Raw genomic sequence first — 405,124 nt, 5'->3', positions numbered from 1 at the left:
CAACCATACTTTGAAAGGGTGCAACCAACTGAGGATCCAGGTAAGCCCAAACCTTTCCCCTTACTCAGAAGGGTTTAAAGCCAGAGATAAGCCTTTTGCTCTAAAATTCTCAGAAGCCATTTTAAAGGGTTCATAAAGGAACTGCTTACAATGGTCTACAAAGTGACTTGACTGTCTCCTAGTACTCCTTATGTTCACACCTATTTTCCCTTGTTATTGATACGGGAGAGCTTGGTTCTTATGGAGTGGAAGGATGAAGATACAGAGAAAGCTCTCAGAAGTGAGAGGGGTCCTCACAGGGTTGCCACTGGGGGCTTTTTGGCTGGACTTTTATTGGGAACCTAACTAGGGAACTCAAGGCCTTGAGAGTTCTTTGTGCGGTCTTAAATGATTGACATATGGCTATTTGGGCTTCTGGTGAATCTCTGGAATTGTCTGGTAACCATCAGAGCAAGATACTCCCTAACACCTCAGAGCTAGGGAGTCTAATTTACTTTCTTCTCTGTTTTTATCATTTTATCTCTGTTTCCTTGGGATGGGTAGGCACCTGACTCTGGACCATTTGGTATCCTTGGGATTTATGGGAGCCCACAGATTTATGGGAGCCTGACTCTGGGCCTTTCCCTTATCTTTCCCTGCCTAGCTCTGTCTATCCCTAACTCATTCCTACATCATTATCAACTTTCCCCTACTTTACCATTTTAGTTATAATTAGTCTCATGTCAGTCTATTTATCAAATGTTACTGTTTCTCAAGATCCTTCAGTTGGAGCTCCACTGGCTTGTGTGAAAATAAAAGGAAATCTCATTTAGAATGGAGTCGGGAGGCCCACGGAGGGAGCTTTCATGCCCAGTACTTGCCAATTGCAGAAAAGGTGGGCCCTTGCAAGTAGATACACTCTACTATCCCAGCAAGAGGAAGGGCGATTCCACCCCCCACCCCCCACCAGCATGGCCAAAAAGAGACAGTCATGGCCTCACCAATGAGAAGCCACTAAACTCTGAACCCCCAGTTTATTCCAACGGACTTTTAAGTTTTAAAAGTCTCTCTCAACTGCTGCCCCCTTTTCTCTATAAAGAAGCATTTGTCTCCTCTGTTTTCCAGATTTACCAATGGCTTTGCCATAGCTTGCTAGCAATTCTCTCCTTTTCCTGAATAACCCTGACAGAGTGGGCAGTTGGTTAGATATCAACAGGAACCAAGTGCTCTCGGACTGATAAAGGGCAGAGGCCAAGTTCCAAGCTGCCAGGGCAGAACCCAGGGGATACACAGGTGGTCTTCCCTATGACCACTGCCCAAAGTACCCTAGAGCTTCACTATAATACATTTACTTTGTGGTTTTAATCTCTCCCCAGGAGAAAATGGCCACCATGACAGTTCTGACAAGAATCATATCATATAGGGCCGAAAATTTCCCCTCCCAACTGGTAGGATGAGTCCCTTAGATGATGGACTGTAAGCTTAGTCAAAAATCACCCATGTTATGACCCATAACCTATCCAAACATTAAAAGAAAAGATAACCCTGATCCTGGGTACAGGTGCCACCTCTAGGCCTGCCTACTCTCCCATCTTGAGAGCATCCTTCTGCTTAAACTGCTGTTAAAACTTTGCTTAAGGTTTTAGCTCAGGGGGCACATGGCTAGCTCAGGTGGTAGGGCATGGGACTTTTGGTCTCAGGGTCCTGAATTCGAACTCTACTTTGGGTGTAGAGATCACATACATACATACATAAACTTAAAAAAAAAAAAAAAAAGAGTTTGGCTCTGAATTCTTTCTTGGCCAAACTCCAGAACCAAGGACCGGGAATAGGGCTCCCCAGTGATAAACCCATTTCTGCTAGTAAAATAACTAACACTTTTATTTTTAGAGTTAGCACCTGGGGGTAAAGCTCAAGTGAAAGATTTTCTAAACTTACCGCTGCTTTGAGTTATTCTAAAAGAAATAATCATGGAACTGATTTTTTTTTTTAGCCAACTTGCCTCGATCTGTAATTCCTTTTAATTTATTGTGATAGCTCCTTATGTTCAAGTTCCACCATTTCCAGATTACTGGAAAGTTTTATTATCAGTAACTGATTGTAAAACCTTTGTTAGGCAACCATGCAGCATCAATGGATCATTTTAATCTTCTTTACAGATATTTTATTTCTAAATAATAGTTTAGTCATATATTTAGTTAACAATGAGTCAGCGGTCTTTTAATGAATCTCACTTTTGAAACTAACTGTGCTAATGAGTCTGTACTCAATTGCTAAAGACTTCACATGACAATGCTTACAAATCAAGGGCTTATTATAAGAAAATAACACAGCAGAATCATTAAAATAAGGATACACTCAGGACACCTGGGTGGCTCAGCGGTTGAGGGTCTGCCTTTGGCTCAGGGTGTGATCCCAGAGCCACAGAATCGAGTCCCACATCGGGCTTCCTGCGTAGAGACTGGTTCTCCCTCTGCCTGTGTCTCTGTCTCTCTGCCTCTCTCTCTCTCTCTCTTTGTGTCTCTCATGAATAAATAAATTTTAAAAATCTTAAAAAAAAAAAGGATATGCATCACAGCCAGTGGCTATCTCACAGTAATGAATCTAGAGAGGCCAAGCTCCAGTCTAGAAGTGTTAGATCCAATCACCTTCCTTTGTAGAGATCACCTGGGACGCACTTTCTCTCTTAGATCAGGAATCACTGGTGTGCAGAGAAGACCTCAGAATCAGGAAGCCCATATGGAGCCTCGACCAGGGTTTCTTATATCCTGCTAGTCCTTTAGGCATGACTATTACATGGTCAGCCTCAATCACAGAGCTTTCAAGATGTCTCACTGAGACCAGTTGCAAGTAATTAATCTCAATGTATCAATAAATAATACTCTTAAGCTTATATAAATTGCTCCCAGACTCCTCAGACAGATGATTACAAAACAAAATTATTTATTTATTTATTTATTTATTTATTCATTCATTCATTCATTCATTCATTCATTCAGAAAGAGAGAGAGAGAGACAGGCAGAGAGACAGGCAGAGGAGAAGCGGGCTCCATGCAGGGAGCCCGACGCGGGACTCGATCCTGGGCCTCCAGGATCACGCCCTGGGCTGCAGGCAGTGCTAAACCACTGCGCCACCAGGGCTGCCCACAAAGCAAAATTATTAATCAGTATGAGTTATGCTTTGACCAGGCATCAGTGCTTGGTACATTCTCATTTCAGTAAAACATCTGAAGCTAATTTTAGTCCTGCTAAAATAAACCATCGCAGCCCAACTGTCATATTAAGGTCTTCTAATATCTCAATCTTATGGTCATTATGTCTAATCTATTATATTATCCCACATTCTTGGCATAAGAGTTAGAATGAGAAACTCAATTGACAAAAAGCTATATTCAATAATAATTTAGGTTTTGGTACATATACAATTTTTAAAGTACTCTCTTTGCCCTAAGATGCCCATTTCTTATTGTGTGGATGCTTATCATCTCACTCACTGTAAAGATAGAGAATTTCTCCATTTGCACTATCATGAATAGAGCGCAGCCCATTTTGCTCTAAACTTGCTGGTTGCTCTATTGTTGAGAATTCTATTTCCTATTGTTTTGATCTATAGTCATTTGGCATTTGCTGTCATTCTTCAACTTCTTTGCCTGAAACATTTTTTATAAAACCCTAATGACACATTTAAAACTTATAAAATTTGCTAAAAAGATAACTATTCCCTTGAATGTCTCCATTTCTAATGCTTTTTTACACAAGGATTATAGTTATTTTCATCTTTTGTCTTTTCTCAACTTTTGTCCAGTCTGTGAAAACAAGTTTACTTGTGAATCATGCCTGTTTATTATCAGGTTACAAAAGTGGATTTTAAAAAGCATTTTAAACATTTTAAAAACTGAATGACACAGATAATCTTCAGATATAGTCTCATTCAGCTTACTTTTCAATGAATTTATTTCTGTTCTAATCTGTATTATTTACCAATCCCTGAACTAGTAATGGCAGCAATCAAAGTCAAGTAGTCTAATTGTCCAGATTTGAATTATGTGAATGTCCCTATATCTGCAATACTCAAACTGGAGGAAACGGTTATCCACTATTTGCAAAGAAATATTTTGTTATCGGAAAAAAGGGAAAAAAGACCATGCTGGGCAGAAAACCCACAGTTACCATGGCTTCCTATATATATATAGTGAAATTGTAGTAGAAAGGATGTAGGAGTAGGAAATGAGACATGTTCACAGCAGGAAACTGCTCAAATACGTAAGTTTTGGGGTTTTTTTTTTTAATCCCCTAAGTACTAGGCTGAAACAGTAATTTTCTAGATTTGACTTAATCTTCCTCTGAATTCATTTCCAAAAGAATAATGTCATTTAATCTTATTATTCAAGAAATCAAAAATCCTAAAATAACAATTCAACTTTTTTTGTTAAACTGAAAGAATGGCACCAGTCATGCCTTGAATCATAGACGCCACGTCCTGCTCCGCCATCTTTCATTCTTTACTAAGTGAAGGCAACAGAGTGGAAACTTAATAGAAAGAAATTCTGGGATGGGGTGGGGGTAGGGGCGGGGGTGGTGCAGGAAGAAAAATGGAATGTCTTACTTCACTATCCAAAATGCATTTTCATTTTCTTTTACCAACTTTGCTCATGACTCACCGAAGGATCTGACATGAATTTAAACATGTTAAATCTATTATACTGTAGTCTATAATGAGTCTTACTATTTAAGAAGATGAGTACTTGAATACAGTCATTAGGACTTCGAATAAAGAGAAGAAACAAGAAAAAGTAGTGTTCCGTATTAAAGCAAGATTTACAATCTATTGATAGCTTGTGTACAGGTATATCTTCTATAGTAGCTCTACTAATAATAGAGCTCTATTAAAATTTTTACAATCCTGACTTTACAAATATAAGTCTGATTTACTTCCAAATTAATATTTCCAAACTGTCCCTGGCTAGTTAAGAGACAAAAGATGCTTGATTCTAACAGCTGTTTTACTAAAGAGAGGCCTAAGTACTTAAGGAGGATATTTGTATTATAATCAGCAAAGTTATCTACAAAATATCATAATCAATAGGTTGTTCTTCCATGTTTTTATGAAGTATTTCTTAAGTTGAAGGAACATGATAAAGAGATGGTGGTTTATGCTACTTCAAATCCTTTGGCCTCTTAAGGACAACACGTTTTACAATAAACTTTTAAAAATAAATATAATGCAAATCTATCCAGTCTTCATTTAAGAATTCAAACTACTAAAGTTCATATTCACTTTCTTTTGAAGATTTTTGTATTCATTTTAGAGAAAGAGAGAGAGAGAGAGTAGGGGGAGGAAGGAGCAGAGGGAGAGAGAGAATTTCAAGCAGACTCTACACCAAGCATGGAGCCCTATGTGGGGCTTGATCCCAGGACCCTGAGATTATGACCTGCACTGAAATCAAGAGTTGGATGCTCAACCCATTGAACCATCCAGGTGCCCTGAAATTCATATTCATTTAAAATGGTCAACATACAGGAAACCAGATATATAAGTTTATGTATGATTTTAGGTTTATATGTACTTACATATATGCACATATAAACATAGTGAGATATATATACATAGACATATGACAATTTGCATGTATATTCTCACAAAATTCTTAGATATAACTGATGAATTAAAGAATATTTCTTGCACCATTTTTTTCTTGAATATTTTTATATTATAAACTTTATAAACATATTACATTTTAATGAAAGATGATGTAGATTATATTATGTTCAGTATATAGACTACTTTTGACAAGAGATTGAATTCCAACTAAATATTATATAATACATTGGATTCTTGCCTCATGATTGCCTGTCATTCATGTATTCATTATAAACATTGTCTGAAGAAGATTGAGGAGTTGGAAACTCAAATAAGATAAAATAAGAAAAATTACTATATAAAGCCCAATAAATATATTTAAGCATTTTTCATCTTTATCCTATGCTTATCTTGTAAATATGAATTTATCATTATAAAATACATTATAGCAATTTTTAAATAATTTAGCATTTTATCAATAGAGAAAACTTTTCTAGTTCATTCACAGTCATATACATCATTATCAGAAAATATTTACCAAAATTTATGATTTACAAAATTTTAATTTTTTGTATATAATTTTTAATTATTTTCTTACTTAAAAAATATTTTTGTATATAAGCAGGGGAGAAAATCTGCTCATTTTTTATTTTTCACCACTTTTTGTCCTTGTATTTTTACTTGTTTTCCCCTTCAGCCTGGAATACCTTAACCTGCCTGTTATGGGCCGAAATGTGTCCTCCGCAAATTCATATGCTGCAATTCCAACTCTAGTACCTCAGAATGTAACTATTTTATGCGATAAGATCTTTAAAGAAGTGGTTGAAATGAAGCCATTCCAGAGGATCCCTAATGAAATATGACTAATGTTCTTAGAAAAAGAGGAAGAGATACTAGGAGTGTGCTCACACAGAGGAAAGGCCATGTGAAGACCCAGCAAGGTCATCTGCAAGCTAAGGACAGAGACCCCAAAAGAAACCAAAACTGCTGACACCTGGATTCCACACTTCTAGCCTCCAGAACTGTGAGAAAATAAATTCATTGTTCAATGATCCAGTCTGTACTATTTTGTCATGGCCTCCCTAGCAAACTAATATTCTTGCTTTCCCCCATCTAATGTGCCACCCCCAATCTAGTATGTGGAAGTTCTGTGTATCTGTTAGGGTAGGCAGTTAGAGACACATGAGCCAGAGGGGAAAAGAAGGATGGCAGATGGGAAATTCCAGGGACCACCCACTACCCACCCACAGCCTCAGGTCTCCCTCAGGTCAGCCTCTTGTGCAGTCTAGCACAGTCTGATCCGCAGAGGCGGGGGCCACAGGGACTGGCCCAACTTGGGAGCATGCGCGTTTAAGGAATAGGTGTTGAGCAGCACCCCCAGGCTGTTTTTGCATGGCGATTTTGGCCCTGTGGGTGTCGCTTAGCCGTTCATGGGAAGATGGCAGACACAAACTCATGGTAAAGGTTGAAGGGAGGAAACCAGGGTGGACCCAGAGGGTGATGTGATAATTACAGGGTGGGAAAGAGGAGATCAAATAGAACTCCCATTAAAAACAAAAAAAAAAAATGCAAAACTCAGCAGGCCGCTGCCCACTTTCAGTCAGCCCGCAGCCACATCTCTGGAGTGTACTTGTGCTTTGCTGAATAAAACCTTTGCTGCTTTAACTCTCCATCGAATGTCTCAATTGAATTCTTTGCTTTGAGAAGACAAGAACTGAGGAATTTTATAATCCACTCCCCAGTGACATACCCAGCAAGAGCCTCTTGACAGGTGACCTGTTCCTCCTTTCTTCCCATCCTCCCATACTCCCTGGGAGTTGGAGCAGTAACTCCAACTTCTTCTTCTTCTTTTTTTTTTTTTTTGAATATTTATTTATTCATTCATTCATTCATTCATTCATGAGAGAGAGAGAGAGAGAGACAGACAGACAGACGTGGGACTCGAGCCCGGGACCCAGGGATCACGCCCTAGGCCGAAGGCGACGCTAAACCGCTGAGCCACCTGGGTTGCCCATAACTCCAACTTCTTAATTGGGAAACATTGACACTTTAATTTCTATTGATAAATATATCTCTTTGAAAGGAGGTCTCTCTAGGAATCCATCAAAATGCTTGAAACATTTTTCTTGATCTATCAAATCATGCTGAATGAGCAAATGGGGACATGTGAAGGCAGCCTAAGTGGACAACGGGGTTAAAGGAAGAGTTTTTGGAGGTAAAAGACACGATGATAGAGGTCAAATAGATGGAAACGCATGACTTCTGTTGAATGGCTTCAGTTTCAATAGATCACGTATGAATATTTGCTATCAATAGAGGGGGTGAAGGTAAGGATAGGAATGTAAAGGGAGTTTTGGGGCACCTGGCAGCTCAATCAGTAGAGCATGTGGCTCTTGGTGGTGGGGTTATGAGTTCAAGCCCCACATTGGGCATGGAACCTACTGGAAAAGAAAACGAAGTCAAAAAGGAATTTGGGGGTGGGGATTCCTGGGTGGCCCAGGGGTTTAGTACCTGCCTTCTGCCCAGGGCGTGACCCTGGAGACTGGGGATCGAGTCCCACGTTGGGCTCCCTGCAGGGAGCCTGCTTCTCCCTCTGCCTGGGTCTCTGCCTCTCTCTTTCTCTGTGTGTGTGTGTATGTGTGTGTGTATGTCTCATGAATAAATAAATAAAATCTTAAAAAAAAAAAAGAAAATTGAAGGAAGTTTTGAAGCCACACTCAAGAGAGTGTTAAAAAAAAATAGCAGATAAGTGAAGGAGCTGTTAAATACTAATGAAGATAAATAGATCTTGTTAGTATGAACTAGACTAATGCCATCTTGGGCAAATCCTCCGTGAAGGAAACCCTTTCTGGGACCTCAAACTTTTTTGAGTGCTGCTCCCACCCCACTTTCTTTCCTTATGTTTAACCATCCTCTTAAGTACCTCATTGGGGCTTAACGGCCTCTAGCTGCCTCAGGGGTGTGACTATAACACATACCTATTTTTAAACACTCTCCTCTAGGGTAGTCCCCTAGCGTGGACACCCAGCCTCTAGGGCTATACAAGCAGGTCCTATGGGATGTGAGGTCAGTGAGATCTACTCATCTTGCAGCTGCCCAACACAAGCCTCTGTCTGCAAGTACCCATAATAAACTATTTCTGGTCAAGCTGGACTTGTAGTCCTGTTTCCTTGGTCCTATGGCTCCTTCGGCCTTTGGAGGTCATTTTGCATAGACCTTCATTTCATGGACCAGTCAGTGATGTTTAAAAATACTTGGTACTTAGAGGGAAAGTCAAATAACTTTCCTATAAACAAATTTATAAACTTCACAATCTGTTTTCCAGAAAATATTAGCACCTCACTCCTCAGTGAAAACAGAACCCTATATAGTCAATTTGAGGGATTATGGCAAGCCAGATATTCAGAACCTGAAATCCCGGCTTTAAGAAAAGCCATGTCAGTGTACTTTGCTGCACCTGTGGGTCTGAGCTGCTTACAGAGTCCTGGGCACTTACTAAGCAGAGAAAGGAAAAAGGCACTCAGCTCATGGGAGGGGGGTGGAAGAGGGGAATCTTTTTGAGAAGAGTCCCCATTAAAGAAGCAAATCAGATCTCAACTTGGAATTTCACTTGATTCTAGCAGGTTCTGAATCTGAGAAGTAAATAATTTAAATAACAAGAGAGGCTGAAAGTCAGAAAGGATTTAAACCTCATCAGTATTGAGGCTTAATTCTATAATTATCTCCTGCCCTTTCCGGGGTAGGGAGTGATTGGCTTTAGAGAAATGAAGCAAATAGCCAAAGGCAAGTGAGGCCTGCAGCACTCCACTCACAAGAAGGATTTAAGTGGACAGCCCACCCTCACCCACACCAGCCAAGGTCACTGTAAGTGTCCCGACAGATGAGGCTCCACCAGATGAGCAGATGTGACCTGTGTCAGAAGTTATGTGTCATGGAATACTGCAAAACAAGCACTTTAAAAAAATTAAAATTTTGATTTTAAAACTGCTGTCCTCATTACTTATATTTCCACAGGCTTCTCTGACTGGGGAAGAAGAAATACAGTTTGATTAGTGGTTCTCAAAGCATGATTTAAAGACTCTGATCGCTCCCAAGTTCTCTCAGGGTCTGCAAGTTTCTCCTTTCTAAATTCATTTCCAGGTGACACTGGATTATATATAATATACTACAGATATACAACACCCCCTGACACAGCGAATGCAGAAGCAGATATTAGCATTCAACTATCTCTTATAAAATTGGCTTTAAAGAGATTGGCACAAGCGTAAACAAGAATATTCTTCTATTTTTGTCTTGTTTTGGAAAACATAGATCTTTTGCCATAATATGCCATTTAGGTCGACATATAATAAGCTTAGTATTTTTTTTAAAGATTTATTTATTTATTCATGAGAGACACACAGGGAGAGAGAGAGGCAGAGACACAGGCAGAGGGAGAGGCAGGCTCCATGCAGGGAGCCCGAGGTGGGACTCAATCCCGGGACCCCAGGATCACGCTCTGGGCCAAAGGCAGATGCTCAACCACTAAGCCACCAGGGCATCCCTAAGCTTAGTGTTCTTGACATAGATGAGTAAATTGGTTTTTAAATTCTAGAAATCAAATTAAATGTGCACTATGAAATATCAAGAGATACAATTTATATAAACAAAAATTATTTGAAGTCCTTAATAATTTTTAAGAGTGTAAAGACTGAAAAGTTTGAGAACTGCCAAGCAATTTCAATGTGAATCACACATGACCTGTAGTCTATATTATCTATGCGAAATGCTAATCCGGGTTTTCCCATGGGAGCACACCATATATGTGAACGTCAACCATCTCCAACATCACGATGCTTCTCTGTACTGGTGGGTTCTAATGAGGAATCTACCAAAAGCTGGCCCCCATAAACCCTTAAAATAAACAAATTAGTTTAGTTCATAACTTTGAACTTTTTATCTAGGCATGCTTATCATCCAAGAAGGAAGGAAAATTCTTCCAGGAGAAGATATAATGGCTTACTTTAATAGCCACATTCCTTCCCTTGTCTCTTTTCCCATTGAGAATAATGCTTGGTATAGATAGAATCACTAAGAATTATTTTTTAATTAAAAAAAAATTCAACAGCATATTGTGAAAGTACTATAGAAGCTATCTAGAGAATAAAAACTTGGTAGCTAGAGAAAAAGAACTGAAACTCAAAAGGTTGCATAAATATGGAAAACTGATTAAGGGATATATATATGTAGATGTAGATGTAGATCTTACTATGTGTATATATATCTTTAGATAGATACATATCTCCTAACAGTGAGAAGACATGAGTCATGGGTAAATTGACAGCTGAAAATATTTAACTGCTGAGATACAGAAACAATGTCAACCCACATCTTTGTTTTCACCAATAAAAAGCATAATGCATCCTTTAGAACGTACAGAAACCATCAAGTAACCACTGATTATATGCAATATCAGATATTTAAAAAATTTTAAGTAGTCAGATATACATCAGCAAATATATTACTTTCCAACGTTTTACAGATTATAAAAAATTCAGCTCGGGCTTTAAGGTTTTTCATCACAATATTATATTCACTCATGTCACAGAAGAAATACAGAGGCCAAAGAACACTGTCAAGAGGTCTCTTTGTTTCACTAATTATATATACATATATAAACACACATCTATATAAACACATTTACAATATTAACACATTAAATAATATATATATGCCCCAGGAGAATCTAGCAGTTATCTTGACCTTTACTTCTTGATTAATGAATTGGCCATTGTTAATCTTCAGACATAAAAGTGCAGCCCCATTGTCTTTTTTTAAGCTTACCAATGGTTTCTCAAAAGAATTTAGAAAGCTTTCAATAAATCAAAACAATGAAATTATAGACATAGAACTACATTATTAGGAGCTTCTTAAAAACAAAGTTCTAGAGGAAAGCAGACCATGAACTCATCAGGAAATGGCATTTCCATTCCCTGGTGCGTTTATGGAGCATATGCCATGGAAAACTTCATCTGCAGCCCTCTTATGAGAGAAATAAACTGAGTAGAAAAAAATCCTCCAAGAAGTAATCATTTTCTGTCACCTCTGATTCAAATGGACCCTTTGAAGTAAAAGTCTTAGGAAGATATTTTCTTTATCATTTTTGTTCTCTTACTTTAATATCTGAATCTATAATTATGTGATAATTAGGTGAATTTTTTGTGACAAAAAAAGCTACATGTGGTTCTTACATGTGTCTAAGTATTCCTTCCCACATAGACGTCAGTCACCTTGCAGCCGTTGGCACTCAAATTTCCTCTTGGCCTATGATAATAATAATATGACCATATACTTCCCAAGTTAAATATCAAAGCAAGCAACAGTTTATATAGAACTGCCCTGTGTATGTCAGTACTTAAAATAAGAATCAAGGAAGCATTCTCATATCTGTAAAGCTTTACTGTTAACAATACTTTTATGTTTTCAACATTGCTAAGTTAAAAAAAGTGTTCTTCATTACATTGTAGCTCACAATTCATTGGTAATTAAATGGAATAATTTCAACGATTGTAATGAAGACATAGATCAATACAACGATAAGTAACTGTCATTAATTTATCTACGTTTTAGGTACTTTCCAAGTGTATCTATAGAGGCAAAATGCTACTTATCTCACATCAGCCTATCTGTTGAAAACAGGTCTAAATATTTTACTACTACTAATAAAGAGGCTTTATCAGGAGAGGAAGTTTAATATGCCATATTGTGTTAAATTGTATTCCATCTTTGCTGCTTTAAACATCTGGAAGAAATGTTGATTATTTGTGTTTCATTGTATTCTTCTCCCTCTGTTCCAAGAAAGTAACCAGATTTTTTGTGGAGTTGATAATACAGAAGCTTGTCAAAATAGCCTTCTTCTAAGAGCTTAAACTCATGGTCTACGTAAAAAGCTTCTAGTTGTCAAAAAGGTTTAAAGTCAGTGGGAAGTTTAGATTAGGTCACTGGTGCTCAAAATATGTCCAAGATTCCCTGGTGGGTCCATGAGACTCTTGTGGGGGTCTACAAGGTCATAATTTTTTTTTTTAAGATCTTACTTATTTTATTCATGAGACACAGAGAGAGAGAGGGAGAGAGAGGGAGAGAGAGAGAGAAGTGAGAGAGAGAGAGAGGCAGAGGGAGAAGCAGTCTCCATGCAAGGTGCCCGACGTGGGACTCGATCCCGGGTCTCCAGATTCACGCCCTGGGCTGAAGGTGGCTTTAAACCGCTGAGCCACCCGGGCTGCCCAAGGTCATAATTTCTTTTTGCAAACTACCTGATAGGTGATATCATTATGTTGACAGCTAATAGAATCTGTACTCACATATTCTTATACTGTAAAATGTTCTCAGTTTCTAATAGGATAAATATCAGTAGGATAGGACCCACATAAACAAAGGTTTTCAAGGGTCCTCAATAATTTTAGGAGAATAAAGAGGAAAAAAGGTTCATAACCATAATCTAGAAGGGAAGAAATAAAAGTAGAGTACCTTTCTGGGACTGAGAGGGCTCATGGAGAGACATTGGAAATAAATTTTCCACAATTGGGAAACAGCAGAAATCAGCTTGAGCCAATTCCATGGCAAGGTCTCTGGGGGGATAGCAGGATCTCAGAAGGTTGGGTAGTAAGCTCTAGATACTCTCTGCCTCTGCCAAGATTTAGGCAGTGCAGCTTGGGATGATAGACCTGAATCCATGCCCTCATGGAAACAGAAAAGCTTGAGCAACTGGAATATCAAGGACAAAAGTTCTAAATGATGTACCCAAGTACAGAAAGTTCTTCCTCTTTTTAAGGCAGCTTGTGCAGTCATTTGTTTGTCTAATAACGCTATTTATCTTTGGGAAAACTCTGGTTTGCGTAAGCTTGGCATGAAGGAAGGTTCCATGTGCCCAGGCCCTCATTATAGATAGAAGTCAGATTTCCCCTCTCCTCATACCTTGGTATAGGCATGAGACTAAGGCCTGACCCGTACATGGTCTCTTCTGTAAGGAAGGAGCTGTAAGTCTTGAACCAGTGACAATGGGATAGAAAGAATTTGGAGACTATTCACCATAGTGACTCTGGTGGCAGTAGCAGTCGTAATAGATGTCCTGGCTGCTAGGCTTCCTGCCTCTTTCTGTCTAGGTCTCCCTGTATCCCTGTCTGTCTTTAGTCTGTCACTAGAGCCCCCTTCCAATTACCTTCCAATAAATTCCTCTTTGCTTAAGTCAGCCAAAAATCTCCCCAGGACATTACACACTGAAGGAGATAAAAGACTACCCCCATTAGAATGAACACACAAACACAAACTCCCAAATCATGGAGACTGAAGATCTCTTTAACTCCTAGAGATGAGGACATGGAACTACACTGAATTTAATTTTTAAAATAAAGAAAAAAAATCATGATCCATTAAATTAAAAAAAAAATAATTTGATGTTTACAGTCAACAATTAGTCACCTAAATAAAGTTATAGCTTCTGGATTAAGTTTCATGTATTCAACAATCCTTATGTGATGTGAATATGATGATGATAGAATCTTGAATCAGTGATATATAAGAAGGTGCCTGGAAAAGGGCCTGTTTAACAATAACAACAAAAATGTGCCATTTAAAAAGTGAAATTGGGAGCTTCCCTCACCATCCCTACAGAGTAGAGAGAGCAAAGTACCTGGAAAGAGATTTAAAGTGATCCTTATTATTTGAATGCAATACCAAGAGAAATAACTTTTTTTTTTTTGATATATGTATTGGCAAAGCATCCCTTCCCAATATCCTTTGATATGCTTAGCAGATTTTAGACAGCAATGGTATCATGGGATTATTGTGGATTAAATAAATATATACATAGCTAAACAAATTGGAACTATTTTTATTAGGTGTTAAGAAAGCTTTGGGAGAGACATTGTTAAGATCCCTAAATGTCCCCTTTGCACTTCAACAATCATTAGGGGCTTTTGGTTATTTTGTAATGGGCCTGACTGAAGTATACTGATAGGGAAAGGGGACCATGATTGCCGAATATAAATTTACAGGAAGTAAAGAGGAGTCTATCAGGTGACACAAATGGAGGAATCACATATTTAGTTAAAAGGAAAATTCATGAGCCATTAAACTATAAAACAGATTTTTTTCTTTTATTCCAGATTTGAAGTATGTTAGTTGAAAAGGATTTGACTGAATACTTATCAGAAAATACAATTATCCAATAAGAAAGCTGACTGAGCAGGAAATGGTTTTGTATTGAGGTTGGTAAAATTTTCTTGAAATTTAGTAGACTAAATAAACATGATTCTGTTGGTAGGATTAAGCCATTCTATTCAAAAAGAATTTTCTGTTGTTTTTATATGGAGAACGAATTTGAATGTTTCATGAAGAAGCAATTTAAAAGGAACAAAAGGGAGAAACAATATCTTTGCTAACTTGGATAAGTAAATTTTGAAAGTAAAAGCAGGAAAATATAATGGCCTTTAAAATAAGGGGGAAAAATGTAGATTGGAATGTTGGAGTCAGATAATTCTCAAATCCAGTGGTTTCTTACACTAAAATAAAGGTAGTATAAAATGTAAGTTCTATTATTAAATAACAAAAAAAAAATTTTAGTGATTTAGAGACTAGCATAAGTTAATGCTATGTTCATAAACTTTTATTTTTCAACTGCCTTAATAATTTTCTCTTTGAAAAAAGAAAAAATGAAGACTCAAAATATGCCACTAGGAAATGATAATATGCATTCTAATGTCTTTGTATTTCAACAGAGTTTGATAAAATGAAGAAGGTATTCTAAGGTTTCCAATATTTTTCAATTTATTTCCAGGAATAAAATTAATACAGTAATAAATTCAGTACTCCAAAGGCAATCTTTGTAGATTTCTGCCTCAAGTAAGAGGGACATAGTCTAAACAGAACATCCTTTGCTCAAAACAGTAAAAAATACATGGATCTTCCTCGATTTACAATGGGGTTATGTTCCAATAACCCTATTGTAAGTTGAAAATGTAAGTTGAAAGTGTATTTACTACACCAAGCTTACTGAACATCATCACTTAGTCTAGCCTATCTTAAACATGCTCAGAACATTTGCATTAGCCTACAATTGGGCAAAATGATCCTACACATAGCCTATGCCCTCACACACTGTGGAATGTCTCCTGTAATTTATTGACTACCATACGGAAAGTGAAAACCAGAATGGTTGCATAGGTACAAAATGGTTGTAAGTGCATCAGTTGTCTTAGCCTCAAAATTGCGTGACTGACCTGGAGGCCGAGGCTTGCTGCCATTGACCAGCATCACAAGACTACTACACCACAGATTATTAGCCTGGGAAAATACCAAACTTCAATATCCAAAGTACTATTTCTACCGAATGTGTGTCACTCTTGCACCATTGTAAAGTTGAAAAATCTAAGTCGAACCATTTTAAGTTGAGGATCAACTATACCTATAAACCACAACAACAAAAGATCATATTTATAAAAAGCAGCAAAGAGCAATAAACATAAAAAGGCCAAAAGGAACTCAGTTTCAATGAGTGTTAAATCCTCTCTGGGCTAGCAGTAATCTGTAGCCATTGTTTGCATAGTCTGGGTCTGAGTGGAGGATTGCATCTGCCACCTAGAGAGGAACTCTACTGGATTCCAGAGGATCTCTTATCAATCCTGTGGCCACTGTAAATGATCAAAATAAATAAGGGCACTAGGTGAAGAGCTAGATCTTTTTACTTCCATTTCTCCCGCATGGGATTTTTACTGAGTTTGTAACAGCAGAGATATAACAAAGAGGTTGGTGTCTTTGCTAGAAAGCAAAGAATCTCCAATTCTTAAATCTCCTGCTAGAGAAGGTGGCCTCTGATAGATACACAGCACAGGTAGCCCTTAATAACTTTTGAAACTGGAGATAAAAAGAAACCATAGCATTCACAAATTCAGCTTAACTACTGACTGGATCAAGTCAAAAATGTTTATCCACTTACACTGTCCTCCTGGAAGAGGGAAGAGCATGCCACCTCTGGGTTAAAGTTCTATGGACTTTAGTCTTTATGGGCCTTTTAAACACAAGATTCAGAAAATAATAAAATATTGTAAGGTATAAGCAGAAAGTATGACCAGTAATCAAAAGGATGAGGAAAAAAAAAGTAGGCCAGTTTCTTTTTTCTTTTTTTTTTAAGATTTTATTTATTTATTCATGACAGACAGAGAGAGGCAAAGACACAGGCAGAGGGAGAAGTAGGCTCCATGCAGGGAGCCCGATGTGGGACTCAATTCCTGGACTCCAGGATCACACCCTGGGCCAAAGGCAGGCACTAAACTACTGAGCTACCCAGGGATCCCCAGTAGGCCAGTTTCAAGAAAGGGCTCAGAATTTGGAATCAACATAAAATTTTTTGATGTAATTTTTTTAAAAAATATTTTATTTATTTATTCATGAGAGACACAGAGAGAGGCAGAGACATTGGCAGAGGGAAAAGCAGGCTCCTCATAGGAGCCCAATGTGGAACTCGATTGCAGAATTCCAGGATCACGACCTGAGCCAAAGGCAGATGCTCAACTGCTGAGCCACCCAGGTGTCCCTGATGTAAATATGTTTAAGAAATCACAGTAAAAATTAGAAAAAATAAGTATCAAGGTGGAAAAATTCAAAAGACATGATATCAAAAAAATTATTGCACTACAAGAGCATAAAAATAATATAGCATTAAAAAAAGATTTTATTTATTTATTCATGAGAGAGAGAGAGAGAGAGAGGAGCAGAGACATAGGCAGAGGAAGAAGCAGGCTCCATGCAGGGAGCCCGATGTGGGACTCTATTCCAGGACCCCGGGATCATGCCCTGAGCTGAAGGCAGGCGCTCAACCCCTGAGCCATCCAGATGCCCCAATAATACAGCATTTTAAAAATAAGAATTTACTAGAAAAAATACAAGAATTTACTAGAGATACATTACATAAGGCCCAACACAGTAGGAAAAAGAACCAGAGTACTTAAAGAGAAAAGAAATTACTTGAACATAACCATAAAGAGAAAATAATAGTGATAACAGCCATGTAGTAGTAATAGTGAAACAAGCATGGGAGATGTATGGAAGAATGTATAATAATTCTAACATGCTTGTAATTGGAATTTCAGAAAATGAGACAGAAGGAATTCTTGAATAATTAATGACTGCGAATTTCTCAATATTGATGAACTATAAAACCAAAGAGTTAAGAAACTAAGTAAATAAAGCTCTTAGAGAATAAATACAAAGAAAACTACGTGTAGGGCATGAACATATGCATAAGAGGATTCCCAGGAAAGGAAGAGAGAAGGCGATAGAATGTTTGAAGAAATAATGGCTGAACCTTCATAATTTCATAAGGAACATTAACATACACATCCAAGAAGCCTAACACACTCCAAGTAGGATAAAATCCAAGAGATTCCCACTGTGGCATATTATAACCACAGTACTGATGCCCAAAACAAGGAATCTTGAAAGCAGCAGGAGAGAAACAACTCGTCTGGGTAAGGGATCATTAATAAGATTAGCAATTGATTTCTCATCAGAAATCATGGAAACCAGAAGGCAATGGGAAGAGACAGTTCAAGTACTTAAAAAAGAAACAACTGTCAATCAAGAATTTATTTTATTTTTTAAATATTTTATTTACTTATTCATGAGAGACACAGAGAGAGAGAGAGAGAGAGAGAGAGAGAGGCAGAGACACAGGCAGAAGGAGAAGCAGGCTCCATGCAGGGAGCCCGATGTGGGGCTCAATCCCAGGACCCCAGAGTCACACCCTGAACTGAAGGTAGATGCTCAACCGCTGAGCCACCCAGGTGTCCCCAAAATAAATTTTTATAAATTCAGATGTTAACTGTAATCCTCAGGATAACCAGCAACACTGTAAAACAGCTAGATCAAAAGACCTGTGAAGAACAATAGCAGAATACACAGTCCTCCAGAGCATACGTGGAATATTCTCCAGGACAGACCAAATGTCAGGTCACAAAAAGAGTCTCAATAAATTTTGAAAAGATTGAAATCCCGTGAGACAGCTTCTCTGACCACAAAGGAATGAAATTAGAGGTCAATAACCCAAGGAAATCTGGAATATTCATAAATGTGTAGAAATTAATACTGTGAACCAATGGGTCAAAGAAGAAATCACAAGGAAATTTGAAAATACTTTGAGATGAATAAAAACAAAAATACAACATACCAAAATTTGTGAGGTGCAGCAGAAGCCATGGTCCGAAGGAAATTTATAGCAATAAATGCTTATATTTAAAAATGTGAAAGATCTCCTACCTCAAATAAACCTTGAGCAAACCAAATTTAAAGTATAAGGAATATATTATATATATTAATATTAATGTATTACGATTAGCAGGTAAATGAAAACTTTTGCTGCTTTGCCCTGACAATAGCCCAACACCAAAATCATCAGTAGCACTTTTCCCGTGACTGATTCTGAAGTGTGTTCCCAGCCTTCAGATTTGCATCTCTACTTCAAAATCTATATTAAATACAATATAATGTAAAACCTATATGATGTGATGTAATATAATGTTAAGTACAATATGATACTAGAAATCAAACAGGACTCCCAAGGGTAGTTGATGCTCAAAACTAGAAAAATAGCAGATTAGTTAGAATGGCCTTTTGTTACCAGAAAACAAAAATGACGTTTATGTGACCTGAGCCAGTGATAGAGGATTAAGGGCCAACTTAAAGTGACCACCAGCCAACCTGTGCTGATGTAAGATTAAAAAAAAAAAAAAAGGAATTTTTGTGAAGGGGCAACAAATAGGACTGTTCTTCCTCTGTAAGGAAAAAAAAAAAGCACAGAGGCCAATCTGCTGGAGCTCAAATGATCAATTTTACTGTTAACAATGAATCCAATCAGAATAATGAATCCAATGTACAGATCAACATGTTGGCTGATTCTCTCCTTAAATTAGATTAAACACATTGACCCTGGCTGGTTCAGGATAGAGCCTTCCCTCATGTTTTTATACGGTGTCTGGCCCGCCGACTGCCTCTGAAACGGAGAGCAGCTCAAAAAGGGTAAAGTGACTATAATTGGTTCTTTCCCATATTCATTACTGAATTAGAATCTGCTTTTATAAATGCAACTGCACACTAAACTTTCAGAAGTGCTTTAAAATACAGATTCTACTGATTTTCATATAAGACTCTTTTCTCAAACCTGGCACTATGGATTTCTGGGGTCCTATAGCTCTTTGGGGGAGCTGCCCTGTGCCCTATCGGATGTTTAGCATCACTCATAGCCTCTATCTAGTAGATATCAATAGTCCCCTCCCCATGGTTTGACAAACGAAAAATAATCAATGTCTCCTATAGGACAAAAATGCCCCTGGTTGAAAAACACTGCTTGAGATGTTTCTATTAATTATACTGAAATGTTCAGAAGAGAAACAAACTTATATCTCCAAAGATAATTACACCAAGCCAAGACAGAATGACTTGGCAATGATATAAAACAAAATCTTGGCAATGATAAAATAAAAAAACAAGTGAAGTTTCACAAAAAATACCTTATTTAAAAATTAAAAATCTCACCCCCCCCAAAAAAAAACAGAATAAAACACCAATATAATGTAATTTTAAATAGGGACTCGCCTTAAATCCAAGAGTTCAGAAAAAATAACCAAGTGCTATAGCCAACTGAGCATAAGTGGTTGATAACCCATACTGAATCCCAAGTATTGTTTCTCTTATTTCAAATAAGAGTAAACTTATTTGAAATTTCAAAGCCTAACTCAATAGGTGTAGTTTTAAACCTAAAAACGGGTAACAAGAAGTTGGCATAAAAAAATAAAAATACTTGTGTTGATATTTTTAAAAGGGTTTCAGTGTCAATATAGTAATAAATTTCTAATAGTTATATTTGTAAATATTGTGTTTGAAATATTTGAAAAATTCGAAAGAACTGATCAAACTCAATTTGCCATTAGTTTAAATATTTAAAGAAATTTAATTTAGTTTTCATCACCACTAAATATTCAAAAAATGGTTTTTAAAGTTTTACTTAGTGGATACATAAATTTACTGGCTTAGCGTTAAACCATGTGCCCACAGTTTTATTCCTTTTCCCACACCAAAAACCTTCAGAAAATAAGACTCTATCAATATTTCAGGGGTCACCTGGGTGGCTCAGTGGTTGAGCATCTGCCTTTGGTTCAGGGTGAGATCCCGGGTCTGGGGATCCAGTCCCAGTTCGGGCTCCCTGTAGGGAGCCTGCTTCTCCCTCTGCCTGCATCTCTGCCTCTTTCTGTGTCTCTCATGAGTAAATAAAAATAAAATATTTTTTAAAAATTTCAGAATGCCCAAGAGAGTCTCAAGAATGTTTTTGTATCCCTTTTCTTAAGAAATTTTAACCCATCATTTTTCAAGTATATATGGCCATGAAATCCTTTTAATTTGTGCCTAGGAAAACTTAACATCCACAAACTGCACTTTTTAAAACACTGCAGCACTCTCTCCCCACCTCAGATTCTGATGACCCCCCACCCAGCGTTGTTCTACACTTTCTTCCACTATTGGAACAGTAACACCCCCGCCCCCCATTACTCGACTCAAAGAACATCCCTTTAACAAGCTAACATCTTTTGATTTTTTAATATTGATTCAATTTTCATGAGACAGAGATGAATCAAAAAGGAACACTGGGCTTATATGAGCTCTGAAGTACATAGAAAACTTCACAAAACATTGATTTTGTACCTTTAAGCCATATAAATTCCATATTAAGAAAATAAGACAATATGTGTACCTGGCTTAAAAAATGTCTAACAGACTTAAAAAGATATGCTCCTTTCCATCATAGTATTTCTGCACATTTCCCTGGAGAAAACCACTGTGTTAATATTCTTATATATTCTTTTAGAAATACTTGTATCTCTCTGAGACTGCATAGATATGTAGTTTTCCTCTGAATCCAAATGAAAGAATATTGTACCTACAATTTTTCACTTCATAATAAATGTCGGGGATACTTTCATATCAGCACATGTAGATCTATTTTGCTCTTTTTAATAGTTGTAAAGCATTCCAATGGATGAATGCATTATACTTCAGTTAGTGTCCTATTGATGATGATTTTGATAGTCCTTTATCATTACTAAAAGCTGCGATTAAAGGTTTTTCCCTATCAAATCTTTACATAAAACGCACAAATATTTTTCTCCAACATCCTTAGCATTATTTTATATCCTGAAATATTTCATCTTTTGCCAATTCACTGCTCAAAAATGCTCATGGATGATTCAATTTGCTTTTCTTTATTTAAGTGTTGATGAATAGCTGACATTGTTAACATCTATTTTTTTTTAACTCTACGCTCATGCTCTCTGTTCACTTTCTTATTGGCTTCTTGAAAATGCATTAATTTAAAGAGGTCTTCATATTCCACTTTGAGGCCCCCTGCAATGTACAAGATACTACAGAACTTGCAATATACCCAGGCCCTCAGAGACAGATCTCAAAGCAGTGTTTGGGGGTTTAGATTCATCTCCAAGTTATTGCTAAAGTTAATATGATAACATTTTAGGTGAAATGAAATAACTTGCCTCCTGAATCATTTATAGATATAAGAGGAAGTCTTGAGACATACTAAGGACAAAACAATGCTAACCTTGAAATGGGTTGTCAAGGATATTTGCATAAGCAAACAGTTTTATGAAAGGTAGCATGGTGTCATGACTAGTGTCATGATAAAGCAAAGAACAAAAAGGGAAAGCATTCCTACCTCATGGAATTTCTAGCCAGTAAAGCAAAGAGAATAATGAAGGTGCCACAGAAATGAAAAACCTGAGTAAAAAGAAATAGTAGGTGACGCACAAAAAGTAATAACCATTTCCTCCAACATCTTGTTCTAGGGCTTCATAAGGTGAGAATCAATCTTCAGAACAAAGTCACAAAGCCATTCAAAATTTTCAAACATCCAAAAAATTAAGACATTAACACAGTGTAGTGTTAAATATGCTATAGTTGGCAACATGAGGCTACAATTTTTAGACTGACTTCTTTTCCAAAGTTAATACATTTTTACACTGTGACTACATATAGACCTACATGATCATTTGTATGGCATAATTTAACATAAAATTAAAAACTAAATTCCATAAACTTTCCCTTACTTGCCTAATTCCTATGTTACTCAATATTGTGGAACCAATGCTGCAGGTTTTTATGTATCCTTCTAGAGACCATTATGCATACTCCAGTAAATAAATGATCTTCCTCATTTTTTTGATGGAACAAAACCCCATGGAGGATACCCAGCTTTATTTATGACTTTGTAAATTTATTTAACAAAATATTGTGGACCTCTTTCCATATCAGTATATAAACAGGTCCTTCAGTTTTTGTCACTGAACATTTTACGAATTCACTTTTAAAAAAAAAATCTTTCTCTGATACTGATATCACTCTAAGAAAAGATATTGGAACATTTTTTAGTGGTGTTTTTATTATAATCATTTAACATATTCTATTTCACATTTGCTTCCATCATTTTAAAATCTGGCAGGAACAAAATGCCCCCACAAATGTTACTACTAACTTTGAACATATCCATGTTATTTTGGGAAATATGTGTGGATTTGTTTCTTGCACCTAATCTTGTTTTTTATAAAAATAACTATATTGCAACATCTCTCTAAAATAGTAGAAAGCAGTAGGATTCAATCCACCTGGGAAATAACTGGTGGAGGGTGAGGAGACTGGCAGGAAAGAAAATAGGACTATGTTAAAATAGGCCAGCCTGAATGTCAGGGACTAGATAGATGAAAATCTACAATATTTACAATATAAAGAAACAAATGGAACGGCTGCTCATTCATAGCACTCTTCTCTCGAAAAATACATTTTAAACATGGAAGTAAAAATTTTATTATAACATGGCCTCTAAATGGGAACATGAGAACATCAAAGTCCGTTGGTGAAAGAAGGATGGCAAGATATGAAGGAAGAGGAGCATCTGGTAGAAATGGTTATTTAAGTAATAACCACACGCCTACCTATTCCTTCCTTTGTGCCTCCATATGTGGTGGCAGGTTTCCTTCGGGGAAGTGTCGTTTACACTAGTTCATCCTTCACCTCACATTTACCTAATGGTGTGCCAGCCCTGCAACCATGCCGTTGGAGGTAAGATTGAATTCACTCCTGGTTCTGGGAACAGAGTGTATCTCTTACCAAAAAAATTTGTTCTGGTTACTCACACCAAGCAATCAGTAAAGAACTTGAAACTTTGGCTAGGAATGCCATACCATGAACATCTACCTCCATCTGAACAACTGCCAAGTTGCCACCATGAGAAAAGCTGGGGTTGAAGATGCACGCAGAGGTGTGCATCCCAAGAGAATACAGTAAGTAGGCACTAGAGCCCCAACCAAGCCATTCGTGCACACCCTATTTCCTCTGGAACTTCAAGGCATAGGATCCCAAAATTTCCCCTTAATATTTTATTAAGTTTGGCTTGTGTTTTATATTTCTTTCAGTTAGGAGCACCCACACTTATAGAAATAAAGGGGAAGAGGAAAAACAGGAATGGTAGGCAGAGGAGCTAAAAGTTAAGCTTGGCATATTATTTGCATTTATTTATTTAGAAATTCTCTTGAATTTTTCTAATTTTTTTTCTTTTTCTAAATTATTATCCTGAAAAAGAACCAGTACACAAATTTCTGGTTATATATCAGATTTCTAAATCTACATCGCTATATATATATATCTATACATATCTTCAGTCTCCTCTCCTGGTCTTCTCTCATTGCTGCTACTCCTATACTTCCAGTTCTTTATCTTATGTATCTTTTTAAAAAATCTTATTTCAATTCCATGTCTGTATTTTAATGAATTTATTTGTTCAGTTTCTAGTCTCAAAACATTATTAAGCAATTAATAAACCCATTCTATAGTTATTAATGTACTCCGGGATACCATGGATGGTATCAGAAAAAAAAATCACAAAATATAACCTTAGACTGTATTTCAATCTTCTGCTAGTCAGTGAGAAGCTACAACATGAATCATAAAATATCCATATAATAATACATCTCAAATCCTGCTGAGCAGATAGAAAATTGAATATTTGAGCCAAGTGCCCAGGATAATTTTCAAAGTTCTCTAGCTGTGCGATAATGTACCAAATGAGACATGTATTCTTGATAGGCAAGAGCCACTGAGGAAAGAGCCCCATAATTTGATTTTTTTAAAAGATTTTATTTATTTATTCATGAGAGACACAGAGAGGATGAGACACAGGCAGAGGGAGAAGCAGGCTCCATGCAAGGAGCCTGATGTGGGACTTGATCCTGGGTCCCCAGGATCACACCCTGGGCTGCAGGCGGCGCTAAACCGCTGCGCCACCGGGGCTGCCTGAGCCCCATAATTTGAAACTAGAAACCACTACCACAGGTTACTGAGAGGAGTTATGAGAGAAAAGTTGCTTTCTAACTAGCTCAGCCCTTAGGTCCTTATAAATAAATAACAGTATTCTACATTTCACCAAGAGGTAAACAGAGCACCTTTGAAGAATGCAGGCAAAAAGTGTTGGTTGTACTCTACAGTATTTATTACCAAGAAGATACATCCTAACTTTGTCAGCAAGTATATATGGAAAAGTGTTAGGCTTTTGATCATAATGACCTTGTATGACCTGGAGTAGGACAACCATACGTCACAGCTCGCCTGGTACTGCTTCTGCATACTGGTACTGTTGTATGGTCCGTGCTATTAACCCTTAATAGCACCCTTCCCCTTGAAGCGTTCCCTGGCTTAGAAGATAAGTTTTATGGTCACCCTACTTCCTTAGGGAGGTTAGTAATCATGTATCAATATAAGGAATGCAAATTAGAAGAACGATGAATACTTGCTCTCGCTTGCTCTTGCTTGCTCTATATATAGCAAAAATAATCATCCCCTTGCTATCAAAACATCTCCAAATAGATTATGAAATTAGGGGGTTTATTGTCAATGGAAAGACCTCATCTCTCCTATTTTCCCTTCAGAAAAAGTTTTTCTTAATTCTTATTCTTTCTTACAATCTATGCTAAAGAACAAATTTTGAGTTAAAATAGCCAACTAGTTCTCGATCCTGGCAATAGTACAAGTAGAGCAACTGCTTTAATGGGGATGGGAGCTAGCTGGGCAGAGAAGGAGGGAGGGAGGAAATGAGGGTGGGAAAGTTCAAGAACATCAGCGTGTCATCCGATACATCTTATTATTTTACTAAGAAGCTTTTCTTTTGTGATGAATAATAAAATAATGAATATCCATGACATAACCCAAAAGAGAAAAGACATTTTCCAGAATGTACCTACTCAACTACTACTCACGCTTACTTAAAAAGTGCCTAGCTCCTACCCAGCTTTATTAAGTTTTATGCTGCATTATTAAACTTAATAAACAGCAAGTGGACTTTACCTTTTAGGATCAGGACTCACATACAGTCCTTAGCATCCTCCAATGTGCACCCTGAAGCTGTCAATCAAAACTGCCTGGGCTGCTTGTAAGGTGAAGACAGGCATCCTGGAGATGCCTCCTCTGGAAATCATCCTGCAGCTCTGTCTTTATCTGTAGGAAACAACATCCACTTACACAAATTGAAATCTTATGAGTAACACACTGTCCTCCAAGCCATGAATTTTGTGTAATTTACAGCTCTGGGTTTTAAGCTGAAGGTTTTACACTCTGTTTTACTGGTTTAACATATTTCTCCCGTTAATCTGCATTGTGGAGAGCATCCTCATAAGTAGAGCTGCTACTACAGCCTTCCCTATTTATTTCCCCTCATTTGGCTGTATTTGTAAATAAAAGTAGGATAGAGAGCTAGCAAATGGCAGCGTTGCTGGGATGCCTGAGTGGCTAGGAAACACCTGACTCTACCGACGTTGCTAGGAAGCTGCTGCTGCTCTCACCACAAATTAACCTTCGTCACAGCCAATCAGATAAACAGGCTGCATGGGATGACTAGGGGGGTTTGAGCTCTTGACGTGATTTGCTGACAGCCACTTTCCTACCTTAAATTGCATGTATTTCTTTTACCATCTTATCTTGCCATGTAGTTCTACAGGATGCTGCTAAGACACTGGCATGCAGAATCACCGGAGCAGTGATTTCAGTCAGGGGGCAAATTCATCCCACTCTTCCTCATTTCTAGCTCTCTCTTAGAAGGGGATTTTCTCAGGATTTATGACAGATATTTTGTTTCTTTTTTCCCTTTTTTTTTTTTTTGTAGCTCTCATCCAGGAAAGGTGTCTGTAGTTAAGTCAAAATTCTATTTCAGCCCTGGTGCTGCTACCAACGTGGAGCTGATGAGTCATTGGAGTTGCTCTCTCCCACTTCCCTCTTCTTAGTGATGGTAATGATGGGGATGCGGATGGGGTGGGGATTGCCGTACCTCCTACCTCAACAGCTCATTCCCAGAGTCAAGTAAGATAGTATAGAAAACAAGGGTGTTGGAATAGATGTAGTACTATAAACATGGAAGCTACTATGATGACGCTTTTGTTTGTTTTAGTTGTTGCCCTCTAAGCAATTATTATACTGTCCAGTCGCATTTTCTGCAGTTATCAAAGGAGCACTTGAAAATGTGGTATTAGTGAGGAGCTAACTCTTTAATTTTACTTGATTTTAATTAGTTTGCATTTAAAATGGCACATCTAGCTAGTGGCTAACATATCTGCACAGCTCTAGGGCATTTAATGGTTATATTGTTATTGCTTGTAAGTCTTATTTATTTATTTAGAGAGAGCCTGTGTGCTAGCAGAGGAGAGGCAGAGGGAAAGTATCTCCTGCAGACTCCACGTTGAGGATGAGCCCAACTCTGAGCTTGATCTCTGGACCCTGAAATCACGACCTGAGCCAAAACCAAGAATCGGCCACTTAACTGAGCCACCCAGACACCCATTCAAGGATATTTTTAAACACCTGCAAATAATCAACCATTAACCGGATAGTGCAGGTTAGTCTAGAGGAGATAAGAATTAATGACACCTAAATTTCTAGCCTTCTCTGATTCAGCTCTCTTAAAAATAAATGTCATTTTTAAAACCTCAGATTAAGAATGTAACTTGTTAACATATTTGTTACCTATATTTTACAACTATATTGTTAATAAAACCTCTATACTTGACTGACATTATGAAAATACCCATACATATACTCTATTCGTCTATTTGTATAGCATATTCTAACAGATTTAGTGATGTTTATTGTGGTACCATTCATTAGGGAGTCAGAAAACTTACTACAAAGCCTTGACTATTTTTCTTTATTAATTTACTCTTTCTCTCAAACAACTTCAATGACTTCCTATAAGCAATAGAATAAAATTCCATGTCTTCCAACATAAATTTCAAAATCTACCTCTTCTACATTTTTTTCCATCTTCTTTCACCCCTTAAAACTAGCAATAAGCAGTTCACGGACTTCTCTGCTCTTTCACATTCTACAGATAATCATCGAGAATCTACTATATACAGGGCACTTTGCTGGGTGCTAAGGGGAACACCAGTGATAATATAGTGTCTTCCTCTTATGATGATTACATTTTACTAGGAGATATCAATAAAATCGCATAATTTCATGCATTATATTAGATTGAAATTTTATGAGGCAAAGCTGAAAGGTGTAACTGGTGATCTGGTTTGTGAGAGTCCCAGAAAGGCGTCTTTGTGGAACCGACAGTTAATCCTAAGGTCTGCAAGGACCAAATGTCAAGCTAGAACATTCTGGAGGTGGGAAATACAGTGTGACTATGCTGTGATATTATCTCTGCCTTTTTCTTCCTCCACGTGGCAAGACCCTGTTTGTCCCATTTAACTTACACTTTAGAAAAGCAGAGCTGGAACCCACCGTCACAACTAACCTCTCTGTCACACAACCTCTCTATCACAGCCTGACACGTTGTAATTGCTGGTATTTATGACAATTTCCCCTAGACCTGGACTACCTGCAGAGAAATAGTCTTCGTATTTATACCCTCTACTCTTTATTTCTTTGGGGTCCTTTATGTCTAAGAGATATGAGAAGGAATAATAAATTCCTTTCCCTTTAAAAGTTTAAATTAGAAGGGGGAGGAAGATACTGAAATCTGTTATTCTCTTTGATCCATGCTCTAATACAGACCTGCCAAAATGCAACTGAATAATGAATAACCGCTTTTTGTGGGTAGAAACAAAGAGAAAAGTAAGAAGCATGAATCCAAATAAATATTTTGGATATAATGATAACATTTGGTCTGTGATGATTTTAAAGAGAGCTGCTGCAATAAAGTCTGGTTAAAGAGCAGCCCAAATATAGTAAGACAACAGCAATAAAAAATAATGACAGGAGTGGGATCAATCACTCTGTGGAAATAAATTCACTGTCAATAGGATTGTGTCCATCAAAGACTGTTGCTAACTAAATTTCTTGCACGGGCAACCACTAACTTCAGCATGTTTCCTCTTCTATAAAATGCGGAGCTTGGATGAATCTGAGGAGTGTTTTCTAAAGGGTCTTCTGTTAATACTAAAAAGTAATTTTTGGAAGCTCGGGGTTAAATAAAGTTCTGTAAGTTTCTTTAGGATAGAACGTTCCAGGGCAGTCCCGGGTGAGTAAATAAAATCATAAAAAAAAAAAAAAAAAAGGAATAGAACCTTCCAGAATCTATCATTGGCCAATGTACGATGTCAGTCACTAGAGGGCCCATTATATGCCATTTTCAAATCTGTTTGAAACGTGAAGCCTGTACATCCTTCAGGGAGTTACATTTTTTTTAAATTTTTTTTTTTTATGATAGTGAGAGAGAGAGAGAGAGAGAGGCAGAGACACAGTCAGAGACACAGGCAGAGGGAGAAGCAGGCTCCATGCACCGGGAACCCGACATGGGATTCGATCCCGGGTCTCCAGGATCGCGCCCTGGGCCAAAGGCCCGCGCCAAACCGCTGCGCCACCCAGGGATCCCCAGGGAGTTACATTTTGATAACAGACATAGAAAAAACAAGAGGCTGCTAATGAAATGCAAGGATTTACTCCAGCCTAGTGGCCTGGGAATACCTCGGAGAGGTCAGCAGCGTGGCAGGAGGGACGAGAAGAAATCAGGCAAAGGCATTTCAGAAACAGGCGGTGCCCACGGCCTCCACTGAGCCGGCCTTGCTGCGGCCCAGGCGGCGGGGAGCTCGGCGGCTGCGACCTGGGCAATCCGCGGGGTCCCGGCCCGGCACTGAGGGCCCCCCCACGGCCTGCCTCCCCCACCCCCCGCCCCCCGGTCCTGCCTCCCGCCCTCCGCGCCCCCGGCCCGCGCCTCCCGCGCTGCGGCGTTGGGCGGCCTCGGGCGGCCTCGTGCCCCGGGAGCTCGAAGACCAGCTGCAGCTGCTCGGGCTCCTCGCGGCGACCCTCCTCGGTCCCGGCCTTTCCGTCGTTTCTGCCCTGCCCAGGGGGGCCGCGGCGGAGGAGTTACAGACCCTACTCTGTCTCTGCCATTCGTTCTTTCTGCATTAAAATTATTTGGGACCCCGATGGCCCAGCGGTTTAGGGCCGCCTTCAGCCCAGGCCCCGGGGTCCCGGGATCGAGTCCCGCGTCGGGCTCCCCCATGGAGCCTCCCTCGGCCTGGGTCTCTGCCTCCCTCTCTGTCTCCGTCTCTCACGAATAAAGAAATAAAATCTTAAAAAAAAAACAAAACTAAAATTATTTTGAAGGATGGATCTTAATCCCTCTATTTTTATCACAGCCTTGCAGTTGCAAAGCCGTCTCTCCTTTCGCGCGCGCGCTCGGTGGCGCGTCCCGGGCCCCGGGAGCAGGTCTGGGCGCCCAGAGGCTCTGCCCCCCTTGAACGCGGCGAGACTTCTTCCTGCAGGAAGAGCGCCCTTAGCCCTGTGAGCAGCGCCATCTCGTGGCAAAGGAAGTAAATTGTTCTAGTGACTAGAGCATCTGCTGCTTTGCATAATATGCACCAAAATTGAGAGGTTTTCTGAAGCCAGCCGGCGGTGAGCAGATAGAGTATCGTGCTGTTTTCATGCTAATTTTTTCCGTGAAAATTTGAAGTCAGAAATTAAAAACAATAACCCTTACATCAGTCAATTTTAAGAATCTTCTCTAGAAAGTTATAGCCAGCCAACCATAAAATGCTGAAAAGTATATTAAGTCAATGCAAAAGCACATTAGAGGCTGCAAGATGGGCTTACATATTTAGCATCTCCCCGGGGTACAAGTTTCTAGATTATCCTATGCTAGAGAAAGTGCTAGTGACAAAACTTCCAAAAGACTTCCTCCAGCAGCAAGCTAAGAAAGCACATTCTTGATTTTCAGAATATAATTCCTAGTAGACGATTTCTCTCAACTAAACATGCACCATAGGTCATGGGATAAAGGCAGTTCCTGACTACATGACTTTGAACACAGGGTCCTAATTCAATTGTTATCACAGATCTTGCTCCACTTAGCACTTCTGTCTAGAAAACCCATTCTAAAAATATATATGTAAAAAAATGTTTGAGTTCAGCAGAAGAGAAATATTTTCTTTTAAAATGGTGGGAAACAGTTTTCTGCTAAATATGGTTTAAAATGTATGCACCATGTGAAACATCATCTTCGAGGTTTAGCTATTTTAGTCAAAACGTTCTCAAACGCCGATAGGAAGAATCTAGCCTGTTTTGACCTGCAAAAAACTGGATGGAATAGGATAGCGCTTCAATTTAGTAATTCCTTCAGTGAGTAGGTTCAAAGAGGAAGAGACATCAGTTTATTCGAAATGTTGACCATGGAGGCAGGGAACAATCAGACCATTTCTTTCCCCCCTTTCTAATGAAATAGAGTAAGTCTTTGATTACATAGATTAAATTTATGAGTTCATTCTAATAAACTATTAAATGTTTTAATTTTAAAGATATGTTTTTACTAAAGAGTATTTCAGTAGTCTAAAATTCTGATGGTGGCATCAGAAGAAACTTCATGGATAATACAAATTTTTAAAAGGGAATTTAGATCTTAACATCAAGAAAAAGACATAAATTATTGTAGATCTACCACGATCATTCCCATAAGTTACGTGGACTCTGATTATTTTTTTCTAGACTCAGAAAAAAAGTGTTACATGCATTAAAAAGTTCCTTAATTTCTACTCTTACTCTATTTGTGGAATGGAATTTTTCTGTACAAATCAATGTGGACTCTGCTATGGGGATTGAACAAAAGAGCTCATTTTTCTAAAGAACTGCTTGCTTATGAAGTCTTTTGATAACTCCAGCATCTGGACAGCTGTGTTTCATCTCTACTTAACTACTTGCATCCAAAGTTGCTATAAAAATTCAAAATGTAAAGCATGGATACTCAATTTCATCTTTAAACAATTTAATATTTTAATGCATCAGCTAATTTAGACACAAGAATAAGACCTAGGCTCAATTTCCAGGATTGCTGCAGGCACTGCCCTAAGTCCTGAGGGATAAAAAGACATAAAGACTGCACCCATGATTTTAACCAGGTGACCAAAAGCTACTGTTACAGCTGGAGCTTCAAAGGAAAAGAGAAGTATTAAACCAACGGGAAAAATCTACAGAAGTTTGGTACAGAAAAACCCTTTTGTACTAACATTTCCACGTTTAGCGAAGCAGGGACCCCAGTAAATCTTTGCTTAAAAGCAACCATCAGGAGAGAGCTTGCTTCCCCTCTCTGCTCGAGGCCATGCAGTGTAATGAGAGGTGGGCAGTAGGTAACCGGCTGCTCACCGGAGCGCCGGGCCTCGAACCTCAGACTTCCAGGCTCCAGCGCTGCGAAGAAAAGAATGCATGCTGCTTCCCAGCTGGTCGGTCTACTGTAATTTGTTACAGCAGTCTGAACGGACGAAGACAAAGCCCAAACAATTTTACTAAAAACCAAAACAAACAAAAAACAAAAAAACCCTAACTTTAATTACAGCGAATGTTGTAAGCACTCTACATGAATTCAGAATACGCTGCTGTGGGAATTAAAAACCAAGATACACTCTTAACGTTTCCCCTAAACTTAGCAGGCTTCCTCTTCCCTCCAGGGCTCCTTCAAGAGCTCTCCTCTGGACCACTCCCCAAACCCAGCCCCTCATTTCCTTCACCTGGTCTGTTCTACAGTGCTTGGGATGTGGGCATAAACAACACTCCAAGTGATTTCTCTGACCCGGCCCAAAGGAAAAGGAAAAGGAAAAAAGGAAGGAAAGAAGAGAGGAGAGGAGAGGAGAGGAGAGGAGAGGAGAGGAGAGGGGAGGGGAGGGGAGGGGAGGGGAGGGGAGGGGAGGGGAGGGGAGGGGAGGGGAGGGGAGGAGAGGAGAGGAGAGGAGAGGAGAGGAGAGGAGAGGAGAGGAGAAAGAAAGAAGAAGAAAGAAGAAGAAAGAAGAAGAAAGAAGAAGAAAGAAGAAGAAAGAAGAAGAAAGAAAGAAAAAGAAAAGAAAAAGAAAAAGAAAAAGAAAAAGAAAAGAAAAAGAAAAAGAAAAAGAAAAAGAAAAAGAAAAAGAAAAAGAAAAAGAAAAAGAAAAAGAAAAAGAAAAAGAAAAAGAAAAAGAAAGAAAAAGAAAAAGAAAAAGAAAAAAGGAAGGGAAGGGAAGGGAGAAGGGAAGGGAAGGGGGAAGGGAAGGGGGAAGGGAAGGGGGAAGGGAAGGGGAGGGGAGGGGAGGGGAGGGGAGGGAAGGGAAGGGAAGAGGGAAGAGAAGAGGGAAGGGAAGAGGGAAGGGAAGAGGGAAGGGAAGGTAAGGTAAGGTAAGGTTTGGGCATTCCTCTTAGGTGGAGCCTCAGCATTCTCACGCCACCCAGGTAACACATGTGTTTCTTGTTGCAAATGGCAAGCGCTCTGCCTTTTAAAATCTTTAATACCAGCACCTATCACAGAATTATATGAATAAATCCTAAAGTAGCCAACCTTACGTAATCTAGGGGCCCCCGACCTAAAGATGCCCTAAGGAGAAATAGGTTGAAGCTGCGAAGAACTTGTGTCATGATTGGTTCGCTTGGCCATCAACTCAATTCAGCTGCCGTGTGGGGCTAAGGTTGGTGGAATTGGAAGGTGATGCGTTCGTACACATTCATTCATTCAGACATTTACCGAGTCCCTGTGTGCCAGACACTGTCCTAGCTGCAGGATATACAATACTGAACAAGATAGAGAAGTCTCTATTCTTAGAATAAGCGCGTAGGGCGTGAGCCATTTTGCTAGTATGTGTTCACTTGACCTGAGTTTGACAAAATCCAGAGAAATGTAGGGAAGGGGAACAGAACTAGAAAAGTCCAGAATGCAAGCTGTCATAGTTTTAACACAATGTGCATGCTTGAGAAGAGGGAGCCCTATAGTGTTAGAAAAGCTCTCCTGAACCAAACCTCCTTCTAAAAATTTAGGGAAAATGGGACACCCGGGTGACTCAGCGGTTTGGGGCCTGCCTTCGGCCCAGGGTGTGATCCTGGGGGCCCGGGATTGAGTCCCACGTCGGACTCCGTGCGTGGAGCCTGCTTCTCCCTCTGCCTGTGTCTCTGCCTCTCTCTCTCTCTCTGGGTCTCTCATGAATAAATAAATAAAATATTAAAAAAAATAAATAAAAGTTTAGGAAAACTAAGAATAAAAGTATGAATATCCAACCCTATACATAATTACAATAAGAAAAATACAATAAATACAGGATAACATTTCTACAAATAAAAGAACACCAGAAGACACACCTACGAACAGAACAAAATGAGGAAAAAGATATTAGGAAAATGTTAACAAATATAAGAAAAAAGTATTAGTAAGAATGAAAAGAAAAGCTCAGAAATGAGTTGCTAAAACTCAGACAAAACTTAGAAAATTTAAAATTCAAACATTAAGGGGTACCTAGCCGGCTCAGTCGGTGGAGCATGTGACTCTTGATCTCGAGGTTGTGAGTTTGAGCCCCACACTGGGTGTAGAGATTGCTTGGAAATAAAATCTTTAAAAACAATAATAATAAAATAAAAATTAGAACATTAAAATTAAAATATAATAAAATTAAAATGAACAAATACAATAAATAGCCTTCAAAGAAATAGAAAGAAGGAAAATCTAAAAAATGAAAACAGATTTAAAGGAACAAAATTAAAGTAATATATATGTGTGTGTTTTTAGTCAGGTGTGTGTATATGTATGTATATACAAGCATATGTATGTATATATGGGTAAGTGTATGTCTATATATATGTAAAATGTAGAGGGATTGTTAAACTTAGAAATAACATTTTCTGAATTTTTTTTAAAAAAGATTTTATTTATCTATTCATGAGAGACACAGAGAGAGAGAGACAGAGAGAGAGAGAGAGGCAGAGACACAGGCAGAGGGAGGAGCAGGCTCCATTCAGGGAGCTGACGTGGGATTCGATCCAGGGTCATGGCCTGAGTGGAAGGCAGATGCTCAACCGCTGAGCCACCCAGGTGTCCCAACATTTTCTGAATTTAAAAAAAAATCCTTAAAACTACTTAATGAAAGATCACATTGCATACTTAAAAATACTGACTTAAAGTGGATAACACCAAGAAATAGTCTATAAAATTTTTGGACATAAAATTCTATATTCTATAGAAACTATAAAACTCTTTTAGTTATTACAGGAGTTCTTTTTTTTTTTTGGTAAAGATTTATTTATTCATTTGAGAGAGAGTGAGTGAATGAGTGGGGGAAAGGGCAAGGGAGAGAATCTTTCAGCAGGGAGCCCCTCTCACATGGGGCTCAGTCTTACAACCCAGGAGATCATGACCTGGGCTGAAACCAAGAGTGGGATGCTTACCCAACTGAGCCACGGAGGTGCACTGGTATCAAAAGACTTCCAAACAGTTTACTTGTAAACTTCAGACAAAATGAGAGTTAAAAGAGGAGTATAGGGATCCCTGGGTGGCGCAGTGGTTTGGCACCTGCCTTTGGCCCAGGGCGCGATCCTGGAGACCTGGGATCGAATCCCATGTCGGGCTCCTGGTGCATGGAGCCTGCTTCTCCCTCTGCCTGTGTCTCTGCCTCTCCCTCTCTCTGTGTGACTATCATAAATAAAAAAAATAAAAAAATTAAAAAAAAGAGGAGTATAGTAAGAGCTATATGATTTGAGAATATAGACAATATTATTTTTTTAAGATTTATTTATTTATTTATTTATTTATTTATTTATTTATTTATTTATTTATTTGACAGAGACAGAACACAGATAGGTGGAGCAGCAGGCAGAGGGAGAGGAAGAAAGAGACTCCCCCTGAGCAGAGAGCCTGAAGCAGGGCTTCATCCCAGGACCCTGAGATCATGACCTGACACAAAGGCAGATGTTTAACTGACTGAACTGCCTAGGCACGCCAACGATACAACTTTTTTTAATGGTCAGAGAATGTACAAGATGTTTTATTAAGTTTAAAGTTTAAATTTTTTCAGTATGCACGCTTATCAGTGGTTTTACTATTAGCACTGCCATTCTGAAATAGTTGTATGTGTATTATGTTATAAAGTAATAAATAATTATGGGAAACTCTAATTCCTTTCATTACATGTGTCTTTGAAAACCAGAATTCCTGGCTGGAAAATGGAAATACAAATGTAATATGCAAATTAAGTAAAAATCTTATAGTCCTGAATTTGAATTAAAAATGTTAGTATGAACTTATGAGGTTACATGTAATATTATGTATTTCATATATCTATATCTATATCTATATCTATCTATATATATATATATACACACACACACACACACACCCAGATTCCTGTTGGCTATTTAACCAAACACTGATCTAGATACTGCTGTGAAGGGATTTGCAGATGACATTAAAATCCCAAAGATACGGAGACTATCCTAGTTAGCTGACCTAATCAAAAAGCACAGAGTTTACTCCTGCAGGTTGTAAAATCAGAAACTGAAAGCACAATGGAGACATATGTCAAATCATCACATTTTACATTTTAAATATCTTACCATTTTTATTGTCAATTACACTTCAATAAAGCTGGAAACAAAGCTAGCGAACAAACAAAACCCCCACAAAGTACAAGGGAGATTTGGCATGTCACTCCTGTCTTGAAGACAGAGAAGGAATCATGTGAAAAGAACCTGCATAAAGACTCCAAGACCTGATTGTGACCACTAGTCAAGAGCCAGGAAGGCAATGGGCACCCCAATCCTATAACACGGAGGATCTATTGATAACAGGAATAAATGTGAAAGCAATTCTTTTTTTTTAAATATTTTATTTATTGAGAAAGAGAAAGAGAGAGAGAAAGAGAGAGAGAGATCAGGAGAGGGGAAGGGGCAAAGGGAGAGGCAGGTTCCCCACTGAACTGTGAGCCCCATCTAGGACTCGGTCCTAGGATCCTGAGATCACAACTTGAGCCCAAGGCAGACACTTAACCGACTAAGCCACCCACGTGACCCAAAGCAAGCCTTCTTTTGAACTCTTCAGAGTTCATTCAAAATTTGAATTCATTCAAAATTTGATTTCAGCCTTGTAAGGCTCTAAGCAGAGGACCCAGCCACACAACGCTGAACTTCTGAACTACAGAACTGTGAGATACAAACATGTATGCTGTTCTAAGACTTCAAATTTGTGGTGATTTGTTACTCAGCAACAGAAAACTAATACATTTTGTTATACTAGACAGCAAGGAAGCCACCAGACTATTAGGGTCACATCTTAAAGACTCAAGAGCCAATTGCAAGAAACCCGACTGGTCAAGAGATGGGACAACTTGAGTTTTTTATAAAAATAGTAATTAAATTGGGTAAATCCAACAAATATGGTCGTCATAATATAAAGTAACTGGTCACATATGGAGAAAAAAAGGAAATTTTTAATCTTGAAAATTGAGAAATAAAAGAGAACACCTAGCAATTGCTTCTCTTTGTATTTGAACTTTAAGTAAATGATAGATGAGTGAAGGAGTCCCTTCACAGAGGTTTCCCAGCCAATCAATTAAAAGAAATAATAGGATTCAAATATCACCACTTTACTACCTCTTAATGGACTCCTGCACTGAGTGTCAACATCTACTATCATGAAAAGAGAGACAACCAGTGTTCCTGATGAAAGAATATAGCAATGCCTGTAGTCTTATCAAAAGGATAGAATCTGAGTCTAATAAAGTCTTCGGATCCAGCTGCCACTTGTCAAGAAATACAAAGGGCTCATCATCATACTGAATCATCCGATGAGTCTCCAATCTGGTAAAACACAGTCTGTGGAAAATTCTAAATTCAATTGGCCCAGTTTTTTCAACAAATAAAGTTTAAGGAAATGAAAGGGAGGAAGAGATAAATTAAGATGAATAGAGACTAGAGAGGCATATTAAACTTTCAACATGGACAACACTCAACTATGTTCAGAGTGACCCGTAAAGTGACAAAATGTAAAAGAAGACAAGGAAGTGATTACTATTAAAAAGGCTAGTGGATTTTTCTGGGAGACAAAGTACTTGTGATTGTGTTGGGCCAAAAGGACAGATTTGCCAGCAAAATTTAATTTCTTGACCTTGTTGACAATTGCAAAGATGTTTGTTTGCTTTATAATAATTCATTAACTTTCCGCATTTACTTATGTGCTTGGAAGGAAGACATTTTTAATATGTTGTATATGTTAAGATGAAAGGGGGAGAATGAGAAACTGAGAGAAGCATTAATTGTATAGTGTTAGGGTTAAGTTTGAATTATTGCCTGGTCAGAAAATCCTCAGGAATACTTGTATCTTTTATTTTTTAAATAAATAAATAAATAAATAAATAAATAAATAAATAAATAAATAAATAAATTTTGAGAGGGACAGAGAGAGTGCTAAAGGAGAGCAGGGGTAGAGAGAGGGGGAGACAGAGGGAGAATCCTAAGCAGGCACAGTCCTAAGCGTGGAGCCCAAACCAGATACTCAACGGACTGAGTCAGACACTCGATGGACTGAGCCACCCAGGCACCCCTCCCCTCCTTACATCTTTAAGAACAGCATAGTGTAATTTATATATTCTCTACTACTGTGGCAGTTTTAAAAATGATTCTGTTCTAAGAAAATTCTGTTATATTCTATGTCATATACATATACCCAATGAGACATCCATGGTTATGCTAACTGATCTATAAAATAAGAGTAATACGTTAAGGTTACACAGTTTTTGTTCTGTGTATTGTTTGCTATGTGAAGCAGTGGCAACAGGGAAGAGAAGAAAAAAAAATTTGATTCAGACTACTGATCGGGCAATTTACCTTTTTCCATGGTGATTTGAGATAAATAAGCTGACTACACATTGGGTCAAGGTTCTTTCTGTGGCAAATGCGATATTTCTGATTAAAGGTGACTCAAACAATGGAAATTTAATATCTGATATAACAAGAAATCCAGAATAGATGGTTCTAGACCTAATTCGGATGTCAGCCCCTTGCACTGGCTTCTCTTGACATTCATTTGATGTCTATAAGATGAACACTAAAGCACCCTAATTTAAGCACCCTAATTTACACAAAACATTAAAAGGAGAAAAGAAATTGTCTACAACCGAAGCTCTCCAGAAGAATTCTCAACTTCTCCAGATCCAAAATGAGCTGAAAGCAGAAAACATGAATCTCTGGCATTTTTAGCCTTTAATAAGGTGGGATTTGGGATGGGAAGTTTCTTCACCAGGGAGGAATTAAAATGATTGAAAATAATATTTGAGAGGCAACTACTAGAATCTGGAGTAATAGTTCTTTGTCCAAAATACAGACCTTTAGTCATCAATCTATATGGATTGAATCCTGAACTTTTCCATGATGAAAAAATAAAAGAATCAAAATCCTAGGGTAGGACCGAGTGCAGAAACCGGCTCGGTCCGAGAGAAGAACCAGACACTCGTTGTCTGGAACCCATACTCTGAAAGACATTCTACATTAGTGACTATTCATAATCTCAAAATAATTGATCGTAATGTTTTCAACCAGCGTCCAAGTTGCTCAAACCTCCCCGAGCCCTGCTTATTCCAACCCAGTGGCATCGCTGGGCAGACTCTGAATTTGTTTCCACCTGCTGTGGGCCCTTGTGGCGCTTAGTCACCTGGCTCCTCACAGACACCCCCGCCTGGGTATTCAGCTCCGGCTCTGAGGCTGGCCTTGGGCTCCCGGGGGTCTCCTGGCCTGACGCCCTCCTGCTGCTGTAAACAAGCTGTCCACTGCCTCACTCTCTCACTAGTTTTAATGAATTAAAAACTCCCAAGTCCTCAGGAAGTCGTGTGCTCAGCAGCCACCCGTGACAGCAGGACTTAGCAAATTACCCTCTTCCTTAGCAAAGTTAATACCCCATATATGCTAAATTATTTCCTGTCTTTGTTTCAGGTGCCAAGGTTTTATTTCTTTTCCTCACTTTGCCTGATTTAAGAATGCTTTAAAGGTCTAAAATCTTTTTATTTAACAGCATAATCCACGAAACATAGACAGTGACTCTTGATATTAAAAGAAATCAGTTTTTCTCACAATGACCAAATGAAATCACATCACTGATTTAACAAGAGGTTGGGAAAGCTGCCCTAATAAATTCAATCTATTTCCAGTAGCACACTTGTCTTGACGTGACATGCAGCACTAGCTCAATTATTTCTATTTTAACATCAGCTGTTTTTCCCCTTGATGTCTGTCACCCCAAGGATTGATCATAGGTTGCATATACTTCGTTTTTATTATTCAACCAGTTGTAAATGGAAATGAAAATCAAAATCAAAATCAATATTTTAATGGCCCACAATCCCAGCAAAAAGGCAAATACTTACAAAGAAAATCTGATTTACTTATGTAAATCCATGAAGACGAATTTTGTCTTTTTTTTTTTTTTTAAGATTTTAAGTAATCTGTACACCAAACATGGGGCTCCAATTCACAATCCTGAGATTAAGACCCGCACACTCTACTGACTGAGCCAGCCAGGTGCCCCCCAAAAGAATGTTTTACGCATTCTAAGGCTCTGTGATTCTACAAAGCCCTGTGCTGATAGAGGCAGTAGTTCCTAGAGCACTATCCTCTTTTCGGTTCTCATGTCTTATGATTGGTGCTACTTGAAGTGAGAGCAACAACTGCCATCTTTCACCTCGTCCCTCTGCACTTCAGTGTGGCCCTTTGCCGCCCCCCAAACACGCAGTCAGCAAGTCATTACCTTTCCTTCTATTTTTTCTTTCACAATGCAAAAAAAGCTCTATGTCTCATAGAATATACTATAAATATTGCTAACTCACCTCTTTTTAGCTCTGCTCTGACTCATACAAAGAAGTAGATCTCATTTTACAGAAATAATACAATATTAAGAAGACAAAAAGTTCACTTTTTTGTCTGATTTGTTGCTGAATTGTATAATTCTATGTACTGTCCACAAATCAGTTTTCTAGGGCTAACTCAGTAATAACTCCGCAGGTGCCAACTTCAGGTGAACTTTTAGTTTTCAAGAGTCTTGAATTTATCATCACAGGAATTTCAAAGTATTATATTTATAATTAAAATTAATATTTTCACTTGGCTCATGACCAAGAAAAAGCAATATTGCTCAGCTCCGAGAATAGTATTATTCTCTGTCAGTTTTCAAATTCTCTGTCAGTGTCACTTAGAGAATGGGAGAAGATATTTGCATATAACACATCAGATAAAAGGCTGGTATCCAAGATCTATAAAGAACTTATCAAACTCAACCCCAAGAAACAAACATCCAATCATGAAATGGGCAGAAGACATGAACAGGCATTTCTCTAGAGAAGACCTAGACATGGCCAACAAGCACATGAGAAAATGCTCTGCATCACTGGCCATCAGGGAAATACAGATCAAAACCACAATGAGATCCCACCTCACCCCAGTGAGAATGGGGAAAATTAACAAGGCAGGAAACCACAAATGTTGGAGAGGATGTGGAGAAAGGGGAACCCTCTGCACTGTTGGTGGGAATGTGAACTGGTGCAGCCACTCTGGAAAACTGTGTGGAGTTTCCTCAGAGTTAAAAATAGACCTGCCCTCCGACCCAGCAATTGCACTGCTGGGGATTTACCCCAAAGATACAGATGCAGTGAAACGCCGGGACACCTGCACCCCGATGTTCACAGCAGCAATATCCACAATAGCCAAACTGTGGAAGGAGCCTCGGTGTCCATCGACAGATGATGGATAGAGAAGATGTGGTCTCTATATACAATGGAATATTCCTCAACCATCAGAAAAAAAATAAAAAGAAAAGAAAAAAGAAAAAAAGAAATATTGCCATTTGCAATAATGTGGCTGGAAGTGGAGGGTATTATGCAAAGCAAAATAAGTCAATCAGAGAAAGATCAATTATATGATCTCACTCATGTGGAATTTAAGGAACAAAACAGAGGAGCCTAGGGGAGGAGAGGAAAAATCAAAAGATGACAGAATCAGAGAGGGAGACAGACCATAAGAAACTGCTAATCGGGATCCCTGGGTGGCGCAGAGGTTTAGCACCTGCCTTTGGCCCAGGGCGCAATGCTGGAGACCCGGGATCGAGTCCCACGTCGGGCTCCCTGCATGGAGCCTGCTTCTCCCTCTGCCTGTGTCTTTGACTCTGTCTCTGTCCCTCTGTCTCTCTCTCGGTGTGACTATCATAAATAAATACAAATTAAAAAAAAAAAAAAAGAAACTGCTAATCGTGGGAAACCAACTGAGGGTGGCTGGATGGGGAGGAGGACGGGGTAACAGGGTGATGGACAAGAAGGGGCCTGAGATGCGTGGGCACCGGGGGTGACGTAGGACTGAGGAAGCACTGGCCTCTGCTCTGACACCAACAATATGCTGGATGTTCATTCGCTGAATTAAAAAATTGAAAATTGAAAATTCTGTCAGCATTTCATAGCCCAGTCACGGAATATCCAACAGTGAAAAGAAAGGTCAAATTGTCAAATGTGTGAAATAAATGTCCGCTGTACAAAAAGTCAACACAAAGAGAAAAAAAAAAAAAAAACTGCAGGACTTCGTAGCTGAAAACACAGGAAAGCTCATCTCAGGTTCCAGCGCGGTGGCGGCAGGGCTGTGTGCGGAGGCCTCCTCCCGGCTGCTGCCATCCTTGCCCAGGAGCTGCGGCTCTACTATTAGGCCTCAAGACAAGGGCCTCTATGCTGCGGGGCTGGAAAGGGGCTGCCATTCAATTTATTATTTTCAAAGATTTTATTTATTTAATCCTGAGAGACACACACACAGAGGCAGAGACCCGGGCAGAGGGAGAAGCAGGCGCCCAGCGGGAAGCCCAACGCGGAACTCGATCCCGGGACCCGGGGTCACGCCCTGAGCCCAGAGCAGAGTCCCCGGGGCCCCCAAGCTGCCATTTTATGGTCGGCTCCTATAGAGAGGCCACAGCCCGGAGCTGCCAAACGGGGCACTGAGGGGACCCTCAGGTCGGAGGGGCGTGGGCACCAAGGGGGCATCCACTGCAGCCTGTGGGGGACCCGGTGCCTCTGCCTGCCTCCGGGAGCCCCCCAGTCCTGGCTCCCCCATCCCTGGGTGCCCCCCATCCCTCGGCCCTCCCATCTCTGGGCACCCCCCAACCTTGGGCACCCTCTGCCCCATCCCTGGGCGCCCCCTATCCCTGGGTGCCCCCTGCAACCCTGGGCACCCTCTCCCCCATCCCTGGGCGTCCCCCATCCCTGGGTGCCCCGAGGACAGGACGCAGAGGTGGCGCCCACACAAAGTAGGACACCTGGGCGCCGACCCAAGCCTCACCCAGCGCTGGGTGGGGGGTCACCCAGCGACGCGCTGTAGGACTCCCGGGGGCTGCGGGCCTGCCCCTCCCATTCCGCCCGGATGCGGACCTCGGCCTGCACCGCTGGGCAGAGCCGGAGACCCTCCCGTACACCCACCCCAGCCCTCCCTCGGGGCGCCCTCCCCACGGAGAGCCCGGGGACCACCCCTGCCCGCATCTACGTCAGCTCCAACACAATTGTCCCAGGACCCGCAGCTGCTTGATAACTTCGAATGATGGAAATTATGGTGCCGGACTCTTGTTCTTGGGGTCATGAGTTGGAGCCCCATGTTGGGTAAAGAGATTACTTATATAAAACTTCAAAAAATAAAATAAAAGAGAATGACACATCTCAAATTCCTTAAAGTTGCTCAATGCATGTACTGATTTATAATGCAGTAGGCGTCTATAGTGGGCGTGGGGAGGGATGGATGGTGCAGCCGGAGTGCTGAGTTTTGCTGTGTTTTTTTCTTAATTCATTTATTTTAGAGAGAGGGCAGGTGGGGAGGGCAGACAGAGAAAGAGAATCTCAAGCCGACTCCCCACTGAGCATGGAGCCTGACACCCGGCTCCATCCCAACCCGGAGGCCATGACCTGAGCTGAAGTCAAGGGTCACATGCTTACCTGACTAAGCCACCCAGGCATCCTCTGAAATTTGACAGACCTGACGGTCTGGGAATTGGTTATGAAAATGACAATTTTCATTTCATTTCACCACAAGCCTGGGCTTTGTGGTGACCAGAAAGGGGGCAGTAGAAGGCAGAGGAACAAACATTGATGACAGAGATGATTTGTGTTTATGGGTGCTTGATGCTGTGATTCACTACCTAAGTCCCTTGGAGAGTAAACCCTTTATGGTGATAGTTTTCAAAAACTATTTTGAGAAATAAACTAACAGACTGACACATTCTTAAAAGGTAAAAATTAATATTTTTAGTTGTGTGGTATCTTTTTAGGGCCCAAATATCTCGTGACTCATTATTTTGGATAAATTTTTATCACCGCCATTCACTCTCAAACTGATACATATCTCTAACTTAACAACTTGTAACCACCAGGTTAAGCAATTTAAATACACTAGCAGTTAACCTAATTTCTTAAATTTCTTATCTTCTGTGCATATTAGTCTTGGAACTTCTCTCTTTGGAAAGATAAATAAACTTTAAATATAGACAGTATAGAGTGAAGGCTTTCTACTCTTAAAATTTGGCACCAATGTTAATCTTATCTATTAAAGAAAATGTTGGGAGGAGGTATGATTTTTGACACTCTCCTGATTTCATAGAACATGGTAGTATCTTTCTGTTCTAAGTTAAAATTTTAATTAAGAGATAACCAGATATTAAAATAAGGGATTTTAACTCTCTAGTTATATTGCTCTTTATATTTATTCCTCAGAAGATTTCTGAAATGGGGGAGGGGACTTGAAACACGGTTACATAAACAGCAAGTACTTATTTATCAGTATGTGTTCTTTCTTTTCTCCCTTTTCTTTCTTTCTTTCTTTCTTTCTTTCTTTCTTTCTTTCTTTCTTTCTTTCTTTCTTTCTTTTTTCTTCTTTCTCTTTCTTCTTTCTTTCTGTCTTTCTTCTTTCTTGCTTGCTTGCTTTTACAAAATTTTATACTCAAGTGACACTTCCAAATGGATCAATAATGATGAGGAATGAAATGGAATGAAAACATTCCTGTCATCCCCTGTTACTTAGTTACCCTTCCCGGAGGCAACAGTACATATATAATAATCTTTCTGGAGACATCTTTACATGTTCTTATTACTTTACTATTTTAAAAATGTATGTAAATATAAAATATGTATTATATACATTCTATTTTCCTCTTGATCACACTAACAATTATATATGCTGTTCCAAATCTTAGGTGTCATCTTAAAATCAACTCATTGCTCTACCAAATGTAAGCAAAGTTTAATTCTAGAACAAGCATACATTATAAGGTTGATTAGTAAAAGAAACATGTAGAGAAGTATTGTGTCATAAAACCAATTTCATTGGTTTTCCCATGTTTCTTAGCTTGTGATAAGCATCTTCCTCCTAATTTCTTCTGATTCACTGACAATTTTTTTTTAAGATTTTATTTATTGTGTCTATGAATATAGACACACAGAGAGAGGCAGAGACACAGGTAGAGGGGGAAGCAGGCTCCATGCAGGGAGCCTGACGTGGGACTTGATCCTGGGGTCTCCAGGATCACACCCCAGGCTGCAGGTGGTGCCAAACCACTGCGCCACCAGGGCTGCCCTCACTGACAATTTTTAATAGAAGTGCTCAGATTTATGAAAACTTCTTTATGTGAGTTTAAAAATAAAATTCTGAACAATATTCTATTCCCATATTAAATTTATCTTTCCTCGGCCTCCTGTTGATAAGTCTGCTCTTGGAGGTAATAATTTAGGAATGTCAGTTGATCTGAGCCATTTTATAGCTAAAAGACAAACCATTTGTGTCAGTAAAACAGGCCCAAGATATTCTTACATATCATACAAGGAATTTAAGATTTCTACCAGACTGAAAAACTGAACTTTTCTTTGTCTTTAATACACAGTAAATGATCCAACAAATACAGGTGAAAAGTAAATGTATAGACTTTCTTTTATTTAAGAATCAGTTGACTTTCCAAATTGTGGTAAGGAATGTTGATCTAAAAAAGGACATGAGACTTTGCTTTATTAAAAAAAAAAAAAAAAACAAACAAACCCCCTGAAACCTGGCTCCTAGTCAAGTATCATCGTAATTCATCATATCTACCTCTGTTTATTTTTTATCATATAACAAAGGGTATTTGCTAACTCAGCAGAAATCCCACCTAGTCCCTTCACCAAACCTATAAACCTACTGGAGTCTATATTTATCTTCTATTACAACTAGAAAGTGCTCTGACTGCTGTCAAATGTGAACCTCTCCAGATGCCTCTCCTCCCTCTCAGCTCTTCCCGACTTCCTCTGCTCTCTGCTCTGTCTTAAATCATCAAACTCTTCCTTTCTACTGGATTAGACTATCATCATATTTCCACTTTTAAAAGTGTGTACAGAGCCCCCTACTCCTAAAATACCACATCCCAATCCAGCAATTATTCAATATCTCTTCTCCTCCTTACAGGAAAACAGGGTACTTGACCTTCTCTGAATCTGGTTTCACTCTCTTCAGGAGAAGCCCCCTCAGCACACCTGTTTCCTTTCTGTTCTTGAGCTCACCCATACTTTATCTTCTGTAGGACCTAGCCCTCTCCCTAGAATGTTCTTTCTTTGGCTGTTTCCAAAGCCTCATCTTTAGAACCTTTTCTCAGGGATCGCCCTTCCATGACTACCCTCTGCAAAAAATTCCGCGTCCTTCTCCAGCTCTCTGCTGATGAATATTCTTACCCTGCCATCAGCACAGCCTCCAGCTCTCAAACACGTGTATTTCCTTCCTTGTTTATGTTGTCCTTCTTTCTAGAATGTAAACTCCACGAGGGTAAGTTCCATCCTACCTAGTAGCTAGGACATAACCGTTACCTGCAATAAATAATTGATAAATGAATAGATTGCTGATCAAGCTCCCAGATGCTATGAGTACAGATAAAGCCATAGTCCTCCATCCCTAGTGACCATCTATCTATATAAACTAGCATGTACACAAAGGGCATATGGTACCTGGGCCAACTTGAAGGACATTCGCTTACAACCCGAAGGAGAAAGTGATATAGCGATGGTTTCTATCTTGTCTAGCCTCTTGCACTGAACTTGAACTTCTATGCTAGAGGAGAGAGTCCAGATTTTTATGAGTATTGGGAAGCATACAGGTAAGATATGGTTAGGAGCTAGCACAAAAAATATATGAGACCCCAGAACTAAAAAACAAAACAAAAACTGCTTTACGGTCTAGGACACAAAAATGTAGTTATGCCTGGGGAAGAAGAACCCTGGCACATTGAGGTCTAGAGCATACCTGAAACCAGTTACAGACAGGCAGTGGTTACTGGGCCTTATCCAGTGGCTTCACAGCCAGAGCAGTGGACAAGTGAGAAAGAAAAAACTGGGGTGGCTATTGCAGTGATCAGAGTCGACAGACTAGTTCTGAGCATACATGAAAAGCCCCTTAAGTCACTCTTGGTAACAGTGGGTCGACGCAGAGTGGAACTAATTTCTAGTAGTCAGACTCGTAAGGGTTAAAGTTGCCGTAATTTATTCATTAAAAATAAATATGAATGTGTGTGTGTGTGTGTGTGTGTGTGTGTGTGTATCTATAATGTGACCTAAAAGTAAAAGTCTAGGACATCTGGGATCTACTGGTTAGGATCATAAGTGAGGATCAATTTTCATCTTGGAGCATCATGGCCATTTTTTAGTGTATTATGTGCTATCAGTTTTCTTGATCGATAGGCCACCGTCTTTGTATTACTTTTCCAGAAAGGGCTGTAGTCTAAGGTTATCACCAGGCCAAGAAGCAGCTGAAAGCAGAATTGCTTGGACTGCAAAATGTGTTGCTTATGCCTGTGCCTCACTGCGAATTCTGTAAGGAAGCTGGCCCTTCCACCTATAGATCACTTCCTTTCCACTGACACAGATCTCAGTACAACTACAACTCTTCTCTTGTTAAATTTTCAGAATATCCAGCAGATCAAAACACATAGAAAATCAACAGAATCTATGTATATCTTCCCAAATGTAATTTTGTAATATTTCCAATTATGTCAAGAGTGATGTTAGAATTTTAATATGCTGTAAATAAATAGCATAACAATGGCAGTTTTTCTGGGAATATGGAAGAGCCTGACAGTGACAATGAAGTCAAAAGATAAATAGATATGTGTAAATCTAAATTTCAGTTCTCCTTGAAGTTGGAATAGTTACAGTTTGAAGTATGTAACTGCTGTATTTATTAGAGTCCATGGAACAAAGCAAATATCATGTACTCACGATGCATAATTATGACTAAAACAATTATTTTCCTTATGCAGTGCATAGAGTGAAATTTTTTTAAAGACTGTATTTATTTGAGAGAAAGAGTGTGAGCAGAGGAAGCAGCAAGCAGAGGGAGAGGGAAAAGCAAGCTTCACACTGAGGAGGGAGCCAGACGCAGGGCCTGATCAATCCCAGGACCCTGAGGTCAGGACATGAGCTGAAGGCAGACACTTAGCTGACTGAGCCATCAAGGAGCTCCTGAAATTAATTCATATCCAGAAAAAAAAACTATATTAACAATTCAGAATGGTGCATTCATCTCAATAATGGTGTAGAAAAAAAGACTGACCACCTGCTTTAACTACAAAACAAACATAAATTGTGAAAAATGTTCACAGGTAAGGTTGTAAATTGCAGTGGTTTTATAAAGATTTTCTACAATCTTGAACTAACTGGCCCTTCACATAGAAATACAAAAAACATAAATCATAGGATTCTCGAAGGAAGAATGTTTTGAGGTTTTAGTAAGATTGTTTGAAAAAGTATAAAGAGGAAGGAGAGGAGACGTAGTACCAGCCACAGTTAGTTAAGATAATCAGTGGGCCTCCTATCTCTCCTCATTTAAAATTTTGTTTGGCAAGTTTTTACTGTTTTCAGCAGTATAGCTGATAAGATCTCTTGAAAAACATTTAGAAATAAAAAGGTAAAACACAAGGAGAACCTAAGGGAGTGTGAGAGGTACTAGTGTACACTATTTCTTACACAGGCTGGTGGGCTTGGGGGAATTTCACTATATGCTTTAATTCAAATACATATTTTTATATGAATTGGGTCTATCTTTCTTACATTTTTGTAACACCAATTCTTCCATGATAATAGAGAAAAAGTCAAGATACGAAATTTCACTTATGTATCATAATCATATCTATAATCAACAATGAAGATCTTTGGCATAGAAAAAACTAGAAAGATAAGTACCAAACTAGTAATAACGATTGACTTTCATTTGTGGGAATGTAAGGGACTGCTTTTCCTCCCCTTAAATTTTTTTTTGTAGTTTTGAATTTTCTCTGGTGAGCATCCTTTCATATAATTTTTACTTTTTTCAAAAACATAAATACAGATACAAATAAAATAATAATGAAAACTTATGTCTGTATAAAACTAGAGATGAAAACAATGTCTATACAAAAACCTCTCCATGCTTATTTATATATGCTTTCTTTGTAATAGCTAAAAACTGGGAACAGCCTACGGGTCCTTAATGGGTGAATGAGGAAACCAACTGTGTTATACTCCTGCCATGGGGTACCACTCCACATAGAAAGAAACTGTCGGTCTATACAACAGTCTGGATGCATCTCAAGGTCATTGTGATAAGTGAAAAAACCAGTCTCAAAAGGTTATATACCACATGGTTGTATTTATATAACATTCTCAAAATAAGCAAAACATATTAGTGGTTGCCAGTGGCTAAGGATGGCCGTGGGATGGAAGGTGAGGGTGACCGCATGACAAAAGGTGGCATAAGGTAGATATTTGCTGTAATAGAATGGTTCTCTCTCTTGGTTGTGGTGTTAGCCACACAGATCTAAGCACATTAACGTGATATAGAACTATTCCCACATATTCTACTGGCATCAGTTTCCTGAGTTTGATGCTATCCTATAGTAATAGAAAATGTTAAAAATTGGGGGAAATGGGTCAAGGGTACATGAGACCTCTCTGTAGCATCTTTGCAATTTCCTGTGACACTAAAATTGTTTCAAAATAAAAAGATTGAAAATGTTTTTCTGTAGTTTCAAGTTTTCTAAAGTGGTTATTCTTTGATAAGGAATATAATTTTGTTTATTTTGTTATTTAAAAAGAGAAAGCATGTGGACACCTTTTACAGACATTACCTTGGTTCCTTACTTCCTAATCTGGTTGTGATTCAACACAAGCAAAGTTAAAGTGAAATTAGAAACCCATCATGGTATTGTCAAATTGCAATATAATGCCATGGTCAAGACTAAAATGGTGCCGAGACTCTAGGTGAAGACAAAGTAAACTTGTTTTTCAGGCGACATAGAGCTAAATGCAAGTTACACTGGTAAACAGCACAAAATGGGTCCCTGATCTCAGGAAACCTCCCATATAGCGAGAAGACAGAAAATAAATGGAAGGAATTGAAATAAATACATGAAAATATTGATACCATTTATGGCGGTAACAGGGAACTGACATAATAACTGACAGTAAAGTCTTAACTTACAAGGGCTGGTGACACAGGGAGGGCCTCTGGGAAGATCCTGAAGCTGAGACGTGTAGTAGGTGGCCACACTTGAATTAAAAAACTCTCTAGGACATTAAAAAGAATTCTGACTTTGTAGGATATGGCTTTGCCACAAGCAGGGGCACATGCATATTAGACACGTGTTTCTGTGGGACAGTGCCCTCTGTCCTTCAGCTGAAGACTTCCAGGCACCCAGGAGGCACCTGACGTGTGTTGCATAAATTCCTGAGTATCCATTGAACTTGTAGCACATCACAGCCAAGTCCTCTGCAGATGGAAAGGGTCATGAATAACGACGACAAAGAATTTAATATAGGACCTGCATTTCACCTCAAAATTTTAAAATCTGAAATTTAAAGACATTTGAAATAACGCTCTCACAGCACTGGTTTATGATTTTATTTAAACTTCTTTACACCATCTCAGCTTTATTATTCTTCTTCAAACAGAATTCCAGTCCTTTATTTTTTGGTCTTACACTTCAAATATTCCTTTGTAAAGAAAGACCTAATACCTACTAACGATGTGCCACTTTTAAGGGATTTCAGTCTGCCTGATTTAAAAAAAAAAAGTAATGCTTCCAAGGAGCATTATTTACAACTGAAAATATGTCCAATAATATTAGTACAATTAATTGTGTGCGATGTCTGCTGTGAGAAAGTTACATGCTAGGTCGGCTAGGTACCTCCGTTAAGTCCCCAGTCACTCTTTGTGGCCATTTCTGAGTCATTTGGTCCAAGTTCTAGAATCTAGAGTGAAGATCAATCACTGGGATTCAAAAATGCTCACTCAGCTTCTGGCTTAAATTAAAGTGAGGAGGATCTTCCAGGCTCAGCTTTAATGCCAACATTTAAAAATAATAGGTCCGTGTCCTTCCTGTTGTTGGTGGATCTTTTTCTCAGTTTTACAGCAGTTCTCAGTGAGTTGCAGGCCTGTTGGGTAACTCAACTGAACAGCTGGAAGTGCAGAAGCAGATTAAAATTCAATAAACCTCAAGTGAGTGTGTATCTACCTAGATTAATAACCTCACTGGTATTTGGAATAGAATTACAAGTCTTGTTACCTCTGAGGGCTTATGTAATGAAGGCTTTAGCATGCTCTGGAGCTTCGTTTCACAACTAAGTGACACACAAACACCACCATTCCCCTATCTCTCCCATTATCAAAGACAGCATGAAATGCTAATAAAAAATTTTGGATTGGGGAAATTAAAAGTGCTTAGAAAAATTGGTGGGGTAGGGGGATGGGGATTTGTCCCAATTTTGAAGACTTCAATCTGTTGCAGTCAAAATTATTTCCTTTTTCTTTTTTTTTTATTTCCTTTTTCTTGAATATTTACAGATCAATGGGATTTTCATTAGGTAATAAAGATATGCAAGAGATATCCCTCTGGATTCCTCTGAAAGCATAAGCACATTAGGGAAATTCCCAATAAAACATAAAAGCAAAAACAAACCAAAGGAAAAAATAGAAAAAAAGATAAAGAACCATTAAATTGAAGACATAGTCATGGCCAACAAGCACATGAGAAAATGCTCCGCATCACTGGCCATCAGAGAAATACAAATCAAAACCACCATGAGATCCCACCTCACACCAGTGAGAATGGGGAAAATTAACAAGGCAGGAAACCACAAATGTTGGAGAGGATATGGAGAAAGGGGAGCCCTCTTGCACTGTTGGTGGGAATGTGAACTGGTGCAGCCACTCTGGAAAACTGTGTGGAGGTTTCTCAAAGAGTTAAAAATAGAACTGCCCTATGACCCAGCAATTGCACTGCTGGAGATTTACCCCAAAGATACAGATGCAATGAAACGCCGGGACACCTGCACCCCGATGTTCACAGCAGCAATGTCCACAATAGCCAAACTGTGGAAGGAGCCTCGGTGTCCATCGATGGATGAATGGACAGAGAAGCTGTGGTCTATGTATACACTGGGATATTCCTCAGCCATTGGAAATGACGAATTCCCACCATTTGCTTCGACGTGGAGGGACCTGGAGGGTTTTATGTTGAGTGAAGTAAGTCAATCAGAGAAGGACAATCATCATATGGTCTCATTCATTTGAGGAATGTAAAAAAATGAGTGAAAACATCAGTGAGGGTGACAAACCATGAGAGACTCCTAACTCTGGGAAACGAACTAGGGGTGGTGGAAGGGGAGGTGGGCGGGGGACGGGGTGACTGGGTGACGGACACTGAGGGGGGCACTTGGCGGGATGAGCACTGGATGTTATGCTACATGTTGGCAAATTGAACTCCAATTAAAAAAAAAAGATAAAGAACCATTAAATGGCACTCTTCCTTAGGTACATTACTGAAGCCATATGGCAAAGACTGTTTTTTATTTTTTTGGTGTGCATACCGAAATGTTGCTTGCCAATAGTGCATCATTTGTGTCGAGCAGAAACAGAGAGGAGGAGGGGATGGCTATTGGCAGCACCCTCCCTAGTGTGACAGACCATAAATTCTAAAATTAATTATTTTTACAAAGAGTGAATCTATGCATTTCTAGATAATATCACACATTCCCATAGTCTGTTTGACAAGTAATTGAGTATTCAGTGATTCTACAATTTCAGTTTAATATGAGCCTTTTTCTATGGGTTGCTGTTTTAGCAGTAATTTTTAAAATACAAATAAATGTAGGAAAAAAGGGGGATTATTTTCTATTTATTTCAGCAAATGACCTACAAGCTACTGAACAGATTAACTAGAGTGAAATATCCATCTATCTTTCTAAGTCATATGAAAGAGTACACTTAAAAATATATTTTTTTAATTGGAGCAGTTGACACACGATGTTCCATTCGTTTCAGGTGTACAACATAGTGACTGGCCCAGCTCATATGTGATGCTGCGCTCACAGGGTAGCCGCCGTCTGTCACCGGACGGGGACCCCTGACTGTTCCCTACGCTGTGCCTTTCATTCTGTTTACACATTCCCTAACCAGCCTGTATTCCCTACTCCCTTTTACCCATTTTGCCCGTACCCTCACCCTCCTTCCCTCTGGTAACCATCAGTTTGTTCTCTGTATTTATGGGTCTAACAAAGGACACTTTTAAAAACAACTATCCATCTATTAAAGTCACATTAGTACTCATAAAATACTGTCTTGCCTGACTTTCCTGTTTTACAGACAATTAATAACTGGTTATGGTCCAATTATAGTAAATAGCATAGAAGTACAAACACACTGAGATGAACAGTGTGTATGTGTGTCTGTGGCGTGCAATTCTCTTTTACAGCTTTTTATGTTCTTTGAGATAAAGGAGGGCCTAAAGCCCACTGACTGAAGATCACAGGAAACACATCTGCTTAAAAAAACAGATTTGTTGACTTACTGCCAGCCTGAGATAACACACACCACAGGAATTGGATGTTACAGTGTCTCCTATAGGGCTTGGACTTGAGTTAGATTCTTCTAAGGAGGGATAAGGACCAATTTTGGATCGGATCCTATCCTTAATTGGGGGAAATTCGGCCATTCAGCATTTTATTTATGTTATTAAGGTGGGAGAACAAAGAGGGACTGGGGATATATATCTTTGGTAAAAAGATAGCAATTACTCAGAAAAAAAGGTGGTTAGTCATCTTGTACCTGGGATGTAGCCTTGGGTATGTTCTTCTAAAAACACCATGGTCTGGTATCCTTGGCCTTGTCCTTTCAGAATCATTGTTGATATTCTCTTAGGAATTTTATAATCTCAATAATCACAATGTTACAAAACCACTCATTTTATCACAGGCCTTGTGACTCCTGGAGGATGTGGACAAGCATGTACCAAGAACACTAACAACTGCAGGTTACATAAAGGCTTTGGAAAAAAGGAGCTGAGTCAAATATTTCTTAATGTTAAAGTAAATCCTCTACAGGCACTGGTTACATCAAACTATAAAAAAGTTAAAATATGTTTCCTAATTCCATTTTGCTGATCTAAAGAAAAATCACTTACTTATCTCAGATTCAGTTCCATTTTAGAAAAATAAGATAATTAGGCCACCTGGGTGGCTCACTGGTTGAGTGTCTGCCTCTGGCTCAGGGCGTGATCCCTGGGTCCTGGGATTGAGTCCCACATCGGGCTCCCTGCATAGAGCCTGCTTCTCCCTCTGCCTATGTCTCTGCCTCTCTCTCTGTGTCTCTCATGAATAAATAAATAAAATCTTAAAAAAAGAAAAGTAAGATGATTAATCCACTTAATCATACATCCGAGGGTTAAAGTTAATGGATCAAAGTAAATAATTAAAATATTAATGATATATTACTTCGTGAAATAATAACAATAAACATATATATGTTGTTCTAGGTATTTTACATATATGATCCACTTAATACATACATACATATATATTTTTTTCCCTCCCAGGGAAAAACTAAGTAACTTGCAAGATGACACATCAAAATGACAGACATATTATTCAGACCAAAATTATCTATCTCCAGAGTCTGCTTGTAGAGGTTACAGATAAATGAAGTTCACCTTTCAAAAACATCTTAAAAGCACTTGTGTCTAGTGTCTGGGGCTACTGTCTTGGTGATTCATTTCTCTTAATGGTTATGGTGTTGACGTTATAAAGTCTGCCTTAGTTTTCAGAGTACAGAAAAATCTCCAACTAGTTGTTCAGACTAGGTCACAACAATACTTACTTAAGTCTATGAATCAAATAATAGTTTATTGTATTTATTAATAGTCATAGAGTTGAGAATTTATTGTAGCTCTTTAAGAAGTTGGAGATAAAGTGTATGAGTCAAACAGTGGACTTCTTTATTTTTTTCCTAACACTTCCTGTCCACGGTCCTTTTTACTTAGTCAATGCTATTTCATTCTTTGAATAGAATTTCATATATTTTTCTTATAATTACACTTTATTTAAAAAAATCTTAAGTTCCAAATAATATTAGCATGCATAATAAGCAGAATACGCATTTCTCATCATTCTTTTATCATCACAAAATAACCCAATGTATTTTTTTTTTTATTTTATTCATGGATCTGACAGAGAGCTAGCGTATAATAGGCAGAGGGAGAGGGAGAAGCAGGCTGCCTGCTGAGCCGAGCCTGAGCTGAAGGCACTCACCTGACTGAGCCACCCCGGAGCCCCAACCCAATGTATTTTTAAAAAAACAAAGAAAATTGGGACAATATGGCATTATTCCATACTGAATGTTAGATGGGCAGAACTATTATTCCAGATTCAAGAGATTTAGCAAAATACACCCAAATCCTACCTTCCTGCACATAGGAAAGATTTTTCTCTTCCTTGAAGAAAGGAAAATTATACAAATATAAAATATGACATAAATATAAAAATAATATAAACAATATATTTCTATTGAAATGATAAAAGTCTGATCACTTATGATAAAAAACATATTTTTGAATATGTCTCCATCAGCGAGGCTGTCTACCAGCTGTGAGCCAAAAGATCCATGGGTCTCTGAAGAAAGAGATGGAGAACAGAAAGCTATTCCTAGAGTATTTGACACTGAGGGGGAGAAGGTCATTTTTAAACACCCCACTCTATCACAAAATTGCTTTCATCAAAAATCATTAGAAATTAATAAAATAATGGCTAGAAAAAAGATAGGCAGTAAATCTTTACTTTTATGTTTATAAAATCATGCCATAATAAGATAAACAAATAAGTAATATCAGTAGGATAAGGGAAAATAAAGTACTGGGTTAATCTCCTTAATTACATGAATGTATTTTTTATAAGATGGGGAAGACTTATACCTATATATTAGTCTGTATCATTATGAATAATAACAGTATAGTTCAATAATGAATAGGAATAACAATTTTTGAAAACAGATTTTAATGTCAAATATATTATTCAAATTCAATAAAATATCTTATTGCTGGACTAAAATTTGGAGTTACCAAATAGAAACATTACACCTTAATTTTGGGCTCTATTTCATTGTTTTTTGTTTTTGTTTTTTTAAAAGATTTTATTTATTCATGAGAGACACAGAGAGAGAGGCAGAGACACAGGCAGAGGGAGAAGCAGGCTCCATGCAGGGAGCCCGAGGTGGGACTCGATCCCGGTCTCCAGGATCATGCTCTGGGCTGCAGGCGGCGCTAAGCCGCTGAGCCACCCGGGCTGCCCTATTTCATTGTTTTAATTACATATAAAACCATAACTCAAAAAAAAAAAAATAGCTCCACGTGGTAACACAAAATGACAACATTGACGTGACTCAAGTTCTTTATCTTTACAGTGACTCTGCTGTCACTCTTCATTTTGAATCCAGTGTTTAAATGTAGAAATATATAATGTCAACTGGGAGTGGAGACAGGAATCACAACCAAAGTTAACTTGAATAATTCTAAACTGTTATGAGCTTACTCTCCAAAGGAACCCATGGAGGTGAGGCCGCATATGTATAACTGGGAGTTCTCCAAATTACCTGCCCTATGCAAAGAATGTTTTTAAGTGATGGGTAATAAAACTGTGCTAATTTGAAGGTTATATTTATATTATTAAAGCTGAATAGTAACCACAACCATCATTTAAAACGTAGGCCAATAAAAGCTTTTATCAGAGAGGAATGACTTATCAACAATTCTTTTAGAATTTATCAATTTTTTAGAATTGCTGGTGCATTGCGACAATAAAAGTCAGATTGACCTTTAGTTGGTTTTCTTATCGATTTTATATTACAATACATACCCTCCCTGCCTGCTCATAGGCAATGTCTGAATATGTCTTCTTTTGGTAAGCCACTGGAGGGAAGTCGGGACAGAGAAAAGATAAAAGGAAATGATTTTGATTAGTCTACTCTGATGGACTGAAACCACAGAGCAAAATGAATGCTGTGTTTTCTAACTGAATCTGAAAGAAATCTGAATTTTAAGATTAATTCAAATCAGTTTATATTTGAGATAAATTAAAATTCTAAATTGAAATTGGAAAGCATCTAAACCAAGAATTTAAATTACATTTAAAATCGAACAGTCAATTTGATTTAAATTATTTTAATTTCAATTAAATTAAAATTCAGAAGCATCTGAAATGAATTGGAATTAGCCATAACATTCACCTTATATGTGAAGTGTTGAAATTTTGATTTCTAATAAGTTTTAATCAGGCTCTCCTGACTTGGTAGCATTTTGCAGAATGGTTCGACACAATAAAACAGCCCAAAACAGGATAACAAAAGTAAATATGGTTGGTAGGAATTATTATAATATGTCATATGATGACTGTCTCAAATCAGATTCACACTAGCTTCAAATATGAAATAGTGGAATTGTAGGTGAGGATCATAAAATAATATAAACTGAATATATTTCTTTTGAAATGTTAACAATCTGATCACTTATTAGAAAATATGTTTTTCTGAATATGTCTCCATCAGTGTGGCTGTCCCTGTGCTAGCTGTGAAGTGAAGATCCATCGGTCTCCTAATGTTCCTGATGCAGTTCTGTAGGCCCATACTATCCACCTCACAACTCTAAGAATTTCTTGAGAAAAGAGTTTGACAAGGAAATTGCCATTAGTAACCATAATTCATGCCTTTTTAAGAAATCACGAAGCTCCCGTCAAGCCCCATATCCTTGGTTGTATCAATCATCCAAAGCCAGGCCTTCCAGCCTCAGCCCCTCAGCTCTCGTGCCTTATGCCTCTATGTGTACAACCTAATCTGACTCCAGCCCCATACAGCTCCAATTTCTCAAATTTGCTGCTATTCTCTCTAAATTATGGTCTCTCAGAAACAAAATTCCCAAATGATCGACTTCTTCCCTGATGCCAGAGCACCTTCTTGCTCCCAAAGACTCCCAGTCCACAGGTCTACAAATATTTGGAGGATTGTCTGCCCCAATGACCAGAGAGCTTTCCTGGCGTACAGAGGACAGGGTTCACGGACGTTAAATGACCTCAGTGGTCCAAGTCCTGCAAAAGAAGATTTGCGCCACCTGATGTGCCGAAGGTCCACAGTACTGAGGGCCACTGCGGGACTGGGTGGGCAGTAAAGATGCGGTCTCCCAGCATCCCCCTCATCTGGTGGTGTCTTGTTTATTGCTGTCTTGTTTGTTTCACATCCGGGACCCCTGGGGGCTTTGTTTCATTTTGTTCTTCATTGCCACTCCTTGGCAATTACTCCTACCTTGAAAAAAACAGTTTCTAAAAGAAAAAATATGTGTATATGAAGAGAAAGAGACACTACCTAGTCTATTCCATTCAGCTCTTTATATCTATATTCCAATATATTTTTATTATGTAAATTAGCAAGATTTATTCACTTTTGCTTCATACATTCTTTTCTAGATGAATTTCAAAATCAGGTATTTCATGGATTATAGTAGTTTAAGTCATTTTCCATAGGACACAACTATTTCTAGGGGCAAACAATGACAAGCTTTTCTAATAAAAAACAGTTTATTTCTCCTTCTTGACTGATGGAATTGACTTTAATCTTTATAACATTGTTGAATTATAGCCAATATAGTAACTTCCTTGTCTTGCTCTTGATTTTATTTTATTGTTTTATTTATTTATTCTTTAAATATTTATTTATTTATTTATTCATGAGAGACACACAGAGAGGCAGAGACACAAGCAGGGGGAGAAGCAGGTTCCTCCCTGCAGGGAGCCTGACACAGGACTCGATCCCAGGACCCTGGAATCACTCTCTGAGCTGAAGGCAGACGCTCAACCACTGAGCCACTCGGGTGTCCCTTGCTCTTGATTTTAAAAGGAATTATTCTAACTGGTGTTATTTTTTTTAAAAGATTTTATTTATTTATTCATGAGAGATACACAGAGAGAGAGAGAGAGAGAGAGAGAGAGAGGCAGAGACACAGGCAGAGGGAGAAGCAGGCTCCATGGAGGGAACCCGACGTGGGACTGGATCCCGGGACTCCAGCATCACACCCTGGCCGAAAGCAGGCACTAAACCGCTGAGCCACCCAGGGATCCCCTAACTGGTGTTATTTTGATGGTGTTTTTTGTACATAGTTTTTATTTGCCCTTTATCAGTTTTAGGACACTACCTCTAACTTGTTAGAAGACTCCTATAAGAAATGAATGGTATATTTGACCAATTCAAATTGGTCACTCCTGAACCCAACCTCCCACCCCAGATGTAAAACATTAAAAATAAATTCTAATAATTCACTCTTTCTCTATCCACCCTCCTGCCTTTCTCAGAGGCAACCAACCACTATCCTAAATTCTGTGATTATCTTTTTTTTCCTAAACACAAACATATATGCACATGCTTGAAAAATGTCTTTTTAATAATAAAATTATTTTAAATATTATAAAAGTCTTTAGGCAGAATGTAATCTTCTGTGGCCTACTTCTTGTGCTCAAGTACAATCTAACCATGCTGTTGCAGGTTATCTGTGGTTTTTTGCTTCCCACATTGTGTATTATTTCATAGTGTAAATGTACATTTTTCCCTCTTTTCCTGCCTGTGGTAAGTTCCAGTTGTCCACTACTGTTAACAGTATGCATGGGTTTCTCTTGAGTATGTACCCACAGTGGAATTACTAGGTCTTAGGTTAGGTTCAACTTTACAAGGCGAAAGCAAATTGTCATCCAATTTACATTTCTACCAGCCATATTTAAAATATTTTTTCAACCCACATCATCTCTAACAGTATCAGAAGTCTCTTAATATTTGTCAAACAAATGAGTCTGAAATGGTATTTGATCTGGTGATTTTTATTATTATTTGATAATTTATTATGTTTCTGCCACTAGAAAATAATTTTTATAAAGCCTGGTACTTTGGCTTTCTTATTGTTCTATCTTCAGAACCTCTGATGGGGTCTGGTACATACAGGTGCTCAAAGAATAACTGTTAAATGAATTAATATGAAATTATGTATAATTGATTATAAAACTGATTTTTGGTATCAATTTGGTATTGACATAAAAATATACATATAATTAGGGCATATAGTAAATTTCTAAAAATAAGTGCTTATAATGAAAGTAATCACAGCCCACTTTTCTACTTAATATTGACACATATTTATCTATATATTCATCAGAACTCTTGCAAAATACTTTTTTAGTTCCTGATCTATACATTTTGATTCAGTTAATACAGAATGAAATAGCGCTAAATCAATTTTAGTGAGATTTAAATACAGATTCTCTAAAGCAGAGGTTCTCCAAGTATGGTTCGAAGAACTCTAAGGGTCTCTCAGGCACTTTAGAAAGCTCAAAGGGCTTCTCTTTTCCAACTACATATCTGTGTGAGGCCAGATTGTTTTCAGACACTTTATTTAAAGTAACATATTGCAACAGATTGAATGTCAAAGGAGATAGAAGAATTTGTGTTTTATAAACCAGATATTAAAAAGATATGCAAAAAAGTATAAAGAAATGCCACTCTTCTCACTAATACTTATTCTGGAAAATATATTTTCTACAAAAACATATTTTGTTAATCTTTAATGAGTTTATTATTTTACAATAAACTGTTTTTTTTTAAAAAGTGAATGTTGGGCCAGTTGGGTGGCTCAGTCAGTTGAGCACCTCTCGATTTCAGCTCAGGTCATGCTTTCGAGCCTTGCATCAGGCTGCACACTCCGCGTGGGGTCTGCTTAAGATTCTCTCTGCCTCTGCCTCTCCCCCCTGTTTGCTTGTGCATACTCTCTCTTTCTAAAATAAATAAAATCTTAAAAAAGAGTACTTAATTTGACCAGTTCAGCAATATCTAAGATGATATGTTTTCTCTCTGTTAGTCTATTACATGTGGTAAATTACATTAAGAGTTTTTTTATTGTTGAGTGTTCATTCAATGAGATATGATTTTTTAAAAAGATTTCATTTATTTATTCATGAGAGACACAGAGAGAGGCAGAGACACAGGCAGAGGGAGAAGCAGGCTCCATGCAGGGAGCCTGATGTGGGACTCAATCCCAGGACCCCGGGGTCATGACCTGAGCTGAAGGCCGATGCTCAACCACTGAGCCACCTGGGGCCCCAATGAGATATGATCTTAATATGAATCTAGGATAAAGTCTAACTTGCCATTGTTTTATTTTTGTCATAGCCTGATGGATTTGACCTACTGGGACCTTATTTAGGTTGTGTGCAGCTTAGTATCTGTTGATGATCCCTCTTCACTGGGGCAGCAGGGTGGATGAAAGGTGAAGGGAAGGGCTGAAGGAACATGAAGAACCTACCCATCTTCCTTATCATCTACCTCCCATGCTACCGTCATCAAGGAGAGGAGAGCTCCCGCCTCCCTGAGGCCTGCCAGGTGTTTTCTCTGACTCAGAATTCCTTTTCCTCACTTGTTGCCCTGAAGGATGGAGATGGGGGTCAAGTGTGCCAAGCAGGACTCCCGGAGGCGAGGGGGGAACTTGCTCTAACTAGAGGCCCTCCCCGTTCTCACAGCGCTGAGCATGCACCATAGCCACAGGCTTGAGCATTCTGTGCATGAGGGGGCACCAGCCCTCAGGTACAAGCGAGGTGCCCATGTGCTCTGATTGAAGGATAGCTTTTCTCTCCTCCCCGCCTAGACACTTGGGGAAAGAATTTGTGTCCTAGAAACTAGTCAATGATTTATAAGACCTTTACCAAGGAAAGAAAATAATCGAATTGCTAGGAGGTGCTGGATGCAGTGTTATTGTGACAGTGGCTGCAGCGTATGGGGTTACTTAAGGGACAGAAACAATTCTCTTGGGGGACGTCCGTTGTTTTTTATGCGAGGCCAGTCCTCCTTGGAGATAGCCAGCAGGAAGAAAATACTAGCCACAGAATATTTAAATTGTTCTGTGTAATAACTCAGCTGGGACTTTAAGGCCAGTAGACTGAGAGACCAAGGATCTGCTGGGCACCAGTCTAGAGAGGGAGGCTCTCTTGACAAGAGGGTATTCTGAGTAAGAGGTTGACAAACTTAGGAGCCGCAGGGCAGGTGCAGGCGTCAGGGAGAATGACAGAGATGACAGTGGATGCGTTTCTTGTTCGGATGGCAAAATCACTTTTGAACATGTAGTTTAAATGGGAGTTCCAAGCTGTTTTCAGGGCTGGGCTCTAACCAGTGTCTTACTACCCAACAAAAAGGCTATGAATGTGCTGAGAGAAATCTTCAGAGACAGGCATTCAAAGAACATAATTTTAAAGAACATTTGCTATTTTTCAAAATCCTCAAGTATAGATTATTTCTGGAGATATACACAAGAAAGAGATAATGGGAGTTGCTTCTGGGAAATAGGATTGTAGTTGTCTGGGAAATGGAGTGGAAGAGTAATTCTTTATACGATGTCCTTGCTCATCTTTCAATTATATCCATATGCTCTGTCTTTTCAAAACTAAAATAATTTAAAATAAAGATCCAAATAGTCATGTAGGGAAGTTGGTGCTTTGTGGGACTTTATGTACTCTTCTACTCCCCCCCCCCCCCATTTTAAAATGCCAGAGACAGCATCCTGAATTTGTCAGTGTTTTGAACACTGAATTATGTTTAACTCCCCAGCAAAAGAGGTCGTTGCACACAAAAGCTCTGTATTGATGGTGCTTAAGGGAACGCAGGAGAAGGGGTAGTGGCCAGGCATAGGGCAGACTGTTATAGAAATAGGATAAGAGCCTCACAAAACCAGGGACGGGAATGAATAATTGAAGGAAAAGAAGAATTTGAAGTAATAGCCAGGGAAACAAAGAGTCTCTCAGGAAAACACAAAATCTAAGGAAGTGTTTCTTTTTTAAGGTTTTATTTATTTATTCATGAGAGATACACAGAGAGAGAGGCAGAGACCCAGGCAGAGGGAGCCCCATCCTGGACTCGATCCTGGGACCCGGGGGTCATGCCCTGAGCCCAAGGCAGACGCTCGACCACGGAGCCCCCCGGGTGCCCACGAAATCTCAGGAAGTTTGATGGATTCCTTCGTGCCTCGGATTCAAAGCTTGGGTCCACTTACTGTGTCATCAGCACAGACCCCACAGGCTGAAGGACTTGGGGACAGATTTGCCCCGATTTTCAGTCACGTTAAAGTCCTGCTGTGTCGCCCCGCCCCGGGCCAGCAGACCTCACAGCGGGTCGCTGTGCTGCGTTCCCGGGGACAGGCCTTCGGTGTAGGCGTCATAGTCGGACGCTCCCGCCGCGCGTCTACAACGGCCCTGCCGCGGTGTAGACGGCAGCTCCGCGCCTGGTTCCGCCGCCTGGTTCCGCCGCGTCGGTGCTGCGGGCTCAGGCCGAGCGCCCCGTGTCCTCCCCGGTCGGGGCTTTGTGTCTGGGCTTGCGGTGCGGAGGTGGCCTGGGCCCGGCGGCCGCGCCCCGCAGCATCTCCAGGCAGCCGCGCCCCGCATCCCCCCTGCGGCCGCGCCCCGCATCCGCCACCCCCCGCGGCTGCGCCCGGCAGCAACTCACGGCGGCCGCGCCCCGCATCCCCCCAGCGGCCCCGCCCCGCACCCCCCGGTGACCCCGCCCCGCACCCCCCGGCGGCCGCGCCCCGCAGCATCTCCAGGCGGCCGCGCCCCGCACCCCCCGGCGGCTGCGCCGCGCACCCCCCGGCGGCCGCGCCCCGCAGCAGCTCCAGGCGGCCGCGCCCCGCACCCCCCGCGGCCCCGCCCCGCACCCCCCCGGCGGCCGCGCCCCGCAGCAGCTCCAGGCGGCCGCGCCCCGCACCCCCCGCGGCCCCGCCCCGCACCCCCCCGGCGGCCGCGCCCCGCAGCAGCTCCAGGCGGCCGCGCCCCGCACCCCCCGCGGCCCCGCCCCGCACCCCCCCGGCGGCCGCGCCCCGCAGCAGCTCCAGGCGGCCGCGCCCCGCACCCCCCGCGGCCCCGCCCCGCACCCCCCCGGCGGCCGCGCCCCGCAGCAGCTCCAGGCGGCCGCGCCCCGCACCCCCCGCGGCCCCGCCCCGCACCCCCCCGGCGGCCGCGCCCCGCAGCAGCTCCAGGCGGCCGCGCCCCGCACCCCCCGCGGCCCCGCCCCGCACCCCCCCGGCGGCCGCGCCCCGCAGCAGCTCCAGGCGGCCGCGCCCCGCACCCCCCGCGGCCCCGCCCCGCACCCCCCCGGCGGCCGCGCCCCGCAGCAGCTCCAGGCGGCCGCGCCCCGCACCCCCCGCGGCCCCGCCCCGCACCACCCCGGCGGCCGCGCCCCGCAGCAGCTCCAGGCGGCCGCGCCCCGCACCCCCCGCGGCCCCGCCCCGCACCCCCCCGGCGGCCGCGCCCCGCAGCAGCTCCAGGCGGCCGCGCCCCGCACCCCCCGCGGCCCCGCCCCGCACCCCCCCCCGGCGGCCGCGCCCCGCAGCAGCTCCAGGCGGCCGCGCCCCGCACCCCCCGCGGCCCCGCCGCGCACCCCCCCGGCGGCCGCGCCCGGCAGCAGCTCCAGGCAGCCGCGCCCCGCACCCCCCCGCGGCCCCGCCCCGCACCCCCCGGCGGCCGCGCCCCGTAGCAGCTCCAGGCGGCCCCGCCCCGCACCCCCCGGCGGCCGCGCCCCGCAGCAGCTCCAGGTGGCCCCGCCCCGCACCCCCGCGGCCCCGCCCCGCACCCCCGCAGCGCAAGGCCGCCGGCCTCTCCTCCCCCGCCCTCCGGCTGGTCGCTGGCGCCGAGTGATGCGTGCGGAGCGGGACAGCAGCACCGGGCCTAGAGCAGGACCAGGCGTTCCCTGCGGGTATTCCATTGCCCATTTTCTTGTTTTTAAGCTATTTCCTTATTTATCTACGTATTTATTGAGAGGGAGAGGCGGACCCGAGGGCGGGGGGAGCCCGAGTGCGGCCGGAGGAGAGACTCCCAGCAGGCTCCCCGACCGCGCGGACCCCGAGGGTCGGACACTCACCCGCTGGGCCACCCAGGCGCCTCCCTTTCCCCATCATCTAAGGGAACAATTTTAAGGCAGATCATGAATTTACCAGATCATTTGTTTTCAGAAGCAAAACACCGCTCGCCGGCCTCGTTACGTTTGAAATCTGTTAAAATGACCACGGCCGGCTGGGTCCAAGGTCACATACAACCCAAGTACTGTCATCCAGACTCCTGCTACTCCCTAAGCCAGCACCAGGGAACTTGCTAGAAATGCAGAACCTTAGACCCCAGAACTACTGAGTCAGAATCGTTGCTTTAAAAGCAAAACAAACCCCAGGTGAGTCACACACACGTTGACGTCTGAGAAGCACTGCTCTACAGGTTTCATTGGCCACATGATGCAAAAGTGAATTCTTTTATCTTTTACCATTTACCTTGCGATTGAAGTGGTTCGACTCATTTCTCTTTAAGTACAGGAGATGTGTCTTGCTTGGGGCTTCAACTAGTGAGCCACGTAGCCTCATGACCTGCTCCGCTCCTCCAGAAACTGGACTCTGCATCCAGCAGGTGGAGGTTCATTGCCTTCTGCACGGACTACATCTGTGTTATTTCTTAGTTTTTATTTTTTGGACCTTTACAAAGCTACTGAGTTATTTGTGAATTCAAGAAGTTTTAAAAACAGGGGTGCCTGGGTGACTCAGTTAAGTCAGGTCATGATCTCTGGGTCCTGGGATCCTGTCCTGAGTCTCCTCCCGGCTAGGCGGGGAGTCTGCTTCTCCCTCTCCCTCTGCCCCTGCCCACTGCTCATGCTCGCACTCTATCTCTCTCTCTCTCAAATAATTGTTTGTTTGTTTTAAAAACATTTGCTTTACTATTTATCTGGGAACAAGTGTAACCCAGAATAATCCTGATAAATACTTACTATGAAGATCTTGGAATATCAAAGACAATATGAGAAATGTGAAATTCCTGATGTGGACATAAGAGTACCTTTTTTTTTTTTTTTTTTTTTTTTTGCTCCCCCATAATTCTGTGTGTTTTATGTTGAAAAGTCATCTGGATTGCTGGGGAAAATATCCAACCAATTAATCCAAGGATTATCCAGCCAATAATCCTTGACTGTGGCCAAGGGGATACAAAATTCACTGTCTGGAACTTTACAATTTTGTGTGAGACTGATAGACAATAAAGCAGCTCAACACCCTGACTCTACCCTCCTCTCCTCCTCAGGCTTGAGGCCCATAGTCTAGGCTTGGGAAGTCTTTGGGGGTTTTTTGCCCTGCACTTGTGTGAGATCCTCTTATTTCTCCAGCAACCTGATGCTAAGTGGTGGTGTCCACACTTTTCTGTCCCCGCTCCCAGACCCTACAAAGCTATATACTTCTTAGTCCTTGAGGAACACTCAGAGGTCACTCTAATTTCTTCCCCAAATTTCTTCACAGTCTCAGAGCTTGCTGGCTCTCTGAAAGATGTGGAAGTGAATGGTCCAGAGGGACAGACTCAAGCCTGAGAAGCATCAAAAACGATTCCCTGAGGTAAGAATCCTCAAGCTGTCTTTTGGGAGTAGAAAGTGGGGGCCGAGGGAGGAAACGGCATTACTGCCTGAGGGGTTTCCAGTAGTGAAAGCAGAGCTCACAGCAATCTCTCCATTATCTTTCTTCATTAAATTCTTAATAAATCACCCAGCAACAATAATTTAGTATTTCATTGTTACAGGCAACATGACTGTATTTTAGATCTTTTTGCTTTTTTTTTTTTTTTTACTTAGGAAAAAATAATTCTCAGGCACTACACAGTAATTGTCCATTTCACACTATGATGCCTTGGGTCATAGAGAAGAGAATTTAAATATCTTTCATAGTGTATCATAAAAAAAGTATTATAAAAGTCCATTAAAATATTTCTTCATTCTTTTGTACCGACAGATAAACCAACATTATTTCCATTGTGCTTAGCACTTTTTCCAGTAAAAATGTGCGACACTAAATGATGGTGTTGGATGAGATGGTTTCTCAAATGCTTTGCAAGTGTGTAAAAAGGTGAAAATTGTACACATTTTCACTAATAACATTTCACAACATAAAGTCTTAAGGGTGACAAAATTACCTGTCTCCTTTTTTCTGGAAGTAATATGAAAATGAAAGAAAGCCAAATACCATTCTTTCTACCATTTTGGATTTTTTGTTCTTAACATACATTAAAGTCCACACTACTCAAAAATTCCAATCCATGCCACACTAATCTTTAGCCTGTCACACGTGATCCAGACAGTTCAACGACACTTAGAAGCACGTTGCAGCTTCTTCAAGCGTTTGCTCACACATGTGTTCCATCTGGGTGATCCTCCCCACATCCACCTCACCACAATTGTAAATTAGAACAACATTTCTATGTCCTATTCAAATGTTTGCTTTCTCCTCTGCTGTAGTCAGGAATCATAAGCTTTCTGAGTGTGAAAAGGCAGCAGAGGTAAAATCCACAAAAGAGATCTAAGTTCCATAAAATACCTCGAGAGGGTTGGTGATCCAGGGAACAAAGAGCTTCCCTGGCTGTGAGGAGACCAGATCAGTATCAAATCTGCTGTCTGTGCTAGAAACAACTCCCCCAACAGGTGCTCACCCTGCTATTTGCTTTCCCCATGTGATGAGTGCAGATTAAATCAAGAAGTCAATGGAGTGAGAGAGAGAAAGAGATGTTTTACCTTCTCAGGATGAACAACTTGTCAGCATGACTGTGAGTTTTAAGTGAAGTGCAAAATTATTTTTAAATACTTGTCAGAAAAAGCTATCTGCTATAAATATAACATGTGATCACAATTTGTCAAGGCCAAGTGTGTTGGGTCCTTGGAGAGAGGGTGCATATTTCCTTTACACTGACAATAATAACAATCAAAGGCAGCTTGTAAGACTTGTAAATCAAGTGAATGCTTCTGAGCAGGTGTGCTGGGAGAGGCGATGTTGAGAAAATGCTTGGAAGCCACTGTTGAGAGATGAAGACCTTTTAAAAAGATTCCAACAAGTGACTCTTATCAATGTGGACATTATGAGGGTCTATGTTTACTACAGGTGAGAGATCATTGAGCCATATGAATCTTTTTTAAATGGAAAAGAGAATTTTGAAGAATCAGAACCTGTATGAATCTTTTCCCTCTCCCCCTCCTCCCTCGGGCTCTGGCTGTGTGACATGTGGGGTTTTACAGATGATACCTCATTCCCTGCGATCCTGTTTGTCCACTACTGGAAAAGCCAAAATACATTTCATTCCACCTAGACATGTGCTGGGAACAAGCCTGCCTACAAATGCCCACGGGAACTGGCTCGGATGGGCTTTCTCTAATAGTGAGTTTTCTTAGAGCCCTAGCTGCCAATTGTATTATCTTCTCTCTTTCCCAGGACTTTTCCCAGGAAATGTCCTTAAAATTCTTAGAATCTTGTTTTTTGTTGTTGTTATTTTTTTTTAAATGGATTCTTTCCTATCATCAGGTCCTGCCTTTGTTTTGAAACCTCCAGCAGCACCTACTAACTATGAAATAGAGGCCTTTGCCTCCTGGCCCCTGCTGACTTTTTCCATCTCAACTCTAGTTTTTACATACGTGCATATTGCATTCTAGCCACACTAAACTATTAAAAAGTTTTTAAAGAATATAAATCTTCCATTTTTTATTCTTTTACTTCTGTAGATTTTTTTCTTCAGATGTTCCTAGTACACTTACAATAATCATCAAGTTATTATTCAGCTATCATGTCTTCAATTTCCAAGACAGAATCAACATTAGTGGCACATCCTAAATAATGTTCTGTGGACACGTGCATGTATTGCAAGCGTTGATTACTGGTCTACCCCCAGAACTGGCTGTAGCATCCAGGGACAAGAACTCTATCTCATTTATTTTACAAAGCACTTTCTGAGGTGCATGGCACATATCAAATGCTTTCTAAAAAAATATTTATAAATAGCCATTTCTCAAATTCTGCTAGTTTGTTAAGATAAACACACATATTTACACTTTTGAATCCATTATTAAAATGGTTATTAATGATGGATGTGGCATTATTCAGATTACTAATGCTGGGTTAGAAAGCTAGAAAGAGAAAGCTACCTCTCACCTGGAAGAGCAACTGTCTGAAGCCCAGGAACCTTAAATAGTGCTTTTAGGTTCAGAAACCTCCAGATGCTTCTAGACTTTATTCTTGCAAATTTCAAGGCAATCTCCCCCGGTTTAGACATAGAAAGGAGTGATATGGAATATATTTCACAGTAAACAGGCAGAAAAAGGAAAAAAGAAGCTTTTTGTGACAATCACTTGAACCTCAAACCACCTTCCCCACATCTGTTCCATCTCAGAGAGACACAGAGCAGGGATTCTGAAATTACACAGCATGCAGAAAAAGGGACTCCCTCACCGGGGCTCTCTAACCTCGGGGTGAGGCCTACAGCATTTAGCTCCTGCCTCAGGTGGCCACTAGGCTTAAGGAAGAAAGTAGATGGTGGTCCCCTGAGGTTAAAGGTCATCCTGACTCATTGCACTACTCTCGCTGGCCTCTGGAGGCACAACCCGGAGAGGTGGATGCAGCAGGTGGAGCGTGGTGGGGCCCCAGGGAATGGTGGTGGCAGCAGCAGCACAGCTACAAGAAATTATATAGTTTCACAAGTTTTCCTAGCAAATCAGACCTCTTTATTTTGGTTTGGAAAAGGCTGTAATGAGGACAAACGGAAGTAAGATGGGATGTTATAATATTTTAACCCTCAATTTCCAAATGCCCAAATCTGTATTAAAAAAAAAAAGAAATAAGAAATCTATATAAAAAAAAATATAAAAAAAGAAATCTAGGAGAGGTTAAACATCTGTTTAGTTAATGATTGACCAGATTCTGTCTTTATTTTTTTTATTATTATTATTTTTTATTTTTTCAGATTCTGTTTTTAAAAAGACTGTTGTAGGGCAGCTCGGGTGGCTCAGCGGTTTAACGCCACCTTCAGCCCAGGGCGTGATCCTGGAGACCCGGGATCGAGTCCCGCGTCGGGCTCCCTGCATGGAGCCTGTTTTCCCTCTGCCTGTGTCTCTGCCTCTCTCTCTCTGTGTCTCTCATGAATAAATAAATAAATAAAAATCTTAAACAAAAAGACTGTTGTAATAGTTTATAGATAGATTCTAAAATTAGATTAAATTAGATTATAAATAAATGGTCCAAATTAGTCTTGAGAAGAGCCAGCTTCTTTCCTTGGAAAAAATAAATTCTGTGTACAAAGTTAAAATTCCTTAAAACCATCAGAGCGTGGGGAGAGCACTTGGGAGTGGATGGGCAGAAATCATTATTTAAAGATAATTTTCTTCACTGGTGCCCCCAAACCAGTTAAACTTAACTTCCCACATGTTGAGTGTAGCAGCCCTGAAAATTTATTTTACAAAGCACTTTCCGAGGTGCATGGCACATATCAAATGCTCTCTAAAAATATATTTATAAATAGCCATTTCTCAAATTCTGCTTGTTTGTTAAGATAAACACACATATCTACATTTTTGAATCCATTATTAAAATGGTTATTAATGATGGATTTGGCATTATCCAGATTACTAATGCTGGGTTAGAAAGCTAGAAAGAGAAAGCTACCTCTCCTGTCTGAATTTTCTACCACTTTGTTTTCCTATCATCTCACTTCCAATGGGCTGGTCTCAGCCAGTGACAAAGAGATACCCATTCCTGTAGGATACAGAATTTCTTTGATGGGTAATTTTGGCTCAAAGCACCTCTATCAATCTGGGTGATACATTCTTGGGAATATTTGGAATCTGAGACTCTGTATATCCAACCCTGCTTCCTTGCACTTTTCTTCACAGGGGTCAGAGTTCTCCTCAGCTTTTCTGACTTCCCTTTTATTTTATAGGCATTTTCCCAATAAGTCTCTTATAGATCTAATTCATCTAATTCTTTTGGCTTCCTCTTCTCAGAGGACGCAAATTGAAGCATCAAGGGACTTTATTCCCACCTGAGATGCTCTGTATTAACAACATTTCTTCCACTAAAGAAAAATATATAAATTCTTTAGTTCTTAGGCTTAAAATTAAACATACATATAGAGTTCTTTTTTTTTTTTTTTTAACACAATCAAGATTCAATCCCTGTATGGTGGATTCCATGGTGGTTCTCCCAAAAAGTCCATATCTTAACCCTGGAACCTGTGATAGTATTGGAAAAAGTTTTTTCACATGTAATTACATTAAGGTTCTTGAGATGAGATCATACTTGATTATCTGGATGGATCCTAAATTCAATTCCTTTTAAGAGATAGAAGACACAGGCAGGCACAGAAGTGAGAGACATGGGAAGATGGAGACAGAGAATGGAGTTATGTAGACAGAGGTCAAGGAACATGGGATCCACCAGAACCTGGGAGACTCAAGGAGGAGACTCAAGACTCAGCCTTGGGAGCGAGCTCAGGCCTGCTGACACCTTGATTTAGAGTTCTGGCCTGGAAAACTGTGACAGAATAAATTTCTGTTATTTTAACCCACCAAGTTCAAGTTTGTGGTAATTTTTTTACATTACCCTAGCAACTGAGACACCCTGCCAAGTTAGAAGAGTAAGATGATCAGCTTTTTATCTCCCCTGAGTACTGACCAGATAGGTGGGAGTAAAGGGAAACAGAGCATAGACCTCATAGCAAAACCCAGTAAGAATATTAGAAAGAAAGGAAAATTACAAATATTACTCACGAACATGCTGAAAAATCTTCAACAGAAGATGAACAATGTGATTCCAGAAAATACCAAATGACAAAAAGTCATCAGAAACTGGGTTTGCTTCAAGAATTCAAGTTTATTGTGGTCATCATTTTGCAATATATACAAATAATGAATCATTATGTTGTGCACCTAAAACTAAAATAATGTTATATGGCAATTATTTTAATACAAAAGAAAAATATTTGGTTCAACATTTAAAAATGAATAATGATGATTTATCATACTAACAAATTAAAGAAGAGATGCCATATAATCAACTCAATAGATATAGAACATCTGATGCAAATAAAGGGAGAAATAGGTCATGTTCATGGATATAAAGTCAGTATTATTAACATATCAATTCTTCCCAGTTTGCCTTTAGGTTCAACAAAGTATTAATATCTTAGGAGTTTATATGGAAGATTTGATTATCTAATCCTAAAATTTATATGGAAATGCCAAGGACTTAGCAAAAATAATTTTGAAATGATCATTACATTCATACTGCCTGATTTTACTTATTCTTTCTGATTTTAATCTTCACTGTACAGATAGTTACCAAAATGTTATGTAAATGTCATAAGGATAATGAGATCTGTGAAACAGAAAATTGGCAGACCATAACTAGACCCAAATATATGTTTTTGGTGGTTGTTCAACAAAAGCACCAAGGTAAGTTAATGAGCAAGAAATCATCTTTTCAACAATGGTGTTGGAACAATTTGATATTTGTATAGATCAAAATGAAAATGAAGTCTTATCTCACACATGCAAAAATTAATTCAAGACAGATCATAGACCTAAATGTAAAAATTAACATCATAAAACTTCTGGAATAAAATAGAGGGGAATATCTTTGTAAAGAGAGAGGAGACAAAGATTTCTTTTACAGGACCCAAAAGGCAAAGAATAAAAGGAAAAAATGATAAATTGACTTTATTAAAATTAATAACTTTGGCCCTTTGAATGACATTATTGAAAAAGGAAAAATCAAGCCAAAAGACTAGAAGAAATTATTTGTGAGATACAGACCTGAAAAAAAAGATTTGCATTCAGAATATTTTACAGGAAATACACTCCTGTAATTCAGTAATATAAAGTCAAACAATAAATATAAACAAGTATTTGAAAAGACACTTTACTGAGAAATATATACAAACGATCAAGTGCACTAAAATGTACTCAACATCCTTAAATATAAGGAAAATGCAAATGTAAACCATGAGATACTGTTACATATAATTTTTAAAAGACAAATTTCAGGGCACCTGGGTTGCTCGGTTGATTAAGTGTCTGATTCTTTTTTTTTTTAATTTTTAAAAATTTATTTATGATAGTCATACAGAGAGAGAGAGAGGCAGAGACACAGGCAGAGGGAGAAGCAGGCTCCATGCACCGGGAGCCCAACGTGGGACTCAATCCCGGGTCTCCAGGATCGCGCCCTGGGCCAAAGGCAGGCGCCAAACCGCTGCGCCACCCAGGGATCCCAAGTGTCTGATTCTTGATCTTAGTTCAGGTCTTGATCTCAGAGTTGGGAGGTCAAGCCCCATGTTGGGATCCACTCTAGGTGTGGAGCCTACTTACAAATAATAATAATAATTAAATTTTTAAAAATTACAAATTTCAAATGTTGGCAGGCTAATAAGCAGATGGAATTTTCATACTTCATTCGTGAGAGTATAAAATAATATTACCACTTTGGAAAAGCAGTTTCTAAAATGTGACAATTCTGTGACCCAACAATTCCATGCCTAGGATTTTCCCCACGATAAAACAAAACCCATGTCCCGAAAAGACTTGTACAGGAATGTTTACTCATAACCGCCCAAACTGGAAAGAACCTAAATGTCCATCAACAGATAAAAGAATAAATAAAATTTAGGGCATCCTGGAAAATAGACTACTATTTGACTATAAAAAGCAGTGAACACTGATAAATATGGCAACATGGATGATACTTAAAAATATTTCTTTAGTGAAAGAGACCAAATACAATAGAGTACATACTCTATTATTCCACATAGTAGAAGTTCCAGAACAGGTTAAATCAATTTTAGTGACTTAGATGATTCATTGCTATCATTAGAGGGAAGATGGAATAGAAATGACTAGAAAGGGGCATTAGGCAAGTTTGGGGAATTACTCTATCTTGATTTGGATTATGAACCATGTGTAATTTATCAGTATTTCTTAAGACACTTAAAATCTGCGTGTACTGTGGGATACAATTTTAGCTAATTAAAAAGAAAAAAGTGGTAAGCAATGATTTGTCAAACATGACACAGAGTATAAAGTAGAAATTAATGTGAAAATTAAGACAGAAATCAAAGTAAGGATACTTATTTTCAAGTAGGTATATTTTAAGAAGATGATCTGAACATGAACTCATATGGACTCCTCGTATAGGGTAGACTACAATTTTACCTCTTAATTTTTCTAGCTGGCAGTGAGAAATGGGCAAGTTGATCAGTTACTCCAATGTCTTTTCATAGACAACCACCTGGGGAGCTTCGTAAAAAAACATGAATTCTGAGAGCTATACCTCCATACTGTGAGTTCGTCTATCTGGGGAAAGACCAGATTCAGTATTTTGAAAGTTTTCCTCAGTGATTCTTGTCTTAATTTGGGATTTGCTGACTTATACAATTCATAGAAACTGTGAGATAAATCAATTATTCAGAAAAAGCTCAGTAATTCCTAACACTGATAATAAAAATTAACTTATTCTGAGAATCCTCACAAGGAGGATTCTGTGTAACAAAATGTGTCAGTACAGTTTTAGAGAGGTGTTTCATAATATAAATCCTCATCCAGGAAGACCTCAACACAAGTCAAAGGAGTGAATTCCAACCTACCTCAGTAACTGCGGTTCCATAGAGTGGTCAGTGTATAAACTTTGTAACCAGTAGGTAACTCGCACTGCTTTCGATTCATAGAGGAGTATATTTTAAATGATCAAGAGAAACATAGGGGTTGCAGGTTCTTTAGGCAATTCGTCCTTAAGAATTTTATTTCCAATAAAATTTTATATTTGTAAGATGGTGTTCTATTAGGTATCCAAATTGTAGTTATTCTGTATTGCCATTGAAGTACCCAAACATACAATTTAAGTCTGTTATTATCAATTTACATGTTCAAATGACAATTAAGGAACTCAATCTAAATTTAGGAATGGCTGTGGTGAATTTTAATCAGGAATCAGGCATAAATGATTAATTTTTGTTTGGTACTTGTAACATTTGCCATAGAAAAATTGTTGCTTTGTAAATCATGAGCTTTTCAGACACAGACCTCTGACTCTCTACATTCATTTTCCTAACCAGCCTTTCTAATTGAGGGTGTTTAATGCTTGTGAAAGATAGCAATAATGATTAAGATTATGCTAAAACCCTTATAAAATGTGTTAAGAAAGTAGTGATCAACCAGATTTGAAATGGGAACAGAGTTTGGGAGAGGAGAGATTTTGAGATATCCACTAATAGACTATATTTTCATATCCAGAAACTCTAGTCTTTTTTTGTGTGTGTGCAAAAGAAAAAAATCAGGGGGCTGATTAATCAAGCATTCAAAGGATTCCAAGAGGCAGAGAGTAACTTATTAATGATACCCTTCATCCTTACTTTTTTCTTAGCTAATCGGCCCCAACTGATCACCTATAAAAAGAAATTCAACTAAATTAAAGATCAACTAATTTCTTTTTGAGAAAGTGTGGGTTCAACACAAAAATCATGATCAAAAGGGGCACCTGGGTGGCTCAGTTGGTTAAGCATCCAACTCCTGATTTCAGGTCAGGTCATGAGACTGAGCCCTGTATCAGGCTCCAGCTGGCCATGGACTCTGCTTAAGATTCTCTCTCTCCCGCTCTCTCTGTTCCTCTACTTCCTGCCCCTACAAGCATGTACTCTCACTCTCACTTGCTCTCTCTCTCTCCAAAAAAATATAAATAAATAAATAAATTATGACCTACAAGACAAATACATACTATGATCACGTGTGCATCCCATTCCAGTTAGGGGTACTAGAAAACCAAGAAAAGAGCAAGCAGCAAAGGGTAGTCACTGTCATAGACAAATAAGCTTTTAGACCTTAATATTTACTGGTAGGTCATGATCTACTTTTGACTACATAGTAGTCACTTAGACTAGATATTTAGATTTAATGCTGCTTTTAAAATTTATACATTGTACAATGTACATTTGTACATTGATTTTCTCTTCATTAAATATTAAGATGATACTTGGATGACAGAAGAAAATCTGATAGTTTATTTAATACCCCATAATTGTGTTGTTATTCCTTCCATATTTAATTGTTATATTTGACATAAAAATGAGAGTTTACAGACTGCTCAAATTGGAAATAACTCTATTATAAAGAAATAAAAAAATTTAATGTATATAACTTTTGCCATATATCTCTCTTAATTATACCCTTCAAGGATATAAAAGTCTGTAATAGGTCTCCTCAGTAGCCATAAACAACAACAACATTAAAAGTTTTAAGTATCAATAACAAAAACAACAGCAAAAATTCTATGGTAGGTTTATCGAGGTCAGTACTCGCTAAATCTCAAAACATATACTTTTAAACATAAAAATCAATATCTATTCATTTCTCAGATATACAGAGAAAAAAGCAATTAATCATAAATGTATTCACTCATTCATGCCATCTTTGCAACCTAGTAGTTCTGTCTCGTATGTGTGTGTGTGTGTGTGTGTGTGTGTATGTAGTATCCCTTTTGTCTTTTATTAGGAAATACTGTCAACTTAGTCTCTCAAATTTGGAGTATCTAATGTTTGGTTTAAAGAATCTTCAACTTTAAAGAATACAAAATGAACAAAAGTATAGAAGTGGACAATGGACTGCTGGTCACCAGAGGATGAGGAGAAGGTGATATGGGGAGTTGTTCAATGGTGTAAAGTTAGAGTTAAAAGAGATAGATTCCAAAGACCTGCTGTACAATTAACTGTAGTGCCCACAGGTAACATTAAGGTATTGTGTCCTTAAAATTTTATTAAGAGGGTGGATCTCATGAATGTTCTTACTACAGACAAAGGGATAGAGGAAACTTTGGGAAGTGATGGGTACGTTTATTGTGGTACAGTAACATGCGTGTACACGTGTACCAACTCACTAAATTGTATACATTAATTGTATGCAATTTTTTGTATGCCAATTATACCTCAAAAAAGCTGAAAGAAAAAAATCTCTCATTGGCTAAGCAATGAAGTCAACAAGGAGACTTCCTAAAGTATAAAAAATTCTAATTAGGCCAGTGAACTCATGAGGTGTGAAGAGTCAGTTGACTACCAATAGTTCTCAACATTCTAGCAAATTCTCTTCATTCTAACCAATCCAAGACCCACCTGACTGTCGGAGCCTTGGAACATCTAGATTTCTTGTTCTTTTCCTCATTGATCCTGAACTGGGGTAAGTTTTCCTCTCTCTAGGGCTACTCTCTTTCAAGTTAAAAATTTATGGAAGAAAAAAAAATCATGGAAGAGACTTTGCTAATGATATTCCAAATGCAAAAATGATCTTCTCAGAGACTTTTCAAAATGAGATCATCTTGGCCACTAACTTCAAAATTAAGTACTGCAAACTCAAACTGTGTCTGGTAGATTATGAACAGAGCTCCAATTAGTCCTGGAACATAAAAACAGCAGCCAGAGGAAGAAAGATTTTGTATTAAAGCACAACCAAGTAAACTATATTAAATTCAATTATAGCCCTGGAGCTAAGTTTTAGAAAATAGCAACTAAAAACAAAACAAAACAAAACAAGAGCTGAAGTAACAGAATTAATTCCCACATGTAAAACCATGCAACACAAAGACAGAATTATGCATCATTTGATGTAGTTTAGTTCCTGCTTCATTTTTTACAAATCCCTCAGATGGTATATGTATCCACAATAGGTTTGTCTCTCTGCCTTAGACAGATCTGTTTTTCCTATTTCTGTTCTTGGGTTTAATAGTGTTATCATCCTCCCACTTACTTCAGTGAGAAACTCGAGAGTCATGTTTGATTTTTCACTGTCCTTCGTGATGCAACTCAATCAGCCAATAAATCCTGTGGTTCTGCATTGGATCCACTGCTACAATCTCATGTCAGGCCCTAATCATATTTGTCCTTCCTTACTGCTTGGCCCCCAATGGCCCATCTTCCTTTGCTCTGATCAAACCAGTTATTACTTAACACATTAGTCCCGCCGTCTTCCAACTTTTGACAAAATGGTGTAGAATGTCCTAGGTGTCATGTTTAAGACCCTTCCAAGTTCTTGCATCTTATAAACTACCTTTCTTGTCTCCCTCCCATCACTCCTGTGCATGCCTGCTAGGCCTCAATGATTTCTCTGCTGCTAGAATCTGCCAGGGTTAAAAAAAATAAATAAATAAAAATCTAACACCTCAATTTCTGCACTTACTAGATTATTTATTCATTTGTTTGTTTATGCCCCCATCTTTCTCACTAGAATGTGGATCTTTCAAGTTTGAAGACTTGATCATATTTTTATTATCCACTTCAATGCCTTGTATATAATTGGTTCAAGGTGCCCACGTTTGCATAATACCAAACACTTTGATTCAAGGCTGCAAGTACTGTGTCTTCATTATCCTGTTTTTAAACAAGCTTATCATCGACTAGTTCTTTTGTTCTTTTCCTAACACTCTATTTCACTCTAAATGACTAAGGAAGTACAGCAAGGAGGAGGCAGTCAGTAGGAAACAGGCTGTGGACGATGCTTTGGAGACAGGGTAGTGTTGGGTAAAAACTGTAGAGTTTCATCTTGGACTCTGGAGTCAAGCTCCCCAACCTTGAATCCCATCTCTACAATCTGACATTGTGTGAGGGGATCATACACTTCAGAAATACCTCTCAAGTACCGGGTCCTATTCTAAGTATTGTGGACAGAGTGGTGAAGACAACACATTCTATGCGCAACAGGCTTTTATTTTCTAACAATTATCTCATTTTTGTTGGGAGAATTACATGATATAATGGATATAAAGCACTTTGTGGCGTGCTAAGCACATAGCCCATGCTAAGTAAATGCTATCTGCCATGATTACTGGCTCTGCTGTTCATTACTCAAACCATTATTTAATCAGCAGGCATGGATTCCACAGCACTAATGCTCAGTCACTGCCTCTCTTCTAACTCTTGCAATCTCTATTTCTAGGTGTAATCAGGTCCCCCTTTGTGCAGGTGGCTCAGCCCACAATCTCTCCCCTAAAACCCAGGTTCAGTTAGCATTGAGAGTGAAATTATGGGAAGCTTTTGACAGAGACAGGAGACTACTCCAAATAAGTTTCCTTGATGTTGGTTCCATGCATCCACTTTATCTGTGTTGCCTTCCTCAGTGCTTCTGTAAACCTTCTGGTCCCCACCTGCCATGCCTGTGGCCCAGTGGTTTGCCTTGTCCTCCACTTAATGCATCCTGATTCCCCTGTGCCTGCTCACATGGTGTCACCCTCACAGCCGGCCTCATGACCGAGGGCACCTGAGCTGTGGTAACTGCCCTAACCTGCAGTTTGATCGCTTGCGTGTTTGGCTCACTGAGTTACACCCGGTGTAGACCACCAGCCAGCCCAGTGAGCGTCCCTCTGAGTCTCACCCCTTCACTCGTCTAGCCCTACATTCTGTCACTTTACAGCAAACATAACCGAGGCTACACCAGCCGCTTTGCATACAGCAGCACAAGTAACCCTCACAGCAGCCTCTCGAGGTAGTGACGCTCACTCCTTGCTTTTACAGATGAGGAAGTAGAAGTACAGGGATGGAGACGAGCCGTCCCAGTGTTGTCATTATTAACTATCATTACTGAGCCCAGAGCTGGGATTTGAGTCTATTCTGTCCAACTGCAGAGGCTGTGTTCTCAGAGACCACGAAGCACTGCTTCTCACCTGACCTGAGGACGAGAGCCAGGATCTCAGAGCCTGGATCTCACATGTAGCTCGAGTGAGTTTCTTTCTGTCAAATCGGTGTATAAAAATTACATGTGGTTGGTATTTGCTGTTTGAAGCTAGCCAGCATCCACTTCTAGCTCCTGCTAGTGCCCTGAGATTTTCTTGAGAAATTAAGTCTTCCAGAGCATGTGCAACCCTGGAAGGCAAGTCAATTAAGGCGGAATGCTCAGCCCAACTACTCAGAAGCTTACGAGGTGCTAGGAGGAGTCTCTTTCACAACGATTTATTTTTTTGCTTCATTGAAAAGCTCAGAGGTATGCCCAGCTGACCTATGCTCCCCTAATCAAACTCTCAGAACTTTGAAATTTAAGAAATTTGAATGTCACAAATGGAGAGAAAAACTAAAACTGCATTCATTTACTTATTCATTCCAGCAGTGGTGCCTGAAGAAGACAGTCTGGGGGTCCTTGCTATGGAGACTCTGTCCCTCTAGGTGAGAAGTTCTTCCAAGTCTGGTTTTCCAAGTCTGGTTTTCCCTCCTCAGTCTTGAGGAGTCTTCACATCCTTCCAAGAAAGTCCTTTTCTACTTAAATTACAGTGTTAGTTTCCATTGCTTTTCAGCGGTTATAGATTAGAGGTACTGAGTAATTAGTAATCCTAGGACAGTCATTTTTCAGGAAGAAGTATTTGTCATTAGCTAATAACTTTGTCCTCCCTTACTTGAATTGTTGGCCTTGGCTTCTTCAAAAACAGTGTGATTATTTTAAAAGATTAATTTAGGTGAAAGTATGCCAGATGAGAAAAAAAATCCATGTGGAAAAAAGCACACAGTGTTTTATCAGCTATTATCTCAGACATGGGAAGAGGAGGAGGCAAGGGAGAGAAGGAAAGCAGGAGGGAGAGAAGAGAAGGAGAAAGGAGGGCAACGAGAGGAGTAAGGCGAGAAGGAGAAGGAAGAAGAGGAGGAAGGAGGGAGGAAGAGAGAAAAAGGAAAGAAGAGAAGAATAGAAGAGAGAGAATGAAAGAGACTCACTTCATGGTTATTTGCAAGTAACGATCCTGTTCCAGGCAGCCCCAAACAGGAAATCCAGAGCTCAGCTAAGATAGCATGTCACAGACTTAGTTCTATATATGTGAGGAAGAGTGGGTGTTAAAATGGATTTCTTTTCTGAAATGTGAACTCCAAATTCCACAGTTGGAAGCAAATAAGGAACCTTCTGTCTGTGATTAGAAAATCCGTCTCAACAAAATAGAAATGGTAAAGCCTTAATGCTCAGACACACCAGCCTCCTCACAGCCTTTCTCAAAACTCCTGTGAACACTTGGACATTCATGATTCAAGCTCCATGCTGAGCGGCCATAATCACTGAATGAAGCTCTTATACTCTATATGATGTAAGAGGGAAACTGACCCAGACAGATAGGAGCCAATTTCCATGTGCCAGGTACTGCATTGGGTGGTTTGCATACACTTTCCCGTTTCCACAGTCCTATGTGGTGAGCGGTACAGTCTTCCTTTTAGACTTACAGAAACAAAAGCTAGGGTGGGGTAAAATAATTTTCAATAGTTTACTGACCTAGTGAGTCACCAGGATAGTATGTGTGCATCTGTGTGTTTCAAATTGGATGAATCCCAATTTGAAGTATCTTTTGATACTTGAGTATCTTTTTTTTTTTAAGATTTTATTTATTTATTCATGAGAGACATGGAGAGAGAGAGGTAGAGACACAGGCAGAGGGAGAAGCAGGCTCCACGCAGGGAGCCCGATGTGGGACTCGATCCCAGGTTTCCGGGATCACGCCCTGGGCTGAAGGCAGGTGCTAAACCGCTGAGCCACCCAGGGATCCCGTCATTTGAGTATCTTAAAAGTTAACTATAATTGCCACTGGAACTGACCATGTTCAAAAATATTGTGTTGATGCACAATATTTAAGGATACATAAAAAAGAATTCCCACTATGCTTCACTGTGTGTGGGGAGTTGTTCTGATTGAACGGTTACAAAGCTCTTAGTTTTATTGTACTCATTTATTTCACCTGACTCTTAAAATCTTGATTGAGAAAAAAGATGCCTGTGGCCCTGAATCTAATCTGCCTTCCTTTGATTCAGCCATCCTGTTTCTTTGCCTTTCCACTTCCCTCCAGCATTGTATTTTGCAGCTAGAATCTTTACTTTCAACCTTAGGAAATAGGAATGTGTATTGGTCATCTCTCACTGTGTAATAGATTACCATGGGATGCAGTAGTTTAAAATAACTTACATTTACTGGCTCACAGGGCCTCTGGGTGGGGGATCCGGCGCCGCTGGGCTTGGTCCTCTCTCTGACAGGCGGTGGCCATGATGTTGTCCAAAGTGGCAGTCGTCTCAAGTTTCAGCTGGGACAGGATCTGTTCCCAGGCTCACACACCTGGTTGTCGGTAGGACTCAGTTCCCTACGGGATGGTACACTGATGGCTTGAGGTTGCCCTCACTTCCTTACTCCTTGGGCCTTTTCAAAGGGTAACTTGCATCTGGGAGTGGGTTCAGCAGAGTATGCAAGTGAGAGATCAAGAGAGGGAGTACCACCACCATTTTTTATAACCCAATCTTAGAACTGACATGACTTTCACTGTGTTCTCTTTTTTAGAAGCAGCCACTGAAGAAGGAGATTTCCCAAGGTTGTCAATTCTAGGAGACTGGAAGCCATTTTAGAAGCAGCCTATGAAACTCCTGCAGAGCTGTAACGTGCTTCCCCTGCTCAGGAAAAGGCTCACTTGCTCCCCCTGCAAATATACCGGGTCTGTCACAGCTTTTGGGAGCCCAGAGAGCCCTCCACCTCCATTATAAGTGGGGATGCTCACAGATTTACTTCATAGCTCTTTTAAATAGCTTTGAAGAGAAGGCAGTAAGAGTGACTTATCACTAATTAATACTTCTCTGTAAACTATTTTGCCTTATATTTTTGATCTCTTAAAGGCTCCTTTAAGTAAAAGCAGCATTTGGTTCCTAAAGCATTTTCCCCACATAGATACAGGCCTAGAAATGAAAGATTTGGACATAATAAATGAACTTAAGCCTTGGAGAGTAATGAACACAGGTTTAGGTTGACATTACTTAGAAGGTAAGTTATAATAATAGATGAATGAACTTTCTTTTACCAGTAAATTAGAGCTTAAATCATTAGAGAATGGCTACTTACATAACTTAAGGATTTAAGTGACGGAAATATATGTGCAGTGGATATTGTTCATCTTTTTGTAAATTCCTTAAGATGATATAGAGCACCTCATTCTTGTCTCTGTACCCACAGTCCATGATCTCCACACTTCTGCACTACCCCCCCACCATGTTGAGCATGTAGGAAATGCTTGCTAAATGGATGGGTAGATATTTTACATTTTACACTTCAGTAAGAGTTATGATTTTAATATTTATGCAATCTACTTAGCAAAAGTAAAATAATTCTTAGAAATACACCTTGCATTCAAGCTAGATCTGCTTTTATAAATTTCCCAGGGTAACATAAAAATAAATCAAAATGGTAACTAGTATCTTCTTATAGTGGGGTATAAACCAGGACATAAATATATTTCTTACAGAAACTGAGAGTTTATGTGTTTAGAGAGGTAGACTCAAAGATGTATGCTCTGAAGCTCATATCACAGAAATTCAAATGGAGTTTTAAATATAATATACAGTTCTCATGAAGTTACGTTTACAAATCTAACTTTCATTTAATAGTTTATGAGTGTCCTGATATATGGAAACTTTAAGGTGAACCACAGGTCTTGTTGGTTTTGCAGATCATAAAGGATCAAATATAACCAATTTCACTAAGCCGTCTATAGTCAGGGAGCAAAATCACATTGACAACTAAAGAGAAAATGTTTCAGAATACCTAAAAGAAAGAGAGTACTCCTTCCGCCTCATTATTCAATACGTATATGTATATCTATAAGCAAAACACTAATTTCAGGGATATACAAATATAAATATGACACAGAAAGCTTTGAGAAACTGAATTCAATAGAGAACATAAAAATTATTGACATAAACAGCCATATTTTGAGGCTCAGTATGGCATAATATGGTTAGTTTCATGAAGAAAGTGCAACCACATATCTACAACTCAGAGGAGAGAGAAACCACACGGAGCCAGGAGCCACAAGTGAATCCAAGGAATCTTGTTATCTCACAGAAATCTACAGGACCATAAATTGTACTAATCTCGGCATCCTAAAAAAACAAAGACTTCAACCCATTCTTATCTAGATCGGCAGCCAGCATCCCTTCAGTATAAAGAGAAGGTTAGGTACTGAGACTCCACCTTCCCCATTAAGAGACTAACAGATTTCTCGTTTTGCCACTTGTCTTTATCTAGGGGACGGCTGTTGGTGAATTTCACAGAGCTGAGTCACAGGCACGCTCTGCAGAGCAACTCCTCCTCTTATCTGACAGTCACGCGGCCCTCCCTCTGGAACCAGTTTCTGGTTCATGCCCTTTCTATTATGATAACTGGGAAAATAAGCAGCTCATTGCAGAGGCTATTCACTCGAAAAATTCACAGCCAAAACCACTGATTAAATCACAGCCAAAGGAGGCTGCACTTGTTCCTATGTTCAGGTCATTCCAGGTTTTCTTTATACTTCAAATTCAAATGATCTCTAAATGGAAAAAAAAAGTGATATAATATATTTAGAAGAGGTGTAGGAAATATCTATTTAAAAACTTCAAAAGAGCACATTTTCAAAGGGAAGGGAAATGATCCTAAAACTGGATTCGGCGTGATTTGTATTAAGAAACATTGACCTGGTTTATAACAAATAAAATGATAGGTTAGGCTTAGATATTTTTAGAAACGGCATATAATTTTTATCTCAGAAACCTCTATCAGACTTTGGTTATACTACACATGTATTGCCTTCTGATCATTGCCTTTCCAGGGTTAGGAATAGTAGCACTCCAACTAGATTGCATAGTGCTCTGTATTATCTAAAGTCGCCTGTTCGCAGATGGGAAATTAATGCCCAATGCCATGCCATCCTGAGAGGCGAGGGTAGGTGGTATATAGCTCCTCATCTGAGCCATAAAATGTTGAGCAGTGTAGTGAGTATGCTAGACCTAGGGCTGTGGAACAGTCTTGCTGAGGTTGGAACATCAGCTCTACCGCCTGCTGTGACCTTGGGCAAGTCCCTGAACCTTGCTAGACCAGGATTCTCATTTATGCAATGGGTGGTGAAGAGTCCTTCCTCTTTGGGTCCTGGAAATATTAGAGGAGATGATGCTTGCATGGGACCTTGTTCATTTTAAGTGTTAGTCTTTGGCAAACAGCTTCCAAGAGCACTCTTCATACAACCTCCTTTGCTGGGAAGAAGGCCTCATTTACTAAAACTCCTAGGAAAATCAAATTGCTTGGTATCCACTTTTCTGACATTTTTGAAGCGACAACTTCTAATGAAACAATTTGCCCAGGCAGTTAATTATATTAGAAGACTCTGTTCTTCTCTCTCTTTTAGGGATCCTATGAACATTAGCAATGTTTTAATTTAAATGCCTAGGGGGAGGGCTAAGAGCTACTCTGTTGGGAACATAAAAGAGGTATTTTGTGTCAGGCTGAACATCACATCAAAAAATGGGTGTCTGCTTGCTCTGCTGCTGAATGCTGATACTGAAAGGCAATATTATGTTCTGAGGCGAATTTTCTAAAAGATACCACCAATCAAGCTCAGTGAGAAAGAGGAGGAGGTGTCTCTGATGAATGTATTTATGTTAATTTGATATTGGCCAGGAAAAGCATTGAAGCAGAGAAACTATGAGACTCCTCTTGGCATTAGTGTTAGTTTGGGCTTGAAAATGCTCATGATAGCTGCTACTTGATTGGTGTTATTATTTTTGATGTACCAATCTTAACTTTTCCTTCAAAATTTACTTTAAAGACTTCAAACACCCTTTATTAATAAGGACATAACTTTGTATAAAAATAGAACCCCCCCAAAGAGAGGTGTGCATGTGATGAAAGTTTACTGCCTTTTTTTGTTTTGTTTTGTTTTAGTTTATTGCTTTCTTACACAAAAGCTCAAAGATCCAGGACTGATGGTGTAACCTTGCTATTCTCAACATGAATTCCACCTTGAGGTCCAAGGAACAGATCCAATGTTCACCACTTTCTGTCAGCACAAAAAGGAAAGATAAAGGACAAACAACTTTCTTTGTAAGGGATTTTCCCCACCAATTACAGATATAATATGTTTGGCCTGAATGTAGTCACGAGCTGTAAGGGAGTCTAGGTTGGTGGCTACATGCCCAGTTGTAACTGAAGAGATTCTATAGCTGCAAAAAGAAAGAGAATGTCAATTGGGGGTGATGAGCAATCGGTAGCAGAGGTTCCTTCCCTAATCAAAGCTAGCACTTTAGTTCCTATTGTATCCATGTCTGCTTTGCTAAATAAACTCTCCATGAACCGTTCTGGCTACAGTGGTCACAATGGGCAACTTGCAGTTTCTTGAATTCATTTTTGCACTTTTGCTATTGGCTTTTCTTTTTCATATCTTATTTATCTCTCAAAATCCTATTTTTTAAAAGATTTTATTTATTTATTAATGAGAGACACACAGAGAAGGCAGAGACATAGGCAGAGGGAGAAACAGGCTCCATGCAGGGAGCCTGATGTGGGATCTGATCCCAGAACTCCTGGATCACACCCTGAGCCGAAGGCAGATGCTCAACCGCTGAGCCACCCAGGCGTCCCTCTCAAAATCCTATTTATCTTTCTTTTGAGACTTGAGAAGAATTACATATGTCTGGGTATGAAATAATCCATGACCTTGGCATAATGGAATCAGAAGGAAAGAGAAGCAAGCCCAATGGAGACCTGCTTACTAAGGCAAAGGTTTTATCTAACACAGTGAGGGTAGGAATATAATCCAACCAGTTACACAAAGCTCAGGGTCATCTGTACTAGAAGGACATAGCTTGGGAGAGTCCAACATTGTGGCTGTTGGCCAATTAAGAAATAAGGCAGTCTGTTTGGTAACATCATAAGATTTGTTCTTCAATGATAAACCCTGATAGATTATTAAGAGCAAAGGGTAAAGGGCGTAACACTGGGATAAAAGTGGATATTAGTATCTACATGTACTAGGCAGTTGCGCAACTGGCCGAAGTATGAGGCATGAGAAGTGATCAGAAATTAGGATATGGGAAGTGGATGAGAAGTGAAGAGATTTGGGCTAGATACATAGGAAACTAGAAAGGAAAGAGAGAAACTTTAGGGTGTAAGGCATCAGAAGGGCTGAGAATTTTGCACTGCATCCTTGTTATGTCTTTGCCTCCAGAGCTGTTCCTCTCATCTCCCTTGCCTGTGATCTCATCCCCCTACATCTTTCTCTCCAACCCAATGGTTACTAATCCACAAGAGTAATTCCTTCTTCTTCTGAGAACCATTTTTGCCTATTCCTGCTAGTAGTTGGTTTCAGCTGATACCCTCTGCTAAAGCACTATGCACTTCTACTCTTTTTTCTGAGACAGAACACTCCTTCTGAGCCTTTTTATACTTAGAACTTTCAAATAAAAAAACTTATGCCATGGTGTTCTGAATGACTCTTCTACATTGGTTATATAGATTAGTAGGACTTAACTGTATCTCAGAGAACTTTTGGTATGGTTACAAGAAGAGATTGAAAGAGGAACATGGTTTTAAAGAGAGAGAACCAGAGGAGTGTCTCCATAAGATTATTAGTAAATTTTTCAGCAGAAATCTTGCAAGCAAAAAGGGACTAGTATGATATATTGAAAGTGCTGAAAGAAGAAGGAAAAAAACCTAACCAGAATACTCTACCCAGCAAAGTTATCATTCAGAATTAAAGTGGAGATAATGAGGTTTACAGATAAGCAAAAGCTAAAGAATTTATGACAACTAAAATGGGATTACAAGAAAAAAAAAAAAAGGCCTTACAAGACATGTGAAAGCCACTTTGTTAAAGCTGAAAAGAAAGGACACTAACTGGTAACAAGGAAGTATATGGATCTCTTTGGAGAGGTGAATATATAGTAAAGGTAGTAAATTAATCATTTACAAATCTAGTATTAAGGTTAAAAGGCAAAAGTAGTAAAAGTAATTATGATTATAATATTTGATATGTAAGTAAAATTTGACATCAAAAATGTGCACATGGGGAGGGTAAGATGTTGAGCTTTAGAATAGGGTTAAACTTAAATTGTTATCAACTTAAAATAGACTGTTATAAGTTGTTATGTGTAAGCTTCATGGCAACAACACACAAAAAACCCCTCTATATTAAATACACAAAAAATAAGGGGAAAAGCATATAAGTACCCCACTAAAGAGAGGTATCAATCCCCATAGGAAAGAATAAGAAAAGAAATAAACAGAGAGGAACTACAAAAACAGCCAGCAAACAATGAACAAAATGACAATAAGTGTATATGAATCAATAATTACATTACATATAAATAGATTAAATGTTCCAGTCAAAAGACACAGAGTAATTAAATGGGGAAAAAAAAAAAAAAACAAAGCAAAATGAGACCCACCTATATGCTGCCTACAAGAGACTCACTTTAGATATAAGAACACAGACTGAAAGTGAACGAATATAAAAAGATACCCCATGCAAATGGAAGCCAAAAGATCACCAGGGTAGCCTATATTTGTATCAAACAAAATACACTTTAAAACAAAGAATGTAATAAGAGACAAAGATGAGTGTTACATAATGAAAAGAGGTGAAATAAACAAGAAGATAAGACATTTGTAAGGGGTTCCAACACAGGAACACCTAAATATATAAAGCAAATATATATTAACAGACTGAAAGGGAGAAATAGACAGCAGTACAATAACAGTAGTGGGGTAATAAAAACCCCACTTACAGTAAAGGATAGCTCACCCAACCAGAATATCAGTAAGGAAACACAGGACTGAAATGACATATTAGAAAAAAATGGATGTAATAAATACATATAGAATATTCCATCCAAAAGCAACAGAATACACAACCCTTAAGTATGTGGAACATTTTCTAATATGTATTAGGGCACAAAACAGGTATTGATAAATTTAAGAAGACTGAAGTCACAGTAAACATTGTTTCTGACTGCAATGATAGGAAACATACCACAGTGGTATGTAATTAAAAAAGAATTACATGAAGAAAATTGAACAACTCATAAATACGTGGAGATTAAACAATATTCACTGAACAACCAACAACCTTGTGCTCCTTGTGGGTCGAATAAGAAATAAAAAAATTAAAAAAATACCTTGAGACAAATTAAAATGGAGATATCAGATACAAAATTGGTAGGATGCAGCCAATGCAGTTCTAAGAGGGAAGTTCATAGTCATAAATGCCCACCTCAAGAAACAAAAGTTTGAAATAAAGCACCTAACTTTACCCACCATGGAACTAAAGGAAGAAGAAGAAATGAAGCTCAAATTTAGTAGAAGAAAGAAACAGCAGAGATTAGAGCAAAAATGAAATAGAGACTTAAAAAGAAATCAGAAAGATCAATGAAACTAAGTCATTTCTTGGAAAAGATTAAAAATAATGAGAGACCTTTAGCTAGACTCACTCAATTATGGCTGCAAGGGAGGCCAAGCAGGTATTTTGAGTTCTTTGGTTTAATGGCAAGTTTTAAAACAAGCCATAATGAAAAGAGAGGACATGTAATTCCTTTGGCTCCTACAGCAGCCAAGAAAGTACGCTACTCAGGACTCCCCTAAAGAACTCGGCCTCAAGTGCAGTCAGCTGATGGCCGTTGGCCAATGCTCTCTCCCAGGGGGGCAACTTGATGATTGAGTGTGGCAGGATACTTACGTCCCATCGTTTCTTCCCAAGGCTGAACTCACCCAACTTGATGTCTGCTTCCCGAAAGACTTGAACCAACTCTTCTCCAGCTAAGTTCTTCAAAGCTAGATATGGAAGGATATCTGAAAAACTTCTTCCCTAGCATAGGGAAAATATTTCTATCTGTGACAATGTCTTACTTAGCATAAGTAAGGAGGATAAAGAAGGAGGGTGTTATGTTGGGTAAGAAGAAGGAAACTTCACCTCTTCTGACCTGTGGACAGGAGTGAGATGTAGGGAAGACTGACTGGAAGAATGTATATGAGCATTCTGTTGGGAAAAGCACTCTGCCATAGGACATAAGTGTTCTCGCATTTTCTTGCTAGGTATGGCAAGAGTGCAAAGCCTTGACTGCACTTACCTGGGCCATTTCTCAGGATTGTATTGGGGGCAAACAGCTTTAAAGGATGATATAACGTATCCTTCCAGAACAAACCAATGTTCTTTAGCTGTGAATCAAACTCATTGTAAGTTCAGTAAACATATGGGCCATTTTCTGTCACCTCCATGGAAACAGGGAACAAAGGTTACCAGTCCCAACATACTCATGCTATTTGCTGTGTTATAGTAAAGTCCTTTGTCTCTGACTTGGGGCCTTGTGTCTTCTGCTAGCATCTGTAAAACGATAACTGGCTGTCTTGTTAACTTGAGGGTAGGGTAAAATCTCAGGCCTTGACACCTTCTCTCTCTCTGTTACTTTGAAGCTTCAAAGTATGGAAAAACAGGTAATAAGGAGAGGTCCCTGTGGGTAGAAGAAACCATATCCCAACTAGAAGAGTCAGAGAAGGCTGCTTTATAAATGATCCATGTACCAACTTGGAACTAGGTTTCATCAAAGAAAGCTGGTGGCACAGTGGGAGGTTAGGTTGACAGAAGCCTGGGGACATTAACTCAAAAAGTACACATGCACCTCCCTGAGTTAGACCAAATAATAGACATTCTTGTGGTCTCTGTGAAAAGAAGTGAAAGACAGTCAAGTGTGCTGGCCAGTTAACTTACAGGAAGAGGTGGAGTGGAACTACAGGTAGCCAGACCCCAGAGCAACTTAACTCCAGAGACGTTGGAGGTGAGGTTGCAATAGCAAGGCCTTGAGGGAAAAACCCAGTTTTTATGGCATCGTAATTCAACCTAAGACTCCAGGATCCCAAGGACACTGTAAGGCATGGCTTGGGTATGAAGACGCGGTCATTAACAAGGTCACGTTGGCCTCCCTTCCCACATGTCCCTGAGTGCCCTTGAGAGAACTTAGGGGAGACAGTACTTGGTGACCTGAAGCACTGAGCAGTGGTGTCCAAGGAGGACGCCGGATGACCTGAAAGGACTGCCAAACTCATTTCATCATACGGCATTGAGATCAAAAGTGCTACGGTATTTCTCCGGATCCTTGGATTCTGAGAGCTTGCGGAAGAGAGCCAGGCATTGATAAAGACAGTAGAGAAACCACAGCTGTAAAGGAAGTGGATTTGTGGCTCCATTTTGTAACCTGCCAGCGGATAAGGGGAGAAGGTAAAAAATTTAAAGGGATAGATATATCTGGTAAGTTCTCTCAGTTGGTGTACGGCGTAGAATGTATGAAAGATGATGCGGTTGCCTAGAACGTCATGGTAAGGAGTTTGGCTCTATTCTGTACACAGAATAGAATCTTTGGATGGGATTTTGAGGAGGGTAATACGAGAATTAGTGACGTAATTTGGAGAAGTTCCTTCAGTGAAAAAATATGCATCCATACACAGAAGCATGAACAATCGGAAGGAGAACCACATGAGGCAGGAGGCGGTATTGAAAGCCTGACCTGGGGCAGACCCTGGGTGCAGAGATCATTTTCTCTTAAGATCTGTTTACTTATTTGAAAGAGAGGAGAGAAAGCAAAAGGGGGAGGGGCAGAGAAAGAGACTCTCAAGCTGACTCCCTGGGGGGCAGGGGGGGTGCTGGCAGGGGCTCCATCTCCCCATCTGAGGTTGTGACCTGAGCTGAAATCAAGAATTGGCTGATTAAGAGACTGAGCCACCTGGGGGCCCAATGCAGGAGTGATTTTTGCTTAATCCCCAGGGAGCAGCCGTGGCCGTGGCCGCATCCCTCAAGTGCAGCTGGCGAAGCGGGCGTGCAGCAGAAGGAACAGTGATCCCCCTGCACAGTGCATCGGCATCACCCAGGGGTTCTCGGAAAACATTCTGTAGTATTGTTTCTTCTGCTACGTGCAACTGTATCATACAATGTGGTAAAGTGAATGAGGCTTAAGCCTCCTGTTCAGAAAGGCTTTGACTATTAGTCTACGGATGGATGTGACAAACCGGAATAAATAAATTCGCAGAGTTCCAACGTGTGTCCTCTTTAAACAGAATTAATTAGTTGAAGAAATGAGACAGTCTCACATTTAAAAATAAACCCTGAGCTAATTTTCACCTTGTTACCGAGAATACATGTGCAATATCACTCCTGATAGAGTAAAGGTGATACAGTGAACATCCACTTGTGCACACATTTTAGGAACTAGTTCATATTTGACATTCTATTGATTTTAGTAGTCCAGTTAATTAAAAAAAAAACCATGATACTCCCATAGGCATTTCATATTTAGGAAGACGACGTTCTAAAAATAACCAAAAAGACATTAGCACTAGGATTATTTTGCATGTAATTAAATCTTTGAGATTTAGATGACATTTTATGAGGATGTAACAGACAAGGGACAGGTTGCACTCCTTTGCAAACTCACGTGGCAACTCAAAAATGTACCATAGCTAAAAAAAAAAAAAAAAAAATGTACCATAGCTACGGAAATTGTGGGGTACACTGCTCCTGGATTATTTTGAGACTGTAGGGACCTGCAGCGGGAAGTCCCTGAACAGCTTGGCCTGTGGCAGGGAGGCCGAGGTCTGCGGAGGGAAGGGGCCTCGCAGGCCCAGGAGGGCCCGGCCCCTGGGACCTCGAAGCGGACAACAGACAGAGGCGGACAGCTGACCTGAAGGGCACCAGAGATAGCACTTCTAAACTCTCCCCTTTCCCGAATAAAGGACAAGAAACTATAGGGAAAAAATGGTATAAAGCGTCTTTTTATTTCCCATTTTCTTCTGCCCAGGGGCACAATGTTCTCTGTTATGCTAAGTCCCTCAACCAGGGCCCAAACTTCCTCTTAATGTGCTTCGCCCTAAAAAGCCAGGGAGCTTCTTTCCTCCCCTGGTTTCCTTCCCCATCCCCACCCCATCAAAAATGTCACTTTCACTGTTCAGGTGACCCCAAATGGCTTTTAGCTGGTTGACTGACGCTGCCAGTGTGGATTCCAGCCCTCTCGATTCTACAAGAGTTATTAGCATTTTGAAGAGGCTGCTGGATAAATCAAAGATGTCTTTATCTGACCGCTTTTTTAAGAGACCAAAAGACTTCCATAGGTACAAAATGCTGCGCGTGCAACATGGGTGTGTCATTCAGTCTGGTAGGTCATCGTGACTCAGGCAACCTAAAGTGTCTACAGCTGATTCTTTTCATCAAAAGGTGCCAAGGCGGGGGCGCCTGGGTGGGTGGCTCAGTCGGTTGAGTGTCCAACTCTTGGTTTCAGCTCAGGTCAGGACCTCTGGGTCCTGGGATCGAGTCCTACGTCAGGCTCCCCCTCGGCAGGGGAGACTGCTTCTCCCTCTCTGTCTCTCCTTCAGCTCATGCTCTCTCTCTCTCTGAAATACATAAAAATCTTAAAAAGAAAAAAAGATTCTCTCTCCTTCTTCCTCTGCCCTTTTCCGCTTGCACTCTGTTGCTAGAAAGAAAAAAGGGAAACAAAAGGTGCCAAGGCAATTCACCGAGGGAATCATATTTTCAACAAATGGTTGAAATGGTTGGGAATACTGGAGTAGTCATAAGCAAAGAAAGAAATCCTGGCACATACTTCAACTACACACAAAACTAATTTCAAATGGATAGATATCTAAATATTAGAGCTAAAGCTATAAAACTTCTAGAAGAAAGTACTGGAGAAAATTTCAGTGACCTTGTGTCTGGCAAAAATTTATTAAATTCAATACAAAAAAATTGAAATATGAAAAATTGGATTTAGTAAACACGTTTGCTACTAAGACAGCGTTACTATGATGAATGAAAATATGCAGAAGACTGAGAAATATTTACAAAATCTCTAACAAAGCCTGAGTATCTAAAATATATATGAACTCTTGCAACTTAATGAGAAGAGAAATAACCAAATACAAATGGGCAAAAAAAGACATTTGGGTAACAAATAAGCACACGAAAAGATGCTGAACATCGTCTGTCACTGGCCAAGCAAAGGAAAAACCATGATGAGATCCTGGAGCGTTCCTAGCAGGCCGAGCAAAACTGAGAAGACTGAACACAGCAGGTGTTAGTAAAGATCCGGAGGAAAGGAGATCTCCTTCGCTACCTGTGGCAATGGAACTTGGACGACCACTTTGGAAGACACTTCTTCACACAGTAAATATACGCCCACTACACGATCGAGGAATTCCATTCCCAGGTTTCCACTCAAGAGAAATAAATGGCTAAATTCATCAAACTCTTGTGTGTGAGTGTTCAAGGCAGTTTTATTGGTAACAGCTGAAAACTGGAACAACAGAATCGTCCATCACATATTTGTATATTCACCACAGTGGACTACTGCTCGGTAATAAAAAGGAACAGATTATTGAGACATTCAACAGGTGGGTAGAATCTGAAAATAATTACGCTTCGTGAAAGAAGCTAGACAAATAGAGGATACACTGGATTGTTTCCACTTCTATATAGTTCTAGAAAACATAAACACTCTATAGTGTCATAAAACAGATGAGCGCTTGCCTGGGCAGGGGTGGGAGGAGGGGCGAAGACAGAGAAATAAATTCAAAAGGGTTGTGAGAACGTTTTGGGGGGGTAATAGATGCATTCATCATCTTGATGGTGGTAGTCATGCAGATGCATATATGTATATATATGAAAACTCACCAAGCTGCACACTCTAAATATGTACAATTCATTTTACGTCAACTGTGTCAATAAAGCTTTAAAAATAACAGTTTAAAGATAAAATAGTTTGGCCTCCATACTAACGAGTGTGATTTTTCTCTGTAAGTACTTGAACACAGTCTTTGGAAAAGACATCCCACTTTGTAGGATCGAACAATGTTATAAATGGTAAGTATTCCAAAATCATCTGGTCCAATCATTTCATTTTACGTATTTGGTAGCCAAAATATATTTTACATATTTGGAAGCAGAGAAACGAAATGGTTTTTCTAAGTTATCTGTCAACATGAGAACCAGAGTTCCGTTCTGCTGGCTGAGGCTAGGATACCTCTCACACATTTCTGGAGGTTTTTGCTGTACTGTCCATAAGACCAAATTTCCTAATATGAACAGTGACAAAAGTGACAAGGAACAGACATTCCAAGAACGCTCCAAAAGTGTCTCTGCCTCTGCCATCTGTTCTTTAAGAATTGCGTGATAAGAAAAAATGTGCTGTCCTCTTATGTCTTATAAAATGTAAATTCTGAATACTCTTTTTGGTGTCAATATTTTACCCTTCTTGCTTCAATTATGTAAAATGAATCTTTAACCACAGTTAACATATTTTCAGAAAGCTTGCCCAAATACTACTTTTCCATAAACTATTGTAGCAAAATTTCAAACATGTAGAATTTACCAACAAAGTAATAGATTTTTTTTTTACATTGCCTGAGTATGATGTTTTGCCAAAATTCGGATTTTTAAGTAGAGTGTTAAATCTCTAAATTACCAGTTTACGAGGATGGAGGAGTTCTTTGCCTATCCCACACAGTGTTACTAATTTTAATTTAAAATTTTGAGTCTACTTGTTCTCTTGCCTCAACAGATGAGGTCTTTTTTTCTACTCAACAACTATGCCTCCCAATGTCTCTTTTTCTTATATAGGTATGCTCGTCTCCCAGCACAGGATCAGCAACTACCTTCCAGGATTCCCTGATGTGGGAGCGGGTGCAGTCCTGGCTGGACGTCTTCTGGAGGCTTTGGTGCCATTGGGTGGGGGATGGACAGATAATCTGCCCCTTGAGTACCGCCTTTGGCACCTTTTGTGAAAAAAACTAGATGCCTAGACCGTCTGCTGGAGGACCAAGTCAATGCCCAGGATGGCAAAGGGGGAAAGATGGAGATCACCTGAGCCATTTAGGGATCCAGAGGGTGGGGCGGAGGTTCACAGGGCTGAATGTAAACTCAGAGAGTCACAGAATATTCCCAGTCCTTAAAACCTAACAGCGGATACCCTGCTGAATTAGGAAACTGCTTTGGAGGGTGACTCCATTTGACCTGTCATTTTTTGCCTTGTTCAAACCAGAATACCAGTAAGCTATTAGCCTCTGTCTATCACGGTAGTAGGCGGTAGATAACTGGTTGCTTTCGTTTCACAGAACCACAGATGGAAGAAATTGTGCCCTGGGGGTGGGTATTTGATGGGTTATACTGAAGGTCTTATCTGCATCTGATTTAGAAGACATGTGGTAAGATTTGGGATTTTTCAGCTGATGCTGTAAAAGAAAGAGAACTCTGAGGACCTGGAGATGGGATAACGTCATTTGCATTTGGGAAGAACGTAAGTTTGGAGGTGCGGGGAGGGGCTGTGGATGCCGAGTATGGCCACATCCTAACCCCAGGACCTGAAAACCTGCTGGGCTACGGGACAGAGGGGACTCTGCAGACGTGATCAAGGTAACGCATCTTAAGAGAGAGATTAACTTGGATTATCTGGCTGGATGCAGTCTAATCGCCGGACCTGACAAGCAGAGACATTTCTCCAATGGGAGGCGGAGGAGTGTGGCTGAGCCAAGAAGGACCCAGGGGTCCACCAATGCCCTGCGGACCCAGGGGCACCCGACCAGATCCAGCCCGAGCGGGGATCCAGCTGGGACCGGGCCTGGACTTCCCGGGACACCAATCCCCAGGTGGTAACAAGTCTGAGTCGTTTTGTGCTGCTTCAAACCAACCAACCAACCAACCAACCAACCAACCAACCAACAGGTAAAAGAAGAAACGCTTGACCTATTCTTTCAGTTAGATGGAATCCATGGACTAATTACCAAGTCTCTGGCTTTTATTGGTTGAATGTTGAGTTGATGGTTTTCCTTTCTCCTTCCCCAGAAACCCATCTGGTCCACAGAGAAGAACTCACCTCCAGTTGGGAAAGTAATATGAGCCAGCGGTGGTCACAGCTGGGAGGCCTCCTGCCCCACACAGCACCGTCTACTCGACTCCGTCTACTCGACTTTAGATGTTTCCAAATTTCTGAATATGTGACCAGAGACTCATTTCTCTGCTTTCCCCCAGGTATCGGTCTGGTCAGGCTGCTGTAAGAAGACCCCGTAGACTGGGTGGCTGGGACCACACACGTTTACTTCTCCCCATTCTGGAGGCTGAGAAATCCCAGATCAAGCCAAGGTGCCAGTGGGTTTGGTGCCCGGGAGAGCTCTTTTCCTGGCTTGCAGACAGCCACCTTTCTGCTGCCTCTTCCAGTCTCTGTTAAATGATTGTCTCTCTCCAAGTACCATCTATCATCGGTACCTCCCTGCAGCTTCTCCAAATTCAAGTGTGCTTTCCAAAGCCATCCTGACCAGAAGTCTCAAGATTCATATTTGGAAGTATTTTCCACAACATTCCAAACACAGGAAATACATTTTAAAAGCTGCACTCTTACTGTGTTTCAAGTTGCGGCAAGTGAGAAATAGGATTTGCAATTTTCCCGGTAAAACTTGGGAACACGTTTTCAGAACAAAGACAACTCAACTTTAGTTTATTTGTATAATTTCATGGCATTCTTAACATTTCTACATTTTAGGAAACACCTAACTCAGTGCCTGGCATATAGCTTTTTTTTTTAATTTTTATTTATTTATGATAGTCACAGAGAGAGAGAGAGAGAGATAGAGAGAGAGAGAGGCAGAGACACAGGCAGAGGGAGAAGCAGGCTCCATGCACTGGGAGCCCGACGTGGGATTCGATCCCAGGTCTCCAGGATCGCGCCCTGGGCCAAAGGCAGGCGCTAAACTGCTGCGCCACCCAGGGATCCCTAGCTTTTGAATTAAAAAAAAAAGTGGGCGTATGCTTTTGTTCCCTTGGGCAACAGGTAAGAGTCCTAGTGGCCATGGCTGTTTCTCTACTTTTCCCTGGACTAATGACTGGGCGTATACGGGAAGAGCAGTTTCAATGGGTTCATCACCTGATACACTAAAAGTAGGCCTGGTTTGTAAGGAATGCAGTGCGGTTATCAGTAATGGCAATATCATGTTCTAAACCTGCCAGAAACAGGATCCTGAAGCGGCTGCCAAATTCTTGCTTTAAAACCTTGTAACTAGGGGATCTCTGGGTGGCGCAGCGGTTTGGCGCCTGCCTTAGGCCCAGGGCGCGATCCTGGAGTCCCGGGATCGAATCCCACATCAGGCTCCCGGTGCATGGAGCCTGCTTCTCCCTCTGCCTGTGTCTCTGCCTCTCTCTCTCTCTCTGTGTGTGACTGTCATAAATAAATAAAAAATTAAAATAAAATAAAATAAAATAAAACCTTGTAACTAGGGGACGCCTGGGGGTTCAGCGGTTGAGCATCTGCCTTTGGCTCAGGGTGTGACCCTGGGTCCTGGGATCGAGTCCCGCATCGGCCTCCCCACAGCAGGCCTGCTTCTCCCTCTGTCTGTGTCTCTGTCTCTCATGAATAAATAAAATCTTTAAAACACACACACACACACACACACACACTCACACACTACTGCAGCTAATTACTGACCAAAACAACAAAATGCCCTGGGAACAAAACTCCCAAAGAGAGGTTCATTTATCATCGAATCCCATTTAAATGACCTCTCCAAGGTCTAATAAAAATATCAGCAAAAACCACAGTCTGTGGGTATTAAGGTGCTGTTGAGGCCTGCACACATTGTAAACATCCTATTAGTTACCATTTCAAAAGCATTCATGACGTCTCTTATCTGGACGATGCAGCTTTAAAAGGAGTTTCTGGCTGCTGGTCTTAGAAACATGACGTGGCATAAATCAACCCGAGGGGAGCTGACTCGCGAATCTCCCACAAAGGAGAATCGAGTTCTTCCCGAACTTCTCAAAGAAAACCAGCGCCGGTCTAGCGCTGTCGGTTTACGCTTAGGCTTGACACCTTGCGAAACGAGTTTAATCGGCATAAATTTAGAAACCACTCCTCGGACAGCACATAAGGGTTCAGCACATATTTATTTCTTTAGCATCAGGTGGACCTCAACAGAAGCAGCACGTCCCGCCGGGCAGCCACGCGGGGCCGTGGCCTGGGAGCTGAGCACTGGGTGACGGGGCCTCGGGCTCCCGCCGGGAGGAGATAAGGAGGCGCAGGCGGCTCGGGCCGGCAGGTGCAGGGAGCCGCAGGGTCGGGGGTCCCGCTCTGCACTCCGCTTCCGACTGAGCCGCTCACGCACGGCACACTCAGTGGTAACGGGGGCAAAACAGAACGCTACTCCCGGGGAAAATAGACGTCCCGGCTGAAATAGCACATTACAGTCAGAACCGTGCTCGTGGACAATCTATGACTTGCGACCGATCCCAATGCAGCGGTTGCTCCTCGCGGCGGGCTCCCCGGGCCCAGCAGCTGCCCACCCCCCCCACCTCAGCCAAGCCAAGGGCCGCGCCCCGGTCGTTCGCGCTCGACACCCACACGCGCCCCTTTGATTGCGGTTTGCAAATTTTACAAATGGTCAGAGTCGCTGCGAAGATTGACGGAGCCCTACGCCCTATGGCAAACGTTAAAACACTCGATGAAAACACCCTAGGTATTTAAGTACTCTGGGGAAAGAAGAAACTCCGAAGTATGTACAGAAATGCCACTTACTACACAGGCAAAGGCCCCTGTCCCCCCTTTTATCTAGAGCTCTTACTAGTGTTTGTGTCACTTTCAATCCCTGTTTCTCCAAGTTAATAGCTTTGCACTGAAATATTCAGCAATAAACACGAGGGAGGACAGACAGCAGGGAGGACCGCCAGACGGGGGGCCCCAATCCGGGGTGAAGCCTCGCCCAGCCATGCTCCTGCGGACGGGCCCGGGGCCTGGAGCAGGTGCTCTGGAGCCGCCGTCCCCGGCCTTGTCCCGAGGCGCCGTCCCCTCCTGGCCGGCGACACCGGGCCTGGGGGGCCCCTGGAACCCAGGATTGGGGGGGGGCGTTCCAGAGGGCGCGGCTCCCCGCCCGGGTCTGCCCACGGCTGGGAAGAGGCCCTAATTCCCGGTAGGGCGGGACGCCAAGGGCACGAGTCCTTCCTGAGTTCCTGGTCAATCCATCTGCGAGTTCCTAAGCCTGGAAATCCCGATTTGGATTCTGGCCGCAGACACAGCAGACGGCGGGCGGACACGTTCCGCGGTGTCCGGGTTCCCGACAAGGACAGAGCTGCAGGCTGTCGGTCTGTCCCTGGAGGTCTGCGTGCTCACTTGGAGTACATGGCGAGGCATCCGCTGCGCCCGCTGCACCTGCTGCACCTGCTGCGCCCGCTGCACCCGCTGCGCCCGCTGCACCTGCTGCCCCACGCTTACGCCGGCGAGAAAGGGGGGAGAGGCCGAGCACGTGGGGGACAGCGTTCATGTGGAGGACCGTGCAGTGCTGTCCCCAGATCGTGGGGCAAGTCCTCTCACGTCCGATCTGTGGTCATGGTTGTTTCCCCACTTTGCGCAGCATCTTCCTGACCCAGGTGTCGTCTCAGTGACCACTGCGGGGCAGCGTGACCCCCCGGGGGATCCGTGGGCAAAGAGCCCCTGGGTCGTTCAGGAATGGTAATTTTCAAAGTGTTTCTACTCTTTAGGCCTTTTGGAGCTTGGCAGCCTAACAAATGAACTTTTTAAACTTCCTTGAAACATTTGCGTAGTTTTTGATTTTTCAATGAAATTGCAAGCCATTGCAAGGTACCAACATTTTACCTTTCTTAATTACATACCCTGTACTCTAGCTTTGAAAACGGAAATGAATAAAGTCAACATTTAAATAGATATTCCTAATTGTTTTCAGGTGTTTCACTTGCTTGTCGTTTTTATTTAAGTGAAAAATCTGAACAAAACTTCATACTTTAGAAATGTAACCATTAAATAAACAGCAGAAGGAGAGACTTCAAGAAAGAAGCATTCTCAAAAATGAGGATTCTTGATACTATTTATAAAAGTGCTCTGGGCATCTCGGTAATTAACTGAGCTTATGAAATAATTTTCTTATTTGTTAACATAAGAGAGGAAAACTTGAATCTGAGAGCAAACTGCTTTAATATTTTCAAAACGATAGACGTATGATTCTGGGGCATCTTCTGTATCTCGGGGAAGGTTATTGGGAAGGCATAAAATTCAAGATTCAGCAGAGCTTCAATGCTGTGATATCTTCATTTTGGTTTGTGAGGCAATGGACTATTCATAGACACGTCGTCTCCATCGAAAGCATGACCTACGCATCCAGACCCTCCTCTGTAAGGCCTTTCACGAAAACCGGCCAGACGCATCAGCAGAAACTGCCTTGGAATCCTGGCGGGACAGTCGGGCGGGCGGAGGACAGGCCGTGCACCCTGCGCGCCGGCAGAGGGCGGCAGAGCCCCGGTCCTTGTGGGCGGGGCCGAGGCAGGGCCAGGCTGTTCTCATCACCACGTGCACCTGCTGGGGACGGGGCGGGGGCTGGAGGGGGCGAGGGGCCGGGGGCCGGGGAGCCAGGAGGCCAGAGGGGGCTAGGGGGCCAGGGGGCCTGGGGGGCTGGGGAGCCGGGGGACCTGGGGGCCAGGGGGTGCCCGGGGCTGGGGGGCCAGAGTGGTTGGGGGGGCAGAGGGGGCCAGGGGGCCATAGGGGGCCAGAGGGCCAGGGGGCCAGGGGGGGTCAGAAGGGGCCAGGGGGCCAGAAGGGTCCAGGGGTCCAGGGGGGTCCAGGGGGTCGGGGGTCCAGGGGGTTGGGGGGCCAGAGGGGTCCAGGGGGGTCAGAGGGGTCCAGGGGGTTGGGGGGCCAGAGGGGTCCAGGGGGGTCAGAGGGGTCCAGGGGGGTCCAGGGGGTCGGGGGTCCAGGGGGCCGGGAGGTCAGAGGGGTCCAGGGGGCTGGGGGGGGGGGTCAGAGGGGTCCAGGGAGCTGGGGGTCCAGGGGGGTCCAGAGGCTCGGGGGGCCAGGGGGCTGGGGGGCCAGAGGGTGCCAGGGTGCCAGAGGGGGCCAGGGGGCCAGGGGGCCAGAGGGAGCCAGGGGGCCAGAGGGTGCCAGGGGGCCGGAGAGCCGGGGGACCGGGGGGCCAGGGTTGTAGAGGGAAGGGCACAGGGCCCGGGGGCCACAGGTTTCCTTTGACGGTTGCAGGGGTCTCCGCGCCCAGCGCCAGGTACACGGGGCTGCCCCTCACGCCGGCCCCCGGGGGACAGGGGTTCGCAGGCGCCGAGACAGCTCTGATGCTCCGCACCCGGACACTGTGGCGGGGGGGGGGTGTCCAGGAGGATGAGACCACATCCGAGTCCCGCGTCCGCGCTCCTAAGGCCCGCGCTTTCGCACCGGTGTTCAGGGCCCCGCCGCCCGGGGGGGAGAGGGGGGTGGTCCCGGCCGCGGTCAGTCTGGGTCGGGCTCCCGGGGCCGCGGGGGCCTCTCGGTGCTCGCGGCCGAGCGGGGCGGGCGCTCCGGGTACCGGGGGCGCGGTCCCCCCTGCCGGCCGCGGGTCCGCGGGGCCTTCAGGAGCCGGGGGCGGGGGCCCGGCGGGAGCCCCTTGTGTGCCGGGGCACGCGGTAGTGCTCGGGCCTGGCCCGGAGCCGCCTGTCCTGGCCGTGGGCATACTTCCACTTGGAAGGGGACATCTTGAGCTTCTTCCTCCTCCTCTCCGAGCACCACACCTTCTCACAGTATTCCTCCACTCGCTGGAAGTTGCTGTAGCCGATCAGCTGCAAGAATTCCTTGTACCAAGGTCTTGCCCCCTGCGGGCCGCCGGGCGCGGGGCAGGGCATCCTGGGGGGCCCGTCCTCCTCGGGGTCTTTGTGAAACATCTGCTCTACTCTCTCCTCTTCCACTACCTCCAGGGTAATCCTCCGGACGGTGTGGACAAAACCGTGCTCCACCGTCTGGCAAAAGTAGGTCCCAGCGTCCACTGTGCGAACCCTGAGGAAGAGTAGGCCGAGGTCCATCTTGACCACTCTGTCATCCGTCTTCACCTGCAAGAACAAGAAAATCGGTGGCGCTGGAGTCTTACCCGGGAGAGCACACCCGCCTGTAAACCCCTCCACCATCCGCCCTGAGTTTCTTTCTTTTTCTTTTTTTTTTTTTTTTTTCAATTTTTGTTATCACATGATGAAATCCTAAGAGTCATAACTGCATGAGGGAGACAGTGAGTGAGCAAGAAGGACTAATTAAATCGTGTGTGTGTGTGTGTTGAATGCATTTACATGTGAGATCACGTCATAGTAATGATTTTGAGGTCATCTCACATCAATACTGTTGAGAGCAGAGCGGGAGAGCTTTCTCCCTAATGATTTCAATTAATCATTAGAAAAAGCCACCTAGTTCAGCAGAGCACTCAAACTTAGAGTGAAATGAAGATCTGTCAATTTTATTTAACTCTTTCTTAGTAGGCAGCACAAATGCCATTTCTCACATTACTAGCTCAGGGGTTCTTATTCCTTCCAGATCATAAAGACCAGGGTCTCTCTAAGGACCTCTGTTAAAAGAGCTGGGATACCTTCACTCCCTTTCCTTACAAAAAAGAAAAAAGGAGAAAAAACCCCATTTCCCTTTCATTAATTAACTGAGCATTCCTTATATTTCTACAAGGCTTTCTATTTAACAGAGGCTTAAAAATAAACAAGAAAAATTCACAATCTGAAGAACTTCACACTCCAGTAAGTATTAAGTTTACATATAACTTCAGTGCTCAAATATCTTTTTGTTTGTGATGTAATAAATAATGCACCTTAATTCTATAAATAAATAACTACAATTCAAGGTAAAAGCACAACAGAGCTTTTGATAAAGAGCTAATGATAAACAGTGAGTATATGATTTGACATTAGAACAAAGTGAGATTCCAAACACTGGCACCACTGTCTACTTCTTGTGTGACGTAGGGCATTTATGTGTATTCTTTTAGTTTTCTTCATACAGTTGGAGATGATCTAAGTGTCACTTGAATGACTGCTGTGAAGTTTAAATAAAATAACCTAAGTGAGAACACTTCGTATGGTGCTACCAGTACTTACCTCTCCCTCTCCTGTATATATTCCTCCAGCTAAAAAACCCCCCAAAACCTGATACATGTTTTCAGATGACCAAAGATCACACCACAATGGGATAAAGGTGATTCACACTATACTGGCTAACGTCGCCCTTGAGAACACAAACCAAAAGCAAAAGGGGGCATGCTGACAACCACAACCACTTTGGCAGTAAGTGCCATTGAGACAAGCATGGCTTGGTCCCAGTGGTAGGTCCTGGTAAGGCCTGCTGCTGGGTTGCGCTCTCCCGAGCTTTAATTAGATCCAGGATGTCTAAGGTTGCAATGTGTGCTACACTCACGTGCCGTCATTTATATTATTTGTGAATCATGGGGCAAAAGGGCATCAGCAGTGTAGGAAGAGACTGTCTCTCCAATAGACACGTTAAGATAAACTGTGAAGCTCTCTGAGGGTTTTCCCCAGCCATGTAAGGTAAGCTAATTATTCAGCAGCTTCGGAGTGACATAGTTGGATGAAGGGGCTCCCTGAATCCTTGATAGGGGCTTCCCTGGGCTTGGCAGGACCACGTCCTAGTACGCAGAATGCTAGAGCCATCAGCTCCAGAAGTTCTCGTGAGGAATCAGGAAGAGCTGTCAGGCCAAAACCATCGTCGCTACATAAAGCCATTGCTTGTCTGTTGACAGGTCTCGCTGAGGAGGTGTCCCTGACACCTGCCCCAGCCAATAATTCTTAAATGACTTGGAGTCACTGTCACTGCTCACGTAAATGACTTGGAGTCACTGCTCTCTTCTCCGTAAATCTGTCACAGGCCTTAGGTGATTCTGACTCTAAAGCACAGTCTCCACCGTTTTGAAACTTATGGCTGCAGGTGACATAAAGGAACCTGCCTTCTTACACCGTTTTGTCCCTTGTGTGGTACGTGCCATTTTATTGTCCTGCTTCTCTTCTTCGTTCCCCGTTGGTGTCTTCCATAGATTTCTCCTTCCCTCTAAGGCACAACCCTCCAACCCTCCCTGATCTCATTTTTATTTGCATTCGTTTGAGGATTCTATTTCAATGAGCTTCCTAAGCTGGTGTCTCATCTTACACCCCGATCCTCCCTTGTTTTGTGTTTCCTGTTAATTACAAAACACGGACTGAAACTTACGTGATCCTTCATTGTTTACAATCCAAAGCGTGTCCACGCACACCGCGCCCCTCCCCCCCGCCACTTACTGACTTCCTCATTTCTGACAATGACAGTCTTCTTCTCCTTCTAGTCCCTCTCTCCTCATGTGTTGTTATACTTCTTACTCATTACTATGCCTTCATATCCACTATGTCACAAATTCCCATCAACGTTTCTTCCTGGGTGATGGTGGGAACAGTCATTCCATTCCACTGTCTTGCCACAATGTTAGATTCTCATACTGTGCGACCGATTCCCCAACCTCCCCTCGTGGCAGGCTCCTCTCACATCCTCCTCCTTTCTGCGTCTGCTACTAGGCTCCACTTGATTCTGTTTCGCCACCTCCACTGTTGGCCCGACCTGGAGGGACTTCCCTACTGCTGCTTTCCTACTGGGAAAGGCCGAATTAACATGTCATCTCTTCAAGCGGGCCTCCCTCTTATCTTAGTAAGAGTGTCCCCCTTCCCTTACTACCATCATGTCACCTGTTAACCTTTGTCAACTGGGCATACAACATTACCTGCAAAAAGTAACCGGTCCTTCAAATAATTTTCTTTTCCCTGATACCTTTCCTCTTTATTTCAACAAATGGGCGCTATTTAACTCTGCTTCAAATTTCATTTCCTTTAGTCCTGCTCCTTATTCAGATTCTATTGCTGCCCAAGCAGGTAAGAATTGTTCAACCGGCCCGCTCCCGCCTTTCTAAATCCATATCCCCAAGTAGCTTACTGTAGTGCTTCTCCCAGGGTTGGGATAATGTGGACATTTCTGCAGATCAATGAGTATTCTATAAAGACTTCTTAGATCATTGTGTTTAATTTTCATAATAATGTAGATTAACAAACTATATTTGGGACGGTGGGGAAGATCAACTTCATTGTTAGTATTGGTGTTTATCATAGACTCTGGACTGTTTTCAAAGCTCTAACGGTTTCCAGCTGCTGAGAACAAAGATGAATGTAATATGTTAATGATATGTTCCAGCCAAATGAAAACCAAACAACGTCCCTATGCAGTAATACATAAAAAGTTTTGAAGTCACTTGTATAAAGTGTTAGGGGGATTGAGTCAGCACATGGCACAAAGTGCTACAGGCAGATGTTTCATACACACATGTCCACACATGTATGTGGTAGTCTGTGTCCTATGTTATGTTTATGGAGATGCCTTATTTCAGTGAAAAAAATGATCACATTAAATAAAGATTTAAATGATGCATAGATTTGTTTACATCTTATTTGTAAATTAATTTTGTTTCTATATTTGAACAAAAGTGACAAGCATAAGGAATGCATTCCTTGTTTCATTCTTATGAATATTTAATAAACATTTTAATACAACTCATGCTTGTATTAGCCCAAGACAATGTTCCACATTCAAGGGCAGATGGTGGGGACAACCTAAACAAATACCAGAGTCCAATCTCCCTTTTCATAACACCTTCAATCCTCGTTCCCTTGTCTTGCCACCTTCTTTCTCACTTCCATGTCTTATTCTGGTCTTACTCTTTCTTTCTCTTAGAGAGCTCCTTTCTACAGATCACTGATCCATTTTTTAAAATTTCTTTCCTAGCTTGACACTTTCACTGCTCAATGAATACTTTCTTTTCAGCCATAAAGATCTCTTCTTTCTTTTTGTAACTCAATAGCATTCACATTTGTAGCACACAGCTGGTATTCATATCATTCTTCAAATAATTTTGTTATGCGAGTTTCAGCTCTTTAACCACACATTAAAACCAAAGGCCTCTCTTAGTTATTCTAAATATTCCACGATGAGTAGGGTGCTCAGAACATAGTGAAAATGAGAACATATTCACTTGTTCAGAGTGTACAAGAATGCAAGCAATGGGTATCCCAAGGAAGATATGTCCAGAAGTTATTCACTTCTTCTATGTAAATCCAGGAATGATTTGGACAAGGAAGGAAGCAAGCATGATTTCAGGAGCAGTTAGTGACTACTGACAGGGCTATGCTTCACAGACACATAGGAAAAGAACTCCTAGGAGACTGTCTTCACCTGGAAGGAATCTGCATACAAACACTCTCACTGAATATGATCCTTTGTTTTCTCCCTACTGTACTTCCCATGAGAGTGCAAATATGAAAATATGAAAGTCAGCTAGCTTAGCTTCTGGCACATGAAGTATTTGAAAGTGTTTTAAAATAAAACCAAACATGAACACAAATCCTTGGCCACTGGGTCAGGAGTGCTTTTTTTTTTTTTTTTCCCCACGCAGATATTTCTTTCAAAAATCAGAAACCTGATTTGAGAAACACTGCATTGTGTGTATATAAAGTCCAGTAGAGTCCGAAGATGTGAAGTGTGACATTTAGAGTGGGAACTGTCCTACATCATTTATTTGCATGTTAGAGATAGTGTCTGTCTCAGAATGTAGGTTTGCCTTCCTGATTACAGTGAGTCTGAAATTCAGTCATGAAAGACATTTTAACTCCGAAATCTAGATGGCTGTACACTATGTACATTAAATCACCTTGAAAGTTAAATGTACCTTCCATAGCCTGTGAAAACCCAAAAATAAAAATGACTTAGAAATTTGTATTTGAAGTCCTTCCATGATTTAATCTTTCCACTTTAGTCCACATGGGCCCCTTCAACAGCAAATCTTGATTACACAATTGTTTTCGTCAGCTGTGCTTTCTCTATGTCTGCAGACCTGATTTCCTTGGTCAAGAAGATGATACATAATACATCACTTTATCAAATATTCTTATAGGCAATCTACAAAAATACAGCATTTCTTACTGAAAATGGTTTTAATATTCTGAGTTAAAAAGATTGATTCAGTATGTTTTGTAATGTCAAATAAAAAAAAAAAAGCAATTGAACAAAGAACCCTGCACATCTGGTAGCTGGTCAGGAAGAAGAAGTGATTTCCATGTGTATCAACCATATGGTTCCATACTTTTCAGAGGGAAAGGAAAGACAGAGTCCTTGAATTGGTTTCTTTCAGAATATATTTAACACTGAAATTAGTTTTAGTCAAGAGATAAAGGCCAACAATTTATATATTTGTTGGTTTATCTGGCCTATTTTCAATACAAAAAAGTCAGTTAACTTACAGAAAATACACATAACAGCATAAAAATGAAAATCTTTTATAAAAACAGTTTTCAATGTGAATGTGCTTTATGATCGAGATGACTGCCCAATAAGAACTTAATAGCTCATTTAGGGAAACATATTACAGATATCTAAAAGAAATAAAGTTGTATATATACTTCAGATTAAAGATCCAAAGGTGGAAAACCTTTTTCTAATACAAGAAGATGCTGAGAAGGAAGTTATCATAAATAAGAACTCAAAACCATATTGTGAAAAAGTGTTATTTTGAGAAACATCAATTATATCAAAGAAGAAATTTGGAACATTTACATTCAAGAACTAATATACAGAAGATACAAAGTACTCTTGAAAGTCAAGAAAAAGAGAAAAATAGAGAAAAAACATATAACTAGGTATGTCAGAGGAGAAGCCCAAATGTTTAATAAGTATGCAAGTTAATTAGCAATTTTAGAAATACAAACACAAACAAAACACTACTTTCTACTAGCAAAACAGGCAAAAATTAGAAAATACAAAAAATTGGTGAGAATACAGGAAAATGGGAACCTACATAAAACACTTTGAGAGTGCAGATGATGCCAAAATTCTGCAAAGTGAGCTGACAAAATTGTAGAAATAAAGGATGTCACAAGATAAGAATGCTGAGATTTGCACTCAGGTCTGTAAGAAGTTATTTGAAGAAATGATCATTAAAGATGTGGGAATGGGAATTAATGACATTGTTGGTCCACTCTTAGGGGCATGGATCAATTAAGAGCAATGAATGCATGCTATGGGATGTTAAGTTGCAATCAGGAACAATGACATAGAGACATGCACGGCCATGGTGATACACCACCATTTTGAGTTCTAGAGAGGAGCAGAGTAAGATCTCTAACTCAATAGATTTATTTTTATAGCTCATGTGTACTCACAATGTTATATACTTGTTCAATGTAGTACAAGTGATGTAGTACTGGAATTACTCCAATCATTACAATGCATGCATATGGGGAAGCAAAGATGAAAGTGGAGAAAGGTGGTCCAGGAAAAATGAAGTCAAACGAGAAAGGAGATTTGTATGAACCCATTATGACAACGTGCTGTGAACTAAGTAATATGCTTATAATGATTATCTAGGTTTGGCAACCAATAAACTAAGTCAGTAAGATCTGTTCAAGCTATGCTATACTAGAACCATATGATTTTAGAAATAATGTTGAAAAATACACTAACAGCAGTGTAAGGGTAATGTTTTATTAAACATTTCCATAGGTAAGAATACCAGAATAATCAGGATGAAGGGAAAATAAGAGGAGGGGTAAAAGAAAGAGAATGTTTGAACACAAAAGTGCATACCATAAGGCACTGAATCACTACTATATTTGGAGTTCAAAGTCAACACTGAATTACCTAGTGACCAAAGGAAAGAAGAAAGTATAAATTCTAAGCCCCCAATGTCATCAAACTATATTTTTAACATTCTTCGTTATTATAGGAAATACAGTCAATGATAATGTATTAGCCTTGTATGATGAGAGATGGTAGCTGTACTTGTGGTGGGCACAGCATAGTGAGCACGGAAGTTGAATCGCTATGCTGTACACCTGAAAATAATGTAAAATTGTATGTCGACTATACTCAAATAAAAAAACCATTATAAAAAAAATAAAGTTACTCCTTATGACAAGTACATCTTTCCCTGCCATTGAGGCCTGAGGGAAAAAAATCTCTTCTGTGTTTTCACAAAATGAGATACAGGCATCCAAACAACAGCACTACACTAAATACATTTTCTTAAGGTAATATCTCAGGGTCAAGACAAGATGCCCACGTACAGTTCAATATAAGCAACTCTATAGAACTAACACAATGTAGTACGGATATCCAGTTCTATGTGGATATATCTTCATGTAGATGTGTATTTTTTATTATGTAGAAGACCGTCGGAGCTATAATTTATACTGGAACAAGGGGAATTAAAGAGTGAAGAGATTTCATATTTTTTACATTGTTGAACATCTATCCTGTTATGCCCGACACCGGGCTTGTGGCGTTACTGTGTTACTTTGTTTAGTCTGATGCCCAGAGTCACAGTGATCTCAGTGGGACACAACACAAGTCTGTATCTGATTCCATAGATCTGGGAATGTACATTTAATTTTAAAAGCTTTCCAGTATTTTTTGGAAAATTAACCAAAGAGAGTTCTATCTAAACCACTAGATGTATTTCTATCCTTTTGACCAAAACGTTGCTCTATATTTTCCACTTACAGGAATTATAAAGGAAAAAAATGAAATTAATGGGCTATATTGCTGATTATTCCAGAACTAAAATATGAAGTGAATGACATTATAAAAATATGCTTGTTAAGGCTTAAAATGTAAATTATGAATATCTACTTATAAAGAATTCGTTTAGAAAAGATGAGCGGAGTTTTTTTAAAGATTGAAATAGATATATCAAAACTACTAAGCAGATGTTTCAAATGAGGCAGAGTTCATGTACTTTATGTTATGACAACAAGAAAAACAAATAATATTCATGTGGAACAAACCTCATGCTTTCAGTACATGTGTATAGAGACAGTATCATAAACTTAAGGCTGTCATTGGTCCCTTAGGCTTCCTGTCATGGGTTAGCATTGGGAAGGTCAAGAAAAAACGGGTCATTGTAGGGTAAACAAGGTGGTAGAATGAGATTGAACTTTGCAATTCTCCTAGTTCTGATTATATAGTAAGTCTGCAACATTAAAAGATGTAACTTATATACTCCATTTTTCTTCTGTTTTTACCAGAGAAGCTTCTCCACAAGGCATTGTATCATCAATAAAATCATGTCTTACCTAAAGCTGTACAAATTCCGCATGGATGCAATAAACTGAGTTATCTGAAAGGAACTGCTGATTGATAAGTTAACCATGCTTCTTAGATTTCTCAACAGTATTTAAACGACTTTGATGAATTTATCCTACTCAGTAGGTGGTCTGCGAGCAGAGTTGAAAGTGACAACGTTTGGCATCCAGTTAAAAAAGAGAATTCAGAGAGTGGGGTGAAATTGAAGTCGTGGAGTTTCGATGTCAACTTACATTCTCTCTTGGATTTTCTATAATAAACATGCACATTTGTGCATTATTTAAGCAGACTGTACAATGCATACAATCAGCTATTTTAAAGTGAGATACTTTTATTTTTAAGACACATGAGCACACACAAAAATATTTTCCTTTAAATAAAGAATCCACAATGGAAAGATCAATGAGGATCAAAGGGAAAAATGAAACTTCCATGCTTACCAAAGGATAAAGTGTGATGCTGGTCTCATGGACCAGCAACTTACTTGCCAGCCATAGATCACTTAGGAGAATATTTTATGTGTTTTGGGATTGTCCCCACTGCTGCCCCTGCCAATTTCCACACTGGGGATTTGTGTATGTTAAGTCAACTCCTTCCTGGAACTCAACGTTGTTTACAGTATCTTTGGGATATACATTGGTTTTGTCAGTAAAGGACTAAAGAATAAAGTCCAAAAGAACATACTCCAAGAAACTATTCATACTGCTTAGTTTTATTGAAAATTCATTCAAATGAAATTATAGTGCTCAGCACAAAGTCAGGGCTTAGTTATTCATGAAAAAATTTTTTCCTCCAAAATATAGAGATATTTTTCACAATACTCATTTAATGAAATTTCACTCTACCTTAAATCAGAGGCCAACAAAATTCCTGGAGGGAGTCATGCAGTAAAGGTTTTTGGGCTTTGCAGGTCATATGGTCTCTGCTATAACTACTCAACTTTGTGGTTATAGGATGGAAACATCCATAGAGGCTAGGTAAACAAATGGGCGTGGTGCTTTTTCTAATATAATTTTATTTACAAAAGAGGTGGAGGGCCAGATTTGGCTTTCACACTGTAGTTTGCCAACTTCTGCTTTAAATCATTGTTGGGTTCAGAGAAATATACTATTTGTAGGTTAAAATCATATACTCCAAGCTCACAACATTCAAAATAATATTGTATTAAGGTAAAAAGTTATTTAATAATCTTCTGAGTAGCTTAAAGAAACTACGGTTTTCTTTATCTTTTTTTTTTTAAATTTATTTATTCATGAGAGACACAGAGAGACAGAGAGGCAGAGACACAGGCAGAGGGAGGAGCAGGCTCCATGCAGGGAACCCAATGCGGGACTCGATCCTGGGACCCCAGGATCACGCCCTGGGCTGAAGGCAGGCGCTAAACCGCTGAGCCACCTAGGGATCCCCGGTTTTCTTTATCATGATAGCTTGAAGAGATTATGGTTTTCTTGACCATGATAACCGAGAATTCCCCACACCTCGTTCATCACTTAACCTATTGCTAGATGACTCCTAGCTTAACCATTCCACCGAGTACATTCTCTGGGGACACCAGCACATGATAACTACTGAGAACTAATAAACATTTAAATCTAAGCAATAAATACTTATGCAAATTTTCCCTCATTTACTTAGTTTTAAAATGTAGTCCTTGTGCATTTTGGAGAAAAAGAAATGCACAAGTACTTCAGTTGTCCAACCAAGCGCTCTAACAAGTATGAATTCCTTTTCTTTGGAATGTTACTCAAGATTGAACTTTTGCAGTTATTTTGGAAGCTTATAAATTCAAGTGTACGGAACTGAGACTTCATAAACTAGGGTGTATCACTTTAGGTAATTTAGTTATGTTTAACAGTTTTGTCTTCTGAAATCACAAAAATATAATTTATATATCCTTATAACATAAGGGAGATTTGAACTGGTATTACATATTTAAATAATTATAGATAAGGAATTTGGAAGAGCTAAACTTGGATTTTGCAGATGAAATTATTTTCTTTATCCACATTCATAAAATCTTTATTTTCTTTTCTTCCAATTCAGAGAATGAAGGTTTTTTTCTCTTCCTTCTTGAAACTCACCCCTTAGCTTTTGTCTATAATTATGTTCTCTCTCATAAGCTCTTCAGCTTGTTTCATCAATTAGCTTGTTTCATCCTTTAGCTGCACATTTGCCTCCTGATGGCTTCTTCCCTTCGACCTTTAAACATGACCAAGTCATCTTTTTTTTTTTTTAAGTCAAAAAAACCCCAAAAGTTTTCTCTTCTTTTGTCTCCTACCGCTGGCCTCTCTCTCTCGTTCAGACCTTTAGGTGAAATGCACTGCACTAGCTGTTTCTAATTCCTTACAGCCTCTTTCATCACTTAACCTATGGCTAGATGGCTCCGAGCTTAGCCATTCCACTGAGCACATTCTCAGCGGACACTAGGTACTTCTTTTCTGAAAATTTCAAAGGGTTTATGACTTTATCCTTATCCAGTTCCTCTTCCCTTTGATAAATTATTTCATGATCCCCTGACTCCACTGTCTCTACCGCAGCTAAACTACTCTGGAGGTACTTAGCAGTTTCCTTCTTTGCATCAATTACTCAGTCTCATCTCCACCACGCACAGAGTACCAATACCTCCCTCAGAGAACTGTTGTCAAATACGTTACTACACACCAAGCACTCAGAACAGCACAGGGCAAGCAGTAGGCACTAAATGAATGCTAGCCGTAATTAATTCTTTTTCTGCTTTCACTTTAGAATTTGTCTTCTGAGTTTTCCTTAGATGTGTTTCCTTCCTTTGCTTCTCGGCCTGGTTCGCACTGCTTCTTACTCACTCATCGTCCAAGGTAGGCTATGGCAATTGGAGGCACCATAACACTGTAACTAAGAGCCTAGAATTGAAACTAGAATATCTGGTCTCAAATTCAGCTTGCTCTCATTGGCTGTGTGATACTGTGCAAGTAACTCGATCCCTTTGAGCTTCAATTTCTTTACCTATCAAGTAGAAGCAATAACAGTATCTACTTCATGAGGCTGTTGCGAGGATTAAAAGTATTAATATACTTAAAATTCTTAGGACACTGCCTGGCACACAGTAAGTGATAGGGAAGTATTGATTGCTGCTATATTATTCTTACTTGTATTACTTTCATGAATTTCATTACTACCTCTTTTTTTTTTAAGATTTTATTTATTTATTCATGAGAGACAGAGAGAGAGAGAGAGAGAGAGGCAGAGGGAGAAGCAGGCTCCATGCAGGGAGCCCGACGTGGGACTCGATCCCAGGTCTCCAGGATCGCACCCTGGGCCGAAGGCAGACGCTGCTGAGCCACCCAGGCATTCCTCATTACTACCTCTTTGCTGGTGTCTCTCACATATCTCTTGCCATTCCAAATCTTTCTTTTGAATTTGATATTCCTGAACTGACATTTTCCACAGGAAAATTCCACAGGAGACCCTAGTTTAACATTGCCCAAAACGAACTCAACATTTTTCTCCTAAGCTTTGTATTTCTCCCTGTGTCTTGTAGATCATGTTACTGCCCCATCAACTACACAAATACTCAAACCAAGAACATGTGACTCATTTTTAATTGCTTCTCTTTTATCTCGAAAACCAAATGCACTCCATGTTATTTCATAAAAATGAAAACTGTCAGTTCTGGTAAAAAATCTTCCACTTGACTATTGAAAGACCTTCTAAAATTGTCTTCTTGACACTTGCTTATCCTCAAAGCCTATATTCAAGTTTTTAGAGTAGTATGTCTAAACAGGTGTCTACGGTGTTCTCATTGGCTTATAAATAAAGTGAAGTGGTCCTTTGATCTATCTACTCATTTTTGCATCCTCATTTCCAGTCACAGATCTACACACACCGTATTGTTTCTCATCTCCATCACACATGCTTATGCCAGTCTCTCTGTAAGTTAACTTCCACTCATCCATTAAGACCTGGCTTACATGTCACTCTCCCTTGAACCTTTTCCTGTCCTCCATACCCAACCTGTTGGTGGACACTTTTATTTTCTTGAAGTTTCAACATAACTTTAGTGAATACAATATATTATAATTATATGTTTACATTTTTTAAGACTGTAGGCCTCTAAAGGGCTAAGGCTATGAGCTAGTCATCACCTATCAATGTACTGAGTATTTAATGAGTTTAAAACACTAATTGCTGACACTTAAACAGAGATGAGACTGGAAGGCTGAAAAACTATTCCACCTGAGAAGTTAAACAGCCTTCACAATTCTCAGTAATAAACAGAGAGCATGTGCAAATTACATTGCTGTTTGTGTAAGGGGCAGTCATGTGCACATCATTTGACCTTGAAGGTAAAGGGTACATACAGGGTTGATGTTGTTTCAGGGAACATGAAGATTTATGTCCCCACCTCAATGATCACTTGCTTCTGCCCCTCCTCCAACTCCACATAGTGTATTTTTAATACAATAACCAAAGTGATCCTTTTAAGACCAAATTTTGATCCCATCTTGGCTCTGCTGAAAACCACCCAATAGTTATCCATTTAATTCAGAGAAAATACCCCAGCCCTTTATAAGGGCCTACAAAGCCCTGCATAAGCTGGCCCTTTACCTCACTCTCTGACTCATAGTTTATTAGCCTCTTTACTGCTCATTCCTTTCCAGCCACACAGAGCTTCACTCTAGTGTTCCTTGAACATATCAGGAGCACTCTCACCTCGAGGGCCTTTACATCTGCTGTTCCTACTGTCCAGAAAGTTCTCCAAGACCGTCATACGGCCTTCTCTATCAGTTCTTTCAAGTCCTTTTTAACTGTCACTGAATTGGTGACCCTCTTAGTAAGACTTTCCATGAACACTCCTTTAAAAACTGCAATTCCTCCCTGTAGGTAATTTCTCTTGTACACTTTTCTTCTTGTCATCATCTGTTACATTAAATATGGTTCTTACTTAGTGGTATGATTATTTTCATCAACACTATCATCTTCCTCTGTTCTCTAGAATACAGGTTCTATGAAAACAAGGCATATTGGGTGCTCAATAGATAAGCTACAAAAGAATTAACAAAGCACCATTTTGGTTAAAAACCCAAGAAAATGAAGTACAGTGCTCTTGGTTTTTTGTCCTTATAAGCTAAAATGAGAGAGAACATCTAATTTGATATAGAATCCTTCTTTAACGAAGAGGCATAGGCCTGAAAGGACAATTGAGAATGGAAACACACTGATGCATACATTGTCTAATAAGGATTCATGGTATCAGTGCTTAAAGTGGGAACTGTTCAAATTACCGGCAGGTTCTCAACATCTAAACATGAGGACTAGTGTTTTTACCCCCAAGGCTCTAGCAACATGCTTCACTAAGGTTTGATGAAAAAATATAGATAAGGATCGAGCAGATATCAGGACCAATTTCCTGAAATCAAATTCCAAAACTTTGGCTGTAAATGGTTTTCCATTTTGCTACAGGTCCCAAAGCATCTGAAACTGTATTTAGGGTTCCAATTTCAGAAGGTTGTGTGCTTTAGTAGAGTGAACATAGACACCTGGATTTGAGTCAATTTTACTAGCTGTCAGTAACCAGGGATGTTATTAAACCGTCTGTGTCTCAATGATGTCACCTGTAAATCATGTTTTAGACTAAAATGGTGTATTCTATGAAATGCACACAGCAAATTCCTAGGTGGTTAGACAAGGAATAAATGTGAAGCAGCTCAGCTTTGGAGTCAGGAATATCTGAGTTTAAGCCTGTTATAGACTTGCTTTATGAACTCTATTCTCTCAGCGTTAGTTTCCATGCTTGTAGGAAGAGGCCCATTACCTCTGGTGTGCATCTGTGAGATGTAAGAACAATAAGCTAAGGCACCTTCCTACTACCTCAGTTTCTGTGTGTGGTAGACGCACAGTGAAGCACAGCCTCACCTATAGAGTCCCTTCTATTAAAATCTTTTCCCTCAGGGTATCAACAACTGATGCACGCCATAACTAAGGTCACTGGACCAAGGGAAATTACTCCCTTAAGAATTACCTACAAAACAGGCTTTCAAGAAACATTTATGGAATTAATAACATGTACAGAGATTGTGTTTCATATGTGGTTTTTAAGAAAGCAGGAGATCATAAAGTGCATATTCAAGAGATCAGCAGTAATCCAGTTTAGAAATCTAGATGTTTTCTAGCAATTCCTCTATGTAGCATTTCAAAAGCTTTATCTGAGCAAAATTTTATCCATTGAATTGTGGTTTCCAGATAACTCCAGAGGGCTGAGTTTGGATTTGCAGGCAAAAGTTCCAGACTCAAAAATTTCAGTTCCATAAGAAGATATATATGTCACAATCAAAGATTTTCACAAAGGCTATGGTCTGGCTACAAACTAATGACTTATGGATTAAAGTGTCTGTGATAAACCTGGATGGCTACTGTCAGCTGTACTCTAAAAGCATTTCCATATGAGGAAAGAAATGGAGTGGATAAATTTCAAGATCTTATGCAATGGTCAAGATTTGATAATAATAATATAATTCTCTGTCCAGAGTAACTATAATAAAATGGTTGTTAAAAAAAAAAAAAACAAACTCTAAAAGCTCCAAAAAGGGACTCTAAAAGAACTTTAAAAAAAAAAAAAGCTCTAAAAGGACACACAATCAAAAATTCTGCTCTGTGCATTCAGCATACACATGCACTTTTTTGTGATGTCAGCAATTTTGTGTTTTGTTCTAGATTGTGAAAAAATCAATATATATTGCTATGTATAGAAATCAAGTATTATATGATTCTGACATCTAATGCACAGAGTAAACTCACAATTTCAAGTATCAGTAAATATATCAGCCATAGAATTTTGAAAAGCAGGGACTAAAATCTGGGCAAAGGAGAAGCAGATTATATCAACAACAGGAGAAAGAAGCTTATAATTGAACATTGATGGATGCAGCATGTCAAAATGATTTGGTAAAGATTTCCAAATGAGGCAGATTATGGTGACTTCCAAATTAGAAACAGAACATACGAAGGGAAGAAAACCACTGATGAAAGAATTACTTCTCTGTCTTCTGAAGCCATTCAACTAGAGGAGCTAGAGAACATTCCCAGGTCCTCTCCTGCCAAGTGAGTTATGACAGAATTTAAAAATCAGTTTCACATCAGATTTGTGGGATGGAGAATACTTTAGTACTAAATCGACAATATTTTAGTGCAATATGCTGTAACATTTTTGGACACATGTTTATTCTTATGACGTCATGCAAATTTAGGAGAATTTTCCTGTCCTTGATTGCCTTTCTATATTATCTCTAACAGCCTTTGCTGAGTGCCTTCCTCTCTTAATAACTATACCAGGAACCTGGAATTTACAAATTTAATCATCTCCCAGGATGTATTATATGAGTTTTGGACCAAAGACATGTTGCATTTTTGTTCAACAATGGGCTAGAAAAAAAGGCATATAAAGTCAATGTGGTCTACATTTGGAATCTATAGTTGAGGACTTCATTTTTCCCTCTCCTACCACTGTGTATCTATCTGCTCTTCGTGGGTCCGAAGGCAGGTATCTGACATTTCTTTCCCTTGTTCAATTTGCAACCTTCTTTTTGCCAAGAAACATTTTGCTAGCAGTTACCAAGATCCATCTCCCTTTAATGAACCAATTTTCATTCTTTCTATTTTTATAATTCCACTTCTGTGAAAATTGAGTTCAAAGCCCACATTAGCATCAATAATGTTTTACCTGCCTTTACTAACTGCTTCATGCCCTTGACCTTGGCCAATATACACCCAGATCCCTAGACGTGCATAAAAAGATTATCCTCTAACTGCCTCCAGGCTATCCCTTATGTGTGCTTTAAAGGCTTCCTATTCTTCCATCTATAAAAGCAGCACATGTCATTTAGATGATAACAGAAATATAATCTCCACCACTAAACCTACTTAAAAGGACAAACTGATGCCTTTCTTTTGTTCCCAGTGGGCAGTAATGGAATCCCTCTGTCAACGTTTCATGTATGATTCAATTGCTTTATCAAACACTTAGTTTAATGTTGCTGCTGTTGTTTTAATTCTATTATCCATATGTCTAAGACATACATGTTAATGGTGTTTAAATTTGTTATTTTTCTAGAACATTACCTTGGGTGATACAGTATAAGACTATCACTTTGACATGATACTAATATCATGAAGATATGAGTATCTATAGAATAAAAGTCCAATTTTCAGAATCTAAATTATATATATATACATACATACAAACATGCATGCATATACAACTTACTTATATGTGTATATATTTTTCTATGTAATACATGTATATATGTATTATATATATTTATGTTTTTATATGTATATTTATATGCATAAAGATTCATATATGTACACAGGTTTTAAAAGCATATATAAATTATATATACATATAAATTTATGTGTGTACTTAAAATTTTGTATATGTATATAAATCACACATAATAAATTCACTTTTTACATAATGCATGTACAGCACAATAGACTGATTCATTTTTAAACACCAAATAAATCATCTATCTACTAATAAAACACCATACACAAGACAGCATGGCATGAGCATGCAGCAAGTGTGAGTTACCTCCTCTTTTCTTGTGTCACGTCCTTTCTGTACAAACCAGATAACTTTTGCTTGCAAAGATCGCGGGGTACATTCCAGCAAAGTACTGTTATTCTCTATGCCGTAGGCCAGTCGCTCTTCAGTCTTATCCAAAGCATCCCCTACAATATAAAGATTAAAATTAACTTTAGGACTTTGATTTTATCAGTCAATAATATTTTTAAACGATTCTTTATTTAGATTCCTGCAGCAAAGTGAGTATCTTTCATTACTTACTGCTAACTTCTACGCAAGGTCATTTAAAGGAGCTATTTAGAGACAGAGGCATACCAAAGTCTAGGCTTTAAAAAGTACTACAGCCTATGGAGAGGACCAGAAGGAAGTAAATGGGAGTGTGGGTCCGAAGGCCAGGACACTCAGGACAGTAAGAAGGTGGATTGGTGTTAAATACATTTTCCATGCATTGGTGATGATATCCACTGATAAAGCAGGCAAGGGAAGGTGAGAGCACCAACCATTCAAGTAAGACATAAGACAAAAATTCAGGGTTACAAACAAAAGCAGAAAGCAGAAATTGAGGTGATATGGTGCTACATAAACACAAGTGTGAGTGAGATCTTGTCAAGGGATTGCACTTAGCCAAATATTGGGCTCCTACAGTAAGAAAAAACACTTCGGATCCAGAGCTGCTTGATTATAATCTTTATCTTGGCCCAGAGAGGCTCTCACTGGACTTGAACTCAAATTTGCATGCAGGCTAGGACACTCGAATGCAGTGGGGAATAAAAGCAAGTGGATGTATCCATTGTTGGTTAAAACAACAAGAATATCAAATTCAGTAACTGGAACCCAGGATTTTTTTCCTTGTGCCTGAATCCTCCTCACTTTCAAAGCTGACACGTAAGTTTTCTGAGATTAAGATCCTGCCTTCCTTTAGCCAATGTTCTCGGAGACTTCTGTCCTACACCAAATGCTCAGTCAGCTTTGGGTCTAGTGAACTGACATTGTGCAACTCTGGATTGTATATAAACACTGCTGGTCTCCCAGGCACGGTGCTTCATCTCCCTGTGACCTCCTCACGAGATGGGTGACACCAATTGCAGCCAGTTCCAACCACCAACGTGGTGCAGAGTCAGGACCATTGGTTTCTGTGTTTGACTTCCTTACATTTCCTGAAGCTGAAATTTCCTCCCATCCTTTACCCAACAGACTGCTTACTACCTTTCCTCAGAAATTCACTTCTGTACCTGAGCTCTAGCCTTCCCCATGCTAGTGGAAGACTTCAAGTTTTTCACTTTATCCTATCCCAAAGCTTAGTAGGTGACTTGACACCAGTTTGACACCCTCTTGGTAAGATTACCATATGTAACATGATGAAGATACTCCCAGGGCTGAGATGGAGAGAGAAGTCCTACAAATCACTGTGGCATCTTGTTCTAGGGTCCCCACTTTGAGGTCTAATACAAGGTCTTCGTGGTGGTACACAGAACTTATTTCCCTAATTAATTAAAAATTATTTGTCCACATATAATTAAAATTTTAGCTTTGTGGAAGAAAAAAAATACTTTCAGTAACACTGGTCTAGTATATATCAATCACAAAGAAAACAGGGACCCTTTTAAGAAGTCTGCAGCATATCTTCACCATACACCCTGAGTAACCCACAGCAATTGATTTTCTATGGATTACCGACGAACTGCTGTCCAAAACACTGCTGAGCTGCATTTCCATGCCGAACGTCTTGTCTGCGGAACCGTCTGAAAGAAAGTAGATGCGTTTAGGAGACGTTCAGATTTTAATTTTCCAGACTTTAAAATACAGCCAACTGCATTAAAAATTCAAGGAGTATTCTCCTACTGAAAAAAACTGATCAGTCATACAAAACAAGGATAAAATTCTAGTTTCATAGTTTCCCATATTTCCACTGAATGTTATTCAATGGATAAGATCTGTATCAAATTTTTCTTTAAGTGTTCACATAAGTCTGAATTCTGGATCCCAGAATAATAATTTAAGAAAGCTCTCTCTATATTTTGTTTAAAAATCTGTGCAAGAAGATCCGTTTCAAATGAATGTTTTGGGTGGTAAGGGACGTGTGCAGAAAAGACAGTGGGATTCGAGGCAGACTATTTATTTGAATAAAAATTCTAAAACTCCTATATATAATAAGATGCATGCAAAAAGGAAAGGTATTCGAATCCAAATATTTTGTTCTAGAGCTGTCATAGTCATGGAGCACAAATAGCACTGGCAATAAAAAGGGATAAACTAATAATGTATATTCAACTTACTCCTTTCTTCAGATATCATACATAGAAATTATATGCCTCTATTCAATGTGATTGTGCGTTATACATACTTAACAGGCTGTCTGGCAAGACTGCCTACTACATTTGGGATCGCTTCCATTGTATTTTTTTAAAAGATTTTATTTATTTATTCATGAGAGATACAGAGAGAGAGAGAGAGAGAGAGAGAGAGGCAGAGACACAGGTAGAGGGAGAAATAGGCTCCGTGAAGGGAGCCTGATGCGGGACTCGATCCCAGGACCCTAGGATCACACCCTGGGCCAAAGGCGGTGCTAAACCATTGAGCCACTCGGCTGCCCCCATTGTATTTCTATATTTGATAGATTGTTTAAATATATAATTAAAAATAATAATATTTTTATCCATGGAGGAAAAATTCTATAGTTTAAATTTGTAAACATCTTTCTGGGAGGGATTAGAAAATGGAAATCATCATTATTAGCACTGAAATTCTAAGATCAAGATCTTCAGCATATTAATTCAGATTAGATATAAAAATAGAAGAATTACATAAGAGCAGAAAATACTATTTGCTTTTCTCAATGATGGCATTTCTTCAAGATTGAGGAAAAAACAGAAGGCAAAGCAGAAGTTTCACCCCTAAGGGAGATGGTGAGGCTTCCAAAGTGACAATGAAATGCTTTAACCATATGCAATGATAAAGTCTGGAAAAGGGAACCAGATTCAAATCCCAATGCCATCACTCATGTGCCGTCTGATCTCATACATATATATCTTTTCTCTTGCCTGGTTCTCTCTATCCTCCTTTGTAAAATGGAGTTGGTCTAATTGACATCTAAAATCTATTCCAGTCTCAATTTTTTTTTTTTCATTCTAGGCTCTTCTCATTGCCTCTGAGTAATGATAATGGAACCTCATTTTAAGAGATGGCGTGCTTTCTCACATGTGAGTTCAGATCTTAGTTAACAGTTCAATACTTTCTACTTTGCTGAAATGTTCTATCAGGTTTATCACATGAGTGATGTGAGAATAAGGGGAAGTCAATCAGATAATTCTAGGTACATGAGGTGAATAATTGAGCATGCAAAATTTTTGTTTAAAATCATTGAAAACATGTATTTAAAAGGAATGCTATCACATCCTCCAGCAAGGTTTCAGTTCCTTTAATACTATCTTCATATAAATGTCCTTTACTTCAGCATTTTAAAAAGTCTGTAAACTGTTCAGGAGTTTGAGAAAGGTTCATCAAAGTTGCCTTTCATTCTCAAAGTTGCATATTTTTCTTATATCTCTTGCCACTTAGAAACTTTTTAAGAGAACACCGGAAATAGACAAAATACAAGAGCCAGGGGGAAGTAAAAGACTTAGCTCTATAAATGATAGTGTATTTTGGAAGACTATTTTAAACAAGTGGTTTGGATTGTGAATTAATGTTTTTCCTCTGTTGACTCATTTTCACTCTGTGAACAGAAAAGTATTTATTTTAATGACCAGTTTTCAATTTCTGCTGCTAGTCAGGTCTGAAGAAAAAACGATCTGCTATAAAAGCAAACTATTTCCCTTCATGTGCTGGAACCTATCCAAAGAGTTCTCCTCCAGGGGTGGGTGATGGTTTAAAAGAATCTGACACGACTGAAAGATCTCTATTACGCGTCACTGAACTAAACTAATTCATTTATGAGCACAGCTCCTGACTTAAGCACTGTGCTCCTTCCTAAGACTTTGCCCATTCGTTTAGCTTTTGCTAAATGACTTTTTGAAAAAAAAAAAAAAAAAAAAAGGCAGCCCGGGTGGCTCAGCGGTTTAGCGCCTGCCTTCATCCCAGGCGGTGATCCTGGAGATCCTGGATCGAGTCCCATGTCGGGCTCCCTGCATGGAGCCTACTTCTCCCTCTGCCTGTGCCTCTGCCTCTCTCTCTGTCTCCTCTCTGTGTATTCTCATGAATAAATAATAAAATCTTTAAAAAAATAAAATAAATGGCTTTTCGTCCACCCTCTGTAAATATATTATCAAGCTTGTAGATGTATACTCTAATAAGATGCACCACGTATCACAAAGTATTTAGTTACAGAAACTGCTTAATTCAGTTAAGCATCACCGCTATTGCACACCTAATTCAAAACCATGTTATTCATAAGTATTGGATGCATAGTGTGCAAACATTGTTATTGTTGCTAATAACAATAAAATAATTAATTTTATTACTTTCGGTGAAATTATCTTTCCACCCTTAGAACCAGCTACTTTACTCCTAACCTATAGAACTACATGGTTTTCCCTGAACATTCTATGCCTTCTGTACAATTCTCTTTAACTGGAATCTTTTTACTTTCCCACTACAAGACTGAGCTCAAAGGTTGGGTTATTGTGAGAATTAAATAATGTATGTGTACTGCGCTTAGTCCAGTACCTTATATGCAGGAAGTGCTCAAGAGTGACCTACTATCATTCTTACTTACAATTCCATTTTCCACTTTAGGTTCCGATTTCATTTAGCCAAGAGTATTGATTGACTGCTTCTTCATCCTCCTTGTACACAGTACAGTAGGGGGGCAGAATGGGTGAGTAAATCATTGAACAATACTTTTATTTTTTTATTTTATTTTATTTTTTTTAAAGTTTCTTTTCTTTTTCTTAAGTTTTTATTTATTTATGATAGGCACAGAGAGAGAGAGAGAGAGAGGCAGAGACACAGGCAGAGGGAGAAGCAGGCTCCATGCACCGGGAGCCCGACATGGGATTCGATCCCGGGTCTCCAGGATCGTGCCCTGGGCCAAAGGCAGGTGCCAAACCGCTGTGCCACCCAGGGATCCCCTGAGCAATACTTTTATATACTAACGGCTATCTTGAAGAATTCAAGATGTGTTTTTAAATATCAATAAGCATTTGTAACAAAATCAATTAATTTGCTTGATTCTCTAAAACAGTTGGTAAGTTAGTTAGTTAACAAATGTCCTCTCAAAAGATCTTTTCACTATCTGCTTATGTACTCTAAGTACTCTTGGAATGAATGTTGACTTAGCTGATGTCAAATTCACAAAAGATTTGAATGAGTGATTATGTTTTTTAAAAATTAGATTCTAGGGATGCCTGGGTGGCTCAGCGGCTGAGCACCTGCCCCTTGGCTCAGGGCATGATCCGCGGTCTTGGGATCAAGTCCCACATCGGGCTCCCTGCCTGGAGCCTGCTTCTCCCTCTGCCTACGTCTCCTCTGCCTTTCTCTCTGTGTGTCTTTCATGAATAAATCAATAAAATCTTTAAAAAAATTAGATTCTACAATATATGTGAACTTATAAAATAGTAATGATATTAAGGTGGGTTAAATTGGATTTTTTAAAAAGTGTGAAGTAATCTAGAGTGGAGGAGTAAAAATAACTGAAATTAATAAAAAATTAATTTTCAGTAAGGAAACTGTGTATAGTTCTATGTTTTTGCTTTATATTGTCTTTGGTCACTTTACTAGGAGAAAAACTTAGTTGCTAATTCTATAATAAATAAAAATATTTTCCTTTATGTTTCCTTGTAAAGAATACACAATTTCATATGGCTTCAGTGAAGAAATATCTCCATCCTTCAAAATACTTTCTGGACCTCAAGATCTCCTGTTCAAAGAATCCCAAGATTTACCTTCTCTTACAAGTGGCAATGACCTTGCTGAATTGTAGACATTAGAGTTTGGAGGTCTTTAAGTACCTTTCATTTGTGTTCAATTAAATCACACGTTTCATTAATTATACAGGTCATGTATTTGCCTAGGAGTTAAAATATTCACTTTCAAAATGAAATAAATGAAGACCAGCTGGTTGAGAGGACACGGGGCAAATGCAGGATGTATTTAAGAATTTATTTATTTATTTTTCTTTTAAGTCTTTGAATCCCTCATGTGTGGTGGGGCTTGCCATTTCCACATTTTAAGTTTATCTAAACTGGATTCATGTCTTGCAGCAAAAGTGTCAAGATGGGTAAGAGTGGATTCAAACATGGGCAAAAAACAAAACAAAACAAAACAAAAAAACAAACCCAGCAGTGCTCCACACCAATCTTTACGCAATAATTGATAGGAATTATTTTCAGGGAAAATTCAACTTTGAAGGCTTGTATTATGAACAAAGTATGACTATGATGGCTTATTTAACAAAAATAACATGGTTATTTTCATGGAATGTGTGCAGAAAGAAAAATATTTTAAAAAGTCTTATAGTTTTTCTAAACAAGGGAAATATCCCATTGAGGACTCCTCTCACCTCTTTGCATGGGTGCCCGTTGGGTAATACCGGGAACAGGATATGCCGTCCCAGGCACAGTAAGGGTCTCGAGCCAGGCAGCAATCAGCACAAGCACTTCCATACATGTCACACTGATGGAATCTGACTTGGGCCACGGCAGAAGGAGATCCAATATACAGCTGTTGCTAGAGACATCAAAGAACAGAGAGGCCACTAGCAGAAATGGACAGAACTCTCACTGAATTTCACATTTATACACAATCCCTTCTGTGAATATTCATTTAACTTACTGCAGTTACTCGGGATGGGTAATGGAACACTGATCCTTTCATTTCTCTAAGAATTGAAACTCTTATAGACCTGGGTGCCCGAGGATCAAAACTGCCAAAGTGAGCTCGACAAAATCTCAAGAGGTTGACTGTTCTTTTATTGGTTATTTAAATAGAGAGCCTCTTTCATCATTTAACACTGTAGGTCTTTTAAAAAGACCAGTAGGGATGACCAATAACAGACTGGATTAGTAAGTGGTCTTTTCTCATTGTTGTTATTGTTTGGATGTTTTAAACTGAGATGTAATGACAAACAACACCATATCAGTATCAGGCTTATTATAACATAAGGATTCAAGACTTGTATGTACTGTGAAATGATCACAATAAGCCTGGTGAGCATTCCTTGACACATATAGGTAGAATTGTTTTTATGAGACGAGAACTTGTACATAATGCTCTCTTAGCAACTGTCATATACACATCACGGTATCATTAACTATAATCACCATGCTCTACGTTACACTCCCAGGTCTTCCTTTATAACTGGAAGTTTGTATCTTCTGATCACATCCACCCATTCTGCGCACCTCCCACCCCTTGCCTCTGGCTACTGCCAAACTGTTCTCTGTATCTATAAACTCGTTTTTCTGTTTGTTTTAATTTCACAGATGAGTTTATATGGTATTTGTCTTTTTTTAAAAATTATTTCACTTAGTATAATGCTCTCAAGGTCTACCCATGTTGTCACAAATGGAAGGACCTCCTTCTTTTTGTGGCTGAATACTATTCCATTGTACACATGTACCATGTTTTCTCTAGCCATTCATCCTGTGGTGGGCACTTAGGTTGTTTCCATGTCTTGGCCATTGTAAATAATGTTGCAATAAACATGGGTGCAGATCTCTTTTAGGGTTAGGGTTTTGTTTCCTTTGGATAGATACCCAGAAATGAAATTGCTTAATTATAGGTTCTATTTTTAATACACTGAGGAAACTCTTTACTGTTTCCCATATTGGCTGCACCAATTTACAGTCCTAACAATAGCACACACTAACATATAACATTTAAAAGGGTGATACAGATATATTCATGGAATGATGTGCAATAAACTTATAAGATATGTTAAGTAAAAACAATAAGTAGCAGAACAGTGAACATTCTGTTTCTGTTTACCTAAACATAAATGGTAATTTATAAATAAATTTGAGGTAATATATGCAACAACCATTTCTGGAGAAATTTGCACCAGAAACTGGTTCTAGAAAAATGCAGAGGAGGTTTGTGTTTCACTGCACACCCTTTTGTGTTACCATCATTTACTGTTATTTTTGCACAAACTTAACAAAAAAAATTACAGAATAACAACCTATCATGATTATAGAAGTAAGTCTACCCTTATATACCTTTCTTTAATAACAGAAAATCAATCTATCTCATGTAAATCACCATGTTTTTATCAGAATAAAACTGTAACTTTTTCATGTATAAGCACATGTACTTATGCTCTTTACCCTTGACTTTAACTCACATATATACAGACATACACACACACATACACACAAACTTACTCTCTTTGAAGAAATCTCCATAGAAATAATAGGAGCTGGGTCCTGAAAAAAAATTTTTTAAAGTTTCTTAAGAAATATAGGAACATACCTTAATATAGTTACTAATCATCTGAACTCAGGTATGCGATTGGCTCTATGCTAGTCTACTAGCTTTCATTTTAGCAAATCAATAGGAACATATAATTACATTAAAATACAGCTTTCTTTTAAAAACTCTTTAATAAAATAGGACAGATATGTCAGGTAAAAAAAAGTAGTGGATAATCTAAGCAGTTTACCATTTGTTTCTGAAAAGTAATTTTTGTATTTGCATTTGAATATTACTCATGCTTTGGAAATTCAAGTATCTTTAAATAAAGAGTAAAAAGTCACAGTGTTCTTATAAAGTACTTGAACCATGAGAAGTGAAACAATTATGTCTCTGAATAGGTGTTACTGTTAACAAACCAAGAGACCTTTAATTGTTTAAATCTAAGCCTACAACAAAATACGTTTTTGTTGGAGTTATCATGGTCAATCAATATGAACCCAAGGTGCTTTGAGCAAGATGAATAACGTCATTGTCTTAGAATTACACCAGAGGAAAGATGATCTATAACATAGCTTTGAGAGCCTGTGTGTTACTGTAGGGGTGATGATTAAGACTAGAGTGTCTCCAAGGAGTATCACAAACTCAGATGAATCCTACCAGTAGACAAGCAACAGGCAGGTGGGATCCCCTCTGTGGATGATTATCCTTCAAAGAATTATTTTTTGAAAGAGAAAATGTGATCCTCTGTGTCAGTATTTTTTTCAATATTTTAAACTACAGAACCCTTTACCACTGGCATGCGTGCACTCATTTACTCATTTAGGTGACAATGTTTCTTAGGGTTGATATGAGCAAGATGCTGTGGCAGATGCTCCTAATAAGGGAGCTATGGTCCCTAATATGAAATGAAATCTAACACAGAAATCCAGGATGCAAGATAAACAAAAACATAGCTGCTCTGGTTGAGAGGGGAACATGGTTAACTTTGGATGTGGCTATATGGAATCTAATCTTCAGGACAGCCAAAGTAAAATGAACTGTTTTTCATCAATAAAAATATTTTCATCTGTAATCATTACGCACATAGTCAATCTGTATAATTTGCAGACTTTTTCCCCCAAATTTTCTTACTTGTCAAAATTTATTTGTAATTCCAGTATTAATACTTACCATGTTCAGTGGCCATTCATGGACACATGCAGCCACACAGGGGCAGTACATTTTGGTTGCCCAGCAAGTATATCCCCACCTGAGATCAAGCAATGTGACACTCTGCCATTTGTTTCAGCTCTCGCATTGTAAACAAGTGTCTTTTCCATGGTCTATTTAACGCCATGTTTTCACATTTTTGTGCTTTTCCCTGGCAATTTTGATGTTTAAAATGGCCTCTAAGCAAAGTGCTAAAGTGCTGTCTAGTGTTTCAAAGCTTCAAAAGGCTGTGATGTGTATCATGGGAAAATACAAATAAGCTTTGTTCATACATGCATTACAGTGCTGTAGGCCATGAGTTCAATATTAGTTAATCAACAGTATACACTAAATAAGATGTCTTTAACTAAAAACAAAGAACAACATTATATACTGATCAGTTGACAAAAATGCTGTGACTAGAGACTCACAGGAATCTACCCCTGTGTGCCCCTTGGGAACATTGGTCAGTCAGTATTCACTAATGTAGTGTTCACATTAAACTACATATTTATCAGACATATGGTCTGATATTTAAAGACCATAACTGCCACAAATATCGATACTCGAATCTATGTGTTTGTGTGTATGCATATATATAACTGTCATGTCTAATCTTTACATTATCATTTTTCAGTTTTCTTTTTTAGTAAATTCTTTGTGGTAATTGATATGTTATGATAAAAAGCAATACACTTATCACAAAGTCAACAACATGAAACCTGCTTTGTTTTAATTGTCTGTGTTGAAAGTACATTTGTAAAATGAGACTTTGCAATAATGATTCTGGAATTCATATATGGTATGTGTTATTTCTTAAAGTCACAGTTAATATGCTGAAATTCTTTTCCTGCTAGCTGGGCAAATACTGGCCTTCTCATTTGAATAGTCTACAATAATCAAATAGGTTTTAAAACATTCCTCACTTCAAATTCACTGTGAATTCACAACATACCTGTTAGAAAAAAAAATTGACCTTACATCTTTCCCATTTATAATTCATTTGCAATTGTCTGTAATGCATAAATGTTGTCTACTTCTTTTTTTTTCTTATAAAAATACCTTGAATATCTGGAGTTCTTCTAGAATTACTTCTTCCATTGATTCTGTTTCTTGGTTATAAATTGTGATTACTTTCAGCACAATTCCATTATCTGTAAGAAAGCAAAAGAAGAGATAAATCAGAAGCTTGTCACAATCTGGTTTTCAAACAATTAAAAACCATGCATAGACTATTAACCTGAATAAGCTCTGATATCTGGATGCATGAAATATTTAATCATTACTAGTTGAAGCAACAAGACTACTTATATATTCATATTTTCAAACAGTAAAAAAATAACTTTTATGCCTGGTTAAAAAATAAGACCAAATAATATGTAATTATTTTTCTAATAATTTGATTCAGAAATTCAACTAAAGATAGAAAAATCAAAATGTATTAATATATACACAATGATATTTGATATCATATGATATATATAACACTTTTAGTAAGAAAAATTCAAGTATACACTATTGAGAGAACAGTATAAGTACTCTTGCACTAATCATTTAGCTTCTATAATTATCAATAATTTTATAAATAAAATTCATAATTTAAAATTCCATCTAACTTTTATTATACCTGGTATCCTGAGCGTGGTCTTTACAATAAAAAATGTAATAAGACACTAATTTGCCTGTAAGAATAATTTGATGTAGTGCTAAGGATAGCTCAGAAAAAATAAGCACTTTGGAGGTACTGACCTAAGACTTACATAGTACTGAAGCAATTTGTTTAAAAATTAGCAAATTCTGTGGCTGGGTTAATAAAATTTGATTAAGATATAATTAATAACAATTACCTGTATAGTACATGAAAAAGAATACAAACTATAATTTTTAAGCTGAGAACAGATAATAAATATCCAATTGTTATTATATCAAGCAAAAAGCAAGGGTGAAACTCAAATTATTAATTTGCAACTAGCAATTTGCAATGGCTTTCTCCCCTTTTATACCGTGTTTTATACACACACATACACAAACACACACATGTTCTTAAAGCACATGGGGAAAAATAGCTATCATCTGTGGGATTTTCCAATATTGTAACTCATCACACATTCATCAAATATGTTCTTTTGTGCTATAAAGCTGTGGCTCAATATGATGATATCTTTGAGTTAAACATAGTTTACATAATAGCATAAGTACATATCTGATATTTCTGGAATTCTCTCAAACAGCTTTGGTCAATCTAACAAAAAAGTATTTCCAAAAACAGTCTTGGACTGATACATTGTATATGACTGCTACTTTCCAGGACATTTAAAAATAACATACCTTTTCCCATGCTTAATTTTGTCAAATATTATTTTTGCTCATGGAACTTTTAAAAAAAGCCTCTATTAAATGTCATTATGAGTGAATTCTTACATGGCCAAGTAGTTTTAAGTTTGTTAAAGAAATGTGATGCTTTGTTAATCTTGAATCCACAGTGTAGGGCATATTAGTAACATTAACCTCCTAGAGTAAGGATAAAATAATAGCCTACACCAGAGATCAATTTCTGCAAATCAGATAAATGTTTCCTTACTTAAATCTTAGATTTTTCAAAAAGTATGAATGGAGAAGCCCAACCATGAATATTAATATTATATCCTGGCTCCTGATCTGGGTATATGCAATGTCTCTGTAGAATTACATCTAGGATTGAAGTTATGTATGGTACGATGTTTATTCTACTAAACAGCAACTGCTGTAGCAATGAACATAATGCATACAAAAAAAAAAAAAGAAAGAAATGATAATTTAAAAGACTTTTCCAATGGCTATAGAATTTAAAGTACTTGACTGACTTTGTTATATATGCCCCAAAGGTTAAGAGATTCCAAGTTCTCTTCCACAAGCTAAATCTAATGTATGGGATCAACTGAAGTTGTAGATTTATTCGAAAATTTTACTTTTAGTGTATTTATTATTTTTTTCCATTAATACAGAATATTATAGCCTTGCTTTAAAAGTTTACCTCCATTATGGGTAACACTCAGCCTGTTTGGTACAAATGGATGATTGTCATGGGGCCTGATAAGCATTGTTGTGATTATAGACTGTGAAGTTATTGTCCCAAGCTTTTAAAAACCTGTAAGACCTGGGGCACCTGGGTGGCTCAGTGGTTGAGCATCTGCTTTTGGCTCAGGTCATGATCCTGGGGTCCTGGGATCCAGTCCCACACTGGGTTTCCCTTGGGGAGCCTGCTTCTCCCTCTGCCTATGTCTCTGCCTCTCTCCTTGTGTTTCTCATGAATAAATAAATAAATAAAATCTTAACAAAACAAGAAAGACTTTGAGACCTTACTGAACAGCCAAGGGTGGAAATGGACCTCAGAGACTCTCAACACAACCATCCTTGCAATGGTAGCCTCCTTCCTCTGTGAAAAGTTCTACTTGGAACCCGTTTTGTCTCTTAACATCAATTACTCAATCCTTCATGTATTCGTGTGTCCAGAGATACTAAGTATTGATTGTGTATTGGGAATTAGGCACTGTAACTGCCCCAAATCCTCTCTTCCACTGCAGTGAATAAGCAGTGTGCAGATGGGTTAATGGATTAACAGATTTACTGCTAGGTTTTTAAAATATGAATAATGTTATTGATTTTAAGATTCAATATGTATGTCTCAGTACTTTTCAATCTCTTTACCTGTCCCAATAAACAAGACATCATATTGGCCATCCTCAGCTTCCACTCGATCCACTGCTATTTGTTTCAGGTTATATCTTCCATCTGTTTTTACCAGGATCGGTTTTTTATGGGCAGGTTTTATGGGCTGGTACATAAGTGGATGGCTTCTTGCAAATCGGATGGCATCATCAGGATAGTCTTTGGTGGTTCCATACCTCCCACCATTCACTTTGCTGGCACACTGAAATGCAAATGGATTAGATAATTTTTCTTTTGCCTTAAATCCAAAGAGCTCATTTGTAATCAATTATGAAAACCATCAGGGATGCCTGGGTGGCTCAGTGGTTGAGAGTCTGCCTTTGGCTCAGGGTGTGATCCTGGGTGCGGGCATTGAGTCCCACATTGGGCTCCTGGCAGGGAGCCTGCTTCACCCTCTGCCTATGTCTCCGTCTCTGTCTCTGTCTCTCTGTCTCTCACAAATAAATAAAATAAATAAAATCTTTTAAAAATTATGAAAACCATCAGAAAACTGGATATATTCAATTAATCAACTACAGTTAGAAATATTTAGTAACCACATAGTTTTCATTAGAGAAATAAAACTGGCATTAAAAATTGCAAAGAAAGACTGTATCTTTCCAAACAGGCAACACTAGAAAAATACAGAAAGTAGTGAAATCTTGGAAAAATGAACTATATTTAATATTGGTATAATTTGAAGGTGGTAAAAATGTGTATCATCATAAATATTGCTATTACTTCCCCCATTTTCTGAAATTTATTTTTTCAGATTGTAAATTAACTTTTAAAGGTAAACAATGTATTTTCATAGTAAAACAAAAAGCCTCTTTGTTGTGCTAAATCTCCACACCCCCCTCCTCCGGATTAAGGGTCACAATTGCACAAAATAGTTTTCCCATATTGATATTAAGATAATAATGTGATGGTTCCAATGGACTCACTGACTACAGAATTTTAGTGCTATAACAAAGAAACCTATTCAAATTCTGTCAGTGTTAATTAAGGGGAAAAATTCCTCTCCCTTCTACTGTAATCTGTATGAATTTATATTATCTTTGTATGGATTCAACACAGTAAATTGAGAAAACAAGAAATATTTGCTATAACCTGCCTCATTTCTTATAGAATTCAGAATCTAGAGTCTATGGACTCTAAAAAGAAATGTTCAACAGCACCCAGGTTACTTCTTGGAATACCTTTAACTGGTTGATTCATGCTTGTTATTAAGCACTCCCTCATTTCATGTATTTCCCTCCAGAATCAGCAGCAATTGCAATGATTATGTAGATAAAGAATTTTTCACTTTTAGGTATAAATACAGTAGTGTAGCAATCAGATTCTGCAAAGAGGGCATTTTTAATGGTTTGTTTTAAAATTCAGGTCATATTTCTTAATTTGGCCTGAGTTTTTCACTGGAGTGTACTTACATGATACATAATTGGAAACATTCTGGACCAGCCTGGAAGCAGTTCAGTAACCAGTCACTTCCTCCAAATCTCCTTTAATACCATGTGGTTTCAAGAAGCATTTCCAGCAAAGCCACAGGAGTGGGTTTTCTCCATTTAAATTGTAATTTCAATCAATAGAGTGAAATAAAGTATACTTTATGTCTTACTGGAAGTAATAATTTTAAGCTAGTGAGAATGATTGAAATGGTAAAGCTTTACACTTGTTAATGGGGGTAAGGTTTGTTTCCACTTTGGATTTTGGCTCTGCAGAAATGATTTCTCCTTGACTTGCAAGTACTTGTGGAATCAGCACAGTGATGGGTTTTCACCAGCCGCTCAAAAAAGTGTAGACTTTGACATGTATGACAAGTTAAATGTTTGTTCTCCATGGCCCATGAGCACATACAATGAGCCTACATTTTTCCAGCCTAGTTGTTCACAGGATACCCGACACAAAATCATCATCATTGTCCTCGTCATCATCATTTTTAGATACACGTGAAAGTAAAAGCACAAAAGTTTGCAGGGCGAGTGAAGGAGAATTGCAGCAGCATGAGTGCAGAGGCAAGTGGTGAAACTTCTGGAATCCTAGTGGCACTTTTATATTGACATTTTTCTTCTAGGAGCCGGCAAGGATGTTGAATGAGATGCTAAGTATTCTGGTGAAGCAGAAAAAAACGCTAAGGAGAAAGTTTGGCCTAGGGAACTGAGAGGCTGACTCAAATATTACAATGGAATTATTTGGTAACTTTCTCCCCCTTGGAATTTATATGTGGCACTAATTCTTCTGAAGAAATGGAGGATTGTGATGCTCTTTTTATTGGATGTTTCTGTGTTCACCAGCATCTCAAAAATAAAATGTCATTTTGGGCTACTTAGCCAAAACATCAATGATGATACATATTTTATGATGCTGCTAATATGTACCCATCATAGATTTTTTTCATTAAGTGTAAGAATACAACCAGATATAAGAAGTGTCATTTCTTCACTGTACAAGTAATCAAGCATACTTTTAGGTGTAGAATTTTTTAACTATTTAATGGAAGTTTTGTAAAGCATCTGAAACAGTGAACAAAATATTACTAAAAGAGCGTTAAATAAAATAAGAATACGTTGTTAAACGCCTAAACTTACAGAACCAGGCCTTGGATAAGGTACTCTTCCTTCATAGAGCGACCAGTGGTATTCAGGTCCTTCCTTATGAGCATATGGTCCATTAAAGGCTGCCCGGATGCTAGACATATGATACACACATATTGCATGCCCCCTAAATATATTACTGGAGGAAAAAAAGAGAAGGAGAATTACTATTCTGGAACTGACTAGAAGTCAGCTCACCACACCCTTCAGACTACAGAGATAAGGATGAAGTCTTTTGGATAAAAAAAGTTGCAACTCTTAAATATAGGATATTTTAGAAATACTAACTACTGCAATATTTCCAAGTACTAGAACTCTACAACTTACCATTTCTTTACTTTCTTATAATAATAAACCACAAATGACACTGTTAGACTAAAAAAGTGATGTTTGTCACCTCACTTTATTATTGCTAAATCTTACATTGTGTTTTTATATTTTTATTAAATATATATAAATGTACATATGGCCTGAAAAGAAGAATTCATTCCCAAGTTGAATTATTCATTTTAAGCTTTATCTCCTTGTATGTTGTATTATATTCATAGTAGACAGTATTTGCCTAATCACCATACTGTTAATATTACTCCTTCTGTTTCAATTTTATTTGATTTCTCAGTGTATGTGATCAAATAACAAGTTAAAGTCTAATGAAACTTTGGAGCTTTGCTCCATTCTTTACCTTGAGGTCTCAGAGGCATCAATAAGCTTGCTGTATATTCCCTCTACCAGTGACCTCCAGGTTACTGAAAGTGTACCATAGTGGAAAGATGACTGGACTGAAATAGGTTAATTTGGGGAAAATTATATAAAAGTCAGATTCTTTACCTACAGAACCAGCAGCAATTGAAATCATTCTTTTTAATAAAAACGATAAAGACAGGAGATGACTAACTATACCAAGTTTTACTGGGGGCATTTGCAGTTGATTCTGCCAAAAAAAAGCCCTTGTTAAGTGATTTGTTCTAAAAATCTGGCCATATTCCTTAATTTGGTATGATCTAAATAAATTCTAACATGTCCCCAGCCTCCTCACTGTGAGAATCAAAATAATTAATGTTTGTAAAAAGTGCTCTGCACAATGCACAGTTCTTTCTAAATGTAAAAGTTCCTACGCTCCGAGACACCTGTAGAACAGCAGTTACATTACTGTCTCAGGACATCAGTTCACACGTTTTACAACACACCTTGAAGCAATTGGAAATGCCTGCGATAGTGAGAAAGCCAGAGATAGTCTCCCAACTAAAGTGGCAATGAACCTTTGATCACCATGCTACAAATACCAACTTTTACATCAGGTAACAGCTGGGAAGCCTTTTCCTCAGATTTGTGTATAAATTGAACGGTCAAAATTGAAATCATGGAAGAAAATTACCTGTTGTCTTTGAAATCTAGACAGATCCATTATGCTATCACTTAGGAAAGTAGCTTATGAACTGATCATACTAACCCACGGAAAACCTATTCTGGTTATCCCTTAGCTTTTACTTATGATATAAAGCCATGGAATTAGAATGCAGTGTATAAATTCTTCACTGGCTTAAGAATAAAGATGAAGTTAAAAAAAAAAATCTAGGGATTTTCCGTGGACTGTGACAACTACCAATCTACATTCACTACTTTTCTTTGCATCAAGGAAGAACTGATTAGCAAAAATTGTTTCCATGTTTCTCTGTTGAAGAAAAGGTCTCCTTACAATAGCACAATATTTATCGAAAGAACATTATTTTTTTTTCAAAGAAATCACTTGCTGAAGAAAATAACAACAACAAAAAAAAGCTTTGTGGAAAGACCCCAAGCACACAAGGTAAACATGATAATAACATAGTTTAAGGCCAGTGCAATGCAAGAGGAAGTGAATTCTATCTGAGGTAGAATTCTTTTTTTTTTAAATAACAATTATTTATTAATTTGAGAGAGCAAGCACGAGCAGGGGAAGGAAGAGGGAGAGGATGGGAGAGAATTTCCAGCAGACTCTGACACGGGGCTCAATCTTAAGACCCTGGGATGATGACCTGAGGCAAAATCAAGTGTCAGATGCTTAACCAGCTGAGCCACCCAGGCATCCTGAGGTATATCCTTTTTTCTCACTCCAGTCATCTCACTCCACTCTCTCCTACTTGGGATGAAACACTCTGGAAATTATATATGTAATCTTTCAACCCAAACTGATTCTAATAATATTTTTTATTCATGTATTGATATACATGAAATAGTATTTCATTTTTTCCCAATACTCTTCAATCAACAAAATACAAACAGGCTACAGAGAAAAATAATAGGTTATAAGCCCTAAACTTGAACAGCTTATTTAAATTTAACACATGGGAGGCAAATAATGAATATGTTTGCTATGAATCTACATGGGAGCAGGACAGCCTGAGTCAAGGAGTAAGCAAAGTGCTCTGTGATTAAGATATCAAGGAATATTTCTTATAGATGGCAAGTGACAAGTAGTAGAGAAATGATATAAATCAGTGTTGGAAGAGAAAGTCATTGGAAGTAAGAGAGGTGGGTAAATGAAATCATAGTGATGGAACTCTAATGAGTTAGACGCAGATTCTGTCAAGGTATAATCTTGTAGGAAAAACGTCCAAAGCTGAGTGATAGACAGTTGATAGACAGCCTTGAAAAACCTGACTTGGAAAACCATATGACAATTAAAAGAATTACACTAGCCTCCACAGCATGGAACTAATAATATCTTATAAACTATATGGAAAGAAAATCACTCTGTTGCAGCTCAGAGAGAGAGGAGTTTAAGATACTGAGCATGGAAGGGTCTTGGGGTGCTTCAAACAGAAACAAATAAAGATCCAAATTGAGCTCATGGCTTTAAAAATAACATTGCAAACATAAGAGAACAAAGAGAAATTGGTGATATAAAATAATAGACAATGCCAATGGGTCAACAGTCTTTGCAACTTACATACACAGTGAAGAAGTAAGGCATATTTTGTTTCATAACGTTTTTACCGATCATATAAATTTCTCACCTGGTAGTGTTAAAGAGTCCAAATATAACTGGGTTCTTATGATCTCTTGTGTGCAGCAAGAAAATATCCTCTGGAAAATTAAAGACCATTATGTTAATATTTTTAGTCCTCTTTGCAAAGGAAATATACTGATGTAAAATAGCTTAGAATCCATTGCAGATTTATGATACCAATTTCTTTCCATACACAATCATACGACCATGACCAAATCACAACAGAGTGAAACACGTGGCTGTTCAGGATGACCTTGAGCTGGGCCTGGAGGAAGGAACGAGGTGCTGGCTGTAAGCTATTGAGAGGGATCTCCTGGGCCCGCAACTCCTCTGAGCCTACCACGTGGACCCGGTTCGAATGAAAGAACAGAAACTTGCTCGTTGCAGGAAGCAAGTTTCCATATGTGCTAGGGAAAGTGAGGGTCATAGAGAGGAATAAATATCAAAGAGTAAAACTTAATTCTCGCAATAGCAGTTACCTAATTCATCAAAATATGTGTCAATTCCATTCATTCCTGGTACAGAGCAAACCAGTCTCGCTTTTAGGAACGTGCTCCACTTATTCACCAGTATCCTCTGTCCTCCCACATCATTCTGTGACAAGCAAAATTAGGTCAGTGAGTGCCTAAAGAACTTCTAACAACAACAAATTCTGCATTATTAAACATACAGATGAGAACGGTTGTCATTTTTTAATCTGGAGAAATTAGCCTTATCCTTAAATAATACCATAGAAGCAATTCCCCGCACAATTTCTTTGAGGTTTTTGTATTTTGCCTTGTTAGTATCCTTTCACTTTGGTCCATTAAATATACTTTCCAGGTATTAAAGAATGTTAATAGAGTGGTCTATCCTTTATAAAGTAGTGGCTTTTAAAATACAGTGACCTTTAATATTATTTTATTGAAATAATCTGCTTATCTCAGACATACGGAAAGCATTCACTCTTTCTTTCTTTTAGAAATACATACAGGGATCCCTGGGTGGCGCAGCGGTTTGGCGCCTGCCTTTGGCCCAGGGCGCGATCCTGGAGACCCGGGATCGAATCCCACATCAGGCTCCCGGTGCATGGAGCCTGCTTCTCCCTCTGCCTGTTGTGTCTCTGCCTCTCTCTCTCTCTCTGTATGACTATCATAAATAAATTAAAAAAAAAAAATGTTTAAAAAAAAAAAAAAAAAGAATCTATTTCTAAAAAAAAAAAAAAAAAAAAAAAAGAAATACATACATACACACATACAGCATACATTCATGTTTGCACACATGTGCACACACAGGTGTACCTACATGGACATAAATCTGTATATATTAATTTCCTCTTTATTTATTCTTAAATTTATTCTTAAATAGCAAAATAACCTTACATTTGCAATATTATTAGCATTCTCTCAATACATATAGCTACTTGAGTTGGTTTTGTTTTTTTTTTTTTTAAAGATTTCATTTATTTATTCAGAGAGAAATAATGTGAGAAACACAGAGAGAGAGGCAGAGACACAGGCAGAGGGAGAAGCAGGCTCCATGCAGGGAGCTGGACGTGGGACTCAATCCCTGGTCTCCAGGATCATGTCCTGGGGTCGAAGGCTGTCATTAAACTGCTGAGCCACCTAGGGATCCCCCTTCAGTTGGTTTTGAATATTCACTAGCAGCCTATCTGAATATCCAACCAACCACAGATGTTTTTTCTACAGAATCAACTAACCGAATTGTTGACATATAATATAAATTAGTTAGAACGTGGACTAAAAAGATTTTGGTTAAATTAATTTGTAAAAGGGGGGTTCAAACTCCTTCTAGGGAGAAATGTAGCCTAACTACAAACTATCTCTTCTTAGTATGGTCTTGGAAATACACAGCTCTTTTAAGCTAAAACTTTCAGGACATGTGAAGTATGAAGATCAGATAGCAAATATTGGTTTCAGGCAGCCTACAGAGTCCTAGAAAATATACATATATATATTTTTTTTTAACTAGAAAATATCTTAAAGTAAAAAGCCTACTATGCAATCTCACCAAGGCCTGACGGGTAAATCATGAGATAAGCACGCAGAATGAGAAAGAAAGGCAGGCCTCACCACACAGAGCCGCCCCACCCTGGTGTAAATTGCATGGGCGCTGTTCTCTGCCTCCAGGGCCTTCTCCGTAAAAAAGAAATACACTTTGTTGTCATCTCGATCTTCATTGTCAGGAATCATATACGAACCTACAAATTTTGGTTCTATAGATATAAAAAAGAAGAAAAGTAAAATAGCTGTCACAGCGAAATGCTAGGTTCTTCTAATAAACTACAGATCACATGAATGCTTCAGTTTCAATAAGTCTTTCCCTTGAAATTTTGTATAAACATTAAAATGTAGATATCTCCATTCTCATTGCAAACCAACAATTTGGTTTAGAACTATTAGAGGACATTTTAATTGGAAAATAAGGGTCAAGAAAGGAAAAACCAATTTCAAACAACATACCTTAAAAATGCATTCAAAGAACAGATTAGGGGCACGATGGTGATTATCTCCATAAATTTCCTCCCATATATATAAAAAGTCAACATAAATATATGTAAAGTATTTTAGTAAAGAAGTTTATCATTTTTTAAAAATTCATAGATTATCTACCAGTGCAGCTCATGGAAGACCATTTTAATTTTAAGGTAGAAAATTTATTTTGAGTTGTAGTCTAAGGGATCTAAGAGAACCACCCTTGGCTGATATGGTATGTCAAATATTTTAATGCTGACATGCTGCCAATAATGACTGTGCATTCTAAAGCTTAACAAAAAGGCTAAAAATAATAAAATCATTCATTATTAAATGATCTTTTAATCCCTGGATAGACCAGTGTGCCAAAACATAAACATTATTCTTCATAAAGAATTCTGTCAATGAATGGCTCGTGAATTTCCTAGAATTTTGTCTCTAAATACAATATGATCCTATTAAAATAAGTAAAGCAAAGTAATCAATTCATCCAGAATTATATCAACAGACAAAGAGAAAACAGAATTTATTGGATAAAAGGGATTTTTAGGTTTTTTGTTTTGTTTTTGCTTTTTATATATTTGGTTTGATTTCTTCATTTAAATCTCAATTTCTAAGTATTGCTATGAAGGCAATTTGGTTTTATAGTAAAGCCAGTCCATTTTGATATAAAATATCAAATTCATATGCATACTATCAATAATATTTTAATTTAGGAATATTACTAAAATTCTGAAATTTGTAAAACTATAAATGACATTTGTATCATTATTATCAAAATGGCAAATTTCCCAAGAGTTCTACACTTGCTTTCAATTCTGATTTACACATTCTTTTCTCCTGGACGCTACCTTTCAATAGGCGCTCATCATCATGCTCGGTGCGAATATGAGCCAGTCGCCCCATACTCCGGAAGATTGCAGCATCTCGGCCCCAGTAGTCACTATAGAGTCCAGCAAACAATTCACTACCTACATGGAAACATCAGGTAGAAAAGAAGTCAGTATTTCTCTCTGGATCTGACAACAATCTATAGGCCACAATTATGTTAAACGTATCCATCACTGTGTCTATGACCTTATGAAATGAGTCCTATTGTGGGAGCATGGATGGTACCATCAGATTGCTGGAGCCTGAATACTGACTCTGCCACTCACTAGCTGTGTGAACGTGGCCTAGTTGCTTCACCTCTCTGTGCCTCAGTTTCCTCATTTCCAAATAGGAAAAGTACTCGCAAGTATTGTAAAGAGTAAAATACTTTAAACAATAGTGGGCCTATACTAAGATCTAATGAATATATTTTTTCAAGGATGTATTTATTTGTTTGACAGAGAGAGAGCACATATGAGTCGAGGGAGAGGCAGAGGGAAAGAACCTCAAGCAGACGCCCCACTCAGGACAGAGCCCACGCAGTGCTCAATCTAATGACTCTGAGATAATGACCGGATCTGAAATCAGGAGTCCGATGCTTAACCAACTGAGCCATCTAGGCACCCCAGACCTATATGAATCTTTGGCAAGTAATCTGGTTCATTTTATTTTACTAAACTTCTTCTAATCCTCATATCATCAGGGGATTATTATTAATTTTTGTAGTAGTAGTAGCAGTATTATATGTAAGTCAGCTAACTCGAATCCTTCTTGGAACAAGAAATTGCTTCCATTAACATGATTTTAGTGTGGGAATCACAAAGTCTGACAGAGCTGTAAATAATCCAATTAGTTGTCACTTAATTTGTAAATCTGTGGCTTAGATGGGAATGGTATAAAGAATTTATAATTTAATCATTAACAGAATGAACAAAGTTAGTTACATGTGGTGGAGGTCCCAGACTTAAAATCAGACCAAGGAATCATAAATGTATGCAGGGTTTCGAGATGTGTCATTTCTCAGGACCCTGAGATCCTGACCTGAGTTGAAATCAAGAGTCAGATGCTCAACCAACTGAGCCACCCAGGCGACTCTTAGGTCTATAAATTTTATTAATAGACCTAATAGATTTTAAAAATTATTTAAATATTTATAAAGAGACTTTTCTAAGGTAAGGCCTCTAAAACTTTGAATAGACTAAATACGTTTATACGGTTTAAAATTTCAGAAAATAATCAAATGAGTTGTAAATAAGACACTTCATAAAGAAGTTTATTTTCAATTTAACTGGCTTACTTTTTAAAAAGTGAAGCTAATTACCTTTGTTTTATCAGATCTAAAAATAGAAAAATAAGATATAAATTGAATTGGACGCCTTAGGAAAAATAAGCTTTTAGAAACGTTATAATAATAAACCTATTTCATTTATACAAAGACAAATAAATGTAAATAGCTTTTTTGGTTCACAAAATTCACTGTGGATACTTAAAAATATATAGGAAACAGATAAATAAAATCCAGGTTTCCCACAAAGGAATTCATTTTTAAGCTATACATACATGTAACAAAAGAGAAACAGGATAGAGAGAAGTAAATGTGTTAGAGTATTAACAATTGATGAATCCAGGTAAATGGTATAAAGACATAAATTGTACTTCTCTTTCCATTTTTCTTTGTATTTGAAAATTTTCCCATTAACAAGTTAAGAAAAAAAAAAAGCTGTACTTGTTGACTTCATCCCGCATGCTTGAGTGTACGCTCTCTGAGAGGTGTAATAAGGGACATAACAGAAAATGAAAAACAAAGATGCTTTATCTCTAGACTTAAAATATTATTTGATAGAGAAAAGTTATATCAGAACTCTTAATGAAGTACGTTGTTTGGTAACAAAAGGGAAGAAAAGCAACATAATTTATATCAAAGTCAGTTAATGTTATATTCATCAGAAAGTTATATCTGTATGTGGAGAAGGTGTATTTTGAGATAAACGCATTCAGTGGTCAGGGATATGAATCATTAAATGGGAGGCATCCTGCACTACTTGCACATAGGTAAAAGAAAGTCATGTTAAATTCATTAAAAGGCCTTGGGGAACATCAACTTTATGGTATAAAAGAATGAGATGACCTATAAAAGGGTTCAATGACTTCTAAACCATCAGAGTGAGGATTTTTCTGAAATGATTTCCTTGCTAATTATTAAACTTGATTATTTTCTTCATATAAAATATAAAGGCCATTTTGGAAAATTATTCTAAACAAAACTTATTTTTCTAATATGGACTTGGCTGAATGCTTAACGCATAATGGGTATAAAAAGTAGATCTCTTAAAAATCATGACAGTTTTCTATTAAGTTTTTAACATTTGATTTGACTTAATTTCTTAAAATATTTCTAGAACTTTGACATTTGAGAACATTACTATTATGGGAAAATAATTTCATATTGGTTTACAACAATTTCATTGCACTTACTCCGATCTGAAACACGGTGTGTCATTCTACTCCTTTTATCAATTTACAAACTTAACAAGCAAGTACCCCTTCGAGCCACTAGATGGCAACCCTATGATACCAAATAATACTACATCCAAGACCAGTTATCTACACAAAGGAAAAGATGATATATTACCAATTTTACCCAATTTCCCTTTGTGTATTCAGATAAAAGAAAATCGTTTGTGAACAATTCAAATAACACAATATGAACTATATGACTTAACTTCAAAGAAATCAGACAGGTGCTTAAAAACTCTATGCTGTGTAAACTGAACCAAATGTGTTTCTGTTGAAAATGTTAGATTTTCCTCAGAAGGGAAAAATTCTCCTTTCATAGCTTATTATCGGTGTAAAGAACAAAATAAATTCATAGTAATAGATAATAGTTATGCTGGGTAAAAAATTTTCCTAAGGAAAAAAAAACTTCAATGAAAAATCATAAAGTAGAACAAGGCTTTAGGCACCAATATTACTTTATAATAATTAAATGAGCCAAAATATTCAGCATCATTATAATTAATACTATTTACAGCAAATATATGAGGTATATATGTACCATATTTCAACTGAATACTTTAAAATCATAACTGTTGGATATAATTACGGTAAATTTGTGAATGAATATATTGGTATTTTACAAGTACAAAAAAATCTGGATAAATCATGTTTTCATGGAATAAGAAGAAAAGATTTCATATAAATAAAAAAATAAGTTTTAGAGTTCCAATGATAAAAACAGAATTATCTAAGTTTTCAGTTTTGTATGTCTATGGAGACAGGATATTTAATAAATGTATTAGCTCAGCCATAAATTTAACTGGTATCTCATCTAGTTCAGTATTCTGAATATAATTAACCAATTTGATTTTTACGCCATATATTTACATTTCATTTGTTATAGCACTGAATACTGATGGCAACTGAGGTCATGTTAATTTTAATGGTCAAGTGTGGTTATAACCTAAAAAAAATAGAGCATCTGCAGGGTATTTTGACAGGTGAATGTAACTTACTATTGTCATGCTTAACGTAGGCTCCATGGGCAGACGTAAGAATAGTGGGAATAGTCTCCGTTAGAAATCTGTCATGCTAAGACCCTAGCTTGAATCTGCTGTTTGCTTGTGGCTAAAGTGTTCAATATCTCATGGTCTTCATTACTGTCAAATCACAGAGACCTACGTGTAATCTCTTGAGCTTGCCTCACCTCCATGTACCTGGCCATTCCCCACTTCCTCTATGAAGCCTTCCTTGACTAAATTTTTGTTAGTTTATTGTTTCCTACTACCAACATAGCCCCCGGGCCTATTTCTATCACCCTTTATGTTAACTGACTGTTTATGTTTGACTTTTTGCCTCACTAGAATGTAGGCCTCTTGATATGTCTAATATATTTTTTTCCTCGATATCTTGCACAGTGTCTGTGCAGAAAGTGCTCAATAAGCATTTGTTGAATCAATGAAGAGCACAATGTATTAGTAAGTGAATATATCTCAAAATTATTTTAGGTGTTTAACTTTAAAAAAGCCACGAAATGCAAAAAAAAACTTAGAACAAGATTCTGAGTTTTAAAAAGTGCTTCAGGAAATGCAAAAAACACTTAGAACAAGATTCTGAGTTTTAAAAAGTGCTTCAGGAAAAAAAAAAGGTTAAAAGTAAGAAAAAACTATTAGGTATTTATTTATTTGTTTGTTTGTTTATTTATTTATTTATTTATTTATTCATTCATTCATTCATGAGAGACCCAGATTGAGAGACACAGGCAGAGGGAGAAGCAGGCTCCATGCAGGGAGCCCGATGTGGGACTCGATCCTGAGACCCCAGGATCATGCCCTGGGCTGAAGGTGGCGCTAAACCGCTGAGCCACCCAGGCTGCCCCTATTAGGCATTTATATGAGTAACAAGAGTTCCTTGAATTTTTCTTCCTTAAAAAAGTCAATATTTAGAAGTTTTTTAATTCATGAACACAAGGACTCTATTTTCTTCCAGTATTTGTACCTAATAGTTTCAGCCCCAAAAGACTGTGTCTACACTAAATTGCTCATATGAAAGAAAATAAGGATCATTTCACTCTTTTGCAATATACAAAAACAAATCCACTGTAAATAATGTTTAGTTAAATTGCATCACGACAATCGTTTTCTACATAATTCCTTTTTCACAGAACAAACTCTAATTGAAGTTTCATTTGAACATCCTTCACTGCCTTCTTATTTTATGAAACTTACTAATAGCTTTGTCCATGGACTGTATACTTTGTCCATGGATCAGTATACTAACTGATCGATTTGAGATTTTAGTCACCGTGTCAGAAATACAGATTTCAATTGGTAAGAAAAAAAATTCAGTTTCTTGTGCTTTTTATCTTTTTAAGTTTTACTCAGGCATTTCTCCTATTTATGTGGTAAATGTCTACACAGCTAAATACTGTGTAATATATTTGCCTCATGGAGAGCACATGGCTAAAGACTGATTTAACTGCTATATCTTATAACTGAGTCATATTAATTTCGGTAGAAAATCATTCTAACATCAGGTGCATTATTTTATAGAATGACTGTAACATGCATCATTGCAAATAGAAACAAAATACATGTGAGAGGATGAGTCTGGATTAGAATGATCCATGTATTCCAACATCCACATCCCAGTTCACACACTCAGCTTAGGGTTACTAAAAGTAACCAGATAGAACATATCCTTTTTTTAGTTATGAAGTCATTGTTTGGACTTTCTTTCCTCCTATCCTTATAATTTTTGTTTGTTTTGAGGAATCCATAAACAAAATATTCAAAGAGGCCCACAGAGACTAGTACCTATGGTCAGAAGCAACGACAGGTGGGTAACTGGCATTTTGCCAAATGGGAGTGCACAGCAGAAATTGTAAATGTTTTTAGGGACAGGAACATGGCAAAGGAATAACTTTATTTATTTATTTTTTTAAAGGAATAACTTTAAGTCTAAATTTCTGTACAATTGGGGTGAATTCAAGAAATAAGGCAATATACCTTGTTTGTTATGTAGAGGTTGCAATTATAAAGACGTATGTTTTACCTTCATTTAGATTTTTTCATTTATTTTCTGATACTTATTAAGTCATATTTTGTGCCAGAAGTATTCATTCATAACTGTGTCCTGAATAAAATTAATTTAAAAGGAATATTTATTTAAAAATTTTTGTAATGCTATTAATAACTTGAAATAATTACTTAAATTTCCTATGCATATATTCCAATTCACTTTCATTCAGTCAACACTGACTCTCAATTCGCAGAATATAAAATGAGAAGATATATTCACAAAGGTCTCATTAGTATGAATAAAAGGGCAGGAAGAAAATTTCTGTGGCTACAAATGTTTGTAGATTTATTTGTTAAAAAAAGGTAACAGAACTAAAAAAAAGTTCAGAAAGAAAATTTCAGTGACTAAAATATCTTATTCATGGCTATTTGTTGAAATAAAATATAGTGTCTTTAGCTGGAGAAGTATCCTAAAAATATCCTATAACAAAGCTAACACTTCGAAAGTAAAGAAAAAGTACATGACAAATTAGAGTGGTTTTCCCCCAAATGCTAGTAACATGCATATCAGTGTACCATAGTCATAGCACATACAATAAATATTAAATTACTACAAATCTGGGCCAGAATGAAATGTTAAAAAAAAAGGGGGCAATAGAACTGAGAGGGCAAAATATAAGAAAAATCCTGCAGTTGCTGAAGGTGTTATGAATTTATTAAGAATATTACAATATTATATCCAACAGAGCTGATGAAAAAAAGTCAGCCAATATTTTTCTTCCTAGCCAAAATGATATATGACATAAAGAACATATTTTCTGGGGCCCCTGGGTGACTCAGTCAGACAAGTGTCCACTTCTCGATTTCAGTTCAGGTCATGATGTCAGAGTCCTGAGATCGAGCACTGTGTTGGGCTCCCTACTGACCATGGAGTCTGCTTGAGATTCTCTCTTTCTCTCTCCCTCTGCTCACCACCTCCTCTCTCCCTCTTTTAAATATATATATTTATATTTCTTGAATTTTTATTTGGCCAGTCACCAAACCCAATAGTTTAGTAGCAAAATAAATACTGTCTTCAGATGAAATAAAAGGTATAGGCAACTAATACAGCAATTTATTTTACTAAATAATTCACTGTTTCAAAAAAGCGCCTTTAAAATCAGGTGTGGGGCACCTGGGCGGCTCAGTCAGTTAAGCATCTGCCCTTGGCTCGGGCCATGATCTTAGAGTCCTGGAATTGAGCCCTGATTGGGCTCTCTACTCAGCAGGACTCTGCTTCTCCCTCTGCCCCTCCTCCGTCATGCTCTCTATCTTTGTCTCTCAAATAAATGAAAAAAATCTTAAAAAAGGACAGGTTGTAATGTCTTATATTCTTCAGACATTTACTTAAGACCATTTTTTTAAAGATCAAATTAGTAATCATAGTAGGGGAAAATGTGGCTAAACATGTAGAAATATTGCACCTGTGGTATGAATTTATATGCCACCAAGATAAATTATGTTAAAACCAAATGGCCTTTGGAGAGCAACCATAGTCAACATATGATTTCATTTCAATTGATTTCTGAACATTCAGAACATAACTAAACAACGAGGCTGTTTTACTCCTTAAATTCTGTTTCACATGGAATCATTGCAAGATACTAAAAGTTCCTTCCTAAATTAGATGATAAATTTAATTAAAACATGTTTGTTAACTTGTCTTTTACCTCGCAAATAATCTTTCTTTACTCAGTTTTTTGGTGAGCTTTTAGTTCACGTGATCTTCAGCCAACTGAATTTGTTATCTGAAATGAAAACTGTATCTAAAGTTAAGAAATAATCAGACCTTCTTTGATTTGCCAGCACATTTTTTTTCTTTGTGGGCCTTGTTAGCTTTATGAGGATTGTTACAAATTCCAGTTTCTTATCATGAAAGCACATGTCAAGGTGAATAGGCATCAGACAGTAAGCACGACCCACATTTAACAAAGAAACAAAGAAGGATCGTGGTCTCAAGATGGTCATCGTTTTGCTGGAGTCTTGTCCTAACTCATCAACAGAGAACACGTGTGGTCATAAAATACCATATTAACGCATTCTTTCCCTGTCAGAGTGAACTACGCCGAGCTTGCCAAATTCCAACTCAGGTAGCTCCGTTTTTCCAGCCAATATTCCTGCTGTTTTTTCAACTGGGTGAATTATTCCGACTTCCTCTCTTTTTGAGTTGCTGGCTCACATAGGTTATTGGGTTTCCATCTCAGTGGCTGCTGCCTATCTACAGCGAGTGAATGATCTTTCAAAGGTACTTTGGGATGAAAGCTAGTGGATAAATATGAAGAATTATATTTTTATTTCTTCTCTTTGGAGGGATTAGTCCTATAACTTTTGTGTTTAGTTTGGAGGGCTCTTATGATTTGATTTCTCTTCTGAATAAGCGAAACAGCCACCCAGATGGCAAGCACTTCACATTTCAGCACAGTGTAATTTGATTTGGAAGTTCAATGAAACCCACTTGGAAATGTCCCTCCAGTAATATTTCCCCTCTTAAAAAATTCAGTTTTAAGTTCCTGGTTTCATGCATAAATAAGCTCCAGGGAGGCTTAGTGCTGAGTGGCAGGGTGACTAAAGAAATTGTTTTAAACCATTTAAGTGAAATGTTAAAAATAAATGGTGTGCTAATCTTCTTAGGATTTCACTATAGAAGTAGTGTTTATGCTGTAATTTCCTACTTTCAATATCATTTATAATATTCTTATGAATAATATACCAAAATTTGTTTTGTGTTTGTTTATGAATACTGAGTCTATTCAGTGAATATTTTTACAGGAGGCCTATTCTGTGCAAGATGTATGGTAAAAGAAATGATAAGAAAATCTCTTCCGAATATGTTCAAATTTTAAACCTATGAAGTTACCTCCAAAAGCACTAAAGGCATTAGAAAGAAAAAAAGTCTATTAAATGCATGTATTTTAATGAACACACTGCCATTTCTAACGTTTATGGATCTGGCATTCACTGAAAGTGTCACTCCCAAGATTTTTATTCCTATTAAAGTTAAGCTTAGGTAACCTTATTGTCATATTTAAAGTCTCTCTTCCTCATATTCTGTTTATACACACACACACACAGGTTAGCAGAGGAATGCTAGCTATCTTAAAATACTACTTTTCTTGAAAATATTATATTCTTTAAAAATATTACCTCTCTTTATTCAAGCTCCGGAAGACCTTAATTACTTCCTATGTGAAATCTCATCTTAGAGCCTTTGTAAATTATGGGGCTGAAGCAAATCAATCTTTTCCTATTAATTAGAGCTAACATAAGATCTTTGCTCCACAAATAGACAGTTGACCTCTAAGGAACATGGAAGTTGGGAGCGCTGACCTGTACAGTTGAAAATTTGCATATAACTTATGACTCTCCAAAAACTTAACTACTAACTGACCAGAAGCTGAAGGATAACACACAATAATTGGTTAACACATAGTTTGTATGTTACATGTATTATCTTCTGTTTTCTTAAACTACAGAAGATATGTTGTTAAGAAAATCATAAGAAAGAGAAAATACATTAACAGTACTGCACTGTATTTATTAAAAAAAAATATCTGTACCCATGAAGTTGAAACCTGTGCTGTTCAAAGGTCAACTGCACATATAAAAGAAGCTTTACTTTCTTGGACCTAAGTATGATGACTGGGACGGGGAAATAAAAAGAGTGGGATGCAAGGCCCATCAAAATCAACTGGATAAATTCAGAGGCTATAGAGTTTCTAGAATACACAAGAATATCTGTATCAACTCAAAATCAAGCATATGGTATTCTGATTACTCATCAGTGGGAAGTTTTAAGTGTTAACCCTTCATTTAAGATACGAAATCCCTACATGCTGTTTCACACTTTCCCATCTTCTGTAAACAGCATAACCTTGTATTAGCATATAACTCTAAGTATTGCAAATTTACTAACAGAAATTCATACATCTGTACCATCCCTATATCAGAACTTCGTAACACTGAGAAAAAAGGATTCCTTTTTTTTTTTTGAAAAAAGGATTCCTAATAGCACCTCGTTGGATGTCAGGGAGAGCTCTCTTCAGGTTTATGTTTGGGAACTCCCCCATCTCCACCATCACAGTGCTGGAGTACTTTGACAAAGGTGTCATTTTTGATTGAGTCCCAAGAATATAAAAGAGCAAGAAAAATAATTTCATTGTGTTTTAAGTGATGTACTCAGGTACCTCATCTAATTAAATGGAATCAAATGGAAATTGAGACCAGACACGGCAGCTTATTCTACTATTTCAATGTGGACATTTAGTGGAAGTTTGAACTGGTCAACCTCTATAGTTAACATTCTAGGTAAACAGGAATTTAGATAAATAACTTTAAAGCTCTCAATTGAGATGACTTTCTGATGAATTCTACTGATATAAAGAAAGCCAACAAGAAGAGAATATTTAAAGTTCCCCTAAAGTCACAGAGCAATTAAAACAAAAGGAACTAACATATATTACAATAGTTCAGCCTCTCTGGCCAGGTTTTATAAAGTATGCCCATAGCTCCATTTTTTGAACAATAAATGGCACAATACAACATGTTTTATACCAGTTATTAAGCAACAATTTGTGTTTTGACACACATATGTCAAGTATATTGCACTCATTTTAGACTCAAATTGGCTCAGCTTAGCATGGCTTAAAATTTTTTATCCTTGCTCTCAACACCAATAAATACATAGGACTCGTCAACACATACCAAGAAACACTAAGAGAACCAAAGTTTCAAAATCAATATGATGGCCAGCTAATGTCTGTGGCAAAAATAATTACCAATTAAGGTAGAGATGAAGGAGGAGCTGGGATCAAAAGGACATCTGCCTCTTCCTCTTTCAGACCTGTGCAATTCCAGATGAAACAGAGGATCCTTGAAAAATAAAACAGAAAAGCCATTATGTATTTACTGACTTTAATAAGAATCTAACTGCTCAGATGAAACATATAAAAACCCTGATATTTTGCAAAATAGGTACTGTAAATAGGGCACCATTGAGTATGATCAAGTTATTTAGGACCAAACTGGGTTTTATAAATTACATATATGGGTTTTCAGGCCCATATAGGTTTTCTCACTCCCCCCAGAAAGTATGCAGGTGAGGACATGGAAGATGTTAGCAATTTTTATCACTCAAGCAGACAGTGTTACTTATTCTGAAATGTGTCTGGTAAATATTCCAAAGGAACAAAAACATGCTTAAAAAAATAGTTACCAAAAGGGAAGTTCAGTGATAAATACAGAAATGGGCTGCTATTCCATAAAGGCCACTACTGATTTGTTTTTGCAGGGTCTGCAAAAAGAAACTGATAAAATTTTCAAACGATTTGGATTATTTATTTCCAATCATTTTAATTCTTCATCGCATATTCTTTGTATAGACATTTAATTTTAATAATTTAGAAAATGATGGCTGCATAAATTATTACTGGAATATAGATATATAAAAATAAGTGTCACAAAAATAAGTGTCGCATCATGAGCAATATTTCAGACTTGCGTCATGTGAGAGCTTGAAAATAAGTATTCCTATGAAAAACTACCACTTAATTGGTTCCTATTGTGAGCGCATAACCACAGAAATTTTCTCTGAATATACTCAGATTTCAAAATTGTCCCTAATACACTTTTATGATTATTAAGTGTTCTATAAATGGTTTGGGTAAAAGAAAGTAGTTTGGAAAAGTGACAATAACAATACTGAAAATTTTGTAAGAAGAAAACTACTCTGCAGCAGAATATTGCTGACACTGCCCACTGGCGTCTATGAACAGCCCTGCCCACCTGTGAACCATGATCCTAAAAACAATATGAAAGTCCTGAGTAACCTCTGAGAGGTTGAATTTGACTCAATCTTGAATTTGACTTTCTTAGCCACTCTCCTAACTCACGTTATCTGTCTGTCCTTATCTTGCCATTCTTATTTGACACACTTTTCTTTCTGTCTCTGATCCTCTAAAATCACCCTTCTGGTCCTGCCGTTCCAAAACCTTCCCAGTAAATGAAGAGTTCATCTGGCCTCTATACCCTCCAGATCTTATCCTTGGAATTAAACCACAGCCTAGAGAACAAATGTAGGCTCCCAACACAGATGTAGCTAAAGACACAAAACTTTTTTTAAGCTTCTATTTGTTTTCCTATTTATACACTTCACACAAATAAGTAGAGAGTAGGAATACCAATGAATAATTTGAGACATTTTTGTGTTCGCTCTTCAGAGATAACAAATTTGCAATGACATGAGAAAAAAAAAGTTTGTGCAAATGAGACATAATGGCTGGTCTGCCCAGCTAACCTAACACTTGTGCTGAAAGGTTTGCATCTAAATTTGCAAAAGGGACCCACAGCATTATGGGAAGAAGAAAGTGATCAAGTGTGTGACTGTAATATATGTTTGACCCATTAGTTGCTATCACTTTTGTAGATTATTGGAAAAAAGTAGGTAGGACATACATTTTATATTTGTTCAAATGCAAACATCCAAATAAAAAAGCTGTTAAAGAGGTATACTGAACTGCTTTCTTAAAATCAAAACTTTCTACAACTTCAAAATTCTGATACTCAGCTTTTCATCACTAATGACAGATGAAGGTGATTTACCCAATGGGTAAAATTAGATACCTTCAACACTAAAATTGAAACTGCAAACAAGTATGTTGCTTATTTATTCAAGTCAGTGCACTATATTAATAAGTTTAAACTGTCACGTGGGTGAAACATAGAAAATGCAAACTAAGAATTCTAAGGTCAAGAGAATCTTAGACTTTGAAGGACTGTAGTTAGATGAAGAGAATGAAGTCACAACGTCTGAGAAAAGGCACAGGTTTTCCTAAGTAGAAATCACGATCTATGCTCCTGAGGCTGTCGTTGACCAGGGAATTTCAGCACAGGTCTGAATTTTCAATTTTCTGTCATATCAGTGTCTTCAGCTCTCAAGAGAAGTTGATTGAATCAGCAGAAATAAACCTATATTAAAAAATACACCTATAACCCAAACATCTTGAAAACAATCAGAACCCAGAATCACATGCAATTTTTAGGTTATGTACGAGGCGTGATTCTGTTCAACATGTATTGAACAACTAGCTGAGTCTGTAAAAGGTCATCCTCTTTTACAAAACCTCAGATTTAAATCTGAGGATAAATGAGTGTCGGATATTCAAACATTCTCAGAGATCTATGCCAATTTGTATCTTGACTGAAAATTTCCCCTTTTATGTAGAAGATTACAACTCTTTCTCTCATTTAGTTGATTAATGGTGAAAGCTACCTCAATCTATAATCATTTTAAAATAATAAAATAGTTCAATTAAAATTTTTTGCCTTTTTTTTTACATCACTGCTAAAAACCCGTATTTTTCAATAAAGGACATTGAACATTTTATTTTTTATTTTATTTTATTTATTTTATTTTATTTTATTTTATTTTTTGAACATTTTAATTTAAAAAAATGCATGTGTTCTTCAGTTTCTACTTGTTTAGCCCACTGCTGAATAAAAAAAAAAAAAAAAGAGAAACTATTGGAACGCCCTTGCTTTAGAGAAGCGCCATTATCTTTATTCACAAAGAGAAGGTTCCCATCTTCAGAGGACACAGTCATTGCATCCATACATAGCACGTGGCTACCACTCTAGGACTCAAATAATACAAAAATGAAGACAACGGCAACTGGATTGTACAGTGTGATACTTACATTTGAAAACTACAAGATTGTGTATTTTGAAGCATATGATACGTATAACACAATAATGAAGAAGTGCTTTGGACACCTGAAAGTCTGAGTGCCAGCCGTTGTGAACCACTCGCAGGCTTCCGGTGTCTCTTACCTGGGCTCATCGGTGTGTTCAGGATAATAATGCCCAATTAATACTAAGAATTCAGAAGGGACTCTAGCACCCCCAGGAATCCTGATCTGACCTCTTTGCCTGCCCTAGAATCATCTCCTTTCCCTTTTTGTGTCCTATCAAGCGTCATACGAATCCTTCTTTTATGTAATGCACTTTTCTGTGTTACAACTGCCTGTTTGATTCCTTCCTTCTCGATTGTAGTATTTTTTTGGGGAAACTGCCCATGTGATGTTAATCTCTGATCCCCTCTATCAAGTAAACTACCTGGCACATAATAAATGCATAACTCTTCACAATGTTTGCAAAAATACCACCTTTCTAGAAACAGATTTTTTTTTCCGTTTTGCATTTATTTATTTATTTATTTATTTATTTATTTATTTATTTATTTAGTATCTAGAACTCACAGACTGCTGTAGACAGGTGTGTGGAATTGAAACTAGACAGTAAGTACAAATTGCTCCGCTGTGCTACATTGTGCATGCTTCCTGACAGCTGCTCATATAGCAACATCATGATCCTATTTTTTTCCTACATTTTGATTGCCATTGGCTTTAGTAAAACTATTACATTGTTAAAACAACTAAAGGAAGAATAGATATGTTATTTCCCCAGCTACTTAATGAGGGTAATATATTCTTATATACACTTTTATAATTTATAAAAGATTCTTACCAGGATTAGTATATTAAGGTTTAGGATAAATATAATTGAATACTCCCTGGCATTTATTAAAAATAAAATCAAATACTGAAGAATGATAGTGGTGTTTGTTTTATCCCCAATGACCTTATTAATGATATGTAATCTGAAGTAATATGGAGGTACAAAATCATTTGTTACTTAAGGCTTCTCTTTCCCACATGACTAATTTTTTTTTTTAAACGAGTATTCTTTTGATACGGTGGTGTATGGTCATGAAGCTTCAATACTGAGCCGAGAGTAAAGACTGAGTTCTTAATTCTTACCAAGCAACTAACTTGACAGCAGTTTTTAATAATTTACCTGATCTTTCATTTCATGATTTTAGAGCGGAGGCTTTCTTTATCTTGTTAAGCTACCTATTTAAGAAAGACACATTGGTTCGATTCATTTTAATTCCTTAGGACTCAATATATTATTTTTGCAACTTCATACAGCAGAGATGTGGATATTGTTGAGAAAGGGTAAAAAGAAAAGAAATATCCTAGACTGCATAATACTGATAATGGAGAACAGGCAAATTCTAAACTTCTATTGCTTTGTTCTGCACAGATCGAGCTGACTTCAAAATTAAGTATACATTCAAGAATGAAGTTTCTCACATTATTTTGAGAGTTCATTGTGATCTTAAATGAAGTGTTTAATTTAGTGCACAATCCAATAAAATGCTAAAAAGCGAGTAATATAATTTTCTTGCATGAAGTGAAATTCAGCAACCAAACCAACCAGAAAACTTGAGGCATGATGACATTGTCAATGACCCTAAAGCAATCGCGCTTATGGTTCAAGTACTATGTAATGTTGGTGTTTAACCTTATGGTGAATGTTGGTCAGTACTTATACTGGCTTTCCATTATCTGTGTTTTAACAGCTGGAATTTCTGTCTGAGTAATGTGGCTTACGTTTACAAGACATCACTAGCATTAGCAGTGCGGGCTACACTTTTTGTCTCTGTGTGGTATGAAGTTTTTCAATAGGTTCTCCTGTGCTTGAAGAGAAACCAGGACTTGCAGATTGCAAATGTGGGCAGATGCCTGTGCTCTTCAGAAAAAAGTTTTAAGAATAAATAGTATGTCTTTCCAGGAGAATTTTCCCCTTTGGGCCTTGAGGGGAGTGCGCGGAACCCAGAAATACTGCTCTAAGCTATTTTCAATAGGTGTGAGCTACTGCGTATCAGCTGTGAAATGTGAGGCCAAGTAAATCAAATGCGAGTTTCCCATTAATAAGTCAGCTTGGTGAACTATTTTTGCCCTTAGTGTCAATGGTAAATTCTGAAAGATGTCAGAAAAAAACTAGACCATTACAAACACTACAATGCAATAATCCCTTATTTTATTAACTATTTCTAACAGAGAAAAAATAGTAAAATAAGCAAGGCACGTAAACACATACCCATCAACAATGAAAAATAAAGATACAGTTTTGATAAGCAAATGTCTATAATAACCATATCATGCATTTTAGTTCTGTACCTAAGTTATCTAATGACCTGTAGCAAATTAACTTTGAAAGTGACTCACTATACAATTTTTTCCTTTCTTCTGCCAATCAATAAAAATATGTATTAAAGAATATTTGAAACTGAATAAACTGGTATATTTATATACCCCAAAACTGAATAAACTGGTAGAAAAAAAATACAAAATAAGAGTGAAATTGTAAGTAAACATTTAAACATTTTGACACTAATGGCTCTGCATTTTTTTACATTTTTAATGTCTAAAAAATTATGTCATACTTGTATGGTTCTTTAAAATGTAGGCAATACCCTTGCATAGATTGTTTCAACTTCAAAATAAGCTTATGAGGTAAAACAGGGTTCAAGAATATTCACTAACATTAAAATCAAAGGCAGGGCAAGGGCTAGCCAGTCTCAAAGAGTGTCTTCTAGCTTCTGGTTCCACATTTATTTTACATACAATATTATCCATCCTACCTACCATTGTAGATGGAGAGGGGTATATGTTTGTCCTGCTGGGCATGGTTGAGTGTCTTTTATGAGGTAATTAATGTATAATCAAGGTTTGAAAACGTTTATTCAGATTTTTTAAAGAAGAAAATATCATTATTTAGTTATCCATTTATTAAATTCTATGTTCAAATGCTTTATTTCCTTTAACATTATTGGAATAGCTTGCAGATGCCACCAAACATTTTTTAAAAGCATATATAATACACCTAAGGTAAAGTTCTAACTTGATTATCTTGTGCTGAATTTTTTTTTTTTTTTAATATTGCAGATTTTCTTATGGATTTTTTAAAAAAATTTTATTTATTTATGATAGTCACACACACACACAGAGAGAGAGAGAGAGAGAGAGGCAGAAACACAGGCAGAGGGAGAAGCAGGCTCCATGCACCAGGAGCCCGATGTGGGATTCGATCCCGGGTCTCCAGGATCTCGCCCTGGGCCAAAGGCAGGCGCCAAACCGCTGCGCCACCCAGGGATCCCTTGTGCTGAATTTGTAAAGCAATGTTTGCTTAAAGAGATATTTGTAGGCAAAATAATCTTTCCCCTTCTTGTGTTTCCTTTAATTACTACTTCACGATTCCATTCTCCTTGCCCTCATCTTATGCCAATAGTCTTTTAAATTCCACACTATTAGCTCTGTCTACCAGAAATGTATGTCTTGTGTACTAAAAGTACTGGAAACAAATACTCTTCAAACCTTAATTATTATGTAGCCCTGAAGCCTGCTTTTATTAGAAAACAGCGTCTTCCTTGCTGCCTACCTCTTCCTCACCTCCCTTTCAAATAGAATCATGCCACTCTCCCTCCGGTGCTTCCTTGCTGTTATAAAGTGTAATCTCCAAAATGGCAGTTCAGGATCCTCACTGCTCTGTCTTAGGCTATCTCCTTCATGACTTCCACCGTCCAATCACAACTCCAAAAGCACAAGCTGGCTGACTTTCTTTAAAGATTGTATGCTTGACAATACCCATAGCTCTTCCACTACAGTTTCCCTTTGGGAAAAGGGAATTCAATGCTTCCTTTTCTTTACAACATAAACCCTACGTAATGAGGAAACAATGCTGAAAAATGACTTTGCTGATATTCCAGGAGACTTCTCCAAGCAAAACTTCTCCCATAGGCTGTGCTACATGTCTCCTGTAACATTAGTTCCATTGCATCACGGGTACGTATATATGTTCAACAAACATTTAAGAAGCCTCCTACATTCCAAACATTCAATCAATACTGAATTTAGGAAACAAGGTGCATTCCGCTCCTTTTAAACCCCATAAAAATTAAGCTAAGCATCCTTTCTAATTGTAAATTTAACAAATAGCAGAGCCAAGGTGAACATGTGACTACAACTAATATGCTAATTTTTTATGAGACAATATATTAACTCTACTTCAATGGCAAAAATAAATTCTCTGATGTTATTTTATAAACTACTAGGAACCAGAGGGAGGAGGAGAATGAAAATAGGAATAGGAATGAAAATTCAGGGATCCCTGGTGGTTCAGCAGTTGAGTGTCTGCCTTCAGCCCAGGTTGTGATCTGGAGGCCTGGGATCGAGTCCCACATCAGGCTCCCCGCATAGAGCCTGCTTGTCCCTCTGCCTGTGTCTCTGCCTCTCTGTGTTTCTCATGAATAAATAAATAAAATCTTTAAAGAAAAAAAAAAGGAATGAGAATTCAAGGAAGAGTTGAATTGTTTTTTACAAAGAGAGCTAATCCAAAGTGGAGATAAGAAAGCCTCTAGTTTGATCTATGGCTCAAGTCCCATAACCTCTTTCAACCTCAGTTTCAACATTTATGAAAAAGAAGAAACAAGATTTCTGTGTTGCTCTCTCATATGACTGTTGTGAGAATCAGAAGAAGGAATATTACAAAATTCCAGAATTAGAAAATTTGAATGTGACATAACTATATATGAAAAGGAAACTGACCTCTTACAAATCCAAGGGTTTGCAAACAGATATTTTATATCAAATGTAATGGTGCACAATGCTGATTTCATTCTGTATTATTTTATTTTTGTTTTGTTATTTTGTAATTAACTTTAAAACCTTATTCTATATTATAAGAAACCATAAGTGTAAGAATACACATTAATATGGATAGTATTTCAAAGAACTGGATAGATGATGGATTATTCGATAAATGGTGTTTGGACAACTGGAGTGCCATATGGAAAAAAATAAAGTTTGATTACTACCTCATGTCCCATAGCCCTGTAGCCAAATTCCAGATTGATCACCAATTTAAACATAAGAAATAGGATTATAGAAGGAATAGAAAAAGACATAAAAATTTTGTACATAACCTTAAGTGTGGAAAAGACCTTTTAAAACAAGACACAAAATCTAGAAGACATAAAAGAAAAATTGATAAATAATATAACTGAATGATTTTGAGAAAAGAAATCTTATGTTTATGGAAGAACCATAAACATTTTTTTTTCACTCAAAAGGACTTTTTTCTCTCCTTATTATATAATGAAATCACACAAGTCAATAAAGATCACAAAACAAATTTTAAAAATAGTCTGCACCCATAAAAGTACAAAGTGGTCTTAGAAAAACTTTTTATTCTAAGAAACAAAGAAGCTATAAAAACAAAGACTTAGAAGAGGTATGTCAGCTTGACGAGGTATCTCAGGGAAAAGATGACACAATCAGTTTATCAATAGGAGAATAACTCTAACAGACTGAAATAAGCCTAAGAAAATAAAGACCTTGATGCTGAAGCATTTTCTGGACATATCCTCTAAGATCATATTAGAAAATGTCATATTATAATTAAATATCTAGTTTTGAGATTAAGAAATTTGGTATTTTAATTATGTGAAAAATTACCAGAGCCAGTCTTCTAATAATTATAGCATCGCTTGTAATTTGATTCATTTATCTCATGATCATCTGTATTTGATTTTGGAAAAAGTCAAAGTCAGTGTGATAGGAAATCTACCACAATATGTCTAGTCAAATCCCTGCCTGGACTACCCAGTTAATCTGGTGCTAAATTTACAACTGATATGGAAACTGAAACACCATTCTGTAATAAAATACTAAGTAGTTTACTTGGAATCTCTTCATATCAACAAGTTATACAATATTCAAAGCAGATCTACACATAAAAAGGCTGAAGAAAATAGAGTTTTGCCATAATAGGCATCATGGTCTAGATTCCATAATTTTAGCTGCTTAATAAAATGCCAAGAATGCTAGTGAATGGAACTGCAAATGGCTATTTTTTAAGCAATTTTAAACTTTTAACCTATATATTACAGGGCAAACCTAGTAGAAAAAAATTAATGGTAGTAAATATTTGTTCATTATTAGCAGTGTTTAATTTCTGATATTCTCTATACACTGTGTAATAATTGGTACATCATAAATGAGCAATTAAATCATATCTGTTTCTTAGATAAAACACATAGTACATATATGATAATTTATATATGTGTTTATATAATAATTTACATATATGACAAAAGCAATATGTGAAATATGAATATTAAATACTCTACTGTTAAATTAATGTTAATCAGTATTAACATTAAAACTGTAAAGAGGATAATGCTAGAAATAATCACAAATAAAATTTCACATATATTTCAAAAAATTTAACTGAAGGACGCAGGTAATTATTTAGACATTTACACATGGAAAGAAAAGATCCATCTGGATGCAAGTTAGCTCTAAGATCTGGATTTCTCTTCTGGACTGTTTCTCCTGCCCACCTTCTCTGGGTCTGACTGCTCTCACTGTTATTCTGACCACACACAATGAAACAAGAGTCAAAATTCTTTTTTGAGGACAAAGACGCTTTTTAAAACTATGAATATCTACTTTTCACAGGGAGGAAGTCATAGCCCCTTTTTTAGACTACAGACAGCCTTTGGAGCAATTCCTCATTTCTGAATCCCTGTTCCCTTTCCCTTGGACACATGTGAAAACTCTTCAATCTTCTGAGTGTCCCCACTGCTGAGTCAAACATGATCACAAAGGATCACAGTCCTGTGTGGAGAAGAAAAGAAAGAATTGCTGGTAAAGGAAAAATCAATTCACCATCTGCACTAAAAGGGGACAGCTGCAAGGGTAGGGATGCCTTCTCTAAGTGCTGATTTGTCTTCCAGTCCTGGCTGGGCCCATGCAGCCCTTGGAGTTAACAGTGTCAACAAAGAGAATTCTGGAAAACAGGGTTAACGGGTAGGCTTTTGTGGTTATCGGAGTCTGGGTTAAGGGATTTCTGGCTTTTTATCAGGGAGAGAGGAAATATGCATGTGCAGAATTGTATCTTCATTCTTACATAGAGAAGAATATTCCAAAATTGTTTTCAAAGCTAATAACCATTAAATCCTTCCTGATTTTACGATGCCCAGGCCTATAGTCCAATTTGCTATACACTTGAAATAGGAAAACCTGCTCCATGACCTAGTCATGAGAATGTATGTTTCTACCTTTCTCCTTGCATCTCATCCATCCCTTCATCAAACCACAAAAAGCAGCTTATTACGAAAACATTAAAGGTGTGTGTGTGTGTGTGCGTGTGTGTGTGTGTGAGCATATCCTTAGCATGTTTCTTGTTTTTAGTAATTATTGTGGAGGCTCATGCCCGTAGATAGAGACAGAACAGAAATACAATAAAACTAAAAGAGACAGTATGTTTCACTAGGATCACATCATCAGTGATAACAGAATGGAGGATAAACGCAGTGCCTAATGTCTGCTCTCTACCACACCATTTCAACGTGGCCTTCATTCAACCATGCACTTCCTCACTCTGCACGGCGCTGTGCTAGTTACTGCAAAGGTAATAGTTCATTTCTGCAGATACAAAGCACTCTACCTACATGCTCTTCCTATGGCTATCACAAGTCTTTAAGACAGGTATTTAAATGTACAATGATTCTTCCAAGAACATCACGAGACACGAACTATGTCTTTCAGGCCCTAGATAGGGAAATATAATTACTATAATGAGTGCATCAGTGTGAAAAGTCCTAGAATGAGGCACACACTGTGATGAGAACAAGAACCTGGAGCCTAACTTTGGTCCTGGGGGCGGTGTGGTCTGAGCGGAAAGAAGGACTGGTAATGCTCTGAACTGGTTTTCCCAGGGACAAAAAAAAAAAAAAAAAAAAAAAAAATTAGTTAAGATTCACATTAGGAACACTCTGTCTCAGAGGCTGTTCCAAGAACATTGCTTACTTGTCTTGTTCATTGTTACTACCTTCTGAGACAGATAGTTGTACCCTATTTTACGAATAAAGGTTCTGAGGCTCAGAGATATAGAGAAATGCATCCAAATTCACAGAGCTAGTAGCAGGAGGATGGAATCCCCAGGCCTGCTAAGCAGCCTTCGACAGGAAGGCTTTTGGAAGGAGAGGCGTTCCATGATGAAGGGATGGGTAAGAAAGGGGTGCAGCCCTCAGTGACTGGGCCTAAGGTCGCCCAGGGAGGGCTCAGGAGTGGGGGGGTAGGAGGTGGGAGGGTGGCCCCCTCCTCCCCTCGCTGTGCAATAGAACTCGTCGGCGTTCTGAAAAGACTTATTGTTCAGTGAAGCTGATTTGACAGCAGGGATCAAGTAGGCTGAAGAGCCAGCGAGGGCGTGAGGAAGCCCGTGGAAGCCGTCGGGGCGGTGAGCGTTCTGGAGGAGGGACTCGGAGAGGTGGCTGAAACACAGCCAACCCCGCACCACCCCGACTCACCTCGGGGGCAGCTAGGTTGGCGACACAGCACTGAGGTTTTAAGCACCAGCCAGAAAGAAAAGGGTGACAGCTGAACTGTGATCGGAGCAGAGTAGAAAGGAACCAAAGGATAGATTTTTAAGGAAATGTGGTAAATCTCCTACGAGGAATGTGTTTACTGATTTTGGATACTTTTTAATTGAGAAGAGATACTAAAGATTTTTAAAAATATTTATTTTGAGAGAGAGAGAGAGAGAGAGAGAGAGCCCCAATAGGTGGGAGCAGCAGAGGGAGAGGGAGAAGCAGGCCCCCCGAGCAGGGAGCCCGATGCAGGGCTCGATCCCAGGACCCTGGGATCATGACCTGAGCCCGAGGCAGACGCTTCACCCACTGGGCCCCCCTGGACCCCTAAATGGCAGGAGATACTAGAAAGTTGACATAAGATATCAAAAGACATGTCAGAATTAGGAATTCAGGCTTGTGAATGAACACATGGGGCTAATGACTACCACCGGAAGGTTAAAGGAATGAGACGCCGCCGGTGGTGGTGACAGTGACAGCTGATGACTCCCTGACATTTACTATTTTAGGTGCTTTATTTACATTATTTGAGATAGAGCGAGAGAGACAGCACACAGGAGAGAGAGAAAGAGAAGCAGGCTCCCCACTGAGCAGGGGGCCCAACACGGGGCTCCTTCCCAGGGCCCCGGGACCGTGACCTGAGCTCGAGGCAGATGCCTCACCCACTGAGCCACCCAGGCGCCCCTCCATCCAGTCTTTATAGCATCACTGACCTGTCAGTTCACAAAGCCCACGTTATGCCAAGTTTACGTGGATGTCAGACAAATATTACTTCTATCTCCATTCCATCATTAAATGCTTTTTGGTCTCTAGTTCTACAATGATGTTCAGAACATCATCTTTAAGCCCCGAGGTTCATATTTACACATCGCTGGAGTGAAGAAGTGTCTACCGGCCTGGTGGGTCTTGGAACAAGCGAGCAGTAACCATTTCAGGGTCCCCGTGACCCCGCTCCCGTGGCCGGCTGGTATTATGTCATAGGATCTCACCACTGAGCCAGGCCCCGAGGGGCAGGGAGGCCGGGGGAAGGTGGGCCGAGGTTTGTGGGCTTGTGCTTCTCCCTCCTGTGTTTGCTAAGGCAGCCACCCTGCCGGCCAGGGCTTTTGGTCTGTATTTGTCTGGTTCTACAGGCCTTCCGCAGCCAGCGAGTGGCCAGCATGTGGCTGGCCAGTGTCCGCATCTGGTAAGCAATGGGGCTCACCCAGCACATTTCCAGATGTGCCAGCCAGGTCCCGGGGCCTTGCCGGGAGCCCTCGGGGCGGCCTTGCCCGCGGACCGTGGCGCCCTCCCCCCACCCCAGCGCACGCTGCCGCAGGCTTTAGGCTTTGCTAAACTCCTTCTAGTAATTCCACAGAAAATCAGCAAATCTGTGGTTCCTAAGCGGTAGAGGAGTAGGTTATTTTCTTGTATCAGTCTGGCTCCAATCAAGTGACCGAAACACTGATACAGAGGGTTAAACAGGGACGTGTAATATAAACGTGATTAAGTGATGACAAGGGAGCAAGGATGATGAAAGGAAGGCTGAGGAAGGAAAAACCTGGGAGGGAGAGTCGCCCCCCGCCGCACCCCGGCAGGCTCGCTGGCCCCACGCAAGGGGGAGGCGCACCTGCCGGACAGGCCTCCCGAGGGGTTCCTGGATGCCGGCCTGGGCCCAGGTCTGTGCCGGGGGGATGGGGGCAGGGCCCTCGGGTGGCCTGCTCCCTCTGCGGGGACGAGGGCAGGTGCTCCAGGAATCCGTGTACTTCGGGCACCTCGTGCCCAGAAAACCACATGGTCTGGGCAACAATGGAAGAAGTGCGCTCTCTAGAAACCTGGTGAAGGGGCCACACCAGCCCCAGAGGGAGTCTTTTCCTTCTGGACCGTCTCTCAGTACCCTCTATTGACAAAGATTAGCAACTGCTGGCTTAAAGAGAAGTGATTAGGGACTAATTACCCCTGCAGACTCCCTTCCCCTTTTTCCACACACTATAACCTAATCACAGGAGTGATATCACGTCACCTTTGCCATATTCTATAGGGTAGAAACAAGTGACAGGTTCCCTTCCCCCCTCAACTGATGGGCCGGAGTCCTCAGGTTCGTCTTAGAATGTGCCTACCTTAGAATGTGCTGCATTTTTTCATGATTGCCAAAAACTGGAAATAACCCAAATGTCTCTCAATATGTGAATGGATAAGCAAACTATGATACATCCATGCTATGGAAAACATCTCGGCAATGACAGGGAACATAGTATTCACGTACACACTATTGGATACAATCTCAAATGCTTTACACTAAGCGACAGAAGCCAATCTCAGAGTCGGCCTGCTGTATGATTCCATTTAAATCTCGTTTTCAAAATTACAAAAACTATTGGGACAGATAATAGGTCAGTGGCTGCCAAGAGTTGAGGAAAGGTCAAAGGATTGACTGCAAATCTGGTCAGTGGCGGTGCTTCCTGGAATCTATGCATGTGTTTAAAACTCATAAGATAAATTTAGAATAAATTTATCAGACAAAAGTGAATTATACTTGATATAAAGTTAAATCATAATATAGTTTTGAAAGAAACAAACGAAAAAGGCCATATTTTTTTTGTTCCCACCAGAAAGAAGAGCTCCTGATCCCATGTTTTTAGTGAATGATTTAACTGATAACTGCCAGGATTACGCTGGGCCTTAAAGAAACAGAGAGAGGAATGATAATCTTTTTTCTAGAGACACTTTGGCACTCACATAGAAATCATAATTCAGAATTAAGACTTGTCTTAAGTACAATGAAAATCCAAAGGAAACGTAATTAATTTTACCAGGTGGGGGTTGAGATAAACATCACTTCGTTTTGGAAAAATGAGTTAGGATTTTCTCAATAGAGAATGAAGATAAGTGGTTCAAGTAAAGGGGTGGGTGTGAACCAAGACCTGAGCAACTGAGTGAACACAATGTCTTCGAGGCATGGCACAACGTGCTGTGGTGGCTTGGTCAGTCTCTTAGAATAAGGTGAGTCCTAAAAGTAGTGTGGCAGCTACTCCCTCATCATGAAGATTCCCCTACCCTTGTCAACCAGAATTTTCAGTTTTATTATTAAAAGAACTATTTCTTTGCAATGTCCCTAGGACATTATTTCATGGGGGTATGGCAGGCATAGGAAATGTGGATGGAGAGTTCTGGACAGAGGTCAAGTCTGGGGATAAGATTTGAGAGTCAACAAATAGGTAATAAAGCCATGTGAATTAATCAGATTGTCAAGAGAAGCGTGAAATGTGAGAAAATGTGAGAAAACACATGCCAGGGTTTCTCACAACTCCTACAATCACCGAAGTTTAAAGGACTGGGAAGCTAGAATATTCAGAATTTTTAAACTATGAAAAAAATAATGGTCCTAAAAATTACAAGAGGAAAGCTATTATACCAGAGGAAAGCTGTTATACCAAAATTATAAATACTGTCAAATACAGTAAAGAAGAGGCATAATAAGATAGGGAGTGAAAGAGATACTTATTTGACAACTAGAAGGTTATGGGTAACAGTAGCAGGAGCAATTTTAGAAAAGTGATAAATGTACCGTGGATTGAAGAACCAATGGAATTTGAGGAAGTAGAGGTGGTAAGTACAGACTCTTCCTGCATAGCAGCTCCCTTCCCGTGTATGATCTCAGAAAATCCACACAATCTGGCAAGTGAGGTATTATAACAGAGACTTAATTTACAGATGGGGAAAGCAAAATTCAGATATGTAAAGTATTGACCCAAAGTTTTAGAGGTAGTAGGCAGCAGTACACAGATTTGAAATTGCATCTGTCTAGTTCAAAACCTATATTCTTTTCATTGTATCAGAAAACTGCAGTGACTTGGACAATGCCAGGACAGTTCATCGAGGACTAAAAGTGAGTGAGCACATGTATATGGGCTCATCTGAATAACAGTGGTGCCAACCAGCATCCCCCAATTGTCTCTAATGTTATTCAGCAGTTCGAGAGCTCCAATAGAGAAAGCAAAAGGTTCAAATGAGCCAGGGTTAATACATCATAAAGGCAGATACATAAAGAACAAAATCGTTTGTGGCCATATTTTGTCAATGTCAGTGGAGTGTGTCCTTCACTGTATCAAGAAGGTAGTAAAATTTGAAGAGATTGAAGGATGAGAGAAAAGAGAAGATGTCTATGGAAGGCAGAGGATGAAAGTCAAGTTGAGACAGTAGGAGAACAGGGGAGAGAGCACAGGTTCACCTAGATAATGCCTGCTTAGACACAAGTATTGCCACCATCATTAAACTATTTATATGGCACTTCGTGCTATGTCTTGAAGGAAAGCAGCACGGCATAATGGAAAAAACTTGACCTTGGACCATGCAACCCACATTTGGCCACTTACTATGCAGCATTAAGAAGCAACTTACCTTCTGTTTACGTCCCTCATCTGTTACATGAGAGCAGTAATCCCTCCCTTGTGGAAAGTTATGAGTATCGAAGCAAATGAACAAAAACATCTGGCACATGGCATGTGCTCAATGCATGGTCATTACATTTATTAAGATTCTTACTGGGATGATTTGATTATCACAATAAGACTGTGAGGTAGACAGTACTATTTCATTGCTATGTAATTTTAGATTAGAAGATACCCTTTATCTAATTTTACACATGAGAAAATAAGGAATTACAGAGGAAAACAAACTTTGTGTGGACGTTGCACTAAGATGAAACTATACCTTGCTAATACTGCTCCAGAATTTTATTCAGGAAATAAAACAATCTACATACTGATCAATCTACACAGACTATCAAAATCTGACAAATGTTTCTGGTCTGAGATTACGGATGGACATACCAACATATATTTAACATTTTGCTCTTGGTTGAGTCTCTTATATTACTTTTCTCTTCCTCTTCTCATAGGAAAATGACAGTGATGAGCAACACACCAAGAATCCTGCATTTCTACTGAACTTTTCTACTTTTTCTTTCCTTTCTCTGCTTAGCTGCTTCATCTATTCATACAAGTTTTCGGGAAAATATATCCACAATATCAAAGAATTTTAAAGGTTAACACAATAAATGAGTAAAATTAGAGTTTACTTACTTCAAATATGTATCTCCCTTTGGGAAGTGAAACCTGACAAAATTCAATTTGCCAGACTGGAATAAGCAAGTCATTCTAATTAAGCCAATATTTTAATTAGACCACCAAATTTAACTCTATGTACATCTGTTCTATATCATGCCTGTGAATTAGCAGCATAGCATGTGATTAAATTTGTAACTCATTTAACTTGACTATACTAATAAAATTCAAGTTAGTTGTAAGGAGCCAACATATTACTTAATCACCTAATGTTGCTCAAATGTCTTAGTGAAAACATTCTTGAAAACAAGAAAAACCTACCAGGTTAGCACATTTTCTCCTAACAGTTACTAAATTTCAATGAATATCCAATGTATCTTTAAAGAATTTTATTAACATCCTAAGGTAGATTTTTTCAAAGTTTCTCCAGATACCTTCAAGAGAATATTTAAAAACTGAATCCATTTTAAATTATTCCCAACTTAAACCAGGCTAATGTGACTACTACAAAACATCTGCCATTACCCAAGTGTCATCATGTCAGGGAAAGACATGATCCCGTTGTCATAGTATCATAAATGTGAAGAGTGGTAAACTATGATAACATTAGGTTTTTGGCATGAGGTACAAAAGTCCACATATAGAAAGTCTCTTTTTCTTTGCAATGGACTTATACTACAGATACTGTTCATCATGTTATCAGTGTCCCTTATATAAACATATGTATATAATTATACCTCAAAGCCCAAAGATGGAAAAGGTAATAGAAGTAGTTACTTTTTGTTGAGTACCTACTTCATTATTGGGCTACATTTTATTTATATGTGACTTGTATTCTATTTTTATACTTAAAATGTTTTTATAGTTAGTTTTTAATGTATTTAATTCTCACTACTGACTGAAGACTGTACAATTGCTAGGCCTATAAAATATCTAGTTAGGTTACAGTGAAAAAATGAAAACTCAGGTATTCTTGAATCCAAAGCTTGAATCCAAATCCATTAATCTCTATACTGTTCCTTCCATCGAGAACTATCTCTCTTTTTCACTGACTTACCGTGGGTGACAAGAAGGTTAATATCATTATCAGAAAATATTAGTCTTACTATCCTCCCTGTTACCTCTTTTCCTACCATCTCTTTAAATATAATTCAGCAGTTCTTTTCCACCATTTCCCCTCCCAATTTTATTTCCGATCCTTATTTTACATTTTCTAAGGGTTTTAAAAAGCAAAGAAAAGGGCCATACTATGGGTGATAATGATCAGGGCTAGATAATTATTTTCTCCAAAACTAACCTGGATATTTCATATTTGCTCTCTCATAAAATCCCCTGACAAACCTATTTGGCAAATGTCAATTAGCTCTTCAATGGCCAGCCAGAGACTCCATTTCAAGAGTAACCCAACAATTCTAAGCCTCAATAAGATTTGAAAAATGCTCAACTTTATTAGTCATTTGGGAAAGAAAACTAAAACCGCAATGTGATAGCACATAGTCACCAAAATAACTGGGGAAAAGACAGTGCCAAGTATTGTCTGTGGGGAATGAGGTCACTGGAAGCATCACACTGCCAGAGGCCGTGACATCGGTGCAGTGGTTCATGACAGTTTGGGGTGTTTACTACTGCTAGGCACATGTAGCCTCTGGGGGCCTTAATTCTACTCCCAGAAAATACTAAGCAAACACATATGTGAATGTTTACTAGAAAGACCTACACAAGAGCGTTCACAGCAGCACAATAGCACAAAACCATAAACGACCCAAATAATCAGCAAAAGGAGAATGGGCAAATAAATTGAGGTACAGAAATACTACACAGCAATGAAAACACACGAAAAACAGTTACACACACAGCCTAGGTCTGTCTCACCATCCTTTTAAAGCAAAACAAGCTTGGCAGAAAAATATATGCCGTGTGATTCCACTTACGTAAGATTCTAAAACAGGCAAAACTCCTCTATGGGGAGAGAAGTCCGAACAGTGGTTACCTGCAGGGAATGGAGACCCACAAGGTCGGGGGACAGATCCTGGGCCCCTGGTGGCATTGGCCTCTTCATCTGGACACTGGTTGCACGGATGTGTCCAATTTGTAAAAACTCATCGTGAGTGCAATTTCTTGATCTGTACACTTTTCTCCACGCATTTTATAAGTCGAGAAAGACGTGTACCTACAGAGTGTCTTTGTGGACTACGTCATGTTGCCTAATTCATGTTCCGAAGACCAGAAAAGCCAAGACTGGTATCTGTTATCATTTCATCACCAAACCTTTCCAAGGGTGGACACGATGGACATGATTAAAAGAAGAAATGTCGGGGAGGGTCCTTAAACATTCTACCTTACGAAGACTGCCAGTAGCTTCTCAAGTTGGACGTCTTGGTGTCTTGGGTAGAGGTCTACGTCAGTGGGAATGTCACAAAGGCTACTCACGAAATCATGGACCCGCACAGTCACTGCTTCGTTCCGAGGTTCCTGGGTGGGTACTGGGTTCTGAGCCCAGGAGGATCTGCAGGGGCTCCTAAGTCTCCCGGTGTCTGGGGAACAAATGCCAGGGCCCGTGGGGCCCAGTTGGCGGTGACAGAGCGCAGTGGGCACTGCCAGCACCTGGCCTTGGGCCACCAGCCGCCGTGACTACCTCACCCCCCGGCTCCTCAGGTCCCTGGGGTGCGACTCCCAACCTACGAGGTGGAGCCAACCGGGGCTCCACATAGGCTCCCTGACGGGGCACACACAGGAAAGGCCGCGACCCGCGAAGCACGGCTGCGAGCTAGGCCACCAGGCCGCCAGGCCCCAACCTCGGATGCGGCCACGGGCCCACGAGCCACAGGCGCTCCCCGAGCCTCTGTGCGCCCTCCCACACGGCAGCACGCTCCTTCTCGGCCTCCCTGGGGCCTCCGGACTTCTTCTGTGTATTCATATTTTTTAACTGGACTCACAGCTTAACAAATAAAACGCCTCATTACATACATTATGACTCGTTCTTCCTGTGGAATACTACGTAGCTGCTCAGATGAACTAGGCGCAATTGTTATGTCCTAACGTAATGAATGTTCACGAAATATTTGAGTTAAAATCAACAAAATCAGAAGTTCACGTGGAGTCTGACATTTTTGTCTGTTTTTGCACAGACATGTACCCACAGTTAGTCTTTACTAAGCATCAAACTGCTAGCAGAGGAGTGCCATGGGTGACATGGGCAAAGGCTGGCGAGGACGACATCCGCTTTTTATTTTAGCGACTTCTTCTGTGTATTCATATTTTTTAACTGGACAAAAAAAGCCATGGAGCAGAGCTCCCTGCGGCTGTGACCTGTTCCTTCCTTCATTAGATACGGTCCTCGCACCACACGCGCCTCCCCTGCTCTCTGCCCTGCTCTCTGCCTTGCCAGGGCCAGCGGGGAGCTGCGGCCTGCACTGCCCAGCGCCCCGCACGAGCCCCTCGGCCCAGGCCCGGGAGCCGGGAGGGCCTCCTGCCAACCGCCTCGCACTCCGCAGGCAAAACACAGAGCCGCAAGCAAAGGGTGTCAAGCAGCCTGCCTTTCCAAGAGCTTCCAGGGAGCCACTCTCAGACAAAACCAGCACAAGGAATCCCGTGTTCCTTCCCACCACATCATGTAACCAGCTTTCACTATTCCGGGGTGACAAGAGAAGGACCTGAAGGAACAATCAGTCTCTTCAGACACCTTTTAAAATAAGCTTAGGGGTTTGAAATGTCACAAAAGTAACAGCCTGCAAGCTCCTGATGAAAACCCCATACTCACTTTGATTTGCAGTAAATAAGGCACAAGAAACACTGTTCAAAATGACTGAGGACCCAGCTGACAAAATGTAGGATTTCTTTTAAAATACTGATTCTATTTAAATCTTCTAATGTTAATTTCTAAATGATGTGTCTGGATATAATGCAAATATAAAACTTAAAAGAGCCTTCTCCACCTACTCAAATGATTTTTGTCTTCTTTCTTAAAGAACTATGAATATATTGTCTTTGATAGTTACTATGGTAGTATAAATAATTTCCCCTTCCACAATTAATTTTCAATATCTATCTTAACACATAAAATATTTCTATTCTCCCTGCTGCCAAAAAACCCACAAAATATTATTATAAAGTAATGCCTATTTTCATTGCCCATAACTTTGATTACATTTTTGTTCAAAAATACATAAAAGGCACCTGGTCTACAGAATGAAAAACATAGTGTGAGGCCAAAGCAAAACCTAAGCCTGCTTTCATAGGGTGATGCACATTGTCTTTTAATCACTTATTTGAAATGAGAACATAAAAAAAATTGCCACAATTTTTAAATTAGTAAAACATTTCTATATACTTTTACAAAAATGGATCAGGAAATAACAACCAGGGTTACCCTATAAAACATGTGACTGAAAAAGTTTATAAAAATATCTTGGTGCAAGTTATAGTCTGAAAATTTTTGTTAACTAAAGGCTAGTTTAATATATATTAATTACCTGAAAGTATACATGTTGCTAAATACTTGATGCATACACTTCATATACTTGTTCTATTCAAATGGCTAATGCTCACTCTTCATTTTTACAAAATTATTCTAAAATTATTGTCCTCAACACGTTTTCACCTGCTGTTAAGAACATTGCAGTTAAACAAATAGAAATAAACAGGGATCTAATAGAAAGCCACTGAAAGGACAACTTTAAAAATCTTTGTAATTTTGTGGGTTTAGAAGCTGGGTGTGGCAAGTGTTGGTACTAAACAAAATACTTTGTGAAATAAAAATATGCATCTTTCTTTGTGAAAAACACAAAGAATATCAGATGCACAGGTATGCTGATCAGAGTTGCATACAACAAAGTACTAACAGTTATAGAAATCTACTGGGTAATTTTTTAAAAAAAGATTTTATTTATTTATGAAAGACAAAGAGAGAGGCAAAGGGAGAAGTAGGCTCCCTGCAAAGAGCCCAATGCGGGACTCGATCCCGGGAATCTAGGCTCAAGCCCTGAGCCAAAGACAGATGCTCAACCGCTGAGCCACCCAGGCATCTCTCTACTGGGTAATTTTTTAAACCTCTAGAAACTGTCACTAGTTTTGTTAGCCAGCCAATGAAATTTTACTCAGTACAAGCAGCAGAAACTAAAATTTGACTAAGAAACAAATATTAAGTACTGTCAAAAATGTATTTGACTTAAAAATCCATGTATTCATAAATGTATGTTTTGATCTATTTTGGATAATTAAGTATTGCACCTGAAAAGATACTTTCAATATTTACTGAAAATACAGAGTTCAAACTCTTAAGGATCAAAATGTAAAATGCATGACTCTAAAAGGCAAGAGTCCTGTTATGTCTAAATTGTAATCTCTTACTGGCATATCATAAAGTATTTAACTAGAGAATACAAATTTCCAGTCTATGAAGTTCAAATATGGATGAATAGCTAGGAACATTACTTGTGTACAGTTTCTAACATGTTTTCAAAGAGATTTATACTGGATTGAGGGATATGTATAACTCTCATGATTTTGAAGCTGATAATATCCCAACTTATATAGCTGAGCTGCATTAGAGGAAATGTGTCAAGACTGTATACTGAAAATCTTTTAAAAATTCATTATCGATTATATTTGGTGCCAAGCATAGTTGCATGGCTAAGTCAGTCTGCATACTTAAAAACTGATATAAATAGGCTTAAATAAAATACGCTGAGAAAATACCCTACATTAATGAAACATGACAGCAATCTATATTCAAGTGCTTATGCCGACAAAGATAATCATATTTTCCCATGTTTGGCCGAAAAATTTTGGAGATGGCCCACACATTCACCCCTTAATGTTTATGGTTCTTGCAAGGAAGAATTCTGGCTGCTTCTTCTTCTTCTTCTTTTAAAGATTTTTACTTATTTATGCATGGGAGACAATAGAGAGAGGCAGATACACAGGCAGAGGGAGAAGCAGGCTCCGCAGGGAGCCCGACGTGGGACTTGATCCCGGGTCTCCAGGATCACACCCTGGGCCGAAGGCGGCGCTAAAGTGCTGAGCCACCCGGGCTGCCCAGGTGGCTTCTTTTAAGAGGAGAGCCACCGACAAAGTTTAGAGACAAATGACTTCATTTCTCCCCTTTTACTCTATGCCTTTGCTTTGCCTCCCCAAGCAACAGTGTCCTAAAACACTTGTGCTAGTACAAGCTTTCACGTGTAAGACACGGAAGGCAGAGTGTCAATGGCACCAAGACCCCCGGCCCCCGCAGAAATGTCCCAGGCAATACCTAGTCCTGGTGGGAGTACAGGCATGGTGGCAAGCGCTCTCTAGGTCATGGCCCTTTGGACGGTTACAGACGGTACGGTAATTCCCATGACGAGGTTCTATGGTATCACCCGTCTTGGTAAGCTGGACCGAATCACCCTCTTGCCAGCCTTGGGAAGTTTGCTGCCCTGCTGTGACAGGGCCATGTGGCAAGGGGAAGCAGGTGGCCTGTGAGCTGGGATTAGCCCCTGGGTGACAGACGTCAAGAACATGGGGACTTGAGTCCTGCAGTTCAGCAAGGAACTGAATTCTGTCAACGACCACAGGAACTCAGAATATGAGGCTGCACTCCACAAAGGTATCTGCAGTCTTGCAGACATCTCGAGCAATCGAGCCAGCTAAGCAGTTAGTGCCTGGCCTCCTGCTCCACAGAAAATATGAGGTAATAAATGTATGTTGTTTTAAACTGCCGAATTTTTGATAATTTTTTTGGCATCATAGAAAACTAATACAAATAGTAATATGCTAATATTACTGTGCTAAGTCATCGTGTTCTAAGAGAAGGACGCTGTTCAGTAACAAAAGCGATTTAACTTTTGTGGGAGCTCAAGGCCTTTACCAGTTCTCTAGAAATACATGTTTTATACCTGAACCTCTGGGTTTCTTTTTATCTGAACCTCTACATTCAACACATAATTTCTGTTTTCTTTGGAAGGTGAGTAAAATTAGGGTTAGACACAACTCTGTCGTATTTTCTATAGTATTCTGTACTCATATAAAATTTTACTATTTAAAAGGCACTGTGAGGGGAGCCTGGATGGTGCAGTTGGTTAAGTGTATGACTCTTGGTTTCGGCTCAGCTCATGATCTCAGGGTCCTACGGTCAAACCCCATGTTGGGCTCTGTGCTCTGTACGGAGTCTGCTTGAGAGTCTCTCTGCCTCTGCCCCTTCCGCTCATGCTCTTTGCTCTCTCTCTTTCTCTGAAATAAAGAAACCTTATTTTTAAAAAAAGGTACTATAAACTTCTGCAAGACTATCAGCAGAGGCATACGTTTACTCTCTATAAATTCTCCCAGGAAAAACAAATGGACCAACTGGGAATGCAAAACCTAAAGTTGAATGACTATACTTCCAGCAAAACTGGCTGTTGAGACATCTCCGTGAGACCCCAAGTATGAGCAGGTGTGGATAAAATGCCATGAGCTACAAACCATACCAGGTATTAATATCTTGCAGGAAGAAGCAGAGAGAAGCAACCAGGTTTTGATAAAACTGAGAAAGGAAGAACTCTCAAATGTCTAAGTGCTCGCTGAGAGTAGAGTATCCCTTTAGAGCATGAGCTGAACCTGGGAGGAACTTTTGCTAATGTGACCTGTGGACTATTTCAAGAGGTCTATGGGAAGGATGAAGCTCTTTGAACCTTCAAAATTCATCACCTTATCTCCCTTCCAGAAGAAATGTCTGAAATTATAATACCATTTTTTCCAAGAAAAAGAGAAAGAAGGGCAAAGAAAAAGCAATATCCTAATGAAGAGATGATAGCCAGGAGAAGTGTATACATAATTCTCTTCAAAGAAAAAAAAAAAAGAATGGTGAGTTCTGGAATATGAAGGTACTAGACATATCCACACTTCTCTTCTGAAAGTTTAGGATAACAATTTTATATAAAAATGAGCAACAGAGAAAAATCTCAGCTAAATCCAGTACAACGTTCTTAAAAAAAAAAAGGAAACAGAAGAGAATAACATTTACCACAGGCAGTGAAGGTTTGTCAGAAAAACATGCCACAAAATAGATAAGAAGTAACCATAATTTAGTATTTCAGTTGAATTTAGAAGAAATTAAGAAAATAATAGAAGAAATACATGTAAAGCATAAATCAAAATTAGAAAAACTAAAAAAAGAGATGATAGAACTCAGGAAGGATTTTAAAACAAAAAGAGAAAGCAATTTTTAAAATGAAGACTATACGAGAAGGGGCATATGAGAAAAAACACCCCAAGTGTTTATGCTCTATGATTAAAAAAAAATGAAAATAAAACCAAAAAATAAAAATAAAGGATGTGATCTGGGTACTTATTAGAAAGGGTATTCCATTTGTGAAAATGATCTGGCTGTTCATTCACATGCTGTATACTTCTTGTATTTTTATTATACTTCCATAAAAAATGGAAAATAATGCAATGTGAAAGAGAGAAAAGAGATTCAAGAAAAAGTTGGCTTTAATCTTTAATACCAGAAGACCACAGTTTACAGCCACATTTCACTGAAACTCCTCACATGAAGCCTCCAAAGACTTTCTAGGAAGGTCCCATGGCACTTTGATTCTTCAAAACTTCTAACCTTGGTTAGAAGGTTAATGACTTGGTTAATTACTCCTTTATTTCTATGCTATCTCACTCTGATTTCTCTTCTAAACTTCCTTGTCACTTCTTTTTAATCTTCTTTGTTGGTTTTTCTTTCTCCATCAGTCTTTTTTTTTTTAAGATTTTTAAAATTTGTTTTAGAGAGAGAGTGAGCACGCGAGCACACGTGAGCAGACGGGAGGACGGGCAGAGGGAGAGAATCTCAAGCAGATACTACGCGGAGCATGGAGCCTGATGCGGGGCTCAGTCTCATAGCCCTGAGATTATGACCTGAACTGAAATCAAGAGTCAGAGGTTTAATCAAGGGGCTTAAGCCACCCAACCCCTCCGTTTTAAAAGATTTATTTTATTTATTTATTTGTGAGACAGAGAGAGAAGAGCCTTTCAAGTGTTGGTGTTTCTGGGCTCCATATTTAACTACTTTCACTTTTTACTCAAAGTCTCTTCCTAGACAATGATATCATGCCTAAAGATCTCAGTTTTCAAACACACACACACTCTCTCTCTCTCAAATCTGCATTTCTACTTCAAGTCTTTCTCCTGAAAAATAGCCCTTTATACGCAACTGTTGATGAGATCTCTCCATTAAATATCCCATAGTCAAAAATAAATAAATAAATAAATAAATAAATAAATAAATAAATATCCCATAGTCCCCTCAGCAAACTTACTTCCCACCCTGCTCTCCCGATCTGCAAGAAGTGGCCATATCCTGTGCTGGATAACTGATTCTTCCCTATCTGCTATCCTAAGAAAAACCTTTTTTGAACACCCTTACACTTTTTATATCCTTCCCTTATATTTTTTATCCTTAACAATTCTATTTCTGGATTAAATAGGTAATATCACTGTCTTTATTTGGTCACTAGTCAGTCAGTTCTTAACCCCTTACATTCTAATTACTCACTTCTTTAGCAAAACTGCCCTCTGTAGCACTGATGTTGTCTATCATTTTAGAATATATTTTTTTCCTATTTCAAATGATTATAAATTTTGTGCTAACCTGATTTGCGTTATACCCCTTTGTCTGCTCAGTTGCTATTTACACTGATAGATCAGGCCCCGCCACTTAAATAATGGAATTTTCTAAGTACTTGGATAAAGGGAGAAGGAGAGAGAGAAGGGATAAGATGGAGGGGTGGATGGAGGCGTGGGGAGAAGGAGAAAGAAGAGACTTGTTTGGGGACAATTAATTACCTACGGTTCAATAATTCAACTTATTCTGATAACGCCCTCCTCTAGCATGCAGATCAATTTTTCAAGTAACTATACATAGAAATGAAAAAGTTATAGCTGAGATATATTGAGAATTTTTTCATGTTTTTACAAAAAACCTACTCTGCCTCCTTGGCTCCTTTTTGTTATTCTTCTCAACTGTCAAGAAATAAAATTGGAATTGTTTTCTTAATTCCCTTTAATCAGCAACATCCAATAAAATGTTACATAATCTCTCCTGCTGAGCAGCTTCTCACATCAGCTCCACACTTCCTTTCCTTTGCCATTGTGACAACAGTTAAATATCCTCATGATCTTGCAGACTCCTGTAATAGCCTTCTTTAATTTCTCCCTGCCTTTCATCTCTCTCTGCTTGAATCAATCCTAAATATTACCAGTGTCATGTCTTTCAGTCTGCTCAAACTCCTTCATGGTCTCCATGCTCTCTTTAGAAGTAACTACAAAATGCCACTGTCTAGCATTAAAATCCTCTGCCAGTTTGCCCCAGTTTTATCTCCTGACATTCTCTAACCAACTCCACGAATGTCTGTGAACCTATCCCATATGTGCTTGCCTCTGTGTTTTTAAAAGCATTTTCCTTGTCTGTATAATGTGTAACTTCTCATTCTCTCATATAAAATGTTATCAAGCCTCCAAATGGACTTTTGAGAATAAATATCTCGTTATTCTTATTATCCTATATGTCCATGAGATGCTCTTACATCCTGTGTAGAATTTTTTCCAAAATGTGTTTTCAATAATACTGATACTTTGATAATTACATGAGAAAAATATTCAAATATCATGTCTGTGAAGATGAATTACACATAGTTCCACCTCTGCTAATGATAATCAGCTTGTTTGGACTCTCACACAGATAATGATGATAAACTAGTAATGTCTTAAAGAATTATTTTTTAAAAACGGAGGTCACTTAAGAGCAAGGACTAGAGAGTTTTCCAATCCAGGAAATCCCCTAATCCACATGGTGAGGAATGGCTAGAACTCAAGCAGAAAGCTATAGACTTACTAGTGTGGAAAGTCATAGAAGAGAGACTTAAAAGCACCAGGACAGCTGAAATGCAAGAGGAGATACCCAGGAACTCAGGGAGGCACCCTGAAATGCATGTATACATTCCTTCCCAAATCCTTGGCTGACACCTGACTGCATGTGCAAGCAGAGCATAAAAAACACCGTCTGGAAAGTTGAAAGAAATTTTTGGCTGCCGCCCATCACAAGAGATTTTTGAGTTTGAGTCTAGACAAGTAAGCTGCCTGCTAGAATAAAAATCAATTCTCTTTAAAATATAATCAAGTCCATGGTCTTGAAAACATATGATCCGTAATGTCTGATACACAATAAAAATTACTAGACATGCAAAGAAACAAGAAAATATGACCCAGAGTCAAGAGAGAAAAACAATCAATGCAAACTTACCTTAAGTTGACCCAGATGTTAAAATTAGCACAAAGGGATTTTTTTTTTTTTTTGCACACAGGAATTTTTAAAACAGCTGTTAAAAATGTGTTCAAGGGTTTAAAGAAAAATATAGTCATGATGAATAAAAATATGGGGAAATGCTCATTAAAGAAATGAAATATAAACAAAATCAAAGTTTTGGAACTGAAAAGTATGTTATATGTATTGACCATTGATGGGGTGTGCTTAACAACATACTGGAGATGGCCAGAAGAAAGGATTAGTAAACTTGAAAATAAATCAATAGAATTTATCCAATATGCAAATCAGAGAAAACAAAGACTGAATAAAAATGAGCAAAATGTAGGTGATTTGTGGCACAATGCAATACACATATATGAGCACATGCATGCGGTTGTGTGCATATGCATGTGCACACACACATACACAATACATCCCTGAAGGGAGAGGAGGGCATGAAACAATAACATTATCTGAAATCATAACAGCCCAAAATTTGCCAAATTCAATGCAAAACATAAGATTTTGTATCCAAAAATCTCAGTATTTCAAGAAATGTAAATATCTATCTCCCACCACTGCCACCACACAAATAGGCACATAATAGGAAAAATTGGTGACAACAAACAGGAGGAGAAAATTCTGAGAGATAAAGCTATTACAAACATGGTAATATCAATATGTATGAAACCTGAATATACATTCAGAAAGCGATTTAGAAGACAATAAAGTATCTTTGAACTGCTGAATGAAAAAAAAAAAAAAAAGCTTGTGAATCCAAAATTCTATATCCAGGGAAAATATCCCTGAGAAATAAAAATGAAATCAAGGCATTTTCAGATCTATTTGCTGCCAACAGACTGGCTCCACAAAATGTATATATTCTGGCTTCATATGTAGGTGTACATGTCTGAATACTTTGCATGCATGTAAGTATCCTGACTTTCACTGGGTTGATTGGCTTTGCATGGCTCTCTTTAAGGTTCTTCCATTAGATAAGCCGTATTGTTTCTTTAAAAGAATTCAGTGAGTACACTCGATGTGTTTGTGTACACTCTTTAGCTTTAATCTACAAGTAGAGGTGGTTAGTTAACATTTAAAATATGCTAATCAAAAATCCTGCCTATAAGGACACTTCACAGCTGAAGTCCCTCAATCAGGGGGCTCTCAAGAGGCAGCTAAACTAAGTACTTTGGATATGACTGATTGTATGTGCACCTGAGTGTTAACTAGTATGAAGGATACCAGGAATGATTTTGCACGAGTGAAGTGAATGTTCTTCTCTATATGCGGCGGCTGAAAACATTTTAGGGTCACTGCTGCCCTTTCATCAGTAGAGTATAAGAATCAAGAGACCGTAGCTGTTTCACTATAGAATATATAGATGTCTGTTTTATCTGTATCTCACCTTAATGGAGGACTCCGCCTTCTGACCTAAAAAAGGGTAGCAGATCCTGACATGAGAAGTTTTTTTTTAAATGTATTTTACAGTGAAAATGTGATATAAGATACTTGAGAATGTGCCCAAGAGAAATGAGAATTTAGAGTTCATTCAACAGGTTATTGGATATTCAAGCCTGCTTGTTAGTCAAGGTTATATGTGTGATAGAATTCAGCTGAGATCTTTTCTTCTTTTTTCTTTTTCCTCTTTTCTTTTCCTTTCTTCTTTTCTTTTCTTGCTTTTTTTTTTTTTTTTTGAGATTTGTTTTCTTTATGCTGATCACTTGTAGTGGGGTCTGAGGCATACAGCTCTCACCCACTAATATTTAGCTTCAGTCAGTTTGTAATCCACCTCACCCCTCAACTCCCAACTCCACCTCCCTCATTTCACTTATCAAAAAAAGAGTAATTACGAAATCAACAAGTCTTTGCATTTCCTTTGTAAAATACTATATATAGTAATTGTGCTTACATAAATTTATTTATATATATACATTCTAGCTTGGTGGTTCCATTAATAAAATTTATGCACAAACACAATAGAGAACACAGTTTGATATGAAGAAATATTTTTAAGTGCACAATCAAGTAAATGAAGTTGTTCAGTGAGGAATACATAAAGAATTAATTGATTTATCAATTTTATAGCTGAGAGGGATTTTAAAGGTCCAGAGAGATCATTTCTCTGACTTAGGAAAGCTTCATCAGTGTACCACAAATGCTTTTCTTTTTCATCAAAGAAAATCCCACCACCTTTCTTTAAAAAAAAAAAAAAGTTATTTTAAGCATGACTTTTATTGCTATGAATGATATTATCTTACTTCCAAATGGTATCCAACCCTGATGAAGGCACAAAGTGGATCAAAAGCTCCAGTACCACAGGTCAGAAGGTGTGTCCTATTATAGTGATGCAAAACCCGGACAAAATTTGCACATTCACTCTAAAGCAAAAAAAAAAAAAAAAAAAGGAAAGAAAAGAAAGAAAAAAGAAACAGGTTATTGTAAAAAAAAAATTGTATTTAGGCCTTTTTGATGTCTGTTTTCCCTAACCCTACAAATCTCATGTTCAAGTCTCCTTTGAGGCTAGAGGAGGCAAGAGGGGTGGATGTAGAGGGCAAGAAACAGTGGAAGCACAGACTGGGATAACCAATGCACACCTTAGCCTCACTGCATAAATTACATTCATAACAGGATTGTATCATTTTTCAAGTATTCTAGTACATAAGTGAGGAGTAAAAAAAAGTACTATGCAGAAACTTATTCAAACATAAAGATGTGCATGGCAATACATCCCACTAAGTAATTAAGTTATTCCCAATGCTGTTATTTTTTTTTAAGTACATATAAACAAATGAATCAGCACAAAGTCAGAGAACCAATAATTAGAGAAGGCTTCACTACCCTTAAAGAAACATGGGCAGACTTTAAGGCTCTACAGAGTTTTGATGTTTGGTAAAATAAGTCATATCTTCAAACTCATAAATTCACACAAAGCACTTTCATAGAGGATTTTCAAATAAATACATGGGAAGTTAACCAAGAGAAATAACATTTTACACCCATGACTATAAGACGGCTGTGCAGGAATCAGCAAAAATTTTTTTATGAAGGACCAGGGAGTAATATATTTAGTTAAAATGGCCAACTGGTCTCTGTTTCAACAACTTACTTCTGTAAATATGGCATGAAAGCACTCATAGACAATACACAAAGTGAATGTGCGTGGCTAGCTTCCAATGAAACTTTACTTACAAAAGTAGATGGCAGGCCCCATTTGGCTGAGGAGCTCTAGTTTGCCTACATTGGGATTCAAGTAGAATATTTATTTTACACATCTTTGTATTCCCTCCTTAATTAAACACAGTAGTAAATATATATATATATATATATATATATATATATATATATATAAAATATGCTTAACAAATTTTACTACATAAATCACCAGGTGAATTTTATGATCAATATGCTGAATGAGAAGAGTTTTAACTAGCTCAAACCAACTTGTCCAAATTAATTCTAGCAAAAACCTTCCTGGTAAATTAGGTATTGTTTCATTTAAAATAAATTACAAAATACTAAACTCTTCTAATGCTAAATACTACTCTGATATCAATGCATGTAGTAGTCAGTAAAATACCAGTAGTGGTATTTTAAAAGTCATAATCTGTCCTTATAAAACATTTCATAGAACAGTAGGATGAAAAAGCCACCAGAACCAACCATTTTACTACAAGTGATTCAGATTATAGCATTCCCTGTTCAGAATGAGGAAAGTACCACTAACCTGATTATCCAGAGCATGTAGATATATTTTCTTCTATTTCCCATTCACGTAGCATTTTATTCTGAGGGTGACCAGAATTCATTCAGGCATGGGGAAAATATTCTCTTCTCCTATCACTGTAAGTACCTGCTTTTCATCTCATGAAACCTTGAATGAGCCAGTGAGGCTACATTTGGGCTCGGTCGGGCTCAGACTGACAGAGCCTAAGAGTGTGTTCAATTAGTCAGCATTATGCTGTGGACTAAGACAGCAGGAATGTCTTGGCTCACTCCTTGGCTGGGTGACCCAGTTGCTACAGAGACTCCGGAGTTGGTATAGAGTGTGTTAGTCTTACATGGTATGTTTTTTTTTTTTTTTCTCACTATATAAAGGGGGAAAAGGGATAAGTTGACTTTCAAAAGGAGGTGTGCACCCCTTTCTCCAAGACGTGTATCGTGTCAGCTGTCAGCTACTCCCAGCACCTGAAAGTCCCTTCGTGCATGTGGACAAGGCACTGCGTCAGGACGCTGCTTCTGCGCAACCTCACATGCCACAGGGAAGTTAGGGAGACAAGGAACACTGATTGTTCCAGCAGAAGAGACCCTAAACACATCGCGGGGGAGATAAAGCACTGCCTTTGGCTTCTCCTTTCTTTTTGTTTTTCTCTCCTTTTGTTTCATTTGGTTCTAATTTACTAATCAAGGCAAGATGAAATCTCACAAATAATGTGCTTAACTTTCCCTTGAATTAAAAATGCACCTGCAATTGTTTTTTCTCCCAATATGTAGGAGATAAGCATTAGGATAAGAAATTCATAAATCTGAGTTGAGAAATACATAATAAACCAAAAACCAAAACCTAGACACTTCAAGCTCCCTTTACTCTGACTTCACATTGAAATTAACTTACAAATTATGATCTCTATAGAATGCATGTGTATGCACGGATATGTGTACATACATTTTTTTTCTTCCTGAGGGAATCACATATACGCCTTTTAGGAGCAAATAAAAGGTTAAAGCGTCAGTCCCTCGTGACTGACCAGGAATATAATTGGCAATGTGTTTAATTTACAATGAGTAATACTTACTGCATCTTTTCCTTTCATTATACATTCTTCTATTTTTAGTGCTGTACTAGGCCAGCGTATCTGAAATAAAGATAATGAACTATTATGCAAATGCATACAAAAATAAACCACACCGAAAAACCATTTCATTTTTTCTATAATCCCAGTACATTTTCCTTTTGTTCTATTTCCTGAGAAGATAAATCAAGACTATCTTCTTTACATCATTACACGCCTAATGAAGACACTTAACATTTGAGCTTTTATTTCATCCTAAAACTTAGTTTTTAAACAAAAATCTTTCTCAGGTTTTCCTCCAGTCTCCACCCTTAAGAGGACGCCACACTTCAAGCAGCCCTGCTCTGCATATAACCGGCTGTGATCTCCGCCATCTGTCTTGTCTTTCCCCTGAACTTGACTGTCTGTCCCTCCAAGTCAGGCACCTCCTGAGTTTCCTTTGCATTTTTACCACTCAGCCCAGAGCGTGGTGTGCGGGGACTCAGTAACATTTGCTAAATGATGGGATTAAAGGATGTAGGACTCCTCTGTCCTGGAGGGACACCCAGACTACCTCCAGGTCTCCAATACATCAAACATGATGCGTCTCTGTACACATCCCTCTGAGATTGGTAAAAGAGCACCGTTAGTATCTATAACCAACGGAGGGGGTTGGTATGTATATAACCTAGGAATAGCATTATTGGGTCTTAGGGTAAGCATTTATTTTATTTCTTAACATAGCGCCAGAGTACTTCCAGAATGGCCACATACTCAACCAACTTTCTAATTTTTGTACTAAGCACCCGAGATTAAATACTTCAATACTTACCATAACTTTATTAAAGATATAGTATTACCCAGGGAGCTTTTAAAAACGAAAAGGTACATTTCTCTATGCAGCCCCACAAGGCAATACATCTATACATGGGAACCAAGGAATGTGATCCATTTGAATAAGTGTAGCAAGTGGTAAGTTCCCAAATGTCTTCTATGCCCCAAGATCGTAAGCCTTCCAGTAAATAGTTTATCCCCACATCTTGATGGATCAATCAACCTCCCCCACCAGGCTGAAAAAGCTCAACTGGCCCCCTTTCTTGCGTCTCTCTCAGAATCCTGGGGAGCATCATCTATGCCATCATGTCATCGTCATGGTTTCTACCAGCTGGGTGATAACAGATTCAGTGTGGAGGGATGTTGACTCTGACCAGAATACCCTGTAACTTTTCCTTCACTGCTGTAAAAGGTTTTCACCTTAGATACACTAAGGATCCGCACTGGGATACGGAACTCCTAAGATGTTCTCTCTTCCTCTCCTACCTCCATGACACTTTGAGTCAAGCTACATCCATATTTCTTTCTTTTTTAGGCAATCATTTTCTGTTCTCAAGTTAACATTTTGGGGAAGGAGTAGCAACTTCCCAGCAGAGTAGCCTAGGCCTCTCAAGATATTAATATTTCTACAAATAACCTTTTCCTTCTCAGGATGCTCAAAGATGCCAGAGAAATTATCCAGGGTATCAAACTAAATATGAGAGGTTACTGATTGGAGATATTTTTTGTTCAGTGAGCACACTGCTTGTTTTCCAATTAGTGGCCAACATTTACAAATGAGAAATTTTGAATAGAAATCAAGATTTCCAGTTTCTCCAAGCGGGCCAGGCACTCTTTCTTTATTTTGTTTCAGACTCTTCTTCTCCTGACTGATCCCAGCAGCCATTTTAAGTTTTTGAAAACGATATATACATACATATATATATACACACATACTAAATATATATATATATATATATATATATATATATATATATATATATATATTTGAATCCTAAATATGGTTAAGATTTAAACTTTTTTTTAAAGCTGTGCCCCAGAAAATAACAAGTTAGGTATTTATATGCTAGAGGTCAAAGAGGCTTGTCACTTAACACACACATAATGTAGTCAAATCCAGTCCCAGATACATGAGTAATATTGGGAATTTATAAAAGTGGTGTCAAAGGCATTTTATTATGATGATTTTTACATTATTGTGTGTATTATCATAGGAGTAAGTACTACGTGGTTTGAATTACAGGTATAAAATATTACTTTGATATTGTTTGAATTACAAGTATAAAGTATTGCTTTGATATTCTTAATAGTGTAAGGGGCCCCCGTTTCTTACTAACATTTCTTACTAACTATATTCAACATTAAATATTCATAGTGCAGTATATAAACTTAAAAAATCATGTTTTCATTTATGTTGCGACACAAGAAAGACAAAGGAAAACAAATAGGAATATAAAAGAAAACCAACTAAAAAGCAAAAAGCATACACATAAAATCCTAAAATCAATGTTCATGATGGCAGTGAATCCAGCAGGGGATCATATAGGCTTCAGGAAAGAGATCACGTAAATACATCAATGTCAGGTTCAGATGCAGCCCTGCCTCAGCTTCAGCAGAGTCATTAGTACCATTAGAGGGTAAGCACCCCAGAAGCAAAGCTGTAGCATTTATAAACTTTACTGATCCCTTATTTTGGGAAAAATTTTTGTAGTCAGGGTGAGATTTTTTTTCAGATAATTTCCACACCTATTTTCACTTGAGATTCAGTTTGATTTTGGAATTATGATTTTACTGTGGATGCATAAATTATTCAAAAGGCTATGCTCGCACATGTGCACACACACACATATATGCGGACTGAATATATATAGCATATATTACATACATACTGTATATTAAATTATACAAATAAATATAAATACAAACTTATTTTAGGATCATCTCTCATTGGAAAGATTTTCATGACTAATTCAGTTAACAGCATCAATAAATCAGAGAATATCTTACTTGTAATTCCAAATAGTGCTTTATATTCTTAACACATTTAACTTAAGAAATGCAGGGCTCATCTTCTTCTTAAAAATATTAGCATCCCTTGTTATTAATTTTTCATTATGTAAAATGATGACTTCTTTAAGCTGTATTGTCACAATTTCAAAGTATAACTCAATCAATTCTTTAGAAAAATGTATCAAGTTCAGCTTTTCAATGTTGAAATAGTATCCAGACCAGTAACACAACCTGAACACATTACACCATGTATTCCCCCAAATGATTGCTTCATAATGATTATTTCTAGGACTAGTTGAATAACTGTTAAAGGGGTAATTCTCTACAGAATTTCTACACACCTTTTGACAGTTTTGTTCTACATTATCTTTTCAAACAGGCTTGAAGGTAAAGATAGAACTTCCCTCCAGGGGAAATGAAAGACTAGCTTCCTGACCAGGATAATAAAGAGAATGTCTCCCTCCAGACAAAGGTTGAATAGGTTTGCTAATGTACCCCTTGTGAGATTTCATATTTCCTAAGCTTGGGTTCATCAGGCATAACACATACGCACTCTGTGTGCAGCATCATACCTGGTGATGCTATGCATCACCCCCTGTGGGACTTCTGAGGGCAAAGCAATTGCTGGAAACATGATGGCCATGCTGCATGCAATGCTGTGGCTAATAGAGTTCTTTGTTTCTGACCCATGAGTCTCATGTCTTCTGGCAGCATCTAGGACATGGTGACAGCTAACTTGCTGTCTTACAAGTGAGGCAAAATCTCAGACTCTCTACAGTTATGCCACCAACGAAACATAATATATTTTGTCATAGTGAATACAATAAATGGCATTTCTCAAGATTTTCAGGATCTGTATTGTTTTTAGTGGCAAGTGGAATCATTTCAATTGCACTAGAAAAGAAAAAAATCATTCCTCCAGGCATATTGTATAAAGTATTTCACAATAAAACCTTTCCTAATATCTTTTTAAATAAATAATATTTATTTCTCCTTTGATCCTCTATATTGTTCTTACTTTCTGTATTAGGATTGTATTACAATTTGTGTACTTAAGTCTCATATTAATCTGTAAGTTATAGAGAGGAGGGCAATGTCTTATTTCTGTATCCCTACCAATGCACAACCCAACCTGGCACAATGCCTTCAGTGTGGTTACTGCTTATTCAATGTCTGTTGATTGACTTCTATCAATCACTACATCTTTTTAACATTCTTTGTAAAGTCCATCCACAGTAAAATTTCAGAGATAAACTTCACTGGCATGAAATTGCTGTAACCAGTGGCAAAGGAATGAGACAAGTAGCAATCTGGGGTTTAATCAGAGAGGGAATTCTGTAGGATGTTAACAAAAATCTAGACTTTGAAAGACTGGTGGGATTTCTGAAAACAGAGGAAAAGGATCTTGACCAGATCACTTTGAGAGGATGGGAGAGATGCAGAAGGTTAAATTATGAACACTTACCACTACGAAGTCCAATACACAGGAACTCTTTCCAAAACAATGTCATTACAGATTTACTCAAGTTTTGTGGTGTTTTTTTTTTTTTTTTATATATATATAACACTTAACAGGCTCAGGATAGCATTCAAATGTTCATTCATGTGAGAAAAGATAACATAGCTCCTGAAAATGGAGTTATTTTAAAGCCATCATGCACAAATATCCTGACAAGATAGTAAGAAAAATTATTTTCTTCATTTGTTGTGGAAATCAGGATGTATTGTGGTTCTGCTCCAGAGTTTATCATCAACAAAAGCCCATCAAATTAAGCTATTTGTTCTGCCAAAAACATTTCTTAAAGGCAGTTAAACAACAGGGTGTAATGCTATTTCCAAATTTTCTATTCCAAGAAGGAATTAAAAGCAAAAGGTTAAATACACATCATTTCATCACAATATTCCTATATTACAATTTAATTGTTCCAATGCACATTAATGGTCAACTTACTCCTCTTGCACATCTCAAAGGAGGAAAATAAAATAAAATAAAAATTAAATTACAAAGCATTTTTTCTGGGCTCCCTGTTGAGTCTCATAATTATGTTACAATTAAGGATTTAACAACTTACTATTACAAGATGTTATGAAACTCAGAGATTTAGGGAAGTAAAAACGAATCCAAGAAGAAGAGACAATTTAGCTCTCTAAAAAAAGATTTCATTTTTAAATAAATAAATAAAATGATCCAGTAAATCTCCCTTCATGGAATATATTTAACTGCCTTAGACAATATTATAATTTCATCTAATATATCCTCTTTCTCATTCTATTATTTTAACAAAAATGTTTATTTATATTTTACTTTTTCTTTCTACATTTTACATCTATGCACAGTATCAGTGTCCATCAATGTATATGTTAACTATGTGTCCTATAAATATCATGAAAAGAAAATATATTTTGAGTGTAACACATTAAAAGAGTTCTAATGGTTTATAAATGGTAGTCTTTAACCCGACATCATTTTTAGTGTTTATGCTTTTATACTTAATTATAATGACTGTCATTATTCAAGTAGTTTATATGCCAGAATTATAATCTTTTGAACTATAAACAAGATTTGTATTTGAAATGTTTATACTCCAAAGCATTTGAACTAGAACAATATTATTACTACAAGAACATTATTGGCCTGATGCATGCCCTTTTTAATGGATGAAATTTACTCAACTGCTAACATTAATGTGAAATACCATCTGCCATTTATAGGCGAATTATACTTTAATGCCTTTTTCCACTCAGTAAAAAAATTAAATTCTAAAATATAAGAATTTCATTTACTTTTGATGTAATAAAGTGGAATAAATGAGAAAAATGTAAATACTTTTAAAAACAGAAGTATCTAAGAGAACTATATGTACAGAATTCAAATCAACTAATTTACTATTAGCTTAAAATAAGAGTGGTGAGAATAATTTTAGGAAAATAGCCTGAAATTTAGAAACTTAGAGAAAAAGTATGAATAATGCTAAATTTAAAGTTTATTACTAATATGGGATAGTCTATGAAGTGCCATAAAATATAGCTTAAATAAATATATATCTACTTTTGATTTATTTTTCTTTTCTTTTCCTTTTTTAAAAAATATTTTTATTTATTCGTGAGTGACACACAGAGAGGCAGAGACACAGGCAGAGGGAGAAGCAGGCTCCCTGCAGGGACCCGATGTGAGACTCTATCCTAGGACTCTGGGATCATGACCTGAGCCAAAGGCAGATGCTCAACCACTGAGCTATCCAGGTGCCCCAACTTTTGATTTGTTTGGGAATGGTAAAAACAAAACAAAACAAAACAAATTATGCCTCAAAATTTTATGCCTTAGTATTGTTATCTTTCAGAGAAAATTTTTTATTTGTTTTTCAGGAAATTTCAGTAATGCTCAACTCAACACAGATTACAAGGGACTGTAAAGACTGTAAATACAGCTAAACTAATCACTTACCACGGTTTAATACTGGAGTCCGTGGGGCTCTCAATCTTTGCCATAAGTAACCATAAGTGGGACACAGTTCCTCCTTATACTAGTCAGTAGTTTCTCTCTATCCTGTCACCAACTACTAACTACTTCACTAGTTCTTCACCATTAGTAAGGTAAAATGTGGTCATGCTAAGGGAGTAAGAACCAAGGGGAAAGAAACACCGCATAACAGAAGGCAGAGCTAATGGTATATGGTGAAGACCAGTTGGGAGAAGTGAAGTTCACACCAAAGCTGTACTCTGCTTCTCAATGGTATGATGCTGTGGAAAGAGCACAGGCCTCTCGACAGACAGACCTGGTTTTAAATTCTACCTGCTACTTACTGGCTTCATGCCTCTATTTTCCTCTACCTTCTATTTATCCAACATACTACTGCTAAGGTAACTGTACTAATTACAATTCTAGTGATGGTATGCACATATTCAGAATCCCCCACTGGCTCCTGCATTGCCTAGAGTAAGTTTCAAAAGTACAGGAAAAATTTCCAGGATCTGGTCCCAACCACATTTCCATTCTTAACTTTTACTCTGCACCCTACCTTCCACCATTCACATCCCCCCACTTTAACTATCTACTTTGGAGATTAGTTATTATTTTAAACAGCTCTAAAATTTCTGTTCTTTCCTTTATTCACTCTGTTCCCACTACTACTCTGTACAAATTGAAATTCCGAATATCATTAACAGTCTAATTAATTAATTAAAAATATTTTATTTCTTTATTCACAGAGACACACAGAGAGAGACAGAGACACAGGCAGAGGGAGAGGCAGGCTCCCTGTGGGGAGCCTGATGTGGGATCACGATCTGAGCCAAAGGCAGATGCTCAGCCAATGAGCCACTCAGATGCCCCTAACAGTCCAATTTAAATTATATCTCCTCCAGAAATCCGCAGCCCCCAGCTTTCATATGCTTACTTAGCATTGGATTTAAACATTTATTACAGTTTCATTTAGTTGTGCTATAAATGGCAAATGTGCATTATCTATCTTCTCCATTATATTGCAAATATTTAAGGGTAGAGACTGTTTTGTTCATTTGTTCATTCTTCATATCTCTATGTAGATTTCTAAAATGCAGTTGTAAAGCCCTAAAAATATGTAGGATTATTTTTCTTACTTATAGCAGCACATTAGAATTGTGTACTGAGGGGATCCCTGGGTGGCTCAGCAGTTTAGCGCCACCTTCAGCCCAGTGTGTGATCCTGGAGAGCCTGGATCGAGTCCCACGTCTGGCTCCCTGCATGGAGCTTGCTTCTCCCTCTACCTGTGTCTCTGCCTCTCTCTTTCTCTTTGTCTCTCATGAATAAATAAATAAAATATTTAAAAAAAAAGAATTGTGTACTGATTCTACGTCTAGTTTAGACAACAATCATGGTAGCAAATATTTAGGGACTATGTCTTAGGCATTTAATAATTAATGAATCCTCTCATAAAAGCTGTGAATTAAGTACTGTGATCACCTCTCTCTCACAGATAAGAAAACTGAGACATAGGGATGTGGAACAATTGGTCAGGATCACTCATCTCATAAGTGGGAGATTGGATACTAGAGTCCGTACAGGCTGGCTGCATACTCTTTGTTCTTTGCTATTATGTTCTGCTACTTTTCAAACAGTGTTATAATATCTATGAATTAAAACAGTTAAAATGAAATAAGAAGTAAAATTTATATGTTGGCTATTTTTGTTAACTTTCAAAAAAATTAACTATTGGTCAGCTGAACTTTATTCTAGAAATAAAACATTGATCAGAAAAAGTAAGGGCACACTTTCAGTAAATAAAGAAACACAAATACACCATATCTAATATTTCCTTAATGGTAAATTTAAACAAATTGTAATAAATATGAATAAGGAAATAACATTTTTCTCATGGAATATAAAAAAATAGTACAAAAATGTTTTCAATAATTCTTAGATGCTATGTGAAAAAATTTCCCTTGTGTAGTATCAAGAGGGATCTTTATTTTGATTACCAGTTTTAGTTTACTAATGAATATTATCATTACTCATGATTTTGAAAGGATACACATTATTAAAATGTTTTAAAGTCACATGAAAAGTTCTTTTAAATCCTGTTTAAAAAGACTGAATTACTAAATAATTGTGTAAATACTGGGTTGGCTTTTAAATGTTAAAAAATGGCAGTATGTTTTATAGGTATTTCTTTTTTCCTCCTTTCCCGAGTTTATTTCTAATATATCAGAATTTTCTATGAATTAACTCTAAAAATATCTTACCATTAATTTTCCATGTATTTATTTAAATCCTCTTAGACCTAAATCCAATTAAATTATATCAGTGATTAAAGTTCAAAAAACTATGCATCATGTAAAAATAGGATTTAATTCTGCTGAGTGTAAAGCTGCTAACCTGAGAATTTAATAATAACATATTAAACCGTCATGATCTCTTCTGGCTACATTTTGACTTTACAAGAAGTAAAAATTAATTGGGGTGGAAAGTGTTTGTAGAAACATATACATTCCTTTTCAAATTATAGATTGGAAGCACTTCCTCAATACAAACTATAGTTTTAAAATCAAGCAGTAAGTACAAGAAAATTTAATGAGGAATGTTTTCAACAGATGAAAAATAAAAGCCAATTTAAACATGAATAGCCTTGAATTTCCATGTTTAGAGCCCTATCGCAACTTAGAAACTATAGGATTTTATCATAAACAGATGCTTTTTAAAAGTGAGATACAGATCCAGGTTGTTTCTACAGGAAATCATGTGAAAAGTATCCGGCAAGATGATTTGTCCTTCCCTTTACACACTTTCTATTCATACTAATTCCCTGATCTTGTCATAGTATGACCAGAAACTCTCAAGATGTTTTAATTTTTTCACTCAAATTCTGGTTTCTCTAATTTAGTCCATTTTTTTTTTTACACCAAAAGCTTTAGAGAAAAATAAAAAGGAAAAGAGTACGTTTTAAAAAAAAATTCTCTGGAAGTTGCGGATGAAATCAGAGTTTAAGAGGTCTCACATTATTTGTGGATTTTAGAGATCTTTGAAGAGAGCAATTTGTAGAAACTACTCTCTTGTGGCAGATGTGAGGTTCTCATAAAATAAAAACATAAGGTAGAACAAATGGAATTATAAAATTGAATTTATCACAGTGAATAGTAGGATTTAACACCTGTATTGATTTTTCTGAGTGTGAGTTAAAGGTGTTTTATGAATGTAATACAGATACAACAGAGCAGAATTTCATGGCAAAAGACTATTATTACATAGTCTGGAAAATGCTATTAAATAATTAATTTATAAAATAAAACCAGTCTCTAAAAAGACTAATATAGTACAGTAAGTCTGGTAAATGGTAAATTCTTATCTATTTCAAAATTGCAGTCTTATGTGTGTGTATAATCATAAAAGTTCTGATTATTACACATAAAACATTTATTTGGCATCACATATAGGACCAGTATTTCCTAAGGTTTACAGGGACACATAATGCTTCAGTATTTCACCATCCTAGATAAACATAACAATCATCTGGAGGCTGGTTTAAAATCCCCACTTCAGTCTGTGGGTGGGGCATCACAGCATAGATATTATTTACAACGTCCTCAGGTGTTATTAATGGGCAGCCAAACTAAAACTACTGCCACACTTATAAAACAGGATCCTACCTTGTTTGCCAGTGGGGAAGTGGGTAGGTGGTTGGTGGGGGTAAGGGTGGGGGTAGAAGGCAGACAAAATTAACCTAAAAGAAATTAGAGAATAATTAGTTTCACAGTGGTTCTGGCAATAAGTACAATGGGAATTGCAAGAGAGCAGACAATGAAGAGAACATATTGGATGATGTCAGGATTCACTACAGACACAGTTTCATTCTTTTATTGTCTATGTTCTTTGTCTACAACTTCAAACACGAATATAACACAGTACCTATCTGAAGGAGCTATCTTATAAATTAGACTGGCAAGTAAACAGCCAATTTTAATACAATATGAGAATCAAAATCAGACCAAAGATAAAGAAAGGGCTAGGAGAATCTTCTCTAAATCCAGTTTAGAAGAAAAGGAAGTGGCTTATAAAAAAAAGTAGGTATGTTTGAAGGCTAGTCCAGGGAAGGAGAGAGTATAACAAGAAGGGGATATTAAAGAGCAAATAGAGGTGCTCAGCATCACTTATCATCGTCATACCACATTGAGATATCATGTTACAACTGTTAAAATGGTTATTATAAAAAATAAAAAAATAAGTGTTGGTGAAGATGTAGGGAAGATGTAGCAGTGAGAAGGAAATGTCAACTGGTATAGCCATTATGGAAAATGGCATGGAAACTCCTCAAAAAATTAAAACTAGAATGACTATATGATCCAGCAACTCCATTTCTACTTGTATATCCAATGGAAATCAAAACAGAATCTCAAAGAGATATCTGCACACCCATGTAGCATTATTTACAATAGTCAAGAAATAAAACCAACTTAAGTGTCAATGGATGAATGGATAAAGATGTGAATATTATTCAGTCGTGATATAAAAGGAGATCCTGCCATTTGCAGCAACATAGATAACCCTGAAAGCATTATACTAAGTGAAGTAAGTCAGAAAGGGAGGTGGGGAGATGGAGATGGGAAGATTTTTTTTTTAAAGATTTTATTTATTTATTTGAGAAAGAGTAAGAGAGAGAGAACAATGAGGGAGAAGGAGAAGCAGACTCTTTGCTGAGCAGAGAACCTGATGTGGGTGGGGCTCCACCCAGGACCTGAAGATCATGATCTGAGCCAAAGACAGACACTTAACTGATGGAGCCACCCAGATTTCCCTAGAGATGGGAAGATGTTAATCAAAGGGTACAAACTCCCAGTTACAAGATGAGTAAGTCCTGGGGACCTAATGTGCAGCATGATGATGATGATTAATACTGTATTATATACTAAAAGTTAAGTGCTAAGACAGTAAATCTCAAATGTTCTCACTACAAAAAAGAAATTGTAACCCTGTGACATGATGGATATGTTAGCTGACACTAAGGTGGTAGCCTTTTTGCAATTTATAAATTTATCAAATCAACATGTTATCCACCTTAAACCTACACAATCTCATGTGTCAATTACACCTCAATAAAGATGGAAAAAGTGAAAATAGAAGTGATCTGTTAGCAATATATTAGTGTAGACGAGACTGAAAAGGTAGATACGAGTAGATCACAAGGATCTCTAACTTTGCAAAAATGAAAACTTTATTCTTACTCAAAAATTTTAGAATGTTTTGTAAGATAAAAATTATAGAGCAAGAATAACTATGTTAACCATGTTAACTATGGCCTGATTTCCTGAGTTCAGGAAATGCACCAGCTTCAATTGAAAAAAAAATCATCATTATTTAGTTGTATAATCTCCAATTGAAATTTAGCACCTCTATCATGTAAATGTAAGAAATAAATTACAGTAGTATTAATATCCATTGTTTAATAAGCAAGAGAAATACTAGATATTTTATTTTTTAAATATTTATTTATTTGAGAGAAAGAGAGCGTGTGCGAGTGGGGCGAAGGGCAGAGAGAGAATCTCAAACTCCCCACTGAGCCTGAAGCCTGTTATGAGGCTCAATCTCACAATCCCGAGATTATGACCTGAGCTGAAACCAAGAGTTGGATGCTTTATGAACTGAGCTCCAAGAAATAACAGATATCTTAATATTACTTTAGGGTTGTTACAGGTATCTCAAAATATTATTAACATTCATCATTAATTTGGAATTACAGTGCTGAAAAGACCAGTTGCTAGGTCTTATTACTTAATATTCAAATTAGGAAGCTACATGCTTTCATACTACAAATTATTATTCTTGTGGTGTGATAACTTTATTTCAATATATTTATAATTTGCTGGCTTTTTCCAATATTTTACTTAGTAATCCTACATAATGGTTTTTTAAAAGATTTTATTTCAGAGAGAGAGAGAAAGAGAGAGAGCATGTGCAAGCATGAGCACGAGGAGGGGCAGAGGGAGAAGCATACTCCCTGCAGAGCAGGGAGCCCAATATGGGGCTTGATCCCAGAACCCTGAGATCATGACCTGAGCCAAAGGCAGATGCTTAACCGACTGAGCCACCCAGGTGTCCCCTACATAATGATTTAATACATTTAAAGGTCCATAGACTTGACCAGACTGCCTAAGAGATCCATGATACACAAGAAAGGTTATGAACCCCTAACAAAATTATATTTGTTGCTAATTTTATAGAAAGAGGAAATGATAAGGTATAAAAGATAACCAATCCTTAAGCAAAGTCAACAGGGTAGGATACAGAGCATGGGTAGAAGGGATGGCATGTTGTGAAAGGAGAAAGAGCACTCCCCACTTTAACAAGGAAGGCAGTAGAAAAGTCACACAGAAGTAGTGGACTTGGTGATAGGAGAGAAAGGATCCACCTGTTTGATGGTTTCTATTTTCTAATAAAGTTAAAAATTAAGACTAGTCATCTTCCCTGAAGAGATCATCAGGGCTAATCCATTGTGACACATCTCTATGCGGTGACTGTGCACCCCACGGGAAGCAGTGACACTCCCTTACCCAAGGAGATCAATAATCAATGGCTGGACTCTTATCCCCATAAAGTTCTATGCAGCTCCCAGTCTGACTCTGCCCTTCCAAACTTTTCAAACACTTCCATTAAATAGTCTCAAATGCCTACTCTGTCTTTAGCAAAATCCACTGTCACTTCTACTTCTTTTTCTAGTGCTCCTTTAGCTTCCTGCTTTAATTAAAATCAGCTTGTCCCCTGAAACTGTTGTTTCTCTACCAGTGGTATCTACTGGTAGTGGCTTTTTTTACTCTAAACCCACATTAAGAAAGATGTTTTAATTGATTCTTCTGGCCCGTTCCTAATACTTTTCACTCTAAATTCATCTACCAAATAAAAATTTAAAACCAAATAGTAAACATAAAACCCTTGCTGCTTTGAAGCTCATGTGATCACAACCATACCACCTGCTACCCCTCCATGTAATCAACCACCATCATCCTCTGTCAGGTACTCCTCCGTGGAAAGATTACTGTCTTTCTTTGCATAGGGATGAATCATCCCCTATCACTCTAGCCAACCGGTGCTCTATCCTCTGATATTTCAATGGTATGGTCCTTGAAATCGATCTCAGCCACACACTCTGTTGGTGATCCTCTAGCTCTCCACAGTCTACTATGGAGCCATTCGCCACAATTGGCTATTGAGCCTTGAAACATGACTAGTGGGAATTTTGTATAGGTGACATATCACTTCCCCAGAAAATCTTTTTCTGACCACCCTACCAAATATAGCAACCCCTTTACTCTTGCCTCCCTAACCAGGATTATTTTTCTCCATAGGACTTATCACTGTCTGATATTTTAGTATGGTATTTTTTGGTCTGCATATTCTAATCTTTTACATTGTGTATGTCCCTGCTTCTGAAATAAAATTTGGGTTATGAAAATAATAAAGTAAAATCAAAAACAAAAGTGCTATTATAGTTGCAAAGACATTGAGGTCTTGGGTGGGGATAAACAAATGAATCAAGGGAAGACTGCTGAAAATATATGGATTAAAGAGACCAAGAGGAAAGGGTTTGGAAGATGTGTGTATCACCAGAAACTTAGACACTGCTGGAGAGTGGGACTTTATGTAACTGCTTTCTGCCTTGGGAGAGCATTATCTTGTACAAGTGAACATCATCAGCAATTAACCTGTAACAGGCAACAGCCAGAATATATGTCCTGGGGGCGTTCCTGCAGGAATGTGTAGAAGATACTTACTACAGTAATCACAGAAATATCAATAAAGCAAAATCCTGGGTACCACCCAACTGTCCTTTTGACAGGTAACGGGTAAACTGTGCTATATTCATATGATGGAATGTATTACATCCCAGTCAAAGTGACTAATAAGAGCTTATACATAGCTTCTAATGTGTGCGATGCATACTTCTTGGTCCTTTACTTCCATTAACTCATTTTTGCCCTCAGAGAAGACTAACATTTCCCCTTTCACAAATCAGGAAATAGAGGCAGAAAGGGGTTAAGGAATTTGCCAAGTGTTCTAAGTGTAGAGGCAGGATTGGAACCTAGAAATCTAATTTGTGGTCCTAATTCACTAATCTAGTTTCACAACAAAGGATTCTAACTGCAAGGAAGATGACTGAATCTAAGAAATAATACTCAAAACATTTATTATAACAAGTTTTAAAATAAAAACACAAACAGACAGACATAAAATATGGGTAGTAATCACTTCTATAGAGCAGGAGGCATGAAGAGGGGAAAACAGTAGCTGCCTCGACAATGGGATTGGTGATATTCTCCTTGAGTTGAGTGGTGGACTCACTGGTGTTGATTTCATTATTATGCTTTCTAGCATGTTTACATTATTCTTTTTACATATTATTTTGTGCATCAAATATAACATTTCAAAAGATATTAAAAGCTAAGAAATAAATACAATGTGAGAAAATAGAGAAAATGGGCTTTGGCTACTCTCAAGGTACCTGATCTAAGGGATCTAAGAGGGATTTGGTATCACATGGATATATATTTAGGGGGGGTGTTCTATGGTGGGCTCCGGATCCTGTTATAGAATGATGGGCTAGTCTCAGTGATTTGACCTCAGCAATTCTGCCTCCCAAGGCGTGTCTGGTAATATCTGGAGATTTTTCGATTGGCATGACTGAGGGGCGACTTCAGCTGGCATCTATTCCATGGAAGCCAGGGACAGCTAAACAGGCTATAGTGCACAGGATACCCCTTTCCCCAGCTTAGACCTATTCGTAATGCCAATAGTACTGGTAGGTTAAGAAACCCAGAGATAGATAAAGCAAAGCAGGAGAGATTAAAAATATAACAGGTAAAAAATTGAGGGAGCAAGGTCCAGAAAAGGTGTGAGGAAAGCCTGGCCCAGAGGCAGACACACAGCATCTTTGGAGCTTGGAAACCACTAAGGCACCTTCATTCTCAAGTCCATTCCTTTAAACAGAAGGTGCGTAGAGTAGATCTAGCTTTAATTCTGCTGTTACTGAAAACAAACACAAAAGTTCAATTTGAAGTTTCATTGCTAATCATTTTGTGGAAATAGGAAGGGAAAGTACAAAACAAAACATAAAAACAATGCAGGTGAGGTGAAGTTACCTCAGAGCCAATAAAGCTTAAGCCTCAGGACTCCTTACTGGTACTTGCCCCTTTTGTGACCTGAGGAAGGATCTGAGCAATTTGAAATTTATGTTTGAATGAATATATTTCCCGAAGAGGTTGCTAAACTGTATATACTTCAGGCCCCACAAAATGAGGATTTGCCCTTGAATGCAGCCAAGTTATTAAATTTAGTAATTTGTGTAGCTAACTTTCCTTGACCTCCTTGCGAGATGGTACCCTAAAGCTTCAATGGCCACAGATTATTCTATTTAGCTCCCTAAGATGCAGTTCATGCAACCCTACTACTTTCCTGGACCCTTATAGAGTCTTCACTGGTCATTTCCTCTACAAAGCCTGTCTTTCCAGTATTACAGGCCTAAGGATACAATTAGGCCAAACAATAAAGGGAAAATAAGTAGGTGATTCAATTTCCTCTACTCTAAAAGGGAATCACATTAATGTGGGAAGCTGATACCTCCTGGTCTTAGCTCCACATAGGAAACAACAGCTGAGGAAAATCATTAGGAGATTTTGTGTACATAAGAATCATCTAGAAAGCTTGCTCTAAATGTGGATTCCGAGGACCAACTCCATGAGAGTTATATGATCCTGACCCAAAGATACCAATTTAAAAACCACTTTCTTAACGCAAAGATTCTTTTTTTTTTTAAAGATTATTTATTTATTTATTCGTAGAGATGCAGAGAGAGAGAGAGGCAGAGACACAGGCAGAGGGAGAAGCAGGCTCCATGCAGAGAGCCCGATGTGGGACTCCATCCAGGGTCTCCACGATCACGCCCTGGGCTGCAGGCGGCACTAAACCGCTGCGCCACCGGGGCTGCCCAACGCAAAGATTCTTAATCTTCTGGGTGCCCCATCTCTTGGAGGATCTTTCCATATTCACATACTTAAAATTTTAATATAGGGATTTCACTAGTTTATTATAGCTGTAGTATAACAAAATTCCATGGACTGGGTGGCATAAACAGCAGATATTTGTTTTATCATAGCTCTGGATGCTACAAGTCCAAGATCAAGGGTGTCGGCAAAATCGGTTCTTTCTGAGGCTTCTCTCTTTGGCTTGTGGATGGCTACCTTCTAGCTATACTCACATGGTATTTCTTTTGTAGACACGCATCCCTGATGTTTCTTTGTGTGATCAAATTTCTTCTTTTTATAAGGACACTAGTCAGACTGGATTAGGGCCCACTCTAATGGCCTCACTTTAACTTCATCATTTCTTTAATGGTCTTTATTTCCAAATACAGTCATACTTGAAGTACTGGGGGTTAGGGCTTAAACATATGAATTTGGGGGACATTCAGTCCGTAATAGAGATTGTTCTATGGATTGGATACTTAGGATCCCAAGCCTAGATATTCCTTCACAGAAAATCAGAGCAAAAAAAGAAAAGAAAAAGAATCAGAGCATGCAGATAACCTAACTGAGAGAAAAAAGAAGAAAGCCATATGATAAACATCACAGTTAGTGGGGGAAAGAGGATCCAAACAGAAAGAAGAAAAACCATTGAATTTATAAGGAGGAGGTCATAGATGATCTCAGAGGCCATGTATATGTACGTATATATGTGTGTCCAATATAAATACTATATATATGTTACATATATAAAGAGATATTGTGTCTTTAAGACCTATTGAGAAAATATAATTAAAGATGAAGTAAAAAAGGAAAGACTATGTGCTTCGGCTCCCTCTTGCAACTACTAAAATGATAATAAAGGACGTAATCCGAAAAGGACAAAACAAAATTTGAGTTGAAAAGCCAAAGAAACGTCAGCAACATTCTGGAAGTTCTATGACATATCAAAAGTGCTGACTGCCTTTGCACACTAGAAAAGCTGAAATCTAAATGCTTACAAGGTGAAGGGAGACAATAAGCAAGCTGATTCATGAAAAAGAACCTTAGAAATTCTCAGGAATTGGAAGTCTATGGTTCTTCTGAGAATAAGAATTGCATAGGTATGGGTGAAATCAGGAGAAGTGGTCCAAAGTTAGTACAATAAACAAGCCACAAAATTGAGGGAAAGAGAATCAAGATGTAAATGGAAAGAAGAAACATTTTAAAAATAATATTTTCCAGACTTAAGGCCATGAAGTCTCCTATATAAGGCCTAACACAGAAGAGAAAAGATCAATTCTAAGAGAAATTTGAGAAAAATTTAAAACACAGAAGCACTTGAGGGTGAAGATAACGGGGATACGATGACAGGAAACAGATTACATACAAAACTGAAATTAGAAAGGCATCAACTTCTTACTGGCTACACTGAAAGTCTTTAAGCAATAGAGCAATAGCCTCAAAATTCTGAAGCAAATGATTTTCATTCCAGAATTTAATACATATCAATTATATGTAAAGAGTGAATAATAATATTTTCAAACATAAAAGACTCAGGATTTTACTTTGTATCCATCTTCAAGAAGCAACCAGAAGGTACATTTCAGTAAAAGGTCATAAAAACTCATAAAGAAGACTGCAAGTGAGTGGTAGAGGGGATGCTCAAGGATAATGGTGAAGTTAAACTGTGGAATAGTAAGAGAACCAGAAAGGATATCTCTAGTTTAAAAATCAAAAACTTGGAACTGCTGGAGACTGAGAGGAGGAGAGGAAGTATAGTAAAAGTTTGGTGTTTGTTGAAAAATTAGGGAAAGTAATATATAAAATCTAAGCCAAAAGGAAAAAAGAAGAGATTAGTATTTAATCCCAGAGGGGGCATAAAAAGAAGTGTGATCTATTTTCCTAATTACGCTAATGTAAATGGTTGCTACTTAACTAAAAATTATGCTACAGCTAAATTGGGACGATGAGGGGATGGATACCTGGGGGCTTCCCATGTACTGCAGAGATATTTTAGCTATAGTACTGCAAGAAAAGAATACTAAAATCCTCATTTTCCTTAATAGAAAGTCAACAGATATTGTCTAACATCAATGGTATCAAGAAAGAATAGCATACAAATGTCACTTAGAAAAATGGAGGTAAGAATCAGAAGAAATAACAAAAGAGTTGAAATAATTTTCTGTAGGGATTAGCAACTGGCAGAGATGAAAAGGTGCTGCTTTTTATCATAAATTTTTTTGTGACTTAAAAAATATGGACATCGATCATTTTGTCAAACATAAAAATAAATGTGTGTTGTCAAGAAAATGTATTATGTAATAGATACATTTATGCCAAAAATACTATTGTCTAAATATTTCTCCATGTTTAGGGTTGATTTGCGTCTGAAAAAAATTTAGCTCAACTTAACCCTGTAGAAGCAGTGACTCTAAGTACTATCTTCTCATCATGGTCAACCCTTGGTTAAAATGTTGGGCACTTGCCTATTTTAATATACTTTAATCCACCACATTTAAGGAACATCCCCCTGAGTTGGTGATCCTACCAATAGAACATCACGGGTTAGTTATAGCAAGGTCACACATCCATATTTCTTTAGGCTGGGCTTTTTGTAGTTATAAAGCCTAGAGGGATTGCTGGTAGAAACATGTTCCAAATCCAGGTCTCAGGACAATGGATGTGGTGACGAGGGCCATCATGCAAAGAGCAATGTCAAACACACCAATCCAAAGCCCTCTAGGAATACAGAGATCAGCAGTGTGCTAGAAAAGTTCATTCTTGATCATTTATAAACTTTTCTCAAAATTATTTCATTTTTAATGACTATCTTATTTCTTTCAATAAAATAATCACTCAGAATATTAAAATGGCCAATAATCAAAAACCAATTCCAGTAACACCATGCAAGAAATTACTCCCTCTTCCCTTTTCTTTCCCTCCTGACACAGTCTGATGCTTCCATACCTCTCGATAGCCATTGCTGATTTGTTCCAAGCTGAGAGAATATACAAGATCCTTGCCTCCCACAAAGAGTCTCTCCTGATATTCATCCAGCAGCATTGTATGGAGATCAAGAAACCCAAAAGGGCTGTGAAAGATTGATGTTCGATTTAGGTCCAAGAGTTCTGAAATGTAAAAGAAAATGTTAGCTAAACAAAAGGCAAAATACAAATACCTTCCTAACACTTTTATATTGGCTCTATCGTCATACCTACTGGAACTATGTAGTTAACATTCATTTTATCATAAATATAAATATAAATATAAATATAAATATAAAGCCTTCAGAATTTATTATACAAAAGATTAAAAATATGCAGTGCATTAACAATAGTGTATTGTATAGGTGAAAGCTGCTAAAAGAGTGTATCTTGAAAGTTTTCATCACAATAAAAAAACTTCTATGTGATGTCATGGATGATAACTAAACTTACTATAGTAGCCTATTTATGATATGTACCTATATCAAATCATGTGCATTTAATCTTGCTAAAATTAGAAAAACTAAAAATGAATTTTTTAACAAGTGTAACTAAGAATACACTTCAGTGTGCACAAATTAAAATCTTTATAAGTTTGTAAATCTAAAAACTTCAATTCAATATGTAAGTTAAATATCCTATGTTTTTAAATACAGAAAGAATTAACCTTCATGATTAATTGTGGGAAAGTGCTTTGTGGGAAAAGTCATTTTACTGTGAATTTTATTTTATTTATTTTTTTATTGTGAATTTTATATTCACTTCTCTGTGTACAATAAAAATTCCAAATCTACAAAAAAAAATCTTCTAAAAGTGTGTCCATTTAATTGCAGATGAAGACCAACTCACAAAACAAATGTCTCCACTTGATACCAGTTTTGAAAGTCACATCCAAAATCCAATTGTCCGTGTCTGGAACCTCTCAGGTTGTTAATACAATAGGATAAAACATGACAGCATTCATTCAGCCAGGACAACCGACAAAACTGGTGGGATCTCTACTACTGGGATCTGGGATCATGTTATGTATTTGTGCCTACAGCAGGAATCACAAATTATTTGTTTCAACTAATATATGTATAATCTTAGGAAGTCACAATCTGACTCACCACTCGTGTGTATATCGTATATCTGTTTGGTGGCTGAAGGTATTTAACTGCATATGGCAGTTCAGTACTGGAGCTTGGTAAGCGACCTATGAGTCGCTTGAGTGTCTATGAGTCTGATGAGGAAGAAGATACTGCCCCAGCTACCAGACCTGCAGGCTGAAAAGGTCCTGAAGAGGTCCCTTGGGAAATACAGACTAGTTAGAAGGGCTTCATTTTCCAAAAGTCAAAGCGTGATGTATCTGACAGAGAATGGGGAATACTGGTGACCAGACACTAAATCCAGAGAGTGGCATGAAATGCAGCAAATCTATACAGCAGGTGCCCGCGCTGCCTCTGAGAGGAGGTGAAAGACCTTTTCCCTCTCTATTAAAAATGTATTGGGGGCATCAGGGTGGTAATGGTTAAGCATCTGCCTTTGGCTTCAGTCATGATCTTGGGGTCTTGTGGAATCAGGGGTCCTGGGATCAAGCCCCGAACCAGGCTCCCTGCTTGGCAGAGAGTCTGCTTCTTCCTCTGCCCTTCCCCCTGCTCATGCTTGCTCACTTGCTCTCTTCTTCTCTCTCAAATGAATGAATGAATGAATGAATGAATGATATCTTTAAAAAATGTATTCACTGTCTATATCTCTACTCTGAAACTGTAGATGCCCAAGATTCTGTGGAACAGGGCTAAGTTTAAGCCTTTAGTTTAATACACCTGAAATTAATGTAATATTGGGTGTCAAGTCTACTCAAATTGAAAAAAAAAAAAACACATTAAAAACTCCTCAGTTTAAAATAAGCAATACTGCTAAAATCAAAGTATCTCTAGTAAAGGTAAAACTAATGATATTGAGTCATTTGACTCTTCCCCTAAATAGAAAATCGGAGAACAAGTTTTGAGCGAGATACGCAAAGAGTAATAAGGTGCTTTATCTGGGGAGGGGGAAACCAGTTTGAGAGATTAGGGTTTCTGAATCCTGGAAGACAAGTTTTTTCTCGTTTAGAAATTTTGTCAAGGTCAAATCATATTGTTTTCCTTCCTTGCTAGGTATCCATCAACAGCAAGAGATGCACACTTTAGGGATTCAATACCATAACAAAAATATGGATTCACACTGTCGACTGCCATTACACCTTGTCTTTACATATGATATGGTTTTTTATTAGGGCTGCTAAATGGACTCTTCCAGAAAAGGTTCCCCAGTTATTCCAATAGGTTGCTAAAATTCTCCAAGTTTTATGTACAGTGAAGGATGCAATTAAAAAAGAATGGTTACACATTATCTAGAATTAACAGGTCTCTAAACCAAACATAGTAAGGTCCAGAGTTTGGATGATTAAGTTTGCTGGAAAATAAGATGAAGTGATGAAAGGAATAAAATACGAGAGCATATTCTAAAGTGTTGCCATAGTGGAATCGTCTGTGCCCATATTAAAAAGTCTGAATTGAAATGAAAGGCAGCCCAACCCGTAAAGGAGGCACTCTGCACATCAACTCCATCCAGCAATCACCTTACTTATTTCCCAGGGAGGTCAGAAGGGCCTCACCATCCGGGTACACACAAAGAGAGACAGACACTAGCAGGTACTTGTTTTTATGACTTATCAATTTCTGCTATACTTACTATAATTCTAATAGCCTAAAGGTGGTAGTTCCTATTTTTTTGTAATAAGAGAGACTGATTACTGACTCATCAATCTTATTTTATTCTGGTATATCACCTTTTATTCGACCCCTCTGCCCAGCTCTGTGGCCAAGTCTATCCCATGAGATCACAAAGCTACACTTATGTTCCCATGGAGAAATCATTTAGAAAATGTGAAGAGAAAAAACTGAAATGTGGGTTCAACAAATGCAAAATTCTTTAAATATTCATTTCTGATGGCCTTTACATTTATCTTGTTTTTCCTCCCCACAACAATGAATAGCCACAGAGTAACAGTGTGAATTACCACTGTCCTGGGGCACCTGGGTGGCTCAGTCCCTTAAGAGTTCCACTCTTGATTTAGGTCCAGGTCAAGATCTGTCCCTCTCCCTCCCCCTCTGCCCTTTCCCCTGCACTCACTTTCTCTCTCTCTAATAAATAAATTGCATCTTAAAAAAAATTACCACTGTCCTTTATTTTACTGATAGAGAAACCCAGGTGCCCAGAAATTAAATAACCATCCCATAGTCATACATTGTTATAACGAAAAATCACTCAAATTACAAAACAACTATGAGAATTAAAGTACAACAGATGTGTATATCATAACAAAAAGTCCTACAGACTGAGAATCTGAAGAGCCACATTCAAGTCTTAGCTTTGCCATTGATTACCTGAGTCACCTTGAACAGCCACTTAGCCTCTTTACTGGTTGATGGTTTCTTTACATGTTAATCACTACTCCACATTCAAAACTCTTTGTCTTTGACTAAACTGCATTTCTAAAGCAGAGGTCATAAAAACATTGTAAAAAAATAAACTCAACACACAGATATTTTAGAGATTCTTTCAAAGTACAGCATAAAGTCTGTGTTTTGGAAGTTTAACAAATGGAAGGAGTATAATAAGCAAGTGTAAATATCACATGTACCATATTTAAGCTTGTCTAAAGGGATGTAGTTAAAATATTCATTTATGGCTTTTCATATATTTCAATGATTATAGGGTCTAAGAATACCTTTTTTTTAAGTAATAAGGAACTTTGGATCTTATTTTGATTTATTTATATTGCCTCAGAGGAAACTGCTGCCGAGATTTGTTTGGATACATTAAGCTGAATATCATATACATGCCTTAGGCAGTAAGCCAATAAATTTCACTTCACTTAAGAAGACACTTTCTAGAATAATTCCTGAAGTCACTTTATCTTTTTAAAGTTTCAAGACCCAATGAACAGACAATAGTTTTCTTTAAACATTTTCACAAAATGGGAGAACTATATTGAGTTGCTTCTGCAACTCTCTACTTTGACCATCACCATTCAACACCATAGTGCCAATCTCTGATTCCTAGGAAGTTTGGGCTTGTAGGTAGATACATTATTTCAGAATCATGATCCTGACCAAAATGTATCCATCTGATGGTTTATTTTTTTCTAATCAATTTCCACAGGCATAAATCCTGATTGTGATCCTTAATTTTCTCTAAGACCCAAACTGTCCCTGTGATTCTCCAATATCCTTGACTTCAAGTCAGGAAAAGTTAAAACTATCCATTAAAAAGAAAAATCCGTGTTTTAAATATATATCTCGAATAATGGACACAGAAGCATTCTACAATAGAAACATGTTTTAAAGGCTGTACATATTTACGCTTCAATACTAACTCCAATTTTCTACACTTATTTATTTAGCTTGCCTCTTCCCAAAAAGGATCTGAAATAACTTATACATTCAATTGAACTAACATATATAATTCTGAGGGGGGCATTATGTTTTCAAGGGTTATCAAGATAAAGGGGAAAATATGGAATAGTCCAGAATTAATTTTATTAACTGAAAGTCATTCTTTAACATCCCTATACATTGTTAAAGTGAATACCAAAATTAGCCCCAGACTTTCTAAACTTCAAAGTCAAAGTCACTATGACACAACAGAAAAACTGCATCGATCACTTAGGAATTTTGCTTGGTGTGATGGCTAATTTTATGTATCAACTTGACTGGATCAGGATTGCTTAAATATTTGGCTAAACATTGTTTCTGGGTATATCTGTTAAGGTGTTTCTGGCAGAGATGAGCATTTAATTGGTAGACCCACTAAAGCAGTATGGGCGGGTATCATCCAATGTTTTGCGGGTCTGTGTAGAACAAAACGTAGAAGAAGGAAGAACTCATGACTTATTTTTTCCTGCCTGTCCAATTAAGCTGGTTCTTGCCAGCCCTCAGACTGAGACTTACATCATGAGCTCCCTGGTTCTTATGCCTTCAGACTCAGACCAGCTTTTCTGACTCTCTGCCTTGCAGACATAAGACTGTAGGACTTCTCAACTTCTGTAATTGCATAAGCCAATACCCCACTGTATACATATCTCTTACTGGTTCTGTTTCTTTGGAGAACCCTGACTAATACACCTGGTATCAAGGACTAAGAGAAACTTCTCCTGAGGTCCTCTTAATGGCTAACTATGATGGACACCCAACATCACTTAAAAAAAAAAAGGTATCAAGAGCCATGCCTCTGCATGTAATTATATGCCTCCATGCAAGCCACCTGAATTCATATCAGAGTACAATCTACCAAAAGTGACATTATGGCCATGGGTGGCCGTGTTAGTAAGGACATTAGTGATTTCGATGAACAGAGATTAAAGAACTCAGGGTAATGTAGATCCAAGGATGGAAAACCAAGCCTCATAGTGAGGGGAAAACCAACAGGAGGAGCAGAAGTAATTTGTTTATTGAGAAATGGTGTATATTGGCTTCTTGCTTTTCTTAATGCCCTGCTTCAATGTACTGATTCTAATGGGTTTATTCATTTGTTTGCTCAAACCAAATAGATGTGCATTAGCCCCAATTGTATGACCATCCAGTTCCCATCCTACCACAATACGACAATAATTTTTGCATCTTTCGATTCAAATTCCCAAGGAAAATAACTTAATTGACTTAGCCAGTGTTCACAATTCATAAATTGCTGGTTTCCTGTAGACTGGATGCTTTGGGATCAATTAATCACTCACAGTCAAATGTAAAAGCCATGTGGTAAATGGTATGGTCCCTATAATTATGGGGAATTCAGAGCTGTCATCATTAAGCACATGCACCAATGCCATAGACAAACCTAGTCTGTCTTTATTCATTAACAAATGTATAATAACAAATTCGTTATAATCTATATTTCCAATAGACTGAATAAGTTGACCTGTGGCTTAGAAACGTTCAATATAATTTTACCAATTTTTGAAGAATATCTTCAAATATGAAAATTTGGGTTTTTATCCTTCCTAATAATAACTGAATTGTTAAAGTCCTTCACTCAAGTGGAAAATGAACCTTACTGTCAGAAAAGCGAATAGTACTTCCATTTTTATTTTCTTTTGGGATAGGGAAATATTCGTCTATCTCATGCATATGAAGTTTCTAGGAATTAAACCATGCTTCATTTATAAAAAGAGCACTGTAAAAATAAAAGTAATTAATAAGACAAGAAGCAGTAAGGTTTGATGAATTATGGAATTCCAAGATTTAAAGAAAGAAGCAGAAACATAATTATTAGGGGAAAATTTAATGGAAAGTATTTAGTTAGAGCATAGATATAAAAACAGATTATTAATCTTTCAGTACACTGAAAAATATTTAAATAAAGAAGAAAAATGATCACCTCTATTCTGTAAAGAGACAGGACATAATAGATGGCAAAAAACGAGTTCACGTGCAAAATTTAACTTCATTAACTATATAAGGAAATAAATGTGAAAATATCATTTTAAAGGATATTTTTAAAAATTACAATAATCAGCAAAAATGAGGTTCATGGTATTGCTATTAGGACTCTTGTAGAGGCCAACATGACACTTTTATGTTATCAAAATTTTTCTGTGAACATGTATTATTTTATTAAAAACAAAACTACATCCTAAACATAAAGGAAAGTTTAGAGAAATGCCTGCTTCTTTTATGCAACCAAATTTTCTCATATGTCCCAACATTGTTCCTCTCAGCCCTGACTCCCTGGGGGGTAATAACTGTTAATACCCATTGAGTAGTTATGTGTCATGTCTGTCTAAGCACTTGGCATTTATTATCTCTTGTAATCATGTGGCACGTCCATGAAGTAGGACCTACAACCATCCCCATCTTCTAGACAAAGAAAGAGGTTTTAAGAGATTTGGCGCACAACTAGGGTTGTTCAGTCATCGCTGGTGCCAAAGTTTGCACAAGAGAAATTGAGTGAAGAGCTTCGCCATGAAAAATGCATGTAAGATGGAGCATTGATCACACAGTTCAGTCATCCTCCATTCTGGTCTCCAGACTCAATGAGCAAAAAGACTAACTTATTAAAAGCTTGTTCCTTACCAGCAAGGACTCCAACACCTATTCTAGATAAAATTCCTTGCAGAAACAACTAAGAAATATCTAGTCTATCAAGAGATTACAATGAGTCTGAAATCGAAAACATTTTTACAGAGTCTGATATAAATAAGATAAAATGGAAAGTTCTCCCAACATTGAATAGTTGGTGTTAATCCAAAAAACTCAATGGCAGCAACATCAACAGGAAAATACAGGTTAATATCAATTTTAAACTCCTTTAATTTGTATTTTATAAACTATTTCCAATAACTATAGAATTTTTCATGTTGTTGACTTGTCAACTGGTGACATTTTCCGCATCGTGCATCTCTTTTGAGAAAATTAAAATGTTTTTACTTAATTTACTACACAGTTGCAAGATGTATTGGACATTTTAAGGTACAGACTAAATCAAAAGAAACTCATGCAAGAAGCTTCCCTCTCTTGAGACTTTTTCCTCTTGTTAGTTTTCAAACCAGCACTTTAAATCATATGAGTGATTTTAGCTCCAAATTACAGTCTGTGGACTTGGCGTATTTACCAAGCCCTGGCTAACTTCTTTATCCTTCTGCACTGCTTCAAGCTGCCTAGATGAAAGAATCAGAAAACATACAGGAAGAGGGGGACAAAGAAACTCTAATCTCAGGTAATCTCCAGAAAACACAGTGCAAATAATGGACAGCGCATCTTGAGTTCTTCCGACTCTAAAAATAACATAAATTACTTGGGGGAGGGACTGGACAAAAACAAGACTAAACTGAGATGCACCAACTCGAGTTCATCCGGAAATTTTCTCAAGAGGGAACTAATTATTATTGCTAAGCCGCATGCTAATTATGAGCTGTCAATGAAGATATACACAAAGGATTTAGTCATTTCCTCTCACAGCCTTTCTTTTTTAACCTGCAAGGGAAATACTTTTAAAACTCATTGGCATCAATATGTTACAGAGACAGTTCTCTTCACTTTGTCAAAATGTATTTAAATTCCACCCCCATGTGTAAGGGGGGGGGGAGGGAGTACACATTGCCCAGTGCTCAGACACACAGGGGTTTCCAAGGGAGGAGTGTTCTCTTGAACACACACTTCCTCCATTGTCACCTGCAAAGTAGCGACTTCCTGAGACCCCGGGATTTGAACTTTTCATTGTTTCCTGAATCAATGCAGATCTTCAAGTTAATCGACTACAAAATGCTAAATTGCATATGTAGCACGCACTGCTAGGGAAAATGAAATACAGAAATGAAGTAACCATTAGAACCATTACATTTCATAGTGATGAAATATAGTAATGAAATATAGAAATTTTTTTTCAGACTTTGTTGCTGTTTTAATTATTAATATTATCTTTTCCTTTAAGCATCCCTTTAAGGGTGAAATGAAATCCAACCATTTACAGAGAAAATGATTTCAGAATGTACACATTGATTTTCCCTTACAAAAAAAATAATACTATTATCATTGGCATCCTTAAATTACACATTTCCCGGGGTCCTGCCTTCTGCTTGGGGAAGTCCCGTCTCCCCTCCCCGACAGTCACCTATGCCCTCAAAGCTCCCCCATGCCTGCCCCTGCCAACCAACACGACCCGTGGGTGGGCTGAGCCTCCTGAGTCTAGAGGTCATAGGGCCAGTGGTTCCCAGGGAAAGACACCTTTTCTTCAACTTCTTAACAGTCCAAAAAGGAAACAGTTAAAATAAAGGAAAAGGTTTCTTACAAAATGCTCTGATGATTTTGACATACCCAATCAATGATGGCTAATGGTTTGCAATAATTTGAGACAGAGTGGTAAAGAAGTAAGCAATTCACTTTTTTTTTTTTTTTTTTTAAGTGTAAATAGGGGATAGGTCGGTGGTGTGCTAACTGCTCTTCCTAGCCATGGTGCGGCTGGCCCTCAGACGTCCTCTCAACTTTTCGATTCTAGTTGACAACAGGCATAGCGGTGCCCCAGGTTTAGCCATTCACCACTTCCAGGGAAAGCAGAAAGAGTTCAAATGTATCTGTGAAGAGCCTAGACATTACACAGGCTTTTATTTCCCTGGCCAAGGAGAATAGGGTCAGGATTTTAAGATCCCTTGTCTTCCTATCTTATATAAATTATTATTATTTAGTATTATGCATGCTATTCTAGATTATTGGTGTCTGAACGCTAGGCAAGGTCATGAAAGGACCAAGTTACAAAGTGTCATTGTGCATCCACACACTATACATGTGGTTGTGTGCATGTAGTTAAGTTACTGAACAGAATCATAGAATATAAAGTGCTATTCCCTAAAAGTGAGTAACAAAACTATTTTTGACTGTCTCCTAAATGTTGAATTATAATTACATTTCATTGGAGGCTAACACAGCAAGCTCTGTGTGAATGAGCTTCCTAAATTGAGCAATTATATGACCAGACTGATTTCAAAAACACCAGCTGATTTTGATGTGCCAAAGGGAGCAAAAGTTGGAGGAAAGGTCTGAAGACTTTTTTTTTTTCAATCAGCAGGTGAGGATAATGGTAGTAGCAAAGCAAGGTACCTTATACACACAGAGACCTGAACAACTACGTGGAACAAAGCTAGCCATCAAATTTCACACTATAAGGTAAAAGTATCTTTTTAAATTTAGGCTATTTAAGACTGGGATACCATAGTCAATTCAGTGAAAAATTCAATATATATAGTCATCCACTGTATTAGGCATTAATTGGGGGATTTCAGAGAGATATTAAGGATCAATGTAATTCTGTAAAAATGACACAAATTGGATTTTGGTATCCCTCATTTGATTTCTCTAAAATAATTTTGGAGGTAAGATTTTTCCAAGCTTATGTACTTGATAATAATTAGGCCCATTTTCTTTCTTTTCTTCTTTTCTTTTCTTTTCTTTTCTTTTCTTTTCTTTTCTTTTCTTTTTTTTCTTTTCTTTCTTTTCTTCTTTTCTTTTCTTTTCTTTTCTTTTTTCTTTTCTTTTCTTTTCTTTCTCTCTCTCTCTCTTTCCTTCCATCCTTCCTTCCTTCCTTCTTTCAGAAAATACATTGAGGTGTCTGGGTGGCTCAGTCAGTTAAGCTTCTGACTCCTCATCTCAGGGTTATAGTTTTGCTTTAGTAAATACAGTTGATTCTTGATTGTCTGGGTAATTAACCAGTTTGGCGATTAACAGATCACTCACACACAGTCACACACACACACACACACACACACACACACGTTATAAACCAGAAGTGGCCAGAGAACATGCTCAGTTTCCCAGAGGCTAGATTTGAGTGTCAACAAACTCATGCACAAATGTTCAGCAGGAGAGTTACGGGGAACTAGGTAATGAGTAGCCTTGCCCACAGTGACCCTGCCTTAGTTGCCATGGTGACAAATGTTTTATAACCAGAGGCCTCAGCGAGATGTTTCCTTTCCTAGTACACTGCTATTGATGCAAACTTTTCCGTCCTCTAATCCATCCTCCCTGCCTTCAGGGCCATGTTTTCCATCTGGCCTCTTTAAGATTCCAATTCCCTTAGACTTCCTCTGGACTTTTGCTACAGCTCCATTTTTGGGGCTCCCTACCAAATCCATTTTTATTCCCTTGGTTTAAACAATTATTTCCCATCATCTGTAATTGCCCAAATCTACTACTATTCCTCATACAGATTAACTAGGGGTTCTATTAAGGAGCACTAAATAATATTTCCTTAGTAATTTAAGCACTACAGTGAGATACAGGAAATGTTGTGCATGATACATAATTTAGCAAGGCCACTGCTGTGGAGTCAATTTTTATTTATGGCCAGGCTTTTACTGAACACTAGCCAATGAGGAAGGTTCTTTGATATGAGGGCAAAAAGGATTTATCCAAAACTGACCTTTAAGCCCCTTCCTAATTTGACTGTGGGTACTTCTGGACACTTAAGAGAAATCCAGAATTCCAAGAAACAAATATTTTAGAAAATATGTGAAATATTTAGTCAAAGTACAAGTTAAGGAAGCCAAGAATATATGTGAACTATATAATGTTTTCTGTACCATTAGTCATTGAAAACTTATGTCGGGGGTGGGAGGCATGTTTCTACAAGTCCTACAAAATTCTCTCGGTAACAGTCAGTGTGCTACAGGTCTGGTCACTGCGTGAATGTTGTTCTTTCAAAATATTTTCAAACAGTCTAGGAAACTGTCCATGGTAACAAGGCTTTGATTTCATTTATTCCTGTTACTTATTTTTTAATGCTAGACATGTAGAAGTGGGTTCATTCACAGTAATATTTTGAAAGCCAGTTTCTTTGGATTATGACATTTCACAATGGCTTGGCTCATGTTTAATATTTAAAGCTTAGTGAGTAATAAAATACAATTCTATATGAATTTACATCATATTCTGTCAGAGTTAGGTTCAAAATAAATGAATGACAGTACTTTGTAATTCATTTCCTCCAACACATATTTAAGCAATCATGACTTCTGATGCTCCATCTATACCCCCCTGAAAAAATGCATTTTGTAAGATGCTTTCTGATTTTTGAAGTTGGCTAATATGCACTCAATTGTAATTAATTAGCTATTAAATTATAAATGTATTTCAATATTAACTCAGAAGTGCTTTTCTAAGAAACTAATGTCTCCTCTACAATCTGTATGTTTAATTGAATTTAAGACATGCTAAAAAGTTAAAAAGGTCTATTTTTTCATTTTGTATTTAATCATTTTAGTGTTAGAGTAATATACCTTGCTAATACATAGTATATCTTTTCTTTTTTTTTTCAGTTTTACTGGGACATAACATTGTATGACTTTAAGATATACAACATAATGACTTCCTGTACATGTAATATATATTGTGAAATAATTACCAAAGTTAATATCCATCACTTCCCATAATTATAATTTTTTTGTGTTAAGAACTTTTATGATCTACTGTCTTAGTAACTTTCAAATATGTATTGTTAACTACAGTCACCATGCTGTACATTACATCCCTATGACTTATTTATTTTATAACTGGAAGCCTGTGCCTTTGGAATTCCTTTATCCATTTCCCTCACCTCTAAATTCTTATATTTTTGTTAGGATTTTGTATCTTCCTCTAACAACCATTTTATTGATCTTTGGTCTATCACAGAAAATGTTTTATCTAAAAATAACCATCATATAACAACAAATTTACTAAAATCTGGATCCCATTTTTACTTTATCACAAACTCGTTCAAATATTTGATACCTGGAGTTCTTCAGAGTAACAGGCCTCTCAGTTTTTTATCCCCAAATCCAGACTTGTTTAGCCAACTGTCTACTTGACATCTTCTCCTAGAGTCCAATGTAGCAAATGGAGAATAAGCTCTTGATTCCCATCTATGAACAAATTCCTCATTCAGTCTTCTACTCTCAGTAAATGGCACTTTTAATCTTATGAAATATCTGGTTTCACAAGATAGTCTTCTTGTGATTCTTCTTTCCCTGAATGCCACACTGTGTGTCCTCAGCATCTCCACTGTGTGTCTCCACCATCTCCACCACTTCTAGGCTGGACCAGTGAAAGAACCTCCTCCTTTCCTGCCTCTACCCTCCCCGACGCCCCCTCCTACTGCTTACCCTGCAGTAGCCAGTGACTCATTCCAAGTATTGAGTCAGGATGTTCCTTCCTCTGCATAAAACTCTGCAACTCTTTCCCAATACCCTTAGATTAAAATCTTAGTTCAAAGTCTATCACAATCTGATTTGTCAGTGGACCAGCTCACCCTGATGTTGCTCCACGTTCTCCCTTGCTCAGGGAGCTGCAGGGCACGGGCTTTAGATCTCTGCCTCCTTCTGGCCTCCCTGATAGCTGGCTCCTTCCTCTGAAGTCTTCCAAGTCTAAGGAATTCAAAGTTCCCATCCAGGCACTGGCTGCTGCATCACTATCTTGTAACATAATCCCCCATTGTGTAAATGGTACTTGGTTATGTTTTGGGTTTATATTTTTTTCTTTACTTACCTTTTTTTCCTCCTCTGACAAGAAACAAATTCCGTGAGAGGAGTGACGTTTTCCATCTTGGTCACTGTGATGTCCTCAGATTCTAGGCTAGTGCTGTTTGTTTAGTAGGCACTGGATAAAGATGTGTGAAATGAAGACCATGTCTCTGAATCTTGACTTCCCATGTGTGAAATGGAGATAATAGTAACTAATTATTTGGCTTGCCATAGGAATCCAATGATTCATAATGAACGGCCAATATATATGGATTTCTTTTTCTTTCTTTGATATTGATAAATCATTGGGCATTGAATGAAAATTTCCCCTGTAAAAATAGGCCTTCCTTAATTATATTTTGTCAAGTGGACATAGTTGCTCTGTAGGCTTAAAGTGAAACAGGAAGTTTCTCCAGGTACATGATTACTATGATCAGTGCAGACAGCTAGTCTGTATTTTAAGTTAAAACCTTGCTTTACTACCAACAGTAGTCTGGAATAATTTTCTATTCCTTTCTTCAGTCCACATCTATCCCAGCTGGCAAGAGAACATTTATCCTTTTTTGTTTGTTTTTAAGATTTTACTTATTTATCCCTGAGAGACATACAGAGAGAGGCAGAGACACAGGCAGAGGGAGAAGCAGGCTCCCTGCAGGGAGCCCAAAGCAGCACTCGATCCCGGGTCCCCAGGATCCACCCTGAGCCCAAGGCAGATGCTCAACCACTGAGCCACCCAGGCATCCTGAACATTTATGTTTTTTTTTTTTAAAAAAATATCTGCTTCCTTTATCATTTATTCATATTTATAAGCTCAATCTAAAATACATTATACAAAACTATCTCTGCCCTTGAAATTTAAATTTTAAGTACCAGAAGAGCAGGCAAAAATTCTTTCAACATTTTTACTATTACTATTAAACCTTGAATTTTTATGAGTTTTCCAGTATTGAATTTGGTAGTTGTTTTTTTAAGAACACAGTTGTCAGCTCCTAGACAGGTATATCGTTTGACTTGGTGTTAAAACATCACAGCTAAATAGCCTCTGCATTCTCACTTCCTGACCTCTAATAAAGATCTTCAATTTCATTTTTATAAAAATAAAGCCTCCTCTCAAACCATAGAATTTAATCCTAGAAAACGTCCTTTCTAAAAAAAAAAAAAAAAAAAATGACTTCCAGACCATCCTATCTGACCATTTAACACACTGAACATTTGTGCCTTTAAAAATACGTGGTTTTCAGCTTGATACCTTACCATGAAGTAATGACCACTGTGCTACTTGGGCACTTTTTCTATTAACATCACATTTCCTCATAGTTTCTATTCTTACAGAATACTAACTGTGTTTCAAATCCAAGCAGAATAAAGGGCAATTTTATAATCTTTCTACATCCCATTAATTAAATGGGAATTTAATCTACTCATTCACGTTAAAAGACAGAGAAATCATACCAACGATACTGTCGGTAGGTGTGTATTTGCCATCTTTTGATAGGTTTGGAAATGCTCCCCAGCCACTGGAAGCTCACTGGCTCTGCCATTACGTGCCTCGGTGACTGCAGCTGCTGCCACGTGGACGGAAGCCTCTTCACAGGTGCTGGGCCCCGGGGAGATGGGCCCTCCTCAGAGGCGGCGGAGGGGAGAGACGCACCCGAGCTAAGCACACAATTCACTGATGACTTTCTTTCACCAGAAAGCTGCCTTAGTGACCAAGCTGCTAACAAATTCTTGTGTTTTCCTCTCTGGCAATCCTTAATAAGCCCTGATGCACTTCCCAGAAACCCCTGTTGTTTATAACCTGTCGCAGGGCAAACAGTGCCTTAAAGACCACCCGTGTTTTCTCTGAAAACTATGAAGGGGGGAGAACCTGCATTCACAGAAAGGCTCTCGTGTGGGAGGTTCGGCGAGAAACATCCAATTTACAGAATTTCCTTTGCCCTTCACAGCTCTCCTACGGCGGCTGCCTCGGGCTCCTCACTCTGTAGGCCAGGCGGCAGAGGCTCACGGGAAAACTTAAAAACTTCCTAGGGTCACACCTTATTTCAGTGTTGATATCTCCGGAGCTAATAGGTTATTTTTGCTTATTTTGCTCTTTGACCATAACAGAAGAGTTTGCATAATTACATACTTCCTTCATTAGCAGATTAGTCATGCATTTTCAGTACAGTAAATCTCTTAGGAGTGTGTTGCAGGTGGTTTCCGTATTTCATGCATTTATCAAAGAAGATTTACCCCTGATAAGTGGCCACAGACACCTCTGGAGCAGGCATTTCTTTCAACCTGTACCTCAGTCTTTTGTTGTAATTTGCCTCATGCATCCTAACGGCTACCTCAAGGCAGTCATGTCTTTATTGTGCAATCCGATCAAAACAAACAGAAAAAAAAAAAAAAAACAGGTTGCAGAGGATCAAACAAGACAGAGATTAGAAATAAATGAAAAAAATACACTCCTATAACCTACAGACTTCAAATAAGAGGAGATAATATTCTTAAAAATAAAAAAAAATAATTTAAATAATAAGCACAGACCTCTGTGGTCTATTCCCAACTTTGCTACTGAATATACCATTTACAGGAAATCTATTTTCCCCATTTGTAGGATGAGAGGAATAGATGAAATTATCATTGAACTTCCTTCTTGCTTCACAAGCCGCTTCCTTCTCGCTTCACATCATGGACTGTATCATCTCCAACTAGGGAAAATATTGAGTGTAAGTGTCCAAAGGATGCCGTCTAGAATTTTTTTTGTTAGCTTTTTACAAACTGTGAGACCTGCAGCATTAATTCTAGCTGCATGAGAAGAAAAGAATTAGTGCTTAAAATACAATTTTGTATCAGTTGAATTCTCATGTCAAGAAAAGTATATCACTATCAGTAGAAAAAGCAACAGATGTATCATATTGATCAGTTTTCCTGTTATTTTTGATAGGCTTTACATATAAGATGGAAGATATAAATCAAACATCCTCTAACTTCATCCTGGTATCCCATACTTACTAAGAAAATGAAAAAAATATATCACCTAGGTCATGCCACAGTTAGAACTAGAGATATGATAGTACATTTATAAATTAAAGGCAATCCACTCAGCCAAAGTCTTACTCCCCAGGAAACAACTTGACAAAATGAATACCCTTCCACACATGTTGAGAACAAGAGCCTGAATGGTAAATAAGAAAAAGCCTGGAAAACTTGGAAGACATTTTTATAGGACAAATTAAAATGTCTTTTGTAGAACTTACTAGAGAAACTTCAAAGTATAAAATTAGCTGTGGATAAGCAATTTATTAGTAGAGCAAGTTGAAAGATTGAAACAAAACTTGTGCCACGACATTAAGATCAGGTCCTGGTCCTATAGTTTGTGTAGGACTGCCAATCATCTCCTTTGACAATCAACTGAATTTCTGAAAATATCTTTCCTGCCAGCTGGAGGCAAGAGGTAAATGCAACTGAACAGAGTAACAGATAGCTACCCTATCCCCAGCCCTGGCTTTATCAGAGCAGATGCCTGTACCCAGGTAACTGGTCATCCATCATCAAGTCAAATATGATTTCACATGTGCTTGGATCCTTCTGGCAAGGTCACTGCCCCTACCTGGGAGAAAAATTCCATATGAAATTGGGAACAGGAGGTCAATTTTCTTTTCCTGTCATGACCAAGAAGAGATAGCTTCTGCCACTGGAAAGGAGCAAATGTATTAACCTCTCTGACCAGCAGACACCCTCCACAGGGATGATGCAACATCTTAGAATGCTCGTGGTTGGTGACTGCTAGGATTTATCACCATCAGAGCTGTGTGTGTGTGTGTGTGTGTGAGAGAGAGAGAGAGAGAGAGAGAGAGAGAAACACTGAGAGGACACTTAAAGAATGCTAATTAATGTACTAGGGGTGGCAAGCAGGAGGTGTGAAAGCTTCCACTTCAACATTTCCACTCACTTTGCAACAGAGGAAAGAAAAAAAAGAAAAATGGAAATTAAAACTGGTGGAAATAATATCAAGAAATGATCACTTTGGCTGTAGGACGTATAGCTAAAATAATGCAGATTAACAGACATGAGACTGAAGAATTTAAAGCCTTTAAATTCCTGCCTGCTTTTGGAGAACTTATTTTTACCAGCAACCTGTGAGACCCCTGATTTCGTACATAAGGAATAAAAGCATGTATTACTATACTTGAATTAGTAAATACTTTCAAAATTACTAAGATGTTTATAGGGAGAATATTCAAGAATATAAAAAACATGAATGAAATGACTGATGGGTCACAATTTCCTTCAGCAAATGCACGATTACTAACAGAGGCTGTAATTCCTATAAAGTCAATTGCTTTATTTAAAATTCTATAGTTATCACATTCATGTCTTTAATATTCACTGACAAAGTACAGTATATAGGACATAAGACATTTTATGATATAATAAATTATCTAGAGTAAATTAAAATTTTGGAAGGTAATTAATTAGCACACTTCCCTTAGTAAATAAGATTTTTTTTCAGTGTATTGATGACAATTTACCACGGTCAGAATAATAATTAATTTCTAACATGATTGTCTACCCCACTTCTATGACCAATATGACAACATATCTGGGGGGAAAAAGATATATGACCATATTTGGAATCAAAAGGCAAAAATTATTATTTTTTTGATCAGGTAATAGTGAGTCCTCTGAATTTGCTGTGAACAGAAGCTTAATGTTTTCCAGAGGGACTAACCTAATAAATAAGACTGCCTTTGTGGTATAATTTGAAGAGGGGTAATATAGAGGGGCCTCTGAGTCCAATTATTTAATCCCCTCCTGGTTTCTCCAGTTATTAAAGTTTTACAACTTTGATATTTCTGGCTTTCAAAAGTCCCTATTAAAATTTTGGGACCTCTGGGAGGGATTATACCTTAAACCTTTATCAACTAATAACTTAGCCTTGTCTGAATACTTGAAGTGGGTCTAGTGTAAATATAACCTTTGATGAGCCTAGAGGAAGGGTATTTCTCAAGTGGAAACAAAGGACAATATTAGGTTAGGCGTTTGTGGGAGCTTTGGGGGAGTGTGGAGGTTGACACCAATACAACATTCATAACGTTGCCTTAGCAGGCCAGGTTTGAGTCCTGGCACGGAGCTTGGCTATTTTGCCAAAATAGGGAGTCCAGAGCCAAATGAATTGTTCACTTTTAGCCTAGTTTTCTGGAGACAACTAGACACTCTCCATGACACATGAGGGTATTTCTGAATGGTGTCACAAAAGTCTATGCAATTTGGCCAAGAATTTACTTTGGCACAGATCAACTTGACAGAACATGATTTTTATGGTAAATTCAGGACTCAGTATGGGGGATTTTCTTCATGCTGATTTTGAATCTGTTTTGTCCTAGAATTTTGGTTGCATGCAGAAATCCCCAGGAAGCTAAAAAAAAAAAAGAAAAAAAAAAGGCTGTGTTCCATATCAAGAGAATTGGATTTAGATTGGCTTTTTTAATTTCCCCAGGTAATTTTGATACAACACCCAAACTGAGAATGTCTGCTATAGAATGATTCTGCTGAAGCTCAGCTATTAGAGAAGATGCAGAAACTATATGCAAACAAATCACAGCTTTGCAAGCTTATAGGTCAGTGACATAAAATTGCCAAAATATCAAACTTACCAAAATGTTCCAGTCATCATCCAATCCTGAGTCAACAACAAGAGGACAATAAAACTGATCACTCCTTGACATTATAGATAGATCAAGATGGTTGAGGAAAAAAATCTTAAATAATATATCAATATATTAATAGTGGGAGCAACGTGGCTGCCCCTAGGTGCTTATGTACATATTCCATGATGTGATTAATGGACGTTTAGTGGGATGTCCTTCATCTGTGCCATAAGACACCTCTTATGTGATGAGTCTATTCTGTACAATGTTCAAGAAGCTAATTATATTTAAGATATCACACACTTTGTATGATGGCCAACCTTGAATATTTGAACTCTAAGAAAGTTTATTTTTAAAAGATGGTGCTTCATCATTCATACTTATGACAATTAAAAGGGGAATAAACTCAAAAATAAATGTCTGTGTTGAGTTCTGCAAGTTTGATTTTGAGTAGCTTTCAACTCTCCAGATTTCTTAATAAATTACAGGTGTCTCCTGTCATCTGTAAAGTTTTTAACAAATTAAGGTAAAAAAATCTAATTAATCTAAAAGATATCAGGCCATGCCTAACTCATACACTGCAAAAACGTGGTGAGACACTGTACACAGTGCTTGTCAGTATTAGAGGTGAACCCTTTCTGTGGGTCCAGCTTAAATGTGTTTATTAAATAGTGAGAAATAAAGCAGACATTTTAGGACACCAAGAAACAGACCTGTCAAAGGGTTCTAATGTTGAGTATAAAAAAACGCTGGTGATTATTTCAAGTGATTGCAGTCCTCTGCTCAGTACATGAGCATTTTCAAAAGGTCTGAGCAGATCGAGTCCCTACCTACCAGCAGCTGGAATGCCCCAAAGGAGTAAGAATTTGGACCAATGAGATGTCCATTCATCCAATGAGGTTAGGGTCAAGGGGAAGAAGGTCCCTCTCTTTTTCTCTAACAGCAACATTAAAACAGCAAGAGACCATGGCATGCTCTAGTTGTTGCAGTATACAAAAAGTATTTTCTGAGAAAAGAGCATACAATGTCAGTGTTGCCTGAGTACAAGAGATAAGAGACCAGAATTTGCTGATCTCATTTGTTCAGGCCCAAAAAATGGGGGGGGGATATAATTGATTGGGGGGTGACTAGTACAAACTGCTTAGGTCCATAAAAGTAAATCTGTCCAGAAATCTCCTAGGACTGACATTTTCATTCATGTGATTGCCATGGTTAAATTAACAGAAGGGTCCATCCTTCTGCTTTCCCGAGTCCAACCTGTGACTACTCCCTTAAAATGCTTGGAGAAAGCAAACATACTTTCCAGACAGAAAAAGAAAAAGTCTTTGCACGAGGATGTATAATTAATAGCTATCTCAGGCTGGTAACACCAAAGAAACTGTACATACACTGTTAAATTTCTTATGGCTGAAACTTTGATCTGTTTTCATTTATAGGGACTCCCAAACCACAGAACTCTTGAAACACAAGCTATGGATTAGTTGCTTTCATTTTACCGTGTCCACAGACATTGGATAAAACAAGGCCGAGGGATGGGCATTACATTCCAAAAGAAGCATTACATGTTATTCAGATACTCTGTGACTTCTAAAGGAAGGAAACATGGAAGAAAAAAAATAATTATATTTTCGAGACAGTGATATTTAATATTAATTGGAACTTAAGAAGTAGAAACAAAATATATGCCAGATTTCTTTACAACTGCAAACTAGTTTGCAACAACAAAACTTGGTCTTAAGTTGTATCTTAAATTAGTATCTTATCATCTGAGGTCTGAATATACAAAAGAATAGACATAACAGAGCCAATTATGCTAAATTAGGTAAATAAGTCTATTGTAAATATACTAACATATTTCTGTATTTTCAATATGACAAATGACATAAATTAGACTCGCTTTTTAATTTTAGTGTAATATAGGAATGATATATGTTAATACTACAACACAATTTTTAAAACTCTAATATATAAAAAAAATGTTCTGAAAAAGTATCAACACTGATGCACAACATTTTTCTCATTGTCTTACTAAAGCTAGAATAAAGGTTAAACTTTTCATACTCTTCAAAATGAATTTGTATTTTTAAAATAAAAGGAAAGGTATGCATCAATTATAAACATCTCTATCTATTTGTTTTAATGAGCTGCCATTCATATTTGGTAGTTCTGGCTCTTTGTTTTTAGAGTTCTTTAAGCCCCCATGCTCACTCATTTCCAATTAGTTAGATGTGTCCTCCCTGGTAATAGGTGGCTACTACATCACAGCTTTCTAGTTTTCAGACTCAATTAAAAAAGTGATAGCGAGTCTTGGCTCAAAATCAAGGCTGTGACCCCTGTACCCATCACATCTCCTTTAATCTCCAACAGTTCTGTTCCCTGACAAATTCCCTGGACAGCATAATTACCCCTTCCCATAACACTTCCAAATGCTCTTGCAAAGTTCCCAGGGGAATCAGGACAGAGGTGACACAAACGTTTTAAATTAAAAGGAAAAATACCCATTTTTCTAAAAACAAATCAATGCAGTGACTGTCCAACTTGACTATACAAATTTTAAAATATTACACATTTAAATATATCATTCATGATTAAAGTGAACTTGCTACAAAATTAAAAGTCCATGAGACCATATTCAGGTTATCTTTTATCATTAAAGGCTGTGTCTCCTTTAAAAAATGCACCTATACATATGCTTTCACGTTACAAGAGAAGCAATTTAGCTGGGTGACTTCAGCATGCACATTTAGGAAAACAATAACCACACTCTGTCTTTAGAACTTAACAAAACTAAGTTTTCAAATGTCATTAACCAATTATATATGTTTCAAATCAGTGTCATACTATCTTGATCAAGCTGTCAAAATCTCTTTAAAGTTTTTGGTATAAATGTACCAAGGTTTCAAAATCAGGGTGTAACAAGCTTCTAGTAGATCTCTAATTTTTTTCCTAAAAACTTTGTTTTCTTAAAAATGAAGAAAAAACTATTTATTGTCCAATGTAACTGCATACCAAACTTGACTTTAAATATAAATAAATTTTATAAATTTTACTGGCTGATGGAATATCATGGTTAATACAAAATCTAGCTTTTGTTTCCCTTTTTAATTGGAAATTACTCAGCTGCAGAAGGAGAAAAACATTCCTATTCTTGATCTAAGGAGGAAGAGAAACTAATGAAGTAAAGTTAGATTTACAGGGCATTATTAACTAGACATTGAACAACAGATTCTGATGAAATAGAAATTTGCTGCTTACCCCTGCATTTGTCAAGATTTTTTTTTAAAGAATCAGGAGAGTTAATAAGAGGAAAAGGGTATAACTGCATCTTATTTGGGGAATAATTAGTATCCTATTTACTTAGATGCCTCGCCTGCTTACAGGCACACACTTGTTTCCTATAGACGCATATACATGGTAAGTAAAAAGTGAAGAAAAATTTTTCTCATGCATGGTTCTCTCCTCCCTCTTGAAACAGCCACTACTGTCACCAGCAGAGACCTGGCTAATTGAAATGTGCTTTGTCCTTGCCAGGGCAAATAAGAGATTAAATTTAAACAAAGCAGGGCCCTGGGTCAGATGAGAGATGGAGAAACAATCAGTGCACCCGGGGCTCACCCACCCCAGCGCCTCCAACTTTGGCTTCCCGTCTCATCTCCTTTGCCTTCTAGCAACTCCAGGCAGGGGGCAGAGGCCTCACAGGCAACCTCCTGCCCTGCAGGTGTTCTACTTTGTGGAGTACTTTTTTTTTAACTCAATAAAGGACTTTTTTTTTTTTTTGGAAAAGAAGAAATGTCCTCAATTCCAAGTAAATGTTGTTATAAAGTTCTTGGGGCCTTAAGCCTGAATCGTTCTTTTATATGTAAGGTGATCTGAATTATTAGTGCAAATTATCAAGAAAACTAGCAGAAAATGACATGGATTTCCTTAACCTACTGCATCCTTGTCAAGGAAGAATGGCTTGGAAGAGGAAGAGCCTGAGTTATTCCTAATGTGCATCATCTTTCCACTATAAAATGCTCCTCGAAAAGCACTTTTCCTTCGAAAAGTCGAAAATGTGCCCGTACTATCGATGTTTATCCATCTCCTTTATCCTTAGAATTTACACCAGGGATCTTTATGATAGACTGTTCACCTAGATATGGCAAGGCCTCCAGATTATTAAAAAAGAAAAAATTGGACTGCATGTGTTTTTCCCCCTGAGCTTTTATATAAAACTGCTAGTTGTCAGTGATTCCCTTATTAGTCATTACATTGATATTTTTATATAATAGATCACAATCAAGTTTAGACTAATTTTGTTCTCTGTAAACTTAGTTTTACTCATTAATTGAATAAGCATTTTTATTCAGAATACTAACTTCCAGGTATATTAATGTATAAAACAGTCATGGCTTCTTGGTTTTCCTCCTTTAAATGAGACATATTTTCTTTTAAAAAAATTTTTTTTTAATTTTTAACTTCTTATCATGGTAATTTTCAAACATACACAAAAATGAAGAGAGTAATATAATAGCCTCCCATGTATTTATAAATGACATATATTTTCTATTTTTTAAAAAGATTTTATTTATTTATTCATGAGAGACACAGAGAGAGAGAGAGGCAGAGACACAGGCAGAGGGAGAAGCAGGCTCCGCAGGGAGCCCAACATGGGACTTGATCCCGGGTCTCCAGGATCACACCCTGGGTTGAAGGCTGTGCTAAACCGCTGAGCCACCCGGGCTGCCCCATATTTTTTATTTTAAGGAGGAAATGTTTTCTTTCCAAACAGTTATTTAGTAATTTTTAAAGACTCTTTGACAGAGATACAAAAAAAAAAAAAAAAAAAAAAAAAGGCAAGATATTTGCACCTACTGATTTTACCTGGAAGAGTTCATAGTAAGTCTTAATTATTTAAGGAAAAGTATGAATTATACTGCAAGTGAAGACAATGCAAATTTGAAATCTTTCAGAATGTAAACAATACTTAGAAAATCTTAGCATGAAAATGACTTTCTGTTGTTTGATTCTGACTGCTGAGAGATAATATTTGCTTAGGTAACTGAAGAGAATAAGGCAATACTATGTAAACCCAATAATTACAAGTAACTGTATATAAATACTTAGAACACTTTTATTGTCACCATTAAAGCCAATGTATTTTCATATTTTCACAGCACCTAATTTTAAATACTTAACACAAGTGGACACAAAATGGTGTGTTTTAGTAGTTGGAAATTGATAGTTTCTCCACTTGCTACACTGTTTTTAACTGTATCAGGCATGTTTTAGAGAGAGTCTGGTTCTTAACAGTATGTTCCGGTGAACACACTGTTAAGCTACAATAATAAATTTTAGCAGTAAAAGTAAGAATGAACAATCAAAGGCATCCTATGTGCATGTTCTGAATATATATATGGCATAAAGTGTATATAAAGGAACTTGTTACTATGAGAATACTGTAGCCATTTCATAGAATGTTTTGCTTCCTGGACTACGATTTGCAACTCAATGTACTCTTGTGACTCCCAAGATGAAATAACCACCACACATCCCATAGCTGATCAACCCTATTCCTTTCAGGGTCTAAAAGCACATGCATTGAAGTTGCACATCTGCATTGACAAGGAAAGACCTCAGCCATGGCCTTGATGCTCCAAATCATGTGTTTTTGCAGCTGCCTTATGCTAGACAGAGCATGAAAGACTGCCCCATGGCCTTTACACACTCTATTCTATAAATAACAAGCTGGCTTTGTAGAGGCAGAGGAAGAGTAAGCAATGAAGCTCTGACACTTTCAGAGCTTGTTCTAAATACATCGACAACTTCACAAGCTTTACTGACCTGTAAGTTTAGGAGAAGAAAAACTATTCTTATTTTGGAATTTAATTGCATTCATACGCCAATGCAATTAAATGCTGCTTTTGCTATACTCCCTCCAACCTACAATAGGGAAAAATTTAAAAATATATTAATTAATCATTAAGTAAAGAAGTCGCAATGCACTGTCTACTAAGTTTCCTCATTATCACACTCACCCTCTTCTAAGGAGAGAGCATTTCTCTTGACTAAGCTATTGCATTACCTTATCAAGAAGAATGGAGTGAGGAAAAAGGAAAGTAGGGGGATGAGAGAAAGAGAACATATGAGCAAAAAAAGGATCTTTAGAGATCAAAATTCAGGATAGCAAGACATGCCATATACCGGTCAGGTGATGGAAAGTGAGATTTTCGAGCTTTTAACCACTCTTGGGATCTCAAGCAAGAGCAAATTGAAAGAGAAGGGGCAAAGGTAAAGTTTTAGGGGGACCAGAGGTAAATAGGGATGTGTTTATACAGGCATAGTAAGCGAGGACCACGATGGAGAATAGTTCCAGGATTGTGGGTGAGAAAAGTAATTAGCAGAGTTAATTCCATTAGGAGCTTGGAAATCCCAAAGCTACTGTTTGCCTTAGAGGTGCATAAATGTGTGAGAGTTTGTAAAAAGTGGACAAAAAGAATCTACAGAAGAGAAATTTGAGCAAGTGCACATGATTGCCTTGGTTTTCCTCATGAAAGGAGAAAAGTATGACTTTTTTTGAGTGGGAGATGGACTCGCAGTTGGTACATAAGGATTAGAGTCTGAATCTGAGTGGTTTTTATGGGGAACAGGCCACAGAATGGACAAGATACATGTAGAAAATGGTCTGGAGAACACTGCAAGGATTCAGCTGAAGTTGCAGAACATTAATAACAGTGGGTTTTGCCAAATATGTTCACTAGCCCAGAAATAAAAGAGAGCAGATCAGTAAACACTTAGAAATCATAGGTAAAGGAAGGAAAAGATACAAGGAAATCTGCAATGACAGTCATACCAGGGGCTGAAACTGGAGACTGGGAAAAAGTAAGAGGACGTATACCTAGGAAAAAAGGCTCAGGGACTGGACAAACTATATAAAAAATCAACTTTGGTTTCAGCCTGAGTTCAAATCTAAGCTTATCCTCTTACTAGTTATTATGTCATCTTAGGCAAATCACTTAACTTCACATGTATCCATTTCTTAACCCATACAATGAAGATAATAGCACTTACCAGATAGAATTATTGTAAGCATAAAATTAAATGATTTATGTAAAACAGCAAAATAGCAGAAAATTATAGTCATTAATAAAAAGAGAGGATAAAGACATACTGGATGTCAGTGAATGCCAGTGGTAATGCTTCATGTCCTTCCCCTTTCCGCCCTGAAGATGCGAAGGTCCAGACTGGAGCACAGCCCTGCCTCTCGTGTAAGCTCCCGCTTGCCCCTCTGTTACTCCACAGTCTTAGCATTTAGCCATTGTTTCCATGAGGCTCTACTTCCCTGCTTTCCAGCACAATGAAACCCCTCACGGCAGTTCTTTCTCATAAATCTCTATCCAATCCTGGCCTTCAGATTTATCAACTTAAATATACTGTTCTTACTAGACATAGGGCAAACTTTCTAGAATCTGACTTGTCTAATGTCCTGCAATGCAAATTGACATTTTCTTTTAGCATGGCCTGGCCCTGGCCCTTTCTATTGACCAGGCATCGTTGTCTACCACACTCCTAGAGTTTCCTCTAGCAGTGGATATAATAAATAATGTAACATTCCGAGAAGGCACATTTTCTCATGTCTGTGTCTTTTCTGGAGACCTCATCATCTTGTCTTTAGGTTAAGTGGTTCAAAAGTTGTTTCAAACCCTAACACCATCCCCCTCTCCTTGGACTAAGTAACCCCTCCTATGAGCGCTGCAGCTCTGGAATCTATCTTCTATTATAGCACTTATCATATTGGGTCCTAATCATTAAGTTTCTTCCTTTAAACCCCATCATCAAACTAGAAGTGTCTTAGGTGCTTTGGATTATTGATTTCTGCATGAGTAGAACTGAGCACAAACAGTAGTACCAATAGCTATTACCCTGAAAGTCTACAACATGGACCATACAATCTGTACATCTACTCCAAATAGATCTTTCTTCATGGCCATTTTGTGGAAGAGAAAACCAAAGCACAGAGAGGTTAGATAACTTGACTAAGGTCACAGAATCTGAGGTTCAGAACTAGGACACGAGGCAGGTTGCTTGATCTGTCCAATACTCCTAAGCATCGCACTTGCTTCTCACTTCCCACGCTAGCTGCATAGTAGGTGCTCAGTAAACACGTGAAACATGAACAGACGTAGAAGCTCCGGTTGAAGGAGGCTCACAGTGAAATCAAGCCTGACATTCGTCCGTCATTGTTAGGCACTGGCACTGCTTACATGTGGCCCTCTTACGGGCAACTTTCTCATCTCTCCTCGTCGAGTAAGAGACGATGCAGAGAACTTGCGTTCATCTACGTATGGAGTGCCATCCGCACCTCGCAGGGTCCGCCTGGGAGAGGACAGTCAGCAAAGCACATTGGTGGGGCTGGGCGATCTCGGCAGCAGGCTGCCAGGCCGCGGCCTCGCCTGGTCCTCAGCTCCCACCTCCGGGAGGACCTGGACAGAAGGATTTGGTGACAGAATCGATGTGCGCTTTCTCCCTTACCCTCCTTTTTTTTTTTTTTTTTTTTAATCAACACCTCCCGCCTCTCCCAGCCCTCCTGCCCCAGCGTGGGGAAGGGGGCTGACCGCCTGGGCCCCACGGGGGAGGCGGGGGGGTGGCGCTGAGGACCAGCTCAAGGCCCCTCTAGCAGCAACGGGGCGAAAGCCTCGCAAGGAACCGGATCCACCTCGCTCGCCGGCCTGGAATGCCAACCTCTATTCCATTTAACAAAAGCACGCCAACGTAGTATTTCCAATTCGAATTCTGTTTAGGGATGGAGAGAAGTCGCTGCTGAGTCCACCTAAAGACGGAGCCACTCAGAGACACCTGAGTCCCACTGAGCCCTGCTGGTTACAGCAGACTGGTCAGCTCCGACTCTGCAAGTGGCCTGTTAGGGACCTCGGGACCCCCCTGCCCCCGGAACAGGGGGCAGCGCCGCCCGCCTTGCTGGCTGGCTCCCAAGAGCAACCTGCCTGGCTCTGCTCAGCCCCTGGAGCACGGGCGTCCGGTTGGGGGGTGAGACGTCGGCCACATGGCTAACTCCCTCTTCTGCAGTCGGCCTGTAAATAGAATGTTTTCACTGCAGTTAATAGAGCCTTTGGTCCCTGTTCTGGGAAGCACCTGGACTTTTTAAGATTTTTTTTTTAAGATCCCATGTGTAGATGCACAAAATGCCAGTGGAAATTTTATAGGGACGTATGTAGCAACAGTTCTTGCCAAGGAACATTTTCTTTTAAAATCACAGTCCCTCCCGTAGTGTCTCTTAGAGACCAGTCTCTGCCAGGAGGCAGGTTCTGACTTTCTAAGGATAGAAAAAAAAAAAAAAAAAAAACACCTTTACCAAGACAAATAGGCAACATTTATGTTCATCTGGGAAGGTCTGAGAGCAAATTTAGGAACCGTTCTTTCCAATCTTGCCCAATTTATTTATATTTAAGAATATATAAAATTACTTATTCAATGCCTAAGTAATTGCATTATTTTTCATTAGCTAGGGAAAAGATGGTGTCAGAGTTGAAACCATTCTCTCTGGAATTTTGTTTTACATTGTATTTTTTCCCTAAGAAAATAAAACATTTTTAAAGAGGAGTACAGACATGTGGCATTGCATTAGCCTAGTTGTTGTAATAAAATGCCACGGATGGGGTGGCTGACACAACAGAAATTTAACGTCCCACATTTCAGGAGGCTGAGAAATGCAATATGAAAGTGTTGGCCAACTGAGCTCCTGACTATAGTTCTCTTCCTGGCGTGTAGACAACTACCTTCTTGACTTGTCCTCACGTGGTAGAGAACAGTGAAGGAGCTCTTGGGTGTCTCTTGCAAGGACACTAATCCCATTGAGGCCCTACCCTACCCCTACCTCATTTAACCTTAACTCCTTTGTTACTCCATATACAGTCACACCAGGGGTTAGGGTTTCAGCACGTACATTTTGCGGAGACAGAGTTCAGTCTACAGCACGTATCTTAACAGAACCATAAGCCATTTATTACCTAAGGTAGTAATGCTATGAAGTCACTCAGAGAAGAGACAAGAATTAGATGTTTTCTCTGAAAGTATTATAAAGGTGTTCATACCGGAACATTATGTGCTACACAAAGGTGTGACACCGCTGCAGTAGACAGGTGCACCACCGCGAATTCTTGAGAAATGAGAAGTAAGCTTTCTCCTAAATGCTACCTTAGACAATAATTTTATCCAAAGATACTATTTACTGCTTCTCTAGATCCTCTCTGATAATTTTCCCCATTTTTTGGTTTCTTTTTGTGTGTTTCTCTAAGTTGGTGGGTTTTTACTTTTAACCTCCCGAATTCACGCCTGTTTGCAGATCCCCGCGCCAGCCACTGGAGCCACTCGGCCAGCACTGCGGAGAGCCACAGTGCCCGGCCACCAGCCCATACCGAACAGATGCGGTGACATAAAACCCAGCCCTTGCTTCGGTCAGGGCACTGCTAGGCCTTACTTCACAACCTAAGTCCCCTCGTGACGACAAGTTGAAGCTTTCCTTGTCTTTCCCCTAATCTTTGCCCTAGTGCGACACCCCCCACCATCCTTTCCCCAGCCCCCCACCCGCTTGCCCCTGTGACCCTGACTATTCTCCCCTGGGAGCACTTCTTAAATAAATCATTTGCACACCAATGCATGTCTTAAGGTCTTCTGGGGAATGCGATGTAAGACCGCACTTGACAGAACATCTCTGACGGCATCAGGAGACACATGGGGATAAGAGGATATGTAAGCGTTACTGTCTTTTACTATAATCTCCTCCCAGGCTTCCTGTTCCTAACTCAAATTTAATCCCTCAGTCTTCGGTTCACTGTCCCATCCGGATGTTTCTCCCTTTACACTTTGCCTCCTCGCCTGAGACCTCTAGCTTTGCCTCATTTCCCACTTTTGCCTAACACTCCTGTTACCCAAGACCAAGTTTCAGGATTGATGGAAATACAATGAGGAAGGCGGGGGAGCACAGGCCTGTAGTGTTTGGCAACTACTTACAGTGACTTGAATGGCAAAGGGTAACAGCAGCCCCAGCCCAGAGAGGGGATGGAGCCAAGGACACAGACAAGAGGATGGCAGACAGCAGTGGAGAAAGAACGAGCCTCAACTGTGCCTGTCCAGTGGTGCAAACACTGCACACTCAGTCGCTGGTGGTTCTGCCTCAGTATTAGTGGTGTTTAGGGCTGCGAGGCCTAATCGCAACCACTTACCCTCAACTTCTGGTGAGTTAGTAACTGAAAAGTTTCTGCTTGTGATTTTCACAAAGAAGGGAGATCCTAGGGGTGCCTGGGTGGCTCAGGGGTTGAGTGTCTACCTTCAGCTCAGGGTGTGATCCTGGAGTCCTGGGGTCAAGTCCCGCATCAGGCTCCCTGCATGGAGCCTGCTTTTCCCTCTGCCTGTGTCCCTGCCTCTCTCTCTCTCTTTCTCTCTCTGTATCTCATGAATAAATAAATAAAATCTTAAAAAAAATTTTTTTTAAGGGCCAAAACTATCTCCAGGAAACCTGGACTTAATGTTCTGAAATCAGAGAGAGTTCTGTTATCTCTTTGAGTAATTAGTCAAAAGAAAAAGAAATTCCGAGTTGTTTCATTACTCACTAAGTTAGCACTTCTGGGAATGCAGGGAACACAATCTGTGCAGGGGCAATGCCACATTCCTAGAAGCAGGTGGTATGTTTTATCAATTTATTCAGTCTTTGTACATAGCACAGAACTCTGGGTTCTTGGGCTAATATTATTTTTTAAAGCTTATCTTTGAACAAAGTTATATATAACAGAAATATACTTTCTGCCTGGCATTCTTAATAATCAGATTTAATATTCCCTGGGTTTTTTTCTGCTTATGTTTTCTATACACATTCAATCCCCAGCCTTGAAGCAGTTATTTAAATTTCTTCTCAATACTTCCAGATGCATCAGGCAATCTGTTAGAATCACCACCCTACAGAACTTTATCAGAATCTCTGCCCACCAAAAGAGTGGATTGGCTTCACTGCCGGTGCACACTGTCATTATAAGCTGGCCATTACTCTTGGGGCGCCTGGGTGGCTCAGTGGGCTAGGCATCCAACTGTTGATTTCAGCTCAGGTCATGATCTCAGGGTCATGGGATTGAGCCCCACATCAGGCCCCTTGCTCAGCGGGGAGTCTGTCTGAGACTCTCTACCTCCCTCTCCCTCTGTTCCTTCTCTCGTACCTGTGCTCTAACAATAAATAACTCTTAAAAAAAAAATGATCCATCACTCTTATCCTAGGAATTTCTTTCACTCCTTCTTCACCTGAATCCCCTCTTTCAGGATCTAATTCTCTGTTGGTTTGCTCTGTTTTGCTGGAACCATCCTTTAGTAGATTCATAAGAAATCATCTCAGTTAAGGTTAATTGAGACCTTGTATGTTTGGAATGTATTCATACAATCCCCCAGGTTAATTGATACTTTGGCTAGATATAGAATCTTATATTAGAAATAATTTCTCTTTGTAATTAGAATGCATTTTTCCATTGCCTCCTGGCTTCTAGGGCTGAATCTATGAAGAACAAAGCAATTCTAATCCCTGTAAACTATGTAACTTCTTTATTTCCTCTGGAACCTCACAAAGCCTCCTATTGCTCCCCATGTTCTACAATGTTATGACCTCCTTTGGTATGAATTTGTTTGCATACATTGTAATGGGCTCTCTCAATCTGGAAATAAATATAAGTACTAGGAAATCGTCAATGACTTTACTGATGACTTCTTTCACACACACTCCCTATTTTCTCTTCATTCAATATTTTTTGAAATTCTGGGTTGGTTCCAAATTTCTTTTCTCTTATTTTTGTTCATCTGTTCTTGTATTTTTTCTCTACATCTGGGATAATAGCTCAAATTTAATCTCCTAAACTACTTCTGTCAGCTCCTGAAAATTAACGCTCTACTTCCAAGGCTTGGGCTTTGCTCTTTTCTTGGCATAGGGTGGGCAAAAGGAACAAAGGGAACCCAGGTAATCAGCGCTAATATAACCCTTTCATCATTAAGAGCCCTGATCCTATGGGATATATGATGTTTTCGTTCTTGCTTCTGCCTACATAAGCCCAAGGGTCAATGTTGTAACTGCAGTATAGCGCAAGAGCCTCAGAAATTTATGTTCAGATATATTTACATTTAAACACTGAAAAGCTACAAGTGGCAGAGATGTAACAGCACCATTGGGGTTTAAGTATTTCACCTCTGAAATTTAGAAAGTTCAATTTTAAGTGGTAGCAAAGACCAGTGATTTCAATGATTTCCTGAATTCAGGTAACATTTGCATTATAAATTTTTCTCAGAATTGGATATATTATGAATATTTAAGAGCTCTTTTAATCAGTTCCTTTTTAAACTTTTGGTCATTAGAGATGGGTGAGCAAAGTATATCATTTGTGGCAATTATTATAAAAACATTTGCATAGTGATTACATCTAGAACCTAATGTTTCTGCTGAACTTTTATAATTCCAAGTTTATAGTTTTTGTCATAATTTTTGCATAAAACTCTCTTTGATAAAAGTAATTGGCACCTAGGTTAGCATAACAAAGGTTTGCAGTATAAATAAGGTATAAACAGTCTCCATATAATACTAATTGTAAGAACTAATCTTTAACGAAGGACCTCGTAAGCATTTTTAACCATGGGAACTCAAATTAAACTACCTCTTGAGGAAAGGATGAAAAGCTAAATATTAAAAATCACAATTACAACATCCAATATTGCCATCTTTTTCTTTTGAAGTTACAAGAGCAATGCAGTAGCATAAAGGGCCAAATAGCAGCTTTGTTGGCAGTGACAACATAGTTTAAGACTAGCTGGAATGTACCATGGATTGCCGTGAAAATGGTTGAAGTAATACAGTCTAACTAAAAACTCTAAGATATTAATATCAAGAGCTCACAGTTTGGCATAGATAAATAAATATTGTCAGACTTCCTTCATAATCATTTCAATCACTATTCATTTTTATATTAAATAAGCATCCCTACAGGCAAATAACAACAACAAAAACCAAACCAGACTGAATGAGTAGAATCCAAGATCTCATTTAGGAAGCTACTCCTACTATTCATTTTAACAGTTTCACTTACTGACTCCATTTGCAAAATATGACCCATAAAATAAAATACCCATGTAACATGGCTACATTTTCAAGTTCTTTAAAAAAAAATTCTTTAGGATAAATACATTTTCAGAAAGTGTCACAAAAATTAAAAGGTATAATAAAACTTAAATGAAATTGTAGTGATTTGTTAGCTTTCTCGGTCTTCAGAGAGTCTTCTGGATTTTTTTTAATGAGCCATACTGTAAAGGGCTTAAATACATGAAAATATGCTCAAGTGGACAAGTAAATACTTTTTAGATAATCAGAGCACTATATCTTTAGAAAAATCTTCCAGACAAGTTTTGAGATTAGAAGAGTATTCAAGTTGCTTATTCTTTACTCATTAAGGATTATCTTTCAGGTGGAGTATTTTAAATCATGCTCGTAGTGATCACTGGAATGTAACATAAGTGTTTTAAATAGTAACTAAAGAATTTTATGACCTCCAGTGGAAGCAGCTCTTCAGATAACTAGAAAACTATATCCTCTATCAAAGAAGAGAATGGTTATTTCTCTTCTTCCAGGGAGCAGTGTACCTGGGCATATTCTTTACAGATGGCACCATGGCCTACAACTACTTTAAGAACTCCATCAATGCATTTGCTTTTGTTTGCCTGTGACTTTACTTGCTTGCTAAGGGTGACTGATAAAGGCAGACAATGCCAAGGTACAGAACAGTTAATAGCTATCTTTGTATACTCTAGATAATTGGTAGAAAATTGAGCTACCTTTGTCAAAAGCTAGTAAAATTTGTCTTTTAAAAATATCAGTAGTAGGTAAAGAGATTCAATTTCCCATGAAGAAACTAGACCATGCCTTCACAAAGGTCACGAACATTTTGTAAATACAGGTGGTCTATGCATGCAAAGGGTTTTTAAATCCTAGAACAGCTCTGCTTAGGTAGATGGCTGTTCCCAGTGATGAGACCATTCACTACTGACTCCAGCTAGTAGAGCTAGGATTCAGCATTACCTGAAAAGGGGCTGGTAAAAGGCTGGGCAGCGTGAGGGAGATCCTATCAACGTGTGTGGAATTCATGGAATAGAAACCTCGGCAGGGACACTTGTGCAGAAATCAGGTATTCTCTCCAAGATGGACATTCAACTCTCATCATACCAAGCATGTTTTAAGAGATTTATGTGACTGATAGGTATACAACAAATTTCTCAGAGTCAAGGGAATCTGAGCTTCAGCAATTGAAAGAATTGAAATCAGTGATCTCTTTATCTTTCTTCCCTCCAGCCCTGATTACATCTGATTATATTTTCCTCCCCCATCTGTGTCAAGACTACTTTGTACAGTAGAGAACAGTCACCAGCAGGCCCAAGGCTGCACCATATGTAGACAGACCACTTGCAAACTGGAAAGTATCCTTCTAGCACTATTTCAGAGAATTAAGGGTTAACAACTCTGACGATCATGATCTGCATCTCACACTCAACCACTGAATCTAATTTTGTCTTCAGGATCTAGGATAGTGTGACTGACCACTATGCCAAGAAGAGGTGAGTGATTTTGGATATCTTGATTGTCAGCCTCTTTAAAGCTATATGGACTCAGGAGAAGCTCCCTAAAGAAAAGAAGTTACTCTTAGCTGAAAAGGGAAGTGGGACAATTACTACATGCCAGTATGCACAGTTAGATAAACAGGATGGTCAATTTGAGATGATCTAGATGCTCAAGGTTTTCTTTGGAATATGAGGAATGAAACATTAGGACAAAGGTGACTTTCACATCTGGTTGGTGATTTGAAAGTGCTATTATGAGCATTGCTCAAGTAAGGATTGGTTGGAAATTCTTAGGAATAGTAATCACCATACTATCATAATGGCAAATATTAGCAGTATACAAAATATTTTGGTTTAAATGAAAGTATGTATTCATTTGTTGAGAGGCAATATTACAATGAACACTGAAATTCTCTTTATGGACTTTTCTTTTTTTTTAAAAAAAAGATTTTATTTATGGATTCATGAGAAACAGAGAGAGGCAGAGACATAGGCAGAGGAAGAAGCAGACTCCCTGTGGGACCCAAGACCCCAGGATCGCACCCTGAGCTGAAGGCAGATGCTCAACCACCAGGTACCCCTCTTTATGAACTTTTCTAGTTCCACCCTTGATGTTTTTTGTTTTGTTTTGTTTTGTTTTGTTTTTATCTGTGTGGTGTTAGGCACATCATTTAACTTTTGAGCTCCAATTTCTGTTCTGTAACGTCAACAATCTGCTTTGTCTAACAGTATTCTTATGAAGAATCAAATAATAGTTTAAAAACCTTAAAAATAGAGAACACTGTTTAAATACAATGCACTAATAATTCCATTAAAAAGGAGGATTGTGAGTCACACAGTGGTTGTGACAAAAACTAAACTATCCACTTGCCTAAGAGAACTTAATGCATCTAGAAGTTCTCAGATATGGCGGTAACTCCTTAATGTACTGGGGCTCTACATACTGATGGTCAGATCTGCCTCTTTCTAAGCCTTCTGTGTCTTAGTTTCACTGCCTTCATAATTTTGTTTATATGGTGATAAATATGGAAATCACGCAATTTCCCTAGGTTGGCATATTTTTCCATTTCACTGACACAGTGCTCTCATTTATTAATTGTTCCAATTCTTTTCCAAGCTCTAAAGTTGGTACTATATATGTATTTTTTAAGTGGACCTAACGCAGGGCTTCAACTCAAGATCCTGAGATCAAGATCTGAGCTGAGATCAAGAGTCAGATGCTTAACTAACTGAGACACCCAGGTGTCCTGATACTGTATCATTCAATCAGAACTGGTTAGTTATGGAAGGACCATAAAATAGAACACTATCTATACAGCTTTAAAAAGCAGGAATAAGTTTTTGTTGTGCATGGACAATTTCCAAAATATTTATATTTTTTAAAATTAAGATTCTAGAAAGTATAGCATGAATCCAATGTGTTTGTGGAAATGTATAAATCTTACATTAAATATATATTAAATTATATAATCATACTATAAATTATATATATATTATAAATTATATATATAAATATATATAAATATATATATATTATATATATATGTGTAGACATACTCATTTTGCCCTGAAACTACTAAGGATTTTCTTAAATGAAGGGAATTTGGCATTTACAATTATATGAAACTTTACACAAGAAAGCATACATAATCAATAAAATGTAAGTTACAATCAGTTTGCCCTAATAGTTGCCTCATATTACAACTCTTATTAAGCACCTAAAGTTATTTTGTTTATTCTAGGTTAAATATTTATTCCTACTTTGTAAGAAAATCAAATAAAGAGGAAACAACTTGGGGAAATTCCTAAATCTTAGTTTAAGTATTTTGTGTGTATATGCTCCTTGATTGTAATGTTCCTATTATAGATGTCTTCAAATATCTGTTTTTCTTTCATGTTTGTATGACATTTATTACTTAGTTATAATTTACTTTCTAATTTTGAAAAAATACTAAGTATGAAAATGCACAAATTTAGGGTACCAAAATATTTTATTTAACGAATATTTTACTTCTTTTGTTGTAAAAATTATGGGGGAAAGATTTGTTTGTTTTCTCTTTGATTAATTTGAACCACCTTAAGACATAAGATTGACACCTATGAAAATAATTTCACTATAAATATTTGCATTCCACTGTTGCATATGACCATCCTCAGGAGATGGGACGTTTGACTTTTGGCTCTCAAACCAACACAGGATGAACGTAACTTTTAAAAAAATTAGCATATGTTACTGACTGTTATTTCTTCTGGGTAAATGTTTATACAAATTAAAAACATGAAGGAGATATTTCAATGCAAATTTTAAGACAACATTTAAAAAACAAAATCTGTTTTTTTGTTTTTTTTTAGCATTTGAGATTTCTTGATCTCATCACATCTTTATTTTTTTCTTGTTGTATTCTTTGACTTCTTTTTTCTTAATTTAAAGACAGAAAATGGAGCTAGGAAGCTGTTATCACATTATAGGAAATAGGATTTAATGAACACTGACAGACATGAGAATTTCAGGAACCTATATTCAACCGCCTTTCCTCTCCAGAAATGAATGTTTTCAAAGTCCTTCTCTCATTTTCAGTGTCTCTCTCTGACGTGTCTCAGTGTCTCAGTGTCTTCAGGCATGAGCTTCAAGAGGGCAGACACCAAGTCTACATTCTACTTTTTTTTTTTTTTTTTGCATTCTACTTTTAGAGAAGAGTCGCTTCGTAGAGTGATTGGCATATAATAAGAAATCTGAAAGTATGAATGAATCAATGTATGAATGGACTGCATAATAACATTAAGGCAAAATGTAATTTTCTCTTTACTAAGAGAAAGAAATTTGCTGTGATGGGAACTAACCATAGTTAGATAACCATTGAAACCTGGAATCTACTTTCTTCTTTGCACTTACTATCTTTGACTAATTCTCAATACTTCAGTTTGATAAGAAAATAAAGAGGGGACAGATGGTTGTTCATAATTTTGAAGTCCTTCCTGGTTTTTAGATATAATCTAGATGAGATTCTTACCCATTTCAAGAAACAAGAATAAAATCAATGTAAGGTACAGTCTCACTTTGCTTGTGTTCATTTGTTAGTAAGTATCATGTGATCAGTAAGGTAAGGAATTCTCACCAGCACTTCTGTTCTGTATCTTTAATGCAGATGAATTAATTTTCATATGGTTTTCTCATGTGAAACCACTAGGATTTCTCCATCCTTCAAACAGAAATAACTATACCAAAAAGCCATTCTATAATAACTTCCATTTCTTATCTTTCTCTCCCCCTTAACCTGACATTACCTGAATCTCCTTAGGGCATCGTGGAATCCCAAAATTTACAATCTAAAAGAAAACCTCCCCTTTCTCACCTCAGTTTTTGTTTGAATCACACGTGGAAAGAAAACAGGCAAGGTCTGGAGGCAGGAGAAGAGAGGAAAGCAAACACCACAAAGATCCTTCATCTGAGACAAGACAGGGGGAGGATGGGGGTCAAGTCCCTCTTTTGCCTAAGCCAGGATTGCTTCATCTGAAAATTCCATCTGAAACTTCCTTCTCTTATTCCACTTAATTGAAATATGAATGATTAAAAAGGCAGAAAAGGAAAACCAGGGAGTTACTGGTGCTGTTGTCAATCAGACAGCACAGGCACCCCTGATGGGTAAGATCCTGACTGCCTGCCTTCCCAGATGTGCTGTAGGCCATTGTCCTAACGACCAGCTCACTTTCCTTTCTAATAGCCATGATCGCATTTCTGAAAGGGCTTCCTGCCTCCTGAGTTTTCCTCTTTACCCCAAGTGTTATCAACAACTCAAATATCGAGTTTAGCGCTACCTTCAGCCCAGGGTGTGATCCTAGAGACCTGGGATCGAGTCCCACGTCAGGCTCCCTGCATGGAGCCTGCTTCTCCTTCTGCCTGTGTCTCTGCCTCTCTGTGTCTCTCATGAATAAATAAATAAAGTCTTTAAAAAAAATTCAAATATCATCTTATTTATTTATTTTTGGTGAATTAAGTAATGTTTCTGGCTTGAGGATTTTACATATTTTCAACATTGAAGTAAGCAGAGTTTTTTTTTTAATTTTTATTTATTTATGATAGTCACACACACAGAGAGAGAGAGAGAGAGAGAGAGAGAGAGGCAGAGACACAGGCAGAAGGAGAAGCAGACTCCATGCACCGGGAGCCCGACGTGGGATTAGATCCCGGGTCTCCAGGATCACGCCCTGGGCCAAAGGCAGGCGCCAAACCGCTGCGCCACCCAGGGATCCCTAAGCAGAGTTTTCTAAGATGGACCTGCTTACATAAATATTAAATTTTTCTAAATGAAAAAATATCATAAGATACTTAAAGAAAGGTCTACCTTCCTATTTAATAAAAGTTTTATTAGGAAAAAAATTCTAAAAATGAAAAAAAATCATTCTATGTAACAAATTCCAAAGGAAGTCAACATAGCTCCCCTTTTAAGTCTATGCAAATTCTAGGCAATTTAGGGCAGCTTTCAAACTTTTTACAACATGCCCAGGGGTAACAAATAGATTTCACTTCATAGCCAGTACACATGTAGATGTCAAGTATGTATCTGCAAACAAGGTTCCACCAAGCAGTTCGTACTCCTACTACATGCAATACATGCCCAGTTACATTTTCTTATATTTTTAATTCCCAGACATAAAAATAAATAAAACACTGAGCCAAATAAATCACAATCTTTTTGGAGGAGCCGGCATTGTTTTGGGGCCATTCCCCAGGTGATTGCCATGTGTTAGTAACTTTGGGACCCCACTCTCCCAAACCGTTTTCAGGTGAATCTCTTGGATTGTGGAGTAATATAATCTTATAGTTTGTAAATCAGTTTGTGTCTTTTCATTTACTATCATACTTAATTATGTTTCTTGTTTTATTGTACTTCTCAGAACTTTTTTTTTTTTTTTTTTTTAAGATCTGAGAGAGAGAGACTGATCGGCAAGCCGCATGCATGGGGAGAGGGACTGAGGGACAGAATCTTCAAGCAGGATTCCCTGGAGCTGAGCCCCACTGGGGGCTCAATCCCACAACCTTGAGATCATGACCTCAGCGGAAAACAACAGTCCAATGCTTAACCCACTGAGCCACCCAGGCACCCCCCATAATTTTTTAAATATTATGAAATAGTAATGGAAAGAAGCACCTATTATGAAAATAAAACAAAAACTAGCCTTTTCCAGTTGCAGAGCTGCAAGGTGCGGAATCCTGGTCTGTGCCTGCAGACACGCAGTGCATGGGACGTCAGTAGTCCTGCATATGTTCAAATACAAGAAAACTGCCATACCAAGGCACACAACAAACGGGGTAAATGCCTAATCAAGGGGTCCCGAGGCCTCTAATCCAGCCATACTTGATTCAGTAGAAGCTACTGGACCTGTTCTATTGCACAAAGAGCTGTTTGCTAGTGAGGACCTCCATGCCTGCGTGAAGAGAAGGGTCACTTGGCCCAGATTTCTGCAAGTGCCAATCCATCTCGGATTGGAGAGTAGCCCATTACCAGAAACACATGGATGAGGCTTCCAAGAGAGATAATCAAAGACATCCTCATCCAGTATGACCAGATCCTGCTGGGAGCTGATCCCCATTGCTGCTACTCTAGAAAGTTCGGAGGCCCTGGTGCCGATGCTTGCTACCAGAAGTCCTACAAATAAACCCATCATGAGAATTAGGGTTCACCTTTATAATAAACAGCGGCTGGGGAATTTAAGCTTGGATAGATAAATAAAAATCTGGCCATGGCCTATAAATGGACTACATATTCTGCTAAACAGTCACAATGAACAGTTTGTAAATCAACTGATCTAGAACTGGAGTCAGCAAACTATGGCTCGTGGGCCAATGAAGTCGGCCACTTGTTTTGTAAACACAGTTGCCCTGGCACACAACCACACCACATTCAATGCACGATCTACGGCTGCTTTCCTGCCGACAGTGGCAGGACTGAAGAGTTCTGAGAGATTACGTGGCCCACAAAGTCTAACCTACATCTTACCTGACCTTACAGAAAGTGGGTCTGCCCCCCTCCCCCTTGTTCAAAGTAAGCAGTTTGCCTTAGGAAGCGGGGAATTATGGTAAAAAGCTAAGAGGTTAGAAAAGAATCAGAATCCAGAGTTTGAATGGTCTCGTATTCCAAGTTAGGGACTGGATTTTATTGCAGGAACAATAATAAACCATTCCCATGTAGGAGTAAAACTCTTTTCTGATTAACAGTCTCCAGCTGGGTTCTGAAACCCCGAAAATATAGCACATTAGGCAGGGATGAAATTATATCTTGTTTCTAGTGCATTTCTAATCTCCAATAGATCATGTTCCCTGCTACTCAACTCACTTTGAGCTATGTGCCTAGCTCTGACTGTGAAACTCCTGAATTTATAACCTTCCTATTTTTAGATAAAGATTCCTGCCTGAAAAAAATAAAAATAAAAAAAGATTCCTGCCTGAGCCTCGTAACTGAGTTTCATAACTTTGGACTATATTCAGTGAGCATTAATGGTAGATTTCCTTTGTTCCCCAAGGAGCAGTTGTGTTGGGGATCAACTATGTTTCCTGCCTGAAGCTGTTGTGGTTTGACAGTACACAAAAGAGCAAGCCCATTAAATTAAAGGTGGTCAAGAGGCCAGTAAAAGAAGTGCCTCTATTTTCAAGCAGGTTAATTAGTTCATTAAGCTGACATGGTAAACATTTACAGTATTCATCTATCTATGATATCTATTTGGCTTTCATTATCACGGTAGCCATACGGTTCTTAAAAGCAACTTAGACTCTGTTCACACTTGCTTCCAAGACAGCATTAAAAACCTGTCATTGACCTTGAGGATGAATCCCAAAGCCACAATGTTCTGATGTTATAATCTAAAGCTTCACTTATGTATCTTTTCATATGCTAAACGTATGGTAAGACATATATGCTTGAGGCAAAAGGTCTCAATTAATTATTCTGATGTTTTGTTTTCTTTGCCAGATGGGTTTTATTAACAGAGGTCAGAAAAATAGATCTTCACAACATGCAGTAGGTATATTTAGCTTACAAATAAAGATCCTATAAATGGTTTATGAAGAATTATAGAAGAAAAAAAAAATCCCAAACCTAAATTACAATTAAATCTGCATTATACATAAAGAAAGTGAAGCTGGTTTCAAAGAGAATGTTTATGTGTCAAAAGAGAGATGTGAAGAATGCAGTAAGATTAATAAAACCAAGCAGGATCTCATTAATCAAACATCCCCGAGTGGAATGAATGATTTGATTTGAATTTGCCTCTATATACACCAGTGATGGAATCTGCTTTTTTTGTGAAGCAGCCAAAATGTCAGCTTGATAAATGGGGTAATTTTTTCAAAAGTACCTACGCTGTAGTTTTTTTTTACCATGCTGATGAATGTAATAGTAAAACTAAGATTAACTATTTACTTAAAAATCTAAGTAAAGCTTTGATCACTTTGACGAAGATTTGATTTTTTAAATATATTGATTGACCAAGTAAAAACTTTAAACTGAATTACTGTTTCAAGGATTGAACATACAGGGAAATAACCACAGCATTAAATTATTTAAGTTGGCCAGGAGAACATCTTAGACCAACTAAGACAAGTGTCTGTTGCTAATATCATATTTAGGATTTGGAAAAATTGATAACAATTTATGAAAATAGAGTAATTGCCTACATATTTCTGGTGTGATATGCATGTCCAAGTCCACCTAAAACAAAAAAAGTAAGCAAATAATCAAAAAATAAAATATTGCTGGAGACCTCTGTGACTCAGTCAGCCAAGCATCTGACTTTGGCTCAGGTCATGATCTCAGGGTCCTGGGATCCAGCCCCGTGTCAGGCTTCCCACTGACCCACTGAGTCTGCTTGTCCTTCTCCCTCTGCTGCTACCCCTGCCCAAATGCTCTCTCTCTCTCTCACTAATATGTAAAACCTTAAAAAACATTGTTTAAAAAAATCTTGCTTATAAAACGGCTCACTCAGGTTCTTAAATAACCACATACATTGAGATAGTTTTGAAAACCACTGCAAACTTGACAATAACAATTTGAGATTATTGCCAAATGAATATAACTATTCAAAACCAAACAACAACAAAATAATATTCCTAGTACTGTTAGTAACATCGCCAGTGGGGCACCTGGGTGGCTCAGTGGGTTAAGCGGCCGCCTTGGGCTCAGGTCATGATCCTGGGATCAAGCTCCAGCTGGAGCCCTGCATCAGGCTCCCTGCTCCCTGGGGAGTCTGCTTCTTCCCTCTTCCTCTGCCCTTCCCCCCACTCATGTGCACTCTCTTGGTCTCAATAAATATATAAAATCTTTTTAAAAAAATCCTCAGACAGTGACCTTATTGGCAACCTAATAGAGGAATAACTTTTTTTTAAAAAAAAGATAGATATAGATAGATTTACTTATTTATTTATTTGAGAGAGAGCGTGAGCACAAGCATGAATGGGAGAAGGGCAAGGAATAACTTTTGTTGCTAATTTTACTATAGGTTTTCTGTAAAAATACCCAGTATTTAGTTTAGATTTTATTCAAAATTATACATTGTTATGGACTAAATTTGTCCCCAAAATTCATACATTGAACCCTAACCCCCAGTGTGTATTTGGAGATAGGGCTTTTGGGAGGTAATTAAGGTTAAACAAGTCATATGGGTGGGCCCCGATCCAATAGGATCGGTGGCCTTCTAAGAGGAAGAGAGCAAGATCTCCCTCCCCATCTCCTCAGCCTGTGGGGACAGAACAAGACGGCAGCCAACTAAAAGCAAGGAAAAGAATGCTCACCAGAAACTAAATCTTGATCCCAGACTCCCCAGCCTCTAAAACTGTGAGAAATAAATACATTTCTGTTGCTTAGTGTCCTGTCTATGGTAACTTGTTAGAGCAGCCCAAGCTAAAACATACACATTCACACAGTAAATAGTCAAGTAATCTTCAATATTTGTTATGAAAAATAGCCATGCCTCCACATTGCAGCTCTTCCCACACCCCAATTCCCAATCATTAGAGCAGTGGTTCTTAACTAGGGAAAACCAAACCTCTCTCCATCTCCTGACCCACAGGGGCTATTTGGCAATGTCCTGAGACATTTTGGTTACTGCTAAAGGGCGAAAGGAGAGAGGGTTGCTATGGACATCCAGTGGGGGTAGAGGACATGATGCTTTTGAACCTCCTGCAACGTGCAGGATAGCTCTGCACGACCAAGAACCATCTGGCCCAAAACGCCAATGACGCCCAGGTTGAGGAACACTGACTCACTTTTCAGTTATGACTTTTTATTTTATTTTTTTACTTTTTTTTAAGTTATGACTTTTTAATGTTTATCTTCAAATCTATAAATAAGATAGTTGTTTTGTTGCTTTTTTTTTCTTTTTTAAAAATTGTTTTATTGGGACGCCTGGGTGGCTCAGTGGTTAAGCATCTGACTTCATCTCAGGGTGTGATCCCAGTGTCCAGGATTGGATCCCACATCAGGCTCCCTGCATGGAGCCTGCTTCTCCCTCTGCCTCTGTCTCTGCCTCTTTCTCTCTCCTTCTCTCTGTGTCATGAATAAATAAATAAAATCTTAAAAAAATAAAATAGTTTTAAGGTACAATGCACATACCATACAGCTATAGATGTATATACATACGTATAGTAGGTGTATGGCTGAATGGGTTTTAGTATATTCACTGATGAGTACAACTATCATCACAGTGGATTTTAGAACATTTTCATCACCTCAGAAAGAATCCCGTCATACTCTCTACCACTGCCTCATCCTTTTTTGCCCTCTGCCCCAGCCCTAAGCAACCACTAATCTATTTTCTATCAATTCCCCTATTCTTATGAATGAAATCATATGATATGTGGACTTCTGTGACTGGCTTATTTCACTCAGCATGTTTTCAAGGTCTATCCAAGTAGCAGTGTATCACTACTTCATTCCATTCTGTGACTACACCACATTTTGTTTATCCAATTCTTCCACTGATGGACATTTGGGACGCTGCCACTTTCTGGCTATTATGGATAATGCTACTACAGACATTTGTGTACAAGTTTATATGTGGACATATACTTTCCTTTCTCTTGGGTATAGACCCAGAATTGCTGGGTCATATGGTGACTCTATGTTTAATCATTTGAAGAGCTGTGGGCTCTTTTCCAAAGACACTGCACCATTTGACAGCCCCTACCAGTGTGGGTGAGCGTTCTGAATCCTCCACACCCTGACCACCACTTACCTTTTTGATTCTGGCCATCCTAGTGGGAGTGAATTATCATCTGATTGTAGTTCTAATTTGCATTTGCCTGATGACTAATGATGCTGAGCATCTTTTCATGTGCTTACTGGCCATTTGTATATCTTTCTCAGAGAAATGTCTATTAAGATTTCTATCTGCTTCTCTTACCACAGCAACCCCATTATGAACATGCACACATAATGGAAGAGAATACAAACTGTGTTCTTGTTAAGTCAATGTTTTGTTATTACATTCTTAGATTATAATAACTGTATAAACATTTTCCGCAGCTGAATCATTTAGTTTATTATAATGTCATAACTTCCCACCACAGAATCATCTTAATGTTTCTTTCTATGTACTTTTCATTGCCGTATCTCAGAACTCTTTCTCAGTTGTTATCAATCTCTTGTCAATACATTAAAACCAATTTTCTCTTCTTTTTTTTTAAAGATGTATTTATTTATTTGGGGGGGGGGAGCAGAAGAAGAGAGAGAGAGAGAAGGAGAGAGAGAGAGGCTCCCTGCTGAACTGGAAGCCCGACGTGGCGCTCAATCCAGGACTCCAGGATCAGGGCCTGAGCTGACGGCAGATGCTTAACCAACTGAGCTGCCTAGGCGCCCCTCAATTTTCTCTTCTTGAATAAATCTCCTCTGGAGCCATCTGACCTCCCCTAGGTCAGCTACACAAATATTACCTGGGTATCCCTGTTCATAATCACCAGGGAATTCCCTGCCCTCTCTCAAGTTAAAGACTGGTTTCCTGGATCTCCTGACTCTCGCCTTCTTGGCATTCTCTCCTGCACGGGAAAAATGTATCCTCAGAGGTTCCTGGGCAATTGTGTATGGGAAGCAAAAGTGGTGAGAGGTTAGTTCATTCTACTCTTGTATTTAGTTGATAATTTGGTCAGGAGGAGAATTCAGGGCTGGGAATGATTTTACCTCAGAGCGTGGAAGAAAGTGGTTTACTATCTTCTGGCTTCATACTGCTACTGTGAAGTCCCCTGCTGTTCTGGCACTTGTCCTGCGTGTGAAACTGTTCTTCTCTTCTGGAAATGTCTGAGATCTTTTCTTGATCCCAGTACTTTAAAATTTAATAATTCAGTTTGAATATTTTCATCCTTTACACTAGCCTTTCAATTCTAGGATTAAATTCTTTAATTATTTTCTTAATTATTTCCTTTTGTTTTCTGCTTGTCTCCGTTTGTCTCCATCTTTCCTTAATCCTATGTCCAACTCACCTGCTCTTTCTTCAAATTCAAATGTTTAATGTAAAGAACTCATTTTTCCTTTGATTTAAAAAAATTTTTTTAAAGATTTCTTTATTTGAAAGAGAGAAAGAGAGCGTTCAGGGAAGCCAGTGGGCAAGTTGGGGGAGGCAGAGGGAGAGGAAAAGAGAATCTCAAGCAGATTTCCAGCTAAGCAGGGAGCTCCACAGGGGCCTCAATCTCATGACCCTGAGATCATGACCTGAGCCAAAATCAAGAGTCCACGCTTAACTGACTGAGCCACCCAGCCCCCGGCCCCCGTCTGATTTATTTTTTTAAAAAGTTGTTTTGTGACTGCATGAGTCCTCTTACTTCTGAGGACACTTATTTATTTGTTTGTTTATTATTTATTCATTTATCCATCCTTTTATTGGTTCAGTGTCATTGTTTCCATATAACCTGTTTTCTCTAACTTTTTTTTTAATATAAAAATTTATATTCTTTAATTTGAATTCTTTATTAAGACCTTTCCTCAAATACTTGGTAAGTCTCATGACTATGTGCTCCTCTATGAGACTAGGACACGAAAAAGTTGATTAGAAGCTCCAAGTGGGTAAATGGGTCTTTTCAACTATAGGCCACCATGAGGTGGTCCTGTTTGGCAACTTTCTAAGAAAGTGTAGAATCTTCCCTTTGGGGTGGTGTCATTCATCATAAGACTTCTAATCTTTTTGTTAGGGATAGCCTATTGCTAGCCTCTGAGAGCCCAGAGGGAAAGTGGGCTGGAATTTCAAGATGCTAGTGGAATTTCTCTTCATCTCTGGATTTTTAGAAGTTACCCTTCCTTCCCCTCAGCTATGCCTGGTATCCCCCAGTCAGAAAGCCCTTTCTTAGAAGGGAAGGGAAGTCTAACGTCCTAATTCTTAAACAGACTTTCAACCAATCTTCCTATGTTAGACCCACCTTCTCTCAATTTCAGATAAACCGATATTGCCAATTCCTAAACTCTTGGGGTGTTTCCTGGTAGACTGCGTTTACTCTTTCTTCTTCATTCCAGTTTATGATTCAGCTTTCTTGGCTTGCTAAATCAGTTACCACTTAACTCAGGTTTTCAGGCTTCCATATGTTATTGCTATTTCCTCTCTCAATCTCTTTTCATTATTACTGCCATATTCCCACCTTATTCTCCTTTCCTAATGCTGTTCCTACCAAATTTTCCGTTGGCAGTAACAACACCCAAAGTCTGGAGAAAACATAAAGGCTAATGTCCATGTTTAATCACCACGTTTAACAGAAAAGCCTTGCTTCCATTTGTTAAGTTAATTTTAATCTCGAAAGGTGCTGGAGAACAAATTCAACTACTTATTCTATGAATAACTTTTTTTTTTTTTGCATAAAAGGATATGGATACCATTTTAGATATGAAATTGCCCATTAGGCATACATTTTATCTAAATATTAATCTAATAAGCCATATCAATTTAAGGTGTTATATCAGTGGGATGTCAGGCAGTACTGCTGGTCTTTGATTGCCAAAAACCCAATCTATTTTATAAAGATACTTGTCTAAGAACATACGTGGTCAAAATATATTTCATAACACCTCTTCCTTAGACTGCCTTACTCTATGTCTCTAGAATGCACATATGCATTTAAATATCATTCCAAAACCATTTAATACTTTAATAATGTGAATATTAATGTCCTATCAGATACTCTATTATGGTATGTATTACTTAAAGTAATATTTCTCAAGGGTTGATCCACAGACTATTTACAGTAAAAATGAAAAAAATTAAATATAGATATAGATTCCTTAGCCCAACTTAGTATGGATCTCTGGTGTAGAGTCTTCATTTTTACTCAGCTTCCCAGGTAAATTTAAAGCACAATAAATTTGAGAATCACACTGAAAAAAATGTGTTTAAGGAGGTCAGTTGTGAAATTATTTTTTTGTAGGTTTTAATGAATTTGGTTTTTTTACCCCGCAAGGCATAAAATATGGGGTGTTTGATAAATGCAGCTATTCTCTAGAAGAATTTTTATTTAAGATTTATTTATTTTAGCAGGGAGGGGCAGAGGGAATGCGAGTCTTAAGCAGACTCTGTGCTGAGCCCAACGTGAAGCTCAATCTCACAACCCTGAGATCATAACCTGAGCAAAAACTAAGAAAGAGTAGGATGCTGAACCCTCTGTGCCACGTAGGTGCTCCCTGGAAGAGAAGATTTAACAAATTTGTATCCAAATGACTCAGAGCTCATTTTCTTATGTGTTGAGAGACTAGTTAAAGGAAGGAGATGAGTTTCCTAAATCCTCAATAAAGGGATGACAGAGTGTTTTGAGATGCTCAGATCATTAGAAAAGGGCTCAGGAGGCGCCTGGGTGGCTCAGTGGTTGAGTGTCTGCCTTTGGCTCAGGTCGTGATCCTGGGGTCCTGGGGTCCTCCCTGCATGGAGCCTGCTTCTCCTTCTGCCTATGTCTCTGCCTCTTTCTCTGTGACTCTCATGGGTAAATAAATTTTTTAAATTGTAAAAAAGAAAAAGCAAGCAAGCAAGCTATGCTCAAATGATGACCCCAATCAATTCATTGGGCTGGAAGAGGGGGTTTCCTGGAATTGGTTCTACATCATCAGTTTAGGGAGAAAGAATACTGGAGTTTAAGAACCTGGATTTACACGTCTAGCACTGACTGTCTTAAGAAAAGGACTGGACAGGACTGTCCTTGTAACTCTTTAAAAATTCTTGGAAGTTATATAAAGGTTGCAACTAAAGTTCTATACACCATGAAGGCAGAGATCATTTCTATCAAATTTCTTATTTCATCTTCAGCATCCAGCATACTGCCCACCATACACAGTAGGGGTCAATGAACACTGTTTGGGTGAAGGAACAGATGACCCTTGACCATGAGAGAATACAATACTAAGAAAGTATAGGTGTTGCATAGGGTAGATACCACTAGATTCAACCAGAGTCAGCATTGTGAGATTGGTTTTCTCCATAGTCCCTCTCCTCTGCTTAAGAAAGGCAAAAACATAAGTTACTGTTACCTCATCTGAGAGCCATTTTCAGAGGCCAATAAGTAGTGAGAGATTACTGAGGAGGGTGATAGTGGCTTAACTTTGATTTCTTTAAATATTTAAGAGAACTTTGGTCAACCAATGCTTTATGTCATCAAATTCAGGAAAACTCAGAGTAGTCATGAAGCCTACTCTTCAGAGAAACTGGAAGACTGTAACTCTGGAATAAGGCCTCAGTGTGAGACTTCCAGTGGCAGTGGCTCTTTGTAAGTCAGAAGGAATATATAACCTCCCAAGTTTTCCCCTGCTCTTAGACAGGAACTGCATTGGGAAAAGATACTCTAAAACACACTCTAGAAGGAATAGAATTGAAGAAAATAGAATCTATGGTAGCAGGTTTGAAGAGCTTGGTGCAGTCTCGCTGCTTATGGGACTTAGCTTTTGACAATTGCTACAGTACAGTGACTCAGTGACAACCAACGGTGAGACCTAACTCTTTTTTTTTTTTAAAGCCAAACTTATTTAATTTTTGGTTAAAGTAATTAAGAATTTTATAAGAAAATACAATAAATAAATTTTGATGTATTTGTCACATACAAGGGCATGTAGTTACCCACTGTATTTTTCAAACAAACTTTATTTATTATTTTTTTAATAATAAATTTATTTTTTATTGGTGTTCAATTTGCCAACATACAGAATAACACCCAGTGCTCACCCTGTCAAGTGCCCCCCCTCAGTGCCCGGAGATCTAACTCTTTTTTTTAAAAGATTTAAAAATTTTTTTATTTGACAGAGAGAGAGTGAGAGCACATGCAGGGGGAGTGGCGGACAGAGGGAGAGGGAGAAGCAGTCTTCCTGCTGAGTGGGGCGCCCAATGCAGAGCTCTATCCCAGAACTCTGAGATCATGACCTGAGCCGAAAGCAGACACGTAACTGACTGGGCCACCCAAAAGCCCCAAAATCTAACTCTTAATGATTATAACTACATAAATCAACAGATAACTAACTCTAAGGATGTTGAGAGTTAGTATTCTATAGAAATCAAATGTTTTGTTGTTGGTAATTCCTGTTTTATATTTTAAAAGTCTTAAAACTTAAATTTAAAATATTTTAACATGGAACATTTCATTTTGTTTTTTATATAATAGAACTACTTATATATAAGTATATATAATAGTTATATAATTTTGTGACATAATAGATTTTATATATACATATGAACATAATTCATTTTAAAATATGTCTTTAATATTATGTATAACACATTATATGTGTATTACATTTTCTTTTATATATTAGAAATATATATTATACATGTGTTTTTATATATATGTATAATAGACTATTTGATAGGTTTTTGTAGTGTTTGAATAGTTCAATGAGCAAAATAAAATCCATAGGGAAAAATTGACCTTTTTGAAAGTATAACTTGAAATAGATGTAATAATTCACCCCAGAAAGCAGAGAGAAGATACATATCTATGATATGTAGATAGATTGTATAGATTGTATACAATAATAATACAATATCTATACAATCTATTGTTTAGATTGTATCCATAACTTTTCATATAGTTATTTGATCTTATAATCAACTTAAATGCCTGTCTCTCTCACTAGGCTTTAAATTCCTAATTGGCAAGGTTTAGGTGGTAATTTATCTGTTTTCATATGTATTTTTGCCTCTAAGCCACTAAAACTGGTATAATACAGTAGATGCTCAAAAACTTTTTACCAAGTTATTAAATTATAAATTCATATTATAACCAAATAATGAGAGGTTTGAACAATAGCTTTTTTTTGTGGCTTATAAGTCCAAAAAAGGGAGATACTTTATAATGTATAAACAATTAAAAAAAAGTTAACCAGTCCTGAGATTTTGGGAAGATGCTTCCCATGTTATTATGGGTTTCAGTCTTTCCCAACTGTGTCTACTTGATAATCTATAAATTCCTTTTGCATAGTCTATGCTCAATAAGTGGGACTTATTATTATGATAGTCTTGCACTGATAAAACACATGGATGGACTGACTTTGGTTGGGGAAACTAAGGCAAAACTAAGGTGTAAAGTGATTTGGACAAGTCAACCAAAAAGAAAAAAAAAAAACAAATCTCAGTCTTAGATGTGGTAGTTAATTTTCCTGGGTCCTCTGAAATACTGAACTTGTTATTCAAAAGCAAAGATAAGACAAAACCAAATAGATTTCTCCTTGTTTTTTTAGGCAAAATAAAAAGCCAAATCCATTGGGGGGTTACAAGTATTAAAATAAAATACCTTGTCTGAGGCTACATTATGTGTTTGGACGAAGGAAACTCGAGTTTAGAGTTTTGGTTACTCAATATGTTAAAGTTCCCACAGTCTTACCATCCTCTTAACAAGATCGTTTGTGATGGGAAGTTGGTGATTTAATGGCTCTAGAAATTTAAGGTGATATATATGTAAACATTCTTGTGGGGAATCAGCAAGCTAAGACAGTTCTATTGCAACTTGACAGTAAATTGAATTCCTCCTGGCAGAAGATAACATAAATGGAAGGAAGTGGGGGAAAATGGTTTAAAAAGGTTCTTTTCCTAAGCACATGATTAACTTATTTCTCTGGACTTGTCCTGCTTGCCTATATAATGATGCACTAAACAATGCTGACTTCAGAATTGTGAATAATACACCAATTTTTGCTAGGCTATCATGGAAGAAAGAAAAAAGAACACAAGCTAAGACCTCAATATCAGGGTGATGTTTATACCACTGTACTTTCAAACTGTTTGATCAGTTTAAACTTTAAACAGGTCAATAATTCTTTAGTCATTATATTTGCCACTTAGCCTTCCTCCTTAAAAATTTTTAAATCTTTGCTTTCTCTTTCCTCTTACATTGAGTACAATCCTTTTAGATAAAGACATTAACAAAAAAAATCCTATAAAGTACCAATTAAATTATTTCCTAAGATTCCTAAGACATTTTGGAAATAGGTAATTGCGTAATTGGCTCGTAGAAAACACTAACATTTTAAGGGTCTTTAATGGCAGCTGGTTAAAATATGTTTAAGTGGACTCTACAAATCCTTTCTATTGTTTCCTTTCTTACCTCACCATTTATTTAAAACCCTAATTACAGATAATTGAGAACTATAGCACTTGCACAAATCCATTGTATGTCCTATCAAATAATATTATTTAGAAATGGTGTTACTTCTTCATTTGAGCAGTTACATATATAAATAATAATCAGTTCTAAACCCCAAGGTGATGACTATTTACTGGTATGAATTCTAAGAGACTAGAGAGCTGCATTTGGGGAGACATGAAAGGTTCAGTGATGAGAGAAAGCTTTCTGCTATACTGAGGTCAGAATTCACATAGTAAGTGCCAGATACTAAGTTCCCACCTGCGTACTTTGTCCTAAGTACGTGCATTACCTTATTTAATCATCACAAAAACTCAATATGGTAGTTACTTTTTTTTTCACTTTATTCATGGGAAAACTGAGACATGATTTACTGCCTATACACAGGTAGCATGATATTCTAAGACAAGTACCTCTGAATCTAAGCCTTGAAGGTGGCTTTTTTTTTTTTTTGGTTTTTATTTTTATTTTTTAAAAATAAATTTATTTTTTATTGGTGTTCAATTTGCCAACATACAGAATAGCACCCAGTGCTCATCCCGTCAAGTGCCCCCCTCAGTGCCCATCACCTATTCACCCCCACCCCCAGCCCTCCTCCCCTTCCACCACCCCTAGTTCGTTTCCCAGAGTTAGGAGTCTTTATGTTCTGTCTCCCTTTCTGATATTTCCCCACATTTCTTCTCCCTTCCCTTATATTCCCTTTCACTATTATTTATATTCCCCAAATGAATGAGAACATATGATGTTTGTCTAGCAGCAATGTCCACAATAGCCAAACTGTGGAAGGAGCCTCGGTGTCCATCGAAAGATGAATGGATAAAGAAGATGTGGTTTATGTATACAATGGAGTATTACTCAGCCATTAGAAATGACAAATACCCACCATTTGCTTCAACGTGGATGGAACTGGAGGGTATTATGCTGAGTGAAATAGGTCAATCAGAGAAGGTGGCTTTCTTAAACTAAGGCAGTAGGGTCTCATGCTGTGGTTTCATATATTTATATCTCATCTATGTAGGACTCTTCATCTCCTTTTTAAAAAATATTTTATTTATTTATTTATTTGAGAGAGAGAGCATAATAGAGAGACTGCACAAGTAGGAGAAGGGGCAGAGAATCCCAAGCAAACTCCCCACCCCCATCCCCCCATTGAATGAGAAGCCTGATAAGGGGCTCCATCTCACAACCCATGAGATCATGACCTGAGCCAAAATCAAGAGTCAGAGGCTTAACCAAATGAGCACCCAGGTGCCCCCATTTCACTCCCTTATAGCCACTTGGAGTAGCCCTGTATTCTTAAAACCATGATTCAATAGTTTCCTTGACTTGGACAAAAGATGTTAATCAATCAAATTAAAAGTTTTTTTTTTTTTTCCTAATTCATAGGAAAAAATAGGCTACTAGATAAAACCATTTGCACACTTAAATTGGTATTGGCTAATAACCCTACCAGTTGAAAAAATTAATAAGCAAGTATCAAAAAATGCACTAATAGGAAACTCAGGATCCACTGACCTTACTAAATCCAACAACTTAACTATGACTTGCTGCACTTGAAATTAATATTTGAAGATGTGCTTTTGTTGTACATCATGTACCCCATTTAGTGTTAGGAATGCCTGGAAATGGGAGACATAACTGAGAAAACACTGCAGGGGTCATCATCCACTTAGAACTACATTAATTTGCTAACATGACAAATGTTCTTTTTTCTTCAAAACCTTAGAAGTCAAGATAAACCTCTGGGGCCATGGCTTCACCCAGTTTCTGGTCTTATCCATTTTGAGTCCATCTGTCCAGTCTGCAGAGATGTTTGTCAGGCCCTCCATAATGACAGAAGTCTCCTTCCAATCTCCAAAAATGATTTTTCTTGAAAGCTTTTCAAGCCTCTATTAAACCTGTAGTTTCATCTCCAGTATGAAACTCCTCTTAGGCAAAAATGTTTATTCAACCCTCCTGGTTCAAACAGTTCAAGGAAAATGGAAAAAAAGATAGGAGAAAGAGAGACCATAGCAGAGAAAATAAACACATGGCCAGCAGGAGTGAAACTGAGGCAAATGCAGTGCGGTGCCAATTTCTAACTATTAAGGACCCATGACTGGGCTCCCTTCCCCTTAGTACAGATGGGCTAGGAGAAACTAGATGTTAAAACTATCTTCTAGTAATATAACAGATAAGATGACCAGGGCTACGTTGTATCAACTTTGGGTATTGGATGAGATTAGAACTACATGCTTATATTTCATGTTTTATTTTTTCATTTTAGAAAAAATTCCATGTTCAGCCAATGGAATTAACTGTATTAGTATTTTATAATTACCCACGAAAGCACCAATATTTCTAAGGATCTGTAACTTGAACGATTACAGGCTTACTGGATGATTTGGTAAATTAGGTAGTTGAAGACTGGGTATTTGATGGGATATGTTTAAGGTGCATTGCTGTATATGTGTGTGTTGGGAGGGCAGAAGCAGGAGAATGTAGTGAGTGCAGGACTAGTGTAGTGTCAGTGGCAGGGTGTAGGATGGGAAAGAGGCAGGAAAGGTGTTTTCAAAGGGACAGGTGTCAGTTTCTTGGCACCAGGTGAATAAGAACTGGCAAAGACAGAGACCAAGACAAAAAAGACCAATATTTCCTGTTATAATTTTACTCACAAAAAGTCTTACATGCATTTCTGTTTTCTCCAGTAGCTCATTTAGATTTCACTTTAGGGTCAAAATTAGATTTTATTGGGGTGCCTGGGCAATTTAGTAGGATAAGCTTCTGCCTTCAGCTAAGGTCACGATCCCAGTTCCCTTGGATGGAGCCCTGCATCCAGTTCCCTGTGCTCTAGCCCTGAGTCTGGCTCCCTGCTTGGCAGGGAGCCTGCTTCTCCTTCTCCCTCTCCCTGCTCCACTTGTACTCCCTCTCGCTCTCACTCTCAAATAAATAAATAAATAAACGAATTTTAAAAATTACATTTGTATCCATATCCAGTTATGTACTTTGGAATCACTCTATCAGTGTTTCTCGAACTTTTCAATACTGTTCTCTGAAGCCAGAAAAAGATCTCATTATCCTACCAAGTCTCATAGGTCAATAAAGAATAAACCAGTGATAAATTAATACAGCGCACATTCAGGCTATATGTGTACATATCTCTTTTTTTTTATTTATTTACTTTTTTTACTTATGATAGTCACACAGAGATAGAGAGAGAGGCAGAGACACAGGCAGAGAGAGAAACAGGCTCCATGCACCGGGAGCCCGACGTGGGATTCGATCCCGGGTCTCCAGGATCGCGCCCTGGGCCAAAGGCAGGCGCCAAACCGCTGCGCCACCCAGGGATCCCCTGTACATATCTCTTTAGCAATAAAGATATGGCAAGTATTGTTCAAAACACAAAACACAAAACACATGGGTAAAAGTAACTGTAACTGAATCCTAGGTCAAAATCCTGTTGATGGAAATATTTATCTTATTCAAAGTTATTTAGACAAAACAAATTGAGAATGAAATTAAGTAGGCATAATGTCTGACTATGAAACAAGAATAATAACAATTGAAAACTATAAGCAACCCAAATGAGAGTGTGAGTTGTCTTACCTAAAATTTTAACCACCTGCCCAGGTGAGTATACCTTAAGAGTCTATAGGAAACTATCAAATGTTAACTGGAGCCAATTTTTCTTCTTAGAATACTGAATTAGAGTTCTAATTATATTCTAATAGATATTATAATTTTATTTATGAATAAATAATGTGTAATAATGTACTTTTATTATGAATAAATTCATATTTACAAGTTTTATTATTTTACTTATGAATAAAGTTTACTCTTTTGCCAACTTTAAAAAGTCATACTTTAGGTTATTTTTAATTAACATTTAAGCAGAGTCCAAAATCACAGTATATGGAACTGTACATTATTTACCCATAGGGACCACATAAGGTTCGAGATTCCAAGACCAGTTCATCAAGGTGCTACTAACAGAATAATTGGTCTGTAACCTTCCCTTGTTTATCTTGTTTGCAAAATTGTGGCTAAACTTTTAGCAGAATGCGTAGACTTCATGCAAAAATACCATCAAATCCAATTTTGGTGTGAGTGTGCTTTCTTTTCACAATAGAACCACCCATTATGCAATTTCCATAGCCTAACTAAGGAAATTAACTCATGAAAGTTTGGTCAGACACACTTTACTATAAATATCCCCCAAATGAAGAATGTATGGTATTATTTTATTCTTATCAAATTATGTTTAAAGATTTATGTTTAGCCTTAGAAAACTGGCTACTTGCCAAAATTTCTTGGTTGTTGCTAGAGGTGGTGGTTATTAGGTCTGTCTAATACAAACATAGGCCAAGGGAAATTTTCTTCCACCCACAGAGTTGCAGAGGGGTATATCCTGCCTTTTAGCTGCCAGGTGAGGCAAGCTGCCAGACTCCAGTAGGCTTACTAAGGCAGACATATGAAAAACTTCGCCTACTATGATTCTAGAGTAATCATCAATCTTTCAACAGGAAAAAAAATACATACGAATGAAGAATTGGTAGCATTTCCCAGTCTTGCTGAGCCTGCCAGATCCAGAAGGGTGAACTTTCCTGCCCAGAGTGGAATATCTTCTTCTGTATCTGGCTCCAGCGCGTCCAAGATGGGCTCATGAACCACAGCTTCAGTTTCCTTCACTTCCTGTCTTTGTTCCAAGATTACTCTCTCTCTACTGCCTTAACACACTAGGTCTATCCCCAGGCCCTTCCTTTCTCTATTTTCATACCTATGTTTAAGAGCTTTTGGAGAAACAGAGAGCTGAGATGAACTTGTTTACTTCTTACACACACACTGATGGTGTAATTCTGCAGGGAATTTAGAATATTTAATTGAGTTTGCTACACCATAGAGCCCTACTTTAAATTTTTAGTTGCTTGCTAGAAACAAATCAATGTAAAAAGATCTGTGATTTACTCCTTTCCCATTCCCAGAATTTGTTTTGCTTCTTTTTCCTTCTTTTTCTTCCTCCTCCCCTCCTCCTCCTCCTCCTCCTCCTTCTTCTTCTTTTAGAAATTATGAGTATTTCAGTACTCTAGTTAGGCACAAAAATATTGCATTACTTATCTAATTAAAATTATATACGACTGATTCCACAGTATATTCCTCTTAGGTGTGATCACTAGAGAGAGACAATTGAGGAAAGTAGGATGTCCTAATTCCCTGGGCCCTCCCAATTTCTAAGTACCCTTCTCATTCAACTCCTAGCTCTCCCAGTCTAAGCATAAACCCTCAGTACTCTAGGTTTTGAAAAACAAAAGCTAGGAAGAGGGCTTATCCGGGTCTAGCAATTTCTTTCATTACTAGGGATGCCCCCAAGACAAAGGAATATAAAAGCGTGGCTCCCTTCTGGGCATTTAGAAATATAAAAATAGAACAAAACAGAAACCATATCTCATTTTAAACTATATTTCTTTTCTCATCAAATAACAGAAATTTTCAGTAATGAAATTTATATTCTACTACATAACAGAATTGATTTTCCAGTCACTTGGAAGCATTTTCATCAATATCCACACCCTCACCAACTTGTCTTTGTAAATCGCTTTCCTTATGATGTGCTGTATCATGTTATTTCATTTAATCACTCAACTAACCGGTAAGAATCCTCATTATTCAGGTACTATGATTACATACTTTAAAGGATACAGCTTAAATACAAGCCTATCAGAGGGACCTGAGTTAAAATCCTGATTGCAACACTTAGTCTGATAATTGAATCCAATTATTCTTTTCCTATTTTTGACATTTGCCACTATTTATTTTCCTCCACACACAGTCTAACAAAACTTCTTTAATGACGTACTCTTACATTTCTATCTGTTTGATTCTTTTTTTATACCTTTTTTATCTTTTTTTAATCTTTTTTTTATCTGTTTGATTCTAATCCCATCTCTATTATTAAAAATTAATGGAAGTTCTGCTTTTACTAGTTCACAAATTCCCACTGAATCATAACTTCCCTGTACATGTATCTAATGTCTAACTCATCTTTCTTTAATCCTATATCCAAAGGACATTTCCGCCAATATCACCATTAAAGATAAAATAATATTTAAAATACGAGTCATCCACTTTTTCCCATCTTCTGCTAGATCTCATACAACAGCTTTACAAGTTCTAAGTTTTCCTTTAATGCCACCAAAGTCCATGTTTTCTCATTTTCCCAGAATGAGAAGGTGACCTTACCTGTGTGAGGCCAAATTCAATTCTCATCCCCTGTTTTGTTTTCTGCATTCCTTGCCTTACCAGTTTCACCTCAGCAATGAATGGTCAATAATTGCATTTAGGAGTTTTCATATTCAAAATCAATAAGTCTTTTTAGTTTAATCCAAACAAATTCAATCACCCACACTATTAACATTGGCACGTCTGAACAGCCTCCCCCTATTCTGCAGAGATTTACTCTAGTCCATTATTTTTGCAAAGTAGAGACCACAGTTTTATTTACACTGCTTGAAGTTACACAAGTCAAACCATAGAAAATATGTTAAAGAAATACCCAGAGCCAAGAAAAATCAACTGTCTTCATTTATCTAATCCCCCTTCAATATTAAACACATATGGTATTGAATATGAAGGTCACCTATCGCTTGGAGAAGGAGCAACACCCACATTCACAATTGTGTAAGACAGATGATGCTTTGTGTTGATCTGAAATTACTGCTTTGAAGGACTGATCAAATTGTTAGTATCTTAAAAGGGTTATTCTATTCAATTCCCATAAGCTAACTTCTGAATTCCTATGCATATGTGAGATCTACATATGTACACATATTATACATATACACATTATATATATATTATATACATATTTATAATCAGGCAATACTTCACGTCAGCATTTTATATTTATCTTTTCCAAATAGGGGGAAATAGAGTTGTTGCTCTTTTTTCTTCCCCTTTTGTGGATTCTTTGTAAGTTGTGACATATCTTTTTCAAAAGGTAAACATAATAATATATTCTAAGTGTAAACAAGAAGCTACTATTTGATATTCTATGCATTTATTTGGGAAACATTATCTTTAAGGGATTTTTTCATGTTTTATAGAACATATAGTTTCCAATAGTCTGTTATTATATATTGCAAGAGATTCTAAAAAACAAATATTTAAGAGGGCAAAAATAAAATATCTCAAAATGTAAATTCCTTTTCTTAACATTCTTTTATCTCCTACTCATCAAGAGATTCATGTTTTAATCAAGTAATTCTGGTAAGTTGACTAGGAGAAACTCCAACGATTTTCTGGGATCAGTAATCCTTGACATTCCATGAGAGAACTGGAAAATATACACAAAGACTCACAAATCAACAACAAAAATGCTAATGTCCCAACAGAAAAACAGCATAAAATATGATTGGATTTTCACAGAAGAGGAAATATAAATGTCAATACACATATAAAAATTTTCAACCTTATCAGTGATAAAATAATCAGAGAATTCAGAGTTCAATGAGATCTCATTTTAGACTAATCAGAATGGAGCAAAATAAAAAAAATAAAATAATATTAAGCATTGATGAATATGTAAATCAAGAGGAACATTCATACACTTATGTGGGTAGGCCTGTAAATTGGTATGACTTTGGAAAATTGTAGCACTATCTAAATGTTCGTCCACTTACGCTGTGTCCCTGCAATCCCACTTCTAAGTATATATTCTAAAAAACTGTTGTATATATCCATCAGGAGGCCTATAACAGTGTTCATGTTTATAACACCAAAAAGTAATAAAAATAGCTCAAAAGTCCATCAAAAATGATGGCTACAGTATATGAAGCAGTGAGAATGAATGAAATATGGCTACTCTCAAAAATGTTAAAGATTCCTTAAAACATAATACTGAGTAAAATAAAAACATATATGAGAACACATAGTTGATGATACTGCTTTCATAAAGTGCAAAACCAAGCAAATTAAACTATTTAAGGATAATTATTTTTAAAGGATAAAAATAAAACATAAAACTCAGGATAATAATCACCTCTTGGAATATATTAAGATGAGTCGGGGAAAGAGCACACAGGTAGTGACACAGAACAGAGAGGGTTTAGATCTTAAAGTGGATAATAGGTTCACAGGTATACATGTTTTATAATTTATAATATAATTTACTCCATACTAAACCATTTACATATATCAGTAAATACGGGGAAGTCAAAGATTTGATTTCCTTGTACTTTTCATAAAATATGATCAACAGTAATCTCAGAAGGGTTTCTCAAGTTTGGCCCGCTTGTCATTTTGGGCCAGATGATTTGTCTGTGGGGTTTGGCTGTTTGCCCTGTAGAATGTTTAGCCGCATCCTTGGTCTCTGGGCACTAGATGCTAGTAGCAAGCTTCCAACCGTAACAACCAAAAATGTTTCTAGATACTTCCAAATATCCTTTGGTAGCAAAATCACTCCAAGTTGAGACTTAGTGACTTTTGGGATAATTTATGTGGAATTCACATGAAACAAAGCCAAACTCACTTGTAGTCAAATACTGAACTAAAAACCCTGGTGCTACCACTATGACACATACACAGATTGCGTTTTTATATTAGACATACTATTATTAATTTGTCACAGTGTCATTGTATTATATATGTAGGGCATCTCAAAGAGTCTACAGTGACTATGCACTCTGATACCCTACCATAGTCCTGACTAAAAAATATATACCCTCTTCCACTCACTTATGAACTTGCACACATTATGCTGTCTGCCAAGAATGACTTCTACCTCCATGCAGATAACTGGCATCCTGACCCCTATAGTCTTCCACTGTAGCACTGGACTAGACTATCACAAGGGGGAATTTCCAGTTTCCTCCAGTTAGTTTCTTCAAAGTTGGTACCATGTCTTCTTCATTTTTATATTACCAAAGCTTAGCTCAGTAAGTAATCAATATATGTTTGTTGAACATGTATGAATAACTACATGAATTAATTGGTTCTAGGGCTTTGCTTTCTCCAAAATAGCAGACAAAATCCATCAGAAAGAATCATTTCTGCCACTTATTCAATACTGAAAATATAAACAGATTTTAACAATGTTTTTGAGAAAAACTCTAAACCTGTTATTAAAATATTTCTTATGACGTCTGTAAGTTTAGTTACATAGACAGAGTTATCAATTGATGGGGTCCAGAACATGCTTCCACAAATTATGACACCTTGGCATACTGAATATCTTAACCTGAAGGATTTGGGGAATGGCAGATGTTGGAAGGATTCTCTGAGGCTTCTTTCCTGAGCCCAGTGATAAAACTCACATAAGAGGTGCCCTTCCTACACCAGAGGAAAGGAGCATCCAAGTCTCTGAAGATGAGGAACACTGAGAGAAATTTGAATAAACAGGCCTTGCTAAGTGTCCCCCAACTTCACTGCACTTAGCTCATATTCTTTTCCCACGACTTCCCACTCTTCATCAAACCTAGCATAAAAATCCTCAGGTTTAACCACCTCTTTGTATCTTCATTTCCTTATGAAGGCTCCCGTGTCACGTAAAAACTCATATTAAATATGTTTGTATGCTTTCCTCTTGCTAATCTGTCTTTTGTTATGGAGCCCAAGCTGAGAATCCAGAAGAATGTTTAGAAAAAGATGTCTTTTTTCTTCACCTACACAATCTTATCTTAATCCATACATTAAATAGAAAATCTCTTGATGACTCATCTTGAAAAACTCTGTAATGTCTCCTTTAGGTCAAGGTTTTTATATTGTATCGTGTAAATTTTCAAACATACATAAGAGTTGAGAAAAGAATACTATGAATCTCCATCCACTTATGATTTAAATCTAATGATTTTGCCTTAATTTGCTTTTCCTATTCTTTCTGATTTTATTATTTTCTTTGTTAAATGATTATTTCTAAAGTTGGTATATCAGAAGTATTTCACTCCTGAATACAGAATACAAGTCTGAAGTCCTTAAATATGTCAATACTTTATTCTCATAATAATATAATCATATTTAACAGAAATTAAGAAATAAATATGAACCTCTTTTATGACATGATTTTAATTCAGAATCATGAAGTTCATGTATTTTTTTACATTTTATGACCAAAACAATGATTATTGGCTTGCTATGTAAAAGTAGTTTTGAAAATTTGTAATTTCTTCTAAGATTTTACTAGTAATCTTAAATAAAGGTCGTCAAATTAACAAGAAATTGAGTGACAAATTCGCATTAAAAAGCTGTAACCGAGTTGCTTGACATCAGGTAGCACATATGCTTCTCCAGGCCTTAAGTATAGATATGAGCATCCAGCAAGTCTTTCAAAATCTATATAGTGCTGAACCAGTTTTGTGGACCGGTCTAGAAATGTAGATACATTTGAAAAAATGGAAGAGGAAAGAAAGGTGTTGGGACTTTAAAAGAAGATCCAGTTTACAAAACTTAGTAATACTAAGTAAAAAACTAAGTCAATAGTTTTCTAATCCAGTAATATCAGAGCAATTATCTTGCCACTTGAGGTAAAAGAAGGGAAAGTCTCTCATGCATTACTCTTAAAGCAGAATTTTAGAGCATTCAGTTTATAAAAAGCATAGACACTTCCTTAAACACTTTAAAGACCTGGATTTCATATAGAAACAATTCTATTCAAAAGAAAACATTTAAATGTAAGTGGAATAATCATTCTTTCCACAGAAGAGATGCAGCTTTGAAAAGTCAAGCAAACACTACTCTCCCTATTGTCACTTATTGTAGACTAAAAATTCATTTCTCAAAAAAAAAGTTTTTTGCTTTGACATAAAGTACAAGAATAAATCTGTCTAATGCTAGTTTGCTTTCTGCATCAAAAAGTTTGTGGATGAGTTTGTTACTTTTTCCTTTTTTTCCCCTTCCCACTTAAATGGGTTTGAAAGAACAAAGTACATGGTAAGTCACAGCATTTTTCCCCACTATAGACATGAATGTGTTTTATCAGCTATAAATATCTATATCCTGAATTATTTCTATTACCTTTGCCTTTTACCTACTCATTTTCTCACTAGAGGCAAATATATTTCCCATGTCAGAAACTAAGGTAGAGTACAGTCATGATCTGCCCATGTCTCAGTGCAACTCAATGAAAGAATAGGCTCCTATAACTTTTACAGAAGGAAAGACCCCTAGAGATACTATGGCTTACTCATTTTACCTATGAGGAAACTGGATCTCCTTTTTGCATCTTCATGACACCTCTTCTGTTTTCCCCCCTGGCTATACTAACTTCTCTTACCATGTGTTAACAAATCCTATTTGCTCTTTATTACTGAATTTACATAACAATTATATTTATACTGTTTCTTCAGTTATATGCCTTTGAATTAAAATGAAACTTACCTAATTTTCACTGGGCAGGTAAAAGGTAAGTAATTTGTATTAATTTATAATTAGGACATAAAATCAAAACAATCACTACTATACATTTTTAATATAAGTATTAATAGTTTATGTTGATATAGTTTAATCAATTAACAAAATGCATTAAAATAGGATTTTATCATAAACAATATTCTTATGGGAAAATAAAATTAATATTATCTAATTCACATTATAAACACTTCAATGCTCATTATTTCCAATTAAAAATATTAAACAGTGTTCACTAATTAAATCATGAATGTCAGTTATTAAAGAACTCTCAAGGGATATAAATAGTTATTTTAAACAAAGTTAATATTTGACAAATCATTCAAGAAAATTCTGTACCAGTTTCTATAAATTAAAACAATAAGTTAAATTCTATAATTTATGTCAGTAAAGATGCTGATGTTTGTACAAAGGGAAGAAATATATTCCTATTTCCTCCTATTCTTCTAAAGAATGAAATTATCATGGCTACTAGCTGTGTCTCTTAAGAATAAAGGTTAGCTGGTTAAATGTACACTACTCCATTTTCCATCTTCCTCAATAAAAATTACTCTTGACGGGAGGTGTGAGGCAAACTCTAATTTTATTCCGAGGAATAAAGAATTATCAGTTCATTCAAAATGTATAAAGTATAATTCTAAAATAATTAGCTTTATTTGCACATCTACATAAAGTTGTTAAACTCAGTAACATAGCTTTTCTGTATCAACAACATTCAGAGGAATAAAACACATATTTCTGTGCACTCAAGTCATTAGAGAAAATTGAGGTCTTCATCCAAATAAGCCCTCCATTCAATTTGTTAAATAAAATATACTTATAATAGCTTTCATAACATTTGTAACTTTAATAATCTGGAAAAGTAGATGTAATGTATGGTAAACAATTTCAATAAACGATGGGGGAAAGCCTTGAGATAAATTGAGCCATTAAAAAAGAAAAAGACAAAAATTTGAAGACATTACCAGTGATGGTTAAAATTTTATGTGTTATCTTGACTGGGCCATGAGAAGCAAAGACATTTGGTCCAACATTATTCTGCCTGTGTCTGTGAGAGTATTTTTAGATGAGATTAACAAATGAATCTGTAGACCTAGTAAAGCAGATTGCCTTCCCTAATGAGGGTGGGCCTCAACATCAATTAAAAACCAGAATAGAACAAAGATGCTGATAAGTAAGAGAGACTACCTCTTTCACTGTTTGAGCTGGGATGTGAACTGACTGTATGTATATTTTTTTGCCTTTGGGCTTAAACTGAGAAATTGGAGCTTCTTAAGTCTCCAGCCTGCTAATTTTCAGACTGAAGCTACACCATCACTCTCTTGAGTCTCCAGCTTGCCAACTCAGATCTTGAGACTTCTCAGGCTCCACAATGATATGAGCCAATTCCTTATAATACATCTTTCCCTTTCTCTCTCTCTATCCATCCTACTGGTTCTGTTTCTCTGGGAACCCCGACTAATACATCACCAAAGATGCCCTACTCTAAGGTAAGAATTCAGGTAATAAAGTTGAAAAAATACCAATCTTGATTTTTCAAAACAACATATTTTCCATATTATTTTAATTTATAGGGCTGGTACCAAGATTTTACTGAATTACTTTTCTGTGGTCGTCTATGCTACTGGTATTTGGTTTCAAAAGACAAATATAGCACTGTTTAAAGAGCATTTCTTTAGTAGTTTCCCTTTAAAATATAAAATGTGGCATCTGGGGAGGGTAAGACAGTTATAAAAATATACATTTATCCACTTTTCAAAAATTGCAGTTGTCAAATTATAAAGCAGGGAAATAATAATAGATCCACTAATATTAGCAGAGATGTATTCCAGATGGTTTTTTGTAAATTATGGCAATATTTCAGAACTGAACTCAATATTTTAATACATTTTAATAAAAATATGGTTGAGAATCAATGCTATAATGACAAACCACAATAAACTGAGGTAATAATCCTTCTAGTTTAACATTATAAAAATGGAAGATTAAAATTCTTATCTTTAGTATTATTAGTAATGACTAATAACATGTCATGTCACTACAAAAATCAAATTTTCAAGAAACCCAAAATATTTTCTTTAATAAAAAAAAAATACAACATAAATCAAATATAAGCTTCCAAATTTGGCTTTTTGGCTTTCCTTCAGTTGTTAAGTGTAGTTAGGTCATCACTTGAAAGTGATGGTTTATTCTAAGCTTATTATTTTGCTTCACAGGTTTCAAATAAAATATAAACTTAACCAGCTATCCAACTGATGATTGAAGCCATTGTGGTGTTCAATAATCACAAATGAGCATCAGTAATTACTGTTCTTCTTTGTGTCAATTTTGATATAGCAAAAACAGTAGTACACTTGGAATAAGAACAAGTTCAAATCCTCACTTGCGACCATTATTAGCTATGGTACTACAGGAAGGTCACCTTCTTAGTTTTCTCTTCTATAAAATGATACTCTCCTCTAATGGTATTTGATAGAATTAGAAGACTAACTATAGGGACGCCTGGATGGCTCAGTGGTTGAACGTCTGCCTTTGGCTCAGGTCATGATCTTGGGGTCCTGGGGTCAAGTCCTACATCAGGCTCCTCACAGGAAGCCTGCTCCTCCCTCTGACTGTGTCTCTTCCTCTCTCTCTGTGTCCCTTATGAGAAAATAAATAAAATCTTTAAAAAAAAAGGGAAGACTAACTATATATATTTTACATATATACATATAATTTATATATAAATACACAGATTTATATATGCAATATACATATTATACATAAAAGACTCTAGCATTGTGCCAAGATAAAAAGCAATCATTAATGGAAATTCAGTCTTAATGGTTTAGTTAATCCATATTTGCTTTCACATTCTAAACATTATTACTTTTAGAAAACAGTACTTTGAAAGTAGGAAAAACTGTGGTGTCCTGTTTATTTCACCTAATTGCCTTTCACGTAAAAAACCTGGTAATAATAAAAATGATTTTTGTCTGTAGAAATGCAATTTCATTATGTATGCTGGAAAGCAATTGATTATTGCCTTACGGATAGATGCTTTTCATCTATTGGTAAATTCATTTCAAAGTTCCTTATTCCCTATACTTGTATGGTTCTTAGAATTCTTTTTTGAACTAGTAAGATAATATCTTACTATATCTCTCTTTAAAATGAGTTAAATTAATCTTTGACATATGTATTCATTTAATTTATGAGAAAGAAGACTATATGTTTTAAAAATATTCTTTAAAACTGCTTTGCATTTTAAACATATTGCATTATCTATATAGCAATGCAATTTGCACATTAGAAAATAATTTTTCAGAAAACTATTTTGAGCATAACTTTTTATTCCTATGATCTTTTTTTTAAAAAAAAAAAAGATTTATTTATTTATTTGAGAAAGAGAGAGAGAGTGAGCAGGGGAAGGGGAAGAGGGAGAGGGAATGAGAATCTCGATGCAGAGCCCATGGGGGGACTTGCTCTCACAACTCTGAGATCATGAACTGAGCCAAAACCAAGAGTGGGACACTCAACTGGGTGAGCTACCCCTGTGCCCCTGTTCCTATTATATCTTTTTAAGTTTTACACTTAAAGCTTTCTTAGAATGTATATGGAAATTCCAAACATATGTAGACTACGGTCAATTACATAATACTGCTTTCCAAAGCATAGTCTTTGAAAAAATGAAATAAAGACACTTGATAAGCTATTCTTTAATTCACTGGAAATTACTAATCTAAAAATCTTAAAGCAACTATTATACATGATACGGGAATTTTTGTGTCCTTTTATTGTAACCATTAAATGTACTAAGTAAGCACAGATATTCCCATAGAGCTAACAAAACCAACAAGGAATCTATATTTACCAAACTGTACCAAGTGGAGAGTGAAAATATGGGATAAATTGAGAGTTAACCATACTTTTTCAACATGGCAGATGCGAGAACTCATCTTGATCTTCAAAATAACAATCCACTCTAAAGGACTTTTAATATTCACAAAGTAAACTAGAAGGTTATTTGAAGGAAACACCATTCATCCCTCTATTGTTCCTTTAGGATAAAACATTCTCCTCTGATTCCGTTAGATTTTTGACTGCCTACATCTCTGTTGGGCTTCTAAAATAATTTCACGGTAGAATTTTCAGTTTTTTGCACACACTTCAATTTTCTCTTTCCTGTTTTCCAATCTTGCCTGCCTCCTAATCCCTGATCATATTCCACCCTCTGGTAGGCAACTTCCTTCTTAACACCCTGTTCCTCAAGGAATCAATTGATGCTTTGAATTAAGCTGCTTTTTAAAAAACATATGCCCTTTGCGGAAGCACCCTATTACAATCTCTTGAGCTTTCACAGTAATGAGCTAATAGCATTTTCAATTCACTCTGGAAATTGTGTGTCAATCTTACCTGCAGCTGCATAATGACAAACTGATTTTAAAAGTCCATCTACTCGTTTACGCTAAGTATTCCATCAATATGCTAACACAAATGGTATTTTATGATACCCTACTGCTGTGTACATAGCATCACTGATTTTATAGTAAATAAAATGGAAAAAAAGTGATACTTTAGCTTAGATAAGTGGGGAAACATACTAATTAGTGTCTAAGGATTGAAATTTCTAACAGTTTTTAGCCATAGAACCCCTCCCGAGAGAAAATTGCAGAGAAAATCCCCACTAAGCTTGCTATGACTTGGAGCTCTGGTAGGAAAGGGCATGTAGTTCTTTTAAAAAAATATTTTATTTAAGAGGCAGAGACCAAGGGCATGAACAGGGAGGAGGGGCAGAGTAAGAGGAAGAAGCAGGCTCCTTGCCCAGCAGGGAGCCTGATGGGGGTGGGGGGGGCTCTATCCCAGGACCTGGGATCACGACCTGAGTTGAAGGCAGACACTTAACAGACTGAACCACTCAGGTGCTCCTAGTTCATGGCTTTTATCAGATTCCTAGGTACAAAGTATGAAGATGCAGTGCCAAAGGATAACCAAGCATATTATTCCTAATTCATCGGTCTCACATTCAGCATTTTAGTTAGAATTGAATATGCATATTTAAAATGAAAGCCTTTCAAAGGAAATCTTTGAAGAGTGTTTTTAAGAGAATAATAAAAAAACACAGAGTTTTCTTACCCTTAATTTAAAATTGAAAACTATCTTGGAGGATGATTTCTGGTTACATTTGGTCCATTTTTAAAATTATTTTGTTGGTTGGACATTTTAGATTGAAAAGGGCCTGATTTTTCCAAATATTCTCTGCCAAGAACCATTCAGAATCCCAGGTACACATCCAGGGGCTGCTGGTAGTGGCAGCCAGAGTGGGCTTTCCAAAATCTCTTTTTCCTGTCAAATGCATAAAATGACCACTACAGGAGGGGTAGTATCTTAGAAAGCATATTCTCTCCAAACTGTCCCTTGAGACTGGCAGACACGGACAGTTAAGACAGGTATCTTATTCCAGAGGATCTTCCTTATAGGACCCAGTTTGGAGCAAAGGGAATTTGGTTTCAGCTGACAAAAAGTAGCTTCTTTAACTTTTAGAAGTGCCTATTATTTGCAACTAACAACAGGGAAAGAAGTCCATAGGTCCTAGTGTGAGCTTTTTGGTAGTACGAAGCAAAGATTTAACCAATCTTTCTCCAATAAAGAAAAGAGAGGGGAAAGTTACTCACTAGATAGTGGGAAATCTTAAATAATCCAAGAAGAGGAAGCTAAGTGAAGGTAATTTTATGGGCACAGGGAAGTCATCTGAAGGAGAGGAGTTGCTCTCAAGGATGCTGTTAACACCCTCTCAGCTCTCCTTTCCACCTTGACTTCCTTGTTTACTCGTGCTTTTCACTTCCTCGTGACTGCTGCGTGGCTCCATTGTTCACTGTGGACAGGCACCCTTCTGAGCTTCAGTTCAGACCCATGAGAATCAGATTCTTTCTGGTCCCCAGGCAGCTTGTGGGTTGAGTAAACTTGCAATCAGGGACAGCAGTACAGATCCAGTGATGAACAAGGCAAAGTCTTTCACATAAACCTCATGGAGCTTACGGTATTAGGACAATGACTTGTGATAGGATGTGGTCTTTTAAAGGTCATAGGACGGGGAACCTGGGTGGCTCAGTGGCTGATCATCTGCCTTTGGCTCAGGTCATGATCGGTCCTGGATGGAGTCCCACATTAGACTCCCCAAAGGGTATGTCTCCCTCTACCTATGTCTCTGCTTCCTTCTGTGTGTCTCTCATGAATAAATAAATAAAATCTTTAAAAAAAGTCATAGGACTGTGGAAAGGACAATTTTTCTACAAACGGGCGATAGAAAAAGCAAGGAATGAAATCAATCCCTAATACACTTTGCCCACAACTATTTCTCTTGTCACTGGTTTACCTCCGTCTCTACTATTAATTACTATTTTTGCTCTTGTTTTGATGACTGTTTTACTCAAAGGGTACCAGCCGCAACCAGGCATACTCTATGCCAGTATGGTGCCCAGACTAGCAGCTACAGCAGCATTAGCAATTTAGTAAAAATGCAAATTTTAGGGTTCTAGCCCACACTCACCTAACAAAAAAACTCAAGACTGGGGCTCAGCACTCTGCGCTTTAGTGATGTTCTGATGCATGCCAAAATTGAGAACCACTGCTGCATGCTTTCAACCCAAATATGTCAGTTTACTCTTACTTTGCCTATTTTTCTTCAATACTTGTATCATATGAAAATATGAACACATAACAATTTTAAAATGATTCTCCTATCCCCATGTCACCTTCCTTTCTGTAAGTTAAGCGAAACCTTTTCACATTCTTCTTCCTCTTGACCACTGAAGTCAAAGCTGTTAATCAACTCCTTTTTGGTGACTGCTTGGAATGATGCCTGAAATTCAACTCATCAAAAAAGAAATATAATCAATCAATTTTAAATTTTGGATGACAATTCGAGATTGGTCAGTTCTCCCTTCATTTTTTCAACCAGTTCAACCTATCATGTATGAAAAGTGTCAAATAAGAGCTGTCAAACTTCCTAGAATTCTATATGGAAGCTAATCTTAAAAATATAATAAAATACAAAATTAAAATATTATCTCTCAGTGGGCAGTCAGCTCACTTTCTCTAAAAGGTCATTGCATTATATAGCCTTCCAGAAATATTTTGCAAATAGAGCCATTTTTAAATTAATTAGTTATTTTAAAAGATTTTATTTATTTATCTGACAGAGCATAAGCAGAGGGAGAAGCAGAAGCAGCCTCCCTGCAGAGCAGGGAGCCTGATGAGGGGCTCAATTCCAAGACCCTGGGATCACAACCTGAGCTGCTTAACCATCTGAACCACCCAGATGCCCAACAGAGACATATAAAAAAAATGAACCATAATTTGGGAAAACTATATCCAAGAAATTAAAGAAAAAAAAGAGCTTTAAATATTACTCAAAAAAAAAAATCATGAAATTGCATTCCTGGAATGCCATGTCCAGGTGTTTCAGGGTCAATGTTTTTCACATTGTACTCTTGTTAGTATATTTTTAAAACTTCCATCTATATATTGCTTTCATCTTTACTAAAATATAAATGTTTTTATTCCTTAGTCACTATTGTTAACAATTGTTCACCATTTTCCCCCAATCTTCTCCATGAAGGTAGGAAATCATTTCTAACTGCTATCACTTTAACACCTGGCTCAGTACCTGGTTCATAGTTGCTGTTCAATATATAGCTGGAGGAATGATGTAACAGATGACAATTATGTGGCTGGCAAAAAAGAATACAAATATTTTAAAGTGAGAAAATAGGGATAGGCTTAGAAGTTGTTATGAACTGAAAATATTTCTTGGGACTAGATAGCAAACACAATGAAGATGTAATGTGTTTTGTGATTCAGTATCAATTTTTATCTTGGTATCCAGAATATATATTTGATATCCAAACTTTAATATCATAAAAGGTTTCCTGTTCCAACTTCCTTGCCTGAAGGCTGCAGACTATCTAAACTGAAAAGAGAGCTGTCCATGTTTTTCTCACTTTAAGGGTGGAAATTTTATGACCTTCTTTGGAATTCTTGCATTTTATCATACTAACAATAAAGTTCCCCCATTCCTCACAAGACAGCTTCTTCATACCACTTTGTTTCTTTTAAAAAGTCTTTTCCAGAGAATTGTAAATCTTACCATCATTCAGTTTTTTAAATACATTTTAAAGTTGCATATGATTTCTGTACATCCTTACTCAATGTCTTCACTCTTTTGTGCTAAAAACAACTAACTCACTTAACTCTCTCACATGCTATATTTGCAACTTTACTCAATGCTTGATTCTTCTTTAGACTTTTCTCCTGTTTTTTTTTTTTTTAATTCTATTTCATCCATGGGATTACCATTCCTGCACACTTCATACATATTAGCTCTTGAGCTAATCCTCTTATGACCGACTGTGGTATTGGCTTTTTCTTACTTCAAGAGCAGTGTAGCCAGAGGAGCCAAGGCAATCTCATTCTATTATACCTGAATGGCTGTCTCCCATTCTAGTACTGTGGACTATTGGTTCCAACATATTTACCTTTTCTAAATTCTAATGTGTTTTGGAAGAACTACTTCCTTCCTCTAATCTATCTATACTATTTTATATGTAATCTTTGTTATCCAGCATATTGACACTTATATACATAGAATCACTGCCTAAAAATTTGCTTATGGAAATGTTATTTCTCCAAGAAATAAATTAGAGGAAAAACGTGACACAGGAACTTTGGACTCTTCTAATTTTGGACTTTATAGTTATTTGATATTGGACAGGTTAACTTTTCCCTATCAACCTCATTGTAAAGGAAGGCTGGCAATATTGTCAAAAGTGTGGATGACATACCCTGAGCACATAAATAGATATTCAATAGATGCTTCCTATTTTAATTTTGGAATTGTTTAAAAATTTTAGATACTATTCAAAATTGATTTCTGGAAGATGTTCATGTTGGAGAAGAGTGCTACTGTCAATTTTTATTTAATCTTTAAGCATCCTTTAACTATCCTAAACTTAATCAAATTTACACTATCATATTTAATAAAAATGAAATCCATACGACATGAATCAGTGTATGGACATATACATTGATGTTTAATTTGTCTTAAAATTTTTTGTTGTAGGAGAAATTGATATTTTCTGGCAGAAACTGACATCCTGGAAACAGAGGGGGGAAATCCAGTTTGTTGTTAATCACTTTTTTGAAATTGGTCAGTTATAAAAGTAATAGGAGGATAGAGACATTTGCCTTATCCATGAATAATAAGCATATGTTTGCAATTTCTATGACCACTGCAATTAAATATAACCTTCAATATTAGAGAGTTCAACTTATTTAATATCTATTATTTTAGCTTTTTTACCTTATCTTTTTAGGGTAAGTAGTTCAGCATAAATAGAGAAATGTATACATTTTATCCTTCTTAATTTTGGAGATAATAAAAATAGCTGCTTTATTGTATATCAGATACTCCACTCTTCTCGGGTTCTTATTTTTATTATAAAAATATTTTAATCTTGGGATCCCAAGGTGGCTCAGAGGTTTGGCACCTGCCTTCAGCCCAGAGTGTGATCCTGGAGACCTGGGATCAAGTCCCACGTCGGGCTCCCTGCATGGAGCCTGCTTCTCCCTCTGCCTATGTCTCTGCCTCTCTCTCTCTGTGTCTCTCATGAATAAATAAATAAAATCTTTTAAAAATACTTTAATCTTGTATAATAATGTTTCCTTTACCATTTTATAGGATACAATAATTTAAAAAATAACTAAACCAGTTTTGCTGCTATCTCCTGGAAGCCTGTTTAAAAAAAAGGAATTGTAAACTTGAGTAAGGCTTTCAAAAAAATGGGCTAAAACTATAAATTTTAGAGTTAAAGTTCTCCTTCCTCTGGTCAATGTTCAATGTTTTATATGCAGTATTAGACTGCAGCCTAATTTTCAAATATTAACCTTGACTTCTCCCCCTGGGTCTTTACTAAAGAGAAATGCAAACCAAATCCTCAGAGACTTGCACTGCAAAAATCTTTGTAGAGAAATTTTAGTGCTCAGACCTCATTCTGCCTGAAGGACATCTGAAGTTTGTTCCCAGAGCTACTTAGAATTTAAAAGCAAAAGGAAATAATTTTGTTTTTCTAGTTAAAAACTTTTACTAGAAATGGGAAAATAAAATTAATTTTTAAAGAAAAAATAGAAAATGGAAAGGCATAGGGCCATGATAAAGAGAAATCTTTACCATGAAAAAGGGATTCCAAAGACCATAATATGAACAATGACAAAGAGGCCATGTCCTTTTTCTCTGAAAAATGTATTTATTTATTTGAAAGGGGTGGGGAGAGAGATTGGGGTGTGCAGAGAGGAGAGGCAGAGGGAGAGGAAGAGAGAATCTTAAGTAGACTCTTTGCTGAGGGTGAGCCCAAAAAAGGGCATGATCCCAGGACACTGAGATCACCACCAAAGAGAAAACCAAGTGTCAGATGCTCAACCTACTGCACCAACAGGCACCCCAAAAAGCCATATTCTGAGGACAAGAGAAGAAAAGGAAAAAAAATAGAAAGTGAAAAAAAATTTTTGAGAGGAGAAAGAGAGTAAAGTAGACTGCTAACAAAAGTAAGTCCCCTCCCTGTATCTGCATCTTTGGGAAATATTAACCTGTGATTTTCTTTGGTCAAGGAAGATAAGAGCAAATACTACATACATGCAGACTTCATCAGTGTTTGCCTACTGAGACTCCCTCTCTCTGGCTGTACTTGTGAACAAGCCCGTGCTAACCTGCTGGAGAGTGAGGGGCCATGTGGAGAAGTGAAGAGCATCGGCCAACAGTCCACTAGCTGATCCTGTGCCAGCAGCCAGACGCGTGAGGCCATTCTAGATCATTTGATGGCCAGTCAATTCGACAGCTGACCAGATGCATGAGAGAGCCCAGCAGAGATCAGCCAACCTATCACAAACCAGAAGTACTGCCCATTCCAACAACAGAACCGTGAACTAAAGAAACTGGAGTTTTTAAAGTCAGTCAGTTTTGGGGTGGTTTGGTACACAGCAAAAGCTAACTGATACAAAGAACAATAAATGCAAGTGGGGGACAGTAGCTTTTGCTGACAAATAAAATAAACTGTTTCTCCACTTGGTGGTTCATTTTAGTTGTTGACTTTGAAACAGATTATTATGTCAATTCCTTTTGAAACGTGCATCTGTTCAATAAATCTGATTTATCGTAATTTAAAAGTGTGTTTTTACTCTGAAAGACAGCCTTGCTAAAAAGACAAGAAATAACAGCACACTGCTCTTCTTCTACCCCTAGTTGGGAAAGAGTGGCAGGAAAGATGCATTATCTTCAAGTTGTTCTTTGAATAGAAGAGCATAGAAGGCATATTATCACCTGCCTACAAGATAGATGCAAACCAAAGATAAGATTTGGATTATATTCCATGGACTGTATGATATCTTAAACACAATTACTTAGAGACAAAGTGAAAAGCAATAATTTTTTTATACTAAGACTTAATACAAATATCATTGATTAATTTTACTTACATATGCTATTGGATACAGGTTTTTTGTTTCCACCATAATTTCAACAAGAATTTATGAAAAGTTATTCCTTTAAAAAAAAAAATAGAGGGAGGCAGTAGAGGGACAGGGTCAGAGAGAATCTTAAGCAGTCTCCACACCCAGCCCGTGAGTCTAACAGAGGGCTCCACCTTACAACTCTGAGATCATGACCTGAGCTGAAATCAAGAGTCAAACACTCAACCAACTGAGCCACTCAGGCGCCCCGAAAAGTCATTTTCAATGTGCCTGACATTCTATTCAAACTTATGCTTTCTGCTGTTTTTGAGATTTAAGAAACAAAACTTTCATTCAAAAGTGTATGGTTTCTTTTATTTTTATGTCAGCCCTTGGGCTCATAATTATCTGCAACAGCTGCAACATACTCTGCTCTCGGTGATAATTAAATGTTATTGTAAGCTGTGGGTCATTTTCCTTCTGAACATCAAAGATCTACAAAGATATACCATCTCCTTTCTTTGATTTTTTTCTAACCTTCGAATGCTTGAAAAAAAGAAAGATGGATTAACATTTTTCCTTGCATTTGTGGGGGAAAGTACCAACTTATAAATCCTTAATGGAAGGACGAGAATACATGCTGTGACCTTCACAGTATAATTTCATCACACCCACAAACAACTAGATAAATTCATCTCTTTACAACACCATGAAGAAAGTTTTATTCGCGTAGTTAAGCACTTGAGTGGTTAAATATTTATTCAGTTGCATAGCTTCAAGCCTCCAACAGTGCATTCATTTGTATTAGCTTACGAAGAAAGGAGAATTCAAGTGGTGTCACGTTACTATGGAAGAGTATGTATTGGAATATATGTTAGGATATAAATCTATTGGAAAGATGCATAAAAATAAATTTCATTGTAAGAATGTTATATAAATTATAATCAACTAAAAGTGCATTTCCTATAGCCAGTAACTTACTAAAGTAATTTAAAATTTTCATTTGCGTATGCTAATACTTTGATCTAATGCTAATACTCTTCAATTTACCTGAGTCCTCTTTAGAATCTTATGTATCTTTTCTTTTTTAAGATTTTATTTATTTATTAGACACAGAGAGAGGGAGCATGAGCAGGGCGAGAGGCAGGCAAAGGAAGAGGGAGAAGCAGGCTTCCTGCTGAGCACGGAGCCCAATGTAGGTCTTGATCCCAGGGCCCTGAGATCATGGCCTGAGCCAAAGGCAGATGCTTAATGGATTGAGCCACCCAGGTGCCCCTAGAATCTTATATATCTACTGAGTTAATGATGGTTAATATATCAAATTTCATTGGAAAATTTCAGACATATGCAAATGGTAAGTAAATAGTATATAAACTACAAGGAAGGATGGGGAATGTAAACTTTAAAATAGGTTGCATTAAGCCCAGCTCAAACTTGGTATTGTTTCTGAGGAAAACGAAAATATCACAGCTTAGATAACTATAAAATGGCTAGAACTTACCAAGGAGTTTCTAATTAATGTTTTTTTCTGTAAGTAATTTTGCCCTATAAATGTGTGTATTTCAGTGCCCCAAATGAATGTGTAAAATATGTTATACTGAAAGAACATGACCAAACTATGCTTAGGTGTCTTTATCATAGCTAAAATTCCAACTAATTTACATGATAGTTTTGTGTGTTTTATATGATTTCAAAATCTGTAAGTTGGATTTCATATTCTCTTATGCAATATGTTTTCTATTCGTCTCAGTTACATGTGTTATCCACTTAAGAACTACTCAAAGCACCAAAGAGACCTAAATTTAAAAATAATTATATTAAAATTTGCATATAAACGAGTAGATCATCACATAATGATGGATATATATGGACAAACGGTTAGATAGATAGATGAACATATATAGAGAAATAGGTTGATGGGATAGCACTACTTAGTCTCTAACAAGAGAGTTGGGACAAATTTTATGTAAAACTCGAGAAATTCAATGGATAAAGAATAAATTAATAGACATGGAAAGAATATACAGCTCTTTTTTCCAACGGGACCGAAGTTACAGAAAGTTTTAAAAATTGTATGTTGGGACGCCTGGGTGGCTTAGTGGTTAAGCGTCTGCCTTCAGCTCAGGGTGTGATCCTGGGGTCCTGGGATCCGAGTCCCGCACTGGGCTCCCTGCAAGGAGCCTGCTTCTCCCTCTGCCTGTGTCTCTGCCTCTCTCTGTATGTCTCTCGTGATTAAATAGTCTTGAAAAAAAATTGTTATGTTATATCCTAGCCCTTTGTTGTATAGTTTGTAGTTTCCATACTCACCACTATTTTAATTAATTTATTTTTTAAAAGATTTTATTTATTTATTTATTCATGAGAGACACAGAGAGAGAGAGAGGCACAGACACAGGCAGAGGGAGAAGCAGGCTCCATGAAGGGAGCCCGATGCAGGACTTGATCTCGGGTCTTCAGGATCACACCCTGGGCCGAGGGCGGCTCTAAACCGCTGGGCCACCAGGGCTGCTTTACTATTTTAATTTAAATTAGAATTTGAACAGTAGGATGTCACTAACTTGCCAAGACTTGAGATGTTACTCTAAAAATATTAGGGGATAATGCAACATCTAAGACATATTCTAGTAGTTTAAGAAATTACGTATGTCTTGCAAGCAGCCACTTAATTAGTACTGAATTTATTTTACACTGTAATGTAATATATAGATATGTAATGCTATGCCTAAATAGGTTTCTAGTAATGCAAGCTAGGCAAAATTTAAACGAAATTTTAAAAGGTATTGTAAGATTATCCACTCATTTTAATTCTAGATGAAGCATGAGATAGATGACAGAGGGTTTAAAGCAAGGATAGAGGGAAGTTGGCTCTAGGAGAGAGAATGTAGGATATTTTTTTTAATTATAAAAAAGTCAAAATAAATATATCTCAATTCAGAGGTTTGGAAATAATGTAATATTTTGTAATTCTTTCATATTTATTATAAGTATAAATAATATTCAAGCATTTATATTTTAATAAATCATAAGGGAATAGCAAACGTGTCTTCATATAAAATTTTATCTCAATTTTGACATTATTTTTTTTGTGTTTTTAAATAAACTAACTGGAAATACATTGATTTTGAAAAACATATGTAAGCTATGTTCCTCAGCTGCCAGATTTTTAAAAATATCTAAATATTAACTCGTAAAGCTGGCACACGCAAGAAAAGAGCTACTGCTTCATAATTTCTACCTTTCTAAAGTTCTGGCACAAGAACATTGTTTGCATCCAAGTATGACTGTGACAGCTCTCTCCTAAGAAAGTGCTGCAATGAAACAACAAAAAATGTTTCACATATCCCCCAAGAAGTCCTTAGGTTTCTGATATTTAATTTGGTTTCATGGCTATGTCGATTAATATTCCTATGCCAATTACCTTTTATACTATTGAAGCTATTAAAAGACAGAATCCATAGCGTGGACTATTAAAAAGGCATCATTCAATACAGAAAAATGTTTTAAACATTCCTTGCAATTCATGAAACAAATGTAAGACTATTAAAATGCAGGTAGAGAATATTTTCTTCTACAACTATTCCAAAGCAAACTCCCTCTTACAGTAGAATCTCTTGTAACTAAGAAGAGAAAACCTAGAGATGTAGGACTCACTATAATAAAAAGCAGATGACTTCAGAATAAAAATGTATTATGCCTAAATTTGATTAAATGTAGACATAACAAAAGACAGCTTATTCAAATATGGGCCCTTTAGACCTGTCGAGCTTTGTTAAGTCCTTGAATAATAAAAGTCACAGAAGTTATGGAATCTGTTAGTACCGATATTTGAGTTAATCAGAAATGTATAAAAATTCAATTAATGACTACTCAGACTTTAAGTATTGAATATATGACGAACTACGTTTGGCCATGTTTGATTAAGCTAGATTCTAAAAGATATAATATAATCTATCCCATTATAAAATTTAACTATTTGCAGATAAATGTTGAAGTTTTGTTAGACTTCACTTTTCATAGTTGGATGACATACTTAATTATCCTTAACTCTGTTAGGACAGAGATTTAAAAAAAAAACCTAATATTGATTATTTATTACGCATAAACTATATATGATGTAGTAAACAATATAATAACTACATAACTATGTAATAAACTATATAAATGCAATCTACTTGTATGTTTTGATTGCTTTAGCGTGATAATCTTAGTTGGATAAGCAAAACAATTTTGAGTATTTTCAAAAAGTTGTAACCAATTTTTAAATTCACATTTGAAAAATGAAATTTAAAAATTCTTTTTAAAAGTTAAAAAAAACTCAGTTTATCATTTGTAGTGTAAACAAAGAAGTAGAATTTAAGGTTGCATAATTGTCTAGTATATCTGACTTGGATTAAAGTAAATCAAATTATGATTAAAACTGGCCTACCATATTGTCAGATATTTCTGCATTACACTCCAGCAATACAATTATTATATACTAAGAAATATGGCAAAAGAAAACATAGTTAATAAAAATCCTGGTTCAAAGCAAAATGTTTTGTGTAATTTTCCAGCCAATAAATACAATGTAAATTTGAATAGTAACTCTGAGAACAAGTATTTCAATTTCCACAATTATTTTTTTTTTCCTTTCCTAATTCACACTTATCATAGCCAATTTAAGATGGTCTAGTTACTGGGGCACCTGGGTGGCTCAGTTGGCTAAGTGTCTGCATTTGGCTGAAATCATGATCCCGGGGTCCTGGCATCCAGCCCTACTGGGCTCCTTGTCCTGTGGGGAGTCTGCTTCTTCCTCTGACCACCCCATCCTGCCCACGCTCGCTCTGGCACACTCACTTTCTTTCTCTCTCTCTCAAAGAAATAAATAAAATCTTAAAAAAAACAAAAAAAACAAAAAAACGGGATCAAGTCCCACGTCGGGCTCCCTGCATGGAGCCTGCTTCTCCCTCTGCCTGTGTCTCTGCCTCTTTCTCTATCTCTTATGAATAAGTAAATAAAATCTTGAAAAAAAAACTATTAAAAAAAAAAAAAAAAGATGGTCTAGTTAGAAAAGTAGCCACCTGGCTTGTTAAATTTGGTTTTGGAAGACCAACAATGAGTGAACTCACTCAAAGAATAAGAAATTCTTAGAAACATGATAAAGATTTTTGCTCCTACCAAGTTTAGTTTACCAACTAAACACACTCTAAGCACACTCTGTGCCTAAAAAATCAGCCAATTTAATTCTATTAGTCTATTTTAATTCCATTACAAATAAAAATCATGCACAGAGCAACAAAAATATAGAGTTTAGTAAGAGGATGAACTTGGTATCATTTTAAGTCTCTTTTTAAAACTCAGCAGGAATAACTACAAATAAAATATTCTAATCTGTGTCTTATTTTTTAAATAGGAAATTTTTTGATTACTCTCAAAATCATCCTCCTTACATAAATCATTTCTACTGTAGGCTAAGTAATGTGGTCAAAAGTAAATTCAGCTTTACCATCACCTTCATTTTATTAAAATCACTGACTCAAGTCAAGTTATTCTCCATCTTCCTTTCAATCATCTCCTTTACTTCTAATTTCTTATAAAATCCTGTATATTCTATCCATTTACTGACTATCATGTGCATCTCTTTATCTTCCTTGGCCCTTCTTCCATTTAGACTTTGGTCATTTCTTTGTTGTATCTCACTAACTGAATGATTCTCCACTTGTCTGGAGTACATTGCCCACTCCTCCTGCAGATAGCTAATTTCAACTCTTTCATCAAACATACTTCATGAATTATCTCTGGGAGGCCTTCTTTAACTTTTCAATCTAATAAATTTCATTTCTGTGCTCCCTTAATCCTCTTTATCTTAGTATTTAGGCCATAGAACGATAATTGCCAATTTATATAACCCTTTTCTCTTTGTCTTGAAGGCAAAGTCTCTATTATTTCTCAAAGTCCTGTTCCAAGCAAATATGAGGTGCTAAATGTTGCGAATGTTTGTCTAATGAATATAGGTGACAAAAGTTAAAAAAAAACCTTAATCTTATTAATACATTGAATTTCATGTCAAAATGATATTAGATCTTCATTACTGCATAATTATGGTCCTTAGATCATGAACTGGATTTTAAGAACAAAGTTAAATTAAGTAGTTTAAACGTTTCATAAGTTAAGTCTTACACATGTCCACTCTGAAAATGGTTTACTATCCTAGCCTTTCAAAAGTAATATCAGAATGTTAAAGTCATTTTATAACGGTAACTGGATTTAAGACTTAGAACTTCATAAGATTCTGCATTTTCCAAGAATCCATATCATGGCTAACTAAGGTCCTCTACTTCTCACAGGTCTTTAAAAATAAAATTCAACACATATTTTCTAAGTCCTTACCATTATGTATTATTTTACCATTAAAGATTCCAAACTATTTTTTAAAACGTTCCACATATACTCTATCGTAGCATATTGCTTCACTGTTCATCGTAGTATTTATAGGCGTGGACCTTGAATTGTTTTTCTTGTAACTTATACTTCCATGTTGCAAGAAAAAGGAAGTGAATTCTATCAACATCCCTGTCTGAAAGACCTATCCTAATGAATAATACCACTGGGTTTTGAACTACAATACTGTTTTATTTTGTTTTTCTTAGGATATGTTTATTTATTTAACCTATATAGCACTTTAAAACTAAGACTTCAATCTATTTTTCAATGTTTTCAATTTAATAAATGAAATTTTGCACTATGAAGAAGAAATTTTACAAACATCAGCAGATTAAATTTAAAAACAGATATGCCACAAAGTGACATAACTTTATCACTGTAAGTGATAACTAAAATCTGGAAATTGATGAAAGCTATTAGCTCACCAATTAATCATTAAACTGCTACTGAAGTCAGAGTAGTAGGAAATGGACTCAAACTCTACGTGGAACAGTCTGTCAGAGTATGTAGGTAGAAAAGAATTGGGGATGTTTTTATTTCATTCACAAGTTTTGTCTACACTGCCAATCAAGGGTGGTGGCTGGGGGACTTTTCTTAGCAATAGGAAATCCTGTCGCTGTTTTTACTAGTGGAAAGTGATTAAATTAATTGCAAAACATCAACATTATTCCTCTTCATGTGCTGTGAGAAGAAATAGAATTATACATCTTAAGAAAACTAAAGTCTTTAAAAGTAAGCCTAATGAGAGGTCATAACTATACTACCCCTTAACTTCCAAGACAAGGAGACATGCTTTCTACTTCTGTCAAAAATGCAAGTATTTTTCTCCAATATACAAGGAAGAAATTATGTATTTATTTATTTATTTATTTATTTATTTATTTGAGAGAGAGCGCAGCGTGCGTCTGTGTGCTAATGCCTGCAGGGGTGGGGCAGCGGGGGGGGTAGAGGAGCAGAGGGAGAGAGAACCCTAACTGGAATAGGCTTCACGCCCAGCGGGGATCCTGAGACAGGGCTGGACCTCACAACCTGGAGAATTTCACCTGAGCTGAAATCAAGAGTCAGATACTTAACTTACTGAGCCACTCAGGTGCCCCAAGGGAATAAGACCATAATCTCACTTTTAAAAAATAAAATATCTCTGTGTCTATCATGAATAAATAAATAAAAATTAAAAAAATAAATAAAAAATAAAATAATAAAATAATAAAATAATGAAGGCATCTGGGTGGTTCAGTCAGTTGAGCATCTTTTGGCTTAGGTCATGATCTCAAGGACCTGGGGTCAAACCCTGGCTTAAGCTTGGGGTTCAATGACAGGTCTTCTTGTCCCTCTCCTCTTCCTTCCCTTCTTCCCCTGTACACCTCTCTGCCAGCTCCTGTGATGTCTCAGTCTCTCAAATAAATTAATAAAATCTTAAAAAAAACAATGATTAGCAATTTGTACTCACAGTGAAAAATGGAATTGGAAACTAACTGTGATAAGACTTTTCCTGAGACACAAATTAACAACTCTATTTTTAAACTGTTCAAGTTCAAATACATGAAAATCTAGAGAATAAATATTATACCTCCATTTTCCATTGGCTAAATGAAAGGCTGAAAACCAGCAGTAAGTCTGCTCTGCAGATCACGTCTATCAAGTATTTATGTTGGAAAAATGAAACCTCTGGGATCAATGGTTGGTGAAAACAAAGTTGTACAAAGCACAGACCAGGTAAATAATGCTCACTGTTTATTATTGATAAATTAATTTCTATTTGAGTGGCCAGATGTTTGAGAGATGGGATTGCCATCTCATCTCTTACTTGAAAGAAATGATTTTTAGATATATTTTCTCCACATTAACAATGAAATGTTACCCTATAACAATGTCCACCCTACATTACATTATAATATATTCAGCAGTTATAGAGCACAAGATAATAGGTACCAGATAATTGATTTGCTACTAAATATATGCTCCTGTTGACTGTATATATAATTTTTTTTTTACAAAATACTATGTATTCTTCGTGATAGGCCATCATTTAAATAAACTTTGAATATTGACAAATAATTTTTATGTTCTCTAAGTCCCTTCACTGGCCTCTCTTCCTCCCCTCTTGGCACCTTCCAATTCATGTTCCATGGAGCAACAAAAGTGATCTTTCCAAAAGAAACTCACTTACATCACTTCCTTACCTAATCCTGAGGTGTTTTCCCAGTGCCCAGGAAATATCCTCACTCCTTGCCTTGAGCAAGAGTCTTTCATCCTCTGGTCTCTGCCTATTTCACACTGAGTGACATTCCCACACTAATCACTGTTTCCAGTTACTTGAAGATGCTAAGCATTCTCTAATCTCAGGTGATAGGTACCAGCTGTTCCCTGAGTCTGCAATGCTCTTTCACCATTCTTCTCATGGTAAATCTTTCCCTACACTTACACTTGAACAGCAATGCCCTGTTCACAGGGAGGTCTTCCCTGACCACCCCACCTAAACTAGGATCCCGTTCCCTGTTCATTGCTTTCATAGTACTCACTATTTTATGTATTTGCCTTCTCATTTCTTTGTTGTTTATCTTATTCACTAGCATGTACATGGTGGGACAGGGAGATCTGTTCTTCTTCTTCTTTTTTTAACCATTACATCTTGAGTATATAACACAATTCTCTGGTACTTGATACATGTTGAGTAAGTGACTGAATGTCCATTAAGTAAGACAGTGTTGATTTGCAATATGAATATTAAAGTAGAGAATGTCACAGAAGCTATTTATAATCAGCCTAATTGTATTAGGGTATTAAGACACCATAAATTGATCATGGCTGGGTATGTCAGCTTCCTCTGCAAATCCTTAACAATTTATATTTCTCTTCACTGTATTTAACTTCTTCTCTGTATCTCAGCTATTTGTGTTCATATAGTTCCTATTTTATTAATAGAAACAAAATCCAAGAGGACCTTAACAACTTTCCTTTGTTTGTTTTGTTTAACTTTGGGTAACTATTTGAGTTATCCTTAAGCCTTGAGCAGCAAGGATACAGGCCAAGCAAGAACTCCACCACTGACTAAACTATGTGAAATCTGGAAAGTAATTTAACTTCTATATAGGTCCTAAGCTCCTCAACTGTGGTGGATACCCTAACTATCCACGTCACAGAATTGTGTTAAGATAAAAAGAAACAGAGTATCCAGTGCCATGTAGCTAATAAATGATCAATAATTGTAACCATAATGGGTGGAATGGTAGCCCTAACAACATAAACACGTGGATGTAATCTTATTAGGAAATAAAGTTTCCTTATTTGGAAAGGGGTCTTTGCAGATATAATTAAGGATCTCAAATGAAATCATTTTGGTGGACCTTAAATCCAATGACAAGCATCCCCATTATAAATGACTCAAGAACAGAAGAGGAGAAGGCCATGTGAAAACAGAGGCAGGGGACTGGATCACTCAAGTTCACCTTACATATATTACAAAAACCAGAAATATCTCTGTACATGTATATGCAAGTAGAGATAAATGCACTCATTTGAATACATATCTTCATGCTATCATCTTCACCTCATCAAGTCATCTTTATTATCTATAAATCAATGGCATTGTGCTAAAGTAGAAGTTGTGAAACTGATATTAGGGTACTTTGAGGGATACCTAAGGGATCCTGAATTCCTGCCAATCATGCAAGTGTCAACACTTACAATCAAACATACCTTTCTCTAAGAAGAACATGTAGAATTTTCATCAGATCTCAGATGGGTTTGGGGCCACCCAAAGAGCAAGAATTTCAAATTTGGACAATCTTGAGGATCCTTTCTAGCTGCTACATTGATACTATGTTTCAATTTTATATCACTTTATTTTATTTTATTTTTTTCAGTTTTATATCACTTTAAAGCAGCCAAAGAGATTTGGCATGCTATTTTAATCAATAAGAACCTATCTTTGAAGACCAACAAGTCAAAGAAAGGACTATAATAGAGGTTGTTTTAAGTAAACTTATCTTCCTCCAAACATTATAATAAAAATCTACAGGTTTCCATTTCCTCATGTTCAGTCTGTCATTACCCACCATGCCTCAGCAAAGGAAATAATCTCTATAGTCACCAAAATAAATACAGACTCCAGGTTTCCTTGAACTCGGAAATTGCTACATTCAAGTTAAAGGGTCAGAGCATGCATGAAGACAGTGAAAAGAAAGTAAGTGAAAAATACACAGTTTTCTTATTTCCCTCAGCACAGGAAACTTCAAGGTCATTCTTACCAGAACAGCCATATTTCTGCATTTTGTACATTGAAAGCTATGAAATAAAGGTGAGAGTGGATGAGTATTTGAAGAACTGGATACCAAGAAGTTCTTAAAATTCACTGCTTCTCTTTCATTCCTTTCTGAAGTTTATCAAGTGGAAGCTGAAGAATTTCAGCAGAATATCATCACGTGAAGAAAATGTCAAAAGTGCAAACATAATAAATCTATGTCAAGCAATTTCTTTTAAAGAAACTATATGTTTCCAGAATTTTTTCAAGTTAACAGGGTTTTAAGTTATTTGAGGAATAATAATAATAATAATGTTATGGGTTATGAGGGAATGTCTCTTGATAATTAAAGCAAAATTATATATTTATGTAAAGAATATGGGGAATACAAATGAATTTTTAGGTTAGAACAAGTTGTAAATCTGGCATAATAGTTCATTCTATTTAGCATATGTACAATAAGTGCTCCTTTGTTATTTGAAAAGCACAGAAATAATTAGGTGTTTAAGTCTTTCACGTAAAACTCATCAATTTGGTTTTAAAAGTCATGCCTTTGAAGAGTGATTGCTTTCTCCTAAAAATTTCTGGCTTTTAAAAATAGCCTGGATTAACTGCTGAGTGAGACTATGGTGAGTATTGGTTTAAGAGTGTAAGCTCTTGCACCAGAGTTCTTGGATTCTAGGTTGTTTCCACCACTTATAAGTTGGGTGACCTTAGCAATTACTTAAGTTCTGCACATCTCAGTTTTCTCTTCTCTAAAATGTAGGTAATAATAGTAACTAACTCTTAGAGTTGTTTGAGAATTAAATGAGTTAATACTGTATCTTACTTTGAATTTTGTAAATTCATGGAATATAGTTAAGTGTCCAACAAGTGTTAGCTACAATGTTATTCAAAATATTTTTTAAAAAGAGTTTTTTTTTTTTTAAATTAATGAATACTTTTCTGAGTCTAAGGCTCAAAGTTTATTCCGTATATCAGTATCATGGCATTGAGGTTTTAGGAAATATATATCACAGGTCATGTTGATCATTCATTTGTGTATTTAACTTTCAGATATTTGAGGTATCTAATTAAAAAATACACAGGAGATACTACTTATTCCATTTTCCATTTAATATTTTTTACAGGAATAAATCGAGGTTAGATCAGAAATTCAAGTATTTGCCTGTTATCTACCGGGTTAAAATGTAGTGTTAATCGTGTCTGTAGGAAACAGTTAACTATTATTTAATCACACCTGCTTCACATTAGTACATTCCAATACAGTTTCTGTTTCTCTTCAGTTCTCTTCTTGCACCTTAAGATCTAAAAGATTCACCTTTTTTATAATGCAGTTTTCATTATATGCCCTATTTCGTTCATGTTGAAATATTTTAAGACACCATTAGTCTTAACTGACAATCCTGTCTCATTTATTTTAAATCCTCTTGAACCATGTAATGTATTTGTATTTTCCTTTCCAATATTTCTATCTCTATCCTTGATATTTTTTAAAAAAATACGTATTTTTTTATTCAGTTGTTTTGTTTTGTTCAATTTTATAGACCTAACGGTACCCCTTATATGGCATGCTAAAGGTTTTTTGTCAAACTAAATCTATTTTTTCAACTTATTTTTAACCACTTTAATTTTATCTTTGAAAAATATTAATAAGTTCACTACAATATTTACTAAGTTTTTTTAATGGCAAGAGATCCCATCCATAATGTCATAATGTAAGCAAAAACATGTTCTTATTTCATTCACACAGAAACTGTTCACAAAAATTTGGACTGTCCAAATGTTTAAAAACTTTTCTCCTTTTCTTCCTTTAAAAGTATTACTTCTCTCTTCCAGAAAGAAAGCTGTCCTTTCCAATTCTAGCATTTCTGGCATCTACTTTTTTCCTACCCATTACCCTGATTAAGCTCAGCAAAGGACAAGGTGCCAAGCTGGCAGACTCGGAAATTTCTTTAGCAGGCAAGAAGGTGAAGAACTGTGGATATACATATGCTACTTCTTTTTCTTGGAGGGTGGTTGCTGCAGAGTTCTAAAATGTGTCCTCAATTATTAATCATAGAGAATTAAGAAGAATTCATTATTATTCTCAGTAGAAATTTGAGTTCAATCCTTTGCAAGAGGAATGTACATCACTTAAATTTTAATATATATAAATAATATAATATTATTTTGCCACTACAATTTGCCACTAAAGTGCCAATTCATCTAAGCAATGTATCTACACACATATATTGGATATTTGCTGCCATGCTGTCATAGTGACTTAGAGTTTCAGGATTCAATTCCATTTTAATGCCAATCACAACCTATAGCCCATAATATCTATTGGGTATTTGGGTCCTCCCCCATTAATCAGAAATATGGCTTTATCACAACTATATATTCAGTTCAGAAATATATCATTTTATACAATCCTTAATTCAGTAAAATGTTTTCTTACATCACTGGCATAAATGGGAGGCTGCCAACTACAGTCAGACATCACCACACAACTTACTATTTGACCTTGGGTATGTTTCCTATGTTTTCTGGATATGTTTTCTTTATATGTAAGTAGACTTGATGATACTGGTCAATCTCTCGCATCTAAAACCCCTGGAAGCTCACATATTCTAGGCCAAAAAATATAGTTTATTATCTCATTATAGTTTGTCAACAAAGCACTGGACAAAATGGAAAAGCAACTTACGTTCCTTAATTTTATTGGAAGTTATTTAACCTTATTTACTATGTTTTACTGTGAAAATATAAGTAGCCTTTAAAAAAATAAGGTATATCTAAATGCTCTGCTATGACAAGAATCTCAGATACACTGCCTTTTTCTTTTTTCCTTTTTTAAGTAATCTGTATGCCCACCTGTGGGGCTTGAGGTCATGATCCTGAGATCAAGAGTTGCATGCCCTACTGACTGAGTCAGCCAGGCAGCCCTAGAATCTAGAATACATTGAAAATTAAATTGAAAATTTAATTGAAAATTAAATTGAAAATTTAATTGAAAATTAAATTGATTGAAAATTAAATTCCCAAATATTCTATTATTATATGGTGTGAGTTCATTTATGTAGAAAACAGCTAAAATATGCATACGTATATGAAAACATGCCTATGCAGTCATGTAAATATATATACATGTACACAAAATCATAAATAGCACATTTATAAATATATGAGATTACACAGAAAAACGTTTAAAAGTATACTACAGAGATCCCTGGGTGGCTCAGCAGTTTGGCACCTGCCTTTGGCCCAGGGTGCGATCCTGGAGTCCAGGATCGAGTCCCATGTCAGGCTCTCGGCATGGAGCCTGCTTCTCCCTCCTCCTGTGTCTCTGCCTCTCTCTCTCTCTCTCTCTATGTCTATCATAAATAAATAAATCTTTAAAAAAAAATAAAGTATGCTACAAAAAATTTAAAGATGATAATTGTATAAAAGGAGTAGAAATAAATATGGCTTGCAAAATATGCATCTGTGTTATATGATTTTTTAACCCAAGCAGGCATTTGAGAATTACTTATGTAACTAAAATATTTAAATGTTACTCTAAGCAGTAACTTCTATATTTATATAACCTTTTATACTTCAGCTATCACTAGAGTCATTTGGTTTTCATACATATAATTTAATTAGATTTGACTGGTATAAAACTGATAAAGTAAGAGAGACTTTTAGTAGCTTTTCTTAATATTGAAAGTCTCTCAGTATTAAAGCTGTATATAATTGATTTTCATGTGCTTAAAGAAACCGAAAAGCTGCTTATTTAAAGAGTAAAAAGAATTGTGAAAACCTCTGTAGTTGAATGCTGGGACAGATGGATATTTAAAAGCAGTGAAGGGACACGTGGGGGTCTCAGTGGTTTGGCGCCTGCCTTCGGCCCAGGGCCTAACCCTGGGGTCCCGGGATCGAGTCCCGCGTCCGGCTCCCTGCATGGAGCCTGCTTCTCCCTCTGCCCATGTCTCTGCCTCTCTCTCTCCCTGTGTGTCTCTCATGAATAAGTAAACAAAATCTTAAAAAAAATAAATAAATTAAATAAAAAAATAAATAAAAGCAGTGAGGAATTTATTTAGGTAGAGACTTTGAGGGAAAGGGTATGCCCAGCTAATGTGAAGAGTGTCTAGTAATTAATTTGAATATTAAATCAATGTCACCTCTCAGTACTCCGCGTGGGTGAGGCAGATGACAAAGGTCACGCATTACCATGATGCATTTGCTAACGGCTCTAAGCTTAAAAGTGTTAGACCTTTTCCTCTATCTTAATGGTTTTTAAATGCCTTAGTCTGGTTTCTGAATGCTCTAAATTATAGTCCCTATTTGCCTGAGAGCATATTAGCGTGACAGGTGAACGAAGGTCAGGATAATTTTTTTAAAAAGCCCGAGACATGCACCCTCGGCCGCAGCCCCACCAGCGTGGTCTCGGGGACCTCGTGTCCGCGGCTACTTCCTAGCACCCCCAGGGGATTGTCCAGCTTGTGAACTTCAGCATCCCGCTCCTCCGAGGCTTGCTCCGAGGCGCCCCCTGCCCCCCGCAGGCCCCGCACCCAGCGGGGACACCCCCCCCCCCGGGGACACTCCCCCCCCCCCCCCCCGCGCTGGCGAGCCCGGCAGGCCCGAACCTGGCATCCCGGAGCTCGGGGCGCTCCGCGGGCCCGGGCAGCTCTCGTTCTCTTAAATTCACTGATTACCCCGTCACCCCTTGTTCTGTCGAGCCCAGGAGGTAACCTGACTGCCGGGACTTTCTGCTCCTCTCCACGCTGTGCTTGTCCTTAGACTTTCATCGAATAAAACTCTCCTCCCCCGGCTCCAGCCCTCCTCTGCGGCTTCTTCCCACCCGAGGCATCGCCGCCCGGAGCCTGCTGCGCCGCAGACGCCCGCGAGGCCCGAGCCGAGCCGAGCCGAGCCGAGCCGAGCCGAGCCCCGCGGAGCTGGAGCTGGAGCTGGAGCTGGAGCTGGAGCTGCAGCCGCTGCCACGGCCGGCGGGCCCGGAAGGCGGCCCACGCGGTCCCGAGCTCGCAGCCACGTGGCCCGCGCGGCCTTCCCCAGGACACAGCCGGAAAGTGCTGCGACAGACACGCCATGGGAGCCACAAAGGGAGCCACTTACCTAGCTCGATACCTTTCATGAGATAGGTTTTTTGAAATGATAAATATGAATCGGATGAAAATAATTTTAATACCCAATATATTCCAACTACCATTTTAATATATAATCAATATAAAAATGAGCTATTTTATATTAATTGAAACTGACTATGTATTTTACACTTAGAGCAGATCCCAATCCAGACCACAGATGCTTCCAGGGTTCAATAACCACACATAGTTTGTGGCTATTTTACTGGAAGCTAGAGATCTGAATAGTCCTGAAATGCCAGGTTTCAAAGTAACTTAACAGTTCAAGCATGGTCCAACAACCTGCCTCACATTCATATTTTCCTTAAAGACCAACCTTCCATATGCCATGTCCAATGAGGGACGCCTCACAGCTGGAAAAGTGGTTTCCTCAGATTAATACATAATAGCATGCTACCTGGCAAGCATTTGCTCTATACTGCCTTTTATAAATTGCAGAAAAAATATTTCTTTTAATACAATCACTTTTGTAATTTACTGCATAGCTAGGAAAAACCCATTTCCCTTGTTTTAAAATTAAAAGATTAACAATATATTTTCACTGTAAGAAACCAAACACCACAGAAGCATATAAGTGAAAAAATAAGTGTTCTTTCCCTCATAGTCTCTATTTTGTTCCCTGGAGTCCCTTGAAGCTCACTGTATCATCCTAGATACTTCTCTATATCAAAGAGAATTATAGAAAGAGGTATTAAATACTCAAATTTACTTACAAGATTTTACATAGATTTCCTTCTCCTAAATGAGGACAAATAATGAATTAGCAAGGTCTAACACACAAACATGCTTGGTGACTATTAGAAGTGTTACATTGCCCAACAAAGGCATTTCTTACCATCAGAAACCCTATTTTCAATTTTTAAAAAGATTTTACTTATTTATTCATGAGAGACATGGAGAGAAAGAGAGGCAGAGACGCAGGTCGACATGGATGGAACTGGAGGGTATGATGCTCAGTGAAATAAGTCAATCAGAGAAGGACAAACATGGTCTCATTCATTTGGGGAATATAAAAAATAGTGACAGGGAATAGGAAAGGAGAGAAAATGTGTGGGAAATATCATAAAGGGAGACAGAACATGAAAGCCTCCTAACTCTGGGAAACGAAATAGGGGTGGTGGAAGGGGAGGTGGGCGGGGGGTGGGGCTACTGGGTGATGGGCACTGAGGGGGGCACTTGATGGGATGAGCACTGGGTGTTATTCTATATGTTGGCAAATTGAACACCAATAAAAAATAAATTTACCAAAAAAAAAAAAAAAAAGAGGGAGAAGCAGGCTCCCTGCAGGGAGCCCGATGCAGGACTCAATCCCAGGACCCTGGGATCACTCCCTGAGCCTAAGGCAGATGCCCAACTGCTGAGCCATCCAGGCGTCCCAGAACCTCAATTTTGTCTGAGAGCTCACTATCACCTTTACCATGTGTGCAGAGAAGAACTAAAAAATGGGATATTGATTAGTGTAAGTCCATTAGGTAATTACCTTTCCCTAGCCAATGACTGACTCTGCCAGAGGTATGTGATGTAATTTCGTCCAAGGAACAAGGAAGGGATTTTCTTGCTCATAATAGGAACAGTCTTCTTTCTCTCCTGGACCTTCCTATCTACCTGTGATGACAGAAGTCATGTCATCTTGGGACTCTGCAGGGAATCAGCTTAAGGGGAGAAGTGAAAATATCAAGAATCAGCAGATGAAATGATGAAGATACTACTGCAGAATTGGACATAATAACCTTCTTAATGTCAACCCGCTGTCAGTTAGGTTTTGTTACATGAAACTTAAAACCATCTTCATTTATGCAAACATCAAAAAATGTTTTATAAACTTTAGTCAAAATGAAATACAAATTGTTTTCATTAGTGAAGTGAGAATTTAAGCTACCAGCTCTTGATGAGGAAGTCATTAATTTTCTGTCAATTTATTTCCATATGTCCTCCCCACATTATAACTTTATCTTAGAGTTACTTGCAAAGAAAGAGTAATCCTCCAAAGAATAGATAAATGTTTACTTTTATTGCCAGTAGAGGTAAAACTGATGCAATTTAGATAATCAAAATGTAAACACCCATCAGAATTGTTTATTTTAAAATGTTTATGTGTATGTGCAAATCTTTATTGGATTATAGGATATCATGGGACCTGCTGTCAGTAGCAAGTTACAATTGCTATTTTATAGTTTGGTGGTTTTCGTCTTATACAGGAAGAATGTGATTACTACAGTGTGCATATCACTTAAGGACTGTGTCTAGTGTTCCATACACTGAGTTTGAATTAGGACTTAAATATAAAAATATGTATTATAGGGATCCCTGGGTGGCGCAGCGGTTTGGCGCCTGCCTTTGGCCCAGGGCGTGATCCTGGAGACCCGGGATCGAATCCCAAGTCGGGCTCCCGGCATGGAGCCTGCTTCTCCCTCTGCCTGTGTCTCTGCCTCTCTCTCTCTCTCTGTGTGTGACTACCATAAATAAATAAAAATTAAAAAAATATGTATTATATTTATGAATCCATATTTATCACATAGAATATTATCAAAAATAATTTCAACTACCGTTTGGTTAGGCTGAATTCAAATATCCCTTCAACATTTCTATTTAATGTACAGTTTTTAAACAGAGAAATTAAGTAAATAGTTTGGGCAGATTTAATGGGATGGGATCAAACCTTATAAATGATCAAACACTGGCAACATGAGTTGAACTAAAATAAGCAGATAAAACTTTTTCAGAAAATACATAAACTGGTATTGTTCTGTATTTCAAAATTGTGTTTTTCTTTTTATAATGACCACATAAGTGCAAAATGCTTATTTCACTGCAAGAAACCAGAACTAGGGCTCTACTTGAAAAAAAAAAACAACTGTAATATAGCAAATGGGACAGGGATCAGGTGAAGATTTTATTTTTGTTTATTTATGTCAATTTATCCTGTGTAATTTTAAATCCAACATTTCTGATCCATTTATAACATTAAATCTGACTTGCAAGTATAGTCATACCAAAAATTGCAACTTACAACACTGCTTTATAATGTTCTTGTTCTAATTGTGGGAATAAAACTGTAAGTATTTGCATATTAACATACCATGCTGGGCCTATGTGGCTACATATTTTAACAGAGCTTATAGAGACTGTAATGAAAAAATCTTTCCCATAAACCTTAGAAATACTGTATATGGTTATACTTCTATTTTTAAAATACTGGTTACATGTAAAAGGATGAAATTGGGACTTCTAAATTATTCTGCAGCTCTAAATGAGGATCACTATTCAATATCAAACTTATGCTTTGTACTAAGTGTGGATGGATAGAAGCTAAATAAAATGAATAAATATATACTTAGGGTTAGGCTAATGGGTATGTTGGGGGTAATACTTTGCTTGCTATATTTACAAAGCATTAATTATTTCCAGGTTTTAAAGTACTGTTTGAGTCTATCCTGTATTTTTAGCATTTTGTCTGGTTCATATAATCGTAAAGATTTTTATTTATTTATTTATTTATTTGATAAGGAGAGCAGAAGGAGAGAGACAAGCTCTCTTCACTGAGTGCCCAGCCTGACGCAGGGCTCGATCACAGGACTCTGAGATCACTGAATTTATCTTTTTATCTATGTCCCTCCTCCCACCACAAATGGTCAATATCCACACTATACTAAAAAACTTGGAACTTTCTAACATCACAGTCATATTTGGGAGGTAGAATTATCAAGATTTGATGTTTGAATATACAGGGGCATAGTGAATGGAGAAAAGAGATGGAGTCAATGTGTTCTCAGGGAAATATATAAAGTAGGAGACAGTTGATATGCAGTTTCGAGTCAGGAAAGTATTTCAGCTGAAGGTACTAAATTTGGGAGTAATTCCCAGAAAGGTGTTGGTTAAAATAAAGGAAGTAGATCAAACAGCTGAAGAAAACCTAATGAAGGAGTGCAATAGACTGAATGTTGCGTCCCTTCCAAATTCTTATGTTGAAATCCTAACACCCAAGATGATGATCTTCGGAGATGGAGTCTTTGGGAAGTAATTAGAGTCATGAGGGTGGAGTCCTTGTGAATGGAATTTGCACCCTTATAATTGGGACTTTTTGTCCTTGGTAAGCCATGAGAAGACGGATACAGCAAGAATTCAGCAGTCTGCAGCACCAAAGAGGGCCCTCACCAGAATCCGACCATGCTGGCACTGATCTCCAACTTCCAGCCTCCAGAACTGTGGGCAATGCATTTCTGTTGTTTCCAAGCCACTCAGTCTTTGGTACTTTGATAAAGCAGACTAAGACTGGAACAGGAGAGAAACAGAAGAGAAAGGAGTCCTGGAGAATGAGAGTGCACATTTTTAAAAGGACATGAATGAAGTCAATTAGACTAAGACCTAAGGGATTCACTGAAGTAGACTGCTAAGGTAGTTTGTGGCCAAACTATGGACAGCCCTGTCTATTAAACTTCAGTTACTAGACCGCCATCAAATATTTTGAAGCAGGGAGTGACAAGATCATGAAATCAAATCTAGGTCGTATTCTCTCTGAAAGCTGTGTGTGTGTGTGTGTGTGTGTGTGTGTGTGTGTGGTTAGGGGAGAGGAGCTGCTGGGAACAGGGAGAGAATTTGGGGCCAGGAAGAAAACAGATTTTCTGTTGTATCAAGATGGTCATTGTGGGACTAGGAAAGAAGGCATATATTTAAAAAATACTTAGATATAAAATCAAGAGCACTTCGTAACTGCACGTGAAGGCTAAGAAGCAGCCAGAAGGAATTAGAGATGGCAACGGGAGTTAAAAGCCAGGGTCACCACCAGAGCTCTCACCTCCCAAGGGCTCTCAATTGAAAGTGGACATGTGGGGAGGAGGCCAAGTTCAGGTTCATCATCATGACTTCTCTTTGGAACAGACAGACCAAGCAGCCAAGGTTTATCCCCCTTGAGAAAGCCATCAAGCAGTGAGAGGCCTGGGTCGGGAGATAAAGCAGAGCTCAGATCTACAGATGTAGATCCAATGGAGCCTCAGTGCAAAGGCAATTTATCCATATTTTTTAATACTTCAAAATACATTACAGAAAGATGTAAGAAAACAGGTAGTACATAAGTTGCTTTCCACGATGTCACTGGCAAAACAATAATTACGTATGGATAGTAATTTTTAAAACCATAATTGAACGTTAAAAAGTGGAAACTGTTTTATTTCACATTTGCTAAAAGTTATGTGAATGTCTGGAGGTACACAAACCAGTTGTGTCCTTTCCTCACAACACATTCACCGGTGTCCTTAGGGCTGCGGTTTTTCCATCGCGTGAACCGCGCCAACAGAGAGCTTTGCCAGCTTACTCCAATTAGAGATTGTTTCTCTCTGGAGAGCGTGAAATATTTTTACCTTCTCTGTCAAAAGACATCCTTTTGTTTTGCTTCTCCTATAACATCTTGTGTGTAAGAAGGTGAGGCGCTTAGGTGAGAACAATTTAAATTTGTTCAGCCAGCAGGAAGCTTACGTAATGCTTGTTCCCTAATGAGGGCACCTGAATCTTCAAATGAAATTACCCGTTTTTCCAGGTGCAGGTGATCAAATTAGGGATGGGAACTGCGCCAAATGTATGTAAACAAAGGGACCATTTCCAAGACGCTGACTGAAACAAGTGGAAACGGATCAGACGAGGCAGTGATGGAATTTAAAGGCCTAATAAGTCAACCTCCTGGGTCTCACCAGGCTGCTGAAACAGTTCTCTCATGGCTGTAGAGAGCATGAGTGCAGGCCTTGCCGGCTTTCCAGGGGGTGGTGGATTTCACATATTCTTTTCTATTGTTTCCATGTTAGAATATTGACTTATTCATCCCAAATCATATATATGATTCTGATGTCGAAAAATGTTTTATTGGGCAGTTTCTTTCCTTCCTAATAATCGTTTCTCCTTCCTGAGGACCTGAGTTTAGTTCATGTACTGACACAGCTCCTCGCAGCTCACCACCCATCCTCAGGCCCAGGGCGGCCGGAGCAGCTGAGATCCCCTGGCCGGTGGCTGCTTTTAGAAACCGGCTCCATAACAAATGGTCTAAGTGATCTCTGCACCTGCTGTTGGGTTAGTCATGAGCACCCTACCCAATTTCCTCCAGTTAGATCTCTGGAGGATGAAGTTTCCCAGGGACTTTTAGGAAAGCAGACCCTAACTTTTTTTTTACAAAAGCCACTGCCATGGGCAGGCCTCTCACTCCAGTACTGCTGCAGCTCTCTCGTTGGCAGCGTGAGGATAAAGAGACTTGGGAAGGAGAGCTAAACTAAAGAGAACCTAAATTAAAAAGAAGACACAGTCCTGGTTGAACATCTTGATCCAGCTTCCCCTGCTTCCATGATTTCTTCAGTTCAATAAGCAAGTATTTAGGACAACTAGGTTGGTGTCTCTGTTACTTGCAACCAAAACCATCCTAATGGCAGTGTGCCTCGACGGCACTTTTCCACAATTCCCTGACATATAAAATGACTGCTGTTTTCCTTTGACTCCTGTATTTCTTTTTTCTTAATAATTGGGATGATTTTGCATTTACAGAAGAGTTGCAAAAACAGCACAGAGTTTTTATTACACTTTTCACCTGGCTTTCCCTAGTGTTAAAATCTGACTAGCCTACAATTATCAAAACTAAGAAACTAACATTGGTACGGTGCTATTTACTAAATTACAGACTTCAGATTTTACCAGTTTTTCCACTAATGCTGTTTTTGTCTCAGGATCCCAGATTGCACATAGTTGTCATTTCTTCTTAGTCTCTACCATTCTGTGGTATTTGTTCATTCATTCCTGGTCTTCCATGACCTCAACACATTTCAAGGGTACTAGTTGAGCTATTTCATGCAATGTCATTCAAATTGGATTTGCCTTGTTTTTCCAAAATTAGATTGTCATTGTGTAAGACTAGGAAGGACACCACAGAGGTGCCTCTCATCTCTGTGCATCACATGGGGGGGGGGGGGTCATGATTTGGCAAATCTGGTGCCATTTACCCTGTTCCCTTGGCTAAGATGGTGTTTGCCAGATTTCTGGCAGTTACTATGTTTTTTTTCTTTGTAATTAATGTACTTTAGGAAGAGATACCTTGTGACCATGCAATACCTTGCTTCTCCTTCAACTTCTGTCCACTAATTACAGCACCTGTCATTGTGTCTGGCCTGCAACAGTTATTACTACACTGTTCTAACTGTGCTTTTCTATTTCTTTCATTTCTTCCACATTTTTAATCATAATCTTCTTTAAGAAATAGTTGTCCCTTCTCCCATTTACTGATTTATGTTAGTTTTGACTTACAGACACTTCTATTGTTCTTTTTGGTTGTAATCCAGTACACCATAGTTTATTTCAATTTCAAATTGTTCCAGCATTGGCCATGATGAGCTCTTTCAGCTTGGCTCCTGTGTCCTTTGAACACCCCACCCATTTTTTCCCTTCCTTCCATCCTTCATCCCTCTGTTCTTTTTCTCTCCTTTTTCCTTTTCTTTATAGCACATCCACGCTCCAGGGTCATCTTGTATTTCCCTGCCCTGTTCCTCCCACTTCTCTAAGGAACCCTGGTTCCTTTTAACAGAGAATGCTATATGCTGGATACGCTCACTGCCGCCTAACTGTCACTGCTTCTAGGTTCTCTCAGTGGATATAGACAAGAGCTAGTGTATGTATGTTAACACAGCATAGTACAGTGTTGTAGTTTAAGTATGTAATAAATATGTAACTAAATAACCACAGAATGGTTTACTTCCATATCTATCTGTATATATATCTGAACAAACCATGAGATTGGTCTGTAAAGTTTTACTTTCCAACCTGCTTCCTTTACTTGCTTTTCTATTCCCTGGGCAGGAGATGGTGCTCACCAGCCTCTAGGTACTGTTTCCAATTTTTATTTGTCCTTCTACCTGACATGGGTCTTTTGCTATTGGCCCAGGGCCTGATCCTAGGGACCCGGGATCGGGTCCTGTGTTGGGCTCCCTGCATGGAGCCTGCTTCTCCCCCTGCCTCTGTGTGTGTGTGTCTGTGTGTTTCTCATGAATAAATAAATAAAATCTGTAGAAAAAAACTTGATATTTTTATGACAGTTATTTTTGCTAAGTGAAACATGTCACTGTCAAAAGCCAGTAGTAATTTTCACTGTTTTAGCACTCAGTTCTTCAAGTTTAACCAAGTTTACTATCTTGACCGTGTTTTACTCAACTTTCACTCATTGGTTGTGGTTTCCATGAACCCTATTAGAAGGTGTCCTATAAACAGGTTCATTACATTGTTATAATCCAGTGAGCTTTCCAATTCTCCTGCCCACTTCCCATCAGTAAGTGATGACAGATTTCACTGTACTATATGCAACTTTGTCCAAATATAGGTTAAACATATATAAGACAATAATATACAACTATACTTTTCTTGGTTATTATTGTGGTAAAATAATATGAATTCATTAAATATTCACTCTGTAGATAATATGAGATCAAGTGGTCATAAACTAACATCAAACCCAATTCTAATACCCACTACCCACTGCTGTTCTAATAGAACTAATGTGCCATACTCTGATACAAAGAAAAACAATCATCCTGATGGAAAAAAAATATATATGTAAAGGTATAGAGGAATATATAAGAGAGGAATTAGAAATAATATACATTAAAAAATGGTCAAGTACATTTTTGGTGGTGCATTTCTGGAAATTGAGAGGAGGAAGAAGAATATTTTGAAGGTACTGTAACCAACTTAGTGCTGTTATTATCAATACTCATATTAATATATCACTTGTAGTTTCCAAAAGGCTCTCACATATATTATTTTCTCTCATGAATATGGAGATTAATACCAGTTGGCTCCACTGAAACTGAGAACACCAGAGCAGAGGTGAGCTAGAGCCACCTGTGGAGGCAGGTGTTAGGATGGATCATCCAGGTGGCATAAGGGCTGTGCCAAAACTTAAATGCAGTATGATCTCAGATCTGGCACTTCTTCAGTGTCTTTCTGTATATTCAAGTTTTCACAATATCAAATGTAATTGTCTTAGAAAGCCTTTAAAAGACTATAAGAATGGCACCATGATAAATGCTGTCATTATATTCTATCGGTCAACTTTATTTAGTAAATGAGTTAGTGAGGGAACACATTGAAATCATTAAATAATATAAAGTATTGAATACCAGTGGCTTTTATAAGTTGATCTTGGGTTTTATTTATCCATTCTTTGTTCACCCATATAGATAACTGAGTCAGTGTTTATATATAAAAATCAATGGTGAGTCAATGCTATTATACAGGCTAGAGTCCTCCCTTTGGAAATACACTGCATTAATAATGCTTGCAGTTCACTGGTGTGAGCATTTGCAGAGTTTAAACTGGGAGAATTCCAATCTTCTCTTAAAGAGACCAAATCAGAATCAACAGGCTCCTCAGATTTAACCATAATACAAATTACCTCCAGAAAACCTACTGTTTTCTGGTGCTTGGTGCTTCCGTAACATCTCTGTGTGTCTTTGCTAGCACTTACCTAATTACAGACTATACACTTAACTGTACATCTATTTTTTTCCTTAGAGCAAAATCTGTATGTTATACACTTTTGTACCTCTAAAATTTTCTATTTCTAAAAGACTGTATCTGTAAAAATGTGGCCCTTAATATACATTAACTAAATAAGTGGATAAACAGTAAACACTAGGAAATTATTCTTCATAAAAACAGACACTAGGAAAATTTTGATAGGCAAAACAGTTCTGAGTTAAAATGACTTAAATGTTTGGGTTTATCACTGACCATCCCTTAGAAAATTAATGTCAAATTAGAAAATTATAAAAATTCTAGTTTTTAAAAGGAAAAGATATAATTAGATAAAGCTCTGTTGTTTTGAAAGCCTTAGTGTTACATTAAGGACACATTTTAATTAAATACAGAATGATGTCATTGTAAGCCAGTAGTGTCTAATATTTTCCACTTCTAGGCCTTTCTAAAATAGTAAATCTAGAGGAAACATTAAGTTACACATACACAATGTCCCTTTCATTAAAAAGCTATGGGATTATTTTTTTTCCCTTCTAGAGGGTAAAGTATTTTGTGGTTAAGCAAAAGTACAAAACTTCCTATGTGAATATGAGACACAGGAGAGAAGCAATTTAATCATTTTAATCTAATGGGTGCCAAAATAGTTCATTTATACTGTGAACTTAAATTCAATAGCCCACTTTTGCTCCAGGGCTGATTTATAGCCATTAAATACTTTCATAGTTGGTCCTTAATGACTGTAAAATTAAGTTGGCTTTTGTTAACATCAACATGAATAGTTCTACCTAAGATGAATACAATAGAAATGAGTATATGCATGGCCCGTTTGTGTACTTAACTACATAACAGTTACATATAAACTTAATTTCTACATTCAGAAAACCATTCAATACTATTAAAACAATTAGAATTACAGAATGAGATAAGTAGAAGAAACAACCCCTGTTCAAAGACATATGTCCATAGTATTCTAATCCTATTTAACAGCCAGCATGGCATGAGGTCCCCATATCAATGGCTTTGTGTGTGTGGGGGATGTGTGTGTGTGTGTGTGTGTGTGTGTGTGTGTATCTATTTCCAAATAATAAATAATATGATGGTTCTTGAAAGACCTTTGGGGAATTTTAAAGGTATAACCTATATGTACGTAAGGAATGGCAAACTTTTTAAAAAATGGGTATTTTCCACACAACAAACACATTTTAAAATTAATGGATTTGTAGCGAACTTCATTTTGAGATAATCATTTGCCCATCAATCATATTATGTAAGTACCATGCTGACTAATTTTAAAACTTTCAAAATATAGGGCAGCATGGGTGGCTCAGTGGTTTACCTCTGCCTTTGGCCTGAGGCGTGGTCCTGGAATCCCGGGATCGAGTCCCGTGTTGGGCTCCCTGCATGGAACCTGCTTCTCCCTCTGCCTCTGTGTGTCTCTCATGAATAAGTAAAGAAAATCTTAAAAAAAAAACTTTCAAAATATAGCTCCCAATCTACATTCCTTCTCTCATCCTTCCATGAAATGTCACCAATAGACTAGGTAACAGACTATTTTCCATTTTTTCTTCCTCCTTTGGGAAGAAGATATATATGGTATATTAAAATCCTTCCCTTTGCTCCCATCTCTGGGAAATGCCCTCCCTTTGCCTCCCTTTTCATCTCTGCCAGTCAAAATTAAAACTCTGCATCAAAGTCCATCTCAAAAAAAAAAAAAAAAAAAGGATTGATTACATTAGAAATTAAGGATCTAGGAATTACCAAGACCAAGAAATATTCACTATTAGAAGAACGGAAGAATCTCAACTAATAGGATGATGAAACAAATAAAAGTAGTACTTTTATGTCAAACCAGGTCATAATCTCAGAGAACTATAAGAACTAAAAATGTGTAGAAAATGAGGTTGTAAAAAGAATTTTAAAGGTCAATCCAATGGCAGCTGTAAGTAGGAATGGAACAGACTCTGGAGTTATATGGTCAGCTGAATAATGGCTTCCTCAAAGACGTGCACACCCTAAGTCCCGGAATTTGTGAATATGTTACCTTACATGGCAAAAAAGAATTTAACAATGTAAAGAAGTTAAGGATTTTGAGATGGGACGATAACCCTGGCTCATCTGGGTGGATCTAATGCAATTACAAAGGTCCTCTTAAGCGGGATGTAGGAGGGGCAGAGTGAGAAAATGATGTTAGATGAAAAAAACAAAAGTTGGAAGGGTGCCAGGAAGAGGTCTCTTCAAACTGTAAAAGGTAAGGAAATGGATTCCTCCTAAGGTCTCTAAAAGGAAGATAGACCCTTCCAACCTATTTAAGTCTTCTGACCTCCTGAACTATTAAGATAATAAATTTGTCTTTAAAGCCATTACGTTTATAATAATCTATTATAGTATCAAAAGTCAACACAATTCAATAAAAGCTACTTGGGTTTTAAACTCAAAATCTGTGTTCTGAAATCCCATTTTGCCATTTATTAACTATATGAACTTGGGTAAACTAGTTACCCTCTTTGATTTATCCTTATATAGGGAACGCACATAACATGCCTTTTTCTGCACACTCTTTTCCCATCTATATTCCAAGTAAACCTGACTCTCTAGCTGAAAGTCTTTGGATCAGTTTTGGAGAGCTAACTCAAGCTCTTAAAGTAAAATTTTTCTTTTCGTAAGAATCTGGCCTTGGGCTTGAGAGATAGTTATTAACCTTGGCTAGTCTCTTGAAGCTGTAGAGTGACCATCTTTCTCTTGTCCTGTGTGCATAGAAATAGAGAAAACTAAGGTACAGATATATAGATAAAACCAAAGATGAAAATACAGAGAGCTTCCTTTCTGAGTTCCTAATAAATTGTTAAGTATTGATTCTCCTCCTTGCCTGAGGCCTGGTTGTATGTAGAGCTCTGGATCATGAACCATTCCATATAATAAATTTGACCTGCTTGTTTAATACAATTATTTTCTTTTACTTGAAAAAATCTGACATAAAATATACCTTGAAGCAGAGGTGCAAGAATAAAATATAATGTAATTATTGTTCTGAACATAATTTTTGACATATACAATGAGTTCAATAAATGGTGACTATACTTGTTACCATTACTACTAGCACCACTATGAGAAGGAAGGATGGATAGAGAGGAGGGAGGATGGAGAATATTTTTATTAACTCTAAATAGTAGAGAGGATTCCAGTATGCTCTGGGCTACCTTGGAAATGGGATGGATGAGAAATTTGTCTCTTTAACTCTGTTTCAGATAGAAAAAATGTAGTTTTTGTTTCCATCCCCGCTTAATCATCAGGAGAGACAATAAAGTCAATAACATCAAAGTGATAAAGTAAAAATGTGAGAACAAGCAATATTCTCTGAAGTGTTGAGGTAGTCACAAACGTGAGTCACTGTTAACCATATGAGCTACCACTGCCTTCATACAACCTTTCTTGACATTATATCTAAAAATCTTTTTTTCACATAGGAAATGTTCAATAATTTCCAATAAACATGCCCCTCTCCATGTCCCCTCCCCTCCCAAAAAAGATGCACTTTCATCTTACCTTCAGAGGTCTAAGGCACCTGACACTTAAAAGTACATTTTTTTTCCTAGATGAGTGCTTAAGTTTAACAGATGCTAATCTCATGACATAATTCCAAGTGTGCCAGGACTAATAATATCATTTTGCAAGTGCATCCGGGAGCAAAATAAAACATTGGAATCAAAGAAAAATGATCTTGACTCTATCAAATTTAATCTCAAAATCTAAGACTATTAAATTGATTGTTCCAATTTACCTTAAACTTTAAGCACTCTTAAACATTAGTTCATTTTTCCTGCTATGATTCCTCCCACCTTTTGATTGCAATGTCCCTCTGCTGCTCCATTTTGCCCCTGCCATTCACATTTGTTTGCATTTATTATTAATCTTTATTTTAAAGATTTGTATTTATTTATTCATGAGAGACACACACGGAGGCAGAGACACAGGCAGAGGGAGAAGCAGTCTCTCCACAGGGAGCCCAATGTGGGACTCCATCCCTGGACCAAGATCTTGCCCTGAGTTGAAGGCAAACACTCAACTGCTGAGCCACTCAGGCATCCTGCATGTATTATTATTCTTGTTATAACTCCCTTAGTAGCTAACTTACACTTGATCCCTCTGAGTATCACAGCTTGCATATAGTAGGTCCTCAATAAATATTTAAGTGAAACTGAAATTGAAATTTAACTCCCCCAAATTGTGTAATTTTATATTGTTCTATGCGCAGGTCCAAGAAAAAGTGGTTATTTTGCATAATATTTCTCTAATAAGCTTTTAACTCAATACTTTATTTCTCATGAAACACAATTAACCCCCTGGTCAATGTCCTCTACTTCTGTGAGTAATAAAGCATTTCAAAGTGGTATGAATGTGTATATCATTAGCTCCTCCTCAAAAAAATCCCTGAAGTTCATGTGTCAATATGAGTGTTGGGCTATTTCAGTTCTTGTTGACTATGTGAGGGAGGCAAAACATAAAAGAGAAAACGGAGTAAAACCATAAAAGCTTGTAGCTGATCCTTTCTTGCTTTACAACGGAAGCAGGGGATATTTATAAGTTACTACCAGAAAGCAGGAGTGAAGTTTTGTATTCTTAGGACTTAAGTCCTAATACTGTTTCAATAACTCATAACTACTTATATGGAAAAATGGCATATCGTTTTGGAATAAAACTAGATGCTGCTGCAGGCATTTTATTAAGGAGATCCGAAGGTACTCTACCCCAAAGTTAGTTTAAGTATAATGGTTTAACAAATTAATTCTAATACCAGTGGTAAGATGGTCACAATTCTATTTAAAGTATAAGGAAAAAGACCAAAAACAATGATTTTCTCACAAAGCAAGTATCTTCCAATCTCTTAAGCCACAATTTTATTTTTGTCTGCTGTAGACCTTTGCGTTCTTCTAAAATATGATGTGAAAACCTCACCATTTAATCTTCGGAGTTGTCTATGGCATCACCACAATACTTGTAACGAGTAATTCTACAAATGCTTGAATACACTTTTCTTTAGATTTGGCTACTCCTCTTGCACATGTATTTTTTTAAAGGCTGCAAGCCGAAAACTAAGGTGCTAAGAAACTGAATAGGAAGTTAAATGTGTGTAGAGTTTATCTTGCCAAATGATCCTGTCAGAAATGTTCTCAGGTGCAGAGAGTAAAGATTCATATCCCTGATTGGGTGGTTCACCTAAAGGACCCGAGGATAACCACATTTCTGGAAAGCAAACACTGTTCTAACAACTGTTAAATTGCTTCTTCTTTAGAATTATTATTATTACTGCATTTGCGAAGCAAACCAACTGAAGGAGGGCGGAGGAATTTCATCCCACCCCGAAAAGTGAAGTGAAGTTAGTTTAGTAAGTAATAAGCGTGTATAGAGAAAGGGCAACTCCTCTCTTCAGATATTTTGTTCCATTTAAGTCCTACGTGTACACTCTGAATCAAGCTGTCTACAATTTGTGAAAAAGTGCCTGGCTGTTGGGGCTCTTAGATCGAATTCAAGCAGAAGTGATAAATTTAAATCTAAGTGGTTTTCTCTTACTATTTAGTTACGCATAGAGGGGATCCCTGCGTAGAGGGGATCCCTGGGGGCTGGCGGCGGTCCCTGCCTTCGGCCCAGGGCGTGATTCTGGAGCCTGCTTCTCCCTCGGCCTGTGTCTCTCTCTGTGTCTCTCATGAATAAATAAATAAAATCTTTAAAAAAAGATATGCATAGAAATCTTATTATAAAAAAAAAGAAATCTTATTATATGAACCCTTAAATATGTAAGGAGATACAATTTTAAAATTAAAAACATTTGAAACAAGTAATAAAAGTTTGATATCTCAAATATTCTATTAAACATTTTGAGACCCAGAATCCTAACAGCAGTTAGCCATCATATATCTGGTTGGCATTCACCAGCTTCAGGTTAACTGTATGTGATGAGAAAATTGAGAACTTGCCAGACTGTTACCTTCCATGCATCCCAAACTGAAAATCTTTGAAAGTCTTAATTTACAGAATGAAGAGACAGAGTGGTTAATGGTTTCTCCTTTCAGTGTGATCTACAAAAAGCCACCGGACTGATGATTTGTTAGCCTTAATACACTAGCAGTTCATCCATTTCCTGGGTATTCTCAATGAGATTTTTAAAAAATCAGGTTAGATATTATTGCTTTAAACAAATACATGTATTTTCCTATTTGCATATTATATTAGAATACAGCATAAGATCTAGTAAGGTGAAGCTTCCAGGAAATATTAAAAGTTAAAGCTAAAAATAGTATCGTTTCATTTAGGCTATTTACTCAGGATATGATATCTCTCATTCCTTAAATATTAAATCTACAGGAATGATACCAACACTCCCTGATCGGGTACAACTGGAAATAACTCAGGAATACTGAACTTCTAAATGAGCACTCAGAAGTGCTATCCAACCACTGAGATGATGATGCGGAGATTAGCTCCCACTGAGCTCATTTGTCTTTCCTTTTGAATCCCCCAGTATGAAAGGACCTAAGGCAGTACTTACTTGAAAAAAAGGACAGATTCAATCAGTGCTTTTGTATCCACGTAATAACAAATAATATGTTTAGCTCTTTTTTTCAACTTAATTGACTTTCTCTGAATGTATGAAAATCACTAGATGCTTTGGGATTTTGTTATCAGCCTCAATCTCAAAACATAAACTATAAATGTAAATGTCTTCGTTACCCACCGAAGCACATTCTTTAACCTTATAAATTTTATTACTGTAGTATCTTGAAGAGACCTGGCCTTACATCTGTTAATTTTGAGGATAATGGCCTGCCATATTGATTAGTCAGAAAATTGTAGTGCTTCATCCTCAGTTTTATCTATTAAAAAAAAAAAACCTTCCACATTTTAAAATATTTTAAATGTTTTATAAAAATGTGAACTGGTTTGTGGGTTTATTTTTCATTCATTCTACAAAAAAAAAAAAAGCTATGAAATAAAAATCTGAACGTTGTAAGTGTGAATGATGCAGTACTCCACTCAAGCTAGAGAATCAACAGGACCTTTCCTGAAAAGTGAAATCGGAGCTAAAATCTAAAAGATGAGTAAGATTTAAGAGAAGGGGGAGCAGGAGGACAGAGGAATGAACGGATAAAGTCATGTGTAGAGCCAGAGAGGCAAGGAGGGTAGGCTTTCTCTGGGAAAAGCTGAACTGGCGAAAATGGTGGGAAGGTGGACACTGGCCATTTCATGGAAAGAAGCTTTGGGAAACATTTTCACTATTTTTATCCTCAGAGCAATTAGAAGCCATTGAGGAGATTTTGTGTGTTTTTTAAGATATTTTATTTAAATTCAATTTAAGGTGTTTTAGAGTGTGGTATAACCACCAAATTTTTAAAAGATTATTTTAGCTTTATCCAAGAGAATAAAAAGGAAGGACTCTCCTGGGTGTTCGGTGAACATTTAAGAGATGATTGCATTTGTTCAGTTTATGCTATCTCTTTTCTAGGTTTCTCATATTACTATATTATTTTTAATACAAAACTATAGGGCATTAAAGGGAATTTTTAAAAAGAAGGAAATACAATTTTATAATCTCACGACTCTTACAAAACTACTTCTGTTTTATGTGAGTTTTAAAAATTTTTGTTTAGAGCATGCATATTTTCTAGCATTATAATCATTGCATATATAATTTTGTGTTTCGCCTTTTTCATATTTTGTCATAAACATCTCTCCTATTCCCTGTCTATATCATATCTCATCAATATAGTAAAGCACAAGTGGTGAAATCAGGCTTTTATTTGTGGGTCTAAAAGCACTGTCATTTGAAGCCTGTGGATATCATGAGTTTCTTATGGGAATATATGAGCTGCTTGAATTTGCATATAATATTCTGAGTGCACCTGCAAAGCTTTGAATTTTTCTAGAGAATCCACAGTATTCTTCAGGTTTTCAAATGGCATGTGACCCGAAATTGTTGTGATCACATTTAAGCTTTCGTAGTTGGTAAAACCCCAACTCTCATTGCTTGAGAGACCTAAGTGAAAGGAAAGTAGACTGAGGTACAATTTGCAGCAGAAAATTTCATTCATTTTAAGGATTCAAAGGATGACTGTCAAGAATTAAAAGCCATGTGACAAATTTCTAAGCACTGATAAAATATAAAGAAATGTCTGGTAAATTATTATGCATTGAGAAAGATAATTTAAACATTATGTTCTATATAATTTATTGTTACACATACATTTTACCTTTCTTTAAAATTTTTTAATACTTTTAACCACTGCTGTCTATTTGATCACATAGCATAACTATGAAGCCCCAAAATACTCCCATCAATGATATAACAGAGGTATGTTAAGATCATACATGTTAGTCTCCTACTTAAATAATGTGCTATATGTTTTCAAAAAATTTTTCCATTGTATTTTAAACATTACCATAATATAATTAAATATTGCCCATTGAATGATTAAGGATAATAAATTTTTAAAAATCCAAAGAGACTTCTTAATTTGCATAGAAAATACAAACCTATGCTACAGTGAACTGTAAAATGAAATCAAAATACTTATGAAAAATACTAAATCTTGATTTAATGACAAACTACAAGTAAAATGTGAAAAAAATTATATATTAAATACCTGAAGCAATAAATAAATAAATAAATAAATAAATAAATACCTGAAGCAAATAATGCACACAGACTTTTCACAGAGAATGTAAGATTGTATGAGGAAGTGGTAAAAATAGGGCTTTAATCTGAAGGTCATAGTTTGAAAGCTACTTTACCAATCTCTCCCTCTTTTCCAGCTTTCTGATCTTAACCTTATGGGTATAATTAATAACATAACAAATGTAGAGACTTGGCAAAAATACCCGGAACAGGTGGATGCCTAGTGAAGAAATGTAGAGCTACTGTTCTCAGTTTCTATTTTATGTTCCATGCCACTAAATACAAAGTATAGGTACAGAAAGCATTATAATTTCAATTGGATTTAATTGGCATGAATAGAGTTATTAAAATTTTGAAGTTGCCCATGAGTTTTCTTTTTTAAAGATTTATTTATTTATTTATTTATTTATTTATTTATTTATTTATTTGAGCAAGACAGAGTGTGTGCACATGAGCACAAGCGCAGAGGGGCAGAGGGAGAGGGAATCTTTCAAGCCGACCCCACACTGAGCATGGAGCCCACCACTGGAAAGGCTTGATCCCAGGACCCTGAGGTCATGAACTGAGCCAAAACCAAGTCAGCTGCTCAACCACCTGTGCCACCCAGGTGCTCCTATCCCTGAGTTTTTTAATGTCATGGGTATTACAATGATGTGACTGGGACTGAACAGGTTTACAGCATCAAGTGAAATGGTGCTCTGCGATCATAAATTTCCCTGGCCTGTTCCAGACAATTTCTTCAAACTCAGCCATTTTTTTATGGGCTGAACTGTGTCCCTCAAAGTTCACAGGTTGAAACTCTAGTCCCCAGTACCCCTGAATGTAACTGTATATGGAGATAGGGCCTTTAAAGAGGTAACTAAGTTAAAATTAAGTCATGAGGTCATCAGGGTAGGCCCTAAGTTAGTATGACTGGTGTCTCTATAAGAACAGGAAGTTGGGACACAGACACAGAAGGAAGATCATGTGGGACACAGGTGAAGATAGCTATCTACAAGCCAAGGAGAGTGGCCTTAGAAGAAACCAACTCTGCTGACACCTGGATCTCGGAATTTTAGTCTCCAGAATTGTGAGAAAATAAATTTCAGTTGTTTGAGCCACTCAGTCTGTACTACCTTGTTAGGGCAACCCAAGCAGAATAAAACACACCTCCATCCTCCCCTCATCCCACAGCGGAGACACTTGCTTTATATACAACTGAGAAGCTAGAAATTATCAAGAGAGAAATTCCAAGGTCTCTTACCCACCAATGATTCTGCCAACCACCTTTGTCAATATTCCTATCCCCCACAGTCCCTCTGCATTTCTGTGGCAGCCTGGCTTCTGCTCTGCTTCAGGCAATCCTATCTCTCCTCTACTCAAGGACTTCAGTCCCACTTTTATATAACCAGTTGTTTCTTCTCACCAGAGCATTCCATCACCAGGCAATCATGCTGCAGATCACCCACTCATAACTATCATCCTCTTTGACCTGAGGCTCCATTCAGCTACCATATACTTTCTGTGCATAACCACACTTGCTTCTCCAGCAACCTACCCCATGAAGAAGTGGTAACTATGCTGTTCCAGTTGTTCAGGACGAAACCTTTGGAATTACCCTTGGCTTCTTTCTTCCTCTTACATCCTGATACAATCTATCAGCAAATCACGTTAGTTCTACCTTTAATATCCATAATATCTTTTCTTTCTGCCTCCATCAATATCACTCTTGCCCATGCTACTAAAGTCTCTTAACCTGAACTATTAAAATGGCCTCCAAATTGGTTTCCCTGTTTCAATCCTGGCCCCTAATGTCTACCATTGCTTAACCAGCAGTCAGTAACCTCTTTAATCGGAAAGTCAGACAAAGTCTTTTAATTCAAAACTCCCCAATGGTTTCCCATTCATATAGCCCAAATCTACTCTTCAGTAAGGCAGACAAGATTGACAGATCAGTTCCGCATCTACTTCACTGATTTCGTCTCTCACTCTCCCTCCTGCTCATCTCACTGTTTGAAAGTGCAGATGATGCTCTGGCTTCACTGCCTTTGCCCCTGTCAGTCTCTCTGTCCATAATGTTTGCCCTCAGATTCCCATATTCCTTCATATCTCTAATGTCACCTGTCAGAGAGACTCTCTCTGACCACCGAATATAAAAAAAGAACCCCCTAATACATTCTAGTCTCCTTAACCTGCTTTGTTTATTTTTATTCAGAGTATTACTTAATAACTAATGCATACATATATATTTTCCCTCAGAGCTACAGCAGAGTGATGACACAGTTCCTTTCTTAAGATACGTTCTCATGTTTTCAGTAAATACTTATAATTTCAAGGTTTTACTCTGATGGGCACAGTAAGTTAAACTTTAAATATAATATTTAAGTTAATCCAGAAAGTAATCTTAGACAGGAGATGGGTATATTTCACAGATGAAGGACTGAGTCTTAGGTAGCGAAATACCCAAGGTCACAACTTAACTATGTTTTCAATTGATGAAAAAATAAGCAAACAAAATAACTGCTCAGTCCCCAGTGCCTTCGTAATGCTCAAAGTATATTTCGATAATTGTGTATTTGTGCAGTTGGAAGCCTGCCTTGTCTAATTTTAATCCCTGGATTTTAAAGTGTCACTAGGGATGAGGTAAAACACAAAAATGTCTATTTCTGGGATAAGTGTCCTCTTACCGTGAGGAACAAGTTCTTTGGAAGCCATGTTTCAGAGTTCATGTAGAAAGGCTTCAACAAGATCTGTCCAACCTTAAAACATAAGTATTATAAAAAGTCAATTATTTCACGTAGAAAAATACAATGAAGACTAATCTATGTACCACGGGGAAAGACAGTTTGATATCCTAAGTGAAAATAATCCTTCAAAACTACACCCATAATTCAGCTTGTTGTATTCAGAAAGAACAGACACTGGGTTTGAATTCAGTTTTGTCATTTAATATCTACATGGCTTTAGATGGGCAAGGCACCTAAATAATTGAGCTTCATTTAGCTTATTCATGAAATACAAATAATAACATAAAGATAATTGGAGGAATTGAGATGGTCCATCTACATCATCAAGCATATGGTAGATATAAAAACAGTAAGTTTTATTCACATTGGAAGAAGCATCCTATCATCATAATTATCTCATAACCTGAAAGCAAAGGAGAGTGCCTTTTAGTGTCCTCCAGTATCCTGCCCTTCTTGCCATCCTCCCTTCAATAAGTAAATTATATACAGAATCAAATCTAAAATACACAAACTTTTTAAAAATGGGAAGGAATGATCAATTCTCCTTTGTGAATCAGACTGTATGACTGTTTAAAATAGGCCTAACAATATCATGCTGTTTTAAACAGAGCACTGTAAACCACAAAACAATATGAAATGACTACTGTCTTCAGAAAGTACTCTTTCTTTACTCATGTCATCTAAAATCGAACTAACAAGGAGCTCCATTTACACAGAGAAACAGGCTTACTCTAACATGAGGACAAGAATTCAGGCCTAAAAATATCCCACGTCAATACAATTAACAAGGCTTTGGAATTAGGATTATTTTATTTTCTGCATTTAATATTCTTTTGTATTTTACAATCCATATTTCAATTTTGTCATAATTTTTTTTAGATTTACTATTTATTTATTTGAGAGACAGCACGCAAGAGCAAGGGGAGGGGCAAAGGGAGAAGAAGAAAAAGAATCTGAGGCTCACTGGGTCCCTGCTGAACACGGAGCCCACTGTGGAGCTCGATCTCAGGGCCCTGAGATCCAGACCTGGGCCAAAATGAAGAGTAAGGATAAACTTTAGGAATACTTAAGGATAAACTCAAGAGCTTAAGGATAAACTCTTGAGGATGGTGCAAATTTTAAAAGGCAGTTCCTTCAAAACAAAATTTCTTCACATATCTCACAGTTTCCACTATATGTATTTCATCTTAATGTCTTAGTCCTATTAGAGAATAAACAATGTAACTTTCTTTATAATCACTTACTGAAAAAAATACACCTAAGACGACTTCTAAAGATGTAACATCTTTTAAAGCATTTAAAATACAAAATAGTATTCATTTATTGAGAAATAAGAATTCCAGAAATACTGTTGAATCTCTCGCTGAAGAACAAAGTATGTGGGATAGAGGAATGGCAGTGAGGGTTATTTTCTCCACCTTTTAGTTTTTCTTGCTATTACTGAGAGAAGAATTGCTCTGTTGGCCCACATAATCCCCAGTGATTATTTGATGATTATACCTGTCACAAGTTAGGTCACTACATTCTGTGCCTTGCATTGCACTGGACAACAGGAGAGGGAGTGTGAGATACAGGGACGCAGGTAAGCTAGCTGCTCGCATTGCTGCCAAGTGCTAACGTTCGAGATACACAGGCAGCCAGATCTTGCTTCCAATTCAGCACTGTGGACAGCCAGCCAGAAGCAGTTTTCCTGTGCAAATACAACAGATGCTGTGTTTCTTCCTTGTAAGGAAAGAATTTCACCACATTTAGTGTAGAGAAAGTTGGCCCGGCACAATCAGTTATGGGGAGTGACACCTGAAGGTAATTTATGTGTGTGTGGAGAAAATAGTTTGCTTAGTCATGTCTAGTAGCAAAAATGTTTCCTTCACAAATAAATGTGTTGCCAATCGTCAGTCAAGAAAGGGCAGGTTACTCTGCAATAGACAGCAATGCTGGAAATCTCAGACTCAGTTTACATATCCAAGGCAGGTTTTATTTTTTTTTTAAAGATTTTATTTATTTATTTATTCGAGAGAGAGAGAGAGAGAGAGAGAGAGGGGCAGAGACACAGCAGAGGGAGAAGCAGGCCCCATGCAGGGAGCCCGACGTGGGACTCGATTCCGGGTCTCCAGGATCACACCCTGGGCTGAAGGCAGCGCTAAACCACTGAGCCACCCGGGCTGCCCCCCAAGGCAGGTTTTCAAGTGGGACTGGGCTTAGCAAAGAACTCTGACACCCAGGTAACTGAGGCCCCATCTTGGCAGGTGCATTTGGGACTGCTGAGCAGGAAGAGGAAATGTGACAAATCACACTCTCGGTCTCCTGGATCCCAGTTCTGCACAAAAGTGGCAGGTGTCGATTCTGACCTCATTTAATTAGCCAAAGCAAATCACAATGCCATGCTAACTTCCGAGGGGAAGAGGGGATGTGCAATTCTATCAGGTACCAATGAAGAATTAAAAGATTAATAAGCAGCTCAAATAGTACTTCACAACAATTTAAATGCTTAAGTAACTTCTAACAATTATTCTTACATAAAGAATTTTTTGGTTGAATCAATCCCTGCTTATTGGATCCATGTATGCATACATGTACTGAATATGCCTATGAGTAGAACAAAGCACGATATTCCCTGCAGGAGATAAAAACAAGTAAGGTACAGATCCTGCTGTGATGTACCCAGATACCACCACCAGTGCTACCCTCATCGCAGCAAACAACAACAGCTGATATTAACTGAGCACTTTCTCTGCCCCACACTGTTGTAAGGGTTTCTGTGGCATCTATTACTTTTTATATCTACAGGTAACCTGAAATTACCACTTCTGTTACCCTTATTTTGAGATTTGATTCCTCTAAACTGTCCTAAAATGTTCGTACACATTATGTTAGAGATAGCGTTCAGTTCATATCATATTGTTTTTCTACTCCCTACTTGGCACATAGTGTAGCATGAGGGGCCTGGAGACAGATAAAAAATGATGACAAAAATTTACAGAAAATTTAAGAGCTTGGACTATGGCTCAGAGGGAAAACAAAACAAAACAAAACAGGCTCAGGTGGGTTGTACCATAATGTGGGCAATCACCACGTGGATGTAAGTGGGGGCTCCTAGAAGTTGGCAGGGGAAGAGTAGTTCTATTTTTAAGGAAAGGCAATTTATAGGTTAAAACTACATGAAACTTCTCAGGTCATAAAAAGACTAACGTTATTAATCGCCACACTTTGTATATCTCCATCATTGTTTTCACCACTGAGGAGAGAGGTTTGCACACAGACACCCACACCTTCCCACCAGAAGGCAGATTATAGCAACTATAAGGCAATTTTACTGTCTTATGTGAGAAATGAACACTAGAGAGAATGGTCTTAAATGGAAGAAGCCTGGGTGAGCTCCCTGAGATATAATAAAGAATTGTTTTCCGTCAGCTTTCTAAAACATTGAGTTTTCCTAAATTCTAAGAGCTGTTGTAGAATCTCTCTCCTGAAAGCTTTATTCATTAAATGGAATTTTTTCATCAGGAAGGATCTTAAACAATCCTGCCCAGAGGTAGTAAAATGGATTAAGTTGATTAAGAAAAGAAAACCACGTCTTCAGTAAGTACCTGTGTTGTGGCAGGTCCCATCTCTGCCCTTGAACAGATTAGACCATGAACTAGATAGGTACCTGTTGGGGTTCCTCCCAAATCTCTGCTTTTGTTTTTTCAATAATTACATTCAGCTGGGGGTAAATAGCTGCTGTGAATTATGTGCGAGTCTGTTTCCTTAATCTTTTGACAAGTGAAGTATACAGACTGTGAGCAAAGAGAAAAGCGTCTCAAACAATGGCATCATGATAAACTCAAAATACATGGATTATTACTAAAATTGATGTAGGTAGCTAGGACAATTAGCATTCATGTTATGACCTTTTTTACATAAGAAAAGTACCAAAAAGTAGGAAATGCCAAAAAGAGGGTTTAAGTACCTTATAGAGCCAGTAGAAATACGACATACCTCCTATTAGAGATAACTAGGTCCGAGATGGGACATTTTGCCAGAATAGGAAAAGGAATTACATTTGAAATTTTATTTTTTACAAGAATCACAATCTATCACACTTCAATATCTTCTAATAAAAAGGATGTACTTAGCAAACTGTCCCCTGTATACTTATTCAATGTATCCTTTTGCGAAAGTTCAGCTTTCTCCTAAAAATCCACTACAATTTCCTTACCAGTCTTGATTTTGTGCATTAGCCTGCAATGCCCTCTTCCTTGCTCTCCCTTTATTGAAGGCCTACCCATCCCTCAAGTCCCAGATTAGATCCCACAACTGCCAAGAAATACTCTTCAAAGATTCCAATTCATACTCTGTTTGAATAATTAATTTGGTTAAAATTCTAAAATATATGTTGAGTTATTATTTTAAATAAAAATATAAAGTCTAAAACAAATCTTAACATAATTTTAAGTATTTTTGTAGTCAAATTCTTTTCCAGCACTTTTATTTTTAATGTTTTATGTTCCTATACAATCCCCATTTTGCAATAGTATTTATGTATAATCCTCCTTTGAGAATGACCAATTTCCATTTCATATATGAGGGCTAATAAATGCCCTAAGGAGGTTAACCATAAAGGAATGAAACGAACCCCACCAAATATTTTTCCATAACTGTGTCACAGAATATAAAAAGCTTCCACTTCCTCTATCAGAATTTATAATTCGGGTACATTGGTAACTAAGTGATTTTATGAAGGAGGAAATTGTAAATCACTGCTTGATGGGCTTTTTAAAAGGCTGTTTCATATTCTAGATGTTACCAAAGATGCTGATCTGGAATTTATACAAAGTAGAGTAGTGCTTAAAAAGTATTCTTTCACAACACTAAAAAAAATATACTATCAATATAAAAATGATTAGGCTTATGGGTAACGTATTTATGAATAATTTTGGAATTATCTGTGAACAGACTATTTATGGCTCTCCTAAGTTAGAGATTCTTTTGTGCCAATAAAGTATTGCTTTTCCCACATGTTTGTTGTTCAGAATGAACACCCAGAAACGGCCAGTTGGCCATAACACAACACATTCATCCATTTATTTATTTATTGAGTTCTTACTCTTTGCTAGGTACTAAGGTATATACTTGTGATATAGTTAATCCTTGTGAATTTAACATATGAATAGACAACTGTAACACAACGTAGATGACTGTTATGAAGTATGCATGGACTGCTGTGACGGCTGATGGCAAAGGCGTATGTCTCACCCAAGTCCTAAAAAAATGAGCAGACATTACCAGCAAGCAGAAGAGGAGGGGAGGATGGAAACGCAGGAAAAGGCCATTCTAGGAAGCAGAGGCTAAGTACAAAGGCTTGGCGGCAAGAAGAAGCTTGACAGAGGCCCATAATGTCATGGAGTTCAGAATCACTGGAGATTGGAACTCAGAAAAAGATATAGAACAAGGAAGAAGGGTCAAAGTAAACAGGGCACGGGCAGCCTGGGGGGGCTCAGCGGTTTAGCGCCGCCTCCAGCCCAGGGCGTGATCCTGCAGATCAGGGATGAAGTCCCACGTCGGGCTCCCTGCGTGGAGCCTGCTTCTCTCTCTGCCTGTGTCTCTGCCTCTCTCTCTCCCTCTCTCTCTCTGCGTTTCTCATGAGTAAATAAAAAAAATCTTTTAAAAAACAAAGTAAACAGGGCTCAGGTCATGAGAAGCCTAGTGTACCATGCCAAGAAGTATGCATTTTCTATAAAAAGCCATGCATATTCTTCCATTAAAGATTTGTTTTGGGGGAATGAAATGAGTGAAATTTGCATTTTTAATGATAACTCTGTAGTATGATGAGTTAATTGGATTGGCGGGAAAGTATTAGTCAGGAGGCTTTGTAATAAAGCAGATGGACCATTAATGCATTAGTGGGACCAGAAAGATAGAAACTGACTCAAGAAGCAGTGGATGTGTAGTGTTTTCGGACTTGACCACCTGACTCAATACTATTATTAGAGTCATTCTTCTACATTCAAAATTCCAAGAAACTGTAAGTAGCTCATAGACTGGTAACATAGGAAAAGAACACTTGATGGAGTTAATCCCATAACAAGAGCAGAACAGAGACCACAAGGAAGTTTGGTTAAAAAAACATTAAAAAATTAATTTTAGTGACACATACCTTTAACATATAAAGTCTTCAGTGAATTATTTTTCTAGAGCTTACTAGTTGACTTACAAGGAGTTAATGAAACAAAATTTTCTGGAAAATCATATGCTTCATTTTTTAAGATCCCAGTACTTTCTACAAATACCCAGAGAGACTGGCAAATCTACAAAATGACAGCAGACTAAAGTTACAAAATCAAGCAGTCACAGCTATGGTGGTATTTTAATTCTGCCATTCTGTTGGGGTGACCATTCCAGATTCTTTTTAAATAAAAATTGTCCAGACATTTAAAAAGTCTCCTTTTTATTTTAGCTGTGAAGAAACGTTGTTTTATTTCCTCATATTAAAGCATTTCAAATTAAGCTTTCCGTAACTATAATTATACAAATTATCTCAGCAATGTTTATGAAAAAAATCAGCAGTGATATTTATTGTTCTACATCTTCCCCGAAAGCCAAAGCATATATTTTATATATGCTAATACATAATATATATGCTAATTTAAAAACTGTCTTGAATGTATGTTAACCTTCTTCCAAACACTAGAGAAAGCCTATACAATATTTCAAATTTAAAACAAAAACAAGAATTTCTATAATGAATAGAAGTTTTGCCAGTTCTAACTAGATAGTTTCCAAAAGATAATGAACGTAAAATCTGATGTTAAGAAAAATTAAACACAATAGCAGAAACAATCTTTAAATTTAGGAATGTCACACTCTAGAGCTCACATCCTTTTCAGGACACCACACGCTGTTGCATTGCTTGTGGTTCACATTCTACAATAGAGAGAGTAGGAGAGGGTTTTCCTGACTTCAACAAATAAAGCACACGTGTGAAATAAAGGAAAGCGCTGGCTTAGAGTCCATGTGGAAAACCTGACAGCAATCTCAACATAAACCAATAGGCTGGCATATTTGCCAAACAAGCTGCTGTCAACTCAGGTGGCTTTAATAAATAGGAGTCGCCAGTTAACAGCACCACTCTCCTGTGAACAAGGCAGGCGTCTCTTGAGTATTGATCGTGGTGCTCCCTTTTAAGTGAGGCCTTAACAAAGAGGAGCATGATGGGAACCCTGACACCTCAGGCGGGATAACCCCGGCGTGAGGAATGTTTACCAACCACCACAAAAGGTCAGGATAACTCTCTTTAAGCATTTGGAGATCTGCCATGACTTACAACTTTATGTCAGGAGAGGAAAGAACTCCAACTAAAAAGTGGAAGACCCAGGAAGTCAGATTTGGGATTAGTTATGCAAATGCTTTCTCCTCATTACAACATTCAAAAATGGAATGGACTTGTAGGGCCTGGCTGGCTCAGTTGGTAGAGCATGTGACTCTTGATCTCGTGAGTTCAAGCCCCATGTTGGATGTTGAGAGTTCTTTTATTTTTTAAGATCTAACTTATTTGAGAGAGAGCACACACGTGTGAAAGAGAGCGTGAACAGAGGGGAGTGGGAGAGGGAGAGGCGGACTCTTTGTTGAGCAGGGAGCCTGATGCGGGACTACATCCCAGGACCCTGGGACCATGACCTGGGCTGAACGCAAACGCTTAACTGACTGACCCACCCGAGGCGCCCGGATGTTGAGATTTCTTAAAATAAAAATAAAGATTTAAAAAATGGAATGGACTTCCTTATCAGGTAGTGAATTCCCTTTCCATGAGAGTGTACAAATTCCAAGTGATGATCATGTCTGACTACCTGTCCGGATGCCATGGATGTGATTAAATCACTAAAATTCCTATCTTTAAGAAAATTCTGTGATTCAAGTAAAATTCTATCAGCTTTTCTAAACTTCAGTCTTTTTCTAAGTGTTGATTTTCATTTTGAGTGGAATAAGATATATGAAATCCTACGTGTGGGGCGCCTGGGTGGCTCAGTGGGTTGAGTGCCTGACTCTTGGTTTCTGCTCAGGCCATGATCTCAGGGTTGTGAGATGCGGCCCTGCACCAGCCTCTGGAGATTCCCTCCCTCTGCCCCTCCCCACTATTTCATGTGCGCGTGCACGCTCTCTCTCTCAAATAAATAAGTCTTTTAAAAAAAAAGTCCTATGTGTGCAACATTGGTCTTAACTGCATAAGCATACTTTGTGTATTTCATCAGTTATTTCTCCCTCCCTTCTCCTCCTCACCCTCTCTCCTCTCACTCTACCCTTGCTTCCCAGTGCTCTCCACTGTTCCTTCCCTCCCCCTGAGAGTCTCCTTTGACTCTCCTTCTATCCAATGCTTACTTGGCATTTACTGTGCATCGGGCACTCTTCTAAATGAATTCAAATGCTCTTTCATTTAATCCTAATCACAATCAGTGACATAGGTGATATTTATTTTTCTTCTATTGAGTCAGAAAAAGGTTACATAATGTGTCCAGTATCACATGAATAAATTTGTTTCTGTAACGTTTGTTTTCCAAATGGTGCTTCAAAGTGGAAAAACTAACAGTGTGCAGAATGAACCAATTTGTCCGGAGCAGCCAGGTAGGAGAGTCACAGCCAGATGAAGAGAGCATTTCGGAAAAATATCATGTACCTCCTTTTTTTTTAAAGTTCAGCAGAAGGAAAGATTATACAAATTAAATGAAATAATAAAGTTAGGAATGGACCCACCCAAAATTATTTAGATGCCAAAGTAAGCCAATCCCAGCTGTTATTCTTTGCTCTGGCTGCCATCCTCAGGGAGAGCAGTATGGGGGAGTGTGGGCAACCGGCTGCAGTAGCAGCTGGGCCTATTTGTTAAGAGGAAAAAAATAGTCAGTGAAGACAAAGGGAACTTGCGGTGGCTAGCAGTGTGAGTGGAAACTTGGAGCCTGGCTGGGGAACTTTAGAAGTATAATGCACCGGAACTGGGGAACAGAACTGCATTATTCCCCAAGCTTTTACAGGGGCAGCACTGCCTCCAGCAGTGCCTGTGCTAGCAAGAGTTTTATTCCAAGACAGCAAAACTTACCAGGGATCCGTTTGGTATACATTTACTCCTATTACCAGCATCTGGACATTGAAAAATAAAGTAATATCAAGGTCTGTTCTAACTAGGCCGTGGGTATGTATGAGCAGACTCACTGGACAAATGACATTCTAAGTTCCTGTTAAGCTCACCCATATAGGTGTGGAAATGCCTAGTCAACAACATTATGTATTCTAAAATACAACTGCACACAAAATCCTAGTATTTTATGCATTTTAATTCCCTTGAGACCAATATTATAAAAGGCATCTCATGTGTTTTTACTGCTTTATTTGCATGCAGATTTTCTCATTATTATTAATTTCCTAATCTTTCATTCTAATTCTTGTCTAATCTTATTGATTTTTAAGTCTTGAGACTTTCCTTTGTGTTCTCCAGATATGAAAAATTCTTTTACAGTCTTAAAATACATCAGACTTCACTTTGGGCATACACATTTTGGAGCAAGTAAAAAACATTTGGCAAAAAAATCTGTCAAAAGCAGTGCCCAGTACATAACTTTATCTTATTTCTGAGAAATATAATGACAAAGATATAATTACATTCTTTTAATTATAAGCATAATTGACTTAACTATAATATTTTTCTTCTTCCTGTGGTTATCTAAATGTTACAAGGGAATTTTGCTTCGGGGAATTACTAGAAAATCAAAGCATATTAATGTGTTGAGGTTTAAACATATTAACTTCTCATAATTGTAACAATATAGTAATTGATATTTTGAGGTGGCTCATAATATCCATTCTGATATTTCACGGTCCTAGCTTCTCTTTGTCTTCATTCTGGACAAATTACAAGGAAATATTTTGTGTTCCCTTACTAGCAAAAGGTGCAATTATATGGATAACTGAGTACATCAACTAAAATGATAACATTTGACTTTGAAAAAAGATATTTTTCTGTTTAAATTTTAAACATGGGTTGTATGGCTATTCTAAGAATATACCATATGGTTAACTCAAGTTTAAGCAGACCCTTAAATTGTCAGCAAGCTCAATATTCTAGTACCCGTTCTAAGCAATTATAAAGTATCTGTCAGATTATCATTCATCTGAACAGAAATATGTATAACATTCATGCATTGTGATAATGTCAAACTTGAAGTTTCTTCTTCCTTTTTTTCTTTTGATAAGAAAAAAATAAGCTCTATCAGTTTCATCAGTAATGATGAGTTATTTCAAAAGAAATCACTTTTATTTTCCATTACTTTCCACATTTTCTTTTAAAAATATATTATTTTTACCTTGCTTAAAATGATCCTACCTCCTATATATTTATTTTGACAATCTGACTTTAGTTTCTAAAAATAAAATAATCAGTTGCTTCCTGTTTCTATATTTATTTACTCCTTACAAGAGAAAGGGACAGTGACAAATGTGTGCTTTCTCCTTAATTAACTTTCACTTTTAACCTTTCTGTTTCTGTCCATCAATTTCTTCTTACAGATTAGGTGTGTTATATTTGAGTAATTAGTATGGTGCTAAACAAAACAAAACAAAACCTCAAGGATACCACGATTTAAAAATGTACTGTCAATTTTTGTTAGATAAAATCTTAATAAGATAAAATTTTTATTGGTTCTTTCTCAATTAACTTGGATTGGGAAATAAATTGAAAGCACCTTGCATATGCTAACTTTAACTATAAAACTTGTAAATATTGTTTATTTTTCTTACTATATTATTGCCTACAGCCATGCTTTTAAACCAATAAATCCACAAAACAAAGGCCACATAGTCAAATTATTCATAAACCAACCTTTGCACAGGAGTAAAGTGAGAAAAACAAAGCAAACATTCTTGCTTTTGTTCATTTAGAATATTCTTCAGAAACAAAGGTGTTGAGTAAGTTACTACCCTTTTATAATCTTGCCTTTGTTTTCTGCTTTGTTGCTGATTTCACACATTCGTTCTCCGTCTCTCTTCATAGGTCGTCATTCTAGAAATGAATGCGATGCTACACTGGACACTGGAGATCACGACTGAAGCAAATGGGAAGAAAAGATGCTTGAAATGTGACATCGATCATGTAATGGCCCAGATGAATTCGAACCACACTCTGCAAAGCCTTAAACTGTGCCTTCCAATAATATACAGATATTTCCTGAAAAATTTTAAAGCAGTTCTGGATTTCTCTTCAAAGTTTTCAAAATAGAAGACCTGAAGCCAAAGTAGGGCCTGATGTTTTGGAGCACAGGCAGAGGAGAAGTATTCTCATCCACTGTCCTGACTTCTGAATGCTCCCTGTCAAGCCCTACCATCTTACTATGTGCCATTTGTCTTAGGAACCTATACAGATGTGGCATCCAACAAAAGTAGTCAGGTTGGCAACATTAATGTGAGTAAACATAACAATTACATTCTATACATTAAATGCAAATGATGAAATAAATTTATTAAATATCCAAAGTACACTAGCTTTCAAGGATTCAAACAATAAAATAATAAAATTGCCTTTAAAATTTTCAAAATTTACTTGTGAGTTTCTATTAATTCTCTTCCTCATGCTAAAAGTGAGAACTGCTTAAAGTCGTAGAGAAATAGGAGCAATTTAATTGAGCATGAACACAGAGCATTGTGTGTGGGAAAGCTATGAACACAGAACTCAGATATCCAAGGGTAACTGGGTTTCTAGGAAGACACAGCACATCATATGCAATGGGATGGTGGTGGGAGGGCAGCAGGAATGTTGGCAAGACAGGATCAGGCATAGATGATATGTTCCTTCTTTCTTGCCCAGACTCCTCTTACTTATTTCTCCAAGACTGTGCTCTGGTTCCTTCTTCCAACCCCAGCCTTCCATAAGTTTTTTCTTTCTTTTTTTTTTTTTTTTTAATTTTTATTTACTTATGATAGGCACACAGTGAGAGAGAGAGAGGCAGAGACACAGGCAGAGGGAGGAGCAGGCTCCATGCACCAGGAGCCCGACGTGGGATTCGATCCTGGGTCTCCAGGATCACGCCCTGGGCCAAAGGCAGGCGCTAAACCACTATGCCACCCAGGGATCCCCCATAAGTTTTTTGTGTTAACTTTCAGTAGAAAAAAAATCCTGCTCCATCATGACTTGTCTCTTCTTAAAAGTGGCCCTTAAGATTCTCAGGAATAGTGTTTGAATAGAGGGGCTGTGTATGTGTGTATGTGTGTGTGTGTGTTTTAATAAACTTCTTATTTTACAATAGTTTCAGGTATACAGAAAAGTTGTAAAAATAGTGCAGAGAATTCCCATATACCTACACCCAATTTCCCCCATTAACAGCTTACATTAGTATGGTACACTTGCCACAATTAATAAACCAATACTGATCTGTTATTATTAACTAAAACTCACACTTTGTTCAATTTCCTTAAGTTTTTAACTACTGTGGTTCCAGGATCCCAACCAGGAAATGCATCACATTACAAAACTGTGTTTTTTATTCTGAAATCCGTAGCATGACAGTCAATATCTGAAGCTTGGAAGGAGCTCAACAGGTAGTCATCAAATACATGAATGACTGAATGAGTATTTCTTAGAAAGATACAGAAGCTTCTGAATCCCTGAGGGAAAAGATCAGGAAATATAACAAAAAATGAAGTGGATCAAATATCTTTAGCCCAAGAAAATGTTTCCTTGAGGGAAGGAGTTCTGTAATTCTGGAATCTTACAAAATGCTTTTCTACAGTTCACTAGTATTAGATGTTTTTCTCATCTGAATTCAATGATACCATGATGTGTCACAATTTATATCATCAATAATCATTCACAGCAGATTTAATTTATATTTTACATATATAAAAATATAGATATATACATATATATCTAGTAAAAAAAATAGAGAGTGGTATAACATACTCATGAATTTAAGTATATTTACCAGGACCAGGGGTGTGATTTGGAAATTTGAATAAATGACACCTTTAACATAGGTGATGGACCTAATGGGGAAAAAACAATGAAAAAGTAATGTGAAAGTGAGGCTCCCTTGTAGGTCATCCCACCTGGGCCACCAAGTGTTTCTCCCACTCCAGCGGAGTGTGCACTGAGTCACCTGTAAGGGCTTGTTAAAACACAGCTTCCGATGCACCAGAATTATTGATGCAGAAGCTCCCAGGGGTGGCTGATGTTGCCAGTCTCTGACACTCTGCATAGCACCCCAATGCCTATCTCCTCTGGGACTCTAGTTCAGAAAAGGAACAAAAGGAAATCCCAAGTAAATTCATAGAAATTCAACTGAGCCTTCCGTCAGGTGAATTTTTCAGCAGCAGCTCTACCTCTTAAAAAAGCTAAGCAAGCCTTTATAATTTTGTCTCTCTGACAACAGAGAAGCCAACAAAAGCCAACAAAAACAATAAAAAGTTAGTTTTGTTTTTATTCAATACATACTAAACACTTTAATTACTGGCTTTAAGAATGATCTGAGTATGTCATTTTATTCTATCCACAAGTCTTACCCCCAAAATAAACTAATTAACAAAATAAAATTACTCTTCTCAAAAATCTTAAAATGTTTAAAGGCAATTACAAAAACTAGGGAATATTATAAGCCATTACAACACAATACACCTTTCTATGATACATTTAAGTTTCCTACAATAATCTTATGAGATAGTGTGCATTAGTCCTTTGTAATTGCGGGAAAAGTAAGCCTCAGAAGTTCAATGATTTAGCAAGAATAACGTGGCATCAAATTGGATATATGTACTGTAGGTTCAAACCCAGGATTTCAAAATTGTGAGTCCATCCTTACTCTTTCCACTAGAACATACTGTTTCCTAATAAAAATTTTAGAAAGTATTGTGGAGAAATTATACACACTGGGAGGTCTAGGAAGGGGAGGAAAAGAGTTCTACAATTCTAGAATTGGAAAGGATCTTAGAAATCACATGGTCCATAATAAACTTTTGGATTCAGGGTTAGGAAAAAAGCAGTCAGGAGGCATGAATGGCCATATGCAACGCTGTCAGCACATTTCCTCTTTGGCTTTAGTTTCACAGTGAATCTTGAGCTTTGAATTTAAAGCCCTCCTCATTTTCCATCATCTCCTGGGAGGGAACTGGTCAGAAAGGAAAAGCTCAGTGTCCCTAGCTGACCTCTACTCTCCCCCTCATTCATCCTCATTTTCTTCGCTGCTGTTCTTTTCTGGTTCTGGAGTTAGTCTGGCTACCTGACATCACCACCGAGACTTATCCATAGGGGTGCTGCTCCTCTGCTCTATCCTGGGAACAAAAACCCTCTTTCTATTCTGGTTTCAATGAATTAAAACTTATAACTCAGAGAAAAGGAACCCAAATAGCCTAGAAATAGGCTTATATAAAGAATATTCTAGCTTACACTTAACCCAAGGGTAGCCAGAGAGCAGAAGGCAGGCATATCCCCTCCTGTTGAGTGCCATGATTCCTTCCCAGTCCAGCCCCACAGGCACAGTCACAAGGGGCCTTGGCAGCATCAGTTGCCCACTAGAAACACAGGCTAGACAAAGAGGACACGTTTTCCAGGTGGCTAGTAAGCTGTTTGTCTTCATATTTTATTATTTCCTATGTCATGAATTTCAACAAGTTCTGAATGCCTAATGAGTGTAATTAAACTTTCTTTAATTCAAAGATGCCTTTCTCTTCATTGAATTAGATCACAAAAATGAAACAAATATTGAAGGTAAATTGAGGACCAGTAGATATATACCATCCACTAAGAATGTTTTTATTCATTTTTGGCCTAAGATAGGAGAGAAGTAAAAATAATCTATCTTTGAAAAAAGGCAGAGGAGGAGGAAAAGAAGGGGAGGGGTGACAGCAACACAGTGGGGGTGATCAAAGAATGAACTGATAAGAGAAAAAATGGGAGGAGTGTGTAGTAATCACCCAGGAAAGACAAATGCAGCAAAAGGTAAACTGAGAAGAAAAGGAAGAAGAAGAAGAAGAAGAAGAAGAAGAAGAAGAAGAAGAAGACGACGACAAAGACAAAGACAAAGACAAAGAAGGAGGAGGAGGAGAACCACCATCACCATCACACCACCACCACCACGATTTGATAATAAATGCACAAATCTGGCTAACACATCCGGAGGATGCCTGGAGGCTCTGCTGCTTCCCTACAGTTCAGCCCTGGGAGGAATGGAGGGCAACAGGGAGAGAGAGCCCTGGCCTTCTCCTAATGCAGGTCTTACCAACGGAGCCAAAAGAGTTCTTCAGGATTCTTTCGTTTCCTTGGTACTCCTCACCCCACCCCCCATCAGACTCTCCTTTTAAAAACATAGCTCTGCATCATTTTGTTTTCTTTATAACCCACTCAATGAGCATTACTGAACACCTCCAAGAGGTCAGGAATCGGGCCCTCCACCAGCTGCCTTACCTGTTTGTCCAGGAGAAGGGAGAATGGAAAGCTTTCTTTCGCTTTCAGCACAAGCAATACCTGCCAGGCTGATAGCTGCCTATAGGACACTTTTGTTTAACTTTTGACGGTGTTAAAAGTGCTCTTAGTGATATTAGTTCTAAGTGCTTTACAAAGCGAGGTCTACAGCGACCTTTGTCAGTAACTTAAGTTTGTTCTGTGGCTTTGGTCTGCTGTCACCAAGGTGCCATCAGGTGAAGTTTCAACTGTCCTCTTTCTTTAAGTTCCAACTTTCCAATTAATTCCTTATACTATCAAAAAATAGTAATTCTACAGTGATTAAAAAACATGAGAGATGCCAATATCCCTTCTTCCTTCCAATCACCCACCCCAACGAGAGCTGGATTTCATGAACCGAAATCTTTGTGTTCAAGTCAAAAACTAAACGATTAAGGATTCTCCCTTATTTTAAGTTAGAAGTTAATCATTAACTCGTGATGGCTTTTAGAATTAAAAAAGGGAACCAGGATAGATGAATGCTCTCAGAACTTCTTCTGATTTACTGAATAACCTCTGAGAAGCTTCCTGTCCTCAAGTATTTGCCACGCTAATTTGCATTCTCTTGTGCAATTCCTTCAGGCTACTGCAATTACCTATTACTCCATTTTACAGATAGGAAAATTCATAATCAGAAAAGATAAGGACCTCGGGATAGTATAGCCAAAGGCAAGATTCACATCCAGCATGCCTCATCCAAAGTCTAGAGTTTTAGGCCAATGAAAACAGAATGTGAGAGTGTTTTGTAATACGTGGCCCACGCTATCCTTCTTCGTGTACTGTGCCGAGGCCATGTAAGTCCTTGCACAGAGAGCAATAAGGGCTGAGGGGTTAGTCACCAGCAAGAGAAATGGAGATACATTTCTAAGCCCCAGAAATGAGGCAAGTCATGGGTTTCTCTTTTCCTTTTCAATACTTGCAGAGGCAACATTACCAGGGCAATAGAGCCATGCAGTGGCATTGCCCTGAATCAGACATTAGTACTGAGGGAGGCGGAGAATTTCTTGAGTCATCAGTTGCCTTGGCCATCACCAGGGCTATATATTTGAGGTCAAGCCATCAATTCCACAGACAGACACTTCTGTCCCTGAAATCAGCACATTCTTTGCAAGAAAATGTTCTGTCAATATCAGAGACCATAACGCTGGGTTCCAATGTGGCATTCATACATCCTTTTCATTCATAGTCCAGCAAATCCAGCCTATAAAATATTCAGTCTTGTCATTCTCATCCTTACCACGAGTACAAAGAATAATGCTTAAGTCCAAGAAATAACTAATGACATTGATAGTTTCTCTTATGCTTCAAATGTTATTTAAAACCATGCTGAGAAAAAATCACTATTAAAATAACCACTGTCCTTTGTATAGTTTATGTAGTATTCCCAAGGTTGTGCTAAGAGACTATGACCAACATTTAGCCCTGCTTACTGAAACTAAGAAAATAATCTAAATCTTTACTCTGCACCTTTTGGAAAATGTTTTAATGGTGTGATTTCCTTTTGTTTTATTTTCAAGTCTCTGAGGCTGACCTTACGAGACCACTTTAACACTACGGTGGCTATGGATAAAGGGGCATGCATGCATGCAAAGTGCCATTTCTGGATTCCTGCAGACTAAATTCCTCTACTAAACCACAGAAGAGTGTTACACACAAAGATAAAGGAGTAAATCTTTGCATGCTCCCCCACTAAGAACTCCCAACAACGATTCTGGTAGATATCTTTGGAGAAATAAAACCGAGTCTGTAGATGGCTAACAGTAATTTCCACCAGCAATGACCAATTTGATGTTTGGTTCTTCATCATGTGGTCATAGAACTGAGGCCACCAAGTTGATCTCATCCCAGAGAGACTCCCTCCATGAAATCACCTCAGGCTACATGACAAATCTGACATAGAAAGCAAAGTAATAAGAGGGCTATAAATTTTTGAAAGAATATTCTACGGGGACAACACTACTGCATATATTTAATAGTCACAAACAAGCATTGTTCTATATTATATACAGGACACACTCCTTATAAGAAATGGTTTTATGCAACTAAATTATTTTTCACTTTAAAATTGGCCCAGTCCATTTATACATTCCATTTGCTGCTTTGGCTGGTTCTGACCTGCCCTCATCCTATCCACTATACTAAAGGCCAAGAGTTTTCCCAGTGTAACACCCAAAATCCAGATAAGGACGAAATAATTCCTATTGAGTCAAGGACTTCAGTATACCCCTATGCACTTCTGCGACACGTGGGCAGTATTTGTCTCTAACAAATATAAAAGTACGAAGGACAGCACCATCCAAAATCCTTACATGGGCTTCCTCTACAGAAAGTATATTCTCAGTAAACTAAACTCAACAAAACAGACTGGAATTCCTTTCATCTTACCCAGTGTTTTTAATTTAATATAAACTGTTTCTTAATAAATCCACCACTTAATTCTCACTGACTCTCCCTGATGGAGACCTGGCATGAAGGTTTGTGTTTACTCCTGGGTCCTATTTAACTACTTTCTTCATGAATCATGCCTTATGACCAGTTTTTATTTATTAACTACGCAGGGATGTGTGACTAATGTCACTATTGATAATACCGAGTGACTGGCTGAGCTATGAGCTGGGTCAGGAAAAACTGGCTTAGTCACTGTCTCTTTTTTTTTATTTGCTCTGGGTATGAAATAAATATCACAGCTTCCAGGATGATCATTTAAAACTTTCAGTTCTTATTGCGTTCTTCTACAATTCTATCTCAATTTTCTTTCATACAAATTGGGGAAAAAATATGAAGGGTGTGGTATAAAGTGAATATATGTAATTAATTGATATACTACACACACTACTAAAGCAAAACTATTGGCCATGAATCTTGGAAAAATGCACAGGTGATGCGATTATCTTCTAAATTATTATAACTAGAAGCCAGAGGTATGGAAGATGGGATTTGGAATGAATGCCACCTGTCAGGATAAACCATACATTTTATGCTAATTAAGACCAACTTCTTCTGTCTTCTATATTAACATTATCCTAGCATTACTGATATCCAAACTCATGCCAGTCTCAAAGATTTTTTCTCTTTAGGACATGTTTCCTTTTAATGTTCTCAATTTATGTCAGTCTTTAGGAAACAGTAATAAAATAACTTTTAGGTTATAAAGTACTTTCAGTTTTGTTGTTTCATTTGATTCTCTCAAAAAGCCAGGAAGATATACGGGGAAAGCACCCACCGTTACTATCCTTATTCTCAAATTAAGGAAATTGAGGCATAATTACCATTAGTGTAAGTGGAAGGGCTAGAACTGGAGTAGAGACCTCGGACTCTAAACCCTGACCTCTCTGACCTCTCTGAACTATGACAAATCTGTTCTTCATTGGTCATATCTAAATACAGAGAGACTAATACTCTTTATCCTACTTTTTATACATATAGATAGATAGATATTCAGTGCTCAAATCTACATCCATAATGTCAATATATTTTAGGAACATTCTTCTGCCATAATTATGCCTTTACTTCACTATCTCTCCACCAACATCCTCTGATTACAGAGCCATTCTCCTTGGCTTCTGTGATTGTCATTCTTTACTGGGGCTTTGATTACCTGCCTCATCTGCCAAACTCCCTTGACTGAATTTCTGGGGTTTTCCATGTACATTGGGATTTCTTCTTTGACAAGAGGCCTTGCTCATTTGTTTTTTGTTTTATTTTTTCTTTGAACTCCATTATCAGGAGGGTTATTTTTGCCTTCCCTGTAACCTCATTAATGCAGGATGGTGAGAGGTAAGGAGAGAACAGACCATCAACAGGGCGAAGTGGCTGAATGTAGTACGACACTACTCCCTTTATTCTCGCTTTCCTTCATCTCTGTCATAAGGATCATGGCTATTTTTCAAGGAAATACTTGGGTAGAATATTATCAACTTTAGTTAATGACACCAACATTATCCTCTGTAGGGTATTGGCTCCAAAGTTGGCTATAATCCCTAACTGTTCATAAACCCTTAAGTACTTCCCTGGTGCCATTAATGTCAACTCCAATCTTGACTGAAAAGTCTTACAAGGCAGGACAGCATCTTCCTATTTTTTTTTTATCTGTTAACCCAATTTGTCTTATACCTATAAAATACATTAAAAGATACATGCATTGCCTCAACAAGAGTAAGTATCTCATAGCTTTATCCGCTTGGCTTGCTCTCAGCATATTTGCCTAACATTGGAACCGAGCGGATATTCAGTCAGAAGAGGGAGGAGTTCAGCACTATCCCGCTGCAGACGGAAGGCAGTGAGAAATAAGCAAGAAGATGATCTATATCTGATACCAGCTTTCTACCTTGTCTCCCTCTTCTAGATCTTTTTTCCCCTTTTAGCTCTAATGGTCTCTCCTCCTCTTAAACTCTCTTTTTAGAACATGCCACTTGCAGACATAGAGAAAGATGGAGAAGAGTGAAGAGAGCAAGTCATGGGTATTTTTATATAATTTAGCTCAAACTTTGTATTTGACACTGAAACTTCTGCTTCCCTTTTGGGAAGAGACACTAGGCTTGTGGTCTCAAGTGCCATCTTGATAACAGAGGAGACCACCTCCAGGGAGCCTACTGGATTACCTGCTGAGGGTTAGGCAGCAGTTCAGAGGTGTTACATTATTTATATCCAGTGCTCCTGATTTTTTTTAAGGATTTTATTTATTTATTCATGAGACATGCAGAGAGAGAGAGAGGCAGAGACACAGGCAGAGGGAGAAGCAGGCTCCATGCAGGGAGCCCCATGTGGGACTCCATCCCGGGACTCCAGGATCACACCCTGGCCCGAAGGCGGCGCTAAACCGCTGAACCACCCGGGCTGCCCAGTGCTCCTGATTTTGAAGGACCATGTACTCATTCATACTATCAATCAACTAACTTGACCCATTACCAAAATTTTACCATTTCTGGCATCATTTAAGATAGCAAAAGATCATGCTCTGAAATATTTTCCCCCTAGTCTTTGGATACCGCTCAAAAGTCCACTGAAGTCCAGAGTGTACATCATAAACAGGGACAGTGTATGGTGGGCTGATGGGGCTTCTGCTCTCACTGAGGCACCTGCGGCAGGCAGGCCTTTGCTGCGTCAGGCTGCATCACTGGTGTGATCTCCTGGCTGACTTTGCTAGCTGGCTAGCCTGCACAAGTGAGAACAGTCTATTTTCAGGTAGCTATACGCTGCCTTTCTATAGAAGCACGACACCCAGCATTTCAGCCAGTGCCATTAAATGAAAAGGTTTAGAAAAACCAAAGGGAAATCTTTTGTGGTAGTTTTCAGTCCAGTGTACACACAAAGACCAGCAGTTCTACTCCCACATTGTTTAACGCAACGCATAAACCCACAACATCTTTAGGAGAGATGTAATGGGAAAAAAAAGAGGGATGTAGTGAAGGCTAAGTCTGATGACAGTACTGTGCATGGCACTTAGATGCATGAGAGAAGTTTTGGGCTGCTCTGACCGAATCACAAGCTCTCTCATGAAATACTAAAAGGAGATATCTTGGAAAATACCCTAATATGGAACCACTGAAAACAAGTACCCTAATGATTTGGTATAACAGGTCAATACCGGGTAGAATGGTAGCTGGCCAAAGCTGGCAGCTGATCCACTTGTCTACAGAAGGAAAACGGTCCATCTATTACGTTCTTTTTCTGCCATGCCTTTTTGTCCATAACTCATCCCACCAAATTTTTACATTTTGATATATTTGATCAGACTTCTTAGAAATATGCATTTTGATACATACCACGATGCATCTTCCCAATTCCAAAGATCTGTGCTGATGCTATGTACTCTCTTTCAAACTCCTTACAAATTTGGTGTCAGTGTGTCTTAAACTTACCTCCTGCAGAGAGCTATAGGAAATCTATTTAAATGAAGAAAGTATTCATAGAGTTTTAACTCTTCTGAAAACGAGAAATTTCCATAGTCAAAACCAACTGATGATTGTCCGACAAAACCAAAAACCGATCCATCATGTCATGTACGAGTGAGGCTTCCCGTTTTGTTTTTCTTTCTGGTAAAGACTGCATCTATGCTTCAGAAACACAGGTTTCTGTTCTTTCTACCATGGGCACAATTTTACAGCTCACACAATTAAGACAAGGTTCTCAGGGAATTCTTGCAACTGTTGTCTGTCTCAGTGATTGGTGATAATAAATACTTCTGTCTGGATAATCTATTCCAAATCACTTCTAGGTCAGCAGTCCCTTTCTCTGTACGCGTGGGTTTTGTTTGTTTGTTTGTTTGTTTGTTTACAGGAAAAATCCCCAAACCCATTCTCCACTGGCTTTTACTGGTCCTGATGCAAAAGCTATCTTTTGATAACTTATTTATGACCAAATGCTGCTTTCCAAGACATGGCTGCAGAATAAAATATTTAAGCACTTTCTGACAGATCTTCAGTGAAGCAATATGAATTTACATTAAAAGAAGAGATGCCAGTGAACGGTACCTTAATGCTTTAATCGATATAAACCAGCTTACCGGCACTGCTAATAGACTCTGCCTATCTTTTTCTCCGGACATGAAAGAATCTTAATGACCGGTTCAACTAAAAACCTAATTTCTGTGAGTCGCTCGTCATTTTGGTTCCAGGGTGACGACTGTCGCGGGTTGCCCTCTTGCTCCGCGTCCCCTCCTGTCACCCCAGGGCGGGCAGCGCGCCGCAAGCCCACCGCCCCGGTGCCGGGCGCTCGCCCCGCGGCGTCCAGGTGCGCACGTGGTCTGCGGCCCTCGGGCTGCCCGGGCTCCGTCCGCGCGGGGCGCCCTGCACCTGCCCCGCGCCCGGCCGCGGCCCCGGGGGGAGGACCGGGGGCACCGGGGGGAGGACCAGAGGAACCGGGGGGAGCACCGGGGGAAGCACCGGGGGCACCGGGGGGTTGGACCGGGGGACCGGGGGACCGGCTCTTCCGCGGCGGGACCTGCCGTCCCGGGGCGAGGGGCGACGGGGACCGGGGGGGAGGGGACCGGCTCTCGGGTTCTCCGTCCGCAGGACCTGCCGTCTCGGGGCGCGGGCCCCGGGGGGACCGGAGGGGGGACGGGGGACCGGCGGGACCGGCTCTCCGGCAGCAGGACCTGCGGTCCCGGGGCGAGGGCGAGGGCGGCGGCGGCGGGGACCGGGGGGACCGGGGGGACCGGGGGGTCCGGAGGGGGGGAGCGGGGGACCGGCTCCGTCTCGGCCCGCAGGACCTGCCGTCCCGGGGCGCGGGGCCGGGGCGCGGGGCGCGGGGCGCGGGGCCGGGGCGGCGCTCAGGCCTGGGGCGTCCCGGGGCCGCGTCCGGGGCAGGGCGCGCGGGGCCGCCTACCTTTCTGTGACAGCCGGAGGCGCGGGTGCGCGGCGCCGGTCGCGTGTCCTCCCGGCCGCGGCTGCAGGAGGTGCCCGCACAGGAGCCAGGTGAGCAGGCTGGCGGCCCGGGCCATGCCGCGGGCGGGGTGCGGGGTGCGCGGGGGGTGCGGGCGGTGCACGGGGGTGCGGGGGTGCAGGGGGCGCACGGGGGGCGCAGGGGGCGCGGGGGTGCGGGGCGCGGGCGCGGTCAGCAGGGGGCACGGCCGCCCCGGGCCACGCGCCAGGCCGGGCTGCGCGGCGCAGAGCCCCCGGGCTGCGGGCGGCCGGGCGGCGGCGGGGGGCGGGGGGCCATGGGGGGCTGCCGGCCGCGTCCCGTCCGCGCGGCCCCGGGCTCGCTGCTCCTCGAGTCGCTCGCGCAAGCGCTTCCCTCGGAACCGGCCCCGGAGCACACGCGCTGCCCTCCGCGGGGCTGGGCGCCCACGGCCCGCCGCTCCCCACCTGCCCCCGCCGAGCGGCGCCCGGAAGGGCCGTGCCCCGGGCGCGGGGGGCGGGGAGGGGGGCGCGGGGAGGGGCGGGGAGGGGCGGGGGGCGCACCCGCGAACTTCAGGCGGGGCCCACGGGGGCCCGGGGGTGGTGGGCGCGGGGGGCGGGGACGCGGGGGGCGGGGAGGGGCGGGGCGGGGGCGCGGGGGGCGTGCGCACCCGCGAAGTTCAGGCGGGGCCGAGCCCACGTGCGCCGCGCGGGGGGCCCGGGGGGGGGGGACGCGGGGGGCGGACGCGGGGGCCCGGGGCGGGGCGGGCTTTGAAACGCTCACTCCCCAGGATTAGCCCTTGAATTCATTTTAGTCCTTTTTAAATCATTCACTTTACCTAAATGCAGTCTAAATCATCCATTTGTCACCATCCAGCACCCAAGTTGATTTTTTGCAGTTTCCACGGAAATCGTATTTTTTTTCGCCTTGATGACCTTTAGGAAAAAAAATACATCTTAGAAATGCTATTTTCACCTCTTGGAAGAAAACTACGTTTCAAGAGCCTGAAAAAAAAATTCACCTGTGATTGTTTCATAAATGTGTTAGTGCTAAAAAATTATTCTACTTAGGCAAGTCCTTCAAACCAATTAAAAGCAAATGCTTCTTCTTTTTTTTTTTTTTTTTTTTTTTTTAGCAAGTCATAAATTTCAGCCCCAGTTTAAGAATACATTTTGAAGTGATTTCCTCCTAGGTAAGGTACCAACGGAAAAGTGGAGGGTCTCTATGTGACAGATCCAGGGAAAGCAGGTATTGGAAGATTCGGGATGTGAAATTCTCCTGCTGTGCACTCTCGAATTTATTTTCCAAGACACTATGTTTGTGTAAATAAGCTTAACACAGTAGGTCAACTTTACAATCTACTTTCAATCAATCTCAAAAACTAAACCAAACACTCTGTAGCCCGTTGGCATGGAAATGAATGTCACTATTTTAAGTTACCAATAAACTGGAATAGGTATTTGATTTGATGGTTGGGAGCTAAATGGCAAACAAATGATTTCAGCTATAACTTTCCTTATTGTTTTTAAATGATACTGTTAAGGCCACTTCTTGAGAAGTATGTGTTTAAAATCATATGATTATAATGAGAAGATAATGCAGGTTACACTGATATTTTGCATTATATATAAGCAAATGTAGAGCCAGGCATTATCTACCCATTTTCCTAGGCATGATATGCTCTATTACAAGCAGAGTATATTTTAGTAAAATGTAAATGTCACTGGATATTATAAATAATTAGATTTCCAAGGGCTACAAAAGATAACAAACTCTAAACATTATTTAACAGTAGAGTAACATGAAGTATTTAGACACTTTTAACCTGGGGTGGTCTCTGTAGGCACTTGCATATTTTAAAAGCCAGTCTGATGAGCTACAGACCTAAAGGTAGCTCCAAGTGTGATATGCTGTACCTTTGGAATCCTCTTTGACTCTCTTTCAGAATTGAAGTAACTAGAAAGTAAATAGCAGCTTTTATATGTGTTATCTAATGGTAGGATTCCAGGAAAAGTAAATGTAGCGCATATAACTTTTATTACAAATATATGGCTCGTCTCAAACAACTGAAATTCCACTTAAGATTGTGCAGTGCCTGTTCTAACTCTAGTAGGGACATGAGGCCGTGTAAGACGTTACAGCCATTTTATTAGGATACGAAATTCATACCATTAATGTCTATGAGACAATAAATGTCACGCATGTCAGTTAACGTACATACAAGCCACATAGTGAGATTCATCTTCAGTGTTACGTGTCACCCGTCAGGTCAGGTTAGCGCACGGTGACGGATACACCAGATTAATGAGCTCCTCTGGTTTCTCAAAATGTGCTTTGGTTTATCCTTCGGTCAGCAACCTCACTGCTCACCCCTTTAGCTCCTCTGTATGTCCTCCTATCTTCCTCTCTAGTGTATGATCTAAAGATGAGGCCGAAAGGAAAAAACAAAATTATTAAAAATTCTGAACATCCATAAATGACCATAGTGTCAGCTGCCCCCATGTGTTTTTAGCCACTATCAATGGAATAAAGAGCCTCGGACACCAAAATCAGTCATTTGCATCATGAAATAAAATCACAAGAACCCTCAGGAGCAGGGTCACCACATAATTTATCATACAAACAAGACAGCTTTTAAGAGTAAATCACATGCAAACCAAGAACATCATGACAAGTCACTCTTCCTGGAAGAGATTTCTAGGTACCCTTGGGAAACATGGCAACAGAAAAAAAAAAAATTAAATAACAAGACTGACCTGCCACCAGTGCTGAATGAATAGCTTCAGTGAACTGAAGAGCTTTGGGACTAGCAACAGTATCTGTTGGTGCTATTAGCTTTAATTTGAGAGGAGCTAAACTGCCAGTTTGAATAGCATTAGACAACATGGAAAGCCAGGTAAGAAGGGAAATGGCAATTCTTTATTTTTTAAAAAAACATTTCTTTCTTTTAAAGAGAAAAGAAAAAGAGAGAGTTCACACAAGTGGGGAGAGGGGCAGAGAGAGAGAGTGAATCTTCCAGCAGACTCCTCACTGAGCTAGGACCCCAACCCAGAGGCCTGTCTCACCACCCATGAGATCACAACCTGAGCCAAAGCAGAGCCAGACGCTTAACCAGCCAAACAGAGCCAGCCACCCACCCAGGCACTATGGGAAATGCCAATTCTGAAGGTATTGCTTGCCAGGCCCAGTGTTTCATTCCCAAACCTTAACCCTTTGTTGCTAGGGTCACACCGTAGTGGTGAGGGGGAAGGGAGAGGGTGGGGGAAACGGAGTACTCATCAGAATTTCCAGGCTCCCACTTGGTGGCTCCTGTCACTGGTTCTCCACTTAATAGCAGAAGAGCAACTGGCCTCTGAAATAATCCTTCCCAGTATGTGGTCCCAGACACTCTGCTGCTCAATCACACAGGGTATTTGCTAAAAGAACACATTCCTGGGCCCCACCTGATAGTCCCAGCTTGCCTAAAGTCGTACATACTAAAATTTGACTTTTACAATGGTTCCTTTAGGTCAGTGTTGTTAAAACATTAGACATCTGTTCGCTGCTCTCATCATTTTTTTTTATCACAATCGCATAGTGTTTGCAATTAAAATTTAGCTTAAACTCATATAAAATGAAATCATTACCTCATGGGCTTGATATGCTGCCTATGTTTTTCAAACACACGTGAAACCTAACAAAATTTGTAAAAGTTTGTCTCTGCACAGCTTCAAGTTATCTCATGTACTATGGGAGGCAGAACTAATGCCCCCAGGCAATATCCCTTCTTTCTTTCCTTCCTACCCAGGGAAGATAGGAGGTGTATGCGAGAGAGAGTGGGTTTCCCAACCCCTTGGCACTTACGTGAAGCCATTTGGCAACTTGTGACCGCCAAGTAAATGTGCTACATCTGCGCTGAGGCAGTGGGATGCTCCGGATGCAATTCTTCTGTCTCCTTTTTTTTTTTTTTTTTTTTGCAGGAAAGGAGAAGATCTTACACTGAAACGGTGAAACTGTAAGACAGAAGCATCTTGGATTATTGAATCATCACACTGGGGACAGCTGCCCTGGAAGCTTCCCCAGGCCCGCAGCAGTCTTCACGTGAACAGGGACCAAAGCTGTGTCCTCTGTGTGGCCTCCACAGCAGGGCACAGCCTCTAGATGCACAAACTGCACCTCCTGCGCTCTGGGAAATGTGCTCTGGGACAAACATGGCATCAGTGAGGCACTGCTACTCCTTTCCTTGCTCTCTGCCACTAAGGTTTACCTTAGCAGGACTTAACTAATATATGGGGCGCCTGGGGGGCTCAGCGCTTGAGCATCAGCCTTTGGCTCAGGTCGTGACCCCGGGGTCCTGGGATCGAGTCCCACATCGGGCTCCCCACCTGTTTCTCCCTCTGCCTGTCTCTGCCTCTTCTCTGTCTTTCATGAATAAATAAATAAAACCCTTGAAAAAAAATAAAAAGAACTTACTAATATATCCAGTAAGAGATGTGGATACCGCAGGCTAAGAAATAAAGTAAATCCCTATGGCCCTCTTAGATAAAACAGGATATGCCCTTAGCTTTTCCAACTGAACTCTGTACACAAAAGTGATGTCATAAGCAGTATTTATAGGTGAACAGTCAGTACTACGGTTTAAGAACATTATGATTAAAACCATTAATACATCAAAGTATCACAACAGCAATGATGATGATCCTTTTAGGAACTAAAGGTAAATTTTCTCTCGGGTGGTCATGGCATTTCAGGTTCACTAATCCTCCTTCTACTCTTGCTAACCCTGCTATCTGGAGCATCTCAAATGTCCCACTGATACGGCCTGCCACGGCTGCAGCTGCTGCCATCATTACTACTGGCTTTTACGGGCCAACGTTGCTGATGCATTTGCTGGTTGGTCAGTGCAGATACCTTATGCTGCAGACCCTGCGAGAGTCCCAGAAGTCTGAATTGGCTGTTTCCTACATTCTGTGATTCAAGTCGATGAGAAAAAATGGACAACCAAATTATTTTTGTATGTTGTCAAGAATAGTCCAAAGAGTCCATCCCATCAATAAGACCCATCCGGGACCCATTGCAGTCACTTCCTGGAAGAGGTTTGGTTGATGTCATTCTCATGTCATCATTTAGATCGCTAACAATTCAATGGAGTGGCTTTTCTTTTTTGCTATTTTGACCAGGTATTCTAAAACAAGACAAAACAACTTCAAAATTTAAACAAAAATTATATTTTATAAAATTTCGAATTCCTTGTTTCTGACTTACTCTAATTTTGTTTTAAGCCCTTGACCATGAAGAAAAGCAGTAAACACATGGCAAGTCAAGTATCAGCTTTAACTGATTTTAATCAAAGTGTAGTGATGGCTCTCATGTGCTCTTTATGGCAAAATAAAATTATTGTGCATTAACTTGAAAATATTTAATTTGTAGGTCCTGAGAGGTTTCCCTATAGTCCTCCTTATGAGTTATGGAGAATTCCTAAAAAAAGCAGAGCTCGCTCCAACCAGTTGCTATAAAAAATGTAATAGAAACTTCCTTAAAAAAAAAAAAGAAACTTCCTTAATATATTGTAATTTATTGATTTATGTCTGTTGGAATGAATATTTGTGAGTTATTGGCGCCAATGTTGAATTGTTAGTAATGTATGACTAGTGTCTGCAACATCTAACACTGCACTTCAAACTGATTCCATCAATGGAATTAAAATAATAATAAAATGTAATGTAATGATAATGTTAATTTATTGTTTCCCATATATGCTAGGCACCTTGTAAGGCACATTCCTATAAAATCCAGTTGAACCCAAATAATAGCCCCGTGCAATAGATACTGTTTTTATTGTCATTTACCTGTAAGAAAAATCTGGGACTAGATGCCAAATAAGTTGCTGAGGTGGAACACTGATAAGTGACAGAACCACCATTTTATTTTATTTTATTTCATTTTATTTTTTTTAACATTTTATTTATTTATTCATGAGAAACACAGAGAGAGAAAGAGAGAGGCAGAGTCACAGGCAGAGGGAGAAGCAGGCTCCATGCAGGGAGCCCGATGTGGGACTCAATCCCTGGGTCTCCAGGATCACGCCCTGGGCCGAAGGAGGTGCTAAACCACTGAGCCACCTGGGCTGCCCTATTCATTTAAAGATTGTATTTATTGGGGCAGCCTGTGTATCTGTGTCTCTCATGAATAAATAAATGAATCCTTAAAAAGAGATAAAATAAAGACTCAAGGTAGTTGGTGCTTCAGTGGACAACAGCCTCTGGGACTGAACCTGCCAGATAAAGCCCTCCGTCTGAGGTTGTGGCAGGTAGCAGAGCACACTTTCATTCCACTTCCGGTTACAGTGTCCAGCTGCCCAAGTTTTAGCGACCTGTTTAGTTGACTAGATCTTGCCTCTGCAGGCTGTTAGCTTTGTCTTCTTACCTTGATAATCAGGAATACTCTGGAGCTAAACACGGTGGGCCAAATTATTAAAGAATAAATCTGTAAAGGACCTAAACAGTTTTTTTCTAATAATCTTTATTCTATAATGAAAAATACAGTAGTAGTACAATAAAAAATTGTTTTTAAAAAATTGTCAAGTAATAGTTATTCATATTGGTGGAAATATATTTACATATATGTGCATTCCCACACACATATTTCTAGTAACAGTTACAGGAGACGAACAACGTTTCCAAGAAAGGATTTAAGGGTAATAAATCACTTATGAATGGTGGCTGATGTTTATATGATTTTGTCCAAAAGAGTCCAACATTTTCAAACAACATTACCACTAATGTACCTAAACCAAAGACAACACTTTATACTCAGTCCACCTAAGAAATGGACTCAGTATGAGACCAATAATAAGTGCCATAAACTACTTAAAGAAGTTATCCCTCCACTGGCATCTTTAATCTCATTCTAGAATTTAAGACTACTTACACTTTTTGTCTTCCAGGCAAGAAGTGATCTTATTTTTTTAAGGTCAGTTTCTGGACTATTTACTTTTTTTTCAAAAAGGAGGAAACTGGCGGGGGGGGGGGGGGGCCTGAGTGGCTCAGTGGTTGAGCATCCGCTTTCCACTCAGGTCATGATCCCGGGGTCCTGAGATCAAGTTCTGCATCAGGCTCCCTGGAGGGAGCCTGCTTCTCCCTCTGCCTGTGTCTCTCATGAATAAATAATTAAATTTTTGAAAAAAAAAAAAAGGAGAAAAGGGAAAGAAGTCACGAGGAAAGTGATAATAGCAGTTCAATATAGTTTTCAAAAATATTTTCTTTATTTCAAGTCTTGAGCCCACTTTCATTTTCTCTGCACTCTGCATTGGTTTTAAACTACCACTGCTAAAGCCAGAACCAAACCAGTTGGCATGGAGTAATTTTTTGAGTAAATATTCAAATGTGTGAAAAAAGTTATAAAATGCACTCTATATGGCTTGAGATATTTAGAGACACCAAATCAATTTCTGTCAATTATTTGAATAATTTCTTTAGTCGTTCACTTTGTCTTGGCTCAATGATCAATGTGTAAGCCTAAAGTGAAGAAAACAGTTGTGTCCCATTATGAAAGAAAAGGAAGGAATTAGATAAAGCCAGTGCAATTATCCATTAGTCAGCCGGCAAGAAATTGAGCAAAAAGGCCAAATATTTTATAATATTTTATAGTATCTTCCATTGTCACACAGTTGGCAAATGGATATAAAGTATATCACATAAAGCTGCCATCAACTCAATGATTATACCTGTTTCACATTAAAATAAATGGAAACAAAACACTACCTTTAAAGTTGGGAAGAATATGACAGAAAATCAAAATATTCAAAATAAATCAGATTTTGGCTATGAACGCGAATTTTAGAGTTCAAAGGAATCACAATGACGGAAGAAAAAAACCTGGCAGAAATCCTACGAAGTCTCTTTTCCAAGGGTTTCCTTTCCTCAACACTATTCCAAATAACCATCTACGGAAGAGAGAAAACAATTCATAGATAAAAAGAAAAAGTGCTGTTGGACCCATTGGTGAGTTCCCAAGGATGAAACAAGAATCTCTAAACTCATTATTTCATGTCAGCTTTTATTTAGCTTCGCTGTAATTTCCACAAATGACCTGGCAAAATTATTGCGGTGCACAAGCCAAATTTTACATAGGGCAAAATTTCAGGTATGGTGCCTTTTTAGTTGAATCAGGTGTTTCATTACCGTGATTATTTTTGATGGTCAGTATGAGTGGTTATTTTTTTGCATTACCAGGTAGTTTAGGCTTGGTATCTCCCAGGACATAACGCTAGCACCATGTGGAGGCCAAGACTGGAACTACACGTTTTCATATGTAAACGAAACTCCTTTACAAACCTGTTCCTTCTCACCATGGGTTTCCTATTACAAAACAAAGAATGTGCTTTATCCGATGATGTGGCCACTTTATGTAGCCACTTTTCATGACTGATAAAATGGGTCTTGCCAGTTAAGGGAAAATACTTTAAATGTTCTTGGAGAACATTTAAGAACATTAACACTTCTGTTCAGAAAATATTTATGAAAAGGCTTTAAATTTTCAAGAGATGACCGTAAACATATGAGAAACAAAGCTAATAAATAGGAAAATATGTCTTGTTAAAACATGTTGATTCAAATTTAGCAAACTCAGTTAAAAAGGTGATAGTTTCTAGAATTCTAACCATTCCTGATTTTATGATTATGCATCTCATACCTAAAGCATCTCTAACATTACAATAACTATGGGAGAGGAATATAATTGCATATAACTATCTTTTCTTTATATAATCCTTTGTGTATAATAGGTAATAAATTATACAAAGATATTAACAGAAAGTATCAACTCTTTTAAACTCCAACCTCACTATACTTGTGGACCAAAACAAAGAAAGGAACAAACAAACCTATCTGTCTTTCACTGGAGATCTAAACGGAAAGCATATTTCTAATTGTATTAGATACGACTAAGAAATTAGAATGTTTCCAAGGATAAATTAGTGTATATGCATATAGCTATGCCTAAAATTAATTATGCCTAAAGTTAATTGCAGGAGAATTTTAATAAAATCGTTTAATGATCTGAAGATGGATCACCTATCATTATAAGGAGAGGTAAAGGGATCCCTGGGTGGCGCAGCGGTTTGGCACCTGCCTTTGGCCCAGGGCGCGATCCTGCAGACCCGGGATCGAATCCCACATCGGGCTCCCGGTGCATGGAGCCTGCTTCTCCCTCTGCCTGTGTCTCTGCCTCTCTCTCTCTCACTGCGTGCCTATCATTAAAAAAAAAAAAAAAAAAACAAAAAAAAAAAACAATAAGGAGAGGTAAAAAAGTGGATTCACAGTTCAAATGAAATTTTAATAGCTAAGCAGGAAAAGCTAATTGGTACATTGTGTTCTTATAATAAGTCTAATAAGCTTTATCCAGGACTAAAATATAAGAAACAACAACGTGTTGCAAATAGAAATGAAAAGTGAATTAGAGACTCCTTGAGTGATATAAGTTTAAACATAAAAAGTCTTTACCAATTATTTTCAATCGAGTAATTTTTACAGCATTAAGAACCTGACCTATCTGGGGTGGCTGGGTGGCTCAGTCAGTTAACATCCAACTCTTGGTTTTGGCTTGGGTCACGGTCTCAGATTGTGAAACTGAGCCCACTTTGGGCTCCTCGCTGGGTGTGGAGTCTACTTGGGGTGCTTCCCCCTTTTTTTCCCTCCACCTCTGCTCCTCCCTCATCTTTCATTCTCTCTCTCAAATAAATAAAATATTTTTAAATTAAGGACGTAACATACCATCTATTTCTTCCTGATTACCTGATTAAAAATTATGCTAATTTGCTTAAATTCCCAGAATGTTGCTTTTAACTACAACAGTATTAATATCTATATAATAAGAGAATAATGCAAATAAAATTTTCCCCATTCTGAATAAGCACTCAGGTAAACTAAATGTTTTTTTTCTAGAATTTTCTGTTATTTGTATTTATTCAGTTCATAATTCCTTACATAAATTTAATTGATGTACTATAGGATTAAATAATTTCTCTATAAGAAATAGTGAAAGTGATTTATAAGGGAAAGGAGGCGAACTGAGTGGGAAAAATTAGAGAGGGAGACAAACCATGAGAGATACCTAACTCTGGGAAACAAAGAGTTGCAGAAGGGCAGGTGGGAGGGGGGATGGGGTGACTGAGTGATGGGCACTGAGGAGGGCACTTGATGGGATGGGCACCGGGTATTATACTATATGATGGCAAATTGAATTTAAATTTCAAAAAAAGAATTAAATCATTCCTCTCTATTGGATAATCTCCAATCTTATAAAAAATGTAATAACATTTCCCATCATAATTTTCTTTAAATTTTTTTAAGGATTTTATTTATTTATTTATGAGAGAAACAGAGAGAGAGAGAGAGAGGCAGAGACATAGGCAGAGGGAGCAGGCTCCATGCAGGAAGCCTGAGGTGGGACTCGATCCTGGGTCCCCAGGATCACACCCTGGGTTGAAGAAGCACTAAACCGCTGAGCTTCCTGGGCTGCCCACATTTCTCATCATAAAAATAAATCTCCCCCACCATCACTTACTTTCTAGCTAGAGAACAATTTCTGAGTTCCAATTTATAATTAAATTTTGTCAAAATATTGTCTATACTCTATCTTTAATCTGTTCACCTTATTTTCTCTTGAATCCACTGCATATGTTAGAATTAGGCTTTGTTGCAGGTAGAAAACCCAAAATGACAGTGGTTTAAATATGACAAATCTGACTTCTCTTATAAACATAGTCCAGGGGTATGTCCAAGACTGCATAGCAGCACAATGAGCTAATAATGAATAACTAACATGAACACTTTTGATCTTATTGCTTATCCATCCCAATGGGTGGCCTCCATCTCAGAGTCCAGGGTCCAGCCAACACATCCTTTTTGCAGCCAAAGGATACTTGCATTTAAGGATACTTTCTAGAAACCCTCAAATTCTTATCTCTAAATTTTTGAGTTCCACAGGATTTGGACTTACCACCTCATCTCTTCTCTATCTATATTCACCTCCTGTGGTAGTGTGCAATTTATGGATTTGGCCAAACTGAACTACCTTTCCCAGAATTCCCTTTCTTATCTCTTTCCAGTTGGGTGGGGTTAAACAGGTAATTCCTGGGAGATTTTAAGGGTGGAAAAAAAAAAAAAAAAAAACGGCAATCATTTTGTAACACACATATTGACTTTATTTGCATTTGCAGCTACTCCCAACTTCCCAGGAAACTCCTTCAGCTTTCCTGTCTCCTAGGTCAAGTGTATGTGTTTCTCTTCACAACTAAGGGGCTTGGCTTCTCCTGGAACCCACATCATGAAGGTCAGAAGCACCAAGAGCTGACATTGAGTTCAGTCTGTCTTTGCTCCATTCAAGTTCTTAGTTGTGGGTTCCCAGCTTGTTGTTCTCTCCCCAACCCCCACTCTACACCCTTCCTCTCTCTGCCTGCCCCATGCACTTCAAAATCTAGCATCGGGCATAAAGACCTCAGCTTTACCTATTGACAAGCTTCCACAAATGTGTAGTTAAATCCCTGTAACAAATCTGCATATATCTCCTAAAAGTTCTACTTTTTCCGTTGAACCCCTTTCCAGTACACACTCTACTACCTCTTCTAAGACCAGGGCTTTCCATAAAATCTGTGTACTGAGGATCTCAAATTCATATCCAAAAACTCAACCCCCTCACTATCCTCAAACAGATTTGGATATTGACTGGCCTTCTAGATATGTCCACTGGATGATTAATAAACATATTCAAAACAGAACTTCTGATTTCTGACTTGCTCTTTGCCCCCTTCAATCTATAAATCTACTACCCCATCTCAGCAAATGGAACTGTCTAGCTATCTTCCCACCAATGCCTTTCCAAGCCATAGCAATTAGAATAAAATCAAATTCTGAGTGGGCTATGAGGTTCTTCTTGATCGGGGCCCTGCTATGTCTTCTATCTTAGCTACCGTTCCTCTCTCACCCCACTCGAACCACATGGACTATTTTGACTGCTCTCAGCCTGACTGAGCACACTCCCATTTCAGAGCCTTTGCACCTGCTACTTCCTCTCTGTATAAAGCTTTTCCCTCAAAAAGCCAAGTCATGTATCATAATAACTCTACATTTTTATTACATGTCAAAAAGTTAAAAAGATGTAATTACTAAGAAATTAAACATTAAACATAATGTTAAACACCAATGTCTTATATTTCAAGCATCTACAAATATCTATTGTGATGTGATGTTTTTACTTGGAACAATTTTTTTTCAGACCAGTATTTAGGGTAAAAAGGCATATTTTGAATTCTGCTTTAATCTTATGTAACTGGGTGCCCTTAATTACCTTTTTCCGAGCATTATTTTCTAGCATATGTAATGGAGACAAATATAATGAATGCACTTAAATAGAATAACTATTTCAAAATTGATACAATTATATTAAAAGATTTAATATAAAAAAGTTCTAGAATTTTCTATATTAACATTAGCATGTTAAAATACTTAAATAAGTTCTATTTCAATTTGGGGGGTATGAAAAGATTAGCATGAAGTTCTCTAAATACATTGGTTTTTCTTAAAAATTGCTACCATTCGAACAATAGGTTAAAATTTTTTTTCCTCTTAAGAACTATCTCTTACTAGGTATTTCTGGAGCTAATATTACAAAAAGGATAATTGATTTTTCAAGATTTAAATAACTTGGCTCTTGTGTCATTCCTAATGTTCTATATATTCAGAGGCATTGCTGTAGATATGGGATGCCTCCTGTGTATTGTGGAAGAGATGCAGGTAGTAGGCAACCCAATACCTTTCCATTCCCATTAATGAAATGAATGAGACCTTTGCAGAAAGACAATCTAGCCTCTCAGAATAAAAGAGAGCTAATATCCTACAATCAATATAGGAATAGTCTTTAACACGTTTTCAACAAGGTCAGAATTTAAAGGAGTATAAAATGCTTTTGAAAACTATGCTAATTAAATCTGCAGAGCAAAATATTTTACAAAATCTATGCCTTAGAGTAATTTATTTGAGGGATTTGTTTCTTTATAAAAAATAGATTTACCAGGAGATTTTTAAAAAATATCTATTATCTATACATTGGGATAATGATATTTATTTTTGATAATGTGTCTACTCTTAGCTTATGGGGCATAACTGTTAAAAGCTTGGGCTCAATGTACTCATTTACTCATTATTGAAGAATGAAAGAACAAATGAGTAAAAGGAAATATACCAGATACTTCAAGTTAAAATTAGGTAAAATTTTATTATTAGCAGAAATAGCTGATTAAATATAAAGACTTTCAGGGGTGATGGATATGCTCACTATCTTGATTTATAGTGATGGTTTCATGAGTATATGTGTACGTGTCAAAAGTTATCAAATTATACGTCTTAAATATGTTTGTTTTGTTGTTCACCAATTATACCTTAATATAGCACTTTTAATGATAGTGAAAATAGTAGGCATTAATTTTTGAATTCATAACTTTTTTTAGAATATATCCATTCAAGAAAAACCTAGTATAGAGGAAATTTCCAAAAATAAAAACATCTTAAATATTCATGCTGTGTGCTAAATATAAGTAAGTTCATCACTTAAAACTTTTTGGCACTAACATGCACTCCTGATATAATGAAGATTTTATCTACAAATAAACTTTTGTTCCTTTCAGCAGTTATCAAGACCTTGTTTTGTTGAGAATAGAGCTTCAAAGTTCATATTCTCCTCCCCACAAAAGGACACTATGAGTTTCTCACCACCCTGGTCTAGGAAAGGGGAGACAGCAGCCACAGAGCGTGTCATGTTCAATACTCCTCCTTCTCAAAGGCAAGTACTCCTCTTAAAAAAAACTGTAATTTTGGAGCTTAAATCTTTTGAACTAACCACTCTCCTACCACCTCTTAATTATCTCCAATCTTTCATCAAAGACTATGGCACCTATCTTGTGTGTTCTAAATGATTTCAGTATTCAAATAATAGATTTGTCCAACAACACTTTCAATTCCTTGACCTTCTAATCAACAATAATTAGCTTCTCTCTAGGTTTCAATCTCATGGATACAGTTTGGACATTTTTAGTATAAATTTCCTCTATTTCCAAAAGCATTAATTCTGTAACCAACCTCTGAGCAAAACTCCTCTACCACAAGTCTAATTTCTCACTCCTTTGATTTCTAATCCTCCTAAGCCTTCCATTTCTATCTCAGGGACCAGACAGCAAGTATTTCAGGTTTTGTAGGCAGACGCTCTTTGTCACAACCAGTCAGCTCTGCCATCATAGTGCAAAAACACCTGTAGACGATATGTAAACAAATGGGCATGGCTGTGTTCCAAACCTAAAACTTATTTTTGTATCCTGAAGCTTGAATTTCTTACAGTTTTTATATGTCTCAAAAATATAAATTTTGAACATTTATATATACATAATGAAATATATATTCAAACATTTGAAATACAAATTTAAAACATTTAACAATGTGAAAAACTTTTTTTTTTTTTTTTTTTTTTTAGCCTCAAGCTTTACAAAAACAGGAGCAGACTTGGGCTGTGGTTTGAAGTATGCAACCCCCGCTATACATCGCATCAGGACCTTTAGGTTACTTGCCTTTTGACATTATTCATCAGCCCTCTTCTGTCTTTACTTCCTTCTTTTTTTTTTTTTTTTTAAGATTTTATTCATTCATGAGAGACAGAGAGAGAGGCAGAGACCCAGGTCGAGGTAGAAGCCGGCCCCCTGCGGGGAGCCCGACGCAGGACTGGATCCCGGGACCCGGGGTCAAGCCCTGGGCCGGAGGCGGCGCTCAACCGCTGGGCCCCCGGGCTGCCCGGGCTTCGGCTTCTTACGGGGTGTCCCTGAAGGCGGTGCCCAGTCCCGGAAGAGCCCCTGGACTCTCAGCATTTGGGTTTCGAGAAGGTCGGCAGCTTCCTGGAGGTGAGCAAGGGAGAGTGCGCCAGCACGGTGCGCAGGGGCCCGGCAGCGCTGTGAGCCTGCGGGGTCCTCCTGGGGCGCCCACCTCCCACGCGGGGGGGTCCTCCCGGGGCGCCCACGTCCCACGCGCGAGCCGGGGGTCCTCCCGGGGCGCCCACGTCCCACGCGTGGGGGGTCTTCCCGGGGCGCCCACCTCCCACACGCGGGGGGTCCTTCCGGGGCACACACATCCCACGCGAGGGGGGTCTTCCCGGGGTGCCCACGTCCCACGCGTGGGGGGTCCTCCCGGGGCGCACACATCCCACGCGCGGGGGGTCCTCCCGGGGTGCCCACCTCCCACACTCAGGGGGTCCTCCCGGGCGCCCACGTCCCACGCGCGGGGGGTCCTCCCGGGCGCCCACGTCCGCGCTGGCCCGCGGGCCCCGCCTTTGCAGTACTCCGGGGAGACGCACTTTGCACTTCGCGGGCTTGCCCGGCGCTTACAGCGAGCTCCCGGAGGGAGCGGAATACAGGAGGTCGTCTTAGGACCGCATAAGCTCACAAACCTCGTGGCCCTGGTCACTGTGGCCATTTTTCTGACGCTTTGAGCAGGTCCCGTGCCGCCTGCTGGAGGGGCGGTTGGCCGCTGAGCGCCCGCGGGCCGACTGGGCTGGGACTAACGTTACATCCGACCTAAAGATTGGCTGTTTTCGTGAATAAAATGAGACTTTATAAAAAATGACTCTTTTAGGAAAGCACTCCGGAATGCACCTTGAATACCACCGTGTAGAGTGCTAGCCTCACCTAGCTAACGGCGGCATCTTTTATTACGGAATAGGTTTCCAGAAGGCAATTCGCAAAAATTGCTCAGAAGGAATCCCACGAATAGCTTTATATTAAGTAACAAATGATATACACGTGCGCGTGCACGCAAACACACGTGCTCTGTCTCTTCACAAATTCAGGACATTTAAAGAAAGCTTTGGGGGATCCCTGGGTGGCTCAGCGGTTTGGTGCCTGCCTTCGGCCCAGGGCGCGATCCTGGAGTCCGGGGGTCGAGTCCCGCGTCGGGCTCCCGGCAAGGAGCCTGCTTCTCCCTCCTCCTGTGTCTCTGCCTCTTTCTCTCTCTCTGTCTATCATAAATAAAAATAAATAAATAAATCTTAAAGAAAAAAAGAAAGCTTTGGAGAAATGCTTATCCCTAGTTAGATCAAAACAAATGCTTATGATTTGTTAATCTTGTAAAATAATTACATGTTTGGAATTTAGACAATTTAAAAATGATTACATTTAACCCATCTACTTTGTTTTTTTTTTTTTTCATCTCTATATTGGCAGACGAAAAGTTACTTTTCTAATAATAAGAGACATGGGCGTAATATTTTTTTACTCATAACAGTAGGTGAGGGAAAGTCAGAATTGTAGAGGGTACAGTTTCTTGCAAGAGGGCCAAGACAACTTCAAAATTTACTTTGGTGGTTTGTATCTGACATATTCTTTGGCATAACATTACTGTGAAGATTTGTGTTATTTTCAAGCAGAAGGAACCATCCTATTCAACTTTGTTTATTTTCATGCAAGCAGGATATAATGAACATCTTAGCAGCAGCTCAGGAACTCCTGATTGTCTTGAATTACGATTACAGTGGGTCTGAACGTGCTCTAGGTGTGTAGAAGCTCTATTTTGTATTTCAGGAACATGTCCAGAAGAATTAAAACTTTTCAAACACCTTACAGCTAGTTTTAAAAATGCTTTTCTAAATATCCATTAACTTTACAATGAATACACCCAGGTGTCTCCCCTTCGTATATAAATGTAGCCACTCTCCCTGAAGTGCTTCTTCAAATGATGCCCTTATTCATATCTTGAAATCTATAATTAGGTATGCCTGCAGCCACTCTTTTTTTAGGTTTAGTGTGTTAAACTAAGTAGTCATTACTCATTCTCTGAACTTTCACTTATCCTTACTGTGTTTTCCACTGGTCTGTCAAGATAACAAGGCCTCATAAAATGTGACACAGCCTTGTGTTTGAATTTTAGGTTGCCGTGTAAAATCATGTTTTTGGAAGTTCCTTTAGTAACACCTAAAAAGCTTATGAAATAAGATTGGGTGGGAAAATCAGAATATAATGTATGTAAAGTCATATATGTACGTATACAAAAATATCTTCCTAATAGTTTAACAGTGTCTCACTCTGAAGACAGTTGTTTCCACAATTTAAAATTTCTCCGTTATAATTCCCAACATATTTCATAGGCATGTATTATGTATATAATAAAGGACATTTTCTTCTCCTTTAGAATTGTCTTATTTTAATGGCTTTTATTATTGTCTTCAATATGATTTGCAGGTGTTTGAGGCCAGATCCATCTATTTGCAATTCTACATTTTGCCTCTCAAACCTTTTATTACTTCTATATTAAAAAAAAATTTTTTTTTTCACCTTATGGAAGATTACAGTGCTGCAGAATAGAGGTCATCAAATTATACCCCACAGGCTAAGGCAACGTGTGATTTTTAAAATAGTTTAAACTAGCTCTGGTGAATTATTGTTAAGTATTGGCTCTACACCATGGGAGTGGCGAGGAGGCTAAGCCTCCCTTTCTCGGTTGTGATAGAGGCACAAAGTAGGCCATTGTGTTGGAAGAGCTTTCCCAGGGAGGAACTAAGGGGTTACAAACTCTGCCGTGGGGAGTGCTCTCTGTTTGGATTCTCCTCTCTTTCTAAATTGCTTCCTTTTCCCCTAGGCTGGTATGGTGAGGATGAGTTTGTGATTACCTCTTCTTGGGAGGTCCCTTTGTCCCTGTAAGAGTGAGCAGAACCAGGGAAAGGAGGCCTGGGGTGGCCAGTTTATAGCCACCCTTCTCTAAGCCTTACTGGAAAATATTCCTTTACTCGGGTCAATAATGCTCACCCCTTGTTGATAGGGAAGGATGCTCTGAGGAACAAAAGTGGGGAAAAGGCCCGCAGGACTAATTGCAGTTCAGACCTTAAATAGAAGGATAGTAGAAGTCCCGCGGGATTCTGGGTTCACAGCCTGGTAACAAGCACAAACAGACGCAGAAGCTTACACCTGCATTTACACGACAGTTGTATTCTTAGAAAGTCTGGTATATTTAAAATATACTTGTGTGTTTATATGTAAAACCATGAGACTCTAGATTCAGAAAGTCATAAATACGTATTTTGGTTCTGTGAATGGTAAGCAGGACGTCGGAGCCTGTGGGCGATCTGCCCCGGGGCGTCCTGGGGGCGCGGGGTGCCCCTGCGGCGCGGACCTTGGCCAGAGCGCAGAGGCACAGGAGCGGCGGCCAAGCTGCGCCCACAGGCTTTCCGGGGCCTGGGACCCCTGCTAGCAGGACACCCCGCTCCCAAGCGGGCACGCGTCACGGCGACCTCGGAGGCTCAGGTCCTGCGGCTGCTGCGCTCCGGCCCCACCCGCTGCTCTGGGACGGCGGAGGGGCCCCGGGCTGAGGCGGCCCCGGGAGCGCCGCGCCCACGCCCCGCGCCGCCCAACCCCGGGGAAAGGAGCAGCCGCCGGGGACCCCCGTGCCCCGCGCCTCCGCGCGACCCCAATGGGCCGGGGCCGAGGGGGGGGCGGGTAGGGGGCGGGGGTCTGTGCACCTGCTGTGGACAGTCACGCAGGCTTTCCTCTGTGGACAAGCACGGGGTGGCCACGGTTCCCTGACTCGGGGCCCCCGAGCTGGCTCCTGGCATGAGGCAGCGGGGACAGGAGCAAACCCCACGGGACCTGTCGGCAGCTTGGACGTCGCCGGCGGGTGCATATCCCCAGCCTCGAGGAAAGAGCCCCAGCCCTGTGGACAGGGCCCCAGCCTCAGGGATAAGGCCCCGGCCTCAGGGACAGGGCCCCAGCCTCAGGGACAGGGCCCCAGCCTCAGGCACAGGGCCCCGGCCTCAGGGACAGGGCTCCGGGCTCAGGGACAGGGCCCCGACCTCAGGGACAGGGCCCCAGCCCCGTGAACAAGGTCCCAGCCTCAGGGACAGGGCCCCAGCCTCACGGATAGGGCCCCGACCTCAGGGACAGGGCCCCAGCACCGTGAACAAGGTCCCAGCCTCAGGGACAGGGCCCCAGCCCGTGGACAGGGCCTCAGCCTCAGGAGGATCCCCAAGCTCAGGGAGCCCCTCGGAGAAGACTTCTTAGGGCGGCCTCAAGGCCGCGGCGCCCCTGGCACCAGCCCCTGGCACCAGCCCCTGGCAGAAGGACGGGGCGCGCTCCTCCAGGCCAGCCAGCAGTTAGCTCTCGCAGCAGATGAAGCAGCAGAACCCGGAGAGGACGGGATGGCACCAACATGAGACACGAAGTGGGACAGCTGACCCAGCCACAGCGGCATGCAGTCCAGGGCCCTCCTGCCCGACCCCAGCTGGGGGCCTTCTGGGGTTTGGTGGTTTTCTCCCATTGGACTTCCCGAGAGAGAAAACGGACAATAAATGGGACCCGGATGTTAAGAAAAATTAATAAAAAATAAGTGACTGTTGTTATATATCATTCTGTGCAAGTCATTTCAGGCATTTTTGTTAAGTTCTCAGTCTTCTGAGAACTTCTTTACCTATCTCGCGCTCAGCTCCATGAACAGCTGATTTTCTTCATTCATTCCCTCAACATCTACCAAGCGAAGGTCTGTGCCTAGCACAGTGATTAGCATTTCCTTAATCCGGTTTAGTTTTTAAATCAGAACAGGATTATCTGATTACATTATTTATGAGACTGAAAATTGAGCCCCTTTTTCCTTAATAAGTATGTACTAATTTTATAAATCTATCAATATTGTGTTACAGTTTATTTCTACTAATTCTATGAAAGTTATCAATTTCATGCATCTAAAACTCTTATACATACACAGAAAAAAACATTCACCTACAACTGGTATCTGGTCTTATTCCTTTTCATTTTAAGTAGGTTTCTCTTTGAAGATCTGGTTTAAATTTCAGTAAAACATGAGACACCTGAATGAGTAGCATAAGAAACTGATTATAATGCTCTCCTTTATAGAATATTATATTTTCTGGGAAATAAGCCAGAGTCTGATCTAACTCATCTCTAGCACTTTTAGCTTTAAACAGTTTACCACATACTACCTTGCAAAACCTTCTGCAAACAGAACTAAAATATTTTTTCCAAAATAAATTTATTTCCATGTGAATATATTGACGAACAATCCTATACAGCTCCGTTAGACGAATTTTAGTTCCTTTTGTCCCTAAAGTCCTAGATTGTGACCAGTGACTTTTTGTAAAGTTGCCTTTCTTACAATGTTTGATGTTTCTCCTCTTTTCTTTTTCCTCCAGGTTAGAATGTGCTGTTAAATCAAAAGAGTCCCGGTACAAGAGTGGTTTCTAAATGGAGAGCTGGAGTAACTTTTTCCTTTTTGTAATTTAGGATTGGGCTCCCAGGTGGGTTCACAAGTCTAAAAACAGAGCAGAATTTATTTTTTGCTTCTCTAAGGCAGAAGTCCCTTCAGCAGTTTCAAAAGCGCTGTGAATGACCACCTTTGACAACCTAGAAGCCAAGGAAGTGCTCACGGCTCTGAAAATGGAAACAGCTGGACTGGTTATGTGGTAGTGATGCAGCCTGACTCCCAACCCACACCCAGATGAGGAAAGCAAACCTTGGGGCTGTCAGGGAGCCCTGGAACCTGGAATGCCCTGTGGGACTCGTCATTGCGTCTGCACTGGCCTGGGTTTCAGGGACGATTTTTAGTTCTTTCATATTTTCCTTACAGTTCCCTATCCTTTTCATCATAATTTATAGGATTATTTACCTTTCTGAGAAATAGTGCTGAGTGTTGAGTAATTGCAGAATACATGAAGATATCCCCAGTACACACGGGACATGAGACAACGCCAGGGAAAATACTACCCCTTCCGTACCTCTCTTCAGTCTGGAGTCTGGAGGAGTCCAGATATTCCTGGAGTTCCCAGAGGCAATAGCACGTCTCATCTATCACACTGGCAAGCAGATTTCATGAGATGCGGCACTCAGGTAGGTAGCACTTACCTGCCCACCTAACACATTTTAATAAAAGCACTGGGGAACCATGACCAGTGTTTACTCTGGCTGGGAACTCTGGAAAACACTACTTGCCCGATCTCCATTAATGTATTACAACTACTCTGGGAAGTGGATATTGTTATTTTCTCTCTGGTCATGCAGATGGTAATAAGTGCAGCCAAAAAGTGAACACAATATTCCAGAGGCTAAGCACTTACTAATTATGATGGCTAAACATGGGTTTTTTAAATTTTTATTATAAATTTTTATTATAAAAATTATGATGGTTTTTTTTCTGAATAAATAAGCTTTAAGAAACAAGATGCATAATCACCGTAGAAGAGTCATACAAGAGTGTGTTAAGTAAAACCTATAGACAAGCACTGCTCTAGTTAAAAAATCAACAGTAAATAAAATAGACAAATGACCTAATGGAGCTTTCTGAAGGGAAAAAGACAAAAGATAGAATAAATAAATAAACAGATTGCATTGTGGTAGATAGTAAAGGCAATAGGAGGGGAAATCAAGAAAGGATAGTAGGTTATGGAGATGTTAAAATTTAAATCCTATGGTCAGTAAGGATTTCCTGAGAAGGTGATAATTAAAGATGATTAAAGACTTGAAGGAGGTAAGTAAATAAGCCCTTCTCCAACCTCAGTCCCACCTAACCTCCAGGGGAAATAGCAGTCTAGGCCAAAAGAATGAGTTGAAACTCCTTGAGGCACGTGGGAGCATCATGCTATAGGGCTGATCCGGGAAGAGCCAGGAGACCTGGCCACCAGGTGGGGGGCAGGCTATAGTGGAGCCCAGGAGAGCGCACAATGGGAGATGGGACCTGAGCGACGATGAGGCAAGGAAGGGGAAGCTACTCTATCATGAGAGAAGCTGTAGCATTTGAAGCAGAGGAGGGACATAATCTATGTTTTTAAAGGGATTACTCTGGCTTTTATATTGAGAATTGACTGGAGGCATGAGAGGGAGGAGTGGTCAAACTGAAATTGCTTTTAGGAGATTTCAGGAACAAGATCAAGTTCGCTTGGCCTAGAGAGATAGTATTGAAGGTGCAGAGAAATGATCTGGATTTTGGACATACTTTATAAGTGGAACGGATGGGGTTTGCTTATCAACTGAATATGGGGTATGTGGTAAATAGGTAAGTCAGACCTGAGCATCTGGAAGAGTTGAGATTTATTAACCCAAATGTAGAAAGTGGTGGACATCACAAGGTTAGGTGTCTTCTTAAACAAATATGATAAAAAAAGACAATCAAGTTGAAAGAACGTGCAGAATGATCAGAATGATTAACTGATAGGATGTAATTAGGCTAAGTAAGAAGGATAAAACAAAAGTGAGCTGGGAGGGACAGTGCAGAGATGGTAGGTACAAGGACTGGAGGCCCTCAAAAGGTGGCATCACTTCTACAGGAGACTAATGGGATCAATGTCAACTATGGCTCCCTTGGGTCAAAAATCAGTTAGAACATGCCCTAGCCAGAGACCCTCCTTACTGGAGACCATGGGACTCCCACATATTCAATTCCCATCTTAGCATGAGATAACCTAAATGCCTTGAAATGGTTTAGGACTGAATGGCTTTCTAATTTTCTAAAAATTAAAGTTTCTAACACTTAACATTTGAGTACTTAAAATATTTGGCTGGACTAAAATGATTATCCACATTAGCAGTCCAAACACATGTTCCAGGACAGAAGTCCGTGCATGATACAAGGATTAAAAACGAAATAAGATGTATTAGTAAAGAGACTTGAAGATTCATTATTAGTTCCTCTCCTTACTTCTGAAATGGATGGAACACACCTTCAAAATTTAAAATCTTAATATTAATCTATTAATCTAATATTGGCAAACTCTTATGAAGCCATTTTACAAATTCGTACAAAGTAGATTATGATAAAGTTACATTTTCTTAATGTATTTTATTAAAGTAGAAGGCTATCATTAGTTGCAATTTGGTCATACAAATAATTATACTATTCTTAGTTGTCTCATGAGTAAATGGGCCATTGCCAGCATACATAAAAATTCTATATGATAGATTGCCCACACTTTGAGATTTGCCATGATTCCTTGTGAAGTTGGGAAAATACCTGGTGCTATCATTCTCCAGGAAGGGGACTTCATTATTTGTAAACATCTGCCTGTTCCGTTCCCAAGCTTTTGAGGAAACACAAGTTTTCATTGCAAAAAGGTGGGTGACTCCCAAAATTTTTTTTACACAATTAATCACAAAATAGAATTTGTATGGCCAGTAAATACTTTTAATTTAATTTAATTTAATTTATTTTTTTAAGATTTTATTCATTTATTCATAAGAGACACAGAGAGAGAGAAAGAGAGAGAGAGAGAGAGAGAGAGGCAGAGACACAGGCAGAGGGAGAAGCAGGCTCCATGCAGGGAGCCCGACATGGGACTCCATCCCGGGTCTCCAGGACCAGGCCCTGGGCTGAAGGCAGCGCTAGACCTGCTGAGCCACTCAGGGATCCCAGTAAATACTTTTAAGACAATCATAGTTATTTATTATCCACTAATATTTTAGTCCTTTATTCTCTTATTTTCAAAATTATTTCACTTGCCATCATCCTACCATCTTAGCAATGATGGAAGCATGTTGGAATAGCAGTGCATCTTCTCTATGTTGTGGCCATCTGTCTGGTTACATAGTTTCTAGAAATATTTCTCTATAAATTAGAGGTTACTCGTGTAAGTTGTTATAGTACTTAAAAATTTTTAATAAGGTATGGAAGAATTTTAATCTTTTTTATTATAAAGACTAATGCAACATTTTATGTTAACAGAAATCATGTTATCTTGGAGGGATGAGGGAGTGGAATTGTTACCTCCAGATATACTCAAATTTGAGAAGCCTTAGAGCTCACCTTCCCAAAATAAGACCTTCCCAACCCATTGAAATATTACCATTATGTCATTTCTTTTTTTTTTAATTTTTATTTATTTATGATAGTCACAGAGAGAGAGAGAGAGAGAGAGGCAGAGACATAGGCAGAGGGAGAAGCAGGCTCCATGCACCGGGAGCCTGATGTGGGATTCGATCCTGGGTCTCCAGGATCTCGCCCTGGGCCAAAGGCAGGCGCCAAACCGCTGCACCACCTAGGGATCCCCATTATGTCATTTCTATTATGTGTTCAAAAACCTGTACGATAAAATCTGCATGTTACTTTTGAGGTTTAAGATAATTGACTCAAAAGTTATTTTACATTATCTAATCAAAATACAGAAAAATCATGGAGAGAATAAGCATTGATCAGACATGGTTGCTGGACAACATGAGAAGAAAAAGATACTGAGGAATCAGATCAGCCTAAGAGAGATGGGTTCAGGGGAGATGACAAAGGGACAGTATGCTGGAACTTTGCCTCTATTAGTGGAAATACTCATTTAGGAAAAGAAAAGAAAGACAACTTTTCCACTTTAACAATTATCCACAGACCAACACTTAGTAGTATGCTTTTGATGAAAATATCCTTTTCATTACATAATTAAGACCTTGTTTCTATTTTTTATTTTCTGAAAAAAGAAAAACAATTATATAATATCTACCATAGTAGAAGTATAAGTAGAAATTCAATAATTTGTATTTCTGGGACAATGTAAGTGTTTTTTTTTTTTTTTTAATCCAGGAAAAAATACTTTTCTAAGCAAGAAGAACACCATACAGGTTTAATTTTATGAATCAGGAATGCAGTGTAAAGGCCAAGAAACTTCTATAAACTATGTATAAAAATGTTATTTCAGAGTTATTATTATATTATCTTCAAAAAAAAAGGTTTAAGATGGGCAAGAAAATACATATTTCAGATGGGAGGAGTTCCTTGTGCCTAAATAAGATACTTAGAACATATATTTATCTATACTATTGTATCATATTCCAAAACTATTGTATTGCCATTCTTTAGAAGACATCCTAACTTAATAAGTGAAAAATTTATATCTAGCTTTTAAACAAATCTATTATATCTCCATCAGGGTCAATTGTTCAAGAAAAGACTTGTTTACTGATGCAGGAAAACGTGCACACTTATACAGACACATTTACTGTGTATGTTAACCCTTAAGAATAGCAGTGATGATGATGATGATGATGATGATGATGATGATGATGGAGATGGAGTAGAGATTGTTCTACACAGTCTCCATGTGTTTACTCATCATACAAACTTTGAGATAGGTTATATTACACTCATTTTAGAGGTAAAGAATGCAAGACAGAGGGATGTCAAGTAACTTGCTAAAGACTGCCTACTGAGTAAGACCCTAAACTGATGTCCACATGTGCTACGAATGCACGGTAAAGGCACCAACATGGTTAGATGCCTCAGAGAGTCTATTTTCAAAAAATATCTCAAAATTGTTGATTGGTTCTTCATACTAGCTCCGAGATGGAGTGGTAAAAGTCAGAGTTTAGTTGGCATGAACTGGAAGCCAGAAAGTGAAGATGTTTATTTCAATAAAGTGACAGATAATAGTAAATTTTATTGATTGCTAAGGGTATCAATCCCTGCTGGGAAAGAAGTGGGGAATGGCATAGGGAGTAAGACCTTTCTTAAACTTAAAAGATAAGTAGGAACTTTCTAAAAGATGAAAGGCTGGAGGCAGGGGCAAAGAAATGAGATGAGTGAAGAAGGCAGGAGGAGGTTCAGAGTAGAAGGGGAAGTGGGAGGGATGAGGCTGGGGATTTAGGAAAAGGTAAGATTAAGGAGGCCTTGGATGATGTGCCAAAAACTTCAGCTTTATCCCTCTTGAAATGGGAGGCTTTTGATGAGCTGAAGCAGAGGTACAATATGTTTGTATTTGTGTTTGACATAAGTCACTTTGGCAGCTTTGAGGAGATAACATTTATGGAGGGGAAATTTGAGATTAGAGGATTGCTGCAATGATCCAGACAAAAAGAGTATATGATTTTTAGGAGATTGGCAATATATAGTGATTGGGAAAAGGGAACATATGTATAAACATGGAAGAGGTCAAATCAGTGGGTCTTGGTCATTATTTGGAGATTAGTAAATAAGGAGGAGTCATCGCCTGGTTTTCTTGCCTGGTTTGTGGAGTGCTTGTTGGAACCAAAAATAAGATAGAAAACACAGCAGTAAATACAAAAATGTTACATTAAATTCTGGACAAGTTGAATATGAAGTTCCTGTAGGAGATTCCACAGAGACGTAAGGCAGAAAATGGGATGTGTGAGAATAGGTCAGGCAGTGATGCGCTAGAGAGTGTTGTTTGGCAGTAACCAGCCTATGGATTCCAGTTAAAACCTCAGATTAGAGTTGTGAGACTGGATGTGAATATTCAGCAAGAGAAAATTCAAGAACAGAAGTTGGCTGAGGAAATAAATCAAGAGAACAGTAACACTTCACTGTCTGGCAGGGGAAAAAAGAGCCGGGGAGGAATAAAGAAACGATAAACCCGAGATCTAGTGTACAAGATCCAAAGGAGGAGAGAAAATATCAAGAAGGGAGCAGTGTCTCACTTTAAAGACAAACTCTAAGCACTAGACCCTTCGGTCTGGCAATCAGGGGAGTAACTGGTGTGCTTCATGGTGCCATCACTCTGTGGACACAGATGCCAGGTGGTGGTTGCTTGAAAAGGGAGCACAAAGCTGAGGCTCCCTTGAACTCCACATTCCTCGAGCAATTGTCACCTTGATCCTACTCTGTACATGCCTCTCTGGTTTCTGTGCTGGGAGGCTCAGGACCCCTCCTCTCCTCTCACTGTTCTCAGAAGTTTGACAACCTAAGCTTTGGAACTTGATATCCAAGCTAACTTCAAGTTGTATATGTAAAATTTCTTTTTTTTTTTTTAAGATTTTTTTTATTTATTTGAGAGAGAGGGATGGAATGAGTGGGATGGGAGGGGCAGAGGGAGAGGGAGAAGCAGGTTTCTCACTGAGGGGAGTCCGATGTGGGACGCCATCCCAGGATCCTGGGATCATGACCTTAAGCCAAAGGCAGCCACTTAACTGACTGAGCCACCCAGGGGCCCCTGTAATATACTAATTTCTTATCACTTTGTACTAAACTACAATATTCTCATAAATAATATCTAATACAAAATTATATATAGAATCATGCTCTGTAATTTCCACCATCAGGAGAGCAAAATATTAGTCTATGTTCTTAATTGTTGGCTTGTTGATTAATACACAAAGCATAAGGAAATTACAAAATAATTTTCATCATTTATTTACAAAAGACGGATTGTGATTTTTGTTTCTGCTCTTTTAAAATTACGAATAGATTGATTATGTCAGGTTCTACAATTTGTATTGTCTTAGAAATAACCAAATCTCTGCAGTTGCCATTATTTCACTCAATAATTGTCCAACTTGATTTTATGATCCGAGGAGGTGATTATTATTTACATGCTAACATTATGAACATTTAAAAGGAAGAAACCAAAATGTTTCAAAGATGATTTATCTTTATAGTTCCTATTGGGAAAACTTCCAGCATGAAATTTAGCCTTCTTGGGTCCTTAAAGTAGCAATGGAGACTGAGAGAAAGCCCAGGGGTATGCAAGCCTTGGCACTTTTTACTTAGTAAGAGCTGGACGTATGTATCATTAATTTCCTTTTTAAGACCTCAAGCACATGCAGCTCCTAGCCATCATTTTAAATAACTAGCAAACCCAAGACAGGCAGATATATCTTCAAGGAAAAAGGAAAAATAGAACACCAAGGTGGTTATGTTAGCCTGGATTTCTTCATAATTGGTGAAAAATTTAGAAACTATAAATAATTATTTCATAGCTTTATTCTTCTGTAAACATTTTGGGGTCATCATCAAGAACAGCAAAGTACTGACTTACACTACACATCTTTGTGTACCAAACGCTATTCTATTACTGTGAAATTATTTAATATTGTACAATTATTTAATATTGCCACATTATAAGCCATTGGACTAAGGAATCGTATTCCTTCCAAAGTTTTTTTTTTTTTTTTTTTTTTTTCAGTCAGTGGAACGTTGTGACGTGCTCCTCTGTGCATTTTAAATAGATTTGGTGAGGATATTTGCCTGTTTGCATATTTTCTCAAGGAAAAATTAAATTGATCTTTGCTGCCAAATTATTTAAAATTCTAGCATAGCGTGAGGGAGTGGCTGTATTTATAAAACCTCAAGGAGTTAAGAGTTATAGGAAATCATACTTTTTGCCACAATTCTGACTCTATTGCTATTTTCTGGATTTTGAATTTCTGGAAGTTTGACACAGCCACAATCATGAGAAATGGGGGGTGGGGAGGACTTGTTTGTGGAAGTATCTGTGAGCAGCGTGGTCACCAAGTTCCCATCTGATTCACAGAGGGAAGAAGGCTGGGTAGGAGGAGCAGGTGTGGAGGTGGGCTCCTGGGGTGGAATCCTGGCGGAGGTTCCGGGCTGATAAGGTCCAGGGCGGTGGGAATCTTCTCCTTGGTGTCAACAGCTGTGCCCTGTGAGGCAGGCTTGACAAGCCCCCTCCTCGGGAGGAATGGATGGAATGTGGAAGCTCCACTTTACCTAGGGCTGTGAAGCCACGGGAGCTCTTTACCATTTCCAAGTCACAGTCAGTAGAAGGGATTTTCAGGCTCATCCCCCGTAAATCAAAGTGAAGACTGTACTATCACAACCTCAGTGATCACATTATCTTGGCCTGATTTCCACATATTTCTAAAAGTAAATCCAAACAAACAACAAATTAAGGAGTAGGGGAGGCGGTAAAAGAACATGTTATCTAAAAGCCTATCTATAGATTTGGCACAGGCCAGATCCTTGACTCAGAAGGTGCTGTTGCACAAAACCGTGGTGTAATCTGAAATGCCATAAACAATTGAAGCATGTGTGACATTTACTTAATTGTTTGGAATGAAGAAAGCAAACAAAAGCATTACAGAAACACAGGATTGGCACACACTGGGTACTTAGCAATAATATGCTGCATAACTTGGGAGGTAATTTCACCTACTGGGTTTCAGTTTCTCCAGCTGAAAAATAAAGAATTTGGACTAGAAATTTAAAATCCTATTATCTCAAGTTGCTGATATTTTTAAAATTATAAGGTGTTGTTGGTCTTTTTAAAAATATTATAAGCATTGCATGATTTACAAGTACTCATCTTATTTTGGTTTTACCAAATATAAAATCATTCATGCTCAATAAAAACAAAGAAATCAGAGAACTATTAAAAACTTAAGGAAATCTATAAATTCATCACTGAGAAAACTACAATAATCTTGTATGTGGTAGAAAGTAGAAACTTTAGATATAGAAATATGGGCATATAATAAATGGGATTATACTACTCTATTATCCATTTTTTGTCTTAAAATATACTGTGGATTTTTTAAAAAGATTTTATTTATTTGAGAGAGAAAAAAAAAACCGCGAGCAGGAGCAGAGGGAGGGGCACATTAGAAACCAGGCTCCTGAGGCCCCGGGGGGCTCAGTGATTTAGCGTCTGCTCAGGGCATGACCCCGGGTCCTGGGATCGAGTCCTGCCTCGGGCTCCCCGTAGGGACCTTGCTTCTCCCTCTGCCAGGGCCTCTGCCTCTCTCTCTCTCTCTCTCTGTGTGTGTTTCTCATGAATAAATAAAATCTTTTTTAAAAAAAGAAAGCAAGAAAAAAGAAAGCAAGCAAGAAACAGACTCCCCGCAGAGCAGGAGGCACAGAGGCCAGACCTGGCTCAACCCCGGTGGGATCCTTGACCCAGTGGAAGGCGGATGCTTAACCCGCTGAGCCACGCAGGTGCCGCTGGACTGCGGGTATTTTCAAGGACTGTATTAGTTTCCTGATTTTTAGGGCTGTATATTTTACTGCATGTACATTTGTATGTGTATATATATCATCAGGTAAGAAATCATCTTAATGTTGACACACAGTATGTAGTAAATAATTTCTTTAAATAAAGGGGTGGGGACAGCCCGGGTGGCTCAGCGGCTTAGCCCCTGCCTTCGGCCCAGGGCCTGATCCTGGAGTCCCGGGATCGAGTCTCACGTCGGGCTCCCTGCATGGAGCCTGCTTCTCCCTCCTCCTGTGTCTCTGCCTCTCTCTCTCTCTCTCTCTCTGTGTGTCTCTCATGAATAAACAAATAAAATCTTTAAAAAAATTTTAAAAAATAATTTCAACAACATAATCTACTGATGAACATTTAAATTGCCTCTTCCTGCTATAGTTTATAATGTTTCAGTAGACATATTTATACACTTCTCTGAATATTTCCTGAAGGTAAATTCCAAGGAGTAGGATTGCTATATCAAAGGCAACACAAGCACCTGTTTTAATTTGACGGTTTTTAATTAAAAAAAATTGTAATTTTGTAAAATGTAAAAAAAAAAATCATGATTCATCATAAATTTAGTAAACATTTTGTTGAATTTTCAGTAAGTGATTTTTTTTTCCTATGGATATATCTTTTAACATTGCTGAGATTAAATACATTTGCAAGAATATATTTTGGAAGTAACAATGTTTCCCACCCTGTTGACCGGTTTTGAGAATGAAACAGGTGCTAAAACCTAGACTGTAATTCCTGTGCTGGGGGCTTCCGGGGCCACTAGCAGGGAGACAGGCGGAGCCGGCCCAGTGCCCTGGGTGACAGTACTGAGCTGCCGGTTGCTGCCAATCGGAGCCAGTATGATTTCGGTTCTCCCTCTTTTTTCACCTGATGTGATGAATGATCCTGGAGAATTTTAATAGTCTAAAGCTATCGAATCAATCAAATTACTTTATAATTGTAATTGGCATCAACTTAGAAATGTCTCCTTCTATACAAATGAGAAAAACAACTATAGTTGGCCCTTGAAAACCCCGGGGGAGGTGCTGACCCCCCTTGAGGTAGAAAAATCCAAGTATAACTTTTGACTACCAGAAACTTAATTACTAACAGCCCACTGTTGAGTGTTACAGATAATATAAACAGTCAATTAATATATATTTGCATGTCATGTATTATATACTACATTCTATACTATATACTGTTTATCAGAAGAAAAAAAATCCGTATACAAGTAGACCCATGCAGTTCAAATCAGTGTTGTTCCAAGTTCAACCATATTTTAAGATGGCCTTTTATCAGACACCATGCCCTATTCCTTAAATGCATTTTCATTTACCCACAAGAAGAAAGGAAAACAGAGCACAGGAATTGAGGTTCTATCATGCCTATGTAAAGATGAAGAAAATGAAGCATAGGATTGTTTAGGCACCCAAGGTTAAAAAGAAAGAAGCTAGTAAATAGAGGACTAAAATTAAATCATTGTGCTTTAGTAAGTTTACTGAACATCCCAAATTCATTTCAATACAAATATCACGGCAGCTCACCACCTATACAGCACAGGAGGGAAGACCATGACATTCCTGTACCTCTCCTAATACTTGTCCAACCTGAAAACAAGTTTAGGGTTGGTTCTGATCCTTACCCTTTCTCCTTTGAAAACTGGAATAGGTGAGTTGCTCTAACTTACTACTTTTCTCCCACTCCAGCTCCCTGCTTTCTTAAATAAAATAAAATAACATTACCTATCTCACTCTTATGTATTCATTTAAGTGAAAGGGTGTTTTTTTTGGGGGGGGAGCGGGGGAGGGGAGTCAATAATTACTTAACAGAGGAGCCCTTTCCCCTACAAGCCCAAAGTATATACCAAGATTATTAATGATCAGTAAGATATGTTTTCCTTAAATTTGATGAGAGATTATTATATAAAGAAGGTTGTACAAGGATCCTCTGCTTTTTGAAAGTTTGCATTACACCACTTCACTTTTATGAAAGACCTACATTAGCACCTGCTTTCACTAGCTGCAAGAAATCTGAAGAGGATTTTCACTTTTGGGAAAAAAGAAGAAAAGCAAAAATTGCATTCAGTGTTTATTTTGCAGTCACACATTATAGAGGTAGTGTGCACCCCAAGCAGTGAGAATGGCGCCACCAAGCCCCTTTCTCAGGAACTACTGTCAGCATCCAACGTCCTTAGCTTTCAACAGTGTCTGCGAGCATCTGTGCTTTATCTGTATATATTTTGTGCATCCATTAGCAAGGAGTACCCTAATGTATCAGAAAAGCCCAAGAGAGGTTATTTAGGGTCTGGGAACTTGAATTTTTTCCATTTAAATTAATGATAATTGCTTCTTTGCTTTATGCCATTTCAGCTTACAAAAAATTTCATAGGAGTGCTCTTGGGTAGCGAGGGAAACCTGTACTTTTTGTTTTATAAAAGATGCACATATATTAAATATCTTCCATCGTGTAAATCTTAATATTTTATGGAGCCAGTATATTCTCTCTGAGACACCTGGGTTATTTTTCCCTCCTTAAATAGTTGAAAGAAATGGAATCACAGAAATAGATTATGTGACTTCTCCAAGGTTATTTAGCAAACCAGCTGCAGAACTGCAGAGTTTAGTTCAAACTAGCTAAAAGTAAAACAAGGGAGTACTTTAAAAATACAAAGCTCTGGAAGCTTTAGAATAATCAGCGATGTAGACTAAAACTACTTGGTATATGCTAAACAATCAAAGAGGTTGCTTTATTTTTAATCAAAGGCAGATACTCTGAAAGCATGTAGAGTTTTTAATCACAAAATATCCTCAGATAAATAAGATTCACACAGGGATTAAATCTATTCAGTCCTGTTCAAAGTTATGGAGCAAGTATAATAGAGAAAGGCTTTTAGAAATCTACTTGAGCAAGCCATTTTGATCTTTTTATCTTGATTGCTCTTTATCTCGTGATAGTTTACTTCTCAGCTTTAGTGTTGGGTTAAAAAAAAAAAAAGAAAAAGAAAAGAAAAGTTGGTCAGCCATTACTTTGTGCTTGCCTGCTTGTTGTAATGATTCTGTGTTTGTAATATTCATTCCAAAGTGTATTGTGTATGCTCTTTGTTTAAATTGTTAGTTCCAGAAATATTTAAGAAGCTTTCTCTACCTAAAATAAACATTTTGAAGAACCATTCAGGAGTAAGAGAGATGATGAGTGGTATGTTTTATGTTAAGCATAACTGTGGCTCAAAGGATGAAATCTTTGCTATGCTGTAAAAATAGTCTTGATTCCTCTTCATTAAAGCAAATAATTTGGTTGCCTGAAAGTCTAAGATACTGATATCATCCAAACAGAAATCCAAGGGCTGAAATATGCATGGCATTTGTTATTTGAATTCCTCCACCTTTCCATGCTAGAGTGCTGACTGGAAGGTAAATTGTGAAATGCACTCAAATGCAAACCTTCAATAAAATCAGGGCATCAGTTGATGCATTTCCAAGCTCATATGATATTAACAAAATCTTACTGAAATTTTTATGACTTTTTTTAGCATAAAAAGAAATCAGTCTTACTGTGAATACCCACCCAACTCATGTAATGGATGCTTCCATAAAAGCCTGATCCCTTAATATGACACTTTATATTTGAAACATCTTTGAGTAAGAGAAAAAAAATCAAAATATGCTATATATTAAAATGCCTGAGATCAAGAATACATTTAATCTAAATCATGCTTAAATAAAGAAAAATCTCTCCCTCTCTCTTACAAACAGTTGATATAATTATCTTAAATAAGCCCTAATTCATTTTAGAGCAATCTAGCCTAAAATTCAAATCTTCTTTACTCTTATTCTGTGACAGTGTTCATTATGGAATCCTAGAAATATAAATAACTTGTTAAAAGTCTGTAAATGAAAAAAAAAAAGTCTGTAAATGGACTTTCTCAAGAAAACTGGTAGTTCTATGACTGTTGAGAACCAGATTTATGGAATATATATTTACATGTGTGTGCATATGTGTGTTCTAGAGACAATTCAGTTGCATATTTGGCAGATTCTGCTCCTCTTCAAAATAGATCAAAAAAGTTCAGAGAATGGTAGCAGGTATAAAAGAAGTCCTCCTAGAGGACTTTGAAATTGAATTGAAATTGAATATGAAAATTAGTAGAGAATAAGTTTTTCAAGTAAAAATGGGGGAGTAAATTATTTTAGGTCAAATGAAAGCAGTGGAAGTAGGTGTGGAATTTGGAAAGCTTATAGAACTTTCTAGTTGATGACATTTAGAATCTTAGTATTTTTTTTTTTCATATCGACCTTAGGCTCTCCCCTCCCCCCAAAAAAACTACTTGACCATGTGAAAATAAAGGAAACCTCATTTAAAATGGACTCAAATCCCTGAAGGGTGAGCTCTCATGAATGAACCAGTTATTGAAGCCTGTGCCACCAGCAGAAAGAAAGAAGATAAGAATTATGTTGACAAGGGAGGATATTTTTCACATAGGAATTTCATCTGCTTTCAACAAAAAGATTTCTCCCTGCTCCAGGAATGACACACTAACCACTGCTCGAAGCCAATGAGAAGCCAGCAGAATCACAATTCCTCGTTCTTCTCCAGTAAACTTTTGCTCAAAACAATCCTCCCAAATTTCTTCCTTTCCTGTATAAAACAAGTCCCTCTCCTTCGTTCTCCAAACTTGCCTATCACTCATTTGCTTGCCCCAAATTGCAATTCCTCTGCCATTTCCAAATAAGCTCACTTTGCTAGTAAAGTAACTATTTTTAAGGTTGACAACAGATCCATGTACTGAGTAGTTTAAATCCAAACAAATTATTTTAGTTCACATGGTATGCAACAAATTCTACTGTATTTTTTTTTTTTTGAATATTTAAAACACCTGGCAGTGCCTTTGAGAGTTTATTACGGTGCCCCATGGTACTTTGGTTCAAAGTTTAGGAATCATGATTATAATGTATTTGGTTATAGTGTATTCAGGAAATGGCAAAGAAGCTTTCTTACATTGTGAGCTACATGTAAGACTAAAATCCTAATAAAAGCAGGGCCAACATGGTACAGTCTATCTATAGAGTAGCATGGGAGTAAATCCAGAAATAAAAGGGAATAAAAATTTTTCCAGTATCTAATTCAATTTTCCAAACAAAGATGAAGATATTAAGTTCATTACAAAGAGCCAGGCTTCTGTAGTCCCCATCCTCCTCCCCTTTTTTCTTAATCTTTTATGCTAAATCCTTCTTTACTCTCTCTAAACTCTACTCTATCTCCACCATTCTCCACATTCTGAATTGCAAAAAATCCTGGAATTGGTTGACAAAGCCATAGAAAAGGGAAGAGGAATAGCAGAATCATTACAAATAAAAATTACAGTCTTGGGGATCCCTGGGTGGCTCAGTGGTTTGGCGCCTGCCTTCGGCCCAGGGCATAATCCTGGAGACCTGGGATCAAGTCCCATATGAAGGTCCCTGCATGTGTCTCTGCCTCTCTCTCTCTCTCTTTTTCTCTGTGTGTGTGTGTGTCTCTCATGAATAAATGAATAGAATCTTAAAAAAAGAATTACAGGGATCCCTGGGTGGTGCAGCGGTTTGGCGCCTGACCTTTGGCCCAGGGCGGGATCCGGGAGATCCTGGATCGAATCCCGCGTCGGGCTCCCGGTGCATGGAGCCTGCTTCTCCCTCTGCCTGTGTCTCTGCTTCTCTCTCTCTCTCTGTGTGTGACTATCATAGATAAATAAAAATTAAAAAAAAAAAAAAGAATTACAGTCTTGTTACTGCAGAAGTGGATAAAATAGTGGTTATTGTGTACCTGTTAATAAATGCTGTCCCAGTCACATAGCCCCCATCCAGTAGAGGGCTCCATTTTTATTTACCCGATCTAGAGACTTTTTCTATATATAGTGTAATCCCATCCCCTTTCCCCATATTTAATGGGTTGCCTCTGGAAGTTCTTACTTACTCTAAAAAATTTCCTTCTTACAAATCTAATTGCAAAGGAATGTGGGGTAGAAAGAACCAGAATTTGCCACCCCAAATTATGCCTCTTTGGTATAAGGATTATTTTAGGCTTGTTATTTTTAATAAACTGCAGACAGAAGAAGCTCTAAAAATCCTAAAACACCAATTAAGAAGGGCCAAAGTTACTCTTTTGCTAGAGACATTAACATTTATAAGGGAAACCTCCATTTGTAAGAGTGTCTCTCTATACAGGAGAAGGATGACCAAATCTCTAGAAACTCTTATCAATGGAGAAGGCATAGTCTTAAATCTATATAACAACCATACCCTTGTTTACTGTGCTTTTCCTAGTAATCTCCTTTAGCTGGCCTTCACCTATCCCCCAGCATCTTTCTTCTTTAGCTGGAGATAATACTTTAGGTCATGGCTTGAGCCATTTCAATGAGTTACTCAACTGTGTATACAGGGTGGATACATGTTATTAGACTTGTTTTTCTCTAGTTAATCTGTCTTCTACTATTGGGGTGTGAGAGCAAGGCTGGGGGCTCTCAGCCAAGAATCTAGAAGGGTGGAGGGAAAATTCTTCTTCTTCCCTACAGGGGCTTCCTGCAAGACACATTCCTCAGGGTTAGAGTTCAAATATCATTTTTATCCACTATCATCTTAGATGAATGAGAAGAATCGTGTATATTATTCTGAGTTCTTTTCCTCATAAGGGCAGATTTCCATGAGAAATTCCTCGAGGTCACAAGTAAGGAAATGCTAAGCCCACTTAAAGTTTTCAGCTATCTAGAAATAAACATTGGATTTGGCCAACACTAATAACTGGAGAGTACCAGAACACAAGAGCACAACAGGTAAGAGCAGCCCACATGGTACCCTCTTCATCACACTGGAATCAAACTGAGTGGGAAAAGCCTCCTACTTTAGCTCTTGATTTTCTTGGAGTGTGGTGGGAAGAGGGAGGATGAGAGTTCTCTTGAACAGTAATGGAAAATATTCTGGGAGTATTCTGTAACTCACAATGGGAAGTAGATTTCAGAGGCTATTCAGGCTGGTGGTTAGAAGGAAGACCTTGAATATGAGGCCAAAGAGATTCCCGCAAATAATAACAAAGCTTTAATGGTCACTATTCTTTTTTGAGAAAGTGAAGAAATCAGAGATTTACTTCAGGATGAAATGCATAAGATGGAATAAAATGTGTGGTAGGCTTGAGTTAGAGCCAACAGCTAGGATTAATAATATACAGCCAGGCATTGAGTAACTTGGCTTGAACTGGCTAGTGCAGTGACAAAATAAAGGGGGAAAATCGAAACTAATGAAAGCCTGTGCAGTTAGATAAACTTAAAAGAACATGGTGACTTGCACAGAGCAAGTGGGCACTTGGAGAAAGGAGTAACTTTAGTTTCACAATGTTAAGTATCAGTGGTGAACAATAAAAAATTGCTACTAAAAAATATCCAGGGGAATCTGGAAGATTAAACCTAGTCCTAGCCTGAGGACACTGCTTCCCCCAGGGCTCACAAATACTCCTCAGGCTGCTGGGCCCTTACTTATCCCAACGGATCTTAACTGCCACTTCCTGACCACAGTACATCCCTCCTTCCTACAGTCCTCAGCTTTGAATCTCACGTCATCACATCGTATCACCAATTTCTCCTTCTTGCCATAGCCCCTGGGTCATAACCTCTCCAATAATGAAGATTTTAGCTTTTGGTTTACTGGTCCCTCTCTTACATTATTCCTCTTGCCATAATTCCGGTTGACTTCAGTAGATTTAATAACATTTACCCTTCATACAAGGTTTTTTACTACATGCCAGGCACTGTTTTATGTGCTTTACATATATTAACTCTTCTAAGTCTCATAACAACCTCATGAATTAGAAAAATATAATCATCACCCCCATTACACGGATAGGGAACTGAGGCGCAGTTAAACCGAGTAAATTAGACAGCGAGAAGTCTACTTGATCTGCGTTCTGGCAGTAAAGTTCTGAAGTCCGTGCTCTTATTCACTCTGACATATTAGTGGGTAGATGATTTGTCAGTTCTTGATCTTCTCTCCTCCAAAAATTCTTTGGACCCTACTGCAGCTGCTCACTCCTCTGGGCATACCTTAGACACTTTTCACAATTTTAAATATCCTTAATCTCACTTTCAAATATTTCTCACTCCAACTGTCAACTCCCAACATTCTAGCTCCAAATTAGAACCAAATAAAACAATCTTTTGACCCTACTCTGACATAGCATTTGTTAATCCTACCAGCTTTTTATTATTCCTTACTCCATCACGTCTTAATTTCTTCATCTTACAGCTTGAATTTCAGACTCAATCCTTATCACTCTTTGGCATGCACACTCAATTCTCTTGGCTCCTTCTTTTCCATATATTTGCTCAGCCAAACTAAAATCTTGGTTTAATTCTACCCATGATCTAATCCTAGCCAATATCCACATGGTTGAACAAAGTTAGGGAAAAAAATCCCATACAACCAGACTTCCAGTTTTCATGTTAAGCTCCTACCAAGAAACCTGAAAGCTATCTGATGATCATGTTATATCTTCCCAGAACATTCACTCTCCTAGTCTCCTGGACCAGCAGTGACTTTGCAAAGACTGGCCCCCAGTCTCCTATAAATACCCATGACCTTTTCAGGGGGTCTGTGAAATCAAAACTATTTTCATACTAACACTTACATGTTGTTTGCCTGTTTCACTGTGTTGACACTAGCTGCAAAGGCACAAAAGCAACAGAGGGGAAAATTTGTTGGTGTCTTAGCACAGTCCAGGTACTGGCACCAACTAAAGTAGAAGCCACAAACAAGCACTTGTGGTCCAGAAAAAAAAAAGTCAGTTTCATTTATGAATGTCCTAGAGAAAGCAGTAAAAATATTAATATCAAATTTTAACCCTTCAAGAATGTCTTTTAATATTCTGTGACACATAAAGCATTTCTGCTGCACACTGAAGTACAAAAGTTATCTCTAGAAAAACGATTTGTGCTTTTTTCATGAAATAACATTTTTATTTGAAAGAACAACTGACAGACATATTATTGCAATTCCTAACTGGGTATTTGGCAGACATTTTTCCACAAATGAAGAAAGTGAGTCATTTCAAGGAAAATAACTAACACAATTTTTTTGCCAGTGATAAATTTTAAGCTTTCAAATGAAAATGATGATTATGGACAATTTGTTTACCACCTTGTGTATCCTAATACTTAAGTGTTTTTTTTTTTTTAATGAAATGGGTATGATATAAATGAATATGATATTTTAAAATATTATATAATAAAATATATGAACATGTGGAATATTTACATAACTCAGAGAGCTGTTATTTACCCAATGACCAAAACATGATGTTATAAAATCATGCATGAATAAAAAGCACAATTGAAGTGCAAGACGGGGTGCCTGGGTGCCTCAGTCAGTCAAGCATCTGCTTCAGGCTCAGGTCACGATCTTAGGGTTCCAAGATCAAGCCCTGCCTTGGGGTCCCTGCTCAACAGGGAGCCTGCTTCTCCGTTCCCCTCTCCCTCTGTACTCTCTCTCTCTCTCAAATAAATAAATAAAATCTTAAAAAAAAAAAACCCAAAGTGCGAAACAGACCAATGAACTTCATTGCAACAGTGCAAAATTTTTATTGATATGGATTCAGATTTCTTATTGCAGTTAACCTTTAAAGAGTCCGGTTTATTGAGCTGTGGTACAGCGACAAAGAAGGATATCTATCATTATCTAAAAATAAAGTGATTTTTCCCTTTCCCAAGCACATACCTATGGGAGGCCAAACAACCAAATACAACGGCTCCTGACCCCTTTCTCTCCCCTTCCTCTCTATAACATACTGAGAGCTCAGCAAATCACACGCTACCATTTTTTTTTTTTTTTTTTTGCAGGTACTCCTCTCCCACCTCCCCAGTCTATTTTATGTTTGCACTTTTAAAAAATTATTTGCACCTGTTAGTGCAGTGTCTCTTCACTTTACATGGCCTTGGTCTCTCTGGTTCAGCTCTTTCTCTTCTCAGTCTCCACAGAGATACCAGAGTGATCTTATAAAATATACAAATCAGATGATGTCATGCTTCCCCCTTTAACCCTTCAATGTTCCCCAACTCAGTTATTCTAAAGCTCCAGTTTTTAGCACGGTCCAGATGTTACAAACACAGGGTCGTTGTTAACCTTCTAACTTCTGATTTCCCCTTTGCTCATCATACAGCATGTGCACTGACATTCTTACTTTTTTTGAACATGTGTAGGCAGCCTTTTGCTTTGGCATCTTGTGTTTGCTCTATCCTCTGCCTGCAGTGCCTCTCCTCCATATTTCCACTCTTTCGGGTGTCTTCACTCAGATACAACCTCAGCAAGAATGTATATGACTACCCCTTTTGAAATTGTAACTTTCTATCTTATCATTTACTATTCTCCTTCACAGATCTGTTTCTTCCTATAGCATTTACTGACACCTACTGTACTCTACCCTCGATTTTTACCTTTTATTATAAGTTTCACTATTCTAGAACGCAAGCCCCTTGATGGTAAGGATTTTATAATTATTTTGTACACTGCTCTAACCCATTACCTAGAATAGAGCCTGGCAATAAATGGGACTTGATAACTTCGTATTAGTTGGATGAACTGAATGAATGAGTGTCTATAGTATAAAGGCACTGTGCCAGACTCTGGAGATGGTAAGGATGAAGAAGACGTATATTCTAACTAAAGACTTTAAGCAGAGTGGGGAAAGAGAAGATACAGAGCAAGTATCTGTAGGGGAATAATTAGATTACGCTGGTTTACTCATGTGACTTTATTTGTTGGTCAGTGTTTCTCGAAACACTTGAAATCTATAATGCTCTCCTAAATTATATCCAGTTCAACACAATGTGTTTATCATGCGGAACTCTATAACTGTATTGCCAAGAACACGTACAATCATGTCTTATCTGTAGAGTCCTGTTGCTGTACAGAATATAGAAATTATTTTCAATAGAGTCATTTATAGAAGAGTGAATGGATATTAGCATTATTTCAATTAGACCTTTAATGATATAAAGCAGCTATCTGAGGCAGAAAATGAAGAACAGAACCTCCAGCATCCACCAGCCTCGTCTAAATCAGGGAAATGTTCCTATTTTGAAACATAATTTGGTTGACACATTTATTCCTTCTAACACATTACTCAAAATTGTGTGTGAATTATATATGTAAAGCATAAATGATTTGGCTTAAGATTTTAAAATGCCATCTTCTTCTTTTTCTTTCTTTCTTTCTTTTTTTTTTTTTTTTGAATGCAATATGCTAACTGTGGGAACCACACTAGTTATGATGGCATTGTTTGCACTAAAGTTAGGCTGCTTTATAGTAAGGGGCTTGGGGAACTACGTCTGGATGTGACACTAAAAAAAAATCATGTCTTTTACTAAATTCTTCTGTATAATATTAGAAAGACATTGCTGAATAGTGAAATGGCTACAGATCAATCCAGGCAAAGTGATGCTAGAGAGTGTCGGATGAACAAAATAAACTGGAAGATTTTCATTCTTGGCTAAAAGTCTACAGAGAATGAAAAACAAATTTTAAGAAAGTTATTAGTGACTGTCTATTTCTTTTCATTCACATTACCTAATTTAGGATGTGAAAATTTTTATTATTTTTATACTTTAATCCTCGTTTTATTCAGTATTTTAACTGGATAGTTTCTTTACCAGTTCTCATTTCTGAATCATTTTATTTTTATTTATTTGTTTTTTTAAAAGATTTTATTTATTTATTCATGAGAGACAGAGAGAGAGAGGCAGAGACACAGGCGGAGGAAGAAGCAGGCTCCATGCAGGGAGCCGGACGTGGGACTGGATCCTGGGACTCCAGGATTAGGACCTGAGCCAAAGGCAGACGCTCAACCACTGAGGTACCCTGGTGCCCTTCTGAATCCTTTTAAATTTAAATTTCTAACATATGTAAATGAGTTAAGTATTAAGTTCATTCTTTGCTTTTTGTGCTTTGGAAAAACCATTCTGAATCTTAAATTTAGATGTGTTTTTGGTTTACATTTCTAATCAGAAGGTTTATGTTCTGCTATTGATTATCTTTTACTTCTTTCTAATTACAAATATATCTTCTGTGACATAACAGTTCCAGAAAAAAAAAAAAAAACCAGAAAGTATCTCCTGTTCCATGAAATAGCTTGGACTTTTAGGGAAGGGATAAGAACAAGAATTACCAGTGGGACCACGCATTTCTTCCCATCGAGGATTCTCATCAGGACTGCTGATACTTGGAGCTTGCCATACTGTTACTAAAAATGGAATGATTTTGCCAGATTTTCTCTAATGAGGATATATGCTTGATAATGATTATATATGACTCCAATACTGTAGTAAATAAATAATATAATTCAAAAAGCACAAATTTATATTCAAGTAAATTGGCTACTGCATGGATTTGAACATACCAGGTCCTCAGATTGGACATCTATTCCGACTTCTCTCACACCTTTTTTATCCCTCATTTTAATTTTTTTTCCCACTAAAATCAAAAGGATATTTTTATTAGAAGTACTGGAGTCCCTCACAAAACGCTGGGCTGCTGGGCCGGGAAGCAGAAATGAGCAAACCATCAGTAATCCAGTAGTGCTTGCTTTTTATTTCTTATCTCTGCTTCTCTCTGGGTCTTTTATCCATCCTCCCAGCCGGCTTTCTTGGCCTCTCTATATAGATAACAGACAATGGCAGACCCATGATCCCTGAATTTATATCCCTCAGTTCACGTTACACCCATACAGACTGATTACGTCCAAATTCCTAGGAGAGAACATCTGGAGCACTTGGGGCCAGGGGTTTATTTATGGTCTAGTCCAGCAGAGAGGATCTAATGATAACAGTGTGCCCCTCCCGGGCAAAGCCCTGAGGGAGGCTGTGGGCAAGAGAAGGGCAAGTATCAGGGTATTTGGGGGCCTTTTCCTTGGCTAACTTTCTATGAAACCGATTTTGATGTCATCTTTCTGGCTAAATCTTTCCACCTCTACCACTATTCCTATATCCGGGGATAAATTCACAGAATTTGGTGCCACTAAGTGAGCACTCGTTTGGTGTCTCTTACTCACTGTACAGAAACTCTGTCTTTCAACTTTATATCGCGAAAGCTGTTTTGTATTAGTTGTTCTCCGTGCAGAGTTGTGTCACCATCACCACAACTCCAGGATGTTCTCAGTCCTCCCTAAGAAGCCCTCCGCTCTCCAGCGGGCACTCTCCAGCGCCTCCATCCTCTGAGCCCTGGACAATCACCGGCCTATATCGGATGCGCTCTTGCACCGTCCGCACCTCTGGCTGTTACGAAGATGCGGTTCTCGTGAATGCTCGTGTGTTCTTAGTCCTCTGGGTCCTTGCATAGCTGGAGGTGGAATTGCTGGATCATATGGAAACTTTACGCTTAACTTTTGAGAGGGAAAGTGGGGGGAGGGAGGGGAAGAAGGCGAGAGGGAAACGCACGCCGAGCCCCCGCCGAGCGAGGAGCCACACACCGACCTCAGTCCCAGGGCCCCAAGGTCATGACCCGAGCCGAGGTCAGGTGCTTAACCAGCGGAGCCAGCCGGTGCCTGAGATGGGGAGGAATTGCAGACTCACAGAGCCGCGCCGTTTTGTAGGGGATCTGCAGGGACACTTGTGCAAAGGAAGACACTTTGCCAACAAGCCCGAGGGAGTTACCCTGGATCATGCTTCACTAGACAAATGCAGGCTGGAACCGCAGTGAAGTGATGCTGCCCGTGAACCAGGACGGTCGTGATGCAGAAGACAGGAAACAGCCCCTGTGCGCGACGCTGCGGAGCAGCCGGGTGATCCCTCGGCAGCGCCCTCCCCGGGGCCTGCGCCAGAGCCGAGCCGGGAGCTCGGGGCGGGGCCGCCAGCAGCAGCCTCACCCCGTCCCCGCACCGCCCTGCCCTCGCTCAGCGCCGGCCCAGGCGCAGGGGACACGCAGGCCGGATGGCGCTGGATTCAGGCCCGGCTGCGACCCTCTGCAGCCGCACACCCAGGGAGCAGCGCCCACCGGCCAACTCTGTCGGGGGGGCGGGGAGGAGAGGAGAGGGGGCTCCGCCGCGCCGCTCTCGCCCTGCCTCTACCCCCGCCCTCCCCCGTCCCTCCCCCGTCCCTCCCCCGCTCCCCCCGCCCTCTGCCCGCTCTACCCCCCCATCCCCTAGCCCTCGCCTAGCCTCCCCCGCACCCCCGCCCTCCCCTCGTCCCCCCGCCCCCCCCCGCCCTCCCCCGCCCTCCGCGGTGGTCCCAAGGGCGCGGGCCCTGAAGGCAGGGGGTCCTGCGACCCGGGCGGCGGGTATCGCCTGCTCCAGGGGTCCGCCCGCCCCGAGGCTGTGAGCCGCTGGGCAAATCCTACTGTGTCATGGCTTTTACACTTTTCAAGTAATTTTTAAGCAATAACATCCTTTAATGGTAGAGATAGAGGGACAGAATGGTAGACACATGTAAAGGTTATAGGATAATCTTAAAAAGTGAAATTGTTTTTTTTTTAATTTTATGTATTTATTCATGAGAGACAGAGAGAGAGAGAGAGAGAGAGAGAGAGGCAGAGACACAGGCAGAGGGAGAAGCAGGCTCCATGCAGGGAGCCCGATGGGGGACTCGATCCCGGGACCCTGGGATCACGCCCTGGGCCGAAGGCAGACGCTCAACCGCTGAGCCACCCGGCCATCCCAAAAATGAAATTGTTTTTAAAGAAATAATACCTGCAGATATTATTAATAGATAAGTACAATCTTTAAAAAAAGAAATAATACCTGCATTTGGTTAAAAAACAAATCAAAACAGTAGCAAATAGTGTATTATCCAAATGTCTCTTTGCTCTCCTGATCATCAGACCCCCAAGTCCCCTCCTTAGAAAAACTATTTCCACTTTCTGAAAACTTTTCAGGTTCAGGAGGTTCTAAGTAAAACCCTTTAAAAAGTATATGCCAATGGTAGAGTAATACACAGTCTCCACTGCATCATGCTTTTTAACTTTCATACATACCCACATGAATATTTATTTTCAAATGTGGAAAACACAAGATTCGCAATACTTATAAACTGTAAAAGTAATTGCAAACAAGACACCAGATTTGACTACATTAAAAACTATGTATGATGGGAAAAGATGCAGATATTTTAGAAGTCAACAAAACATTTGTGGCAATATGTTTTGCTTTTTTCATTTAGTAATTTATATTGAGAATTATTTTTTACTATTTCTGCTCTGTTCTTTGTAATAGCTATACAAAATTATCTTTTAAGGGTGTCCCATACAATAGTTCACTGGGATTTCAATACCATTTTATGATTCATTTATTTGGTCCAGATGTTCTACAAATATTTTTAAATAGTTTTTATATAATCATCTTCCATTTAGTCATATTGATATGTATTCCCTTTGTATTTTTATCTTGCATTTATCTTTATTAAACTAGTTATAGTCTGAAAGCATTGATATTCAAAAATGGAAGCACAAAATGTTACTTGAGGTATTACCACAGGTCATTTCTATTTTTGGCTCAATGAGAACAGACTGACATATCCCTTACAGTAGTAGAAAAGAAAAGTTTTTCTTTGATTTCCCAAAAATATAGACTATAGGTTACCATATATGTGTGTGTACATATATGTATATATATGTAATTTTTGAAAAAGTTCCTAAAAATAATAACTTCATATACATAGTTTAGAGGTTTGGACTTTTAAAAGATTAAGATATACCTTGTTTTTATATCCTTCCATAAATGCAACACACAAGGACTACTGGGCATCTATCATGAACTGAACACTATAGACATTACTCAAAGAGATTCTTAAGAGGGAGATCATGAGAAGATGGTGGAATCCTAGGAAACAACAAATGACTATGAATGATTGTGTTTAGGAAGAGCTGTGCAAGAGCCTGAAAAGCACAGGAAACCAGAGAGGAGTGTTTCAAGCAACTCCACCAGGCTTAGTCTCCAGGTCACTGGAAATCACTGCCTTTTCCCCTAAATACCTGCCACATTGCCTCTCACATGCCTAATCCTTCCGGTCAATACAGGTCCCTCCACATTCTTTCCAGTCCCCCAGTAATGTAAAATCAACTCATCTTGAATTTCATTACCTTAGTGCACTGCTGGGAGACTGGATAATTAATGTTTTCAAGAAATTTGAACTACTGGGTTAACGATATGCCAGATAATACTTTTATTGTAACAACTACACACTCTCAAAGGAGCATTAATGTCAGAATTCAGGCTTCTCAGCAGGATGACTTGGCAGGAGGGCATATCTTGACCCCTTTCAAATTGAACCAAATAAGTGATAAGTTACTTCGCCATATTGTGTTCAAATTTTACATAATCTCTAGTTGTCTTCACATTAAAGATATTTCTCATAAATTAACTTTGATTTAAGGTCTCTGCTAAAACAAAGATGTTACAATCTGACGTTTATAGTTTGCACCCTGATTTCCACATGTTTAGCATCTCAGGGCAGTGATTCATAGCTGAAAATCCTTTTTTCTTTTCTTTTTTTTTGTTTGTAGTGGGAACTCAAACACATGGAAAAAGCTATTTAATTTATACCTAGAAAACTTATAAGGATGGTGAAGGCAGAAAAATGACTGCATTTGTCATGAGGAAATGTTGCCTAGAAGTTTATATTATTTTTTCACTTCTTAATGCTAAAATATAATTAGATTATATCAACATTATAGTTAATGCATCTCATATTAAATGACTGATTTCACTTGGTAGATTCTATATTTGTAGAAATATTTAAAAATTACTGATCATTAAAATTATCAAGTATAATTCTATGCTATAATGAGGGTATTACTCAATCTTCTCTTAATCTGATTATCTTTCCAGAGTCCCCAAATTATTTAAAGTTTCTAGCAAATTTCGTTCCTCTATATACATTTCTCTTTTCAAAGATTTCTTCTTGAAAATTATATTTACTCTGAAATAGCCTTAATCCCAAATACACAGCATAAAAATAGACCTTGAATCTTATACACTGCATTCATCTAATAGGCAATGGTGAAGCATTCTCATGAATTTTTTTGTAAAGATTTCATTTATTTATTCATGAGAGACACAGACCCAGAGAGAGAGAGAGAGAGAGAGGCAGAGACACAGGCAGAGGGAGAAGCAGGCTCCATGAAGGGAGCCCGATGTGGGACTCGATCCGGGTCTCCAGGATCACGCCCTTGGATTGAAGGCGGCGCTAAACCGCTGAGCCACCTGGGCTGCCCCTTTCTCATCAATGAATGCAAGAATTAGCTCTTTAGAGATACTTCCTGAGATGTGGTTATGGGCAGATGAGGTTGTTTCATAAAATTTTGCTTGGCTTTCAGTCGAATTTGATTGACTTTTTCCATAATGTCATCTTTTCACACTAATTTCCATAGCCTGAAAATTCACTGATCTAAGGATAAATATATCCCAGCAAGTATTTTAATACTAAAAAGACAATTTAAGGAGCGCCTGGGTGGCTCAGCGGTTGAGCGTCTGCCGTCGAATCAGGGCATGATCTCGGGGTCCCTATTTTATTTATTTTTATTTTATAGAAAGAGAACAAAAGAGAGAGATTGAGCAGTAGGGGGAGGGGCAGAGGGAGAGAGAGAATCTTAAGCCAACTCCACACTCAGCATGGAGCCCGACGGGGGGCCCCATCTTATGACCCTGAGATTATGATCTGAGCTGAAATGAAGAGTCAGACACCTAATTGACTGAGCCATGCAGGGCCTTTACAATGATAATTTTTATGAGAAATGGAGTATATACTTTTTATCTTCCAAGCAATCTTATTTTTATCATTTAAATCATAGACCTTTTTATTATATTTAAAATTTATTAGCATTTTAAGTGACAAACATAGTAATATACTTTGTAATATAAACAATACACTATAAGAATGAATGTATGTGCAATGAACATTCCTCCCACATCCCCCTCCACTCTCACACCCAGGTGGAACCCATGTGGAAAGCCCTCTGTGATGCTCTTCAACACCTTTCTACTCACCTATTGCCTCAATGTCGATAGGCATAAATGCACGTCTAGAGAGATATTTGATTACCTGATTTTTAAAACTAATATATAATTATACTGCATTTCTTACTTGTTTAGTTTTAATTAACAATATGTATGGATGTTCCTACAGTTCCATATGAATACCCACCATATTGTACCAGGGCTCAAAGAACTCAAAAGGAGAATGGGCAAAGGTTATGGAAAGAAAATACAAAGAAAAACAAATGTAAATCTGAGGAGCTGCTAAACATGAAAGATTTCACTCACTGGTAATGCTCAAATATTGGCAAATGTTTAAACAAGTTAGGATGTTTGTCATGAAGATGTAGTAAAAAAAGTAAATACTGTCCTTTAAAAGATTATGTAGCAATATCTATTGAATAAATACATTTGAAAGATAATCTGTTAATTATCTACTTGTCAATCTATTATCTATTTATCTATTTTTTGAACTTTTAACCAAGAAATCCTAGGCATTGTCTAACTTGTAGACATCTAGTCCATAAAAAATAAAGCATTGGTATTCAAAATATAGGCCAAAGATATTCATGTGAGGGAAAAGACAGAGTCAACTAACAGAAAAAAAAACAAACAAACAAAAAAAAAAACCTGCTATCAAAGAATAAACATGTGGGGCGCCTGGGTGGCTCAGTCAGTTAAGCATCTGTATTTGACTCAGGTCATGATACTGGGGTCCTGGGATTGAGCCTCACCTTGAGTTCTCTGCTCCATGGGGAGTCTGCTTCTCCTCTCTTTGCCCCACCCCATGCTCATGCTTGCTTTTTTTTCTCTCTCTCTCTCAAATAAATATATTAAAAATCTTTAAAAAAGAGTAAACAGGTTATGATCTTATTTATGTAAAGTTATTTATATGTACCTTAGGAACATTGGTATTGCATCGATAACTTAGGAAAAAAGGTATTCCATACCAAGCTATCATTTCATATTATCCAGGACAAGTCTGTCTTCCATATTTCTGTAACATATCTGATTTTAACTATTTGAAAACAATTACAGTGAAAAGACTCCATGACTGAGGGCGTCATTATGCATTATACTAGGTACAAAAGTTTCCTGAAGTTCATTATATTTCCAGAGTATTTTCATGTGTAGTAATGAGTTCCATTAGTACTATCAAATAAGGAATTGAAGCAAGTCCATAGTTTAGAGGCATACCTTGTGTTATTGCCCTTTGCAGAAACTGCCTTTTCTGCGTGTTGAAAGTTCACGGTAACTCTGTGTGGAGCAAGTCTACCTGCAGTCTCCAAAAAGCATTTTTTCACGTTGTGTCTCTGTGTCACCTTTTGGTATTTCTCACAATATTTAAAACTTTTTCATTTCTATTATATTTGTAATAGTGATCTGTGATCAATGATCTTGATGGAATTACTGTAATTGATTAAGGCGCCGTAAACTGCATCCATATGATGGTGAACCTAATCAATAAAGTTGTATGTTCTGACTAGCCACTGACCGGCTGTTCCTCCCACTCTCTCCTCTCCTTGGGCCTCCCTCTTCCCTGGGATGCAACAGTATTGAAATTAGGCCGGTCCATAACCCTACAACGGCCTCTGAGTGTTCAAGTGAAAGGAAGAGTCGCGTGTCTCTCACTTTAAATCAAAAGCCAGAATGATTAATTGCATGAGGAAGCCGTGTCAAAAACCACGGTAGACTAAAAGCTAGTTCTCTTGTGCCAAACACTGAGCCACTTCATGAACGCAAAGGAAAAATTCTTGAAAGAAATTAAAGTGCAACTCCGGTGAACACAAGAATGATAAGGAAGTGAAACAACTGTATTGCTGGTACAGTGGTCTGGGTAGATCAAACCAGCCATATTCCCTTAGGCCAAAGCCTACCCCAGAGGAAGGCCCTAGCTCTCTGCAACTCTATGAAGGCTGAGGAATGTGAGGAAGCTGTGGGAATAACGTTTGAAGCTAGCAGAGGTTGGTTCATGAGCCTTAAGGAAAGAGATGGTTTCCACAACATCAAAGTACAAGGGGTTGGGGATCCCTGGGTGGCTCGGCGGTTTGGTGCCTGCCTTTGGCTCAGGCCGCGGTCCTGGAGTCCTGGGATCGAGTCCCGCGTCGGGCTCCCTGCATGGAACCTACTTCTCCCTCTGCCTGTGTCTCTGCCTCTCTCTCTCTCTCTCTCTCTATCATGAATAAATAAATAAATCTTTAAAAAAAAAAAGTACAAGGGAAAGCAGAAGTGCTAGTGTAGAAGATGCGGCAAGTTAGCCAGGAGATCTAGCTAAGGTCATTAATAAAGGTGGTTACACTAACAAGAGATTTTCAATGTAGAAGAAACAGTCTTCTATTGGAAGAAAATGCCATCTACTTCTTCTATAGCTAGAGGACAAGTCAATGACTGGTTTCGAAGCTTCAAAGGACCTTCAGAGGACAGGTTGTCGCTTCGCTTAGGGGCTACCGCAGCTGGTGCTTTTTTTTTTTTTTTTCACAGCTGGTGATTTTATGTTAAAGTCAAAGCTCATTGACCATTCCCCAAATCCCAGAGCTCTTAAGAATTACATGAAATCTACTTTGCCTGTGCTCTATAAATAGGATAACAAAGCCCTGATGACAGCACATCTGTTTACAACATGGTTTACCGAGTATCTGCAGCCCATTGGTGAGATCCACTGCTCAGAGCAAAAGGTTCCTTTCAAATATTATTTCTCATGCCTCTGGTCCCCCCAAGAGCTGGGAGAGATGTACAAGATTAATGTTGTTTTCATGCCTGCTAACACAACAACCATTTCTAAAGCCCATTCATCAAAGGGTCATTTTGACTTTTAAGTCTTATTATTGAAGAAATACATTTCATAAGGCTAGAGCTGCCGTAGGTAGTGATTCCTCAGATGGATCCCGGGAAAGTCAATTAAAAACCTTCTGGAAAGGATTCACCATTCTAGATGCCGTTAAGAAATGTGACCCATGGGAAGAAGTCAAAATATTAACATAAACAGGAGTTTGGAAGAAACCGACTTCCACCCAGATGGAGGACTTGGGTAAAAGACTTCAGTGGAGAATTAACTGCAGGTGAGGTAGAAATAGCATGACAACTAGACTTGGAAGTGGAGCCTAAAGATGGGACTGAACTGTTGCAATCTCATGAGAAAACCTGAACGAGGATTAGTGGTTTCTACGGGTGAGGAAAGGAAGTGGCTTCTTGAGATGGAATCTATTCCTGGTGAGGATATTATGAAGAATGTTGAAACTACAAAAAAGGACATAGAATTTTGCATAAACTTAGTGGATACAGCAGCAGGGGTCTGTCCATACAGCAGACTTCCTCGTTGTCTAAAGAAGTTGCCATGGCCACCCCAACCTTTAGCACCTGCTACCCTGCCCAGTCAGAAGCCAGCCACATCACAGCTGGGCCTCTACTGGCAAAAAGATTATGACTCCCTGAAAACTCAGAGGACCATTAGCACTTTTTAGCAATAGAGGGTTTTTTTGTTTTTTGTTTTTGTTTTTTTAGATTTTATTTATTCATGAAAGACACACAGAGAGAGGCAGAGACCCAGGCAGAGGGAGAAGCAGCCTTCATGCAGGGAGCCCGATGGACCTGATCCCGGGTCTCCAGGATCACGCCCTGGGCAGAAGGCAGGCCCTAAACTGCTGAGCCACCGGGGCTGCCTAATAGAGTATTTTTTAAATTAAGGTATGTACATTGTTTATTAGACATAAAGCTGTTTCAGACTTAGTAGACTACAGTATAGTGTAAAAATAACTATTATATGCACTTGGAAACCAAAAACTGGTTGGCCTTCTGGAACCAAAGCTTAAGTATTTCTGACACGTGCCTATACCTTGTGTTGTGCACACCGTAAGTGATGAACACATTTTCCCCACTCTTCTAGCCTATCCACTTCTAGGAAACCCTTGTCCCATAAGGTTTCTTCCACTTTCCCCTACGTGTCCTTGCGGGGGGGCATGGTTTGCAGGCACTTTTAGAGCTGCACCCCCAGTACCCCCACTGTGAGCAAGGGGCCAGGGCTCTCCCTGCCGTTACCCTGCAGTGCCGGCCTCCCTCGCTTTGGATTCAACTGGCCAAGAGCCACGGCTGTGCTCTCATTGTGGACTGAGCGCTGCTGAAGAGGCCGAAGTCACCCACACAGCTAGGGAAACAGGCCAGGGTGTCTGTAACGACGCCCGGGCACCCCTAGGCCCAAGGCCCCGCCGCCCTGCTTCGTGTCGGGAGGCCAAGACCCACTGCCTCTATGCTCGCTGTGTGCATGTGGAAACGCTTTCTCTCTCCCTTTCTAGGTTTTTTGGATGGTCTCATGATTAAATTTATATAAAATAGGTTAACAGAAAAAACTCCTCAATTTCCTACCTACAGGCCTCATAAAGATATGAGACCCAAAGAGCAGCTGGGTAACAGGCTTATCATAACATCCTGAGCAAAAGACAGGGGTAGGAGTCTGGGTGTAGAAAGGTGAGGAGGGCCTGGTTCACAGGAAGGCAGAGGCCAAGTCTGGAAAGCAAAGGTTGCTGTTATGCAGGGAAGTTTCTTAGGTACTAGCTCTCTTCTTGGTACCGAGCCCCCTCCCAAAGTAAATGTAAGCAGTAAAGAGGGGAAGGTAAAGAGCTTTCTCTGAATCTGCTGAGTTTTAATTGCCTTTGGCTCAAGATAACTCTTAGTCAAAGAAACATTTTACTGTAGAAAAATCTGTTCCTCTTCAGCTTCCAGATATCTCACATTGATTTTTGTTTGAAAATAACTCTTGGGGATGCCTGAGTGGCTCAGCCTGTTAAGTGTCTGCCTTTGGCTCAGGTCGTGATCTTAGAGTCCTGGGATGAAGCCGACTTCCCCTGCTCGTGTTTCTTTTTTTTTTTTTTTTTTCTCTCTCTGTCAAATAAATAAATAAAATCTTTTTTTAAAAAAGAAAATAATTCTTAAAACTTTTATCTGTTCCTCTTCTGCCCTTAAGGGCATATGCAAATCTACGGGAGGCTTGGAATAAGATACAAACTCTTGTAAATACTACTGTGGTATATTCACAATTTCATGGCTTCCTAAGATACTATTCTCCATTGATCATGAAGGCTCCTCACCCAGAGGCTCTCTGTTCCTGGTAAAAATTAAATTCACAAAGCCAACTTGCATACTTAAGTTCAAGCCCCAACTAATAGGAAATGGTAGTAATGTTTCTTTAGAAGAAGCTGTAGCCTGTAAAGTACCCCACGCTACACAGGAGGGTTTACAGCTCTGAACAGAGACATTCTTATTACCTTGAAATCACTCTGGGATTTACTGCCATCACGATCGCCTAATATTTTGCAAAAGGTAGATCTTGATTAAACTGCTCTAAATTATATGTGCATTTTAATAGATGTTTGCACTGATGTCATAAATTTTAATATGATTTGGCCTTATTTCTAGGGCAAGAAAATAGTTAATTTCCTACTGAAATGAGCTTTTAAATTGTTATTACTGAATGTTAAATGAAATATTAAACTTTCTCTGGATATCTTATAATTTCCAAATTTTGATATGGGAGTAGGAAATGGGTCATTTAAGAAACAAATGATATACAGATTAGCTTACAGAACATATTGAGGTAATAGGAGTCTTCCGTTTTTCGTATCAGGACTCTAAAGATTGTATTTTTTAGCCTTTTGGTTTATGACATTACAGAAACTTTCAATGAAATTAGAGCCTTGTAATTCTACACACAGTGCAGTTTTCCACGGCATAATAAATATAAAACCGTACCTGTACCTTGGGTTTTTCTGCAGTTCAGTGGGAGAGATAACTGTCCAAACAAAAACTTTTAACTGCTTCGAGTTATCGAACTGTTTAGATTATTTTTTTACAAGTAATAAAACTAATCGTGAAACTAAGCCAGTGAAACTTGCCACATACTCAGAGTTACAAATAATCTTGTTCAGTGCTGATGTAAAGCTAAGCATTTGTTACCATGAAAAGCCTATTTGTTGAACAGCCAATAAAGTTCAAAGAACTTGGGTTTTGCAGTCCGGCACTTTCTCTACGGAGAAAGGTGTTTACTGCAAACTGCCTTCTCTTTGGCCAATTAGCACCTGCCAATGATTCAGTCAGAAGACCCCTGCCAAGCAAAGTGTTTGTGGACAATTTCGTTTTTGCTGATAAAATGGAAAATGTTATATAAATTTTGTATTGTATTTTTACTGAAAATGATCCAAATTGGCATTTTAAGTGATAACACTTAATGTGGAATACATAATGGTTAAAAAGAAATGAGTTTCTCTAATTTTTTTTCCATTCAGTTTTTTTTTTCCATTCAGTTTTAAAAAATACTGATAAACTAAAAGTTAGTAAGCATTTAGGAACACTTGGACTTTTTTTTATACAAAATTTTTATGAATGCACTGAGCTTCTATGTTGGTATCAGTAAAAATGTTATAGCAGTATGTTAAGATCTATTTAATTATCATATCAAAGTCCAGCAGTTCGCTTTCCATGTGACTGGAAAGCAGTTTTTTATTTCCCTGAGTTTTTTTTTTTAATTTGCAATTGATCCCTAACAAAATAAAATTTTCTTTCATCAGACTAAGACTCTTTTAAGGGCCTGAGTTCTTTACCATGATCATAATATAGTAGGCAACACGTGAAATTCTATTGTTACAGTATAATGTAATAGTAAGTTGTGAGTCATAATCATGGAAGAATAGATTTTAGTGAATAAAACCATGTTTTGTACAATATTTTGTATTAAGAAATAATATAGTCCGTTTAATAATGAGTTATTATATAACTGGTTTCCACTGTCTTAAGCTAGTTTACACTACTCATTTAAGGGGTGGCTAGATTCTAACTGGAAGAGAGTGGCATTTCAGTGATTTTTTTTAAAAAAGAGATACATAAATCTACCAGATGAAATAAAAAATTTTGCAAATTTTTGGAATTGCAGTAATGCAAAGTAATAATTTTTCAAAAAGGACTAAATTCAAAATTTAATGTATTTTCTTTCAAAACAACTTAAGTTTGCCACTTGCATTGGTATGTTTCAGTGAAACATATTATCATGAACATGACTCCTTAATGGAAAATCAAATATCCTATAATATACAGTCCTAACTGCACATTAAATATTTAATATCTTACATTATAAAGAAAAATAATTTTTATTCAACTGTTACTCTATTAACAAAATGTTAACCATTTTTTTTCTAGCTTCACTGACTTTTTTTTCTTTGACTTGAACTTTCAGATATGTTACTGCTCATCTAACAATTCTGTTAAAATTTGAGTGATGATATTGAGAAATTATCAATATCACCATAAAGAGTTTCTCATAAAAGAAGCCAAAAGTAAGTTAGTGGGGCTCTGAATGTAGTTTTGACTGCTACACATTTTTTTCCCAGACATTCATTGCAGCAAGAAGAGAGATTCCACAGAAAACCTGGTATATTTTGGGGTAAGGTTGGGGAGAGAAGTATGTTGAAATTTTCTAGTTACTCTAGAATTTGTAAGTTTACATCCACGTAATTTGAAGCCTATGTGTATGTTCAACATTTGGCATATATACAATAACTTTGTATTTCCATTTTTAGAGTTTTCAGATAATAATTTTATTTTCTGTTCTTATCACCCTACTATATGAGTTAATTTGTTGAACATTTATTTTTATGTATTATTTACCATGTTAAGCCCTAAGAATATAAAAATAAACCCCAAGTTCTCCTGCCAAGTGATCACATACACTTTGGTAAGGATGAAGCAGATAATTATACAAAACCTATAATGTCATTCACAACAGAAATGTATACAAAGTGGGTTCCCTAAGTGAGATAGAATCAACACAGATATAGCTGTGAGAAATAGTAAGGGGGAGAAACATGATGTGGTATGGTACATTAGATGTAAAAAAAAAAAAAGATATATTTTAAGATATTTTATAGTACATTTCACATAGGCCTACATTTTGTGTGTTTAGTTTTAGAAGAAATGAATTATTTATTATGAGATATACAAAATAATACCAAGTTTGTGTTAGAACTAAGAGCATGGCTTACTTAATGACCAGAGTTATCTATTCATATTCAAAATTCAAAAGTTTCTTTTTGTAGATTATTCTGACTTAATTTAGATCATTCCATGTTTAAATAAGTGTGACTTCACATTCTACTGGTATAAAGCACAAGTTTCATACACACACGTACACACATACAATATTCAATTAATCCATTTTGATTAACCAGTACCCATTTGATCTGATGTAAAAAGTAAGTAATATAAGCTCACTGTAGATATATTTTAATTCTATGGTCCGATAAAATTTGGAGAATTATACCTAGATTACATCAATTTAACACATTAACATAAATCTTTTATGATCTCCCTCCTCCTATGAGAAGTTAAGCATAAGATCTAAGTTTGGAAGAAGACAGAAGCTGAATTATGCTTTCATTAAAATAGGCACATTGGTATAATTCAGAAATAATGTGAACTTGATAATGGAAATTTGAAATGTGAAATTTTTGAGATATGAATTATCTTTTAGTGTTTCATTCTCATGTAACAGAATGGAATCACACATCACTCAAATCACATTTTATTGAATGAGAAAATTCAGATATAACTGTATCATTTGCATAGGTCTACAAACTCATCAAATGATTCACAAAAGTTCAGTTGCTGGACTGTCAAAATGTTTTTATAAGGCTTCTATTGTCTAACATCTGGCTTTTCAGCAAGAATGAATTAACTAAAAAAGTATATGGTATAAATACATGTGTTGAGCATGTACTTAAGTAATAACACTTAATGTTATTAAAAGTGCACTAGCACTTTACTCAAAAATTTATACTAAGAATATGAAAAAAACAAACATTTATATATAATTGATGCTTGATCAACATGGATTTGAACTGTGTAAGTCCACCTATACATGGATTTTCTTCAATCAATATACTGGAAAAAGTTTTGGAGGTTTGCAACAATTTGAAAAACCTGCAGATGTACTGAATAGCTTAGCATATTGAAAATAAATTAAGAAAAACTTAGATATGTCATCAATACATAAAATACATGTAGATACTAGCCATTTTATCATTTACATAAAATACACACAAATACATTGTAAAAAGTTAAAATTTATCAAAACTTACACACTTGTAGACCATTTGCAGTGGAAAAATGAGTAGAAATAAAGATGAACTATTAAATCATAAGTGCATACAATTAACTATAGTACAGATTGTACTACTATAATAATTATATAGTCACTTGCTGTTGCTTTTGCAGTGAGCAGACGTGTTTTGATTATCTGCTTAAAGCGCTCTGCGATGCTCATTATCTTTGGGTGAGTAGCTTGTCTCTTCTGTAATGGATATCACAGTAAAAAGTGATCTTTCCAGGTTCTTGCATAGTTTTCATAATGTTTAGTGTGGTATCGTGAACTCTGAATAACACCATGACACCCACATGAAGGTCCACTAGTGATGCTGAAAGTGCTCTCGAGAAGTAGAAAAAAGTCATGATATTGCAAGGAAAAAGTTGAATTACTTGATATGTACTATAGATTGACATTTGCAGCCATAGTTACCTACCATTTTAACTTCAAGTTAATGATTCCAGCATAAAGACCATTGTAAAAAAAGAAAAGGAAGTTCATCAAGCTGTAGCTATAACTATCCCTAGAGGCACAAAACCTTACACTTTTTGCAAAACCTCTTTTTAAATCTTGTATTGAAAATGCAGCTTTTACGTGGATGCCAGATTGCTCTAAGAAAGGCATACATACAGACTTTAATATGATTCGAGAAAAATTGAAGTCTTAAGCAAAAGGAAGGTAAAGGATCTAAAGCTGAAGAATTTAATGTCAGCAAAGGATGGTTTGATAATTTACAAAGAGATCTGGCTTAAAAAATGGCAAGGTAACAGGAGAAGTCTCTTCTGCTAACCAAGAGGCAGACAAGTTCCCGAGCACCATTAACAAAATCATTGAGGAGAAAGGATATCTGTCTGAACAGCTTTTTAATGCAGATAAAAATACCCTATTCTGGAAAAGAAATGCTACAAAAAAAAAAAAAAATTTGTTAGTAAGGAAGAGAAGTGAGCACCAGGGTTTAAGACAGGAAAGGATAGACTAACTCTACTGTTCTGTGCAAATGCAGTCAGGTTTATGATCAGGACTGCCCTTAACTGTAAAGCTCCTCACCCCTGAGCCTTCAAAGGGAAAAGATGAATACCAGCTGCCAGTGTTTTGATTGCAGAACAACAAGGCCTGGATAATGAAACCCCTTCTTCTGGATTGGTTCCATCGATGCTTGTCCCTGAAGTCAGGAACTGTCTTGCCAATAAGGGATTGCCTTTTAAATATCTTTTGATATTAGACAATGTCCCTGGCCACCCAGCACCTCATGAAGCTCAACACTGAAGGTGTCAAAATGGTCTACTTGCCCCCAAACATAATGTCTCTAATTCTGCCTCTAGATCAGGGGATCTTAAGGATCTTTAAAGTCCATTACATGTGGTACTCTATGGAAAGGATTGTCAACATTATGGAAGAGAACCCCGATAGACAGAACGTCATGAAAGTCTGGAAGGATTACATCATTGGAGAGACCATCATTGTTACAGAAATAGCTGTGAAGACCATCAAACCCAAAATAATAAACTCCTGCTGGAGAAAACTGTGTCCAGATGTTGTGCATGACTTCACAGGATTTATGACAAAGCCAATCAGAGAAATCATGAAAGAGATTGTAGATATGGCAAAAAAGAGGCAGGAGATGAAGAATTTCAATATATGGATCTTGGAGAAATTCAAGAACAGACACCACACCAGAAGAATTCACAGAGGATGACTTGATGGAGATGAGTGGTCTCACACGGTGCCAGACAATGAGGAAGAAGATGCAGAAGTAGTGTCAGAAAAACAAATTGACATTAGACATCTAGCAGAAAGAGTTCCGGTTACTCAAGACTGCTTTTGATTTCTTTTATGACATGGACTCCTTTATGATATGGGCACTGAAACTAAAGCAGATGGTGGAAGAAGGATTGGTACCATATAGAAGCATTCTTAGAGGAATGAAAAAGCAAAAAGACAGAGATTACAATGTCTTTGCACCCAGGGTACCTGCCTCCCCTGGCGTCTCCCACCTCCTCTTTCTCTGCCACCTTGAGACAGCAAGACCAGTGCCCCCCATTTCCTCCCCCTCAGCCTACTCAATGTAAGGATGATGTGGACGAAGATCTTTTTTTTATTTATTTTTATTATTTTTTATTATTATTATTTTTTAAGATCTTTATTATTATCCACTTCTACTTAATGAAGACTAAATAATTATCATGTCATACGGTTACACTTTCCTGTATGTATGTGTCTTTGTGTGAAAATCCAAAAACTGTACAATGAGAGTCGTGTGAAATGTTTCTGTGTCATCATTACCATCGCCAAAGTGTTCACTAGTAGAACACTGTGCACAAGACTTGGATAGTCTATCCTTACACAGGCATAGGTAAGTGATATTTAAAACAATAATGTGTTCATTTTCTTACTGTTTGATAACTTTGCTTTCAAAAAATTACATTGCCATACATTAGTATTGGATTGATTCATTAGTGTATAGGGTAAGCTACTATGAAGCAATCATATCCATTATTATTTTATATATATATATTTTTATTGAAGTTCGATTTGAATCATACCCATCACACTACACTACTATAAAGCAATTGTATTACTGCTTCTTCATTATGAATGCATGAAATCATTATACCTATAAATAAATGTGAAATTCTTTTTCATATTATCTCTTCATTTTTGATTTCCTGTGTTAGTAATACATACATCTAAGGGTTTTATGTCATAAAGACAATAGTGATGTAGGCACTGACAGATGATTCGTCTTATATGCTAGTGACATAAATTTATGAAATAGTGGTAAGTACAGTGTAGTACTTACTTGTATATTTTTGTTCTTATGATTTTAATAACATTTTCTTTTCTCTAGCTTACTTTATTGTAAGGATCCAGTATATAAGAAAGGGTCAACTGTCTTTGAAAATTGTACTTCAGGAAATACTTTTAAATACTACTAATTTCACAATAGATTTCTGAGAATTTGCTTCCTATAAATATGTCAAATAATGGATTTTAATAATGACTATATTAAAGATCACAGATATTTTATAGTAGACCAAAGCAATGAGATAATAAAGAATATAAATCTTTTTTTTAAAAAGATTTTATTTATTTATTTATTCATAGAGACACAGAGAGAGAGGGGGGCAGAGGGAGAAGCAGGCTCCATGCAGGGAGCCTGATGTGGGACTCGATCCAGGGTCCCCAGGATCACGCCCTGGGCTGAAGGCGGTGCTAAACCGCTGCTCCACCGGGGCTGCCCAGAGTATAAATCTTATAAGGGATCCTAGAACTTATATGTCGGTGCTTAAAGTCCTGCACACTTCTTTGGCAATTATTCATTCCATTTCTGTTTGAATATTTTTAGTTTTGGGAAAATATGCAGCCCTGAACTGGTCTAAATTTTATTATTTTCCAGAGTGGCTGCACCAGTTCACATTCCCACCAACAGTGCAAGAGGGCTTGCCTTTCTCCACATCCTCTCCAACATCTGTTATTTCCTGTCTTGTTAATTTTCACCATTCTCGCTGGTGTGAGGTGGGATCTCGTTGTGGTTTTGTTATTTTGATTAGAAACATTCTCTAGTTTATCCATGATATCTTAAAAAAATAACACTAAGAATTAAACTAATTACTCCACATTATCTCCACTACCATGAATTTATTCTAAATATCCACAATTACAAGCATGATTTTTTTTTTTAATAAGGTACCACTAGGGAAAGGAAAATAGTTACTCTTGACCTTAATTCTCAATTATGAAAATTTCAAACTACAAGATAATAGCTACTGAGAGTGTTTTTCAAAATACAAAATAATGGCTACTAAGGATGTTACATAATGTTATCTTAGACAATTTATAGAATAATTATTTTCTGTTAATGATCATGTTTATTAGAAAACAGTAATGAATACAGCTTTCTTGTGATTCCATAAATATTACTATTTAGGATGAGAATAATGGGATTTTGTTTTAAGACATGAGTCGTCAACTTATAGAAAAATATTGTGTTTAGTACAGTTGATATTCATAAGACGGTGTATGAATAAGTGAAATCTGGCATGATGGTTCCTTGCTTTTAACCATAATGCATATGTGACATTGAAACATGTTATCCTTCTCTTCAAAACAATGAAATATTGGAGTAGAAAAAAATTTTCATTTTCTAAAAAAGAACATCACTTTGTGTTTATTGAACTTTTTACACAGATCTCTTTCCAATGAGTTTTGCTGCTTCAGAAATCACAACCCATTATGAAGGCAAATTCCTTAGCATGGAAAAAATCTGGACTAATGAGGAATTCTCTCTCTATGGCCAAATCACAGTAGAACTGCTCTGTAAAACATGAATTGGCAGTAAGCACCACAGAAGAAGGCATTTGTGGAAAACTTTTACACGATAGAGGAAAGTATTCTAAAAGAAGTAACACTCTTCAGAATTCATTTATTTAGTTTTTCTTAAGGCAGCAATGTATTTTTTCTTGTTTCCATTTAATGTAGTTTTTTATATGCAGCAAAAAGAGGGGTTTCAGACTGTGGATGATTCATCAGTGAGTATTTCTCCTTTATTAACAAGATGGTGTTTTGGATGGATTATTGAGTTTATCCCAAAAAATGGTTTCAAGTCATCAACTTACATTAAGTTTGAAAATTTCTTTGCCTTCTCTCTTCCGCTAAGTGGAAATTAAAAGCTGTTAAAATTAAAAGGAATTAGATATTTGCTTAAGTATCAGTCCTATACAAAACATGTAATTCTCCTGGCATGTATGTCTGAGCAACCAGACCAAAAGAACTGCACAGCTCGGCAATCCAAAATACCCTCCTGCAGAATCCTGAGTTAAATAAAAGGTTGTTGTTTTGAGCTGCTAATTGGTGGAATGGTTTGTTACTCAATAAAAGCTAATTGCTACAAGATCTAACCTTACCTGATTGATTTCAGATCCTGAGAATCAAATATGCATCTGATCAGCTCAGTGCATGGAAACCGGTAAAAACTTGTTAAAACCTTAAAATATGCAAATAAGAAACAAATGAGAGAAAATGTATAATACCAAAAGAATGGTGATACAGCATCTGGATTTTTAGTTTGTGTTTCATTGGAGTTAGAAATAAGGATTGACTATATATAAAATTAAAGAAATATGACAGCGAATCTGTATAGAAACATAACATCGCCAAGGCCTATTTTTACATTGCATCTAATTTAGAAAAATAGAACTATGATCACGGAAACCAGCAGTCATTAAAAAAAGTTAAAGACATTTTGGAGCAATAATCCAATGGAGAAAGAATAAATTAGAATGGAACAGAATAAGTAAATGGAAATTTTAATGAGGGAACATACACAATTTTCTTAGGGAAGAACTTTGGCAGGTTAATAAAGACAAACTTGTTTTTAGTAAGAAAAAGAATAAACCATATTCTTGCATCTGCATTCTGGTCTCCGGTAGTAGTGCTATTCTAATAATGTGTCACAGAAATAGAGAAACGGCATTTCCGAAATCAAAGCAATTATTGATCGTAAGACCGTAAGGAAAACTACAATTTTTCCACTGTTGGAAAATAATATGTCAGCATCTACCTTCAATATGTTTCCAGCATTAGGCCGACATATAATTTATTTAAGGTTATATGGCAATACTGTTAAGCACTATGAGAAAACAGTCTTAATATTTCTGGTGCACATGCATTGTGAATGCTAATTTTATCACACACTCTTTCTTTTCTAATGCTGTGTAACAGTCTTAAACAGTATCTTAAAAGAATAACATTTATTTTGTTTGCAAATCTGGGTTCAGGTTGGCAGTTCTGGCTCAGGAGGTCTCAGTGGATTGCAGTCAGATAGTGGTGGGATCATCTCAAGGGTTCTTCACTCACAAATATCTGTTGCCTAAGCTGGAAAGATGCAAAGAGTCAGAGTTCTATGAGCATCTCTCCCCCTGGGACCTGTCTTTCTGCATGGTGGTTTGATAGCTTCCAGAGCAAGTGTCTCAAGAAATGCCAGCAGAAGCTACCTGGCTTTTTCTAACCTGGCCTCAGCAGTCAAGGCATTACCTTGTCACTTGTGTTACATCCTATTGGTCAAGGCAGTTAGAAAGACCTACACAGTTTCGAGCTCCGCTTGGTGATGGAAAGACTGTCAATGAACTTGGGGAAATGTTTTGAAACCACTTACATTTATATGTGTGTTTATATACATTTCCTTTCTGCCTCCAATATGCACACCACAGATATACTCTAGGAACAGCCTAACTGGTTGTAGAGATCAAAAGTCAATAGGTTCATTTTGAATTTATTGCTTTAATTCTGTTGTACACTTTTGTAAACTTTTTGGCTTTGTTCTTCTGTGACCACTTTAAGTAGTTACTTAACACAATTCTGTGGAATGGCCCCCTGGACACGTATGTCGATGTTTTCAGTAACATTTGTAAGAGTAATTTTCTGTTTTTATTTTCCAAGTGTGTGAAATCTAAGGAAGGCTGCCTAGAAAAATATTAAGATGGAATATTTTCTCTGATAAATGTAGTGATGACTAGAAAAGGCAAAAGAAAATTAATACACTGTTCTAGTGTAAAGGGCAGGGATACCATCTGTTTCATTCCCAGGACAAAATCCTCACCTTTAAGTTGAACAAAGCTTGTCCAGTGTGAAAATGAAAATTCAGCTATATTCCCAAGTACACGATTATACTGACTGATTAGATGAGTGAATTCAAAGCTTTTTGAAGTATTGTTTTGATGTACTTCTAACATGTTTCACTGGCACTTTTTCTTTACTTAAAATTAAATAATTTGTGATTCATCTAGTAAAAAACCCAGAAAAGTAGACTAAAAGTAGTTTTCAATTTAATCTTAAACCTGTCTTTGGGTCTATGAGACTATATTGGGGGAAATAGCAATAAATCTTTCTTCTGTTTTGATGCATTCATGTAGTTGCTGACCTAACTAATATTTTGGAGATTCCAAGTAAATATTTCAGAAAATGAGCATTTTTTCTTTAGTTAATTGACAAGTAAATAGTCATCCAAGTGTTTCTGAATATGAGGGCTATAAATGCAAAGGCTGCAAATTATTGATCAGAATGAGAGAAAAAAGAAATGGATGAATAAATTTTTTATACTTTCCCCATCCAGTCTGGAACTATGTGAGCAGTTACTTGTCAATATGAGTAGTAAGGTATTTTTAATGAGAACAATATCCTGTATATTTAAAGAACTGAGGGCTCTAAGAAAGAGGCAGGCATGCCATAGCTGGGAGAGAAGCCCTATGAACAGTGAAGTCTTGGGAACTGGAGTTGACTCTACCTTGAGCTTCCTGAGAGAATATCATTTACTTAGCTTCTGTGGCAGGAGCTGCTGGGGGGAAACAGAAAACTAGAACTAAATCATTCCATGTCTAGCAATCTCCCTCCTTATGTTCCTGCAGAGGGCTTTTTCTTTATCGCCGACCTGTGTTCCTGGTAAATAGTATATATGGCTAGAAGGCATGGGGGTTTCATTTGTTTCTTTTACTTTTTATAAGGGGTAGATTTACAGCATGCAATTTCTTTGATAGAAAGATCTACTCTAACCTCAAGATTTCCTACTTTGCAGGTAACAGAAGGTGGTGATTACATGGCATTATCATCCCTTACCTAACCTACCTCCAAATTCTGCCCAATTTTCAATTTGACTTCTCCTACAAAAGGAAATCTTAGAGAAAGTCAACTTTGATGGTAAGACAAAAAGATGACTTGTAGTAGAAATACCTAAAGCAAAGACTAGTCATGCTTAGGTATGTCCTGAAATAAAATCTTTTTTATAGTATTCCTGGTCCTGTCAGAGAGGCCCAGTATTGAAAGAGACTAGAGGCCTACACACATGCATGCATACGTACACGGGCTGGAAGGACCGCTGACTGCTGGCTTCCTTACTTTGCACCTCAGTTTTGCCTCAGCAACTTGCAGACCTGTATACACACACAGGTAAGCCAACACAAGTGCCCAACTATAACATCCACTTAATAAAATGCAGGCTGGTAGGGGTAAGCTTTACTCATGAGAACAAAGACCTAAGTAGATGAAGACATACAAGTCATATTCCTGATGGGATATTAAGTGCAATGTACATATAAATTCTTCCCATATTGATGTATGAAGACATAATGAAATTCTTATCAAAACCTAATGGTATTTTTCAGGAAATTAACAAGTCATTCATAAATCCTTACGAAATATTAAAGATCCAAAATTAACTAAAATATATTTTAAAAAAGAAAAATGGTAAAAGACATTCTAGATAACAGGTTTATTATAGAGCTATAATAGTCAAAAGATTATTGAAAAGATCAATGAAAAAGAATAGAAAATTCAGAAATAGAACCATGACAATAGGAAAACTGAATATGGGAAAGATGACTTCCCAAATCAGCAGAGAAGCATGAATCGGTGTTTCAACAACTGGCTATTCATATGAAAAGAAAAGAAATAGATCATTACCTTAAACCATCCATAAATAGGTTAAGATATGTGAAAGTAAAATTACATAAAAAGCAGAGCTTTGGGGAACCTAGGCAACTCAGTTGGTTAAGTGTCCAACTCTACTTCCATCTCAGGGTTGTGAGATTGAGCTCCTCCCAGCATGGAGTCTCCCTCTGTCCCTACCCTCCCTCTAAAACAAAAACAAAAACAAAAACAAAACAAAAATGGAGCTTCATAATTTTCAGAAAAAAATTTATGATAATAAATTAGGGAACAATTTCTTAAAGAAGATTCAAAAGTACAAACCACTAGAAAATGCATTAAATGTATAAAAAAAACCCTTCCAGTTAATGTAATTTTTGATTTCTTGAACTTGATGGGAGGTGTGTCCACTTAAAGATAATTTATTTATACTTAGGATTTGTACATTTTTTTCCTGTACATATAGCTAATTAAAAAGTTTTTAAAAATCCATGTAACAAAAGATACTATTAAAAAAATTTAAAGGAAAGGTGTGCTTGACTGGTTTTAGTTGATTAAGTGTCCAAATCTTCATTTTGGCTCAGGTCATTATCTCTGGGTCATGAGATGGAGCCATACGTGGGGGCCCTGAGCTTGGTGGGGAGTCTGTTTGAAATTTTCTCTCTCTCTCAAAAAAGGGAAGTGTTTAAAAAAAATTTCAAAGGAAAGCCATATACAATTAAAACTCAAATGGTAGGATAAAAATCATATCCAAGAACTATGAAAAATAAAAAAAAAAGAAATTACCCCTGGAATTTTACTGAATACCCAATAAATCTATGAAAAGATACTCATCTTCCATAATAATTAGGATAGCACAAAATAGTAAAATAATTTTATTTCACATTCAGCATATTGGGGCAAAAATTAGAGTTGTTTACTATTAATTATTAGTGATAATAAGGGAAAATAGACACAAAACTGCTTTTTTAGGGGATCCTTGGGTGGCTCAGCAGTTTAGCTCTTGCCTTTGGCCCAGCGCATGATCCTGGAGTCCTGGGATCCAGTCCCACATCCGGCTCCCTGCATGGAGCCTGGAGCCTCCCTCGGCCTGTGTCTCTGTTTCTCTCTGTCTCTGTATCTCTCATGAATAAATAAATAAAATCTTTAAAAAAAAAAAAACCAACAAACTGCTATTTATTTTTTATTTATTTATTTATTTATCTTAGAGAGGTGGGGAGGGGTGGAGGGAGAAGGAGAAAGAAACTCAAGCAGCCTCCATGATGAGTGTGGAGCCCAAGAGGGGCTTGATCTTACCACCCTGGGATCACTGCCTGAGCAGAAACCAAGAGTTGGGTGCTTAACCAACTGGGCCACCCAGGTGCCCCCACAAAACTGCTATTAAGAACAACCACCTGGGATCCCTGCGTGGCTCAGTGGTTTAGTGCCTTCAGCCCAGGACCTGGTCCTGGAGTCCCGAGATCAAGTCCTGCATTGGGCTCCCTGTGTGGAGCCTGCTTCTCCCTCGGCCTGTGTCTCTGCCTCTCTCTCTGTGTCTCTCATGAATAAATAAATGAAATCTTAAAAAAAAAAAAAAAGCAACCACCGTTATGAGCATTTATTTATTTATTCACTTACTTATTTTTAAATATTTTATTTATTTGAGAGAAAGAGGATGATCAGGGGCTGAGGCAGATGGAGAGGGAAAAGCAGACTCCTTACCCGATGCCAGGCTCCATCCCAGGACCTGGAGATCATGACCTGAGCCAAAGTCAGACACTTAAGCAACTGAGCCACCCAGGCGCCCCCCACCATTGTGAGCATTTAGCACATCTACTTGTGTTGCTCAGATTGCTGGAATGCATCATTTCCGATTGAGTAAGTCTGAGAGGAGCTTAATACTGTACATTTCTAACAAGTCCCTTGATACTGATACTGCTGATCTGGTGCCACACAGAGAAACACTGGTGTAGGTTATGGGTGACAAGGTCAGGAACCTTC

General features: G+C 38.2%; 1 protein-coding gene and 2 long non-coding RNA genes across 16 annotated transcripts; 2 read left to right on the top strand and 1 right to left on the bottom strand.

The window, feature by feature from the left end:
• Nucleotides 1-64,862: 64,862 nt before the first annotated feature.
• LOC144292894 (uncharacterized) lies at nt 64,863-97,441 on the top strand. 11 transcript variants are annotated; one of them, XR_013360286.1, is made up of 7 exons: nt 64,863-64,993; nt 65,250-65,461; nt 66,567-66,659; nt 79,722-79,815; nt 80,201-80,256; nt 82,391-82,541; nt 84,125-86,208. It is a non-coding gene; the product is annotated as an uncharacterized LOC144292894 (long non-coding RNA). The 11 variants fall into 11 exon arrangements; XR_013360283.1 differs by having other exon boundaries at nt 80,198-80,256; XR_013360284.1 differs by having other exon boundaries at nt 79,612-79,815.
• Nucleotides 97,442-102,144: 4,703 nt separating this feature from the next.
• On the bottom strand, nt 102,145-338,077 carry SEMA3E (semaphorin 3E). 4 transcript variants are annotated; one of them, XM_077863833.1, is made up of 17 exons: nt 337,918-338,077; nt 203,730-203,890; nt 184,479-184,538; nt 181,944-182,063; nt 151,892-151,985; nt 141,543-141,662; nt 140,290-140,432; nt 138,697-138,811; nt 138,225-138,294; nt 135,223-135,367; nt 132,635-132,857; nt 130,010-130,101; nt 127,729-127,770; nt 125,907-126,073; nt 121,082-121,149; nt 119,414-119,553; nt 102,145-102,740 (listed from the first exon to the last, which is right to left on the bottom strand). In XM_077863833.1, exons 1-17 carry the CDS (start codon nt 338,030-338,032, stop codon nt 102,267-102,269), a joined length of 2,349 nt encoding a protein of 782 aa, XP_077719959.1. In that variant the 5' UTR covers nt 338,033-338,077; the 3' UTR covers nt 102,145-102,266. The 4 variants fall into 4 exon arrangements, with proteins under 4 accessions (XP_077719959.1, XP_077719960.1, XP_077719961.1 ...); XM_077863834.1 differs by lacking the exon at nt 337,918-338,077 and adding an exon at nt 315,084-315,143; XM_077863836.1 differs by lacking the exon at nt 102,145-102,740 and adding an exon at nt 117,693-117,917.
• On the top strand, nt 337,870-344,486 carry LOC144292893 (uncharacterized). Its single transcript, XR_013360279.1, has 3 exons — nt 337,870-338,006; nt 340,883-341,097; nt 341,889-344,486. It is a non-coding gene; the product is annotated as an uncharacterized LOC144292893 (long non-coding RNA).
• Nucleotides 344,487-405,124: the final 60,638 nt, after the last annotated feature.

This window comes from Canis aureus, chromosome 21 (genome assembly GCF_053574225.1).
Source record: "Canis aureus isolate CA01 chromosome 21, VMU_Caureus_v.1.0, whole genome shotgun sequence".
NCBI classification, from domain to species: Eukaryota; Metazoa; Chordata; class Mammalia; order Carnivora; family Canidae; genus Canis; species Canis aureus.
Note: the sequence above shows the minus strand (reverse complement) of the source record. Positions and strands in the feature narration are given on the sequence as shown.

Bases quoted from the DNA above. Each gene is read 5' to 3' on its own strand.
- SEMA3E (XM_077863833.1), bottom strand. From the start codon at position 338,032: ATGGCCCGGGCCGCCAGCCTGCTCACCTGGCTCCTGTGCGGGCACCTC. The intron at 130,102-132,634 runs GTAAAGAGATTG...GCTTTCTTACAG, and splicing joins TGTCTTGTTTATTGGGACAG to ATAATGGAATTGTGCTGAAA. The intron at 121,150-125,906 runs GTGAGAGGAGTC...ACTTTCTTTCAG, and splicing joins ACGGGCACCCATGCAAAGAG to ACGGTTCCGCAGACAAGACG.